This window comes from Podarcis liolepis, assembly GCF_965112155.1.
Source record: "Podarcis liolepis genome assembly, chromosome: 8".
In the NCBI taxonomy this organism is placed as follows: Eukaryota; Metazoa; Chordata; class Lepidosauria; order Squamata; family Lacertidae; genus Podarcis; species Podarcis liolepis.
In genome coordinates, this window is record NC_139560.1 from 78,155,494 (window position 1) to 78,688,025 (window position 532,532).

Sequence of the window (532,532 nt, forward strand, 5' to 3'; positions counted from 1 at the left end):
TGCGCCGTCGTGTCTTACGTTCCATTCAGGATTCGAACGGGGCTCCAGAACGGATCCCGTTCGCATCCCGAGGTACCACTGTATAACAGTTCTTCAAATGTATCGTATGGAAGTGGCCTTAGGCAAGTTGCTATTCCTCCACCACCCCACCTACAATTAAGATTTTTTAAAGAATTACTGAAAGAATAATGGTGAAACATTGCAAGCACATGCTGCTGTCCTTCATAACCACCTTGGAATGAGTTCAGGATGCTATACAGAAGGATTGTCTCATTGGTTAAATTGGGATTGCAGGCTCACACATCGCCTCTGCATACATAGCCATCGAGAATCTTGCTTCTCCATGCCATTCTGTTTCCCATGCTTGGGAGGTAGGAGCAAGTTGAGGCTGAACTGTTATTGAGGTTCTGCCTTCTGGACATGAGGGAAGCAGGCAGTGGGGGTGTGAGGGGGGAGGTAAGTGGAACCACTGATCCCCGAACCAAAGGGAAAGCCACCCCAAAGAATCTGCTTGCTGGTGTTTGTCCAATGTCATTGCTGTGAAGAGGTTGTGAATTCCCTGACGTCCGTGTAATTATGACTTGCAAGTATATGGATGATGCAAGTTAGTAGAGGATGGAGCCAGGCAGTTTGTTCCTTTCGCATAGGCTGAGGTGATGTATGCTAATGCCATGGTGTATTCTGCCTTTAGAAGATTGGAAGTTGACTTATGAGAGAGCCTGCAAGGTCCTCTGCCATCAGCTGTGCTAAATGATCCTTGTGGTCCACTCCCCAACCCTATGATTTCTTCCCTTTAACTTATTTTTTAAAAAATGCAAAACACACCACTAATTTGTTTTTTAAAAAGAGCAGCTGCGCAGCAGAGTCCCCCACCTTCCTGGGCAAATGGAAAAGCCAAGGTTGGAAATGAATGAAACAAATCCAATATTGTACTAGGTCAGTGCCAGATTTACGTATACGCTAAACAAGCTATAGCTTAGGGTCCCACTCTCTTGGGGGCCCCAGAAAAATTCAAAGGGAAAAAACCCCTAGGTGTACAATTCCAAATTTTAAGATAAAAAGCAAATAAAATAAAACCTACATACAGCAACAGTGTTTTGTAGGCTCCTATTTGTTATGTGCAAATGGCTTTAGGTCCACAAGTTACCATATAGCATATATTCAACACACAAAAGCAGCGGCAATTGGTTGTTGACAAAGAACAGCTGGATATATAAAGGGCCCCATTACCTTCAGTAGCTTAGGGCCTCATCAAACCTAATCCAGCCCTGACTAGGATCGAGAAATGAATAAAAAAAAAGCCAGATGCAACAAAACCGCTTAGTGCATATCACAAGGGGGAGGGCGGCGCTGCAAAACAACGTCGCCAAAGCGCTTTTCCGCGGCTTGCCTGCATTTCCCATGCCCTCAAAGCAGGTGTTTCTCAAACTTCCCTGAGGATGATGGGAGTTGTAGTCCAGCAACAGCTGGCGACCCGCGTTTGAGGGGCGAGGCGGGGCGAGGCGACCATGCGGAGCCGCCCCTCGCTTCGCGCCTTCTTCCTCGCGCTCCCTCATGGCGCGTCGTCCGCGCTGCCGGGCGGTGCGGGCGCTGCTGCGGAGCTGCTACGCGGAGCTGCTGCCGCTGGAAGCCTTGGTCCGGCGCCTGCAGGCGGCCGCTCCCCCGGGAGCCCCGCCTCAGCCTCTGCTGCAAGACGGCGACCCCAAAGACTACCGCGCCTTGGTGGAGCGGTGCCTCGTGGGGCGGGCGGCCGGGGCCAGGGCTCCTCCTCCGCTGCTCACCTTTCAGCAGGTAAGGAGGGAGGGAGGGAGGCCGCCAGGCCCGAGAACGGGCTGGGCTGTGGTACCAGCTGGCTCCTTGCTGGGGCTGGGCTCCCCCTCTTTGCTTGGGGACGAGGGGGGCCACAGGAAGCTCTCCCAGGCCCTGGCACAAGAAATGCATAAGGCCAGCAATTACAGTGGTACCTCGGGTTAAGTACTTAATTTGTTCTGGAGGTGTGTTCTTAACCTGAAACTGTTCTTAACCTGAAGCACCACTTTAGCTAAAGGGGCCTTCTGCTGCCGCTGCGCCGCTGGAGCACAATTTCTGTTCTCATCCTGAAGCAAAGTTTTTAACCTGAAGCACTATTTCTGGGTTAGCGGAGTCTGTAACCTGAAGTGTATGTAACCTGAAGCATATGTAACCCAAGGTACCACTGTAAAGGGACCAGGTTTTTAAAACCAACAGGGCGGCCTCAGCTTGAAGACCTGCACAGTGCCAGATTTAGGTAAAGGTAAAGGGACCCCTTGGCGCTGTGGGTTAAACCACAGAGCCTAGGACTTGCCGATCAGAAGGTCGGCGGTTTGAATCCCTGCGATGGGGTGTGCTCCCGTCGCTTGATCCCTGCTCCTGCCAACCTAGCAGTTCGAAGGCATGTCAAAGTGAAAGTAGAGAAATAGGAACCGCTCCGGCGGGAAGGTAAATGGCGTTTCCGTGCGCTGCTCTGGTTTCGCCAGAAGCGGCTTAGTCATGCTAGCCACATGACCCAGAAGCTGTACGCCGGTTCCCTCTGCCAATAAAACAGAGTGGTACCTATTTATCTACTTGCACTTTGACATGCTTTCAAACTGCTAGGTTGGCAGGAGGAGGGACCAAGCGACGGGAGCTCACCCCATCGCAGAGATTCAAACCGCCGACCTTCTGATCAGCAAGCCCTAGGCTCTGTGGTTTAACCCACAGCGCCCCCCCCCCCGCATCCCTCTTGTGCTGGATTTACATATACGCTAAACAAGGTATAGCTTAGGGCCCCACTCTCTTGGGGGGGCCCCAAAAAATTAAAAGAGAAAAAAACTGGACATACATTTCCAAATCATGATAAAAAAAACAAATAAAATAAAACCTACATACAGCAACAGTGTTTGTTTTGTTTTGTTTTGTTTTGATTTGTTTTGTTTTGTTTTGTGTTGTGTAGGCTCCTATGATGTAAGTAATGGGCCCCGCCTGTATTTCAGTATTAATATAGGTAAAGGTAAAGGGACCCCTGACCATTAGGTCCAATCATGACCGACTCTGGGGTTGCGGCGCAGAGGTCATGTGGCCAGCATGACTAAGCCGCTTCTGGCGAACCAGAGCAACACATTGGAGACGCCGTTTACCTTCCCGCCAGAGCGGTACCTATTTATCTACTTGCACTTTGATGTGCTTTTGAACTGCTAGGTTGGCAGGAGCAGGGACCGAGCGACCGGAGCTCACCCCGTCACAGGGATTCGAACTGCCGACCTTCTGATCAGCAAGCCCTAGGCTCTGTGGTTTAACCCACAGCGCCCCCCCGTGTCCCTCTTGTGCCGGATTTACGTATACGCTAAACAAGCTATAGCTTAGGGCCCCACTCTCTTAGGGGCCCCCAAAAAATTAAAAGAGGGGAAAAAACTGGACGTACATTTCCAAAATATGATTAAAAAAACAAATAAAATAAAACCTACATACAGCAACAGTGTTTAGTTTTGTGTTGTGTAGGCTCCTATGATGTAAGTAATGGGCCCCGCCTGTATTTCACTATTAATATACTTCTTCTTAATTGTATTTCAGTTCAACAATTACCTTGATAAAATACATATTTTGTTATGTGCAAATGGCTTTAAATACCTATTAGGTCCATAAGTTACCATATAGCGTATATTCAACACAAAAAAACAGCGGCAATTGGTTGTTGACAAAGGACAGCTGGACATATAAAGGGCCCCGTTACCTTCAGGAGCTGAGGGCCTCATCAAACCTAAATCCGGCCCTGGACTCGCAGCAGATGTTGTGAGAGACCCAGCAGACAACAAACATGGAACCCACACAGTTGATAATCTACAAGAGGCCTCTCATCGGAGGCATGTTCACATGCTCGGAAGTCGCAGTTAGCTATGGCCATGTCGGCATTAGTATCATCATTTTAAAATTTTCTTTACTGCCCTGCATCTGAAGATCACAATATAATAATATAAAAAACACAAAAATACATACCACAACAGCAAAGAAAAACAGTGACTCTTCCCCGCAAAAAAAGTTTATTTGGGTTACAATACACTTCACAACCTGCATTATGCTGCACAGAATGCAATCTCAAGGTATATTAGCCACTTCACTTTCTGCAGTTGTGAGTTCCCTTCTTCAAATATTTGTCTGTGTGAAACAGCCTATAATATATTTGAATTGTGCGTTGCTAGTCCATGCCAACAAGTTTCTGTTTGGCAGGCTCAGCTTAAGTAATTTCTCCATATAAATTGTGCAAGCAGGCATCATTGTGGAGTGCTCGAGTCACATGTTGGCGGCATTTGGGGGGGCTGTTTTCTCTTGCGGAACTGTTGTTGTTGTTGTTTAGTCATTTAGTCATGTCCGACTCTTCATGACCCCATGGACCAGAGCACGCCAGGCACTCCTGTCTTCCACTGCCTCCCACAGCATGGTCAAACTCATGCTGGTAGCTTTGAGAACACTGTCCAACCATCTCGTCCTCTGTCGTCCCCTTTTCCTTGTGCCCTCCATCTTTCCCAACATCAGGGTCTTTTCCAGGGAGCCTTCTCTTCTCGTGAGGTGGCCAAAGTATTGGAGCCTCAGCTTCACGATCTGTCCTTCCAGTGAGCACTCAGGGCTGATTTCCTTCAGAATGGAGAGGTTTGATCTTCTTGCAGTCCATGGGACTCTCCAGAGTCTCCTCCAGCACCATAATTCAAAAGCATCCATTCTTCGGCGATCAGCCTTCTTTATGGCCCAGCTCTCACTTCCATACATCACTACTGGGAAAACCATAGCTTTTACCACACAGTAATATCCAGTTTGTTTGGCTCTTTCAGGCACCTGCTAATGAAAATGATGCTTTTTTTTTTGCTGCATTTGCAGGTTTCCAGTCAGGAGGATGTCGTGGCAAGAGTCGTTCAGAGAATCTGTGAAAAGAAGAAAAAGAATGTCCTGGCGTTTGGCTACGGACCCTCGAACGAGAATAACCGCCATCTGCCCTGCATGCCAAATATCTGCAGCTACCAGCGTAATAGCACAACAGAAACCATTTGCCATAGTGTTCTCTGGGAAATAGTCCTGAGCAGAGTTGGAGATGATGTCATGATGTACATACTGGAACACTGTTCTCTCTTCATGCTCGTGCCTCCCAGTTGCTGTTACCAAATTTGCGGCCAACCCATCTACGAACTTGATTTAAGAAGCGCAAAAACCTCTCCTGCCTTCTTCAGACAGAGATATCCCAGGCCGGCACCCAGCGTCTTATCTAGCTACCTGCGAGGAAGGCTTCGGCCTTTTGGGAAATACCTTGCGAAGGCAAACGGGGGGAAAGGGAACTCTAGGAAGCAAAGATGGCGCAGATCACACGAAGGTGTAGGCGGTGACTCCCAGCAGCCTTTGAAGGTTCAGAGAGCTGCCAGGCTGAGCCCTCCAGCGAATGAACTGGTTACAAGGTCCAGTGACTACCTAGAGGACCAGCCAAGCCCCAAACACTGCCTGTGTTTAACAGCACCGCCTCGTAAAAGGAAATGGAAGGACTGTTATGAAATTAGCGCTAAGAGAAAGAAAACCACGCAGACTGACGAGGGGCTGGGAGAAGAAACAAGAAACCCAGTTCCCACTGAAAGCAAAAAACAAGTAATTCTGGATGGTGGTGGGAATGCATCTAGAGGGTGTGTAAGTCCAATTTCAGAGGAGCAGATAGTTTTCGTGAAGCCTGTTGCTCAGAGAAGTGAACAAACCTTGGATTGCACAGCTCCTGATAATCCAGAAGTTTTTTTGTGTGGTCCTGCACGAAGTACGGAGAGCAAAACGCTGTGTGGATCTAGTACCAAAACAAAACCTCGCACTTCGGTGCCAAAGGTAGAACCTAGCATTTCTGATTATTGCTCAGTAAAGCTTGTGAACGCTTCTGCTACAGACAGGGGCCTAAGAACATCCAAACCAGCTCAGGAGTTTTCTGATAGGATTTCTGCTCCTGCCGTGCAGATTGAAAGACGCTCTCTCTTGTATTCTTGCCGGCAGCTGAAAGAGCGTCTACCTAAATCATTTGTGCTGAACCGCTTAAAGGGCTATCCGGCAGGCGGCTTGCGGCTTGTGGAAGCCATATTTTTGAACAGCAAGATTCCAAAGCAGCCGGGCGAATCAAGTCTTCCAGGTTACAATAGGAAGAAGAAGCGACTTCCAAAACGTTACTGGCAGATGAGAGGCGTCTTCCAGGAACTGTTGCGGAACCACACAAAGTGTCCTTACCTAACAGTGTTAAGAAATAATTGTCCCATTTGGGAGTTGGACAAAATTGGCCCAGGAAGTTGCGAGCAAAACGTCTGTCGAGAGGGTCAAAGCTTGCCAACGACATGGCAGGCGAACGCCACAGAAAATTGCCCAAGAAGGATATCGGGTGTTTTGGGTCCATTCTCGGGTGCTTCCTGTAGAAGCTTTGAAAAAGCTGAGTTGCATCAAAAAGGAACTGAGATGCGAGCTCCCCAAGTCTCCCCCAGTTCTGACGTCACAGTGTTCCTTAAGCAACATAGCAGCCACTGGCAAGTGTACACTTTTGTGAGGGGCTGTCTGGAGAGAGTGGTCCCTGCTGGGCTCTGGGGCTCTAACCATAACAAATGCCGCTTCTACAAGAATGTAAAGCAGTTTATCTCTCTGGGGAAGTTTTCCACGTTTTCGTTACGGGAGCTGATGTGGAAAATGAGAGTCAACGATTGCGCTTGGCTTCGTCTGACCAAAGGTATGGACTGTGGTTATTAAGATGAAAGCAGCATCTCCTGAAAGTGGCTTTATTTTTAGACTGTCCTTCCTCATGTCAACGTAGCAGGATAATTTCCAACCTAGTGCAAAATGCAGTCCTGCAGGGATAACCTACATCAGGCATGTCAAACAGGTAGATCGCGGGATGTTCCTGGTAGATCCTGGTGGATTTCTGGCCCCTCAGAGATCTCCTTATAAAAAAGGGGGGGGGACGACCCAACTTTGCCTTTCCTAAAAAAGCTCCAGAACTTTGGCTTCATAAAAAAAGCTCAACAAAGTCCCTGACCTACATAATGCTCTCTGTGTGGTGTTAGAATATAGCCCCCATCAGCCCCAGAAAGCATGGTCAACGACCAGGGATTTGATGGGAGTTGCAGCACCATCTGGAAGGACTCAGCGCTGGCTATCGCTACAATAATACACAAAGTGTATAAATGAAGTTGGTAACTTAGGAGTGTAATGTGTTGGGCAACCATCCATTGCGTCCCAGCACAATTCTGTTATCTGAGAGATATACGTTGATGATACTGTTTTATTCAGATACATTTTGTGGGACGTCCTTTTGGGGAAAATTGATGAGTAGAACTAAAATAACCCATGAAACGTCCCTTCCTGTCCAAGTTACACATGCTTTGCTAGGCTTGAGCCCAGTGAAGTTGGCTCTGTCAAAAGGCCACTAAACCACTGTTCTCAAAGCTAGCTTGGCCGCAAAAAGTATCATTCTACGAAGTTGGAAATCAATCGTATCTTCCCAGTGTTGAGGATTCTTTTGGGAAACAGTCCCAAAAGAATGTGACAGAGCTTGGGTTCAGTTTGTGGTTAGTGAGCAGAGAGTTTAACCATGCATCCTGGTTTGGATAGCTCAGTCGGTAGAGCATAAGACTCTGAATCTCTGGGTTGTGGGTTCGAGCCCCACGTTGGGCAAAAGATTCCTGCATTTCAGGGGGCTGGACTGCATGACCCTCATGGTCCCTTCCAACTCTACAGTCTGTGATTTAAAACAACCCAGTTAATGAATACAAGCAATAGAGCAGCAGCTTGAGGATAATAAAACAAAAGAGTGGGTTTTTTTGAGAATGCCTGGGAGAACAGGGTTATTTATACTTGCCATCTGAAAGCCAGCAAGAATACTTGCTGCCAGAGTGTCTGCAGTCTGAATTTCTAAGGGCAAGGCGTTCCAGAGTTGGGAGTAGGGGGAAATAGTGATGGCACTCTCTTAGCAAGACCAGCTATAACCAGAATTACTCAGAATAGGATGTTGGTATTCTCTAGCAGATTTCAGCCTTGTAAATAAGTCTGCGGAATTTGTTGTTGTTGTTTAGTCATTTAGTTGTGTCCGACTCTTCATGACCCCATGGACCAGAGCACGCCAGGCAGTCCTGTCTTCCATTGCCTCCCGCAGTTTGGTCAAACTCATGCTGGTAGCTTTGAGAACACTGTCCAAACATCTTGTCCTCTGTCGTCCCCTTCTCCTTGTGCCCTCCATCTTTCCCAACATCAGGGTCTTTTCCAGGGAATCTTCTCTTCTCATGAGGTGGCCAAAATATTGGAGCCTCAGCTTCAGGATCTGTCCTTCAGTGAGCACTCAGGGCTGATTTCCTTCAGAATGGAGAGGTTTGATCTTCTTGCAGTCCATGGGACTCTCAAGAGTCTCCTCCAGCACCATAATTCAAAAGCATCCATTCTTTGGCGATCAGCCTTCTTTATGGTCCAGCTCTCACTTCCATATATCACTACTGGGAAAACCACAGCTTTTACTATACAGACCTTTATTGGCAAGGTGATGTCTCTGCTTTTTAAGATGCTGTCTAGGTTTGTCATTGCTTTTCTCCCAAGAAGCAGGCGTGTTTTAATTCCGTGGTTGCTGTCACCATCTGCAGTGATCATTGCGGAATTTACTGGCCTGCAAGTATTTCAATAAGCTTGCCCGAATGGTGTGATTTTGTGTGTGTGATACTCAAATGGTGTCGTGGCCCGGAAGACAAGTCTGCACCGCCACCCTTGCCATATCCTGTGCTTCCAAGGGAAGAAATTGGCATTCCTACTACATGGCCAAGTGTGCGTATGAGAGGGGACAGATCTTGCCATGCCTGTTTCATAATGTAGCAGCAGCAGAAATGTCTGTTGGTGTTTCCAGCTGTGTGTTTTCACTTGGACGAACCCATCTTTGTAAAATGTTAGCCTATACTTTGGTCGTGGTGGGGACTTTTTTTAGAAAGCTCTTTCTAGACTTAATCGTCAATAAACCTGCAATTCTGCTTATAGAACTCAAGCGTTTTGTTCCTGCCTCCGAACACCGTTTCCGTGAAGATCTGATGTCCAAATTCCTGTACTGGCTGATGAACTCCTTCGTTGCAGAACTGCTGCGATCTTTCTTCTATATCACGGAGACTATGTTTCAAAAGAACATGCTTTTTTACTTCAGAAAGGCTGTTTGGAGAAAGTTGCAGAGGATTGGCATTAGGTATATATTACTTGAAGCACCGTAATTTGTATCCTGCGCGAGGGGGGCGGGGAATGTGTGCTCCCTTTGCACAGTCTCCCATACCTTCCTCTGGGAAGATGCCATTTGAAAAGGGTCCTATTTGCACTGCACATTTAATTATATTATGCCACTTTAACCCATCATGGCTTCCCCCAGAGAATCCTGGGAAATGTAGTTTGTTAAGGGTGCTGGGAGTTGTTCAGGGATCCCTATTCCCCTCACAGAGCTACAGTTCCCAGAGGGGTTAAAAAGTCAGTCCCTCTCTGCGAGGGAAGCTAGGCAGTCTCCTAACAACTCTCTGCACTGTTAAACTACATATTCAACATAAACATGGGACGTTTTTAATGTTTAATGCTGTATTGTGATTTTAATATTCGGTTGGGAGCCGCCCAGAGTGGCTGGGGAAGCCCAGCCGGATGGGTGGGGTATAAATAATAAATTATTATTATTATATTATTATTTAAACAACTGTTTAAAGCAGTAGGATAGTGCTTTAAACATGTCATGCAGACGAGGTCTAGGACTCTGAACCTTTCAAATGTAGCTCACTGATTTGAGTGTTGCCGTTTTGAGGGGGTGGGCGAGGTCAGATGAACCACACGTACCAAAAAGGTTGAGAGCATATGTGTGAGGTGTCACAGGCTATTCCTGCCCCTGATGTGCCAAATGGGTGTGCTATCATCCACAAATATTGAGATATTGCAAAGGTCTCTAAGTTCATACTGGTGCGCAGGTGTGCGAGCGAGCACACCCTACACAGCTTCTCCACGTGAGGATTGCGGTTGAGCCAGGATCATACTTGTGTGATGTGCTCTAGTGTGTACATTGGGAATGTACCCAACCCACAGCACCTTCCAGAACCCTCTGAAATCACAGATGGGGACATGCCCCCTGGCACATTGGGCCTTTGAATTGCAAGACCACGTCTCAGACACACACACAGAGCCATTGGTTTTTTTAAAATTGAACCTGAGCTTCAAAGTTTCTCTGATGAGATTTATGTCCTAGCATTGTTCATGAAGACAAAGTGGAAATCCAGATGTCCTGGGTAGTCTTGCCCTTCTCTCCTCTATACAGTGGTACCTTGGGTTACGTTACCTTTGAGTAACGTAACTTTCGGGTTGCGAACGCAGCATGCGCAGAAGCAGCGCCTCTCCTTGCGGACTTTTCAGGTTGTGCATGGACCCCCGGAATAAATTAAGTTAATATCCGGAGGGTCCACTGTACAGTGGGACCTTGGGTTACAAACGCTTCAGGTTACAGACTCCGCTAACCCGGAAGTAGTACCTTAAGAACTTTACCTCAGGATAAGAACAGAAATCACACGGGGGCGGCAGTGGGAGGCCCCATTAGCTAAAGCAGCACCTCAGGTTAAGAACAGTTTCAGGTTAAGAACAGACCTCCGGAACGAATTAAGTTCTTAACCAGAGGTACCATTGTATTAACATTAGACCACATGGCTTGCTGTGCTACCAAGACAAGCAAAGACACACATCTTCCCAATTTCCAGTTGGTTGAAAGAATCTAAATGACCCACTTCAAAGAATACTCAGATGACAGGCTCTGTTCTCAATAGAGTAGCAGAGAACAGCTCTGTTCTCAACAGAGTAATTCATACAGCGCTTTTTTTTCCCCCAGCCAGAACTCAGTTCCAGCACCTCTCAAGTGGGCGCCATTACCATTGTAGGAGAGCAATGGCAGTGCTCACGGTGAGTTCCGGCACCTCTTTTTCTGGAAAATAGCACTGATGGTACGGAAGCAGAACTCGAGAGGAATGTTGTGATCTGCTTTGTAGTCTGTTGTAAAATAATAATGTTCCTTTCCACTTTAGAAGTCATCTGGCCAAAGTGCAGCTTCGTGCCTTATCAAAGGAGGAGATTGAAATTCTGCAGCAGAAAAAGTATGTCCCCCTGGCATCGAAACTCCGGTTCATCCCCAAAGCGAATGGTCTGCGTCCCGTGGTCAACCTGAATGATGTTGTAGGAGCTGAAGCATTCTGTAGAAAGAGCAGAGACCACAAGGTTCTTATTTTACAGTTGTGTAGTGTGAAGTTCATTCAATGAGCAAGTGTTGTGTTTATCATCTTTGTAGCCCTCGTCTGAATCCCATCCCCAAATAATAATAATATTTGGACGGCTTCCAACAAGAGAGTAAAAATACATTAAAACACCAGTCATTAGAAACTTCCCTAAACAAGTCTAAATCCTATTCCTACATCCTTCTTAAATGCAGCATGCGTCCTTCCCAAGAACTCTTCATTTTCTCCCTCTGCTAGTTGCCTTCTTTTCCAAGAGATCAGTCAACTTGGACATGCATGAGAATGCCTTGTCCTTTGTGAAACACTAATGCCCCCCCCCTAATTTCTCTCTTTCTTTAATTTTCTCCTAGGTTCAGTACTTCAACAAACAACTTAAAAACTTATTTAGTGTCCTTAGTTATGAAAGCACCAAGACCCCCATCTTGCTTGGCTCTTCTGTGTTTGGAAAAGATGATACTTACGCAATATGGAAGAAGTTTGTTTTGAAGGTTTTAGAGTCAAACTCTGAAATGCCGAGATTCTACTTTGTGAAGGTAACGCTTAGTGTCTCCATTGGGTCTGGATGTTTTCCATTTCTTGAAAGTGGACAGAACCGAGGATTTTTCTTTGCTTAAGGCTGTAGTACTGTGACCAAGCTCTGTTGAACCTAATGGCACGTAGGTCTGAATAAACATGCACTGGGAATCAGGAATATTTCATAAGTTGGGGTCTGTGGCCCCAGTTGCTCAGTTTTGTAACACTGATGGCATTGAGCTGTTTACTTCTTTCTCTTCACTCCTGATAATCAAACCTGTAAGTAAGGATAGGGCTCTGTAATATCTCAAGAAAGAACAGTTGTAACTGGAGTTGGTTTCATACTTGGGTTGGGATAGAATTCACACTAGGCTTCCAAGTTTTGCCCTGCGCAGAACTGAGGTCGATTCAGGGGTTGTTAACTTGAGTCAGCGGAGACCAGTCACGTTACAGAAGGTTTTTGGTTTGCCGAAACGTGCCAACCCCCAAAAGGCTGCCATTGAATGACATATATAGTCTTATCCACTCTTCAACACACTCAAATTATCTCTCGTACACGGACACATCACCTTGTCTCTCATGCACACACACATGCTTTCTCTCACCTGCGAGTCCTCCACCTGCAACAGGTACAAAGCAAAGTTTAGAGAGAAACTCCAGCAGCAAGGAGCCTTTGCAGAATCCAGCAAATTTCTCTGTTCTGTGCAGATTCCAGCCAAGGATTTGGAAGTTTTACAGGTATCCATCCCCCACTCTAGTTCCAGGGCTCTTGCCTCTCAGCTGCTCACCCCTAGTTTGTTGAAATTTCCATTAAAACCCTCCTGAAATCTACAGTCCACATCCCCTGTTGAAGCTAAGCATGTGTTACTGAGCAGAATATAGGTGTGTCCTCTGTTACCCTCATCCCTGTCTTTTCTTCCTCCCTCTGTTCCCTTTCCCTGCACTGAAGTTTAGTCTGTGGCCTATCCAGTTTGTAAATGCATTATTGCTGATGTTGTCATTGTCCTTTGCAGAATACATCTGTACTAGTTAGCAAATGCCCTCCCGTTGCAATTTCCTTGCTTTGTGTGGTATCTGGTGCACGGTTGAAAGTTTAAAATAATGGAATTTCTTCTCCCCACCCCCACCCTGCTCTCTTTCAGGCTGATGTCACGGGAGCTTACGATACCATTCCCCATAACAAACTGATAGAAGTAATTTCACAAGTCCTTGCTCTGGAGAGAGAGACCAGTTACAACATACGCCGCTATGCAGTGATCATGAGGAGCAGAAATGGACTTAAGAGAATATGCTACAGGAGACATGTAGGGTAGATTTTTTCCCTTTCTCTCACCCCCATTTTCTGTTCTCTGATAAGTATAACAACCGTGGGAACTCTGTAACGTCTTTGTAAATATTCCATGGAAAGACAATCCAACGAATACCATCCTTAAGGCCAGAAAGCAACACATTTTGAAATGTCCTGCCTGCTAACTAAAAATGGTCGCTCCGGCTTGTGACGCTTACTCCAGGGAACCTCACTGATGCCTTGTGCTGAATTGCAGCAGCAGGACTTTTCCTCCCCCAAGTTCTCCATGGAGGAAGGCAGAGGGCCTTCCCTCATGCTGAGCTTTGGCAGGATGTAGAAAACCTCAGCATCGTGCTCCTGCAAAAGTCAGACCTGGAAGAGGATCCTTGTGCTGGGCATGCAAGATCCGCAAGCAAGCAGGTTTATAGAGCCCTGTTAAAAATAGTTGAGCCATATCACTGTTCCAGAGGTGAATTCACAGCTGTTCTTAGCTAGGTGACAGTGCCTGCGTTTGAGACGGCTCCTGGGCTGACCACTGCCTTGATTTTGAAGTAGCCTGGCATCAGGTGGTATCGTTGGTGGCACAGAGGTTGTGCCCTAGCTTTTGCAGGGTTTTTAATTTATTTTACACCATGGAAATGCATATCTGCTGAATAGTCCAGGATTTTAAAATTGTAATGTTTCTTCTGAGTGCACCAGGAGCTTCGTGGTTCTTATTTATTGATTACCATAGAAAAGAAGGGAGGAAGTATGGGCTGGGGAGCACATGCCAGCAGCTCCTGGGAGAACTGTGGGGCAGCCCTTGCCCAAACCCTTGGGAGAAGCTGGGTGGGGGATGCCAGGAAGTAGAGTGGTCTTCTGCCTGCCCCCTTCCACATTCTCTTCTCTCAATCCAGCTCCTCATAATTGTTAACCCTGACATTTTTACTATGCTGGAGGTCAGCTCAAAAATCTAAAATACCTCAGTCTGGATGTTGTTTGCAGGTATCTGTTTCCAGTGAGTTTAAGCCTGATATGAAACAGTTTCTGTGTCATCTTCAAGAGAGCACCTCACTGCGGAATGCAGTAATAGTTGAGCAGGTAAGCTTCTGTGTACCATTCCGTTTAACTAGGGAGGCTGAGATTGAAAGAGGATTTCCTAAGGCCCCATTGGTGTGTTTTGATGTCCCAACCTGTAGGCAAACCTTGCGATTGGTTGTCTCTCTTACACACACACAAACACACTTCTTCATTTTTTTGACTTTCTCTTGCTATGCCGTCTGAACTTGTCAAATCGTAGTAAATCTTAACTATGGTTTAAAGTTTGGGTGTCATGCTAAATTGTAGCTTTGCCAGCACCAAACAGGTGGGGTGAGGGAAGCATGCAATCCCAGGGCTCACTTAGGCTTGTTCACCTTACAATAAACCACAGTTGTTCAGTAAACCATAGTTTCTTTTAATACCTGCTGAGTTCATGATAGCCAGTAAATTCATGGCAGAGGCAAGATTTGAGCAGTAGACTGCCTGAGTCATAACTCCTTCAGTTAGACTGCAATCCTAAACCCACCGCATCCAGTAGGATTTACTTCCGAGTAAACATACATAGGTTTGTACTATTAGCCACTGCATTTTACCATTTCTGTAGATGAGATTAACTTCAAGACGATTTATTCATTTGGGGTTGACGCTAGTATTTGTGTTCCTGTTTAGAGGTTGCTCAGATCTTGCATTGTGCAGTTTTCACTTTTAACCCCTCTTACCGCAATCCTGCAGTCTGAGCTTTCCATATCTTGGTGCCCAAGGGAGAATTCTGAAACGGGCAATGTTAGCAGCTTTAAAAGAGGGGATTTTGTAAAGCTCTGTTTAAAATATGCCCAAGGGGAAATTGTACAGAGCCTTAGTTTGCTCAGCTATACTGAGCCACACATGTTTCTCCTTTCGAAGAGCATCATCAAATGCCACATTAATTTGCTGCATCCATTCCACTCCGTGACTTATCAATTTAGCCCTTTAGTTTCCCAGTTTGAGTGCATGTCTTTGCCACTTCCTGCCAGTAGATGGTGCTGACAGACACCCTTGTTTGAGGGAAATCCTTCATTGTTAAGCTTAACATTTTACAACTGGGTCTTCTGTTTGTATGGTGCCAGCTTCAGTGGCACTTGGCTCTTAGCTGTTTACTCTGGGCATGCTTTACATGTTTACTCTTTACCTGACCTCAGAGCAGGCATAGGTGTTAACATGCTAATATTAGGCCAAATATCATAAGCCAAAGTAGACAAAAGTTCAAACTTCTACTTTTGCTTTTTCTTCTTTCAGGGTGTCTCTTTGAGGGAAAACAAACCCAGCCTCTACGAGTTCTTCTTGCAGTTGATCCACCATAGCATTCTGAAAATTGAGAAGAGGTAAAGTCTCTTTTATTATCATTGGTTACATGAACTTCTCAGGTACCAAAATGTATTAGCCTGGTGGCACATGGCTCACCCCAGCAAACCATGAATGGTAAACCAAAAGCAGACCTTATCTTCCTGATTTTTAGTTTTCTTGGTGGGGGGGGAGGGGACACTAACTGTAAAGACTGCTTCAGACACAACCCTAAAACCATGGTTTATTTACCTGCTCAAGGTAGGAGGAAGGAGTTTTTAAGTTGAGTTCACAGACTACTTTACCAAATTGTAGGTTTTTAGCCAGCATTGCTTCTGAATGCAGCCAGTTGGCTGAGGTAATTTCTGAATTCAGAATAAAACAACAAAGAGTCTTGTAGTTCTTTAAAGACTTAAAAATTTTAAAGCATAAGCTTTCGTCGGCTTTTTCAGAAGCTTGTGCCATAATAAATTTGCTACAATACTCTTTAATTTGCTGCAGCCAAAATAATTAATATCCCTCTGGAAGCTGAATCAAGAATGCTGTTCCAAATCCAATCTTTCAGAGGAGTTTTAAGCATTAGTCTGTATCCATTTCTTTTAAAGCTTAAAAAATAATAATGGGAGGCTTTCAGAATGGAGAAGCTAATGGAATGGGTTTAGCTTAGTACCCAAAGGGGAATTGCATTCATTCAAATCGGCATCCATTAATTTTGAAAGAACAATCAAGTGTTTGCCAGGATCTTTTCAGCAAAATTAATTGACTCCCCCTGCTTTCATAATTATGATAAGCCATGTAAGCTGTTTCTTTGCATTGATCAGGTGGACGTTGGTCTCTTCAAAGACCAGTTTGGGTTCAAGAAGATCGTTTTCCCTTTGTGTATTTCCTGTTCTCATGAGAGTCTGGTCATCCAATGGCGTGTTGTTGTTGTTGTTTTTAAGCACTCTTCACACGATCAGGCCTGCTCCTCTTATCACTTCATATGTTCCAGGGTTGACTGTTGCCATTCAAAACTAGTTCCAGGCCTTATATCTCTTCCCCAAGCCCGGGTGGTCTACACATTGTCTGTGTTGGGTCCAAAGAACTACTGTGGCTCCAAGGTGGCCCTCAAGAGAGCGTCTCATCAGTACAGGGGATGGCTCGCTCTTAATAAATGAGTACAACTGCTTGCTTTGTTAACCTGCAGCCGTTTTTTTTCAGGGCTGACCCTGACTCCTTTCCGATCCCTTCCTTTATGGAGACCTCTGCTGAGTCTGTTAGACTGTTGTCGGACTAACAGATATGTTGCTCAGACACAAGGGATTCTGTGAAGTATTTGTAGAAGCATATGATGGATTTGCCATTTGGCTGATAAGTTATTTTTGCTAAAACTATTGACTTTGGGCACAAAAGAGCCATGAATATTTTGGAATTCGCTGGAAAATTCTAAAGCTCTTGGATGAATATCTGAGGGTGCAGGCGGCATGTGCTAGACAAATAAGCTATCGCCAAGATACACAGCGCTGACTGCGTGTTTGAAGGGTAGAGTTACGTAAGTGATCAAAGCTGACAAGGAGGAAAGATCAAAGTCTTGTCTGAATGCTTCTTCCCTCTCTGAATGCTTTCATTTCAGTGCCGTGTTGAATGCAGACTAATGTAGCATTTCATAAGACTCTTCAGAGTGTATTTTTATTGTAAATCCATACAGCTGAGAAGTACAGAAGTGACCGGCAGCACTTTGAGAGCAGCCTCAGAATATGCGGGATACTTTTTCATTTCTGTATGCGATGAACCATTGATCTGTGGGCCTGTCTAGTTCTGCACTGTGTGGCTGGCAGGACCTTTGGATGTGGGCTTTCCTAGTCCCAGTGCCAGAGAGACACCTAACAGAAGATTCTGGGAACAGGGACTCTGGGAACACATGCAGTATGTGTCCTGCCCAGTCTATCCAGACTGAGGACACCCCTTTGAGCAATGCCATTTTGGTTGTCATTTCTCTCCTGGAGTCCACAAGGGTCCTGGGGCTTGAGAATTACTAGCTAGTAACAGAGAGAGGGAGGGACGCGGGTGGCACTGTGGGTTATACCACAGAGCCTAGGACTTGCTGATCAGAAGGTCGGTGGTTCGAATCCTCGCGACGGGGTGAGCTCCCGTTGCTTGGTCCCTGCTCCTGCCAACCTAGCAGTTCGAAAGCACGTCAAAGTTCAAGTAGATCAATAGGTACTGCTCCAGCAGGAAGGTAAACGGCATTTCCATATGCTGCTCTGGTTTGCCAAAAGCAGCTTAGTCCTGCTGGCCACATGACCCGGAAGCTGTACGCCGACTCTCTCGGCCAGTAAAGTGAGATGAGCGCTGCAACCCCTGAGTCGGCCACAACTGGACCTAATGGTCAGGGGTCCCTTTACCTTTACAGAGAGAGAATCCAGAATGTTCTCTCTGTGTGTTTTATTGCAGTATGTTTTGTTTCGTTTTAACATGGGGGACCATATTTCAAATGCGATCTTCCGTCCCATGCCTCCACTCGGTTTCTGAAATACCGGCAACTCCCAAGTTTACGTGGAGATTTTGTTCTACACCTCCGGGCTTGTAACCAAAATCGTGTATATTGGGGGAGCACCCTGGAGAGTCCTCCTGGCTCGCAAGGAGAGCCTCTCCAGAGCCCAGGGAGAATGTCCCAATATACGTGATTTCAGTTACAAGCCCGGAGGTGCAGCTGGGAATATGCCCTGCTGTTGCTTGTGGGGAGGGTGTCACAGAGGTGTCCTTATTTGCAGGGTTTGGTGGGCTCATGAGCCAGCATGCCCTGGTATTTAATAATAATAATAATTTATTATTTTTCCCCAGCCACTTTGGGCAGCTCCCAACAGAATATTTAAAACACAATCAAACATAAAAAAAACTTCCCTAAACAGAGCTGCCTTCAGATGTCTGCTAAAAGTCAGATAGTTGTTTATTTCCTTGACATCTGATGGGAGGGCGTTCCACAGGGTGGGCGCCACCACCGAGAAGGCCCTCTGCCTGGTTCCCTGTAACCTCACTGACTAAGATGCTGGGAATTGTCAGCTGATGTGGGAAGAGGCAAGTCATGAGGTAGGCTGAGGCCCAGCCAAGAATCATGGGGTCCACCCTTGTATTTAAAAATGTATTGCATCATTTTTTAAGAATTGCATTAGAAGAAAAAACAAATTGCATGCGTAGGCTGGCCACGTTCTGGCAGCGACGAGCATCTCATTCGTGCCTGCCGTCAGCTTTCAGCATTTGTGATGGCGAATTTTTGTTCCCTGATACTTGCTAGGTACTATGCCCAGCGCTGTGGAATCCCCCAGGGCTGCACCTTGTCTACCCTGCTATGCAACCTCTGCTATGGAGACATGGAGGACAAGTTGCTGCGTGGCGTGCAGAGAGATGGGTATGGTAATATTCCCCAGCCTGCTATATAATAGTTGTTCCCCCGCAAACTCCTGTGTTCTCAAAAAAGGTTCATAGATATTCTGCATCAGTTGTTCAAGCTTCTGCCAGGGAAGACGCAACAAGGATGGAAAGGGCACGATGAAGCAAGTGGGTAAAGCTGAAATGTGGAAACGGTCTTTGCCAGGGTTTTGTGTATAAACTAGCAAGCAACACGGGGAACTGCAGTTCTTTGGCAGTGTCTGGGAATCTGACGTAGATTTCCTTGGACCAGCAGTCCACAAAGATTGTGACCTGTAGTGACTTGGTGTCAGGCTTTGGGGAATCCTAGCCCTTCCACGGTGGCAGCAAAGAAGCAGATAAAAGCAAGAAGAGCTCTTACCAATTACCGTATTTTTTGCTCTACAAGACTCACTTTTCCCCTTCTAAAAAGTAAGGGGAAATGTGTGCGCGTCTTATGGAGCGAATGCAGCCTGCGCAGCCATCACAGAAGCCAGAACAGCAAGAGGGATTGCTGCTTTCACTGTGCAGCGATCCCTCTTGCTGTTCTGGCTTCTGAGATTCAGAATATTTTTTTCCCTCAGAATATTCCTTAGAATATATATTTTTTCCTCAGATTCAGAATATTCTTTTTTTATCCTCCAAAAACTAGGTGCGTCTTGTGGTCTGGTGCATCTTATAGACCGAAAAATACGGTAGTTTATTCAATAATCACAGCGAGACAAAGATCTCTCTATAGAAAATGGCATTGCTCCCAGTAAAAACCCAACCCCCTCCAACTCCCTTATCCTACGTTATCCCTGCGCCAGCTGATCTGAGCTTTCTGCCCTCAATGGCCACCTAGTCCTGCGGGGGGGGGGGTCAGGAAAGCTCTCCAAAAACACTTGTCAGCTGTCTCTCCCCTGGTGCTTCTTCTTCTTCCTGCTGTTCCTCTCCCAATATTTCCCAGCTTTCCCCCTCTGCAGCCTCTGAACTATGTCCTTCTGCCAACCACTGTTCTAAATCTATACTCTCCTCCTGTTCTCAGGAAGGTTAAGGAGAAGGGGGCGGAGACCATTCCTCCTCAGTCCAGCCCCTGACACTTGGTTGCTCAGTGGTGTCAGTTTTTCACCCATTACAGGAAACGTGAACTCATTTTACGTCAAACATGAGTTCCACCAAGTTCTCAGTAAACTGCCGGGTGGGACTACAGTCGTACCTGGAACTCAAACCTTTTGGCTCCCGAATGCCGCAAACGCGGAAGTGATTGTTCCAGTTTGCGAACGTTCTTTTGGAACCCGAACGTCGGACGGGGCTTCCGGTTGGTTGCAGGAGCTTCCTGCAGCCAATCAGAAGGCGCAATTTGGTTTTCGAACGTTTTGGAAGTCGAACTGACTTCCGGAACGGGCTCCGTTCGACTTCCAAGGTACAACTGTACCCCGATTTCTCCTCGTGTTAAAAAGTATGCTCTTACTCTATATTTTATGATTTGGAATTTATATTTAAGCGTTTTTAGTTGCATTTTGGTAATGCATGTGGTGCTTCACAAACTGCTTTGATGCTAATGCCAAGAAGCAGTGTACAGTGGTACCTCGGGTTACATACGCTTCAGGTTACATACGCTTCAGGTTACAGACTCCGCTAACCCAGAAATAGCACCTCGGGTTAAGAACTTTGCTTCAGGATGAGAACAGAAATCGTGCTCCAGAGGCACGGCAGCAGCAGGAGGCCCCATTAGCTAAAGTGGTGCTTCAGGTTAAGAACAGTTTCAGGTTAAGAATGGACCTCCAGAACGAATTAAGTATGTAACCCGAGGTACCACTGTACACATCATTCATTATCTCCATCCATCCTCAGATTAACCTTATGGGAAAGGAGGTCGGGGGGGGGGGGAGGAGCATCCCCTGCATTGTCCTGTTTTTAAGTGCTCATAAAAATGTAAAATGTTCTTCTAGGTGCATGTTCTGTACCCAATGGCTAATTAATAAGCAGATCTGCTTATACAGAGAACCATAGAATTGTAGAGTTAGAAGGGACCCCAAGGGTCATCTAGTCCAACCCTCTGAAATGCCGGAATCTCAACTAGATCATACATGACAGGTGGCCACCCAACCTCTGCTTAAAAACTTCCGTTGAAATGAGATTCCTCTTGTGGGAGCCTGTTCCACTGCCGAACAGCTCTTAAATAAATTGGAACGCCACAAACTCCTTTCCCCAAATGGATTCAATAATAATACTGGTAATAAAAGCAGCACTCCTACTTAACGCAGCGTAAATTTTTATTTTGGCGACGCAGGCCTGTTTTAACATGTTTTTAAACTTCACATTTCAGGGTGCTGATGCGATTGACAGATGACTTTTTGCTTGCCACGCCTCATTTGACAGAAGCAAAGGCATTTTTAAGGTATGGTCTAAAGTATGGAAGTTTGATCAATTGAGTCTCCTTCTTTGCACAAAGGAATGGCAAGAAATCTGCCCTTGTTCTGCTGTTTCTCTTTCGTATTCTTAGTGATGAGTTGATCTTGTATGTATATGCTCCTGTTCTACAAAGGTGCAAATAAAGCAGTGAATGTGGTGGTCATTTCTCCATTTCCAGAGAACCTTGGCTTTGTGCGTGTGATTTTAGGCTTGTGAAGACTTGCTTGAAGAATTATGTTCATCATGCCTGTTGACATCTCAGCTGCCTCCCTGGCTTCTGAATATGGGTCTTGCCCTGAGTAATTCCTTCCTTCTCCCCATGCCTATGAACTGGCATCATTTATAAAGCATAGGGAAATAGGTCCGGAAGTTCTAATATTTTGGCATACAGCCCTGCTTAAAATGAACAATTGTAATGAGGCTTGCAGGAGGGCAATCTTAATAATCCACTTAAATTATTTACAGCTTATTTTTGCTATTAAAAAACTCCAGCCGTGTTCTTTCATAGAACAAAAGCAAGACTGCAGGAGACAGTGTAAAAATGCAACTGTGTAAATAACATTTCTAACCACACATTTTCATTGATTTAGGACTCTGGCCATGGGCATTCCAGAATATGGCTTTGTTATAAACCCAGGAAAGACAGTAGTGAATTTTCCAGTTGATAAAGATATCCCGGGATGTTCAGCGTTCAAACAATTACCAGCTCGCACTGTAATCCCATGGTGTGGATTGTTAATTGATACACAGACCCTTGAAGTTTATTGTGATTACTCCAGGTAAATGAGAATAATATTTACTACCATGTTAGGACAGCATACTGTAATCAGTGTAGACTAATCAATTACTGTTGATTAAATTATTTTAGTTGACTAGCCAGTGGGGGCTAACTTCACTTAGACCGGTGGACACAAGTTGTGGAGATCAGTGGGGTGGGTGGGGCTGTAATGAAAGAATTGGGATCCGTTCTTGTGACCTTCTAACAAGTTTTCCAGCCTCGTATTATTTTTTACCCTGAATTGCACCACCCTGAATGACAAACTTACCAGGCCCAGTTGGTTGGGCTGGAAGTATTGTGTGTATTGCTTCTTTGGTTGGCAAGCATGCATAGTTTGTGGTTAAACTTCCCTTTTGATTATACCCGTTGGGAAATGGTTGCTGATTTGCAGTTTTATTTTTGTAAAGAGCATTAGATATTTCCTCCCCAAATGTGCATTTGTAAAGCAGGTGACTTTTCGTGTTCTTAGTCCAAGCATAGCTGTCAACCATCCCTTATTTGGTGGGAAAGTCCCTTATCCCAGCGCTGTGACCCACTGCTGTCCCTTATTGATGATGTCCCTTAAATTTCCCGGGTTTCCAAGGAAGCAGCTCCTCTCCCTCCCTCCCTGCTGGCAGGGAGGAGGGGGACTCCAACTGTGTTGCTTAACTGCGTTGCTCACCCAATAAGGAGTCTAAGAATGACTGGGGGGTGGAGCTTGCATGGTTTGTGCGCGTTGCCTGGGGACTCGCCTTTGCTCAGCGCTTCCCAGCGGAGAGGTGACGGTGGTTTTCCTTGCTGCATCCCCTTTGCCAGGTTGCTGTGCTGTGGGATCCACCGCTTGAGGCTTCGTTTGGCTGCTGGCTGGGCTTTCTGCCTTTGGCTCAGGAGCTGGTTGACTAAAATTACTTATTTTGTCTGCTGGTCCCTTATTTTTGAGGCTGCTGGTCCCTTATTTTCAAATCTGTAAGTTGACAGCTATGAGTCCAAGCCAGCAGCAGTACAGTGGTGCCTCGCAAGACGAAAAGAATCCGTTCTGTGATTCTCTTCGTCTAGCGGTTTTTTCATCTTGCGAAGCAAGCCCATTGATGGATTAGCGGATTAGCGCTATTAGCGGCTTTTAGCGGCTTATCTGCTGATCGGATCAGCTGATAAGCGGCTTAGCGGCTTGGAAAAGGGGGGGAGGGGGAAAAACCCCGCAGGAACTCACAAGACATTGCCGTCTTGCGAAGCAAGCCCATAGGCAATTCGTTTTGCGAAGCACCTCCAAAACGGGAAACTCTTTCGTCTAGCGAGTTTTCCGTCTTGCGAGGCATTCGTCTTGCGGGGCACCACTGTACTTTAGACAAAGATAAGATTCTGTAATGTCATTAAAATTCTGCTGCTTTGTTTTGTTTTTTTGGCATGCCGAAAGACCTGTGATTGTGGAGTTTTGAAAGCTTGACAGAATAGAAGGCATCCATGTTTCTCTGCATGTTGCATAACAGAAATGCATGTCTCTTGAGACTGTATAGTAGTCAACAAAAAGAGAAATTAAGCAAGCTGACTTCAGACCATCCCTGTAGTAGGAGAAATCTAACCTGCTTGCATCAGAAAGCTACATAACTTCTGTCTCTTCTTCCCTTTATCACCCCTGCATCTCCTTGCTCCCCAATTGCAGTTACGCCTGCACATCTATCAGGTCAAGCCTCTCTTTCAACTCGAGCAACAAAGCCGGTGTCAGCATGAAAAATAAACTGCTAGTAGTCCTGCAGCTGAAATGCCACAGTTTATTTTTAGATTTACAGGTAAGACAGTTGTGACGCATGGGAGAAGCCTTTCAGACCAAACATTTCCAAATGTGCAGCGTACTCTGAGCCTTCAGACACTGGTGCAATTCCTGTTCCTTTAGATTATATGTGAAATACTGCAATCCATTTAATTTTTATGTATATTTTTAAAATTAAGCCATAAACGGTGACTTTTTTTTTTACTCCTCCCCTCACCCCAATTATTTCTCCTCTCTAAATTTAGATCAATAGCCTCAGGACTGTCTGTATTAATATCTTCAAGATCCTTCTGCTGCAAGCCTACAGGTACATGTGATAATTTTCAAAGCGTCATACTACGCAATGCCACTAGAAGGCACTGTGAGGCAAGAAAATGCAATGTTTCATCTTCCATTTCTGCCTTTTGTTGTGCTGTGACTTGTCATTTTAAAGGTCCCCATGCACTGGGGTTTCTAAACCGCTTTTATATATCTCCCCACCACCACAATGTTAAAAACACCCAGAACTTTTGACTCTGCTTTAATGTTTCGGCCTCAGATGACTCTTCTATAGATCTAGGAAATGCAAAACATCTGTTTTTCACGTAGTGTTATAATTTCAGTGCCGATGCAGTTCTAAGTTCCTCCAAACAATCCACTTGCCTTTAGCCCTTATCTTTAAAATCACAGTATATCCTAATTATTGATGATGATGCTCAGTGATTAAAACTACAGTGGTACCTCGGTTTTCAAACAGCTTGGTTCATGAACAACCTGGAACCCAAATGCTGCAAATGCTGGGTGTTCCGGTTTTTGAACTTTTTTCCAGAAGCCAAACATGTTCCGTTTTGAGTCCTGAGCTTCTGTTTTTACTGTTGCGCAGCTAATTTGCATCCCCCCATTGTAATTCAAGCCTTCTGTTTCCGTGCTTCCTGGTCCGCTGCTAATTTGCGGGGGGGGGGGCATTTAATTAAAGCCTTCCATTTCCGATTGCAGTGTTCTGAGGTGATATTTGGAGCTTATATTTGGTCCTTTGGTTCTTGCTATTTTACGTTTTTTTTTGTTTCGGAGGCTTTTTCGGTTAATTTGTTTTTATGACTGTGGAACCCAGTTCAGCTACTGATTGAAAGATTGATTGATTGATTGATTGATTGATTGATTGTGTGACTGCAGAAATGGATAAAAGCCCCCCATTCAAACAATGACTATCATAAGTGAAAGTAATAAAAAAAAAATTTATATTTTTATCTTCTACAGTAGTTTTATTTATTTTATAGTACAGCACATTGTTTATTCCTTTCATTTTATGGATCAAGGATCTTGTTAGATAATAAAATTCATGTTAATTTGCTGTTCTAGGGGTTGTTTTTAAAAGTCTGGAACGGATTAATCCGTTTTGCATTACTTTCTATGGGGAAGCACGCCTTGATTTTGGAACGGACTTCCGGAACGGATTAGGTTTGAGAACTAAGGTACCACTGTAATACAGAAGATCAGCATCTGATGTAAATTCACTTGAACTGAAACAAAAGCGAAGGGTGTGTAGCTGCACTTGCTCAACATCTGTGCTTTGTTCCCCGATGCCTCTGCCTCTTCAGCATGTAATTCATTAACATTTTAAAAAATAATAATTCTGGAACATTATGTCTAGCTGAACTCTGCCAGGACTCTGACCTGTTCTCTTTCAGCCTTGTCCTTGTGCGTTAGACTTCCTGTCTTCACTTTCTGAAGTTCTGATTATCTTTTAATGACTTTGTAAAGTGTAAGCATCTTTCCTCTTGCAAGGGTTTCCCCTGCCCCTGGCAAACACATTCTTATCGCACAGAACATACACTTTGGTCAAGGCCAAATGGGAACGGCTTGGGTGTCACTGGAAACCACCCGGGTTAGGTTTTTAATCTCGGCGCCATTTTGCTCTTCCGTGCAACAGCTGTCAAGGACTGGGACAGAGATTCGAGGCTGCCTGCACACTATAAATTTAAAGCACGTGGTTTTTCCCAAAGAATCCTGGGTGCTGAGAATTGCAGCTCTGTGAGGGGTAAAGTACTACAGTTCCCAGGATTCTTGCGGGGGGGGGTGGTTGTGCTTTAAATTTATGGTGTGTACACAGCCCCCCAGACCATGGGGAGGTCTCTTGAAAATAAACAAACATGATGTATAAGGCTGAACAAGGTGTCACTGTATTTTTCCTCAAACATCTGCCTGGTTTCATTCTTTACAGAGCCTGCTTACGAAACGCAGGCTCCTTTTACTGCTGAATTCGGTAGAATTTAATTCTTCACAGAGCTGAGATTCTGTGCATATTTATGTGGGTTTTAAACCACTGAAAGCTGCTTTTTTAATTCCAGGTTTCATGCGTGTGTCCTCCTGCTTCCTTTTAACCAACAAGTTAGAAATAATCCCAGTTTCTTCCTGTCGATAATCTCTGACACTGCCTCATGTTGCTTCTCTCTACTAAAAGCCAAAAATGCAGGTAGGTGAAATAAATGTACTAAAACTGCAGCCCTTGGGGAACAGTTACTTACTGGAGTCGTTCTTCTGACTTAACGTTTCTTGCTTAGGACCAAACTAGACATGACATTAAGCATCTCACTGAACGTTGCATCCTTCTCTCTCCCACATGGGGAATGAGCCCATGTGCTGCTGGCTGAGATCCAGCAGACAGCAAAAGAGCATCAAGAGAGAGAAGGGAAGATGGCTGCATGACTGCCCCTTTTGTAGGGTCTGCCAGGGTCACGCCCATCTACCTAGTCACAAGCAGGAGGAGGATGCTCCAGACCAGGCGAGACAGGAAGTCCTCTAGGCAAACAGGAAATGTTACACTTGACTGCAACAGGGATGTTGCATCCCACAAGAAGTGTGACATTGAAGGTGGACCAGTTGAACGCTTTCATCCTGTTTTCACAAGCTGCTGTTTTGGTTGGGCTGCAGGGAGGAGCCTCATTTGCTGCCCCACTTCCTTTGCGCAACCTGTGTCCTCCAGATACTGTTGGACTGCAAGTCCCATGAACCCCAGCCATTGTGGCCAATGGCCAGGGTCAATGCGGGCGACAGTCCCCACAGTATCTGGGTGGCACCAGGACAGATATGACGCGCTTTTTCCTCACACACACATTTTAATTGCCTGGCGCCTCTTTTAATCAGTCCTTTTAACCGACGGTGGTAGCAATTAAATCTAGGGAATTATAGCTGTAATTAAGTCTTCCTCAAATTCAAGTTACTTTTTGAGGATGGTAGAGCAGGCAAGGAGATGTTGAAGAGGAGAAGGGATCTGTGTGAGAGACAGATTAGAGTAGTTTTTCTTAAGGTGTGAGGCTGAGAAAGATGGAATCTACCCCTGGGGAGTAGATGGGCACTGAGCAGATGGCAGTGATCAGGTAGACACTGACATTGTTGACCAGAGGCAGGTATCAGTTTTGAAGATTAAAATAGAAGGTTGACAGAATAATTTGTGTGTGTGTGTTTGGTTTGGTTTTCTTTTTCCTTCACTCTTTTTTATTCTTTTTTTCTTACTCTTTTTATTGTGTTTTTTTAAGATATTAAATCTGCTTGTTTTTGTTGTATTATATGTTGAAAACTTAATAAAACTGATTATTAAAAAAAGAATATAAAATCTCTTCACTAAACAAGCTTAAGTCATTCTTTCTTGCTTTATGCCTAGATATACCTTTTTCTCCTGCTGGTGGTTCAGCGCCGCTTACATACAAAGCTGTGCAATGGCTCTGCTATCGTGCCTTCAGTGTGAAATTAGGAAATCACAGAGTTATTTACAAATGTCTTCTTGTACCACTCCAACAATGTAAGTACCTCTCCGCTTCATGCCAAGACATGCAAATGCTGTTCATGTCTCTTAATTTTCCTTTCCAACCAAAAACTGTTAAGTTTATTCTTGAAGTGACTCTTTAATTTAGTTTCTGTTATCATTATTCTTGACAATGCGGGGGTGGGAGTAGGGAATAACTACGGATGCTTTTGAGAAATTAGGATATCGATGGGTAGGAAAATGCTAGAACGGGTGATCTCAACTTAGGCGGGCGTTATGTTCCGGGGATAGCGCATAAATCGTGTATAGTCAAAACACATTGGGTTCAAAGGTGAGTGGGACTGCCAAAGTCTTTCACAACCCCCACCCCCCAAATGCCCATCCCCTTTAAAAAAATAAAATTAAAATGTGAAGCTGAATGCACTAAGTTGCAAGTTTTCTGGAGAAGCCTAATGTCTTCTAAGTCATTTGAAATATGTATAGATGCAATTATAGTGCCTTAAAGATATGTGGATTTTATGATGTTAAGCTGATACTGCTCTGATTGGGGCATCTTATCTGTATAGTCACTGGCATAGTGCTAGCAATAAAAGCTAATCTGTTATATGTATTTGAGATTCTTGAGGGCATTGAACTATTTTTAAAGAGCCTTGTTGCAGATTTGAGCCATATAATTCCTTTTTATATATATTAGGGCCAGTTTATGGTCAAACTACGAAACTTTCTCCCCCAGGAGGCAGTGATGGTCTCCAACTTAGTTGGCTTTAAAAGGGGATTAGACAGATTCATTGGGGGAGGACTAGCCGTTATGACTATTGCTCTCCCTCCACTCTAGGAGACAGCATTTCTTCCAAATACTGGAAACCACAGGAGGGGGGGTGCTTGAAGCAGCTAGGAAGCCTGCTCCCCATCACGTGCAGTTTCAAAATGTCCTTGGGAGTGCAGGGATGGGGTGGGCCAGTGTGCCATGCAGCCCAGAGGCATTGCATTGGCAAAAAATGGTCGCCCTTGTTTTAAAAGACAGCCTGCGGACCACCCAATAACCCTGTTTGAATTGATTTGTCTATCGGAGCAGCGATTAGTTGATTTTAGCATTCATCTTTTCAGGTGAAATACAGTTGCTCCAGCAAATTCCAGAAGCTTCTGTACAGCTCCTGAAGGAAGTGACAGAACCATCACTATATGAAGATTTCAAAGCCATTCTGGATTGATAGATGCGGTCCTATTGTAGGTAAACTGTTTTATTTTTCCTTTAAAAAAGAAAAATAAATAAATAGCTATGTCAACCTCCTGTATCTCAAAGCAGGAAAAATGTAGTAATTTGGTGCCTGGAAGTACGCTTAGTGCCATGAATACATGAGCTCAAAGTGACGTTTTCAAAGTATTTTATCAGCAAAGTAAGTAATGGGATATGCTCCATTTTTAGTTCTATTTTTTACTGTGTAAAAAATTCACCTAACCTGGAATTGTCAGGGGAAAATATATTTGTCTGTAATGCAACAATGGTGAGATGCCTATTCAGGTATCTTGCCTAAAAAGTGATCTATGGCTGCATGTTTCTGTGTTCCGTTCACTAAGCCTTGTAAACTGCTTTTAAAAATGTGACTTCTGTTTTAAAAACTCAGTAGCACATTATTTTATAATTGTGGCTGTCAGAACCATGTGGTTTTCCTTAAACCTTGCTGAGAAATCAAGACTATTATTGTACTGCACATGGCCTTTCAGCAAAAACAGTTGTTGTATCTTTCTTGGTAATAGCCCATTTACTTGGTAAGACTCAGATCTCCAATTTAGAAAATACAACTTGTGACTTAATGGATTGTGTCTTCTAAATTCCAGTTATTATTTATATATCTCAATCTGTCGTAAGGGTAGTGCCTGAAATGATCCTTACCGTGGAATTACCATGTTCTATCTACTTATGTTTTGGAGGGTGTCCACTTATAATGTCATCATTTTGTCATCAGCCCCTAGCAGTTTTCCCCTTTTTAAATCTCATGTACCGGATGGCCTTAGGCAAAGCACTTTCTTTCAGTCTCAGCCCCCACACCTGCAATATAGGGATAAGAATGTGGACCTGCCCTATACGGTTGGCGTGGTAAGACTTACTAGATTAATTATGTGTTATGTATTATGAACATTCTTGAGTGCTATATATAAAGATGCATTTATTTAGAAAATGGTTTTACGTAGAAATCCTTACATTCTTACTGATTGAATACCTTAAATTTGAGGATACATGTATGGGGGTTTTTAATGGTCAGGATAGGATGGGGAAAACAAGGGTGAGCAGATCGCTGAAACAAAAGTTAAGATCGGGTGCTACTGGTGATACCAGGGATACCGGTGCTGGTATCTGGATGTATTTTTCGTAGCAGTTTCTTTTTCAACACAATTCTCCAAAGTTGATAAATGGCTCCGAAAGGGATCATCAAACATGGTACATTTTCAAGCATCTCAGAGATGACGACAGCCCAGGGAGGATACTTTTTTGACTCTTTTGCAGGAAAATTTACCTTTGGGAGAAACAAATGTATTGCATGAAAGCCACATTAAACAGCACAATCTTCTATGCATTTACGCGGAAGTAAATCCCATCAGGTTACCGTATTTTTCGCCCTATAGGATGCACTTTTTCCCCTCCAAAAATGAAGGGGAAATCTGGGTGCGTCCTATGGGGCAAATGCAGGCTTTCGCTGAAGCTTGGAGAGCGAGAGGGGTCAGTGCGCACCGACCCCTCTCGCTCTCCAGGCTTCAGGAAGACATCCGCAGCCTAGGCAGCCCTGCGGGAGGTCCTGCAGGGATGTCTAGGCTGCGGATAGCAGACTGCTTCCCGGAGCGCCGGGCGCCCTGAAAGCAGAGCGCCCCTCGCGCCGGGCAGACATCCGCAGTGTGGGGAGCCCTGCAGGAGTTCCCCGCAGGGCTCCCCACGCTGGGGATAGCAGCCTACCGCCCGGCGCGTGGGGCGCCCTGAAGCAGAGCGCCCCTCGCGCCGGGCAGACATCGGCCAGCCCCACAAGCTCGGGGGACAGCAGGGAGGTGCAGCGCCGCCATCCCGCTGTTCCTCGACCTGGTTCAGTTTCCCCGACCTGCTTTCGGGGGGTAAATAAAGGAAAAAAATTTCCCCTTTATTTCCCCCCCAAAAAACTAGGTGCGTCCTATGGGACGAAAAATACGGTATATGGGTTGCTCCCAGGTAAGTGAGGACAGGAATTACAGCGGGTTAATACTTCCAAGTGGGAGGTAAGCAAAGGTTGGCAATATTCCAAAAGGGAAAGGGAAGACTCCTGAGTTGCATGCAGTGTAGGGCTAAGACTATGGCTTCAGCAGCACAAGGATGTCGCCTCACATGATGGGATGTTCTCCCTCTCTCCTTCCCTTGTGCACCCCGACCAAATTTTGGGGGGCCATGGGAGGAGGAGAGGGGAAGAAAGTCCCATTGTGCCAGTGGCAATCCTCTGCATGTTGTGTCTGGGACTGGTCAGTGTCTGCATGGTTGACTAGCTAGGAACCACATGGAGGTGACCTTGAGTTCCATAAGTAAATACAAAAATTGCAGCTGATGCCCTGTTGTGATAGGTTGTTGTTGGCATCCATCTGTCTTGGGAGACAGAGAGAGAGTTTGCAGGTAAAGCCAAACCACTAAAGAGGAATTCTGTGCTTAAGCAGAGCATCTTTATCAATTCAGGAGTTCATAGCAGCAAGATTGGAGAGCTGAATCCCCCCCATGAATGCAAATTAGGGAAAGACTAGTAATGACATGTAGAAAAGTAACTTACGTAATTTGGGTTCCATGTATTGTAGCTTGCAGGTGGCTCAAGAAATATATAGGACAAAAAAATTAGGAACATTATCCCTGGGGAGAAAAATTGCCACGTTGCCTTCCAATAGCATTTTAGTGGTCTTCCTGTCATCTCTTCCACATCTGCACTGAATCTGTTAATGAAATGGATATATTTAGGGAGGGATCTGTGGACAATTCATTTGCATGCAACCTTATTAAAAATGAAGCCAGCTAAACTTCTGTTTCTCCTCTGACCGCATGCCTGCTCATCACTTGATGAAAGCAGGAACAAGCAGAGCAGCTACATAAGCATCACTCAAAAGAGGGAAACACAAACAAAAGAGGATTCAGGCTGGCGTAAAACGTTTATGTACTAATTTAGAAATGATTTCTGTGACTGAAATAGAAATGTATTACATGTCTCCATAGTGGGGAAGACTGACCAGCTAGCCTGTTCCGTCTCCTTTCCAGGTTTTAACTGCTGGTGGGAAACTTCGAGGCCTCTGCTCTCCCTGCCTAGAGTTCTTAATCTTTTAAACCAGAGGGATTTTCAAATCAAGGAAAAATAAACACAACAGATAGGAGACCTTTATCCTATTGCATATTGTGGGATTTAAGTCATCAAATTAAGGCTGCAAACCTTATCTGGGCGTAAAGGTAAAGGGCTACTGCACAGTTAAGTCCAGTCAAAGGTCACTATGGGGTGGCAGCGCTCATCTCATTTTCAGACTGGGGGAGCCGGTGTTTGTCCACAGACAGCTTTCCAGGTCATGTGGCCAGCATGACTTAACTGCTTCTAGTGCCAGGTTGTCAGGAGCTGGGACAGAGCAACGGGAGTTCACCCCGTTGCACGGATTTGAACCACCGACCTTCTGATTGGCAAGCCCAAGAGGTTCAGTGGTTGAGACCACAGCACCACTTAGTTGGGACCTTAGTGCCACAGAATACAATGGAATTTATTTCTGAGCAGGGGGACATGGGATTATACTTCAAATACAATAACCAGGTATCTCTTGCTGCACCTAGGCCAGGAAGAGATCTGGGAGACACCCTCACTTTTGACTTTCCTGCTCCTCTTAAAGATCAGGCCTTCATTGCTTTTTAATGTTCTAAGTGGGAGAGCAGGCCGGGGGGGGGGGGCAAGGCACTCCATCACTAAAAAATCCTGATTTGCATGACAAGATGTAGGTGGAGTAGGCTAATTTTGCTGAGAATTTTCAGGCATTGCAGAATCTGTCTAAACGAATCTGCGGTTAAGTTTCACTGGGTTATGCTGAATCAGTAGTTCTGTTGAAGCGCCTAGCTTCTCCATAGTGTGTTCATTTCTTAATAGAATTGCTTATTTATGAATACGGCTGCATGTGTCCATCTGCCTTGAGTTGCTTGTGTGAGTTAAATGCTGCAAAAAGTGCTTTCAGTAGTAAAGAACTCACAAATTCAGCAAAAAAAATCAGGCTTGGCTCAGAAAGCTATTAGCAGCTGGGAATCGAGTCTCCAAGAGCTGAGCTGTTAATGAGGAAGTCCTCAGTTCTGATCTTATTTCTGCAGTGAATTCACTAGGTGGGCCTACTGCACAGGGTTGTCTGAGACATTCTAGAGGAAGGGCATTGAAATGTTATTTGAATGTTATCACTGTTAATAAGGAGTAATGCTGATGTTACAATACAGCAACCAGCACCTAAGGGCTTATCCGGATACATATGCAAAGAAACATTACCTTTTCATTCCATAAATATATACAACACCGATCACTTCAAAGAAAGCAATGACGAGCAAAGGCATGGTCGCCGCAAAGGCATCAAACATCTCAAGCCAGTAGTTTCCTGTTCTCAGAGTAAAAACCAGGCCCAGCAGAAAGGCAGTAAGGCATATTAAACCTACAGACAGCAACATTTGTCACTCAACACAAAGGAAATAAAAAGAAACCTAACCAGTGGTGTTTAGATGTGTGTTTATAGATGTTCCATTCTTGCAAACACCCATGTTTTGCTGCTCACCTATCCTCCTTAACGGTTAATGGGTGCAATCTGGCATCATTAAAACTATATAGTTTCTGCCCAACAGATTATTGTTATTGTTGCTGTTACTATTTGTTAATTTATATAAAACCCTTCAGAGATCTCAGGGCGGTTTCACAAGATAAAAACACAGGATAAAAGCACAAAATAAATCGAACAAAAACAAGACACCACCCCCCCGCCCCCACAAACACAATTAAAAGGCCATAGAATTAGCACAAGGCCTTGTTGAAGAGGGACTTTTTTTGCCTGTATTAATCTTGAGCATGATATTGACAAGAAAAGTATTTGAAGAAGATGCCTTACCACATACAGCCTCCTTGCATATGTATCTAGACACAATGCGAGATTCTGTGAGAGGCGTCAAGATACTTTGAACAAATCCAAACATGGAAGATATACCAAGACTGAACAGCATGAGAAAAAACAGAATCGCCCAAGCGTTTGATCCAGGCATCTTAAGGACGATTTCAGTGAACAGAATAAAGGCCAAGCCGGTTCCAGAAACACTCTGCAAAATTCACAAATAATGGTAAAATCTGTCAGATTGATTTCTGAGTGTTATTTATTCTAATGCAGAGGCAAAATGTTGTATTACTCAACATTTACCGTATTTTTCGCCCTATAGGACGCACTTTTTCCCCTCCAAAAAATGAAGGGGAAATCTGTGTGCGTCCTATGGGGTGAATGCAGGCTTTTGCTGAAGCTTGGAGAGCGAGAGGGGTCGGTGTGCACCAACCCCTCTCGCTCTCCAGGCTTCAGGAAGCTATCAGCAAGCCTGGGGATCCTGCGGGACTTCCCGCAGGGCTCCCTACGCTGCAGATAGCAGACTGCTGCCTGGAGTGCAGGGCGCACTGAAGCTGCGGCTGGGGGGGGGGGAATAATTTTTTTCCCTTTATTCCCCCACCCAAAAAAAAACCTAGGTGCGTCCTATCGGCCGGTGCGTCCTATAGGGCGAAAAATACGGTGGCCATTATTTGGAATAAGATACAGCCATTACCGATGACAAGTTCTTACTGGGGTGGGTGGGGAAAACAAAAAAACCCTCTTGACCTTCGACACCTGAGATGTGCATTTTTAGGACTCACCATGTTTTAGTGGTATTAAGTTGCTGTAATCTGTTTTTAGTGTTGCATTTTAAATTGTTGTCACTTGCCCTGGGAGCTAAGGGTGAAGGAATGGTAATAACATAATAATAAAAGCAGCCACCTAAGCTCACAGGATGCTTTCTGTGGTTCTTTTAGTGCTCATACGTGCAGACACAGGTGTGGTTTCTGTCTGTCTCTGCAGAATTATAAGGGGAAACTTATCAAGCTGGACTAGAGTTCTGGTGGGTACCCCGAGCCCCATCTTCTGTGTGCAAGCATAGTGGGGTGGGGGGAATGTAGATTGTGTTTCTTTGGAGATAGCCAGGCAAACAACCTGTGGTCTCTGTGCACTCATACATATGGGTAGGGTAACAAGCTAGTTTACCAGAGACTGAGCAGCTTGTGTGAAGCCAAAAAGCTAAACACAGCACTTCTGAAAGAATTTCCTGCCTGGGCCATCACATCAACGGTAGGTAGCTGAAGAGCCAGGGCTGTGACCACCTTGCAGAATGGCAGAGGTTCAGCAGAGAAACTCTACAGAAAACTGCAGTGGAAGCTGCAGAAACCTTCATGGAATGTGACCATTGCAAAGCTGTTGACACAGTCAGTGTGGTCTGTCATTGCTTCCTCTCAGGTGAGGTTGCACTGCTCACCTGGCTTCCCCAAATACAGTGGTACCTCAGGTTACGTACTTAATTCATTCCGGAGGTCCGTTCTTAACCTGAAACTGTTCTTAACCTGAAGCACCACTTTAGCTAATGGGGCCTCCTGCCACCGCGCCGCCGGAGCCCGATTTCTGTTCTCATCCTGAAGCAAAGTTCTTAACCTGAGGTACTATTTCTGGGTTAGCGGAGTCTGTAACATGAAGCGTATGTTACCTGAGGTACCACTGTGCCACATGCCGCTGTGAAGGAGAGGAGCAAGGCGGCAGGGAGGTTGCCATGGTGCAAGTGCTGCAACAGGAGCAGCGGGTTGGCTCTGCCGCAGCAGCCACCCTCGCCAAGCTCCCCACTGTCTTGTCCTCCCCCATAAGCAATGGCAACGTGCACTGTTGGGAAGCTGGGAGGGCAACCTAGCCCCACTTGTGCCACCCTACTGCTCCCTACTCAATGCACTACCTGTCGTGGCAAAAACAGCAAAAGCTCTGGGGGAGCCCTATCACTTCAGATCCTATTCAGTAAAAGCCCATGGTGCATCATGGCTGGTAATGGAGACACCATTATGCCCAAGCCAGGGAACCTATAGCCATCAGTTCCTATCAACAGACACAGCCTTGCCCTTACCATCCATGCACCTGCTTAAAACCTGCATGCCATCAGGGAAGGCAGCAGCCAGAAAACCCAGCTCACAGAGATCATGCATAAGGTGCCGAAGTCTGAGACGATTTTGTACCATTTCCTGTAAATAGGTGCCTTGGCAGAAAAAGAGCATATGAATGGCATCAGGAACTAATGCCGTGTCTGTGGCAATAGCCCCAGCAAGTGGCGTTGTTTGGGCAACTACAAAATCAGTGCATACTGTACTTTTACAACTGGATCATTTTGTAATGGAGTACGATACCTGATCAAGGAATTTCTGGCGATCACAATTTGCCAGGTTGAGAGATGCCAGTTTATTGATATCTGTTCCATTCAAATAACTGAGCCAAAATGCGCTGCTGTCTACAGTGATGTTGTCGTTCCTGAATGCCTTGGTGATGTATTTAACATTTCTGTCAGTAAAGGCAGGAATGATACGAATTATTTGCATTGCCACAGTCTCTAAGAAAAACAACAGCAATTTGCTTCAAATAGGGGCAGGCCAGGGGCAGAACACAACCCCCACACAAAAAGGAAGTTGCCTGTATACCTGAATTAATGATTATGCACATGGAACATGCAGGATTGTATACTTTGTGTTCTATGCTACAATCTTATTTTAATTCTGCCCTCTGGGGTCCCCTAAACTGGTTTAAGGGGGGGGGGGAGAAATGACACTAAATTCTAGACAATGAAAAACAAAACAAATTGTGAACAGAGGGCTTGGACCAACACCTTAAATTGGTTCCTAACTGTGAAACTTGAATGGCTCACCTTTCCAAACATTCTTCATAGGCCATTGTTGCTTTGAACCCCAGAATTGAAAAAATTGGGATTGACGCAAACAAAGAAGTCAAAGAGTTTATTCCTGCTATCATGACAGCATCCATTTCACAGTCATTTCTAGGAAAAACAAGTACACAACAACCCGATTAAATGTTACAAAGGACAGCACTATCTCCTTCTAATGTTATACATTTCAGCTACTTATACTCTACTCTTCACTGAATATTTTCAATCCCAGAACAGTAAAACAAAGCAATAGGCAGATATAGCCGGGGATGGGGTGTCAGGGAAGAGTTAGAAGTGTCCAGTTTCTCAGAGGGAGAAAGCATTCCCCAAAGGGAGAAGGAGAGCAGTGAATCTAATAGAAGAGAGCAACAGGAACAACAGGGAGGGACCGGCTGTTCACAGGAAAGGCAAAGGTTAAGTTCTAGCTCAGATTCGGAGGAGGGGAGATACAAGCCAGCTCTAGCCAGGAGGTTAGAAAAAAGCGGAAAGCGAAGGGAAGGGCGCATTTGACATTTTGAGAGTGGCTGGTCACAGAGAAGCAGAGCTCAGAAGGTATCTGAAATAAGTGACTCTGAGGAATAATAGTTAAGAACCGTGTATAAGATTGTTTTGTTAATATGCAATAAAAAGTTATAAAAGAACAAGAAGCGTCTGTGTGGTGATCTGAAGAGGACAGCGACCAGTACTGACATGGGGGATAACAATATATGAAAATTACAGCTGGTCAGCCTAATATCAGCTCCAGTAAATTACAACAAATTTAAACCATCTGCATCACAAGGCAAGTAAAGCTTAAACCACAATAAGGACAACAGGTAGTATTTCCAATTTAACCAAATACCTGAATAAAAACAGATAAAAAAAGTCTAAACAACCAAATGGCCTTTGCAACCCTATCTCTCACCTAAGGCAGCCCACTAAATCCCCTTGTTCTGCTGCCTTTCACTCAAAGAGGGACCCACTCTGTGCCAGCAGACTGACTTTGTAGCTTTTGAGCAACTTAACATCTTTTGTGCACACTCTCCAACCCCCATCAAGGGTGTAAAGGTAAAAGTACCCCTGCCCGTACGGGCCAGTCTTGCCAGACTCTAGGGTTGTGCGCTCATCTCACTCTATAGGCCGGGAGCCAGCGCTGTCCGCAGACACTTCCAGGTCACGTGGCCAGCGTGACAAGCTGCATCTGGCAAGCCAGCGCAGCACACGGAACGCCGTTTACCTTCCCGCTGGTAAGCGGTCCCTATTTATCTACTTGCACCCGGGGGTGCTTTCGAACTGCTAGGTTGGCAGGCGCTGGGACCGAACGACGGGAGTGCACCCCGTTGCGGGGATTCGAACCGCCGACCATGCGATCGGCAAGTCCTAGGCGCTGAGGTTTTACCCACAGCGCCACCCGCGTCCCATCAAGGGTATAATAATAATAATAAATGGATGGAGCTTGCCATTTACAGGACATACTCTCGGTTTAAGCTTGTGTATGCCCTCAAACAATGCCATTTCCAGGTGGCTTCAAATCCATCTTTCCCTTTTTAGGCTGACAAACTGGAATGCAAGAAGCAATGAACAATCATTTCAATGAAATTGGAGAAGGGGGGAAGCAAATTTAGTCCTAGGGTCCCTCTTCCAATGCTGTGAATGCTGGTTTCTGCAGAAGACTTTAAACTGGTTAGAAGAGCTTAGCCTGCCAGATTCTCTTTGGCTGCAAGATGGGCCTGAAGAAATGGCCAAGCACAGGTGGCATATTGCCACAAAAACTAAATAGCTGGAATGTGTTGTTTGGTCATTGTTATTAATTTGTTTATGCCCCATCTTTTTCCCTGACGGGACTCAAAGCAGCTTTCAGTTTAAAAACATGAACTACTAGAGAACCACTAGGTTTCAGGTTAAGAATGGACCTCCGGAAGGAATTACCGTATTTTTAGCCCTATAAGGCGCACCGGCCCATAGGACACACCTAGTTTTCAGGGGGGGGAATCAAGGGAAAAAATATGATTTCCTCCCCCGCAGCTCCAGGAACAGCGGGCAGGCTGCACGCAGCCTGTGCACTACTCCAAGACCTTCTCCCTGCTTTTGCGGGAGGTAGAGGAATTCCCCCACCGCGCGCGACTCCTGCGGGCTTTTCGACCAGGAGGGAGAAGGGACTGAAACGGCCAGTCAGACCCTTCTCCCTCCTCGGGGAAAAGCCCCCAAGAGCGGCGCACTCTTTAAAGGGTGTGCGGCTCCTGCGGGCTCTTCTACGAGGTGGGGGATTCCCCCCCCCCCGTAGAAAAGCCAGCAGAAGCCGTGCACCCTTTAAAGAGCCCGCGGCTTCTGCGTGCTTTTGCGGGAGGTGGGGGAATTTCCCCATCTCCAGCAAAAGTCCACAGGAGGGAGAAGGGACAGACTCAGCCAGTCAGTCCCTTCTCCCTCCTTGGGGAAAAGCCCCCAAGAGCTGTGCACTCTTTAAAGGCTGCGCAGCTCTTGCGGGCTTTTCTGTGAGGTGGGGGAATTCCCCCACCTCATAGAAAAGCCCGCAGAAGCCACACACCCTTTAAAGAGTATGCGGCTCCTGCGGGCTTTTCGACCCAGCTTGTGGGGCTGGCAATGGGGGGGAAGCACTGCTTTCCCCCACCACCAGCCTCAAAGCGGAGTCAAGGAGCAGCACGAAGGCGTCGCTTACCTTCCCGCTGCCACCCGATCCTCTGGGGCTGGCGATGGGGGGAAGCGCTGCTTTCCCCCACCGCCAGCCTCAAAGAGCAGACTCTCCTGGCTTCAGCGAAAGCAACACGAAGCCTCCGGAGCGCAGGCTTCGGAGGCTTCGCGTTGCTATCGCTGAAGCCAAGGAGCCTGCATTCGCCCCATAGGACGCACACACATTTCCCCTTCATTTTTGGAGGGGAAAAAGTGCGTCCTATAGGGTGAAAAATACGGTAAGTTCGTAACCAGAGGTACCACTGTATTGAGAACATGCAGCTGCCTCAGTCACTTGCCTTCTGATCAAAAATAAAAACTCTCAAGTCTGGGCTCTGCAGCTGACTTCAGTGGGACTCATTAATCATAAAGTATTGCATCTCAAACTTAGCGGAAGTTTTCCCACTTCCACATTCACTCCCATCCTTCCTGCAGATGATGTGGAGATCTTCACACGCAGACATGCATATGCAATCTACCACTGTTTGTGTGCGACAGCCTGTGTACTGGGGCATCTGCCCAACACTGGCATTGCAGAAAAAACAATAAAGGGCATCTTTGGGATTCACACAGAGAAACATCAATCGAACCGAGCCAGACGCTTTTCCTGTGCTCCAGTGTGGGCTGAATGAATTGAGTCTTGTCTCCAGAGATCACTGAGGCGCTACCTCATAGAAGTCAATTTGACTGCGTCAAACAACTCCCACGTGCACAAGCTGTTATTTATGTCTTGTTTTTATCTGTATGGGCCTATGGCCGTAATAAATATTTAAAAAAATAACAACTCCCCTCCACATTGTGAGCAAAAGCTAACAAACCTACCTTGACGGGTTGTAGCTTGCATATGCTATGTGTCCCCCAAATCCTAAAGAAAGAGAGGAAAAAATCTGGGTGGCTGCATCAAGCCAGGCACGTGGATTGTTGAGTTTCGTGAGCTGTGAGAGAGAAAGAGAGAGCTCAGGGTTAAACACATTATTAGTCTCATAATTCCTGTGTTTCACAAACTGCCTGCTGGGGGCTTGCTGGAGGGGGAGAATCAGTGTGTAGGAGAGAGCGCTTAACTCTTTCCATGTTTGGCGATAGTCCCTTACAAATGCTCACTAGAGTGCTTTTACCTTCACTTGCACATCTTCCACTCTTGGACCCTGCCAGACGGAGAAACAAAAAGCAGTCCAGGGGAGCATTTGTAGGGAAGAATTGGTGGGCATAGGGAGGATTAAGTAGCTGCCCACTGGCTTCCTCTGCAAATGCATCTCTCCATCTCTGCATTCGCCCCAGCATTACAAGTCAAATACAGAACTGGGACACCCCATGCTGGCACAATGAAGTGTAGTTCTGCCCTGTCTTCCGAAAAATATTATTTGACCCTGGGTTGTCTATATTCGTGAATTTTAGAAAAGGGCACTTTTTACACAAGTTTCTGTTCTTCATAGATTCCAGAGGGAGTTAACAAAGTACAATTGCCAGAATATGTGTGGATCCCAACTACAGTGCCCCGCAAGACGAATGCCTCGCAAGATGGAAAACTCGCTAGACGAAAGAGTTTTCCGTTTTGGAGGTGCTTCGCAAAACGAATTTCCTATGGGCTTGCTTCGCAAGACAACAATGTCTTGCGAGTTACTGCTGGTTTTTTTCCCTCCCCCCCCTTTTTCTAAGCCGCTAAGCCGCTTATCAGCTGATCCGATCAGCAGATAGGCCGCTAATAGCGCTAATCCGCTAATCCGTCAATGGGCTTGCTTCGCAAGACGAAAAAACCGCTAGACGAAGGGAATCACAAAACGGATTCTTTTCGTCTTGCGAGGCACCACTGTAGTATTAAGTGGTAAACAAAGAAGCAGCATGGAGGAAAGTTCAAAGTTCAAAGCCACCTCTAAAAGACCAAGTCAGACTTTCTGTACATCATCTGGAACACCAAGGATCAATTGAATAAATACTTGCATTAGGAGTCATGAAGTAGAGTAATCCGTGAACGGCTCCTGGGAGAGTCAGTCCATAAATTAGGAATAATGTTAGAATTAGGTAAGGAAATGTGGCTGTAAAATATATTGCCTAAGAGGAAGAGCAAAACAGATAAGAAAAAAGTGAGTGTCAGGAAGAGGTTAAGGCAATACCATGAAACAGATACTGTGCACACAAAATTACTGAACAGTTGCAGCTGAATCCAACTCAGTGAAAAACTGAGTATCTGAAGAAGTGTGCATGCACACAAAAGCTCATACCAAGAACTAACTTAGTTGGTCTTTAAGGTGCTACTGGAAGGAATTTTTTTATTTTGTCAGTGAAAAACTGTTTTTGTTTAGCGTGGTTTGAGGAAATGTAGAAGTTCTATCTGCCATGTTTGAGCTACAGCAGCTCATGCATGTGTGTAAATCACCACATAATGGTGCCATCCAGTGTGGTGCAGCAGTGGTTAACATGGCAGACTAGAATTGAGGAAACCTGTGGAAGTGTGCTCCACAGAAGTGCAGGGAGGTGGGGGAAGTGCAGGCAGTGGGGGCCCCCTCCCAACATTTTGTCCAAGTTGGTGCCTATGGCCATGAAGCCAGTTCTTGAGACAGTTCTTGAGAATGTTCTCCAGTCTAACCGACTGAAAGATTGTGAGCAGATTGTGTGCAAGAGGAAAGAGAGAGTCGCTTGAACTCTTTGGATGAAAAGTAGGATACTAACTGGCTGAGTGATTGATTGATTGATTGATTGATTGATTGATTGATTGAAGAGGCAAGCATGCATGTGTTAACCAGCCTTTAGTCTGTTGCAGAAAAAAGAAGAAAGAAAACACCTTGTGACAACTTAAGGAACTACAGTCTGTTTTATTAGATGTATCTAGGGCTGCCATACATCCAGAATTTCCTGCGATTCATCTGGACTGCTTTTTTCAGAAATCGGGTGTATGGCTGCCCAATCAGAAATAAAGCTCAACAGCTTTTTGTGTCGGGATCTTAACTTTTTGAAATATGGTTTATCTACAGTGGAGAAGAAGCAGTTTCACACAGTGGACCTCAAAAGTTAAATACACCATAAGACAGGCAATATATTATTCAACTGACTATTCATTATGACGTTTTATGACGCAGTCCGAGTCAGGCCATCTAAACTGCTGTTCCTTCCCAAGGTGCTTTAGCTCTGTAATCTAGTAGGAACTCTTGTGTTCCTCATAGTTGTACTTTATAGCTAATTAATCCACAATTTTTCTCATTTCCTTTACATATTGGGAACCATTCAGTGGAAATACCACAAACATAAGCCAAGATATTAATGCTGAGAGTGCCATGCCTATTCTGCGAAGATACTGCTATTTCAGCTACAAAATGGCAGGCCCTCACCCCCTAAATTTAAAAATAGAATATTAGATAATACTCTATCTTCTGTCTGGACTGTACCATTTCTAACTGTAGGCAGGTAATAAGACTATCAAACAAATGCAAAAAAAAACCTCCTGCATGTGGATTCTAACCTAGCCTCCTCGCAGACGCATTAGTTTTCAATGGGCAGGTGCCTTTTAAAAAATATGGTAGAACATTCATGTGAGCTGCCTCCTATCTCATGTGGTGCAGTCCAAAAGTGGCTTTACCACTTCAGTAAGGACCAGGTCAGTGAAATACAGGTGTCTGGTAATAATCCCTGCTCACCTTTCCAGTCGATTCAATTCCTCGTACTGTACAAATGAACACAAGTAACCAGCAGGCTGCCAAACATAAAACCAGCCACCACTGAAGCGCACCACTGTTTCCAATATCCGTGCTTATGTTTAAAGTGTACCTATACCAGAAATAATTGGTAGGTGTGCTTTTGTGACATTCTTCAATAAGTTCTGGAATAACAAGCACAGAATGCATGATCAAAACAGATGGAATCGTAAAAGAGTTGGAAAGGATCCTGACGATCAGGAATATGCAGTTGTCCCATTCTACACCAATTGAGCGTGCAGATGGTATACTGTATTTTAAAAACTCCATTCCATGTTTTGTTTTGTTCTTAAGGAAAATGTGAACCCACCATAAACCCCTCTCTTCTGGAGTTCTAGACTGAGGTATTGTTTAGTTTGGGGAATAGCCTCCTCTTGATTGACAAACAGGGCTTCCCAAAAGAATGACATCAAGAGGAGATGCTTCACCTCAGCTCTTCCAGACCAAGCCTGGAACAAAACTCTCTAGCCCTACATATATTTGGGTTAGGGATGCAACCAGGCACAGCCCCGGGTGAATGGATATGTGCCTCATCCTCTTGAAGCTATTCCATAAAGGGGAAGGGGCAGGAATGGGGCCTTTCTTCAGGCATCAGTTCTCTCTGCCCAGGAAGCTCTTGCTTTGGCATAACTAGTAAACTAGCCAGGAGTGGGGAACCTTTGGACCTCCAGCTGTCATTGAACTACAACTCCCATCAGCCCTAGCAAGCATGGCCTATGGCTAGGGTTTGTCTGAGTCGTAGTGCAGTAAGAGTTGGAGGGCGTGAAGATGCCCCACACCTGCTTTAAGCTATTGGCCCCATCAACACAGCACTTTAAACCATTATTAAACTAAGCTATGCCTTAAATGTAAACTTACTGCTGCTTCTTTCAGATGGGCAGGGTATAAATAAAATTATTATTATTATTATTCTACCTCTGTTGCATTACTCTGCCAAGTGTTTAGTTCAGTTCATATCCTATTCCCTACGGCCAAAGGAGGCATGGCAGGGACAAAGCTGGGTCTAACAATTGCCGACTGTAGTAGAGTTGGACAAACAATTTTATGCGGTGGTTGAAGGATACATAGAAAAGCGGATACTAATACCGTAACAGAAAGCAGCAATAGACTTGGGAACTCACCTGGTTTGCTGGTATCTGTTGGGCAGGAACTCCAAGGTAACGGGTTTCGGAAAGAATTTATAAGATACCATAACACCAAGGCTAAAAGCATATTGTAATAGAGAATCACTAGGAAGGACAGTATCAGAGAAGTGTAACCTGTGGAACATGCAAGCAGACGCAGAATTGGCATGAGCAAAGACAACTGCAGGAGTCTGATCTGCACAAATGAAAGATCAAATCCAATGACTATCTGAACTCTGGCAGTCTGGAAAAGAACATTGCTCTGTGAATTAAACAAACTGAGTGGGGTGGGGGATGCAATTTCCATTTTGCCTCAGGTGGTGAAATCGGAAAGGCTGCCCCTGAGTGTCCCTGTTTATGTTCCAGACAACTGCCTGAGTTTATTACGACTGAGTTTGCTATTACAGCCTCACAGAGCCCGTGCATTTCCAGGAAGGAGCAATGATTAGAAGATTGTATAATCACAAGTAAAGGCAGTTACAGAAACCTACCCAGTCCTCCCAGGTAAGGAGAGATGTGCCACCAGAGTCGAATGCAGCCTTTTTTCAAGCATTGCCCAATAGCTAATTCAAGAAAAAATACAGGGATGGCTCCCAACACAAACGCGATGAGGTATGGAATCAGGAATACCCCTAGAAACACAATAGCCAAGCACAGTTAGCTCATAGCAGTGGCATAGCGTGGGTTCCCGGTGCCACCTGCCTGACCATACAAGGGAAAGCCCAGCAAGCCGCCATAGCCCTTGGAGGGCGAATCCCCCCCCCCCGATGCCCATAGAGAGGAGTGCCAGGCCAGGTTGTGCTGGGGTGCCCTTGTCCATCTCCCTCCATCCCTGCCTGCATACCATGGGTCTGGACTGCTTTTCTGCTTTTGCTGGGGTGGGGAAGCCAATGCATGGGGGGGGTGCGCTGGTTGTGTCCCCTCAGAATTCTGTGCCCGGGGCTATGGCTGCTTTTTCATTTTCATTTCAAGGATGCTTTTAGTAATGCTTTTTAAATATAAGACCTCAATCCATAGTGTGTGTGTAAAATCTGAAGAGTTGCAAATTGGCTACCTGATAAATCTAGGATGCATAGAATCAGATAAGGGTTGCAAATTTCTGGGAATGTAGCTGATAGGTGACCTCAAACGGCTCCAAGATATACACATTTAGCAAAACCTGTGGTCAGAATGCACGGAACGTCACACAGCTTGTGGTTAAGACCCAGACACGGAAACCCACTGACACCTGGGACTGGAACAACTGATTAGCAAACTGTGGTTTGCCCTTTTAGCTTTATCAGATATGAAACTAGCTTGTGCTTGCATTGGGAACAAATAATGGTTAACCAGAATATTACTAAGACAGCTGCTTATGTCAATAGGTAAAATAGGTAAAATGCAAGGGAGCTTTGACCATATTTGTACAATGATGAACAGGGGAAGTAGGCTGGTAATTTGTTAATAAGGCAGACGTGGTTGGCTGTAAACGTTGCCTGCTCCGTCCTAGTGGGCGGGCGGAGGAGGGACTTTCGGCCGGATGAGAGACTTTATAAATGCGTTTTTCCAGAACCAGGTGTGCCTGTATTGGTCACCCACCCTTGCAATGGTGTTTTCCTTTCAATAAATTTTGCTACTTCATCAATTTCGCCCATAATTTCTTTTTAAAGGGTCCTGGGACTTTTAAGTCTCAGGAACCAGTGTTTTAACTCTTACATGGAGTCAGCCAATTGTGTTCTTCCTGCTTAAAGGTAAAGGTAAAGGTTCCCTGCCCGTACGGGCCAGTCGTATCCGACTCTGGGGTTGCGCACCCATCTCGCTTAAGAGGCCAGGGGCCAGCGCTGTCCGGAGACACTTCCGGGTCACGTGGCCAGCGTGACGAAGCTGCTCTGGTGATCCTGCACCAGAGCAGCACACGGAAACGCCGTTTACCTTCCCGCTATAAAGCGGTACCTATTTATCTACTTGCACTTAAGAGTGCTTTCGAACTGCTAGGTGGGCAGGAGCTGGGACCGAACGACGGGAGCTCACCCCGCCGCGGGGATTCGAACCGCCGACCATCCGATCGGCAAATCCTAGGCGCTGAGGTTTTACCCACAGCGCTACCCGCGTCCCTTCTTCCTGCTTAGATCTGTGCAAAAGGCAATAATATACAACTAATTGTTAGAGGGGTTTTGTTTTCTTTACTGCGGCATGCATTGAAAGCACATCTAATTGGTGCTGTGGAAGATCTAGAAGGTGAAAGTGATGGAAAAAAATATTGTTTCATTGATCTGAGGATTCCTAGCTGCTGTTTTTACAGTTCCATTTTAGTTTGTTTTTATTCATTTTTTTTTCTGGCATTTGTGAGGGGGGGAGAGGGAAGAAGCTCTCTGCAAACAATCCATTCTGGACAATGCTTTTATGATTCTGTCATATGATACTTCAAAAACTGGGAAAGCATAAAGCATTTATGCCTCCCCTACCAATCATTTACCTCGTTCCATGTTAGTGTTCCTAAAAGTCATATAGTGGTAGAACAAAATGGTTTTGTCTCTTTTGATTTGGCAGTGTTGTTTTCTAAAGTTAATCAACTTTAACGGAAATCAGCTAGAGTCAGCTCAGGTGTTCATAGCTCCTTTGGTCTATGTCTAAAGTTGCTCTTGCATTTAAGTACCTTTGCAGCTGCAGCTGCATATACAATTGAGAGCCTCTTGAATCCACATGTGGTGAATTTTGCATGTTTCCTTAGGGAATGAGGCTGAGACTGTGGTGTCTTTAGGATATATGGTTTATTTACACCTATATGCAACCTGAGCCTTCAATAGAGGTGTTCACAGCATCAAGACCCCAAAAGGCTTCAGCTTTGTATTCAAACAGAAATCAAACATTGCTCCCAAACTTTACTCCAACTTTCTCCCCAGCTTGCTGCTTTACTTCAAGGCCACATAAAGGTAAAGGGACCCCTGACCATTAGGTCCAGTCGTGACCGACTCTGGGGTTGCGGCGCTCATCTCGCTTTATTGGCCGAGGGAGCCGGCGTACAGCTTCCGGGTCATGTGGCCAGAACGACTAAACCGCTTCTGGCGAACCAGAGCAGCGCACGGAAACACCGGAGCGGTACCTATTTATCTACTTGCACTTTGATGTGCTTTCGAACTGCTAGGTTGGCAGGAGCAGGGACTGTGCAACGGGAGCTCACCCTGTTGGGGGGATTCGAACCGCCAACCTTCTGATCAGCAAGTCCTAGGCTCCGTGGTTTAACCCACAGCACCCCCTGCGGCTCTCCAGGCCACATAGAGCCCCTTAATCTCCCTTAATGGCTCACCACCCAGGCTATCGCCTCACTGGGAGGCTAGCCTGGCTATTCCAAGAATTAGAAGCATTGATTAAATTTTAACAGTTGCTGGATCCAGAGATTACAGAGGTCTGGAACACAGCCAAACACCCCAAACAGATAACATTATTTTAGAACACAAGTAGCTTGTCGTAGTTTAAGTCTGAACAATCACTCAACTAATCTCCAATGAAAAGGTGGGTTTTCTCTTACCTCCTCCGTAGGTTTGGCACAAGTATGGAAAACGCCACACATTTCCAAGACCCACAACAAATCCAGCACAGCTTAAAAGGTACTGGAATTTACTATCCCACTTGGGCCTTATGTACCCTTCATCGCTGCCTTCAGATTCATCAGTTTCCATCTTTACTTTATACTCTTCAACTCCGCCTTCAGGTTCATCAGTTGCCATCTTTGCAACCTCTTTTCTCCCCTTTCAGCACAAATTTCTCCAATATTAGCAGCTGCCAGGCAAGTAAACCTCCTCACTGAACCAAGTAAGTAGCAAGGGGGGGGGGCGCAGCAGATGAATTCTGAACAATGGATGGAACTTCCACCTGCGACATCACACCAAAGAATGCAGATAAAATAACCTAGCAACCTACAGCCACACAAATTACAGAGTTGAGATGAGGTACTGAAGTTAACAGAAAAAAATCTTACTACTTCAAAGCAGTAAAGAAATAATCCAAACTCTAAATTGTATTACCTTTCCCAAAGGTTCCCTCTTCCCCTAGCATAGGAAAAAGGCCACAACGTTTGGTAAGTTAAAAAATGGTTTACTTACCCACTTAGGTCAGGTTCATGTGTTTCATAAAAGGTTGCTCAGGCAGCAATGTTCACCTTAGTTACAAAGCGGCAGAAGTTCCTAAATTATTGGTAGAGGAACTCAAGAATGGATGCTGAGAGCCATGCAGTTGAGCTGGAGCAACCAACTCAAACCTCTTCACATGCTGAGCTTCTCAAGTAAAGTGGAGAACAAAGGCTTGATTATTAGTTCCTTCCAAGGTGAGGGGAAGTAGATAGTTAAGCCTGTAAGGACAGCATACTCTATGGTATTAACCCCTTCATGCATTACTTTGTTGTTAGCCGCCCTGAGCCCGGCTTTGGCTGGGGAGGGCGGGATATAAATAAAAATTATTATTATTATTATTATTACTTAGAAACTTAACATGATTTCCCATTAGGACAGCCGTGTCCAAAGACTGGCCCACAGGCCAATTGCAACACGTGTTCTGGTTTAATACAGCCCCACAAGTAATTTGGCAAAATCTATCTGTTGTGGCTCCCAGTGAATCCCCGAGCGCCGCTCAGGACCTTGGGATCTCTGAATGTTTCTACACCGTGGGACTGCACGTCCTCTGCGTTCTCACGATCTCATGGACCTCGTGGGATTTGGTGCATTCCTTCTCCCTGCGCTGTGTCTTCAGCACACATAGTCACAAGGGCAGGCAATTCATCTTTGCTGTAACTGAGGAGAACCTGCACTTGCCACCTTTATTCAGGACAGGGGACAATAGACAATAGCGCAGAAGGGCGCAGAAGGCTAATAGTACAGTGGTGCCTCGCAAGACGAAATTAATTCGTTCCGCAAGTTTTTTCTTCTTGCAAGTTTTTCGTCTTGCGAAGCACGATTTCCCATAGGAATGCATTGAAAATCAATCAATGCGTTCCTATGGAGACCGTCCGGGGACAGAGGGGAAGCGCCAGGACCTGTTTAAAGCAAGGGGCGGCGGGGAGAAGATTGCTTCTCCCCGTTGCCTGCCCCGCAATCTCCGGGGACCTGTTTTAAAGCAAGGGAAGGGGCAGCGGGTCCTTCCCCGGAGATTGCGGGGCTGGCAACGGGGAGAAGCGATCTTCTCCCCGCCGCCCCTTGCTTCAAAAGAGGTCCGGGGACAGCGGGGAAGACGCGCTGCGCTTCCCCGCTATCCCCGGAGCTTGCGGGGCAAGCTTCGTTTTGCGAAGCAAGCCCATAGGGAAATGCGTCTTGCAAAGCGGCTAAGAAAACGAAAAACTCCTTCGTCTAGCGAGTTTTTCGTCTTCCGAGGCGTTCGTCTTGCGGGGTACCACTGTAAAAAAAATCAGAGTTTATTACATGAGGCTACAAGACACCACCTCCAAACACCTCACTTGTCATTACAGCGTAACTTCATTTGGAAGAGATCTCTGGCGAATTCTTGTTGGACAGTGTATTAGTGCTCGGATGAACACACTTAGTATAATTAGGGCTTGGGCGAACACATTTAGACCAAAACCTCTGGCACTGCGCTCACATGATCTCATCCCCTTCTGGCCAATTTTTAAAATGGCAACTGTAAATAAGGGAAGGAAAGTTGACAGTGAGGACCACCACTTCCAGGACAGGTGGAAAGTGGAATATTTCTTCACTGAAATACAGAATCACTGTGTTTGTCTGATACGCCAAGAGACAAACAAGTGGCTGTTTATAAGGAATTTAATGTCAAGAGACACTACCAGTCGAGACATAGCACATACGACAAGCTAACAAGGCGTGACTGCAGTGAAAAGTGTAAGCACTTGAAGCTGTTTTGATGTCAAAACAGTGATTTTTCACAAGAACCTGCGAGTCAAATGAAAATGCCACAAGGGCGAGCTATGAGATGGCAACTGACTGAGCAGCCCTACTTAGGATCCATTCTGCTCACCCCAAAAAAGTGGGAGGGGCTAGAAAATGCATTCTAAACATAGTCTGTCTCCCTTTTTCCTTGACTGGATTACGCCCAGTGGGATCACCACCCAGCGGTCGTAAAAGACAATTGAACTTTGGAACATGGAATATACAGACCCTGTCGGATAACACTGATAATGAGCGCCCCGAAGGCAGAACTGCCAAAATTGGAAGAGAGCTGTGATGTTTTAACATCGATATTGCAGCGCTTCAAGAAACTCAAAGAGCAGGTGAGGGACACCTGAAGGAAGAAAAAGGAGGCTACACATTCTTCTGGAAAGGTCCACCTGAGCAAGAACATCGAATACATGGAGTAGGCTTTGCTATCAAAAACAATCTTGTAAAGCTCCTGTCAGAAGTCCCTACCAGCATTAATGAGCAACTTTCAACCCTTCCCAAAAAAATCGCCAAAAACCAACAGGCACTTCTAAGCACTTATGCACCAACATTGGAAGCTGATGAAGACATCAAAGAAATTTTTTACTCCCTGCGGGATACCATCCTATCAGGGATGCCTCAGGAGGATAAAATTATCCTCCTGGGTGATTTTAATGCAAGAGTTGGGCGAGATTTCGACTATTGGGAAAGAAGGAATTGGCAACAGCAACCAGAACGGAATCTTACCTTTGACTATATATGCAGCGCACAACCTTGCTATTACCAACACATCCTTTTGACAAAAAATAAATTTAAAACATCATGGAGGCACCCTCGGTCAAACCAATGGCACCTCTTAGACTATGTAATTATCCAAGCTGAAGATAGCCGTAATGTACTCCTTATCAGAGCTATGACGAATGCTGGACAGATCCGACCGATTAATACGCCCCACAATGGCTATCAATATTATACTTCAACATATGATTCAAGGAAGGAAACCAAGGCGGAAATGAACACTCAAGTCCTTCAAGATCCTATTAAGCGGGACTGCTTCCAAAGGACCCTTAAGGACCATCTGCTTTTGGAATTCCCTGATGACATCAAGGAACACTGGACCAAGCTAAAAACATCCATTATTGAAGCCTGTGAACAAACTATTGGATACCAAACCAAGAAACATCACGAGTGAGAATGACAGTGAGATTGAATGCATTATTGACAAGCAAAGGAAGGCCTTTCAGATCTGGCAAAGAGATAGAAACTGTGCCACTAAGAAAAAAACCTATGCCAACGCTAAGGCTGAAGTTCAAAAAAGAATCAGAGAACTAAAAAACACCTGGTGGATAAAAAAAGCTCAAGACATCCAGCACTTAGCCGACACAATAAATCATGGCATATACCCCCTGCACTCAACAAATGGTTCCACACTTCTAAAAAATAAAGCTATTGCACTGCAGTGGAAAGAACATTACCAAAATATCCTTAACCGCAACTCCCCCATAGCTGCTGAGGTCCTCTCACAAATTCTGCAAAAAAAAATTAAGATGAGCTTGCAGTATCTCCAAATCTGGGAGAGTTGTGTACAGCTATTAACCAAATGAAAAACAACAAAGCCAGCAGACCTAATGGGATACCTGCCGAAGTCTGCAAAGTAGGTGGAATTGAACCTACACAACAACTTCACAAGCTCATCGGAAAAATCTGGGAGAGGAGATCCCAGTATACTTTAGGGATGCCAAAATTATCAATCTCTTTAAAAAAAGGTGAGAGAATGGATTGTGGAAACTATCAAAGACATCTCTCTATTAGCTGTGGCTGGCAAAATCCTTACAAGGATCTTAGCAAACCACCTCTTAATAATATCCGAGGTGACCCTTCCTGAATCCCAAAATGGTTTTAGACCTTCTAGGGGGACGGTGAACATAATTTTCACTGCTTGACAGCTTCAAGAAAAATGCGGAGAGCAAAACTAACCCCGTATATTGTGTTTATTGAACTGACTCAGGCCTTCAACACTGTAAACCGTAATGCCCTGTGGACTGTCCTTCTGAAAATTGGCTGCCCAGATAAATTTGTGATCATCATTCGGTTCCTCCATGATAATATGACAGCAACAACTGCAGGTAACAAGGGCTCTCAAAGTGAACCATTCACAGTGGGATCAGGTGTTAAACAGGGTTGTGTTATCGTCCCAACTCTATTCATTATTTCCATTGCCATGATCCTACACTTTGTTGAAGGAAAACTCCCCTCCAGAGTAGAAATCATATATCAAACAGATGGAAAGCTCTTTAATCTGAGCAGGCTGAAAGCAAAGAGTGAGGTTACCACAACTTCCATCATAGAGCTTCAGTATGCTGATGACAACTTAGCGTGTGCACGCTCAGAGGATGACCTCCAATCCATCCTAAATATCTTCGCAGAAGCTTATGAAAAGCTTGGCCTATCACTCAACATCCAAAAAACCAAAGTAGATTGGGCAATCAAAGGCATGCTGAGCATGAAGAGAAACCCATAAAATAACTTGGGGTGTGTTTCTTTGAACATGTGTACTTACAGATTTGGAATCCCAGACAATGTATCGTAATTCTTCTCCCACTTTCACCACAAAGTAAAAAAAGAAGATAACCAACATGATAAGAGGACTGATAAATCTCCAGGTGGCCTGCCAGAAGATATTGGGTTTGTGTCCAGTCATGAACTTAATATCATCATTAAATCTGATAATAAAGAGAAAGGAAGTTTAGAGAAACCAGACTGCTTTGGACAGATTAAGGGCCAACTCACACATGCATATTCATTACTTAATAACTGCCATAAGGAAAGAGGTATAGCTGTCAACCTTCCCTTTTTTGCGGGAAATTGCCTTATTTCAGCACCGTTTCCCGCTGCTATCCCGGATTTTTAGATATCCCGTAGACTGTCTCCAGGACAGGTGAGGCTACTGATCCCTTATTTTCAAATCCGAAAGTTGACAGCTATGGAAAGAGGGCATTACAGATATGGCAGAACCGACAGAACTTCCATATCTGCTTGCATTGCCTAAAACATTATAGCTTGTGCAGGGGCGTAGGAAGGTGGGGGTGGGCTGTCCCCTGTGCCATCGTGGAGGGGGGTGACAAATTATCGAGGAACTATTACAGTAGTACCTCAGGTTAAGAACTTAAATCGTTATACGATTTCTGTTCTCATCCTGAAACAAAGTTCTTAACCTGAGGTAATAATTTCTGGATTAGCGGAGTCGGTAACCCGAAGCGTATGTAACCCGAAGCATATGCAACCTGAAGCGTATGTAACCTGAGGTACCATTGTACTGCCCTACTAGGGCAGTTCATAAAAACCTTTTTTTAAAAAATGCCTCCTCCAAAGGTCTTATCTTACTACACTCGGGATTATATAGCTATATATGAAACTTCATGCTTATCAGTTAATATCTTCACCCGCCTCCACGAAAATAGCTGTTTACTTGGCCGTTTTCCTATGTCATGAAGGCTGAAATTTCAATTCAGTGTAGGGTCAAGATATTAACTGATATGCAAGGAATTTCAGATATAGTTATATAATCCCTAGTGTATTAAGACCTTTGGGGCAGGCATTAAAAAAAGTTTTTAATGAACCACCCTACTGCCCTACCTTCTGCTGTGCTTCCCGGGTCCTGGATAGTCGGCCTATGTGAAGAAAATGAGACTAGGCCGAGTAGATTAGGCCTTGCCCTACCTTAGCCCCGCCCTCTGCCCACAGCTGATTGGCCAGCTGGTTTGGGGGCGGGGCAAAGGCAAGGCAAGGCCGAATCTACTCGGCCTAGTCTTATTTTCTTCACATAGGCCAACTTTCTGGGCTGATGAGGAGGCTTGCTAAGGCCGCTGCCTGTCCTTTGGGCCCCAATTCCCCCTCAGAAAGCCTCTGCTGCCCCCGAAAGTGGAGTGTGCGGGGCACTGGCAGTGCTGGCACCCCGTTTTGCCCACGCGTAGCGCTGGGAGGAGCAGCTCAGCACCACCCTGGGCGCTCAGCAGGCCGGCCTCCCCTTTGCCCCCAGTCTCCCCTACATGAAGCCAGGACACCCCTCACTAAGCCACACACCCCAGTCTGCCCTGCATGAAGCCAGGACACCCCCTCACTCAGCCACACACCCCAGTCTGCCCTGCATGAAGCCAGGACACCCCCTCACTCAGCCACACACCCCAGTCTCCCCTGCATGAAGCCAGGACACCCCCTCACTCAGCCACACACCCCAGTCTCCCCTGCATGAAGCCAGGACACCCCCTCACTCAGCCACACACCCCAGTCTCCCCTGCATGAAGCCAGGACACCCCCTCACTCAGCCACACACCCCAGTCTGCCCTGCATGAAGCCAGGACACCCCCTCACTCAGCCACACACCCCAGTCTCCCCTGCATGAAGCCAGGACACCCCCTCACTCAGCCACACACCCCAGTCTCCCCTGCATGAAGCCAGGACACCCCCTCACTCAGCCACACACCCCAGTCTCCCCTGCATGAAGCCAGGACACCCCCTCACTCAGCCACACACCCCAGTCTCCCCTGCATGAAGCCAGGACACCCCCTCACTCAGCCACACACCCCAGTCTGCCCTGCATGAAGCCAGGACACCCCCCTCACTCAGCCACACACCCCAGTCTCCCCTGCATGAAGCTAGGACACCCCCTCACTCAGAGTGGATGGGGAAAGTAAAACCATTTTTGCAGGCAAAAAAAAAAATCAATAGGTGGGTGACAAGAAATTTTCTGCACCAGGTACCACCTGACCTTCCTATGCCTCTGAGCTTGCGATGTTATTGGCTCTCACATTCAGAAGCTGGGTATCAAGTGCAGACAAACCAAGTGATGCACATGCACACATAACTGAGCCATAGGTCAAAACCAGCTTTAACAGCATGATTTCAAGACTCAGGAGCACTTTCCAGGGTCTGAAAACACGACATCGCGACAAGAGACGTTGACATGCACAAACGTCAAGAGAAAGATGTATGTATTGCCATACAGGCAATAAGAGGAGCCTTGTGTGTTATATATGGGTTGTAGGAAACGAAATACCCCAATTCTTCTCCCTTGCGCCATAGTTGCCTCTCCATTCGGCTCTGACAGCTACGCCAGCCAGCTGCCACCATTGTGTTTCACAAGTATCACTGCTGGTGCAAAGCGTCCCCTTCTGTTCACTAGATGGGCAAAGTGCTGTTGGCAGGACGCCCAGCAACAGCAGTCAGCAGAAAGCCCCCAAATGGAGGGAAGGCCAACCTGGTCCCTTGCGTGTTACATGATAGCCTGATGTGAGCCCAATTGCTGCACCCAACTGGTACAGAGATTGCCCTGACTGCCCTCCTTCCAGAAAACCCTGTCAGGTTTGCCTTGGGTTTGGCTTGCCGCCTCAGTATGCAAAGGAGTCTTCTGCCACAAGCAAAGTGCAGTAATGCTAATGAGTCACATTTAAGTGACTCTAATACCTGTGTTCAGAATTACTGTTTGGAATAAATAGCACCAAGTATTTAACTTGTCAGAGCTGCAAAGTATTTTGCATGCATTATATTTGTAATCCTTAAAACAGTCCGGTAAGCTGGGCTTATAAATCATTTAGAGATTTTATTACAATCAAGCAGTATATAATTTTTGTTAAACAAATACAATTATTTCCCTTGTACTTTTGAGGGGCATAGTTCTTGCAATAAAAGCTAATCTGTTACATGTATTTGTGATTCTCGAGGGCATTGAACTATTTTTAAAGAGCCTTGTTGCAGATTTGAGCCATATAATTCCTTTTTATATATATTAGAGATGGGCAAGTTCATGGTCAAACTACAAAACTTTCTCTCCTAGGAGGCAGTGATGGTCACTAAGTTGGTTGGCTTTAAAAGAGGATTAGAATAATTCATGGGGAAGGAGATGGGTACTAGCCGTTATGACTATTGCTCTCCCTCCATTGTGGGAGGCAGCACTGCTTCCAAATACTGGAAACCATGGGGGGGTGCTTGAAGCAGCTAGGAAGCCTGCTCCCCATCACGTGCAATTTCAAAATGTCCTTGGGAGTGTAGGGATGGGGTGTGCAAGTGTACCATGTAGCTCAGAGGCATTGCATTAGCAAAATATGGCCGCCCTCATTTTAAAAGACAGCCTGCGGACCACCGAATAGCCCTGTTTGGAATGACTTGTCTATTGGAGAAGCGATTGGTTGATTTTAGCATTCATCTTTTCAGGTGAAATACAGTTGCTCCGGCAAATTCCAGAAGCTTCTGTACAGCTCCTGAAGGAATTAACAGAACCACCACTATATGAAGATTTCAAAGCCATTCTGGATTGATAGATGCGGTCATATTGTAGGTAAACTGTTTTATTTTTCCTTTAAAAAAGAAAATGAAATAAATAGCTAAGTCAACCTCCTGTATCCCAAAGCAGGAAAAATGTAGTAATTTGGTGCCTGAAAGTATGCTTAGTGCCATGAATAAAGGTAAAGGGACCACTGACCATTAGGTCCAGTCGTGGCCGACTCTGGGGTTGCGGCGCTCATTTTGCTTTATTGGCCGAGGGAGCCGGCGTACAGCTTCCAGGTCATGTGGCCACCATGACTAAGCCGCTTCTGGCAAACCAGAGCAGTGCACGGAAATGTGTTTACCTTCCCGCCGGAGCGATACCTATTTATCTACTTGCACTTTGATGTGCTTTCGAACTGCTAGGTTGGCAGGAGCAGGGACCGAGCAACAGGATCTCACCCCGTCGCGGGGATTTGAACCGCCAACCTTCTGATTGGCAAGTCCTAGGCTCTGTGGTTTAACCCACAGTGCCACTCGTGTCCCAGTGCCATGAATACATGAGCTCAAAGTGACATTCTCAAAGTATTTTATCAGCAAAGTAAGTAATGGAATATGCTCCATTTTTATTTCTATTTTTAACTGTGTTAAAAATTCACCTACCCTGGAATTGTCAAGGGGAAATATATTTTTCTGTAATCCAACAATGGTGAGATGCCTATTCTGGCATCTTGCCTACAAAGTGATCTATGGCTGCAAGTTTCTGTGTTCCGTTCACTAAGTCTTGTTTGCGTAAATCACTTAGAAAAATGTGACCTCTGTTTTAAAAACTCAGTGGCACATTATTTTATGATTGTGGCTGTCAGAACCATGTGGTTTTCCTTAACCCTTGCTCGGTAATCCTCAGATCATTTGCATGTTTGAGACTATTACTGTATTGCACATGGCCTTTTAGCAAGAACAGTTGTTGTATCTTTCTTGGTAAATCTGAACAATCTGTATGAAGGATGAATGGCATGGCCGAGTTCAGGTGGTTAGATATAAATAAAGTACTGATTCTGTCCAAACTAGTTTACATTTCTACAAATAAATGGGATGTTCTATTGGCTATAGGGGAAATCATCATAAAAAAGACTCAGATCTCCAATTTAGAAAATACAATTTGTGACTTAATGAGTTGTGCCTTCTAAATTCCAGTTATTATTTGTGTGTGTGTGTGTGTGTGTGTGTGTGTGTGTGTGTGTGTGTATTGTAATGGTAGTGCCTGAAAAGATCCGTGGAATTACAGAGCTACCTCGGGTTAAGAACTTAATTCGTTCTGGAGGTCTATTCTTAACCTGAAACTGTTCTTAACCTGAGGTACCAATTTAGCTAATGGGGCCTCCCGCTGCCGCCACACCGCCACCGTGCGATTTCTGTTCTCATCCTGAAGCAAAGTTCTTAACCCGAGGTACTATTTCTGGGTTAGCGGAGTCTGTAACCTGAAGCGTCTGTAACCAGACGTACCACTGTACCATGTTCTGTCCACTTATAATGACATAATTTTGTAATCAGGCCCTAGCAGTTTTCCCCTTTCTAAATCTCACGCACCGAATGGCCTTAGGCGAAGCACGTCTTTCAGATTCAGCCCCCACACCTGCAATATAGGGATAAGAATGTGGACCTGCCCTATACGGTTGGCGTGGTAAGACTTACAAGATAATTATGTGTTACGTATTATGAACAGTCTTGAGTGCTATATATAAAGATGCATTTATTGAAAAAACGGTTTTACATAGAAATCCTTACATTCTTACTGATTGAATACCTTAAATTTGAGGATACATGTGTGTGTGGGGGGGGGGTTAATGGTCAGGATAGGATGGGGAAAACAAGGGTGACCAGATTGCTGAAACAAAAGTTAAGATCAGGTGCTACTGGTGATACCAGGGATACCAGTGCTACTGGTGATACCAGGGATACCGGTGCTACTGGTGATAACAGTGCTACCGGTGCTACTGGTGATACCAGGGATACCAATGCTACTGCTTATACCAGGGATACCAGTGCTACCGGTGCTACTGGTGATACAAAGGATACCAGTGCTGGTGTCTGGATGTATTATTTGTAGCCGTTTCCTTTTCAGTACGATTCTGCAAAGTTGGTAAATGGCTCCGAAAGGGATCAACAAACATGGTACACTTTCCAGCATGATAGAGATGACGACAGCCCAGGGAGGATACTTTTTTTGCTCTTTTGCGGGAAAATATACCTTTGGGAGAAATGAATGTATTGAATGAAACCACACTAAACAGCACAATTTTCTATGTGTTTACTCAGAAGCAAATCCCATCAAGTTAAATGAGGATTGCTCCCAGGTAAGTGAAGACAGGAATTACAGCTTGTTAATACTTCAAAGTGGGAGCTAAGCAAAGGTTGGTATCACTCCAAAAGGGAAAGGGAAGACTCCTGAGTTGCATGCAGTGTAGGGCTAAGACTATGGCTTCAGCAGCACAAGGATGTCTCCTCACATGATGGGATGTTCTCTTCTCCACTGGTGCACCTCCTAAATACCTTCTAGGGATTTCCCAATCCCTCTGGAGCAGGCATCTCCAAACTCGGCCCTCCAGATGTTTTGGGACTACAACTCCCATCATTCCCAGCTAACAGGACCAGTGGTCAGGGATGTTGGGAATTGTGGTCCCAAAACATCTGGAGGGCCGAGTTTGGGGGTGCCTGCTCTGGAGCAAATTTTGGGATGCCATGGGAGGGGGGGGGGAGTCCAATTGTGCTAGTGGCGTGTTGTCACTAACAAAAAGTAATTTTTTTATGAATGTTCACTCCTGTCACACCAAATGGTAAAATCTGAAAACTCATGAAGCTGAACAGATCTGGGACTGGTCAGTGTAAGAGTGTGCCTTTGTGGGTAAAGTCAAACCATTAGAGAGTTACAGCACCTACTGTGGCTGTACAGAAAAAGCATGTTTGCTGCTACAGGTGCGCTATGGCACTCCTTTCTGCGTCCCACCCCCAGCGGTCATTCCTCCTCTGTCCACTACTATGGATACACACCCTGACTGTCTTTCTCCAGGCAATACCTTCTTGTAATAGGTTCATACGCAAGTTTGCTGGCTGACTACACGTACAGCAGACACACACCTCCTGTGCCCCACAAAGAAGAAAACAGCCCAGCAGGCATGTAGGGTTCTGTAAAGCCTGTTTTAGCTTGGTGTCCTAGATAGCAAGAGCCAGGATCACTGTCAAGCCCTTGATGGGCTGTAGTATATGACTGATGGCATCTTTGGGCTTGGTGTGAAGAGGATGTCTGTTTATTCAACCTGCTTTTAAGTTGCTCTTCAGGAATGCTCTTAGAGCAGCTTACAGCAGAGTAATAAAATCAAAATGTAAAACCATTTATTAAATGTCCGGCTGAAGCAAAAGTGGTAGGACATTAAATAAAAAGGCCAACATAAAACATCCTCAGTTGATTATACTTAATAATTTTATTATTTATACCCCGCCCAGGAATTCTGTGCTTAAGCAGAGCATCTTTATCAATTCAGGAGTTCATAGCAGCAAGATTGGAGTGAGAGCTCAATCCCCCCCCCCATGAATGCAAATTAGGGAAAGACTAGTAATGACTTGTATAAAGGTAACTTACATAATTTGGGTTCCAAGTATAGTACTTTGATGGTGGCTCAACTAGTACATAGGACAAAAAAATTAGGAACATTATCACTGGGGAGAAAAATTGCCATGTTGCCTTCCAATAGCCTTTTAGTGGTCTTCCTATCATATCTTTCACATCTGCACTGAATCTGTTAATGAAATGGATACATTTAATGAGTGATCTGTGGACAATTCACTTGCATGCAACCTTATTAAAAATGAAGCCAGCTAAACTTCTGTTTCTCCTCTGACCGCATGCCTGCTCATCACTTGATGAAAGCAGGAACAAGCAGAGCAGCTACATAAGCATCACTCAAAAGAGGGAAACACAAACAAAAGAGGTTTCAGGCTGGCGTAAAACGTTTATGTACTAATTTAGAAATGATTTCTGTGACTGAAATAGAAATGTATTACATGTCTCCATAGTGGGGAAGACTGACCAGCTAGCCTGTTCCGTCTCCTTTCCAGGTTTTAACTGCTGGTGGGAAACTTTGAGGCCTCTGCTCTCCCTGCCTAGAGTTCTTAATCTTTTAAACCAGAGGGATTTTCAAATCAAGGACTACCTCAAATAGAGATCTATCCTCTCTGACAGCTGCTTGGGCTGTTAAGAAGGCCATATGCACCCTCCAAAATCAAATGATCTTTTACACAAATGAATTAAACACAACAGATAGGAAACCTTTATCCTATTGCAAATTTTGGGGTGTATATCCCCAAATTATGCATAAGGCTGCAAACCTTAGTTGGAATCGTATTCCCACTGTATGCAATGGAATTTATTTCTGAGCAGGGGTACATGGTTTATACTTCAAATACAATAACCAGGTATCTCTTGCTGCACCTAGGCCAGTAAGAGATCTGGCAGACACCCTCACTTTTTACTTTCCTGCCTCTCTTAAAGATCAGGCCTTCATTGCTTTTTAATGTTTTGATTAGCCAGCCACTTCCATAATTATTGGTACTGCTTGTACCGTAATTGTATTTTATGTTGTGCATCACTCCAGTGTTTTATTTGGCAGTACAAAAATGCTTTTCTAAATAAATAGACTAAATAAAGGCTTGTTGCTTAGAATGTTGTTTTCACAGGATAAAGGAGGGAAATGGAAGTGTCACACCTCACCAGCTTATCAATGGGCTTGGTTCTCATGATCCCTATGATGGGGGGGGGGGCTGGTAAATCTGGGTCCTGGGCCATACCACTTCAAATAGCAATGGCTGTTGGCGACTGTACCTCTTCAGACTGAATGCCCCTCATATTAAACATAACGGCTCCCCCCATGGATGAGTATTCAGTTTTGAAACACAACTCACTAAAGCAGTCTGAAGCAGTCCTGATTAGACACCAGTTTACCTTGTAAACCCTCTTCAAGCATTAGAGTTAGTTTCCATGTAAGTGGGAGAGCAGGCGGGGCGGGGGGGGGGCGGGCAAGGCACTCCATCACTAAAAAATCCTGATTTGCATCACAAGATGTAGGTGGATTGCCTAGCTTCTCCATAGTGTGTTCATTTCTCAATAGAAATGCTTAGTTATGAATACAGCCTGACGTGTTCATCTGCCTTGAGTTGCTTGTGCACCTAATGGCTTATCCAGATAAATATGCGAAGAAACATAGCCATACCTTTTTAGTCCATAAATAAATACAATACCGATCAGTTCAAAGAAAGTGATGACTAACAAAGGCAGGGTCCCAGCATAGGCATCAAACATCTCAAGCCAGTAGTTTCCTGATCTCAGAGCAAAAAGCAGGCCCAGCAGAAAAGCAGAAAGGCATATTAAACCTACAGACAACAACATTCATTAGTCAATTTATACACATGAAATAAAAGAAAACCTAACCATTGGTGTTTACATGTGCGTTTATAATCAATACCAACACGTCTGTTCCGTTCTTGCCAAACACCCAAGTTTTGCCACTCACCTATCCTTAATGGTTAATGGGTGCAATGTGGCATCATTAAGACTGTACAGTTTCTGCTCACCAGATTATTGTTATTGTTGTTATTACTGTTTATTAATTTATATAGTGCCCTTCAGAGATATCAGGGCAGTTCACAAGATAAAAATACAGGATAAAAGCACAAAATAAATAGAACAAAAATGAAACAATCACCCCCGCTCACACAAACACATTTAAAAGGCCATAGAATTAGCCCAAGATCTGGTTGAAGAGGAACTTTTTTTGCCTGGCTCGTAAAGATGTATAATGAAGGTGGCAGCCAAACCTCCCTGGGTAGGTTAATGAAACTGGAAAGAACGTATCTTGAAACAACAGTAGCAACTATAAGAATGAGAAATGAGCCAGGATATTCCCCCATCGAAATACTGTCTTGCCCACGAACCCTATCTCAGCCCCAACCTGCAATACAGAGATAATGTTAAGCTGCTGTTGTTTTTGATTGCTGAAATAATGTAGGTGAAGCACTTTGAACCGAGTAAAGCACCGTATTACTCTTGAGCATTGTTATCAGCAAAGAAAAGGATTTGAGGAAGATGCCTTACCACATATAGCCTCCTTGTATATGTATCTAGACACAGTGGGAGATTCTGTGAAAGGCGTCAAGATACTTTGAACGAGTCCAAAAATGGAAGATATACCAAGACTGAACAGCATAAGAAAATACATAACCGCCCAAGTGTTTGATCCAGGCATCTTAAGCATGATTTCAGTGAACACAATAAAGGCCAAGCCGGTTCCAGAAACACTCTGCAAAATTCACAAATAATGGTAAAAACTGTCAGATTGATTTCTGAGTTTCATTTATTCTAATGCAGAGGCAAAATGTTGTATTACTCAACATTTAGCCATCATCTGGAATAACATACAGCCATTACCAATTACAAGTTCATATTGGGGGGGGGGGAAACAAAAAACCCTCTTGACCTTGACCTTCAACACCTGAGATGTGCATTTTTAGGACTCACCATAAAGGTAAAGGGACCCCTGACCATTAGGTCCAGTCATGGCCGACTCTGGGGTTGTGGCGCTCATCTTGCTTTATTGGCCGAGGGAGCCGGCGTACAGCTTCCGGGTGGTCAGCATGACTAAGCCGCTTCTGGCGAACCAGAGCAGCCCAGTGGTATTAAGTTGCCGTAATCTGTTTTTAGTGTTGCATTTTAAATTGTTGTCACTTGCCCAGGGATCTAAGGGTGAAATGGGCACAGGACATTGGGTATAATATTATGTTTGCTGACTGGGAAAGGTTATGGACCACCGGTGTGAGGTTCACGGCCTGTAGTGCCTTGAAAGAAAATATTATGAAAATGATTTATAGGTGGTACATGACCCCAGTCAAGCTTGCAAAAATATACCATTTGCACGACAATAAATGTTGGAAATGTAAGGAGACTGAAGGAACATTCTTTCACCTTTGGTGGACTTGCCTGAGGGTCAAGGCCTTTTGGGAAATGATTTACAATGAGTTAAAAATGGTATTTAAGTATACCTTTCCTAAGAAACCAGAGGCCTTCCTTTTGGGCATTGTCAGCCAGAGGGTGTTAAAGAAGGATCGAACTTTTTTTATGTATGCAACAACAGCAGCAAGAATACTCATCGCAAAACATTGGAAGACACAAGATTTGCCCACGCTGGAAGAATGGCAGACGCAATTGATAGACTACATGGAGCTAGCTGAAATGACTGGTAGAAACCGAGACTTGGGAGAAGAGACAGTGGAAGAGGACTGGAAAAAGTTTAAGGACTATTTACAAAAACATTATAAGTTGTATGAATGTTAAGATAATGCACGATAGAAAACAACACGGCATCAGTAATTTAGTTGAAAGATATTATGAGAATAAGTGAGGTTTAAGAAAAGGATGAAACCTGAAGTAATATTATGTTTAAGTTAAGCAGTTAAGTATTTGACAAAAAAAAAATTAAAGTTTGAGACATAATATTCGAGAATTACAAAATAAGAATTGAAACAAGGTAACAAATTGCTGTTCATAATTTTATTAGTGAGAATGCAGGAAAGGGAGATATGAGGAAGTCCTAAAGCTATCAAAATATGATTTATGGACTGTGGTTTTTGTTCTATGTTCACTTTTTTTGCTCTTTTTCTTTTCTGTTCTTTTATGATTGTTATTTCTTGGTGATGGTACTTTATATGTTTGATTTCTTTTTTGTTGAAAATTTTGCAATAAATATCTTTTTTTAAAAAAAGGGATCTAAGGGTGAAGGAATGGTGATAAAATAATAAAAAAGCAGCCACCTAAGCTCACAGGTTGCTTTCTGTAGTTCTTTTCGTGCTCATACGTGCAGACACAGGTATGGTTTCTGCGTGTCTCTGCAGAATTATAAGGGGAAACTTCTCAAGCTGGACTAGAGTTTTGGTGGGTACCCTGAGCCCCATCTTCTGTGTGCAAGTATTTGTGGCTAAAAAAGTGGCCATGGAACACCCCAGTAACAGTAGTTGTAGGGGGGAAGGTAGATTGTGTTTCTTCGGAGATAACCAGGCAAACAACTTGTGGTCTCTGTGCACTCATACATATGGGCAGAGTAACAAGCTTGTTTACCAGAGACACAGCAGCTTGTATGAAACCAAAGAGCTCTTCTGGAAGAATTTACTGCCTGGGTCATTACATCAACGGTAGCTGAAGAGCCAGGGCTGTGACCACCATGCAGCATGGCAGAGGTCCAGCAGAGAAACTACAGAAAAATGCAGTGGAAGCTGCAGAAACCTTCATGGAATGTGACCAGAGAAGGAAGCTCCATTCATTCATAACAAAGCTGTTGTCACAGTCAGTGTTGTCTGTCATCGCTTCCTCTCAGGTGAGGTTGCATTGCTCACCTGGCTTCCCAAAATACCACATGCTGATGTGAAGGAGAGGAGCAAGGCGGCAGGGAGGTTGGCATGGTGCAAGTGCTGCAACAGGAGCAGCGGGTGGCTCTGCCACAGCAGCCACCCTCGCCAAGCACCCCACCGTCTTGTCCTTCCCCATAAGCAATGGCAACATGCACTGTTGGGAAGCTGGGAGAGCAACATAGCCCCACTTCTGCCACCCTACTGGTCCCTACTCAATGCACTACCTGTCATGGCAAAAACCGCAAAATAGGTGCCATGGCAGAAAAAGAGCATATGAATGCCATCAGGAACTAATGCCGTGTCTGTGGCAATAGCCCCAAGCAAGTGGAGTTGTTTTGGCGACTACAAAATCATTGCATACTGTACTTTTACAATTGGATCATTTTGTAATGGAGTACAATACCTGATCAAGGAAATATTGGAGATCACAATTTGCCAGGTTGAGAGATGTAAGTTTATTGATATCTGTTCCGTTCAAGTAACTGAGCCAAGATGCGCCGCTGTCTACAGTGATGCTTTCGTTCCTGAATGCCTTGGTGATGTATTTAACATTTCTGTCAGTAAAGGCAGGAATGGTACGAATTATTTGCATTGCCACAGTCTCAAAGAAAAACAACAGCAATTTGCTTCAAATAGGGGCAGGCCAGGGTGGAATGGGTTTATGCGCAACCACTGACGTGCGCTGGGACCAGGAACGCAACCCCCACACAAAAAGGAAGTTGCCTGTATACCTGAATTAATGATTATGCACATGGAACATGCAGGATTGTATACTTTGTGTTCTATGCTACAATCTTATTTTAATTCTGCCCTCTGGGGTCCCCTAAACTGGTTTAAAGGGGGGGGGGAGAGAAATGACACTAAATTTTAGACAATGAAAAACAAAACAAATTGTGAACAGAGGGCTTGGACCAACACCTTAAATTGGTTCCTAACTGTGAAACTTGAATGGCTCACCTTTCCAAGCATTCTTCATAGGCCACTGTTGCTTTGAACCCCAGAATTGAAAAAACTGGGATTGACGCAAACAAAGAAGTCAAAGAGTTTATTGTTGCTATCATGACAGCATCCATTTCACAGTCATTACTAGGAAAAACAAGTACATAACAACCCGATTAAATGTTACAAAGGCCAGCACCAAGTCTGTAACTTCTAATGTTATACATTTATTATTTTATTTGAAGTACTTGTAATCTACTCTTCACTGAATATTTTCAATCCCAGAACAGTAAAAAATAGCAATAGTAGACAGATGGCATGATGCTGTTTTATACTCACAGGAACTTTATGGAGTAAAGCTATATTGAGAACATGCAGCCGCCTCAGTCACTTGCCTTCTGATCAAAAATAAAAACTCTCAAGTCAGGGCTCTGCAGCTGACTTCAGTGGGACTCATTAATCATAAATCTGCTGCACTTCCCAGCGTGGCCGCGTGGCCACCCACTCCCCACCAGGGGCGGGGGACTTTGTCCCCCGTTGCCTGGGGGATCCCGGCCATGTCAGAGCCCGGCCAGCCAACCCCCGCTGGCCAGGGGGCATGGCCGGGGCCGTTTAAATGGAGGAGTGAGCCAGAGGACTTCCTCTTTGGCTCGCTTCCTCAATCACCCGCTCTCCCTCCCTATTTTGCAGGTTAGGCTATGGCCTTGCTATGGACTTCGGTTGGTCGCCTTGGTTGTCCGAGGGGCCTGGTAGGAATTTTTCCACTTGGCAAATTGGCACTGGCCACTTAGTTTTCGCCTACCTCGTAGCAATCGTCACTACTTACCATAGTTTTCGCCATATAGGATGCACTTTTTCCCCTCCAAAAATGAAGGGGAAATCTGGGTGCGTCCTATGGGGCGAATGCAGGCTTTCGCTGAAGCTTGGAGAGCGAGAGGGGTCGGTGCGCACCGACCCCTCTCGCTCTCCAGGCTTCAGGAAGACATCCGCAGCCTAGGCAGCCCACAGAGTTCCCGCAGGGCTGTCCAGGCTGCGGATAGCAGCTTGCTTCCCGGAGCGCCGGGCACGCTGAAAGTAGAGCACCCCGTGCTTCAGGAACACATCCGCAGCCTAGGCAGCCCTGCAGGAGTTCCCCACAGGGTTCCCCACGCTGCGGATAGCAGCCTGCCGCCCAGCGCAAGGGGCGCCCTGAAGCAGAGCGCCCCTCGCGCCGGGCAGACATCGGCCAGCCCCACAAACTCAGGGGACAGCAGGGAGGCGCAGCGCTGCCATCCCACTGTTCCTCAACCTGGTTCGGTTCCCCGACCTGGTTTTGGAGGGAAAATAAAGGGGAAATTTTTTTCCTTTATTTCCCCCCCCCAAAAAAAAAACTAGGTGCGTCCTATGGGACAGAGCGTCCTATGGGACGAAAAATACGGTAGTTAGGGTTGCAGTTAGGCATTGTTTGACCTTGTGTGGGGGAGGGGAGGTGTGGCCATCACCTGCCCCTCCATGCTTAAGGGTATTCCATTAAGGGAACCCGGGGGTTTTGATCTAGTCCAGGGGTCTGCAACCTTTAAGACAAAAAGAGCCACTTGGACCCGTTTTTGAAGAAAAAAAAACCTGGGAGCCGCAAAACCATTGCGACATTTAAAACAAATATATCTCCGGAGCCGTGATCTGACAGCGGGCGGGAAGGTGACGTCGGGATGGTGCGTGACTAACGCACGCACCGCCCCCATGCGACGTCACAGCCAGTACAGCGCCCGCCACAGTGAGGAGTGTCGGGGTGCACAATGCGCCTCCTCCCCTCGCTAGTATCCGCCCCGGAGCCGAGGCAAAGGTGTAAAAGAGCCACATGCGGCTCCAGAGCCGCGGGTTGCAGACCCCTGATCTAGTCTGAAGCCCGGCTGGGGGGCTAAGGCCTTGACATGACCCCGACGGGAACACCAGGGTGAGCTTGAGTTGGTTCGCATCGACAGGGCTCCATCTACCGGTGGCTTACCCTTACTGGACTTCCTGCACAATGGGCAGGAGTCTGATATAGTCAGGTCCAATCAATGCCTAAGCCAATACTGCTCACATTCTGTAATTTCAATAAAGTTGTGGCCAAAATTTGCCCAATAACATAAACCTAATATCCGTATCCTTGTGTGAGTTATTTCCAACGAGGGGGTGGCTGCGGGGTCTCAAGTCAGGGCTCTGCAGCTGACTTCAGTGGGACTCATTCATCATAAAGTATTGCATCTCAAACTTAGCTGAACTTTTCCCACTTCCACATTCACTCCCATCCTTCCTGCAGATGATGTGAAGATCTTCACACGAAGACATGCGTATGCAACCTACCGCTGTTTGTGTGCGACAGCCTGTGTACTGGGGCATCTGCCCAACTCTGACATTGCAGAAAGAACAATAAAGGGCATCTTTGGGACTCACACAGGGAGACATCAAGAGAACAGAGCCAACCGCTTTTCCTGGGCTCCAGTGTGGGTTGAATGAGAATTGAGTCTTGTCTCCAGAGATCACTGAGGCGCTATCTCATAGAAGTCAATTTGACTGCGTCAAACAACTCCTCTCCACATTGTGAGCGAAAGCTAACAAAACTGCAAGATTATACCTACTTTGACGGGTTGTAGCTTGAATATGCTATGAGTCCCCCACATCCTAAAGAAAGAGAGGAAAAAATCTGGGTGGCTGCATCAAGCCAGGCACGTGGATTGTTGATCTTCTTGAGCTGTGAGAGAGACAGGGAGATATCAGGGCTAAAAACATTATTAGTCTCATAATTCCTGTGCATATTTCACTGATACAGGCCTTCCTGGCAAGCAGTGGAAAATTAGTGTGTTTTCTGAATTCAACAAATTCAGAACAGAACAATGCATTATACTGGCAAACAAGTGTTTCACAAACTGCCTGCTGGGGGCTTGTTGGAGGGGGAGAATCAGTGTGTAGGAGAGAGCGCTTAACTCTTTCCATGTTTGGCGATAGTCCCTTACAAATGCTCACTAGAGTGCTTTTACCTTCACTTGCACATCTTCCACTCTTGGACCCTGCCAGACGGAGAAACAAAAAGCAGTCCAGGGGAGCATTTGTAGGGAAGAATTGGTGGGCATAGGGAGGATTAAGTACCTGCCCACTGGCTTCCTCTGCAAATGCATCTCTCCATCTCTGCATTCGCCCCAGCATAACAAGTCAAATACAGAACTGGGACACCCCATGCTGACACAATGAAGTGTAGTTCTGCCCAGTCTGCTGAAAAATAAGATTTGACCCAGGGTTGCCTATATTTGTAAGTTCTAGAAAAGGGCATTTTTACACACGTTTCTGTTCTTCATAGATTCTAGAGGGAGTTAACAAAGTACAATTGCCAGAATATGTGTGGATCCCAACTAGTATTAAGTGGTAAACAAAGAAGCAGCATGGAGGAAGGTTCAGCCCGGACACTGAGATCCAGCGCCGAGGGCCTTCTGGCGGTTCCCTCATTGCGAGAAGTGAGGTTACAGGGAACCAGACAGAGGACCTTTTTGATAGTGACGCCTGCCCTGTGGAATGCCCTCCCTTCAGATGTGAAGGAAATAAGCAGCTATCTTCTCTTTAAAAGACATCTGAAGGCAGCCCTGTTTAGGGAAGTTTTTTATATTTAATGCTGTATTGCAGAGTGGCTGGGGAAAGTCAGCCAGATGGGCATTTTTATTATTATTATTATTATTATTAGTCTAAAAGACCTAGTCAGATTTTCTGTACATCATCTGGAATACCAAGGATCAATTGAATAAATACTTGCATTAGGAGTCATGAAGTACACTAATCCGTGAAAGGCTCCTGGGAGAGTCACTCCATAAAGAAGGAATAATGTTAGAATTAGGTAAGGAAATGTAGTTGTAACATACATTGCCTAAGAGGAAGAACAAAGCAGAGAAGAAAAAAGTGAGTGTCAGGAACAGGTGAAGGCAACACCATGAAATATATGAGCACTTAAGGTAGATAATATTCTATTTTCTGTCTGGACTGTACCATTTCTGACTGTAGGCAGGTAATAAGATGATCAAATACATGAAAAAAAAAACCCTCCTGCATACCTAGCTTCCTCCCAGACGCATTAGTTTTCAATGGGCAGGTGCCTTTTAAAAATATGATAGAACATTCGTTCATGTGAGCTGCCTTCTGTCTCACATGGTGCAGTCTAAAGATGGCTTTACCACCTCAGTAAGGAGCAGGTCAGTGAAATACAGGTGTCTGGTAATAATCCCTGCTCACCTTTCCAGTCGATTCAATTCCTCGTACTGTACAAATGAACACAAGTAACCAGCAGGCTGCCAAACATAAAACCAGCCACCACTGAAGCGGACCACTGCTTGTAATATCCGTGCTTATGTTTAAAGTGTACCTATACCAGAAATAATTGGTAGGTGTGCTTTTGTTACATTCTTCAATAAGTTCTGAAATAACAAGCACAGAAGGCATTATCAAAACAGATAGAATCATAGAAGAGTTGGAAAGGATCCTGACGGTCAGGAATATGCAGTTGTCCCATTCTGTACCAATTGAGCGTGCAGATGGTATAAAGGTAAAGGGACCCCTGACCATTAGGTCCAGTTGGGGCCGACTCTGGGGTTGCGGCGCTCATCTCGCTTTATTGGCCGAGGGAGCCGGCGTACAGCTTCCGGATCATGTGGCCAGCATGACTAAGCCGCTTCTGGCAAACCAGAGCAGTGCACGGAAACGTGTTTACCTTCCTGCTGGAGCGGTGCCTATTTATCTACTTGCACTTTGATGTGCTTTTGAACTGCTAGGTGGGCAGGAGCAGGGACCGAGCAACGGGAGCTCACCCCATCGCGGCAATTTGAACCGCCGACCTTCTGATCAGCAAGTCCTAGGCTCTGTGATTTAACCCACAGCGCCACTACATTTTAAAAACTCCATTCCATGTTTTGTTTTGTTTTTAAGGAAAATGTGAACCTACCATAAACCCCTCTCTGCTGGAGTTTTAGACTGAGGTATTGTTTAGTTTGGGGAATAGCCTCCTCTTGATTGACAAACAGGGCTTCCCAAAAGAATGACATCAAGAGGAGATGCTTCACCTCAGCTCTTCCAGACCAAGCCTGGAACAAAACTCTCCAGCCCTACATATATTTGTGTTAGGGATGCGACTAGGCACAGCCCCGGGTGAATGGATATGTGCCTTATCCTCTCAAAGCTATTCCATGAAGGGGAAGGGGCAGGAATGGGGCCTTTCTTCAGGCATCAGTTCTTTCTGCACAGGAAGCTCTTGCTTTGGCATAACTAGTAAACTAGCCAGGAGTGGGGAACCTTTGGACTTCTAGCTGTCGTTGAACTACAACTCCCATCAGTCCTAGCAAGCATGGCCTATGGCCCAGGATCGTGGGTGCTGTAGTGCAGTAAGAGCTGGAGGGCGTGAAGATCCACCACAACTGCTTTAAGCTATTGGCCTCATCTACACAGCACTTTAAACCATTATTAAACTAAGCTAGGCCTTAAACATGAACTTACTGCTGCTTCTTTCAGATGGGCAGGGTATAAATAAAAATATTATTATTATTCTACCTCTGCTGCATTACCAAGTGCTTCTCTCAGTTCATATCCTATTCCCTTTTGGTACAACTTACAAGTGCTGCTTTCTCTGTAATTCTGTCCTTTTGGAGCTGTAAGATTTGGGGTGTATGTTCACAGGATGCAACTGCAGACACATGTTCATGAGGACACAGCCTAACTAGGTGAGTCTTGGGGAGAGGTCAATTTAAAGTGCAGTGCATCTGGGTAGGAGGGGGAGCTAACCTCCCCCCTTCTTATCTGTGCTTTTTTATGCAAGAGGAGAAGAGAAGAATTGCATCCACACATTACCATTTACTCTTGCCCTAGTGCGCTCCCAATGGTGGATTTTGAATCCAGAGACATACAACATTACCAAAGATGTAGAGCTAGCCTGGAGATTGTTGATAAATGCTGCTATTGTGTGTGTTTTCCATCAAACCAGCTTCAACCCAAAAAGAATACTTAAGCCACATTTGATGTGCAGTTCAGCTGAGGTGTGTAACAGCGTATGCACAGATGATAGCACCATGAACGGTAAATGGGAGGATTGCAAGCGGGAGGGGAAATGAAGCAAGTAATGCACATTGGGTACAAACATCCCCATCCCGTCTCTGGTGTGCACAAATGCAACCTGACACACAGACACAGCTGATAATGTGTGCATAGCCTACACAGAAAAATGGGCACCTGTAGGGCTTTGTGTCTAGACCTTGCTTATCCCAATCTGTGGCTAGGGCCAAAGGAGGCATGGCAGGAACACACCTGGGTCTGACAGTTGCTGACTGTGGCAGAGTCGGACAAACAATTTAATGCAGTGATTGAAGGATACATAGAAAAGCAGATAGTAATAACAGAAAGCAGCAAGAGACTTGGGAACTCACCTGGTTTGCTGGTATCTGTTGGGCAGGAACTCCAAGGTAATGGGTTTCGGAAAGAGTTTATAAAATACCACAAAATCCAGGCCAAAAGCATATTGTAATAGAGAGCTACTAGGAAGCACACTATCACAGAAGTGTAACCTGTGGAATATACAAGCACATGCAGAACTGGCATGAACAAAGAAAATTGCTTTTTAACATACATATTGCAAGAGTCTGATTCACACAATGGAAAGATCAAATCCAATTACTACCTGAACTCTAGCAGTCTGGAAAACAATATTGCCCTGTGAATTAAACGTTGGTGCTAACAAACTAAGCAGTGGGGTGGGAGGAAGGCAATTCCCATTTTGCCTCAGGTGGTGAAATCACACAGGTTGCCCCTGAGTGGCTCTGTTTATCTTCCACACAGATAGGCATGCAACTGCCTGAGTTTACTACTACTGGGATGTGGGTAGCGCTGTGGTCTAAACCACTGAGCCTCTTGGGCTTGCCAATCATAAGGTCAGCGGTTCAAATCCCTAAGACGGGGTGAGCTCCCGTTGCTCTGTACCTGCTCCTGCCAATGTAGCAGTTCAAAAGCATGCCAGTGCATGTAGATAAATAGTTATCACTGTGGCGGGAAGGTAAACGGCGTTTCTGTGCACTCTGGTTTCTATCACAGTGTTCCGTTGCGCCAGAAGCGGTTTAGTCCTACTGGCCACATGACCCAGAAAGCTGTTTGAGGACAAACACTGGCTCCCTCAGCCTGAAAGCGAGATGAGCACTGCAACCCCATAGTCGCCTTTGACTGGACTTAACTGTCCAGGGGTCCTTTATCTCTTACCCTACTGCTAATGGGTTTGCTATTACAGCCTCATGGAGCCTATGCATTTCCAGGAAGGAGCAATGATTAGAAGATTGTATAGTCACAAGTAAAGGCAGTTGCAGAAACCTACCCAGTCCTCCCAGGTAAGGTGAGATGTGCCACCAGACTTCAATGCTGCCTTTTCTCATGCGTTGCCCTACAGCTAATTCAAGAAAAAATATAGGGGTGCCTTCCAACAGAAACGCAATGATGTATGGAATCAGGAATGCTCCTAGAAACACAATTTCCAAGCATAGTTAGCTCATAACAGTGGCATAGCGTGGGTTGCTGGCACCCAGTGCAGGCAAGCCCCTGACACTGATGGAGCACATCTCCAGCCAAGTGGGGCCTTGCTGTGCCAGCTGCCTGCAGGGGCATGTCTGGCCAGGCCAGGCCAGGCCACACTGGGGATGCTCCTTGTCCCCTCCCTGTGCTCCATGGGCCTGGACTGCTTTGCATCCTTCACCAGGGTGGGGAAGCCAGTGCCTGGGGGGGGGGGGTGCCTGGTTGTGTTCCCTCAGAATTCTACCCCTTGGCCCCACACACTATGCCACTGCTCATGCCCTCCTCCACCTCTAACTTTCTACTAGCATTATCTTTATACCAGCAGCATCTGTCAGGTAAGTATGTTGTACATAAAATAATTATTAAGTAAAGCAAAAAAGCTGTAACAGTTGATTGAGAGAGGATTTTTTTCCCCATATGGTGATAAACTGGGGGTAAGAAAACCTGGGGGGGGGGCGCTACCTTAACTGCTATGGCACCCAGTTGTGGCTCTTGAGAATTTTTCCATGAAGGGACAAGGGTTCTACAGCTAATGATCATTAACTTCCTCCATTGGGGAAGCTGTGATGTTGATTTCAGATTCAAATCGGGACTGCCCCCGCCCCCATGCAAACAATATGAGGGGCAGGGAGGTGTTGTGGAGTGAGCTAATCATGTCCTTCCGCTTAGGGTCTGTGCAAAAAGGCAATAATATACAACTAATTGTTAGAGGGGTTTTTGTGTTTTTTTACTGTGGCATGCATTGAAAGTGCATCTAATTGGTGGGGATTAACCTGCATAAATTAGACCTGCAGTGAGAGATGTAGAAGGTGAAAGTAATGAAAAAAAAGCTGCTTCATTGATTGAGAGTTCCTTGCTGCTGTTTTTGCACTTACATTTTAGCTAGTTTTTTTCATTTTTTTTAAAAAAAATCTGGAATGTAGGGTGGGGGGGGGAGAATCAACTTTGAGGGAAATCAGCTAGAGTCAACTCAGGTGTTCATATCTCCCTTGGTCTACATTCTCAGGTGTAAATTATCTGCTTTCCTTGAGAAGAAGAAGAGATTGGCAAAAAGTTACAACCAGGAATGATGCTGCAAAGGAAGTTGCTCTTGGACAAAGTAGCTTGTTTCTAATCTCTTCAACTTTCAACAAGGAATAATACACATTTTAAAATCATTTATCAGAGTCAAAGCACAGAAACATTTAAAGAACTCTTATTGTCACAGTTGCCTAGAAGCAAGACTATTTGTTTTTCATGTTTCTTGCCAATAGAATATAAATATAAATAAAAATCCATCTCCATTTAGTCAGAGAAAGTAAATAACTCAGACACTAAATCCCTGCAGTGAAACCAAATCAATCAGTAACAATAGATAACAATTCCAACAAGACTTAAAGCTTGGGTTGTAAGTTATTCAGTAATACTATTAAGCGCTGCATGCAAATCAGAGTTGCAGTGAGGCATTGAAGTTAACAGAAAAATTAGGGACATATCTTTCCCAAATTCTCTGTCTTGTTATTTTGCTCTGGGCACATAGCCATCTGTCAATCAGAAGGAAGAGCAGGATGTAAATGGCATTATTTTTTGTTTTATTTAGCAATGAATTTCTCAAACCAAAAATAAAAAAGGACCCCTCCCTTTTACAGAACCTGTGATAGTCTCCTCCTTCTAGCTGTCATCTGCCACAGATGAGGCCATCAGGTGGAGAGTCGCAACATTTAAGTACCTTTACAGCTGCCTCTGCAGAGCCATTTTAGGCCACATTTGTTCCCAGCTCTGGCTTTTTTTGCCATCTCACAAAATCTCCCTTAATGGCTCACAACCCAGGCTAACACCTCACCGGGAGGCTAGCCTGGCTAGTCCAAGAATTAAAAGCACTGATTGAAATTTAAAAAGTTGCTGGATCCAGAGATTAGAGGGGTGTGGCACACCCCAAATACATATTCTTTTAGAACAAGAGGTGCTTGTCATAGTTTAGTCTGAACAATCATGCAACTAATCAATTAAAAGGTGAGTTTTCTCTTACCTCCTCCGTAGGTTTGGCACAAGTATGGAAAACGCCACACATTTCCAAGACCCACAACAAATCCAGCACAGCTTAAAAGGTACTGGAATTTACTATCCCACTTGGGCCTTATGTACTCTTCATCGCTGCCTTCAGATTCATCAGTTTCCATCTTTACTTTATACTCTTCAACGCCACCTTCAGGTTCATCAGTTGCAGGCTTTAATTGATACTCTTCAACGCCACCTTCAGGTTCATCAGTTGCCATCTTTACTTTATACTCTTCAGCGCCGCTTTCACGTTCATCAGTTGCCTTCTTTACCTTAGACTCTTCAACGCCGCCTTCAGGTTCATCAGTTGCCTTCTTTACTTTATCCTCTTCAACGCCGCCTTCAGGTTCATCAGTTGCCTTCTTTACTTTATCCTCTTCCACGCCGCCTTCAGGTTCCTCAATTTCCTTCTTTACTTTATCCTCTTCAACGCCGCCTTCAGGTTCATCAGTTGCCTTCTTTACTTTATCCTCTTCAACGCCGCCTTCAGGTTCATCAGTTGCCTTCTTTACTTTATCCTCTTCAACGCCGCCTTCAGGTTCATCAGTTGCCTTCTTTACTTTATCCTCTTCAACGCCACCTTCAGGTTCATCAGTTGCTTTCTTTACTTTATCCTCTTCAACGCCGCCTTCAAGTTCATCAGTTGCCTTCTTTACTTTATCCTCTTCAACGCCGCCTTCAGGTTCATCAGTTGCCTTCTTTACTTTATCCTCTTCAACGCCGCCTTCAGGTTCATCAGTTGCTTTCTTTACTTTATCCTCTTCAACGCCACCTTCAGGTTCATCAATTTCCTTCTTTACTTTATCCTCTTCAACGCCGCCTTCAGGTTCATCAGTTGCCTTCTTTACTTTATCGTCTTCAACGCCACCTTCAGGTTCATCAGTTGCTTTCTTTACTTTATCCTCTTCAACGCCGCCTTCAGGTTCATCAGTTGCCTTCTTTACTTTATCCTCTTCAACGCCGCCTTCAGGTTCATCAGTTGCCTTCCTTGCTTTATCCTCTTCAAAGCCGCCTTCAGGTTCATCAGTTGCCTTCTTTACTTTATCCTCTTCAACGCCGCCTTCAGGTTCATCAGTTGCCTTCTTTACTTTATCCTCTTCAACGCCGCCTTCAGGTTCATCAGTTGCCTTCCTTGCTTTATCCTCTTCAACGCCGCCTTCAGGTTCATCAGTTGCCTTCTTTACTTTATCCTCTTCAACGCCGCCTTCAGGTTCATCAGTTGCCTTCTTTACTTTATCCTCTTCAACGCCGCCTTCAGGTTCATCAGTTGCCTTCCTTGCTTTATCCTCTTCAAAGCCGCCTTCAGGTTCATCAGTTGCCTTCTTTACTTTATCCTCTTCAACGCCGCCTTCAGGTTCATCAGTTGCCTTCTTTGCTTTATCCTCTTCAATGCCGCCTTCAGGTTCATCAGTTGCCGTCTTTACTTTATCCTCTTCCACGCCGCCTTCAGGTTCATCAGTTGCTTTCTTTACTTTATCCTCTTCAATGCCACCTTCAGGTTCATCAGTTGCCATCTTTACTTTAAACTCTTCAACACTGCCTTTGGGTTTATCAGTTGCCATCTTTACAACCTCTTTTTTTTGCTTTCACCACATATTTCTCCAATATTAGCAGCAGCCAGGCAACTGACCAAGTAAGTAGCGGGGGGGGGGGCAGCAGCAGAGGTATTCTGAACAATGGATGGAACTTCCATCTGCGACATCACACCAAAGAATGCAGATATAACAACCTAGCAACCTACAGCCACACAAATTACAGAGTTGAGATGAGGCACTGAAGTTAACAGAAAAAATCTTACCTCTTGGAAGCAGTGAAGATATAATTTAACCCTTTCAGTCCAAACTCTAAATTGTATTACCATTCACAAAGTTTCCCCTAGCATAGGAAAAAGACCACACGTTTGGTAAGTTTAAAAATTGTTTACTTTCACACTCCTCAAAGGTCAGGTTCATGTGTTTCATAAAAGGTTCCTCAGGCAGTAATATTCACCTTAGTTACAAAGTGGCGAAAGCGCCTAAATTATTGGTATAGGAACTCAAGAATGGATGCTGTGGGCCATGCAGTTGAGCTGGAGCGACCAACTCAAACCTCTTCACATGCCGAGTTTCTCAAGTAAACGGGAGAACAAAGGCTTGATTATTAGTTCCTGCCAAGGTGAGGGGAAGTAGATAGTTAAGCCTGTCAGTACAACATACTCTATGGTATTAACCCCTTCATGCATTAATTAGACTTAAGCATGTTGGTTATATGAGGTTGATTATCCCACAAACCCCTTCTCAAGAAAATGTAACAATTGCATGCACAATAAATGAACCTCCGGGAATAACATCAAAGGTTCTAAAAACTGTTTCTTGGTCAGAATGTCAGCTATCATGTCTTTGGTTTGACAATGCCGCAATTCAAGTCCATCTTGTACCACATCATACACATAGTGGTATTTCACCCCACTATGAGCTTGCAGTTTCTCCAGATCTGGGAGAGCTGTGTACAGCTATTAACCAAATGAAAAACAACAAAGCCAGTGGACCTGATGGGATACCTGCTAAAGTCTTCAAAGTGGGTGGAATTGACCTTACACAACAACTTCATAAGCTCATCGGAAAAATCTGGGAGAAAGAGGAGATCCCAGTATACTTTAGGGATGCCAAAATTATCAGTCTCTTTTAAAAAGGTGAGAGAACAGATTGTGGAAACTATCAAAGGCATCTCTCTATTAGCTGTGGCTGGAAAAATGCAGAGAGCAAAACCAACCCCTGTGTATGGTATTTATTGACCTGACTAAGTCCTGAGCTCCCGCTGCTCGGTCCCAGCGCCTGCCAACCTAGCAGTTCGAAAGCACCCCCGGGTGCAAGTAGATAAATAGGTACCGCTTACCAGCGGGAAGGTAAACGGTGTTCCGTGTGCTGCGCTGGCTCGCCAGATGCAGCTTTGTCACGCTGGCCACGTGACCCGGAAGTGTCTCCGGACAGCGCTGGCCCCCAGCCTATAGATGTGAGATGGGCGCACAAACCCCAGAGTCTGTCAAGACTGGCCCGTTCGGGCAGGGGTACCTTTATCTTTACCTTTTAAGGCCTTTGACACTGTAAACTGTAATACCCTGTGGACTGTCCTTCTGAAAATTGGCTCCCCAGATAAATTTGTGAACATTTGGCTCCTCTATGATATGACAGCAACAATCGCCGGTAACAAGGGCTCTCAAAGTGAACCATTCACAGTGGGATCAGGTGTTAAACAGGGATGTGTTATTGTCCCAACTCTATTCATTATTTTCATTGTCATGATCCTACACTTCATTGGAAGGAAACTCCACACCGGAGTAGAAATCATTAAAGCTCTTTAATCTGAGCAGGCTGTAAGCAAAGAGTAAGGTTACCACAACTTCCATCATAGAGCTTCAGTATGCTGATGACAACTTAGCGTGTGCACGCTCAGAGGATGACCTCCAAACCGTCCTAAATATCTTCGCAGAAGCTTATGAAAAGCTTGGCCTATCACTCAACATCCCAAAAACCAAAGTGCTGCACCAACAAGCAAAAAACAACCCCTCTGTAGCGCCACAAATCCAACTCAATGGGTTACATTGGAAAATGTTGATCACTTCTCCTACCTGGGCAGTTATCTTTCCACAAGGGCTGACATTGATGCTGAAATCCAGCATCGCCTGAGCTCTGCAAATGCAGCTTTCTCCAGATTGAAGTGCAGAGTCTTTGAGGACAGGGACATTCGCAGGGAAACCAAAGTGCTTGTTTAGAAAGCTATTGTACTACCAACCTTACTGTATGCTTGTAAAACATGGACCACCTATAAACGCCATCTCCAACTCCTCGAAAGATTCCATCAACAGTGTCTCCGAAAACATTTACGCATTACCTAGGAAGACAGGCGAACTAATGCCAGTGTACTGGAAGAAGCAAAGATCACCAGTGTCGAAGCAATGATTCTACAACATCAACTTCACTGGACGGGTCATGTTGTGTGGATGCCTGATTATCGTCTTCCAAAGCAACTACTCTATTCTGAACTTAAAAATGGAAAGTGTAATGGTGGTGGTCAACAAAAGAGGTTTAAAGACTCTTTCAAGGCAAATGTAGTAAAAAAACTGACAACTGGGAAACACTGGCCTGTGAGCACTCCAATTGAACAACCATCACCAAACGTGTCATGGGCTTTGAAAACTCTCGAACTCAGGACGAAAGCAGGAAACATGCTAAGGGAAAGGCACACTTGGCAAATCCACACCGTGATCAACTCCCGCCCAGAAACCTGTGTCCCCACTGTGGAAGGACATATGGATCCAGAATTGACCTCCACAGTCACTTACGGACTCACTATTAAAACCGTGTTTATGGAGAACATAAACCGTGTTTATGGACTGATCGCCAAAGAAGAAGAAAAAAGAAGCCTTAACAGAGATTGTGATTGATCATTTAATTTCAATTAGTAAGCAATTTAGAGCAGCTAATTCATTTTCCCTGAGGGGAAAACAAATTTTCTTCATCTGCCCAAACAAGATATTCAGCAAATAGTCCTTGTGGGTAAGGTTGCAACTGTGGATTGGGCAATCAAAGGCATGCTGAGCACAGCATGAGTGAAGAGAGACCCATAAAATAACTTGGGGTGTGTTTCTTTGAACATGTGTACTTACATATTTGGGATCTCAGACAATGTATGGTTATTCTCTCACTTTCAACACAAAGTAAAAAAAGAAGATAACCAACATGATAAGAAAACCCTGTCAGGTGGCTGCCTTGGGTTTGGCTTGCCCCCTCAGTATGCAAAGAAGTTTCTGCCACAAGCAAAGTGCAGTAATGCTAATGAGTCACATTTAAGTAATACCTGTGTTCAAAATTACTGTTTGGAATCAATAGCACCTAGTATTTATAAAGAACTTGTCAGAGCTGCAAAGCATTTTGTATGCATTATATTTGTAATCCTTAAAACAGTCCAGTAAGGTGGGCTTATAAATCACTTAGAGATTTTATGACAATCAAGTAGTATATAATTTTTGTTAAACAAATAAAATTGTTTCCCTTGTACTCTCGAGGGGCATAGTTCTTGCAATAAAAGCTAATCTGTTATACGTATTTGAGAGTCTCAAGCGAATTGAACTATTTTTAAATAGCCATATAATTCCTTTTTATATATATTAGAGATGGGCAAGTTTATGGTCAAACTACAAAACTTTCTCTCCCAGGAGGCAGTGATGGTCACTAAGTTGGTTGGCTTTAAAAGAGGATTAGAATAATTCATGGGGAAGGAGATGGGTACTAGCCGTTATGACTATTGCTCTCCCTCCACTGTGGGAGGCAGCACTGGTTCCAAATACTGGAAACCACAGGAGGGGGGTGCTTGAAGCAGCTAGGAAGCCTGCTCCCCATCACGTGCAGTTTCAAAATGTCCTTGGGAGTGCAGGGATAGAGTGGGCCAGTGTGCCATGCAGCCCAGAGGCATTGCATTGGCAAAAAATGGCCACCCTCATTTTAAAAGACAGCCTGTGGACCACCCAATAACCCTGTTTGGAATGATTTGTCTATCGCAGCAGTGATTGGTTGATTTTAGCATTCATCTTATCAGGTGAAATACAGTTGCTCCGGCAAATTCCAGAAGCTTCTGTACAGCTCCTGAAGGAAGTAACAGAACCACCACTATATGAAGATTTCAAAGCCATTCTGGATTGATAGATGCGGTCCTATTATAGGTAAACCAATTTATTTTTCCTTTAAAAAAGAAAAAGGAATACCGTATTTTTCGCCCTATAAGACGCACTTTTTCCCCTCCAAAAATGAAGGGGAAATGTGTGTGCGTCTTATGGGGCGAATGCAGAATCCTTGGCTTCAGCGATAGCAACGTGAAGCCTCAGAAGCCTGCGCTCCGGAGGCTTCACGTTGCTTCCGCTGAAGCCAGGAGAGTCTGCTCTTTGAGGCTGGCAGTGGGGGAAAGCAGCGCTTGCCCCAGAGGATGGGGGGCAGCGGGAAGGCGCACGACGCCTTGCCGCTACTCTCCATCCCGGCTTCGAGGCTGGCGGTGGGGAAAGCAGAGCTTCCCCCATCGCCAGTCCCAGAGGATGGGGGGCAGCAGGAAGGCGCGCGACGCCTTGCCGCTACTCTCCAAGATGGGTTTGAGGCTGGCGGTGGGGAAAGCAGCGCTTCCCCCATCGCCAGCCCCAGAGGATGGGGGGCAGCAGGAAGGTGCGTGACACCTTCCCGCTGCTCTCCAACCCTCCTTTGGGCTTTTGCAGGAGATGGGGGAATTCCCCCACCTCCCGCAAAAGCAGGCAAAAGCCGTGCGCTCTTTAAAGGGGCTCCGCGGCTTCTGCTGGCTTTTCTACGAGGGGGGGGGGATTCCCCCACATCCTAGAAAAGCCTGCAGAAGCCGCACACCCTTTAAAGAGCAAGCGGCTCTTGGGGGCTCTTCCCCAAGGAGGGAGAAGGGACTGACTGGCTGAGTCAGTCCCTTCTCCCTCCTGCGGGCTTTTGCGGGAGATGGGGGAATTCCTCCACCTCCCGCAAAATTAGGCAAAAGCCGCGCACTCTTTAAAGGGGCTCTGCGGCTTCTGCTGGCTTTTCTACGAGGGGGGGATTCCCCCACATCCTAGAAAAGCCTGCAGAAGCCGCGCACCCTTTAAAGAGCAAGCGGCTCTTGGGGGCTCTTCCCCAAGGAGGGAGAAGGGACTGACTGGCTGAGTCAGTCCCTTCTCCCTCCTGCGGGCTTTTGCGGGAGATGGGGGAATTCCTCCACCTCCCGCAAAAGCAGGCAAAAGCCGCGCGCTCTTTAAAGGGGCTCTGCGGCTTCTGCTGGCTTTTCTACGAGGGGGGGATTCCCCCACCTCCTAGAAAAGCCTGCAGGAGCCACGCACCCTTTAAAGAGCAAGTGGCTCTTGGGGGCTTTTCCCCAAGGAGGAAGAAGGGACTGACTGGCCGAGTCAGTCCCTTCTCCCTCCTGCGGGCTTTTGCGGGAGATGGGGGAATTCCCTCACCTCCTGCAAAAGCAGGCAAAAGCCGCACGCTCTTTAAAAGGGCTCTGCGGCTTCTGATGGCTTTTCTACGGGGGGAGATTCCCCCACCTCCTAGAAACGCCTGCAGGAGCCGCGCACCCTTTAAAGAGCAAGCGGCTCGTGGGGGCTTTTCCCCGAGGAGGGAGAAGGGACTGAAACGGCCAGTCAGTCCCTTCTCCCTCCTGGTCGAAAAGCCCGCAGGAGTTACGTAGGGCTCCTGTGGGCTTTTGCGGGAGGTGGGGGAATTCCGCCACCTCCCGCAAAAGCAGGGAGGTCAAGTATGGTAAATAGCTAAGTCAACCTCCTGTATCCCAAAGCAGGAAAAATGTAGTAATTTGGTGCCTGAAAGTACGCTTAGTGTCATGAATACATGAGTATTTTATCAGCAAAGTAAGTAATGGGATATGCTCCATTTTTAGTTCTTTTTTTTACCGTGTAAAAAATTCACCTAACCTGGAACTGTCAGGGGGAAATATATTTGTCTGTAATCCAACAATGGTGAGATGCCTATTCTGGTATCTTGCCAAAAAAGTGATCTATGGCTGCAAGTTTCTGTGTTCCGTTTACTAAGCCTTGTAAACTGCTTTTAAAAATGTGACTTCTGTTTTAAAAACTCGGTAGCACATTATTTTGTAATTGTGGCTGCCAGAACCATGTGGTTTTCCTTAAACCTTGCTGAGAAATCAAGACTATTATTGTACTGCACATGGCCTTTCAGCAAAAACAGTTGTTGTATCTTTCTTGGTAATAGCCCATTTACTTGGTAAGACTCAGATCTCCAATTTAGAAAATACAACTTGTGACTTAATGGATTGTGTCTTCTAAATTCCAGTTATTATTTATATATCTCAATCTGTCATAAGGGTAGTGCCTGAAAAGATCCTTACTGTGGAATTACCATGTTCTGTCTACTTATGTTTTGGAGGGTGTCCACTTATAATGTCATCATTTTGTAATCAGCCTCTAGCAGTTTCCTCCCCTTTCTAAATCTCATGCACCGAATGGCCTAAGCAAAGCACTTTCTTTCAGTTTCAGCCCCCACACCTGCAATATAGGTATAAGAATGTGGACCTGCCTTATATGGTTTGCATAGTAAGACTTACTAGATAATTTATGTTACAGATAGGTAGCCGTGTTGGTCTGCCATAGTCAAAATAAAAAATTCCTTCCAGTAGCACCTTAAATACCAACTAAGTTAGTTCTTGGTATGAGCTTTCGTGTGCATGCACACTTCTTCAGATATCTGAAGAAGTGTGCATGCACATGAAAGCTCATACCAAGAACTACCGTATTTTTTGCACCATAACACTCACTTTTTTCCTCCTAAAAAGTAAGGGGAAATGCCTGTGCGTGTTATGGAGCGAATGCCTGTGGGTGGCGGGGGGGGGGGGATCTGCTGCAGACGTGAGCAGAGGATCCATAGTTCCCCTTCCTTCCCTCCTCCATTGTTACAAAGCATGGATCCACATGGATCCTCAGGATTTTTGCATTGGGCTACTCCAAACTCACTGTCAGATCACATGTCTGTGGCCACAGCATGAACCACAAAAATCATATATCCACTATTTCGTTTAGAATATTTTTTTCTTGTTTTTCTCCTCTAAAAACTACGTGCGTGTTATGGTCTGGTGCGTGTTATAGAGCGAAAAATACGGTAACTTAGTTGGTCTTTAAGGTGCTACTGGAAGGAATTTTTTATTTAGATAATTTATGTGTTATGCATTATGAACATTCCTAAATGTTATATATAAAAATGCATTTATTTAGAAAATGGTTTTACGTAGAAATCCCTACATTCTTACTGAGTGAATACCTTAAATTTGAGGATACATGTGTGGTTTTTTTTATTGGTCAGGATAGGATGGGGGAAACAAGGGTGAGCAGATCGCTGAAACAAAAGTTAAGATCAGGTGCTACCAGTGCTGGTGTCTGGATGTATTATTTGTAGCAGTTTCTTTTTCAACACAATTCTCCAAAGTTGATAAATGGCTCCAAAAGGGATCATCAAGCATGGTACAGTTTCAAGCATCCCAGAGATGATGACAGCCCAGGGAGGATACTTTTTTGACTCTTTTGCAGGAAAATGTACCTTTGGGAGAAACAAATGTATTGCATGAAAGCCACACTGAACAGCATAATCTTCTATGCGTTTACACAGAAGTAAATCCCATCAGGTTAAGTGGGGATTGCTCCCAGGTAAGTGAGGACAGGAATTACAGCTTGTTAATACTTCCAAGTGGGAGCTAAGCAAAGCTTGGCAATATTCCAAAAGGGAAAGGGAAGACTCCTGAGTTGCATGCAGTGTAGGGCTAAGACTATCATCAGCACAAGAATGTCTCCTCACATGATGGTATGTACTCCCCCTCCTCTCCACTGATGCACCCCCTAAATACCTTCTAGGGATTTCCCAAACCCTCTGGTGCAAGCATCTCCAAACTCGCCCTCCAGATGTTTTGGGACTACAACTCCCATCATTCCTAGATAACAGGACCAGTGGTCAGGGGTGATGGGAACTGTAGTCCCAAAACATCTGGAGGGCCGAGTTTGGAGGTGCCTGCTCTGAAGCAAATTTTAGGATGCCATGGGAGGAGGGGGGGGGGGAAAGCCCCATTGTGCTAGTGGTGTGTTGTGTGTAACAAAAAACACTGTTTTTATGAACGCTCACTCCTGTCACACCAAATGGTAAAATCTCTCTGCTTTTATGTAGGCTGGGACTTGATTGCAAACAGTTATCATCAAGGCTGATCATCTGAAAACTCATGAAGCTGAACAGATCTGGGACTGGTCAGTGTCTGCATGGTTGACTAGGAACCACATGGCATCCATCTGTCTTGGGAGAAAGTGGAAGAGTGTGCCTTTGTGGGTAAAGTCAAACCATTACAGAGTTACAGCACCTACTGTGACTGTACAGAAAAAGCATGTTTGCTGCTACAGGTGCACTATGGCACTCCTTTCTGCGTCCCACCCCCATTGGTCATTCCTCCTCTGTCCACTACTGTGGATACACACCCTAACTGTCTTTCTCCAGGCAATACCATCTTGTAATAGGTTCATACGCAAGTTTGCTGGCTCACTACACTTACAGCAGACACACACCTCCTATGCCCCACAAAGAAGAAAACACCCCAGCAGGCATGTAGGGTTCTGTAAAGCCTGTTTTAGCTTGGTGTCCTAGATGGCAAGAGCCAGGATCACTCCAAGCCCTTGGTGGGCTGTAGTATATGACTGATGGCATCTTTGGGCTTGGTGTGAAAAGGATGTCTGTTTATTCAACCTGTTTTTAAGTTGCTCTTCAGGAATGCTCTTAGAGCAGCTTACAGCAGAGTAATAAAATCAAAATGTAAAACCATTTATTAAATGTCCGTCTGAAACAAAAGAGGCAGGACATTAAATAAAAAGGCCAACATAAAGCATCCTGTTGATTATACTTAATAATTTATAATTCTATTATTTATACCCCACCCATCTTACTGGGTTTCCCCGGCCACTCTGGGTGGCTTACAGCATATCTAAAAATATCCAGCATTAAAAATCTGGTGAGGTTAATTATTATTTTTTTATAATAGTTTTTTTTTATTGCTTTTTTCTGGTGAGGTTAATTAGCTGCAGGACCCCCTGTAAGCCCTAGTGATAGCCCAGGAATTCTGTGCTTAAGCAGAGCATCTTTATCAATTCAGGAGTTGAATTGAGATTCAGGAGTAGCAGCAAGATTGGAGTGAGAGCTCAATCCCCCCCCCATGAATGCAAATTAGGGTTGTATAAAGGTAACTTACATAATTTGGGTTCCAAGTATTGTAGCTTGATGGTGGCTCAACAAGTACATAGAAGAAAAAAATTAGGAGCATTGTCCCTGGCGAGAAAAATAGCCACATTGCCTTCCAATAGCATTTTAGTGGTCTTCCTATCATCTTTTCCACATCTGCACTGAATCTGTTAATGAAATGGATATATTTAGTGAGTGATCTGTGGACAATTCACTTGCATGCAACCTTATTAAAAATGAAGCCAGCTAAACTTCTGTTTCTCCTCTGACCGCATGCCTGCTCATCACTTGAACAAGCAGAGCAGCTACATAAGCATTACTCAAAAGAGGGAAATGCAAACAAAAGAGGATTCAGGCTTGCGTAAAACGTTTGCGTAAAACGTTTATGTGCTAATTTAGAAATGATTTTTGTGACTGAAATAGAAATGTATTACATGTCTCCATAGTGAGGAAGACTGATCAGCTAGCCTGTTCCATCTCCTTTCCAGGTGTTAACTTTGAAGCCTCTCCTCTCCCTGCCTAGAGTTCTTAATCTTTTAAACCAGAGGGATTTTCAAATCAAGGACTCCCTCAAATAGAGATCTATCCTCCCTGGCAGTTGCTTGGGCTGTTAAGTAGGCCACATGCACACAACCCCCCCCCCCCAAATTATGCATAAGGCTGCAAACCTTAGCTGGGATCTTATTCCCACTGTATGCAATGGAATTTATTTCTGAGCAGGGAGACATGTGATTATACTTCAAATACAATAAAAAGGTATCACTTGCTGCACCTAGGCCAGGAACAGATCTGGCAGACACCCTCACTTTTGACTTTCCTGCTTCGCTTAAAAATCAGATCTTCATTGCTCTTTAATGTTTTGTTTAGCCAGACACTTCCACAATTATTGGTACTGCTTGTAATTGTATTTTATGTTGCGCATCACTCCAGTGGTTTTTTTGGCGGTACAGAAATGCTTTTCTAAATAAATAGACTAAATAAAGGTTTCTTGCCTAGAGTGTTGTTTTCACAGGATAAAGGAGGGAAATGGAAGTGTCACACCTCACCAGCTTATCAATGGGCTTGGTTCTCATGATCCCTATGATGGGGGGGGGGCTGGTAAATCTGGGTCCTGGGCCATACCACTTCAAATAGCAATGGCTGTTGGCGACTGTACCTCTTCAGACTGAATGCCCCTCATATTAAACATAATGCCCCCCCCCCCATGAATGAGTATTCAGTTTTGAAACACAACTCACTAAAGCAGTCTGAAGCAGTCCTGATTAGACACCAGTTTACCTTGTAAACCCTCTTCAAGCATTAGAGTTAGTTTCCATGTAAGTGGGAGAGCAGGCGGGGCGGGGGGGGGGCGGGCAAGGCACTCCATCACTAAAAAATCCTGATTTGCATCACAAGATGTAGGTGGATTGCCTAGCTTCTCCATAGTGTGTTCATTTCTCAATAGAAATGCTTAGTGATGAATACAGCCTCACGTGTTCATCTGCCTTGAGTTGCTTATGCACCTAAGGGCTTATCCAGCTACATATACGAAGAAACATAGCCATACCTTTTCATTCCATAAAGAAATGCAACACCCATCACTTCAAAGAAAGCAATGACTAGCAAAGGCATGGTTCCCCCAAAGGCATCAAACATCTCAAGCCAGTAGTTTCCTGATCTCAGAGCAAAAAGCAGGCCCAGCAGAAAGGCAGTAAGGCATATTAAACCTACAGACAACAATATTCATTAGTCAATTAACACACATGAAATAAAAGAAAACCCAACCATTGGTGTTTACATGTGCATTTATAATCAATCCCAACATGTCTTTTCCGTTCTTGCCAAACACCCAAGTTTTGCCACTCACCTATCCTTAATGGTTAATGAGTGCAATGTGGCATCATTAAGACTGTACAGTTTCTGCTCACCAGATTATTGTTATTGCTGTTATTACTGTTTATTAATTTATATAGTGCCCTTCGGAGCTATCAGGGCAGTTCAAAAGATAAAAATACAGGATAAAAGCACATAATAAATAGAACAAAAACAAAACAATCACCCCTGCTCACACAACACATTTAAAAGGCCATAGAAGAAGAAGAAGAAGAAGAGTTTGGATTTGATATCCCGCCTTTCACTCCCTTTTAAGGAGTCTCAAAGCGGCTAACATTCTCCTTTCCCTTCCTCCCCCACAACAAACACTCTGTGAGGTGAGTGGGGCTGAGAGACTTCAGAGAAGTGTGACTGGCCCAAGGTCACCCAGCAGCTGCATGTGGAGGAGCGGAGACGCGAACCCGGTTCCCCAGATTACGAGACTACTGCTCTTAACCACTACACCACACTGGCTCTCTCTCTCCCAAGGCCTGGTTGAAGAGGGTTTGCCTGACACTTAAAGATGTATAATGAAGGTGCCAGCCAAACCTCCCTGGGGAGGTTAATGAATCTGGAAAGAACGTATCTTGAAACAACAGTAGCAGCTAAGAGAATGAGCAATGAGCCAGGATATTCCATCGAAATACTGTCATGCCCACGAACCCTATCTCAGCCCCCATCTGCAATACAGAAATAGTATTAAGCTACTGTTATTTACAATAGCTGAAATAATGTACAAGAAGCACTTTGAACCATATTAATCTTGAGCATGGTTAACAGCAAAGAAAAGGATTTGAGGAAGATGCCTTACCACATACAGCCTCCTTGCATATGTATCTAGACACAATGTGAGATTCTGTGAGAGGCGTCAAGATACTTTGAATGAGTCCAAAAATGGAAGATACACCAAGACTGAACAGCATGAGAAAAAACAGAATCGCCCAAGTGTTTGATCCAGGTATCTTAATGACGATTTCAGTGAACACAATAAAGGACAAGCCAGTTCCAGAAACACTCTGCAATATTCACAAATAATGGTAAAAACTGTCAGATTGATTTCTAAATGTCATTTATTCTAATGCAGAGGCAAAATGTTGTATTACTCAACATTTAGCCATCATCTGGAATAAGATACAGTCATTACCGATGACAAGTTCTTATCTTGACCTGGACCCTTGACACCTGAGATGTGCATTTTTGGGACTCACCATGTTTTAATGGTATTAAGTTGCTGTAATCTGTTTTTAGTGTTGCATTTTAAATTGTTGTCACTTGCCCTGGGAGCTAAGGGTGAAGGAAAGGTAATAAAATAATAAAAGCAGCCACCTAAGCTCACAGGTTGCTTTCTGTGGCTCTTTTAGTGCTCATACGTTCAGACACAGATATGGTTTGTGTGTGTCTCTGCAGAATTATAAGGGGAAACTTATCAAGCTGGACTAGAGTTCTGGTGGGTACCCTGAGCCCCATCTTCTGTGTGCAAGTATTTGTGGCTAAATAAAGTGGCCATAGAACACCCCAGTAACAGTAGTTGTAGGGGGGATGGTAGATTGTGTTTCTTCGGAGATAACCAGGCAAACAACTTGTGGTCTCTGTGCACTCATACATATGGGTAGAGTAACAAGCTAGTTTACCAGAGACACAGCAGCTTGTATGAAGCCAAAGAGCTAAACACAGCTCTTCTGAAAGAATTTCCTGCCTGGGCCATCACATCAATGGTAGCTGAAGACCGAGGGCTGTGACCCCCTTGCAGCATGGCAGAGGTCCAGCAGAGAAACTACAGAAAAATGCATTGGAAGCTGCAGAAGCCTTCATGGAATGTGACCAGAGAAGGAAGCCCCATTCATTCATGCAATGCAAGTACAATACCTTATCAAGGAAATACTGGAGATCACAATTTGCCAGTTTGAGAGATGCCAGTTTATGGATATCTGTTGCATTCAAATAACTGAGCCAAAATGTGCTGCTGTCTACAGTGATGTTGTCTTTCCTGAATGCCTTGGTGATGCTTTTAACATTTCTGTCAGTAAAGTCAGGAATGATACGAATTATTTGCATTGCCATAGTCCCTAAGAAAAACAACAGCAATTTGCTTCAAATAGGGGCAGGCCAGGGGCCAAACGGGTTTATGCACAACCACTGACGTGTGCTGGGACCAGGAACGCAACCCCCATACAAACAGGAAGTTGCCTGTATACCTGAATTAATGAATATGCACATGGAACATGCAGGATTGTATACTTTGTGTTCTATGCTACAATCTTATTTTAATTCTGCCCTCTGGGGTCTCCTAAACTGGTTTAAAGGGGGGGGTGACACAAAATTCTAGACAATGAAAAACAAAAATTGTGAACTTGGACCAACACCTTAAATTGGTTCCTAACTGTGAAACTTGAACGGCTCACCTTTCCAAGCATTCTTCATAGGCCACTGTTGCTTTGAACCCCAGAATTGAAAAAATTGGGATTGATGCAAACAAAGAAGTCAAAGAGTTTATTGCTGCTATCATGACAGCATCCAGTTCACAGTCATTACTAGGAAAAACAAGTACATAACAACCCGATTAAACGTTACAAAGGACAGCACCGAGTCTGTAACTTCTAATGTTATACATTTATTATTTTATTTGAAGTACTTGTACTCTATTCTTCATTGAATATTTTCAATCCCAGAACAGTAAAACAAAGCAATTGACAGATGGCATGTTGTCGCAGAAACTAAATAGCTGAAGGCACTACTGAAATATGTTGGTTTTGTCATTGTTATTATTATTAATTTCTTTATTCGCTGACAGGACTCAAAGCAGCTTACAGTTTAAAAACATGAACCACTAGAGAGAAAAAATTCATTGAAATACAATTAAACATGGATAGAATGAAAACTATAAACATGTAAAAAAAAAAATGTTTAAAACCTACCAATAATTACAATAAAAATTGTCCTCAATTTTTGTGTGTGGGAAAGAGAAAACAAGCGAGCAGCCCTAGAACAGAGTCTGAAAAAGACAAGGCCTGACTTGGTGCTGACCTTTAAAGCCCTAAACGGCCTTGGTCCAGTATATCTGAAGGAGCGTCTCCACCCCCATCGTTCTGCCCGGACACTGAGGTCCAGCACCGAGGGACTTCTGGCGGTTCCCTCACTGCGAGAAGCCAAGTTACAGGGAACCAGGCAGAGGGCCTTCTCGGTAGCGGCGCCTTCCCTGTGGAACACCCTCCCACCAGATGTCAAAGAGAACAACTACCACCAGGCTTTTAGAAGACATCAGAAGGCAGCCCTGTTTCGGGAAGCTTTTAATGTTTGATGTATTATAGTATTTTAATATTCTTTTGGAAGCCGCCCAGAGTGGCTGGGGAAGCCCAGCCAGATGGGCGGGGTATAAATAATAAATTATTATTATTACTATTATTATGACTAACCCTCTGTGAAAATCCAATGAAATGGCACTGGGGGTTCTAGAAATCTACTGGGGGAGGAGTGTTGATGCTGTATATTTGTATAACTAAAGCCTTTTGATACAGAAATGTCAGTAAGACTCTTCAGATCTCATTCAACAGAAACCAGCCCTGGTGCATGCACTGGAATCCCTGAAATCTCTCATCATTCTGGGACTGGAGAGGGCCCAGATATTATACATTTATCACATTTAGAGCTCACTTTTCTCCAAAGGATTCCAAGGTAGCATACAAGCAAGTTATGCTGTTTTATTCTCACAGGAACCTTAAGGCATAAGTTATACTGAGAGCATGCAGCAGCCTCAGTCACTCGCCTTCTCATTATTGCATCTCAAACGTAGCTGAACTTTGCCCAGCACTGGCATTGCAGAAAGAACAATAGAGAGCATCTTTGGGTTGCTCACACAGGAAAACATCAAGAGAACAGAGCCAACCGCTTTTCCTGGGCTCCAGTGTGGGCTGAATGAGAATTGAGTCTTGTCTCCAGAGATCACTGAGGCGCTATCTCATAGAAGTTTATTTGACTGCGTCAAACAACTCCTCTCCACATTGTGAGCGAAAGCTAACAAAACTGCAAGATTATACCTACATTGACGGGTTGTAGCTTGAATATGCTATGAGTCCCCCAAATCCTAAAGAAAGAGAGGAAAAAATCTGGGTGGCTGCATCAAGCCAGGCACGTGGATTGTTGATCTTCTTGAGCTGTGAGAGAGACAGAGAGAGTTCAAGGCTAAACACATTATTAGTCTCATAATTCCTGTGTATATTTCACTGATACAGGCCTTCCTGGCAAGCAGTGGAAAATTAGTGTGTTTTCTGAATTCAACAAATTCAGAACAGAACAATGCATTATACTGGCAAACAAGTGTTTCACAAACTGCCTGCTGGGGGCTTGTTGGAGGGGGAGAATCAGTGTGTAGGAGAGAGCGCTTAACTCTTTCCATGCTTGGCGATAGTCCCTTACAAATGCTCACTAGAGTGCTTTTACCTTCACTTGCACATCTTCCACTCTTGGACCCTGCCAGACGGAGAAATAAAAAGCAGCCCAGGGGAGCATTTGTAGGGAAGAATTGGTGGGCATAGGGAGGATTAATGACCTGCCCACTGGCTTCCTCAAATACAGAACTGGGACACCCCATGCTTGCACAATGAAGTGTAGTTCTGCCCTGTCTGCCAAAAAATAAGATTTGACCCAGGGTTGCCTATATTCGTGAATTTTAGAAAAGGGCACTTTTTACACAAGTTTCTGTTCTTCATAGATTCCAGAGGGAGTTAACAAAGTACAATTGCCAGAATATGTGTGGATCCCAACTAGTATTAAGTGGTAAACTAAGAAGAAGCATGGAGGAAAGTTCAAAGTTCAAAGCCACCTCTAAAAGACCAAGTCAGACTTTCCGTACATCATCTGGAACACCAAGGATCAATTGAATAAATACTTGCATTAGGAGTCATGAAGTAGAGTAATCCGTGAACAGCTCCTGGGAGAGTCAGTCCATAAATTAGGAATAATGTTAGAATTAGGAAAGAACATGGGGCTGTAAAATATATTGCCTAAGAGGAAGAGCAAAGCAGAGAAGAAAAAGGTGAGTGTCAGGAAGAGGTTAAGGCAATACCATGAAACAGATACTGTGCACACAAAATTACTGAACAGTTGCAGCTGAATCCACCTCAGTGATAAACTGTTTTTGTTTAGGGTGGTTTGAGGAAATGCAGAAGCTCATGCATGTGTGTAAATCACCACATAATGGTGCCATCCAGTGTGGTGCAGCAGTGGTTAACATGGCAGACTAGAATTGAGGAAACCTGTGGAGGTGTGTTCCACAGAAGTGCAGGGAGGTGGGGGAAGTGCAGGCAGTGGGGGCCCCCTCCCAACATTTTGTCTAAGTTGGTGCCTACGGCCATGAAGCTCACTGGTGACCTTGAGACAATTCTCCAGTCCAACTGACTGAAAGATTGTGAGCAGATTGTGTGCAAGAGGAAAGAGAAAGTAGCTTGAACTCTTTGGATGAGAAGTAAGATACTAATTAAAAAGGCAAGCATGCATTTTTTCTATGTTGCAGAGAAAAAAGGTAGAAAACACCTTGTGACACCTTAAGGACCAACACTGTAGGTCCTTATTAGGTGCATAAAGTCGCCAGAGAATGCTGGGTTTATCCATACACCCAGATTTTCCTGGACATAACTGGGATTCGTTCTCCGAAAATAATATCTAAAAGTTAAAATGTAAGGGCATATGGTAGCCAAAAAGCTCAACATATTTGCCCAAAGAAGCAATATATTATTCAACTGACTATTCATTATGACGTTTTATGACACAGTCCGAGTCAGGCCAAATAAACTGCTATTCCATCCCAAGGTGCTTTAGCCCTGCAGTCTAACTTGTGTTCCTCATAGTTGCACTTTATAGCTAATTAATCCATAATTTTGTTTCTCATTTGCTTTACATATTGCTGATCAAACACATGAAAAAAAATACCTCCTGCATATGGATTATAACCTAGCCTCCTCGCAGACGTATTAGTTTTCAATGGGCAGGTGCCTTTTAAAAATATGACAGAACATTCGTTCATGTGAGCTGCCTTCTGTCTCACGTGGTGCAGTGCAAAGATGGCTTTACCACCTCAGTAAGGACCAGGTCAGTGAAATACAGGTGTCTGGTAATAATCCCTGCTCACCTTTCCAGTCGATTCAATTCCTCGTACTGTAGAAATGTACACAATTAACCAGCAGGCTGCCAAACATAAAACCAGCCACCACTGAAGTGGGCCACTGTTTCCAATATCTGTGCTTATGTTTAAAGTGTACCTATACCAGAAATAATTGGTAGGTGTGCTTTTGTGACATTCTTCAATAAGTTCTGAAATAACAAGCACAGAAGGCATTATCAAAACAGATGGAATCATAGAAGAGTTGGAAAGGATCCTGACGATCAGGAATATGCAGTTGTCCCACACGGAGATCGAACCTGCAATCTTGGTGTTATCCGCACCATGCTCTTAACAGACTTTCCTAATATGGTGCCATCCAGATGTTTTGGACTAGAACGTCCATCAGCCCCAGCCAGCACAGCCAATGGTCAGCAATTCTGAGAGCCATAACCCAAAACATCTGGGGGTCAACAGGTTGGGGAAGACTATTGTAGATTCATTAAGTTCCACACACCACTGAGATAATATTGAGTAACCTGTATGTCATGTTATTTATTTGATTGCAAAGGGAAGTTCCTTCTGTTGTAGAGGGCTTCTTTCCCATTCTGCACCAATAGAGCGGGCAGATGGTATACTGCATTTAAAAAAAAACTCCATTCCATGTTTTGTTTTGTGTTTTGTTTTGTTTTGTTGGAAAGTGTGAACCTACCATAAACCCCTCTCCTCTGGAGTTCTAGAATGAGGTATTGTTTAGTTTGGGGAATAGCCTCCTCTTGATTGACAAACGGCTTCCCAAAGGAATGACATCAAGAGGAGATGCTTCACCTCAGCTCTTCCAGACCAAGCCTGGAACAAAACTCTCTAGCCCTACATATATTTGGGTTAGGGATGCAACCAGGCACACCCCAGGTGAATAGATATGTGCCTCATCCTCTTGAAGCTATTCCATTAAAGGGAAGGGGGCCTTTCTTCGGGCATCAGTTCTCTCTGCCCAGGAAGCTCTTGCTTTGGCATAACTAGTAAACTTTAAGCCAGGAGTGGGGAACCTTTGGACCTCCAGCTGTCATTGAACTACAACTCCCATCAGCCCTAGCAAGCATGGCCTATGGCTAGGGTTTGTCTGAGTCGTAGTGCAGTAAGAGTTGGAGGGCGTGAAGATGCCCCACACCTGCTTTAAGCTATTGGCCCCATCTACACAGCACTTTAAACCATTATTAAACTAAGCTGTGCCTTAAAGGTGAACTCACTGCTGCTTCATTCAGATGGGCAGGGTATAAATAAAAATATTCTACCTCTGCTGCATTACTTTGCCGAGTGTTTAGTTCAGTTCATATCCTATTCCCTTTTTGTACAACTTTACAGATGCTGCTTTCTCTGTCGTTTTGTCCTTTTGGAAGCTGCAAGATTTGGGGTGCAACTGCAGACACATGTTCATGAGGACACAGCCTAACTAGGCTGAGTCTTGCCCTGAAGAGCAGGCCTGGGGATGGGAAGATGTCAATTTAAAGTGCAGTGCATCTGGGTAGGTGGCGGGGGGGTGTGAACCCTACCCCCAACCTCAACTGTGCTTTTTGTATGCAAGAATAGAAGGGATGAATTGCATCCAAGGTTGTGTTCTGGCTCTAGTGTGCTCCCACTGTTGGTTTTTGAATCCATAGACATAAGACATTACCAATGATGTAGAGCTATTTTGTGTGTTTTCCATAAAATCAGCTTCAACCCACAAAGAATACTTAAGCCACATTTGACGTGCAGTTCATCCCCATCCCATCTCTGGTGTGCACAAATGCAACCTGACACACAGACACAGCTGATAATGTGTGCATAGCCTACACAGAAAAATGGGCACTTGTAGGGCTTTCACTTATCCCAATCTGTAGCTAGGGCCAAAGGAGGCATGGCAGGAACACACCTGGGTCTAACAGTTGCTGACTGTGGCAGAGTTGGACAAACAATTTAATGCAGTGGTTGAAGGATACATAGAAAAGCAGATAGTAATAACAGAAAGCAGCAAGAGACTTGGGAACTCACCTGGTTTGCTGGTATCTGTTGGGCAGAAACTCCAAGGTAATGGGTTTCGGAAAGAGTTTATAAAATACCACAAAATCCAGGCCAAAAGCATATTATAATACACACTCACTAGGAAGGACACTATCAGTGAACTGTAACCTGTGGAATATACAAGCACATGCAGAACTGGCATGAACAAAGACAATTGCTGTTTAACATAAATATTGCAAGAGCCTGATTCACACTATGGAAAGATCAAATCCAATTACTACCTGAACTCTGGCAGTCTGGAAAACAATATTGCTCTGTGAATTAAACGTTGGTGCTAACAAACTAAGCAGTAGGGCGGGGGGGGGAGGCAATTCCCATTTTGCCTCAGGTGGTGAAATCACACAGGTTGCCCGAGTGGCTCTGTTTATCTTCCATAGGCATGCAACTGCCTGAGTTTACCACTACTGGGATGTGGGTAGCGCTGTGGTCTAAACCACTGAGCCTCTTGGGCTTGCCGATCAGAAGGTCAGCGGTTCAAATCCCTAAGACGGGGTGAGCTCCCGTTGCTCTGTCCCTGCTCCTGCCAACGTAGCAGTTCAAAAGCATGCCAGTGCAAATAGATAGTTATCGCTGTGGTAGTAACCACAAACTGGGGGGGGGGGGCAATTCCCATTTTGCCTCAGGACAGGCTGCCCCAGTGGCTCTGTTTATCTTCTAGACCAGGAGTCAGCAAACGATCAGGCCTGATTGCCCTCTGGATCCGGCCCACAGACGGTCCTGGAATCGCCGCTTGGATCGGCTTCACTGTTCGGGCAGTGCCATTTTTTTTTTTTGCATTTTTTTTCCTGGGTGCCTTTCCCCCTCCACTCCACTCCCTCACACACACCATGGCGGCGGCGCCTCCCTCCTCTTGGCTTCTCCATGCCCTGTGGAGGAAGGGAGCTGGGCTTTGATTGGTGCCAGCAGCCAGCCAATCTGAAGCCTTGACACCCACCCGCTGGCCTCTCCGTCCATGGCTGCACTGTGGGCAATGTGACAGGCACGGGGCTTTGTCTGGAGCTTGGTGCACCTGCTGGCCCCGCACCTAGTGCCTGAGAAAGCTGGCCCAGAAAGGAGAAGCACCACCACCACCACTGGCTCCCAACCACAGGCAGAGCGGCGGCGGAGGTAGGAAAGCAGGGGGAGGGGCTGGGGGAGGGGGGAGAGAGAGAAGCCCCCCTCCACCACATGCGTGCACACACACACACAGTTCGGCCTGCCACAAGGTCTGAGGGGCGTTGAACCAGCCACCTCCTAAAAAAGTTTGCTGACCCCTGTTCCAGACAGATAAGCACGAAACTGCCTTAGTTTACTACTACTGGTAAGCGGGTAGCACTGTGGTCTAAACCACTGTGCCTCTTGGAATTGCCAATAAGAAGGTCAGCGGTTCAAATCCATGTGACGGGGTGAGCTCCCATTGCTCTGTCCCAACTCCTGCCACCCTAGCTGTTCAAAAACATGCCAGTGCAAGTAGATAAATAGGTATCGCTGTGGCGGGAAGGTAAGCAGTGTTTCTGTGCGCTCTGGTTTCCTTCACGGTCTTCCGTTGTACCAGAAGCGGTTTAGTCATGATGGCCACATGACCCAGAAAGTTGTTTGAGGACAAACACTGGCTCCCTCGGCCTGAAAGTGAGATGAGCACTGCAACCCCGTAGTCGCCTTTGACTGGCCCTTTACCTTTTACCCTACCACTACTGGGTTTGCTATTACAGCCTCATGTAACCCATGCGTTTTCCAGGAAGGAGCAATGATTAGAAGATTGTATAGTCACAAGTAAAGGCAATTGCAGAAACCTACCTAGTCCTCCCAGGTAAGGTGAGATGTGCCACCAGAGTCGAATGGTGCCTTTTTTCACACGTTGCCCTACAGCTAATTCAAGAAAAAATACAGGGATGCCTCCCAACACAAGCGTGGTGATGTATGGAATCAGGAATGCTCCTAGAAACACAATTTCCAAGCAGTTAGCTCAAAACAGTGTTAGCGGGTTGTTGTTTTTTTACTGTGGCATGCACTGAAAGCACATCTGATTGGTGGGGATTAAACTGCATAAATTAGTCCTGCTGTAGAAGATCTAGAAGGTGAAAGTCATGAAAAAATGGCTGTTTTTGCAGTTACATTTCAGCTTTGTTTTTATTCGTTTTTTTAAATTCTGGAATGGGGGGGAGATCTCTGAAAACAATCCATTCTGGACAATGCTTTTATGATTCTGTCATATGATACTTCAAAAACTCAGAAAGTATAAAGTATTTATGCCTCCCCTACCAATCATTTACCCTGTCCCACGTTAGCATTCCTAAAGGTCATATAGTGATAGAACAAAATGGCCTTGTCTCTTTTGATTTGGTAGTGTTGTTTTCTAAAACCAAAGTTAAATTAACTTTGAGGGGAATCAGCTAGAGTCAGCTCAGGTGTTCATAGCTCCCTTGGTCTATGTCTAAATTATCTGCCTTCCTTGAGAAGCAGAAGAGATTGGCAAAAAGTTACAACGAGGAATGCTGCTGCAAAAGAAGTTGCTCTTGGACAAAGTAGCTTGTTTCTAATTTCTTCATTTTTCAACAAGGAATAATATGTATCTTAAAATCATTTATCAGTGTTAAGAGTCAAAGTACAGAAACATCACTTTTAAAGAAGAGTTTGGATTTGATATCCGGCTTTATCACTACTCTAAGGAGTCTCAAAGTGGCTAACAATCTCCTTTTCCCTTCCTCTGCCACAACAGACACTCTGTGAGGTGAGTGAGGCTGAGAGACTTCAGAGAAGTGTGACTAGCCCAAGTTCACCCAGCAGCTGTATGTGGAGGAGCGGGGAATCAAGCCTGGTTCACAATTTTACCACTGAAATGAAGAAGACTGAGACGGAAGATTACATCAAAGTACTACAGACATGGTATGTGGAATGGAACGCAACGGAACTGAAAGGGGGGACGGACGACTTTTTATTTTTTTGCTCTATGTGATTAACTAATAACCCTCCCTCAACTAATTGCAAATGGGACTAAAAATGAATTGTGTGGGAATAATATGAACTTAAAGGTTTTACTCTGTGAAGGATTTGGAAAGAAGAAGGGCTCTCTTTGTGACGCAGTTAGAATGGAGATGTGATACGAGACCTGTGTTGCAGGAGGTTTGGTCTTGGGGAGGGCGAGCCGAAGATTTGTTATTTTTGAGGAGATTGTGATCTGGAAGGGGCAGCCTTCCTGGAAAAAGACTAATTTACGATGCAACAGGTCAGGAAAGTTAAAGAGCGAGCTTTTAGACTGCATTTCATCGGAACGACAAAATGGCGATTGCTTGCTCGAGCGGAAATGCCTGGACTATTGGATGAGAGTGATTTACGAGAGAGCAGCGCAAAGCCCACACAGAAACACAAATAAGACTGGTTTTTTTCAACCCACTTGCAGAGCAACTCGGAGGTAAATGAAAAGGAAAATGAGTAACGACAAGGATTGAGAAGAGGGGACTAGAAATATCATTCTTAAGATGAAAGCAGCAAAAATATTCGAGGATTGGACTCCTGACAATCAAGAAGCACAAAAATTTATAATTTGGAAAATAATTGGATTACATGATAAGTATTGTTATAATTTGGATTAATTGGTTTGATGTGTTTAATTTGGTAATATGAAACTTAATAAAAATTATTTTAAAAAAACAAAAACAAACCTGGTCCACCAGATTATGAGTCCACCACTACACCGCCCTGGCTCTTATTGTCATGGTTGCCTGGAAGCAAAGCTATTTATTTTATCATTTTTCTTGCCAATAAAAAAAAAACCAAACACTTTAAAAAATCCATGTCCATTTAGTCAGAGAAAGTAAACAACTTGATTCACTCAGGCACTAAATCCATGCAGTAAAACCAAATCAATCAGTAACAATAGATAACAATCGCAACAAGACTTAAAGCTTGGGTTGTAAGTCATTCAGTAATACTATTAAGCTCTGCATGCAAATCGTAAGAGTTGCAGTGAGGCATTGAAGTTAACAGAAAAATAGTGACATATTGCCCCCAATGTCTCTGTGTTGTTTTGCTCTGTGCACTTAGCCATCTGTCATTCAGGAGGAAGAGCAGGATATAAATGGATTTATTTATTTATTTTATCCAACCCACCAAAAAAGTACTTACTCCACCCCCTTTTACAGCTCCTGTGACAGTCTCCTCCCTCTAGCTATCATCTGCCACAGCTGAGGCCATCAGGTGGAGCGTAGCAACATTTAAGTACATTTGCAGCTGCCTCTGCAGAACCATTTTAGGCCACCTCTGTTCCCACCTATGGCTTTTTTACATCTCACATAGCGCTCCTTAATCTCCCTTAATGGCTCACCACCCAGGCTATCACCTCACTGGGAGGCTAGCCTGGCTATTCCAAGAATTAAAAGCACTGATTAAATTTTAACAATCGCTGGATCCAGAGATTAGAGGGGTGTGGCACACCCCAAACACATATTATTTTAGAACAAGAGGAGTGTGTCATAGTTTAGTCTGAACACAACTAATCAATTAAAAGGTGGGTTTTCTCTTACCTCCTCCGTAGGTTTGGCACAAGTATGGAAAACGCCACACATTTCCAAGACCCACAACAAATCCGGAACAGCTTAAAAGGTACTGGAATTTACTATCCCACTTGGGTCTTTGGGAGTGTTTAGAGCTGCTTTCGGGTTGATCAGTTGCCATCTTTACTTTACACTCTTCAACACTGCCTTTGGGTTGATCAGTTGCCATCTTTACAACCTCTTTTTTTCCTTTCACCACATATTTCTCCAATATTAGTAGCAGCCAGGCAACAGAACCTCCTCACTCACCATGTAAGCAGCAAAGGGGGGGAGGGCAGAAGAGGAATTATGAACAATGGATGGAACTTCCATCTGCGACATCACACCAAAGAATCCAGATAAAACAACCTAGCAACCTACAGCCACACAAATTACAGAGTTGAGATGAGGCACTGAATTTAACAGAAAAATTCTTACCTCTTGGAAGCAGTAAAGATATAATTTAACCCTTTCAGTCCAAACTCTAAATTGTATTACTTTTCCCAAAGGTTCCCTCTTTCCCTAGTATAGGAAAAAGACCACACGTTTGGTAAGTTAAAAAAATGGTTTACTTACACACTCTTCAAAGGTCAGCTTCATGTGTTTCATAAAAGGTTGCACAGGCAGTAATATTCACCTTAGTTACAAAGCGGCAGAAGTTCCTAAATTATTGGTAGAGGAACTCAAGAATGGATGCTGAGAGCCATGCAGTTGAGCTGGAGCAACCAACTCAAACCTCTTCACATGCTGAGCTTCTCAAGTAAACTGGAGAACAAAGGCTTGATTACGTAGTTCCTTCCAAGTTGAGGGGAAGTAGATAGTGAAGCCTGACAGGACAGCATACTCTATGGTATTAACCCCTTCATGCATTAATTAGAGTTAAGCATGTTGGTTATGTGAAACTGATTATCCCACAAACCCCTTCTCAATAAATGAACCACTGGGAGTCCCATCTTAACTCAAAGGTTCTCAAAACAGTCTCTTGGTCGAGGACTGGTCAGAATATTGACTGTAATTTCTTTGGTTTGACAATACACCAATTCAACAAGTCCATCTTGTACCACATCATACACATAGAGGTATTTCACCCAAATATGTTTGGTTCTTGCATGAAACGTCTCACTTTCCAAGAGTCAGCATCAGTGTAACCTAGTAGTTTTGGATTGCTGTTGACTTGCAGTTTACAGTTCATGGCTTCCTTTAAGTATCTAGTAATTCCTTGCATATCAGTCCAGTCCTTCTCAGTGGGAGAGCTAACATCCCTGCTTAGAATAACCGGCCCACGAGCCACCCCAGAACTGAGCCTCCTGCTCAGCGAGTTTGCAAACATTGTGCTAAACAGGCGCAGTGTGGTGCAAGGACTCGCTTCTGTGCCGGAAATCACATCTGTGCAGACACCAGAAATCGTGGGCACGCGCACCTACACACGCACGTGATCCGGCCCATGGAAGGATCTCCGCTGGAGTGAACCAGCCCAGGCGAGGTAAACCTTGCCAACCCCTGGATTAAGTACATGTAAAGCACATGACTTCCCCCAAATCCTGCAAACTGTGCCCCCCTAGCCCCGCCCCACCCAAGCTACAATTGCTTAACACCCTTTGTCTCCATCTGCTTATAGGAGACAAAATGCCTTTAAGCAAATTGTAATGAATGAAACTAATCTGGAGAGAGTGCATTACTTTCCTTATGCTTCCTCTTTTCTTGTCTTGCCTCTCCCATTCTACATTTGGCTTTGCAGTAAAAGATAGAAGACTTAAGGAAGACAGAGATTGAACCTTAAAAGAAAACTAGCAAACATTTCCAGCTCCAACATTTCTTTCTGTGTAATTAGAGAAAGCACATCTAAGTCCTGTCATTTTAAGAGCTCTGCCAAGAACTGATGAAATTGCTGTGTGCTGCTAATATTGGCTCATCTAGTGCATTATTGTCTACTCTGACTAGCAGTGACTAGATGTCTTTCCCATTATCCTGCCACCTGATCTTTTAAACTGGAGATTGAATCTGGGATGCAAAGCATGGGTTCTGCTACTGAGCTATGACATCCCACTGCCACCTCCCTTTATAACTTCAAAATAGCAGAACAGGTGACAAGCTGAGTCATTCATACAAATGTCTGTCATTTTCAGCATTCAGTTCAACATACAGTTGCAACTGAAATTATTCAACTCCCATTGCAAATCAGGTTTATTATCAAAATTTACAGACTTTCAGCTGTTTGCAATGAGCAAACCAAACAAAAGCAATTGAAATAGCTCAACACAGAATCAAAACAAGCAGTAAAAAAGAAGAATCAAAACTATGCATATTTCACTCGAATAGCATTTTGTTTAATAATACATTATTTGTCCAACATGGTGGCACACATAAGATAGGAAACAAAGCATTACAGGTGCATGTTTGGATAAAAGAGACATCTGTATTAACCACCTGCTAATCCAGCACAACTGGTAAGAAGAGTCACTCAAAGTGCATTAGTCTCATTTAGACTCTGGGACCCGCTAACCTTTTAACAGCTCTAATCCTGAACTCAGGAGAGGGAGACATCAGTGTTGCACCATCTCTCACTGAAAAGTCTTCCTGTAACACCTCAGGAAGGCGAGTTAATTACACTTTGTTCTTCAGTTCTCCATTTATTGATGCTTCTGATACGGCACTGATAAGATCCTGCCGTCCAGGATTTCTCCTCTTGCATAAACTTTGGATGCCTTTGTAGATAGCAAACCCAGGGATAAACAGGCTTGGTATTCCTGCAAGGACTACGATGATAGCATAAACCCAGTCAGGATATTTTATCGACATTGATTTGGGAAACAGGTCCTAAGGAAAAGACGACACACCTTTCAGATAGTTGTAGGTGGTGATGGTGCAGAAAATATGGAAACCTAAAGGCATCAATCTACCCATCCCCCTGAACTGCATTTAAGCTAGGCTCCTTGGAGTGCAGGAAGAGCAGTGCCAGAAACTTATTTTTTTGCTTTTGCAAAGGCCAAATTGGTATACCCAGCACCGCTAAAGGGAACTGAGAACTCAGCTACATTAGTAAAGAAAAAATGTATTAAAACACTGTGACACCAGACAGCGCTGTGGAGTTCTTTCGCCAGTGTGATTTCACATTATGTTTACAAGAAAATTTACAAGCTTTTTTTAATGTGTCTATATCCAGTCTGAGGTCCCATTCAATGCAGGCATGCCTTAACAGGGATTGTGATCAATCATTTAATTTCAATTAGTAGCCAATTTAGAGCAGGTAATTTATTTTCCCTAAGGGGAAAACAAATTGTTCTTCTTCATCTGCCCCAACAAGATATTCAGCAAATAGTCCTTGTGGGGATGTGGGAAGGGTAGCAAACTGTGGATTGGGCAATCAAAGGCATGCTGAGCACAGCGTGAGTGAAGAGAAACCCATAAAATAACTTGGGGTGTGCTTCTTTGAACATGTGTACTTACGTATTCGGGATCCCAGACATTGTATCGTAATTCTTCTCCCACTTTCACCACAAAGTAAAAAAGGAAGATAACCAACATGATAAGAGGACTGATAAATCTCCAGGTGGCCTGCCAGAAGATATTGGGTTTGTGTCCAATCATGAACTTAATATCATCATTAAATCTGAGATAATAAAGAGAAAGGAAGTTTAGAGAAACCAAGCTGCTTTGGACAGATTAAGGGCCAACTCACACATGCATATTCATTACTTGGTAACTGTCATAAGGAAAGAGGGCATTACAGATACGTCAGAACTGACAGAACTTCCATATCTGCTTGCATTGCCTAAAAAGTTATATCTTGTAATGGAATCAGCTCTCACATTCAGAAGCTAGTTATCAAGTGTAGACAAACTGTTGCATGAATTTATGTATAGGTTGGGGGGTTGCCCCTCCAGCAGATATCATGCACATGCAGCCCACTACCAAAATCAGCACAATTGCTTTTGTGACTTTTGCGATTTGTCCCCACAAAACACCCCATCACAGTTTCTTCCTATCTATTCAAAGGGCCTTTGCTGCACGATACCAAATGTAACAATTCACTGATAAATGTATCTATGTACTGGCTCACTGGGAAAACTTCAGAAATTCATATAGACGTGAGCTCAGCTACTCAGCAGCCCCTCTGCCTGAGTATTAATTCCTGGCATCCTGATACCTGAATGCCAGACAGGTAGCTATTCCAGAAATAACAAACCCAGATGAAGACAAAAGGGTGTGATTAACTTGGCTGGGAAACAGGGAAATGTAAATATCTTTTTTGTTACACTTGATGGGAGTTTGGTGGAGGGCAAAGAGAACCATGGGGCAGGGTCCAGGATGCAAAGCATTTTGTATGCATTATATTTGTAATCCTTAAAACAGTCCAGTAAGGTGGGCTTAGAGATTTTATGACAATCAAGTAGTATATAATTTTTGTTAAACAAATAAAATTATTTTCCTTGTACTTTTGAGAGGCGGGTGGGAGAATAAGTGGCTTGCACAAATCTAGCTACAGAATTTTTGGCTGACAGGAATCCAGAGACACTTTCTATTTGAGAAAGTTTCACATCTTACCTGTCTATCCCATATATGTAGACAACGGAAAACATCTCGAAGAAAGCAATTATCAGCAAAGGAATGGAACCAGCAAAATTATCAAACAGAGCCAACCAATAGTTTCCTGATCTCAGCACAAAAATAATGGCAAGCAAGAAAGATGTCACACAAATCAATCCTGTAAAGAAACAGCAAACACGATCAAACAAAATAAAATGTGAAGCAGAAAGTTTAACTAAGAAAATTAAATAAATATTATAATACAAGAAACATTGGCAACACCTCAAGGATCAAATTAGCTAGACATGAAGAAAATGTATTGATCCAGTTTTCACACATCATGGTGAACAAGTTAACAGTTTATTGCAAACACACTGTCTCTCCCACCCTCTGCTCATTCTGGTAGGAAAGAAGCTGACTTCTGCTATAGTATTACATCCAAGCCAGGAGCTATGATTTGTTTCATTCCAACAAAGCATGCTCAGTAAGCAAAGAAGAAACATTGAGTACAGGTTGTGGCTTGCTGTGAGTGAAACAAACCAAGATCCCTGGCTCAGACATAACACTTAGCCAAGAATGGTGTGTTCTTTCCTCTGAACAGTAGCTGGGAACACAGAAACAGATCAAAAAAGTTGCAATCTATGGTTGATTGCAATGTGCGAACAAAGCCATTCAGTTTTTGGAACTCTATGGAGGATTTAAAGTCAAGGGGGAAAGAAAAGAAATTGCTCCTTCAATTATTATTATAGATTTAGGAAGTTAGGAATAGTTATAGATTTGTATGGACACTGCTTCTGAAATTCAAAGTTTGAACTCCTCAGAGAGACTGGTCCATCTCAAAAGTGTTGCTGTTGTTGTAAATAAAAATATGCCCTTTTCCCTTATGGGGTATCCAAGAGCCCATATAGAGTCCCTACATAGGTTCCCTATTGGTAGGAGAAAATAACAGAGGCCAACCAGAGAATATTGAGAAGCGAAGCAGCTAGTAAGCTTGATCTTTATTGATCTGTTGCAACAGGGTACCCCCCTCACACGCAGGAGAGGAAGAGGACCCAGAACAATGGCCTGCAAGGCCTTATAAAGACTTTTGAAATTCCCCTTCTCTAGATCAGGACCACCCCCAGAAACATTATGCATACATCACAGAAGGGGTGTAACCTAAGACCACCCCTCAGATACATCCCACCTACATCACAGAAATTTAAATGTTGTTTTTCTCCTGTCCCAGTTTATCTCCTGTCTGGCAAGTTGCTTGATTGGATTTCTGGGGAGCCTGGCCATTCTTTTGTAGTGCTAAAATACTTATTTCCTGGGCCAGGTCACAGGCTCACACCTTATTCATATCTTTGAGACAGGATTTGAGAGGAAGAGACAATGGGGAGGCTTTTCCATTTTTTTACCATGCAGAGAAACATTTGCTCAGTTTAGGAATCAAAATGGTTCCAGGTTGGCTTTCCTGTGTTGATCTATGTATGTGCAGTTATGAACATTACGATATCTTTAAGACCATAAAATTCCTATCACATTGTGCAAAAAAAAAAAGGGGGGGGAAAGCTGACTGCTATCCAAAGCTACATGCTCACAATCAATTCCCTTCTCCTCCATCAGCAATATTCAGCAGCAGGGGTTGCTTTACTGTGTTTGGCTGCAAATACAGGTCCAGTGAGTAGCTGCAGTGATTTCACTCTGCCTGGCTTGCTGGCAAAACTCATGAGCAAGTTGCTGACTTTTTACCATCATCTTTAAAACATGCTTCATTCATACTGGGTCAGATTCAGCTAAGTTGTTGTGCTAGCAAAAACCAACACAACAAAGCCTGTTGATGCAATGGTACTTTCCCCAGCCGTCCTCTGCACCACGACAGCTGCAACCAACCCAAAACTCCTGAGGAGGGTCAGGAGGACCCCACAGAACAGGGGGAAAGGGAAAGAACATTCTTTCTAGCAAGCAGAAATGCTTTTTCTGATTGAACTATTGTCTTAGTGCAATACTGAATTCCACCCAATGAAAATAAAGTATTACATCATTTAACTTGAAAGAAGCAAAATACTACTTGAATTCTGACGACCACTTTGCAATCCCTCTGTTGCCACACCCTGGTTATACTACCATTTTTTTCAACTAACCTGTAACAAGTTCCTTAGGCCATTTCTTCGGTATGATTTTGAGATCGTTCAGTGGCACCATAACACCCTCTATATTCCCAAACATAGATGATAAACCTAAGCAGAACAGCATGATAAAGAAGAGGATGGACCATATTGGCGAGGCAGGCATTTTGGTGATGGCCTCAGTGAAGACAATAAATGCTAAGCCAGTTCCTTCAACACCCTGCAGAAAACAGCAATAGATATAGATGGAATAAGACATACAATTATTGATCATTTTAAAACACACTTTAAGTCGCTCAGGTTAGACCAACTACAGGCAACTTCCTAAGCCAATAGGACCGTATCATTTATCATTCTATCACTAACTGCTCTTCCACCAAAGCACCCAAGAAAGAGTACAAGAATAGAACCAGATAAAATCATCACAAAAGCGACAATGAATAATGTTTTTGTTCAAGCAACAGCAGCCATATGCTAAAATCAGTTATGATAATTTCCAAGAGGGTAAATAAATTATCTCTCTCTTTCATTTATGTTTATATAATTTGGGTCTTACAATGGTCGAGGACACATGTGGTAAATCATAATCAATGGTTCACCAGTAATATGGAAGTGACTCATGCTTATTGATATAAAGTCCTTTATTATAATCTTGTTAGCTTCCATGTTATCACCTTACATCACTTAAGAATGATTCCAGGTCACAGGTCTGAAATGTAAGAGTTGCAAAGGTTGCTGGATCTGTCGTGTTGAGCCAAGCTTGCATTTGTTCAAAGTTTTCCTGGGTTACATTACCTTCTGGCAAATCAAATGCATTTGTCAGAGTGAGGATATTTCTGCAAATGCAAAAGGAAAGGAAAGCAGTCAATGCCTCTTCACACAGATTTCTTAAGTTTTATCATTATGACAATGAATTAGTAAATAATTTTTTTATGCTCACAGAACAACACATTTAAAAGAATGCAGATACATTACAGTGGGGTCAAAAGTAAGTTCTGACTTTACCATCTGCTTCCTAATTTCTATTGAAAATAGAAAGTATTTTGCTACTTTATCAGGCTGTAATAAAAATGGAGGCATCAGTTAAATAAAAAGGTATCAGATCCTTAGAGGCAGAGTTCTTAATAATATGGAAGGGTATGCCTCCCAAATCCTATATTTCCTGTGCCACAAGGACAAAGTTGTTAGCTAAGTTAAGAGAGCTGAGGGCAGAACATTAAAATAAATTAACTTACATGTTCTCTCCTATTTGTAAATAGCTGTTTGCCCAGATACAACAAGGGTTATTTGTACATAGAAAATGTTCTGGCAACCACATGCCCACTGTTTTCCCACATCATTGACAGTTCTGCCCGTTTTGCTTGCTTATTAGAGAAGAGAAGTGATCCCACAAACCCCAGGAACTATAATTGTCTGTGCAATTGGCACTCATATTGGGGAGGGGGAAGAGAACAATGATCTGGGATGCTTTAATTGGAAAACAGAAAAAAAAAACTTACTGGCTAAAGCAATTGTCATATCTCTCTGTTGCTCTGAATCCAATGATTGAGTATATGACAGTAGCTGCATAAATGGATGTGAGGCCATTAATCACAGAGATAGTCAGAGCGTCCTTTTCACAGTTGTTACTGGAAACCAAAACACAGAAACAAGCTCACCGGGTGATCTTGGGCCAGTCACTGTCTCTCAGGCTTATGTACCTCTGGGATTTGTTGTGAGGTAGAAATGTGCAGGGGTGGGGAGGTGGAGAAACGTGTGTGTGAGCCCTGGTTGCTCAGTTTCCTACATCTTGCATGATAAGAATTGTGCTACAAATAGTAATACACAGTCTTCAATATGAAAGAAAGGAGAAGGAAGGACTTTTCTAGAACTCGATCTTGAGCTACCTTGTTTTCTTCTTCCCATTTGTTTTTTGTTTTGTTTTTGTTTTGCTCAGGTCAGGAGCAACATATGCCTTCCAAGATACTTATGAGATAGGATTGGAGGGTGTCACTGTCAAGAAATGAACTACTACCAATTGTGAAATTGTGTTCTAAAATTGAATTGACTTTTTCTATTTGGTTTGACAACTTACTGAATTGAATTATAACTAGAGAATGAGATGAGGCCTCCAAAGGCAAGGGAAAATGAAAAGAATACTTGAGCTCCAGCATCAAGCCAAGTGGTTGGGCTAGCCAATTCTGCAACCTGAGGAACAGAACAAAAGAGCTTCAAAAATTGGATAACTTTACAGCTAAAATGGAACAAAGGCATGTCCTAGCTGACTCTGAGCATGCAACCTGTTCATTTAATATAAAGTGTGGTATGGGAGAATCCCACCGCTTGGACCATCCTACTCCTGTCATTCAGTGCATAATCCAGCAGGCAGGTTGAAGGAACTGTCCATAGGAGGAGAAGGGTGCAGAATGGACAGGCAAGGCAAGGCAAGGAAGGCTATGCGTGTGGACAGCCAGGCAAAAGATTTCCAACAGAAACCTGCCTTAGCCCTGTCTATCTAGATCCTTCCTGTCAACACTGACTGCCAGCAGTCCTCCAGGGTCTGACGAAGAGGCTTTTCCCACGTCTTTTACCTGCCATCTTCTTACTGGCTATGAACCATTCTTGGACCTCATTTGCTACCTGTGTGCAAATGATATATGCTTCCATTGAAATAGGGCACCTCCCACGCTCCTAACTGGAAAGATGCATTGCTCGGACTGAAGAGCCAGGAAGATTGAGGGTTTATGTGTCAAGGTGGAACACAATTGCCCCCCCCCCCGTCATCTGGGAAACTGCTGAATCAGCAGGTGATATTTGCAGGAGCCTCAGCTAACACGTTAAACACATCTGCACAGGTAGAAGAGGGCAGGGCATCACCATTTACTATGCAACCCCTCTCCCTCAGCAAAGTGGCATGTCTGTCTGTCTATATGACTTTGATCATGGAGGGCTTAATGATGTCCAGAAAATAATCAGTGTAAATGATGCTGCAAATGGCTCATTTCTCTTCAAACTTTCAGTTATTCTGTTTACTTGGGGTGGTGGGTGGGGATCTAATCAATACTTACATCAGGCGTGAAAAGATATACAATTCCACTGGTTGATCCTTTCAGTGTTAAGCCACGGATCAGGAAAATTGTAAGCACAACATAAGGAAGTGTTGATGTTACATACACAGCCTGGAGAAGGAATATGTCAATTGAATACGCACAACATGAATACGCCTCTTTTGTTACTCTTACTTCTTTCATTCCTTCCCATCCACAGCTCTATTGTCTCCCACACTGTTGAAAATTTTATTTGTCACTTTCAGAGCGGAGAACTGCCTTCCCCCCTCCTTAACATTACTCTGTAAATCACCACGTGCATTGATGGCACAACAAAAAACCCTAAGGAAAATTTAAAGCATTGGGTGAATTTGTTTCAATGAAAAATGGCATGGAAAGTAGGAAACTGGGAGAAAAACCATAAAGATTTGCATGTATTATCAGTTGCCAATATTGCAGGTGTACAAATTATAATTGTTCTACGGGAGCTACTTCTGCAGGGTCTGACTCCACATTATATGGGTTTTTTTCTAAATCAAGAACCAAGTGGATCAGATGAATGATGTAGCTCAGGAAGGAACCACATCACTCAGTCTGTCTAGATGGTAGCAGATCAGATTGAGGCTGTACCACATGAAACCCACATTGCATAAGCACTACAATAATCTGGCTTGTATCTGCATATATTTACAAATGTCTTTTCTGATTCAGCAATACATCTGAACCCGGCCTCTGATGACACTATGTGCTTCAATTTATCTAGAGTTTACAGGTCACACATTGAGACATGAGCCTGCTCTAACCTACAATGCCACAAAATAGACGTTGCGGCAAACATGGAATTTCCATCCCTCTGTTTGTCCCCATGTGCTGTGTTTGGTTGTTCTGGGGCTTGTGTGTACACTGGTGCTGATACATGTTGTTGTTGCTAGGCTTGATCATTATTATGAACTGCTTAAATTTTAGCATGTTTTTAAAACTTTGTTTTATATTAGGGCTCTGTATAGCCAATCGGCACATTGATTGAGACAACTGATAAAAATAACAAGTAAATAAAATAAATAATAAAGTGAAAGCTGAGGCAGGGTGGAGAAGGATCTGTTGGGAAAGAAGTGGCCGGCAACAAGGAGAATGTTTTGCCCCCTTCTGGCCCAAAGATACCATCCAGGGTATTAAACACACCCCAAGCCCCACTTAAATCAGCACACACAGAGACAGGTCTGTGAGCCCAGTTTGGGGGAAAGCAGCTGCAGCAATCCCTAAAATGGTTGGAAAACAGAATATAAGAAGTATCTCTGATTTCGTTCATACAAGACAAAAGTACCTTTCCTGTCGTTTCAATGCCTCTAATCGTGCACACGTACACCACTCCCCAGGCACATACTAAACATAACAGCAGCCACCACTGTACAGTTCCAGTCTCGTCAATATTGGTGGAGACATTTAATGTCTTCCTGTACCAAAAATAATCAACAGAAGAGCTCTTTGCACATTCGTACACGTAACCTGAAACCAAAGAAACAGTCCTATTAAGCAATGCTACAATCCAGTGGGAAGCTTTTCTGTGCAAGCTCCATTATAATGAAAAACCACAGTGCACTCTTGCACATCTCCCATTAATTTCAACAGAGCGTGCACAATAACCTTTACAGATTTGTTTCATTTAAAGAATCTATACCCTGCTTTCCATTGCTTGTCTCAGAGCACTTTACAGTAAAAATAAAACATACAATGTACAAAATTTAAAACATTGCAAACAGAAGCATTAAAACAAAGGTTTCCGGAGGAGGGGAAACATCTTAACCTAGCATCTGACACTTAGCAAGGACGATGACTGCCCGATTTCAAACTTTCAGTGGCCTATGCCACAAGTTTGTTTTTTATTTTGTTTTATAAACATCGGCAAGAAAGCACCTGACCTTCGCAAGGACACTGAGAGTGGCTTGTGAAATTCATACCCAACTGGGGTGCCTCTTTATGCAATTGAGATGTTTTGAGTCAATTCTTCTAATCAATTAATCAGTAAAACCTGCAGACTTATTTTAAAAAAAAATGACAGGGTGTGGGTGAGTGGAGTTGCTATTTCTTCCTCCTCTGCCTATCAACCTTTGACCAGTCACTCCTCTTCCCTCAGGAACAAGAGAGAAAAGCACACATTGGCATTGCATGAAATGCAGCACACAGGAACCCTCCATTCTACCAGCCTGGTAGAAAATGAGCTTTTCTGTCTGAGTGCTTTTTAAACTTTTGCCCTGCCATTTTCCCCAGGAAAACCTGCTCTTTAACTCTGAATTGGAACAAACAGCAATTCGGGTTTTCCTCGGATTGCCATAAAGTGTGGGCTTTCCTGGGGAAAGTGGCAGAACCCAACAAAAAAAGTGCAGACCTATGCCTAGAAATTCAGCACAAAAGCAAGTCTGGGTGAGCCCTTTGTTTGACTGATAGTTTCAGCCAATTGGCTACTTTTAATTGGTGATCACTTTTTTTATTGAGTATGATAATCATTGCAACCCTAGATTGCCGGTAGAAAGCAGGCATGGATTTATTTAAACCAGTCAGACTTTACTGAGTCGCCAAAACATAATTCATTTCCAGGGCAGTTCACAAAACAACAACAAAACAGTTAAAATGCCATGCAATTTCTAAGCCAGACTAAAAGATTACAACACCCTGAAAATAATGCTAAGGTCTGTTCTCATAGTGGTTTTCAGAATTCAAGATGCAACACTTGGCTCAACCTGCTAAGACTATAGCTTACCCAACAGGCCTTCCAAAACAGCCGAAGGAAAGCCAGTGGTGAGTCGAACCGATAAGCCTCCCTTGGAAGAGAATTTCAGATCATGGGCACCCATTATTAAGAAAAGTCTGTTCCTCAAAGTCATTGGCAGTTGGAACCATAACTCACCCTTATTTCCAAATGGTTCTGATGCCAGAATAATGTGCAGGATAGCTCAGTTAATATAACTTCCTGGATCTTGGCCCTTCTGTTTGGACAGTCACTTAGATCTTACCACTGGGCAATAGTGATGCTTCTGGGATTTCTCTGCACCCACCAGCTGTGCTCAGGGCTGGCCTTGCTATGCAGCAGTGTGAAATAACCTGCTTCGGGTGACACTATGAATGGGAATGGTGTCTGAAGGCAGGAATTGTTGCCTGAACGGTGGTTCAAGACTTTTTAAAGTGTTATTCTTACCATGGGGAGATGCGATTTGGGAAGGGACCTAGAGCATCTGCTTTGCGTACAGAACATCCCACGATCAATCTCTGACATATCCACGTAGGATCGGAAGAGACTCCTACCTAAAACCATGGACAGTCATTGCCAGTCAATGCAGACAATGGTGAGGTTGATGGACCAATGGGGAAATCCCTATGTTCCTATATTTGTTCCTAATGGCCAGCACGAGGCAGGAGGTGGGGTGATAGAAAGTATTTATTGGTTAGATCCAAACTATGTAGGACACATTTGCTTTCCAATGAAATCAATGAGCTGAATATTAGTGAGAAATGCAATTAATTTACTGGCCCCTACACAAGGTTTTCATATGTGCAATAGGTGAAAATAAAATAACATTCTGCCCTGAGCCTTACACTACAAAATGGTCTTGAGGAAGCTTTCCTATTGTTGTTGTCTCCAGCTCAGCAGATTAAAACATTACCTTAATTCAAAATGATCTTTGGTAAAAGACTGTATTTTCTTATGCTGTTTGCAGAGAGAAGCCTCTTTATGATAGACTGCTAACTATTACAAGCATAATCTGTACCTGTTCTGTTTTCATCAGCAAGTGGGCATTCACTCCAAGGCAGTGGCTCTTGGAATGAGTTGAAGAAATACCACATCACCCAAGCAATAATAGTATTATAGTATAAGCCCACAAAGAAGGAAACAATCATTGCTGCTATACCTGTAGGAATAGAGAGAAAGCATTTAGATAGATCCTTTTTGTATTTAAAAAAAAAACGATTTTGAGGAACAATGATGAGGAAATGAAACTGACAACAGAACAAACCTTAACAGGTGCAACAAAATTTTGAAGATGTATCCCTGTCCCTTTCCACACTGAAATATCTAGTACAGTGGTACCTCGGGTTACATACGCTTCAGGTTACACCCTCCGCTAACCCAGAAATAGTACCTCGGGTTAAGAACTTTGCTTCAGGATGAGAACAGAAATCGCACGGCGGTGGCATGGCAGCAGCGGGAGGCCCCATTAGCTAAAGTGGTGTTTCAGGTTAAGAACAGTTTCAGGTTAAGAACGGACCTCCGGAATGAATTAAGTATGTAACCAGAGGTACCACTGTAGTTTTCTAAGAATAATCCACAGAAGGAAGCAGAAATCTCCATATATTTAAGGGTGCTGACCTCACAAAGCTACAATTCCCAACACCCTTAACAAAACATAGTGCCCAGAATTCTCCATGGTTGTTTGAGTGGCATAAGAGGGCTTTGGATGTATGGTGTTAATTGTTAAAATCAATTTGAGGCCACAGACTGGTCCCTCATCAGTGTGTGTATCTGAGTTTCAGTCTCAAGTCAAGAAAGAAAGTCCAAATTATTTTTCACCAATACATAATATACACATAGCTGATAAAGGACAGCTTGTTGGATTTTATTGAAAGACTTGTCTCTTCTCCCTTCAACAAAATCACTGTCCATTTCTTAAAGAAAATGGAAAAGTAGGACCATGTAGATTGCACTACTCTTCCATTTTTTCCTCAAAAAAGAAGCCGGGACTTTCTGCTCCAAGAAAAATGACTGGAGGGTTGCAAATTGAATATAGTGGTGTGTGGAACCCCCCAATAAAATCTGAGTGAGTGAGGCATGGCGATTCCAACCTAAACACCTTGCATGAAAGCATATGTATGCTTATAATGCCAAAATGTTGCTGAGTATTAAAATACATTAAAACTTACCTACGCCCTTCAGGGCGGGATGGATAGCACTCCAGACACCCACACTACCTCTTCTAAGTCTTTGTCCAATGGCAAATTCAAGGTGGAGCAATGGGATGCCTTCCAGGACAAGCAAAATGAGGAAAGGGATCATAAAAGCTCCTGCAGGGGTAAAATCCAAAATGAGTATGTTTTATACCCAGGGTGGAGAACCTGTGGCCTTCAGATACAGCTGGACAACAACTCCCCCCATCCCTGACAATTGACCGTATGGGCCAGGGCATGGGGGCTGATGGGAATTGAAATCTAACAGCAACTAAAGAGCCGCAGTTCCCGATTGTTTTATTGTTCTTTAAATGCAAAAGGGCAACTGGGATAAAGTGGTAAGGATGCAATGGTAAAGAAATGCAGAAAATGAGATACAAGAGCAATTGTAGCATATCCTTTTGTGAATAATGTATATTTTACCACGGTTTTCTAAAGAAGCAAGTAAAAACAGTGCACTACTGCAGAATTTCAGGCATCATCTGTCGCCACACTCTAATACACTATCAACATGACTACCTCTTCAAAATGAAACTCGGGTATTCTCAGGAGAGTCTTACTTCTATACATTGAGGGAGAAGTTACAAAATAAGACTCAAACCCATGTGTGGGGTGGGGGACAGACAGACTGGAGTAAAAGGGCATCAAAATTATCTCTTTTCTTTAAAAAGTACTTGTAGTTTTATAGCCAGCATTGCTTGGGAATTCCAAGAAACCCAAAACTCAGTGTGGTTTTGAAATCGGTGGTTAACATCAGTGCAGTTTTGAAAGGTTCATTCTGCCATCTTGTTTAAAATTGTATCCAAACATAGACCAAAAAAAACCCTACTCAGAAGCCATCATGCAAAATTTGGCTGTGAAGCATCCAAATGCATAGCAAACAGCTTTCCAAAATGCATAGCTGATTCACTAATTTTCCCATAGCCAATTGCTCACTGGGCGTATTGTCTGTTTCTTAAGCAAAACAGCATGTCAAAAGAGCGAGCAAGAGAGAGAGAAATGATCCAGAATAGCACAAAATCATTTATCTCATATGGCATTTCTGTTCAGTCACTAACTAAATATACTGGAATATTTCCCTCCAGAGGGGAATTCTCTTACAGAATTATCATAAATCATTTAATAGCCCTGTGCAGAAAAGTGATGCTTTTTAAACTGTTTTAATCCAATGCTGAAACATTTGTACAGCTCTACCTTAGAAAGCGGAACATGAAGTAAATTCTCTCAAATGGTTAAGATGCTCTCACATTACTCTCTATGTTGAAATTTGGAGCACACACTGTGGTTACCTGAAAAATCTGAAAGTGGCACTTTTTTTACATTGAACAGCTGAAGTTCAGGAGGCAAAGTTTATCTCATAATGTAGGCCTGCACTCCAGCCACACATTGAAAACAATCTTAGGCTGATGTTTACCTGCTAGAACTAGCATGCAGGGTGGGGATTTCCTATAACAATGAGGAATGTGTGTCTGAGCAAAATGCAAGCTTCTCTTACTAATATTTAATTGCCATGTTAATCAGTATGCTAAATATGTAACACATTGAGTACAGTATTGAAAGTTTAGAAATTGGCATGTCCTCCTTCAGTGAGTGAGAATGTGTGACTGGCTTTTAAATAAACACTTTCCTGAGATAAAGATTAACACACCCGAAATGCAGTGAAAGCAGGAATGGGAGTGAAAAGAAATCCCTGAATTTGTTTTTTTAAATTAAAAAAGAAAATTGTCAGAAGCAGCTTGAATCTCTCTCAGATTGTTGGCCTGCCTGTATGACGTCAAGCAGATCATTATACACAGTGGATCAGCACTTTGGCAAGGTGGAGATTCAGTAAGTATATTAACAAAGAGATTTAGTGGGATATGGACTTTAACCAAGTGAATGCAGTGACATATGTTTTCAAGAAGCCTCGGACTTACCCAGATGGCACTGTGTCTCCCTCTTTTAGAATGTGCTAAATCTCCCCTTTCCCTGTTGTCGTTTGTCTATTGTGTTTGTTTTTGCAGTGTGAGCAAGTCTGTATGTGTAGCTGGAATAATATTTTGTAGGCAATGGTTGCTGATACATGGGTAGGGTTATTTTACTCAGGGTAAGGGACAGGTAATTTTAGAGGGGTGTGAGTGGATTGGTAGATCTTATTTTTCTGAATTTTTCTTCTGCAGTAAAAGCAAACTTGCATGAAAAGGCACAGGTCCTAAAATATTACAAAGTGATTAGCTGCATCAAGTAGTCTTATATTTCAGAGCATTGCCCCCAAATATACTACAACACAAAGTAGGTGCAATGGTAACTATTTTAGACCTATTTTAATTGCATGAAAGTTAGAAAAACCTCTGAATTATGAAAAAAGCTGCTTAATTTAATAATGATAATAATGATAAAACCACCACCACCAGTGGGAACTGGGTTGTTCACAATAGTAATCATTTGTACAAAGCACAGCATTTCTTGACCAATCCTAATTTTAAATTAGCTCATGTTTGTATTTAAAATGTTAATGACTGTTTCCCTTTTACAGTCAGACACAAATGAGAAACCACAAGAAATTTGGGTCAGCCTTTCTTAACTTTCTGAGAATGCCCATTTGTTTAGAAATTTGTACCTCTGTCATTATTGCTGCAATTCCATGCATGTTATAGTCAGGCATTTGGCTGACTGAACTCAACAGAACTTCATTCTAAATAAATGCAACCATATAGCACAATCATATGCAAATCTCTCAATTTCCTCAAATGATAGGGTACATGATTGCTTTACACGTTCTCTCTAAACTAGGCATGGTTTTTTGGTCATTGAAAATCATAGTGATTGAGAAAAAAATTACAATTTTCCGCTCCATTCAAGCATTTTCACTCAATAAATGTCTGCCTCCACCATCTGCGTGATCTGAGACATACCTCCTCCGTGGCTCTGGCAGAGATAGGGGAATCGCCATACATTGCCCAGGCCTACACAAAACCCTATGCAGGTGAGCATGTATTGTGCCTTATTATCCCATTTGGGTCTTGAATCCGCCTCTGTAGCCTCAAGGTTTTCAAGGTCCTCATGGGAAGGTATTCTCAGTTCCAAGTTGGGGTTTGGCAGCTGCAGTTTTACCATGATGTCTCTGTGCTTGGATGTCCTTGCTCAAGAATCCGTAGCTGGTTCTGGGGCCGGCCAAAGAAAGGGAGCCTTGGCTGCTGGCTTCAGCTCTTTATAGTGAACCTTTGACACTAAACTTGATGGTGCTGACTTGGGGTAGAAAGGAAGCGTCAGCAAGTCATTTGATTAACCAAGGTTACTCAGAGACTTATTAATGCCTTATCTGCCAAAGCTCCAACTGAGCGCAGTGATTGCGTGGTATCAAAATGATCAAGACAAGTAATGGCAATTCACAGGGCAATTTGCTCCAAGGTACATAAAGCAGTATGTTTAAATAGACCTTGCCACACCCCTCTGCTAACCATCATTTGCAATAAAGTGAAGGACATTATCCCAGCAAAATCAAAGCCCATAACCAAGTTCCTGTAACTCCCTACAATCTCTGTTAGTAATCATGCTTGCTGAGACCTCCTGCCGCTGCCAGTATCTGCACATCCTGCATCGACGCCTTTACAAGGCTTATATTTCATTATTCTTAGTAAGCAAAATATTTGGGCTATAGATCAATTTGGGTAAAAGTGTTACAGGTGATGAGAAATGAAGTTTTGTGAGACACTTAACATATTTAAGAAATGGTACCAAAAAATTAAACCAAAGGGTGGATTCCTCAATTTGATTTAGACGTTACGGAGCTCTGAATTTCATTAGAAGTAGCAGGGGGAACTGCTCTGCTGGCATGGAGGGTTCTGGCCTATCTGAAGGGTTCTAACAGCCGCTCTCAGCCATAGAGATGAATGAATCTGTAAATTTTGGTTTTTCTTTTGTTTCTCATTTTTCTAATCTTAAATTCGATTCAACACATTCCTGAATCAATTTGCTTCTTTAAAAAGGTAATCACAAAAATCAGTTTTTGTATTCATAGACATGCATTTCCCCTAATGTACACATTGTTTGGACAACTGCAATGCAAAATCCAAAGTAGTGTGAATTTCAAAGGATAACTGTTGGTTCATTTATTGTTTCAGAAAGTGCAAATTAGATAGGTTCCCATTAAATTGTGAACTGAACTGAACTGTGTTTTCCCCCCTATCCCTCCTCAGTCAGAAGCTGAACAAGATCCAATTTAAGTACAGTACTGTAGTAGAAAAGTGCTGGCCCAGCTCACATTTCTGATGTTCCCATATTTAAACAGAACATTACTTTCCCCACAACCAGTCTGGAAATTATCTGAAATTCCACCTAGGATTTGGTGCAAACAGTATCCTACTTTCCTATGACATATACCTTGGAGAAAGAAGTGGATATGAGTATACCCTCAGGGTATTCATTGTGCAGAAGTTAAAGATTGCCAGAATCAGAAATTAATCCTGTTATTAGCTGAAGGTGACACATTTAAAGTATCCACAGTTGACAATCTTTAAACCAGGACCGGATAATTTTGTAAAACACTTGATCTCTGTATAAATTGAGGGAATTAAAACACACTATCTCTATTTTTAGCAACCCATTTTAACTTTAAATATTGAAAAATATTGAAGAGCTGTGTCTTAGTAACTGCAAATTATGATAGTTTATTCCAATAAAACACAAATACAGTGTCTTGAAAAGAAAGAACTATGAATTCAAATACTCACTTTAACCATTTAAATTCTGGCAATACATGTATGAGTAAGTTTCAAAACCAACATAAGCACTCAATGCTGAAATGAGGGTTCAGACGCTAAGTATACAGGAGAGGTTTAAGCACCCTCAACTTCTAAAACAATTGCACTAAGTTAGAAAGCTGAGTTCTTTAGAAATCATTCATGTCATTCAAAAGATACAGGCAGCAACAATTTTCTGGTGGTGATAATGCTTTAGGAGGGCTGACTGCTTCCAGTAAAAATTTGCTGTAGTATCGGTGGGAACAGAAAGCTGGTGGGAGAAGGAGAAAGGGATATCACACTGAGAACACTGCTTGACAATGTGGAATATCAGCAACTTGGGTTTTCCAGGGGAAAGGAAACCTGTGATAAGGCTCATCCACACTACCTAGAAAGCATGGGTCCGAGTGGTTTTCCTGTTGCCCTGCTGCTTTCCCAAGGAAAACATGCTATTTAGTGCTGAACTGGAGCAAACGGCGAATCTATGGGAAACCTGATTGACGTTTGCACCAATTCAGCGGAAAAGATCAGGTTTTCCTGGGAAAACCAGTGAGAGAAGAGGAAGTCTCTTCACAACATGCACGCAGACAGACAATATTGCACCACTCTAGAAACATGGGAGATACACACACACACACACACACACACACACACACACACACACACACTATGCTAACAGCACACAATCGCTTATCCCTAATATACAGGAATTAAATTAACCGCCATGCTACGTCGTTTGGGGAGCATGAAGTCTTACTGGTATATATATATCTTTTGAAACCCTCAACAATACATTTTAGGGGTTTTTAAAACATAATTTTTGAGGAATTAGCATCAGAAAATAATCATTTTTAAGCTCACTTTTACAATAAAAATAACAAAGCAAATAACAAGGTACACTGTCTAAGAATATGACATGGAAAACCAACTAAGGTAAGGGAGGAAGTAAATTGTCTCCAGGAAGAATTGTTCCAGGTATTCATTTTTTTAAATTGTCCCAAAACTTTTCAGCTCAGTGACCCCCTTTTTTCAATGAATGTATGTGTGGTTATTATCCTGTCAAAATTGAGAGTGTTTGTGGGTCTCTTCACCCACAGTTCTGCCCTCCCAATGTATTCTTGTTACCGATTTATTAGAATTACATGAGGAAAGGCTTTTAAAAAAACAATACACAAAAAGATTATTTGCTTCCTGTGCTCCTGAATACAAAACTTCAGACATCATCATACACATGCAAAACACATGTCATTACATTAATAGCCTCAGTAGGTTTTAGGGATCAAATTAATCTCTAACATAAATCCCTTACTGGAGCCAATGTGAATACTATACTGGCTCCTGCTAGGAAGTCTAGATGCTTTAATGTTATTACATTACCTTTTCAATAACTCTAAAAAGCCTTTAGCTTTTAACTCCACATTTTCCTCTGCTCTCTTTTGTACACTTGCAACTTGTCCTTTCTGAAGGGTGTTCTCTGTATTTTTTGTCCTGACATATGCTGCAGATTCCCCTATGTGCAAAGAAAAAATACAAATTATATGGGGAAAGAGAACAATTACTCTGAATTCAATTCAGAAAGTATAAAATCAACAGTGGCAACACTAATGTGCACCACCTTGTAGTTTGAATCTCTCGTGTTTTTCTACATGAAAGAATATTTGTGGAGTTGGTAATAGGAAATAAGGCTTTTTTGGTGCAGTACCACATCTGTGCAACACTTTCCAATCTTTCCAGTGCCAGGCAAAAAAATTTTTTTTTTACTCTCACCTTCTCATCATTTGAATTGGGTTTTAATCTCTTCTAAAACTTGTTTTATTGTTCTGCTATTTTTAATCCTTCCAATCTTTTTATTAGGTGAATTGGGATGTGGTTTCATTTTAATTATGTATTGTCATTTGTTGTAAGCTGTTCTGAAAATAGAAACACTAAAGAGTGGCTTTCAGGAAGTTCTGTGAAAATGTACAGTAGAAATATTGTTTAAAAAATAAGATAAAATAAAATAATAAGGTAGTGCAATATTAAATTAAGAAACGTGGAAGAAGTGAGAAAAACGGAGAATTATCAGACATGCTGATGGAAGTCCAAAAAGAGGATATATATATGAAACACTAAAGAGTGGAGCATAAATAATTTCAAGAGATAAATAACATGAAAAATCTTCACCAGTTTGGTGAAAACCTGAGGCAGTTTATAGTTGTCACAGTTGTTTGCTGTCTTAACTCAAGGAAAGTCAAGATATGATCTTCATCACACAATTTTAAGGTGATATAATCTTCATCACACAATTTTAAGGTGAGCCAAGGCTACCCAGTGAGCTGAGATTTTTAATCTTGGTGTTCCCAGTCCAAGCCCAGTACTATAACTGCTACACTACACCAGCTGTCATACCCTCCCTTCCCCCTTTTATACTATATCTTGTTCTGTAAGTCTTGATGTGATTCCTACGCAACCAAGGACAACCAATGGGGACCAACTCAATGACTGTCACATGTAATGTAGCCGCTTTGAGACTCCCGAAGGGGAGTGAAAGGCGGGATATCAAATCCAAACTCTTCTAAGTCCCATTGCATCTGAGCTTACTACTTCCCTTTTTCAGTCATCTTAAACACTTTTCTGGGGTTTCTCTGAAGCTTCTCAAGGTACAGCAACCTATGGCTTCCAGGTGCAAGTGTCTTTACAATAAATTGAGACTACATGGGCTTACAAAAAATATAACTAAATTAGTGGAACAGAAAAAAATATTAAAGTTTTAAGGAAAAGATATTACAGGGGAAAGTTACAGAAAACCAGTATATTTTCCAATGGAGCAAAATAATAAAATGAAGTAGATTAAAACATGATCCTCTTTCTCTAGAACTGAATCTCACTTTCTCTCATACACTCCTCATACAGTCCTTCTTTCCTGCCTTTCTCTCGGGCATTCAAATCCTTTTCTTATTATGCTGATATCTACATTTATCTGCCCACCTCCAAGCTAGATGCCTTTGTCTAAGGCCCAATTCCTTCACATCATGATTTGAACCCAAGCTTCCAGGTGAATTCCTCTTCATAGGCTCACACCTTTACAGTAATAATTTCATACTTACACAACCTCTTATTTTCATAATCATTGTTAACAGTGGCAGAGCCACAATATTGACACTCAATTTCTTCTGGCTGATCCTGGGGGGAGAGGAGCAAAAATAATTTAGATATTTTATCCTTTCCCCTTCATATTTATTTAACATATTTACAACCCACCCTATGTCACATATTATGGTGAAATTAACTTTCTCCCCTCTAGTCTGCATTTTACACAAACATTTATTAGCTAACCACAATGAACACCATGGAGAATGGATGGGGAGAATTCACATGAGAGGAGAAGGGCTGCAGGTTGGGGTGAGATTTCACAGCCCCCCCATGGATTTATCTATGTTGCACTGCACTAGCCATTAATATGTAGTCAAGAGAAAATAGTGACGACTGTAAGGGGGAGAGACAGCTGCAAAACAGCAAAAGATCTTGAGAGCAGAGGTAAGCAGAAGTATAAAAGGACAGAGTAATTATCCGGGTGTAGGATTTGAGCATTTGGAAGGGATTAAACTGAACGGGAAGAAACCCATTTACCCTACCTAGAGTTCCTCAGAGGAAGAGTGGGATTAACAGAGTGATAAGGTAGGAGATAAACCAAGATAAGTTTCAGGCAATTGAAAAGAGGACATAGGCACATGTAGTCTATGAAGCTTATACTGAATTTATGATCAGTTTAGTCTGAAAAGTCGATACTAAGACTCAAAGTTCAAATCATTCTAATCTAAGACCAGCATCATTGCTCTTCTAGGACAAGATTTTCTGTTTTCTGTTTGTAAACTTTCAGCTGAAGATACAATTTGAATTCCTCAATAACTCGAAGAAATATACACCCCAACTTTAAATAATATATCATCATCTAGAGCACCTATGGACATAGCACACTTCATAAAGATTTACGGTAAATAAAAGTGCCCCTGTCCACAGACTTATGCCTGGGGGGAGTTACATCTAATTTTGACTACTGTAACATTCTGTACATGGAGCTGCCATTGTGTTCAGAAACTCCAGCCTGATTCAGAATGTTGCAGCCACAGTATTGATCAGAGTACTGCTAGTTAGAGGAACTCCCAACAACTTCACTGGCTATTGGTCCATTTCTGGGCAAAATTCAACATGCTTGTTATGATCCTTTATTACTTTAAGTCCTTTATTACTTGAGATCCAATTATCTAAAAGACAGTTGTCTCCCATGCATGACTGCCAAGGTTTTTATAGTCAACAACGTCATGTCAGGGCATGTCCTGCCAACATCTGGAGCACAAGAAATCAAGTGACTTTCTTGGTGGCTGCTCCCAGATTCTGGAACACCTTGCTTAGAGAGACCCAGCTAGCCCTGTTTTTGATGACCTTCCACCAGAAGACAAGTATGTTTTTATTCAGACAGGCATAACACCCATAAGCTGGCCACTTATGGCCATTGTAAAGATGGTACAATTGACTTAAAGTGGTTTTATTGAAATGCTTTAGTTGCCCTGCTTTTACGCTTCTTATTTCATAAGAAGAAGGAAATATATTTCATATCCTCACAAAAATACAATCAGTTACAAATGCATGGAAAACAAGTTATGTGAAGTTTCTTTGTCAGAGGGTTAGAACTTGATCCAGCTCACACTCGTCTGTGCCTTCAAACTAAAAGTTTGGTGTTATGTAATTAAGAACCTAACCACCCTTCCATGCAAATGTGTGCAAGTCGCTTTGTATTTTTAAACTGGGATGTGTGGACTTTGAGGAGGGTATTTAACTTTTTTCCTGCCCACAATTTCCCTACTCTGCATTGCTACTCCACCAGGCTTCTTTCTTCCTCATGTATGCCATGCTAAAACCATGGTTGGAATCAATGATGTGTTGCAATATTTGCTATCAAAACTTCTGGTGGAAGGTAATGCTCCTGCACATAGTCATATCAACAGATTCAATCTCGATCTAATGTAAAAAATAAATAAAATACATTTGATACCAGAGTTGGATAAACTGCGTCTTCCCGAAGTCTCTTGTTTTCAAAGCCAACTTCTAGCTTGGCTGTGTCATGAATACAGGTTGTATTTTTAGTCACATTTCTGCAAAGTAAAACATAAAATATGTATCTCATTTGTATTCTGCAACAACAGAAAAGACTAAACATCCATTTGGAACAACTTTTTATAAATTGAGTATTTTGCCAACATTAAGCAAGAAAACTTTTAGGATATTTCCCCCCCTAATATGTATGATAATTAAATAAAGATGAACTGCTAAGTGCCAACCTGTTTGTTTTCAAAAACATTTTTTAAAGCAGTTTTATTTTACAACTTATATGTGGATCTGTTTCATACACTGCAAAGCGATCATTTTGCTACACAACAATTTGATTTGTTTTTTAAAAGAGGTGTTATTGCAGAGCCCTTTTTAAATCACTTCTATTTTTTCAATGTTTCAGTCTGATTTGTGATGAATTAACATTTTATTGCTGATCTTTATTTGATTTCATTAGCTGCATTTCTTTATTTTTAATGTAATTTTACATATTTCAACTAAATTACTATTATATGTTTAGCTGGGAAACTGAATATTTTGATGGGAAGGCAATGCATGTAAACAGTGTGGGCCAGTTCATATCAACACAGCCCATGGCCCACCACTAGGATGCAGCCACTGACGGATGCCCCTGAAGGGCAAGTGGCTCTCAATGGGCATGATGGTGAGTGTAAGGTTCCCCCCCCCAAAAAAAAGACAGTTTAGCATTACCAGTATACACTTCTGAGAGTTTCTGACTTGGGTGCTCCTGCTGTCCTCTGCAATCCTAGTACACACCAGAAGAAGAGAATGGAACCACCTGTCCAAACTTTTAATCTGAAAAGTGTTCCCTATTGCACTCAATCTTGGGGAACTCTCCTTTAGATTAAACTCTGGTTAGCAAGCAAACCAGGATAAGAAAAACACAGCTTGATCTGGCTTGTTTTGAGCTAGCTAGAATTTAGACTAATCAGAGTTCTCCAAATTACACCACAGGGATTAAAAATATAGGCAGATGCTTCAGATCTCCCTCTTGTGTGTGAAATGGGAAGGGAGGAGGAAACATTTTAAAAGTTTTGTTTGTTTGTTTGTTTGTTTAATTGCATTTCTATCCCACTATTTACCCCAAAGAACTCAAGTTGGAGTGCATTGTTCTCCCCACTCCTCATTTAATCCCCACACCCCTGTGATGTAGGTTAGGCTGAGAGGCAGTGACTGGCCTGAGGTCACCCAGTGAGCTTCATGGCTGAGTGGCCTCCTAGGTCCTAGTCCAACACTTTAACCACTACACCACACTGGTTTAGCAAGTCCAAGGCTTGCTTTGGCTCATTTGTGCAGTGCTAAATTTTGATTTAGCATCATATGTGAACTGCCTGAGGTCTGTGGCAGCAACAAAATAAGAATTCTTGATTGTAGTTTTTGAAGTGCTTTCTTTAAACAGCCACTTAACAAACAGTACTTTTTACAAGGAATCCAAACCTCTCCTCTATTGTGGAATTCCATCCTGCCCATTTCCTCCTAGGAATGGTTGTATGCTATGTTTTTGCAAGGCAATTCTATGTTTATACTGCATCTGTTTCATGGTGAATACTCCATGTGTTCTCCATCTGGTAATCATAATAGCTTTTAGCAATTATGTAACACTTTTGAATACTGTAGTTGACCTGTTGATATTTATCACAGCAGGGCAAAGTTGAGTTTTCACAGTTTCTATGGCTTGGAAATACCACATGAGTATTCAGCTTTCGGGGGAAATTGCCACCAGGAGATACTGACATCACCATTTCATATTACCAGGAAACGAAGCAAAACTCATACCCTATCCCTCTCTGAACCAGAGCAAATGAATCTATATTTATGTGCAACACTTTCCCTCTGAATCGTAAATGCTTATAAGTGTGCGTACTTAATATATCATATGACAACTTTTTAAAAACATTGTCAAATAACTGACACTATTTAGCACAACATTTGAGAAGTGCCATCAAGCATTTTAAAAGTAAGAATGAGGAATTCATGCCGGGTTTAGGAGGGAAGATCTTCACTGACCTGCCCCTGGATATCCGTGGATGTGAAATTTCTACTGTGTCTTCAAGTCTCCTCCACTTAATGGTTCTTTCTGTGTCCAGTTTATCTCTTTGGTCACTTCCACTGTTGTCCTATTAGGATGCATCAGATTGTCAAATTCATTTATTTATTTATTTAAAAACATAAATTTTATTCACTATTACAAGACTTGCAAAAAGATGTATTAACATATAATATAAACACATTTGCTTGTTTTTGTTTAAACTTAGGAATAGCATCTCAAGAAAGCTAACACTGCAAAAAAAATCCATTTGAAAACACGTTTGCACTTTATTGTATTATATTATTATATTATATTATAATATATACTATTATTACATTATATTATAGTATATTGTATTAATAAATGTGTCCTTTAGCAAAAATATATTAATACTTCTATGTCACATGCCTCTCTCCACCCTCATCTCCCCACAACCTCAGTGTGGACTTTGATAGAATAAACGTTTCCCCAACCCTATTGAGCACAACCACTGTGCTCAATAGGCCATATTCCCAGGTAAGTGTGTCACTGCACTTAATTCAATTGTTGTGCAATTCAGTTGTTGTGGATCCTATAGGAAGTGCCACTATATAACAATGTTTCATATGGAAGGCATGTTCACCAGTGATTTAACCACATGATTTTGGATAATCCAGTGATGTATCTATATGAAAGCAACTGCACTGGAATTTCAGGGTCCCTGTGGAAAGATAGGGTCACCCCCAGGGTCACATGGAAACAGTTTTTCAGAGGTGCTCACATGGGGCCATTACATTAGAATCGCTCCTTTTCCTGTACAGTGGTACCTTGGGTTACGAACTTAATTCGTTTCAGAGGTTTGCTCTTAACCCAAAACCGTTCTTAACCTGAGGCGTGCTTTCGTTAATGGGGCCTCCCACTGCCACCGTGTCGCCAGCGCGCGATTTCCGATCTTATCCTGGGGCAAAGTTCTCAACCCGAGGTACTACTTCCGGGTTAGCAGAGTTTGTAACCCAAAGCATTTGTAACACGAGGTACCACTGTACTAATTTCACATATGTCCAAGGAACAATGCCTATTGAAGTCACTGGAGTTATGAGTTATTGGGTGCTGAACTGCAAAACCCACAGCAACAGTGCAAACCTATGCATGTCTATTTGGGAGTAGAAGCCATAGAGGTCAATGGTCTTGTTCTCAGATAAGCATAAAGGATTACAGCCTAAGGCACCAATGTGCAACAAAATTTACTTTATCTGGTTTCTTTTAAGCACATAGATCATGCAAATGAAAAGTTCTATCCAACTAAGTTCTATGCAGAGTAGACCCATTCAAATTAATGGAACTATGTTTGTCATATCTATTTATTTCCATAGATCTACTCTGAGTAGGACTAGCACTGGCTACAAATACAAGTTTAGGCATATGCTGAAGCAGTTCTGTTCTACCACCCCATTTTTTTAAACTTAAAAGTATTAATTCCGTCATAATGAATCCCTCTCTACTTTTTCCCATCTTATTGTCTGAAACTTCAAAGAAAATACTCACAGAGCTACAGGCCTCTCTACATCCTGCTTTACCTGAAAATATGCAACATGCTTCATAAAAGATAGGCCAATCCAAATTGGTAACTTATTTACTGGCAGACTTAAAATATAACACATTCCAGTACATGGAACTGCACATTTGCAAAAAGTGTAACAGCAAATTTCCAGGAAAAGGAAAGATAAACCTCTCAAACATCTTAACCCTACTATCATTAAAAAGGTGACTGATACACACATGCCCAGAGAAAGTGAACACTCCATAGCCAATAGATTTGGATCTGTTTTTGCAGACCCATGGATAATCAAGAGTTTTTATAGGCCTATAAATTGCAACATCAGGAAGGTCAGGGACTACCCCAACCTGTGCACTATGGGAAAATAGGGAAATCCTGGAGCCAAAATCAATTGTTTGTTTTTCTTGTGGCAATTATGTCAGGTTATATATCTTTAGACTTCAAACCTTCCTTCTCGAACTTCGGAACTTACCCCACAATGCACCATGCTTCAAGAGATTTAATTCTACATAGACAGTGCAGACGTAAGGATAAGGAACAAGAAACGTATCACCACGCATGAATCTCAAGTCTGACACTTTTTCCCATTGGTTTAAATCTGATCGGTACAGTTAAGGCTCAACAGTTCAGCAGCACACTGGAGTAAAAGGAAGGTTGCAATAATTACGGTGTCATTCCTGGTTCAGTTTGCCTCAGGGAAGACAGGAATGGAATGCTACTGCCTACCACTGAAAGCCAAATGCTTAGTGTGAACAAGTAAGCATCCTAGTGCATGGTGAGAAAATTGTCATCACTTCGCTGGTCCTACTGTCACTGAACAACCCAGAGTTAAGCCATGGTTTGGGCTTAAGGTTACATCTAAACCCAGTTTCATGGTTTGTCTTGCCCCAGACAAATGCACTGCATCCAATGTTTGTTTTTACATTACTGCCTGTGGATTGTTTTGAGAAAAACAAACCATGAGGCTGGGCGGAGACCTAAGGTTAAGCCAAACAATAGCTTAGCTCTAGATAGTGTGGTGGTGGCAGGAGCAAAACAGCCATGATTTTCTCACTGTGCACCTGTACACTTGTTCATCCATGATGAACTATCCTTTGGCTTAGCATTATGTGCAGAAGCTAATAGGGAAAAGAGAAAACACTAATGTATCTGAGGGCAGAATTGGAGGCACCGTGGAGCTTTACACAAAAAGCTTTAAGGATACAATGCTGTACAGTGGCTTGGGATTGCTACCGTGGAGGGGCGAGGGAGGTATGGCAGTGGGGGCAGATGTTATAGGCGAAGGGGATCGAGATACGGATATGCTCGTACCCCTTCCAATCTGCGCCCCATCCCGAGAGACGAGGGTAGGGTGAACAAGGATTACTCACCTCCTTCACTGGTGTTGTGCAATGCCAGGTCTATAGGCAACAAAACCGCTACCCTGCGAGATTTCTTTATCTCGCAGGGGGTAGACCTGGCTTGTGTGACGGAGACCTGGGTGCGCGAAGGGGTAACTGTTACCTTACGAGAGATGGCGCCCCCGGGTTTCTCCGTCCTCCACCAGTCACGGACTGTGGGCCGGGGGGGAGGGGTGGCAGTATTAATCCGGGAAGATTGTTCTTTCAGGGCTCTACCATCGCCATCGATCCCCGGCATTGAATGTGTTGGCCTAGTGTGGGGCTCTGAGGAGAGCTTGGCTGTCTGGCTGGTGTACCGGCCACCTAGCGCACCAGCAGCCACCCTGTCAGGCCTGCTGGAGGCGGTGGCCGGCTGGGCCTTGGAGTTCCCTAACCTATTGGTATTGGGAGACTTCAACTTCCATGCTGATGCCACTCCCTCCTCACAGGCTCTGGACCTGGTGTCTTCCATGGCGACACTAGGGCTCTTCCAGTTTGTTTCAGGCCCCACACATCAAGCAGGCCACACGCTGGATTTGATCTTTGGTGCCGGTATAGATGTGATCATGTCTCCTTCGATGAAGGTGCCATGGTCTGATCACTACACTCTGAAAGCCAGGATTGACTTTCCACCCCCACCCTGCTTAGGTGGCGAGCCGATTTGGGCTCGCCCGCAGAGGCTGATGGACCCTGATAGATTCCATCAAGCCTTGCGGGACCTTGCTCCCCCTGGCGACTCATTGACTGAGCTTGTTGAGGACTGGAATACCCAGCTCCTGGCAGCAATCGATGAGATCGCACCTAAGCGCCCTCTGCGACCCCGCAGAAACCGGGCTCCCTGGTTTACCGAGGAGCTTCGGAAAATGAAGCGGGACCTCAGACGGCTAGAGCGAGTATGGCGGGGTGCCCGTGACGGAGCCTCAAGAACATCTTATAGGGTTTTTATGAAAACCTATGAGATGGCAGTGAAGGCCGCTAAGAAGTCTTACTTCTCGGCCTCCATTGCATCCGCTAGCTCTCGCCCGGCGCAATTATTTAGTATAATTCGGTCTTTAACATCCCTTGAAGGACAGCCAAATTTAAATAACAATCTGACACACAGCTGTGAGGCATTTGCGAGCTTTTTTGCGGAGAAGGTCCTGTTGCTCCGCCATGACCTCCCTGCCAATTTGGATACAATAAAGGAACTGGAGGCCCCTCGACTGTCCTCGGGTCCAGTATTGGACCACTTTGACCGGATATCTCCAGCCGATGTGGACAGATTCCTCCAAGCTGGAAAGCCCACCACCTGTCCTCCTGACCCGTGCCCGTCATGGCTGATTAGAGCGTGTCCAGACGAGGTGCGGGCCCCCCTGGGGGATATCATCAATTTGTCCCTTGGCACCGGGATATTCCCAGGGGAACTGAAGGAGGCGGTGGTGCGTCCGCTCTTAAAGAAAACATCATTAGATCCCTCAGATCTATCCAATTACCGCCCGGTCTCGAATCTTCCATTCCTGGGTAAGGTGATTGAGAGAGCGGTTGCTGCACAGCTTGGTAGGTTTCTGGATGAAACATCTGCTTTGGATCCATTCCAGTCCGGCTTCCGTGCTGGTCATGGGACCGAGACGGCTCTGGTCGCCCTAACAGATGATCTCCACAGGCAGCTGGATCAAGGCGGGTCGGGGCTGCTGATTCTTCTAGATCTGTCAGCAGCCTTTGACATGGTCGATCACGAACTCCTGGACCACCGCCTTGCCGACGTGGGGATCCAGGGCACAGTCCTTCAATGGCTGCACTCGTTTCTCTCTGGTCGGGGACAGAGGGTGGCGCTTGGGGGGGGATTGTCATCGCGCCACTCCTTGGTGTGTGGAGTGCCTCAGGGTGCAATTCTCTCCCCGATGCTTTTTAACATCTTTATGCGCCCCCTCGCCCAGCTTGTCCGGAGTTTTGGGCTGGGTTGCCATCAGTATGCTGATGACACCCAACTCTATCTGTTGATGGATGGCCATCCTGACTCGGCCCCAGACACACTGACCAGATGTCTGGAAGCTGTGGCTGGATGGTTACGTGGGAGCCGGTTGAAGTTAAATCCTTCGAAGACAGAGGTCCTCTGGCTGGGGCGGGACGATATGGGATCGAGGGGGCAACTCCCATCTCTTGTGGGGGTGCAATTAGTGCCAGCACCGTCCGTTAAGAGTTTGGGTGTAATCTTCGATACCTCCCTCTCTATGGAGGCGCAGATTACAGCTATAACAAAGGCGGCATTTTTTCATCTCCGCCAAGCTAAGCAGTTGGCTCCTTATCTCTCTTGCCCTGACCTAGCCACTGTGATCCATGCGACGGTCCCCTCCAGACTGGATTATTGTAACTCGCTCTACGTGGGGCTGCCCTTGAGACTGACCCAGAAACTCCAGTGGGTGCAGAATGCCGCGGCGAGAGCACATTCATCCGGTACTATACCAGCTGCACTGGCTCCCGGTGGAGTACAGGATCAGGTTTAAGGTGCTGGTTTTAACCTTTAAAGCCCTATACGGCCTAGGACCCTCGTACCTACGGGACCGCCTCTCCTGGTATGCCCCACAGAGAAACCTATGGTCTGCAAATAATAACATTCTCAAGGTCCCAGGCCTCAGAGAGGTTAGGCTGGCCTCAACTAGAGCCAGGGCCTTCTCGGCTGCGGCTCCAATCTGGTGGAATGCTCTGTCGCAAGAGACTAGGGCCCTGCGGGACCTGACATCTTTCCACAGGGCCTGCAAGACAGAGTTGTTCCGCCAGGCCTTTGGTCAGGGCGCAGCCTGACTCCCTCCTCTGGCAACCTGCACAGAATTTTGCTTAATTGGTTGCCATCAATTTGATTTTAATTAATTTTTATAATGAAATATTTTTAGATTATGTGACTATTTGATTGTTTGATTATTTGATTGTTGTTAGCCGCCCTGAGCCCGGCTTCGGCTGGGGAGGGCGGGATATAAATAAAATTTATTATTATTATTATTATTATTATTATTATTATTATTATTATTATTATTACAGTGGTACCTCTGGTTACAAATTTAATTTGTTCTGAAGGTCTGTTCTTAACCTGAATCTGTTCTTAACCTGAGGTACCACTTTAGCTAATGGGGCCTCCCGCTACTGCCATGCCGCCAGCGCGCGATTTCTGTTTTCATCCTGGGGCAAAGTTCTTAATCCGAGGTACTACTTCCGGGTTAGCGGAGTCTGTAACCCGAAGTGTTTGTAACCCGAGGTGTTTGTAACCCAAGGTACCACTGTATTGCAGCATGATAACAGATATAGCACCACAACTTGCAGACCAAACATTTTCTACACTCGAGCAGAGATAACAGGTAAATTTAAGGATAAGAAAATAAGTCTACTGAATCTGCATATCTTATGAATATATTATCTCACTCTTCAATGTTAAAAATCAAGCTTAATAATCTAAGGCTCTATGTACTTTGTAGCAAGTTTTGAAAAGAAGCTGGGGTGAGGACTGGTGTATTAAACACTAAACCACCACTAGCTGAAGGTCAGTAAATCCCATGTTTAAAACCACTATTGTCTCCACACCACTCCTTTTGTCTCTGCTTGGAAAAGGAGGTGGGGGACAAATAGAACACTTCTGGGAACTGCTTTTGATCCAGGGCTGCCAGTTGCAAATTCTTGATCTAAGGGTTATATAAGTTGTAAGTTAGTTGGCATCTGTCTGTCTCAGGAGACAGAAAAACAACAAAGCAGAGAGTGTGAAAAGGTGATTCCTGAGCAAAGATGCCATTCTTTGGTACAGATAGGAGAAAGCTTAGAGGGGCAAAAAGGAGAATAGGCATTTTTTAGGCAACTGACTGATGGCTGGGTGGAGACTGCTTCATAAACAGAAGTTTACTACCTGGATATTATGTAGGAAACTGACATATTACTGCAGTAAATTACCATAGGCAAATAATGTGAAAAATGTCTCTCATTATTTGCACAAGTATTTTCACTTCACTGAAAAATGATGTTGCATGTTTGGGAGATTTGCTCAAAAATGGAATTCAGCAGGATTTTCAAAATGCATACCTCATATTGTAGCAGAAGTATGCTTTCTACCTTTTCAAAATGCTGCATTCTTACTTCCAATCAAAATTATACCCAGCTTGCACGAGTTTAACCTTTTTCCAATTCTCACCAGCTTGCGCTTGATTATCAAGCCTTCCCATTTAGATGCCCCTTTAATGTTTCACTAGTGCTGATAATTCATCTCTTCTCAGCTTCTTAATGTTGTTGTTTATTCTTGTTTCCCTTTTGCCTGATTACTAGCTTATTAGTGCACACATTTGTTCAGGTCCTAGTACAAATGCACATTGTTCTAATTCAAATGCTTCCTGGTTTCCAACTGCTTGTCCCTGTTCCCCATCAGAAAGTATCTAGTGCACACTTCTTCATCCCTGTCCCTGATAAGCACATGTGTGTCTATTTCACTGCCTACACATTCAATGGCAGCCTACCACCAATAAGTGTTTCTCTTGCGATTTTGTGAAGTAAGACTCTTCTGTGTTACATATGTCAGACGGGTTGTGTAAAATCCTTTTCCAGATTAGCCTCATGATTATTTATTTTTATTAACAGATTTATAACCACCCCCACCGTCAACACGTGTTCCTTAGACAACTTACACTGATAAAAGGATACATGGAAATATTATCAAGTGTTCAGTAGTAAATGGGCATAGATCATTAAGGTTTCCAAGTATTACTCGAATAGCATCCTGGAAGAATTGAAGGAAATTCTGATACTTTATTAGTGCTTACAAATTTCTGATATTAAACACAGTGTAATAGACTGGACTAGCCAGAGTTCTTGTGATATGGTTGTTATTATGTTTTATAAAGCTAACTTCTAGATCTCCTGATACTTATCCTCAACCTTCCAGGTGTTGCTGAACTACAACAACTCCCATTATCCCATGCTGGCTGAAGCTGATGGAAGCTGGGAGTCCAACAACATTTGCACAACCACAGGTTCCTCTGCAGTTGACTTTATTACATCTTCTTCTGCTCAAGCAAAAGGATAAAAAAAGTTTGATGCACCAGTTTCATCTCTATGCTCCCAGTTTCATCTCTGTACTCTGGATAAGTAACACACTGAGCCCATTATACACTGCTTAATAAAAAGAAGACAATAATTTAAAGAAATTATTGTAGGATTGGAATACTGCAGACTTGGCTTTACAAGGACTTCCAGGTAAAAGGGGTGGTGGAGGATTTCAAGTGTTCAGTAGGGAACCATAAGCCAGTCAGAAATGAAGCTTAGTACAATGCAATACAAACATACCATGAGAACAGAAAAATCATAATTGGGACCATATAAGGAAATGTACTACCCCCTCTTACACAAGACAAAGCCGTGTTTTTTGCAAGTATCCCTCCCAGCAAACAGGAAACTCCCAAACAAGCATTCACTGTGAGGTTCAAAGCTATCTGAATGGAACTTGAACTTTAAGTGAGTTCTGTTTTCCCAAAGCAGAGGACAAAGTCTAAATTCCACATCTATCACATGACCCTTTCTGAGATAAATCTGCTGCATATCTTACCTGTAGTTCTTCATTGACAATACTTCCATGAAAATCAATATTAACACTGTAAAACAAACATAACAGAATTTAACTGCAGAAATCAAATGCAAATGGGCATTTAAAACAATTGCAATTACTGTAGTTTAGACTAAATATCTAACTGCTCATATATTCCCCTTTCTCCTCCAACGTGGCTTCAAGGATGTGATCAGAATTTTCTTGTTATGTCTGCACTGGGGGGAACTCTGGCTGATTTAAATAATGGTTTTGTTCAAATTAACCAGGGTCAATCCAGAACATTCTGATATTTATAGTATAGTTATAGTAATAATAGCAGCAGCAGCTTGTTACAGTATTTGCCGGGTGTTCAGTGTGCTTCACATCACTGGCAGAGGAAGGGGGTGCGGTGGGTGTGGTCCGTCCCGGGTGTCATCCCTGAGGGGGGGTGACATCGCTGCGCCGCCCCCTGGGATGCTCGCCCCACCCTCGCAGGCGGCTAGCCCCGCCCCCGGGTGCACAGCATGTGCCGGAGCAGCTAGCTCTGCCTCTGCTTCACATAACTTCTCTCAGTTATCCTTACAACAAGCCTGTAAGGCAGACCAGTGTTATTAGCTTCACATTGCAGATATGCAGAGGGATGAGAGTGACAGATGGCTTACCTAAGTGAGTTCAGAGATAAAGTTATAGCTTATTCTCTGGGTCATTATGATAAACTAGCTTTAGGTAAAGTATCTGTAATATTCTAATACAATTTTTGATTTTAACAAGTCTCAACCTAAGTTCTTTTGAGATGCTGAGCCTATCTTTTATTTCTGCTTCTTAATTTGAACAATTCCTCAATACTGTGAAGAGTGAAGGCTTTCAGTTAACTGTCTTGTCATACTTACCTCATAGAGTTGCCATATTTGATCTTAAATTTGTAGACATTTGCTCCTGCATGAAAAAACCTTGTCTCAGGCACTGGATATGTGAATGGTTTTAAAGATGAGTGTTCAGAAAACCAGCCTACTTAAAAGAAGAAGAAGAAGAAACACTATGCTAAAACAAATCTTATCACACCAATTCCATTGTTTGTGGCAAGGCAACCAAAGAGTTATGAGCTGGCCTAGTTTTAGAAATTTGTCTGGAAGTGTTATGCACAAGTTGATGCTTTATGGGTTCAGCAAATATATTAAAATACAGCAGTTCAGTTTTTGTATGAGGCCAAAATATATGCTGGGATGATTCTCAAAAGTGCAGTTGGAAAGCTGAAAATATGCAGTAATCTTTCCTCAACATGTAGCTCATAAGAACTATTGCTAGTTTTCAAGCCCAGGAGTTTGTTTTTCTTTCCAACGATTGCACTTTTCAGAAAGCATTACTGCAGGAGTTTGCAACAAAGTGGTAAATTAATATGAATGCAAAACTAAGCTGGTCCATTATTCTCTTAACCTTCCTGGTTCTTGGATCATTAGAGATGACAGTATGTTCTTAATAGATTTTAAAGTAATGGCCTGGTTATGAAGATAAGCACTTCTTATTAAGTCATGTTGTGATCCATGCATAAGCCATAATGCTATAGAATACAGATTAACCTTCAATTTACTAGGAATCTCATGTAATCTGGCTATTTTATGCCATCACTGCTTCAGTATTTGATATTATAGCCAAAGAGAATTCATTTGTAAAGCAAAATGCAAACATCCACTGAGCAGTGCCACTAAAATAACAGCACTTTCTCAAACTACTAATTTATTACAACACAAGGGTAGCACAAGCACAAGTCAGTTTATAAATTTTGCAAAACAGGATGTTACTTGGACACTTAAGAAATTTTGTCCTGATGGTGGTAAAATTAGTTTGAGCACTTAGAAAAAGCCCTGCATCAATACAAACAGGTGTGATGGATCATGGTATTTTATACTGGATACTAATTGCATCCTTTTTTTACATATACTGTATTTCATGTATGGCAAGTCAGTGTTTTCTGGTGGACAGCTTCCAAATTATAGATGTGAGACAAGGAACGATTTATTGCTGTTTGGCAGAATATTTGCACCAAAATGATTCTCCTTCACAAATGCAACTATTTATTTCAGAATATACTCATGTTGAGCTGCATCAAAAGTACTAAATGATTACAAACAATTTCATCTGGATTTTATTTTCCTCCCAAAGCAGCGAGGAAAAAAGAGAGTCAAGTGGTTCAGAGTTCTGAACAATAAAATTATACATTGCTTGAAGCATAACAACTACATCAGTTGATTAGTCTGATCAAGTTCTGGGTAAATCTCTTTATAAATTCAGGAACCACTGGTCTCTCAATCAACACAATTCCAGACAATACAATTCCAGTCGCTACAAGGAATCTATGGGGGGGGGGCTGATTTACATTTTTTGTCTGATCAACCTGAATTCCTTCTTTATTTAATGTCATTTTCTCATTGGAAAGAAAGGAAAGCGTTTTCCCATGATTTCCCTGCCAAAAAGACACACAGAGCTCATCTCTCATATTCTGGCAATTGTCAGAATAGAAATAGCCATACGCATCCTACAGTTGTATGTTGGTACAAGCGAATGTGAGGTCATTGTGTCATTAATAAACTGACCAACAAAATAATGTTTCTAAAAATATGGCAAAACCAGACTCCTGGTAACTTTTCACACTTGTACAACACTTTGTCCAAAGGCTGCCACATCTAAAAAGTTGTTGCTTCCACTTGCATATGCCATATTAATCCTACCTGTTTTCTTAAATTCAATTCTCTCTCTCTCTCTTACACACATACCTAAAATACTCTCTCACTCACATACTTTTCCCAGGTTTTAACTCTACTGACTGTTGTTCTGCTCACAAATCCTAACATTAATAAATATTCAAGGTTATATATCTGGGCAATGTTTCTGAAAAATGTTGATCAACTGAAAAATCATCAAATTGATTTTTTTAATTGCTATTAAGTTATACCAAACACACCCTCTAAGTCCCAGCCTGCTATATTTCTGCTGAACCTCTTTGACCCATTACGCTGCAGGGACAGATGTTATTCCTCATTCTACATGGATTACGAGTACAGTTTTTAATTCCTGCCTCCGTCACAAATTCTTTAATCCTACCATCAACCACTCCGAACATCCTATGAGGAAGCCTGGATGGTACTGCAGATTTTTTGCATGTGTTACAGCTGCTCTGCAATGCAATGCCCAGTGCGGCAGTAGAACAGCAGACAAAAAGCAAGCAGAAACTGCTTGGCTGTAGCTGGAGCAAGGATGAGAACGCCCTCTCCTGGCAAACTGCAGTCTCTGTTTTCTCTCTTCTAACGCAAACCCGGAGATAAACACAGAAGAGGGCATTCTAATGAAGCTGAACCCATACATGAACTCCAGTGTGAGACAGCCGTCTTACATTTCTAAGAATCATTTCAAAATAAAACAATTGGAAATATTTATAAATGCTTATTTTTGTGTCCTGAGGGTATAATGAAGTCACATAAATAAATAAAAAATGTCTGCCTTACTACTGCATCCAATCATTGGTCAGCACTGTTTACCACACTGGTTGACAGCGGTTCTGCAGGGTTTCAAACATGGGTGCCCTACCCAGGAGATATCAGGCACTGAAAACATGCAAATCATGTGCTCTGTTTTGGGCTACAGTCCATCCTTTATTTATATCCTTGTCTATGTCCAGACTAGGCTCTCAAAGCCGCTTACAGATAAATATCATAATGAAAACAGAATTGCACAAATCATTAACAATATCTGCTTTGTCTAGCAGTAGGCTCTCCAGAGCCCCAGGCACAGGTTTCTCCCAGCCCTGTTACCCAAGATCTTTGAACCAGAGGTGTCTGGAACTGAAACTGAATAAAAAAACCACCACAAAACTGAATCCAAAGCATGTGACTCTGAGCTATGGAGTCTTCTGTTAACCAAGGATGCCACAAACTATGGACAAATTAGGATAAGTGTTCTTTAAAGGCCATTTCTTACAGAGTTATGGGAAGGAAGGGGTTACATTTGTCACTATAAATGGGCTCCTAGTGCAGATTTGGAAACTGATCTTGCTCATCAGCTAGGCCTTTTTGACCAGGTTTGTGGTTGTATGTACTGTAGAGTAGTAAAAGAGATAGCAAGAGTAGTAAAAGAGATAGCCCCAGGCTTTTAAATAGTGAATCCTTTGAGATAGTTGAATTTTAGATCTACTATACAGTATGTTTTTAGGGATGCTGTATATTTTTCTGTGCTGTTTTACTCTCTGCTGATGAAATCTGTATGCTGAAATTAGTTTACTGTTTTTAATTCTGTGGTTATTATTGTAAAATAATGTTTTATTGTCTATAAGCCACCCAGAGAACACTGTTATGGGGCAGCATGTAAATTCTGCCAATATAAAAAGAAAGCAAACAAGTCAATAAACAAGCAATCCTAGGAACTGAAGTTCTATGAGTGACTGAATCTAGGCATCATCAAAAGAAAAAAAAAGAATTTGCACTAAATTACAATCCTATGATTCTTAGAGAGAGGACAGCAGTTAATTGGCATGAAAGCACTTTAAGTTTGCAATGAATATATAAGAATATAAGAATAGGCCTGCTGGATCAAGCCAAAGGCCCATCTAGTCCAGTATCCTGATCTCACAGTGTTCTACCAGAAACTTGTGGTAAGTCCATAAGCGGGACATGAGTGCACAGCTGATTGCAATTAACAGTTTAGAATATTTCTATTCATATGCATAAGTGAAAGGGAAGAGGGATAGGACACCATGAAATGCATGTGAATATCAATATTCTAAACAGTTTGCTATAAACAAGCCAACTTGGTTTTATTTACCCTCCAGTTCTCAGTGTTGCCAATCTGCTTAAAACAGCAATAACAAAACTATAAATCTTTCAGTTAAGCAGTATATGGCCACAGAGATCATAGAATAACTTTTGCTCCCAGGTTTGTACTGTCTTGGAATGCTATAGAAACAGGAGCAGAGAAAACGTAAGGCTACAGATAGCAGATGATTTTTTTAGAGTATATTGAAAGTGGTGGCATGTCAACAAGCACTGGCACATAGTATGCAAACCCTCCAAGTGTCCCTATTTTCCAGGGACGTCCCTGATTTAGAGAAGCCATCCCGGTTTCTGATTTGATCCCGGAATGTCCCACTTAGAATGTCCCTATTTTCATTGGAGAAATGTTGGAGGGTATGGCGTTATCCGACCCCTGAGTCATCTGAAGGCAATTATGTATAGGGATGGGTTTTTTAATGCTTAATTTTTAAAAATGTGTTTATGTATGTTGGAAGCTGGCCAGAGTAGACAACCCCGTAAAGTTGTGTGGGATATAAATAGTAAAATTATTATTATGGAATGGGACGTAATCAGATAAATGTTGGAGGGTATGTAGTATGTATACTCATCCCACTATCTTATTTGGCTTATAGGTATTGCAAGCTTTTGTGGTATCTCAGGAACTGCATAACCAGTGCATCCAGAGCCAGCCCCACAATTAGACATAGTGAAGCAGCTGCCTCAAGCAGCAAATGCTGGGGAAAGGTGCAGTATTTGAGTGAAGAGTTGTGTGCCCTGCACCCCCTAAGCTAGCCAGCTGTCTTCAGGAGTAGAGGATGCTGTTTGACTACCAATATTGAAGTAACATTCAATTGCCAGTATAGTTACCTTTTGTACATGGGGACAGCACCATCATGACATCCACTGCAGGCAGCAAAATGTACTGGATGGCCTGTACAGATCAAAAAAATCAGTGCATCCTATTTACAAGCAATTATACCTTTATTGCATCACCTCTGACTAAAAATCTTATAGCACAATCCTATGCATGTTTAATCCAGAGGTTTCACAGGATTTTACACCGCAGTAAGTACAGGATTGGAGCCTAAAATTTTGTAGGCGCTCAAGTGTTTTGAAAAAAAGGGTGTGTGCCTTTCATCCAACCTGTTTTTGTGATTTTTTTTCATAATCACTAAGTACCCCATCCTAACAACATTATCAGAAATATGACTAAATTTATTATTATTATTATTATTATTATTATTATTATTATTATTATTATTAAAGGGAGATCTAGTCATATAGAAAATAATGCCATTTCAATGCTACTTTTGAAACCAGTAAGATATATCCCATTTGGAAAGAGAAAATAATGCCATTTTAATGGTGCTTTTGAAACCAATAAGATATACCCATTTGGAAAGAGAAATAATGTGGAGCGGGCATCCATTTTCTAACAACAAAATACAAAGAGAGTCACAAGCAAGGCATATTTATGTACAGTCCTTACAATCTATTCCAGTTAATCGGGAAGCACTTAATCAGGAAATCCACTTAACTGGGACATCTCCCAGGAAACCAATCTAGCCTAATGATGGTGAATGAAAAAGATGATGGGCCATCTCGCTGGGTATTTAGAATATACATTTTGTTGTAGCTCTTGTCTTGCTTCCCTCCCCTCCGCACCCAGCTCCACTTACTCCTACTAAATAAAAAAGAACAAGAGGGGCATTGATTAACCAGAATACTAAAAGATAAACTTTTGTTAAATCTGAGAGAGCGTTATGCAACAATTCTATTTTCTTATAGAATTCATACTGCCAACTCTCATTAGCCATCCGTGGCAAACAAACAAACAAACAAACAAACAAACAAACAAACACATCAGTACATTTGTATCCTGCAGCCCCTCACACACTCATCCAAAATCTTCTCCAGAGAAACTACCACTGGTGGTACTTTTGTTGGTGGTAGCAGCCATTAAGCCCCCAAATGGGGCCTTCTGGAAGGCAGGAGGGAGAAACCTCAGTTCATTAGAGAGGCTTTAGGATTGACCCTTTCTCTATGCCAACCTATAGCTGGGGTGGGTGGGTGGATGGGTGGGTAGGTGTATACACACACACACACACACACACACACACACACACATCCCTTTTACAGTGGTACCTCGGGTTAAGTACTCAATTCGTTCCGGAGGTCTGTTCTTAACCTGAAACTGTTCTTAACTAGAAGCACCACTTTAGCTAATGGGGCCTCCCATTGCCGCCGCATGATTTTTGTTCTCATCCTGAGGTAAAGTTCTTAACCTGGGGTACTATTTCTGGGTTAGCGGAGTCTGTAACCTGAAGCGTATGTAACCTGAAGCGTATGTAACCCCAGGTACCACTGTATTTGGAAGTGGAGTGGGAAAGCACAGTGCTTTTTTACTGGGGGTACACAGGGCTACGCATACCCCTAAACATTTTGTCAATCTTTGTGCTTTAGTCCATTTACTGTATTTATTTTTCCTGATTTGAACTATAAAATGGTGATTTTCTTGAGTCAAAATGAGAGTACCCCTAAACATTTTTTAAAGTAAAAAAGCACTCAGTTCCAGCACCTCTCAGATGGGCACCATTGCCATGAGTTCCAGAACACCCCTTTTTCTAGAAAAATAGTACTGTACAGTGGTACCTCGGGTTAAGTACTTAATTCGTTCTGGAGGTCCGTTCTTAACCTGAAACTGTTCTTAACCTGAAGCACCACTTTAGCTAATGGGGCCTCCCATTGCCGCCGCATGATTTTTGTTCTCATCCTGAGGTAAAGTTTTTAACCTGAGGTACTATTTCTAGGTTAGTGGAGTCTGTAACCTGAAGCGTATGTAACCTGAAGCGTATGTAACCCGAGGTACCACTGTATTTGGAAGTGAAGTGGGAAAACACAGTGCTTTTTTACTGGGGATACAGAGGTACGCATACCCCTAAACATTTTGTGAATCTTTGTACTTTTGTCCATTTACTGTATTTATTTTTCCTAATCTGAACTATAAAATGGTGATTTTCTTGAGTCAAAATGAGAGTACCCTTAAACATTAAGTAAAAAAGCACTCAGTTCCAGCACCTCTCAAGTGGGCACCATTGCCATGAGTTCCAACACCTCTTTTTCTAGAAAAATGGCACTGTATATATAAATATAAGTGGCAAAAAAAGAGGCTAAGAGCATCCCCTCACACCTTTTAATCTGGTTGCCCTGTAGCATCAGATTTAGGGCATTGCAAGGCAGTTCCAATATTCAGGGTGCCAAGCTGAAGGGGTGCAAAACAACAACAACAACATTATTTATATGCGCACCTACTGAGAAGATTCATAAAAAAGCAACTGTACCAAAAGGAATTATTGTGGAAATAAATTGGGGGGGGGGGGATTTTGACCTGCCTCAGGGCACCATATTACCAAAGTTTGGCCCTGCTCCCTGCCTGTCCAACTTATGACTGCACTCTTAACAAAACACCAAACACCTTGGTTAGTTGTTGTTGTTTGTTTTTTTAACAACAAGCTACTCAAATGGCAATACGTTTTTGAGGGGAAATGGTGTTTATGGGTTTTCTTCATCAGCTTTCCTTCCACATGTATAAAGATCTCCTCGTTCTGGAACAGTATTTCCCTCAAGCCCAGACTTATAACGAAGTTATTGGAACAAACTTTATGCCCAATCATCAATGCGATTGGAGAGTGAATTTCCCTTGGAATATATATATATATTATATAACGTCGCCTAGACACCCCAACTTTTACACGGGAAGACACCCGAGGACACCAAAACCTGCATTCCTGTACCCGTGAAAATCTACGAAAACAAATATCTCACCTCTACGGGGAGGAAACCTTCCAGCTGACAAGAACCTACGAGAAACTAGAAATCCGAAGAGCCACCATCTTATGTGATCTCTTGTTCCTACGCAACTGCCGAGACAACAACTTAATTCCCACATGCTTCCAACTTAAATTCCACTCTAAAACCCCAGCTACCGAAAGGATCCTGAAACGAACTGAACTATCCCTAATCAGAAACGAACTACATAAGAAAAGATACCTACTAAACCAAACCAACAAAGATCTGCTCACTCTTCACCTCAAACTCTGTAACAAAATCCACCCTGCACTCTGGGACAAATGCAAACAACTAGCCGTCTGGAGAGCTGAAACTGAGACCTCACATAAGACAGACACACACACCAACAAACTCCACAAACTAGAGAGACGCCAGAAGCCCAGCCACCCTCCACAACAACCCATGAAACAAACAGTACATAACATATCAGACAGGATCCTCACCTCAACTGAAACCAAAGTACTCTCCAAAGGTTTCAACTTTGCAGTTACCCCGAGACGCATCCCCACGGAAAACATCATATGCGGAGTCGAAGCTAGCCTAACCAAAATCAACCCAGATGAAGCCAATAAAATCAGACTTGAAGTCACCAACATCCTCTGCTCCAGCAAACCACCCAGAAGCAATTTACACAAAGAAGAACAGAAAGCACTCACCAACCTGAGGAAAGACAACAACATAATCATTCTCCCAGCAGACAAAGGTAATGCCACTGTTGTGATGAACACATCGGACTACCAAGCAAAACTATCAAATCTACTCCAAGACCCTACCTACCAACCTATAAAAACAGATCCCACCACCTATCTGGAAAAAACCACCAAATCCAAAATAAAAGCCTCTCCTATCAGTGAAGAAATCCAGCTAAGAATCACCCCCAGAGAAAAATCATCCAGATGCCCCAAACTCTACGGCCTCCCCAAGATACACAAAGAAGGAACACCACTCAGACCAATAGTCAGCTCCATAGGCTCACCTCTACAAAATCTCGCTAAATTTCTCGCTAAGCAACTTCAGCCCTATGCAGAATCCATCTCTTCACACGTTACAAACTCCTTCCAGTTCATAGAAACAATAAAGAAGCAAAACCTACATCCCGATGACCTACTTGTGAGCTTCGATGTTGTATCTCTCTTCACACAAGTGCCCATTAATGAAGCCTTGACAGCCATTCAAAACAAATACAATCCCCCCGAATACATCCTGGACCTGACCAACCACTGCCTAACCAACACGTACTTCATCCACAATGGACAAAGATACAAACAGATAGAAGGAGCACCTATGGGATCACCCCTCTCACCGGTCATCGCAAATCTGTACATGGAACACTTTGAAACCAATGCTTTAGACAAGTCAGAACACAAACCCAAACTTTGGCTCAGATATGTTGACGACACCTTTGTAATTTGGCCACACGGGAAAGAAAAACTAGATAGCTTCCTCACACATCTCAACAGCCTACACCCCAAAATACAATTCACTATGGAAATAGAAGCCAACAACCAGCTTCCCTTCCTTGACGTCCTAATCTACAAAAAACCTGATGGCTCCCTAGGACACACTATCTACCGGAAAAAAACACACACCAACCGCTACTTACATGCTCAATCACACCACCACCCTGCACAAATAAACTCCGTAGCCAAGACCCTCATCTCCAGAACCAAACGCCTGACTGACAAAGACCACTTGACAACTGAGTTACAGAATCTCTCAAATGTGTTAATCGCCAATGGATACCAGCAAAACAGGGTTACGAAGCTTATCCAAAAAGAAACACCCCCCAAAAACCAAGACACAGAAGAAAACAATGGCATGGCCCTCCTTCCTTATATCAAGGGCACTACAGATAAAATTAGCAAAATCCTCCATAAACACAATATCAAAACAGCCTTTTGCACCAACCAAAAAATAGCCAATATCCTCAGAAACCCCAAAGATAAAATCCAGTTGGAAAACCAAGGGGTCTATGAAATACCCTGCAAAGTCTGCCCAGCCACGTACATTGGACAAACAAACAGACGAATAAATGCACGTATCGCAGAACACAAGAATGCCGTCAAAAAAGAAGAAAAATCTTCCTCTCTTTTCCAACACATGAAAGAAACAGGACACGAAATTAATTTTGCAGATTCCAAATTGCTCTTTAACATGGAACATCACCACAAGAGAATAATCATGGAAGCCATCGAGATAGAGAAACACCCTCACAACATGAACAAGCGTGACGACACGTCCCGCCTGCCAGACATCTGGAAATTAGCCCTCCCCACAAAAACCGACACCAGATCCAGAGGCACACAGAACGCCACCACCAATCAACCACACCAGACCCAAACCCAGACCCTCTCCACAGATAAATTACAGACACCATCCAGTAACCAAACCATAGTGGCACCTCCGGATGCTGCACCCCCCTGCAATCCCTACACAGATCTGGCTGGCACAGGGCACAAAACCACAGCTCGCCCCTATACACGAAGCCAAGCCAAAGCACAACTAAGTGCAGTACAGCCATCTTCCCAGAAAAACTCTTCACAAATTCAAGAGGTCAAGACACGAAGGCTTTAGCAACTAATCCACACCCAATGACCCACCTAAGTGGTACTCAGAATATCACTCAAGTAATCACTCAAGATATCCCTCAAGTAATTAAGGAACAAAAGAAGAAAAGAACACTAGCCTGGGAACTTCCCCTCTGCCCAGAACTTCTGAGGCAATACACCACACCCCTCTACAGTATTTATAGAAACTCAAACACTGAGATCCCGCTCTGTTCCAGTAACAAGAAGCCGAAAGCACCAGCCTGAAGATGACGAGTGAGACCTCGTCGAAACGTCGCCTAGACACCCCAACTTTTACACGGGAAGACACCCGAGGACACCAAAACCTGCATATATATATATATATATATATAAACACACACAATTTAAACAAAACATATTATCTTAAAACATATCATCCTTGATTCCCCCCAATTCCCCCCCCCCATAAAATGACCCGCCCTCCCCTCCCCCCTGACTTCCCTCAGCTCCAGACTTTGGTTTCTCTACAAATGCTATTCTCTGCATGTTACAAAACTGTATAAATTCTTAATTTATCTGACTGGTTATTGTCAATAAAAAAGTTGGTGAGTGTTTATTCAAAACCTGCCAAAGAGTCCAATTCAGTTTGTTGTTTCTTTCAATACTTTGTAAAAGGTTCCCATTCATCTTTAAAGTCAGTTATCCTTGTCCCGTAGTTTATGTGTCAATTTTTCCAATTCCCTTGGAATATATTTTGGAGTCGCAAAGGAACACGAAGCCAGTTTTCAGATATTTTCATCGTCAACCTTTTCTACACACACACCAGTTGTCCTTTTTAGAACGACTTTTCCCTCGGTACTTGTTTTAAGGCTGACCCTTCTTTGGAGACCTTTCTGGTCTCTGAACAGCCTGAGGCAAGTGAGCCTAAGCATGTGGGAGGGAAGGGCATAAAAGTACAGGATAAGGCTTTGCGACTGAAGAGTAACCTCTCAGAACATATCTTCAAGCTCCAAATTTAATATAAAAGAACAAGAAAGCACAGCGGTCTCCTAATTTGTGGGGGGTGGAGGTGGGGAAAACACCCACTAAGTTGCTCCTACATGTCTGGAAAATGAAACCATATGAAGAAATTAAAGAATATGTAAATGATTGGCTACACTACCGCCAGGTCAATGAAATGTTTAAACAGGACTCTAAAGAAAAAGGATTTGATGAAAGTGGATCAAAGTTTGAATTAGAGATATTAAGTAATGATTCTAAAATTTTGTCTAAAATGTATAAACTGCTGCTTGAATGGCATTTGAAGGACGAGGAGGTTAAGTCGGTTATGATTCACTGGGCCAAAGATTTTGGGTATAATATACAGCTGAGTGATTGGGTGAAATTATGGAAAGAAGGTTTAAAATTTACTGCATGCAATGCCCTAAAAGAAAATGTGATGAAAATGATGTATAGATGGTATATAACACCTGTTAAGTTAGTGAAAATGTATAAAGTCAGTAACAGATGTTGGAAATGTAAAGAAAAAGAGGGAACATTTTATCACATGCGGTGGGAATGTAAAAAGGTGAAATGCTTCTGGAATATGATATATAATGAGATGGAAAAAACGTTGAAATATACATTCATAAAGAAACCAGAAGCATTTTTACTGGGCATTGTGGGGAGTGATATAAATAGAAAGGAATATAAGCTCGTTTTATATGCAATAACAGCAGCAAGAATATTATTGGCCCAAAAATGGAAGCAAGAAGAATTACCGACGATTGCAGAATGGAGAATGAAGTTAATGGACTATGCAGAACTAGATAAACTAACAGGAAGGATTCGAAACCAGTGGGACCAGAAATTCACGGAAGACTGGAGTAAATTTACGGACTATTTGAAAAGTATTTGCGAAGATCAGACAACGTTTGTAGGTTTGCAAGAAGTTTTGTGAGGAGTATTATCGGAAGTATTGCAAAATTGGAGAAGGGGAAGGATGATTTGTTAAGAGATGTAAAGCCAATATAAAGTTAAGAAATGCATAAGAAGTGATTAAAACAGTGGATCATCAGAGGTGCTGATGGAAGTCTAAAAAGATTGTATAAGTGATAAGTTTTGTGTTACATTTTATAATTTATATGTTAAAATCAATAAAAATTAAAAAAAAAAGTTGCTGCTACATGTCTCCTCCTGGGAGGCTGTCTTTTTCCACAATTAGCTTCCTTCTTCCATTAACATTTCTTTCCAGTCTATCAACACTGAGGGGAAAATAAGCAGAGGAGAACTGAATATACGTGTCAATAAAAGGAGTACAGATGGAGGATTCGCAAGAGCAATGTGTCCGCTGTGTTGTGTGAGAGAGAGAGAGAGAGAACAGGACAATGAGGAGGGCCTGTGTTGCAACTCCCTCCTCAGAGCCTCTTCCTCCTCTTTTCCTTTTGCCCCTGCCGCCATTTTGTCCTCACAAAATTAGGCCTTCCATTGTTTTTATGCCTTTCGTTGTACAGCTCCCCCTGCTGGAGCTCAGAGCAGATGCCAGAATAGTTTCTGGTGACTTCTAAACATTGCAGGCAAAACAATGGCAGGCAAAAACTGACATTTTCACCTCAAGTTGCAAAGATTTGGCCCCTGCTGGCGAGAGTAAGGGTTCCCTCAGCAATGGCCTTAAACCATGGGTAGGCAAACTAAGGCCCGGGGGCTGGATCCAGCCCAATCGCCTTCTAAATCCAGCCTGTGCACAGTCCGGGAATTAGCGTGTTTTTACATGAGTAGAATGTGTCCTTTTATTTAAAATGCATTTCTGGGTTATTTGTGGGGCATAGGAATTCATTCTTTTTTTTCTCTTCAAAATATAGTCTGGCCCCCCACAAGGTCTGAGGGACAGTGGACTGGCCCCCTGCTGAAAAAGTTTGCTGACCCCTGCCTTAAACCTTCCCATTTTCTTCTTAAAAACCTTAACCTTCGGGCAAGGAACCCACACACTTACATGCTGCCCTTTGAAATAATTTCTGCCCGTTCTGTACCTAAACAGCTAATTCTGGAGCATACGCCTGCTTTCTCAAAAAGACAGTTGAGGGCGACAACAAGGGCAACCCACATTAGATTTCAAACTGACCTCCAATCTCAGTCTCCAATTTAATATGGGAGAATTATACCAGTACACAGATAAGTATGTGACCTGGCATGTAGCACTTTTTGCAACTGCTGCTAGGAAAATTAGAGCAAATTATATAGCCAAGGTAACCATTAACTGTAAAGGAGATGAATTTATTTGATCCTATCTATCTACCTCAGGCTATGCTCTATCTTTGTCACCAAACTCTGAGTATAAATTGCACACTGTATTAATTGATATTGTTTTTAACATGAGTGGCCATGTGATGATTTTAGCTTATGAATTTTATTGTTTAATATTTTTATTTGTACATTGGGGTACTTTTATAGCTCTGTTTAGAGTGCAGTTTTGATAATATAAATGTTTTAAGTCTTTTTTATCAATTCAGTATATTTTCTTTTAATTGTCAAATAATTCTGTGTACATTGCGACAGCCTTTGGCTATGTGCAGTAAAACTGACTGAGACTGAGACTTGAATTATACCAGTACAAAATTGTGACTGTGACCCCTGCCCCCCCCAAAGCCTGTCAAAGCCCATAGGCCCCGTATTGTGGTATGTCAGCTGCTTGATCGCACTACCCTCATTTTTCCAGTTCCAGGCAGGCAGTACAAACTGGAAAATCACTCTGCTCCACCTGAACTCAAAGCAGGCCACGGTACTTGGATGGTCTGCATTTTGGCTTGGTGTAGCCCTGATGCAAAGAGGAGAAGGCGTTTCTTGTGCAGAAAGGCTCTGCACTGATGACTTTTGGGAGCACACTTGCAATCTTCTCCCCAAATCTAGTTCAGGCAAAACCTGTTAATCCAGTTTGCACTAGCAATCATCTAATTGCCCAGCCCTTGTGTCAATCACAAAGCCTCCTACCTTGAAGTGTTTTTCTCCAAGAGCTTAAAAAAAAGTTTGAATTGTTTTATATAGCATCCAACAGATTTGACCAGGTAAACATGGTAAGAATTTATGGAGAGGGGGACGGGATTATAGTGGATATCTTGTTCGGGACACAAGGGGAAAGGGCAATGAGGGAGACACAATCTGCTTTTAATTTAGATACAGTTGTGTTGCTTTAGTTTACAAGGCAAGGGAGAGGTAAGAAAGGAAGAAATGAAACTATGGACATTGGTTAGACTTGTTTCTCATGTATCAGCTGGGAATCTCCCAACACTTTGTGAAAGGGCATGGGTAGGTGTGTTGTTCAAAGCAAGAAGTAAAAAAATCCTGCTTTGGTATGCTTCTTTAGGCCTTAAGATTTGTTTTCACATGTTCCACACTGCAGCTTAAATACAGGAGATGTACTGTACCAAGAACTGGGACCAAACTAGAGATGATGATGGAACATATATTTAATACATTTCAATGCACATATGCACATTTAATTAAATATATAAAGAGGAGGAACTATCTGATATTAGAAGAAAAAATGCATGCGGACAAAGGCTGAAGAACAAATCACATTACTGTATTTGTGGTACTCTTTCCCTGTTCACTTTTTGTAGTGTGTGGGGTCTTTGCCCTCTCTCTCTAAGAGATAGAACTGATATGTAATAGAAACTCCCCTCTCCTCCTTGGGGGTGGTTCCCTCCTTAGTCAACTGGGAACCAGTTGGAATCATAATTATTTGAGGGAAAGAAATGTGTTCCAAATGTGCTTTAAAGGTATCATGTGTGGATGCTACAGTTTACTTTGGCTGTAGTGCTCTCCCACTGATGGTTTTTGAATCCACGTTGAAAAGCTATGCTAATAGTTTCTTGACAAGTGCTGCTGTCTGAGGCATTTCCATCAAACCAGCTTCAATCTGAAAGGAAATATTAAGCCAAATTCACTCTGCAGTTAGACTTAGGTGTGTACCTTTGAGGCAGCCGTTGGACATGCACAGATAATGGTGCATGCCCAGATGACAATTGCATGAATAGCATGAGACATGTAATGTGCATTTGGTGAAGTCATCCCCGCCCCCTCTGATCTGTACAACAGCATGCATATGTGATTTGAAATGCAGCAGAGGGAGGCAACATCACTACATTTTATGCTGTGAATACATTAGTCTTCCTCGTGTGGCTGTTATGCTGAGTTTTGGTCTGCTGTCCAGCAATAAATACTATTGAAGCTTTCCTGAGTCCTGCTGCTTCCTGACATTAGGGCACACCCATTACACGGTTTCCTCACACAGTGAGTACCTTTCCCGAAACCATGAGATCCTACACCTTTTTCCTCATCAGGACTTTGAAATGAGTAGTGAGACCAATTATCAGAAATGTACCGGCAGGAAGAGATCAACATCCCCGGCTGTGCACTCTTTTTACTCAATAAGGCCCTTGCATTATAAAGAGAGAGGTCTTCAGCAGCCATCACATCTAATTCATTCCCCCCTCCTTACATTATTAACCCTAATCCAAGGCAGTCTCCCATTCAGTTTCTCATGCAGTTTCTCCCATTTCTTTCTCATGCAAGCACAAGACTTTTGGCAAGAAAAAGGCTGGCAACCTTATAGCTGATCAAAAAGTTGGCAACCTTACACCAGGACAGACCTAGACAGGTTTAGCTTTAGTAAGCCTTAACACCGGTAAATGCTGTTCTGCCCTCTGTTGTAACCAGTGTTATTTTTCTGGAAAAAGAGGTGCTGGAACTCACCACGAATGCCACCCTTGTTCTTCTTTAATGGCAATGGCACCCACCAGATAAGTTCTGGAACTGAGTTCTGGTGAGTTGCAGCTGAAAAATAGCCCTGGTTGTAACTCTTTTTTTTTTTTTTTAAGACCACAACAGTAAATCTACTTGTGTAGTTGCTTGTTTACTTGCATTATAATACTACACTTCCATGATAAATCAACACTGAATATTTTTATGTTATTTTACTTTAGAATGCAGTGCTATACATTGTTCCTGTTAATTTTTTTGTGTTAGCACCAATTTACTGGCCAGAGTGCTGTGGACTTAAATTGGTACTTTAATAGCTACCTAGATCTAAACAAGTTTTTACTCCTTCAGATTCCTATCTAAATATTTCATAAAGTGGGCAGACAGCCAGCAATGGGGCATGTAAAACACTTTGTCCTGTCTGGCATTAAACTTACTTAGAACGTGCCTTTTAATTTATGCTTCGTCTTTCCCCTGGCATGTTTGATGTTTCTTATTCAGTCATTATTGCTAATCTTCCGTCTTTTACAATTCAAATTAAGAATGATTGAAAATCCTGTACTTTGGCTTGGTTTTACGCATGCATGTTGATCACACAACAGGATGCAAAATGCTCAGAGCATAACTACTCATCTTCATTCCCAACAGACTAAGTTTTTGAATGCCAACTTTTTTCCTGCCCAAAGTTCTGTCTGAAAACATTCAGCAGGTTTAACTGTTCCTGGCATACAGATGCAGTGATAAGAAGAACCTTGCCTGCTGAAGTTCTAAAGCAACCCATATTCCTAACATTAATCTGTTTTTTGAAGAACAGTGTTTTCAAAACATTTGAAACTTGGGGCACAGTACTCCTGCATTAAAATCAGAAACACATTATACTCATGCAAATATTTTCTCAGGTCAATACTCACACAACTGAGAGGGCATTTCTTATTTTTTATTTTCTTTTGTGCCTTCCACTCTCCCCCTCTGCAAAGTCAGCTAGGTTTCAGGGATGTCCTTGTGTTTTTTTCTGGGCAATGATGATGTAGAATAATGTACAATTATTCTACAAATAATTATAGCTCAGGCTGCAGGAGGATCATGGGTCATCTTTATTCTGTCTGCCATGATGTTTTCATTACACACAGAGTGCCAGATAGGGTCAGAGGCAATCAGGTGGTTTATATGGTTCAAAAACATTGCTATAAATATAATTCAAAACTACATCTTCTTTTCGGCACCTTGCTAAATTCTTCCCTAAAATATTTAGCAGTTCCTCAGTTTCACATTTTGTTGCTTTTGGCACCAACACTAGACAGCCACAGCTGGAACTATTTATGCTTGTAAAAGCTTTATCTAACAGCTGTATGCTACCTTAAGAAAGTTTTGCCTCAAATGCACATTAAATATGTTTCTCATGAAACTGACTGTACACAGCCCCCTTTTTGTTCTGCTACAGCAGTTTCTGTTGAGCCATTTTGTTTCACACGATTGTTATTAACACAGATATGTCTCAGGACAAGTTAAATGTCCATGATTCTTTAAGTCAAGTCTTGGCAAGTATGCTCAGCTTCAAGAAAAGCATTTCTGCCTTTTTCTGGTATTCGAACAACCTGTCCTCAGGACTATCTTGAGGGATTTGAAAAGCAGATTTGTACAACTTTGCTTTCTCATGGTGGATGGGAAAGCTGATTCACCGACTTTTAGAAATGAGCAATGTGGCTCGGAGAGGGAGAGATGGGGATGATAGAGGAGGAATGTTAAACATAAAAATTAGGTGGGAAGCCGCAGGCACGGGAAGGTCAACAAGCAGCTTAACAGCAAAGGAGTCACCTTGTGGTATTATATAAACTTTACAAGCAGTTATTTGACAAGTACGGGAACAATTAGACAAAGCCTGATGGTTATCTTTGTGCAACTATACACAACCTCTGCCATAAAACATTACTGAAAGAACAAATCCAGAGATAGCACATTGCCCTTACCTTCCCTCTCCACCAGTTCTTCCCTTAGAGCAGCAGTTATTTAATCTTACATTAAAATAGGACTGCCTTGCAAAAATCAGGAGTATTTGCTGTGGTAGGAAATCCTCATTACTGCCACCATTTTCAGCATCTTTGGTAAAACGTTTAGCCTCATAATGGAACCTGAAGGACTTACCATAGAATAACTTCAAAATCCAGCAACATTTACCTTGAGATATGTTGTTGTGAGAAGGGGATAGAAAATCATATATTGACACTGTTTTCCAAGCACATACCCTTATATGCATGTACACTAGAGACAAAATGCATCAATTCCTGCAGGTATTTTTTTTTATTAAAGACCTGGGGAATAAGGATGGAACTTAAGGAACTGCACTCTAACTTCTGTGGAGATAGTGCAGGTTAGGATTGGGCAATATATTGTCCAAAACTAGTTTGAAGTCCATACTGTGATATCGTTTTCATAATTTTAGACCTAGCAATATATCTTGAATTGTGTGTGTGTGTGCTATGCAAAAATCACAATGTGGGAAAAACCTTGAAGCTAGCCAATGCCTCTACAGTAGCACCATCCTTATTTCAGACATTGTGATTAATAATAATAATAATAATAATTAATAATAATTTTATTTATACCCCACCCATCTGGCAAATGGAAGGAAACTCCATTTACCTTCCTGCCGGAGCAGTACCAATTTATCTGCTTGTACTTTGACATGTTTTCAAACTGCTAGGTTGGCATGAGCTGGGACCGAGCAACGGGAGCTCACCCCGTTGCGGGGATTCAAACCACCAACCTTCCGATCAGCAAGACCTAGGCTCAGTGGTTTACACCACAGTGCCACCTGCGTCCCTTAGCTGGTAATATACTTTACTGCAATGTTGAAAACCAGATATCACTCAGCCCTAGTGCAGGTCTTGGGCAAGGACTCTGAATGTGAGCATTGTAGTCAAATACCTTAACTATTGTTGTAAGCCACTTTGAGTACAGTATTTTAATAGAAAAGTGGAGTATACATGCTACATCTAATCTCATTTAACTTTCTGTCCGAGAGCAGAGGTTGATAATGTTGGTATCATGGCTGCTGGCTGAAGTTCTTTTTGTTTGGCTGAATATTTGCTTATAAGATATTTCATCAGTGGGAACCAAGAGCAGGAGATGGTCTCCTGATATCTAAGGAATTAGTCTCCAGCTTTTGGGATGAGATATCTCTCAGAACTTATAGAAAGTGATAACAATCCAGCTAAGGAATGGGGACAGAGAAACAGCAAATACATGCATGCACACAAACCAGCTGGAGTTTGAATTGTCAGAAACAAGGAAGGAGCCAAGAGTTTCTAGCTGGGAATAACTTAGAACAGTGAGTGCAGCTGCAAAGGGATGTAAGTTCCTTGCTGGTGATCTACTACTTGCTGTAGGAATGCTTGTTTGCTTCCACTATGCTGTGCCACTATAATTGTAAACAAAACAAATATTACAAAGACACCATCAGTCTCCAGTGTCAGGTCAGGTGACCTGCATTAAAAAAAACAAAAAACATCCACATTTGATATACTATAACCAGCCCTAGACACATTTCTGCAAGGTGGCCTGTGAGGGCTTGGTCCCTTACAGATGGCCCAGGACCCCTATCTGCATTTCTAGCTTCCATTTAAAAAAAAAGTAGATATGTAGTCATGTTACACAGAGTTGCAAGAGGAAATATGCAAGCAGTAGCCTCCCAGTTGCCCTTCCAGAGAGGGATAGCTGCAATAGGGCTCTGGAGCTGGTTTTTGTTCTGAATCACTTTATTGACTGAACTCATTATCATATGCCTGTTTCATAACCTTCTCTTCCTTGACCCTTTCCTCCTTGTTTGCTTCCCCTCCTCCAATGTCAGCAATGGCAAGTGAAAACTAAGGGCAAGAAATCTCAGTAATTTTGTGGCTGTACAGTGGTACCTCAGGTTACATACGCTTCAGGTTACAGACTCCATTAACCCAGAAATAGTGCTTCAGGTTAAGAACTTTGCTTCATGATGAGAACAGAAATCGTACTCCAGCAGCGCAGCGGCAGCAGGAGGCCCCATTAGCTAAAGTGGTGCTTCAGGTTAAGAACAGTTTCAGGTTAAGAACGGACCTCCGGAACGAATTAAGTACTTAACCCGAGGTCCCACTGTATTCTCTATTTAATTTGGGGAAATTGCCTCAAGAATGGATTAGGAACATAGCTGTCAACCTTCCCTTTCTTTGCTTCCCTTATTCCAGTGCCGTTTCCCACTGCTTCCCGCTGCTATCCCGCATTGTTAGATATCCTGTAGACTGTCCCCGGGACAGGTGAGGCTGCTGATCCCTTATTTTTGAGGCTGCTGATCCCTTACTTTCAAATCTGAAAGTTGACAGCTATGGTTAGGAACAGTGGTGAAGATGCATGCTGCGCTACCGGGGGCGGAGAGCAGGCGGAGGCATGGCTGGTGCCCCCTGGGGGCGTGACGCTGCCCACAGGGGTGTGCCGCGTGTTCTGGGGGCGTGGCGCCCGATGTCAGGGGGGCACGGCATGCGGCGCTCCCTCTGCACCCCCGTTCCTCCTCCAGTGGTTAGGAAGGTGGTGGTGGTGGGGTGGCAGCAAGAGGGTAGCCAGGAGGAGAAAAAGAAGCACCCTGCTTCTCTGCGTTGGACTGCTTGTAAATTATTCCTTACAAAACTTACTGCAACATGTCTATGGAGTGTGTCCCTGAGTTTTATTTTGCCCAGCCTGTCCCATATTTTGCCCAACCAAAGGTGGCAACCCTAGATGTAGTTAATGGGAAGCAATAGGATTCTGCAATAAAACGTTGCCGTATATTCTCCGTCCTAATAGGAGTGCTTGTGTTCAGGGTCTCAGCCAGACATGCCACCCCCACCTCTTCCTGCCTCTCCTTTTCAGTTTCTCTTTGCCAAATGACTCTCAACACTTTGTGGCTACTGAAACATGCCCAGTCCTTCCTGAGCCATTATTTGAGGACAGGTGCCCTTTAGGGGTGGGGTATAAAAGGATCCCCCTGAACCTGATAGAGAGCCTCCTGTTCTCAGGGCCCTGTTTTCGCTTCAGTCCTGTTTACATTCACCACTTGAGTTTGCTGTTAAAAGGAATGATATAAAAACATGATGAATCATGGGTCACCCCGGGGGGAACTTAGTGAGTGCCATATTACATCAGAAGCAGAAAGTCACTGAGTTTATGCAAATTTCTTTTACAAATGAATAACCATAATTAAGCCCTTTTCCTCCAAGAGGGCATAATGCTCAAGCAGGTTTAAACCTCAGAATCTCTCATTGTAGAAAAAGCACAATACTGGACTGAATGGGGCATAACACCCAACTTGTCTTACTCCCTTCTTTTCACTACAGTAAAAGAAAGTAAAGGGACAAGTGCAGAATGAGCCAAGGACAAGTTCTGTCTCAATGTGAAAATAGAAAATGGGCGATAAGCAGAGCTGGCCCACCTGTGAGGCAAGGTGAGGCGACCACCTCAGGCAGCAGGGTCCACAAGGGCAGGAGATCATGACGTTGATCTTGATCTTCCCTTGCCCCTTCTGCCCTGACAGGAAGGGCGCTATCATTTTGGCGTCTCCCTCAGGTGCCAAAAATGTATCAGGCTGGCCCTAGTGATAAAAGTTCCCCTAGGCATGCACAGAACATTTTTCTCATTACACTCTAAAAACACATACATATTTGCTTCACACCTGGTGTTATGGGAAGCATGTGGTTTTCAGGTGGGTAGAATTGTGGTATCACTAAGTAATTAAAGCCCTGGTTAATATACATTTATCCCCCACAAATACAATTCTACCTCCCAGCATCTTTTGCCTCTCAAACATCTCTTGAGAGAAGTTACACACAAATAACTTCTCCCTGGATGATTGGTGGCATATCATGTTACAAACAATTAAAAAAACCTCAGTGCCTAGGACTTGCCGATCTCATGGTCAGCGCTTCGAATCCCCGCGGCGGGGTGCGTTACCGTCGTTTGGTCCCAGCGCCTGCCAACCTAGCAGTTCGAAAGCACCCCCGGGTGCAAGTAGATAAATAGGGACCGCTTACCAGCGGGAAGGTAAACACTGTTTCCGTGTGCTACGCTGGCTCGCCAGATGCAGCTTGTCACGCTGGCCACGTGACCCGGAAGTGTCTGCGGACAGCGCTGGCTCCCGGCCTCTAGAGTGAGATGAGCGGACAGCCCTAGAGTCTGTCAAGACTGGCCCGTATGGGCAGGGGTACCTTTACCTTTTACATTAGCATCACAAATGCCAAAGACACGTTTTTACATTTCAGATGTCTTCAATTTGTACTTTTTGTTGTCACATAGCAGACACACATGCTAACTTGTAAGGAATTTTTAGATTTTCTCTGTTAATTGAAAACCTGTACTCCTTTATCCAAAGGAATTCAGAACGACATATTTCCCACTTCTACATTATTGTAATTCCTCCACTGTTTAGAGACCTCTCAGTTATCTAACATGTAGGTGGGTGGAACATTTTTACTGCCTTTAATGAGGTTGTGGTTCTATGTGTTCAAAGTGCAAACACTGTTTTGTCAGATTATTGCTAGACTGGGCAAACACATTCTAACTTTGAATTAAATCAGTTAGCGCTTACCCTAGAACCTCCTTGATGAGCACTTGAACACCTGGCGTATAGAAGATAATTAAATTAATAAGTTAAGTAACTCTAAACATAATGGACATATATATATTGCTGTTTCACATTGAATTAGGAATTAGAAATAATTTGACTGAGGGTAATTGTAAACACACAAAATATGTTTAAGGTTTAGTGTTATCACAAGTGGGACCTGCAACAAAATATTGCTGTGTACAGTGCTCATATTCAACCTCCTCTCCCTCCCTTGTCCCCTCCTTCCTTCCCTCTTGCTGGTGCTCCTCAGCAGCCGCCACCTGCTGGTCTAGCAAGGTGCAGGTCTGCCGCCACTTGGCCCCCTCCGCCACCCCGACTTGACCTCTCCTCCCACCTCCCTCCTCAAGTCTCTTCCAACGCCAGCATGGGCAAGAGGCTGGAGCTGGGCCTCAAGTCATCCGTGGGAGCCAGCTGGCTACCCCAGGGCCCTGCCCACCTTCATGAATTGCGGGGGAGAACAGGGCAGGGTGGTGAGGGAGGCCAAATGTGGGGAATCCCACTCCTCAAAGGTGCGTGGGGGGAGAGGGTTTGGAGTCATGAGAGTGTGTGTGCCCCCAATCCTCACCCACCCATCCATTATTTTGCCCAGCCTGTCCCATATTTTGCCCAACCAAAGGTGGCAACCCTAGATGCAGTTAATGATAAGCAATAGGATTCTGCAATGAAATGTTGCTGTATATTCTCTGTCCTAGTAAGAGTGCTTGTGTTCAGGGTCTCAGCCAGCCACGCCACCCCCACCTCTTCCTGCCTCTCCTTTTCAGTTTTTATTTGCCAAATGACTCACAACAGTTTGTGGCTACTAAAACATGCCCAGTCCTTCCTGAACCATTATTTGGGGACAGGTGGGGTATAAAAGGGGTGGGGTATAAAAGGATTTTTGGTACTTTGGAAACCTGAACCTGATAGAGAGCCTCCTGTTCTCAGGGCCCTGTTTTCGCTTTCTACATTCACCACTTGAGTTTGCTGTTAGAAGCAATGATATAAAAACATGATGAACCATGGGTCACACCGGGGGGGGGGGGGGACTTAGTGAGTGCCATATTACATCAGAAGCAGAAAGTCACTTGCACTCCTACCTTGAATGTATGAACTGACTTTTAATAAGCTCATTTAATAGGTCTCTGCTACAGAAGTAGTAACAGATTAGCAAGCTTCTGAAGGAGAAGATTAAAGGCTTAGCCAATTAAAGACTATAATAAAATAAATTTTCTTATTAGTGCACAGCATATTGTTTTAGTCACACAGCTGTCAAAATTGTTCTCAGTTAATTGTGGTAGACTTGCTATTTAGAATCCGAACATTTAAAAAAAACTGTTACGTAGCATATTGTCAATAACATTATTGTAAATCAACTGTATTTCATGTATGAATTTGACACTACCCAAATTCCTTAGATTATCTACAATAGATTATAGATTATCCCCACTACCTGCCATTGACCAAGCAAATTAGCAGCCCCTGTGATAGCTTTTAAATATACATCTTGAGAATTCTGATCAAAGGTCTCCTATATAATTTGCATGTATGCTAATGCATGTAAAAGGCTTTAAACACACTAAATTTGCTATAGAAAGTCTAATTAATTTATTACATGGCCTCTGCTTTCAGCAAACTAGAATTCTGTGGGTCAAGAGTAGACAACATGATGCCCTCCAGATACTCCTCAACTACAGCTCCTGTCATCCTTGGCCTTGGGCCGTGCTGATGGGAAATGTAGCCCAAGAAACATCTGGAGGGCATCCTATGGATTCTCCCCAATTGTGGCGACTAAGGAGCTAATTTCACCAGTGTCTCTCATGTATATTTGTCATGCATAAAATACTAGCAGCACTTACAGGACATATTTCTGAAAGAGGAAAGAAACAACTGTGGAACTATGGTTTGCTAAAATAAAGCAAATGTAAATGATAGACAAGTTCACCAGTGAGCACTAAATGATCAATGTTAATGTAGTGCAGTTTCTGTTCCTTGAATATGAAGAAGACAATACTTTGGGAGGAAAATGTGCCTAGAATGGGAGTCTTAAATGTATGTTGCACAAACTGAAATATAAATTAACTCCGTGGACCCCCTAGCCACTTTCAGTCTGTACTATTTATCTATCTTCCATGCCATCTCTTTGACGCTTTCTCTTAAATCTTCCACATCTCTTACTTTTTCCCTCCCAGTCTCTATAAGATGGCCATGGTGCCATTTGTGTGACCTACTTAGGTCAGGTCACAGCTCATGATCTGAAGATTAATGTGTTAAGGTATTCCCTTGATTACACTAATCTTAAAAAATAGTATAATAAATAATCCACATTAGCTGTCACATAGGTGTCATCACCACAATTCATTATTGCATTTCTGCAGCAAATGACAATGCTAATCTGGCACAGTTTGATTATGCCTGTCTACAATCTCTTCCCTAAAAGTTTTGCTATGACTTCTTATACTTGCAGGAAGGTGGACTTAAGAAGGGTTAAGTGAATAACCATAATTTTTGTTCCCTAAAAGAGACGAGCAGATAATATTGTCATTATAACTCATTGAACTTTCAGGGCAGTCAATTATGGGTTTGGCAGCAAGTCCTAAGAGGAGTAGAACATTTGATTTAAAACTTAAATATAGCTGAATTACATGGTAATAGTGACTGTAATGTAAGAGTGACAAAGCCAGCTCAACAATCCAACATGATCACCACAGTAACATTTAACTTCAATAAAAGGGAATTGCCATAAAACTAAAATACCAGTTAGAGGTAAATTATATGGTAGACTTGCAAACATCATATACACACAAACACCAGAAGACTTTAAAACATCATGATATAGTCTGAAAAGAAATGTATTCCTGAAAAAAAAGAAAAAAAGCTGAGCTGTTGTTCCAAATAAGTATTGAAAGAATACACCCTTTAAGAATAATTGATTAGCCAGAGCCATTTGTTAAGGAGATGCTCATATGCAGAAGCTTTTGGGATGCCAAACCTGAAACGAAGCCAGGATGCAAAAACCTGAAGCTACTTTTCAGAAAAATACCGTAGTCTAGGGCCAAAACCCCTACTTGCCCCCAAAGCCTCATGCACAATAATTTTGCACATATGCTGCTGGAATTTTCAGAAGCAGAAGCCAGCTTGCAGGGGCAGGGAAGCAACATTAGGAACATGAAGAACAGCTGAGCCATCCCTTTGTCCCCGAAGTGTTTATTGCAGGGAGGGATTGGGGCACAGAAAAAAAATCTGAGCCCAACAACCCTGCAAGGTTTTTTTATGCACCCTAGTTAAGACTGCTGCCAGTCTCCGCTAAGATAAGCATTTATTTATAATGTTCACAGCCTGCATATGTATTTTGCGGACAGCCTCTCTACTAAGTTTTGTAAGGGGGTTCTCAATGTGTTCCTTCTTCCCAGTCTGTTCTCAACAAGACTTGTGTGTGCCGCAATATGGCACTTGTATGTGCCGCAAACCTCATTATGCCTCCTTCTTCCCAGACGACTCTTTTGCTGCTAGAGGAGCTGCCCTTTTACTTCCCCATATCTGTGGGTTTACCCTCCAAATTTCAGTGCTTTTTAAAATAAATATCACCATACACAGCCCTTTAAAAAAATATTGCATGGGAGTGGAAGAGGGATGACAAGGAACAGAGAGTCCTCCTTCCCCCTGAATTCCTTGCTTGTTTGCACTATATAACACCACTGTTAGAGTTTTTGAGAATATCCAGTAGGCCTTGTACATCCTCAGAGGTAATACTGCCATCCTATACACACTTACTTTGGTGTACCCAGCTTACCTCTGAGTAGACATTTGTGGGATTAGTGTTAATCTAAATGTAAAAGAGTCAATGTCTGATAAACCCTCTGCTACTAAAATTATATGGAGGTTGGAGGCAAGAAAAAGATTCCCTGCTAGATTTTTATGCCAGAAAGAACTGCCCTGAGAATATTTTAAAAAGTATAAGTTATTTCAGTTTTCTCTATTTAACTCCTCCCCAAACCCAAACACACCCTGAGATAGGCAGCAGACCAGGGACAGCTGGGAGGGGTGGCAAATCTGGGCCCCCAAAAAGTGCTCCTTTTGCCACGTCCCGTGCTTGTCACCTGCAGCTGCTGCCTGGAAAGTGTGGCAAAATATCTCAGGCTGGCTCTGCCCTGAGTTGCTCTCCTTTTTCCAGTCTAACTGTTCTCTGCATCACCTTAGGTGTAGGTGTTGCAATGAGTCAAATGGGAACAGTATGTGGGATTCAGGCTACAAGCTGAACCTTCCATCAAGAAATAAACCTTTCTGGACTGCAATGGTAGTCTGGCCAGACAGGTTTGAAGCGAGAGGTGAGTGCCCTTACCTGACTGGTTGGGACAGATGCAGGGAAGAGATATGATGCACCTGTTTCTATTAGAAGAACCATTCAGGTTGTCTCTCAAACCTATCCCCATATCTTACATCCACATTCCCCTTCCAACTGCTTTCACATGGCTCTGTCCGCTCTGCCTCCAACTGTCACCATCTGTCATCCTTCCAAACTTTATTTAATTTTTACATTTGTCTATATCAGGGAAGCTGTACGCCGGCTCCCTCGGCCAATAAAGTGAGATGAGCACCGCAACCCCAGAGTCGGCTATGACTGGACCTAATGATCAGGGGTCCCTTTACCTTTACTATATCAGGGTAGTGTACAAAATATAAATCATACAACATTGATAACAGCTGGCATGCAGTTAGAATGACAATTCACCACCACTCTTGTAGCAATGAATTGTACACTAAAGGGGCCACACCACTTCTCTCTACCCCTAAGGGCTATGTACAATTTCCACTAAAGGTAAAGGTAAAGGTACCCCTGCCCGTACGGGCCAGTCTTGCCAGACTCTAGGGTTGTGCGCCCATCTCACTCAAGAGGCCGTGGGCCAGCGCTGTCCGAAGACACTTCTGGGTCACGTGGCCAGCGTGACATCGCTGCTCTGGCGAACCACACGGAAACGCCGTTTACCTTCCCGCTGGTAAGCGGTCCCTATTTATCTACTTGCACCCGGAGGTGCTTTCGAACTGCTAGGTTGGCAGGCGCTGGGACCGAACGACGGGAGCGCACCCCGCCGCCTGCGTCCCCCACTACCATTTCCACTACCATTCTCTAATTTCCCTGCTCTCTCTGTGTGTAAGCTCACTGCTGCAGAATAATATGTATGCAGCAAGCCTTCTGAGGATGAGTGGCAAGTAGGAGTTGAACCTGGAGTTAAAGACAGGCTGCTGAGAGATGCTGGTTGCTGAGAAGATGGAGAATATTGAGTGAGAAACAAGGAGGGGAGAAAGTTCGACACAAAATTATCTGGGACTGTAAAAAGCAACTTATTGGCTGGAGGAGAAATGAGTAGCATTGGTCCTGAAGGTTCACGCTATGTGCCTTCTGGGAAGCAGCAGTTGTATAAACTATAAAGCATTCCTGTATCAAACTCTGAGCAACACGTGCAGATTCCACAGTGCAAACCACGAATGAAAAAACTGCTGCTGGTATCATTATCTTAACTTGGAGCACTTGAAAATGTTCCAGCAGCCAAGTCAGTTTTAGAAGGGCTGTTGTTTTATGTTTAAAGATTATGGCTCTCATTGTGTACTCTCCCGCCCACTTTTCTGTGTAACAGGACATCTGACCTTCACTCAGTTATTGAGACTGTATCTCTTAAAAAGAAAAAGATATAAATAAATCTTCAGTTGCAGCAACCCTAAAAGCTATTGAGTCTTATCACCTATGTGCTACTTGCTAGCTTCTGTTTTAACCCTTCCACTCTCTGGTAAGGCAGTGGAGTTGATCCTCACTATTATTTATTGCTGGCCGTCACACACAACTGTGCTATTATGTTAAGGATACCGTATTTGTCGCCTTCCTATGGCTTATGGGATTCCATAATCTTTATGTTTTGCTGCCCTGAGATTTATGGGTATAGAGCGGTATACAAATTTAATATTTAATAATAATAAATAACCTGTTTGCTTTCTTGTACTTTTGAAAGCCACAGTTAGCTTCTAGTTCTATTTGTATCGTGGAACTGATGCTTATCATTGCTGTTTTCTTGCTGATATTTTAATTGCCCTGTAAGCATTTTATTGATACGGATTTCCTTGTTGTCTGGAAACAGCTTTGAAGTCATATCTGGCAGAAAGCACCATATAAAAACCTTAAACAAGCAAATACTGTGGAACAATTGCATGGTGACTAGCGCTGCATGGGGGAGGGGCTTAGCCACAGAAAAGCCACAATGAAGAACCTACTACCAGCTTCTTACTTTCTGTGAGGATGCTGTGTCACTGGGTTTTACAGATCACCTTTAGCTTCAGTAACATCTCTGTCCTGAGATAATTGCCGTTAGATGCTATATCGATGAAAAATATGAGCATCTCTGATCTGTGACTTTTGACGGCTAGTCCCAGTTATTATTCTCTAATGAGGGGGGAGAGATGCACCCCATATGGTCCCAAATGCATGTATCGTTTGCTGCTTTTGATGCCCCACATACAAAACCCTCTCACATTCAGAGCAAGCTTGGGCTTGCTCTCCTGGGTGTTGAATCAAGTCAAGGTGTGCATGTGTGTATTTGTAGGGGTGTGTTTTGAATCAAAGGGGGTGTTGAATAAACTCAAGGACTGTGTGTGTGTGTTGAATCAAGTCAAGGTGTGTAGGGGGGTGTTTAATCAAATGAAGGGGGTGTTGAATAAACTCAAGGGCTGTGTGTGTGTGTGTGTTGAATCAAGTCAAGGTGTGTGTGTGTGTGTTTGTAGGGGGGGTGTTGAATCAAATGAAGGGGTGGGGGTGTTGAATAAATTAAGGGGCTCTCTGTGTGTGTTGAATCAAGCCAGAGGGTGTGTGTTTTTGTGTGGGGGGGGGGGCGGTAAAGGGGTGTTGAATTGAGGCTCCAGGGCTCTGCGTGTGTGTGTTGGGGTCTGGGCAGCCCTGGGCTCCCTCTGCCCCTCGCCGACGCCGCGTTCAACAAAGAGCAGCTGAGGCGGGAAGCGCCTCTCTTCCCGCCTTTCCCCTCTGAGGCAAAGGCTCCCCTCACGTGAGGCGCGGCTCTTGCCTGGCAGCGGAGGAGCTCCCGGCGGCCGGAACGGCAGCGCCGGCGCTTGAGGGGGCCGGCCGAGGAAAGAGAGGCGGAGGTGTGGGGGAAAGAGTCGCAAACTCTTCCCGCCGCCGCGGCTACTAACGCGGGTGGGCGGGGAAGGAGGGCGGCGGCGGCCGTGCACGGCGGGACCCGGCCGGGGAGCCTCGGCGAGAGCGAGTTGCCATGCCCACCAACTTCACGGTGGTGCCCGTGGAGGCGCCCGGGGGCGGCGGCGGCGGCGGCGAAGAGGGCCCCGGCGCCCAAGCGGGGCAGCAGCCGGAGCACGCGGCGGAGGAGCCGGGCGGGGGGACCCTCGGGCGGCCGCAAGAAGCGCCCCTCGAGAATGGCCGCGTGGAGCCCGGGAGCCGAGGCGAGTGGTCGCGCGTGGGTCTCGGGCTGTGTGTGTGTGGTTCTCATTGCTGTGTATCCCCCCCCCACCCGTGTGGGTGGCATATGCGTGTTACAAGGAGGTGAAATGAAGGGGGGGTCGTGTATATGTCCAGGGGAAGGGGCTCTTCCCTCCCCCCCTCAGGACATTTTGGGCATTTTTCACCTCCTGTGGACGCAGGTGGATTGAAGGGGAAGAGGCAGCAAACTTCGGTTTCGCCCACACTCCCGGAAGGAACTGTAGGAATCTGGGTGTCAACTACGAACCCAGGTTTAGTGTATCCATTATTTCTTTTTTTGGGGGGGGAAGGCTACCAAACGCGGGGTTGGCGCTGCAAAACTTTGGAAAGTACCCAAAACTTCGTGGCTCGTAGTTAATGAAACTAGGAACTGTGGGGGGCGGGGGGGGGGAGCTTGGCTTTGTTCATTTTTTATTCTTTATTTCCCAGCACGTGTGCATGCAGGTAAGTTGTGGAGAACTCGCACAGATAACAATGCTCCGGGGAACCTGCGAGTCTGTCCGGCAGGTTGTCCTGGCGAAAGTTCCGCCGTGGGGATTTGCAACTCCCATTGTTTGCTCTCGCCGGTCCCACAGGTGGCCTTTCCCTCTCCTGGCAGCGGATGGAAACAAGGAGGAGCCTCGCCAAGCCTGGGCGTTTCCGGCGCTAGCTTTTGTCAAAACGAGCCACGGTATTGTGCATTTTCGCTGGAAAGCGAAGCCCCGTTTCTCATTGCTCCACCTCCATAAGCAGGTTTCTTAAGGGAATTTTTAGAGGGAGCACTATCAGTTAACAGTTGGGAAAGGTTAGGAAGCAGAAAGCAAAGTTAATTTTGTTTTTTTGGGCGGGGGAGGAGTAGTTAGGAGTATAGACAAGGTAAATCAGTATGTTTCCGGAGTGTACCATGTCAGGTTGCAGTGGGAAAGAGGTGCTGTGTTTTTTAATATTACCATATGTAAAAGACATATTTACATATGGCATCCATCAGACTCAAGTCAGTGGAGGAGGAGTGTGCCTTTGGGGGTGAAGCTAAACCATTGGGAGAGTTGCAGCACCTGCTGTGGCTCTAGAGACGGTATAAGGGAGAGACATGTTTTGTTTCAGCTGGGGCAGATGAAGGCGTCCGGTTGTGCTGCTTCAGGTGCACCATGGCGTTTCCTCTCTCTGCGCTCCTCCCAGTGGTCATTTCTGCTCTTAGTCATGTTGGCCACATGACCCGGAAGCTGTACGCCGGCTCCCTCGGCCAATAAAGCGAGATGAGCGCCTCAACCCCAGAGTTGGCCACGACTGGACCTAATGGTCAGGGGTCCCTTTACCTTTACTGCTCTGGATACACGACCTAACTGTGTGCAGGCACTGCTGTCATCTGCAAGAGATTCCCACATGGTGGGGTTAATGTTGCCAGCCTTTATGTCACGTTTGTAGACATCTTTGTAACATAGAGTTGGTCTGCAAACGGGCCTGCTGCTTGGACGCAGAAAGGGTTCTCCCTGATATGCTACTTCAGGGAGCTTTTTACTTTTGAGGAAAACCTTGTGGGAATGTTCCAAAATAGGCCCTCACCTGCAGTCTTAAGTAGTATTGTGTAGAATGTATTCCACTCTATCATTTATGCAGACAACTGTATATATGTTGTGGAATGTGGTTGTAGGGTCTTGAGGGGTATACTACTTCATAATTTTTGAACGATTCCCTGTATTTAAAAATAACTCGTTGCAAGTAGAAAGCTAGCACTTCAGGGGGAAAGTCACATCTGTACTGTGCTAGTTATCTTCTTTTATATGGTTTTAAAATGTGATTCCCCAATTCTAGTGTAAAGTGGTGCACTCCATTCTACTGTTTCATTTCCAATACCTTATGCATGCTTAAATTCACCCGGAACAAATAACTGAGGCTGCATACACATTATACTTTAAAAGCACATTTGAAGCACATTACCTCCTAAAAGAATTCTGGGCACTGTAGTTTACCTCCCACAGAGTTACAGTGACCAGCAACCCTCAACAGACTACAGTGTCCATAATTATTGGGGGGGGGGTGCACTTTAAAGGTATAGTGTGTATGCAGCTTAAGTTTGATGCTTAGTGTGGCTGAAGTGGAATGAACAGGTGTTCTACAGACAAAGGAACTGAATAGCATAAGGGCAGAAAAAGCTGAGGGAAAAAGAGGGGAAGAGTCAACAAGTTTGAAAGAAACATCCATGCAAGTCTAGAAAAATATTTACCTAACTTTCTCCAAAAGGACAAAGTGAGAGAACAGACAAAAATAAGAGGAATAGGATTGAATATGAAGTGGTTTGAACAATTGGCCTGAAAGTAATGTGGAAAGGCAATATGTTCACAAAAATTTGGGATGGAGCTAGGCATGGCATCTGCTGAAGGCAATTATTGTACCATATGACTCACCCTATTGCATTAGATTGCAGCAGTACCTCCCTGGTGCTTCCACTTTGACTACACATACTTGAAGTATATGTGAATAATTCTGGTATGCTTGCCAGCTGATTCCTTTGTAGTTTGGTTGGTTGATCATTCTTCAGTGTGAGCCTAACATAAAGAGATAGCTGGAGAATTCTCCTGACTGTTTTAAGGAGATAGCGGGAGAATTCTCTTGACTGTTTTAAGGAGATAATCTTGGAACCTAGATAAGATGGCATCCTCCAGCAGATGGGAGAGGGCAGATGGGTGTGACAAACAGCAGCTGGTAGTTTTGGAGAGGGAGAAGAAGAGAGATGTGAGTTTGCTGAGCACACCCTGTGAATACAGGGCATCACTCTGAAGATCTGATGTGATTCTGCTGTCTTTCTGGAGTGTTGTGTTGCCAGTATATGCCGTGCTTCTATATTTGTAAATAATATGTACACCAGAAGGGGCCAGAGTGCACTCGTCCAAAGTACAATTGTACCTTGGTAGTCAAACGCCTTTGTTGTTGAACAAATCAACTGCTGAACGCTGCAAACCTGGAAGTGAGTGTTTTGATTTGCGAACATCCGACGCGGCTTCTGATTGAGTGCAGGAAGCTCCTGCAGCCAATCAGAAGCCACACCTTGGTTTTTTAACCTTTCTGGGAGTCAAACGGACTCCTGGAACAGATTAAGTTTGACAACCAAGGTATCACTGTATTTTTTAAAAACTGACATTGCTGTTCCTGAGGGAATTGGGGAGTAAACCAAGGTATCGCTGTATTTTTAAAAAAACTGACATTGCTGTTCCTGAGGGAATTGGGGAGTATATAACAATACCTTGGTGCAATCTTATGCCTGCTTCCCTGAGGAATCCTGAGGAAACATGTATAAGATTCCACTGTAAGTATTTATATCAAAGTATTTCATATTCACCTCAACCATTCTTACAGCAGCTCTGTCAGGGATTGTGAAGAACACCGAAGGAATTTGTAGCATTATTAAAATAACATACACAGTTCAGTGTAAGAAAGTGTGAAGGGATGCACATTGGAGAAGAAAATCCTAACTTAACAAATACCCTATTGGGATCTGAACTGGCAGCGACTGACCAGGATACAAGACCTCAGGGTCATGATGGATAACTTGATGAAAATGTTGACCCAGTGTGCTACAGCTGTGAAAAGGCTAATTCTATGTTGGGGATCATTAGGAAAAGGATTGAAAATAAAACCACAAATATAATGCCATTATGGAAAGATATGGTGAGAGTACACTTGAAATACTGTCTGCAGTTCTTATAATTGCAACTCATAAAAGAAATTGTTGAGCTAGAAAAGGGGAACGAAAACAGTCAAAGGGCTAGAGCAACTTCCTTGTGAGGAAAGATTACAATATTAGTGATTTCTTTGTTTGGGGAGGGGAAGGGGGGTGAGTGACATTTCAGAGGTGGATACAATTATGCACGATGTGTGGAGAAAGAGAAGTTTTTCTTCCTTTCTTATAACTCTAGAACCCAGGGTCATCCAGTGACACTGCAAGTTGAAAGTTTAGGACAGGCATAATGACTGTTGTCAGTTGCTGAAAATCACAACTCTGCTCAGGTCCCGTTCTGGTCTTTTTGCTGCCACCACTGTGCTCTCTCTGTTGTTGGTATCTGTCTAATGATGAATTATTATTTGCATTACAGTACAGTTGTAAAAATGGGTAGAGAGAGGGACTGAAAGGGAGCTTTATAGAAGTGTCTAGCCCAGGCATAGGCAAACCCGACCCTCCAGATCAGCCTTTCTCAACCTGTGGGTCCCCAGATGTTGTTGAACTACAACTCCCATCACCCCTAGCTAGCAAGGCCAGAGCTCAGGGATGATGGGAGTTGTAGTCCAACAACATCTGGGGACTCACAGGTTGAGAACCGCTGCTCTAGATGTTTTGGAACTACAACTCCCATCCACGACCACTGGTCCTGTCAGCTAGGGATGATAGGAGTTGTAGTACCAAAAACATCTAGAGGGCCGAGTTTGCCTATGATTTGTCTAGCAAGAGAACAGCAAAAGAACAACATGCTAACAAGACGCAAGGTATAATGGGATTTGTCAGCTTGAGTGCCTGCCTCTTTCCTTTTATTTTATTCCTGTTACTTGAGCTTACATACTTCTGGTATTGGAGGAGAAAAGCCCCTAAAACGACAGATTGTGAGAAGGAAAGTTAGGGTGAGGGGAGATTTTAGCACCCTCAACCCGCACTCCATTTGTTCTGAAAATTGTCCAGTTTAACCAAATGGAGATGTTCCTATCATGTCTGGTTTGACTTTGAATCTATTGCAGAATGCCACCAATGTTAACAGGAAATTGCACAGATCAGAGAGAGTCTGATCTTTTTGCAATGATAACAATCAGTGGTTGGTTGTTTATTCAGTATTCTCACTCAGATTCTGTTTAGGTCACTGCTGCTTGTGTCTTTTATATCTCTTCCTTCCTTCCTTGTAATCTTTTCTCTGTTTATCTTTCCCCTTGTTTTTGTTCCTTTTTCTTTTGTGTTTCCTACCTGCAAGAATTCCCATCTCCCTGTGCGTTCTAGCCTCATTATTTTTTCTGTTCTCCACTATCAGAAGTTAGTTAGCTAGCAGTGAAGTGCTGTAATTAAAATTTATAGATGAAATTTTTAACTACAGTGATATAAAGATACTATTTTATGACATTTTTGTTGGCCCTAATAAAGGCATCACCTGACACATAGAGGTCATTTTTGAACAGTCCTGACACCTGTGGCTTTCGCTTGGTTTATATCAGGACCATTCTGTTTTTGATTGTTTTTTTGGGGGGGAGTTTAGAATATTTGTAATCTGAATATGTTCTCAGGATTATACAAAATATACAAGGCAGGAGGATCAGACCTACAGGTTTAGAGACTCATCTGAAAGAACTGGGGTGGAGTGGAGGTAGAAATAAACACATCAGTAAACCTAAGTTGGTAATTCCACACACCACTGTCTCTTAAGAAAAAGAAAAAGAAGGTTGGATAGAAAGTGGGAAGATCCCTTCTCGTCTTCAGAATGTTTGTTTTATTAATTAATCTTATTAATTTTAGTCTTCCTCATATGTGGAACGCCAACTCAGATTTTGTGATGGGTTTTAGAAGTTGTTGGAGTGCTCCCATCCCATTATTGTAAGAAGTGCAACATGCAAGGCAGGCAGGGAGAGGGGAAAACATTAGCCCTGCATTTGCAAGCAAAATTGCAGATGTTTGCAAACCTCTGTGCTGAAAATGTTGAAGAGAAATAGGCATTACTTTTCATCTGTATTGGGGGATGTTATATGATAATGGCAATTATAATTCTATATGCTAAATACTGAAAGGAAAGAGAAAACCCCAGAATTGAGAGCTGGGGGAAATAAATAATACAAATATGCAATTGTTGGTGTAAATCAGGGGTCAGCAAGGTTTATCTTGCTTGGGCCGGATTGGTCCCGTGCAGATCCCTCCATGGGCTGGATTGCGCGCGCACATGAGCGCCCACGATATTCGGCGTCTACACGTGCACAGACACGATTTTCAGCATCTACATGTGCACAGTCGTGATTTTTGGCGTCTGCATCTGCGCAGACACAATTTTCAGCGTTTGCACGTGCGCAGACGCAATTTTCAGCACTGCGGAAGCGAGTCCCCACGCTGCGCTGTGCTGGTAGCTCAGTTTGGTGGCAGCTCGTTGGCCGGTCAAATGACCTCCACAGGCCGCTTCCAGCCCATGGGCCTTAGGTTTGTGACCCCTGGTGTAAATCAGCCCTTTACATCAGAACCAAGAAAGGGTGCTATTTCAGTGACTGAGAAACAAGGAAATATATGTACATGGTTTGTGGTAATTAAGATCATCAGTTCTTAAATTAGTTTTAGATGTTTTATTGTTTTTAGGGTTTTTTAAAAATTTCCAATGTTCTAAATAGGTTTTTATTTTATTTTTAATTGTGCTTTTTAATCACAGAAATGTGTCATCTTTGGGAGGAGTGGTAGTATATAAATCTAATAAATAAATACCTGTAAATATTACCCAAAATCCATCAAAGAAGTCCACTGATTTCATTCAAATCTGCTGGATTTCTGCCACCATCACTACAGTTCAATTGGTTATGTGTATTTACAATCAAATTGCATTGTAACAACAAAAACTTAAAACCCAAAACATGTGTAGTATTGGCATGTAATCACTCAAGAAAAATGTTGTGGAGTTCTTGTAGACAGTACTGGAAAATCCCACTCTTGCAGTATAGGAGTGAGTGGGAATTGACAGGCAATGGTGAAGAACCTGTCTTTGCTTATTGACTAGCCACAAATCTCCCTGCAGCCTGGGAGTGGTGTTGTTCGTGGCTGCATGCGAGTTGTGAAGATATGGCTAGAAGTGTGAAGTATGACTGTCCTGTATTAGTCAGTGAATAATTTGAAATACTGTTCAGTGTTTTTTAAGGGTTGTTGCCTATATCTGAGCTCAGAATATGCTGTAGATTAGATATCAATGTAAGAATATACTTGCTACATCAGACCAGTGGCACTTCTAGTTTAGCATTTTGTTTCCAACAATGGCCAGCTAGATGCTTCTGAGAATCCCACAGGTTGTGCATGAAGGCAGGCACCAGTCTGCCTTCATGTTTTGCCCCTCAGCAATTTGTTTTTGGAGACTTGCTGCCTCTGAACTGTAGGTAGTCTTTCATAGACTACTAAACTAGGAATATGAGGAACTACTTTTAAAGCTGCCTAAGCCAGTGGTTACTATGACATCTTGTTGCAGCGGATTGCATTAATTGGTTATGTGTTGTGTGAAGAAATACTTCCTTTTCTTCACTGAATTTATTTTTAGCCCAATGTGTATTACTGTATACTTGCCTACAACTTCTTCTGAGGAGGAAAGAGGTTCTGGTGCTTTGTCCTTCTTCCTCCTCCATTTCTCAAGAACCATGTCTTCTTTAAGAGTAAGTGGCACCACACAATCTGCTTTTTACTACTTTCCCATTTCTTATATTTTGTAACTCTCCCCATGAGTTCCAGCTGCTCACCTTGAGCTACTACTTAGACTGGACAACTTGTGTAGACTTCTTTGTCCTTTCATGCCCCTATGCTCCTGCCTTACTCCCTCTTTGTTTGCGTTTAGACTCACTTCCTACCTCTACCAGGAGGAGGCTGCGTGCAGGGACTACAGTCATACCTCGGGATGAATATGCTTCAGGTTGAGCGTTTTTGGGTTGCGCTCCGCTGCAACCCGGAAGTAACAGAACGCGTTACTTTCGGGTTTCGCCGCTCGCACATGTGCAGACGCTCAAAATGACATCACACACATGCATGGAAGCAGTGAAACGTGGCAGGCGCAGACGCGTGTTACATTCGCTTCAGGATGCGAACGGGGCTCCGGAACGGATTCCGTTCGCATCCAGAGGTACCACTGTACCGGTAATTTCCCATTGCTCAGCTTGGCAGCCTTGATAACAAACTTCCTTCCCCTTTCAATTAGTCTGATCAAGTTCTCCTGAAGATACAGATTGGAGTGCATGGAATTAAGATTAAGACCTCTGGTTTTGGTGCAGCTGACACTTTGGCTGTTCAGTGGCTGTTACTCCCAGCTTTCTCCATGCCTATACCACAGCACTTCAGTTCCCTGTAAGTTTACTTGTTCCTTGTTTTAAGAGCTGTTTGTGGTGTCCAGGATTCTCTGTATTGCTACAATTGTACATATCTTCTTTTTAAAAGAATATGGAACTTGAAAAGCAGAAGAGTGCTGATTGGGCCGATTGATATTTTAGCTCATATAGAAATGAGATTATTCCTTTGTATGACTGTGACCTTAAAAGGAAACATGCTAAACCCTTTCAGTAAATGCTCTTCGAGTGTACCTTGACTGTGAAGAAAAGCAAACTCTTGAATTTCTGAGTACAAATAAATCCTAGAAAATATATTTTTGAAAATGATGGGCATTTTGATCTGTGTACAGTATATTTACAGTGTCTGCCTAGATAATAATTTTGGTTTGGTTATATAATTTGAGGTTTGTTTATCATTTTAAATTGCTTTTTTAAATTAAAAAATAACTTGATTAGCAATGAAAACTTTTAAACTGGTCCTGAGTTCATTCAGTTTCATTGACTCAGAGAGGCAAACCTCAATAGGCTTACCAGGAGCAGACATTGATTGCAGTATTTTATTGTAGTGAAATCTGGAAAGAATAACCAGCTTTGATTAGAGTTGTTAATCAAATTGTTTGTGATTTCAGTGAAGACCTTTGGACAAAGATGTAAGCTCAATAGTGTGGAAAAGTTTTCTTTTCAGCACTGTCCAATTGAGTGATCATATTGTTGATGTGAAATAAACTCCAGTGGTAATCAAGAGATCAAGCACTTTCGAGTTTTCTAATTATGTATTTTCAGTGAGTTTTCTAATTATGTATTTTCAGCGCATTCTAAACATAGATATAGCTCAACTTCTTGTCTAGTTAAATATTCTGAATGTTTGTTTTCTTGATTATTTAAATTAGCTTCTGATAGAGCATACCGTATTTTTCGCTCTATAACACGCAGATTTTTTCTCCTAAAAAGGAAGGGGAAATGTCTGTGCGTGTTATGCAGCGAATGTGTGGTCCCTGTAGCCAAAAAATAAGGCAAAAATCAAACCGCGCTTCAGGGAGAAGGGAAGCCTGAAGAGAGGAAGTGGCAGCTTCCCTGCATTCTGCCTCAGGGTCTTACTGCCCACCCTGCTCTGTTTCGTTGCTGTGTTTGCTCAAACGGAACAAAGAGCAGGGAAAGCCCCTCCCCTCCAGGCAAGTAGAGAGGAAAGCAGAGCGTCGCTCTATCCTGTCCCTGCTCCGGAGGGAACAATGTTTGTGAAGGGAAGAGAGATTACAGGTTCGGCTTAAAATTCTGATTTGACTTCCTGCTTTTTGTTTTTGGAGACACACAGCATTCAAATATGCTTTCTTCCATTTAAAAGGATGAAATCCTTAAACAGTGGCTGGCTTGTGTGGGTGGGTGGGGGAAAACTTTTGCCTTCCTTTCCTCACGTTATAGCCCTCTCCTGCATTCTTAGCCTTCTGTGTTTTTCCTTCCCTCCCCACTTAAAATGTGGTTACAAAGCATGGATCCACATGGATCCTCAGGATCTTTGCATTGGGTCACCCCAAATTCACCATCAGAGCACACAGCATGTCCATGGCTACAGCCTGTCCCCCCCCAAAAAAATCACACACCCATTGTTGCCTGGGGCTGCAATGGTGCAAAAACGTGGTTACAAAGCATGGATCCACAGGGATCCTCAGGATCTTTGCATTGGGTCAGCCAAAATTCACCATCAGAGCACATAGCATGTCCATGGCTACAGCCTGTCCCCCCCCAAAAAAAATCACGCACCCACTGTTGCCTGGGGCTGCAATGGTGCAAAAACGTGGTTACAAAGCATGGATCCACAGGGATTCTCAGGATTTTTGCATTGGGTCACCCCAAATTCACCATCAGAGCACATAGCATGTCCATGGCTACAGCCTGCCCCCCCCCCCAAATCACGCACCCACTGTTGCCTGGGGCTGCAATGGTGCAAAAACGTGGTTACAAAGCATGGATCCACAGGGATTCTCAGGATTTTTGCATTGGGTCACCCCAAATTCACCATCAGATCACATGTCTGTGGCCACAGCATGAATCACAAAAATGATACGTCCACTGTTTCATTCAGAATATTTTTTCCCTTGTTTTCCTCCTCTAAAAACGATGTGCGTGTTATGGTCAGGTGCGTGTTATAGAGCGAAAAATACGGTAATTTAGTGGAAGTAGCTCTGGAATAGGTTGCTAAAGGGCTCAGTTTATGATACATAGTTTTTACCGTATCTTAAAATAAATGTCTATTTTTCCAGGGCATATTCTTGATTCTCTGCAGTGTCACATGATAATAATTCAAGTTTTGGAGACTGCTAATTTTTTTTTAAAAAAATAATCCATACAGAAGGTCTTTGTGGTTAGGATTTGTCTTTACAATAGACTCTTTTAATTCCATAGAGAAGAAAAAGTATAGAAGAAATTTTTCTTTACTATTCTGGGAAAGATACAGTAATTCTTTCTCTCCCCACCCTAGTTCTTAATTCTGTAACTGATATTTAGATTTTGTATTGTAACACTTCCCACATCTTCGTACTCCCTATCTGATATCCCGAAAGCCGACCTACAGCTGATACTGCCTCGTCACAGTTAGCATTCCACTTCCTATTGGTCAGCTGCAAGATCAAGGGCCTTCTTGGAGCTCTTTTTCCAAGTCTATCATCAGCCAGTACCCTCCTCTTCCCAGACACTTGTCTTCTGAGGAAAGGAAAGGAAAGGTGGGATTACAGAAAATGGGGCTGGGTTGTGTTTTGGAATGTCTCCAGGGAAGTCAAGTCTACTCCTAACATCTAATCACATCTCATATTTTCTCTTCATCCTCAGTGTGCTAGTGCTTCTAAGCTTTTGGAGCACACACTCTCTTTGCAGTTTAAAAACAAGACTTGGGGCTTTTAGACATGCTCAGAATGTGGCCTAGCTGGAAGCTCCACTAAACTTAATGGAAGTTACTTCTGAGTAGACATATAGAACAGTGTGCTGCAATGTTGAGAAAGGAGGAAATAAAAGAAGGGGAAATGGGGGGGGGATCCCCCAAATGGCTGCTTGTAGGGAGAAATATAAGATAAATTTGTCAGGAGCGATTGTGGTGATGAGTGGCATATCTTAATTAACTTAACAAGGTGGTTGTCTCAGCTGAGGTACTTTGCTTGCCTTTTTTAAAAAAGTCCTTTGCTTACCTGCTCAAGCAGGACTTGTAAAAAGCTAGCAACAGGCTTTAAAACCTTTTAAACAGTAAAAAAATGTGTAGAGTGTTGCAAGCTGATCATAATATAGAATAGTCCCTTTCACTTTCAGTTGTGCAATGAAAGTGGGTCAGGGTGGAGAAATTTCTGTAAAGAACAGAGGCCCCTTTAAGAGTACATCTTCACTGTACTACAACCATGAAGTGAAGACTGGAGAGTTAGGTGAGAAAATGACCCTGTTACCAAACAGAAGTGGCAGCAGTGTTGAGCAGACCTACAGAGAACTAAACAGGGATGGATGGCTTTGTTCTGGCCCCTGCCTGGTCCACTTGCCTAGCCAGGCTGCAAGACAGTGTGTATGTTTTTTGTTTTGTTTTGTTTTGTTTTTGCATCAGTTTGTCCATGAGATACCTGCCTGCAGGTAAGAGTGTTTGTGCTGATTGCAGTTTGGGGTACTGTTTGATTGCTGACTGAGTGAATACAGCTGGAATGGGGGTGTGGTCCAGAGCTTGTCTTGCTACAAGAACAAGCTCTCGTGCAGACAGTATGGCTGTCCCCAAAGTAGGTGACACAAAAGGGTATTGCTGCTGTGACACATCACTTTGGGGAGTCACCCCCCCCCGGGTCAGTACAGAACTTTAAAGTTGTTACAGTGGTGGAGTTTTCTTGGCAGTGATACTGGAGTGGCTTGCCGGTTCCTGCTCCAGGTGGATCACGTTTGGTCAAAACTCTCCACTATGAACTGTCCATCTTGGGTGGCCCTGCGCAGCATAGCTCATAGCTTCTCTGAGTTATTCAAGCCCCTTCGCCATGGCAAGGCTGATGGCTGAAGAATTGATGCTTTTGAATTACGGTGCTGGAGTAGACTCTTGAGAGTCCCATGGACTGCAAGAAGATCAAACCTATCCATTCTGAAGGAAATCAGCCCTGAGTGCTCACTGGAAGGACAGATCCTGAAGCTGAGGCTCCAATACTTTGGCTACCTCGAGAAGAGAAGACTCCCTGGAAAAGACCCTGATGTTGGGAAAGATTGAGGGCACAAGGAGAAGGGGACGACAGAGGACGAGATGGTTGGACAGTGTTCTCGAAGCTACCAGCATGAGTTTGACCAAACTGCGGGAGGCAGGAGAAGACAGGAGTGCCTGGCATGCTCTGGTCCATGGGGTCACGAAGAGTCGGAAATGACTAAACAACAACAGTGGTACCTTGGTTTATGAACTTAATCCGTTCCAGAAGTCCGTTCTTAAACCAAAACGTTCTTAAACCAGGGCGCACTTTCCTATAGAAAGTAATGCAAAATGGATTAATCCGTTCCAGACTTTTAAAAACAACTCCTAAACCAGGAGTTTAACATGAATTTTACTATCTAACGAGACCATTGATCCATAAAATGAAAGCAGTAATCAATGTACTGTACTATAAAATAAAACAGTATTGTAGACGATAAAAATTAAAATTATTTTTTCTTACCTGCACTGATGATAGTCATTGTTTGGATGGGGTCTTTTATCCATTTCCGCAGTCACACAATCAATCAGTAGCTGAACTGGGATCCACACAGATTCCCCCCCCCCCCGCTGTGGGAAATGCTCCCTAGAGCGCGTGCCTTTCACAACAGCATGGGGGGGAGTTGCGCTCCCACAAACCAGCTGGCTGGCAGGTGCGCAGCTTCCCTTGCGGTTGCAGGAAACATTCTCCTCCTGCAGCGGCATGGGGGGAGTTGCGCACCTGAAAACCAGCTGGCACGTGCGCAACTTCCCTCCCTCACGGCTGCGGCAAACACTGTGATGACCCCCTTCTCCACTGCCGGACAATTGAAGTGCAGCACTCAAAACGGAAGTGCACCCCTGAACGGAGTACGTTCGTATTCCAGACAAAGTTTGCCAACCAGAACACTTTCTCCCGGTTTTGAAGTGTAGACAGAGGTACCACTGTATGATAAATACTTTGCTTTATTGCATTACAAAATTTAACAACATCATTACACAAAAAATAAACCCTAACCCAGAAGATGCAGTACATCAAAAATAACATCCAGGTAATGTAAATAGTTCCTATCCCAGACAACCGTTTGCATAGAAGAGGACATACAGGTTATGCTAAACAAATGTTTTATAATGGGAGAAGCGTCACCTTTTCCATTTTTAGCCATGTACACAGAAAAGCTGTACCAATTGGTTGCAGGAGAGTCTTAATTCTTCAAACCGTGTGCCAGTTTTATTTTATTAGTCAACTTTTCCACATGTGCTGTTTGCCGTACACTATTGTAGCAACTTGTCAGAGTTCTCTCTCAAATTCCTCTAGTTTTTTTATGACTGTGAGCCTGGCTGGCTGCTAATTAAAGGGAACTTATTAGGGGTTTGAACTATAAGTTAGTATTATCTCCTGTGATACGTTCGAGCAGTGCCAGCTCCGAACATTTAAAGGTGTTTCGTCCTGTAATTGTTTTTATTTTAACAAGTGGTTGTCCCAGAAATGAGCCGCTATCCCACATGTCCGCCACATTTGTTGAACAGAGCCTAACATTTGACATCCTCTTCAACAGTTTGGTGAACAGTGAGGCTAAATTTGTAGGCATAAGATATCGGTTTATTTATTTTTTGCACTATTTAAAGTACTACCTCTTTCATCAAGGTCAGGACATTCAAAAGGAAATCTCCCTCACATTGAAGTCAAGATCTCTTCATTAATAGTAATCTGCTAATTGGCTTCCCACATCTGCCTTAGACTTTCGCTGTATTCATATCTATTAAGATTAACACACTATTCTGTCTAGACACTGGACTCTGTTTTATCTTTGTGGCAGAGTCCAACAATAATTCATAAGGGGCAAGGTCCTTCAATACCAGTTCCCTGATGTGTGTTCAACAAATAAAACTAGCAATTTGGTACCAAGTCAGCCTAGAGATTCTATGGTCCTTAATTTGGGATTTCAACATAACCCTTGGGAGTGGTTGAGATTCAAGAACAAAGTCACAGAGTTTATTTAAACCTGCATTGTGGAGACGTGAGAAATTAATATGTCTGCTGTTCTGCATGAGCTCTGGAAAAATGTTCAGCACCAGCTGTTCCTTCCACCTTTTCCAAACCTGTCAGACCACCCTCATAGTGGAGGTATTCTGTACTGACTTCTATACAGGGTACTTAATAAATATACAGTCAGTTCTCGAAATTCTAGCCCTGTTATAACTCTCGATTTGCACCCATTATGCACCTATTTTGGCAACCAAAAAATGAAAACAAACTGGCTTGGGGCCAGTTTACCTGTGAGATGCCCTTATCCCATATATGCCCCGTCAGCTGCTTTGATCCTCGAAACTGGCATTGCTACAGGTCTCACATAATACTTGTATTGCATTTGTAAAAATGAAACTTAACAAAAAATCAATCTTTTAGTGTTGCATCACCCACACTTCAGAACTCCTTGCCTACTGGCATGAGGAATAGCGCCATACTGTCACAGTTCTAAATAGTAAGATTTGTTTACAAGTTCATAGAATCATAGAGTTGGAAGAGACCACAAGGGCCATCAAGTCCAACCCCCTGCCAAGCAGGAAACACCATCAGAGCACTCCTGACATATGGTTGTCAAGCCTCTGCTTAAAGACCTCCAAAGAAGGAGACTCCACCACACTCCTTGGCAGCAAATTCCACTGTCGAACAGCTCTTACTGTCAGGAAGTTCTTCCTAATGTTTAGGTGGAATCTTCTTTCTTGTAGTTTGGATCCATTGCTCCGTGTCCGCTTCTCTGGAGCAGCAGAAAACAACTTTTCTCCCTCCTCTATGTGACATCCTTTTATATATTTGAACATGGCTATCATATCACCCCTTAACCTCCTCTTCTCCAGGCTAAACATGCCCAGCTCCCTTAGCCGTTCCTCAAAAGGCATCGTTTCCAGGCCTTTGACCATTTTGGTTGCCCTCCTCTGGACACGTTCCAAGTTTTAGACACTGCATGGCCATTTCCTTCATGCTCTGCTCAGCTTGTAATATCTGGCTGACCACAGTTAATTGGAATGTTGGACTAGACAGACCTTGAACTTAATAAGGAGGACAATTCTTAGGTGCATGGCAGAGTAGCTGTTACTCCCCCCACTGCCAGTATTTCTGTGCCTTTAACAAATGAGCAACATGCAAAAATTCATAAAATGTAAGGTAAAGGTAAAGGGACCCCTGACCATTAGGTCCAGTCGTGCCCGACTCTGGGGTTGCGGCGCTCATCTCGCTTTATTGGCCGAGGGAGCCAGCATACAGCTTCCGGGTCATGTGGCCAGCATGACTAAGCCACTTCTGGCGAACCAGAGCAGTGCACGGAAACACTGTTTACCTTCCTGCCGGAGCGGTACCTATTTATCTACTTGCACTTTGACGTGCTTTCGAAATGCTAGGTTGGTAGGAGCAGGGACCGAGCAACGGGAGCTCACCCCGTTGCGGGGATTCGAACAGCCAACCTTCTGATCGGCAAGTCCTAGGCTCTGTGGTTTAACCCACAACTCCAGCTTCTCCGAATTTGGAGATTTAATGAATTAAAAGGTCACCTGCTGGGTTTCTTGCAGTTAAAAGGTAAAGGGACCGCTGACCATTAGGTCCAGTCGTGACCGACTCTGGGGTTGCGGCGCTCATCTCGTTTTATTGGCCAAGGGAGCCGGCGTACAGCTTCCGGGTCATGTGGCCAGCATGACTAAGCCGCTTCTGGCGAACCAGAGCAGCGCACGAAACGCCGTTTACCTTCCCGCCGGAGCGGTACCTATTTATCTACTTGCACTTTGACGTGCTTTATTCAATGAATTAAAAGGTCAGCTGTTGGGTTTCTTGCAGTTACTCAGCTGTTAAATACATAGAAACCTCGGTGTAAATAAAGGTAGCAACCGTAAAAACTTGCAAGACAATAGTAATGACAAATGCATATATCTGCATTCAGACAGTGGAGGAACATAATTCTGGAGAGCTTATGACCTTTATTCTGACAAAGGCAGCTAGAAATAACCTGTTCACAACATAGATAATGGGATAATGACCTCATGTACAAAGGATCCAACATTACCAGCTGAGTCATTTTACCTGGCAAGGCTACTTTTAGATGTGGTAATAATTGACATCAGATGTTCTATTAAATACAATTTCCTTCATCTTTTTCAATAAGGAAAGTCATTTGTGTGTATTAGGAACCCAGCAGCTAAGTCTGGATTGGTGTCAGTTAGAGGCCAGAGGTTTAGACAGAAACACTAGCGAGGCTTCACAAACAACTTCTTCCTTGCGGGTGTGGATTTTGAATGATGCTGGCCAATAAAAATGGGATGAAGAGGAACCTCTGGGAAGGACGTGGAACACACAAGGCCAAATGGTCCAAGGCAATTTTGGTGCCTGAGCTGTGTAATCAAAACAGTACTCCCAATGTAAGGGCGCATTATGAAATCTGAAGAGTAGGGTTTCAAGACACCTGGTTTCAGTTTGTTAGCTATGTCAATGTTTGTTACAATCCATCCTTCTACATCTGTTTTCATTATCCTTGTTTAATCTAACCTTTTCAACTGCCTGAAATGTTTTGCTGTGCTTCAAATTCATTGTTATGTAGACACTTTGTATAGTTTTGCTGGTTTTTTGTTTTGTTTTTTTACAATGGTAGCAGTATTGTATGAATGAATTTGACATTTTGTCCCATTTCATGGTGGCTTAAACCTGCCACTTTCACATTTTGCTTAATACTTGGGCTTGCCCTGGTTTCCTCTAACCCTCTAATTCAGTTAAACACCTGCTTCTGTCTTTTACACCGCTCTGAAAAAGATAAAATGGTGAATCTTTTTAAAAATGTGGCTCTTAAATTAGGCCTACAGAAATTTTGTCCTATGTTACGAATAGCTTGTAAGCCATGTATTGTACTCCCTGTTTTGCAGCCCTGGACCAAAACAGGTGGTCCCTGGTGAGCTACAAGGATCACACCAAGCTTACAAATTGTGTTTGGTTTGATGGTTTACAAGTTGTGGTATTTCTAAATCCATGTTGATCGGATATTGCAAAAGTTGCCATAAAATAACCAGATTGGTAATAAACCTTTATATTAGTCAAAGAAATAGAAGTTATGTAAAATGTAAGGGATGTTAAAGGCTTAGAATCTGTACTGAAGTTTGAAATACCACATTTGTGCCCGGCTCCTCCTAGGGAGGTCAGAGCAAGCTGTTTATCCTTGCAACAGCTTGTGAGGTAAGTTAGGATGAGGCTGTGTGCATCTTATTCAAGGCCCACCCACTGAGTTTCATAGCAGAGAGGATTTCTATGGCCCTGATCAAGAACTCTAGGCTAGATTTGCACAAGCTTTGGCCTACTGGGTTGAATACAGACTACCTGCTATGTAAGCCCACTTGCCGTGTGCTTGTTAAATATGTTGTTTCTACTGTCTGTCTAGGACAGCAAACCTGCATTTGAGATGCAAGATATCTGTCAAAAATGTACGGCTGTCATCGTTCAGCCCCCACCATAGTGCTGTGTCACAATCCTGGATTAGCATGAAGTCATGGCACAGGGAGGGGCGTAGAAGAGCAGGCAGAAGATGGAAGGCTACGAGGGAAATAGTGGTTTTAAACAACAGCAGAGGTTTGAATAAAGGAGGGTTGGAGAGGATCTGAGAGGCAAAAAGTAGTGATTTCAAACAATAGAGAATCGAATAGAGAGAGCAGGGTGTGATACTGAGAGAGGAGAGGGGCAGTTTAACATAAGGTTTGAATACAGTGAGAAGGGAGTTAGAAAAGGCTCTGTTGTGCTGGCTTCTTTGTTATACCCACCTCTGCTATTTCTCCTGGTCAAAACCCACACTGTTTCTCATCACTGCTTTACTCAAATCACAATTTTTGTCTAGGTGTCTGTCCACCTTTGCTTTACTCAGACTTCTGCCATTGTTTGAGTACAAGAAGGAACAAACACTAAAAGGAATTTTTTTTTCCTGTTTGTTTTAAGCTTCTCCCACTTCCATACCTCAGCTGCCTCATGTGTGAGAGAGAAAGGATGTGGATCTCTCAAATATTTTATAGTACAGGATGGCCCAATTTTTCATACCAAGTGGGTTGCAAGAGTACTTCAACATAGAACCCATGGGCCGCATACTGCTTTGTCTTGCGCACATGCACAGTGTGTGTGGGGGAGGCCAAAAATTGGTACTCTCACACTGCATTCACACAGATGGCTAAGCTAGGCACAGGGCTTTAGGAAGGACACGTGAGGCTTTGGCAGGGTCCTAGAGCCCTCCCACCTCCTTCCAAAATTTGGGAAAGCAGTAGCTAGATAGCATGAGGGCTGTAGTGGTGGGTGGAGAGGATGTCAAATGTTGCCAAGCGTTGGACTGCTGCAATGTATTTCACTTCTGGTACCATTTGTTGTCTTCAACATGAAGTTCCAGATTCAGTGTAATAATTTAGAAAATATGTTTTATTAATAAGCAAACATGCAACCACTTTATTTAACCTTTTCTAATTGAACGAGCTAGTTGACATGCTTGCTCTGAAGAGTCTGTTCATCTTAAAGATAGCTGTATAATCATGGGTAATGTGCACAAAGGAGACTGCAGAATAGGAGACAGGAGGAGGCATGGGAATTGGGGGGTGGTTGGTGTGAAAGGGAGAGTTGACAAAAGTAAGGAGGAGGGTGAAGGAAAAAGTGAATGTGCAAAGGGGGTTTCAGAAAAGGGAATAGGAGGCATGGGAATGGGGTTGCAGATGAAAGCAGGGGCATGAAAGGGTCTGAAGAATATAGGAGGTGACAATGACTTCACAACTGAGCAGAAGGTGAAAAGTGTGCTTGTTGCCATGTGGGTGGTGGATGCAGGAGTTTACAATGGGGGTGGTTTGTATACAGGGGCAGTTGCACAAAAGGAGGAGGCATGGACATGGGGTGAAGGTGGAAAGTGGGGAATAGAAGAGAATTGGTTTCAGTAATCAGTTGGGAAGGGAAGCTTTAGGGTGTTAAATGTGGAGGGAGTGACAAGGGGAAGGGGTTGGTGAGTAGAGGGAGCAGGACCACAGTCTCTAGTACACATATAATTATCATGAACCTCGTAGGCCATAATAAATGGGTCGTATGCTGCATATGGCATGATGTGTCCTAAGTTACGCAGACCTGTTTCAGCTACCATATCACACAAGTTCAACACATCAAATTTATAAGCACATGCCTATTTTGCTGCATGAATGCAGATGATCTTGTTTAATGAGATGCTTTCAAAGCTCATATTCTCAAGACATTTTCTCTTTTTAGATGAGTAAACTTTCTCCATTGAGTTGCACAGTATAGATCTGGTGTTTTACATAACCGTTTCATAGCTGGCAATAGATGTGACACGTGCGGATTACTTTCCAGAACATGATGCTATTTGCAGACAGCATATCTAATATTGTAATCTCTGTGATCAGAGGCTAACATTTGTGCTTCGTTGATATTGCTTGAATATGTGCAAACACTATGCTGCTTAGATAGCAGATGGAAAAAAATCAAATCCCAGCTAACATACTAGTTGTGCCATCTGTGGTGTCAACTTTGATGTGTCCCTCCCCAACGTAATTGCTGTGTTAACATTATTTGAAATATATAATCAAAATATTTTGAATCGTCATTGGTGAACCATTGTTGTTAGTATTGTTTTATAGCATTGTTCTCCAGTTTCATTTTTATGCCACAAGTGGGTAATATGTGGAAAATCCAGACATGAATCCTAGCATTTCCAGTAAAAGGATGTTTGGTACCAAGTTTGGGATAGACCTCAGCCTACACGTAATTGCATTTAACTAAACCACTTAAAACAAAACAAAACTGAAAAAAGGAAGCTGTGATTTTGAGAGGAGTGTGGGTGCTTAATCTTTTCCTGTTCAAATTCACAAACATCAAGCTCCACAACCATAATAGCAGTCTCCAGCAAGTCACAATGCTGTTTCCTAATAGGTTTCAGGAAATATCACATTTCAAACTGAAATCCGTCCAGCTGGACTTCAGACTTTCCCCCTCCTTTCAACAGATCAGTATCCATGCTGTTTTCAATCTTCATGGTCCCTCATTAAAATGTTAGCATTTTAAATGCTGTAGATTCTCAAATAAGACTGATATGGATAATTAAGGAGCCAGGAAAAAGGTGTTTCACAGATAGCACGTGGTTACTTCCCCAGTGCTATAACTTTAGCACAATAAAACATTACCTTCACTAACAAAGTTAGATTTAACAGCAAATACCGAAAGCTGCCTTATTTCATTTCAAACCTTTGGTTACTGAGAGTCCTTCTAACTCAGCTCAGTCTTCTCTGACTGGCTTTCCATGATCTTTGGCAGAGACCTTTCCTACTCCTGTTGTCTAAAATATTTTCTCTGGAAATTGAGCTTAGGACTGTACAGAGCACTTGCTGTACCACTAATTTAGGGACCATTCTCATGAAAATGTTATTGTAATTGGAACTGTTCTGCTTATGTTTTTGTGGGGTTTGAACCTATAACATCATTGGCCATTGGCCAATTAAATAAGTTGTGTATTATCTGGGCAGCAAGAAAGACAGAACAGACTTGGTTTTAATAATTTACTTTGAGTTTAGGGTAATCTGTTACGTGTGCTCTGACAACTGTTAATGCACATTCATACTGATGGTTGTAACTTGCCCTTACCCAGTGCTTTTTTCTGGGGGTACTCATACCCCTAAACATTTTGTGAATCTTTCTACTTTTGTCCATTTACTGTATTTATTCTTCCTGATTTGAATTATAAAATGGTGATTTTCTTAGTCAAAATGAAAGTACTCCTAAACCTTTTTAAGAACAAAAGCACTGCCCTTACCACAACAGTAATAAAAAGAAACATGCTCTAAGCATAGTTACTTGGAATTGAGTCTTACGAATTTCATGATTTTTTTAATTTATTTGCTTATTTGGTTAAAGGGGGCATTGATCACTATCTAGTTTTTTCTGGTTAGGTTTCTTTTGGATATGCAGTCAGATAAAACATAAAACATGAATATTTTGGGTCCTGTAGGAACTATATTTTAGAGCAGTGGGCTTCTTTACTTCTGCAAAGGGATAAACTAACAGAAATGAAACATTGATGCTTTCTCATTATATTGTTTTGAAGGGTTTTTTTGTACATGTAAAGGTTTTCAAGGGCAATATATTTCGAGTCCCTCAGAATTGTCATTTACAGTCATTAAGATAAAGTCATTGCATGGTGATTTTATAACCTTTTTTTAAAGAAAAAAGTTTTAATTTATTTTAAATTAAATTAATCTGTGTTAAATAATAAACTCCCATGTGTTTCAACCACCCAATTATTAACAATTATTTATATTAATAATATTTCTGCATTGCTTAGAGTGGTTTACATAAAACACAATAATATACTTAAAAGTTGGAAAAGATAAGATAAAAGTCGAAAAATTGTAACCAAAACGAAATGAAATGAAGAAATATAACAATAAGAACAAGAACAGTGTGATGAATTGTATGAACCAGTGAAAGGCTTCTTAAATAGATGGCTCTTCAGGAGATGTTTGAACTTTACTGCTATTTCTGCCTTGTGTGGGAGGGTGTTCTAGAGAGTAGGTGGTACTACTGAGAAGCTAATTTTTGAGATGGCATTAGGTGGCATTCTACCAGTTGTGGTATGGTCAGCATGGCTGTTCTAGAAGATCTGAGAGGAAGATCTGAGTTGCAGTGGAGAGGCAGTTTGCTAGGTATCTTGGTCCCAAGTTTTTCAGGGCTTTATGCACCAGTAATGAAACCTGTAACAAGTCTGGGTAGCTATTAGACATGTAGAAATGCGTCAAAAGGTTAACAAATCACAAAGAAGACTTGAAGGTCTTCTCTCCGACAGAGCAACCTTTTGTCACAAATGGCTCCTTATATGAATTGTGAGGACTAGTGCTTCAGAACAAGTGTGTGAATTGGCCTTGATGGAAAACAAATATATTTCAACACATAGCATTTGCCTCTTCCTCTGCCAGATCATTTCAAAAAGGAACTTGCACTGTTCCAAAAACTCTTTGCATTCAGATCGTCTTCTGAAATTAACTGTGTAATCCTATGCATATCTACTCTGAAAAAGAATCACAAAACAGAGAAACCAGTAGGAGAACACTTCAATCTCCCAGGACATTCTATACAAGATCTCAAAGTAGCTGTTTTACTACAAAGGAATTTCAGAAATAGACTGGAAAGAGAAGCTGCTGAATTGCAACTCATTACCAAACTTAAAACCATGGAGAGACCTGGTCTGAACAAAGACATTGGATTCTTATCTCATTATACATGACTAAGCCATTTTTCACCTTCTCACCCCTTGCCTTTTCCTGTAAGACCTATTGCAGTCGTTAAGAGTCGTCAACAGGCTCATCTCAGCTACCTGCCAATCTCCCATTCCCACCACCCTTCTGAGTAATACCCCTCCCCACCTTCTCACTATATAGAAGGATCTGGCAACTTCTGTTTCAGTGTATCTGAAGAAGTGTGCATGCACACGAAAGCTCATACCAAGAACTAACTTAGTTGGTCTTTAAGGTGCTACTGGAAGGAATTTTTTTGTTTTTACTCTGAAAAAGTCCCACTGGGTTCATTGGGACTTGCTCCCAATGAAACATAAAAGCCGTGCAGGATTTTTGCCTCTCTCTACCAGCTCTCTGTCTCCAAACTCAGCAGCAGTGATTCTTCTGGAGGCAAGTGGCCAGAATTCTCATACTGCTGTTTGCATGAGTATCTGTGAACAAGGGGACTAATCCCACACTGGCATTAAAGGAATGGAACAGAGTTTCAGACACTCTCCTGAAGACACCCAGCCAAGGAAGGAGATGTATGGGGAGTGTGGTTGCTGTGGCTAGTAGCTCCCATGTTTTCCCTGCCTCTCCAGTTTCCACGATTACAGCCACCAAAATGCTGATACTAATACTAAACCTCTACTGCTACGAGGAAAGTATCTTTGACTGATTGCTGCAGGATTTTCTACCTCCTAGGTACTTTCCATCCAAACATATTCCCCAAGAGGTCCCACCCTGCAGTTTAAGAGCCACTAAGATAATGTAAATTAAAAATCATTTACTAGCTCTTTAATCCCATGGATTTAGGATTAAATATTTTATCTACGTAAAGTATTGGTTTATGAATAGCATGCTGTCGAAATGATTGGATGCTCGCTGCTTTCATATCCACAAGGAGGGCTTGTGTAATGGAATAGCTTCAGAGACATCTGCTGCTGTAAAGAGCAAGTCGATTCTAGGTGTAATTTAAGGCTTTCTACCTGGCGACACTTGATGATAGAGATGTAGGCCCTGCCCTTACTTCTGTGTGTGGGGGATTTATCACTGATGAACATCTCTCTCAGCTTAATCTGTTGGAGAGTGCTGCTGCTGCTGCTTCTGCACTGCAGCTTGGCTTTGTGTCACATGCATACTTTAAACTGCATGAAGCTTTGATGACTTGCTTCAGGATTAATCCACTACTATCGAGAGACAGGATTTGAGGTCTTGTACAAAACGAGAGAGCAACTGTCAGCTTTCTGCTCTTTCACTTTTTAACATTTGAAGAGTTGACTCCTGATTATGAACGAACGGGATTATGAGGAAGGTGGCCCAAGCCCAGGTGAGTCTTAATCTTTAATAAAGAAAAGAGAGAGAGAGAGAAGAGCAAGTGTTTTATAAACTGCTGGTTGTTCTTGCCAGCAGAAGTCATAGAAGCTTCTTCGGAGAATTCAGATACTGTTTTCTTCAGAGTTTTTAACCACATTGCATTATTTCCCCCCAGTTCAATCCATTTCATCGTATTGGAGTTCAGTAGCACTGCATTGTAAGGCAATGCATTTAATTTTAGTGATGCAGTATTAGAATCCTCTGTTACATAAGGCAGATTAAGTACTTTTCATTTTGCTCTTCAGTATAATTTAGGTAAACAATGCTTTTTATAGATACTTTTAACAGTGATTTGGATTTTAGTGCCTGTTTTCAGGAAATTAAAGCTCTATCAGAATGTACACCTGTGATAAACTTTTTCAATAACCAAGCATCTCGTAGTGCACTTTAATGATAATCTTAATGCTTTCTTGATTTTTGCTTTATAAATTAAAATTGAAATCCTGGAAAATGATTCAATGTTAAACACTTTATTGATATTGGGGCCAATATTGATCAGAGCAGTTGATATTAATTAATGCACTGGATCACTGAACTCTCCTTTTAAATTCTCAAGGATCGTGGGGACGCAGCACCTTTATTCAGGTGATGACTTTGTGGAGTCAGGAAAATAAAGGAAGGTACAGTTAGGACTGAGGTGGAACTTTAGTGGTAGCTGTCCCTTTTACTACATGCTGCATTTAACTTTGGATATTTAAGTTCAAGTAGGAGTATCAGGGGAGAACAAAATTTTATTGGTAAAATTAAGAGGACAAGCCAGTCTCCTGTCGCCCTTCTTCCCTGGTCTCTACTCTCATCAGGAGCCTTCCTGGGCTAAGATACTTGCAGATGGGAAGACTCTTATGGTGTGTGAAGGGGAAGGACTGGATCATACTCCCTAGACTAAAAGCTGATTTTTTGGGAAATTGGATTTGGTTTGTTAGGAAATATGAAATAACGGGAAAAGACTATGTACTGGATATGCACTCGAATATTCTGCACTGTTCTATCTATAGTTTTACAGGATTTTCATTGAAATATTTGTTGTGTTCAAAGAAAGTGATGGCTGGTCGCTTTATTCAGATTGGGGAAGAAAACAAGATTCAGGAACAGAGTCTCTATTTCCTCAGTATTGTGATGATCTTAACTGTTCTTAGTTTGCTTTTTCTCAAAATTTCACATGTGTGATTAACTGTGAATTACAAAGTGTAAGTAGTATGGGTGTTTCTAACATTTTTTGTGAACTATGTTTGGAGCCCTTTTGGGAGTATGAGATGTAATACAAAGCTAAATGTATAAAACAGCCTTGAAAGTAGAAATATTCAGAAACTACAAGCCCATTAAATATTCTTCTAGCCTGTCCGCTTACACATATTCCTACATAAGCTCACTGCTACATGCTGACATTCAGAAAGGGAAAAGAAGGGGGGAGAGGTAAATAAATTTCTTACATTTTGCAAAAGCATCCCTTCCCTCGCAATTTCCCTTTGCCATAGATAACTAGATGAGCAGATATTTAAAATCCTGAAATAAAAAGGAACAATTCACAGAAATTTTGTGTGGCGGGGCTGTTAAAGTCTTACTCCTAGTGACAGAAATCAAACATGAGATACAGTTGATTTTGTGTGTCCTGATTCTATGATCCTCTGATATGGCAAATGAGAGTTCAGGATCGGGTGCTGTGTTGGCAGTTTTTACTATTTTAGTAACATTTAAAAATAAACAAATATTTATATACTGCTTAATATCACCACAGCAGTTAATTTCTGCAGATTGGTGTGCTGCTGGTGTACTTTGTGCTCTGAAATGTTTTGCAAATTCAGTGCATATATTGTGTTAATAAGGTTGTTAAGGTGGCTTCACATGTACACACCTTCCATGTTGACCTTCAGTGCCCTATAAAGAACTAATACGTATATGTGGTCAGAAGGTAGCCGAGGTCATAAGGTCTTTACCCAGTGCACTGTTCTCTTTCTCTCTATGATAGCATAATAAATCCATTCCTGAAAATCCTAGGGTGCTTTTCAACTAGGTTTTAATCAGAGTATAACAGTTGAAATCAGTGATTAAGTTAGGTCTATTAATTTCAGTGGGTTTACTTTGAGTAAAACGCCATTGACTTAACACCCCTAATTCCTACTGAAATGTTCTTTTAAGTAGTGTTTTAGTCTGATTTACTTTTTTGTAATTAAACTTAGAGCTAAATGCATTCAAGAGAATGTGATTTGAAAGAACAGCTTTAAGTACATAAATTACTTTGTTGTCTGTTGTCTAGCTGTAATTAGGAAAGTTTATGTTATGTTGAACTGTGTTAGTTGTGAAGGCTTCAACTTCCCTAAATTTTTATATACCTCCATACACAGGTTGCAAAATGCATATGTAGCTTCACACAAAGCAGTGTTTGATCTTGTAGATAAAATAGCAGACCTCAAGAATACTTAAAACTGTAACTTTAACATATAGTTAAATTGTAAAAGAAAGCTAGAGCTTTTCTTCAGTAGTGAAATTATACCTCAGAAAAGTAGTCACTAGATAAGTGTGACTTTAAGTTACGACTTGCATGCAAAATACACTTTGACAACAGTATTATAAGCTTGCCATTAATATTCCCGTACACACTCACACAGGCTGTAGCTCTGTTATTCTGTCAAGTCTGTGTATTTAGCTGAATAAATAAGAGACTGCAGACTAGTCACCTTAAACTTTTTAGATTCCCCCCTTTCATTTGAAACCTGAAGAGCTTCATTCCATGAGGATTCTAGTGGCTTAATTCTCTTAGGGGTGAATTAACAGGCCTTTGGAGTATTGTAAGGTTCCTTATTATATGTGGGGGTGGGCACTGTACCAAATGATTCTGACCTGCCCAGTATTGTTAGAAAATTGGGGTGTGAGCATGACTCAATAGTACAATGTGTCTGAATTTGTCTGAATATGCCTTCAAGGTGGATTTCTAGGTTCTTGACTGGTAGTTGCCTGAAGCTATGGAGAGCTGGAGACATGCTGCCCCATCCTACTAGACAGACCCTTAGTCTGACTCAGAGGATCCCTGTGCTCTCATAGACACTAGTACAAAATATTAGTGGTAGCAGAGCAGTTCACCTAAATCGCTGAAACTAGGCTAGCTGGTTATACTTTTCTCTTGATACGAGTGTTGCCAATGCGGTTCACATTTGTGGTATAAATAAACTTTTTCATGTCAAATGTGTAATCAGTGCTTGAAATGTGCCATTAAAGGGCAAAAGGCAATTTACTAATGTGTATTTGATATCCTTCCGGTATGTTTGAACCCTGGTTGACCCATGAGAAAGTTTTAACCCTAAACAATACTTCTATGTGCCTATAATCTCATTATACCTGGGTTCTGTGGTTATTCTTACAAAGATCAGGGTATTAGTTGTTTTTTTCAGATTTTGAAGGCTCGGGGCTGGTAAAAAGAATGTGAACCAAAGAAAGGAAAATATTTGTACATCACAGCACCTAACCTATCATAATTCTTGTAGAAATCAATATATGTGTTGATATGTAGAGCAGAAGTAGGAATGTTCTTGAATAAGGGGAAATGGCTCCAGTGAACTCCAGCTTAAAGGAGTAATAGGTTAACAAATTCATAGCTGTCAACGTTTCCCTTTTTTAAAGGGAAATTCCCTTATTCCGAATAGGATTCCTTGCAAGTAAAGGGAAAAGTTGACAGCTATGCAAATTGTACGTAGCAGGCTTTAAGGAGAAAAAAAGAGTTTCTACAAAATGTGCTATGATCTAATTTTTCTTCATAACAATTATTTGTGGCAGGCTATTATTGCTCAAATGATTTGCAAATGATGGTCTGAAAATGAGAAGGGGGAGTTAGCCTAAGTCCACTCACCAAGTCTGTGGCTGAGCTGGGATTTTGAATCGGATCTCTCAGTTCTGCCCAGTGCTACTGGTACTGTGTAGCAATATTTGGACCTTCCAAATAGTAAATAGTGCGAGTGAAAAAGTTATTTTTGAGACAAAGTGAAATTATTATGTTTGTAAAGCTGTTGTGAACCTTGCTTCCTTAAACTGTGCCAAATAAGAGAATCATCACAAACGAATGCAGTTAGTGTGATTGTTCTCTAAAGAATCTAAGATATTCAGGACTGTTTGTATAGCAGCTGTTAGAGGAGACAGCTTGACAGTTGATCCAGCGTGTGGCTCTCTGTTGGAATGTATTGTGGTAGCCCACTCCTATGTTCACAGATCTAGCATAAGAGATAGAGACTTGAGTAAGAACTGATTGAAACATAGCCATCAGCTATGCCTTTTTCATTATTCTGACAAAACAGTTGGGAAATGAGAAGTTGGGGTATGCCTGAGTCCAAGTAGAAGCTTCAAAGCTTTTAAGTACTGTACAGTACTAAGATCCAATAGCTGATGAAGATCTGCAGTTTTTAAAAGAGAGAGTTGCTTGTTGACTGGTGCATTCTGTCAACACCATTTAACATATTTGCTGTGGGAGCTGCACTGGCTGCCAATATGCTACTAGATGCAGATCAAAGATTTGCTTTTAAGATTTTAAGCCCTAAACAACTTGGAACTAGGTTATTTAAGGGACCGCCTCAGCCTACCTGGCAAGTGTACCCCTCAGATTGGGCAGTACTAACAGTACTATATGCCCCAGGAGTGCACTTAGTTTGTACTAGAAACAAGGCTTTTAGGGTTGCATCTCCAATCCCTTAGAATCAGTTACCAAATGGAATTAGACAAGATTCTAGCAATTTGACATTTAGGTTTGACATTTGAATGTGTTTTTGGATAAGAAGACTTTCCTTGAAGTGTGAGCCAGTTGATTTATGGAATATCAGTTGTGCAATCTAGAAATGGTTTTACTGCTTTTAGAGTTTTTAGAAATTGTTTTATTATTTTTGGAGTTCATATTTCTAATATTTTATCACATTTTATCTTATTGTACACCAGTTTAATAGCTTCTGGCGTGAAGCAGTGTTATGCCCACCTGCTACACCCCTGACTTTCCTGAATTGAGCAGGTGTCAAGGGGTATTCTCAGCATGTTTGACTGAATGTGGTTAGAAACCTCCTCACATTTGGAACTTTGCACTATCAGGATTCCTTCTGTGCATTTTTGGCCAAAGGCACTTAAAACCCGACTTAAGGCTTTTACGCTCAACACAGGAGCCATTGCAGGTGGAGAATGTTTGGGCATGGCTCACCCACATAGCTATGCAGCTGCTACTGCTATTAAGCATTCAATGTTTAGGCTATCGTAAGACCAGTTATTATTATTACTGTGTTTAGACTACGAGAATAATTGCTTTACTAAAGCCATGTAGTGATTTAATGGCTAAGCTAGGAGCAGCCAGCATTGAGGAGCAGTGCCCATGGAGCCACCCTCCTGACAGATATAAGCGTAAAAACTCTGCTAGATCAGGCCCAAGTATTCTGTTACCACAATTCTAGGACTGCTAGGTTTACTTGGGATTGTTTGGTGAGGTACTTGTCAAAAGCTTTTTGCAAGTCTCCATACGCAATGTCAGCTGGAGCACCTGTATATGTATGCAAATTTACACTCAAAGAACTGAGACAGGACTTGCCCCTTATTTGTTTATTTTGCAAAATTTATGTACTGCTTGATTGTAACAAAACAACTAAGCGGTTTGCAAGAAATATTAAAATTATCAACAAAAACAGTTAAAACTATTTTTAAAAACCATTTTAAAAAAATTAAGCCAACAGTAAACTAAGAAGATTAACAAACTGTGTGAGAAATAGATTGTCATGTAGAAATAGTGGGGATGGGGGCTGCCACTGGAGTAGTGATGAGGAACTGAAAGCCCCACAAGTCCCTGGGAATTAGCTGTCATGAGCAGTCTTGCACAGACATAGAAGATCAAATGCATTATAAACATATGCCTTTTTTGTAATTCAAGAGCATTTTAAAAACTTCTACTTGTATGTTAGCACAGTGCCTAGACCAGTGTACTGATCTGACCTCAGGAATGAGGCACCAAGTTTGCAACAATGGATGTTAGAATGCTGAATTTCTAGCCTCAGACCCAAACTACATGTCATGGGCTGCAGACTGCTTCAACCATCCTTCACTTGTCTGCAAGTTTCCTCTCTCAGCGCTCTTCCCCTCCTGCTGCTTTCTTTCAGCTTCATTCTCATACCAGCTCAGTTCCACTGGGAGAAAACACCTAGAGGGAGGTGGTATGGTCATGGGGTGGGATTTATCCCCCCCTCCCAGCCTGTGTCCTTCTTTGGTCATACATCTTGCTCCTGTTGGATCAGACCTTCCTTAAAATCCTGGATTCTGTTGTCATCTCATCTAGCCTGGGCTGTAGGTGTTTCATCTGAGTTTAGATTTCCTAGATGAAAGGTACTAAAAAGTGAAGGTTAAAACACTAAGCTTTCTGTTTAAGCTTTGATTATTTAGTGATCAAAATATTTGTGCTGCCTTTCTTTAAATAGTGTGCCTCAGCATGCCTTTGTCTTCCTGTCTATTTATCTTAATGTTACTTTGCTTGGAACGGGTTGTGAAAGGTAAATGAAGATTATGTGTGTGGTGGGGAATTGTTGCTTTGTTTGACTCTTAAGATCCCAGATTGCAGACTTGCGGACTCCGTCATCATTCCCAGTGCTGCCTCACCTCTCTGTTTGACATACAGAAAAGTAAGAATGCTGGAGAACTCAAAAGTTTGCTTAGTATTTTGTGACTTATTGGATGGTTCTGAAAAAAACTCTGTGATGAAGGGGCTTGGTTAACTTTTTATATTAAAGATCAAATTTAATCAATATACATGATATAATGTCATGTTATTTAGTTATTAAAAAATACACCACATTTATAATAATGGAAACAGGTTGCCAACTACTTGATCTTGTCTTGCATTGAGATTCATCGATGCCTTTGTTAGACATTTCTTGTTTTTGAGTTTTCTTATTTATAGGGTGAAAAGTTCAAAGAGAAACCAAAGAGAAACTCCTGTTTGAGGCTTGTGTTTAGGTTTGGTAAAACCATCACGTAAAAGGCACCGCAAAACCTTGAGCTTGTTAGATATATTATGCTCCAAGACTGTTGCTGCAAGGACAACATAACAGTAGCTGTATAGAAAGTAGATAATCATACCTGAAAACTTTATTTTCAACTGAGGTTAAGCTCTAAAGCCCATAGCAATACATTAAGGCAGGCTTTTAAATCTCTGAATACTGGCAAGGTGCCAAAGTATGCACTTTACTCTCTGACCTCAGATTTACAAGGTCATATTAACTATGCACTTATTACTGTTCCTTCCCTTGAACGATTTACTAGTTTCAAAAGGAAGATCCACGGAAGAATCCACAGTACCTTTACTAGACCAACCAGAATGGCAAAATGCCAAGAACAAAGCTTTCAAATTCTCCAGATTTCTTCCTTACAGTATATGTTGAACAAAAAGTGGATAAGTAGCTGGGAAAGGGCAGCATGCCTGGCAGCCTGCAGTTTTTAACAGTTTGAGGTTGTTGCAGATGGGGTTATGTAGATGGAATTAGATTAGTTTTATCAGATGTCAAACAGATTTGAAGGAGCATCATGGCTACTAGAACAAAGAAGAAACCCTCCATTTTTCAAAATACAAATTCTAGTGGTTGGTTCTGACTCCATCACTATTTGGAATGCACAGATTCTCTGTGAGGCAGAAAACAGGACTGAAGAGAATCATATAGTCTTTATAGTACCAACACTAGAGTTTAGTTTTAGGTAGTATATTACAAGGTATGTTGTAAATAGTTGGAGGGGAATGCAATGTTTTTTAGGACTGCTGAAGGATATTTTCATGGCCCCAATATGTATGTTGAGACATGTTTATTGCTCTGAAAGATCTTCTGTATAGATGTGCAGAGTAGAGAGGTTAATGTACAAGTATGACTTCAGCAATGCAGTATTTGAAGAGATTATTTCTATTGCATTGTTTGCAGTACTCAGACTATGTCAGTATCTAACAAAGTTGATTGGCTAAATTCATGGCTATCAGTTTAAAATGAGGTCTACCAAACAGCTATTTTTTCAGGGTCAGCCATGGTAATTTAACTGCAGCCAAGCTCTAGCAGTTATGATCAAGCTCACCTGCACTATTTGTATGCTAATCTAGAGAGCCTTACATGAATTAACCAGATCAAGAGAATGGATCTTGACAGACAGCTGTGTAACAGCTTAAAACTTAGGCTGCATTCTGTACTCCTTAATTGGGAGTAAGCTTCATTGATCTCAGTGGGTCTCAGTAGATCTGTATAGGATTGCATTGTAACTGTCTGAGCTGCATTGACAGGGTCTGTGAATGTGATGAGTTGTAATTCAAGGACCCGCCACCCGCTTGAGGATAAGAAAACCACATGGACACGGTATACAGTGGTACCGCGGCTTAAGTACTTAATTCGTTCCGGAGGTCCATTCTTAACATGAAACTGTTCGTAACCTGAAGCACCACTTTAGCTAATGGGGCCTCCTGCTGCTGCCGCACCACCAGAGCATGATTTCTGTTTCATCCTGAAGCAAAGTTCTTAACCTGAGGTAATATTTCTGGGTTAGCGGAGTCTGTAACCTGAAGCGTATGTAACCTGAAGTGTATGTAACCCGAGGTACCACTGTATAAGGTTAATGGGCTAAAAAAGGCCACAACTTTATTGATTACAGCATGTGAGAGGTATTGGCTTAGGCATTGGATAAACCCCAGCAAGTGGCTCCACCCCCTCAGAGAGGGGTGAGTCTATCAAGGGTTAACCACCAGTGGGAATAGCCTGTTGATGCAAATACAACTGAAAGCTCCCCCTGATGTCACCGGGGGTCATGCCATGGCCCTAGCCACTAGCAAGGGCATCGGACAGGATCCACGACTGCCGGATTCCTTTACCGGAATACCCATAAAGTGGAGGGGTAGGCGATGGCCACACCCTACCCTCCAATACACAAACATATTCCAATGCCTAATCGCCAATACCAAAAAGTTGTGACGATTTGCTACGAGGTAGGCGAAAAACCAAGTGGCCGGTGCCAATTTGCCAGTTGGATAAAAATTCCTACCTGGCCCCTTGGCCAACCAAGGCTTCCAACCAGAGGTCCATAGCAATGTCAAGAATCAAGCAATGAACTAGAGGGAGGGTTTTTATACATGATCAGGACAGACTGGGTTTAAACAAACAGGTGTTCCAGGCACTTCTAAATTGTTTCTAGGGGAAGATAATTTGTTCCTATGGAAATGATAACGATTTATGCTTTGAACCATGCTTGCAATTGCAAGAAGGCTTCTAAGTATGTTTGGAAGAATATATTTTGAAACCCTGCAGACCGTAGATGTGTGAACATCTCAAGATGCACCTGGTGGTTCTGAGGGCAGGGCTTATACATGTGTCCCTTTCCTGTGTAACTTTTTAGCCCTTGTATACAAGGGAAAAGACTATTGTGTCTTTTCAGTACACACTTAAACCCATCTCACAATTCACAGTTTGGGACACTCATTTACAGTACAATCCTTATAGCTATAAGCGTTGGTTTTTGCATGGTCAAAAAATGTGAAAATTACTATGAGGAGTTGCTTCACAAGTCCTTTACTGAATAGCTTCCATGCAGTTGTGTTTTAAGTTGTAACTAACAACTGAAATCCACCAAGATGGAGGATTATTAGCCCCCAGCTTACTCAGTTACCAACATATAAATATATCCTGACAATTTTTTAGTTATTTTAAAAATAAAACTATACACATTTTTATTAGTGTGGTACAGTACTTGTTTTGCTCCCATTTATTTGAACATACTTCCTGTGTTCTCATCAGAAAAGGTGTAAGAGCACACAAATCAGCCGCTATTAAAGTCTGTTGTTGCTGATTATCCAATAAGATGTTAAATATAGCAATCCTTGACAATTTTAGCTTTCCTTGGTGGAACTGGCAAGTGGCCAATCAATTAAACTGATTCTTCATATTTCAAGGAGCACCAGTATAGAAGATTATAATTGCTTCTAAAGTGGATGGTTCAACTTTGTTATTAAGTTGTGCTGGAAGAGTTCATAAACTATGTAAGATGCTTCTTGGATATAATAAACACTAGAAACATTATGATCTTAATAATCAATCGTAAAACAATGTTCTCAAAAACAACCTTGCAAAAAGAGAGACAACGACAGCCTCCCCCCACCCCTCCGTTAATCATTTAATGGACAGGCAGTTTCCATCTAAGCTGTTCTCTTGCCTAATGTCTGAGCTTGTGTGCTGCCTATTGCTGCTCATCCTGGCTGGCCTTTTAAGGAAACTAGGAACATCTCTCCCCTCATAGCTTCCTAGTATCATCCAGCCCATTTCTTTGGTATAAAGAGAGCCAGGTGGGTTGTGAGAGCTCCCAACGGATTTGAGGTTCTCTGATAGCATTTCCCCAGATTCTTCTGGGCAGGGTTCCTTTTTTCAGCCTGCGGAGTGGCACAGAGGTGGATGTAGAAGACCATGGTCTGGGTAGGAGAATAGGCAAGCAAGGATGTAGAGGGCAGAAAGTTGCGAGCTATTCATCCAGGGGCAGCAGTACAAGTCGGGGTGGAAATGGTTGTGGAAGAATGTGAATTAATATTATAGGAATGGAATGGTTTGTCTTCCAAGTTGAAACCTGTTGGTTACTGTAGAATGAGGCCAGGATATAAGCAATGGATGATATCCGACTTAACAGTTCTGCTGGTGCAAGGACTTTTAGTTGTGCAGTGGAACTTGTCTGCACTCAACCTTCCCCATGTGCCCTCTATATGCCCCTTAAATCTTTTTCAAAGGATTGGTGGAATCCCCAGAACAAATTTAGGGGGTCACTGGGAGAGGAGGGGTTGGGGAAGCTGCATTGCACACATAAAAGTCTTTATGCTAGTGGAACTGTTTAGTTGGATGCCACCCAATATATTTTTCAGAGCAGACTGGCTCATTTGATTTTAGATTTTAATATGTTCCCCCTGTTGAGATCCATCACTATCAATGAATTTCAAACCAGCCATGGCAGTTTTTGCATCCCTTGCCAGCGTGGAAAATTACTTGAAGAGAAGGATCACTGATCCTTTCCTTTTCACACAATTTGCTGTGTGATGCATATATGGTGAGACATGGGAGCTTCTATCCTCACAGTCTGTTTCATGGTAGTTTATTGATGTGACAAAGGCTTGTTGATTTAATAGGATTTCACACTTTAGACCAAATAGCTTTGAACAGCTGGGAAATTTTTGCAACCTTCTGCAGAGTTTGTACAGTCGCCTCACTAAAACCCTAGGTTTAATATGCCTAGCAGTGGGTGATATTGCACAATAAGTCAATATACAAACAATGGTTACAAATATTTGGTGTATATTGGCACATATCTTTCATTTTTTTTAGCTGCAGAACTATCACTTTTATTTTCCTAGGCTTCAATACTGCACTTTTAAAGCATGCCTTAGTCTCACTGGTTTCAACTGGGACTAAGGGTACTGATATTGTTGGTTATTATGGGACAACGGCCTCTGAATTCCAACTCTTGAATTGATATCAGATGTGAGTTGTGTGACTAACCACTGGTGCCTTCCAGATGTTGCTGCTTTACTTTGCCTAAACAAAAATATGTTTTTACAATATACCTGAAGCAGCTGGTGCGCAATCTTTCACATAGGGCAGAGGGAAGGAAATTCCACAGTACAAGGGTAATGGTGGGAAATGCCCTTTTTTGGATCACCAACCTGTGATAGAGGGACACGGGTGGCGCTGTGGGTAAAAGCCTCAGCACCTAGGACTTGCTGATCAAAAGGTCGGCGGTTCAAATCCCCGCGGCGGGGTGTGCTCCCGTCGCTCGGTCCCAGTACCTGCCAACCTAGCAGTTCGAAAGCACCCCCGGGTGCAAGTAGATAAATAGGGACTGCTTACTAGCGGGAAGGTAAACGGCGTTCCGTGTGCTGCGCTGGCTCGCCAGATGCAGCTTGTCACGCTGGCCACGTGACCCAGAAGTGTCTGTGGACAGCGCTGGATCCCGGCCTATAGAGTGAGATGAGCGCACAACCCTAGAGTCTGGCAAGACTGGCCCGTATGGGCAGGGGTACCTTTACCTTTACCTTTTTAACCTGTGATAAGTAAAATTTCCCCAGATGATCCTTAGGGCTGGGCAGTGTTGGGTTTTCACAGTGTAGTGATAAACAGTGATGTTGAAAAAAGCTGCATCAGCACCAACTGGCGAGGTACTGGGTGAAACTGCTGCAACTCTCACCATGGGAACTGAGGCGTTTTCACCCCAGCACCTCGCAGTCTGAGGCCAATATAGCTGGCTCAAGCCTGCTGCTCGGTTGGGGGACAGGTGAGCTCCTGCCCCCAGCGGAGCTAGCACGCAACCAACAGGGGACTCAGGGCGCCTTGGCCAGGCTCCCTCTGCTTTCGATGACGGGCAGGCGGGCAAGCTACCTTGCCTGCTTGCTCCCCACTTCCCGAAGACAGACCAAGCCTGTCAGGCTCCTTGCGTTTGACTGCCTTAGCCTTCGCCCGTGCGGGTGTGCTGCCTTTTTCCGGGGGGGGTGTGTGTGTGTCATTCACCCCAGGAGAAAGGACACAGCCCACCTGCTGAATTCCGTAAGGCGTGGGGTGCAAAGCCACCCTTTCTGCATTTTGCGAGGGGCTGCTGGTCAACTCTGGAACCGCCAGCAGCATCAAAGAGCCCCTACACCGCCTGGCTGCCTTTCACTGGGAGGATGGGCTCCATCTTTCTGGCTCTGCACACCAGGCCTTTCTCATCTGGGAAAGGCAGGCTTGCATTTCTCAGCTGTGCTGCCCTGATCCCGCTCCTACTCTTGTGCAAGCAGGAGCGAGGTCGGGGCTCTCTCAGCTGGGAAGGGGGAGCTGGGAAGGGGGGCCCCATAAAACTGCTTGGCTGAGGCGAGGGCACTCCTCAGCCAAGCAGATTAAAGAAGTGGAAGAAGGAACAAGCTGTATAAGCTTGTTTCTCCCTCTGCCTGGGCAGAGTGCGATGGCAGTTTCACCAGCGGTATATCGCTGATGAAACTGCTGCCACTTGAGTCCCTCTGCCGGCTAGTTTGTTTCTCCCTCAGCGTGCTCAGCAGCCTCCATACGGGTCCTGGGTGATATATTGCCCAGGCCTAGTGATCTTACAGGTCTGTACAAGAGCAGGAGGCTTTCAGGTTTGGGGCTCCTTCTCTCATAGACTCCAGCCAGCATAGCCAGAAGTCAGGGATGATGGGAATTGTAGTCCAACAAACGCATGCCGGCTACATACCAATCTATGGCTTAGAAATGTAATTTGAATTGGAAGTGTCATTAGCCAGTAGCAAGATGAGGTATTCTTGTGTAATCTTTATTTTATCTTGAGATAGGCGATATTTATTTTAATTTTATTTATTTTAAACATTTATATGTTGCCTTTATAAGTAAAAAAAACATCCAAAGCAGTTTACGTAGTAAAACATCGACTGAAACAGAATAAAATAGCAACCCTAACATTCCCAAAGAACATTTCAGATAAGTTGTTCTATAAAATATAGCTGAGAAAATTAGCAATAAAAGATCCACACAGGTGAATAATTTACCAGTCCAAAAGCCACTTGAAACAGCTTTACGAAAAGATTGGACTGTACAGGACTTCCAAATGTCAACAGGTAGGAAGTTCCAGAGCAGGGGCTACCACAGAAAACGCCCTTTCTTTCATATTACAGCTCACTGATTTTTTGTGACAAGCAAAGGTTAAAACCAGTACCTTAAAATGGGCCCAGATGTGCAGTGGCAACCAGTGCAGCTGATAAGAGTGCTTTGTTTGATCTGGCCATCTATCATCTGTTGGGACTAGCAGTGGCATTTTCTATCTGCTGAAGCTTCCGAGCTATCTTTAAAGGCAGCCCCACATGAAGCAAGTTACAGTAGTCAAGCCTAGACTTCACTAGGGCAAAGGTTACTGTGCTAGGCCAGACCTCTCTAGATAGAGACGCAGCTGACCCACAGGGCAAAGCTGAAGAAGTCCACCTCTGGCTGTTGATGCCATCTGTCAGCATGTTATTCAGAAGGACTCCCAAACTGTGAACTTGGATCTTCATGTAGGACCAGCTGTAAACCACCTGCTGGAGCAGTCAATGGCCTGACTCACAATTCCTCCATCTTACGTGGATTTAATTTTGATTTGTTTCGCCTTCTCCATCCCAATATTGCCCATGTAAGACTTCTACAGCCTCCCTGGGATCTGAAGATGGAAATGAAATGTATGTCATTTGTGTACTGATGACAGTGCGACCCAGACCTCAAACCATATAAGTGATCCAGGAAGATATCATTGTTGATGGTATTGAATATCGCTGAGAAGTCCAGGAGACTAATATAAATGGCGGCAGCAGGGACTTCGTTGGATGGAATTTACAGAGAAACGTGTCAGTGACCCAAGATTAAAAATAAAGTCTACGTTGGAGTTCAGAAGACTGTTAAGTAATCCGAAATTCCTTGTTCCTATTGATGGGAATACTTATCGCACAATAGCAGAGCTGGCATAACTGTCTAGGAATCTTAATGATTCAGAGTTTGTTAGCATTTGCAGATTGTCATGTGTTGATTGAGGTTGTTACAGTAGGTTTAGGCAGAACTCTGCAGCATTGGGGTTGGACAAACAGTGACATGGGGAAGAGTTGGGTTTAGAGACTTGTTCATTAAATTAAAATATTTATTCCCTTCCTTTTGCCCAATAGCTCAAGGCAGACTGCAGTAAACCTCAAAGTGCAATAAAATATACAATGCAAGAATATAATAAAGGTAAAGGACCCCTGACAGTTAAGTCCAGTCGTGAACGACTCTGGGGTTGCAGCGCTCATCTCGCTTTACTGGCCGAGGAAGCCAACGTACAGCTTCCAGGTCATGTGGCCAGCATGACTAAGCCGCTTCTGGCGAACCAGAGCAGCGCACGGAAACTCCGTTTACCTTCCCGCTGGAGCAGTACCTATTTATCTACTTCAGGCCTGTGGGGAAGATTTCAGTTGGTGAACAGGCTTGCACACAATCCAAATAATGCTAGCAATACTAATCAGTATTACTATCTCTATTTGTGTATACTGTATTAAAATTTTAAATCTGTAACTAGTACGGTATGAGAACAGGTCATAATCGGCTGCCAAAAAGCTGCTGTGATCACAGGTCTTATTTTACGTGCACTTACGTTGCTATTTCATACTGACTACAGCTCACAATTTTGTATTTACTGTAGGTGCTGACATTATTTGTCTTTGCTACAGTCAAATGCATTCTTAAGTGTGCTTTAAGTCCCACTAAAAGTGTTTCACAATTTCCTCTGACCTCCTCTAGTGTTTGTGAAAGAGGTGCTTCAGAAGACAAGTCCTGTTTGCTTGTTGGCTGCTAAACTGTTCCATTACTAAGTTTCAGGTAGAAATCTTGTTTCCTTTTACACCTAAAGTGTTGTGTTTTGAACATGAGAGATGCTATACCTTGTCACACTAATACAAATGGGCTAATGAGGAATAATCCTTCCTTTTCTGAGGATGTGTAATGCTGAGGATTTTTTAAATAAGATTTATAGGCTTCCTAAGGATAAGGCTCATTAGGCTCAGAGGTCAACAGGATAGTCATGCTCTTTATTTTTGTTCTGTTTGTTGCAGGTGCCTGTAGATAAGGAAGCTAGGAAAATTGGTTTGCAAAGGATTGTATTTGTTTAAAATCATTTTGTTGAAAGTTAATAGATTGTTACTAACCTATTTGAATTGGCAAACCTTCCTCCTCCCCATCCAATTTGTGCAACTGAATTCACGTAAACCTGTTTTTAACACCTCCATTGTAGATAAAATGCTGGCCCTGTGAAGGAATTGTTGCAATAAAAACATCAAGCAAAGGCTTCAGCTGTGTGTACTACTTTTTCCTTTAGCACTCGTGTCCCTTTCTTAGATATGAGGCCTAAATTTCAGCGTTATCTTTAGAATGGAAGAACTTTCCTAATAAATTTGGTCACATTAGTAAATTAATTCACTTTGTTGTGAATTACAGAGGTTAGAAATGTTCCTGTAAACAAGTTGCTCTTTTTGCAGAGGACTGCTTCCTTTTTATATGGCATCATTCAGCAATTCATACTATTTCAGTTGCCTCAGTATTTGTCTATGACATTTGATAAAGTGGGGTGGGGGCTGTGAGTAAGCGAGGACCTCTCCCCCCTTCCATCTTCTTTTCTCCATTTCCAGCCTCTCTCAGCTTTAGCCTCCCCTCCGTTCCTGTGTTCTATTCTGCCCCTCTCTTTCCATATTTGTAATCGTTTCTCAACATTCTCAAATCAATTTTCACTTCAGGTAATAAAATGAGAGCATTTAATATTTGCTCATATTTCCTGCAGCCCAAGAACTTTTCAAAACCCAAATTGAACTCAGGAGGCAAGCAATGCATAACTCAGAACATGTTTGCTTGGCATCTGAGCCTGAAACCATCACTTTTTTAAAGGCAAGCCAGGTGGATAATAATCCAGTTAAAAAGTCTTGATAACCCTTCTTTGTTTTTGAAGAATGTATGTTACAGTCCTTAAGATGTTTTACTGTTTTTATTATTTCCACTTAACACTTGGGGAAACCCAGCCAGATGGGCGAGGTATAAATAATAAATTATTATTATTATTATTATTATTATTATTATTATTAATGACACTGCACCTACTAATTCTATCAGTTGTTTGATATATTTCATCTTAATTCTTTTGTGCATTTGGTGGCGTATTTCCTTAACCTTTCACTATTTTTATCATGTAATAAAGCCTTTCTCATAGCTATACATACATTCCCATAGCCGTACATGGCAATCTTGCTTAAGCTACGCATATGTCTATCCTGTCATTACTTGGAAGAGCTATCTCTTAGGAATCTGAAATAAACCATGTAGAGTTCCAGTAAGAAGGAAAGAGATTTACAGGTAGTAAATACGAACACTGAAGTGTACCTATAGACAAGCAGGCAGAAATGCTGATTTTGACCTTTTAAAGCCCTGCACAGACTGGATGCTGCCTATCTGAAGAAATACCTCTTCCCTATATTATATATATAGCTCATTGAGAATGTTGAGGGCTTTCTTCTGTGAGTGTACCTGCTTTCTATACAGAGACCTCTGTCAGGAGAAAGACAGGGATAGTGTGCCCCTGTTAAGTCTTCTCGACTCTCAGCATTGTTTGATACCCTTGACAATGATATCCTTGTGCAGCGGAGTTGTGGGTGGGTGGGTGGCACTGCTTTATGGTGGTTCCAGTCCTACTTGGATGGGCATTTCTAGAGAGTGATGCTTGGGGAGAGTTCTTCAGCCCCGTGGAGCCTTCAGTGGGGTTTCTCACTGTTCAGTTTTATCCTCTAAATCTACATGAAACCACTGAGTTGGGGTCATCTGGAGGGTTGGAGTACATTGTCACAATATGCTGATGACACTCAGCTCTACTTCTCCTTTACATTTGCAGGTGAGGCAGTGGATATGCTGGACCATTGTCTTGCCTCGGTAAAGGAGTGGATGAGAGCCAACAAACTGAAGCTCAGTCAGATAAGACTGAGGCACTGTTAGTGGTTCAGAGATAGCCTAACAACTGTTGTCTATGGTCTGGTAACCCCTAGGTTTAGAATTACTGCAACATGTTATCTGTACAGCTACCTCTGAAGATGGTTCTGAAACTTCAGCTAGTGCAGAATTTGGTGGCCAGGTTGCTCACAAGACGGTTTGAGCATATTACACAGATCCTGGTCAACTGAACTGGCTGCCAATTAGTTTCTGGGCCCAATTCAAAGCGCTGATTTTGACCTATGAAGCCCTAAATGGCTCAGAACCACAATACCTTAAGGTCTGCCTCTCTGCATATGAACCTACCTAGACCCTGATATCATCATCTGAGAACCTCCTTCATTTCCATCCTCCACAAGCAGTCACAAGCAGGTGGCAACATGAGAACAGGCCTTTTCTGTGGTGGCTCCTCCTTTGTGGAATGCTCTCCCAAGGAAGGCTTGCCTGGCACCTTCATTATACACCTTTAGGTGCCATGTGAAAATGTTCCTCTTCCACCAGGTCTTTGGCTGATAAACATCTTACACCTTTTTAAAAATGGTTGTGGGAGGCGCAAGGGGTGGTGGGTATTTTTTGTGTGTAGTGGTAGTTATGTTTTTATCGTGTATTTCCTACTTTTATGTTGTATTTTTGTGTTGTGAGCTGGCCTGAGATCTGCGAGTGAAGGGTGCTATATAAATTTTAATAATCAATAACAACAACACCAACAAAAACAATAATAAGTCAAGTACTCATTAGCTGTGTGATTCTGGATCTAGATCTGCTCTGAATGTGGTCATTGGTGTTGGAACATATTTTTGTGACTCTGACTTCAGGTAATGTCTGTAAATTGCCAAACATTAGCTGAAAAAAGAATTCTAAAGATACCTGTTATAGCTGGTGGATAGAAGAGTGGAAGTGTGCTGCCTTTTTGGCATGCAACAAGTTCATTATTTTGAAAGCGTTCTGCCAGTCAGCATCTGGCTAATCTGCTATATAACTACTTCAAAACAGATACAAGATTTGTCTTGCCTGCTTTTCAAAACAGAAATGTATCGCTTGATTACATTGTTAAATCTTCATTGTGATGTTGATAGTTTCTAGCGCTACTCATATAACGTGTCTGGGCAAACCTATTAAAGCTTTGTTTGCAGTTTATTGCTTTACAGTTTGTAAAACATGTATTAGGCTGTTTTTACATTCGTGTTTGGGTTTCCCCCCCTGCAGTAGTTGTTCTATTTTTAGAAAGAAAAACTGGTTGAAAGGTCTTTGCTTCATTCTTCATCTTCTTTTCGTTTTCTTTTTTAGTGGTCTAAAAAGTACAGTGGTACTTCGCAAGACGAATGCCTTGCAAGACAAAAAACGCGCAAGACGAAAGAGTTTTCCGTTTTTTGAGTTGTTCCGCAAGACGAATTTCCCCATGGGCTTGCTTCGCAAGACGAAACGTCTTGCGAGTTCTTGCGAGTTTGTTTCCTTTTTCTTAAAGCCGCTAAGCCGTTAATAGCCGCTAAGCCATTAATGGCCGCTAAGCCGCTAATAGCCGCTAAGCTGCGCTTCGCAAGACGAAAAAACCACAAGACGAGGAGACTCGCGGAACGGATTAATTTCGTCTTGTGAGGCACCACTGTACTGCTGTTTTCCTTTTTTTATGCCATTTAATACTGTAAATACAACTTTGGATTTTTTTGGGAACATATACTAAGTTTTACATGAAGAATTCTGCACCTTTTGCACTTTAAAGTTGTGTGGAGTTCATGCAGTTCAGAGTACAGATCCTTGCAAGTTTGGTTTTTTGTGGGCAGTTTATAGACATCATCTCATGTGATCTGACTGTACTTTGGTTAGTGTTTGGGGACACTGGAGTGTGGAATAACAAATTGCTGAGTGTGGGAACTAGAACCATGAAAGTGGGCTTAGGTTTCCATTATTTTTTACTTGTAAAGTTCAGTTCTTGGGGAGCTTCTCAATTGTTTTCCTCTCTAGCAGATTGCAGTGGTGTTGACAGTTGGCTATTCTTCCAGGAAAAGCGGATTTATGTTTAATATGAACTTTTAGTGTCAATTTATTAAAACAAGATCTGAATCCCCACAGATTCTGTAAAGTTTCATTCAGATACTTGGAGACAAATACTGTTCTGTCACCCATAGAGTTACGGAATTAAAGGTCTTACTGGAGTATTTGTGTTTACAGTTAAATGCTTTGATATATCTGCTTATAACTGTGGTTTTGTTTCTCATACCTTACAATCCCACCAGCATAACATATCGGCATACATGGTGGGTATGTAACTATACACAAGTTCTGGAAGCAAGTTGTAATGGAGATTGATATTATTGTTGGCACACAAGTCATTTGGATGCTAAACTATGTCTCTTATCCATTTCTGACAGTGTCAGTGTTGACTTAACCTCTCAACAATTCATTCTGTATCTGTTGGTTGCCACTTGTCTAGTGATCTCTCCAAGGTGAAAGGATGCATCTTGTTATTCTATGCATCTGTGGGTTTAACAAGTCATATTTATTGTCATTTCTGGAAAAAGCTGACTCATAAAATATGAGTCCCTGGGGTGATGTGGACCCCTTTGTTTCTGCTTGGGGACTGCTTATGATTCATATGACCAAACATGGTTGGTGCATTCCCATTAAATATGATCTATTCGGCAACATTCATGATTATTTGGCATTTTTGATACAAATATTAACCTTGTACATATATTCTATGCTACTTTTTAAAGCTTTTTATTATCATTATGATGGTTACTTTATTATCTTGTGATTTTATTCACCTTGCTCTTACGATTGTTTTTATTACTACTTTTAGGTTGATGTTTGGTTTGTTTGTACATTAAAAAATAACCCTGCTTGTATTCATTGTTTCATGGTAGGTGATGGGATTCCAAGGGAAAGCAGCCCATTTATCAATAATGACAGCATGGAGAGAGGAAACATTTATGAAGGGAAAAATATGGCTCTTTTTGAGGTACTTTTGATAACCTGTTTCCCAAAATCCCCGTTACTAAGTTCTAAGTAATGACGTGTTATATTTATGTATTTTTATTCAAGTAGCAGTACTTGCTGTGTTTTCTTGCAATCTATTCTGTAAGACCAGGGTCAGAATAGTTCCACTGAGGTTAATAAACCTGAGTTAAATATGAGTAACTTAGGTTTGTAAATTTCAGAGAATCTACTCAGGACTTAGCTGCATATATAACCTTAGGGATCCACAAACTGTCACTTCTATGAAGTCTAATACTACCATGTTGATATATAACACTAAATCATGGTTTGTTGCTACTGTACAAGGAATAAGCTTGAGGGAAGTCCTGAGTTTCTGCACTCCACCTCTCCAGTGTTTGAGAAAATGAGTTTAGTTTCACTTTCCACTAACCTTGGCTTGTTGTGCTGTGGTGTAAAATAAACTTTGGTTGTTTCAAAACAGGCCAACTTCAAACCACGAGTCAATAAGCTGCTTGTTTAACCAAGCAGAGTTTGCATTAAACTATGATTTCTGGTTTGTATGACATGACAAGCCAGGATTTGTGGAAAATGAAACTAAATGCATGCAAAGGCCTTCTCCAGGCCACATGGGGAGAAGAGAGGGGAGTGTTGAACTCAGCCCTCAAGTTTGTTTCTTGTAGTAGTAACAACAACAACAACAACAACAACAATAATAATAATGATTTATTTATACCCCGCCCTCCCTGGCCAGAGCCGGGCTCAGGGCAGCTAACACCAGTAAAATAAAATCACAGTAAAAACATAATAGGGGGAAAAGAGAGGAAGGGAGGGAACCAATTTAAAATACAGGTTAAAATGCAATTTAAAATGCAGTCTCATTTTATTTGTAGCAAATATTTGTAGCAAATATTTCCATTGAGGCTCATCAGCCAGCTATAATGAAGCATTTGCATTCTGAATAAAAAGCTGAATGACCTTACAGAGTACCATTTTGAAAGATTTGCTTCACCTGTTCGAAATTAGAAACTGAGCTAGCAGTCAGGTTAAGTGCTTCTTCACAAAGCACATAGTTAAACTATGGAACTCGCTTCCATGGGAGACTGCGATGGCCACCAACTCAGATGACTTTGAGGACTAGATAAATTCATGGAAGAGACGGCTATCAATGGCTACTAACCATGATGGCTCTGCTCTGCTGCTGTAGTTGAAGGCAGCAGTGCTTCCGAATACTAGTTGATGGAAGCTGTAGGAGAGGAGAATGCTCTTGTGCTTGAAAGGCATCTGGTTGGGTACTGGGAAAACAGGTTGCTGGACCACATGGGCCATTCGCTTGTTCCAGTATTCTTACATTCTTAAAGAACTTTTCAGCCCAACCCTACATGCTTTTCCTTCCCTCATTTCCGTTTTTCATTCAGTCCTTCATAGTTGATCCTTGCATGTTGGAATAAAAATTACTCCCAACTTTGCTAATGTTCTAAGTGGCCTGAACTGTAAGTGGAAGCACTTGCACATCATATCTCTCTATATATGTATGTTCAGCCAAGCCTGGCATGACTTCCTCCTTCTTTTTGTTTTTATTCTGGAATCCCAGATAGCTCCAGTTAGCAAATATAACACCATTTGTCTTGCCTTCCAAATGATCCTTCAGAGTGAATTGTCTAGCTTCTTGTATCTCTACATCTTTTAAACTTGACTGTATCATTGGAACAACCTTAAGCAACCTTTAAGCCTACTTGTGTGTCATTGCCTTATTTCGGAGAGGGAGGAAGTAGCACTCACCAAAGCTGGGAGGTTGCCATGGCAAATACATTTATCTCATGTAAAACTTGAGTAAATATAATTTGCAATCATGAACTCTATTCACAAAAAATCATCAGAATTACTTAGGAGAGTTTGAATTTGAACGTTTAACCATGTTAAGAAAGATCTTAGCAGAAATAGACCCGTGGTTTTATTTTGTACACAACTTAACAACTTTTATTTTGCAATAATAACAAAGAATCCTTGAAATCCTCATTATTTCACAGCAAAAAGGTTGTAGCAGGAGAATATGCATAGATATATGATGCTTTTTCCTGTTCTGAAATGTGTTCCTGTATATTGGACCTTGATATTTAACAAGTTTTTCAAAATCCCAACAGGAAGAAATGGATAGCAACCCCATGGTATCATCTCTTCTTAATAAGCTAGCCAACTATACCAATGTTACTCAAGGAGTGGTAGAACATGAAGAAGATGAAGATAGCAAACGTAAGGAAATAAAGGTACAAATGCCAAAACTTTTAATTAACACTTGGTAGCAGAGCTTCTTCATTGGAGAGGTGGGCTGTCTGTCATACAAAATAGGTAATAAATATTACCGATAATGATAAAATGAAATATGATTCTTTTCTCTCAGTTCCATCCAGGAAAAATTAAAATATTGCTAGTTATCAGCCATACATACAACAAGTTTACTTTTGGAGAGTGTCAAAATACACACTACACTCTCTTTTTCCTCTTCCCCTTTTCCATGGTTTGGAAAGAGTGACACAGTGATCATGGATATTAACATGCCAATAGAGGCAACTGAAGGAACAGGTGTTGCCACGAGCAAGTGGCTGGTAACACCTATGATATATTTCTTTTTCTGGGGCCTTGCAAAATAGGAGATTTTGTTCAAACTTTAAAATTTTGGGCCATGATCAATGCAGTGGAAGCTTCTTTCCTAGGGCATATGACATACATTTCTGAGGTTGTAGTGTGAGAAACATAAAAGCTCCTCAAAGAGTTTCTGAATATTTCTGTGATTCTCTATGTGTAGATGTTACTGGTTGCATCCCGGTTCAGAGGATTTTTTAGCCTTTATGAAAATTTGTTTCCTTGGGGAAAAGGCTGTCTTACTTAATCCAAATACATTGGTCAAAAAGTATACTAACGAACTATTATGTTTTCTGTGGGTTTTTTAGGCTCCACGTATGGGCACTTTCATTGGTGTGTATCTGCCCTGTCTACAGAACATTTTAGGAGTTATCCTATTCCTGAGACTGACATGGATTGTGGGAACAGCAGGAGTTCTTGAATCTTTCATCATTGTATTCATGTGCTGTTCTGGTGTAAGTACAACTTCCACTTTTTACGTTTAGCTCTACGTGGGGCTGCCCTTGAAGCTGTCCCAGAAACTCCAGCAGGTGCAGAATGCTGCAGCGAGGCTCCTCACAGGGTCTCTGCCATGGGAGCATATTCACCCAGTTCTTTTCCAGCTGCACTGGCTCCCGGTGGAGTACAGGGTCAGATTTAAGGTGCTGGTTTTGACCTTTAAAGCCCTTCACGGCCTAGGACCCTCATACTTACGGGACCGCCTCTCCTGGTATGCCCCACGGAGGACCTTAAGGTCCATAAATAGCAACACCCTAGAGGTCCTGGTCCCTAAGGAAGTTAGATTAGCCTCAACCAGAGCCAGGGCCTTTTCAACACTGGCTCCGGCCTGGTGGAACACTCTGTCTCATGAGACCAGGGCCCTACGGGATCTGATTTCTTTCCGCAGGGCCTGTAAGACAGAGTTGTTCCATCTGGCCTTTGGCTTAGAATCAGTTTGATTCCCTCCCCCTCTTTCTTTTTCCTTTCTCCTCCTGTGAAGAGGCTGCATCCTAATGTTTTAATGTTATATTTTAATCTTTTTTAAATTGTATTTTAATCAACTTGTTTTTATTATTGGTTGTTAGCCACCCTGAGCCCGGTCTTGGCTGGGGAAGGCGGGGTATAAATAAAAATTTATTATTATTATTAAATGCTGTTCTGCATTCTAGTGATTTTCCATTGTTGTTTTGTAACTTTATTCAAGCATTTATGGGGAGCAAGCTATGTAAAGCAAGACTGGGTGCAAGATAGACAGAGTTTATGTCCTTCTGTTGCTATGTTCTAAGTGGCTGCATTATGGATATGCTAAAGCCAGTGTGGTGTAGTGGTTAAGAGCGGTAGTCTCGTAATCTGGGGAACCGGGTTCGCGTCTCCGCTCCTCCACATGCAGCTGCTGGGTGACCTTGGGCTAGTCACACTTCTCTGAAGTCTCTCAGCCCCACTCACCTCACAGAGTGTTTGTTGTGGGGGAGGAAGGGAAAGGAGAATGTTAGCCGCCTTGAGACTCCTTAAAGGGAGAGAAAGGCGGGATATCAAATCCAAACTCCTCTTCTTCTTCTAAAGCAACATCAAGTAGCTTTTAGGAAGGCCAACATTTTTAACCTTATTTGTATATCTCAATCTCTAGTGCCAAAAGAGCAGCAACTTGTTTAGGCTAGGATTTCTCATGAACGAACCTTTTTTTCAGTTCAGAAATTCAATTCAGAAATATTATACAAGCCAAGTGTAGTTGCAGTTCAAAAAATAGAATTATTTTGTGGCTGATTGGTGGAAAAGGGCTGTGCCAAGTAAGGGCCTAAAAAGACAATATATTTATAAAAATATGTTTTATCTGTGACACAACACAGTCACCAATGAATTAGGAAGATAAGCCGTTGTCCAGGTTGAGCATCATGAGGATGGGAACTAGTTGTTTCTCTTCCTTCTGATTAAATTAAAGGCTTAATTGGTCTCAATGCCCCTACCCCACATCTAAGTCAGAGAAGCGATACTCTTTCTGGATCACCCAAGTCTTTTGATTTGATTTCATTTTAGATTCTGACACTGTGAAAGAGATTTTAATTCTCAGGGGAAGTCATACATTCAATGAGAGAATAAATAGGATGTGAAAATAAATGGGAGGCTCTTACCCAACAGCTGATTGGCTTGGTCACCAGTTTGGACAGTTTCCCTTACTTTGGTTTCCAACTGCTCTCACTTTAAATAGCAACATCATTTCCTAACAACTCATCAAGTGAGATATTGTTTCCGAAGTTGAGAGCCAACAGACATGGGTTCCGTGTCATTGTAGTGATTTGGGCTTAAGTCTGCACATGTTTCAGCCCTGGAGCTTTGACCCATACCTGGCTTTCTTCCATCTTCTGATTTGATTTCATGGCAAGGAATATGACTGAAAGAGGAAAACAATTCTTTCTAACCTTGAAATGTCATCCTGTTAGAGTGTTTTGGATATACTGTATGGGTTTGATTTTTGGTTTTTTTGTTAGGATGATATTAAACATGCATACTATATTTGTGTTTTAGTTAGGTTATGGAAAACTAGCATAACATTCAGTATGTTTAATAGTTCCTTAAATCCAAATGCATTTTTGAAAAGATTGGGTTGTATCCAAGAATGTCACTCAGCTTATGGTAAGGTTTTGGTCAGCGGAATGGGAAGGGAAGCAATTTTTTTATTATTCCTCCCTCCAGTGCAGCCCCCCCCCCACATCCTTCCTAAATCTGCTCTAGACCATCATAGTAGTAGTAATAATGGGGCACAAAGCGAAGGGGACTGAATGAAATTGTTTCCCTGTCTGTTCCACTGATGAAAGCCATACAGCCAGCTGACCAATACCCATGAATATTCCTTTCTTTCTTGTAGACTCACAAAATATTTTGCTTTAGGTTTAATGGTACAAACAGTGGTTTTCTTTCCCATTCCTGCAGCTGGACCTTCCCACTTGCCATTTTAAAACTACTGGAAGCACACAGACACACATATATAAATAACCCAATCAATTCACATCTATTTAAGTGGCTTGTTCTTCACCTGTTCTGAGGGGCTTAACTGTTAGAGAAACCAACTGTCAGGCATTCTCATTCTCAAACTTTGCCTGTTGTATTATTTGAGGGCATCTAAGGCTGCAATGTTGTTAATGCCAAGCAGTTGGGGCCTCATCAGTGCCTAAACAGCTCTGAACTTTGAAAGGAAGAATGGGATATAGATATGTATAAATAGCTTCTCTTTGCTGTATTAGTAGGCAGATGAAAAGGATACATGGGTGATGGTTAGTCTTTCTCACTTCTACACCAAGAATCCGGTGTCTGAGCCTTTGTTCATACCAGCGCTACATAAATGAAGAGTAGTTTGTGCTGAGTCAGTGACCACCAGTAAAACTTATGCCTTGGTTCTTGTCTCCACTTGAACCATTTTAACTACAGTGTCTTCACCAATTTATATACTATTGCAAAAGCATGATTTCTGACATAAGATGCAAGAATAAAGAGATGCCACTGGTATTTCATATGGATCAATAGTTTTAGTGCTGTCTTGTACTTGAATGCATACATCTTTTGCTTTTTATAAAGATTTAACTCATGGGTCCTGCATCCTCAATGTGCTGGGAGCTTCTGCTCTTACTATACTAACTGTCGTCTGTTGTGGTTTCTTAAATTTGCTAGTAACATTCTCCAATATCACTTGTTTTTTTGCAGACTCTGCTAACTGCAATATCAATGAGTGCAATAGCAACAAATGGTGTTGTTCCAGGTAATTACAAATTTTACTTATATATTAAAAGTATTTTAGTGCACATGCTAAATGATAATGGGATACAGATGAAATGCCTCTCACTATGATGAAGTGGGTATGTGAGGAGTGGACAACAGAGTATCTCCTGCTGTTCTGGGCACAGGCATACATTTCCTAGGTCTGTCAGCGTGGTAGGTACCAAGGAAAAGCTCTGGCATTCTTCCCATAATGATGCTCGTTCCGGTCTCTCTCTTCTTACCTGCTTTCTTGAGGACAGCTGACTGATGGAACAGGACTGACTATATCAAGGTGCCTGCAATTCTGCCCACGCCTGACTAGTTGGTGGGGGGGGGGGATGCAGGTGTGTCTGCAAAAGCCTTATCTTTGCTGCTCTTACAGCAATGGCAGCAGCATTATAGCTAACTAAGCCTTTCTGTATCTCTTCCCCAATTTGCATGTGGAAATGGAGAAACAGCGTACACAAGAGACTTTTATCAGAAGTGGGGCACCTATTTCAGCCCACAAATGTAATTTAACCTTGACCATGAGCTGCAGCCAAAGTTCGTTTTTACTTCTGAGTAGACATGCATTCTGCAGTGCTTTCAGACAGTGTGTTGGCTGTCACTATAAGAAATTTGATACTGGTACTATTTTTCTTTGAATTGATACGTAGCAACCAAATAGCATTCACATTTATGCTGGCAGGAAACATTAGAAGTACAGCCCTGTCTGTAGTTGCACAATGGCACTTGCCTACATATATCTGTGGGTAGGGTTGCTTAATGAGACTGTAAAGCAAGCCATTTCTGTTAAAACACAAAGTGCTAAATGTGCGGCGTGATCCTATGCTGTGCAATTATCTATGCCCAGTGATCTTGCATTTTCTGTCATAAAGAATTAATAAATCTTCTAACATTAAACAATCTCCCAGATCATGAATTGCTTCTGACCTTTGAATTCTCCTCCAGTGTTTCCTTCGTTCTCCTTGATTTATGAATAGTGGCGCTGCAGTTATTATTCCAGCCACAGCCTTGCCAATCTCTTCCTTAGTGCTACTTGATACCTACTGTTTTATAATCTAAGCACTGTTAGCCAATTAGCCAGAGCAGAGCACAGCAGGAACCCTTTGTTGTTAGTGGATTATCTAGGCGTTTTTAGTTGCTACCTTCTGAGACAATGTTCCAGATATTGTTTGCTTCTAGATGCGGTCCCTGTATTAGTAAAGTTGGCTGTTAGGTGCAGGGTATCACTCTCGGAAAAAGGAAGGGGGCATGTATGGCTTCTTGCATGCAGGGAGGGATCCCCCTCAGGTACGCAGGAAACTCCTTACATTTGAGGAAAGGCCTCCTGCTTCCCCCAGCCCCCCAAATCCACCACTATCTCACCCCACCTGGTCACTTTCTGACTTGCTTTTCTAGCCCAAATTCAGCACTCACTTGCTTACAGAAGCCTTATGTTGCACTGTCCTGCATGTCTGCATCGCATGACCATACCAAGTCAACTCTTAAACTCTTTCCCTCTTCCGTCTCCTTGTTAAGAATCTATTTTTGACACAGAGCATTAGGGAATGCAACAGGTTAAATAGTAGAAATTGCAAATAACGTGAAAGTCCGTGTCTGACCTTCGTTTCACACACTCCTATCTGCATTCATGGGGGCAAATGTGCATGGGGCTTATTAATGGTCACTCTGCTTGATATCCTAAAACAGCACATGCCGCTGCATCAGTTTTAAAGGAAAGAACCTATAAATAAGCATCTTTTTTGGTAAGAATCTTCATTTGAAGTTAGAAGAAACCAGGGTTCTGTCGTTCATGCTGCATGTTCTGTAAGGAGGGCAGGGAGAGGGAGACTCCTCTTGTGAGTCTCTAAATTAATCCACTTTTTCAGATGCCTGAGATAGTTGCACACTTTCTGTCTTTCCTTTCCTTTCCTAACCACATATCTCACTATCCCCCATGAATCTCCTAATCGCCAACGCTAATGTACATTGAATAAGGAGAAACAATGGTTGATGTTCTGAAAGAACTGAGGTTTGCATAAAATTTAGTAAAGTTTAGGAAAGCTTGCATGGTCTTTAGTAAGTAACAGTACAATGTCTAAGCAGCCTGAGGTCGCAATCCTGTACCCGCTTGGCAGGAAATAAGGCCTATGGCACTCAGTGAGGCTTACTTCTGAGTAGACATGCAAAGCACTGCATTGTTGATTGCTAGTGTAGTGTACATTGCTATCAAAGTTAGAAGTAAAAATGCCAACTAAACATGTTAAGATGGGGAGAAAGAAAGAGAAAAAGTTCCAGACTACATGCAGAGAGGAATGTAACGAGGAGTTTCTATGCATAAAAAAATAGAATGACATGTTATTACAAAGGAGGGGATGGGGAATTTATTTCAGCCTAGGGCCAAATGCATTTTTGGAAAACCACCTGAGGGACGTATGCCAGTGCCTGGTGGAGCCGGAGGCAAAAAGGGGTGGAGCAACAAATGTATCAAAAATCCAAGCATCTGGGGTGATTTGTAGTGGGATATCATCAGGAAGCAGGTTGCTTAACCCTTTCTCAACCCTTTCTAATTGAATAATTGGAAAATAATTTGTATAGTAGGCAACCCAGATTTGTGAGACTGAATTATGGCAACCATACTAATATCTGAATGATGGAATGCGTTTTTAAAAACAAAAAAAACCCATTGCCTCTTCCTGGCCTCTTCACTGGCCCACTTCTCGTGTCATAGTAGGCAAGTTCACATTAAACCATTAACTTTGCTTTACCTGGGCTGTGTGTCATCTCCTCAATAGCACATGGAGGAAAGCAACTGTAATCCTTGGCATAGTGCTGCATCTGAACCAGGAATTGTGGTTTGCTTGGCTCCTACAAGCAACGTTCAGTAAGCCAAGAACAAATCTTGGTGGATTCAGCTATTATATAAAATCTAAAGAAATTAAGACCCAGAAACTTCGGGTGGTCCATAATGTTGCTGGCCCAAACGATTGATAGCTAGGTTGGCATTATCATGCTACTCCTTTTCTGAAGCAGCTGCACTGCCTTGCCAGTCTATTTCTAATTCAAAGTGCTGGCTTTGAACTATAAATAAATGATAAGAGTTCTGATAATCTCAATATCAAGGATGGGGAATCTGTTGCAGTCTGGTAAGCAAGGAGGCACTTTCCTTGCTGGCCTCTGGGATGTCCCCAGAGCCCTTTCACCTCCTTCCCAAAGGCCAGTAAGGAAGGCGCCCATACTGAACTTTAGAAAGGTGGGCACAAGGGCTCTGAGATGCTCTCAGAGACCTCCCGCTCCCTTCCCAAATCCCAGTAAATGAGGAAAACCTGCTGGGTACATGGGTGGTGATGGGAAATAAAGGAGAGTAGAGAACAGTGGGTTTCCCTGGCTCTCCATTTATTTATTTATCCCACCCACCTACCTGCATAAGGTTGTGATCACAAAAGTAAAATAAGTGCAGTAAGAATATTATTTATACCCTGCCCATCTAACTGGGTTTCCCCAGCCACTCTGGGCGGCTTATAACACATAAAACATTGTAAAATATTATGCATTTTAAATTTCCCGATACAGGAGTGCCTTCATGTGGTCTGGCTTGCCAATTGTAGTTGGTGTGCTTCTGTTCTTGCTTTTGCGGGGGGAGGTTGTGTTCATAATATTATTCGTGGGGGGGGGGGTCTAGTGAATTTGTGGTCCTTGGTCTTTAGTTTCTGGGCGTATTATGTGTCATTGTGGGCACTTTCTTGTGTGTGCTGTACGCTGTGCCTTACCATTTTCTGCCCTTTAAACTCTGCTTCTCCCTCTTTGTATTGTCCCTAGTTTAAAGTGAACTCCCCCCCTTCCTTTGTTTTATAGCCTGTTGAAGTGTCCTTTCCCTTCCTCATCCAAGCAGTGTAGTGTTCTGTGGGTTGTGTGAGCCAAATTTTTAATGCTTTCTTCTCCTGCCTGCCGTTTTCTGAGCCTCACTAGAACTCCAGGCCATCAGCCGCACCAGCCCATGGCATTTCATAGAATCATAGAATTGTAGATTTGGAAGGGACCCCCCTGCTGTTTCCACAAATCTTTGGTTCAGCAATCACTGCAGCTCTGTTTTATTTCATTGTTTTGGTGGTCTCCATTAGCTCCAGGCCAACAGCTGCAGTAGCTCTGTGGAAGTCTTGGGCCATGGACAAGAGGAAGCTGCTGAAGGCTGAGGCCCTTAAGGCAACATATAAATCAGCTCATAAGCACCGCCCTCCTCTGATGGTGTCAACCTCTACAGTCGTGGGTGCCAAGCCCAATTGGCGTGGGGGGAACAAGGGGACTGGTGAAGCTGCCACCCTCCATTACATCCCAGATACTGTGGCTGAGGGCACTGCCGTTGCCAAAGCTGTTGTGTTTAAGGTGAGCCACCAGAGTTTGGTTAAGTTTCCTGCCCTTTTCTCTTTTCAACCAGTTGTGATGAAGTTTTTGTGCACCCTGAGTCCTTGTGGAGTCTTCTCTGAAGATGGATTTTGGGGATTTGAGGTTCCTTCCCCAGCCTCTCCCCATTTCTGTGCCACCTGATCCTTCACTTTCTTACTCTGTTTTGCTTCAGCTTCGTCCTCTCAATCTTTCTGTAGTATCCTTGCCCGTGTAAGGATCCATGCAAGCATTTGTTGCCTTGTAACATGTTCCTTGTAAACTTGGCTTCACCTGATTCTTCAGATATTACTTCAAATCTTTTGGATGATTTACCTAAAGAGCTGCCAGTTATAGTTTCTAGTTTCTTCCCTGCACTGATGCCTTTGGCTCCTGCTTCAGTTCCTACTTAGATCTTTGTGGCTTTATCTGTTCGACCCATGAAGTCCCAACCCTCTGTAACTCCAGCAATACCTACTGTTCCTGTTGTGTTACCTTTGCCAAACCACTGTTCACTGCCTGATAAACCTGTGAATGCATGGTGCCACGCACACAAGAGGGTGAAATCCACGTCTGCGCTCAGTGGTCTGCAAATGAGTCGTGGACCTGAACACGATGGAGAAATCACCATCTCCTACTACATCAGGCTGTTCTTAAAACTATATTATTGTTGAGTTATGTTTGTTTGCCATTTGTTTGTTTGACATTTTTGTATACTGTACAGAAATTAGTGGTTGAATAAATGAAGCAGTGTAAATATCTTTTGAATATTCTTGTGGCATTAAATATTGTGCTAATGTGTGTTTCATTGATGTTAATTTCACAGCTGGTGGCTCATATTACATGATCTCAAGATCATTAGGGCCGGAATTCGGTGGAGCTGTGGGAATCTGTTTTTACTTGGGCACAACTTTTGCAGGGGCTATGTATATTCTTGGCACAATTGAAATTCTACTGGTAAGTTGTCTTTTAAAAAGCTGATAACGTTATTGTAGCACTAACTACAATACTGTTTTTATTAAAAACATCAGAGAAGAGAGAGCTGAGAGACTTGGAGAAGTACATGTCTATAATGAATTTTATTTATGGAATAACATACTGTCTGAAATGAAGGGGCACAGACCGTAATATTGCATTTTTATTTTGTACCGTACTCTGGGACCTTATGGTGAAGGGTTGATAAGAAATCAAATTAATAACAATAATTAAAATTGAGATGACAATATTTAATTATTAGATAAAAACATTTACTTTTTTAAAGACTTCCCTGAGTTAGTTGGGCAATATATGTGCTATCTCATGTGTGCACACATACTTGTGTACCATGCATGCATTTATGAAAATTGTTGGTGGCAAGAACTACCTTAAAGAGAGCTGTTATCCTCTTCTTTTACACAGAAGAAATTCATTTTTTAAAGAATGATGCTTGCTGTGATGCATGAATAATTTAAACCAGATTTGGTGAGCTTGTGGCTCTCCAGATGTTTGCCATCATCCTTGAGTGTTGGCCATGCTGGTTGGGGCTAATGGAGAATGGAGTCACGGCAACATCTGGAGGGCCACATATTACTCACACCTGATATATGATTTTTGCTTCACAGATATTTTGCCTATAAGCACTTTTATGCAAACTTAATAAATAGATTAACTTGCACGGATATTTTTCAGATTATATTTCCTAGTTTTATTTTCTAAAACCATGTTGAAATAAAAGAAAAATCCTAATTTGACAAATGATGAAACGGTTGTCAAGTACTAATTTCCTCCAGTTTTGTTTTAAAAGCTAACTTTTTGAGGTAACAGTCTTGCTGTTCTTTGATTAGTTAAGTGATCTGAAAGTTAACTGTCTTGGAATTACATGCTAAAAGCTGTCTGATATTTGTTTTCCCTACAGAAATACATTTCCCCCAATGCTGCTATTTTTGAAGGTGGTGAGGAAGCCATGTTAAACAACATGAGAGTTTATGGGACATGCATCCTTGCTCTGATGGCCCTCGTTGTTTTTGTGGGCGTCAAATACGTCAATAAGCTTGCCCTCGTCTTTTTGGCTTGTGTAATTCTTTCAATTTTTGCCATTTATGCTGGGGTTATTAAAACTGCTTTTGAACCACCAATCTTTCCGTAAGTAAAGGATAAGTTTTTTTTAAGATATGTGATTATTATTACAGCATGCTTTAAATATCTGGAATCTACTTGGTTCAGACATTGAAGCAAAAATTTGAATTCCTGAACTCAGTGAGCCCCCTGAGTCATCAGAACCTTCCCAAATTCATATGTCCTTTATTAGTGTCGCTGGGAGACACTCGAAGCTGAATCTGGAGAGCCTGGCAGGGACTGAGAGAAAGGAAGACCTCGATGCTCTTATCATGGGGACAGTTGGGGTGGTTTCCTCTCCAGTTGCCTTCTGTCAGTTGTTGAAGACTTTTTATTGCAGCAGGCCCAGCCAGCCGATCCTTTATTGGAAGACTGGATTATACTCAGTGCTGTACAAGTGGAGTTCTGCTCGCACAATGGGACTACCATTTCTTGTCCTTTCCCCTGTGCCCCCACAATCTGCTCCAGAGGATCCCCTAATCCTCCAGAGCAGAGTTAGTGAGTATGTGGAGGGCTTGAAGGGACAGGAGAGGGAGAGGAAGAAATTTGTTGCGCGAGTGGAACTGCCATGTTGGATACAGCCTGTTGTGTTTTATTATATGTTACTCCTTTCTCTGCTGTGTTTTTCTTGATGATGGTGGTTTTTTGACATTGTGATTTTTAACCACTTGCAAGCCTTCTGAGGAAATGCCTTTCCTTAGAAGGGCAGGCTAAATACTTCTGTGCAAATATACTCATGTGCACTTAAATGTAGATTTTGTGCCAGACATCACTCACTTACCTTGCTTCTTTACATGACTTCATTAATTGTTGAACACATGTACTGATGAACAGGCAGGTACTAAAGTGGAAGTGAGAACATGCACGTTTCTAAAAAGTCTTTATTTTTCAAAATGCACATTCTCTGCTAGGGGAAAAATACATTTTCCCCAAACGGGACATCATTCTTGACTTTACTATATAACTACACTTATCCTAGCTTGAACATACTGGTTAAATCAAATGATAAAAATTTGTTAAATCACATGTAGCATTTGATTGATTTTTATTTTGTGTTCTAGCGTTTGCCTGCTTGGAAATCGTACATTAGTAAGAGATACTGACTTTCCTTGTGTCAAATATTATGAAGAAAACAATATGACAGTGACTACCAAGCTGTGGGAAAATTTCTGCGGTAGCCCACTGTTAAATGCCACCTGTGATGAATATTTCATTCTAAACAACGTCACAGAAATCCAGGGGATTCCAGGAGTCGCAAGCGGAGTCTTCCTTGGTGAGTTTACATCTTGACAATTGCACCTTTAACCACACGTGCAGAAAGTAGGTAACTCAAATGTTTTATACTGATAGGAGTATAGTAAGGAAGCCTTTTAACTCCTGCTCTTTTTAGCATCAGTTTGTACTTACTGCTGCCCGAACACATTCTCTTCAGACTGTTGCGATTGCCCAGTTTGCCAGGGTTGCTTGTGCATGTGCAGATGACACTTCACATATGAACTGGTCCTTAGTTCAGTTCCGGCCCTAGACTAACTAGTATCCTTCATAGCAGGCTGTGAAGGACTTGCTCACAAATTTATTGACAGCTGCACGAATGATTATAGTTAGAAAGGGGATGGGACAAGCAGAATATAAAATGGAAGAATGGTATAAAGAGGTGTGGGATATAGCTATTAATGATAAATGTGTGCCATTAAGGTAAGGCGGGGAATATGCAGGAGAAATGATTTTGAGGAGATATGGAAAGTGTTTGTAGAATTTGTACTGTTGAAATGGAAGGGGGTCAAACCATTGCAAGAGGTGTTGAAATTTTGGGAGGTTGGATGGTTACAATGGAATGGTCTTGGTGGTGGGGTGCACATTTTTATTCTTATTTATTTATATTAGTCTATTTTTTAAAATTATTTTTATTTTGACAAACTAGTATCCTTGCAAGGAGTATCCTCAGCACCTTTTCTCCATTGTAGTCCATTTCATTACTTTTATGCAGATTAGTCAGAATGATTTATTTGTGCCACATAATATGCACTTTCTCATGAAAATGAAAAGAAAAAGAAAAAGAACACAAATTATTGGCCATACAGATCAGTGTTGCCAGTTTTACAAGTGAAAATGAACTGTTTATATTACATATTACATTTTTCAAGCCCAGTGTGCCCCAGCCCTGCCTTGACTTGAAATCCTTTTCCATTTACACTTAGCAAATGCTTTACTGCTGACTTCCGCAGGATGCGGAATACATTCATCACACTTTTTGTTATAAGCCTAATAAACATCTTCATTCTGGGATAATTAATATCCCAGAAACTTCAAGTGGTCAAAACGAATAAGGTTTTCTTATCGATAAGAGAACCATATTTTGAGGAAGAGTGAATGATTTGCATGAGTTAGTGTTCATATATGTTTAGAAACTGGCCTGAGTGAGTAAACTTTTGTTCTTATTCCTCACAGATAATTTGTGGAGTGTATATGGAGACAAATTCGCATTTGTGGAGAAACAGGATCAGCCATCAGTTCCTGTTTTAGAAGAGACAGATGCGAAAATGAAATACTATGTGTATTCGGATATCATGACCTATTTCACCATGCTAGTAGGAATTTATTTTCCATCTGTGACAGGTATAGTCCCCCCCCCCCCTTTCTCTCTCTCACAACTGAAGTGATTCTCTGTGTATTGATTAGAATTTCATATTGGATTTAATTTGCCTAACTCAGCTCTATGTGTCCCAGATGCACATACATGTAAAAAAAAAGTGCATGTAAATGTCTTTTCTGCCAGCACTTATAATGAGATATTTAGTTTAGACACAGTAATGTTACTAACACATGGGGTAATCAGACAACAGTCAAGAATTGAGAATCAAAGAATGTACTACTTCATTGCAAAATAGAAAGATTGTGGCAATGTGGAGATTATTACAGAACAAAAAATAGTGGTTAAGCAAGCAACATTCAGATAATACTGACAGCTTATCTGCAGATGGGTGGCAAGAGATGCTAGACAGATATGTACAGCCTTATTGGTATATGGAGAGTTAAGTGTGTGCTGTTAGCAGCAGTGAGGTTAACTAAAAAAAATGGGAAGGAGGGAACAGAGATGAAATAAGAAAGAGAAGTGCCTTGGAGTGTGAGAAAAGGAGACAGAGATTGTCTTTGGCATCAGATTGTCAGGGCTTCCTGGGGTCAGATGCTATGTGGAGCTGGAGTTTGCTGAACCTTCAGGTCCCTGGAGCTCTTAAGACATTGCATGGCTTCCTGGAATGGGAGTAAGAGGAGAGGCACATAACAATTTTTCCTTGGGGTTCCTAACTGAACCGAGTTATCCAGGTCAGAGATTCAGTGGTATGTGAGGCTGTTCAGTTAAGGCCTTCAGTTCTGTTCCGCTACTCACATAATTTCTGCATTACTTAACAAAGCGTATATACTGCTTGATTGGTTAAAAGAACAACAACAACCTAAATGGTTTACAAAAAGTTACTATATATTTTGGAAAATGGTCTGTCTGTCTATTTGTCTGCCCGCCTGTTCTCTATGGGTTCAGACACCTGTTGAGTTGGCGTCATTAAACTCTGTGTGGGGGTTCCTGAGGTTGTGGGGGTGGTCTTCACTGACATTTGGATGCCAGGTGCCATTGTGAATTAAGATAATGGACCAAAACATGACTTTGCCCAGTTTGGTGTGACAGGCTCAAACTGCGCTGATGTAGATGCTGCTGAAAATATCACCCAGTTTCATGTGACTTTGCCCAGTTTGGTGCTACAGGTCCAAACTGCACATAATTGGATGACTCTGAAGGTACTATTGCCCAATTTGGTGTAAACAGATCACAACTGTGTTGATGTGGATGCCTCTCAAAATATTGTCACCCAACTTGGTATGAGAGCTCCTGAGATGGAGGCAGTAGTCTTCATCTTTGTTTTGATACTGGATGCTGTTTTGAATCAAGATGGCAAACCAGAAAGATGACTTTGGCATGACTTTGCCCAAACTGATGTGACTGTTACAAATGAGGTCTCCTGAGGTGGAGGAGCTGGTTTTTGCTACATTTGGATGCTGTTGGATGCAGTGAGCTGTGTGTCTGCGTTGAAGGCAGGAAACATCAATTTAGGAAGTAGAATGCTCTGAGTTAAACACCCTCTCTGCTGCAAAGCACCTCTGTATTTTTCATGGAGGCAAGAAGAGACCTTTCTTGAAAGTTGCATCTACATTTCATAAAGGTAAAGGGACCCCTGACCATGAGGTCCAGTTGCGGACGACTCTGGGGTTGTGCCGCTCATCTCGCTCTGTAGGCCAAGGGAGCCGGCGTTTCTCTGCAGACAGCTTCCGGGTCATGTGGCCAGCATGACTAAGCTGCTTCTGGCAAACCAGAGCAGTGCACGAAAACGCTGTTTACCTTCTCGCCAGAGCGGTACCTATTTATCTACTTGCAGTTGACGTGCTTTCGAACTGCTAGGTGGGCAGGAGCAGGGACCGAGCTACGGGAGCTCACCCCGTCGCGGAATTGATGGGGCATTCTACAGATGTCCACAGGACCTCAAAGGGTGTAGAGCCAGTGCTTTAGATTAATGGGCATTCTTTTTTCTCCTTTCATTCTTCTTACTTAGGTAAGAAAGTAACTAATCCCACATCATCTAGATGGAGTAGGGCTTGTATCTCCCCAGCCAATGAATCTCAGAAACTGTTTGTGCCAGCTAGGATAACTACTCACTCAACAAGCACGCCAGCTGCTTCCACTGCCTTTTCTGTAGGTGCAGAGCAGCCACTAAACTCATTCAGTAGACATTATAAGACAGGCAGGTATGCTTCAGCTGAAGCCCCATTTGGTCAGAGGGTCCTGAAGCCAATAATTTGGTTGCTACCAATTTCCCACCCTATATCTGGAGCATTTAGTATGTCCTGGATTGATGAGCTTCACTAGCAACACAGAAAGAACCATTGGGCTCATATCTGATGGGTAGTGATTATTAATAGTTTCCTGGCTTTAGGTATTTCTAAAGTACTATTTTTTTCGTAGTTTTTTTTTTTTTTTTTAAGGAAGTGGGTTTCCTACATTTTAGGCAATGTTGTTCCTCCTAGACTGACTTGGTAGAGCTTAGTGAGGACGCAACTGCATGCTGGGAGCATTCTACTTCCCTAAATTGTTATTTCCTGCCTTCATCACAAGGTGATACTGCAATCTCAGATTGAAGAACTTCTATCAGCGTCAAGAACTACCTTTCGGGTAGGAACCAATGGTTCCTTTTCACTCATCTGTTGTTCAGACACCAGTCCAGGGCCCACACAATATCCTGTGATTCAGATGTCATGGAGAAATAGAGCTGTGTCATCAGTGTACTGACCACACCTGGTCCCAAACCACCTAATGAGTGCTCTCAGAATCTTCATGTGGCTATTAAGTAGTATTAGAGAAAGAATTGTTCCTTGCAGCACCTCACAGCACAACCCCCAGGGGGCTGAAGGGCACTCTCCCAATCCTGTTCTCTGGACTTAGTCCTGGAGGTAGAACTGGAACCACTGTAACACAGTGCCTTGAGTTCAGATACTCAGAATTCAAATGTGTTATTCAGAGTGAAGCGTTTAATTTAGTAAGAACAAAGAAATAAGAATTTGTGTGTCTGTAAAAATCTTATATTCAGTATTTAGGGTTTTTTGGCGTGAGAGAAGTATTTTTGGGTACGCAATATGAACAAGTCCTGCAGATGAGATAGAGCATATTATTTTAGTATGACTGCCAAAACAGGGAATGAACTGGAATTTTGTTGGCCTCTCTTTCCATGTCTATAAAAATAAGGGCTTTGTCTTCCTTTGTGTTGCTTTGATTCCTGCAAGAAATGGAAGAAGCTGTCCGAACTTGTTCTCTCATGTAATGAATACTATTGGGACATAATACAATTGCTAAGGTCATCCATGTCCTGATATTGGCTAATTGGCTGAAAAGTATTGCTGGAACTCTTCCATAGAAGTCTCTTGTACAGCACAAGCTGAACTTTTGTTCTGACATCTTCGCTCCTTCCTTTATGGTCCTAACACTTTTCTTCACCTTTTTCAAAGTATAGAGGTAGACTTTGTTTTGAACCTTTTGGTTTATATGTCTTTTCTTCAGGAGTAAAGCTTGCTTGTAAAATAGTGAAGAAACATTCGTTTTGGCAAGCCTTTAGGGGTTGCTTCTTAGCCTTGCCAGAATGGATTGCAGACTTGTTGCTAAAAGTTTGCTACAGTGTAGTTTTGCCTCATAATATGAGTAAAAAATATTCTTCTCTCAGTTCCAACATGTAGCCTGGGCTGTATAATGTATCAAACAAGGTCGTTATTATGTTCATATGTCTGTGTCCACAAAAGAGACATTGACTACAGCTAATTATAGTTTCTGTATTTGAGTATCACCAAATAATGTTCTCAAAACAGTTCTTTTATCCTAAATTTATATTTTCACTAAAAGATATTTTCTGCTTCTGCCAGTACTTTTCTGCTGCTGGTTTTGGATTTATTATTTATTATTATTCTTTTTATTATTGGAAAACCATAATACATAGAAAACGTTTTTATTTAAAAAAAGAATTTATAAAAATGCAACATTTGCCGCATTAATAAACTAATCATCAACTAATTGCCTTTTTAAAAATAATAATTTTATTAATATTATATTTATACACTTTGTAGCCGAGACCAGATATTAAAAATAAAGAAAACAAGTAGTGAGGGAAAGAAAGAAGTTGAGAAAATAAAAATAAAAATGACATATAAAGGAAGATTATCTATCCTTAGGCATATTTTTCTTCAGTAGCCCATGGCTTTTCCAGCCTTTACTCAATAGTCCAAAAGCCTTCAGAACCTTTCTAGGCTCAGCAAAATGTGAAAAGCACAGTATTTTTCCTAATACATAGCCTGAACTAATTTTCTAAACAGAGAAGACCCTTTTCTGTCTAGCAGCCTCATTGAGTAGGCATAGGAGCTTTTGGCTCACTGCAAGATGTGGCCAAGAACAAACTTTGACTACAGCTCTTGGTTAAGGAGGAAAGAGCTTAACCACAACCCTGGGTTTGAAGTGCACACTAAGCCAAAACTTGGCTTAGGTATGCTCTACACTGAACTAAAAGGGTTGGGAAGGAACAAAGCAGTTATGAGCTTCTCCCCAGAATGTTCATGCTAAGCCATGGTTTTGTTTAGCATTGTATGTGACTATGACCAGTGTATTGACATTGACCTGGTTCTCACATCATTGTAAGTCATGAGTTTGGCTTACCATGACTGCACTGACTCTCAATGGGGAGTTTGCATCTGCTTTGTTTCTCCCTAGACTCTTTAGGTCAGCACGGGGCAGCAGCTCAGCATGTTGTCTGAAGCTGAGATCATAGTCAAGCTCTCCTACCTAATCATGAGCTATAGGCAAGGTGTGTCTTGTGGTTTTGGTTAAGGAGGACACCTTGCCCACAATCTCAGGTTCAGGCAATGTGATAAGCCATCCCTTAGCTTAGCTGCTTCTCTAAAAAGCCCAGGGAGAGGCAAAGCAGCTGCAGCTTCCTCCTTGGGAACCAGCAAATTTGCATATCTGTGCTAAGTTTTGGTTTAATGTGATGTGCAAACGCAGCCACTGTGACTGTTTGTAGAGCTGGCAGTTGGAAAGGACTTTTGGAACATTTGACTCTTGAAGGATCATCATATGCAGACCTTCTTAATAGTCTCCACCAAGTCTTGATGCTGTTATTCCCCTCCCTTCTCCCTTTCCAGCTCTCTGCTAAAGGTGTGATTGACCAGATAGGACCAGATATAGTCCTTTGCTTGTTCTGGTAGTAGTATGTTATGGTTGTTGCTTTAATGACAGGTTGCATCTATCAACTTAATATAACTGGAATAATCAGAAACTAGATGACATCCCATTTTTTTCTATTTCTGTATGTATTTTAGGCATTATGGCAGGTTCAAACAGGTCAGGGGATCTTCGGGATGCTCAAAAAGCTATTCCTACTGGAACAATTCTGGCCATTTTAACAACATCATTTATCTGTATCCTTTTAATGCAATTTGCGGGGTCTAGATTTCATATTCTTGGTTTGTTTAATTAGGTTTTTGTTTTGAGAATGCACAGGTGGCTGACATATGATAGTAAAATGTGGTTATGAGGGAATCCTAAATATTTTATTTTCAGTATGAGTAGGGTTGTTGGGATTTGATGAACCTTTAAGCAGAAAGCATAAGCCACTTCTCCAGGAATAGTACATCTCATATTAGTTTATTTAGAAGCTACACCTCATTCTGACTGATTGATAAAACCGATGGGATTTGCAGCATTAATATTGGTAGATACATATAAGAGCTTTGTACTATTATAAATGGAAACATGTGAACCATTATAGTATTTGTTTTATAACATTAAATTTAACCAGAGGTATATGAAAATAATAAGCTGTAATGGAGCAAATAATAAAGCAAAAACGTGAATTTTTGGAGGGAATATCTCCCTTCTTTTTCTATTCTGATTTTTTTTTTTTTTTTTTTAGGTATAGAAACAGAATATGGTACAGTCAAAGTTTAAATACTCTGCCAAATTCAATGTGGAAGTTAAAACCTTTCCCAAAGAAATCAGTGCTTAGCTTCTTTGGGATGTGCAGTAATGTGTGCTGTTCTTCTAATGCATGGGTAGGCAAACTAAGGCCCGGGGATCCAGCCCAATCGCCTTCTCAATCCGGCCCACGGACGGTCCGGGAATCAGCGTGTTTTTACATGAGTAGAATGTGTCCTTTTATTTAAAATGCATCTTTGGGTTATTTGTGGGGCCTGCCTGGTGTTTTTACATGAGTAGAATGTGTGCTTTTATTTAAAATGCATCTCTGGGTTATTTGTGGGGTATAGGAATTTGTTCATATTTTTTTCCAAAATATAGTCTGAGGGACAGTGGACCGGCCCGCTGCTGAAAAAGTTTGCTAACCCTTGTTCTAATGCTTTCCAGGTGTTCTTGTGGACCTCCTGTCCCCGCCCCACTTTTCCAATTTATGTTCCTTTTAAGTTCCTTGAGTCTTAATTGCAGATTTGTCCTGCATAGTACTTTTTGGAGCCTGTATAGAAGGAGTCGTCTTGAGAGACAAGTACGTAACAGTGGGAGGGTTTTGCTACATAATTTCAAAGGCTTCCTGTCCATACCAGTTTAAGTGGATGAAAATGTGAGATTGGGAAGTGTATACTGCAGAAGCTGGTATAGATAATTCAAGATAACCTGAAATGGATATCTGCTGCCTGCTTTAAGTTGCACTTTTATTCATTCTGCATGCGTGTCCATGTTGCCAGTGCATGTCTTTCTACAAATGACATAGCCCTAAATCTTTTTATCTTTTTTTTGTTTTTGGTGGGGGGGGGGGAGAGAAGCAGACTGATATTTGTATAAGTTACGGTACTTAACTTTTCTTCCTTGTTTAATGTTGCATATGATCTTTCTCCGCAAGATTTGGACAAGCAGTTAATGGAAACCTGGTGATTGGTACGTTGGCATGGCCCTCTCCGTGGGTCATTGTGATTGGCTCATTCTTTTCCACGTGTGGTGCTGGTCTCCAGAGCCTCACTGGTGCTCCCCGGCTGCTACAGGCAATTGCAAGAGATGGCATAGTACCATTTCTTCACGTGAGTTTTTGCCTTCAAAATTTTCAGTGCTTTTACAATTTTGATTTAAAAAACCCCCCAAATCTGTTGGGTAGCCCAATCCCAGCCTCTCAGTTTTAGTGATTTATATATCACTTCCCTTGCTGTTGTGATAGGTGGGAGTTGATGTAATATTTCTAAGATGTGTCACACCCACAGCTGTGGTTTGTTAAGTGTGTTGTGAATTGTAGCTGTGTGAGGGGTGAACTACAGTTCCTATATTTTTTTTCGGGGGATCATTATGCTTTAATTGTATGGTGCGGATGTGACTGTGGTCTGCTAACATATGCAACTGAGAGGAAAACAGTAAACTCCATTTGATTTATGGTGCTTGAGGTTTGTGTGTAACAAATAATAGTTTGACTCTTTACATGGGGCCCTGTAATATTCACTTACATTAAGTTCATGCCATGCATTTTTGAAACGTATGTATTTCAGATAGATTAAAGCATTAATCCTTTGTGTGTTTATTTTTTCTCCTTTTTTGTTTTTTAAAAGGTATTTGGTCATGGAAAAGCAAATGGAGAACCGACATGGGCTTTGCTTCTCACTGCGTTGATTTGTGAGATAGGCATTCTCATAGCTTCCCTGGACAGTGTAGCTCCAATCCTTTCCATGTAAGCATGTGTATATAGGTTTTACCTATATTTTTGTAATTTATTTTGAAATAATAAGTAGTAGTAGTAGTAGTAATATTACAGTTACTGTTTAATTTATGATGCTTACACGAATTTTGATTCAGAGAGTTTGAGTGTCTTGTAAGAGACTTGCAAGGTAGAATGGGTAGTCAGGAAAGAGAGCATGCAATCGAGGGCACTATAGGGGTGAAGTGAGAACAAAGGGACATAGATAGGGAAAAGAACTGATAAGAAGGTGCAAAGTGAAGGCATTTAGAATTTAACGGAAGTTAACATAGAATGCAACCATTCGGAAAACAGTAATTTGAAAAGATCAAGGGAATTAAAGATTACAAGTTAACGAAAAAAGTTTTGATAAGAAGCCAAGTAGAAGAATTTTGCAACAGGCAGTGGGAGAGGAATGAGAAAGTGAAGAAGGTTGTAGCTGCATCAAAAGAGAGAAAAGGGAAGCCTCTGCAGCCTGCATGGAAACATAGACGACTCACTGGTGCTCCCCGGCTGTTACAGGCAATTGCAAGAGATGGCATAGTACCATTTCTTCAAGTGAGTTTTTGCCTTTTAGCAGGCAAGTAAAAAAAACCCCAAAAGCCTTTCATCAAGCAGAAGAAGGACCTTTTCGTCTTCCATGGTTAGCAGATAAGGTTGGGTGGCAAAGGAGCGGGGGAAGGGAGCTTTCTTGCTTCTCTTCATGAAATTCCATCAATTCATTGTTTCCAAATGATTTGCTAAATACTAGGCTGGAGTAAGTGATATTTCATGTTATGTTGCATGGCACAGTGAGGCCATTTTTAGCAGTAGCCTGATGACAAGTGTAATGGGCTATTCTTCCCTGACCAAAGTGTATTATATTACTATAGGACACATGCAGGCAACCCTTGTAGCATCTGTAGGCTCCCTGCTCCCCACTGAATGTTGGAAAGCCCTTTTGCAAACAGCCATGTACGGTGCTTTGAAGTCCTTGCCCACCTGTCAAATTTACCCCTCCAAGAATGGAGAGACGAGACTCTGGCTTATAAGCAAAAAAAGAAAAACTCCTATCTTTGCCGTATATAAAGTGTGTGTGTGTGTGTGTGTGTGTGAGAGAGAGAGAGAGAGAGAGAGAGAATGATGATGATGGATGGATGGAGGGGAAGGAAAGAAGAGAAGAGGTGAGAGGAGAGAGAGAGAGGTTATCTGTCCACTTTTGCCTGCCCACTGCTATATCTGGCCTCCAACCACTTCCCAAAAGCAATGCCCCCGACCCAGAAAAGCTTGTCCATCCCTGGTCCAAGATGTAGATGGAATTTGTTGTAGGGCTACAACTTCCTTCACCCCTCCAAGCCCAGTTGTTGTGGCATGTTTAGGACAACGCTGCACTTTTGAAATACAGTGGATGCTCGGGTTGCGAACGTGATCCGTGCGGGAGGCATGTTCGCAACCCGTAACTCTGCGTTTGCACATGCGCAAAGCATGATTGCCGAAACCCGGTAGTAACCCATTCCGGTACTTCAGGTTCGGCGCGGTGCACAACCCAAAAACGCGCAAGATGAAGCGTCCGTAACCTGAGGTACGACTGTAATTCAACACAGGCAGTTATGTGGGTCATCTGCCTCAGTCCTTGATTACAGGCTATGAGGCTAGCCCGTTGTATCCTTAGGAGAAGTGAACTTTATCACTTTGTGTCACTTTTCTTCCTCCTTTTCCTTTAACCTAACTATCTCTGTTCCAGCTATCTTTGTCCCCAAGATTAGAGTGGGTGGTGATACTCATGTCAATTGTAAATATATTTTTCTTTTGTAGGTTTTTCCTTATGTGCTATCTGTTTGTGAACTTGGCATGTGCAGTTCAAACTCTGCTCCGTACACCAAATTGGAGACCTCGTTTCAAGTATTATCACTGGTACGGCATGTTCTTTACAAATTTATTTTTTGAAGGAGAAAAACAAGCATTTGTTTTATAGTGCTATGGTCTTTTTCGGTTTAGTAGACATTGTATTGAATTGCATGTGTATGTGTGTGTGCATGCAGGAAAGCTGTAAGAGAGCACAAAATACCTATAAGAAATAATGGAAAGAAAAATGGATTTCTGTGTTGGTTATTCAGTTGTTTCCTATTAGTCTATAGAAGAACAGGAGGGTAGATAAATGCAAACAAGAACACAAAGATAGCTGCTGTTAAACAGAGTACAGGCATGAGTAATAGATTTCATGGGACAAATTAGAATGTAAAGAAAATTAGAAAGGGTTTCCCCCACACATTTGGCCAGTTATTCATGTTCAGAGCGAAGCAAATGAGAAACTGGATTTATTTATCGAGCTCTTGTCATAGCATAATTGTCACATTTTTAATGGCATTTTCACTTACAAGAAAAGCCCCATGCCAGAGCGCAGGCTTTCCAAAAGGGGTTCAGGGGCGAGCATCTCAGCCTCTCATCCCACTGAGACCCCAGGCCATGTGCCCTCTGGAGACCCTCCTCCTTCCTTGGAGGTGCCTGAAGGTTCTGCTGGGGGGCAGGAAAGGGGGCGCAGACAGACGGTGAAGGTTTTTGTTCACCCACTGCTTCTCCTTCTTGGTTTGCATGTCACAGGGCAAGCCTGTGGCTGTTCTTGACCATTTGCTATGAGTCAGCCAAGCCCAGGCGGCCTAGGAGCTCATGGCTGAGATAGCGAGGTATGAGGGGACCAAGGGTGGTGGCAGCTGGAGAAGGAAAGGAAGGGGCCTGAGGCCTAACAGAGCCTCGGAAATTACAACACAACAATTACACAGTGAATTTTTGGAGTGAAAAAATAGAGTGGGACTATTATGCGGCGGCTACAATTAAGCTGTGAAATATGACATTGTTGAAACACTAGTGGGTTGTATTGTACATTTCATAATTCATTTAGTACAGGGAGATTGGGGCAAGAAAATGGGAAAAGCAGGAATATGCCACCCACCTGGCTGTTTCTGTTTCTTCTTCCCCCCAGTCTGGGGTGACTCATATGTTTGTGTGTGTATTTGTGTATATATAGATATCTACTTGTACAGCATGAATGTTAACAACTTGTGTTATGTGTTTCTTTTAGGACTCTCTCATTCTTGGGGATGAGTTTGTGCCTTGCCTTGATGTTCATTTGCTCTTGGTACTATGCTTTGGTAGCCATGCTAATAGCAGGATGCATTTACAAATACATAGAATATAGAGGGTAAGAAAACACATTTATCTGATCTTCAGTGTAGTTGCTCAAACAATAAATTAAAAAGGTACATTCTATCTGCATAACTTCTATTAAATCTCACCCAGAAAAACGAATACCTCCCATCAACTTCTATAGGAAAAGTATGTGTGTTTTCCATATCTTGTTGGGGTTTTCAGCAATTTTCTGGGCTAGAAACATGGAGGTTTAATTAAAGATATTGTTTACTGAGAGCCAGTGTGGTGTAGTGGTTAAGAGCGGTAGTCTCGTAATCTGGGGAACCAGGTTCGCGTCTCTGCTCCTCCACATGCAGCTGCTGGGTGACCTTGGGCCAGTCACACTTCTCTGAAGTCTCTCAGCCCCACTCACCTCACAGAGTGTTTGTTGTGGGGGAGGAAGGGAAAGGAGATTGTTAGCCGCTTTGAGACTCCTTAAAGGGAGTGAAAGGCGGGATATCAAATCCAAACTCTTCTTCTTCTTCTTCTTACATAAATGCCATTTAACTGCTACCCTGTTATGTGAGTTTGTTCTTTGAGAAATACATGAATCAGTGATGTTCAGATTTCTTGTGTGCTTTTCAAAATCCTTCTGTGATTTTACAGTAAGGAGAATAGGGAGACAGCATATGTAGTTACATGACCCAGCTACTGAAGTTGATGCTACTTTACCCTGTTTAATTTTGTGTAAATATAAATAAATATACCATTGGGTTCACCAGCCCTACCCCATCACCTGGACTCGTATTTAAAAATATACGAATTATGTATAGGAGGGCTCATGCTGGCATGGCACGTGGCTCGCCTAGGAAATTATTCCACAAACTGGGCACCAGTGGAAAAAGGAACCAGTTAAGATGAATATGCAGAGGTGCTCCCTCTAGGAACAGTTATTAGAGTGGGATCAAATTGGGATGATTCAGGATGCAATACATCAATAACGTGTCCTGGTCAAGCTTTTTGACATGAACATGGTGCTCTGTGCTTGTGCAACTCCCCATTTGCTTCAGTGAGGCATGAAAGTTCCTGGCAGATTATGTCATGTAAGTCTTTGTCACTTGTATCCGGAAGCCCAGTTCATCCATTCCAGTTGCTTCATCATCTACTAAAGACTAAAACATAGACCAGGACTTAAAGAGGATATGAATTGGCTGCAAAGTAATAGAAAATTCATTTTTCTCATTTATTACTTTCATCCAATGTAATCTAATTCCAAACCCACCAAAATAAATTAAATTTCTGGTGTTTTGTAAAAGTTCTCTTACTCATATGTTTTCATTTAAATGAATTCACCTTTACTGTGTTTCAAACACTTCTACATGAAAGCAGTGGTTCAAATATATTCTTTCATGGATTTACGGTTGGGTAGAATAGTTGTTTAAAATAAACTGTAATTGCAAAGTTGTGTCAGTCTAGACCCAATATATTTTTGTGTATTGTCTTATGTTTAGCGAAGCAATAGAGGTATTATCATAAACATACAATTTTTTTTTACTCTCCTTTTTATTTCTTCTTTTAAGAGCTGAAAAAGAGTGGGGAGACGGAATCCGGGGTTTGTCCTTGAATGCTGCTCGTTATGCTTTGCTTCGGGTTGAACAGGGTCCTCCTCATACTAAAAACTGGAGGTAAAATTAAATGCACTATATTTAATAAATCCAGATCCATTAAAGTTGCAATCCTATCCCTAACAATTGGAAGTTTAAACTCAGTTTTTAAACTTGCTTCTAAGCCAGACATGTCCAAAGTCCGTCTTGGGGGCCTAATTTGGCCCGTTGGTCGATTGAATCCTGCCCCCATGGCAGTATAATTCCTGGGGTAAAATCTTAAAAAAAGCTGAGCAACTTCAATCCAAAAACAAAACAAAAAACAAAACAAAAAAAACCTCAACAACTTTGGGGTAAAATTGTAAAAAAAACCTCAACAACTTTGGTTGGCCCTCATGCATGTTCACTTCATCAAATCCTACCCTCTTTGAAAAAGGTTTGGGCACCCCTGTTCTAAACAGACACGAGCTAAGTCTGATCCTGGTGTCCTTAGTTGTTGAGATTAAAACTTGCTGCTGTCTAAGTAGTTCCATCCTGTATTCTTGGACCCTCAAGAGCAGGGGTAGACTTCCATTTATTGTTGGACTCACAATTCCCATCAGCCTCAGTCAGCATAGCCATTGGCCCAGGATTATGAAAGTTGCAGTCAATCAACGTTTGGTTATCACCATACTAGACTGTGATGGAATGTCAGGAACTGGTTTTCTCTTTTCTCTCTCTCTCTCATGCGCGCGCGCGCACACACACACATTGTTGTCATAATCCTGCATTATATATTTCACTAACCCCAGAGTCGTCTGCAACTGGACTTAACTGTCAGGGGTGCTTTACCTTTTTTATCAGCTATTTTACTTACTTACTTACTTACTTACTATTTTATTTACTTACTTACCGTACCTACTTACTGTATTACTTTAGGCCACAAGTCTTGGTTCTGCTGAACTTGGATTCAGAGCAGGTGGTAAAACACCCACGGCTGCTTTCCTTCACCTCTCAATTGAAAGCTGGGAAGGGACTGACCATTGTGGGATCTGTCCTTCCAGGAATATACTTGGATAAATTCACAGAAGCTCAAAGGGCTGAGGAGGTATGTATTAAAACACAACTGCAGTAATAAAATTTGCAAATATGAATAGCTTGGGTTTAGAAAGCACTGATTTTTTCTGCTGTAATGTATTCTGTAATTTTGACTATATTTAAGCATGTTGGATAGGGTAGTCAAAATATTTTGGATCTTTAGGTGCACTTAAATGATGGCAGATAATTTTACATTTGTTGGATCTAATTACTACAGATTTTGATTATTTATGATCATATTATGTCATTGCTTTAGTGATATAAATCTAGAAAACGCTGCAGTGAAAATGATTTAACTTTTTAAAAAAACCATGGGCTAGAGATTGAAGCTAGTTAGTTAATACGGACTAAGGTGCAATACTCAGTCAGGGATAGTGCTGAAAACTGAATGGAGGAGAGTAGGAGGGAGGAAAAACATGTGGACTCAAACTATTAACCAAAGCCAAGGGATTTTAAAATGTTCTGGCCTCGGCATCCATTGTAATTAATGATGTATCAAAAGGATTTTTACAAAGATGCTATCAGTGACAACTTGATATTTACTATAGATTGGAATTACATTCTCTATGATTTATATAAATATTTGTATATAATGTTCATGCAAGACCATGACCTTACATTGGTTGGCGTGCTGTGTGAGAGAATCATGTAAATGCCGCTTATTATAACTGATATTATTATTTTTTTGAGGGGGAGACAAGGTAATTAATAAAACCAACACCCTCACATCATCAGCACTGGTCTTCTGTTTCCTTTGGTGAATACGAAAAGACTTGCAGAGTTGGAGAAACACAGTACAGTTAACCTGGATTAGTGTTGGATAATCAAGAGCCCCACATTACTGAGGTCATTAACGCCTTGCTATTTGGAAAGGTGGGATTGCAATCAGATTTGAGGTCAGAGTTCCATCAAATATATTTGTTGAGATACATAGCTACAAAATATAGTCCCAAAGTGTCAGAAATCCTGCAGATTTCAGCTGTAAAATTAACAGAATAATAAGAAAAGCAATTTATGAAGTCAAAGCTTTGTAATGAGCTTTACACTTCATTTTATGAAGACGCTAGGAAATGGGTAATTAGTACATGGCTTGGCAGTCCTAATTCTTTCTTCATTAGTTTCATTTTTTGAAATGTTAAGTCCTTCCAAAAAGTAAGCTTGGCTCTAAAAAGCTCACATAGAGATCTTCAGCCTGAACTAAGATTATCTTTGGAAGAGCTGTACACTAATGGGGAATCTAATGTTAACACAAGCATTGAGTAGCCAGACTTTTGTATTGCTGTTCCCTCTATTTTTTAATAGAATATTTGAGGGTAAGTCTAAGACAGACTTTCTTTAATAAGCAAAAGAGAAAATTAGGGAAGAGCAGGTTTGCTCTGCCAAATGTACTGTTCTGCTGGCTTCTGGTTTAACTTGGAGGAATTCTAAAATTAATATTAGAATTGGTAACATTGCCTTTTTGGTACCCTTTACATTTTTTAATCTTTGTTTTTTGCAGGTTACCAATATGCACTGGCATATACAGTGGTGCCCCGCAAGACGAATGCCTCGCAAGACGGAAAACCCGCTAGACGAAAGGGTTTTCCATTTCGGAGGTGCTTCGCAAAACGAATTTCCGATGGGCTTGCTTCGCAAGACGAAAATGTCTTGCGAGTTCCTGCGGGGTCCCCCCCCCTTTCCCCCAAGCCGCTTATCAGCTGATCCTAAGCCGCTAAGCCGCTTAACAGCTGATCCGCTAAGCCCGCTAAGCCGCTAATAGCGCTAAGCCGCTAAGCCGCTAATGGGCTTGCTTCGCAAGACGAAAAACCTGCAAGACGAAGAGACTCGCGGAACGGATTCTTTTCATCTTGCGAGGCACCACTGTATGTGCATTGATTAAACGGTAGCATAAAAATGAATCCTGATGCAATTGTGTCAAGATCCTTTTTTACACTGCAGTTTCAGTCTATAAACTTGTACTGGTGCACACCCGTAAGCCTGCAAGAAAAAGAAGATGTAAACTGAGAACTTAAGCAAACTGTGTATGCTCTGTAGTCTGTACAATGCCTAGAGTGGGGTGGGGAGGAAGATTGCAACACATTTGTGCCACTCCACAAGCAAAATCAGTAGTTCCATTAATTCTCCCCATCTCCAGCCCGGAGAGGGATTTTGAGAAGGAAACATCCTTACAACAGGAACTTTGAGCACATTTTGTCTTTCTCTGGAGTTCTGATTCCTTCTTATAATTCCTTGGGTTAGGATGGGGATGTAGGGTTCAGGGAAGACATTTGCTTATTAATTAGTAGCTTTAAGAGCAGATGCTGTCTGGGAAACAAGCCTGATACCCTGGGCTGGCTGGAACGGCCAACAGAATCTGGGTACCAGTTGTCAGTCAAGCAGGATATTTTTATTAAAAGCATTGTAATACATTGTGTCCCTGCCCCAAATGAGGGAGTGACACACACCAAGTATTTCAAACAGCAGTATTTATACACTTTTCAAGCAAAGAGGAAGCATACTTTGGGTCTAAGTAACTTGCCCCACCTCCAGCCCTTGTGCCATTGGGTATTCAGTGTGACAAGAGGAACTGCATAAAGAACTGGATGAAGAAGACTCAGATCTTATATAATTTTATATAATTTTGTGTTTACCAATTATTTCAAGAATACCTTTAAGCAGAATGTTTGTGTGGGTATCCCATGCTTTCTCATTCAAAGGGCGGTGTAAATTAAAGGTTTGCTTTATTTTACATCTACTGTAATGCACCTCCTATGTGGTTGCAGACTGACTTTTTTTTTTGTATTAAGCACCAAAAGTCAACATTATGTTTTTGAACAAAACTGTATCCAGGAAGACTCAAAATAGTTCCTTCCGTGCAGTGACAGAGCTTGAAATCGGACTTCGCACTGCAATGTGCAATTAGAATGAACACAAGATTATTAGTGGCTTAGTGCTTAAAGCAGAACGCTTTATTCTTGGCCTGTGCAAGTCAGCATTTACTTAAATGTAGCACCCTCTTAATATTTAACAAGGTATTAAAGCTCAGAGGTCTGCCTGGAGTAATTCCCAGAAACGAAAGGAGATGGCTCAGCGGTTTGTAAATGGTTGCCGAGATGAATTTTTAATCACAATAGTTTGATTACTTAAAAACCAGTTACTCTATTGTATTCTGAACACAATTTTACAATTGTCCCTTGCTACTGGAAAGATAAAAGTTTTATTTAATTTGAATAAACACTGTATACATACAGGTTGTGCAGCAACGCATTCTCTGAGCAATGCCCAAAAAATAAAGTAAAATGAAGTGAAATATTAAATACAAGAACAAAAGAAAAGACAGCATAATATAAAAGCTTTTTAACTCACAGAGGAGGTAAGGCCAGCCACACCTTAGAAGCCCAGTGTCTTAAGATAACAAAAACATAACCAAAAAGCCATGAAGAAGGTACCAGGTGAGCTTCTCTTGGGAGTCTGTCTGGGAAGCATCAGGGTTCCTATCTATACAACATATATTGCTAAAATTATTCAAGAATAAATGCAAATCATGCCAAGGATAGGTTTAAAACGAGGAATAGCTCTGGCCTGTACAGATTTTCTAGCTTTAGAAGCAAAAGCTTGTTAAGGTTCCATCAGCACAGATTTTCCTTGTGCAATGAAATCTTCTCCCGCACTCCCCCATTCTCCCCCTAAATATGTTCTGGGGGTTCGAACCCCCCAACCCTCCAAAGCAGATTTGGGGATCCCTGGGGGAGAAAGGGGTAAATTCCTGTTGTATTCTCTGGAATCCTTGCACTAGTTTTTATTAGGGCAAATGAGTTAGTTGAATACAGTGTCATATTATATGTAATTAGTAGTCCACATCACAGAAGAAGATTGCATATCTAATTATTCCCAATCTCCTCTTATTTATGAAAATGGATAGATTTGCACCTTACTTTTAAGTAGTAAATCTAATTTCCAGATAACAAAGGTGATAATTAGTTCAGTAATTCATTTTCTCACTTTAGGCCTTTAAGTGTTTCATTTAACACTTTACCTCTAATTCAACCTTGTTATTTAATAAAGTTAAATATCAAACTGGTATTTCTGGGAGTAGTTTAATAGTCATAGTAATTGGTTAGAATTGTGTGACTTTTCTTGGTGGATAACGTTTTAAATGTCTGAAATATAACTTAATAGGAAATCCTTATTTCAAGAGAGAAGCCTGATTTTATTGCCGGAAATCCTGCTTGCTTAAGTTTCCTTCCTGTATGTTTACAGCTGAACAATGCAAAAACCCTAATAGAAATGTCCACAGTATTTTAGGAAATGCTTCATGCTTTACTACTCTGTTATAGTGTTTATAAGTATTTATGTATCTTTTATCCCTACAGAATATTCGATCATTAATGGGAGCAGAGAGGACCAAAGGATTTTGCCAGATTGTGGTATCATCCACTGTTAGAGATGGAATTTCCCATTTGATTCAATCTGCTGGCCTTGGAGGGATGAAGCATAACACTGTCTTGATGGCATGGCCTCAGTCCTGGAAACATACTGATAATCCTTTCTCTTGGAAAAACTTTGTTGGTATGTGTGGCTGTACAAGTTATACAAATCATATTCGCAACGTGCAATATAGTAACACTTCATCTAAAAATTCATCTGATTGACCTCTGAATGTTCAAAATTTCCAGTATGAAACAGTGCCCTGAAACGGAGGTTTTGAAAAGAGCATTTCACAGATTGACCTTAGTGTCCTCCTGGAGTGGCGCTGTCACACTGTTTTATGGTGTTCCATTCCTAACTGTGGGGTCACTTCCAGAGAATAGCATTGGATGATTTCTGTTTGACTCCATGGCCTTTGTGCTGTGGAGTCTTGCAGAGTTTTCTTCTTGTGCCTTGTGCTATTTAATCCCTGTATGATCTTGTGCCTTGGGTGAAGGACGGGCCTCTGAAAATACAAAAACCAGTCAACCCTGGCTCAAGTAATTATTTAAAAAATGTACTATGCCAGGGATGTCCAACAGGTTGATCACAATCTATTGGTAAATCCCTGGGAGGTTTTGGTAGATCGCGGTCGGTCGCTGGCTCCCTTTCCTTAGTGACGATGAAAGAGCATCCCCCCCCCCCGCCCTCCATTCTTGCATGATCTCTAGAACGGAAGATGGATTTTTTCACTGTGAGGCTGACTGTCTTCTTAGCGATCTTTTGGTTTTCCCCTTTATACCCCCCCAAAAAGCTCATAAACTTTGCCCTGTACCCCTAAAAAGGAGAGTTTCCTCCCTATTCTGTGAGTAGATCGCAGTCTCTTTGGAGTTGGGTGTCCCTGTGAAAGTGTGACGTCCCAATGTGAAAGTGTACAGGTTATCTACATTTAATTACTTTGCGCATCACTGTGGCACAGATACAGCTCAAACTTTTATTAAACCTTTAATACGTCCAACACGACAAGAACCAAACTTCAGTGGTACAGATTCTGCTTTGCTTGCAGACTATTCCAGGATCAACCCCAGGTAGAGTTAGGAGATCTTCCTGCTTCAAATGCTGGAAAGCTGCTTCCAGTCATTGTAGACAATACTTACTGAGCTAAATAGACCAGTGTTCAAACTTGGTATAAGGCAGCTTCTTAGGTTCCTAACTAGGATAAAAGTTTTTAGAAATCCCAATAGTGGTTTTCAGCAGTCCTGTTTCTTTTTCCAGACACTGTTCGAGAAACAACGGCTGCACAGCAAGCCCTTCTAGTTGCCAAAAATATAGACTCGTTCCCTACGAATCAAGAGCGTTTTAGTGAGGGCAACATAGATGTTTGGTGGATTGTTCATGACGGAGGCATGTTGATGTTGCTTCCCTTCCTGCTGCGACAACACAAGGTACTAGCCTTTCTTTCCATTTGGAAACTTTGCTTTTAAATGAACAAGTGTTAATTGTAAGCTCTTTGAGGCTAGGAACTTTTGCATGTGAAATCCTATAAAGGATCCAGATAGTTCTGCATAAACAAAACGACTAGCAGCCCGGACATGAGATATAGTCGGTGCAGGATCTCTTTGTGCCATAAACCTTTGGAGTATAACAGAAGGCCTGATTTTCTCTTACTGAGAAGTGTTTCTGTAAGCCTAATGATGCATACAGAGAAGTTCTAAAGGCTGGATATTATGTGCATGAAGTCACTGTCTTCTTCCTCACTTTCCTCTTGTCCAGCTACATTGGACTTCTTCTGGTAGAGGAAAGCTTATGAGAGATGGGCATTAGGCAGGAATGCAGTACTACACTGTTAGCAGTGCTAACAGCAGAAAACCACAGTAAAGAACCAGCAGCAGTACATTGCCAGCTATAAAGTTACGAGAAATCACTTCCACATTTGTAAAAAAACAAAACCGTTCTCTCCTACTGACAGGTTTGGAGAAAATGTAAAATGCGCATCTTTACTGTAGCTCAAATGGATGACAATAGTATTCAAATGAAAAAGGATCTCCAGATGTTTTTGTACCATCTTCGAATTAATGCTGAGGTCGAGGTTGTTGAAATGGTAAGGTTTTTGATGCACCCAGTTAAGCTTTCATTAAATGTTTGTGTTTATCCTTAGCTGAGGAACGTTATTTAAGATGTCCATTGTGGGAAAAGATACCTACGTGTAATTTAAAAAACAACAACAAAAAACCCCTGCTTTTAGTGAGCCCCAAAGCAACTCACATAATTGTGTGTGCGTGTGTGCCTTGGGCTTGTGGTTTGTTTCATGCAAACAAACCCTGAGCTATAACCAAGATTTGTTCTTCTCTCACCAATCAAGCTTGTTTGTGGAGACAAATCTTGAGCCTAGGTTCAGACAGCACGAAAAGCCAAGCTGTGTTTTGTTTTGTCCATGACACATATTTCGTTTTAAATCAGTGTCTTTAAAAAAAAAAAGACACTTAATATACTCCCAATCCAGATTAGATTATGATCCAGTCAGGGCTAAGCATATTCACATCCTAGTGATTTCAGTGGGAGTGTTAAAACAGGTGTCTCACTGCAGTTAAACTAACTTGATCGTGTCCATTTATTTTTTCTTCCACCCTGGTAGAAATCTGAATGCTCCTTTAAGAGTTTACATCTGGCTGCACAAATAGGTCGCCAACTTGTGGCTGAGTGGGCAGTCTTTTCAACCAGTGCAAGTTAGACTTGAGGGACCCTTTTTTCTCTAATACTTTCATCATTTGTGGCTGTAGTCCCAACAGAGAGGAAACTGGCCTCTATTTTAGCTCCCTCTACTGGAGGATTTAGTTGAATAATATATCCATCTGAAAAGGGGACAGAGGATGAGAATATGACTACAGTAAGCCTGCAACTTACTTCGGAGTTATATTCCGGGGAATGCATGTGAAGCCACAATCATGTATAGACAAAACACAATGGGTTCAATGGCAGATGGGTTTGCCAAAGTCATTTCCCCAGAATTGCACCCCCTTTCTTCCCCTTCTTTTTTAAAAAAAAAATTGCAAGGTGCATAAAGCTGAATGTGTAAGAGTTAAATGCACGTAAATTGCGGGCTTAACTGCATATGTAAACCAATTAATATTTGTCCACGAATCCATTATCTTCATAGTGTATATTAGCTCTATATTTTTAATGAGGAAATGTGCAACTTTATGTTTCAGCAACATAAGTTGCAGCAGAACAGTGAAAGAATGTGCTGCCTCCCCTTCCCCCATTTTGAGGGGCAGTTAAATCATCAGGGTCTACATAGACAGTTTGCATCTATTCTAAATAAAAAATTAGCACAATTTCTCATTGCAATTTTAACTTAATGCTTCCTTTTTCATTTTTTATATTATTTTTATCATCTTTCTTTCTTTGCTTTTGGGGTAGTCTCAGGGGATTGACCCAAACATCAGGGCTACTAGCATATGGTTTCTTTTTATTGCAAATAACATTTATTTATTTTTCCAGTTTGAAAATGATATTTCAGCATTTACGTATGAGAAGACCCTTGTGATGGAACAGAGATCTCAGATGCTAAAGCAAATGCAGCTTTCTAAAAATGAAAGGGAAAGAGAGGTAATCCATTTTATTTTCTTATTTTCAAAAACGATTAAAATAATGTATGAGCAAACCCAAACTCTGGTGCTAATTAATGAGGTCAGCCAGATGGGTGGGGTATAAATCATAAAATTATTATTATTATTACCTACAAGAGCAGTGTCATTTATATCAAAGAGGAATCAATCCTCAAGTACATGCTTACGAAGGTGAAGATCAGAAATCCTTATAAAATACAAAAAAATACAGTTTTTGTTCTAATAAAAGACTCCGCTTTAGAATATTTTTTTCACTGAAAACATTAAAGGACAGCACCGATTTGAAACAAGAATTACTCTATCTAGAGTGGAGGCCCAACCTATGACTTCCAAATCCCTTATATCAACATTTTAATTAGTGGGCTTCTTCAACTTTTTAACAACGGAGTAGCAGACAAATTTTCTTTTTAAAGAAATCCTTGGCTCTTTCACTATGTCCGTAGGGTCTTCGGATTTTCAGATTTACTCTCATATTGGAAAACTAACTTAAGCACAGAAAGCATCATATGGTGGGGAGGAACACCACTGCACTCCTTGCCTCAGGTCAGCATCCTTGCTGTCCCTTAACGGGAGGTGGAGGCAGTAAGGAACCTGCCACTGCAATCCATGCTAAGTTACCCACTGCAGTACCCATTGTTTAGATGTACTATGCTTCCTTCTGTTGTTTAACTAGTGCCATTGTATTTTATGAGCTAATGATATGCTTTTTCCGGTTGTGCCTGGTGACCTTCCTGTCCCAGATTCAGAGCATCACTGACGAGTCTCGTGGCTCAATCAGAAAGAAGAGCCGCTCTAGCCCACAATGTATTGGTCAAGATGTAGACAATCTGCTACCTAATGACATTCAGGAGGAAGAGGTAGAAATTGTACCCACCTGACTGTTCCCTTCCCATGACAACACTTACAGTGCCATTGTAAACCATAGCTGTACTAATTACTACCACTAACCTGTTCTAATTCTTACTAATTACACTATTATATGTAGGGAGTACCATTCCTACGGTATAAAAGCAGATGAATTTTTTAAAATAGAAATTTCAGTGTTCAGCTTTTCAGAATAGACCATTCTGAATATTCCCCCCCCCCGCCCCGGTATCTTTAGTTGAATCACTTGGTTGAACAACATGGTATTCAAGTCTTATGTTCATAGGGGAAGCCCCTGAATCTGGTATCAGTGCTATGTACATTAAAGAAAGACTTGTGGTACTGCTCTCCACACAAGAACACACATGTTCAAAATTCTGAGTTTCCAGGAAAGACAGAAATTTGGAAAGTTGTTTTCAGAACTTTCCTGGAATAAATCCATTCATAAGCATTCTGCAGTTATATTTATTGCAGTGATTTCTTCCATGAAGAAATCATAGGACCACCAGAATTGTCACTCTGAACCAATCAAACAAGTCTAGGCAATATTTAACAGAAATATTTAAAGGCTATGCAGGTTAGCACTCAAGACACTCCTTTCAGGAAACATACAACAATAAGATTCTTTATTTTTAAAAAATCATGGTCTTTGATATTAGAAGCCAAATCATTAATCACAATCTACCACAATTCCAGTATTTATGAGAAATCTCAAGCTTTATCACACTCAGCTGTGTGCAAAATTGTAGCCCTTCTCTCATTTTGTTAAATTGCTTAGATTTAATAATAGCAATAATTTTGTGTTTCTGAATCTTGATTGTTCATATAGAAATAATGATTGCCTTTAATGTTCTACAGAATGCCATGATACATGTAATACATTTTAAGCCCGGTTATAATTTTAAAAATGGCACTTCAAGTGTGGCTCCTTGTGTTCAAACCCGGATGTCCTAATTTTAGTTCTTAGCAATGTGGAATGTCCTTTTGTAGATCACCTTTAGTAAGTTCAGTGTAGTTGTGTGTTTGAAGTGATAACAAAATAATCCAAAATTAGAATTTAGTAAATGTCACCCCTTTCTGTTCTTTTAAAATGTTGTATTTAAATCCCATGGTTTATCAGATCTTAAATGTTTTCAATCCAGCAGTAACTGATGTCAGTAATTATCATTTGTGTCCTAAAGCCTGAGGTATTTTTTTTAAAAAAATAAAAGCATTAACCTAAATTTTAATACCTTCATTGGATATTGTTTGGCTTTATCCCTCTGATAGTATCTCCTCTTTGGAACAAGTCTGAATTGTTTGTTGTTAACACTAGTGTGGTAGATTGTTGTGTTTATTACTTCGTTATTCATTGCACTGTTCTGCATTCTTTGACGAACAGTTTGTCAGTATAAAAGTAGAATGTTTCTCGGTTATTGAAATTAAGGAATATAAAAAGCAGTGCTGTATAAGGGAAAATGCATACATGTTAACTCAAACTAGTTTTAGGATAATTCAGTAATGTAATTAAGACTTTGTGACAGAATTATAGCATTTCAGCATTTTGTGCATTGATGCAAACGTTAATGAAAAGCTCTCTGGTTGAACTGGTTACATACGATATATAGGATGTTACAGACTTGTATTCACAGGCACTGCGATACTAACGTCACATACAGAGCCTTTGCAGAGAATAATTCTATTGCGCAGTGTTTCCTGCTATGTTGCTACATTTCATAGTACTTAAATATCAATATTTTGATGCTGTTAAAATGTCTTCCCACCCCATCTATTGTGATAGCGGGTAATATGATGAATATGGAGGTGAGATTTTAATGAACAATTTGGATGGTGGCTGTGACTTCTGGTGACAAGTGATGCAGTTCCTACAACCAGTGAGCTTGCTATTTTTTTGACAGTTTTTAATTTTAAAGTTTATACCACTTAAGCTTAGAAAGGTATAGATTTTACACCAGAGCTGAAACTCTCAGCAATCAAAAGCACTGGCTTTGTAGTATCCTAAATGCCAGATTTTGTTTCAGAAGTTCCTTGAGCCAAAACTCTTTCACACTTTACTGTCATGTTGCTCTGTCTAAAGAACAGTAGCGCCATCTATGGAAATAGGATTGAATGGCATGTGGCTTGCTATATTATAATGTAACCTTCCAACAAAAATAAGTAATTTGTCCATTGGGTCAGCCTCCATACCCAGGGACTGTAAAATGGCCAATGTAACACCAGTTTTTGAAAAGGGATCCTGGGAGGATCTTAGAGATTATATGCTGGTTAGCTTGCCTGTCCCAGCAAAACTGGTGGAAAGTATTGTTAAGGATAAAATAACCAAGCATGTGGAAGAACAAGACTTGCTGAAGCAGAACTAGCATGGCTTCTGTAAGGTTGAGTCCCATCTTACTAATGTGTTAGAGTTCTTTGAGAGCGTCAGCAAGCAAATAGAGATGATCTGGTTGACATAGTTTTTAACAAGGGACTTCACCAACCTGAGTAAACTCCGCAGTCGTGCAATAAGAAGAGAGGTCCTCTTCTGGAACAGGAGCTGGTTATGTAAGAGGTAGCAAAGAATGGGAATAAAAGGCAAATTCCATCCTACAAATCATTAGGAAAGAAATTGAAAACATGGTTTTTGGCATACGTTTGGCTCAAGAGACATTAGAATGTGCCTCCACGGGGGTTCACTTTTGCCACAGAATCAATCTGTGAAGTGCAACTCTCAGGAAAATGTGTGTTCTGTACCATATGTGTGTATAAATATATTTTTATTCTTCAAAATGAGCAGCTGCCTTCATGTAAGTCATCTTGTCACAGACAAATGTATCTGCAGGGTCGATTACATTATTTCTACTCCTATATGGGTCATGGAATGATCCCCCATCCCCATTTAGAACTAATAATGTCAACCATTATTGTCATTAAACTGGTGAATAAACATCTTGAATACATTGCATCTCTCATAAGCTGAACATGAACTGCTTTTATGTACAAGCAAGCAAAGTATTTACATGGTATTGACAGGCCTCTGCCAGCCTTGAGTTCCCTGACTTGCCAAAATGCTGATCTTTACATTGCTTGTTTGTGTTTGGTCAGGCTCAATTAATCCATGATAGGAACACGGCATCCCGCTCAACAGGAATGGTCAAATCCCACACTGCTGTTGCTACACCAGACAAAATACAAATGACCTGGACAAAAGAAAAGCTTATATCCGAGAAGCATAAAAATAAAGAAGCTTGCCTGTCAAGCTACAAGGATATCTTCAGTATGAAACCGTAAGTAGATACTTAAGGCATTAAAAACTGATAACATTGATCAAACCCACACTAACATTTAATGGTATTGAATAGAATGGGTTTATACTATTCTAGAAATGGTAGCTCATAGAAGAAAGCAGTAAGAATGCATTGGCCAGTTAGATTCTGGAGGTGTAAATGCCTTAAAATCATAAAATCCCATGCTGAAGATATAAGTAATTCTATTTTTCTTTATACACACACTACTAGCCGTCTTCCCAGTACTACTTTTGCTCTTACATGAACAGAATTGTCTTCTAATTATTCTCTGGGTCGCGGGTGGCGCTGTGGGTTAAACCACAGAGCCTAGGGCTTGCCGATCAGAAGGTCAGCGGTTCGAATCCTCGCGACGGGGTGAGCTCCCGTTGCTCGGTCCCAGCTCCTGCCAACCTAGCAGTTTGAAAGCATGTCAAGTGCAAGTAGATAAATAGGTACCGCTCCGGTGGGAAGGTAAACGGCGTTTCCGTGCGCTGCTCTGGTTCCTCAGAAGCGGCTTAGTCATGCTGGCCATATGACCTGGAAGCTGTACGCTGGCTCCCTCGGCCAGTAAAGCGAGATGAGCGCTGCAACCCCAGAGTCAGCCACGACTGGACCTAATGGTCAGGGGTCCCTTTACCTTTACCTATCTTATATTCAGTTCTGCTCTCTTGAGTGCAGCAGGAGCTGAGTTTTAGTTTGAAGGCTTATGAGTAAGCAGGAGCCATAACTGTAGAAAACTTTGTGAAATATAAAAGAAGACAGAATATCTTTAGAAACGGATGTTTCCTTCTGTAAAACGTCTATGCTTTGCGTGGCCTGGTATCATAGCAACATCGTTATTTCAGTGGTACTATAAGGAAGGGAACCACTTTGTTTCAGCAACCACTAGATGGCGATGTAATCCTAGTAATCCTTGCCAGGACTTGGCAGCACCTACAGATTGAAAAAACAACAACAATGTTGTGTTTTACTTTTATGGAAATAAAAGCCATGGTTATGTGTCACAACATGGCTTATTATGTTTATCATCTATTTTACATGGGTTGCTTTGAAGTACTACCCATTACGTTTTTTAGAAATTTGCTATCCAAACCCTCATTTATACATTAATTTCAGAACATAAAAATTAGTAATAGTTTAATATGTAAAGCATTACAAAGTTAGCACTAAATCTGAAAAAAATGTGATATATCTTTTTTGTACAATTTAGATATCCTTTAAAATAAAGCAGAATTGATATAGCCTCTTTTTGTAATTTGAAGAAATAATTTTAGGTCCATCCTTATTTACACTACAATAAATATTATTTCTGTCATAAACTAGGACAGTGGAGCATTTGCTAGATTTCTGTAGCAAGAAATGTGAAAATGGGTTGAGCTTTTTAATAAAAGTAACTGACTTCACATCTGTAATTGTCATACACGGTAGCGGAACAGGTGATTTGTTAGGAAGATTAATAATAGTGTGATAGAAATCTGTTCCCCAAAAGACATAAATGTCTTACAGCATTGCAATATGTGTACTTGCAATATGTTCCTATGTCTCCATGCTAACCTTCCCTGCTGAAATATCTGCTTCAGAAGTTATTGTTTTGGCCTTTTGTAAGGTTACTGCTGTGGTTGCTTATCTCTCAGAAAGAAAATTTACACCACTTTAATTTACGTTTGATTGTCCAATTTAAGAACGCCGTGGCAATGGCAAAAACCGAATAGGTTCATTTCAATCTGGCCAAGAATTATTGTATACCTGAATGCTCAGTTACGATCATACAGCTTTGTCTTTTACTGCTTGCTGCCTTTTGAAGAGAGCTGATGTGGTCAGATACTGTTTCTACCAGAGGTGGGAAGCTGCTAGCCCACACTACAGTCTCCCTGCTTCTCCTCTCTCTAGCTGAAAAATATCCAATCCCTTCCAAATATGATGTTCACCTGCCATCAAGGAGTTGTGGGGAGGAAAAATACATTAACACAAAAGCCAACCGCAAAAAAAATTGCAGACCACATTAAATGATTACAAAAAGAGGGTTGAAAACCATAACTAACATAAAAAAGCCAAAAAGTAAAAGCTAAAAACTAAAGCACCATAATAAAAAGCTTTGAAAATAAAAAATAAAGAAACAGAAAATTTAAAAGTAGGCATTTTAAATGCTGCAAGTATAGATGAATACAATATTATGTTGAGTCAGAATTTATTCCTTTTTCAGATGAAGGAAGATTTTGGAAAGGGAGCGTGCAAACTCAGGAGTTGCTTGTTTGCATAGTTTCATCTCTGTGTCTGCCCCTGAGCTATTAACACTGCAGGAAATCACTTAAAGATTAGAGGGGCCACTTTTAAGAGCAGTGCAGAACTGTTGTACAATATGAACAGGGGACAATTTAAAGGTTTCCATACTTTTAGGAATGTGTGCTATGGTTTGTTTTTAAAAATCACACGAGATATACTAATTTTTAGTGATTAAAATATTTAGGAAATGAATAAAGTTATATTGTGTTTTAAGGTGCTATATTAGAAAAATATGCCATATAGCTATGTAATATTTTTGCACATTTGTTTCTTTTCCATGTAGAGAATGGGGAAATCTGTAAGTCGAATTTGATTTAATTTAGGTTGTTATTCCTGCTTTCTGTGCTTTATTGTTTAAGTGTTGTTGCATGTCTCTTCCAGTTTAGCTGTTTTTGAATCTTCACTGGGCCTGTGCATTATGTTTTAGCATGTGAATGTGATGGCTTAGCCTTCCTGTCATATTTTCCTTTTACGCTTTTCTCCTTTTTCTAAGCTAGGTGCCTCTTTTTTATTACTACTTTTCTTCAGAGTAAATCACATTATGTGTTTCATAAAATGAAGGTCACCATTTGCCTGTATAAAACATTTGACATTTCCTTCATCGAAATCCCATGGGTGCAACTTTTCCCCTTAATTATCTCAATAACCAGATGCATAGTAGTTTCTGGATAAGCTAACATTGACATAATTGCAAAGATTATAACAATGACAATAAAGGTGATTTAAAAAATAATAATAATTAGGAAGTGGGAAAGATAGATGCAGATATTAATCTCATGAGTTTGTTAAGCTATATTGTGTTCAGTTGCTTAATTTGTAAGAATAGTGTGCAATATTGCATACCTTCAAACTCTCCATCCACGGGGGGGGGGGGGGACATAGCAGCAGATAAGATTATAAAAAGAAACTAATGTGGATAAATGAGTCATTTTTGAGGCAGATCATTCAACCTCATGAAAGTGATTGCGATGCAAGTTTTTGTTCTCCTGTGACTTCTTCCATCCCCCTGCTTTGAAGCATTACTAAGGGCTCTCTCCTGCCTTTTTTTCTTTTTTGTTGAATATCCCTGTCATTTTGTTCTTTGATTTTCCCTCTGTGTGAGTCATCAGTTCTTTATACCAAAAATCTTCACGCATAGCACTGATGTTTCTCTCACATTTTTTTTTTTAAATGTCTTTTTACATATCCATCCTCCATAATCATTGTATGGCACCTAAGTGTCTTGATTCAGCAGATGTGACCAGCCTGCAGAAAGCTTTCTGCCCGTAGATCTGGTTTCTTGAATGCACAAAATCCAGCTGTGTGCCAGACCACAGACTGTCACCAGTCATGCACACAGAAACCCATGACCTGCTTCATATGCAGTGGACGCTCGGGTTGCGAACGTGATCCGTGCAGGATACACGTTTGCAACCCAAAGCGCCGCGTCCGCGCATGCGCCGGTTGCAATTCGGCGCTTCTGTGCATGCACAAAGTGCGATTTTAGTGCTTCTGCGCATGCGCGACCACCAAAACCCGGTTACTTCCGGGTTTCAGCAGTCCGTAAACCGAAAAAACGCAACCTGAAGCGTCTGTAACCCTAAGTATGACTGTAGACCCATGATTAGGCTTATGCAGTTGACTCCTTACATATTTATGTAGCAGGGCTCTTGTGCTCCCACAATTCTCTAGGTCAGGAGCAAGTGCTGCAATTAGATCATCATATCTTGGGTTAATAAGGCAAGGTATGAATGTGACTTGCAGCTGTCCGTGAGACCTCTTTGTCCCTCCTTTGACATGAAGGAGCAAACAAACGAGGAAGACTCCAGATAACGGTTGTTTTCTGGTCTGAACCAGGAAATTCTGGCTAACAGCTTCAGAACAAGCAAAGATTGCTTGAAATTGGCTTTGTATCCTAGCTTGCTCCAAAGCATGTTATATTCCTCACCACCCTTGAAAAATGTGATGGAACTCCTCAGTTAAGAGAATCTTCCAGGGCATTTATTGCCCATTACTGCATTCATAAGAAGAATGGCATCTGCCTTTTGAGTTTTTCAAAGGTAACATAGCGCCTGGCCTGGGTGGACCATGACTCCATGGATAGAGCTCATGCTCCGAATGAATAAGGTCTCAGATTAAATCCTCAGCATCTCCACTGAAACCAGAAATCAGGGACCAGGAAAGGCAAGTGTGAGGAACCTTTGCTGAACTAGAACTTCCACCACAGCTGTTATTGTTCTATAAAGTTGTGTCCTTTAATTTTCACAATCAATGTACTTTAAAACTTTAGTGTTACGTTAACGGGAGCAGCTGAGCATATAATTTGTCTAAAATTAGGCACATACTGTACAGAAATCTAAGCCTAATTTATTGGTTCTCTTTCTCCAGTGACATTCATGTCCCCTGAGAATTAGTATTAAAGTGGCAAATACAGTTCAAGTGTTGCACATTGGGGCAAGAAAATGTTGTTAATGCCCAACACATTTTGGAAAAAGATTTCCACCTTCAGAGGCAATTCTCTTTGTTGGAGCACTGCAGAAAAATATTACGGAGGCTTCTTCCTTGGCCAGATGCAGCCCACAGACTTCCTTTCCTTGTTTTGGTTTTTGCACATCAGGGCAAAAAACTTAATTCCACACACACATTAATAGGGTCTGAGCTGACAGTGCCTGGGGCAAGATAGGGATGTTGGAGTCTGCTGTGGAATAGCTAAATTAAAAATTTGACCCAGTATGCATCAGCTGTAGAAAAATGTAAAATTCAGTTTGAGGGTTATACGGAAAGGAATCAGAAATAAAACTACCAATACTGAAATGTGAATTTATGTTGTGACCATACCTGGAATGCTGTGTGCGGTTTTGGTCACCACACCTTAGAAAGGATGTTGCAGAATTAGAACAAATACGGAGAAGGGCAACCAAAATAATCAGGCTGGAGCAAGTCTCCTATGCCACCAGGCAGTTCTCAGCAGATTATTCCTGGTGGAAAATGTGATTCCCTGAGAAAAAATGGGTTTCTTGCCCTTGCTCTGTGTCAATGTAAGAATGAAGAAGTCATTGATGAAAGAACCCTTAAAGGAGTAAATTAACTTTGGTAGCCTTTTGACTTAGAAAAAGTGCAAAAACAATAGTATTTCTATGCTACTTGGAACAAAATGTTTTATCACTCCCTGATTTAAATTTTGCAGGTCTACAGAAGGGCCAGATATATTTGTTTCCAAAGCTAGATCCAGTCCACAAGCCCAACAGTGGCCTAGACTTCATAGACACTGTGCTCAAGTATTTTGTTTTATTTTTAGGAAATGTCTTGGCATTACCTGCTGATTACTAAGCATTTGCTATGTTGTATGGCTTAAGATTTTTTTTGGCTGCAACAGTAACCTTTTCCTTGCACTTACCAGTAAGATTGTGCTGGCTGATCCATCTCTAATTGTTGCTATGTTGTAGGAACCAGTCGAATGTGCGAAGGATGCACACTGCCGTCAAGCTCAATGGAGTTGTGCTAAACAAGTCACAACATGCCCAACTGGTGTTACTGAACATGCCTGGTCCTCCAAAAAACAGGCATGGGGATGAAAATTGTATCCTTTTTTGGTGCACTTTAGGCATCAAAGCAGCCATCCAGCAACACCCAAAATCTGTTAGCCATATTAGAATCAGATGAGGGAAATACTGAATAGAACTGTATGAAATAAAGACAGTTGACCTATTATGCAGGGGAGATAAGTGATTTACCGTATTTTTCGCTCTATAGGACGCACCTTTCCCCCTCCAAAAATTAAGGGGAAATGTGTGTGCGTCTTATGGAGTGTATGCAGGCTCCATGGTTTCAGCGAAAGCAACGCAAAGCCTCCGAAGCGCAGCAGGAGCGCTCCCACTGCGCTCCGGAGGCTTAATGGTGGCTATGCCTGAAGCCAGGAGAGGAAGAGGGATCGGTGCGCACCGACCCCTCTTGCTCTCCTGGCTTCGCTTCGCTGGAGAGGCGCTGCGCACTTTCCCCTCTCCGCAGCACCCCTTCAGCGAAGCAGGAGGAGAAATGGAAGGGGCTCCGCGTCTCCTGCCGCTTCGCTGAAGGGGTGCTGAGCAGAGAGGGGGAGAATTTTTTTTTCTTGTTCTCCCCCTCTAAAACTAGGTGCGTCTTATGGTCGGGTGCGTCCTATAGAGCGAAAGATACAGTAATAACAATGTGGGAAGTCAGTTACATAATGATAAAATCTCACAGTTCCTGCTTCCGGATAAATCTACAATTTACATTTGATAACAGGCAACAGAAATTCCCATTTTACTTTCCCATGCGGAACTGAAGTTGAATTTGGGAATGAGAGTGATTTGCCCAGTGAGATCATCGCTGATTAGAGGTATGAAGTCAGGCAAAGCAAGCTGAGAATCTTTTGCTAACACATACCTTGAGAGGGATGCAGTTTGCACCTTTGGGTGTGAGAAGGGGAAGTATATAATCACCATAAGGTTTCGGTACAATTTTATTCCAGGTCTTAAAACCTTGACTACTTTGACATCCAGATATGGAGTTCTTGGAAGTTTTGACAGAAGGCTTGAACAGAGTGCTCTTGGTACGAGGAGGAGGTCGTGAAGTTATCACCATTTACTCCTAATAATTTTACTGAACACACCGATATTACTTCATATAACATCTGTTTCCGGAATTAAATGTGGGACTTCGGCAAATCTTGTTGGGACTAATGACTTTTGCCCAGCCCTATTTATTGCATACGAAATAGAATCAAACAGTTGAATCCTCTCTTTTTTCTTTTATAAAATTATGTAAGCAAAATTATTTCCTACATAGATCTCTAAAATGTGTCTCTATTGAATAAATGTATTATATGCTTGTATATTTTTTTAATGTAGAAAACTGGGAGACGATATTTTTTTGTTGTTCTGGGGATTAGGGTGGGACACAGAGGGGCATACTTTTTGCACATAGCTCCTAGTAAATACAATAGCTGCTTCTTGGACATAGGAATAGACTCCTAAGTTTGTACTACTTTTTATAATGATGGTTTTTAAAAAAAGAAAACGAGGAAATGGGGCTTCCAGGAACCATTTTATAAGAGTCTGGCCTACATATTTTGTACCATTGACCCTGCTAACTGGAAGCAGGTTCTGTCTCCTTACCAAGTCTCTATGGTTCTGTATTCATTTTAATCCACAACTCTGTGAATTGTTTAGCATTGTATTTTAATTAAAGATCACTGGTTGAATAAAAGTCCTTTGATTTAGGAACCACAATTTTGACTACTTGAAAGTGGCTGGCCCTTATGAGTCCAGGCTTAAATTTTTGCTGAAAGCTGAGTTTTTAAGGTTTTGAACCCCAGCTCTTAGTTTTTAGGAAAGAAGAAAGGAAGAAATCCACTAGAATAAATCATTTAAGCCTTTGAAGTTACACATGTCCAGCTGCTGTAGGGAAATTGAATACATCAGAATGCAAAAACTTGACAACTAAGAATACTCTGCTCTTAAGCAATATTGACTGGACCCTACAAATGGCAAAATAAAAGTCTAAAATTCGTTCTCTAATACACTTGCCGACCTATAAGCTGCATAGCACCCATTTCGTTTTGTAGGCAGGGAGTGGCTGGAGTTTTGCTTCTTCCTCAAATTTCTGGTAAACTCCTGACTTCACCAGATCAACACATGCCCATTATCAGTTCTCCATCCTCTTGGGCAGTAGCATGACTGTTCCACTTCCCTGACTTCCTGCACCAAAAACATAACTATATATTTCCACTCAATATTGGAAGGGGGCTCTTTTGGAGACCCAAATGCGAAACTGAAATATTGTAAATAAGATATTTTGTACAGGTGCAGGTAGAATCAAGCAACTGAGAGTTAAATACAGCAGCTGTTGAGTGCAAAATAAGTGCACTTGGTAACAGCACCAGCAGTGTTGTTAATATTACTTAAAGTGAAAATTCTGGAAATTTCACCATGAGAAAAACCGTGTTTTTTAATGACTTTGGGGGTTTGTTAGAGGGGGTGGAAATGCAAATAAATAGAATATTAAATTACTTATTAGATCAAACCTTTATCACATTAAAAAATGTATTGTGCATAAGTTAGGTTGGCATCTGTCTTGGGAGACTGGAAGAGTGTGCCTTCAAGGGTTATGTCAAACAATTGGAGAGTTACAGTGCCTGCTGTGTCTGTAGAGATGAATACAGGAGAGACATGTTTTGTTGCAGCTGGGGCAGATGAAGGCATCCAGTTGAGATGCCCCACAGAATCTCTTCTTTCTGGGTTCCTCCCAGTGGTCATTCCTCCTCTTGTCACTGCTGTGGATTGTTTAAGAAATGTATTGTATGTAAGTTACCCATGCATGAAATTAGAACTGTTTGATATATTGGTGAGATTTTGCAAACAATAAATGCAAATATAACCTTTGTTAGAGATGGGATTGCAAGCTTCTACTCTCAGCGAGGTACCTGTAACGCAGAAAGAGAAGAAACTAATTTTTCTGAAGAGAGCTTAGAAATGAACATCTGAATCACAACATGATTTCACAGATCGTGTGCGTGGTAGCAGACAGGATAGTTCAGTGCCCGCACACTGGAGATTCAAGACACATCTGATGTTTTACCAGGTATGTAATGCACATAAGACCAATTAGCACAATACTTAACTCTCAGAATTGGTTTGTATGGGATGGAGAGCATGGATAGGTTCCATGTGCATTGGGCATATTTTTGAACACATAACCAACTGGGTTCAGGAACAGTGCTGTAACCCTGGGTGTGCATGTGCATTTGTGTGGCTGGCTGGTTGGTGCAATGTTGATTTTCCACCATGCATAGTTGCATCATTTTCAGAGCCATCTTTGTAGCTCTAGAATAAAAAAATCCTCTGAGGTTTTCCATCCTGTTATCATTGATCTTTAAAATCTGGATAGATGAATAGTATCCATTTACTGTACTGCATATTAGTTAACGGGTGGGATGGGGATATGTGAAAGCTAATTACTTTTAGCATTTCACATAAATATTACAGCTCACAAGTTTTTATTATGCAATGAATGCTATTATGCTAGCAGTTGCTTCATCCCCTATCATTAGTTTGTTGTTTCTGTAGTTTATTTTTGTAACCTTGTGGTGGTGGTTGCAATCATTAGGGATGTTCTAATTACTTATTGATTGTCCATAACGTATTTCACAGTTGAAGTCATACAGTGCTCCAGATAACTCCATGAACAGTTTGAAATTTGTCCTCTCAAGTGACCTTAATAGGGTGCTTTGAAACACATCACTTCACTGTCGTCATAGGCTTAGCAAGTGTCTATTGCTTTTGAAAAGTAGAATTTCAGAGGTACTGTAGTTGGTCAATTTCTTAGAAGGGAATGGCTATTTTAAGAAGAATTGCTTATGTATCTTTTAACATGTAAAATGTTTTCCTCAACCCTGTGAATTTATGGCTAAAACCCTTATCTCACAGGAAAAGGGTTGACATACTAACCAGTGAACTTCTTGTGCCTAAAGGAGGATGGCTCATTTAGTTGAGTTGGCCAACCTGAGTGAAGAGTGGATCCATGTGTTCCTTTTCTTTGCCTCCAAGGAATTTTTGGCATTTGTTGTTGTTTAGTTGTTCAGTCGTGTCCGACTCTTCATGACCCCATGGACCAGAGTACGCCAGGCACTCCTGTCTTCCACTGCCTCCCGCAGTTTGGTCAAACTCATGCTGGTAGCTTCGAGAAAACTGTCCAACCATCTCGTCCTCTGTCGTCCCCTTCTCCTTGTGCCCTCCATCTTTCCCAACACCAGGGTCTTTTCCAGGGAGTCTTCTCTTCTCATGAGGTGGCCAAAGTATTGGAGCCTCAGCTTCACAATCTGTCCTTCCAGTGAGCACTCAGGGCTGATTTCCTTAAGAATGGATAGGTTTGATCTTCTTGCAGTCCATGGGACTCTCAAGAGTCTTCTCCAGCACCATAATTCAAAAGCATCCATTCTTCGGCGATCAGCCTTCTTTATGGTCCAGCTCTCACTTCCATACATCACTACTGGGAAAACCATAGCTTTAACTATACAGACCTTTGTTGGCAAGGTGATGTCTACTTTTTAAGATGCTGTCTAGGTTTGTCATTGCTGTTCTCCCAAGAAGCAGGTGTCTTTTAATTTTGTGGCTGCTCAGTGGCTCAGTTGAGATTATTTTGCTGGATATTCTGCATAGGAATCACTACCCTGTGGTCTAGTCCCACCTTACTCTGGCAACGTCTGTAAGAAAAAACTGGGTGGATGAGCCAAAAGGCATGTCATGTCATGAACTCGTTTAGTTCTTACAGATATTCCTGGAGAAAGGTTCGGGGGGTATATCGCTTCAGTAGCTTATGGATGTTGCTTCCACAGAATCTGTTTGGACAGAGGTTGCAGAATTTTGGATTGCACCATTTCAGAGTGTAAATGCTTATCAGGTAGGAAAGCTTCCACTGTAGCTTTCCCCTTGATGTGCTTGTTTGCTCCATGCAGGGGGCTCAAGCAAATAATAGCCTCAAATTTTATCACTTTGTTCCACGCAATACACGTTTCATTCTCGCTATAATCTACTTACATGGAAGATGGACAGCTTTTGGCCTTGAGTGCCAGCTATTAAGAGAAGTGAATGAGGTGGTTTATTTTAAATTATAAAATGCTATCTAATCGAGTACCCTTGATAATGTCCTTCAGATTTTTTTTAAAAAATGCTCTCACACCAGCCTTTCACACTCAGGGTCAGCTGATTCTCATTACTTCCTAAGCAACCACTACTGATAGTTTTAGGGTACTGACCCCACCAGCCGAACTCCTGAGAAATGGGGGTGGTTCTTATCCTAAAGCCAAGGTGCATGAAAACAATTTGAAAAGTAATATTGCCATTGTTGGAAGTGAGAGTCCCCCAAAGTTGACCAGCCTATCTTAGGTTCTCTCCCAAGACAGAAAGGGCACTATGAAGCCCCAATGTGGTTTTAGTAGAACTCAAGCACTATGGTTTTCCCCAACCCTTTTGAGTTGATCTTTTTGTGCTCCCTCTCAGTAAATTTCTGCTGCTAAATGAGTCAACAGCTTGACCTCTGGATAGGCATGGGTTTGTTTTTTTGCTGGCAGGACCAGGCAGAGGAGCTTCTCAAATCAGCAAAGAACTAGTCGAATTTGGCCGCTAGCAATAGTGATTGCAAACTCTTGAGAGTCCCATGGACTGCAAGAAGATCAAACCTCTCCAATCTTAAGGAAATCAGCCCTGAGTGCTCACTGGAAGGACAGATCGTGAAGCTGAGGCTCCAATACTTTGGCCACCTCATGAGAAGAGAAGACTCCCTGGAAAAGACCCTGATGTTGGGAAAGATGGAGGGCACAAGGAGAAGGGGACGACAGAGGACGTGATGGTTGGACAGTGTTCTCGAAGCTACCAGCATGAGTTTGACCAAACTGCAGGAGGCAGTGGAAGACAGGAGTGCCTGGCGTGCTCTGGTCCATGGGGTCATGAAGAGTCGGACACGACTTAACAACTAAACAACAACAATAGTGATTGTCTCCTTGGCCACAGTGATTTTTGGGGATGATGGATGGACTAAAGGGAACAGTGTGCCCTCAGATGTGTGACAATCCTGTCAACAATCTGGCATCTTTAATGGGATTATGCCCACCGCAGAATTGAGCTGGTCTGCACTCCTGTTTCTCAAATGTTCAATGAGTAATCTTCAATGATATTGCAGCTGACAAGCAGTGCAGTGGAACAGAGTGGCAAAGATACTGCTGTAGTTATGTGCTGTGTATTCTCTTTGGGGAAAGAATTTATTTAAAAAGCCTAAAAAATCTAGAGATAAAGCTTAAAAACAATTGCAGACCACTTGCTACCAGACATTTATTCCAACAAACAGGAGGAATGCCAAGACAGATCATGGCAATTACCAAGCTGGCTGTAGCTTTGTAATAATAATTAATTAATTGAAATAATAATTTTATTTATATGCCACCCATCTGACTGGGTTGCCCAAGCCACTTTGCAATGTGCTTCTGCGAAGGGCAGGCGTAGAGATTGATGGATCAGTCTGATTACAGTCCATTTCAGCTTTGCATGTCTTCAGTCTGCTCCATCTTGTTTCCATGTTAATTTGCATTTTTAAAGAAATAATCTGCACACAAAAAATCCATATTTAAATTAGCACATTGAAACATTTTCTCACCAAATGCACAGTCCTAAACCTATTTTCTATGAAAATGTGCATTTTATCTAACAAAAGATGTATTTTAAAATGCATTTTTTATATTTTTGGAGCAAGGATTGCATGACGGAGAGGCATAGATAACTGAAGGATAACTGAAGTTCCAATCCATACGTTAGTCCTGGAGACACAGGTCAGGTCAGTTCACGTACGAATTCACAAAGAATTCAGCATCTCTGGGCAAAAGTGAAAGCCGGTTGGAGTAATTCTCCAAATGCACACTCAGCAAGCAGCTTGCCCCCCAGTTGCCCCCCCCCAAGTTGTGCAGTCAAGACAGTATCCTTGCTCCCATTAGTGCTGGGTTGCTGCTGCTAGAACAAAGCTGCTGCATGCAAGCAGTATTTTCTGTATAATTTCCCTGACATTACTTTGGTGGTTCTAGTCCCCATTCCAGCTTCAAAAGCTGCATAAACAGAAGTGTATTGGAGGGTTTGAGCCTCGTTTCAAACTCATCTAATTGTGACAGAGAAGTCATAAGAGCATGGGGGTGGGTGGGAGAGAAGGGGGGTATTTCTGTTCCACTTGGGGGGGGGGGACATTAAAACACCATGTGTTTCTTCTGCAGCTGAATAAGGGAATAAGGGAAATGGAGGAGTCCTATAGGTTTGGGCTGAAGAGGAACATGACCAAGAGAGCCAAAGTTGGTCAGGTGAAACATAATTCCATGTGTCTCTGCTGTGTCCTTGCAATAGGACTAGACAACGTTAGGGGAAAAACGACACCTTGCTTTTGTGAAGAGGGGCTGGTGGGTGGAATTGTGGTGGTTTTTTTTAATGTTACCTATTTGGATAACAATACACATGTTCCAGGATCTATTTTGCTATTAAGGACATTTCTGTAGATCTGTTCTAATGGGATAATTTAAAAATCTGCCACAGAATTCAGATGAAATGTTTCCAAGACAAATTCAAGCACAGTGCTGAGATTTTTATTTAAAATAAGAAAATTATCCATCTTTGCGTTCCAGTTAATGCTCTGCAAATTGATCATTGGACGATTTGCCACAGAGGAGTAGGAATGTTGTCTTCTTCTGTAGGTCTGAATATGTACGTAAGAAGCAGGTTTTAATTCAGTCCTCTTTTTTATTTTAGAGCTAATCCCTGTGTTCCAAGTTGAGGATGAACAGTAAATCGTGCAAAGTACAGGTTAAATAAGATCATGAACTAAGATCATATTGGTTCTTTAACGAAATTTAAGCTGGCAACGAAACCTGCATGTCAGCATAGCTTGTAAAGAAAGATCAACAAGTTTCATCTAAAACAGTAATAAATTATTTCTATTTGGTACCACTTTTGTCTTTTACAATGTGTGGAAATATAGTTACAGTACGTCTGAAGCAGGCTTTCTCCCTTATACAGCCTTCTCTTGTGTGTTCCATTGCAATGAAGTCACACATCTCAATCTGGAAACATTAATCCACTTTGAAATTGTTGCACCACCAAAATACATAGTGTAGCATTACAGTGATACCTCTGGTTAAGAACGTAATTTGTTCTGGGGGTCCGTTCTTAACCTGAAACTGTTCTTAACCTGAGGTACCACTTTAGCTAATGGGGCCTCCCGCTGCTGCCGCCGCACGATTTCTGTTCTCATCCTGAAGTAAAGTTCGTAACCCGAGGTACTACTTCCAGGTTAGCAGAGTCTGTAACCCAAAGCATTTGTAACCCGAGGTACCACTGTATTCTCTCATAACCACTGTTCCTTGGGTCCTATAGCTAAGTGCTAACACAGTACACAATATTCTAGATGTGACGTTCAAGACTATATGTCCCTTGCAAGCACAGAAAAATCCTTAGCATATTGGCCATTGGCTCCTGCGTCCTGAGAATCCCAGATTTTGTTTTTAAAGGGCAGGTTTCTAGCCCATATTAGACAAGCTATAGTACAGAGGATGTGGAAAATGAATCATGTGGAAACTAGGGGAAGAGGGAGAGAGAGAGGTGTGCTCAGTAGCACTGCTGATAGTAAGAGGCAAAGCATCAGTAGTTTAAATAGCTCACTGCCCCCCCTCCTAAAAACTAGCAGCAATCATGGCAACAACAAAAGCTGCCAACCACAGGTCACACAATACATTGTTGCTCGATTTAGATTTGGTGTCATCTTTTTTAAGGCTTGGCGTGTAGTCAGTGTTGGAACCACAAAACTGGGCAAAATCAAGGAACTCTTATTTCCAAAGGGTGATCTTTTGCAGGTAGGCAAAGTCTTTAGGGATACATGCTTTGACGCGAAAATAATCAGTCCCTTTTGTAAATATATTTATTTAGAAGTACGGAATCCAGCAACCACAAATGTTTAAGGAGCCATGCTGCTTCAGTGCCCACTGGATAGACGGATTCAAATTTGAATGGAAAATAAGAACCATGACAAGGTGTTTCATACATGTTTAGGGGGGCAGCGGCAGGGGATATTACAATAAATGACAGCCATGGGTAGGTTTGGCATATTCACACTTCTAAATTTAACTCCAATATTCTTTTTCGGAATCTTCGCCTCACTATTATTTCCCTGAATCCTTCATTCTACCTACCTACCTACCTACCTACCTACCTAGTTGAATCATGTAAAATCCACACACAAGAGGTGGGCTGAACTAACAATCGATCTAACCCAACATCCTGTCAACCAGATGTTTCTGGGAAGACCACAAGCAAGACCAGAGGGCAACCCTCATCTTTTGTGGTTGCTTGTCCCAGCTCTGGTGCCCAAGGCCTCTGAACATGAAGGTCCCATTTAGCTATTTCTCCACAATGTTGCCTCCTGAGAAAACGAGGCCTGCAGCCACTGTTTTTGACCAGGCCTCTGCTTTCTTCCAGTGTCTTGCCAATATCACTGATTTCCCTTTTGCATCCCTAGTAGATTCCGCATAGCCTTTCCATTGCCACAGACGGCTCTCTCTGACTATAGTCCAACAACCAACCAACTTTGCTACAGCTTTTCTAGAACAACCTTCGTCTAGCATTTCTGCTTAGGATGAAAAGAATTTAATCGTTCAACTGTAGCCTTCAAGAAAAGCAAGGTACCTGTTACTGAACTCATTTTCTCCCACCCCTGCCCCTTGGTGGAAGAGTCTGCCTGAGTAATGAGTCATTTAATTAGATTTGCACTGTTTGGTTGTCATTGTGCATAAAATACAGATACAGAAGACTAATGAAGGAACTGATGCCATTAAGATGCCTCCCATTAGTAATACCTGTTAAGATAAATGGCATTTATGTATATACATCAAAGGAGATCAGTTCCTCATTTCTACAGGGTTACATCAGATGATGATCCTTTGCTTATAAACAAAAAACAGTATATACATATTGATATATTTTCCTCACATACCAGTAATTTAAACAACACACACCTATCTCAAATAGTGGTTTCCAAACTACGTTCCTGGACGGCGTGGTGTTCCTTGAGAGTTTATCAGGGATTCCTCAATAGAAACATTTGTGACGACCAAGGACAAAGCTCTTGAAGGAGAGCTTGTCTGCCATCATTTATCATGCTGGGGAAGTGCTGGGTGTGTCCTGCAACATGCCCTCGTTTCATGTGGCACCCCAGATGAATGGAATGCGCTCTTGAACATGCCCCAGAATCTTCTGCAAAGAGCCAAGGTTTTCTCCAAAGTTTCATCAGCAGGCAAATCAGTTCAGAAGAAAGGGCTACTTGAAGGAAGTTTGAAAACCGCTCTTCTACATCTACCCAAGTTGAAGGGATTGCTCCTTCCCTACCACAGTAGACGGGGATTTGCTATTTAGGCAGACTGCTTCAGATCCAATAGAAGGACATCCTCTTCTTTTGCCTCCTGCTTGAGCACTATTTTTTCAGGAGTAATCACTATCTTCTCTTCGGCCTGAGAAGGACCTTTTGATCCACCACCTTTGTCTTTCTTCACTTTGGTTATTACCTCTGTGTAGGAAATTTCTTCAGATACTGGCTCGGCATCCCCACTATCAGCTGTTGTTGTTGTATCGCCAGTAGTCTCTTGGGTTCCATCTTGACCTTCAGCCACTGCCTGCTCTTTAGGTTTCTTCTTCTTCTTGAAGGTCTCCTTGGTTGGTGCTGCATTGGATATATTTTTCTTAAATCTGATCCCAGTTTGCCTCAGCCTCTCTCCTGACTGCCTTATTCGCTCTCTCCTCTCTGGCGTCACTATTCTAGTTCGGAGCCTGTCCACCCTCTTGCCAAAATTTTGCCTTGTCTTCTGGAGGTTCTCTCTTGAGAAGGCCTTCTTTATATTGTTGATACGTCTCATGCCTGACTTCTTAAACCGGGCTGCTTTGCTTTCTTCTATGTAATACTCTTCATCGGAAGAAAGATCATCAGGTGGGCAGAAGGCATCTGCTAGGTTTTCCCCTTGTGTTCGGTCTTTGATAACTGACAGAGACAATGGGCACGGAATGTCCTCCTGCAAGTGAAAGCACAATGTGTCAAAAAGGGCTTATTGTTGAGGGAGGAAAGGAATAAAGGTGCTTCCAGATGGCCAGCTCCTTAGCAACTGCTGCACCAAAACAAAATATACCTCAGAAGGGCTTGGCAGGCAGAAGATGCCAGATTCAATCCCTGGATAGCCACAGCCAGCCAGTGTAGACAATAGACTCAGTATAAGCTTCCTATGTTCATTATCATTGTTTTATCTTCTGTGCTGCCTCCTATGCTAGCTCCCTGCCCCCCAGCCAAAAAAAGGCATTAGGTTTGTTTTGTATTTTTCTCCCTTGGGCCAGGCAGATATAACACTGATGATCGATAAGGAGTGGACAATGGCATCGCATGTTTTCTGCCATCTTCAACTCCTATCCTCCTCTTCGGCACGAGCCAAATTCCTGGTTAGTCTCTTACAGACATTTAAGAGTGTCATTGTCACACTCAACCATGGCTAGGAGAATCGGTCCAAAGAATCGATCCATTTGGTAAACCATGGTTAGGTCACACATAGTAGAACAGAGCAGCAAGTCTAATCACACCTGGTTGGTTCAGTGGCTCAAAAATGCAAGCAGAGCAGCAAAGCCTTAGAAGGGTAAAGTAGGCAGAGGCTAGTGGGGCATTCTGATGCAACTGCTTTATCTGACAATCTATTCATCAAGTAAACTGAATATAGGGGCGCGGGTGGTGCTGTGGGTTAAACCACAGAGCCTAGGACTTGCCGATCAGAAGGTTGGCAGTTTGAATCCCCGCGACGGGGTGAGCTCCCATTGCTCGGTCCCCGCTCCTGCCAACCTAGCAGTTTGAAAGCACGTCAAAGTGCAAGTAGATAAATAGGTACCGCTCCGGCGGGAAGGTAAACGGCATTTCCGTGCGCTGCTCTGGTTCGCCAGAAGCAGCTTAGTCATCCTGGCCACATGACCCAGAAGCTGTACGCCGGCTCCCTTGGCCAATAAAGTGAGATGAGCACCGCAAACCCAGAGTCGGCCACGACTGGACCTAATGGTCAGCAGTCCCTTTACCTTTACTTTTAAACTGAATATATTACACACAGCACCAATATTTCATTTATGCTTGCAGGGGAAGTGGGAGAGGGCCTTCTTGGTGGCTGCTCCCAGAAATTTGACTAGCTCCCTCCTTGTAGAGGAGGGACTTTCTTGACCCAACAGGAACTGAGTGCTTTTAATGAAAGGGCTGGTGTCATGCTGCTTTTATTATAATTATTTGTAATTTTTACTTTTATAAGTGTGTGCGTATAATTTATCAAAGTTTATTTGTTTTTTAATGAATGCTCCCCCCCCCCAATGTTTTTAGCTGCTATTATTTTTATCTGTAAGCTGCCGTGAGTGTTGTCAGGGGAAAAGGTGGGACATCATTATTCCTATTAAATTTTTGATACTCCGCCTTTTGGTCTCCAAGGACCACCTTGGCAGCTATGGCTGTGTGCAATGGAAGAAGCTATTCAAAAAATTCCTGTGTGCCCGTCCCAGTTTTAGTAAATGCCATGTACTGATTTTGCTCCTGTCCTTTTTTGCTAATGCTAAAGTCACTCCAGGCCTCCAGTGCAAAACAGGGACGCCACCCTGTTGACTTTTGCACATTCCAGGGCCCTGCCCTGCTGCAGATGGCATGGAAAACATCTGAATAGATTGCAGGAACTGGGTGCAGCATCAGCTAAGAGGTAAAAAGAGAATGCTGGATAGTCCTTTTGGACTGTGAGGGAGCGGATGGGGTGTCATTCCCAAACTTTGTATAACCATTTGGCTAAAAAAAATATCCCATGGCATAGTCTGTGATTACTGATCACATTTGATCAATAATCACATAAGCACATTTGATTTCTCGATGTAGTTCTAAACACGACTGAGGGGAAATGTTATGTTATAAATATAGCAAAGGGCCATTTCACACTATGTATAGCCAAAAAACCTGGTTGGCTACTCAACCAAGTTGACACAGCTAATTCCAGCTTTCTGGCTGGTATTTGTGACTGAACACCCGATTGCCACATCAACACGTTATGGCAGTTAGGTGCATACTATTTAAAAAATGCTCTAAAACATAAATGAAACTAACAAAGTCCTAACCATTGCATGGAATACTAAAGAATAAAGATGTCAAGTCGCTGTGTAGAAACAAAGAAAAAAATATATAGAGGAAAATTCAGAACATGCACAGTGCAATCCTATCGAGACTTCCTAAGGAGTAGGAGAATCTAGTTCCAGGTAAACACACATAGAAGTGCCCTGTAAATTTCCCTTTGGAATAAATGAAACTTTACCACTGGCTTTTGATAGGATCAAAACTTCAAAGTTGGGAAATTTTAGACTGGTTGTAATGGTTTAAGGGAAGGGAGCTCTTTAGGTGGCATTCTGCTGCATGGGCCCCCCAAACATCTGCCCCAAAGTCCTGCTGTGACTGAACCACTATCAGAATCCCTCACCGCAGTAAAAAAATTGCATAGATAGACAGACCATTCACTCACATATATAGTACATTTAAGGGAGGGAAGGACTCTGTCTCAAGGATCTCTGAAGTCCTTTCCCAGAATGTCCAATTGTCTCTGTTCCCTTTACATTATATAAAGAGATCAAAGGGGAAATGTGCAGGCAGAATTCTATGCAATTACTTGGGAAATCTGCAGCTTTCTGGTGTTCTGGCCAGTGATGGCAAAACTGCTGGAGATGAACAACAACAAGTACTTGGCACCTTGTTCACAGCCTACTATTCGCTAACTGGCAATAGCTCCCTAGGATCTGGGGGTGGGAGGTTTTTCACAGTCAGCCCTGATACTTGAGACCCTTTCCAACCCAGACCTCTAACCTGGGATCTTCCTATGCAAAGCATGTGCTTGGCAACTGAGCTATGGGCCCAACCCAAATTTCTGGCCACCGGCCAGGCAGCTGTTTTTTTTTTCTAGAGAGAACATTTCATTCTCCACAGGCACAATCTACTGCTCGGGGATTTGCCTGCCACTAATTTTGAGATTATTTCCAATATTTGCAAAAATATCACAGGTGGTAGAATCCAGATCATCTCAGCTGAGATCTCAGCAGCATTATACACCGGCCTCATTTGCATGTGACACTAAGCCATAATTTAGTGTCAAGAATGTGCCACACACTTGCATAGTGCCCCATCATATAGTCCAACCCCTTGCAATGCAGAAATCTGCAGCTGTCCCATACAGGGATTGAACCTGCAACATCAGCACAACTCTTTAAACACCTGGGTTATGCCCACCACTCCTCCTCTAGGGTAGCTGCAAAGAGCTCTGGGGTAGCTGCAAGGAGTTCACTTCTGCCACAGTCTAGTGTGTCTTCTGAAACCTTAATGGAGTTTAATGTCAACTATGGTTTGTTTAAACAAGCAAGCTTCGGGACCCATGCTCTGAAGTTGGCTTGAACCAAATGACAGTTACCCACAGCTAGTGTGTGCTATAAGTAGCATGCAGCGCTCTCCCCATCAGTGCCCCATGCTTTAGAGTTATGTTGCCAAGTTTAGCGGAAGGCAGGGATGCAGCAGGCTTGATTCTGTGCCATAGCTAGGCACATAGACCATCCTGTCCAGTGAGCATGCTGCACATTGACTATGTACTAATATAGTAAAGGTTGCTCTTGGTCTCTGAACATCAGTGGATTTCTGCACCTCACAGAAGAGACATGCCATGGGGGTGTAGAGCTACTAACTTTATAAGTTCAGTAGTAACTTACTATTAGACTAGAAAATTCACACTTCATTTTTTGCCTAATGTTCTACAAATATATTTCCAAGCACCTGTAGTTTTTGCAGAGCTTGTGTGTGTGTAGAAATGACTAGAGTCTGCAATAAGCTGTAATGTGAATGGATAATTTCAAAAGATTTTTGTGTGTGTGTGTGTAATAGTGAACTACCATTTAATCCATAGGGAGAAGCAGTTGTACAGGGTGATAAAGGAAATTTTTGCCTTCATACCCAAATATGTGCACTTTGCAAACTTATTTCCTTAGAAATAGGCCTCATTGAATTTTTTTGTAACCACAGGCTTGGTCCTGTCAAAGTTAATCACTTTTTAGTCCTGCTGATTTCAAGGAAAGAGAATTAACACAGTATTTAACTCTGCCACTGAAATCGATGGGACTAAGTATCTTTAAAGAAGAAGCCATTCACATGAAAGAAATTATTTAAGTGTCAATCACTTTTCACAATCTGAACCCTAACAGCCTGGCAAATCTAGATTTTCCCATCAATGGCTGCTTTTACAAGGAAGAAAACTGATGTTCTAATGGCTAGATGCTAAATATTCTCAATTCTGGGTGCCCTTATTGAGGATCCTGAATCTCTCTTAAACACAGCACTGCAGATGCAGGAAAGATCACTTCTGTGCCCCTGCCATCTGAGCGCAAAAACTAGTCATTTGGGCACACTTGGTACATGAAATATTGGTGTATGCATGAAACACCTTCATTCAGCACAACAACTTTTCATTCCTTTCCACACTTCAAGCTATTCTTGGGGTAAGTCATTTTGAGATCAGCAATTCCAAAGAAATCCTGAGAATGGTATGCAAAAGAGTCACCCCAGGAAGAGCTTAGAAGTAAATCTCTGAGGTGGGGGGGGGGATCACAATTTACAATAAGGTCCAACAACCAGTAAGCAAAATATAAATCAGCTTTTTTGAAAGCACAATTAATGGAAAGACTACTTTGTGCAGAGAAATTCAGAGGTTTAGCACTCTAGTTAATTCTCTGGAAAAATAGCAGGGATGACAGTCAAGCATGGAATACTCTGTCATGATGCCCAAGAGCCTGCCCAGATTGCCTTTCACAGAGGCAACAAATAGTCCTTGCTGATCTACAGTTAATCTTATGCTGGCTGCCGAAGAAGCCTCTTGACACTAATAATAGACCGAGTGCATTGCCACTGGCAGATTCCTACTGCAACACGTTCAGAGGCAGAAATCAATTTTTCTAAAAATTAAATAAATCAAAAGCATATCACACACACTTGATATCGGAAAGGCTGCTTTTACCTCCCTCTGGTTTGTTAAACAACCAACAAGGATGTCAGAAACGGTGATGAATGCGGCAGAAGCGATTGCAATTAAAACCAAACCCCAAACCCTGTTTACCTGGTAAATGACAACACGAAATTTGTTTTTCCGCAGCATTTCCTCTTGCTTAGCCTCAACCTTCTGCACGTTCGCGTTCTGCTTCTCGACACGTGCCCGCACTTCTTTGACACGAGCGCTCACTTTGCGGGTTTTCTCCAGCAGCTTGTTGACTGTGTAGCTGGTGTTGTTGTGGGCCTGAGCGAGCTTCAGAATGTCTATCTGAATGGTCTTGATGGCATCCTCCATTTCCCTGTGCCTCTCTTCGATGCGTTTCTGACTCGCCTGCACACTGTCCACAATGGTCGCCACTTTGTCCAGGACTCTGACAATGGTAAAGGCGGCATCTTGTTCCTCGTCGTCGTCGTCCGGGACGCTGGGCAGGCGATTCTGGTGGATTTTATCCGCCTCCAAGGTGGCTTCTCGGTGATCCATACCGTTCCCCTCTTCGGATGGCTCTACAGGAGCTGAAATATAAACTCCTCGCGGCAGCTGCAGCTCCAACTCCAGCGGGGCAGTTCTGGCACTGGAGCAAGGAGGTCGCTCGACAGCTGGTTTTAGGGGATGTTCAAAAGCAGGGTCTGAAACTTCAGCCCAGGAGACTTGTCAAATATTTATAACCACAAAACAGCCTCGCAGGATTGTTCAAGTGCTTTCTGTATGCAACATGAAACCTCTAAAATTAGGAAGCAAAGTTGGGGAAGGAACATACGTTCCAAGAATCACATACCTCTACCAATCAACTTTCTCGAGTTAATCCAGGAATAGTTAAGCAACTTATTAATTAAGCCAAAGAATGAACCGGCATGCTGTTAAAATCCACTGTTGCTTTTGTTTTAATTAAGCTCTTTTCTTGGGTGCAGGTGACGGGAGGGCATTCAATGTTTTCCAATGGCCTTTGGACAACTGAAACGAAAAAGTGCTGCCACTATGTTCCAAACCTTCCAGTAAAGAATAAACAGACTCAGAGCAGATTAAATATCGTGGGAAAACATTGTATTGACATTTCTTTCCAGTTCAAATATTGAAAGCCTTTTTATTGAACAAATTATTAAATCCTACATGCAGAATTGGAAAGCCTAAAACTACATGTTGAACAGCTGGAACACACCCTAGTTACATTTTAGCTCTGGATCTTCCAAACAACTACTAACATCCTATTAATATAATAACTACAACCAGCAGACTTTATTTGCATGAGACACATTCTTAGCTCTTGAAAAGTATTCTAGACAAGAGCTCAAATCTTTTATGGTATTTAATTTTTTTTTCCTTTTTTGCATTTTAATCACAAAGACTATACAATTTTATTTGTTGATGTGAAAACAGGTATCCTCTTTAGAAAACTGTAATAAGTATGAAAGCAGTTTAAATAGTGACCAACACAGGCTTAATCCCAATCATGTGAGTTTGCTTATTAAACATAACTTAAAAAAAATAAAAAATACACAAGTCTACCAAGACCTGTTTCTGCAGGGCAAATGCCCTTTGCTCTACTGGGCAAGCTTTCAAATTCAGAAATGTATATTATTATTATCATCATCATTATTTTACAATTTAAAAATAAAGTGTCAAATATTTATGAAGACGGTGGTGCTTTGACCCAGTCCATACATATTGGGCTGGATCTAGACTAAATTAGTTGCACTGAAATCGTTATGACTAACTTGTTCCACTGATTTCAATGAGAATTATGTGCAACTGAATTAGTCTGAATTCAACCCGTTATAAATATGTAACAACTACACACAAGTACACATCTTCACAAGTCATGCGATTGGCAGTGTCTAAAAAAATCAGTTACTAACTTTCAAAAACATTTAAATATCTACGGTATTTAAACACAGTGTCTTCTAATTCCTTGTAAGAAAAGTACGCTGTAAACATCTTTACCCTTATGTCATGCCTTGTTTGCTAAGAAACAGGATGGGATCCATTTTGCTTTTTCTACAACCATTGGTGAAATGTCTCGGGTCCCAAAAATGTTACATTCCGTAAGTAAAGCACAAGTCTATTATTATAACCATGTGATACAATACAGGAAATAAACTACCGCATCTTCCAAATCATGAAATGAGAAGTTACTAGAGCAGTCCATTGCTGTCAGCTGCTTTCGGAATAAAACAAAACAGAGCTACACTAAAAAAAAATATGTCCAAAAATAAGGCCTCTGAAATAAATATTTCCATTCTTTTAAAAAAAGATAATAAAATTGTACATCACATGGGCATTGTAGGTATAAAAATTGCTCTAAACCATTCTGGATGACGTATCTGAAGTAAAGTGGCCTAGATTTTGCTTCTGCCGTCGTCCTCTGTTGTTCTTTGGGCATTTCCTGTTACCGGAAGCAGAAAAAGAAGGGAGGGAGGGAGGGAGGGAGGGAGGGAGTGGGGTGGGATGGGATGGGGGAAGAGAAATGATTTATTAACTGAGTGTATTTTAAAAGACCACTTCACGATTAATTCACAGACAAAAGCCTCCAGAACATTAAAGGCTGCACCATCCATCATTGACATCTGCTGCAAAAGCCACACGTGTTGTCGCTTTGGGGTTTACACACCAGAGGCACTACTAAGTGTTTACACACCAGAGGCACTACTACTGGCTGAAGCAGAGGGAGCTTGTCTTCAAGTTGTACACTGCAGACTGCTTCCACCTGCACGTTTAGCCGCATGGGAGCCATACCCTCCAACATTTCTTCGACAAACAGGAACGTCCTGAGGAAAAGCAGTACCTTCTGCGATAAAATCAGAAACTGGGACGGCTTCTGTAAACCCGGGACTCCCTGGAAAATAGGGACTCTTGCAGTCACATGGGAGGAATCTTATACAGAAACTGAAAAATTGTCATCTGGTCTCGATATGGCCTAGTACAGTGATAACCCACAGCAGCTGCCCAGGTTCTCAGAACCAAATCACACCCTACATTTTAAATTCCAGTACAAAAGGTACCATAGCTAATATGGCAAAATACGCACACTGTAACATCAATCGTAAATGGGTTAAATGACTGCTTTCCCCTACAAGAAAACCTGTCTTAATTCCTTCATCTCGATCACAAAAAAGCAGATCCCGTTTAACTCAGAAGATGCTACAACCCGTTTGTGGTCTGATGTAGGCTTAAGGCCATGGCCTAAGTTGGCTGTGATAGAAGTTGCGTATATATTTATTCCATTAGTCCACCCTTCCTTCAAGGAACTCTGGGTGACATAAGAGAGGGTGTTCCCCTTTCCCTCTCACAATAACCCACATGGTAGGGTGGCTGAGCAGAATGGCACTGAGCTTGATGGACCAAGATTAAAATGGTCTCTTGGCTATTTGGAAATCACATATTGCCCTAGCTAAGGCATACCAATTCCTTGGCCCTCTGGCTCAAGAGACTAATGTGGGCAGCACCATTTGCCTCTGACTCTCCCAAGCCCAAAATTAACAGCTGGGGAAACAGGAGGGGGACATTCAGAATGAGGGCAAACAAAACTTTTGAGGGATGAAAAAATCAAGCATTTCTTAGCCAACGAGCCTCTATGAATCATGCTGAACACATTTTAACCATGATTATCAGCACAGAAGCTTAACAAAATAGCCTCTCTCCCTTGATAACCATATGTGGCTGACATGTTGTGCCTGACATGTTGTGCCGGATTAAGAAACCTAAAGGCTGAAATAATAATAATAATAATAATAATAATAATAATAATAATAATAATTTATACTCCGCCCATCTGGCTGGGTCCCCCCAGCCACTCTGGGCAGCTTCCAACAAAACACTAAAATACAATAACCTATGAGAAGCCGGGTCAAATATGGCAGACTAAGGCTGTATTCCTAGGTGCAGTTTACTTAGGGCTAAGGGGCATCTTTTTAGTGGGCTCATAAACGTGGTCTGAGAAAACCTACCTATGATGTACCTATACAGGAACTATTACTGGAGTCTTTCTGGATTCATGTTATAGTCTTGATGTCAAGATCGAATACATGTACTTACTGACTTCCGTATGATCAGGCTGCAAAATACATCTAAACCTTTTACCTCTAGTCCTCTGAAAAGCAACTCAGCACTGCTTGCTCCAGGACTCGTAGGCTGCCTCATTAGAGCCAAGCACTCAGGATTTCATCAGAGTGCAGCAGCAAGCATGATGTTATCCCATTTTACTCAGCAGCTGGTATGCACTTCCGAAGGTTTTCCAAACTCTCTGCATTTCATTTCTTTATACTAGCCCATTTTGGCTTTGCTCCCAGAATGCAGTCCACTCCTCATATAGTATTAAGAACTACAAGTTCCAGCCAAATCTTAAATGACGGGTGGGTGGGTGTGTTTCTGCCTAGCTGCAACTCTTCTACTGACTTGATATTATGTTGATTTCAATAACAGGGGGTGTAGACTGTCTTGGGCCTTGCCACTTCCAGGCCCTGGCACATGATACAGCCAACTGTGGGGAAATATTCCATCCCATCCTGCAAACTTAACAATGCCAAACATCTAGCAGCCTTATGATTAATTCACCAAGACCTGCAGGACATTTCCTTACGAGGTAACGAGCAGAATCTTATTTTGAGAAGTTATCATCCTGTTGGCTACCTTGTTTGTGGGTTTCAGTTTTTCTTGGTCTGGGAGGAACCAATAAAAGTAGCACTGTCGAAATCGTAGACCTAGTTACAAAAATTACGTGAATGAATAGGACCAACCCAATGCTCCAATCTCCATGATGAAAGGGAGACATGCCCCCCTCACTTCTACCATGCGTGTACCATTGCATGTGCAGTGGACACGATGGCTTGGCTTTGAATGATTCTTTAAGAAGTGACATCATACATAATGGCCTATATTTAGAACCCCAGCCCCATATTGGCATTACATTCCTGGTGACACATAGGAACACAAGATGTTCCTCCACCATGAGAACTGGTGCTAGTTCAGTGTAAGCCAATAGACCATAAATGCAGAGAATGCCATCTTTGATATGGGTGTGGATGAATAGGCAATGGTCCTGTAGAAGTATTTTAGGCCATGGCATGTATAACAGGAACAAGGGGAGATGTATACGAATATCATATCCCAGAGGAAAGATTTCCTCTCTACCTCTCTGCCGTGCCTAATCCATCTCTGGAGCTGAGCCAGAAGGAAGCAGCCAACGTTGCACCCTGCTATGGAAAGATCTTCAGCAGATTTTGTGGTACAGAGTTGGAAGGAAGGGACATAATGAGAAAGTTTCATATTTGGCAGTCTCAGAATTCAGTGCCAAAACACTACATGCGATGTCAACACTTGTACACATAGTGGCAAATACCTTAGAGAGATGCTACCTAGACAGACCTAGTTTTTTGTGAGTTCAAAGCATTACTTTATCTTAGCAATTCTTAGAAAACATTCTGAAAGGTATCATGGCTTCTGTGTGACAGATTTGCGTGTGTGCACAAAGAACCGTGTCTTGCCTAAGACCATCTAGTGAGTGTGTGATTGAGATTTGAACAGGAATAGCCTAACTCATCGCTCACACAATTAGCCACTACATCACAGCAGCTCCCAGCCTGAAGTCTTCTCTACTATCCAATGCATCACCTTTCAAACCTGAATCCTGCTGAATCAAATTTGTAGGCCCATAAATCCCACTGGAAGCTGAATAAAAAGATTTAAAAAAAATAAAAAGCCATAAAAAGATACGGCAATAAGATTCCAACTGTGGCAGTCATGAAATTCTAAAAAGGGCGAAAAGCACCCATTGTACTTTCCCCCAAGCAACTTACCGAGTTATGCACATCACAATTGCAACAATAATGGCAATCTGGACAGCTCCAATTATTGCTGCAATGAGGACATGTGTGAGTTTTTGCCTACTCGGGACAACATAAAGTATGCTAAAGTCCGTCTTTTCACAGTGCTGTCCTGTGTATCCAGATTCACACCTGGAAGAGAAGAGAGAATGTTTTTAGAGGAAGTGTCTATTCAAAGTTCAGGCCATTATACAGACAGTGCTGAACTGCAACTGTGAGACAACAGTGAAAGACTCAAGGCAACGAATCACCTATTCTCATAAAAGCATGAGAAAAAGCACACAAGGATCATCTATAAATTTTAAGATACAGAGCTATATGTTATAAATGGTAACTGTGGACCATTACAATTTAAAATGCTGGAGGCAATCTTTTTAGGGTGTGCCTACACTACTTGCGCCAGTTTTATACCAGTCTGATTATCATGATTATCTTCTCCTGCAGCCTTAACAAAAATAAATAAATCCTGGGAAACATTGCTTTCTATGTGGTTAAAATTTTGGTCTGACATTTAAGCTAAAAATGTAAGCCTGAATTGCATAGGACTTAACAGCTTGATTTGAGTATTTTAAAGTTTATCGGAATAAAATGCAGTCCCACTACTGCTTTGAGGACCGCTCTGGACACAGAGGATCAATAGAAGAGCACAATGAAACGTGCTCCAGTGTGTGTACAACAAAGATTTCTCCTCCCTCCCTCCTCCTCTTTTCCTTTCAAAGCAGAATCAATTTTGCTGCAGAAATCTGAATGGAGACTCAGCTGGACCCTGTTTCCTGTCCCCTTTCCTCCTCACTTGCTAAAGGTTCTCAAGTTGCCCCAGATAAGGTGCCTAAAGATTTCTTGTTCCTGGAAGGGGTGGGACAAGAATTTAAAGCAGGGGTGGGCAGTACGCAAACGCAGAAGCAACACAAGTACACCCACCTCAAGAAGGTTGCACACATTGATTTTGTTAGAAGGTGTTGGACAGCTGGGGTTCAAAGCCTTCCAAAAGGACAAGGGGAAGAGAGACATTCCACTGTGGGGAAGAGGCAGCCAATGAGAAGATCTGAGGGCACTTCCTCCATCAGAGCAAGGGATGCTGGGCAGCATCTTTTGCCACTGGGTACAACTGGGTCCATCTAAACATCCCCCAGATCCCTCCTGGGAACCGATGGCCCAATCTATGGACCTCTTCTGTCTTCATCAGAACTCTCCACTACAGCTTTGTTCTTCCTTCCCCAAAGTGGCTTCCTTGAGCGAAGGGGGTGGAGCAGTAAGCAACAGAAAGCTGGCATCAGTTGGGTCCCTCGTGCACTCAAAAGGAACACTCAAAGGGCCCGACTGATTTTCGGGGCAAGCGCCAGGGTGTTCAACCATTTCTAGTGCCTAGCAATGCCTTGTCAGGCTGTGGAGGGTGGGGAGAGCAGAGAAACAGCTCTACAGAGGCCTATGCCGGTCTCATACACAGAAAGCTGCACCAACATGAACATGAATTGTGCCATCTTTTATAACTTTCCCCTCTCATTTTGTTTTAATCAAAGGACTTAGCAACAGACAAGAATAGAACAGAGGTTAAGAGTATAGCAAGCTATATTTAGAGAATATTGCTATAATTTATTCATTCCATGTTAATAGAATGTGACACTCATTTGGATCTAGTGACAAGTCGATAAATAGTTAATAAAAACAAGAAGAACAAAAACTGGGCTTGCATAAACCCAATTTATTTTGTGCTCACTCGGAAAGGGGGAACTTCAGAGATGGCTGTTTCTGCTTGGATCATCGTGAATGCCACAAAGAAATTATACGCTAATTGTGGAGTTGAGCACAAATTTCCAATTTCCAAATCTTCCTGGTCGATTGACTTACCGACAGGAAGCCTTCTGTGTAGAATAAATGAATTCACATTTCCCATGGATGCAGTAGCCACTAAAACTTTCCGAGCAAGGAATATGGTTTCCAATGTAGATGTCTTCTCTTTGATCACTTGCATCTTTGCGGAAAAACAGAAGAATGGTAGAAATTGAAAGAAGATTAAAAACTGCTTAATTTTACTGATTTCGTTGGTGTTTTGCCTGCTTTGGTTTGGGGTTTTTTTGGAGGGGGGTCTTTATTTCTCTGCTATTTTTATATATATATATATATATATATATATATATATATATATATATATATATATTATTGTACTTGGATTATTGTTGTTTGCCATCTTGAGTACCTTTTGGCAGAAAAGCAGGCTATGATGTCAACAAACAAATACTTATTTTCACTTACAGCAGTATATAAGGACTTCAAATCTGTCCCATGAGGGTGTTTCTCCAGGACAACACCCACCTGCCTCACACCTCATGCCATATGTGATATCACATGGCTGCCAGTGCAAAATTGGGAGCTTTAAAGTGTATTCTCAATTGCTCATTGACAAGGGAAAGGTCGACGCCCATAGGATCAGCTGCATGTGATACTTCAAAGCACCTGGTCACTGGGCATCATCGTGATGTCAGGCAATTGAAAGGTGGGCAGCCCTACCCAGATGTCAAATTTAGCCTGATAAGGATTTGGCTCACGGAGCCAAAAAGATTCTCTATCTGTGCCCACTGCCATATAAACAACAGCCAAATCCTTAGATGACTTTGCATAGAGTTTACAAAAGTTTCAGTTTACACACACACACACACACACACACACACACACACACACACACCTAATGCCTTTCTTAGAGCCCTCTCCCCAAAGGAATATCCCTAAAATACAAAAGAAGGACTTTGGATAATTCAACAGAGCAATAAATGTTAAATGCGATTCAGGTATTAAAATAATATAAAGTCAGAATAGTTTACTGTTAGAATTATGTTAAATATTCACTCAGAAAATGACATCTAGGTTAGCTATACTCTTGAACAGATTTCTACAATACAGTCTGGATCAGTGTAACAGCAATATTACCGTATTTTTCACTCTATAATACGCACCCAACCATAACACGCACGTAGTTTTTAGAGGAGGAAAATCCGCAGGCATGCCACCCGTAGGCATTCCCTCCATAACACACACAGACATTTCCCCTTACTTTTTAGGAGGAAAAAAGTGAGTGTTATGGTGCAAAAAATACGGTAATTCCCCCCTCCCACCTTCAAACCATACAGAATTACATTAACATGGATCAAACAGACTTGTGCCTGGTACAAAACTGATAATTATAAGAATAGGAATATAAGAATTAGGTTATAGACCTAATTCTCTATTTACAGACTTCTAAAGATAATCAACCTTTCCACCTTTCTATTTATTGCTGCATAAAAGGCATTCAACTGCCTTGAAGAAATCTATGACTTCAGTAATGAAACAATTTGGAATGGAAGTCAACTTTATCAAATGGTTTAACTTCATTTGCAATGCAAATATCTTGGTAAATACTTAGCCGTCTAAAAAGTTTAAATTAGAAGGGGGGACGACAAAATGATTATATCAATCATCCCCCTTAAATCAATACTTTTTAAAAAAGATCAGTTTTATTATTGCCTCATGTTGTAATATTAAATTCATACTACTATTATTCAATGTTATCATGAATTCTCAGGAAATAAAATGAATGTACTGAATTCTGCAACGTAAAATCCCTTACAATACAAACTTGAAATAGTAGATAAAAATCAGGATTTCAACAGTTCCGTAATGAGAAAAAAGCTGGAAAAACAAGGAGGTCTTTGCCTAGTACTGAAATGACAGCAGAGCATACACCAAGGGGGAGCATTCAAAGAACAGGACACCGTCACCAAAATATCCTACGCTGGTCGCCACCTGCCTAACCTCAAGACAGTAGAGACATTTTGAAGAGGGCCTCTGAAGATGACCCAGAATTGCTGTTAATTGTTAAGTTCTAAATAAGAAAGTGGAGAAGGGTCTGTAAGCATGACCAAATTGATCTATATCCTGGCTGGGGAGACAGATGTCTATAAAAATATAGGAATTCCTAACATTTCTATTTCCTTTCCCTCTACACTCTGTGATATTTGAATAATATGCAAACTTAATCTCTCTTCTGCTTTTTAATAACATGCAAACAAAATTGAACTTATTTATTTGGCAAGAAGGCCTGCCGAAGGAAAAGAAAGAAAGAAAGAAAGAAAGAAAGAAAGAAAGAAAGAAAGAAAGGTAAAGCAGTAAAAGGCAGACGTATCCTGCCCCAAGCTGGCTCCCTTTCTTACATCTTGTCTACAATTCAGGTGGAAACTACTGCAAATAGAGCCATGATAAGAAGATCAAGAACACTGCGTAGGCACTTATCTTCCTTCCTTCTCCCCACTTGTAGGCCAATCCCCCCTTTCCTGTCCTTTTGGGGCCTTAAATGCAATTAGTGCTACATCTGCAGCAGTGTTTTCCCAAATGGTTGTTAGCTTGAACCACGGTTTGCAAAACCCATTCCTAGGCATTGGTTGCAAACTGTGGTTTGAAGCTAACCATGGTTAGCAAAAACCACAGATATAGATGTAACACTAGTCCAGAGGTAGCTAACATGGGGTCCTCCTGATGGGACTGTAACTCCAAACATACATGACCATTGGCTGTACTGGCTGGAGATGATGGAAGTCGGGAGTCAAACACATGAAGAGCACCAGGTTGGCTACTGCTGCTGTAATCATTATTAAGTTCCACCAATGAAAAGGTAGAATAATTCATGAAAGTATGTTTGACGTGGGCAGGATGCAAGATGTTCTCCTAAGCCAGAAACTTGTGTGAACTTATTTACAAAGTTGCCTTAACATGTCTTCTTAAAAAGCAGCAAACTCCAAAGTCAATTGCTGTGACCCCGTTAAAGTTTAGCAAACTACTTTGAAAACCTCGGAGACAGAAACCACAACTGGATCTCATGGTCATTGTTGCTTTGCATTCTCTGTTGTCCCCTCCTCCTCCCGGCTTGAGTGCCTGCACAACAGATGATAATTACATGGTAGGAAAACAATTTTCAGCCTGGTTTGCTTTTTGGGTTTTATTAAAAAAGGTATCCCCCCTCCCCACCTTGCATAACAGTCTGCGTCTGCAATGTGAACTTCCTCCGCCCCCGCCCCCAAGCAAATGCCTTGCAGGTTCCAAGGTTTCTATCTCAAGCAGAAAGAGCAAGGAGAAGCTAACTGGGGCAGAATGGAAGAGAAACCCAGCAAAAAAATCCTTTCAGTTAAGTTCCCAGGAATTACAGACATCCCAAGGCTCCGAAATAGACCTTGGAGGTCAAACTTCTAGATAAAAGAGAGGTTGACAGGTTCTACAGAGCAGCTAAACCACTGAAGTTTCAGCTTGTACTGGATCTGAATGCTGATCTTTCAAGAGGAAGGACTTTTAGCTCAGGAGATGGAAAGGCAGGCAAACCAAAGCGGCTTGGAAGCAGAGAGAGTCAGAAACTGCAGAACCAGAACCAGAACAGCGCTCCAGTCAGTTTTATCCTGGTCTCATCTATTAGGTTCTCCTATCTTAAAAATGGGAGGTGCGGTGGAAAAGGCCACAATCTCAACTGGCTTGTAGCAGGGATGGAAAGATTAAGAGCACTCCCTGGTAAGAGCAGGGAATTCCAGGCATGGGGAGTGTGTGCGATTTTGCCCCACCTTTTTGTGTGAACTTGGGGAAATAGGCGTTGAAGTGAGAGTGTTGTTGTCCCAGTGATAAATGCATACTTGTAGAATTGGTGTGTGGATCTGGTAGTGTCTGTTGTATTTCTACGTTTTGGATCTCCTAGTAGCTGTTATTGTCCCAATATGTTAGTTGTTTTTCATTTATACTGGTTTTTGTATATTGTACCTAATCATTCTGCCCAAAACAGTTGAACGCATATTCTAGATTGCTTAAGACAGGTAAGTTGCCCCTTACCTGTTCTGATGAAAGACGGAAAGTCAAAGAGACTGGGTAAAGGCTAACACTTTCAGTTTATGGACAAGGTGTAATATTTAGTTAATCCAGGCTCAATTAATCAGAAATTGGAATGATTCTTTGATGTGTCCACACAGAAATGTCCCTCCATCCACTGCCCCAAAGATAAGTTCAAACAAGCCCAGAGGCTTTTCTCTCTTTCCTTTTCCTTTAGCACAAATTTATCCAATAAACAATAAAAGGGGGAGAGAGAAAGTGTCAGAAGGAGGAAATTGCTTTTCTGTAGAAATGGTTTCTTTCCTTAGTTTCTGCCAGCTTTAAAAGTCACCTTTAAATCTGAAGTGCAGAACACAGGAAATCTATTTTTTAGGAATAAGTCACCCTTCAGAACAATACATGAAAGCTTCCTTTTCCATGTTTAATAACAGGGGAGTGTTTAGCATTAATATAAGAAACACATGAGAGCTTGGGCACAATAGAATAACATCATAACTCCATTCGTGGAGCAAAAGGAACACAACATCAGTTCATTTAAGACTATTTATATGCTAAATTTTCCAGAATAAATAAAAATGGCTTTATTATACAAAATGTCTCATCACACACAGTGCAAAACTGCCAAGGCCATCAGAAGTGCTTGTAAAATGGTATTTGTTCAAGCAAAAATGCATTACTTTGAAACAGATTGGAGGCGGCAAGTTATTTTAACAGGTTTAACTCAATTATTGAAGGATGTCTATGCCCTTTCCAATAAATATTTTCTGGAGGGAAGGAAATGCTTCTCTCGGCACTTAAAGAACAGCAATGTGCATGTCTTCATCAGGACCTGCGAGAACTGCCATCCTGCAAGAGAAAAACCTGCTTCGACAACCTATCCAGCCCAGCATCCTTGCTAGCGCTGCAGACAGAAGGGCAGTCCAGTGTTAGAATCCTACCTTTCACATCCGGCCGATACTGCATTCCATCATCCTTTTTCCCCAATAAGCTTGTGTCGTCGGAGTCTATGTGAGGAAAACCATAAAAAGAACCAAAGATATTTATTGCTTTGTTGTATTATTTTGATACCTGAGAAGGCTACCGAACAGCTAGTAGGTGGTGAAACACTGTATTTTTCATGCAGCTTAAGAAGACAATATTGTCCAGAGTTGCCCTTATGTATTGTATGTGGGTTAATTTTTGAACTCCAGGAGATGCAGAAAGGGGAAAGGAAGCAGCAAAACGTTCCACAGATTTGGTACGTCTCCTTAGATAAGGGGAGTCAAGTGCGGTGAACAAATGTGGTCATGATATCACGTTTTAAGGTTAGTTGTGATACTTTATCTCAGTCCCAAACTAAATCAACCCTCAGCGTATGAGGTGTGATGCCTGGACAACATACACACTCCTTCCTCTTATTATACTATAATACTTTCATTTTCCAAGCATCACAGCTTTGTTCTTTCAAATCCCCTAGGTGCAGAAACAGCCATTAGGGCAAGATTATGTTCAGTCTCCAAAAGCAGGCTATAAACTCGTGCCAGAAACATAGAAAACTGCAAGGCTTTCTCTGCAATGTAACCCTCTGAAAAAACTCCACCATCTTAAATCTCTCTCTCTCTCTCTCTCTCTCTGTTAATTCTTCCACCTATCTTCCTTTCACGAAGAGGGAACCTTGTGGCTGTGTCAGATAGCCTGGAGGACCCTAGACCGTGAGAACATACCTCTATTGTTTTCCAAGTCTCCTAAGCCATTTTGATAGTAAATGCAGTTTTCATTGTGGAACACTGGGCCTTTATGTGTGGGCACCGAAGTGTACCCAACTGCATTTTATCCTTGGATATTCCTCTAAGCCCTGAACCACCAGCAAATGTTGTGGGAATGTGAAAGGAAGAGGAGGAGCCTTGCTGCTCTTTGCAGCTTTTGCTGGATGAGTGCTCCAGTGCTCAAACTGCACAGCAGGAGAGCATAGAACCACTAAAGACATCTTTTTGTTAAAAAATAAAGTTCACACAACAGCATGTGCTTCATTCTCAATGGTGTCACAGACAATACCCAATCAGAGCAATGTTGCCTTTCTAAAAAATGTTAGATCCTTGCAGCAGAACCCAGTCTGTCTTGAAAATCACCGGCTGTGGGCAACAAATCATATTTATTATGCAAAAAGAACTTATTGGAAACAGGATTGTGTGTATTCTGCACTTAAAATTGGGGTGGGTTATCACAATTCTGTGCCAAAACAAGTTTGTGAACTATATAAACTGCACTTTAAGCAGATTTACATGATTTCCCTTCTTTTGAAGACTACTGTATATTCTCCATTTTTAATTTATTCTGCAGTGGGTGGGACAAGACGCTATATAGAGCACAGAAATGCACACACACACACATTTGATGAAAATTGAACCTCTTAGGCAACTCAATCCTTCGCATCTTTTCTGTGCTTCTGCAAAACCCTAATTCAGAACCCTATTTCTAACTCTGACGTGAAAAAGCGATTGTACAATTTGCCCTTTCTCAGTCTGCTGGTGGACATCGTTTTCTACTGAAAATAAAATCTGGAGTACCTGAGCAATGTCCAAGGTGTCTGATATCAATCTGTTCTTGTCTCAGGCAAGATGCTTCTCGAACAAAGCATGGGTTGTTATAGGAACTTCCGTCAGATGCGCAAACAGGATTAAAACTGTAGCCGCTGCAGTCTATGTTGCAGACGCACCTATTGACACAAACATGAACTTGGATGAGGACCGGTTAATTCAGCACTCTGCATTTTGTACAAGGGGCACACTTGTATCTGCACGCTGCGTATAAAAGGCAACCATAGACCTCATTATCACAAGCACATACTTCATTTAGTAATATTAGTGAGTCAAAGCATCTAAAATGCACCCTTGAACCCATGGCCCCGACAGCGTAGCCCATAATACTCACAGCCACTCTCACTCCTGTGACCATCCGCCTAGAGATGTCCACTAGTTGCACTGACATTAGACCCCCTGTGATTTCAAGGCCAACTTGCGGGTCACTTTAGTGATCAGTTGTGCACTAAAGTGATACAGGTGCCAAGGACAGACTTTGGTCATCTTCCATAATGTGCAAGGTCAAAATTTTGTACAAGCACTTCAGATGAGGACTGAACCATGTGAGAAATGAACGTAAGATTTTAGCTGCAGTTCATTCACTTTCAGCTTTGTATTCTTGTCATTAAAAAGCGCCTCTAGACATTCCTATTTCAGTTCTAACACTGCCGGTATTCAGAGGCAAATAGGACTGGCTCCAGAGGGGTGGGACTACACAGAAAAACCTCTTAGCACGCATGAATTCCTTCTGCGGAATCAGTGCTATCATCTTTCAATGTCTGAGAAATGGTCCATTTAGTAAATGGCCCATTTAGTCTCAGAGTGGCTAATCAGATGTCTGTGGGAAGCATGCAAGCAGATCCTAAGTGCAACAGCACTCTGCCCATGCACAAGTAACTGCTGCCCATTGATTTCAATGGAACTAAGTGCATCTGGATCATGGGGTTATATTCAGAGCAGATTTGGGGACAATGTAGGACGTGGGGGGGGGGGGGAGAGAAGTCCCGTTATGCAAGTGAAAGTTGTTCTGCTCCCATATTTTTTTATTGAATACCAGCCATAATAATTAAATGTAGACTGAAAAATGCAACTTAAAAAAAAAATGCACCACATTTTTCTTGTCAGGGTATCACTAGGCAACAGACAAAAGGTGCCACTAAAAAGCTGCAAATTGTCAATTATTTATTATTTAGCTTTCTCTTGTATTTTTTTTTTCCATCTAGGGTAGACGGAATCTATTTCTTGAGTCCCAAGTGGCTTTTCCTTATGGGACACCTCAGATCTTGTCGTTGCTGAAAAACCATTCCAAAGAAGATACAACAGTATAAATTTCTGTTCCTTCCTATAAGTCAGGAAAAAGTTGTGGTGGTGGTGGTGGTGTTCTTTTAAAGCAAAATAAATAAATAAACTTATTGCTGCAGGGCAGGGGGAAAGCTGCAGTAACAAAAGCATTCATTCATGCTTTTCAAAACCCTGTCACATTGGTTTGATTATGCTGTTTTGAAAAACAGGATCATGCAATCTGGATTATTTCCTATCGCATTCAGCTAAACCACTAGAAGGCTTTTCAGCAGAGTGTTTCATCTCACAAGCAACAGAGAGTTGCAAAAGAGAAAGCTTATGCATCCAGCATCCTGACGTAGGGGTCAAGAGTGCCTCTAGCCTTGCACAACTTCCGACATTCCCCACCTCCTCAAGAATGCCGAAGACAACTGTATATTGCATCATGGCAGGTACCTGAAACCCATTCAACCATCTTAAAGGGGCAGTATGAAGTATTCAGCTTCATAATAAAGATGGCATTATCTAGCATTGTGGGACATCTATGGGAGAAGAAAAAAAAGGCTGAGGAGCAAACCCTGCACAAATCCAGAGTTTCTAAGACGGTTGCATGGCGTCTTGTACGCCTCCTTCCAGCAATTCCTGAGCCAAGCTGGTGCCAAACGCATTGCGCTGCTTTCCTTTGGACCACATCAGCAAAGTCGAAAGGGGGGTCTTGTCGTCTGGGCAGCCCAGGACCTCCATACACACTTGTCCAGGCTTGCGCCCCTGGAAGGTGGTTTGACTTTGCACACACCATTGCTTATCAATGACAGAGGCCAACCACAAGCTAGCAGTGAAGATTCACGGATGCAGAGCATACAGGAGCTCCCTTCAGGTACTCTGAATGGTCCTCCCCTCCACCTTCATACATTGAGCAGGCAGGTCTGAATAGGGCTGTAACTGCATTAGGTTGGACACAGTTACAGTGTTCCCCGCAATGGTGAGACCTGATTGTACAGGGTTCCTATAAAGACATCTGAGCACATCCGTCCTTTATCCTCCAAGTGGGAGAAGGGGCCAGGTAAAAAAAGGACCCCTGACCATTAGGTCCAGTTGTGGACGACTCTGGGGTTGCGCGCTCATCTCGCTTCTATAGGCCGAGGGAGCCGGCGTTTGTCCACAGCTTCCGGGTCATGTGGCCAGTATGACTAAGCCACTGCTGGCGAACCAGAACGCCGTTTACCTTCCCACCGGAGAGGTATCTATTTATCTACTTGAACTTTGACGTGTTTTCGAACTGCTAGGTTGGCAGGAACAGGGACCAAGCTACGGGAGCTCACCCCGTTGCAGGGATTCGAACCGCTGACCTTCTGATCAGCCAGCCCTAGGCTCTGTGGTTTAGACCACAGCACCACCCGCCAGAGCACATAGTTTTCTGCTTTCTATGGGACATAATTTCAGAACGCCTGGATGGGAGGTTCAGGTCAGAAGAATCTTTAGTTGCATCAGCCACAAGCCATAGCAATAAAATAAAATAAAATGTACTGAAGACAGAGGTAAAAACTTAACTATACAAAATACATTTGGGAGGTTTACATCAATAATCAAATAATAGATCTTATTCTAATTGCCCCCACCATAAACCTTGCAGTTTTTGCTGTCACCTGATCATCTTGATCTGCTAGAAGAAAGGACAAAGTAGCAATGGTTGAGCGACCTGGTATGGACAGTAGTAGAGGGGTAATAATCTCACTCCTCAAATCTTTATAAACAGTGAAGGCTAGAAGAACATGAACAACTGATTCAATACTGCCATCTCCACATGGACATAACCGTTTTTCCAGTGGAATTTTCCTGGGTGGGAAGCATTAATGACATGAATGTTTGCGTATTACAGGGGTGTCAAACTCAAATTCATCGGGGGCCGCATCAGCAGTTTGGTCACCCTCAAAGGGCCGGTTGTATCTGTAGGACTTTATCAAAGTTATTTTTCCTTAGGCACTGGTGTGTGTTGTCTTGAACCTATACACTATTTAATATACCTATTCCAGTACTATTTTAAATAAGAATAGAAGAAGAAATAATAATGATTTTTTAAAAAGATGACGAGATGGGCTTCCAGGCAGACTGGCGCTCCAACGGGGAGGAGACAGGAGCCTGTCCCAATAGAGCAGAGCAGAAGCAAATGTTGCCTCCCCCCACCCAGCCGCCCCACTCAGGAGTCGGAGGATACGGAGCTGCAGTTTGGACAGTGGCAGTTTCTTCCTTGCAAGGGAGCCCTAGCGGCACTGCGGGCGCGGGTGGCCAGGATGTCCTGCTGGGGCCCCAAGCTGCTGCAGTTGCTCCCGGGAAGGGGGCTATCCGCCAAGTCCTCCAGCCCGGAGAAAGCCGATGTGTTGGCGTGGGGAGGGGGGCGGTGTTTCGTAGCCAGGCTCCCGCAGCCAGGTTGCTGGCAGGCTCGCACTTTGCTCCAGCCGCCCAGATGCCGGCGTGGTCCTCTTCGGGGTGGGAGGCGCCCCTGCTTTGTGGTGTGGCACACCACCCACCCGCCTGGCTCCCTCCACCCCACTCTGCGCAGCTGAACCGGCAGCAGCTTCGCCTCTCCCAGCCCAGCCGGGTCCCCGCTCTCCACTCGCCTCCGCCGTTCCCTTCCCCGCCTGCCGGCCCTGCTACTTACCCACCAAGGTGACCCCCAGCCAGCCCCTGGGCCCGCCGCCTGCACCCCCGGCCATCTCCTCGCCAGCTACAGCGCCGCAGTGGCCTCTTCTTGCAGCCCGAGCGAGTGAGCGAGCGGCGTCCCAAGCGTGGCTCTCGCTCCCTGCCCTCGCTGCCAGCCTCCACAGCTCTCTCGGGCTCCAAAAGTTGCCGCGCCTGGGAGGCTCCGAGGGGCGGAGGCAGCCGGCTCCGAGCTTGGCTTCGCAGGACTGCCTCCTCCGCAGCGAGCCCCGGACTGGACCGAGCGAGCAGAAAGCCTCTTTGCCTGGCCTGCGAGGCAGGCGGAAGTTGTGGGACCGGCCGGTAGGCAGCTCCGATGGGGCGCGTCGGTTGGAGCCCTGTCTGCAAGCAGGCAGGGAAGGCTGGTCACGTGGGTCACTTTTTAGAAAGGCAGAGAGCCTCCGCTGGAGTGCGGACCCTAAAATCTGGGTCGGGACCAGTAAAAAGGACGAGAAGCTTGCTTCCTCGCCCTTGATGCCACGGGCCGTATGACGAGGTCTGGCAGGCTGGATTTGGCCCGCGGGCTTTGTGTTTGACACCCGTGGCATATTATATACATAATTGAAGAGGGAGATGCAACATCAAGCTATGGAGTACTGATTTCTTACCTAACTTGAAAACATTCTTTTGGTGGGGTCAGTAGAGGCCAGATAAATGCTCTAAGGTCATATCTAGCCAGCAGCCAGCCAGCTGAATGTCCCTGGTCTAAACTATCAGAGTAGAGTGTATTAGTCTGGACTGATACTGCTCCAAGGTAACATCAGAATCCATATTTCCTCTCAAAGGATTTGCAACTTATGGAGCAGGAATTGGTTAAGTTGCAGGCAGCGAGAGTAGGAATAAATGGGCAGTTCTGTGAAGAGTAAAGTAGCTTTGGCAAACCCCTCCCTATAGGAAGAGTTTTGCCAAATCTTCTGGTGCTGCTCAATGTTGAGGAAATGGGTTTAATGAGCACTGGCTACATATACACCAAACATTTAAAGCACCCTGCCAAAGAATCCTGGAAGTTACAGTTTGTTGAGGATGCTGCGAACTGTAGCTCTGTGAGGGGTAAACTAAAGTTCCCAGAATTTAGATGTGTGCGCTGAAATTGTATGATTTGTATGAAGTCTGAGTTGCTGTGGGAGTCAATAAGTGGGTAGGTCAAATTTTGCTCGCCATTCAGTCCTTGCTCAGTTGAAAAGACAGCTGCCCACCCTCCAATTAAATATTAGTTGCTGACACAGGTGCTGAAGAAAAAAAACCTGAGCTAGATTTGACAGATGTAGCTTTCCCTCTGTAAAGACCAAAAGCCACATATCGCAACGGTGTCAAGTGGAATTTCCACAGCAGGCTACCCTAAAACCACAGTGGCTTGTGACTAGAATATTAGCTTCTTCCTCTCAGTAGGAAACCAAAGTTGCCTTGAGAGAGGTGATGTTCCATCCCAAGGGTTGCCATGGATACGTCCAGTCACAAGCTTCCAGCTGTGGCGTTCAACCCTGTCAGTGTCATTTAAGGGTAATTGAAAACAACAGGTCACTAAGCAAAGTGGCACAATTTGTTCAAATGCCCATTTGCAGGGAGTCACTCTGGCTAAGCATGGAAGAAGGTCCATTGCTTGACTTCATGGACCTCGGCAGAGAAACATGTAGCTTAAGAAGAAGAATATCTCTCAGGAAACATATTTATTCGTGACATTTGTACTCTTCCTTAACCTCCTAGGAGTTTGAGACAAGAGTCAATCCTTCTAATTAATCCTCACAAAAATCTCGTAAGGTAAATTCAGCTGAAAGGGGATTAGGTTTCCAACTCTATGATTCTATGATTCTATGATTCTAGGTGACTGAAGGTCACCCACTCAGCTTCATTACTGAAGGGTCATTGAAGTTCAGGTTGACCATTTCGGGATAAGGTCCCACAGCCCTCTGTCAGTCAGAGGGGAAAGCTACATTCCACACATGGTACTTCTAGTTCTAACAAACTGGGTGCACCCCCCCCCCCAAATATTGAAATGTTTAGCTCTGACAACACTTATCAACTTGTTTTGTGGGTAGAAGTCTTGCTAACTTGACACCCTCACCTAATGGATTAACACCATCAAAGCTCACAGCACCCTTCCATCCCTTCGGCAGGAAATAGCTATGTGAGAGGATCTCTAAACAGATGCCAGCATGAGTCAAATCCTTGGGTTTCTGGGGCATCCCAAAATATGTGAGTGTTTCCCAAATGACCAGAGAAATCTATGGCCTAGTTCACATACAAACATGCATGCATTGATGACTGCCCTCTGGTATATCCAGTGGGATTTCTGGATTCCACCCCTTCACCACCCTTTGAACAAGACTCCCATGCCATATCACATCACAAGCTTCTTTTGCGAGCCTCCTCATTTTCAAGAATGATCTTATTAGCCGACATTGGGTGTGTGTGTGTGTGTGTGTGTGTGTGTGTGTGTTTTGATGTTTGAGAAACACAAAGCCCAAAGAGACCTTTCACGTGTGGGATTGTTTGCACAGTTCATTGGAGCAGAGCCATTTGTTTGGCTTTTGTATATGTCAGGCATTGCACTTTTTGCTTCTGTAACCAAGCCAACACTCTACATAAGAACATCCAGAGACCCTCACAAAACTTAACATATTTACATTGGTGTTCAGGAGAGCGGTAGGAAGATGTGATGCCACTGTTCTTGGCACAGCTGGGTTTTCTTAAAATATAGATGCAGAAAGCAAACCAAATCCCAGTGGCTCTTAAGTTCCGGTAATGCTTTAGCAAGTCTATATCAAGTGGCATTTGTTTCAGTGATTAAAAAAATCTAGATCATTATCTGCTCAGTCTGTGATAATGTTAATCATATTTTGAAAAACCTCCTTGCACTTGAAAAATAGCAAATCAAATATCTTAGACAATTTTAGGGCATGCCTGGAAAATAACATGTGTCAAAGCAAAACAGGGAAGCACCTGATTTACTGTAATACTTTGCTAGGAAACCTAATTCTTAGGATACACTTCTGTACACATTTAAAGATTTTGTCACTCTAGTCATGAAATAGCTCCTCCCAAAACCTCTACTTACATCGAGGAGGAAGAATTCAATGCAGGTAAGGGAAGAGCAAAATGCTCAGACCTTATTTGTAAGTTTCTTCCTATGCTGCTCTGCAGAACACTGGAAGGACCAGAAGGATGGGAGTCAATGGCATGCTTGCATCCTATGCTGTTGTTATACTGCCAAAATAACCACATAACCACCGGCCTCATCCACATGTTCCTTCAAATGTAATTAGAGTTGTGTAGCAGCAGCTACATGACTGCTGGCAATGTTTGAATAAAGTTTCTGTTAACTATGCTTGAAGATCTCTAGATCAGGAGAAGTAGGATTAAGTGCACCTAGTTATGTGTGCGTAACCACACAAATTACTAGTACTTCCCTACAGCTCCAAACCGATGTCTGAAACGTAACTCTATGTACGTTTGGAAAAACAAAGCTGGCAGGAGACAGTTGTAGATAAATACCAATTAATGAGCAAAGCTTCTCTACTGCAAACTGCACCCTCTCCACCCCAATTTGAACAGGACAAGCAGGAGCTGACCTCTGGCCACATGTTACGGTTGAATTATGGTTGGGAAGGCTGAATTTATTGATCTGAAATGACTAGCCACTCCACTGGTAGCAGACAAATCTACATTACTTTATTTGCTGGCAAACTGATCTCAGGGCCAGTTGCAAGGTTTAGTAAGTAGGGAGTGGAAGGAATGAGATAGGTTTTAGGTTATGTTATGTTTTTAATAGGTCATGCTATATTCTGGATTATGTTATGTTTTATAGATTATGTCTAAATAGGATGAGAGTTTGGAGATACGTGCAAATGTATATGTGAACCCGGTCTTTGGGTGGGTGTTTGATTTTCGTTGTTGTGTATACTGTGTATATACGGACAATGACAATAAATTTATCTAAATATTTCTCTCCTGATTTCTCTTTCCTGTTTTCATTATCAAACTCCACTTGGAAAAACTCACAGCTCTGCTACCCCTAAATCCAAAATTCATAGTGTGGCCCAAGGACAGCTGTCCAGTTGTGGTACATGCTGTGGTTGGAATTGTTATGCAGGTTGATGTGGGCATGCAGCTGGAGGGGAAGGGTTCTGTTGGATTGCACTCAAAATAAATGTTAGGAAAACCAGATCATCACTCTCACAATACTGAAAATAATGCAATCCAACAGTGGGTCCAACGGTCAAGAAGGTGGTTTCTGCATGTGCTGCAGAGGGAAGTGAGGGGCAGGTGGGGCTCGTCCACCTGGGAAGGTAGCCCATCTAGAAGGACAGCTCTGATCCTAAGCCTCTGCTGCCTTGCAAAAAAAGCTGATGAGTAAACCCTACACAAATCCAGAATGGAATCTCTAAGACTGTTGGATGGCCCCTCGCATAACTCTTCCTGGCAACTCCTGCAGCCAAGTTGGTGCCAAATGTATTGCTCTGCTTTCATTCGGACCACATCAATGAGTCCGAGAGAGGGGTGTTTGTCTTCTGGGCAGCCCAGGACCTCCATATACACTGCTCAGGCTTGTGCCCCAGGGAGGTGACTTTGGTGCTAATAATGCACCGGTTTGACTTCACCCCTGGAGGTATACTCCATTGTCTCTCAAGACAGATGGATGCCAACAATAATAAGGGAGATTTTTTTAAAGAAATACACATTATCAAGATGCTTCTTCTGTGTTTTTGGAGGATCTTGATGGAAGTTATTTCCTTTCTCCCACGTTATCATTTATTTATTTATTTATTTATTTATGAAATAAAAGAAACAGGGATGAATTATAATTTAGAGATATTTTCTCAGCAGGAATTGTTCACATATTTATATGCAGGAATGTCACATACTGTACTAATTTGAATCTATCCAAATGTTAATTTTCCAGCCGTGCTGTGCAGCTCATGACAACCACCTGCTCAAAATTCACATCTTTCTCTTAATCAGCCCAATAAACATTAAAAGAAAGCACCAAAAGGGGGGGGGGGGAAATCTGCCGAGATAATAGAAGTGATAAAGTTGTGTATATTTCTGTGCTGAATGTAATGTGCTGTGGTACCTCTGACAGTCTAATTACAGAATACTGCTTAGAATGAAAAATGCAAGTTTGCAACCTTTTCTAAGGATGCTTTTAAACCCAGAATGCAGAGCTGAGGCTGCTCCACCATAATGGCTGCATGCCTCAATAGACTGTGGGAAAGCATATGTTCTCTAAATATAGGTGAACATTTGACTTTTGCATGGCTGGAATAAAGTGTACCGTTCAAAGGTAAGTGTGACAGCCATTTCCCACATCCACTTTGACCTATGAACCCCCCCAAGTTGTCTCAAGGACGTATGGCCATGCAGCTACAAATGGCTCCCCCAACACACCGTCGGCTAAGAGTCACTTTTCCCCTTATGTGTGATGTTGTGTTGTGTTGTTGTGTTTCTGTGTTTTATGTTGGAAGCTGCCCAGAGTGGCTCGGACAACGCAGTCAGATGGATGGGATACAACAAATACATCGTCTACATCCTCCTCCTCCGCCTCATCATCATCATCATTACTTACCCAACATTTTCTGCATCTTCATCACACTCAGCCCTATACTTGCAAACGCCACACTTGGAATGTTTTCTTTGAACTTCAGTTCCAGATCCTTCATATTCTAGAGCAAGATCAAGTCAACACAAAGTATTGTTTAATTAAATAAAAATAAAACAACAACAACAGAGAACACATTTTCATATTATTGACACTTTCCCTTGAAAGCAGCTTGCATGGAGACATCCTGTTTCGTCCTTTAAAGGTATCCTATGAGACTGAGACATGGCAACTAACCCACAGCCAGCCCGGTGAGCCTCATGACCCAACTGGGGGGGGCTGACCCCACACCTCTCTACCCAATTGCTCTTTCCGCTATACAGTGGTGCCTCGCAAGACGAAAAGAATCCGTTCTGTGATCCGTCTAGCGGTTTTGTCTTGCGAAGCAAGCCCATTGAAGGATTAGCGGATTAGCGCTATTAGCGGCTTTTAGAGGCTTTTAGCGGCTTATCTGCTGATCGGATCAGCTGATAAGTGGCTTAGCGCTATTAGCACTATTAGCGGCTTATCTGCTGATCGGATCAGCTGATAAGCGGCTTAGCGGCTTAGAAAAGGGGGGGGAGGGGGGGAAACCAGCAGGAACTCACAAGACATTGTCGTCTTGCGAAGCAAGCCCATAGGAGATTCGTTTTGCGAAGCACCTCCAAAACGGAAAACTCTTTCATCTAGCGAGTTTTCCGTCTTGCGAGGCATTCGTCTTGTGGGGCACCACTGTATTACACCAGCTCACAACATTAGCTAAAAGATTTGTATACTCAAACTCTTTGCCACTGGAGATAAAAAAAACCTGCATGCTGGTACACAGCAGATGCAATTTACTCTACGGTAGCTACCTAATCTAAATATCTGAATTTGCTGCCGTTCCGAATGACAAAATGGAAATGTTTCACATGCATATATTACTGCAAATTGATCGTTATACTGAAGTTTTCCTCTGCAGTCAAATATCCAAGAATACAATGGATGCCAGGTTGTTATTATCCAAAAGCAGCAAGTGCTTTTGCTTTATAAACCAGGGGTTGAGGACAGAACTAAGCTTGGGCGTGCTGAATGAAACCACAAACACCTGAGAAGTTCTTTATGCAGAAAGCACCTTGCAAATGCCAGATTTACACCAGCACAAGCATGACTGATAAAAACTGGTATTTCAGTGTTTGAAATATTTATCACTACCATTGTTAAACATCTTTGAGTGCTCAAAATGTTTCACATAAATTATCTTACAATACTTACAGCAATTTTGTAAAGTAGGCAACTGTCATTATTCCCATGTTACTTTTTTAAAAAAGTTATTTATTTGTAACATTTATATTCTGCCTTTTCTGCAATGAGCTCAAGTTGGCAAACCTGAAAGTGCGGCTTGTCTGAAGTCTGAAGTCACTTAAGTGAGTTTGTGGCAATGGCACATTTTTGAATTGGCATCTTCCACATTTGCCACTCTTGGCCACTGTACTAAATCAGCTCCCCTATACTCTGAGGCAGTGATCACATGTCACACTAAACCATGGTTTAAATTGTACTGGAATGTGCATAGGCTGCAGCAAGCCTCAGACTTGTGTGTGTCCTCTCTCCTCTCAAGTATCTAAAAGGAGGAATTCAGAAGCTCGTTGGTACAGCCACAGAGGAAAGACTACAGTTCACTGGTAGGCCATCTGCTTTGCATGCAGAATGTCCCAGGATAAATCTCCAGACCCCTGCCTTGGAAATGTGGCATTTCAGGTCAATATAGACAATATTGAGCTATATGGACCAATGCTCTGATTCAGTACAAGGCACAGCTTCCACATTTAGTTAACCACAGTTTGCTGTTTTGTCTGGATCCAGAATTGCGGTTAACCCTAACTATGGTTAGTTTCAGCCAGCCAGCTTCAGAATCCACAACTGGAAGTCAGCTTGCTTGAAACTAAAAGCAGTTAACACTAGTCACATTTTTGTCACATGAGACAACAAAACAAAGTGTGAAAGTGAAAAGCAAGCACCTGAGCCCAAGACGCACTGTGGCTCATTCCTGTTCATGTAAAGGTAAAGGTAAAGGGACCCCTGACCGTTAGGTCCAGTCGCGGATGGCTCTGGGGTTGCGGTGCTCATCTCGCTTTACTGGCAGAGGGACCGGTGTTTGTCCGCAGACAGCATCTGGGTGATGCGGCCAGCATGATTAAGCCGCTTCTGGTGAACCAGAGCAGTGCACGGAAATGCTGTTTACCTTCCCACCAGAGTGGTACCTATTTATCTACTTGCACTTTGACGTGCTTTCGAACTGCTAGGTTGGCAGGAGCAGGGACTGAACTACAGGAGCTCACCCTGTCACGGGGGATTCAAACTGCCAACCTTCTGATCGGCAAGTCCAAGAGGCTCAGTGGTTTAGACCACAGTGCCACCCGTGTCCCCCTGCTCATGTACATCACACTAAAATAACGGGATGTACAAATCTGGCCAGTTGTATCACTGGTTCAGATTTTAAAAAAATTAATAATAGAATTATACAACTCATGTGGCAGACACAGTGGAAAAGGTACAATTTCAAATTTGCATATATGCTTAGAATTATACCAATCCCAACCTGTAACTGCCACAATCAACTGTTGTGCGTAACAGACAGATGGCTGTTAGCTGAATAGTGCATACTGATTATCAATTTATTAATTACTAAAAGCAATCTGCCAGGGACTTTAATCACCACCATACTTTAACAACCAAATTTTGGAAAGAGGGACTCTGAAACAAATTATTTCAATAATAATTAACATGACGATCTGTATTGCAAGCATGCCATTTCCCTAGCTTGAAAGCCTAGACTAATCAATTGCCATCTGTCCGCAATTAAATATGGGTGTGTTGTTTTTTTTAAAAAAGGTGCCTAATTTAAACTTTGTTTAGGTAAACAAGCACTCACTATGGTTAGTGTTAAACAAAAAGAATAAGAAACGAAACTGCATGGCAATTAGCCATTACGCCACTGAGGAAGCACTGAACAGGTTGCATCCTGGAGATTCATCCTCTCTTAACAGCCCTGCAGCTGTGAAAGAGGCTTCTGTCCCATCGTGCACACTCCTTCAGCCTGCTGGGAGGAGGGATGCGCAATTGGACTAGGATGATTCTCTGAGGTCATCTGTAACATTTAATGCACTGTGTTCCTTGTTGTTCTGTGTTTGGGAGAAGTCTGATCAATATAGGTTAGCTGTGATCAGTCTTGGCTAAGTCTGATCAATATACGTTACAGTAGAGGTGAGCAGTCTTGGTTAAGTCTGATCAATCTAGACATTACTTGTGGCTGGTCCTTCCTCAGGATTGCAACGTATGGCTTTGAAACTGCCTCCTGCCCCATAATTTTTGGAGCATTTTAGAGTTCCTGGGCAATACCAGCTGGGCTGATCTTGATGATCTAACTCCACAGGAGATGGTCTCTTGCCACAGTGACGTGAGGTGCTGCCCCAAGCTTCCTTACCATGACCAGTGTGCCTGAAAATAGCTATGGTAAGACTGGAGATAACAACTCCTGGCTAAAGGGCTGGGAAGAGTGCCAATCAAATGACTGCCAGTGAGAAGAAAAACTCCCATGTTGTCCCATGGAGACAAGAGTTTAGTAGGGGCTCACTCTCTCCCATCATCTCACTTGCCTAGAGCTAGAAGATTAGCTGTGTACTCCAGCCATGTTCTACGTAACTGTCCTGATATTGAGGAGGATTTTTGGCATTCCTTCCCATGTGGTAGTGGTAAGGAACCTGCCAGCGCCTAGTTGATGAGTCTGGGCATTCGGGGACTCTCGTCACTTCCAAGGTGACAAAAAGCACTTCAGCAGAGTGCTACACCTTCTATCTCCACAAACATTTCAGAGGCACTAGCCACGCCATCAACTATGGAAAGCAAAGAATTAAAGGAGCAATCCACCCCACAGCAGTGTGGCTGCTCAGGCAGAGCTCAAGGGACTCACTCACCTGATCACAACAACAGCAAACACTAGCATGACACCTGGCTAGTGAGCTACTACAGAGTGGACCCATCAACAAAGATTAGCAGTTTTGCAGGCCATTTGGATCGCCAACAGCACAAGTTTACATGTCAGGTGTAAGGCCCACTGAGCTTAGTAAGGGCTGACTCCCAGGAAGGGGGTAGAGAATTGAAGCCTAGGTAAAACTTCAGCTGTTTGATTTATTAAACTACTAAAACCTTCATCCAAGGATCATGGGGCAGTTTACAATATAAAAACACCAAATACATAAAATTGTAACAAGCAAAACGATACCCTATACTACAGGCACGCAGTTTAAAAGACCACAAATTGTTTAATTGTGGTTTTTAAGGAACAAGAAGACATATCCAGGTAAGAAACGGCTGCAGGAAAACCCACCCACACACAATAATCATTCATACCTTCCTTAGAAATATATGAACTGACAGCTTAAACTGAGTTGAAGTATCAGTCCATTCTAGCCTATTGTCTTCTATAGCTGGCAGGGGCTCTCTGAGGACTCAGCTTTCCCAGCTGAGCAAGCCAAGGTCCATTTTAAATGTAGATACTCTGATTAAAGTCATGCAACACATGCACTATTCCGCTGAGCTGTGGGCTCTCCCAAAACAAAACAACCTAAGAAGTTAATTTGCTCTCTCATCCAACAAAAGTTGAAATTCCATCCATTAGCGCAATGCAGAGTTAAGAGGTAACACTGATTTATATCTGAGGTTTTTCTCATTTGTGCATATATTGCACCAGGTGCAAAATGTCCACTGCTGCCCCTGTGGTGGGGTGGTGTCTTTTCCAGATCCCCCCTCCTCCCCCTGGCAACAGGGCTTTGCATTGGCTCCTCCCTTCATTAGAAGCCAGTGCAAAGCCCCCCACCCAAACAGCGGGCAAAGCTGAGAGGCAGAACGCTTCCCCTCTTGCAGGAGAGGGGTATTCCACAGAGCTTTGCCACTGACTCCTCTGTCCCTAAAGGCTGGGGAAACCAGCTGTTAACTGGGCGGTGGAACGGGGGTGCTGCCCTTGGGTGGGTACCACCTGAGGCAGTTGCCTCGCCCTACCTAATGGGGGGGGGGCTTTAGTGCACATATTGGTGCATCACTGATAGAAAAACAAACGGCAGAATCCAGTAAAAGTTATGAAACTTTGATTTTAATGGGAAATTTAATTTAAGAAGATGCTTAATCTCCCATTGAACAATGCTTAATTTTGGCTATTGAATGACATAACTTTTTTTTTAAAAAAAGTTAAGGCTCCTGACTTGTATTTTTCAAGGAAATGGTTGAATTGTTCACAAACTTTTCAGAAATCACCTTTTGCCAAGGAAAAGCAATCTATGTAGTTGTGTTTTTCTGCAGTACATGTAAACATTTCCAGCTAGGATCTTGCATTCACACAAGAGAACAAAAATATCAGCAATACTCACCCCCTTCTCCTGATCCAGAACCATTATCTGAAAAGGAAAAAAATAGAATTATCTGGGACTGCATTTTTTAATTTTAATTTTCTTTAAAAGCCTTTATAAACAGCTTGATTGTGTTGAATGGGCAAGACCAACTGAATGGAGAGGAATAACAAGCAGCACTGGGAGGCAGGGAAGATAAACTGGTGTGACTAAATACCCTTCAGGTTCACAGTTCTTACTCTGTTCCCACTCCTATATGATAATGTGTTTTCTTGGTGAGAAAAATCCCATCAGCAGCCTGATCCACAAAGGCCAGGAGCATTATCACAAGATGCTCCAGGTTGTTGAGTGCTGGATTCCACAAGGCCCAGAGTATCCATCGGCAATTACCCCCTGGACTCTGTACTTCTTCTGCCTGCTTAGACTGCCAATTGAAGCCTTATGTAAACAGCTACAGGGATCTAGAGCCTGGGCCAGCAAATTATTGAATAGGGATGTTTTCTGAATCAGCCAAGTGCAAAGAGGGGTCAACCAGCACTGGCTTTACCCACATGAATCAAGCTGCAAGGGGTTCTTCAATGTCTTCCTTTCTGCTTTGGCAGAGTCTCTCCCTTTACTTACCCTAGCTGCTCATTCCAATTTCCCTGCATCTACCCACCTCACAGAAGACAGCAACCAAAATGCATACAGGAAGGAGTCTGACAGCACCTAAACTACTCTTTTTGCCTAGGTCTCGGCCCGGGAAAAAGAGGCTTAGGAGTATGAAGTGGTACGGCAGAAGATGTCTGAAGTGGGTCAAGAAGCAAACAAGACTAAAGAAGACAGTATATAGGCATTTCTGTGTGGCCACGGTACATTTAATGCCATCAAATAAGAAACTTCATTTCATGTGTGTATGTCTGAGTTCAGTTCCCTTAACACAACCTTCTCCAGTCGGGTGTCCTTTAGATGTTGTTGCAGTACAACTCCCATCATTCTTGGTCACTCTTTATGCTGGCTATGGGTGATGGAGTTGAGATTCCCAACATTTTTAAAACTCACCCTGTTCTTCGGACTGTAAATGGTTTTAACTGGTTTTAATATAGTAATTCTATATTGTTGTAACTTAGGGTGAAGGACAAATCTGAAGACAGAAAACAACATCTGGTTGAAGAAGATTGCCCTTACATATGGCCCAGAAGGACATATATAACCTTAAAGATGGTCCAATCAGTGGTGAAGGATGCATTAACTCATAATGGGATAAGTGGGGGAATCCCAACTGGACAATATAATGGCGGCCATCAATCTCCTTACTCCTTTTAGAGCCACAGCCATGACTTGATGGATGTAACCCAATGAAGAGATGGCAGATCACTTAGCTCCCCTGCTGAATTTCTTCCTGCCTTCCTCCCACATATTCCTTTCCTCAAATTCTCAGTCCTGATCCTCCCTCATCCCCTGCAATTTCCCTTCCTCTGAATGCAGGGCAGAGCATGCCAAGAAGGAGTTGCTTACAGTGACTTTAAAATGAGGCAGTCTCTTGCAAAGAATAATAGAGACATCATGGCCAATCCATTACAGAGTCAGAAAACGCAGCATGAAAAGAAAAAGTTCTACATTTGAAGAGCAGTTCACATCAAGCAACTTAACTGGCTGCACACGACAACAAAGCACTTCCTACGTTGCCTTGCCTTTCAGAATTACAAGATTTAGACATGTCTGGTGAATTGGTTTTAACCTTAGTCATCTTATGATGGTCTGAGTAAGTATTAAGGCACTAAATTTTCTGGAAACTGTGTGATTTCCTTCTGTCCTCCTCTCCTATTCTTCCTCATTCTAAAACAATGAAAATAAAACAGCAGAGCTGGTGAGAGGGGAACAGACTCAGGGGCTTGAATGAGAACTATTGATTGCAGAATACAGAACATGCCTCCAGGGTAGATGCGCAATGGAAAATGCTGGTATGTATTAACCCAAAGTGCCACAAACGCAAACGTGAGTCAATTCCAACTTTTCTTTGGGGAGTCAATGAAAATGGGGGATGACTGCAGTTTGTGATTTACTTAAGATTAAATTCTTCTCAATTTCATTTTGAAAAGTGAGTAAAATACAGGGAAATAAACTGTGGGTCCCCTGCCCCTTTTGTTTGTACCAGGCTTGTTGTATCAAATAGTAATGGGGAGACTAGAAAGCAGTTTTTATGCTTGTCTTTTTCTGTCTTTGTTACCTTACATCATGCTAGCTTGGGGACTGTTTGAGACTCGTCATTTCCACGGGTTAAACGCTCAAGCATTAGAGACATACTGTCACCCCTCCCCTCCCGCAACCTAAATGCTGAGGGTGGTTTCTGCCTAAGAACTCTTAAAGAACTCAAATGTGAAACGTTTTATCTTCTAACAAAAATATTTAACCTGTCCCAAGGAATGGCATCCGTAGAAGAGGACTGGAAAGGGGTCAATGTAACAGTATTTTTAAAAAGGGATTTCATACCCTCCAACATTTCTCCGATGAAAATAGTGACTTCTCATTCCATAATGATTATTTTACTATTTATACCCCACACATCTTACTGGGGTGCCCCACCCACTCTGGGCAGCTTCCAACATATGTAGTAAACATAATAAAACATTAAACATTTTAAAAAACCTCCCCTATACAAGATTGCCTTCAATTGGCTAGGTGGCCGGAGAACTCCAACATTTCTCCAGTGAAAACAAGGACATCCTAAGGAAAAGTGGGACATTCCGGGATCAAATCAGAAACTGGGATGGCCTCTCTAAATCAGGGACACCCCTAGAAAATAGGGTACCGTATTTTTCGCACCATTGGACGCACCGGAGCAAAGGACGCACCTAGTTTTTAGAGGAGGAAAACAAGTAAAAAATATTCTGAATCAAATGTTGTACAAACTGCTGTATTTAATAAACAACCAGTATATCAGAATCATATTACAGCCATGTAAAGTGAACAGCAGTCAACAATGGCATTAAGAACCATCATCACTGTCATTAACAAATGAAGAGAGACTTTAAAGTTTGAGTACTCTTCTAGTCTTCTGTGAACCCCTAGAACTCATCACTGCTAGAGTCAGAATTTGTGGAGCTCAGTTGCTCACAATCACTGACATCACTTTCTTCGCTATCTTCATGTAAAATACCATCTTCGTTACCATCCAAAGCATTGCTAATGCCACATTTTTTGAATGACCGGACAACGATTTCCTCCTTCACCGAGTGCCATGATGTTTTCACCCATTCACAAACTTGAGTGATAGTGGGCCTCTTCATTCGTCCAGTGGGTGTTAGATCATGGTTACCAGCAGCCATCCATTTGTTCCACTCTTCTCGCATAAAGATCTTAAATGGCTTGTTGATGGAAACATCGAGAGGTTGCAACTGGCTGGTAAGACCTCCAGGAATTACAGCTAGATGAGTCTTCGCTTCCTTAAAGCACTTTTTTGTAGTTTCACTAATATGTGCTCTAAACTGGTCAAGTACTAATAAGGCAGGTTTTTTCAAAAGCCCTCCAGGACGTTTGGACCACACTTTTTCAACCCATACTCTCATTCCATTTTCGTCCATCCATCCTTTCTCATGAACATGTACAACAACTCCTCGTGGAATCACTTCTTTTGGAAATGTTTTCCTTTTGAAAATTAACATGGGTGGCAATTTGGTGCCATCTGCACAGCAAGACAACACAACAGTGTAATGGGTTTTCTCATGTCCAGAGGTTTTCACGGCGATAGTTTTGGCACCTTTCCGATCAACAGTCCTATTTGATGGCACATCAAAGGTTAGAGGGACTTCATCCATATTCCCAATCTGGCCAATTTCAAATCCATTTCTCTTCCTAGCATCAATTACAAATTTATGAAAAGACAGAATCTTAGATTCATATTCCTCTGGCATTTTTTGTGCAGTTCTAGTTTTGGTGCGCATAGCAAGGCCACATCGCTTCATAAATCTGTAGCACCATGATGGTGAGCCAGTAAAGTCATGAATGCCTTTCTCTAAAGCAATGCGTTTGGCTTCATATATTATCATTTTTGTAGAGACTGCGAAGCCTTTATTCCGCTGTTTTGTGATCCATTCTTTCATGGCAATGTCCATCTGTGGCCACTTTGCAGCATGTCCACGAAAAGTGTGCTTGCTTTTATCTGCTTTTTGCAGCTGATCCTCCTGTTTCCTCCACTGTCTTATCATTTTTTCAGTTGGAGGTGGTCCAAAATGTCTCTCTGCTGCTCTGTTTCCATGCTCCTTAGCATATTTTACTACCTCTAGTTTAAAAGGAATCTTATATGCTAGTCTTTTATGCTTTATCATCCTTATCAGAATGGGTGAGGTTTTCTGCAAGAAAATACAGTGGTAAGGAACTGTCAGTAATGTACAGTACAGTATCTCCAATGTTTACTATTGGGCGCTTAACTGCCCCCCCCCCAATATTTTTAAGTTGGAAGAGGGAGGGAGGGAGGGAGGGAAGGAAGGAAGGAAGGAAGGAAGGAAGGAAGGAAGGGGGAGAGCTCAGCCTGTGGGTCCCCAGATGTTGTTGGACTACAACTCCTATCATCCCTCAACTCCCATCTTCCCAGGGCTCTGGCCTTGCTACCTAGAGGCGTTCACATCTGGGGACCCACAGGTTGAGAAGGGCTGAAATGTGGTATGTGAGGTGGGGCTTTACTGCCCCCCAATATTTTATTTAAGGTGGAAGAGGGAGGGAGGGAAGGAAGGAAGGAAGGAAGGAAGGAAGGAAGGAAGGGGGAGAGCTCAGCCTGTGGGTCCCCAGATGTTGTTGGAATACAACTCCTATCATCCCTCAACTCCCATCTTCCCTGGGCTCTGGCCTTGCTACCTAGAGGCGTTCACATCTGGGGACCCACAGGTTGAGAAGGGCTGAAATGTGGTATGTGAGGTAGGGCTTTACTGCCCCCCCCAATATTTTATTTAAGGTGGAAGAGGGAGGGAGGGAGGGAAAGTAGGAAGAGAGAGGGAGATCTCACATTTCTGGATGTCTGTGGAGGGCAGCTGCCTTGCCTCGTGGAACCTGAGCAAAAGGAGGAAATGCTGGGAATTACCAGCACAATAACCAGGGGGGAGGGGCGGAAGGGGATGTCCAAATCTTCGATTGTAAAGGGCTTCCCCAGCCAGCCCCCTAGAGCGGCTCACGTTGGACTCAGTGGAGAAGCCCAGGGCTTCCCCAGCCAGCCTCCTAGAGTGGCTCACAGGACGGAGGGCAAGTTACAGCCAGCCTCTCCGCTGCGCGCTGACTGCCCTGAGTTCCTCCGACTCAAGGGAACCCCAGGGCTTCCCCAGCCAGCCTCCTAGAGTGGCTCACAGGACGGAGGGCAAGTTACAGCCAGCCTCTCCGCTGCGCGCTGACTGCCCTGAGTTCCTCCGACTCAAGGGAACCCCAGGGCTTTCCCCAGCCAGCCTCCTAGAGTGGCTCACAGGACGGAGGGCAAGTTACAGCCAGCCTCTCCGCTGCGCGCTGACCACCCTCTGCTCCTCCGACTCAATGGGGAAGCCCAGGGCTTTCCCCAGCCAGCCTCCTAGAGTGGCTCACAGGACAGAGGGCAAGTTACAGCCAGCCTCTCCGCTGCGCGCTGACCGCCCTCTGCTCCTCCGACTCAATGGGGAAGCCCAGGGCTTTCCCCAGCCAGCCTCCTAGAGTGGCTCACAGGACGGAGGGCAAGTTACAGCCAGCCTCTCCGCTGCGCGCTGACTGCCCTGAGTTCCTCCGACTCAAGGGAACCCCAGGGCTTCCCCAGCCAGCCTCCTAGAGTTGCTCACAGGACAGAGGGCAAGTTACAGCCAGCCTCTCCGCTGCGCGCTGACCGCCCTCTGCTCCTCCGACTCAAGGGAATCCCAGGGCTTTCCCCAGCCGCCCACGCAGCCTCTCAGCTGTTTGTCGGGCTGAATGGGGAAGCCCGGGGTTTCCCCAGCCACCCACGCAGCCTCTCCGCTGCAACCTGAGCTTGGAGGGGCTGGAGGGGGAAGTCCCAGGACCACACATTCGCTCCATAGGACGCACAGACATTTCAGCTTAGTTTTTAAAGGAAAAAATGTGCGTCCAATGGTGCGAAAAATACGGTACTTAGAGAATCTTGGATTTACGGAAGATCTAAGAAACTACAGGCCTGTTAGCTTAAGGTCTGTGCTGAGTAAATTGGTGAAAAGCATTATTAAATATAAAATTATCACGCATATAGAACAACATAGAAAGCCAGTGTGGGGTACAGCAGAAGGGAAGGTGTCTGCACAATCCAATTAAGCATTTTCCATATATAAAAGTCTCTGTAAGCTAGAGCCTTGCCTTAAAAAGAGAATGAACTGTCCACAGTCAGAATCAAAAGGCTACCATGGCCCACAATGCTTTCGGGTGGGTTAAAGATGATGCTCTAACTCAGGATGTAACTCTGTGTTTGGTCGGCTCCACTGCAGATTGTGGCTAGTGGAAGCACGTTATGGAATGCCCCCTCCCCAATAATTTTATGTACACAGAAACTAGGTGTCAGATGAAAGATATTTTTGCCTAGCCTTTATCCTGATTCTTTGCACCACTTTAGTCTTCTTCCCATTGTCTTTATATCTCCACCGCCTGTTTAAAGCCCACTGTGTCTGCCGGCAATTAGCCTAAAGTCACAAGTGTCCTCAGGAGGGTTGCTACCTAATTGCCCAGAGCGGTGCAGCCTCAAATGGAGCCTTAAACTGTTACTTGGCAGGATACAAACAGTAGCTGATCATTCTTTCATGAAAATCTTGGCAAAATGTTCCAAAAAATTCACTCTGAATGCTGTAAGCACAGTAGCTTGCTGTTCAGTTGCAGGAAGTGCAGGCAATGTTAGGTCAAGCGTAAGCTCTTCCCATAATACCCAAGGCCATTTCACACAGTACACAGCAGCGTACCTGGGTTAGTCTCTGAGAAGCATACCTGTATGATATGTCTTTTCAAAGTGTTTTGTTGCGTTCCTTTTTCTAGATGTGCACTTGGGGGGGAATCGTAGACATATGCCTTTTAAATATATTATAGATGAAGAGACCTTCATCTACACACCCTGCCTTTATCATGCCTAACAACTGTTTCTGCACCCAAGGAGAGATAACTATATTAGTTTACAGGGTTAAGTCAGCAATGAGATGTCTGCCTCAAGAGAGAGGGAAGGCTGGTTCACAGGTTACAGGAGCAAGTCTTTCTGCTGCACGCACACTGGAGTCCTCTGGGGGGGGGGGCAAGTAATGTGTGAAAACACACCTCTGTGAACATTGAGGGGCAATGCAGAAGGCACATATTAGGAAGTCACAACTATCTTCTGCATTGGGGATGGCACCAGGTTTCGGACGAACCGGGCAAAGTGTCCTTGTGGTTCCCACTTTAACACCACTCCGGCAAGTCTGTGGGCAGCGGCGTAAACTTTTAACCCCCCCCCCAGTCCAGCAATGGTAGAAGTACTCAGTATGGTGGCTGCGGCCCCAAATGTCTCTGTTTTCTGGGCCCTGGTTTCAACTTGGTCTTTCATCTATTGGCTATGGGACATTCAAAAGAAGAAGGAAAAGGTTTTGGTTTTTTTTAAATTGCTACCACCTATCACTACAGGCCATGCATGGTGGGAGATGCACATCTTTCTTGTATACTTTAGGTGCTCCCTGTGAGGATCAAGAGCACAGGCATAGCAAACACTCCAGTAAAGTGTGACCAGATCTTGAAAAGAAATAGGCAATGCCTGTGAATCTGAGCTCAGCACGCATATGGGGCTCTCATTTCCGGACTGCAGCCTGAACTTTAGAGCAGATGGTGTCCTGAGAACACGTGGGGCACCCGCCCCTACCACTGCTAGCAAAAGGGACATGTGTGTCTGTATGTGTGGGGCTGCTCTGCTGGGCTGAGGCCAACAAAGGTCCTGTCTCATTGGCAAGATTTAGATCCTGGTTCGGTGTTGGGTATGAACCTCTCAGCTATGGTCCAGGAGGTTCGATAAGCAGGAAAGCTGATATCCGGAACTCCCCCCCACCCCATTTTATTATTCCAAAGGCAAAGTACCTAGTATTTCCTGCTTAACAGCGATGAGGAGATTAAATTGCACCACTGACTTTATTTCCCCCTGCCACCAAACACAGTATATCGTTGTAATTGCATTTCCACTACATAAACAAACACAGACTGTAAACCCCCGGCTGCTCAAGATTCATAATAAGGGCTTGATTACTTCAGATTGAGGGACACTAGTTCAAAATTAAATGTAGCCTTGAGAGTCTCTGCCTTCCCTGCAGTGAAATGTGTTATGAAAGGAATGAGAGAAGCTAGCAAACACCTGACATCTCACAGAGCAATGGTGTTTGCTCTTAATAATGCAAATACAGCACGAAGGTTGGCTGGTTTGTTTTTCCAACTTAAGAGTTTAATAAGGGAGCCAAGAGGTGGTACTTCCCAATAAACAGGTCTCTCTGAAGGTGTGGATTCAGAAATCCATTAGAAAATTAAACTGCATGCCCACTGTGCATGCTTAATTTTACAAATTTAGCAGAAGTCAATCCTGGGAGCAATTATATTTGCTACTGTGGTTAACAGAAACACACAGAAATGAAAATAAATCAGAAGAGTTTAACTTTTATTGCTAATTTGCCAATAAGATATGTAAGAGAAAATGGCTAAGGACCTATTTCAGCTGTGAGAATGGAGAAATGCTAAGGTTGTTTGTGCAACTAGGTGCAGTAATTTTGTAACTACTGGATAGCAATCACAGAATTCACAGAGGGCAGGTACTCCCAGTATCTTATCTATGATGAAGTGGAGCAGACCAGTGAAGCTGGAGCAACGGCAGAATCCACTGGCACAAACTCCTTGGCATGCCTCTAACCACACGGGTGCAAAATTTAGCTCAGTTTGGTTGTTTATTTTATTTCATAAAATGTATGCACTGCTTGATTGTTTAAAGAAAAACCCCTCAGAGTGGTTTGCAAATAGATAAAATCATAAAATCAAGGGGGGTGAATTACAGTATTTTAGAACATTTCAGCATTTGAGACTTGGGTCTGAAAACAAAGAGGTTACTGCAAGTCTGAACAGACCTCACTTCAGAAAAAGAGAGAGAGAGATGGGATTGACCCAGAACATGATCTGAGGGCATGGGATGTGCCCACCCTGAGCTCTGTGATGGAAAAAGGAAGGGTGTACCATTTGCAATAGGGACATGGGTGGCACTGTGGTCTAAATCACAGAGCCTAGGGCTTGCTGATCAGAAGGTCAGCAGTTTGAATCCCCGCGATGGGGTGAGCTCCCGTTGCTCGGTCCCAGCTCCTGCCAACCTAGCAGTTTGAAAGCACATCAAAGTGCAAGTAGATAAATAGGTACCGCTCCGGTGGGAAGGTAAACAGCGTTTCCGTGCACTGCTCTGGTTTGCCAGAAGCAGCTTTGTCATGCTGGCCACATGACCCGGAAGCTGTACGCCAGCTCCCTTGAGATGAGCGCCGCAACCCCAGAGTCATCTGTGACTGGACCTAACGGTCAGGGGTCCCTTTACCATTACCTTTTACCATTTGCAATGGCAAGTTTTCTCCTCAGCATTTGATGAAGTAAGCCACAGCTTATGAAATGTCATGGCACAATAAACATGCTACAGTTTCACAGACCCCCTTTGTTGTTTCTGCTGCAACCACTCAACATATCAGTGCTTCTGAAATTTACCTCATCCCAGAAGCCCATGAAAAACAAATGCATCCTCTCTCCTCCCTAAAAGCAGAGTCAAACCGCCTCTGAAAGGTCACTTTCCCAAGAAGGTTGTTTGAGCCGATCTGCCTGAGGCAATGGAACAATTTTGTACTGGCAGCCAGAGATGCAAATAGTCACAGCCTCCAGCGTTTAACTGTTACTTAGCCCCAACAGTGCCCCTGGGGACTGACCCCATCCAATATCCTAGAAAATGCATTGCCTGCCTGAGTCCAGATCAGCGATGTTAAAACAAAAGCTTGCTAAGCTTCCTCCACCAGCTGCACAAACAGCTGGTCCTTTATGTCAGGGATGGGCAACATGGCGTCATCCTGACCACTGGCCATGCTGGTTGGGGCTGTTTATAGAGTAGCTGCCCCCTGTTGGCTACCTTGAACCTAGAAAGCTGCAAGTTGCGCAGACTTACTTGGGTGCTTCAAGGAAGCCCCTTTGTTTTTCAAACAAAAAGGGCAATAGCCAACCCAAGCTGAGCATTTTAAATATTCAACATGGCTGCTCACACATTTTACCGTCTGCACTAACGTGTAACAAAGTTCGCTGGTTTAAAAATAAAAATGAATGTCATGTAGCAATATAACACTACATTATCATAAGCATTCTGAACACTGAAATGGCCAAACAGCACAACAAGGAGCTACAATAAGCACTGGGCATTAGTGACTCGTTTTTTCGATTCACGTTTAGGCATTAAAATAATTTAAGGGTGGTAACTAGATACTCAACTTGCAAAAAAACCACCTTGGTGTCCTACTTGCTTTGCCCCACCAATGTGGTGAATAGCTGGTTTGCCCATAATATGCCAGGCTAAAAGATGGCTGTTCTTGTCATTGAAAAGCCTTTCAATATTCCCCAACTATGGCTAAACCAAAACAAGGCAGCTTAGCGAATGGTGTGGACTTGGAATAAGAAAATAAGGTCCCCGCAAGACCTATTTACTACTAGCAATATTACTATTGTTGCTATTCGTAGGTCAGCCAGCCAGTATTTTGCTGATTCAAGTGGTGGTATTCAAACTCCTTCTAGCCTCCAAACATGGCTCACCAGATTCTGCCTTGGCTCCTCTACTAGCCTACCAAGTTCCTTCAGGCTCTCAACCAAGCTCTGAAGGTTCTGCCCTGGTCTTATCCACGAAGGGGCAATATTTCTGAAATCAGGAGAAGGCAAAAGCTGATATTCTGATCTTGGAGTTCTTCCAAGGTTTATTTACCTTTATTCATGAAAGGCATAGAAATGTGAAATAGGAGCTTTGTCTCCAGTTACAGGAGAACAGCAACAAAGCCTTCATCCAGATAAAACGAAGTCCAGAGCCACTTACTAACTCAACTAAACTATATGATGACACTGTCTACACAATCAGGGCAGACCTTGGTGATATGGCACCCTGGGCAAAGGCAAAATTTGACACCATCTCCAGTCCTTGACCCGCCTTCCTAAAGCTAGGTAAGAGGTACTGGGCTTTGGGAAGAAGGTGTGAGGCAAGGTCCTAGAGTCCTCCTTTCTCCCTCCCAAAGCCTGTTAAGTGCCTATCAGGATTTGAGAAGGTGCCCTGCTCGGCTGCATGCCCAGTGTGGGCACTGCCCTAAAATTGCCTCTAACGCAATTACCTGGCATGCACACACCGTAAGCCAAACTGTGGCTTACTGGGACCTTGCAAATGGACACACTCATGAAAAGGAGCTTGCCGCCACTTTGCTTCTGCCAGGTCACCTTTTGCTCCCATACCACACTGTTCCTAGCCAAACCTTATGCTTAGTAAGCCAAGAGCTTGGCCACAACATTAAACCAAACCTTGACTTAGAACAAATGGTGCAGCATCAAAACAGGACTGTGGTGTTGTGCTTACCGTGACATGCAAACTATTGCTACCGCAATACAAAGTTTTAAAAGCATATTAGCTGATTCTCAGTCTCAAAGGGGTTTTTTAAAAAATCAATCTTTATTATCTGACTCACAAGAAGTTGAAAGTGGAATTAAAAATAGTTGTTACTGTTTTTAAAACAAGATTGGCATTTTAGTTCTGCACTGCAACGTTATATGCAGAGATGAGCCCAGTTATTTAATGGATGCTGAAGTCAAAATAATATTTTATAAGATCTTGTATTTATTATATTATATTCCTCAAAGGCTACAAAAACATACCAACTTCCCATGGCATTCTCCTGCAACGAAGATAATATGAGGTGCAAGGACGATAGCACAGCATTGCAAGGAAATAATAAAAGCACTAGGCAGATGTGCTTGAAAATACAAAAGAGATAACAGGGTGTAAATCACCAAGAGAATATCTTGTTTGCTTTTAGGCAAGCTCAGTGATGCGAATCATATTAAGAGCTGCAAAATAATAGGTAAAATCTTGATTGCAGTCTGCTTGCTAGTGGCCCAATACTAACTACCAACAAAAGAAAATCATGGCATAGAGCGATACATCTATCCACCAGCAAAACTGGCTTCCTCTTGTGCAATGGGACTACCCTCTCCTCTCCTCCCTGCTGCAGCCCCTCAGATCCTTGGATAGGATTTGGAGGGGCTGCAGGTAGGGAGGAGAGGAAGGAGAATACTTGTGGTGCATGTAGGAACTCCTTGTCCTATATTAGATTTCACCCGTAGGATTTTAATGTAAGAAATAACTTACTTTAAGAGACTTTGGGAGAAGTCTAAAACTAAAAAAGGACTCTTTAGATAACTGGTTTACATACTAAAGAAAAAGATGCAGAAAATGCCTTGAAATAAGCCAACTTAGTTGGTTTATTACTGGCAATTGTTGAGTTGATTTTTAATGTAAGATTCAAGAGTTCTTATTTACATTATGACCTAATACCGTATTTTTCACTCTATAACATGCACCTGACCATAACACGCACATCGTTTTTAGAGGAGGAAAACAAGGGGGGGGGGAATTCTGAATGAAACAGTGGATGTATCATTTTTGTGCCTCATGCTGTGGCCACAGACATGTGATCTGATGGTGAGTTTGGGGTAGCCCAATGCAAAGATCCTGAGGATCCATGTGGATCCATGTTTTGTAACCACGTTTTTGCACCATTGCAGCCCCAGGCAACAGTGGGTGCGTTATTTTTTTGGTGCAGGCTGTAGCCATGGACATGTAATGTGATCTGATGGTGAATTTGGGGTGACCCAATGCAAAGATCCTGAGGATCCATGTGGATCCGTGCTTTGTAACCACGTTTTAAGTGGGGAGGGAAGGAAAAACACAGAAGGGACAAGGAGCACGAGAGGGGGTGTGCAGAGAAGCAGCTGGCTAAGAATGCAGGAGAGGGATTTAACGGGAGGGAGAAAAGGAAGGCAAAAGTTTTCCCCCACACACCCACCCAAGCCAGCCCTCTCTCTCTCTCTCACCTGCATGTTTTCCGGCTGCCTGCAAGTCCCTAAAATGCTTCCCTGGACGCAGCAGCACCGGAGCACAGAGAGGAATTAGAAGGAAGGGCGCAATCCTTTCCTTTCCCCTCTGCTTGCCTGGAGGGGAGGGGATTTGCCTGCTCTTTGTTCTGTTTGAGCAAACAGCAACCAAAACAGAAGAGGGTGGGCAGTAAGACCCTGAGGCAGAATGCAGGAAAGCAACAGCTTCCTCTCTCATGGAGCTCCCTCCTCCCTGACGCGCCGCAATTGGATTTTTGCCTGATTTTTGCCCCTGTGCTCGGGCCAGTCGGCTCCAGGGACCACACATTCACTCAATAACACGCACAGACATTTCCCCTTACTTTTTAGGAGAAAAAATCTGCGTATTATAGAGAGAAAAGTACGGTAAGTATTTCTGAATGAATGGTTATGCGCTTCTTAAATAAAATCATCTACAGTGGTACCTCTGGATACGAACGGGATCCGTTCTGGATCCCTGTTCGCATCCTGAAGCAAACGTAACCTGTGTCTGCACATCTGCGTGTGCGCGGGTTGCGATTTGCCGCTTCGGTGAAACCCAGAAGTAACGCATTCCGTTGCTTCCGGGTCGCCACGGAGCGCAACCTGAAAGCGCTCAACTTGAAGCATATTTAACCAGAGTTATGACTGTAGTTCCTTTAACACGTATGACTTAAGACTACTGTAATGGACACTTAAGACTAAGATACCTTATTATTGATTTTTAATTGCTATTTTTCGTTTAGTGCCTTTTTGACCTTATTAAATCTTTACCAACAAAGAAATGAAATATTGGCAACCCTTATCAATCAGCAAAGAAAACTGGCAACCCTTATCAATCAGCAACTCATGTTAAACACGCACTATATTCTATTAAGTTTTCTGAAGTGGCTTTCATTTCATGTGAAAGATCAAATATAATGTAGAAATGAACAGTTAGGAAAACATTGGGGAAAGGAAACATCTAAGAATAGTGCCAAACAGAGGTAATGACAGTCAGAGGAATAGTTCAGCATCCCTCGACGGCTGCCATTTTATGTGACCTCCTGCTTTCAAGCTGACCAGTGCTGACATGCAGTTGAAAATTGTATCTAGTGTCTCTAGCCCCTAGAGACCGAGGGACCAGACTGGACATGACAATTCAGTACAGAAGTGGGCCCTTGATCAGTGAATCCTGGTCCTAGGAAAAACACTGAAACATCCAACTAATGAAATAAGAAAGGCTGTCCCATTAACTGCTGTTTACTCACCTGAGTAACAAGGCCCTCTAGCCACCACTGTTATCTCTTTCTGATGCTTGCAAGCAGCTCTCCTGAGAAAGCATTCATTTTGGTAAGTGTCTCCATTTGAACCACAAACAGGAATATATTTTGTGTGACACTGCAAGGGAGAGAGAAAAATCAAGGAAAAGAAATTATTTACGCAACCCCGTGTACAGGTATTCAACTGGGGTGGCAACGGTGCAATCGGAGAGTTTGATTTCGTGGCTCATGGTTTCCTTCCAGAGGCCCATTCCATTCAGCTGCAAAAACAAACCACAGCAGCCCAAGGAGCAGCAGCTACAGCAGCGAGAGAGAAATGCACAAGCAGAAATTGGTATTTTCATGTTCCCAGGATGAAGAAAGCATAGCACACTTGCTGCAGGCTGCAGCCTGGCTGCCACAGGACTGAATAGAATGGCAACAAGAAAGTCCAGAAAGTTTTTTGTTTAATATTAAAGTGCCTATCCACAACGCACTGTTGCAAAAAAATAAAAAAGATAAAATCTAAATATACTGTTCATTGGTGGTTTACAAGTCGCAAAAGAGTTCTTCCTTCCTAATGGAATGTGTTCATAAATATGATACCAAGCGGCAGTTTGCTATTGTTGGAATTTTCGTATTTTAGTTTTTTGCTTTGTTTCCACACTTAATTGCTTTCACTCCCCAATTAAAGTGTTATGGTTGTTTAATAATAATACAACAGTAAAAGTGAACAAATAAGACACTCAGGAAAGGAAAGTATTATTATTAAACAACAAAGGACCCTGCCGACCACACATTTCTAAAGAGGGAATTAAAAATGGGCAAAATATTACAGATGCATCGTTTCTTAAAGATAGAATGAAAACCTGAACACAGAGTATTTTCTTCTCTCCAGATGTTAATGGAATGAAGAATGTTTCTTAGCACTGTGGCCCAAAGCAGGGGTGGACTTTGGTCTTTCAAATTTCAGCAGTACCCTGTGCAAGGCCAAAATTCACTGTGTGTGTCCCCTCCTCTCGCCTTCTGTTGTGCTCAATTCACTACTGGCCAGTGGATGTATAGAATGCTGTTGAAATGCGCACATTCCTTGGGGCCTCTTGAAGGTTTTATATATTTGATCAGGAAATGTGTACAATTCCCTCTTCATGGGCAGGTTATGTGCACATTTTCCATGAGGCCCGGAAAATGTGCATAACAGTCAGTTGTTATGCACATTAACTGTTCTATTCAGCCTCTGAAGAACAGGCTACACCAGGGCTGGATCTAGACACATCCAAGAAGCGTTTAGGTTAAGCCCATTGTAAACTCATAAAGGGAAATCCAGTAGGGAAAGACACAGCACCATCTGGTCGTCACAGTATTACATCGCATATACAACACATATAAAACACTTTTTCTTTACCAAACTAGCTGAGTCCCAGATCATACAAATGGGTACATGAGTAAAACTCTCAAACTGACAGTTTTTCAGAGGAGATCATTACTTTTGATCAGATTAGATAACAAAGGTGAAAATTCCTTACCAGAAATTGGCATGCACACGTCAAACTATCTCCTTCTTCCTTACAAACACCCCCATATTTACACGATGATTCATCACATACTCTCACATCCGATTCCTTTACATTTAGTTCTGAAAAAGGAAAGAAGATTTAAATAGATTATGTGCTATGCTTTTTTAAAGCAAAGTCAGTTGTGCAAAAAGGCACTTGACAGCCCCCCACCCCTTGTAATAAAAAGCAGCTTTGGGAACTTGTTTTTTATCAGAGGAATAGATGATGGAAGTGCTTAATTCTCCCCCTGCATGCCATTTTGCTGCTCAAAACCAATCTGCTCCAAGTTGTTCCCATCCCCATATTCTAGAGGCTTAAGCACAATTTTTAAACATGCACCTGAAACCTGTGGGAGGGGAGAGCAACTTGGGGGGAAAGAGTTAATTTGAAATGGAAAAATGGCTGGCAGGGAAGTGCTACGCGCCTGATTCCTTGCTCGAAATTGTTTCCCAATATTGCTTTTCATTTAAGCCAAGTAACAAAAAAATACATTTGGGGATTTATTGCACAAATTTCCTGATAATGTGCTCTTTGCCTCCACATAAAGCGAAGACTCCTAGTTCAGTGGTAGAGCATCTCAAGGTAGGCCTGAAACCCTAGAGATATGCAGCTAGATCAGGGGTCTACAAGCTTATAGAATGATGGGCCGGTCCACACACCATCCATCTTCTGGGTCGGAGGAGCGCCCGTGAGCACATGCTCTTTCCAGTGCTCCCCCGACCCAGACGTGTACCAGAAATAGCGTGCGCACATGTGCACGGGTGCTTCTCCGTCCCGCACGCATGCATGCACACTATTTCTGGCGCACATCCGGGTCGGAGGAATGCCCGTTCGCATGCGCACAGGCGCCATCAACCCGGAAGTCGGTCCCCATGCCACGCTGGTAAGAGTGGTCGGCAGGGGTTGCCATGAGCCGGATAGACAAGCCCTGTGGGCCGCTACCAGCCCATGGGCCTTAGGTTGCCGACCCCTGAGCTACATGGACCTGCGGTCTGACTTGGAATAAGACACCTTCTTATGAACTTCAGTTCAGTTTGTTCATTGGCTAGCAGAAGCATTGAAGCAAGGTGGGAAAGTAAGCTGGGTGGTAACTTTTAAGAAGCAGGCGCATTTCTTGCTGCAGGAAAGTAGAAAGAGAGAAGGCCAGGAATATGTGCTGCCATTCAGTTCCATGCCTATACAAGCAAGATAATAGGTCTCCCCATTTCAAAGGAATACTTGAAGGATAAAAACATTAAAAATTGACAAGCTGCCAAATACTGTGGCTAATGAGAACCAGAGACGTATCTTACAGAGACAGACAGCGCCTGTTAGGATTTGAAATGTTACGCACAAGTTGCATGTATAAAACATTCAAACACAACGGTTGCCTGTCAGTTGCCAATGCACTTCCCCCTCTGACCCTCAAACCATCTGGAAAACCCTCTTTCTCAAAGAGAAAATATCAATAATGGCGAACACTCTGCTTCAACTGTCAGTTGCTCTGGACTGCAGAAGTCAAGTGGGAAAGAGCACTCGTCTCTCATCTATCAGCCAGCGTAAGAGCAGCCACCACCACTTAGCCAAGCAAACACGCCTATAGTGTGACAAACACATATCTGGAAAACCCAGGGGTGAGGAGAGCAGCTGGGAATGAAGCTTTGCAGGTTCCCAGTTTTGGTTCTTTCAGCTTCTCGTTTTTCCAATCTTGTTGTATTCTTGTTTTGATGTTAATTTTATTGAATTTGCTTTACATTGCCATGAACTGCCTTGGGACCTTCAATGAAGGGTGGCATAAAAGTATTTAAAATAAGTAAGATTCAGTGTTGCTTTAACAATGGGAGCTATACCAGCAGGTAAGTTACATATTTGATAGCCAGATTTTAGCCTGACCAGATGATGGGGAATTAGTATCACTGTCTCAAAGTGTGCTTGAGCTGCTACTAATAAGGTACAGGGAGGGGAGAGGGAGGGAACCTAAATGCCTTGAAGGAAGATGCCATGGAAGAACAAGGCAAAGGGAAAGGCACTGAAGAAGTCCTCATACCTAATGATGTGACTGCTGGTGTTTTAAATGCAGAAAATTAGGCTACCATGAACTGCCTTTCCGCAGGAAAGGCCTCCATTTACAAGGAAGAAGAAAAAGGATAAATTTAACAAGCTAATCCCTCAAAGACTACTCCAGGGTCCTTTTGAAATGTATGTAAAGCAGAACCCGGCAAAATCTTCCTCAGAGATTAATAAAGTGCAGCCCCTGAGTGGTTTAAGACATGCCGCTACAGCTCCTGAGTACAGCAGGTTCGTATCTAATTCACTCTCACAAAGAAGAGCAGCCTTACTCCACACCTAACAGGAAAAAGGGGACCTGACCTCCCTCTGAACATGGCTTGGAAGTCACATTTTGGCACACAGAAATGAGTTGCACCGTCTTTGTTGGGGTCTGCTCTTAGCTCAGCTCTCTAAAACAACGCTAGACATTGTAGTCTTGTGAGAGTGGTGAAAACCTGTTTCTTTTGCTCCAGAGGTGGGATAGTATAGCCCACGCCAACAGCTCAGTTGAAACAAAACTACCATTTGCTGCCACCTCATCCTTGCCTCTGTTGGAAGCCATTCCAACAGGCTGCATAGAGGGAGATCTTCCACAGCTGTTGACTCCATCCTCACACCAACTCCAAGCTCAGAAGACAACCTGGATGAGGTGTCTCCATCCCCACTACCAGGGCCTTCCATACCAAACATGGCTTTACTGGACTCACTGGATTCAGAGAACTCTTCCAATGCAATCCTTGTCACCCCCTTGCTGAAAGAGCCAACGACTATGCAATATGGCAACAAACCTATAAGATCCCAAGTAGCTTCTCAGTTGAAACACAGCTAATAGCACAGGCTGGCCTTTATGAAGTCTCAGAAGGCATTTGCACCCTGCTGAAACAACAGCCTCCCTTGCTACTGGGTGAGGATCCTTAAACCAGTGATAATTCCAAAATCCTGAGCAGCAGTATAGTTATGCTCCACCTACTGAGTCCAGAGCTTGCTGATGAAGACTTTGTTTTGTCCAAACTTATCTTTATGTTGCCTATCAGAATCTGACCTCAACCTCTGTAGGAACAGCCCTACTCTTGGTGCCAAACATGGTAACATGCCAGAGGAGGGCACTACCCCAATCTCTTGTTGTACTTCAGAAGCAACATGGCAGGTGGCTACTGAAACAGAACAGGCACACAGGGCATCCAGTCCAATGAAAGTGCTGATTCTACCCCAGCTCCTCAGTCTGAACAAAGAGTTGCTCAAACAGAGACTGAGCTGCTTTCGTATCACCTTGCCTTATCTCCTGACTGCCATCCCAGTGCTCAGTAAAAACCAGTGTTGTCACCCCGGGTACACAACCTGGAGAGAAAATGTTACTTTGTGTTCACAAACAGATTGTTAGTTCACATTTTTACCCTAAAAACTGATAAACAGGGAAGGACATCTGATTAGCAAGGTGTCAGAGGGTTAGCTTGACATCTTTATTCCAAAAACTCAGCAAACAGCCAGTCTGTCAATTCCATTTTGCAATGAGAAAGTTTGACAGTTCCTCAGCAAAGATTTGCAAAAAGCATGTTCTGGGAAATTTTCCAATGAGTGGAAAACTAGGCCAACCGCACACACAAAAGTAAATAAAATATGAGGCAAAAATATATCCAAGCAAAAACCGAAAGAGGAAAGCACTGCTACTATTTGGAAGTCAAGACCAGGTTTTACACCACAATCACAGAACAATGCTCTCACATTTCCCTAGTGACAAAATAATATGTAGTTACGTATATGTAATGTAGTTAAGGAATGGAGAATCCCAGGTCCTCTAATTCAAGGCTATGAAGACTATTATGGCTTCCCCAAAGTCTGGTAATTCAAAAGTCTGGTTCATGTACACACTCCAAAAACAACTCTTTAAAAAATGTTTTTTAATTAATATTATGTTTTAACAATATGTAGCAAAACCACTGTACATCAAACATGCTTGCTTCTCATGTAAAAAGAAGAAAACAAGTCAAACAAAAAAGAAAAGGAAATGACATATAAAGGAGAGGGAGTGTGGTGCAAGAGTCTTGTGGGGGGTGCTTTGTGTGTCCACTTGCCCCTTTCTAAAATTTATTTATTGGTGTGTGTTTTCCTTTTGGAAATTATCAAATAATAAAATAAAACCAAGATTCAGAGGTGGGGTTTTTTAGTAGAGGGTATGTGTGCTGTGCCCTGTTGGTGTAGTGGTGGTGGAAATGCTGGGGGGGGGGGGAGCGAGCAAAAATGGGAGACGGGTCGAGGAGGGTCTGGGGGGGGTGAGAAATGTCCAAATTTATACCTGAAGAATCTCCCTTAGCCATGGTTAAGGTAAGACAGAGGGATATACTACTCCTGGAGAGAGAAAATGCATCAACAACGTAGCCTGCTCCCCTTTCCTTAACTGCAATTACAAGAGCCCTAGTATTATGTCTGCCCCTCAAGTACAGAGAGAACATCAAGGCTTCAACTCAATGCTCACTATGCTTATACAGTGGTACCTCAGGTTACATATGCTTCAGGTTACAGACTCCGCTAACCCAGAAATATTACCTCGGGTTAAGCACTTTGCTTCAGGATGAGAACAGAAATTGTGCTCCGGCGGCAGCAGCAGGCCCCATTAGCTAAAGTGGTGCTTCAGGTTAAGAACAGTTTCAGGTTAAGAACGGGCCTCCAGAACGAATTCTGATTTTACCCCAAGATGGCGCCGAGGTAAGACGCTCTTATCGGAGCTCAAAGAATTTTTTTAACTAAATGCCTTTGTTGCCGGCTCTCCTCCTTCTTTTGGATTTTATTTCCTTTCGCTACTTCGCTGGGCTTTTGAACATCTTATCTTATCCTCCTCGGTGCCGGGACTTAGTGAAGTTAATGAAGTTTTAACGAAGGCTCTCAGACATTCCCTCCCGGGCATTAAGGCACTCCTTTCATCAGACATCCCAAACTCGAAAGGGGTAAAACAAGGGTGTATTCTCGCTCCCTTTCTATTTAATTTATTTTTATCAGACTTGCCAGATCACCTCCAAAAAATAGAATCACATGCCCCTAAACTTAATCAGAAACCAGTTCCTCTCTTATTATACGCAGACGATGCTGTCCTACTATCATTAACGAGCTTGGGTCTGAAACGTCTTATATCTTCTCTGATCCTTTACTGCGAATGTAACAAACTCTCTATAAATTATGAGAAGACAAAAATTTTGGTCTTCTCGAATGGTTGGAAAATAGAGAAATGGAAAATAAGAGGGCAAGAAATCCAACAAGTGAAAATCTATAGGTATCTGGGAATCTTATTCCAGAGCAATTTAGGGTGGGCAAATCATCGCACAAATGCCATAAAACAGGCAAAGTGTACCTCATCAGCAGTTGCCCGTTTTTATTATCAGAAAGGTAATCAATTTATTCCTGCGGCCAATCAGATATTTCAAACAAAAGTGCAATCCCAGATATTCTATGGAATCCCGCTATGGGTCCAAGCATATAACAGTGATTTAAAAAAGATTCACTCCAGCTTTCTGAGACGTATTCTTGGACTCCCAGCTGTGATTAAATATGAAACAATGTGTGCAGAAATAGGCATACACACAATGGAATATTGGGCATGGTCCACCTCAATAAAGTACTGGTTACGCTGCCATTTTCGCTGCCCTCCATCAAGTCTGCTCGCTGATTTGCTCAAAGACTCCTATAAATCAAGATGGTATCAGTACCTCGAAAAAAAGATTGAATCTTTAGGCATCGAGCTGGAGCCCCTGTACAATTCTAATGAGCAATACATTTTCCATAATATCCAAACTAGACTAAAGGATGTCGAGAGACAAAATATTATGGCAGCTGTAAACAAAATTTGCTCCCCCATATTCTATGATTTAAATATCTTAGATAGCAGAGCCAATTACGTCACTAAATTAATAATCCCAGCCCAACGTAGGGCTTTTATGCTGGCCCGTTTGAATGTTTTTCCCTCAGCATTTGTCAGGGGAAGATATCAAAACATTCCTAGAAACAAGAGATTCTGCAGATGTTCTATGAATGTCCCGGACACTGTAGAGCATATTCTCTTTCATTGCCCATTGTACAGTATCCCACGTCAACGCGTGCTGTCCCCTCTTTTGGGTGGTCTGGAACCCCAGCAAGGTGAATATGTGGGATTCTGCCTATCCGACGTCGACCAAAGGGTAACGGCGGGGGTAGCCGAGTTTTTGGTAGCAGTCCTCCAAGGAGCAGGTTAACAACGAAAACCACTGATTTTATATGTATATATATATATATGTATGTAGCCAACTGCTGCCTTTTATATATATTTCAAAGCTTTTATATGTTATTTCCTCTTTTATGGTTTTATTTGCACAATGCCTAATAAAGGTTTGATAAGTGAATTAAGTTCTTATCCCGAGGTACCACTGTAATGGAGCTTTCAGGTTTTGTGTCAGATTAGTCTGATTAGGTCTAGAGACAGAGGAAGCTGAGCCAGTCTCTCGGTAGGATAATACTTGTTAACATATTTATACTGACCCGTTGGAACAAGCAGACTCTCTTTAAGTCTGCAACTCTTATGGTTGCTGACAAAACTCAAGGTGCTTCTCACCGACTGATGTGATTCCTTCCCCAGGCTATAATATTGTAATATTGTTTGCATTTCTAATTAAAAACTAAAGGTTGTATTACAACTGACTAAAGAAGACACATCATTGAAACTTAAATGTGCTTTACTGGCGAGACCCACACATTGAGAAGGGAGCACTGCGGACTTCAACGGAGCTTATCCTAGGGTGCATAGGATTGTAGCTACATCACGAAAAGAGGTTTAGGGTGCTAACCAGCTTTAGTTTTATTCAGAATAGACCCATTTTAATTAATGGACACGCCTAACTATTGAACATTTTCCAAAATGATATTATAAAGAGCTTATAAACCACCTACTCTCAGCAGCCAGAAGCATCGGGGGAAACTGTCAGGAGTGAACTGGTACCAAACGGTATGGGAAACAGCCTTACTGGAAAATCTAACCAACAGACTGAAACAGACACTGGGACAAATAAAAGAGAATGCCTTCACTGTATTATTGCGCTCCTTTATTACATACGTAGCCCAACAGGCCAACAACAAGAATTCACCGAAAGCATACGAATCAATATGGCTAACTTGACCCAACCATCTCTCTCTACCCTCCATCCCAAACACACGTAAACAACTATCACTGCAGTCAAATAAAGACAACCAACCATGCCCTGGCTTGCTCCACTCACCTTCTCTCATGCCAAGAAAAAATAATAAATGAATAGAAAAAGAACCTACCCAAATGACACTGACACAAAACCCCCACACATACACTAAGTCAAAGAATATAAGTTTTACCAACTCACCCCCTCTCTTTCCCCCCAACCCTATACTGCATCAAACACTAAAGTCTCACATCGAATGTAACTGATTTGTAGAAAAGACTCTACGACCTGAAAAAAGAGACAAAGCACGTACCTTTGCAACCAAAGAAAATCTTTAATAAAAATTTAATAAAAAGAATAGACATGTCTAACTTAGGTCCATTAATTTCATTGGGTCTACACGGAGTAGAACTTCGTTGGATAAATGCACAATCATTAAAGTGCTACTAGACTCTTTCTTGAAAAATTAGCCATTCTTCCTTCAATTCTCTAGTAAAATACATTGGACAGAAAATTAAAATTGGTATCTTATTAGCCAAAAATTGTATTTTCCCACATTTTATTATTATTAATCTAGATTTTCAAGATAGCCCGTAAAAGAGAACCATAAAATAGATAAAAAACATCAGAAACAAAAGCAATTATTGTAGCAACAGTAAAAATACAAAAAGCAGAAAATTTTGATGAAAATGTTTGTTTTCTTTTCTGATTTATGTAAATTTGTTTTAATATTTGAGCTTGTATGAAACATATGTTTATAGGAAAGGAATGGATATTTCTAAAAAAGGGGAAAAAACCTGTCAAAATCTGTAGAATTGAAGGTTGAAATTTTTTTTTAAAAGGGATTTCATAGGTTCCTCAATTTGATTAGACTCTATGAATACAATCCAGCACGTGCCTATCCAGAAATAAGCCCCACTAAATCAGAGAGCTTACTCCCACTTGTGGATATAAGATTAGAACCCGACTCAAACTTTAACAGACAATATCTGTGTTGATATATGCATATGATACTGTTGCCCTACCATAGTGGGACTCCATTTCTAATATCTAGCTGTGAAGTCAACACTTGGCTTCCGAACTTTGGGGGGGGGGGAGACTCACAAGGAAGCCCAATGTACACCCCTTTAAACCTACTTAATGTGTAAAAGTTGTTGAATACAACATCCACTGCCTTCTTCATTGCTTCCGAGTAAAAATATCTCAAGACATGGAAAATATGTCTTCCCAGAAATGCACTGTGTGATCACTTATTTCTGTGCAACCAAAATGTGTTGTTTCCGACATGCTTTTTAAAATGGTGTGCCTTTTCATTTATGCTCGTATCTAAATGCTTCATTTGCCAACTTAGACTGTGGAAGGCAATTTAATTCCCTTCACTACTGCGGAGAGGGAATAATTTGGCTTGATTTTGGCTTGATGTTTCTCTGAAAATACAAGGCATAAATGTCAGACTCTGCACTCTTCAATTCATATTCTTAAATACATGCACGTAGCTCCCAGTAAAGCCAAGACGACTTTTATCTTGGGAAAGTATTTTGGCTAAGAGCCAGTAATATCTTCTTTGCTAAAGTAAATCTTGGAACATAATACTGTATCATTTTCGTCCTCTTAATCAGAGAAAATGGCATTCATATTTTCTTATTAATCCTAATAATCTTCTTTTAAAGAATGAATTAGCCACCTTAGCAATGGTCTGGTAGGATAAAAACTGAAAGCTAAATCTGGAAGAAGTTAAGCATTCTTAAAGGACCAAACTCCATATTATGCTATATGTATAATGGACAGCTACATCTTCGTTTTTTATTTAATTACAGGCATGGGGAGGGAAGAGTCATGGAGAGTACAGTCTGTAGGGAGAGAAAGCTCCTTCCTCTCCTCTCCAGCTACAATTGGAATGAAAATACCCCACTCCCGCACAGCTATGATGCTTAGGAGGAAAGTTCTTGATAGTGCCAATGGGAACCTTTTTCTCAGCCTCAAGGCTGCGCCTTGCAGGGTGGGTGTGGGTGGGAGGGGCAAACCTCTTCTCCCTGCAAGCTGTGGTCCCAACTACTCCCCCAACCACATCTGAATTTAGTGAAAAGAAAAAAGATGCTGTTGAGTGCTGTGCATTCACTGTAATGTGTAGTTTGACCCTAAGCCCCACTAAATCAGCAGTACTTGAAGCACTTAAGGTTCCTTTGATTTTAATGGGATTGAAGAAGCATGCTTAACTTGCTAATGAGTAAGTCTTAAGCCTGTTGGAATTTCCAGACTCTGTGCAGAAATTATAGCATGCCATGCTGAAGTACAGGATCCAGGGTCATTCCTAGCCCATTGGCAGCAAAGGCGTGTGAAGTACATTAGTACCTTGGTTTGCAACTGTTTTGGATTACAACTGTTTTGGATTACAACCATGTCACATCCGGAAGTGCGTGCCCCTTTTTTTGGATGACAACCCATTTTTTTATTATTAAAACCATTATTTATTTATTTTTGGAGGCCCCATTGGCGAAAGCACGCCTTGGGTTACAACCTGTTTTGGTTTACAACAGGACCTCCGGAATGGATTATGGTTGTAAACCAAGGTACCACTGTATCTGCTAACTGGTTACTGGGCCATGCCCACCATGTGGGAGGTGGCGGAAGCAGTAAACTAGTACCCAGGGGAGCAGACCTTCACCTTCAGTTCATCATTGACTTTACTAGCTAAAGCCCTGTTAAGGGTGAAGGGTGTGAAGATGATTTCTAGATCCCTCCCCCAGCTCCGTTTACCACCATAGTGGATAAGTTGAAATGACTGTCCTTACCATGACAATGTTCATGAGGCTGTGGCAAAACACCCCCTGTTCTACCTGATGAAGAAAATTCCATGCAGGCTGACATCTCAAGTTGCTAGATCTCAAGCCCTTCTAATGCACTGTTGTATTACCTCCCCACAGACCAAAAACAAACATTTAAAAAAATCCTCCTTGTACTTTGGGTCAACAGCACCAGAGGAAAAATAAGGATTTTCTTGTTAAAAGTCTCTGGCCATTTTAACTTCCTCCTTATAAGACTATGGAACCTTCAATGACCAAATATTATCCACATACCCACAATCTTCTTCCCAATTGTACTATGGTCCAAAACCCTGGAAATCACCTAGGAGTTTTCCTTCCCTCTACCTCTTTCTTTCTTCTTCTAGAAGACCATCGACAGCCATGCTAACAGGGAAAAACCCAGGTTAGATTTTTCTTTGTAAAGGAAACATGATTACATTATGTAAGGAGTAAATAATAAAAAAGAATTTGCAAAATATGCACATTTTCTATACTGAAAGTCGTTCTTTCCCAACCTGGTGCCTTACAGATGTTTGGGACTCCTACTCCTAAGAGCACCTGCTGGCTGGCGCTCATGGGAGTTTAAGTCCACAACATCTGGAAGGCACAGTTGCTGCAAGTTCTGCTTCTTTTGGTCATAGTTTGCCACCCTAACAGAGCGAAACAAAAGGCCTGCAACTGGCTTTCCAATGTAGATTATTATATATTTCATAGAATCATAGTATTGTAGAGTTGGAAGGGGCCCTAAGGGCCATCGAGTCCAACCCCCTGCAATGCAGGAATCTCAACTAATGCTTCTGTGACAGGTAGCCATCTGATGTCTGCTTCAAAACCTTCAAGAAAACAGAGTCCACCATCTTCTGAGGGAGTTCATTGCCCTTACTTAGGACTTTTGGATAAGATTTCAGTTTTCTTGGGCTACCTCTGACAAAACATTCTGGGCTACCTCTGTCATGTCTAGCAAAGCTCTCCAACTGGATAAGGTGTGTCTCCTGAGCTCTCCACAAGATCAGTATCATAACATCAGATGGATAAAAGGGTTTTAAGAAAGGCACATTCTCCAATATCACCTTTATCCAGCCAACTTTAAGCAAAATTCTGGCCTCTCAGCTTCAAGTCTCTTTCACAGGTCTTAATATGCCTGTAAAAAGCAACATCAGTACTACTGAAAGATGCTTTGAATACTAACAAAAATGACACCTCTGGGCTCCTGTTATGTCCTAATGTACTTGGATTAGCAAATGTTCCAGTACCTTAATTCAGTTCAGAGTTTTATTGCTCAGAGCTTCCTGCAGAAATAGACCCACATACACAAACACTTCTGCACTGAAATACTTCTCACAAAGCTGGCCATTTCTTTCTCTTCTGAAAAAACAAGCAAAGCATCAAATGAAAGTTAAACTATATATGAAAATTCTTAGGTTTCTTTTAAAAATAAAATAAAAGTTTCTACGGTATTTATCACTCCGTTTTGCAAATTTCTTGGCAGTCTCTCTAACTGGAGCATGCAAAATTGGGGTGTGTGTGTACTTAATAATCAACAACTCTGCCTATCCGCCAGAGGCTTCAACAACTGTCCCGACTCTACTCAAGTCTCCCGCCCAGCCATCGGAACTTCATCCTAAGAGACTGATGCCCTCTGGATGGCTGTCTCCAGGCACTTTTGCGCTATAATGTGTCTCATCTGTCTGCAGTGCCGTAACCAGTCACTTCAATGCCAGAGGCAGCCTCTCAATTCCACGCACATAAGAGCTGGCACGAGTTAAGAATGGCTTATGAACTGTTGATGAAACTTGCAAGTTTTCATTGCTGAGGCTTCTCCTCTGAAGTTGCTGTGCAGAAAGACAGCTGGCTGTAACCTAATATTATAACTCCAGTTTTCTCCTCCTACAACAGCAGCAGTATCTGTGTACTTTAGGCTGTGATCCTATACCAATGTACCTGGGAATAAACGCCACTGACTTCAACAGGAATTGCATCTGAGTAGACACATATCCATGTATCTATTGGCACAGGACTATTCCTTGGCCTAATCTGCTGTCCCTACTAAACCTCAAAGCAGCAATGCAACTTGGAATAGCTTTATTGAACCTATAAATAGAGGTGGCACTGGTCAGAATCCTCTACAATCCATATTTTCCCCAATAAGTAATAATCAGTCATACATTTGGTTTCTGGGTACAAGCCTCAATAAGTGGTTTCCCTAAGGGTATATGAATCAATATGCCTTGCATGTAGTAATGTTTTGTATGTTCAGTGTACAAGATGATCCTGCACTGGTTTGAATAGTTAGTGTTTGGTGTTTATGGATGGAAGCTCCACTCATGTAATGGAGCACAGGGAAGGATCTACAGGGGAGAGGAGAGGGAAGTCCATTTCACTTGTACAAAAGCAGCTTTAGATACAAGCCTACATTTGTCCTGCTATTGTTACAAATATTATCTTTTAAAAAACAACTTTTAATCTACTATTCAGTATGAAAAGCAAACGTTACACAAGTTGGCTTCATTCTGACAGCTATTACTTGATGCTCACTTTTTGCACCCTTAGGTGCAAAAGCTCTCCCACTGGGTTGTGTCCAGTATAGGTGCTAACTATAGCCCCACTCTAGTCACTCAAATGCCAATCGGACGCAAAAATCCTGAAGCATTTATTCATAGTGCGGATAGGAGTACCTGCTGGCCTTTATGATTTCCAGTGATCTAGAAGACATGCAAATGAAACTGGCAAAATCTCTGGAAGCAGTAAAATAAAATCAGGGGAGGGAGAGAAACTCCCTCAAGAAGAATATGAGAGGTCTCAACAAATCAGTAGAAAGTCCCTTATTCAAAGCGGCCATCACCACACATCTTTAAGTGGTGAATTCTACGAGTGCATTGTGCAATGCGTGATGAAGTACTTCCTGTTGCCTGTACTAAACCGATTCCCAATCAGTCTCATTGAATGGCTTCCCCATTCTTATGTTATCAGAGAGGGAGAAATTCTTCCTGCTGCTAATGGAGTATGCTCTGCAAGAGAGAGGAACTGTCAGTCCTCTGAACGTCCCCTAATTAAAGCAATGGGTGCCCAAGCCAGAAACTAACTAGAACTTAAGAAACTCAAAGTGGCTTTCAAGAGGTATCTTTTCATATTCAGCTCCTTCCCTCACACCGATACCAGCTCTCTGCCTTTTCTTATTATCAGAGTCTCACTTTATTCCTGCTCATCGGTCTTGCTCTCTCTTCTGGTCTGATGCGTTGCCATTATTACTTGTTCAGCTGTCTCCCACGTGTAACGCTTCAAGAGCATTAGCTAAGTAGCATATTCTCATTGACTGGCAAAGACATTTACCTCCTGAAGAGGTAAAAAAAAAAGCTACATGGAAATTGATGAAGGACAGAAATGGCACTGGAAAAGCTTGAAAGCCATAAGGGGGGTAGGAGAGATAAACCTGCAGATGGGCACAGTGGCATTTATAAAGATGCTCTTACAGCTTAAAGTGCATTTTTTTGCATCAAGGGAGCCATGAGCCTCTCTTTCTGTGAATGGTGAATTGTGGAGGTATACGGGTTCCCATTATGCAGACGTTTCACATATGAGCTGGAAGAAGAGTAGTGACTAGATTAGCAGACTGAACTATGAATCAGAAAGGCCCCGTCTGCATCTTTCTTCTGGCATTAATTCATTAGATGGCTTTAGAACAAATCTGTTTTCCTCAGCTTCCCACACCACCACTACTATTGGGGGTTTGGGATAATGGTATTGCCCAACCATGCAGGACTGGCATGGATTCCTTGCAAGAATTACAAGATAATGTGTGCTAAGCACTTTGGCTGCAATCCTATATCCACAAAGCCGGGAGGAAGCCCCACTGAACTCATAGAATAGATATACATTGGACAGCACTTTTTGAGCGTGCTGAAGCACCAGGTGAACACAAATTATAGGATTTTTTTAGGACCAAAGCAAAATAAAATGGCAAGCAAAAATTATAGAATTGAGGTATAAGAAGAGAGCCAAAGGACAGAAGCAGTATTTATTTGCTAATCAAAAAAGGTTTTCAGTTTTTGCTTTATAAATCTACTGTTTCTGTTTTCTTAAAGGAAGCCAACAGAGTAATCCAAACCTTTGATCCTGCATGTTGGAGGAAGTTTGGAGGCGACAGATATGTCATTCCAAGCCTCTCTATTTGTCCCTCAGGTGTCTCCCACTGTCCCCAGACCACATCCTTCACCAGTCCTGTGCTGCGTTGCTCTTAAGTGTGTTTACCTTACTGGCTTGCTTAACCGTGATAATGCATCTTGCTTGCCTGAGTCCATAGAAAGAAAGTTGGATAGAAACCTCCAATTTATGTGTGGCTGGAATGGAAGACACAAGATTTACCCACCCGGGAAGAATGGCAGATGAAGTTGATGGACTATATGGAACTGGTGAAAATGACTGGCAGAACCCAAGACCAGGGAGAAGAGTCGGTGGAAGAAGATTAGAAAAAAATTAAAGACTATTTACAGAAATACTGTAAAATTAATGTTAGAAAAATGTTGGAATGAAGTTATATGGCTTTAGTAGAAATGTTATAAGGAATTAAGTACAGATAGGTTAATAGAGCATTAAAGGAAAAATAAGGTTAGAATGAATTAAGATAATTATAGGATAGAAAACAGGAAGATGGAAAGGAATTGCTGAAATAATTAACAGAAGTGGAATACAAAAAGGGAGGTGTGAGGAGGTCGTGGAAATAAGTGAATGAAAGATGGGATAATGAGATTGTTTGATTTATTTTATTGTTATTGTTTTGTTTTGTTTTGTTCATTTGATGTGTTGTATTGTATTGTCTTTTTAGTGTTTTAAGTTTTTTGAAAAATAATAAATATTATTTTTTTAAAAATGGAATGTAACCTACCAAACAACGGGAAGACCCACATCTCTTGCTCCTTCCATGTTTGCCTAGGGCCCTAGTCATCACCTGCATGAAGTCTCCAGAAGGTTCCCCATAAAGGAATGCTGCCTCCGGACTGAGAAAGGTTCCCCACTCCTGGCTCAAATCTTTTCCTATTCCATGTAAACTTGGGTGGAAATTCTAAAGGCACATCACTCTTTCTCCACAGATATTTTTTCCCTACAGAGAAGAACCATTTGCATGTCATACTGAATATGGAGTAATTGAGGTTCTATTAGGCATCCTAGGGCTGGCAAGTATCAGGCAGGTGGGCAGATGACCAGCCACAACAAGATGGAAGGCAGGCTGGGATAAGCAGTCAAGTAGTCCTGCAGTAGATGAGGATAGCGTGGTGGCTTCCCCTTCCCTCAACCTGCTGCCCAGGCGGAGGAGCAATTATCAATCTGAGGGCTTTATTCCATGCAGGAAGGACTCACTAGTGTCACCTGATTTTCAGGCCCAAGAGGATTCTCTAGCTGGGAAGATAGGATCTCAGCTCAACTACCTCCAGTTCCATCCACAAACAGCAGTCTCACAAGTCTCTGGTGCCTCCAGACCCCATTCTATGCCATACATGTGAACAGGCCTTAAACCAACAAATTAACAGATTTTTACGAAGACGAAGAATAAAGTTTGTGTGACAACTTAAAAGCGGTCAGTCTGGAAGCTCCTTTGACAACTCTGCTGCTTAATAATACAGACATGTCTATGAGGAAAATGGATACAAAAATCCAATTTTAAATTCTGCCTGCTACATATCCCAGTGACGGAGATGTTCTTTTCGCTGAAAAAGGTAACAAACTTTCCATCTTATGTAACTAACCCTGTTTCCCCCCGCCGATTCAAGTCAAGATGAATAGAGAATAAAAGAGAACAAAACCTTTTGAACAATAGTGTTCAATCTCTAAAAAGAATATTAAAATGGTAATTCAAAACACAATGTGCTTCTTCTACATTGTATTCCAATTACCCGAAAGTACTAAATTATAACTTCTGTATACATGGGAGGCATATGTAATTAAGTTATTCTCCTGACAGGTTTATTCATCTATAATATCTAAATAAAGGCCAGTTTGTCACTGCTTTATATCATATGGATACAAATGGTGTTATTTAGAACAAGACTAATTTATCTGGATAGCTCCCTCAATATTTTAATGTAGAATTTATGTATTCTATATAGCAGTAACTTTATGTAGCAGTGATGGAAAACCTCAGAAAGTAAATCTTTTCACAAGCCTTTCTTCTGCCTCACTTCATGACATGGTAAGTATCTCCCTGAGAAATCCCCCGGTGTCTCTTGGGCTTTTATACATTTACTGACATGATCTGCTTGCAAGTTCCTACTGCTCCTCTGCAATAAACACACAGTGACCAGCCCAAAGAGCAGGTTCCAAATATAGTATTGAGAAACAATACAGACTTTTCTTGCATCACAAAGGCTCTGAATAGTGGTAATAAAACACAAGCAATCCATGTCTAAATGGCACAAGTATCTCTCGGCATCAAAACAGACTGCTTGTTCACAAATACACAGAATCCTAGAATTGTAGAGTTGGAAGGGACGACAAGGGTCATCTAGTCCAACCCCCTGAAATGCAGAAATCTTTTGTCCAACATAGGGCTCAAACCCTGAGATTAAGAGTCTCATGCTCTACTGACTATGTTTTGTTCTCCTTTAAAGCAGAGGACCTGTTGATGTTTTCAGTGTGCTTGAGATTTTTAAAAACAAAATGCTTTATTTTTGCTTGATTAAATGTAGGGATTTAGGCACCAGTGCTATACTCCATTAGAAATTAAATTCAGTTCACATTTAAAGGTGACTCTGTCAGATCTGCACTTTCCAAAATAATATGCAAACTGAAGACAGAGCTATCCATTTAAATCCACACTTAACCAAATTTTGTTATGCAGTTCCTCCAGTATTTACAAAAATGCATATATTAGGGGAAATAACTTTCAGGCATTGAGTAAAGTTATTCCACCTGACATCCTTAAGATAAAAAATATTAATATCATTCTTGATTTCTCCCTCAGATTACATGCAAGTCATCACATTAGCCGGCATGAGATTTTGTAGGTTCTGAAGACAGCCTAGGGCACCCAAAAATGTTACGATTTGAGCAAACTGTTTCATTTATACACCTGAGCCCAATCTAAATTTCTGGAAAATGATTATGCTAACCAGTGTTAAGTCTGGTTCACACATGCACACTTGTCACCTGTTGACCCTACTATCAAGTGGTGACTTGCGTGTGGGAATAAGCCCAGGACCGAACCACCTCACATCACTTCTTTTTCAATTAAGTTTTTTCTGCAGTGACTATGAGTCTTCAAATGATAAAACATACATGTGTGGATAAACTTATTAGTTGGGTTCAAATGGAGTCTCTTAGTTGAGCCTCTCCTAACCCCCCCCCCCAAACCACAAACACAACCCTTTCCACCATAACTGCTGCCTTTTACTCTTTGCAGCAGTGCTGACAGGAATCCCGATCAAAGAGGTACACAGTGTTACATGTCACAACATCTCAGGCACTTAATAAGGCACACAAAATCTTTTCTGTTTGCGCATAAAATAATCTGTAAAGTCAACCGCTTATCATGGTTAAAAAGAGGAAAGCCAGCTTCAAGAATCTCCTTAGAAACATCATCATCATCATCTTGCCCATTTTCCAACTAAAATATGCCAGGAACAGAAGGCCTCTCTATCTGGCCCCCAGGACTATTCCCAGGCCCCCCCAGGTGCGGGGAGGTCAAGCCAAGCCAAGCACCATGGGCTCATTCACCTGGTCATCTTTCAATGCCTTAACAATGCCCTTCCGCTGTCTGCATAGGACAAAAAAAGTCTGCACAAAAGGAGTGGACACGAATCTGACCCAAAAGCCCGGCAAAAATGAAAATCCTCCAAGAGAACATTTCAGTCTCCTAGGATACTCAGCTGATGATCTCAGGGTAACAATACTTCTTTCACCATGAGATCGTAAAACTACCATTCTTCAGAAATATTTTTTTTCCATGCATTTAGTTCTTAATCAGGGGCATGGGTTCATCATAATTTTTTATTCTGTGCTGGGTGTTAAATGAGCATAGCATGGTTGGTAGAAATATTTATCACCACCATTACTCTTAATTAGATTTATATAATATAAATATAATTAGATTTAATAAACATGTCCTTGGTGGCTTACAAAAAAATATTAAAAACACAGCATACAATAATTTTCTTTTTTTAGGCCAGCAAAAGAAAAGAAAAAAAAAACTTCCTTGCATACATGGAACATTCAATAATTTACATACCAGAATAAAAAACACAATTTAGAAGCATGGGTGAATTTTTAAAAGTCCAACTGTTGCTGAAAGGACCATGGAGAAGGTGCCTCTCTGGAGAGGATGTTCCATGGCTGAGGTGCCAGTACTGAGAAGCCCTTTCTTTGGCAGCCACCCGCCACACTTCATGTGGAGAGCAGGACCTCCAAGAAGGATCTTAGAATTCAGGAAGGCATAGGTAAAGGTAAAGGGACCCCTGAACATTAGGTCCAGTCGTGGCCGACTCTGGGGTTGCGGCGCTCAGTTCGCTTTATTGGCCGAGGGAGCCAGCGTACAGCTTCCCAGTCATGTGGCCAGCATGACTAAGCCGCTTCTGGTGAACCAGAGCAGCGCACGGAAACGCTGTTTACCTTCCCGCTGGAGGGGTACCTATTTATCTACTTGCACTTTGATGTGCTTTTGAACTGCTAGGTTGGCAGGAGCAGGGACCGAGCAACGGGAGCTCACCCCGTTGAGAGGATTCGAACTGCCAACCTTCTGATCAGCAAGTCCTAGGCTCTGTGGTTTAACCTACAGCGCCACCCGCATCCTTCAGGAAGGCATACTGCATTACAATTGTTGCTCTTTTGAATGGGTCGCCATTCTTATATCGTATACTTCGGACCTTTGCATGAAAATATCAAGAGATAATATGGACTTTTAGCATTTCCTAGCATCTACCCTCACTGTTTTTATTTTCCTCTTTGTGCCCCTGTGCAGATCTCCCAAGCTGAGAATAACACTTCATGCTTCTGATGGTTGTAGTCTTATGAAAGCTTATGCCACAATAAATTTGTTGGTCTTTAAGGTGCAATAGTATGCTTTGTTTTTCTGCTGCAACAGATGAAATACAGCTACCCAACTTGGAATCAGCTTAGCACTGAATTTACTGCTGGAGTACATATTCCTGTTTGAAGACACTAACTGTGAATACCCCCTAGGTTTTCTGACAAGCATGCTAGAGGCGTAACATGCTTTTATTTTATTTTTATTGCTTTGTATCGTTTTACAATCTGGTTTATTCTTCTGTTAACTCATTATAGAGTTTCTCATGTAACCAGAGCTCTGAATCTGTAAAAGTATTTCAGTAGCCAAATGGTAAGTCTGTTCACACAAACAGACTGATACAAGTAAGACCAAGAGAACCTTATTCTACAGGAGGGATCTAAAACTGATAAACGAAAAACACTTCTTTTTTTCTACATTTCTGCCAATAAAAAATGACAGAAGCTGAATTTACTTAATGCTCAGTTTCGACAAGCTCATACAAAACTGATATATAAAGTATTATTTGGTCTGATGAAGCTTGTAAGGCTACGGCAAATTTACTAGGAATTTCAGAAGCAGGTCCCACTAAAAAAATATATTAAGCACTGGGTTCATAACGGATGGCATCATGTTACAGATATATCATCTAGTTTTTATTTCCAAAACACTTTAACATGACAACACAAAATGGAACATGTAGAGAAAGAGGTCTGGATATGCAGACAGGAGCTGGCTTATTTCCAAGTGCCTCTAACTCAGTTCTGTGGGTCAAAGTAAATAGGTTACAATCAGGAACATACCAGGGTAAAAAGAAGGTAAAACATTATCTTCTCCCCAAACACTGTCATCTCCAGCAATAAGAATTTCTCCCATTTTAGAGAATGCTTCCATTCACTCCTATGGGATGGGAGAAAATGAGGCACCACTGCACGAGGTGGCGGTGTTATAATAGTGCAAAAACCCACCTAGTATTCCTAAAAAATGGTAGCCAAGTTTCCACGGAAAAGGCTCCAATATGGTACTGATAGCAGCAGCCTCTTCCTAGGTAGCCTGCAATTTCTACACTGTCAAATTCTACCGTAATTTTATCCTGTTTTGCTAGTCTGTTTGGTTGTTTCAGTCTAGACTGCATATCAGAATTATGAACACGCTTCAGAATAACAACCAATTAATAATTCCCACACATAATCCAACCGATACTAATGCATGACGAGGTTTTCAAGCTGAAGGGAAGACTCCTTGCAAATGAAGCTGCTTGATTGTTGATTAAGATGTTTCCCTAAACCCTGCACTTAATAACAACTTGTGATCACTTGCTTGGATAACATGTGATAACATGCTTGCTTGGCAAACTCTAGTCCAGAATAAAAAGCATTGAGCTTGTTTTGTACTCTGCAGGATAAGACACAGCCCAGAAGAAAGCTTTCCAGACCTGGCCCATTGTGGATTTCCATTCAGTCCTAGACTAGAGCTGTAAATTTTGCTCAGACATATTTACTCTCCAAAACCACTCAGTAGTTTGATGGCTTCACAATGTGTCCTCAGTTGCTCTGACTTTTTTGTTGGCATCCATCTGTCTTAAGAGACAACTGAGTGCACCTCCTGGGGTGAAGTCAAATCGCTGAAGAATCACAGCAACTGCTGTGGCTGCAGAGACCAGTAACTTGTAACTGCTGCCTCCCACATTGTTTTTGCTGTGTTAGCAGCACCAAAGTGACCTCTCTGGGACACAAGCCTGGGCAGGGTGTATGGAGGTCCTGGGCTGCCCAGATGGCAATCCACAAATCCCTGCCTCAGTGATGCAATCCAAAGGAGAGCAATGTGTTTGGCACCAGCTTGCTGGCAGGAGTTGCTGAAAGGCGGCATACAAGATGCCATCCAACTGCCTTAGGGACTCCATTCCAGATTTGTGTAGGATTTACTCCTTAGCATTTTCTTCTTCCAAAGATGTCCTGCAAGTCAGCAGGTACAGATTTTTCCACAGGGTTTACTCCCGAAGCCTTTTTCACAAATGAGTATAGCTGCAAGGCAGCAGAGGCTTAGGATCCAAGTTTTCCTTCTCTTAGATGGGCTACCTTCCCAGGTTGATGAGCCCCATCTGCCCCCACTTCCCTCTACAGCTCATGCAGAAACTGCCTTCTTGATCGTTGGACCCACTATTGGTCTCAATCTGCCAGAGCCTGTCTTTGCATGCAGGAGAAGTCCCTAACTCACCAAGTATTTGAGAGCCATCAGCTACCCTCACCTGGTTTAGCCAGCCTTTCCCGAGGTGTGGCTTCTGTTACATGTTGACGGCTTCTAGGAGCCACAGGTGGGAACTGAGTACAGGATGGAGACCAAAGGTGGACAAACTACCCCAGAAGAAGCACAACATGTCCCCCACCAGAGGTACTCCCCTCTCCTAACACCCCATACACATAGTTGCTCTGACTACTGAGACACAAACTAATTTTAATGTACATTGAATCCAACTATGGCAGTCAATGAGGTATGAGATCAGGAAAGAAATACAGTATCTAAATAGACACAGAGTAAAGTTGTCACTGTAGATTAAATTACTAATCAACAAGCAAGATATATCTGAAAGTACTCTTTGTATTGTTTTAGATTAGCTGTCCTCTTTAAATAAGCTGCCATGCCTTTTCTCCCTGTTGTTCTTATAAGCCTGCAAGTTGCCATTATATGCCTACCATGTTTTTCTGAGGTCTTTTGAAAGGCTCAGAATACCACTTGCTGCTAAACAGGAGAGGGAAGGAGGAAAATTTGCATGGAGAAGTAGGCAAACTGCATGAGAGGCACTTAACAATCCCCTCTGGCTGCTGTTCCTTGGCATGCATTTCTTGCATCATACAGCAAAGTAGCTGGGGGAGGAAAAGGGTTGCAGAGAAAAGCAGTGAGGAAGGGAAGAGTTAAACACCCCTCTCCTGTCAGTGCTACCCAGCAAATGTCACCCTTTCCCTGCTATTTTGCAATTGTTCGGCAGAGACCGTGGTTCCACAGCCTCTGTTTGTAGCAGAACATCTCTTTCAGCTGAAACGTGAACCCCAGAAATAGTTTGCAATTTCATTTGAACTATAAATGCTTTCCAGCATGTCTATGATCAAGAAAAAGCAGGTGCAGGCTAACGGAAGCCCATTCTATGACAGTAAGCTGGGGCTACTTGTCCATTAAGATGATCAATGCTGCCTTTGCATTACTGGCATCATCTGTCAGCAAAGCTCATGATTCCCTTACTTCCCATCTTCCCTAGTATTTCATTATTATGAGACCTATTTCATTACTTTTATTTCCCATACGCCATTACTAATACACCATTGCCGAATGTCTCCTCTTTTTTGCTTCTGTTTCCATGCATTTGCAGGGGGTGGAAAGAGATGTCTGAAGTGTTATAATGGGTTTTTATGACTCTTTACATCCTGGAACATTTGTCAAGCCCAAGACAAACGTTTAGTGAAATGAACGCCTTCATTCCACTGGCACACACCCCCACCATATAAACATGCTCCTTGAACTGTTCATTGGGTAGGCTCTTTCCTGCAAAGAGCAGCTTCCATCGAGGAGGGGGGGGGGATTTGTGAGTGGTTTCAGAGCAACTGATGTTGCTGAAGATAAGTAGGTGTGGACTTAATCAGCCCTTTGGATGGGAAACCACTGGATGAACTATGTAAGAACAGCATACAAAATCAATTATAAGGAAAAAAATCATGAAGAAGAAAGGCTTTCAAGAAAATCTGGGTAAGGCTCATAGTTGACAGGGCACAGGCTTTGCATTCAGAAATTCCCAGGCTCGGCCAGCAAAAGATTCACAATTAATGTGGCTGGGAAAGGCTTCTGCCACAGAGTTAGTGCCAGTCAGTCAGAGCAGACAATACTGGGTTAGATGGACTCATAATCTGACTGCATCCAGCAGAGGTTTTTACACCTCAGTCCATCTGGTCAGTGGGGGGGGGTGTTACTGGAACTAAGCATTCAGGTTTAAAAAAAATAATCTGCCCCAAGGTATCTCCAGTTATCTGTGGCACCTTAAAAATTAACTAACCCACTTATTATGGGATACATTTTCATGGATAACAGCAGTCCACAAATGCTTATGCCAGAATAAATTGGTTACATTTTAAGGTGCCACAAGACTCTTGGTCGTTTTTGTTACAAGAGGCTATCATAGCTAACCCTCGGTTCTGCAACTTGTATAAAGTATCTGCATTTTAAAATGCCCATGATTACTCTTACTTTGCATAATTTAGTCTTCTTCCATTAGGCAAAATGAGGAGTAATAAGCTATGCAGAACACTGACTCTACTTGAAGATGGGAAAAGCCAGGGCTTTTTTTCCCAATCAGAATCCACCAGAACTCAGTTCTGGCACCTCACAGGTGGGTGCAGTTGGCATTATAAGAACACAAGGGAGGTGTTTATTGTGAGTTCTGGTGCCTCTTTTTCTAGAAAAGTAGCAGAGGGAAAAACTTAGTCCCTCCTTTGGCACCCAAGATTCTCGAAGAGGTTTGCATATATATACAGAACAATAGCTGAGATACTTAGGAAACTGAATTCTGCTACCAAGGCTACATTTTGCAGCTTTTCTGCAGTTTTGCTGTTCAATTGTTCCTTGGAGACCAGCTGCCTCCTGCTCACAGAAAGACATCTCTCATGTGTGCTCAAAACAGTGGGGGGACACTTCTCCCCCCCTCCAATCCAGCATGAAAAAAAGAGGGCCGTCTGGCTGAAAAGCACAGGGTGAGCCAGAAAGCAACCTGAAGCTGTTACATCCTTTCAGCTGCTTTAGGAACACCAGTTCTTTAAAAGCAGGACAGCTTTGAAACAAGGGAAAGGTCACACCAGGCCCAGGAAGGTTGTGCTCTCTCCCTTCTCAGGAAGAATATCACAGCAAGGGAGGAAATGTGCCTGGCTCCAGCCATTGGCAGGATAAGAAACAGATGCAGGGATTTTGCTTTCCAATCTGCCCCCTGCTCCGCTAGAAAGAACTGCCCCAATTGTCAGCTCCCCTAGAGGAGAAGGTTGTACTGGTCTCAGTTACTGGCCAAAGAATGAAGGGCAGCTAGGGAGCTGAAGCAGGGATGGGGAATTCATACCTAGCAAGGGCACAGGCCTGCCCCCTACTGGATGTTAAGGACCATTAGTTCCTTTCCTCTTCTGTTCAGATCTCCCTTCTTTTTCTACCTTTTTCTTTTCCTTCCCTTGTGTATTGCTTTTCTATAGTAGGGAAGCCCGAGGGTAGGGCCTGTGCCTTCTTTTCATTTATGTACCAGTTAACACAAGAAATAAATAGCAGCAGCACAGATGCCGTGTCCTTTTGAATGATCCCTACAGAAGATGCCAATTTTGTTTGCTTAAGGTAAATATGAGTGCAGGTGAATGCAGATTCACCAAATCACTCATTTCTTTAGGAAAATAAGAACTTTCCTTTTCAGGACACATGAAGGATACCACCTAGTTACACCTAGGTAACTAATCACCTAGTTACAAGCAGGTCACCATGCTGGGTTTCTATGTCTGTCTCATTGCCCCTTTTTGTTTACTAGTTGTGCCCCCATGAACTTAACAGGAGCTTGACCCGAAGGAATTCTGTAGGGTAATCTCTTCCTTGTGGAAATAAGTGGCAGGGAAAAACTTCACCTGCTAAATTTCTGAGAGGCTGACTTCTGCTAAAAGACAGAAGAGCAGGGTTGTTAAAAGCAAAGGTGGTTTCAGTGGAGAAGGAACTCTTGTAGCTCTGCGCTGAAGAGTGCTGCTAAATGCAAAACCAACTTCATCTTCCAGATGCGCAAGCAATGCACAAAACAAAGCTTCCTATATTTGGATGGGAACAGTGCGGTCCTACCTGTGATCTGAGGTTGCCATCATCCCTGAACATTGGCCATGCTAAGCTGAGGATGGTGGGCTCCATGATGACTGCAGGTGGTGACAGCAGTCACGAAATTAAAAGACGCCTGCTTCTTGGGAGAAAAGCAATGACAAACCTAGACAGCATCTTAAAAAGCAGAGACATCACCTTGCCAACAAAGGTCCGTATAGTTAAAGCTTTGGTTTTCCCAGTAGTGATGTATGGAAGTGAGAGCTGGACCATAAAGAAGGCTGATCACCGAAGAATTGATGCTTTTGAATTATGGTATTGGAGGAGACTCTTGAGAGTCCCATGGACTGCAAGAAGATCAAACCTATCCATTCTTAAGGAAATCAGCCCTGAGTGCTCACTGGAAGGACAGATTCTGAAGCTGAGGCTCCAATACTTTGGCCACCTCAAGAGAAGACTCCCTGGAAAAGACCCTGATGTTGGGAAAGATTGAGGGCACAAGGAGAAGGGGACAACAGAGGACAAGACGGTTGGACAGTGTTCTTGAAGCTACCAGCATGAGTTTGACCAAACTGTGGGAGGCAGTGGAAGACAGAGCCTGGCGTGCTCTGGTCCATGGGGTCACAAAGAGTCGGACACGACTAAACCACTAAACAACAAAAGGTCACCTCTGTCCTAAACAAAACAGGCAGGTCCACGTTCTGATGTACAGCATCTCAACCCGGATGTAGCAACAGAGCTGAACAACTATCACAAAATGAATACATGGTCTTATGTCCTTAGATAATCTGACTAAAGTATCCTGTCCCCTTCTTCCCACTGCAGCAGCCTGCATGCCTCTATGGGGGTGGGGTGTCCTCCTGAACAATGTAGGATGGGGTACAGGGAGGAATAGATGGAAAATCTTATTTCCATGAACTTCCTTTAAACTTATTTTAGGATCTATGCCACTATACAAACACCACTCTATCCCATTCAACCAAAAGCCCAGAGAACAGAGGAAGGGGATGAAGTTTCCACAGCTAACTTCTACCTTATTTTCTTTCTATTAAAGATCCAGTTAATATGTAACTATTGTGGTAGGATTGTCTGGTGACTCGATCTCACAGCAAACCAAATAATGTCTGAATGAAACAACTACACAGGATCTCAGGGAACTCATTAGAACTGCTTGTGCCAACATCCGCTGGCTTTTACGGGAAAAAAATGTCAATGTGGGTTATACCTATGTAATCCTGGTGAGGTTATGTGATTCTGTCATTTGGTTATTATTGGTACAGGGAAGGGAGACCCATACAAAATGAGTAATAATGTGTGTTTCAGGAGCACATGGACAACCTGAATTGCAGGTGCACATGGACAACCTCAACAGCAGTTGCAGTCAAATGGCATCAGTGTGACATGGCAGGAACACATTGAAGAAGCAAAGTGGAAAGATGAGAAACATGGTTCCCACAAGACTAGTTTATCAGTTTGGGGAAGTAGAGGCTGCACACAAAAAGGTCAGCACTAAAACCTTGAAAAGAGCATCCACACAGTGGCACAATCCAGATGAATTAATTAGGCTTGGAAATCTGAACTGTAGTCAAACGAAGTAACTTTCAATCTAAGGAAGAGTCTGCGGAATTGTGCAGGCTGAAGATCCTGGCTTGACAAAGAAAATCTTCACCTGAAAAAAGCAAACAACACTGCTTTCCACTCCTAGCTTTCATTTTATATTTTTGTGCATGTTCTACTGGTTCCCATCACTCTGCCTGTTTCGTATGGTGTCATTTCACCTCTTTGCTTTGAGAACACTATTTTGTGATACAAAGACATCACTTTAATGTTCTACGCTTTATTTTGGAAACTAGATTTGTTTGCTAGCTTTCTAAAGTGAATCTTACAGAGTTCCCTCCCCCCCCCCCCACGTGGTAATATGTACCTGTCAAGTAAGCTGGTATTTGGCAGTAGCACATTAACCTACTAATCTTTCTTTGCATAAAACTCAAACAGTCATCTCAGGGAATGCAAAAGGGGCAGGAGTCAAGGATGGAAGAACAGTGATTTACTCCCCAACACCACCAACATGTCTGGTATTGGAGCATGAAGAACCCAACAAGCGAACAGAGAACAAACAAAGATGAAATTTACATTGTGGCTTTTGCGTCATGTGCCTCTCTGAGAAATTTGCTAATCAATATTGGCAGAATCTAGTGAAGGTACTCTAAACTGAAATTGCTATAAGATGATGTTTAAATATAAATGAAGAAGGAAACTCCCAGCACAAAACTGCCTTAAGACTGCGATCCCCAGCACACTTGCCAGGGAATAAGCCCCACTGGAAAGTGGTCTGTGCTTATGGTACAAAAAGGACCACATAGCACGAGGTGCTCAGAGTCTGCTTACAAAGTGGCAACTGCCTTCATCTCACAGGGAAGACAATGGGTTTGGAAGACACCAAGTACCTCTCATGAATCTCTCATCAATCTGGCACTAGCAGTTGCACGTAATTTCCACTGGCAATCATTTCAGAGCAATCATCCATGCTTTTCAGATGAGAAAGGGAGAAGAAACAGCTTGAACGCTTTGAGGAAGGTAAAATACCTAGTCTGGAGGAGGAACTAAACAGAAATATCCTTAAGAAAAATATTAGTTTAGAAGCACAATCCCAGTTATAAGCTTATGTATTTTCTAAGTGTTCCTGTTTAGATTTCTATTATTCCGGGGGTGTGTGTATTTTTTTACATTTTTAAAATGAGTATTGTGACATTTACACAACACATGGAAAGACAGGATAAAGCAGCCAAGTGACATGGCTCTAATATTGTTTTTTAAAATATACTATTTTCTTTGATTCTAATGCATTCACAGCAACAATCCTTTTTCTTGGTGACCAGCTTCACAGCACAGGCAGCAGATTTGATTTTAGGATTTGTATTGTATTTAGGAACACTAAGAAGCAGACAAAAAGCAAGGTGACTACCTAAATGGGTTACAGATACCTGAGCACCTCTGCATTCTCTGCTTCTCACACCATTCTCTTAAGCAAGAGAGGTGACAAAAGGGGGGGGGGAGAGAGAAAGGTATGGGTTGCATTCATTAGCTGGGGTGATGGGCCTGAACTCAGGAGACAGAAACAAAAGAGACAATTCCACCTCCTGATTTTGGGGCTGAGACTTTGCTCCTACTTTCAAGAAAAAATATTCCCCTCCTTGTGTTACAACTAAAATAAAAACACATTCTGAGACCAGGGCTGCAAGGTCTTTGTTCCCAGAAGCATGAAATGAACTGGCACCCCCTATCGCCACCAGTTCCGGATACATGAACTGTTGACTCCTCACTGCCCACACAAGGTCAGTGCTCTCATTCCCGGATTTGCTGGACGCCTCCCTATTTTCATGATCTCAACCGTGCACCAAGAGATCAGATGCATTGCATGGACGTATGCACAGCAGTCCTACATGTGTGTCTGCACCAGGAAGGAAATGCATGTGTGATAATATCTATGTATGGGAAACACATAAGCACAAGGATGGAGAATTTGTGCAAGAGAAGAGAAAGAGTGCTTGTATGTGCATGAGGTTATACAGCCAGTGTTTTTCATATCACATTTGGAACCAGACAGCATTCAATTTCTGAAATAACTGGTACTGGGGCTTGAAAGTCCCTGTGCCCCCCCCCCGCCTGAAATTCACATCTTCCAACTTCGGAAACTATCCTAATTCAAGTCCCACTAAACTCAGAGGAATGTATTCTGAGTAAACATGCTTACCAGCAGGTGAGAACTACATTACACTTCTCTGATTTGATGAAAAGCCTCTTGTAGATTAACAGAGGAATCCTACACATATCTCTATCCCATGCAAGGCATACTGAATTTAATGAGACTTGCTCCTGGGGTCTGCAGCCTAAGGCACTCCGTTATTTAAAAACACAGCCTAGAGTAGCTCGAGGCTCTGAAACGAAAGGAAACCTGGAACCTTAAAAATAAAAATAATTAAAAGTCCCTGCTTACCCATAAAACTGGCTGGTTCGCCTTCCAGAGGTCTCTCAGACTTGCCTGCCTCACTGGGCGCTACTATGGCTAACCTGACCCATTTCCTTAGAACTGGGCGGGAGAGAAACACAAACTCACTAAAATAAAAGAAGCGCGAAGGAAGCAAAGGGAAGGTGGGAGTGTGCGCGCGCGGGGGGGAAAAAGAGGCGCACGCTCCTCGCCACGACGCCTTCGATCCTATGCACGTTTCTTTAGAAACAAGTCCCACCAAATTCATTCTGACCAAGCACGCGCGCAACATTGGACTGAGTGGGGGGGGGGGAGAAGGAGAAAGGGAAATAATGTAGGTGCATGAAGGTTTTTAAAATGAGCGACTGACAGCGAGGCAAAGATGGGGCTGGCGATGGAGCTTGGAGAGCAAGGGAGGGGAAGGTACACGAGGCGCGCACAGGGGGAGAGAGAGAGAGACGGCGGGTATTGTGAAGGAGCCCATGTGGCGAGGGAGCAAGGATGCTGAGCGCCGCGGCCCCGCTCCGCCCTGCCTTGCCCGCCGGTGGGGGCGTCGTCGTCCTGGGCGCTTACCTGAGCAGTTGCTGCCCGCCTTCCCTTTGCCGGCGGCGCAATCCGCGGCCGGCGCGGCCGGCGAGAGCGGGTTGGACGTCCGCGCCGGGGCCAGAGCGCACAGGGCCACCGCGAGCGCCAGGATGGCGGCGGCGCTGCAGCAGCCGGGCGAGGCCCGGGGCCGGGCGGGGGCCGCCATGGCGAGGGCTGGCGAGAGGCCGGGGAGGGGGCCCGCTGCCGCAGGGCCCAGCTGGGGATCAGCGGGCGCCGCCCGGAGGAGCGCGGACCCGCCGGCCTTGCTGCTGCCAACCAGCCCTCCGCATCCCGGGCCGCCTCTGGGCTCTTCGGAACCGCGGCTGCTGCTGCTGCTCGACCCTCCTCCTCCTTTTCCCGGGCGCCCTGCCTCTTCCCGGAGCCCCTTTGTGCGCTTCGGTGGCGGCTGCTGCTGCTGCTGCCGTCGCGGGCGATGCTGCCGCTGCTACTGCTCCGGCTACAACAAAGGGATGGGAGGGGTGGGAGATGGAGAGGAGGGGAGGGGGAGAGGCAGGGAGTGGGGGCCACGTGACGCTGCTGCTGCCGCCGCCAGCCTCCTCCCCCGGGACCGGGGCAGGATAGGGGGTCCGGCGCCGGGCTGCCACGCCTCCCTCTTCCGGACCGCCGGCCACTACGCCGACACCCCTGTGGAGTCGGGGCGCGCTCCTCCGCCTGCGCGCCCGCCTTGGGAGAACGATCTCTCCCCACCCGCCGCCGCTCAAGCCATCGACGGTAATCGGGAGCCCGGCTCTCCCACCTCGTCTTTAGGCACACTTGGGGAGAGAGCAGGAGTCTCCCCTCGCGAAAGCAAGCAGGCCCGCCACGGGTGCGCTGGGGGAGAAGGGGAGCGATGGCTTGCCACAGACTTTTGCCCCCCCCTCCCTTTTGGTTGGTTGGTTGGTTGTCTGTCCCCCCCTGCTCTCATTTACTTGGGAGTAAAGAAACGCCCAAGGCAGAAGGCTGATCCCCGAATAATTGATGCTTTTGAATTTTGGTGCTCTTGAGAGTCCCATGGACTGCAAGAAGATCAAACCTATCCATTCTGAAGGAAATCAGCCCTGAGTGCTCACTGGAAGGACAGATCGTGAAGCTGAGGCTCCAATACTTTGGCCACCTCATGAGAAGAGAAGACTCCCTGGAAAAGACCCTGATGTTGGGAAAGATGGAGGGCACAAGGAGAAGGGGACGACAGAGGACGAGATGATTGGACAGCGTTCTCGAAGCTACCAGCATGAGTTTGACCAAGCTGCGGGAGGCAGCGGAAGACAGAAGTGCCTGGCGTGCTCTGGTCCATGGGGTCATGAAGAGTCGGACAAGACTAAACAACAACAACGAAGAAACGCCACTTAGCTCTGGGCGAGGAGCAAAGCCCATTGCCCTCAGCAAGGAAGCCTATCCTGGAGAACTCCCTGCCATGTGCTATTTCCATATAAGTAGGTTCAGGATTCAGGTGTGAGTGCTCTGTAACTTCCTCCTCCTGAAGTTTGGCAGAGGCAAAAAGGTCAGGGCAAACAAGCAGAGATGCACCTTGGTTCCCTTGCACCGTTGACAAGGAGCTGAAGCTGCACCCCCACTCTGTCTTTGTGTCCCTCCCCACCACCAGAAACTTTTTGACACCTTTTGCACTCCACCTGTGAACACATCTAATTGTACATGGGTGGGCTCCTAGCCATTCCAAGCTAGCGTAGAGAGATGCATTTTTTGTGACCCCCTAGTACAACCCTGCAAAAAAAATGATTGCCTGGGGGGGGGTGCTTTGGTAGTTTCTGCTTGGCTCAAGTGAAAGGGCACACAGCTGTACCATGGAGCTAACATTAGCACAATCAGATGATCTGAACCAGGGGTCAGCAACCTTTTTCAGCCGTGGGCCAGTCCACCGTCCCTCAGACCATGTGGTGAGCCGGACTATTTTTTTTGGGGGGGGGGGAAATCAACGCATTCCTATGCCCCACAAACAACCCACAGATGCATTTTAAATAAAAGCACACATTGTACTCATGTAAAAACACCAGGCAGGCCCCACAAATAACCCAGAGATGCATTTTAAATAAAAGGACACATTCTACTCATGTAAAAACACGCTGATTCCCGGGCCAGATTAAGAAGGCAATTGGGCCACATCTGGCCCCCGGCCTACCCCTGGTCTGAACCATCTACCCTGGCCTCAAATAACCAATACAAAATTAAGCCTGTTGCTTTCAGATGGGTTAAGGCTGTTTTGTTTTGTCTGGAGTTCAGTGCTGGTTTGTGGCCTATAGACTTGATTTTCGTATGATAGAATATGATTCAGGTTGGTAAGATTCTGGTGGTGAAGGAGAAGAGAGACAGAATGTAGAAGCATTCAGTTTCAGACAGAGGCAAGGTTTTCTGGGGAGTGTGAGGTAGGCCGCCAGATGTCATTTGTGGCTGAGCTGGGATTTGCACCAAGACCTCCTTGATCAAGTTCAGCTCCCCAGCCATTGTGCCACACTGCTGCATGGTTTATTAGAGGAGGCACAAAACAGATACCGGTCTCTCTTCATTCAGCCAAGAGGTAAATGCACAGACACGCCACATCTTGCCTCGTTATCCCAATCAATAGAGCATAAGTGACTGAGTGTCTTTCCAATTGTCAGGGAGAGGTGGGTGTTGTTGGAGAAAAAAATGTCAGTTCTCTTCCCTGTTGTAGGACTCCCACTTTGAGCTTCTTTAAACAAACCAAGTGCCTTCCAGTTTCTGTCGGGTGAGCCCTGTACCTGAGTTACATCTGTGCTTTGCCACCAGCCAAACATTTTACACTGGGGAAGGCTCAAACCTTGTCCAATTGCTACTGCAGAATAACTCCTTTTACTGCTACAGTTAAAAAAACACGCAGCCTAGTCCCTAGGCATGTTTCCCTGGAAGTTAGCAAGCTCTTCTTTCAAGGTAAACATCTGTTGAATTGCCACCTGAAGAGAGGTTGGGGTAAACAAGTCTACTTTGAGGCTCCTTGCATTGAATTAGAAACAAAAACTTAAACCAGTTGCCAACTTAAATACCTAAGCTTTCCAACTTTTCGGGGGGGGGGGAATAGCCCTGAGTGTTTAAAAACTTTGTAAATATTTTTATTATTAATGAGAAGAGAGACAAAATTTCTGTGCCTTAGAGGTAGTCCTCGCCAGAAACCCCAAGTGGGGCCCATGAACTAGTGAGAGAGAGAAGTGCTGTTGAACTGAATGGAAACGGTATCCAGTGCTTGGTCAGCATATAAGTGACAAGAAAGTTTCTCTCTCCCGATCCTTTTCAATATGCCTTTGCATGGGCAGAAAAGCAAAGGGAAGGCAAACAGGCATGGCACTTCTTAGCTCCCCCTCCCTCTTTTCAAATATTTCTTCCATGGGCTGTGCAAATCTTGCAAAAGGGGAAGGGAACAGAGTTAGCACTTTTTCCATTCTGGGGCTTTTCCTCCCTTCCAACTGGAGACCTTGTGAGGTTGAGCCTGCATTAGAACGGCCTAGTCAACTTTCCATTCATGCTTTTGGTAACAGCCTCTGCTGGTTAATCATTTGTCATTTCAGAGCAACTTCATTAATAAGAGCTGTCCTTCCTTTCTTTGATTTTGATTTTTGCAAATGTACTGAGAAAAGGAAGAATTGCGGTCAGTGATAATAAAATAATAAAAATACTCCATTGATTTGGGGGGGGGGGGAGATCTTCCATGAACAGCAAAAACAGAGGAGGTGGAATGGCCTCAGAACTTCTCCCAACATCCTTAAAAACCTAAAGAGGTGACATCTATCCTCCTCCTGTCCAACTTTGTGCCATCACAGCTGCCCAGGCAAACCCTTCGTTGCAGAAAGGAGTGGAGGAATTAGAGTTGCAAGAGGCCCTGTGAAGTCCAGCAAGTGGTCTGTGCTGCAGAAACTCTGCTTGCATCAGGTTGGGACCCCTGGCTTAGATAGCTGCCTTTGCGTTATGCTTCATAATGTCCTGGCTACCAGTCACAGGAGAACATGGACTCAGATGATGTCCCGCCCCCCCCAAAAAAAACTTTAGTGCTGAGATCTGTGATACATATGCAAAAACGCTGTTCAAAGGCGTAGCAGGCAACACACATATCTTCCAAAGGTGCAGTTACCCAACAGCGCTGAGGAGATATGGCCACTCAAGCAAAGACGACATTGATCCAACAACAACATAGAAACCCAGAATTGTAGAGCTGGAAGGGACCCCAAGGATCATAGTCCTGCCCCCTGGAGTGCAGAAATCTCAGCTAAAACTTCCAGGAGAGATGGCAATCCAGCCTCTGCTTTAAAACCTCCACAATCTTCCAAGGGAGTCTGTTCCAACTCTTGCTGTCAGAAAGTTTTTCCTGATGTTTAGTCAGAATCTTCTTTTTTGTAACTTGAAGCCATTGGTTTGGATCCTACCCTTCAGAGCAGGGAAAAAACAAGCTTGCTCCATCCTCCACGTGACAGCCAATTAGATATTTGAAGATGGCTATCCTATTTCCTGTCTGTCTCCTCTTTTCCAGGCTAAACATGCCCAGCTCCTTCAATCGTTCTTCATACGGCTTGGTTTCTAGACCCTTGATCATCTTGGTCATCCTCCTCTGCACACATTCCAGCTTGCTGATATCCTTATTAAATTGTGGTGCTCAGAACTGGACACAGTACTCTAGGTGAGGTCTGACCAAGGCAGAATAGAGTTGGGACTATTACTTCCCTTGATCTGGACACTGTTCTACTGTTGATGCCCCATCATGCAATCCTGGTATAAAGGAAAGGGCCAGCACAGTTTAGCGATGCCTGCTGTTCTGATCTTTAGTCCTTGCTAATGTTCTGCCTGGGTGACTGGACCTGCTCCATCTGTTCACACCTCTGTTCATGCCTTCAGGACCTAGGTGAAGGGGTCAATGTCACTGCCTCCTGCAAAGTGGATGGGGGCAGATAGGGCATCACCCCACTGTGAGCCAGCCCGCTGGAGCCCTCCCCAAGGTCCTCTGCAAACCACCCATCAGTGCTATCCTGACTTGGGCAGTCCATGACACATAACTTCTTTCCAAAAGCTAGAGACTGACTTTTTAAAAATGAAAGCTCAGAGTCGGGGATCCCTGCTGGCATGGGCCCAGGTGCAATTACTTCAATTGCGCCATTATAAATCCGGCCTGGTTGAGATCCCAGGAATTCCTGTAGCCTGGTGTCCAAACAAGTCACTTATCAATCACAGCGCTGACTTAATGCATTGGCTAAACATTCTGACAGGCAGGAGAAGACAGCCTGGCTCATTTAACAGAAATTGCTTAGGTTATGCTTCCTAGCTTGCTTTCTAGATAGGCAGGCCAACTTACCTCAGAGTCTGAAGCCTTCTTGTGCACTGGGTTGGTGAACCTGTCCTAATTAATCTCCCTCCACTGACTTTAATTGAGGAGCAGGAGAAATGAAGAGCAGAAACACTGCAGCAACTGATAATACTTGAATTCAGCAAAGGCAATAGTAGTCATGTTTCAAAGGTATCCTCTCAGTTACCAGTACATACTAATAACTTGGGAAGCTTTTAGATGTAGGGCTCTCTAATTCTGTGCATGCTGTACATACATGTAAGTCCACTGATCTATAGCAAAGAAAAAAATTGCAGGAGGGCTAAGAAAACATCACAGTAATCAATATGAGAGAAGACAAGGTTTTGAATAAGGGTTAGAGTCATTAGAATTTTGGAAATATTATAGGAAGAAAACTGACAGTCTTTAAAGCATCAGTAGGAATGTAGGAATTGTTGATTATAGTTCTATCCATATTGTACTGACCAACAATGCCTCTTCAAGGTTTTAGACAGGGGTCTTTTTCCCAGTGCTACCTCAATTTGCCCGGGATTGAACCTGTCCCATGTAAATCTACACCATACATTTAAAGCACATGGCTTTCCCCAAAGAATCCTGGAATCTGTAGTTTTTTAAGGTGTTGGGAGTTGTAGCACTACAGTTCCCACAACTCTTTGTGGAAAGCCATTCATAATGTATGGCAAGTGTATGGCAAACTCTTGAAATTTGCTGAGAAGGCTCAAGGGAGATGATGCAAGCTGAGAGAAGGCAAAAGTGAAGGTTTGGGGAAATCCCAGTAAACAGTGGCGTAGCGTGGGGGGTGCCAGGGGTGCCGGCCGCACCGGGCGCAACTTCTGGGGGGGGCGCGAGTCCAGAGGGAAGGGGAACGCCCCTCGCTCAGCCCGCGCATCCCTCGCCCGCCGGCCGCTTCCCCTCCTCGCCTCGCTCAGCGCCGCCGCCGCGGATGCCGCCCAGACCCCCCAGCGCCCAGGGCCATTTCCCGGGGAGCCTCCTCTGGCACATGCCCCGCGCAGGAGGAGGAGGAGGCGGCTCCGGGATGCTCCCTCCCGCCCCGGGAGGCAGAACGCAACGCACAACACACACACCCCCTGTCGCCCCCGCGGCAGAGCAAGGCAGCCAGACGCGGAGCAGGGAGAAAGGCTCGGGCTCACCTTGGGGCAGCCTCCGTAGGAGGAGGAGGAGAAGCCGCCGCTGCCGCTGCCGCTGCCGCTGCCGCCGCCTCCGTGCACCCCCAGCACCGGGAGAGAGGCCGCTGGCCGCCCGGCGGGCCGTGGTTCCTTCCTCCGCCGGGCGCCCAAGGGGAGGGGGCTTCGGCTGCCTCGGCCCGCGGGGGCTCCACAAATAATAAATTTAATAAATTCTTTTTTTTAATAAGATATTTATTAAAGTTTTCAATTTTATACAAAGAGAAAAATGCAAAAAATTTAGAAAAAATATATATTAAAAACACATAAAATTCACAACTTATTTTTCAATAACATATTTCCCTGACCTCCTCATACCTCCCCTTCTTGTTTTCTAGTTCAAATTATTTGTTCAGCAAATCCTTATCTCATAGCATTACCGCTAAATAACACCTTATTTTCTATCCAAGTTCTTGAAACTTAAACTTTTACTTTAAAAAACCATTTTTTCATAACCTTTTATACCATTACAGCTAGAAACCACTTAATTTCAATCCAACATCATTCAACATTCCTTAATATTGCAGTATTTCTGTAAATAGTCCTTAAATTTCTTCCAATCTTCTTCTGCCGACTCTTCTCCCTGGTTGCGGATTCTGCCAGTCATTTCTGCCAATCCCATGCAGTCAATCAACTTCATCTGCCATTCTTCCTGTGTGGGTAAATCTTGCGTCTTCCAATACTTTGCAATGAGTATTCTTGCTGCTGTTGTAGCATACATAAAAAAAGTTCTATCTTTTTTTAACACCAACTGGCCAACCCAGTGGCATAGCGTGGGGGGTGCAGGGGGGCCCGGCCGCACCGGGCACAACATCTGGGGTTAGGGCAAATCCATGGGTTAGGGGGCGCAAATCCACAGGTTAGGGGGCGCAAATCCATGGGTTAGGGGGCGCAAATTACTTGCCTTGCCCCGGGTGCTGACAACCCACGCTACGCCACTGCTCGAGCGCCCATTAAGGCTGAGACGAGGAGCGCGCCGAGGAATCTGGGACCGGCTCTGTCGAAAGAGATGACAGCTCCCCTCGCCTGACGGCCCCGCGGCTCGTCTCGCTGCTGCTGCTGCCTGCCTGCCTCTGCCCCTCCCTCTCTCCCTGGCTGCCTCCCACTCGAGGTCTCTCTCCCAGCCCGCGGGAAAGGCGCGAGGTTGGCGTGGGGGTCCCTGGCTCACCGTAAAGGCAAGGGGTCAACCACCCCTCCTTCACTCCCTCCCTCTGGCTGAGAGGAGAAAATCAGGTAGAGGCGAGCAACCAGCCTCCACTCACTTACTTGGGGGGAAGTCACACTGAATTCCCTGGGGTTTTCTTCGGAATAAGCGTGCACAAGCTCTCCCCCCCCTCCCTCCTCTCTTTCTTACGCACCCACGCACGACACACGCATCACATTCCATATCAGAGAAGAGAAGGGCTGCAGAGACGGGCCCAGGACATCGCAGTGATGGAACAGTGGGCATGTTGTAAATGCGCCGCGCCTACAACTCCCCATAAGGGGCTCTAGCTTATCCTTTCTTCTGTCAGGGGAGCAATCCACCAGGCGGCTTTCCTGCTCAAGCCTCCTTGAAATAAATGACCAGGTCCCATTCTTTTCAGTGGGTGTGAGCAGGAGAATTTCCCCGTGCGTGGTGCCCCAGAATGAGCGCCCCTCGCTCGATCCCTGTGGTGAAAGGAAGGGGTTAAGGCGGCACTCTGTTGCTGCTGCTGCAGAAGCAGCGTTGGGCTTGACAGATCTCTCTGCCTGGGAAGGACCAGCCCTGCCTGGTGCTGTGTTTGGCTCCTTCAGAGGCGCCTCCTTACCTTTGCCACGATCCCATTTGCTGAGGACCCCTCCGCCCTCCTGGCACCTCTTGAAATTGATGCTGAGCTCCTGTCGGTGGCAGGCGAGCGGAGGGAGGTGGAGGCGCTTTGTGGGGGGAGACGAACGCCTTGCTGTTTCAAAGAGCGGATCCCTGGGCTGGTGTAAAAAAGAACAGAATAGGCTGGCTGCTGCGGGGAGTGGGGGTGGGGGGAGAGAAAAAACCCTTGACAGATAGAAAGAGATTTTTATGTCAACATTTGTTAAGCATATAAATGAATAACGTCTAATTTTTCCCGATGAAATACTATTTCAATAACGCGATTACCCAGGATGGACGAGGATGAAAGGCATAATCCACTTACAAACATTTGAAAACCACTTTTAACCATACAGCCCTTTTTAAACGAGCACAAGTCATTCTGCAGACAGGTCGTCTTCCTTTTTCACATTTTCGCTTGGATCGTTGGACACAGTTGTCTAATATGTTAATGCGATTTTCCTCTAGTCAGTTACAAACTCCCCCTAGTGACTTGATGTACGGAGCTGATTTCCACACCTCTCCGCCTCGGGCGGACCAAGGAGAGAGCAGCAAGGCCACAAAAGCTACCTCGCTACGGGGAGGGAGGCGGCTGGCGCTGCGGGGGCGGGGGCGAGTGATAAACCTCTCACCGGAAGGATCCAACAGCAAGACAGAGACAGACAGAGAGACAAACAGGCCGTGGTCTCTCAGAAGAGATGGCATGAAAACGTATTGGGAGCATCTCCGGGGATATTTAGGGCATGAAGGATTGCATTCATCCATCCATTCCTCTTGAGTTAAAGGTTGGCATTTTACAGAGGAGGAAGAGGCCCACGCAGCAGGATCTCCCAGCAAGAGGCCTGGGGGACTTGCCCAGTGGCGTAGCGTGGGGGGTGCAGGGGGGGCCCGGCCGCACCGGGCGCAACATCTGGGGGTTAGGGTTAGGGGGCGCAAATCCACGGGTTAGGGGGCGCAAATTACTTGCCTTGCCCCGGGTGCTGACAACCCACGCTACGCCACTGCCAGTAAATTCTGCCTTCTGCATCTTAAGTTTAAAACACAACGATCCAATATCCAGTCAGGTATAACTATAAAACAATGGGAAATATTAGTATGAGCAGAAGGAGAGAAAGAAGTGATCGTGAAAATGGTGTGGGATAACAGTGACACTGTTAGCCAAAAGGAGAAATCAGATTGCCAGGAGGGAAAGGGAATGTCTGCACAACAAATGTTCCATCATCGTACCCATCGTCTCTCACACACCAGCAGTCAGTCAGTACAACCGTATCTCTTACATGCCAGCCAAAGCTGGGTAGGGAAACATTGCGGTGGACACCAGTCTCTGTGCTAGAGTCACACAGCTCTCTTCTTTGGGGCCTATCTACACCATAAACATACAGTATATTGGTTTTATGTATTCCAGTGACCCCTGGGAATTGTAGTTTGGATGAGGGTGCAGAGAATTATTTTACAGATGCCCAGCCCTAAAGCTCCCTCTGCTTGACAGATTCTGGTGTATTATGGGAAGGCAACATTTCTGATGAACCAGTTTTAAGTCTGGAACGTGCATACACACTTTAAAATCAGCCTTAAATTGGCTTAATCAGAAGTCCCATGCTCTCCGCCCCTTGGTCCCCCATGGCGGCGCCTGTGCTTCTTCCCTAGTTCCCACTCACTGGAGCTTACCGTGGGACTGGTGTCCCTGGTGCCCCAGGAGGGCGGCTGTCTTGGAGGAAGAACTGTTCATGTGTGGCTGAAGAGAGACAATGGTCAGTATTGACCTAGCATATACCATCCACTGCCTGACAGTCTGAGCTGTAAGGTGAAGTTCACGACCGAAAAGCTGTTTCTCAGAGGGTTGCCGTACCATGAGTGCTGTATCTCAGAGCATGCTGCAGCTGGGCCAATGTGCTGCCTTGAACCCCAGAGAAAGAGACACACTCACTGGGGATATGGCGAGGTTCATTCCGTGGTTGAGCTCTAGCCAGCGTTGGTAGTGAGGGCAAACTCTGTGTTCAGGTTCTGTGGTTCATGGTTGCGCTCACAGCCTCCGATGTTCGAGGAGTCAAGCGACAGAAGGAGGGTAGTATGGGAACCTTTTACACTATATTTGCAGAAACAAAAACAAAACAAAACATGGACTTGTTGGCAGGATTTAAATAAACATTTACAACTTTATTTACACACACAAAAATATATAACAATGTGATAACATTATATACAAACAGCAGAATGTATCATTTGATGTAATAAACCAGAAATGGAAGCTGAGGGAAGTCAACAGGGAGGGGGAATTGAAAAATGAATGTTTAGTATTGATATTGGAGATTTGTTTTGAAAATGTAAAATCAATACAAAATTTAACAAAAAGAAAAAAGAAAAAGGAGGGTAGTGATGGAAAAGGGCAGCATGAAGGAAGATCTGCCAAAAGATGGTCTCAAGCCTACATTGCAACCTGCAATGGGGAAAGTGAGTCACCAGCACAAATGACAATCGAACCAAATACGAACACAGCACTATGAATAACCCACAAAAGTTACTAGTCTGCAAAAAGTCTTATTAGCCTGTCGGGAGCTGGCAGCGGAAAGGTGGAGAGCTGTGTTTCTATGCTGATTTGAAAGGAGGGAGCATCCTTCCTCTTGGAGCCCACTTGAGAAGGGGCAGCTGCCCCATCCCTTCTCCATCAGTCCATTTTCTGTATGTAAATCAGACTGCCTAACCCCGAGGTACAGCCCTTCCACAAGAAATTCCATGGCTCCTTACCCTGAAATTTTACTACAAAGGAGCACATGAGAGGAAATCAGTTTACCTAAATTATCACCCTACTGCCATGCTTTGGCTCTGGCTATCCCCCCCCCCCGAATTTTTTATTGGAAGAGATAGCAGGGATACCTCTCACCCTAGCAGTGATGACTTTGACTAGGTGACCTGTCTGTCTTCTCAGTCTGCTGTCCTGCTGCTCACTGATGATGGGCAACTTCAAGGCCCCTCCTCTCCCTTCAGGTCTTCTACTACTATGTCATCTTATATACACTGAACATATCCTTGGAAATAGACATTACTGTCATATTTTCCTGGGCCATCCTCTTCCACCATCCTCATCTGGCAGGAAGTATGCAGAGCCTACAGGGGAACAAAGAGCAACATGGAATGTTTTTATTTTTCAGAACCTCGAAATAGGCCTCAGAGAGTTACAGAGAGACCTTTCTTAAGAAACCTTAAGGTAAAGGTAAAGGTACCCCTGCCCGTACGGGCCAGTCGTGTCCGACTCTAGGGTTGTGCGCTCATCTCACTTAAGAGGCCGGGAGCCAGTGCTGTCTGAAGACACTTCCGGGTCACGTGGCCAGCGTGACGAAGCTGCTCTGGCGAGCCAGCACCAGCACAGCACACGGAAACACCGTTTACCTTCCCGCTATAAAGCGGTACCTATTTATCTACTTGCACTTAGGGGTGCTTTCGAACTGCTAGGTGGGCAGGAGCTGGGACCGAAAGATGGGAGCTCACCCCGCCGCGGGGATTCAAACCGCCGACCATACGATCGGCAAGTCCTAGGCACTGAGGTTTTACCCACAGCGCCACCCGCGTCCCTAAGAAACCTTAGGGACTAATAATACTATGGAAGCAACATCAATATGCTGAATGGTTTTACCTTTTCTGTCCTCTGAAAGAGGGGTGTGGAGGGGGTGATCTCAGGGTGAGGCAAAATCTTATTTCTCCTTCCCAACCGGGAAAACACTTTCCCCAGCCTTGAAAGCCCAGAAAAGAAGGAGAAAAATGTGAGAAATGAGGCTCACAGTTAGTACTCTCCTGTCCCTAAAATGGTTTTGGCATTCACACATCAAAGCTCAAAAGGAATTCACTATCATCACAGTATTCAGATGCTGAGAGAAGTCCTACTTACATTTCCATCTCCTTTCTCCCACACAGAGGAAATGATCCAACCATAGGAGCTCACCAGGCCTTTTAGTACTCTGGTGACCAGTGAGCCAGCAGAGGGAGGTGCCACAATGGCTTCTGTAAATCTGGGGCTGTCTCTTGAAAATAGGGACACTTGGCGGGTCTGCTGAGGGAACCCATGATATGATGCTTAGAATTATACAGACAAAAAGTACTATGTAAATAAATACACACACACATATATATAAAGAAGTCCCATAGAATCCAGCTGAATACACCTTAATAAAAAAGTAATACAGTGGTACCTCGGGTTAAGTACTTAATTCGTTCCGGAGGTCCGTACTTAACCTGAAACTGTTCTTAACCTGAAGCACCACTTTAGCTAATGGGGCCTCCTGCTGCCGCCGCGCCACCGGAGCACGATTTCTGTTCTCATCCTGAAGCAAGTTCTTAACCTGAAGCACTATTTCTAGGTTAGCGGAGTCTGTAACCTGAAGCGTATGTAACCAGAGGCACCACTGTATATAGACACTTAGAAGCCCCATAGAGTTCAGTGGGGCTTGGGTAACTGATTCCTGTAGCATGAGCACAGGCTTAATTATATACTGTTGCATGCCACCCCAATCTCCAAGCACTGTGAGATTTCAGGGATTCTGAATGGCTCATATTTGGTTCATATTTCCTTTGGCTGTGGTGTCTTTTAGGATATGTGGTTTATTTACACATATATACATCCTTAGCCTGCAATGGAGGGGTTCACAGCATTAACACCCCAAGAAGGCCTTGCTTTTCCCCATAGCAGCAGCCTTGGATTCAAACAGAAATCCAATGTCCCTTTCTCTCCCTTGGCTCCCGGTTTGCTACTTAGCCTCTAGCTCACATCACTAAAACTTTCAAGTCTCAACTCTGGCTTTGTCCTTTTAACTATCTGAGAGTTGAGGGAGCCCCTTTCCTTGTTCCCCTTAATGGCTCATCAGCACAGAAAGCTAGCCTGGCTTATATTTTAACACTTGCTGGATCTAGTGGTTAGAAGGGTCTTGGCATACAGACTACTTCCTCACCACTCACCCAACCTCATAACAATATGCTTTACATTTTCTGTGGCACACTAGCAACGTCTGCTGCTATTCTCAGATTTTGTTTACATGTTCCAGTGACTCGTAATTACTGCCAGGCTCATATAGATTAGATTATTGACTTTCCTCCCCACAAAATCCATCACATGGCATGCTGTGTGCAACTTCATCGAAAGGAAACAACTTATATTTGTTCCTGCATTTAAAACATTTGCAATCACAAGGGCTCAGACCAGGGTTTCATAAAAAGAAGGCACTTGAATCTGTGTGTCACACGTTGGAGCAAAAGACGATTTTCTGCATTCTCCGTTCATGCTTAAAGGACACCCACGTGTATGAAAGACAATGGAAACCATGTGTCTAGGCGCCTTTGCAAACTGATGCTCCTGGAGACACATCTGCCAGATCTTTCCAGATAGGCAAATGCCTTTCAAAACTTACAGAGGTGATTAACCACCTAGGGCATGATTGTGGGAGCCTTTGGGCAAAGCGCCCATACATTGCCCCCCCTTAACTAGCAATGGAAACAAAAGAGTTGGAACGATAAATGGAAAGAGTGGTTGTTATCCTCTGGTATTTACACTAATGTCCCAGAGTCTTCTTACATGTCACAGACGATTCTGGGACAGCATTGTCCCTTGTTTTCTAGTGGATGGCTAGAAAAACTAAAAGTTGTGTCAGTCCTGCTACTTGGAGCTGGGAGCCCAGTGTAAAGTGAAAATTACTCTGAGTGCTCAGGAAGGGTTGACCTAGGGTCTGTTGAGACATAGCAGGAAACCATGGATGCCTGCTAAGTTCCTGAACCTGCATAAGCCCCAAGGTTGAGCTCCCCCTTGTGTGGTCGTAAGAAGGAAGAGATGGGAAGGTTTTCCTCCTGCAGCCCTCAGCCAAATTTTGTATAGGTAGCAAGGAAGGAAAAGTGGGGGAAGTGAGTGGCAGAGAGCAAAGAAAAGGGGTGGAGGAAAAGAAAAAAAGAGAAGAAAGGGGGAATGCCATGCTGTTTTGGGGCTCCAGTCCTGCTCACCACGGCCATACAGCCCCTGGTATGTTATTGCTGAAGGAATTACAGCCCCTGACAGAGAAAAAGATTCCCTACTTTGCTTTAAACTGTGGTTTTATCCTAGCCTGTTTCAACAAACCACCATTTAAAGAAACCACATGTTCAGATGTAATGGGGAACTGTGGTTTGGTTAAAAGCAAAAGCTCACCTCTTTTTTAAAATAAATATGTTCATTGGTGGCAGAGTATTCATCAATAAGAAATATCAAGTAAAACAGTAAAGGGGGTGGGACTGCAATATGTCTTTATAGAAGCCATTGGGTGGCTGCTGCAGGTAACTATGTTTTAGTGGAACCCCTAGATTCAGGGAAATCACTGCAGAATGTCAAGTGTAAAGCTCATCTCCTTCTTCTGGGGTGGGGATGGAGGCAGAGCATACGAACGGAGGCTCATGCAGGATCACACAAGTAGAAGGAAACCATGGTTCCTCAATGCATCTTCCCAGGTATCCTGCACAAAGTGAAAATGGCAGTATAAAATGGGCCTCCATTTCCTGCATGGACAGGTGCTAGCAACGATACAAAACCCTGCAAAACCTATTTAACAGGGGGAGGCATGGGTGTACACCAGTAGCGGTTATCTGTCCTTCCCAATGCCAGGTGTCGCTGCTGGTTCCCAAGCTGGAGAGGTGAAACGTTCAGGAAGCTCAGCATGGTACAAGCACAGCAGCAGGAGTGTTGGATTAGCTCTACCACTGTGCCTGCAGTGCACTGATGTTCCCCACAATTGACCTCTCTCCATCTCAGGAACCAGCAGTGATGCTTGATGCTCCGTGCACACCTGCACATGCACACACACAGAGGGAGTCTTCCATTGTAAGGGCACTTTGAGATGACCTATTTCTTGAGCATGCACCTGATTGGTATTCAGGGAGATTAGACAACCCTTCATCAACACAAGCATTAGCCCACATTTTCCATGCATTTTCCTTATTGCAAAAAGTCTCTGACAGGTATTTTGGAATAAAACACTTCCTTTGCGAATTGTGTCTTGGTTTGATAAGAATGCTGATTGGTTTGTAGCAGTAATAATAAAAATAATTTTAAAAATATGACATAAAATCAAAGGGAGTGAGAGTGGATGTGGATTTGTTTGTAATGAGTTTTGGATAGGAAGAAAGGGTTGCTGAATCTTGTACTCCAGATGGGAGGGTTCTGCCTTTATTCTGCTGTAGACTGAGTTGTCAATCAATGTCAAAGGGTATGGGTAGTAAAAAATAGCTAGCACCTATTAGTACAGTGGTACCTCGGGTTAAGTATTTAATTTGTTCCGGAGGTCTGTACTTAACCTGAAACTGTTCTTAACCTGAAGCACCACTTTAGCTAATGGGGCCTCCTCCTGCCGCTGTGCCGCCACTGCACGATTTCTATTCTCATCCTGAAGCAAAGTTCTTAACCTGAAGCACTATTTCTGGGTTAGTGGTGTGTGTAACCTGAAGCGTATGTAACCCAAGGTACCACTGTATAGGTCACTTTTTATTTTGATCCAATTAGACATATTATTCAAATTGAGTTTCTGAGATAGATACTATCAAACTCCTTACTAGGGTATTTTTAGGATTACATTTCTTTCTGTAATATTTTATTGAATAATTCATCTGGTATTTACTTATTGCTTGTAAGTGCGCACTCTGGCAGCCATCCACCAGCTACATAAAATCTACAAGCTAGACAATGGAAGGGAGTAAATGTTAAGAGACATGAAGAATTATATCTTTAAAGCCATCATATATTAATTGCTTAGGGTACCTCACTTTTGGCTGCTGCAGTGTTTTGAGGTGTAATTCTTATTACTTACTTTCATGTTGAAGAGAGTTTCCCATTCCAATTATTCTCTTTCTTTTCCCAGTTCAATAATTGCTCAGGCATGGCTATCACTACTTTAAACCACCCCCCTAAGTGCCATAAAACCTATATTGCGACTGATCTGCATTGACTGTAATTATGTTGAGTGCATATAGTAAGTTACTGATGCTAATGGTTCAATTGCTACATCAGATTTTCCATAGCATATTAAGTGCTTCCATGGCATGTCAAGAACATAAGAACTAACCTGCAATAATGGCAGGTGCTTGATTCTGAACTCTGCAACCAATCCCACTAAAAATGGGGTGTCTGTAGCTTCATTTTTTGTAAAAATCCACCACACCAGGGATGAGCGGGATATCAAGGGGGGACCACAGGGCTAAGGAACACAATATCACCTTGTATTATTTCCTGAAGGACCTTGAAGTGCACCCAGTTAACAGGCATCTCTCCGCAGCTCCAAAAATGGCAATAGGGACCCCACTGGTAGGGAAGGAAACAGCAAAGGCCCTCCTAGCCATTTTTAGCAATGAAACAGAGAAGCAATTCACGAAGCAAAAGGAGGACAACTGGAAGACAACACTGCAACCCCTTCAAACCACTATAGCTGACAGAACTGAACAAAAATCAAGGAATTGAGAAGACTTTTGAAACTGGGGCCCACCTGACAAACAGGATGTCCAAAATTCTGACCCACAGCAGGGACCTCCTAATGAAACTCAGTGTTCTCCAAAACAAAGGGCATTGCCATAGCTTTTTACAGTGAAAAACGAGCTGGCGACAGCTGCCCAAGAACACCAAAATTTTGCCTATAATGGCTTTCCTGTTATGATGCTGCGCCAAAGACAAATTTTACTGACTGCAGCATCAGTGTGAAACAATGGTCTTTTTTTGCCCTTCTTTTAAATAAATTGCAAGCTTCTGTGGAGGCAGATAGGGGGAAACTTCAGTATGACACACAATCCAGTCTTGGACCATAGAACAAGATCCAACTTATTTTTATTTATTATCAAATTTGTCATCCAGAGATCACAGGGCTGTTCATAACATTATGACCTATTGTCCTTAAAGGCTTTGCAAACCTATTGCAAGCTCACAAAATTCGAAAGATGTTTGGTATTATATGCACCCATGACTTCACTTTTCACTCTTGGAGCTAGGCCTATTGCTTTTCCAGTAGATATTACATGTTTGCCTCAAATATTTATGTATCATTTATTTTATAATTGCCTATTAAGAATATTTCCCACTTGAAAAACATAAAGCACAGTGATTTTTTTAAAAGTATGGCTCAGATAAAAGGATTCCTCGCATCTTTGTGGATGCATATCTCTTTCGGTTGGGTGTTTGTATTTGGCATTGCCATCTCCTTCTTGATTCTCCTTCACCACCACTAAATATGATGGTTACTCCTACCTGTTGGTATCCACTTATTTTCATCCTCACCTGCCCTAAACATTGATTATTTAGCACAACAAGCTATTAGGCTGGACTGCTTTATTAAACACAAATTATAGGTTGTGTGAAGTGAGTAATATCTAATATTTATAGCTGCAATCCTGCACACACAGGAGTGTGTGGTGTTTTTTTAAAGCCACACTTGCATAACTGTGCCTGGGATCATGGTCTGCAAGTATAATTAAAATAACAATATTATAATGTTTTATGAACCATTTGTATATTATAAAGTGTTATAAAAATATTGATTTTTTTCTTTAAAACATAATTAAATAAAATGATTTACAGTCCAGAATGGAATGTATGACGAGACAGACTGGGAGAAAGAATGAAAATTTGATATTATTCAAGGGAAATTATGCTGATGTTATACTATGCAAAAACTAAATTGCACAAACATATTTTAGGAAGTGGAACATTTTAAATATTGCTTAGCTCTTCAAAAGCTTCAGTATTGAGATAATTTGTAAACAATATTTTATTGGTGTTTGATGCAAAACATTGTACTTGTATAGGAAGACTATTAAAGTAAAAATTAAATACAGTGTTGGTTCTTACAAGACTGAACTATTCACATTTTTAATTATGCAAATCAATACCATACGCCTCACATAAATAACCTCAATTATGCATTTTATTCAGAATTCAATATCTGATGCTTTGTAGATGATGGGGATGGTGGGTTGTGTGGTTTTTCTTTTTGTCATGAGATGTGCTACCATTGCTGAAGGAGAGTTACAATGTTTTTTACAAGATCAGGTTTCCTGCTGGACTTACTTTTTTATATTATTATTATTATTATTATTATTATTATTATTATTATTATTATTATTATTATTATTATTATATTTTATTATTATTATTATTATTATTATTATTATTATTATTATTATTATCATTAAAGATTTTCTTGTTTTACAGAAGTATGTGTAATGGCTCTTGTATTTTGTAATGTCTCCTGCTGGACTTACTTAAAGAAAAAAAATCTATTTGGGTTTAAAGGACTCTGCAACAAATGGAGGCAATCACGGAAGGGCATGTGGTCATAACAGAACAAAGCCAATTATCTGATGTACATAAAGGCTATAGAAATGTTCCACTGATCTAGATGACTGCCTTTGCCACCCTGATTAGATTCTATCCTTGGGGCTCCACAGAGTTTCTGCTATCTTCAAAGAAGTGGTGCACAATATCCCAGCACCACACTCTGCCTATGTCGCTGCATGTATTGACAACCTAGTCATCTATGGCTGCATCTGGGAAAATAATCACCAAGCAGTCATCTGCGCTTCCTTAGAAGCTACAGACGTCACTGCCACCACACTCAAATGCCAAATCAAGGCCAAAACTATCACCTGTTCTCAGGCATCAGACAGGCAAGGAGGTTTTGAAAAATATATATGTATATATCTAATATTTTATCAACTACGCTACATTCGGAGAACACTTGAGCGGTGCACAGAACAGAAAACAATATAGATGGTAAAATATAATTAAAATATAAAAACGCAAGCATTAAAACCTGCAGAAATGAAATAGACTAATTTGGGAAGGCTTGAGAGAAAAGTGAAAACAAAAGGTATTGAGCCTTACTTTGCTCCTAAGAAAAGAGGATTTCATGAACCAGTGGTGCAAAGCCATCATGAGAGCAAGCCCAGCCCAAGTGACTGTCCCATGACCATGGCTTAGACTCTCCTTTTGCCAGTGAGGCTAGGGAGCTGTCCAAGTGCAATGTTTCCAGCACAGCAAGGGAGCTGTCCAGTACAGATACAGGAAGCTGCTAGGTGAGGTGCTGCCTCAAAAACGGCTAGGCACAAACAGCTGTTTCTGCTGCCCAAGCCCTTTCTGGAGCACCAGCAGGGCTCTGACTCCTTTTTCTGGCTTCCTCTGGTCAAACAGGGACCAGGGAAAGACTCATGCTGCCAAATGCATAGTGCCTGTTCTGGTCTAGTCACATTGGCTGCCATCTCTGCTCCTGCGAATGGTTTTGGGGGATCTGAACCTGGAAGGTGGGACCAGAGCATGCTGGGTCCCCTGAAAATGTAATCCTCTGTATGTTAATCTCAGGGGGGTTGTCCATCTCCACTGACTCAGCTTAAGCTCCAGACACAATGGAGTCAACAGTAGGATCCTCCTCTGAGGTCTCATCTGGTCCTGGAAACTGGCGGGGCATGGCAGTGATCCTGACCAAACCAGCTGTCAAGCCCTTGACTTTACCAGCTTCTACCAATGTTTTTTACCACTGTTTACCCAATACACAGCTCTAAAAGCAGATCTGCTTAAGGAAGGGAAACATAATCCCCGTTCAGGAGACCCTACTCTATGAAAAAGCCAATCACCTTCAGGCCTGGCCTCATTAGTCTCCCCAAACACCACGCTTCTCAGGAAAACCTCCTTATCTTCATATATACTGATGACTAGTAGCACACTGACCAAATGTGCAGGAGGAGGATGTTCCAACATTGAAGAAGCCCTCTCCATTAAGTGGATAATTCCCTCCTTCCACTATTACCTGACTTACATTCCCTTCATTGTGGCAAACTCTACTCTGTAGTGCACAAAGCTCTGCTCACTGTGATTTACACTCTTAAATATTTACCATGGGACATATAGGAAGCTAACAAACCAAACTGAAGGGCTGTAAAAGGGTTCCATTTTGGGCTGAGACTCTGCACAGACAACTATTGTTTTCCTGACTTCGGAGCATTCTTAGTTTTGACTTGTCTCCCAGTTGAGTCATTGGTGCTGACTCTTGGCTTGACCCCTCAGCTCTGACTCCTAGACTGACCTCTTGGTTGACCCCTGGCGCAACTCCTGGCTCCAACTTGACAGCTGCCCACAGCTCAATTCTGACATCAGTCAATTTTATTTCCTCCCTCCTTTCCTTCCATAGGAAAAAAAAAAAAAAAAAACAGAGGCCCCATTCTGCCAACAGGGCAAAGACCCTTGCTATTTGCCCCTGAGATCAATAAATAAGACCCCACAGACACAAAAGCCACATCTGAAGATGTTCACTTTTAAGTGTACAGTACTTCTTTTCCCCCAGCAAGGCGGGCAGCAATAAACATAAATCTAATTTTTGTATTCTGGTTCAGATGTTGATAGACCTGGCAATAGCTTTGGGAACATCTGTCGCCATGCGTAAGATGTGCTGTTGTGACTGGATCATGCATGCATGCTGACTATTTGATTCTATAAGCTGACATAAAGCTTAAGCCTCTGCATGTTTACTCAGAAATAAGCACTACAGCAGGCATTGGCAACCTGGTGCCCTCCAGATGTTTATGTTGCCTGTGACTAGTTGGAGTTCAAAACATCTGGAGAACACTAGATTGGCAAAGTCTGCCCTACAATTTTCAACTGAGCTTAGTCACAGGTAAGTGTGCATAGCACTGCAGACAAAATATATTGGTCTTTCAGATGAAAGAAAGAAAGAAAGAAAGAAAGAAAGAAAGATTACTGTCTCACCAGATGGTGACACTAAGCAACAGTTTGCAGTAGAATAGGATAACAGTCCAAGGAGGCTTTAATTTATTTTTTATTCAAGTGTTTATACACAATAGCTACCCTAAGATAGTGAAGTATGGAGCCAGGTTTTGAGAACATGTGTAACATGTTGCACATAAAGTAATGTGAGAGCCACACATCAAGTTGTACATATATTGCATGTACTGCATGCAGAGTCAATCCCAGACTTCAGGAGGCCCTTGGCAGCCAGCTGCCCATGCCACTCTCAATGTAAATCTGTGGGCCGGGGCATTACATTTTGGGTAAATTCAATTGGCAGATAGCAACTATGGATGGGAGTGAGCTTGACTCCTATTCAGAAGCAGCAGCACTGCCCTTCCAGTACTAAAATGATTGTTGGGGACCACTGGGGAGTATGGTAAGTGATGGCAGAACCAGGTCAAATCCTCCTGAGCTACTGGGACCCTCAGCCTGTGCCCAACCTAGCTGGCTGCTGGCACCAGAACTGACTGAGTGTATGGATTGTCTCAAACATCTCCTCAAAGGCAGAACTTTAATCACTGATCACAACACCCCAATCACAATCCTTTTCCGCAGAGTCAGTTTGCATATGCAGCTGGCTATTGCAATATCTGAACTGTCCCTCTTACCCAAATGCATACACCTGCAGGGAAAAATAACTGAGTAGTGACTCCATGTGCAGTCTCGATTCTTCTCCCTGCTTTAAGATTCAAGAGGGCCCACCTCCAAGGACAATGTGACAGCATAATAAAATATCATGACCACTTAGTAGTAACTAAACACCTTAACAAAAACTGCCGATCTAATGTAGTGAGCTCTACCATGTCTTTAGCTCGCCTGTAATATATATAAGCCCGGAGGTAATTGCAGCTTGCACGTTGAAGATAGAAGCTAAGCACCAACTAAATTATGATTAATGAGAGATTAAGGATTAGTCATAATGACAACTAAGAATTATACTTCGTCATTATCTGTTTTGGTCACAACGACACAGAAAGCAATCAAAATTTTCATGCAAATCCTGCACTTCTGCATTAAAGTAATAATGAGATTATTCCAGTGGAGCAAACCAAGAGTCAGAAATAATAGATTTATTGAGTTTTCAGGAATTTAAAAGACCTTCTTTGCTGAATAATAAATTCACTTGTTTAACCTGTCTCATATATGTTCACTGATGTCCTGGAATATGATATTGTTCAGTGTTAATGAAGTGTGATATCAACAATTTACTTTATATTTTAATGTTATCTGTCATGTTTATAGTGGGCCTGAAACTCTGCTCTTGCTATTTCTTGCCGATGATAGACCACTTTCCCTTGCCTCCCACTCTCTGCTTGCCTCACCTCACACCACCCTTCAGCTCAGTGGGAACTAGCTCTGACAGTGACATCAAGTCATTCACTGCAATGCTTCATCTTTATATAGTTACAACAGTTGGGTTTCTTCACTGGATAATGCACAGAACATTCTGACACTTTAAGGATCTGCTGTGCAGGTTGCCAAGAAAAATAGGCATGACTATTCCAAAGAAAACTTCTTGTCAAGAACTTTATCAATAAAATTAATCATACTCCTCATAACCCTCTAAAGAGAAGAAAAATTAAAAGGAGCAATATATACTTGTGATACAGAGGACCCCACACAAGTGGAGTGTGCTTTATAAGGGATGCACAAACACCACTTGAACTTTAGATTTCCAGTCATCTGCATCCAGCTATATAACATTATACTTTCAGATTTTAATTGTAGCTTTATAAATACTATGAAAACAGTCCAGCCAAAAGTAGGAATTATGCAGCACACCTCTTTTATAGTGTGCATTTAGAACCATTAAGCTCACAACAATGTCTAAATAACTCTTCTGATTAGTTGCCTAGACCTCTGATATCAGAGATGGAGCTTCTGTTTCCACTGGTCCATAGTACCATCCATCTTCATTAAGAGGCTGGCTTTTACTGACTACTTTTATTAATTTATTTTGCTATAATGAAATATAATTACTATATTATTTGTTATTATTGTATAAATCAGTCTTCAGCATTGCCAACCTCCAGATGTTTTGAACTACAACTTCTATCAGCCCCAGGCAGAACACAACAGTGGTTGGTACAAAGAAAATTAAAAGTAAAACAGAGGAGACAAGATGGAACTCTAGAAGATTATACAAGGAAGGGAGTGCAGGTAACATGAGCTCTCATCCATCATTACTTTTTGTGGTCTTTCTACCAGAAACTAGAATAACTACTCAAAAGCAGTCCCATGAATGTCCTGTCCCCAATTTTAACCTTCAACTCCCCCAAATTAGTTATCAACATCTAATGATCCAAATGCCAAAGAAACAGGGTATCAATAGAGTGCAACTTTCATTACTGACATCTACTGTAAGCTCATCAGACAAAGCCACAAGCAGAGTCTCAGAAAGAAGATTAATCTTAAAAACACCGAAAGGATGAAGAAATGCAACGTTTTACAGAAAGCTGAGATCAAGAAGATTGCTTTGTCAGAGAATATGAGCAGTTCTACAGAACGAAGAAGCAAACAGCTTCATGCTACTGTAAATGATGGTCCTTCCAAGGAATTGTGGGGCAGGGGGGTGGAACTCTTTAAGTCTTCACTGTTCTTTGGAAAACCTGTCAAAAATGTAGTTTCAGATGCACCTAACTCTCCAGAAAAGAAAATGACGGTAATAGAAAAGCTTGTCATTATGACAAGAATCCAAGGAAAGAAAGCACAGGAGACTAAATTGCTGTTTCTAATTCTCAACTCTCCAAATGTGTGGAAGCGGTGTTTTGAGGGGATTTGTTTTTGTTCTTAAACATAGGGACATTATATGTATTTGTTCTGGACTGGAACAAGTAATTACTTATGTTAAAAAAGCAAACAACAACAACAACAAAGATGAAGATGTAGAAATGTATGTGACATTTCCCTCCTTCTGGCGAAAGAAACCTTGCTTTGTTCAGTATTCTCATCCCAATAATTCAGTTGGTGTTCCTACATTTTGTAAAAGAAAATGTGCCCAAGATCTATTATTTTCCTGCTAACTATTATAAATGGGTGGTACAAAGAATGCAGAGCTCTGAAGATGTTGAGTGCCTGAACATAATCTGGAAAGCCTCCTTGGTGTGATAATACAGTGGCATTAAAATGCTGGAAAGGAAAATGTAGAGACCATGCTTAAAATGGTTAAAATATTCACCTTGGAGACTGACATTCTTCCCAAGCTGCAAGAAGCTCTTTAAAAAGAAATTATAATGAAACATTAATTCGAAAATGATCCAGTCTGAAATATTAATCATAGACAAAAATAATCACAGCTGTGTAATTTTGCAGATGAAGGCTGTGATCCATAAAAGTTCCCTACTGCCCACGGGTACAGTGCTCCATTTATTCCTCCGCTGTAGTTTGCACAGGTAGCTGAACCTTGTCAAACCCCAGCCACACCTGGGGTTGAGAGATCACAAATCTCCAGTGCCACATCATCTGGTTGCAACAACTACGTCTCCCAGCTGGGGAAGAGGATGGGGCAGGCGTATGGCTCCTCAGCAGGTGTTATTACAACTGGCCCCATCAGTCATGCGGCAGAATTTATTATTGTCATGCAACATTTGGGACGTGTAATTTCTCAAGCTCAGGTATGCCTGGAACATTGCAGGGATCAGGGGCTGGTGGGTCACCTTGCAGTGCTCTGCTGCATGGTTCTGTGGGTTCTTCTCTCCCCCCTTTTATTGTTTGTTTTTCAAAGTATGTTTTTTGCTGTATTTTAAGTGGATGTTTAAGTGAATAAGAATAAACATTTTGCATATCACAAAATACAGAAGCCATACCTAAATTAGTAAATGGTGTTATGTGCATGAAGGAGATATCCATCTCAAGCTTTTCTGGTTTTTTCACTGGACTGCATTGGTATTGCATGTTATCCTAGAGAGCCAGTGTGGTGTAGTGGTTAAGAGCGGTAGTCACGTAATCTGGGAAACCGGGTTCGTGTCTCCGCTCCTCCACATGCAGCTGCTGGGTGACCTTGGGCCAGTCACACTTCTGTGAAGTCTCTCAGCCCCACTCACCTCACAGAGTGTTTGTTGTGGGGGAGGAAGGGAAAGGAGAATGTTAGCCGCTTTGAGACTCCTGAAGGGGAGTGAAAGGCGGGATATCAAATCCAAACTCTTCTTCTTCTTCCTAACAGCACTGGTGTTGGCATCCGTCTGTCTTGGGAGGAGTGCATCTTTGGGGGTGAAGTGAACCCATTGGAGAGTTACAGTGCCTGCTGTGGCTGTAGAGCAGTTGCAGGAGAATTGCAGTTCTACTCGGTCGGTAGAGCATGAGACTCTTAATCTCAGAGTTGTGGGTTTGAGCCCCACATTGGGCAAAATATTTCAGTATTTCATGGGTTTGGACTAGGTGTCCCTTTTTTATTATTCTACTGTTAACTGAAGGCGAGGATCTGGCTCATTTGTGAATTTCACAGACTTGTGTCCGGGGCAGGAATTGTACAGACTTCCTCTTCATTATTCATGTATGTAATAAAGTCACCGGAAGCTTTTTAAACCCGATTTTATTATTGCAGTTTAAAAATTAATCCCAAATTGGGGAAAAGGAGGGGGTTACCTATATGAATGAAGTATTTTTTTGGGGGGGGAGTAGGAAATAATAAAAAGGAGGGAGGGAGAAAAAAGTGGACAAAGTTGACCCAAGGAATGTTGGTGCCTGAATCAAACAACAAGGTGGTGTGCCTACAAGTGGATTGAAGTAAGATTCAACACTGGAGATGGGATAGCATCGTCTGCTGTAACTGAGGACAGCAGACTAGCTTAGGAAACAGAGGGCAAGATGGACAGCAGGCTAGCTTAGAGAGTATATGACAGACTGTGCAACACACACTTCATTCTGTCCTCCAATATCTTGCCAGTGCTCACTGCCCAAACACCCTGCATCTGCTGCCTGAGGCAGCTGCCTCACTCTACCTAATGGTGGCACCAGTCCTGAAGGGTTGTAGAATTTCAAAGAAGCAACACACAGCAAACAGATGACAATAGCAACATAGGAAGCTACCTCATGCAAAGTCAGACCATTGGTGCTTCTGTTATTGAGCATGTCTCAATAAAAGCTGAGCAAATGTCTTCACATTTGTCCTCTTTGCACATATGTCAATACTTTGCCAAATAGGGGCAAATAATGCAAATCATTAGTCCATTGTTGTGTGCCTTCTTTTTTTAATGTTGGAGAATCATACACTGAACCATTCCTGTTGCAAGCATGAGTCACTGCTCATGATGGCCACACAGATTTATGGAGCAAGCCTGGGCTTTGCAGTTAATTACAGCTGTGAGTATAAAGTGCATTATTAATAGCAACTGCAATGTTATAAAATTAGAGTCTTATGAGCAAATGCTAAAAGCAAGGAAAACATATTTATAATGAATATGCTTCATTCACTGTTGTTGCCTGATATGAATGAAACACGTTAAGTATAATGAACTTACACCGATAGCACATCCTAAGGACTCAGGAATTTGTTCGTGGCATCTTAGCTAATAGAACTGAGGAGGAAATACATGAAACACTTAAAATATTCATTACCCGTCATGAGAAAGGCACGGTGGGAAAATAGGCGGGGGAGCAGATTTTCATGTAGGGCCATCATTATAAATAAGAACGGAGATTGTTCAGTAGTTCAAAACTCAGCTCAGGTTGCAAGCAGAATACATGACCAGCATAAAGGTTATTCTAATTACAGCTGATAATGAAGTTTGAGAGAGTAGATGATTAATGAAGAATGTTTGTGTTATGAGAGCTAATAATAATGTTTCCAACGATTCACAAATGCCATTAGGTTATGGTGATCAAATCCCTGTTTTGTCCACTATGAAAGTCTGTGCTAATAATTAGGATGTGTAAGCCAAGAGAAGCTATGAGCTGTGGAGAGGAAATGTATGGAATAATTTGTGTTGCAATGTTGGGAACAGCCATCAAAAGAAAATAAAAATCTACTGGAGGTAACTAGCAAACTATGACAAGTATATATTGTTTCGAATGTCTACCATGCAGATCATACAGTCAAACTGTCCAGTTTGAGTTGAACATCGTGTGACCCTACCCTGAACTAACTGCAGTTTCCAGACCATTTTCAAAGTTAGCCACACTTATAATGTGGTACATAGGTAGTTGCCTTATACTGATACTGAGTCCATCTAGCACAGCATTGTTGACAGTGACTGACAACAGCTCTTATGCGTTTCAAATAGGGGACACTTCTAAACCTATCTGAAAATGATAATGATTTAGACTTCCTAGCCACTTGCTGCACACACAAGAGATCTTCTCCAGGGCAGAGGTGAAAGCTGCCTATAAAATATAATGGAGAAGTGTCAGGTACCACAGGTCTATGAAAGTATCTGGATTTAGGGACGCGGGTGGCGCTGTGGGTTAAATCACAGAGCCTAGGGCTTGCCGATCAGAAGATCAGCGGTTCGAATCCCCGTGACGGGGTGAGCTCCCGTTGCTTGGTCCCTGCTCCTGCCAACCTAGCAGTTTGAAAGCACGTCAAAGTGCAAGTAGATAAATAGGTATCGCTCTGACGGGAAGGTAAACGGTGTTTCCATGTGCTGCTCTGGTTCACCAGAAGTGGTTTAGTCATGCTGGCCACATGACCCGGAAGCTGTACGCTGGCTCCCTCGGCTAATAAAGCGAGCTGAGCGCCGCAACCGCAGAGTTGGCCATGACTGGACCTAATGGTCAAGGGTCCCTTTACCCTTTACTTAAGGCTACTTTTTACCTTCTTTTTTGAAATAAAAATTGGTAAGTCTCTTTTTTATTTAGACCTTGTAAATATAGATCACACATCCTTTCCCTCTTGGCATGTTTCATTGTTGACTTAGTGCTGGCTTGGTCATGTCCACAGAATGCTAGATGGCAGGATTCCCAAGGACATGCTCTATGGCTTCTGCACCAGGCCTGTTGGCAGACCAACTCTGCCTTACCAAGATCTCTGAAAATGTGACATGAAGGCTGTCAACATCAGCCCTGCCATGTGGGAATCCCCTGCAGACGACCGCGGTGTCTGGAGACAGGCAGTCAAGTTGTATATCCATAGCAGTGGCCAGAGGAGAAATAACTATTGAGAGGATCGCAGAAATGGCATGGTACATCTGGATGCCTTTATCTCCATCAGCTGCAACAAAACATGTCTCTCCCGCATTGGTCTCTACAGCCATAGCATCTCCTGAAACCTTCCAACAGAGGGGCGCTCCCCTGAGACAGACAGATGCCAACACAGCACAGTAAATCACATAGCTGTATCCTATATTTCTTTATCAGAAATGGTGATAACTTATCCTTTTTTAAAACAAATTTGCAACCACCGGTTATTATTTTTTTAAAAATTAAACAGAAGGTAATGATGAAATCCAGGATTTTAGTGTGACCCTGATTGGGCTTCAGCATTTTACCTTCCCTACCACAACCAAAGTAGCAGCTCTTTGGTCTTTTTGCTTTAAAAAAAATAATGAAATGAGTTTTATGTTGTTTTAAATTGGCCTGCCACAAAGCCAGAAAATATCATTAACTTCCTAATGCACAGGTTGGGGATAGGTGACTGTATATGGAAAAGATTAGTTCAACTAAGCAGAAGTGGGTTTGTTTGCTTTTAAATATACATAATCAAATTATCATAGAAAAAATATTTGCAAAGAGACATTTAAGAAGGGAGAAATCTACATGCTTTATATGCCACTGCTGGAAGCCCCAAAGCCAAGATGAGTGAGTTAGAATTTCTCATACCAAAAGGGAATACAGAGCACTTCCACTTTTTCACCCCTCTCCCACTATATTTATGTTAATATATTATTATTATTAATGTGAAAGGGAAAGTAGGAGAGAGGCATTTATAATGTGAATGAGCATTCTGTCTAATGTGGGCTTTACATTCACATCACAAACCAACTGAAGCAATACAGGATACATTATCAGAAACCAGGCAAGTAAGTGAAAAATCAAAAGAATGCAGGATATATAATCTATAGTACTGTATAAACAGCATTGGCAATGGCATAGTAAAAGTAAAGGTAAAGGTACCCCTGCCTGTATGGGCCAGTCGTGTCCGACTCTAGGGTTGTGCGCTCATCTCACTTAAGAGGCCGGGAGCCAGCGCTGTCCGCAGACACTTCCAGGTCACGTGGCCAGCGTGACGAAGCTGCTCTGGCGAGCCAGCACCAGCACAGCACACGGAAACGCCATTTACCTTCCCGCTATAAAGCGGTACCTATTTATCTACATGCACTTAGGAGTGCTTTCGAACTGCTAGGTGGGCAGGAGCTGGGACCAAAAGACGGGAGCTCACCCCGCCGCGGGGATTCGAACTGCCGACCATGCGATCGGCAAGCCCTAGGCGCTGAGGTTTTACCCACAGCGCCACCCGTGTCCCTTGGGCAATGGCATGGCACTATATTAAAAAGAAGTATGCCTTCCAATTTCCACTGAATTCCTATGCGTGGAAATTTCAGGTTATATTATGACCCTAAATAATGTGCTAAAGATACATTTTTGTTTCTGTGATATATTAGCCCTGATTCAAACTGACTAGCTAAACCTCACATGAGGCAGAACACCAGGAAAAAATGTATAGATAGGGATAAAAAAAATGTTTGTGTTATGGAACTGATGAGAGAAGAGGTGACTATTGATTATTTTCTCGTAAGGGGTGCCATGTTGCAGTTGCTAAAAAAGAAAATAAAGATTCTAGTAACTGTTCCTTCCACTGGCTCATTTCGGTAGTAAATGATTATGCTATAGTTTGTGTCAAGATGTTAGAGAAAAGACCTGTTGAGACTTGTTTGATGTCAGCAGCTCGAACAAGATCACAAAATTTCTATATTTTAATCGATACCATGCGTTTTAGCAGTTTTGAATGCACATTCCTTTGAAGGTTAGGGCTTAAAACAGCTGAATAACAGTTTTTAAAGGTACACCAATATCAAACCTTCACTTTGGATGGCTGCTTTTGTTAAAGGCTATCAATTACCATTTCTCTGATGGTTTTATCCATAGCCTTGCTAAACCAAATCACCAGAATTTAAAACGATATACTACATCAGTGTAATTGAAGCTCCTAAAATCTAGCTACAAACAATGGACCAAAATTAAGCATTTTTAAGACCCAGTTATTGCAATGAGAAAGACCTAAGCATATGTTTAAGTCTCCCGTGGATATAAATGGGATTTAAAAATGCTTAACTTTACTGGATTACACCTACTGACTTTTGAAAGACTTTCCAAGAAAAGGCAAATTAAGCCTGCTGCAGAAACTATCACGTTATATATTTTGTGTCTCTAATTATTGGTGAGTACTAACACATCATAAATGCCTTTACTAAAGTTCTGTTCAGATTCAGTGAAGCTAAGGTGATGTTCTGAAATAGGTAAGTGTGAAGCTTGGCACAGATAGGATGCTGTGAAATAAGTAGGATTCAATATGAGGGTGGGTGAGAAAAGTAATTATTTTAAATTTAAAATAAAAGGCACCTGGCTACTTTAGTCACTGTGTTAAATAGCCTTGTCTTACTGTTTATTTTTAGTTGTTATTATTGTTGACCAAATCATGCACCTCTTCAAATTATTTCAGGATGTCAGTATTGGAGCCATGGCAATCGGGATAATATGAATGAGCCAAGGTGTATCGCAACTGAAGAGAGACGGAGCCCACTGGAAATCATGAAATGGCAAAGATAGAAGCAGAGACAGTGGAGAGACAGATTCCAAAACACAGGAAACTGTGGACTATTTGTCCATCTGCTAACCCAGCACTGTCCACTCTGACTGGTATCAGCTCTCCAGGGTCTGATACCAGTACAGTGGTACCTCAGTTTAAGAACAGTCCTGTTTACGAACTATTCGGTATAAGAACTCCGCAAAACCGGAAGTAGTGTTCCAGTTAGCGAACTTTACCTCGGTCTACGAACAGAAGCCGAATGGTGGAAGGGCATCGGTGGCAGGAGGCCTCATTAGGGAAAGCATGCCTCGGTTTAAGAATGGCTTTGGTTTAAGAACGGACTTCTGGAACGGATTAAGTTCGTAAATGGAGGTACAACAATATTGATCTTGAGGTATTTTGCATGCATGTGATTTGCCACTGAGCAATGAAATCATGAGTCAAGCTATTTGTCCACCTAGCTCAGCACTGACCGCACCTGCCTCTTTCAACCTGGGGTTCCCAGATATTGTCAGACTACAATTCCCATCATTCCCAGCATGGCCAGTGGTCAGATGATGGGAGTTGCATTTCAAGAACATCTGGGAATCCAAAGTTAAGAATGGCTGGTCTTTACAGTCTGGCAATGGCTCTCCCAGTGTGCAGACTGGGGTCTCTTCCAAGATGGTGGCGACTGAACCTTCTGCATGCAAAGCATATGGTCTAGCACTGAGCTACAATCCTTCCCCTTAATAAGGTTAGTCAGGTGCTATGGAGAACAGGAGCTGAGGTCTTAAGGCACAGAATTTATCCACAGCAAGCAATACAAAAGAGAACCAGACCTAGAATCGGGAGGTGTAGAGTTAGGTAATCCATCCAAGGGAGGGCTAGAGAACTGGGAAGTAGAAAACATGGGTTGAACAAGAAGGAATTCGAGGACAATGGCTGGGGACAACACCATACCTTTAAAGCACATCTCCTCCCTCCACAAAGGATCCTGGGACCTGCAGTTTGTTAGGGATGTTGGGAACTGTAGCTCTGTGAAGGATAAGCTACCATTTCTGGGATTACATTGTTTTTAATAGGAGGATGGGTTTTTAAAGTATAGCAGATATGCAGCAAACATCTGGAAATATTTATGATCGGGTCAGGAGGAATCAATGAGGCCAGCAGGACAAGGCTGGACCACAGTAGGGTCAGAAAAAGTACACATTGCCATATTTTTTCCTTACTGTGCATTCTTCAGTTATTCGTCACACCGCCACACAGAGCCTCCCACAGAATTCATTATCCTGAAGATACCTTGCTCTGGGATCACTTATATGTTGTTTTTCTGAAGACAAGATTGAAACATAGTTCGAGCCAGTTTCTGAGCTGCCGCACCTAGAGAAAACACAGTACAGTTAATAACCAAATTTAAAAAAAATAACAACTGAAACATTAAAACTACAAATGACAGAGCCTGTGTAGTGTAGACTAGGACCTGGGATATCAGAGTTCAATCCCCACTCAGTGTTGAAGCTCACTAACAGACCTTAGGCCAGCCATAGTCTCTCATCCTAATCCACCTCAAAAGAAGGTTGTGAGGATAAAATATGGAGAGGGAGAAGTGCGCCACCTTGAGGTCCTTGGATGAAAGGTAGGATGCAAAATGTAAAAATAAGTAGAATTACAGCTTTTTTCCAGTCGGGACTCACCAGAACTTTGTTCCAGCACCTCTCTGGTGGGCGCCATTGCCAAATTTTACTCACAGTACTGAGTAAAATGAATTAAATTGAATAAAAATTAACACCTTCCCTTCAGATAAAGGGGAAAGTTCCCTTTGTTATTTGCCTCTTAATTTCAACAAAAATCTGACATTATCCAATTCACTCATAAATGGTGCCAAACAGTTGGAAATTCTCCCCTGCAAGGCCTGGCAGCACAAACAGCACGTTTTATCATAGATCCAAAAAATCAGCCCTTGGGTGCCTTAACCTGCGGGAAATTTTTTTCCCCAAAAAAATCCTTTCACCAAAAAAATTTCACCAAACATCTGACGTTATCCAATTCCCTCAAAAATGGCACCAAACTGTTGCAAATTCTCCCCTGAAAGGTTCGGTGGTGCAAAAAGAACATTTTATCATAGACCAAAAATCAGCTCTCGGTGCCTTAACCTGCAGAAAAACTTTTTTTTTGAAAAAAATCCCAAACTTTAATGCTTTCCTTTAATCTTCCACCACCATTCTGTCCAGTTCAAGTAAGGGAACTACCACAAACCCCAGCTCTTATGTTTCCTGTTTTCTTTTCCTTCCCAAGCAGAGATAATGTGTAAGTGTGGTGCCAGCTCCCTAAAAAAAGTTGACAACTCTGGGGAACCTTTCCTAAAAAAGGTCAACAACTTTGGGGTCCCCCCCTTAAAAAAGTTCAACAGCTCTGGCAAACAGGGGTGCCGGAGGGATCTTTGCACTACAGCGGCAGGTATGCTTAAGATGGCCCTGATTACACACCCTTTAAAATAAAATGGAGTCAACCTGGAAAAGCCCAATAGGGTTGTCACGAGAATGAAAGCACAGGTGTGCATCTTGTAGCTCTGTAGAGGAAAGGCAGCTCAATAAAATTAAAAGATGCTTGCACCTCCTGCTTCTTGGTAAATACTGCATTCAGCTTGGGAAATGCCTCAAAATTTCCCCTCATTTAGGTTTTGTGTTGCGTTGTAATGTATTCCGTTATGGTTTTTCATTAACGTTTGTATACTTTTAATTTCCACTGAATAACTGAACAAGGGGCCCAAACAGAGCCAACTACAGTGGTACCTCAGGTTACAGACGCTTCAGGTAAATACACCGCTAACCCAGAAATAGTACCTCAGGTTAAGGACTTTGCTTCAGGATGAGAACAGAAATTGCGCAGCGGCAGCAGGAGGCCCCATTAGCTAAAGTGGTGGCTCAGGTTAAGAACAGTTTCAGGTTAAGAACCGACCTCCAGAACGAATTAAGTTCTTAACCCGAGGTACCACTGTACTATTATTACTATCATTATTAGAAATTATTAAATTTGTACATTAACAGGCATTAGAGAAGGCGGTCGCCCTGACAACCAACACGCCCGCCTCCCCCCCCCCCATCCATAGCTGTCAACGTTTTCCTTTTTTTAAGGGAAATTCCCTTATTCCGAATAGGATTCCGCACAAGAAAAGGGAAAAGTTGACAGCTATGCCCCCCCCCCCGCATTTAAACAGGCTCCCTCGGTCACGCATGTGCAAAGGGCCCGTCGCCATCCTCAACCACGTGGGCCCCGGTGAGGACGCTTTTGTCTCGTTCCCTCCCGCCCCTAGCTCCGCGCTCCTAAGTAAAAAGGCCCGGGCCGAAGCTGAGGCAGGGAAGAGGCGTGAGGCAGGCCGCGCAAGTGCTCATTGGCTCTCGGCAGCCCTCGTGACAAGAAACCCCGCAGCCTAATTCGCTGTTTCGGGGGTGAGGGGTGGGGAAAGGGGGGGCTCTCGCGCTCCTCTTCTTGCTCGAAAGGCCGGTTCGCTGGGATGCTCCTCACTTGGGAAGGGAGGAAAATAGAAGGCGGCTCATGAGGGGCTGGCGAGGGGCTTCGCGGTAAGGTGTCCGGTAAGTGTGTCTGTTTGCGTTGCCCCCCTCGCCCCTCCGCTTCAGCGCTCTGTTTTCCTTGGCGACGAAACGGGAGGGAGGTCTCAGGCAGACGACCCCCCCTCTCTTCGAGAGAAGGCGCATGCGCGTAAAGAGCGTCCGGCTCGCGCTCGTTCGGAGTGGCGGTTGCGGTCAGTAACGGTCGTCCTCTGATGTCGACCGCGTTCCATCAGCGCCCCCCCCCCTTGCCCTCTCCCCACACAGGATGGCGGGTGGGAGTAAATGTGGACGAACCTCTCTTGACAGAGGCAGTCTACCTCGGGATCCTATGGAGGCAAAGGAGGCTGTGTGCTGCCCGGGTCCTTATTGTGACACCCCCTCCCCAACCCCCACGTCACTGAGGCGTCAGGCTGGACCAGTTGGCCTTAACTGGGCAAAGCAGTTCTTACGCAAAATACAAAGGGCAGCACAATTATCTTTTTTACAGGTGTGTAGGAGGGAAATTCCAGCAGGTGCAGCTTCCCTCACCTCTGTGTCAAGCAAGCTGAAGCTTGTCGAAACGTATTATTTGCTGGAGTCCTGTGTGGTCATACCTTGGGGGGGTTGAAGCGCCATAATTCCTAAGCTGTGACACCCCCCACTCCCCTAAAACAGTAGCCACAACCCACCCACAATGTTATCACCGCTCTTCGGCTAAGGGGTAACCTGTCATGTCTGCTGCTCACCTGAGATCCAGATATAACAAGCTGTTGAAGCAGCAGGTGGAAAAGAGCTGGCACACCCATTGCTGGTGTTTAAGGGGAATTACCTATGTAATCAAGGACTTGCTGATCCTCTGAGCAGATTGCCATCCTCCCGGCTGTAATGCAGTATCTCGTACCGAACTCAGTGGGAGCGCAAAATAAATGAGCATGAATTGGTCAGAAAGAGTCACAGGCTTGTGAGAATGCTGCAAGGCCATTGTGTTACCTGCATTGTGTGCTTTTTGTTGCATGTTGCAAGAAGCCGCCATCTCCTCCCCTCTATTGCTCATTTTTGGATCTGGTTACTATTAACCCCCTTTTAGAGAAAAAACAAAATGGGAGATACATATCTTAGTGAGCAAATCCTATTGGTAAAGGAAAGTGTAGGCCTTTAACACAAAACCTTTGTCGATGAAGCACACAAAACCTCTACTGTACAGAATGCAAAGTTGCTTGCAAATACATGATTTCTTAAAAAAATAGCTCCTTAAATGTATCATACCATTGATCAGAAGTTTGTTATATTGTATATTGCTCAAATAATGCAGAGTCCCAAGATTCTGTTCTGTGTATTTTTATCCACTATGTTTATTAAGCTGTTAAAAAAATATAAAAACAAGGATGAATTCAAAGAGAGAGAAATGTTCACCCACAAATCACAAGCTGTTGTCTGATTTTTATTTTTGAATGGGTTTTCGTTACATGTTAATCTTTATCAACAAGGAATAAGGGGAAGAGTGGAAGAGAGGGACACACAAAAAATACCCAACTTTTATGTGAAGCCATAAGGCAGGGATGGAAAACCTTTGGCTGTCTCATCCAGGGCTGGTCACTGGACATGCAAGCTGGGACTGATGGAAGGTGTAGTTCAGCAACATCTTTAGTTCTGCAATGTCTGTCTTGAATCAAGTCTAGATGCAGACCTTGGCTTCAGTACTGGGCCAACACCACCTTGCCCCTGCCCTCTGTATTATGTAACATCCAGCCTGATGAAACATTCTCAATGACTTGGAAGCGGCGCTCACTATTTTGTGACTTTTTGATTCTCCCTGAAGATATTGCCACACAGGATTTTGAAGAGGAATATTTGCATGTTTTCCATATAGTTTCTCCTTCACATCTACTAAACCAAAACAGTGTTTCTCTACGTGTCTAGACACAACTTAAATTAATGACATTTCCCCTCCTAATGCAACATACTATGTTATTACTGGTGGTAATTCTTACCTGTAAAGCTCTTAATAGCTTGGGCCCTTTTGGCTGCGCCTTCTTCAGTATGACCTTCCTCCTTGCTGTTAATGTGGGGCTAGGGAACCAGGTTGTTGGTTAATAATTCTCATAATCCCTGACCATGCTGGCTGAGGCTGATGGGAATTGGAGTCTGAACATTTGGAGGGCCAGAGATTCCCAACAACTACAATAAGTTCTGCTTCATCTCACAAGGTTAAACTTCTGAGGTTGTTGAACAAGGCCTCTTGCGTCATAGAACCAATGACTTTAAAATTTCCTCCCTGGGAGATGTCCACTTGAGCCTAAATCTTTTATAGGCCTACTTGTTTAGACAGCATTGAAGATTAATGGTGGCAAGTATATATCAGGGATGTCCAACAGGTCAATCAGGATCGACTGGTTGATCCCTGGGAGGTTTTGGTAGATCGCGGTAGATCGCTGGCTCCTCCATCCGGCCTTGCCCTCGCGCCCGCCCCCCGTCCTCTAGATTGCTAGAACGGAAGATGGACTGTCTCCTTAGTGATTTATTGGTGAGTCCCTGTGTTCATTTTTTAGACCTGACCCCCCCCCCCAAAAAAAGGGATGTTCCTCCCTAAAAAAAGCTCAGCAGCTTTTACCTGAACCCTGTGAGTGGAGTAGTCTCTTGGAAGTTGGACATCCCTGGTATATATAATTTTGAGTGCTTCCTGGGGGGAAATGCAGTGAAGTGGGGGTGGACTTCAAAAGCAACACAGTGAGCAAATTGAGTATGTTCAGTGGATGTGGAATGCTGGTGGCAATTTAGGGATAGGAGAAACAGAAACGTAGGAAATGGGAAGTTGAACGGAGTATCCTGGAACAGGGCATGGTAGCCTGTCAGGAATTCTAAACACTTCACGATACATGTTGCAGGTTCCGCTTCTAATCAAGAAATATTATTGTATTATATTATTAGAATAGAATAAAACATATAATATTGCATATTATATTATTAAGTAATGTTATATCAAGTAATGTTAACACTAAGAAAGAAAAATTGTTTTAAATTAGCAGAATGTCTCTGAAATATTTGTTTTAATTGCTCTGGAGTAAATTGCAGTATGTGATACATGAATGGTTTACTTAACTGCTTTCTTTTGTCATTTTCCTTACAGGACTCTGCTATGGCGAATAAGCTTTATGTGACTTTTCTTTTCATATACTTGTTTTCTGAAGCTCGCCACCATGGCTTGGAATCAACCACTATTTCACAAACTACAGAGAACCTTATACCTGAGAAGGCAGCTGGTATCAATGTTGATTTGGCCACGCTTATGCAGAGACATCACCTTCAGGAACTCTTCTCTCGTTATGGGGAAAACAATACATTGACTATAGAAGGATTTAGAAAACTTCTACGGAGTATGGGCATTGAGAAGGTGAAAAGAATTTCCCAAGATCATGAGCACCACCGTCACCACCATAATCATGTTACGCTCAGTACAAATTCTGAGAAAATAGGTTGCCCTAGTGACGAACCTGTCGGTGGAAGCAAAAATCATTTGAATAACTGGGCAAAGGATTTGTCTAGCAAACAGAATACAGAACACCAGGAGGGCTCTGTGAATAGCAAGAGTACAACGGTTGCTATAGCTGCATCCACCTACACCACGACCACAGAAGGCGATCCTTTGATACAGCATTCAGAAACTGCAGAATTGAAGTCTACACGTATAGGCCTTGCCAGCCCCAATCCTAACATTGTTCTAGAAAGCAGCAATGTGAGTTCACTTGTAAATGGAAAAACAAATGAATCGCTTGTTTTCGTGAGGGAATCAGAAAGAGGAAGTTACATGTATTCGAAAATAAGAAAAATTACACAAGAGGTACTTGGAGATTGTTTTTTATTGAAAGGAAAGTTGTGATGTTTGGTAGCGTTGTATTTCTTATTCTTTATGAGCACCCCTGCTGCATATTTTCTACATTGCTTTTCCACTTCATAGAAATTGCTGTATAAGGGTCAAGAGTTATGAAACTGTTCAAGTCTAAGATTTGACTTGAACCTTGCCAGGGGCATTTGGGTTGGGGCTGCTGAAAACCTTGGGGACAGGGCACTTCTAAGTTAACACTTTTTATTATCTACAGATTTATCTCCCCCTTCAGAACAGCAGAAAATGTTCTTCCCCTCCTGTTTTTAACCTTAAAGCAACCTTGTAAGGTAGCTTAGGTTAAGAGACATTGACATGCCCCAGCTTTGCGGTTGATGAGTCTATTTGTTCCTAGCATTTTGCTATGCTATGCTACAGTATAAATGTAAAGGGACCCCTGACCATTAGGTCCAGTTGTGGCCGACTCTGGGGTTGTGGTGCTCATCTCACTTTATTGGCCGAGGGAGCCGGCGTACAGCTTCTGGGTCATGTGGCCAGCATAACTAAGTGGCTTCTGGCGAACCAGAGCAGCGCACAGAAATGCTGTTTACCTTCCTGCTGGAGTGGTACCTATTTATCTACTTGCACTTTGACGTGCTTTTGAACTGCTAGGTTGGCAGGAGCAGGGACCGAGCAACGGGAGCTCACCCTGTCACGGGGATTCGAACCACTGACCTTCTGATCGGCAAGTCCTAGGCTCTGTGGTTTAACCCACAGTGCCACCCGCGTTCCTATGCTACAGTATAGTGGCTACTTTATTGAGAGATGCTACAGTATAGTGGCTCGCAATAAAGTAGAATACATTTCTAAACATGCATTCTGTTATTTAAATGTATTTGCCATAAGTGCATTTCTGTTAGCGTACCAGCAATCAGGGGTCTCATGGGTGTGCTGCCAGTATGCTAATACCATATTCCAGTGGGCGAGGTCATATCTACTTTTGTGGCATCTGTTTTTTGAAAGAAGGAGTAGGCAAGCTTTCTAATCGTTCAGACAGGATGGAAAAGTAGTGAATTTGATTGTAGCCTTGCAAATAACTAAACACATTTTTCCAGGCCTCAACATTTTATTAGTCCAAAGTTCATTTTAAAGTAATTTTTGACATATCTGCCACAAGGGGGAAAAGAACTTATTCTCTTCTACAATACTCTTCTCCACCTGGTTGTATTGAAATAATTTTTATTCACTATCTGGTAGGTTGCTATTTAAAAGCTTAGTTTAACTATATGCTCCTTTTTTCAACCAATGTGGTTACCTTTAGTTGACATTAAATTTCAAGCCATATTTTTAGAGTTCCAATGATTTTAATTTTCGTCTTCATCATTAAAAATATTTTTGAATGACTGTCCACTGCTTATAAAAATTCCCTTCATTAAGCAAGTAGTCTGGATAAGTTCTTAATTGGAATGCTATTAAATAAACCTATGTTATGAAACCCTTTGGCCTCTCTGTAGCTGGCCTATCAAAATAATTTCTACCTAACTTGTTCCTTTGTTCCCAGTTCTTTTGGTATAGAAATGTCAAACTTACATCTCCTTAGGTTGATGGGGTGGCATGCGTCTGTGCCATATTGTGCATTATTTAAGAAACCCCACCTGTTTCAAAAGCAGATAGCTGTGTGTTTTGGGTTTTTAAGTGGTGGCATGGGGAAATCAAATCAAAGAATTAGTTGCACATTTCTTTTGAATTTTTGCTTATAAATACATTTGTTACTACCCTATATATATGACAAATTTTGTTCCATTTTGCCTGTTTGTGGTTTTTTGCTTTTTTTGGTATAGCACTTGAATCTTTCCAGTTAAGTTCCCAACGTTTATGTATGCATTTTCCTGAAATGCGTTTGTCTCTTTTATAGTGCTTCAATGCTTCAAAACTGATGCTTTCTCATGGAATAAGTACAAGAGTTCCATTGACAGCCATAGAATTTAGTTATATTTGCCCTGCTATCGTTAACCAGATAGATGGCAGATATTGTGTAATTCATGCAACAAGTGAAAAGACAGAAACTCCTCCAAAAACTTATTCATTGCAAGTAGGTACGTTTGTTGGTGAAGTCAAACATTTCCTATTTAATCTCTTCTTTGATGCTGTACTTAAAGCAAAATATTGAACACTAATTTGTTTTGGGTGATTCTGCTATCTTAAAGTCTTTGTGGTTTTGTTTTGAAGGGCAAGAAAACCTCAAGCAATAATAATAATAATAATTTATTATTTATACCCCGCCCATCTGGCTGGGCCTCCCCAGCCACTCTGGGCGGCTTCCATAAAAACCAAAAATACAGTAAAATATCACACGTTAAAAACTTCCCTGAACAGGGAACACAATACCTGTTTTTATTTAGGTGAACTAGTGTTCACAATGCAGCATGCAATCTTTTGTGTTACATAGAAATTATTCCTCCCACTGAGTGCTTTACAAAATAAAAACTTCCCTCCCTGACATAAGGTGGAAGAAATTGGTTACTCAAGAAAGCAAGCTGTTTTTTCTTCTTCTTTTCAGCTTGGATCGGTGGATTTATATCCATTTCTATCATCAGTTTCCTTTCATTACTGGGTGTTATACTGGTCCCTCTTATGAATCGTGTATTTTTCAAGTTCCTTCTAAGTTTCCTTGTAGCATTAGCAGTTGGTACCCTAAGTGGAGACGCTCTTTTACATCTTCTTCCACATGTAAGTATCTTCTTTTTCATTGTATTTACTAGGCATGAGTCACTTTAGGACATAGTACTACAGTGGTACCTCTGGTTACGAGCTCCACTAACCTGGAAGTAGCTGCTCCTGGTTGTGAACTTTGCCCCAGGATGTGAATGGAAATTGTGCACCAGAGGCGCGCGCGCATGCAGTGAAAAACCTCATTGGCAAAAGCCTCAGGATAAGAACGGTTTTAGCTTAAGAATGCACCTCCGGAATGAATTAAGTTCGTAACCGGAGGTACCATTGTACTGTAAATATGATCAGGAAATGTCTATAATTGCACCATAATAATCCTACTTGTGGCACACCTCAGTATAATAAAGTTTTTAATTTAACAACTCAGTTTCCACATCAAACTACTCTGTGGTGTATTTTTCCTTACAGTCTTAGGGCCAAACTAAACATTACATTAATTTCATGAATGCATGCAATGTATGCATTTTCTAAAATGTAAATAAATAGGGATTGAAAGGGAGCAGCACTGGGGGACCTGAAAAGTAGAAAGAAGGAGTTTAAACACAGCCACCCTACCGTGGTTCTGGTGAAAAGCCATCATTCCCTACCAATGCAAATTAACAGCTTCGGGTGGGAAAAAATAATCACTGGGGTCATGGCAGGTGAGGAGAAGGGGAAACTTGCCCATTGTCCCAATACTGTTCAACACTGCCTAATGCTGCCTCTGCTCTAGCTCTGCTATTAACTACATATGCTATTAGGTTAATTAGAGTAATTAATAAGTGCCATGCTGAATCAGACTGAAGGCAAATCTAGTTCAGTATCCTGAACTAGGATGCTTTTGGGGATACCACAGGTAGGATTTGGTAATCCAGTTTGTGCCCAGCTGTAAATGTTTGCTTGCTACTGTAGCAGTTTATAAGAGCCAACTATAATTCTGCCAAAACAAATCCTTTTGTGCCATAGCTGTGCTACTGTAGCTGAAATTCCTCCTTGTTTCAACTGAGTATAAAATCTATAGAACCCAAGGCCATCACTGCAATCTGAAGATCTGGCATTGCTAACATAAGAAGAGACACTGGTAGCACAGTGCTATGGTGTTATACAGATAGAATGCTCAGTGCAGCACAGCAGCTAAGCCAAGTTTTGTCTTAACCTGGGATTGTTGTTAAGAAGCTAAACAACAAGCTTCTTGGGAGTCTGCATGTTTGCACTAAGCCACGAGCTGGCTTAGTGTTGCATGCAAACACGGCCATAATACCATGAGATGTTATGATATGGGAAACAGGAAGCTTCCTTATACTGAGTCAGACTTAGTTCAGCTAGCTCGGTACTGTTTACACTGCCTTGCAGTGGCCCTCTGGGGTTTCAGACAAGGCTTCTCTCTCAGCTGTACCTGGAGATGCCAGGGATTGCTGCTGCGACCTGCATTCAGAGCACATGTTCTGTCACTGAGCTGTGAACCTTCCTCATACCACTTCAGACTAAGGTAAGCTTTTTTATTTTCTAATGCTCCTCTATGTGAACATTCCATGCAAATAAAACTAATGAACGAGCCTAGAACCTCTGATGTGCAATTATTATTTGCAGGGAGCTGTTTTTACAGGAGGAAGCATTTGAAACTGGTGCTCTTCTTTTAGTCTGAAGTGGTACAGTCCACTCTACCCCCTTTGAGATCCAAGCCTTCCACATGTGTAACCCAGGCTTTAATCAGTGTCACTTTTCATCAAATCAGACATAGATTCAACTGTTGAAACTGAGATATGAAAGCTAGGAGCTAAATGGCACCGTAAACCAAGGTTATGGGCTCAACAATGGAATGTCTAGGCGCACTTTTTTATAACAAGAATACAAAGCTGAAAATGAATGAACCTGCAGCTAAAATCTTACTTTCATTTTTCAAATGGTCTAGTTCTCATCTGAAGACTGCAAAAAACAAAGCCATGCTTCCCCTGCCCACCCCCATATATTCTTAAGAGGGTCTCTTCTCCAGTCTCCAGAGAATGGCTGAAAGTGGGGAGGTAGAAAAAGGTCCTCTTTTCCTTCCACTGTGCAGTTTTAACCTGAATTTTTAGGGTCAGAAACTGCTAGCACTAATGAAATTCCCTGTCACAAATTCCCTAGAACAATGGGAGTTTCGAACGCTGCCGCAGATACTCCTCCCAGACTTTGAAATAAACTGATGCTGGCAGACTCTTCCACTCCCCACGTCTTGTTGTTGTGTATGGAAAGGTGTCTGAAGTAATTTTTCCCCCTTCTTTCCCCCCAACTTTTAGTCTCATGGAAGTCATCATCATCATCATGAGAAACCGTTACTGGAACACAATAAAGACCCCACTTTTAAGCATCTTGTTTTTCAAAGTGCAGAAGACAGTGCAAACTTGGATTCTACGTGGAAGGGCCTCACAGCCCTTGGTGGATTATATTTTATGTTTCTTGTTGAGCACCTGATCACACTAATTAAACAGTTTAAAGACAAGAAGAAAAAGGTAGAGAAATCATGTATTGAAAAGTGAATTTAAGTTTTTCTGTGTCCAAATCTTAAGGGATGGTTTACACAAAGCTTGAACAGTATAAGCGGTCCTTGGTGAGGGAGCAGGAAGCACTTAGATGAATTGCAGCACTGTGGAGGGAGAGTTTTAAAAAATAAAATTGTGTTGAAAGGGTTTAAAAGTTGATGGGATAAGTAGTGAATCAGAATTGGTTGAAATGTTTCATTTAGACTTGAAACTTTTAATAGTGAGCAAAATGACTTGGGTTGCTTGTTGTGAATTTTATCACTTATGTGCAGTTTCTTTCCTGTATTTCAACTTCTGATTTTCTTATTCCATTTCATGTTTTTATTAATAATAGTCTACAAGATATATAGCGTTCAAGATGTGTACCTAAAATGTTAATAACTTAGTGTATTTCTTCAGAAAAAAAATGAAGATGATGAAGCAGAAATCAAGAAGCAACTATCTAAATATGACTCTCAGCTTTCAACAAATGAAGAAAAAATAGACACAGATGATAGTAAGTTTTAATAAATGTTGTACAGCACTGTCATTCAAAATGTTATGGGTTCTTCTTTGTGTTTCCATGCAGCCAAATTGGTATCTAAGTGTATTGTGCATTTTTCTACACATATAGCTAAAAGGTGATTATTGTTTCTGGTCTGATGAACCACCCTTTTTTGCTACTTTTGATACAATGGTACCTCAGGTTACAGACTCCGCTAACCCAGAAATAGTACCTCAGGTTAAGAACTTTGCTTCAGGATGAGAACAGAAATCGCACGGCAGCAGCAGGAGGCCCCATTAGCTAAAGTGGTACCTCAGGTTAAGAACGGACCTCCGGAACGAATTAAGTTCTTCACCTGAGGTACCACTGTACTTCAGTATATTCATATAAACTAAGATGCTCTGGAAATGGCTACAAAAGTTGACACTAACCTATAGCTTATATGAGCAGTATGACTATGCATTCTTAGAATGTGCCTTTCTAGTAGGGTTCACTGTATGGAAGAGATCTTATTATCCAAGAGCAATTTCTCATCGATACAAGATGATGTTTATACTGTATCTTGTACTAATCCATTATCCCATTGCCTAGAATCATAATACTTCACTTTATCTGCTTTTCAAAGCAGGAAAGAATAACAATTCACTTCTGACATGTAGCTGCTGCTTAAGGTTTGAACAGCTTGTGGAATTGCTTATTTAAGTTATCTATTAAAGCTGTTTCTAACAGCCCAGTTTTCAAATGCTGTTATGCTTGGTTTTCTGCAAGAGAGCACTTTCATACTGCCTTACCAACATAATTTACCATTTATTTCTTAATTATACGTTCTATTTTTGTGCAATTTGGAAATTTAGGAACCACTTTTCTGTGTGGTTAATAGTGCGACACTGAGTATTGCATCAGTTGACTTTTTAAATAGGAGCCCGGAATGGGGTGGGGGCGGAAGCAAATGGGTAAGCAATGGTTTCAAGTTTAAATGCGTTTTTCATAGTGATAATTTTCCTAGTATTTGTATAAGACCAAGAACTTATTTTCACTTGTCTAATTATGTTATGAATTCTGTTGTCAATGTAAAATGGGGCTAGCCGAGCGTAAGCCCGCACTATTATCTTGTTCAGCACGTCCACTCCAGTAGAGTAAAATACTTCATTGGGCTCCAAATAGGGAAGGTAATTTGAAGATGGAAAGTGTCTTGGCTCAGGGTTGTATGGAGAAATTTCTCCCCTGGCTCATTTATGGATTCATCCTATAGTAACTGAAATCTATTTCTGCGGTCATAAGCAGCACACCTTCCAGCCTTCAGATCTGTAGAAAAGGCAAGGTGACAGGTTGTACATTAGGGCTGCACATTTCTTGTATTTTAGTGTTTTGTTGGAAGCTGCCCAGAGTGCCTGGGGAGACCCAGCCAGTTGGGCGGGGTATAAATAATAAATTATTATTATTATTATTATTATTATTATTATTTGAATTTCTTAATACAAGCCTATATACGGGAAGTATTGCAACAAGAAAATGTGGCTGGCAGAAGATGTTTATAAAAATGGATCTGAAATTAATGTTTCACCAAGTGCATTACACATCTCTCCCGAGACCCATGGTAATAGAAATATCTAAAACTAGAATGGGTAATATGTGGCACTCCAGATATTTATGGATTCTCATCTCTTATCAGTCCCAACCTACGTGACAAAAGACCAGGAGAGAGAAGACAGGTGACAGATTTCCCATCTCTGACATAAAATATTTTATGAGTAAGATATTCAAGTACCGAAAATGTTGCAGTAGGCAAAAGTGTTCTGAATGTTCTGTGGGGTCTTTTTGTTTTGAGAATGTAATCTGCTTTTCCTGTGTTTCACAAAGGGCCAGAAGCTTACTTGGGGGCACATTCACAAGAGCCTTCGAACTTCATCTCCCAGAAGCCAGTAGTACAAGAAGAAGAAGAAGTTATGATAGCTCACCATGAGCCTGCTGACCATGAATATGCATCTAGGGGGTGTAGAAATAAATGCCATTCACATTTACATGACACCCTAGGACAGTCGGATCATCTCAGTCATCATCACCATGATTACCATCATATTTTGCATCACCATCATCATCAGAACCATCATCCACATAGCCATAGCCAGCGCTACTCACGTGAAGAACTGAAAGATGCTGGTATAGCTACTCTAGCCTGGATGGTAATTATGGGTGATGGACTACATAACTTCAGTGATGGCCTCGCAATTGGTTAGTGTATCTTGATGTTTTTTCTTGATTAGTCCCATACATACTGGTGGCCGATCCAACTCTTTTCTGTGCTGTTACCTCTTCATTTCTGGTATTGGTATAAAAGCAGAAAGGCAGAAGCCTTGTAGTCTGCTGTTGCAGAAGGCAGGGCTTCTTTTAATGGGTTTAAAAGGAGGGTAAATAATGGTGGGACATTAGGAGAAACTTCTTAACAGAAAGAGCAGTTTGATAATGGGGATCAGTTACCTAGAGGTGTTGTGAACTCTCCAGTACTAGAGGTCTTAGGCCAGGCTTCCTCAACCTCGGCCCTCCAGATGTTTTGAGACTACAATTCCCACCATACCTGACCACTGGTCCTGCTGGCTAGGGATCATGGGAGTTGTAGTCCCAAAACATCTGGAGGGCTGAGGTTGAGCCTGTCTTAGGCAGTGACATTGGACGCTAGGGGGTTGGACCACATGGCTTAGAAGGCTCTTCTCATCTATGGTTGTCTTGACTAGTCTCCTCAAAATCCTGTCATGTGTGAAGCTCACAGTACATTCCCTACCCAGTGGTGGATATATTGCAGATCCAAAGTGTGTTAAGGTTTATAGTGAACTTCTTTAATCGAACGAGGTTAAAAGTACATACCATTTTCTGATGATAGATTCTATAACAGCCATAGTTGAAAACTTTTTCGGTTTGAAGGCTGCATGCCAACAGTGGATGGAGCCAAGGGCAAAAGTGAGTAGAGCAACAGATGCTACTCTTAACTTAGTACCGGTGTTCGAAACTCCCATTGTTCTAGGCGCTTTTCGCGACAGGGAATTTCCTAAGATTTCAGATTAAAACTGCACAGTGGAAGGAAAGGAGGACCTTTTTTGCCTTCCCACTTCCAACAACTCTCTGAAGACTGAAAAAGAGACCCTCTTAAGAATATTAGGGGGGTGGGCAGGGGAAGTAACTAGACCATGTGAAAAATGAATATAGGATTTTAGCTGCAGTTCATTCATTTTCAGCATTGTATTCTTGTTATAAAAAAGTGTGCCTAGACATTCCGTTGTTGCACCCATAACCTAGGTTTAAGGTGCCATTTAGCTCCTAGCTTTCATATCTCAGTTTCTAACACAGCTTTGTGCAGTGGGCTACATTCCTGCTACATGAAAGGTACAGACTTACACATACACATCTACATCCAGGCAAGCAAGCAGCCTTATCACAGTTTAAGGATGCATTCCAGCCAGGCAAAAGCACTCAAGGGGACATGGCCTGAGGCAAGTCCAAAGGGTGAGATATAGATGCTTAGAGGGAGCATGGGAGGAAAAATCACCGCTGATTTACTCCTCTCCCAGTTCTGCTGTTGCTATGCTACCCAGAGCTAAGTCATGGCTTGGCTTAGCAGTAGCACAAATTAGGTCATCATATATTTATATGTGGATGTAACTGCATTCTTCAAGCGAGATTGCTTCTCTTTAATTTTCTTTGTCTTCTCCTAGGGGCTGCTTTTACTGAAGGTTTATCTAGTGGCTTAAGCACTTCGGTTGCAGTCTTTTGTCATGAGTTACCACATGAACTGGGTAAGAGGGAACCAATTTTGGTTACTGGTAGGGTATTGTTTCTATGATTGATTGATCACTGTCACAGTTAAAGTGAGGTATTTCATAGTATGTGTGAATAACAGTGATATCCCATCCTCTTGGGCTCCTGTACTGCTCAAAGGAAAGTGCTCTTTTTAAAAAGCACGACAATCAACTAAAACGTGGCTATCTAATATTGCTTCGTTTCAAGCAAATGAATTCTATCTTGCTTCCAGACCAACAAAGGAAACAAAATGGTTTGAATGATGCAAATACTTACTTTACACACCATTGGCAGTGCACTTAATATGGCAATATGCATTGCTGAATGGGAGGTTTTTGACAATATATTGTCAATTTAATGCAAATTAGCTCAGCTTTTCTTGATGTTGTTTAACCAATTACATTAAGTTGTATTGAAGCATAGTGAAATGATACGAGTTTTCCACTGATTGAAAAAACAGTAAATTCTAACTATAAAGAGCCATTGTGAGGACTCTTGAATAGTACTATTTCAGTTTAATGTAAACTTTATGAGCATGTCCCAGTCCATTTCCAGTAGAGTGGTGGAAAAAAACAAATACATTTCAAGTGTGTATACATATGCAGGATATTCATTGCGGCTGCTAAGATTGCTTGGCGCTCCTGTCCTCCAAAAGTTTTGACCACATTAAAAAACAAAAACAAAAGCAAATGACATTTTAAGGCATAAAAATATTTCTTGGGAATCAGGGGAAATGAAGCAGTATGGTGGACTTTTAGTATGCTGACAAATGACCAAAAATGTTTTGTGTCTCTTGGCAGGAGATTTTGCTGTACTTCTCAAAGCTGGCATGACTGTCAAACAAGCTGTTCTTTATAATGCGCTTTCAGCTATGCTGGCCTATCTTGGAATGGCTACTGGGATACTCATTGGCCACTATGCAGACAATGTATCTATGTGGATCTTTGCACTTACGGCTGGGCTGTTTATGTATGTGGCCCTTGTTGATATGGTAAGTACTGTATATAAGTATCATTGGATATTGATAGCACTCTGGTACGAAATAGTTGCAGCAACAGAACTTTAATCAAAGATGATGCCAGCGTCTGAATTGCTGTACATAAGAGCCTTTCCTCATCAGGCAAAGGGTACATTTAGTTCAGCATCCTAGCAGTGGTTACTTAAATTCAGCCAAGGAGAGCTACAAGTACGACATGAAGGAACATAGTCTGCTTGCTTCTATAGCTGACATAGCAGTCTTCTCTCATTGTCCCTAATAGCAAGCTTAAAACAGGTCCACTGAGAAACAAGGAACCTCACGCTTTGCAGAAATACAGCAGCTCCCCCATTCAAACAGCCTGGTGAGGACTCTGCATGCTCAATGGACACCAGGAGCCATGGCATGTTGAAGGATAGGGTGGATTGGGGTAAAATGGCTTGTTTGAGCTTCATAAGATAGCATGGTTGTCTGGCTGGAACCCTGCACAAGGGCACTTAGGTTAGAAATTGGGGATATACTGCAGTATTTTATAGCTGCTCTCGTCTTCACAGAAGGGGGAATTATTATCAACTTGAACAACTTAATGCCTCAGCATCAACTTGTTCTTTCTATAGTATTCAGATTAATTTTGTTTATGTCTCTCTCTCTTTTTTAAATTCAGGTGCCTGAAATGCTCCACAATGACGCTAGTGATCATGGATGTAGTCGCTGGGGGTATTTTCTGTTACAGAATGCTGGGATTTTGTTAGGTTTTGGTATTATGCTACTTATCTCTGTGTTTGAACATAAAATTGTGTTCAGCATAAACTTGTAATCTTTCTTTCTTTCTTTCTTTCTTTCTTTCTTTCTTTCTTTCTTTTTACATTCCTGATACTGACATGGTACTGAAAACTAACTGTGGGCACTTTTTACCTCTTAATTGCCTCCTGATTAGGCCTTTTTTAGTAGTGTTAACTGCTTGCATACATGGCAAGAATATAGTATGTAAAAAAGGTTTTTTAAAAAAGGTACCTTTACCAATATAGTATGTAGCACTATGGGGAAACTGGCATATTAAATAGCACACTTTGCCTAACATAGCCAAAGCTAAAACTGTAAGGGAAGTGTTTCTTTACTATTTTGAAAAGTTATTTAATATTGTAAGGATACTTAATAGCATGCAATGTGAGGTTTTGTCTTAGTCTTGTATATGTTAACAAAGTGATCCCAAAATGAAGTTGTATTGTTTTTGATGTAATATGATAGAGAAAAACCAAAAGCTGTCATTTTCATTCCTGCTATTGCAGGGGGAACAAGCACTCAGAGCATTCATGACCAATTATGCTACTGTAAACAAGTTTTCTAAAGAAGAGATTAAATATTTGGCTTACCATTAAAATTATATGCTCACTTGTGTTTATGTTCACAAAATTATTAACACTACAGTAAAAAGTTGTGAAATGTCCCACTTCAATGCCTCAAATCTACATCGAGTCAAGGTTCTACGTCAAACAAATGCATGTAGTTTTAAAAATTGGAATGTGACAATATTTTCAAAAAGAGCTATGCTGTGTATTTAAGTGAAAGTGTTGACAAATCTAAAACCAGTGGGGGACAAAACAATTACCAGAGGTGCCTCACAATATTGGGAAGGTTATAAGGAATGAACTGCACAGACAAAAGAGCACAAGTACGGGGAGACTGTAGAATTCTGCTGTAAACTGTATTGCGTGCACACTTAACAGTTCTAAGTTTAGTAGTGCATGGGCCAGAGTGAATAGTTGAATCGGAATTGTTTTTTCACACCATATGTATGCTTAAAATAGAAACTAGTGTTGGAAAGAACATCTTTCACTTCCTAGAGAACTGGATTCTTAAGAGCTTGGTGGTATGAAAAGCATGTGTGCAACAGGAGTGTCACAGGCCTAAATCAGCTGCTAAGACGCATGTCATAGTTTGGATAGAGTAGCAGTTCTCCTAATTCTATAATACTAGCTTTTGCTATATATTTTACCAGGATAGCTTACCTTTATGTGCGCTTCAGGCGAGAAGCTCCTTAAAATGTATTTTGTTGCTGGCCCAACCTTGCTCATAAAGTTCCATATGATCTGGGTTGATAGATCATATCAACTTAGGTTGATAGCTCAGTCAGTAGAGCATGAGACTCATGATTGAGTTCGAGCCTCACATTGGGCAAAAGATTGCTGCACTGAAGGGGGTTGGACTAAATTACCCTTGTGGTTCCTTCCAACTCTATGATTAAATTAATTTAAATCTACTTTTTTGCTGATCGTCTCAGTTTTTAGAGAATTCTAGAGTAGGACTTGATGATCTTTTCCAACTCTTTGCTCAGTGCAGGATGCAGTTGAGGTATCCCTGGCATGTTCAACCTGTGCTTAAACACCTGGCAAAACAGAGCTCATCACCTCCTGAGGCAGCCTATTCCATTGTTAAATGGCTCCTTTGAACATGTTTCATCTAAAGATAAGGCGAAAACTGCTTCTCACCAGTTTCCCGGCATTGGTTTCAGACCCGGAGCAGCAGTTTCAGAAGATGTAGATTTCATTGGTATTATAGAACAGACCTGTTACTTCTGCAGAGCATTGTTACTTTCAGGCTTTCTCTACATGCAGAGCAATTAGACTGATAAAGCAGGGAAGGTGCCAAGGGCATATTCAATATAGATGCTGTTATGGTCTTCAGTCTCGTAAAAAAAGTTACAGCTATTGAGCATTAGTCTCAAATATCAATATTTTAGCACTTTCTCTTGAAAAAATTAGTTCACAGTCCATTATCCATCTCAAAAAAGCCTTTGCTGCACAAAACACTTTGATTTTATGTGTGCATGTAAGGCTGATAAAAATATTTTTGAGATGATATTTGTGAATTTAGATACAGGATTTCTTTGTTCAAGTCCAGTACAATCCTTTCTACTGAACTGGATACCATCTAAAATTAAACGGATCGAAACATTTATTTGAAGAAATAAGCACAATAATAGCTTTTGCAATAGTTTTTATAAGGTAAATGTTAGTTTTGGGCTAGAAAAGGGTAGTGTTTCCTATGTCTTGGGCTATAATCTCTTTCCTGGCTAGGGCTCCTATGTGTTTAAACAGGTGAGCACTCCCACCCCACTATGATTCATGTTTTGTCAAATAGTTTTCAAAATAATGAAATTGGTGTATATCTATAGAACTAGTAGCCTGCCTTCATTCAACTAACAGCTGCTATTTAGTTCCACCTCTACCATACTGGCTAGCAATTTGTACATGTAGTGCTGCTTGCTTCAGTCAAGTTTTTGGGTACTAACTCTTCTCGTGTGGTGGAAAGAAGAGTAAAAAGAAAAGTTGCACAGTACTTCCTATCTGAATAACAGCACATCCAACATTGGGAACATCATAAAGAAGGGGTATGATGATGGATTTGAGGAAGGGAATTTTTCCTAACTGCCAGACTCCTTTTACATAAGAATCTCCTTCCTGCTTCTTTTTCTTTTTTAAAGTCTGATGGGATGTTCATTTTGTCTGGTAACATCCTGAGTTCTGCTATCAAAGTTACACAACCTTTCAGACCAGCTGCTGGGCAGGGAGAGAAACCTAAGAGGATATTTTAATTTAATTTCCTAAAGCAAAAAGGGGACACAGAACTTTGAGAACCTTGCGAAACAGTTGATTACACAAGAATGTAGCTCAACTATGTCGTACGCATGGAGATTTTAGGACAGAATTCCAGGGAAATGCCTTTTAAAGCCAAATGTCAAAGTAGAAATAATTTTATTGGGGAGGGGGAAGTCATTGAACTTGGGTAGTAACATGTTGCCTGTTTGAGAAAAGATGGGTTTCAGAGTTTCTTGCAGAAGAGCTCTGCTGAGATACTACATCTTTGCAAGGTTTTTAGAAAAGAAAATACATAACTGCCTAGTGTTGTGTGATTATAATTCACACACTCAGTGTGCATACCACTAAAATACACGAGCATTTTCTGTATGCATGCCTACATATTTTATTGCTTAAAGTCACATTTTGTCACGTCTAGAAGCCTATCCTCAGAACTGGAAATTAGACAGCACTGATTCAGAAGAGAAATAAGCTTCACACAAGAGGCATCATCAACTCCAATTTGTCATACTTTCAGGAACAAATGCTTCATGTAGATTCACCCCAATGAGGTAAGTCATAAGTTAATAAGAATGCCATGCTGAATGCTTCTGGCATCACCACCCTGCTTTGTCAGGAAAGGGCTCTCCCATGTACTTTCTTAATATTGGAAGCTGGTGAATATTTTACTTACTGAGGCTGAATGTTAAGTAATTAGTCTGAGCTCTTAATTCCATGATAGATTTTTTCCAAAAAAAAAAATAGTTGCTGAAACTACTTAGCTGCTCTTTATTTTTAAGCATGAAGTCCGATTCTAGAGTCACGGAACATCTGTGTTCAGAGATTTGCAACTTGCCCATGAATCAGGAAAGTGTGTAGAGAAGCCTCCCACTAGTTGCTGCTGTTCATAAATTTTTTTGGAACTACAATTCCCATAATCGCTGAAAAGTCCATGGGACAACTGATGGGACTTGTAGTCAGAATATCTGGAGGACACCAGCTTGGGGAAGGATACAGGATATCCTTGCACATTCCTAGCAGGGGCACTTCAGTGAGAAACCCAGACTAATAGCTACTTCTGTGGACATTGGCTGAGAAGTGAACTTCACTGACGTTTAATGCGGACGATACCACACAGCAGACTTAAAAATTAAAGGAAAACGTCATCTTGGTCATGGCATTGTAGAGTTGGAAGTGATATCGAGTGTCATCTAGTTCAACCCCTGCAATACAAGAAACTCCAATAAAGCATACGTGATAGGTGGCCGTCCAACCTTTGTATGTGATAATACTTTGTGGAAAGTTACTAGAATGTGGGAAATTTTATGGTTAAACCCCTTGACAGTTCAAGCTTCAAGGCCCCAAAATGTAGATCCCTTCACAACCAGCAATGAGGTCTAGGTAACCAGTTGCCTTCTTCAATGGGGTTATGTTCCAGAACAGATCACCATGCCTTTGCAACATCTGTGCTACTGACTCAAGTGTTGGGATTGTTGAAATATATACAACATAGATCAAATTGAGTTGTGCGACTCAAATTGAGTCTACTAGACCCAAAAAGTTTAAGCAATGTGGACTAGAGTCGCTGGGGGGGGGGGTCCTCCGCTGCGATTAGAGGCACTGAAACTTAAGCTTCATTCATTAGTTTCATAGTGGATCCGCCACTGGTTTAAACACTTGACAGAATGGAGGCAACTCGACAACCCTCTGCCTCTTGGTTTGTTAGGTTGATCGATGGGATGTGGCCAGGGAGTGATGAAAGATAATAATAATAATAATAATAATAATAATAATAATAATAATAATAATAATAATAATTAATTATACCCTGCCCATCTGGCTGGGCTTCCCCAGCCACTTTTGGGCGACTTCCAAAAAAATATTAAAATACCATAATACATCAAACATTTAAAGCTTCCCTAAACAGGTCTGCCATCAGATGTCTTCTAAAAGTCTGTTAGTTGTTGTTCTCTTTGACATCTGGTGGGAGGGCGTTCCACAGGGAGTGATGGAAGATAGAGATGTGAATTTTAAATATTTAACTAAAAGTCAAGCGGCCAGTGAACCCAGCCAGTGTTTGCTGTGATTTTGGGCAGCAACCGCAATCCTCCCGCAAAGGACGCAGCAAAGTTTTTGCTCACAAGCCTCGATTCTTATTTCGTGATTTTTTTGAGTTTTCGAGCACTTAAAAAGTGCAGCGCGCCTGTATGCCAGCCAGTCAACGGAGAGCAATGCAGTTTTGGACGCAACTGAATTCTGAACCTGGGAGGGATCAGAGCTAGGAGTTTCTTTGCTGCATTTCCAAGTCAGAAACGCAAATCAACCTCGGTGCCCTCACCTGTCAACCTGCAAGACGGATAACGGACTGCACTGCAAGGCTGTTGGTAAGCTATTTATTTCTCGGCCACAATTCAGAACGGTCTGCATTTGGCGTTAAAAATGTAGCATTGCCGGAGATTTATTATTTCCCCTCCCACGAACATTTCTCGCGAAATATAGGGCTAGGAAAAGCGTGCACCAGCTTGGGTCTGGCCTAGCTTCTGCCTGACCGCAGCGACGCTAAAATCCCGATTAAAAAAAATAATCAACTCCATGGGGAAATCTGGCAGATGCGAACCCGGAAGCTCCTTATGGATGCACTGATCTATCCTTTTTTCCAATCTCTGCCGGGGGATGCCCGGGCGCGAGGCGGTTCCGGGTTGCCGCCCTTGGCTCCGCCCCCTCCGCCCCCGCCTCGGCGCGCGGCGTCCGCCCGGTCCTAAAGGTCAACCCTCTCTGCAGATTCGTTTCCCTTGCGCTCTTGCCAATGGCGGCTGCGGCGCCCGGCGTGACGGAGCGCTACTTCACCCGCTGGTACAAACCCGGTAAAGTTGCAACAGCAGAAGCGCCGCGGAAGCTCTGTCTCGGGGCGGTGGCTCCCCGAGCGGCCTTTTCTCCGGGCTGCTGGTTGGGGATGGTGGGATTTTTATTTGAAATTTATGAAACCCCTCTTGATTGCAAAAAACAAAACAAAACACCAAACAAAGCTCAGAGCGGTTTGCAAAAAGATAAAATATGGATCCGGCGCGAAGGAGGGTTTGCAACAGAGATGGGGTTGGGGGTCGAATTTGCAGACATTATAAGGGGTGCTGGTGGGGGTTTATTTAAAATTTATGAAACCCCGCTTGATTGGGGGGGGGGGGAAGCCCCTCCAAAGCAAAAAGACGAAATAATATAATCGAGAAAAAATGGTAAGCCCTGCTTTAAAGCATGGAAAAGTTAAAATACAAAAATAGATCAAAACTGCCTTGATTGAAGCATCTTGGGTAAAAGGTAAAGGGTCCCCTGACCATTAGGTCCAGTCATGACCGACTCTGGGGTTTCGGCACTCATCTCGCTTTATTGGCCGAGGGAGCCGGCGTACAGCTTCCGGGTCATGTGGCCAGCATGACTAAGCCGCTTCTGAGGAACCAGAGCAGTGCACGGTAATGCTATTTGCCTTCCTACCAGAGTGGTACCTATTTATCTACTTGCACTTGGTGTGCTTTCGAACTGCTAGGTTGGCAGGAGCAGGGACCAAGCAACGAGAGCTCACCCCGTCGCGGGGATTCGAACCGCTGACCTTCTGATCAGCAAGTTCTAGGCTTGCCTGAACAGGGATTTTTCTAAGCAGGCCTGCTTGAGCTCAATAGGCAGGGAGTTCCAAAAGTGTAGGTGCATGCCAGGCTAAACGACCAAGCTTTTGCAAATGCAGACCAGGGGCGACTGGTGGTAGGTTGTTTCATAAAATGTGTTTGCCACTTGATTGTTAAAAAAAAAAAAAAACCAACCTCAAAGCAGTTTACAGAAAGAGCAATGAAACCAGGGAAAACCCTACTTTAAGACATGGCAAAAGTTAAACGGCATGAAGATTGTCCCAGTTCTCTAAGCATCTGGATAAAGGTATAGGGACACCTGACCACTAGGTCCAGTCGTGGCCGACTCTGGGGTTGCGGCACTCATCTTGTTTTCTTGGCCGAGGGAGCCGGCGTACAGCTTCCGGGTCATGTGGCCAGCATGACTAAGCCATTTCTGGCGAACCAGAGCAGCGCACGGAAACGCCGTTTACCTTCCCGCTGGAGCGGTACCTATTTATCTACTTGCACTTTGACGTGCTTTTGAACTGCTAGGTGGGCAGGAGCAGGGACTGAGCAATGGAAGCTCACCCCATCGCGGGGATTCGAACCGCCGATCTTCTGATCGGCAAGCCCTAGGCTCTGTGGTTTAACCCACAGCGCCACCCATGTCCTTTAGCATCTGGATAGGATTGCCTTAAAGGAGGGTGTTTTTAAGCAGGCAGCAAAAAGTCTCTGCAGCAAAGATGCCTGGCTCCATCTCAACAGGCAGGGAGTTCCAAAGTTCAGGCACTGCCGCACCATATGATAGAGTTCCACTCCCAACATCTGGAGGACTGAAAGTCCCCCATCCCTGCTTTACAGGATGCATAGACACATATGCACACTAGTCCAGTAGTAACTGACTCACTCTCTGATTTTCTAAGCCATTTTGGGTTGCCTCGGGCAAGAGAAAGTGGCTAACAAATTTAGTGAATAGGAATAGAATCATAGAATTGGAAGAGACCACAAGGGCCATCGAGTCCAACCCCCTGCCAAGCAGGAAACACCATCAGAGCACTCCTGACATATGGTTGTCAAGCCTCTGCTTAAAGACCTCCAAAGGAGGAGACTACACTAATTGGAATAGTAATTTATGTAATTGGAACTGCAGCAGCACATAGCCTTGGGCTGGCCTCATCCAGACCCACCTCTTCCAAGGCCAATCCCTTTTACTCTGAAATGAAGACTTACATTGTGATCCCATGATTCCCATTATGTTACTGATCCCAGGGCAGGTTGGAGCATTAAAAACAATATAAGACGCCTAATGCCCATTCCGTGTTTGCAAGAACTTTAGTGTGGCAGTGCCTACACTTTGAAACTCCCTGCTTTTTGAACTGAAGAACTTTTTGGCACCTAAGAGCATTCCTTTTTGGGACTACCCAGATGCTTACGAGGTTGCAGTAATTTTAATGTTTTAGTGTTTTAGCTTTTCTATGTTTTAAAGTTCGGTTGTGAATTTTTCTTGATTTTACTGTTTTACCATTGGTAAATCGCTTTGAGGTTGTTGTTTTTTTTAACAATCATTTTTTAATAAATTATATGTTTTATAAAATTAAAAGCAAAAGGTTTGCAACTGCATTTCTTGCAATTAATCCCCTCTCAACCAGGCTTTAGCCTTTCCACACTTCCTTGTTGTTGTTGCCGCCTCCCCTGCTATAAGAAACAAAAACGGTCAGCTTCTTGGGCCAAGAAGTGTGTTTACATAATTTCAACAAATTTCACCCAACCTCATCTCTGCATGTTATTTTTGTTTGTCTGGAAAGTTACTTATTTGATGGTTAATTCCCTCCTCCACAGATGTCAAAGGTAATCCATGTGAGGACCATTGCATATTGCAGCATTCTAACAGGTAAGCCTTTTTGCAGCCCATTTATTTACATGTTAACTTGGAACTGCTTTTGTGTTCAGTGGGGGGGGGGTCAAGTAAGTGAGCACAGGATTTGTTCAATAGCTCTTACTTATTAAGAGATTCTTGCCTCAACATTGAGTCAGTTGAGATTAGCTGCAGTCAGGCGCACATCTAAGGGATGGTGCAATTGATCTACGTTGTATTGTTTTAAATAAAATGTGCATTAACTTACTTATTCGCAGCCAGCGATGGATTGAGGCCTTTTAGGGCAAAAACGTGCTCTCATGAACAAAAGTGATAGGTTTACTACACATAAGAATTTTTGCAGCTTAATTTAGCTGGATACACCCTGTAACTTTAAAATGTTTTCCTACCTAATTTTTGTACTGGTTATTTTTTTGTACTTTTGGAAAACTGTTTTGAGAAGGCTTCTGGCTTCATCAGAGTAACTCATCCATAATAAAGCGGGGCTTCCCAAAGTAACATAATTTACTGTATTCAGTAATTTCCCTAGCAGTTGGCTCTAGAGAAGTCCAAGCAGTTCATTGTTCTAACCTCTTTTCTTGTAGAATCTGTGTTGTCACTCTCGCAGAGGCTCACCCTCTTCTTCAAAAAGGAAAATCCATTGAGAGGATTAGTTACCAGATCAGTGCCAACTGCAGCAGGCTGCAAAATAAAGTTTCTGGGAAGTCTAAACGGGTATGTCTCATTCCATTTTTTAACTTGGCTTTAGTGTGATTGTCTAGTAAGAATTCTTTTTTAAAAACAAATACCGATTCTGCTGGACTTAGAGGAGGAACAGTTTTTAAAATATTGCTATCTGTAAGGGGCCTATTGGTATTTACAGAGGGGTTAACATGATATAGACTAAAATAGTATGTGCCTATTGTTGGCAAATGTATTTATGAAGCTATTTTGTGTGAAAGAAGCCCATCTTCCCCCTTTTCCTAGTGACCTGCACGGCTTGCTTCCTCTTCTGACTTAGGGAAGATTAGATTGCATTAAGAAGAGGGTCTCTGCCTGTCGGTACGATCCATTATACTTGAATTCCCTTCCATATTCTTGCTAGAAGGAAAACAAGAATAGTCTGAGGCATTACCTTACCGCTAAGGAGGGAGGCCAGACTGCCAGTTACTAAATGCCAGTTCAGGTTTACTGAAACAAAGTCAGGGCCTAGAGCCTAGAGCAAACTTTTCCAGCAGGGGGCCGGTCCACTGTCCCTCAGACCTTGTGGGGGCTGGACTATATTTTGAAAAGAAGAAGAAAATGAACGAATTCCTATGCCCCACAAATAACCCAGAGATGCATTTTAAATAAAAGGACACATTCTACTCATGTAAAAACACCAGGCAGGCCCCACAAATAACCCAGAGATGCATTTTAAATAAAAGGACACATTCTACTCATGTAAAAATACGCTTCTCAGAAAACCCTCTCCAAACCACATCCTCCACCCGTCCTGCTCTGTTTCAACTTCACTTGTTTTGGCCTGGCTAGACTTTGTCCTTGAAGTGTGATGATGTCTTCTGCTTATCTTGAGAGGGGTGTGTGTGAAAATCTCTTGAATCTCTGGAGCCAGAATGCAGCATACTGTACAAGGAATGAGACGCATCCATTGCTGTTTTGTCTACTGTCTCCGCGAACCACAAGTTGCTTGCAGAGACCACAGAAGACGGCCCCCCTCCCCCCCCCATTTCTAATCCTGGTGTCAATTGCCTTGGGCACCACTGTAAGCATTTCTCTGAAGGAGAAGGGTATCCTCAGCAAAAATCATGCTATCATTCCCCCTCACCCCAAAGGCTTAATGTCAGGTTACAACAGATGTAAGTTTATACTGGCAGCCTAATGGGTTTCATAAAGGACCCTGGATCTGAACATGGGTTTCCTGGCATTCAGAATCTAATGCCTATCAGTTTTGTCCACATTAAGGAAGGAAACGGCATCTTGCTTAATTTAGAAGTTTTTTGTTCAGAACAATAAAACAAGGTCCCTGGACTTTTACTGCTGGCAATGAAAGCTGTCAGGCTATTGCAGAGTTTCCTTTTCTCAGAGTCTTAATTTGTATAACCTCTGTTTCTCCCCAGGGTGCTCAGTTCCTAACAGAACTTTCCCCTTTGTGCCGAGTTTTCTGCTCAGATGGAGAAGAGTATACCATATATAGGTAAGCAAGAGAGTTTTGTTTACCTTGCGTTGCTTCTACCATTCGAGAGTTTACTAAACTGGAAATTCTTTGCAGCTGTATAAGAGGGAGATTGATAGAGGTGAATGAAAACATTCTGGACAGTCCACCTCTGCTGCAAGCCAAGGTCAGAATTTTAAGCTAGCTCTTAGCCCTTCTCTTCCTTCTGCATTCTCTCTCTTACTTTTTGTCTCACTTCTCATGTTTTCCCCTCTAGCCTTCCACAGATGGGTACATAGCAGTTGTATTGCCAAAGTTTGAAGAAAGTAAAAGCATAACTCAGGGACTTTTGACGAGGAAAGAATACGAAGATGTTTTGTCAAAACGCTTTAATTCCGTTTCTTGATAAGATGCACAGAATGAGAACTCATCATTTTACTAGCAGTCGCATGAACTGAGCGAGACTGCTTCCAGTATACCCCACAATAAAGTGACTTCTCCGCTTTCGTACTTACGCGGAAAGGAGAACTGAATAAAAACGCTTTGAATTTCAAATAGCAACAGGTCTGAGAATTTGTTCTTTTTTCAGCGCAAGCAAGCAATTTTTTAAAAAAAGCACTTTGAAGGTTCTTTTATTAACAATAATAAAATACTTAAATCTCCAGTGATATCAGTGGAACTTCAAGAGAACTTAATTTTGACTGTGGCATTTAAAGGGGGATTGCCAAAAGACAACCGTGTTTCCAGTATCAACAGAAGTTTTGTTTACCTATAGTTTATCATTTCACCCTCTACTTTATGAAGTGAAGGCTAAATCTTGACAGAGTGGCATCTATCTACCATTAACAAGTTTGTTATTTGGAAGAGTTTAATGTTGAAATGTACACCTGAGCGAAATATTGTGGATGGTAGCTAATGCAATAACTAGACACTCACTAGCTAATATGGCCTTTTCAGTCACATGGTAATTTGAGTAGAAGGCTTAACCTTTCTCCTCACTTGCCCCTTTTCTACACAACCAGCTTTTTGCCTCCATTGAGAGTTTGGGATAGGACTGGCGTTGCAGAAGAAAAGAGGCAAGCAGGTGACAAGGACAGAAAATAGATGGCGGGGAAGCCCTTATTCCATACTTTGCACATCAGAGTAATGTGCAAAGTAATGAGTAACGAGATTGGGAATTCTCTTTTTGCCATTAAATGTCTAATTTTTATCCTAAGGTAAGAGAATAAAAAGGAGAAATTAACCACAGCCACATCGGTCATTGCCTAAGTTTCTCAGGTTTGCAGGACTCTAAATAGGGGTTGAATAATAGCGAGACTTCAGACCAGAACACTTCAATAACTACAGCAAACATACATACATACATATATACATCTCAAACAAGAATGAAGAATGTTTAGTTTCTACAAAACAAGTAATGCCCTCTTTGTAGTGACTGGTTTTAACAGCTACAACTTACTTCCAAGTGGAATTATATAACCTTTGTTAGCTACCTAAAACTGAGGGATAAAATTTTACACTTAAAGCTGCAGTCCTAGGCTCACTCACTAGGGAGGGAAATCTCCCTAAACTCCCTGGGAGATATTTCTGATAAAATAGCTTAGAGCATACGACACAAATTTTACTGACTGTGTGAGCGTACTATAAAAACAAACAAGACAAACACAAGCTCTTAACTAGTTGGCTTCCTCAGCACTAACGAAAACCTTTATTTTTAGCTTTGTAAGTTGGTAAATTTGGTGGTGTTCTTTTTTTAAAAAAATAGTGAGGTTTTCAGAAGGCTTTTATCCTTAAAGCTTTCTTGTAACTAACAAATGCTTTCAGAAGAAACAGCAGCTTGGAGACCTTGGGACCAAATCTTGCCCCTAAAGAGACTATGCCTGCCTCTTTCCCTTCCTCCTCTCAAGGTAAAAGTGGGACCTGTGGCAACAGAACCTGTTTGCAGGTCACTTTAGGAGGAAGGGGGATAGATTCTAGTCCCACCCGTTACTCCCTTCTCAAAAACACTCTTCCACAATACCTATTTTCAGACCAGGGTCCTTAGTGGTGACAGTTAAACAAACAACAAAATACCAGTATTTGTCCGTCCACCCCATGTAGCATATCAAAAGACTATCCAGTTCATGTACATAAAGATCTATAGCAGCATCTTTGGGGTTGTAGAGTAAGACATTCATAAATGCACGGGATTACAAAAATAGCGGTACATATTAATAGTGAACAAAAAATGTATTCATTTTACAAAAATATGCAGCCATTTAAAGCTGTGTGTTGCTTTTGTTAACTGCCAAGTACCAAGACATCTATTAGATGTGAAAAGGTTACAAGAGCTTTTTCTATCCTGGTTTCACCTTTCTCAAAAGAAAGCAATTAGGAGAGGCTTAGTGTACAAACTCTCATATGGAAATCTTTTTGTTCCCAAAAAGCGCCTTAGAACGGTTTGTTCTCCAAAACACTGAGGTATGCGACATGCTGTTCCAAGGATTTTATCCCAAAGGAGTCTGCTCTCCCAGCCAGGCCACCGCTTTCTCTTGCTACGGTCTGCAGGCCATTTTCTCTCCAGGGATGATGGGCTCTAAGATAGTCATTTCCTCCTCTGTGCTGCAATAAACGTAATTTATAAATACAAGTTGTTGCTCCATCCAGAAATGGGTTCATTTTGCCCTTGAAGCTGTCCCAGAAACTCCAGCGGGTACAGAATGCTGCAGCGAGGCTCCTCACGGGGTCTCTGCCATGGGAGCATATTCACCCAGTGCTTTTCCAGCTGCACTGGCTCCCGGTGGAGTACAGGGTCAGATTTAAGGTGCTGCTTTTGACCTTTAAAGCCCTTCACGGCCTAGGACCCTCGTACCTACGAGACTGCCTCTCCCGGTATGCCCCACGGAGAGCCTCAAGGTCCATAAATAGCAACACCCTAGTGGTCCCGGGCCCTAAGGAAGTTAGATTGGCTTCAACCAGAGCCAGGGCCTTTTCAACTCTGGCTCCGGCCTGGTGGAACGCTCTGCCTCATGAGACCAGGGCCCTGCAGGATCTGATTTCTTTCCGCAGGGCCTGTAAGACAGAGTTGTTCCACCTGGCCTTTGGCTTGGAGCCAATTTGATTCCCTCCGTCTCTTTCTTTTTTCCTCTCCTTCTCCTGCAATGAGGCTACATTTTAATATTTTAATGTTTCAATATTTTAATGTTGTATTTTAATTTTGTTTTTAAGTTGTAATCATTCAAGTTGTTTTTATTATTGCTTGTAAGCCGCTCTGAGCGCCTTGGCTGGGGAGAGCGGGGTATAAATAAAATTTATTATTATTATTATTATTATTATTATTATTATTATTATTGCATTTAGATGATGTGTGCATGCCCACTCACCTTTCTTAGTAACCTGCAGCTAAGCGGAAGAACGTGGGCCAGCAGATCGAGAATATACTTTGCTTTGTGAATGCACGCGTCCACCTAAACACAGAGTAAATCTGGGCATCACAAAAGAGTTCACGAAATGCCGCTTGTGAAAATTGCTTTCGCACTTTTATCAAACACATTTATTAGTGGCTCAAACTCCACTACAATTTCTTCCCTCCACCGTCACCTTTTAAGGATAACGAGCGCAATCCAGTAGGAAGTTTTCCAGCACAAGGCTTAATTAAAGGAACAAGAATCACATGAAGACACAATAGCACACTTGCATGGTCCCAACTCTCTTAAACGGCTCTCTTGCAGGATTGAATTGGACTGAAAGGCTTTAATCAAAGAACTAGCTGTCTGGCTTTCAAGCAATGAACCTGTTACATTTTTTCAATGCCTTAAAGGTGATTTTTGTATTGTTTTTGGAGAGTCCTTAAAAAGGTAACCTCTCTCTTTTAAAAAATGCACAAATTTAAGACAGCCCACCATTTATTATTACTTTTGGGAAAGGAAAACAGGCATCTTTGTTTTCTTTAGGGTTGGGAAGCAAGCAATATGCTGAATACTTTGTAGTGAGCTTAAAGAGAAGACAATTCATGGTATCTGTGTTACATTAGACATGCTTTTAAAACAGGCCTGAGCATACATTCTGCAAGGTGCTGATAGCATAACAAGATTTGACCTTGCTTTTTAAAAATCTGGGACCCCTATTTCTTTGTTGGAACAAGGAAACTTTTTGGAGCACCACATTTGTTTCCAGAAGACCTGTTTGGCTACGATTTGTTTTTAAGCATCACCGTATAATTGTAAAATGGCCTCCCAAGTTGAGACCTGGCTAATTTTAGCGACATAATAGCACCATATAATCTCTGCCTGCTCTATTCAATACACACAGCTAAATAGTATGTGTGATCCTCAACATTAGTCATACTCAAAGCAGGCTTACTGATTTCACTGAGTCTACTCTCGGCATGACTAACACTAGGTTTTCTTCCTTCGACTGCAAAAGAGAGAGAAGATTGAAAGAGCAAGTTCATTTGGCAAAACTGTGTTTAAAATTTATTTAGAAGCTTACCTTTGTGAAAGTTGCAGTTTTGCCCTGAACAGGGGTTTTGGCTGTTACCTGAAGCTGCTGATAAGCAGGGACCATTTTGTCAATCTCCTGTAGAACCAATGGCTTGTCATCATCTTCCAGCTGAAACGAACACATAGATGCCTCTAAGATAGGAGAGCTAAACACGATGGAATTTATATAAGGGGAAAAGGCTAGAAACCAGGCATGGAAGCATCAAGAACATAAATTTTTAAACGCAACTTCTTTTCATATTTGGAATTTGTACAGTACCTGATTAGAAAACGCAAGGAGAGCCGAGGTGAGCTTAAGTCCTTCTGCAGCAAAGGCCTAAGACAGAAGGGGGAAAGTTAAATGCAAACCTAAAAAACAGTCAACATAAGAGATGAGGGGAGGTCCTACTCTCAACAACAGGCCTGGAAACCTGTTGAACAAGTCAAATGCAGCTCAAAAGGAATACACTTTAAAATACTGTTGTTTAAGAGAGACAGCTCACTTAAAATAAATACACTGGTGTAAGAGTGTGTGTGTGTATTTAATAATACATCCACTGGCTGTCTGCAGTCCCCTCCCTTTTCCTTGTAGCCTATCCTGACCTGCAGACTCGAAAAGACCTGCTCCGAAAGAGAAACGGAGGCACGGGTATATCCAGGATCACATGTCCACAGTTTGAATGATATACAGTGGTGCCTCGCAAGACGAAAAGAATCCTTTCTGTGATTCTCTTTGTCTAGTGGTTTTTTCGTCTTGCGAAGCAAGCCCATTGACGGATTAGCGCTATTAGCGGCTTTTCTGCTGATCGGATCAGCTGATAAGCGGCTTAGCGGCTTAGAAAAAGGGGGGGGGGAAACCAGCAGGAACTCGCAAGACATTTTCGTCTTGCAAAGCAAGCCCATAGGAAATTCGTTTTGCGAAGCACCTCCAAAACGGAAAACTCTTTCGTCTAGCGAGTTTTCCGTCTCGCGAGGCATTCGTCTTGCGGGGCACCACTGTATATGGGAGGCAACACAGCAATATTCTTACTGTCTCCCACCAGAATAAAACTGGGAGGAAAGATTAAAAATCAACTTGGGGGTGAATGAAGCAAGCCCCACTTCTCTTCTCCGCTCCCAAAATTACAATCAATACACAGTTCACATATACGGAAATCCTTTTTTTTAAAAAAAACAAAAAACCCTCAAGATACATACAAATGTACTTATTAGATTTCCCCCACCTATAAATGATACCTAAGAGGAATAAGGTTTAGGGGAAATATTAACCTAGACAAAAAGTGCTATATTCATTAGGCAACCCAAAAGCCCCATGATTTAATTGCTCGGTGTTTTTGCTAACAGAACCTCACGTTGTTCCAGGAATTAATTAAAACATTTTGCTGACAGCATCTTGAAAGTAGTTTGCAAACTCTCTTTTGGTTGTTCATTACCTCTGACTGCTGAAATAAATCCTGGGTGGTTTTCAGCAGCCCTTCCCCTCTAAAGAAAAGAGAGAGAGAGAGAAATAATAATGATAGTAACAATTCCAACACCCTAAAGACAGTTTAATCTACAAAGCCCTGTGGCTCTGGAGGGCTGGGGCAGAGAAGCTGAAGATTTTGTGCAGAGGTGGGCGACTTGTGCTCCTCCAGGTGTTGGATTGCAACTCTCACTATTCCTGGCTGGGACTGATTGGAGCTGCAAGTTGGACAACTTCTGGAGTTTCTCTATCTGTGCTTGAGTGGTCCAGAAAAGGCTCTGCCAATGAGAGAACAGCTCAATCTCTCGGTTCTGCTCCAGACTTGGGCATCGCTTTGGCTGAAGATGCAGGAGCACAGTGATTTTTTTTTATTAAAACATCCCTCGCGACATGAGAACGAGCGATCTTTGCTGTAACTACATCAAGGTTACTTAACTTGAAGGTGCAAAGTCAGATTTCAACTAAGGGTGAAACATGGAAGGCCAGTGTAATGAGTTTTTTTAAATAAAAAAATAAGTTTTTCCTGTCTTGCTAGTGTTCAGAAGATGAAAGAGCAGTGACCTTAAAAATGCCAGCCAGACACTTCTCAGACTTTGCTGATGGCTTGCCTTCCCCAGGATACAAAACCAAGTACACACAAGTGCGGATTGGGGGGGGGAGTCAGCAAGACAAGCTTTCTGGGATCTCTTTCAATGCTGCAGGGGGGGGGGCAACTCTTAGATTATGGTTACCAGGCGTCCCCGTTTCCCGGGGACAGTCCCCGGCTTTACAAACCTGTCCCCGGACAAAATCCGTCCCCGGAATGTCCCTGGATTTCATTTAATGTCCTGGGATTTATATTTTAAGTGTTGTCAATTTATTAGTAGGGAATGAATGCTGCGTGATTGGTTCAACAAACAAGACACATCATATGGGGACTTTGGGCGAGGCAAAATGGCGGGTGTCACGGCAGCGAGCAGCTCCTGAAGCCAGCCAGAGCCAACTGCACTACCAGGCTGGCTCCGGGCTGCTGAGACTGCCGCTGCCGAGGGGGAACCGGGGACGCCCGGCGCGTCAACTGGAGGAACCGCTGACACACACACACACACACACATACACCGTGTGACCCAAATCGAGCTGGGAGTGAGTGTGTCCGGCCACCCGGCCAACTGCCCAGTGGCACTCCAGGGCCAGTAAAAACCCCCGGAGCTGACGCAGTGAGAAGGAGGAGAGGAGAAGGAGAAGGGAGACAGAGAAAGAGGAAGGAGAAAAGAGGGGAGCCCTGACCTTGCTGCACCCCTGCCGCTGCTGCCACTGAGGAGGAGAGGTAGGAGGGCAAGGACATGTGGCCGAGCCCAGGCCCGACCGGAGCCTACTCCATGGTGGCTAGCTCTCCAAGAGAGCAGGCTGAGGCCCAGAGGAAGGCCGCGCGACAGAGGAGACTACAGAAGAGAAGATATTACTTCTTTAATTTTTTAAATAATTTTTTTCCTCTTTTCAAAAAAAAAAAAGTCTCCCCGGATTCTTTGAAAAAAACTGGTAGCCTTATCTTAGATGCAACTCGGCAGCCCCACAACATCCCCTACAACATTGAAAGATAGGACTGCGTGGTATTTCATTAATGCCCCTAAAGAGCTTCTGTCCTAGGCAGCCGTTTCTGCAGCCAGATGGCACACGCTATACCTCAACACCAAAAAGCTGTAATGTATATATTTTTACACAGCATAATCACTGCACACGATGGCGCTTTTCAGGGCACTATGCTGAATATGCATCTGCTGCAAAAGGCACCACCGGTGCATTTAGCTCCCTTTGTCCCTTTATAGCATCAAAGTAGGGCTTGTGAAATATTATGACGTCCGCCATCCCCTTTGCCTGCCTGCCTGCCAACATTGTGGAGAAAAAGAACATTATAATCTGAGTCAAGTTCTAGGAGCTTTCACTCAATGATGCAAGGGAGAGGGGAAGGGAATACAGTGGCCATTTTCACGTTCAGCCGCATGTTTAGTGTAATTTCTTGTTTAGCCTTCAAATTAACATGAGCAAACAGAGGTCCCAGCCCCAAGGAAAATACAGTGTCAAGTTTGGCAAGGGGAGGGCAGAAAGATGAAGGCTAACAAGAATAGTGTAATGGGTATGAGTTACTCGTGCATAAACTGCTGCCTTTCTGGGGCTTAATTGCCTAGGTTAAACCGTTCTGACTGCACAGCCCATCTCCGCGTGGCTGTCTCTGTCGCTGGCAGAATCTGTGGGCGTTTCTTAAAACTTTTCCAGCATAGAAGCTGTCTGACTCCCAGTCGCCTCCTCCTCTCACTGCGCAGGAGTCTTCTGCGCAGGGAGGGCGTGGGTAGTGGAGGGCCTGTGCTCTCCCCACTGATCTCCAGAGAAGAATCCCGGAGCTCTCCCTCCGCTTCCCCCATTTGCCCCCCTTTATCCCTGGTGTTGCGCTGATTTCCTTCCTCCTCTACCGAGCTGCTTCTCCCCCTGGTGCTGGGTCCTTCGCCCGCAGAATCTGGGAGCCTCCCCTTCGCCTCTCGCTCTGATGTCAGTTCCCTGACAAATAGCTTCCTCAAACTCGTTCTCTTCAGAATATTCCTTCAAACCATGGTTTCTTCTTCAAACCATTCTCTCCTTAATATTCCTCCCTCCCTCCCTCCCTGACCCTTTTGTTTTTACCTTGTAAATAAGAACATAGAATAGGCCATGCTAGACAGGCCTTGCCCATGCCGTACAATCTCGTTTTCAGGATCATCCCACTTCTCCATCTCAGAGTCGACGCGCGCTGTCAGTTTATGCAGTTCTAAGCCTAGTTTCCCAAGTTTCATTTGCTCCTGCAAGTGATAAAAGTTACTTCCTTTTTGCTTGATACACCATTCAGATTCACAACTACTGTACAGAAAAACTGTACTAGCGGATTAAGAAGTAGTATCTTACCTCACTATCAAGCCTGACTGGCTTTAAGGCTTTCATGTTTGCATTATGCTTCTGTTAAAAAAAAAGAAGAAAAGGTTTACCGAATGGAATTTGCTTTAAGTGTTACTATGAATCCATCAAAGGGATGAGGAATGGAGTCAACAGGTGAATTCCCAAGAATGTGTGGTTTTTCAATAAAGCTCTTCCCTCCAACCCCAGACTCAAAATGATTGAATTCAAGGAAGGATTATGTTGTTGGGTCAGTGTTGGAATGAACCAACTGCTGTTCTCCTTTCATGGACTTCATGCTTTTTAAAACCCCTTCCTTATGGGCTCACTGAACACAATAGAAGTGACCCATGGCTGTTGCTAAAATTTCAGATTTTTAAATATGTGAGTAAATTAGGCAGCTAGCACAAAACTGTCAACTCTGATTGGCAGTTCTCCAGGTTATGAAACAGTCTTCTATATCACCTGCAATTGCATACTGACTTCAGTAGGCAACGTCTTGAACTGAACTACAGGGGTCTTAGGCCATGGGTAGGCAAACTAAGGCCCGGGGGCCAGATCCGACCCAATCGCTTTCTAAATCTGGCCCAAGGATAGTCCGGGAATGAGCGTGAGTAGAATGTGTGCTTTTATTTAAAATGCATCTCTGGGTTATTTGTGGGGCACAGGAATTTGTTCATTTCCCCCCCAAAAAATATATTCTGGCCCCCTACAACGTCCGAGGGACAGTGGACCAGCCCCCTGCTGAAAAAGTTTGCTGACCCCTGTCTTAGGCAAAGCACTGCAGTTGAGAAGATTACCCAACTTTCTTTTTTGTTTAGTTACCGCTGCTTCCTCAAAGAAAACTACCTTCTATAGCCAGGATGGCTATATGAGGTTTTCATCAACCCTCTGTAAGGGGGCGAAAGAAAACTAGATTTTTAAAAATTAAGAGTATGGTGGCAAATAAGGAGGAGGTATGTGGAATGGAGCAAATTAATTTTTAGTGTACAGTGGTGCCCCGCAAGATGGAAAACCCGCTAGACGAAAGGGTTTTCCGTTTTGGAGGTGCTTCGCAAAACGAATTTCCTATGGGCTTGCTTTGCAAGACGAAAGTGTCTTGCGAGTTCCTGCGGGGGTTTTTTCCTTTCCCCCCTTTTTCCAAGCCGCTAAGCCGCTTAACAGCTGATCCGCTAAGCCGCTAATAGCGCTAATCCGCTAAGCGGCTTGCTTCGCAAGACAAAAAAACTGCAAGACGAAGAGACTCGCGGAACGGATTCTTTTCGTCTTGCGAGGCACCACTGTATGAAAAAAAGGTAAATGCAGCAACCCCGCAAATGTGAACTTACCCCCGGCCTGGGCAGCGACAGGTACACACGCTTCTCTCCTAAGAACAACACATTAAAATTTGTCATGTAGCTTTCACGCACACCTCAGACTTACTTCTTTCATTTCTTTAGGCTTAAAAAAAAAATCTTTTTAAAGAAAAGAGCTACCTACCTCTAACAATTCCTCTTCACGGATTCTGCCATGGCTTTCAGTATATAAAAGGGAAATTCTGCTACTGCTTAAATTTGATTCTTTGAAGACCTGGCATGTTGAGTAGGCCCCCTTCCTTTTCAACGACATTCTTTCTAAAATCTTCTAATACCTTTCTGAATGCCCAAGGAGCGGGAGGGAACTATTTCATGGGGAAAAGAACGCCCACATCACACAAGCAAGTGCAGAAATGAGTTGGGAGTCTGCCTTTCTCCTGGTAATTTCTGATAATCTCAGCTAGTTGTCTTTCCTGCCCTACATCAGTAGTTTTCAAGGAGGGGTGAGGTGGTTGTATGTCCACGGAAGCATTATTCTGAGGATTCTGATGGCGCCTGGGTGGCCCAAAAGAGCATGGCGTTCAAACCAGAAAAGTTTAAACACACATCTAATTAACATCTGACCTGCTGTGAGTGTCACAGAATGGAGAGATCTGCTAGCAAAACCGACTGAATGGCATCCCCCAAGATGATTAAGAAATAGTATTTGGAGTGGCGTTATCTGGAGAGTCACAAGCTGTGTTAGCATGCTAGTAAAATAGCTAGTTATACTGGGAACCAGAAATGCTGTACAGTCTCGAACGCCTTGTGACTCGAACGTTTTGGCTCATGAACCTGGAAGGAAGTGTTTCGGTTTGCGAACGTTCTTTGGAAGCCAAACGTCTGACATGGCTTCCAATTGAGTGCAGGAAGCTCCCGCAGCCAATCAGAAGCCGCGCTTTCGTTTTCGACCATCGAATGGACTTCTGTAATGGATTCCATTCGAGAACCAAGGTATAACTGTACTCCTTAAAAGTTTAGCCACCGACGTGGCTGAGACATGCTTTCCAGGAGGTGCTCTATCAGAGAGGAAGGGTTGGCATACACCCCTTCCAGGGCACAGATAATCTCATGTGCTGCAAGCCCTCTGCACAAAGCCCATTCATGCCCACAAAAACGGAGAGGATCTGGAAGATCTGTGACATGATCTATCAACATCTGTGCAACAGAACGGAGGGCAGGCAATGGAGCAAGTAAAGCAATTTGGTCTGCTGGACCAACCCATGTACAGAAGACTGGAGAGCATATCCCAGGCCATGCGATTCAGGTGTTGCTCTACTAGGTGGTAGATCTGCTCCACTTCCCAGTGGGGAGGAGTTGAGGTGGACTGCATGGCCACCCACTCCCTACCGGGGGCAGGGGACTTTGTCCCTCGTTGCCTGGGGGATCCCGGCCACATCAGAGCCCGGCCAGCCAACCCGCTGGCCGGGGGGCGTGGCCGGGTCAGTTTAAATGGAGGAGCGAGCTAGAGGACTTCCTCTTTGGCTCGCTTCCTCAATCACCCACCCTCCCTCCCTATTTGCAGCTTACGCACTGGCCTTGCTATGACTTCTGTTGGTCGACTTGGTTGTCCGAGGAGCCTGGTAGGAATTTTCCCACTTGGCAAATGGCCACTTTGTTTTCGCCTACCCCGTAGCAATCACCACAACTTTGTTAGGGTTGCGGTTGGGCATTGTTTGACCTTGTGTGGGGGAGGTGAGGTGTGGCCATCACCTGCCCCTCCATGCTTAAGGGTTTTCCGTTAAAGGAATCCAGGGGTGTTGATCTTGTCCGAAGCCCGGTTGGGGGGCTAAGGCCTTGACACGACCCCGACGGGAACACCAGGGGGAGCTTGAGTTGCTTCGCATTGACAGGGCTCCCCCTACCGGTGGTTTACCCTTACTGGACTTCCTGCACAGAGGGCAGGAGTCAAATATAGTTGGGTCCACTCAATGCCTAAGCCAATACCAGCTCAGTGTTCCAAGTACTTCATGGTGCCTTCGCTCACCCCTGGCTACTGTCAATCAAAGGATGAGAGTCCCTCAACATGGTATGAGGAAAGGGCAGAATGTCTGGCAAAGGGAAAGCAGAGTGGAAAGATGGAAGTGGTTGAGACAGAGGAGGAAGCTGAGAAACATTTCAACAGGGGTGGCGTCAGCCGAGGGAGTTGCGGAGTCGCTGCTGAAATAGAGCCCATGGCACTCCGGCTTCTTCCATGAAGGAAAGAAAACACAAATCAGATTGGAGCCAAGCAGTTCGTTGTAAAAATACACTTGGTTTATTAGAAAGTGTCCAGCACATTTTGATTGCTCTTCAGTCTTTAACCATCACCAAAAAGCAGAGAGCGTTTGCCTCGCAGACATCAAAAACATACCTTTCCCATCACATCCCCCACGTTGTAAAGTGACAGCTTAAAAAATTATATTACCGTAAAAAATATGAAGTTTGTAAATTAAGGGGCAGGTGGAGGGGACTAGCCCGCTAAACTTTCAGTCCACTTAGTATATAGGCTTAGCTATCTTCCTGACAAGAACAAACTGAAGTGTTAATTGCAACTTTAATTATTATCAAAGAAATTAAGGGATGTTTCCTCCTGTTATCTAGAATGCTACTATTGGGTTGTTGTTGTTCTCTAGCAATGGTGAAGGCAGGCTCAATTTTGCGATAAAAGAATTCAGAGAACACCCAGGAAGTTTATGTTGTATAAATCCACAGGGTGAAATATTTTGCTCTGTTACTGAGCATAAATATGTTCTTTTTTAAAAAACAAAAAACACAAAAGCCACAACAACCCAATTTAATATGCTGAATTGGAAACTAATGCCAGCTGCTGCTTTCAAGATAAAAGCCATATTGACCTGGTTAAACACATTCAATCCCATTAATCTGAATGGGAAAATTAAGACACGTGCTGAAAACCACCCTTAAGAAGTTAATGGGACTTAAAAGCGTTTCACTTTGGCAGTGCTATGTCCTCTGCTGTGTTTGAATCCAGCTTTTTCCTAGTGCTGACTTGCTGCAGCTTCCAACAAGGCCAGATAACGTTATTCATACTAAGTTTAAACTAAGAATCAGAGCTACGTTGTAGGTCCTAGCTACAACATAATTTGGCTGATAAACAAATACATGAAACAAACAATTCATAAAGAGGGAGAGGAAGGGTGTTACATTACATTCTTTCAAGACAAATTGGCTATGCAAGCCTAATTTAGGTCCTTACCCTGTGGTACTTATTAATTCTGCCACATGATATATAATCGACAGGCTCAATTCAGAGCATCATCTAAATCAGGGTTGGGTAGCAATGTTGTTGAGCAAGAACTCCAACCATCACTGAGTTTTGGCCATGCTGGTGGGACTACAACATCATCTAGAGGACCACGGATCTAAACCATTTTTAAGATCAACTGTGGCCAAGCCTGTGTGAGCCTCAGATACAATCCCTCCTTTCCTAGGAGCAAGAAGAGGAGAGACACACACAGAGAGAGAGATATTCCATTTTCACTTTGGAGAAAAGCACCGTTCCCTGTTACTTTCAAACTCAGAAGGGTGTGCTATGGTCTAACCACAGTTAGTTAAAACAAACCAGGACCAGTTGTGGTATTAGAAAGCAGTTTGTATGCATTAACTGGCTTTGACAACCCATACACATCAAAGAACTGTGGTTTGTCCTAAAGTGGGAACAGAAGCTTTCTCTCTCCATCTCTCAGATGTTATATGGGGAGTTGGAATGAGCAAGACAAAGTCCCATGCAGCTCATTCACAATCATCTGTGATTGGCTGAACCAGGTGCCTGTAGAATTTGCGAGATGGAAGTGCTGCAGGTTAATTTTCCTCCCTCAATATTTACATAATAAATTGGTTGTGTGGATTTTCTTTTAAGCATGTGACAACTTGTGGGTGTTGCCAAATGGGGACACATACGCACGACTCTATATTACCCTGCAAATACAGAGGGGAAGGGCATAAATCACACCCAGGTTTAAGTTTTGAATTGAATTTTTCCTTGAATGCCAAGTAATCACTTTGCTCTGGTAGGAAAAGTCTAAATGTTGCAAAATGGTTTAGATTTCTACCCCTCTTCCCCATTCCCCTTGAGGACAAAATTTAGGCCATTTCATAAATGCACAAAAAAATATAACTGCATAGTATGTAATATTTTCTAAGTTTGCTATGAAATTATAGCAAACATTCCATTGGCAATTTCATACAATATAATTTAAAGTGCAACAACATTGTACCAATATGGAAAGTTTAAGGGCATTTAGGCATTACTCACTCCTAAACTGGAGAGGTGTGCTTTGGGTTTAGAAAGAAAACTGATATTCTCTTCTTCTAGGGCAGGCATGGACAAACTTAGCCCTCCAGCTGTTTCCCACCATCCCTAGCTAACAGGACCAGTGGTCAGGGATGATGGGAATTGTAGTCCCAAAACAGCTGGAGGGCTGAGTCTGGCCATGCCTGTTCTAGGGCAATGTGCATCTGAGTCAGCTGGGACAAATCAAATGCTTAGACCGGCTTCAAATTTTAAGCAAAAATTGTGCTTGTTACTTTTTCTGCCCACAGAAAACACATGAAGTATGAAATAGTCCCTATAGTCATGGGAAGCAGGATTTGACCGGTCACATTTTTCTTGTGTTGTGCTCACTGCAGAGTTAGGAGACACAACATCTTGTCCTTTACACTTTGTGCCTCAGTCCATTAAGATTCAGACTGAAATTAATGGAACTTAAATATGACTATATTAACTTTCCCCACTGATTTCAGAGGAACCTCAACATGACCAATTCTCTCTCTGGATTGCAGCCATTGCGTTCGACATGGGAAAACACTACTCTGGATTTGATGAAGAGTCAATAATTCCAACAGAAATCTGATTCTATGAGTCGGAAATAGTTCCTTCCACCTAAAAGACAGGGATCATCGGGGTGTTAAGCATCTAGCAATGCCTGCAGACTATGATTAGTCTTCTTGATGTGACTTCCAACAGTTTCAGAACTACAATGTTAGATCCCAACAGATGGAACCAAGGCAGCAAAAGGACAAAATGGAAGTTTGTCTCGAATGTGCTTCTGGTTCTTTTAAATATACTTCAGGAATAGAAATGAGACAAAACAGGTAAAAGAGGAACACAATCTCGTGTTCACTATGCCGTATCCGAAGAGCACTCACTCATATTCCTCAAGCCATTTCTTTTTCTTTTGTAAATATCTATTTGATCCAATAGCCCACCATGGGGCAAACCGGAATAGATACCCATTTAAGAAGGATCGGGGGAAACTGCTCCCATTGTTAGCAAGCAAAGCATGCATCATGACAAATGGCTGTTTTGCAGCACTAGCCAGCCAGATTGGGTAATGCACAGTTCTTCTTTCAAACCAAACTTCCAAGCAGGGCATCAAAGTGTCCTCCTGCCTGGACAGGGTCAATCATTATGCTAAGGATGCAAGAGAGCTCTGCTGTAGAGAACTTGACTGGGAGCTTCGGAAAAGGGCTCTTTGCAAAAAGGGAATAATTTTGGCAGGCTGCAACTGCTTGTCCTGCAGCTGTAAAGGTAAAGGGACCCCTGACCAATAGGTCCAGTCGTGATCGACTCTGGGGTTGCGGCGCTCATCTCGCTTTACAGGCCGAGGGAGCCGGCATACAGCTGGTCATGTGGCCAGCAGAGTAGCGCACAGAAACGCTGTTTACCTTCCCGCTGGAGTGATACCTATTTATCTACTTGCACTTTGACGTGCTTTCGAACTGCTAGGTTGGCAGGAGCAGGGACTGAACAACAGGAGCTCACCCCGTCGCGGGGATTCGAACCACCGACCTTCTGATCGGCAAGTCCTAGGCTTTGTGGTTTAACCCACTGCTGTAGTGCTGCAGAAAAGCTGCGCTTGCTGAAATTCTTCTTCTACAGAACTGCTAAGGCATCCTGCCCTACAGCAACCTAGGAGGAAGTCTACTTGTATATGTCACTATGGGTGAAGGCTGATGCAGTATTGAAGCAGAAGCTACAATGGGATCTTCTCCATTGCTGTGAACTCTGTTTCTATATGGCTTCTGCTTCCAGCCACACTTCACAGTTCCTATACCTTCACAGGTATACAAGTCCAAGATAGTCAGGACCAGTGCTTTTTTTTCTTCTTCTTAAAAATGTTTAGGGGTACTCTCATTTTGACTCAAGAAAACCACCATTTTGTAGTTCAAATCGGGGAAAATAAATACAGTAAATGGACAAAAGTAAAAAGATTCACAAAAGGGACGCGGGTGGCCCTGTGGGTTAAACCACAGAGCGTAGGACTTGCCGATCAGAAGGTCGGCGGTTCGAATCCCCGCGACGGGGTGAGCTCCCGTTGCTCAGTCCCTGCTCTTGCCAACCTAGCAGTTCGAAAGCACACCAAGTGCAAGTAGATAAATAGGTACCGCTCCAGCAGGAAGGTAAACGGCGTTTCTGTGCGCTGCTCTGGTTCGCCAGAAGCGGCTTAGTCATGCTGGCCACATGACCTGCAAGCTGTACACCGGCTCCCTCGGCCAATAAAGTGAGATGAGCACTGCAACCCCAGAGTCGGCCACGACTGGACCTAATGGTCAGGGGTCCCTTTACCTTACAAAGATTCACAAAATGTTTAGGGGTATTCCTCCCCCCAGAAAAAAAAAGTACTGGTTAGGACACTTGTAGATCTTGGCTCTCCTAGCAGAAATGCAATAGGAAACTGGGGAGGATAAAAGACTAAACACAGACTTCCCCTTTGGCACTCTGCAGTAAAAGCTACCATTGTATGTCGGGTTTTGCTCTAATATCGAACCTAATTTCTTTGCCCTGAGTTTTCCATAAAACGCACAACTGAATCAATACATCAAATGCTACAATTCTATAAAATGAAGTGTGGCACAATTCAGTGGGGTGGTGGTGAAACCCTCCCTAAAACTGAAAAGCTGGAATTAAACTTATCTGAAGAAAATTAAAATTATGCTTAGAAATGAGAAGTCTCTTGATAAATTAACACTGAACAACGCCTTGGGCAAGACATTAAGAGAGAGATTTGCTCTTTTACAGTTTCTTTTCTACATGCCATACAAATACCAGGTGACTTACCCACCACAGAAAATAGGCCAAAAGTTGCGTAGAGTCATCAGAGAGATCCCATCCAAGCAGAAAGGATAGCAGTTTAAAAATCAAATAGCTACATTCACTACATTGTGGAGCGAGAAGTATGAGAGCAGACAGTACAGAAATAAAAGGGTGTTTCTTTCGCAAGAACACTGGACAGTTTAGGCCAGACAGAAAGAAAGGCGTCTCTTTACAACCCCCTCACAAAAAAAATATAAATGTTTCCATTGTTTTGTATTACTAAGCATTTCCTGAAATTAAGGCTTGAAAGTGTATTGCTGCATCTCCATAAAGAGCAAAACCTATAAAGTACTCTCACTGTATAACATTTATCCCTCTAAAATAGTGGTTTTCAAACTGTACCACCCGGGAGCTCTTTCAAAGGTTTATCAGGCTCCTCAGTGTTGGACAAGCTACTTTAAAAGCCTTCCTTGCAAAGCGCAGCCTCGGGAGAAACTGCAGGGTACATCATACAATATAACCCCAATTAACAGGGAGCAACTGCTAGGCCCAAGAAGTGAAAATGCACCCAGGAACATCCCCCAGAATCCTATGCAATGTGCAGGAGCTCCAAGGCTGACAAGCAAGGGCTCCTCAGTTGTCCAATCCAAAGAGATAGGGTTCCTTGAGGTGCGAAGCTCGAACTCACTTCTTTTAAAGCATTAACTGTGAGCATGATCACACCAGACCTATGGAACGCTCCTTGTCAATATTCAAGGAACCCTGAATTTACAAAAGGCTCAATCTCAAAATCATACTCGCTAGCCTGGTTTGCACGTGAACAACAAACCACGGCTAGAATTATGAGCATGAGCTGCAGTGAGCCTAAGATTTGTCTGCTACCCACTCCCTGTTGGCGCAACTGCAAGGAGGAGGCCAGAAGTTTCCACTTCTGTCCAAACCGTAAATTTTGTTAACTATGTTTAGTGAAAGCAAGTCAGCTTTATAAGCTATGGGTTCAGAGCTGGCTTGCTCACACTAACCATTACATTTCTTTCAGTGCCAGGCAAAAATGTTTCTCTATAACCAGGCCCTTGGAGGGGGTTATTGGTCTCTTTTTATATATTTTGTGTTCTCATTTTGTATATTTATGTTGTGAACCACCCTGTGATCTTCAGATGAACATACATATTTATATACCATCATCATCATCATCATCACCATAGCTAAAACTAAATGCAGTCTCCCCACGTACGGACATCATAAAAAGCTCTAAAGCAGATATGAAAAGTTTTTAAGCTGCTCCTTTCAGCCACACAAGGGGAGCGGGGAGCGTGTTGAGACCATGGCTCCCTACAACTCGTCCTCATAAGACTAAACCATGGTTTAGCGCTACGTGCTAGCACAGCCAATATTTCCCTAAAAAGGTGAAACCGGACTGATTCAGAGTGATTATCTAGAGTTATTATTTAACTACTTCACGCTAGCACAGCATCATGGGTACTCCAAAGTTTGCTGGGCTAATAAATGCAATAGTAAATTACGTGTTTCTAAACACTCAGTGGACATACGCCAAGAAGCTCTGCCAACTGGACCTCCATGTCATGTATCTGCTGCTTTTGGAGCTGCGCATTTGCTCTGCAGGCTTCACAATTTGCAACGTAGCAAATACGAGGGTACCTATGGAGCTGCGTAAAATGTTAAGTGACCCCAAGTTGTCCTTTGTTGACCTTATAAAGGATTCAACTTAGATCCTCAAACCCATCTTGCGTAACAGCCAGAGTACTCAGAATACGCGTGTGCTGTAAGTTGGTAGCTTGTATTTAAGGACAGTAGGTTGTCTGCATCTAAGAACAGCTCTCTCACCTCGTCTTCCTTCAAACACATCACTGATTTCTCTTAAGAGCAAGGACATGTCAGTCAGCTGTGACTCCCAGGCTTCGCAGAACACATCCAGATTTTCTTTTGCAATCTTGCTGGAAGGATGCAGCGTCAGGGTTTCTGCAGCAGAAATTATCTGAAGGAAACAAAGCAGATCTTGCCATGTAACCAGAAATTGCTAATCAGCATCCACCCCCAGAGGCAAAGAATAAACAGCCTCTCATTTGTATTTAAAAAGGGCCGCTGTAGCATTTGCCTGGCAAAGCTTTGCAAACACTAAGGGCATTCATCGGGAGCACATTGTGCAAAACTGTTCTGAACAAACAGCTTTCTTAAATTGAGCGAACTGAGAAAAACCACTTAATATAATTAATCACGACAATTTCACAGATGATTATTAATTTACATAATGCATTCATATTAAAGGCAAAAAAGGTTCACCGAAATTGGTAGAACGTCTGTAAGAAGAGCTTTATCACATCACAGATGTGCAGTGTTGCAGATGCGAGCCCAGATGTTGTTCCACGTAAACTATACTGCACCTGTGGAACACTGGTTACTAAAAATGATCCTAAAACTAACATTCCCTTTTCTCCCAAAGCAATTTTGCTACTCAGATGTTCATGAAATCCATCTAATATGGAATTCACATAGCATTTAGCACAGAGGATTTGCAGCAAAGACAACTTGCCAACGCTTTGGATAGAAAGAAGTATCAGGATACATGAGCCAATGGTCTGATTGGTGTAAAGTAGCCTCATTTATCCAGAGCAAGTCTAAATTCTGGCCTTCCACTAAGGTCCAGTACAGATATTAACAATAAACTACAGTCTGTGAATCAGGAACTAGCCTTGGCTATGTATTCTTTCTCCTCTCTGTGGAGAGAATTCCCTGTGGGTGTTAACTGCAAAATTACTATAACACGGAAGAAAATCATTCCAAAGGGTTATACCACCGGTACTTGACCCCAGCAAAATCAAATTAGATTAATAAAAATGGGATTGGGTCAGTGCTGAAAGTGTAATGCTTTGCAAAGGATGTTGTGTGTTCAGAGTAGTGATGTGAGGTGAGAATATTCTCCACAAACTGTAAATTCTAATGTAAGAACCAGTTTTACAACCCACATTTAAAAAATCTACTGAACAGTAAGTCAAGATGTGATACTGCCAGTTTAAGTAATGAATAATGATTTTTTTTTTAATCCAGTTACATTACTGGGCATTGTGTCATTCACCATTGGCAGTTCTGAAATGTGAGCTACAGAAAACATTTTTTTTTTAGTTTTAAAAATGCTATTCATTTAATTTGATGAACTTTTGAATTCGTATGTATTTCAGCTACATGTAATAGCATTTTTTCTATTTTGGTGTGATCTTATTCAGCAATTCTATACCCTTGGCCATACAGTGTGGTTTATTTTATTTTATACAGAAAGTAGCTTTAATGCTTTATACACTTAAAGTACCTAGGCCTATACAATTATGTGTAACAGCATGTGAAGTGGCCTTGATTTAAACAGTTGACATTTCTACATTTTTATTTAGTGCCAATAACTGGTTTTTGCAGTGCCATTCAATGGTACAAGGTGCCATTTACCAGAGATTGACATACTGAAATATATTATCATATAATGATAATATATTTAAGTTTAATGGCTTCTTTTTTATATGTATGCATATAGTTTTGTTCATCAAGCTGTGTTTTAGTCACCAAAACAGTTATTAAGTGTTAGAACTATTAGAAGCACAAGATAAGCCTATTACTGAATTTACTTGTATCAAACCTTAACATGCCAATTGTATTTTTTGACTTGTCCTATAACACGTACATGTTCTAATGGAAGAATAAAATATGATTTAGCTACTGAGTTTCCTTATACCAAACCTTAACATGCCAATTACTGGTGCCATCACCTTAGAATGGTTTGAAGTGCATTAAAATTATATCATTTTCAATGCATTAAAATGAATATTCTCCTATTTAAAATGAAAATTCTCTAATATTCTCATTAATTGAGAATATTCTTCAAAGGATTATTCCTGAGAATTTAACATCACTAGTTCAGAGTGCCAAGAGCTGGTTCGGAATCTGTTCACAGCTGCAAAAGTGCTCACTGCTAGCCTCCTTCACAAAGGATGCCACTTAAAAATATGGCATACTATTACCAAAGGAACTACGAGATAGTGAAATAGGAGGAGAGATATTAAATTGGCCTCCACTTGTAAAGTCCATGTAGACTGGGAGTAATACTGATGCACATTAATACAGTGGTACCTCGGGTTATATACGCTTCAGGTTACATACGCTTCAGGTTACAGACTCCGCTAACCCAGAAATATTACCTCAGGTTAAGAACTTTGCTTCAGGATGAGAACAGAAATCGTGTGGCAGCAGCAGGAGGCCCCATTAGCTAAAGTGGTGCTTCAGGTTAAGAACAGTTTCAGGTTAAGAACTGACCTCCGGAACGAATTAAGTACGTAACCAGAGGTACCACTGTATAAATCCATTTAATTTGTCTGCTAGATGAAGGAAATCAGCTTGAATGTGTAATGACTGATGAGCAGCCGGACTGATTAAAAGGTAACATCAGAACTCATCAATTTGATACAGGAAAAAAAATAATCTGTAGCAGCGATAGAGGCTAAGCTGTTGCTAGTGGTCATCACCCAAAAGCTTCTGGCACAGCAGTTCAATGCCTCCTAGCTGTGCTGTTTCCAAAGCTGGATGTGTCCAAAATGAGATGCCGCAAGCACACGTCTGCTTTGAAAACATCTCTTTCAACACAGCAAGGTAAAAATCACACCTACCTGAGGCCCCGTCACGTGAAAAGTGTCTTCTGCATGTAGACAAGTAATTTCCAGCGGCTCTGTTCCGGAGACATGCCTCAATAAATGACATATCTAGGAAAGGAAGCAGGAAAACCCACCTACCAATTATGGGATTGTTATGGAAAGACAGCATAAAAATTACATTTGTGCCAAATGAAAGCTTTTAGAATTCAGAAACTGCTGATGGAAACCTGATCTCTGTTGAATGGCTAAAAGCTAAGGTGAGAGGAGGAGTGGTTGACTTCCCTGCCCCTCCATCACTTGTCTCCTGAACTCTGGTCCCTTAGCCCTTTCTCTTTGCCTCAGCTGGTGCAAATGTGCAGCTGGGTAGCCAGGCGAAAGGCTAATCTTAAAGGTAAAGGTAAAGGGACCCCTGACCATTAGGTCCAGTCGTGACCGACTCTGGGGTTGCGCGCTCATCTCGCTCTATAGGCCGAGGGAGCCAGCGTTTGTCTGCAGACAGCTTCCGGGTCATGTGGCCAGCATGACTAAGCCGCTTCTGGCGAACCAGAGCAGCACACGGAAACACTATTTACCTTCCTACCAGAGTGGTACCTATTTATCTACTTGCACTTGGTGTGCTTTCAAACTGCTAGGTTGGCAGGAGCAGGGACTGAGCAACAGGAGCTCACCCCGTCGCGGGGATTCGAAGCGCCGACCTTCTGATCAGCAAGTCCTAGGCTCTGTGGTTTAACCCACAGCGCCACCCGCGTCCCAAGGTTAATCTTATCTGTCTCCAATTCTCTCTGTCCTCCTCCTGCTCCTTAGACATTTGACAGAGATCCAGCATGCGATTCCAGCTTAGCCCCTTCCAGATGACCCTTCCAACTCTACAATTCTATGATGCGCCCACCGAAATCAATAGAACTGGAAGCTTGGTTGGAGTGGTCCCACAGTCATTTTGCACAGTGTTGATTCTAGAGCCGTAATACACTGAGGTCAGAAACTAGTTTCACTACAGCAGCACTTTGTAGAACAAGGCAGAGGGGCAGAATTTATATATTAAAAAAAAAAACTCCCCAACTTAGGTGACCCACCTACAAGGTCTGTTACCCCATATGAGTTTTCCCCTTTCAACTCTAAGGGTGCTAACAGAGGTGGTACCTCCTAGGAAGCCACATCTGGACCAGGAACATGCCCTAAGAACATGATTTGCAACTCTGATATGCATTACAAGAGGCAGCAACAGCTACCAGCATAGTGTGTTCTACCTCCACTGTCAGAATGTGTAAAGGACCCCTGGACAGTTAACTCCAGTCAAAGGCAACTATGAGGTTGCAACGCTCATCTCGCTTTCAGGCAGAGGGAGCCGGCGTTTGTCCACAGACAGCTCCCGGGTCACGTGGCCAGCAGGACTAAACCACTTCTGGCGCAACGGAACACCGTGGTGGAAACCGGAGCGCACGGAAACACTGTTTACCTTCCTGTCAGAGTGGTACCTACCTATTTATCTACTTGCAGTTTATCGTGCTTTCAAACTGCTAGGTGGGCAGGAGCTGGGACAGAGAGACGGGAGCTCACCTCGTTGCGGGGATTCGAACCGCTGACCTTCGGATCGGCAAGCCCAAGAAGCTCAGTGGTTTAGACCACAGCGCCACCCACGTCCCACTGTCGGATTGTGTATGCTTTTGAGTGACAGTTGCTCAGAATCACACGTGGGGAGGGTGTTGTTGCACTCCTGCTTGTTAGGCATTCCAAAGGCATCTGTTTTGCCACGGTGAGACCAGAATAGTGGACTAGGTGAGCCACTGGCCTAATGCTGTGGCGAAAGAAAAAAGTTGGGGAGAACCACTGGCCTAATACAAGGCTCCTCTTACTTTTTTTTTAATGCTGTGCTATGTATGTTAGGGATGAGGGTGGCGCTGTGGGTTAAACCACAGAGCCTAGGACTTGCCCATCAGAAGGTCGGCAGTTCGAATCCCCGCGACGGGGTGAGCTCCCGTTGCTCAGTCCCTGCTCCTGCCAACCTAGCAGTTCGAAAGCACGTCAAAAGTGCAAGTAGATAAATAGGTACCACTCTGGTGGGAAGGTAAACAGCGTTTCTGTGCGCTGCTCTGGTTCGCCAGAAGCGGCTTAGTCATGCTGGCCACATGACCCGGAAGCTGTACGCCAGCTCCCTCGGCCAATAAAGCGAGATGAGCGCCGCAACCCCAGAGTCGGCCACAACTGGACCCAATGATCAGGGGTCCCTTTACCTTTATGTTTAATGTGCTCCCCCATCCCTGAGTCCAGGCAAAGCACAGAACAGGCAAACTTGAGAACCGTGGTACTGCAAGGCCTAACAGCCTAGTCAACTGATGCCCCAACCCTGAGGTGTGGGCATGGGCATGTTTGTGGAGTCGGAACCTGCACACATTTCACAGGTGTGCCCCAAACTGACAAAAACTCAAGACTGCTTTAAATCTTAATATTAAAGCATTTTTGAACATGTTCATGAACATGACGCCAACTTACTTCAATCAACTGTTCTTTCTGTTCAGAGAGCTTACAGCTGTGTTCTGCAACTGCTTCTATGTTTCCTTCTGTCCCGCAGATCTTCAGAGCTTTCAAAACAAGGTGGTCAGAATGGTATTTTATCACGTCTGCTGCGACAGATGTTGCTGCACTGTGAAGCTTTGATATATATATTTGGGGAGGAGGAGAAGAAAGAAAGAAAGAAAGAAAGAAAGAAAGAAAGAAAGAAAGAAAGAAAGAAAGAAAGAAACCAGTAGGTTACAACACCAGATTACCTGTGGTGGACAATTCAGAGCAAATTAAGACTGGGCGAGATGTACAAAACTTCCATCATTATGCAACATTCTTTTTCCAATTCCTCATCACAAAAAAAGAATTGAAGAATTACGATCAGTCTCACAGAGCATGGTGGAGCAGAGATGTTTGCCCAACCTCCCGGAGTTGTTGCTGGCTCCCCAGAAGCCGAGGGGTGAGGCAGCAGTGCATTGGGGACATTGTTGTGCCTGCACAACAACAGGAACAATGGATTGGCTCCACCAGAGCACTTGCGCTGAGCTGCCTTCCCCACCGAACCATCCCTCCCAGTCAGCAGCAGCAACTCACCTCCCAGGTCAGTTAAGCATCTCCAACCCCACCTTCCCTCCATTACTGGTAGTTGTGTTTAACTGTAAACGGATGTGTCTTATTTTTCCATGCATATGTCTAGCTGTCCTTCCTAAGTGGGCTCAGAGCAGCTTACCTGGGGCTCCCAGAAACACCCTGACCGGCACTTAGGTTAAATAATGCCACAGCTCAAGGTGCTACCAGAGCATTGACTGGGCAATAGATTACATAAGAAGAATGAACCCAAGCCATGACAGGCCGAATTCTAAAATATTACTTAGCAATGTGTGTTCTTGTATTCAGGTCATGCTAGCAGGCTTCTCTGCAGGTAATTACTTCAAGATAACCTCACAATATAAACTAAAAAAATTCCTTCCAGTAGCACCTTAGAGACCAACTACCGTATTTTTTGCTCTATAGGACGCACTTTTCCCCTTCCAAAAATCAAGGGGAAATGTGTGTGCGTCCTATGGAGCGAATGCAGGCTCCTTGGCTTCAGCGATAGCAACGCGAAGCCTCAGAAGCGCACCGACCCCTCTAGCTCTCCAGGCTTCAGGGACAGCCGCCTGAAGCCTGCGGAGCACAGCGTGAGTTCCTGCTGCACTCTGGAGGCTTCAGGTTCCTTTTGCTGAAGCCAGGAGAGCAAGACTCTCGTGGCTTCAGCAGAGAGGGAGAGCTGCGCAGCGCCCCTTCAGCCAAGCAGGAGGAGAAATGGAAGGGGCTCCGCTTCTCCTGCCGCTTCGCTGAAGGTGCGCTGAGCAGAGAGGGGGAGATTTTTTTCCCCTTGTTCTCCCCCTCTAAAACAAGGTGTGTCCTATAGAGCGAAAAATATGGTAAGTTTGTTATTGGTATGAGCTTTCGTGTGCATGCAACACTTCTTCAGATACTTCTTCGTGTGCATGCACACGAAAGCTCATACCAATAACAAACTTAGTTGGTCTCTACTGGAAGGAATTTTTTAATTTTGTTTCGACTACAGCAGACCAACATGGCTACCTACTTATATCTCGCAATATAAAAAAAGGCTCAAGTGGTAGATTCAATTAGTTGGAACTACCATCACATGATTATATATCTGCTGAGCCAAGGATTTGTTTTTCAGAAAGTTACACATATCAAAGCCCAAGAAGCTCCCGAAATTTACTGCAGATTGTACTGAATTGCACTTACTTCTCTCTGAAGCTCGGTCATACACTGACACATTTTTAATATTGCTACTTCCAGGTCTTCCGTGACATCCTTTTTCCTCTGACTTTGCTGGAGAGAAACAATTCCCAATCCCGCAGGATGGGTTTTTAGGCAATTCGGTCGTTTAAACAATTCATCGTCATAATCATAATTCAAACATGGGTTTGCAAGTAAAAGGTGCAGCCCTGTGCATACTGATTTGGAAGTTAAGCTCTCTGAACAAAGTAAGACTTTTCTTTGGAGTAAGCAGGGACAGGGATTCCTGAATAATAATAATAATATTGTTTCCTGCTTGGCAGGAGGTTGGACTCGATGGCCCTTGTGGTCTCTTCCAACTCTATGATTCTATGATTCTAATAATAATAATAATTTATTATTTATTAATAATAATAATAATAATAATAATTTATTACTTGTTAATAATAATAATTTATTATTTATATCCCGCCCATCTGGCTGAGTTTCCCCAGCCACTCTGGGCGGCTTCCAATCAAGTGTTAAAAACAATACAACATTAAATATTAAAAAACTTCCCTAAACCCTCTGGGTCTCTTCTAACTCTACAATTCCATGATACTAGGGTTTGACTATATATGTTCTGCTTTTTCCGGCATGCTTCTCTGTCACAGAATTAAAGATATAGAGCAATCCACTTTGCTTCTGTTAGACAAGAATTTGTTAGCCAGTCCTGACCATGTGACTTGCTTGTTGTGTTTTTTTAAAAAAAGTAAAACCCTGGATGGTTAAGTCCAGTCAAAGGTGACTATGGGGTTGCGACGCTCATCTCCCTTTCAGGAAGAGGGAGCTGGCGTTTGTTCACAGACAGCTTTCTGGGTCATGTGGCCAGCATGGCTAAAGCGCTTCTGGCACAACGGGACACTGTGACGGAAACCAGAGCACACGGAAACACCGTTTACCTTCCTGTCATAGCAGTACCAATTTTTCTACTTGCACTGGCGTTCTTCTGAACTACTAGGTTGGCAGGAACTGGGACAGCAACGGGAGCTCACCCCGTCGCAGGGATTTGAACCACCGACCTTTCGATCGGCAAGCCCAAGAAGCTCAGTGGTTTAGACCACAACGCCACCCGCGCCCCTTCTGTTTGTTGTGTAAGTCAGTGCAGCATAAAAGGTAAGCGTCCTGGAAACCTATGACATTATGTTCATCAGTGACCTTGGGCTACTTGCTCTCTTATCCAAACCTACCCTGCAGGGGTAAATGACAGATTGGGGAAGAAACAGACCATGTCTACTTACTGGAGGTGTGGCCCACAGTCCATTGGTAAAATAGTAAAAAGTAAACAAAAACATTTCTAAAATGAAAGATCGCTCTACGTTCCGCAGTCCCCGCTCCCAGTCCAATGAGGAATCAACCCCCTGTGCAAACTAACCTAGGGGTAAGCTCAATTCAAACACGATTTTACAAGTTGGACTTACATATCTAAAGCAACCAACCAGGAGGCCAGATTAAGACTGGGGGTGGTGGTGGGCAGTCAGAAAAATAATGGTCCTTTATAGTACAAATATGCATCACTCTGGTTAAAGGAACCAAAATTTGTTGCCTATGACACAAGCACCCATTGGGCCGCCATTTTACACCTTTTGTTGTGTCTTCACAACAGGTGAAGCAGGTTAGGCCGAGAGTTGGATATTGACCCAAGTGAGCAAAACATTGAGTTATGTGAATTTAAATGCAAAACTGTACATGCTCACAATATTTATTATTAGTTCATGAAAGTTTGTACCATAAACCTGAAGATAAAAATTTGTTTGTCTTCAAGATACCACGAGTCTTATTTTGTGGTACATTATTCTATGTTTACTTTGGGGGGAAAGTGGCCCTATTTTGGGAACTGCACCAAAGCCCCCAACCATCTTAATCCGGCCTCCATCCAAGGGGCCAGATTCACACCTATTTAGCATTAGCCATGCTGCAACATCTGGTGCTCCCAAACCATATGTTGGGGCTGCCAAGCCAATGTTAATGGAAAGGTTAATCAGACTCCAGAGGACAAATAAATATGTCCAATACAAGTGTATTTTTCTATATTAGCCAACAGTGAGAGGTGTGTGTGTTGTGTGTGTGTGTGTATCTGTGCATCTCCAATTATTAGTGTGTGTTTATATCTGGTTTGTAAACGACTGCAAAACACAACTAAACAAAACGAAGTTTTAAAAAACCAACGGCAAGGATTATAATTAACTTATGATGTTTGCAATATTGTAATGGGATGTTATTAGGGTTATCAAATAAACTGTTCTCTGCAAATTGCCCTTGAAGTGTATTTCTTTTGAAGCAAACGTAAATGAATCAGCAATGCTAGGGGGGGAAAGAAAAAATCTTACAGCATACATCCACGCTGACACCAGCTGCTCCAGTTCCATCTTTGCTTGCTTGGAGAGTTCCAAGATGCGCTCTCTGTTCTCGTGGCTAGTATAAGCAGAATCAGTAAAGTCCTCTGTGTGCTCAAGGACAACACGGAGCATTGCCCGAAGATTTTCCTTTGACAGAAGATAAAGATTCTCCCGCAATCCTTCCACCTTATTCTGTGAAACAGGGCGGGGAGAACCACGAAGACATCTCAAAAAATCATAGAAGACTAACAAGTGTACTGTAATGGTTAAGAGCTGTGAATCAAGTACAGTGGTACCTCAGACTCCGCTAACCCAGAAATAGTGCTTCAGGTTAAGAACTTTGCTTCAGGATAAGAACAGAAATCATGCTCCGGCGGCACGGCGGCAGCAGGAGGCCCTATTAGCTAAAGTGGTGCTTCAGGTTAAGAACAGTTTCAGGTTAAGAACGGACGTCCGGAACGAATTAAGTACTTAACCCGAGGTACCACTGTACTGGGCTTAAGATATTGGTCATAATATACAATTAGAAGATTGAGGGAAATTATGGAAAGAGGAAATAAATTTCACTGCCTGCAGTGCTTTAAAGGAAATATAATGAAAACGATGTACAGATGGTGTATAACACCAGTGAAATCCTGCTGCTGCTGTGCCGCCGGAGCACGATTTCTGTTCTCATCCTGAAGCAAAGTTCTTAACCTGAAGCACTATTTCTGGGTTAGCGGAGTCTGTAACCCGAAGCGTATATAACCTGAGTTACCACTGTACAAAAGCCTCTCAAATTGGATTTGTCTTTAAATTAACTCAGAACACCTTCAGTAATATCATTCACAGCAGAAACTAATAGTAGTAGTAGTAGTAGTAGTAATAATAATTTTTATTTTTATTTATACCCCGCCCTCCCTGGCCAAAACCAGGCTCAGAGCGGCTAACATCAAATATATAACACATTAACATAAAATCAGACAATCAATTAAAATACATCCTAAAATCAGATCAGGGTCAGAATAAAATCCAATCAGATGGCAACCCGCAGATTAGGGTTGGGGACCTTAAATACTTACCAGTGTTCTTGGATTAATTTTTTTGAATTGTTTTTGCACGAAAGGCAGACAAAACTCTGGCACCTACTGCCAGTTATCTGGTATTTGAAACTGAACAGAATTCATTTTACTTCTACACGCAGAGTTCCTTAATATATAAAGGGCCCTTAGTACCAGTGTGGTTCCATGAAAGAGTGCCTCCTGTTTTCCCTTGGAGGAAAGGAAACCTCTATTGCCCTTCAATCCAAGTATACAGAAGGTGGTTTTGTGCTCATGTGTCTCCACCTAGGGATTTAAGCCACACTCTCAAAACAAAAACAAAAAAACCCCTCACTATTTTGTCCTTACCTTGAATTCCTTGATGCCAGTATAGATGCTCACTGGGCCTGGTTCATTCTCTCCACTGGGTCGTGAGTCTGTTACAATCTCTATTACCTGCTCCAAAGCTAGTCTCATCCTGTGGAACACGGCTCCTTTGTTTACACGTGCCGATTCACAGTCAGGATGTCTTAAACAGGTCTTGGAAATAAAGGTTGAAAATAATAATAATAATAATAATAATAATAATAATAATAATAATAATAATAATAATTTATTATTTGTACCTCGTCCATCTGGCTGCGTTTCCCCAGCCACTCTGGGTGGCTTCCACAGAGACCAAAAATACACTAAAATGTCACACATTAAAAACTTCCCTGATGTCCTTAAGATGTCTTCTGAATGTCAGGTAGTTGTTTATCGCTTTGACATCTGATGGGAGGGCGTTCCACAGGGCGGGCGCCACTACCGAGAACGCCCTCTGCCTGGTTCCCTGTAGCTTTGCTTCTCACAATGAGGGAACCACCAGAAGGCCCTCGGTGCTGGACCTCAGCGTCCGGGCGGAACGATGGGCGTGGAGACGCTCCTTCAGGTATTATCCAGGCGTCTCTGTGCAGTCTGCAGGCAGGGGCAGACTTTGGCCTTTCGAATTTCAGCAGCGCCCTGTGCAAGGCCAAAATTCTGCGCCTTCCAGCTTCTCGCCTCCAATTCTGCGTGTGAACTACACCTTTAAGTTTTGTGGCACCCTGTGCCCACCGGCCCAGCTCCAGCTCCCGGCAGAGGGGAACCAGAGGCACTGCCCTAAATCAGCTTCTGCTGCAGGGAAGACTCTCTCTATGCTCTGCCTCCTTCCCTCAAGCAAAACAGTCAAGGCTGCTTATCAATCCCACCAATTAGTCAGCCATTGCATTTGTCAACACTGCCTTTTGGAAAGCCCTCTAGCCTCCCTATGCGTTGGCTGGTGTTGCTTCAGTCAATTTCTTCTTTGCTAATGTCACATGCTAAGACTTTGCTAATGGCACATGAGTAAACGAGTTACCTTGGAAGCAGTGAGAAGCATCATGGTACATTTCTCGAGAATAGCCCTTGCCGCTGCCATCTTGGCCTTTTTCTTTTCGTCTTTCAGATCCTAAGGAAAGAAAATGAAAACACTCTTGGTGGATAGCCAATCAAAGAGCTTAGCTGCTTCCTTATCTAATGACGAGGTATCTGGACAGCTTTTCTGTAAAATTCGGGTGGCATTAAACATTACAGCTGAACTCTATTATCTGTTTGCAGGCTTCATATATATCTACACTATCAACCTACAGAGTTTTTAGTGTAGATTAACTGTTGTGGCTATCCAGCCCAGCACCCAGAGAACTGTAGTCTGGTGAAGTGTAAATCCTGTATTAGAGATCCCCAGCCCTCTCACAGGCTAGGCTATCTGTGGTGAGAGGATAACTGTTAAACCAGCTTAACTCTGTAAATTAACTCATCTGAGATAGATCCCATATCTCTGACACCTGAAAGCAGCATCCGATAGATTAAGGTAATACAGTGGTACCTTGGGTTACATACGCTTCAGGTTACATACGCTTCAGGTTACAGACTCCGCTAACCCAGAAATAGCACCTTGGGTTAAGAACTTTGCTTCAGGATGAGAACAGAAATTGTGCAGCAGCAGGAGGCCCCATTAGCTAAAGTGGTGCTTCAGGTTTAGAACAGTTTCAGGGTAAGAACGGATCTCCAGAACGAATTAAGTACTTAACCCGAGGTACCACTGTACTCAAAACGTCCTCCTACGATAGACTCTACTGATAAATACGATAGACTCTACTGATAAATAAAATCCAAAAGACTCAAAATGTAAAATGTGCTGTAATAAGGCAAACATGTTACTGACACCTTTGGACTTCTGGGTCTTCACTGTTTTAAGATTTATTGACTGATGCAGTTCAACTGTCTTGTCTTTGAAGCTGTATCAGTTTGAGCATGTGTGCCTTTGCCATATAAATCGCCAGACTACCATGAAATGCGTAATCTCCATTGAATCATAAATGTTCTTTCACACAGGAAATATATAAAACATCACATATTTGTCTGCCTTGTTTTGCATTCCATGGGATCTTTCCGGAAGCAACCACAGCCACATGACCCTGTTTAAGCAAGGCTGCAGGTGTGGGGTGGAGGCAACCTTCTGGGTTTGCCTCAGGTGGCAAAAACAAGATGGGCTGCCCTTGACCCAAAGGAAGGAGTAAGTGTCTTGCAGAAAATGGGGCAAGGAAAAGACACAAGAAGGAGGAAATCATACAGAAGAGACCGAACAAAATCCCCAAACCTTGGGTTCAGGAGAAGCTATATGCTGTGGGGTTTGAGGGTAGGGAATAAGAGTACAGTGGTACCTCAGGTTAAGTACTTAATTTGTTCCGGAGGTCCGTTCTTAACCTGAAACTGTTCTTAACCTGAAGCACCACTTGAAGCTAAGGGGGCCTCCTGCTGCCACCGGAGCACGATTTCTGTTCTTATCCTGAAGCAAAGTTCTTAGCCTGAAGCACTATTTCTGGGTTAGTGGAGTCTGTATCCTGAAGCGTATGTAACCCGAGGTACCACTGTACTAGGTGATCAAGAGGCAGGGAGGTTGAAGGAAATTGCTGCTAAGCCGATCCCGTGATATAGGAATCCTGCCAAGTTGCGGCTTCCACTGTTTATTGTGAACTAGCAATCCACGTGGGATCTATTACCAGCAATCAAAGACAAATATGGAATCCAGATAATGGAAACAAACCCACATGGGTCTTTGATTATGTAAAGTCACCCTCTGTAACTGGAGCACAAATAGTTTGATTTCCTTATTAAGGTCGCCTAGAGTATGCTGGAGCTGTTTTCATTCATGTCTATTTGATCTGGGCGATTCACACCTCTCGTTCCGTTTCAAGGCTGGTTCACCAGCTTGTCTCATTCTAAAGAGTTCCACTTCATACACAGATATCCCTTGCCAAAAATGGTTGTAGGAATGTATGAACCCCCTTGCTAGATCAGATCCAAGGTCCATCCAGGCCACATCCTGTTTCTAAAAATATCAAGCCAGATGCCTCTAGGATATACGCATGCAGGACACGGAAGCAGAAACTACCTTCCCCAACTATTTGTCTCGGCCACCTGCCATTCAGAGGTATACTGCCTATGAACCTGACAGTTCCATTTAGCAGGCTTCACCCACATGGCAACCGCCAAATATTTTGAACCGCAACTCCCATCAGCCCCAGATATAGGGCACCAGTTGTGAAGGCTGCACTTAGCTCTCAGCCAATGACAGCCAAATGAAATCTCAATGTTCCTAATGAGCTTTATGCCTTAAGATACCCAATACGTTGCCCATCTGTGCAAAGTAGCCTACACTGCGGCAGCTAGACTGGTGACTGGGGGCGGCCGCCAAGACCACATAACACTGGTCTTGAAAGATCTACATTGGCTCCCAGCACGTTTCCGAGCACAATTCAAAGTGCTGGTGTTGACCTTTAAAGCCCTAAACGGCCTCGGCCCAGTATACCTGAAGGAGCGTCTCCACCCCATCGTTCTGCCCGGACACTGAGGTCCAGCGCCGAGGGCCTTCTGGCGGTTCCCTCACTGCGAGAAGTAAAGCTACAGGGAACCAGGCAGAGGGCCTTCCCACCAGATGTCAAAGAGAGGAACAACTACCAGACTCTTAGACATCTGAAGGCAGCCCTGTTTAGGGAAGTTTTTAATCTGTGACATTTTAATGTATTTTTAATCTTTGTTGGAAGCTGCCCAGAATGGCTGGGGAAACTCAGGCAGATGGGCGGGGAACAAATAATAAATTATTATTATTACATTCAATGGCCGTGTTCAGATGATGAACTATTCGCTTAGTAAGCTAAGGTATGGATGAACTACCTGCACCCGCACACTGCTGCTTCGCTCCTCCCTTCAGTCGAGCAGGAAAGCAAGCCAGGAACCTGCAGCCAACTATAGCTTCTCATTACATCTAGCCCAGCAAACTATGGTTAATGGCTTTCAGGCATGCTGGCAGCTTGGGCCTAACAGGAAGCTATGATTGACTGAATCTTCCTGGCTTGTTGTCCCTCCAGCATAAAGGGAGCAGTGAAACAGCTGTGTGTAAGTACATAAAGCTCATATGCTGAGAAATGGATATTCAAATACAGCCACTAAGTTATTAAATAGCAAGTGTGAGGTTTTTAATGTGGCAGAACAGATGACTGTTCCTCTCCTTTGGAAGCAGGCAGGGGGAAAAACGCAGTACTTTGCTTAAATATACTTCATTTATTTACTTTTTTTAAAGCACAGGGCAGCAGGCTTTCTCGCAATACTTACGTTTTGTCGGTCTCCAGTTAGATGGGCAAACTCCACCATTTCATTTCCAAACTGACTGAATATTTGCACAAATTCCTGAAAACTGCTCACTCTTTCTAGCTGTTCCATTGTCACAAGGACCTACCAAACAAATTTAAGAAAGCTATCAATGACATACCTATAATATCGCTGGTAAAGAGAAAAAAATATCTCTGAAACATTTAGTTTTGCATTTTAGACGCAAGAAATATTTTCTTATGTTAATTGGCCACCCAACTCAAGTCAGTTATTCCTATTGCAAGTCTCCTCTCATCTTTTGATTCCAACATGTAGCTCAACTCCCAACCTATCTGGTCATTTATGTTCAATTATTCCTATTCTGTGGTTTGCTGTGTAGCAGTTACATATTAAGGAGGTGGTTATTATTGCTCAAAAAACGGCTAATACATAATTGATACAGTCTAATCTGAGTTAAATACAGGCATAAAGTGCACTCTGCTAATGCACAAGGGAACCAGGAATGGAACCCCTGCGCAAAACGGTCACCGTCTGTACATCTGGGTCCAATTTATTTAACTAGCTCCCATTGAAATCAACAGCATTTTAAAGCATTTAGCTTTGAAAAATCTATAAAAGGGAATGCTATCAGTCCTATACAAAGCCTCATTCTCACTCAACTCGTTCAGTCACGCAAGCATGAAGTGCCCATATTCAGAAAACCTTGAATACCTTGTTTCTAGAAGTTATAATTTGCTTAATAACTATTCTGTCGGCCAACACCAACACTTTAGTCACTGAAGAAAGCAACAGTCTTGCAGCCTTTACCACTCCTGTTTTGTCCGTGAAAATTGTTATCTGGCCATCAGATTCTGGATGGTCCATGGTAGCTACATCTGTAAGCTGTGCTATCGTCTCACCTACAAATTAAGCAAAGTACAGCAATTAAAACAGATTCAGAGCTATTTTGAGTACAGTCGTAGCCTGGAAGTCGAACGGAATCCGTTCCGGAAGTCCGTTTAACTTCCAAAGTGTTCGACTTCCAAAGCGCGGCTTCTGATTGGCTGCAGGAAGCTCCTGCAGCCAATCGGAAGCTGTGGAAGGCCCACCGGACGTTCAGCTTCCAAAAGAACGTTCGAAAACTGGAACAGTCACTTCTGGGTTTTGATTGTTTGCAAGCCAAAATGTTTGAGAACTAGGCTGTTCGAAAACCAAGGTACGACTGTATTGAGGAGTGTACACCGTCTTAAATCAACAGCGCTAAAGGTCTAGGGACAAATAACTGCCGAAGGAAATGCAAATCTCCTCATCCCCTATGATTCCCAGCCCACTCCCAAATCACTCTAATGCTCGAATGATGATAATTAAGCCGTCACAGAGAGCACCCCCCTGAAATTTGTCTTTGTATTCCTATTCAGATACCGCAGTATAGTCTCACAGACTGTACAACCCCTTGTTTTCCAGAAGGACATATTCACAATGCCTGTTTGGATTGGGGGCGGGAGATCTGTGTGAATAGCAAGGGGTTTAAAAGGTGAAACAAACGGCGACATTTTTTTCTTTTCTCGTTCTCCACACTTAAGACCAAGGGATAGATGGACCCTCTTAAGTCTTTGGAAATGTTATTAGTTTTTGCTTCCACAATGCAAGCATGTATATTGGGAAACCGGGTATTTCTCTGTTTTCTAATTCAACCCATCATTCATTTTCATCTGTCATCATGATGAAGACTACGTTTTCTGCCTCCCCCAGTTGGTATTTTATTACTTGCTTCTCTCTTTTCAATTTTTTGACAGTACTGTCAGGTACCAACTCTACTTCTAACACCACTTTTGCAATATCTTCAGTCCCAAGTGCCTGTTTGTAAAAAAATAAAATAAAATAAAAATTCTTCTTACGAGCTGAACTAGTTGTTTCCCAGTTTCCATCAATTCTATTTTAAAACTCTGGAACTGAGCAGCTAGTTCTTTTGCAAAGTTTCATTCTGTATCAGTTTGAAAATCCCTGGGAAGGGATGTTTGGAAGAATAAGGTGCCGTTCTGTTTTCATTATTGATGAAGGGAGGCTCAATAACGCCTCCTTCTTTTTCTATTGTTTTAAAGTATAAAACTAGGGTTTCCTCCATTATTTTCTCAGGTCCTGGAAGCATGACAGGCAAAAGCTTTCCTCTATAACCAGGCCTTGGCCTTGTAACATCTGTGGGCTTTTAGAAGTGGGCAGAATGTTTTAGATGTATTTCTTTTTCCTCTTGGTTTTAATTGATTTATGTGGAGCTTTGTTTTTTGTCTGCTTATTTGTTTGGTTGTAAGTCGCATTGTGTTGGCCTGGGCAAGATCAAGTGACTAATCAATTCAATATAATAATCATAATCATAATATCAGAAAATGTTCAATTTCTATCTTTTTAAACATCAGAAGGGGTGTTTATTGCAAGGCTGTTTTGTGAGCAGAGGTCTCAAGTGATCATTTTATAGCCATGCCGCTGGGGCAAGATTTGGGGGGGGGGGGGTTGTTGGCAAACTTTTTTATTCTCTAGTGCTTCACTCTCTGACTGGCCATCTTTTTACATCATCATTTAGAGAGTGCAAAATGTAGTCACCCCCCAATTTAGGTGCCTAGACACCTGGGACTTCCTTCCAGAAGCCGCAGAGGATTCTCCAATGAGCCAACGCAATCATTACCACATTCTCTATTTTACATAATGACATAAGGATTATTCCTGAGGAGCTGGGTCATTCCACAATTTCTCCAGGTTAATGCTTCAATTTACCCAACTGGCTATATGCCAGTAATCAACAGAAGGAGTTAGTACAATTTCAGCAAAAAAGTAGACATCCTAGCTAGAAGAAATCCCAGTAGGGAGATATGAGCGCTGCTCCAAATACTAAAAAAATTGCAATTCTTCCTTGCAGACCAAATCAACACCCAATGGCTTTAATCACCACCTCTCAAGCTATCTTTAGCAGCTGGGAGAAGGAAGCATTTTCTGGGGTTCTCACGGCAGAGATGATGGCAAGCCTCTGGTGCTCTATAAATACCCACTTACCTGCTTGCTTTGCTTCAGTGCAAGCAACCTTCATTTCCTCTTTCAGCTCTTGGTTTTCATTGGCTATAGCTTCGCCTACCATGACAAATCTCCCAACAGCCAGTTTTACGGCTTGGCCCACTTGCTGGACCGCTCTCAAAGTCTTGTCTGACTTCTTTGGCTTATCCTTATGGTTAATGAGGGTGGTTATCTGAAAGCAAAAACATCTATCAGTTAAAATTACACATTAAACAATGTGTCAGCATGTCTTGAGATGCTCAACTCAAAACAATAATAGGCAGTGGGGGGGGGGGAGGAACAGAAAAACTATATTTACCTGAGAGATATTTATTTTTTAGGATGCACCCTAGCTGTGTGACTGTGATGTTTTAAACTGTTTTTAAAGACAGTCATACCTCGGGTTGAATGTGCTTCGGGATGAGCGAGTTTGAGTTGCGCTCCGCGGCAACCCGGAAGTAACGGAGCGCGTTACTTCCGGGTTTCGCTGCTTGCGTGTGTGCAGACATGCTGTCGCTGGTTACGTTTGCTTCTAGATGTGAACGGGGCTCCGGAACGGATCCCGTTCGCATCTAGAGGTACCACTGTATCGTATTGTTAAAATCACTGCAACCCACCCTACGACGTTACGGTGAATGGTGGTTAGGTACAGTGGTACCTCGGGTTAAGTACTTAATTCGCTCCGGAGGTCTGTACTTAACCTGAAACTGTTCTTAACCTGAAGCACCACTTTAGCTAATGGGGCCTCCTGCTGCTGCTGTGCCGCCGGAGCCCGATTTCTGTTCTCATCCTGAAGCAAAGTACTTAACCTGAAGCACTATTTCTGGGTTAGCAGAGTCTGTAACCTGAAACGTATGTAACCCGAGGTACCACTGTAATCAAATTAATCACCATCATTTGATGAAGTAAGATTTTGGACCGTGCCACAACAAATGTTTTGGGAACTTAGAAAGTGGCCTTATACTAACTGGCAGCAGGTTAGCTCAGCATCACCAGGGGCACATCTAGGGGTTGTTTAGGTCATTGTTTAGGGCGCAAGAAGCACAGTAGCACTCAAGAATCGCGAAGGAAGACAAGAGAGAGCCAGCAACTGCCAAGGGCACAAGGAACAGGTCTATGTGCTGATACAGCTCCATGCCAAGGGTGCCTAGGTATGCCTCTAGAACACAAGTAATATAATTCATGATGCTGATGGTCCATATGGAGGCCCAATTCAGATTATGTCTCCTCACCCCCCAAAAAAAGATCAGGCATGCATGCACACAGTTTTCACAACTTAGACTTGACATTAGATACACATTAGATGTCAGAGGGAGAACATACACTTTTTCCTCCTTGTGAACGGAATCATTGGCCCAGGAAACGTATGAACTGGGCCTAACATAGCTATTCTTCCAGAATGTACAGTGGTGCCCCGCAAGACAAATGCCTCGCAAGACAAAAAACTCGCTAGACGAAAGGATTTTGCGGTTTTTGAGCCGCTTCGCAAGACGAATTTCCCTATGGGCTTGCTTCGCAAGACGAAAACGTCTTGCGTTTTTTGCAAGTTTGCTTCCTTTTTCTTAACACCGTTAATACAGTTGCGACTTGATTTCGAGGAGCAACTCATAGAACGCGGTGTGGTAGCCTTTTTTGAGGTTTTTGGCGATTTTTGAAGCTTTTCCAAAACTTTTCCGACACCGTGCTTCGCAAGACGAAAAATTCGCTAGACGAAAAAACTCGCGGAACGAATTAATTTCGTCTTGCGAGGCACCACTGTACATGATGTGTCTTTCAAGCACAGGAAGTCCTCAACCTACGCAGGGGTTACGTTCAAGGCATCACACCAAAATTGTGTATGGTCAAAACACATTGGGTGCAACAGTGAGTGGGATTGCCAAAGTCTTTTCTTCCGGGTGCCCACTTCCCTTTCTGCCTCCCTTTTAATTTTAATTTTTTTGCCAAGTGTGTAAAGCTAAATATGCACAAGTTAAATATGTGTGAGCTCACTGTACCACGATTAAAGCAATTCAGTGGCTTTTTACACCTGAAAACTAAGGGCTACTTCATGTGTCAACCCCTTTCCCCTATTAAAATAATGTGTAAACATTTTGTGTGCAAGTGACACAAACTCTGGGGAGTCGTAGGCAATCGTGGCTTCCCAAGGCAGTGAAAAAGAGGGCTGCACAACTCTTGTATGCTACAGTCTGCATGTAGGTATCACACATTTTCCTAGACAAAAACCCCTTGCATGAGCTACACTCCTGGGATTAAAACTATAACTGGAACCCTTCTAACACAATATTTTAGCTTAATGCAACAAGAATAACACCTGATCTCTGTTTATGTTTGCACCCATGGGTTACGTTTATTACCTAAAAGCTAAAATAACTTTATCTGTTAGAAACCAACAGTATATAAAAGCATAAGCAAAGCATTTATGGGTGCAAACCAAATAAAGGTCACACAATTCCAGATGAATATTCATCATGAATTAACGGCTTCTAATAATCTCTATCTCAATGTTTCAGTGTCATTTTTTTGTTTTGTTTCCAGTAGCTTATTTGTTACGCATGCTATCGCTAATGGGCAAAAGTTTTTCTTAAATAAATCTCCTCTTTCTTTGGCAGGAGACAACAGAGTGGTAGAACCTCATATGTTGTTTATGTGATCAGCTATCCTTGGATAACCACTAGTCTCCTGAAGCTCACAGGAACCTTCACATTCATAAGGTAAAGGTACCCCTGACCGTTAGGTCCAGTCATGGACGACTGTGGGGTTGCGATGCTCATCTCACTCTATAGGCCGAGGGAGCCGGCGTTTGTCCGCAGACAGCTTCCGGGTCATGTGGCCAACATGACTAAGCTACTTCTGGTGAACCAGAGCAGCACACGGAAACGCAGTTTACCTTCCCGCCGGAGCGGTACCTATTTATCTACTTGCACTCTGACATTCTTTCGAACTGCTAGGTTTGCAGGAGCAGGGACCGAACAACAGGAGCTCACTCCGTTGCGGGGATTCGAACCACCGACCTTCTGATTGGCAAGCCACCTGCGTCCCTTCACATTCATATCATCATGTAAAGCTGGGGTGAGGGATTTCTGGCTCTCCAGAAGTTGCAGGACCCGCCCCCCATTAGGTTCAGCCAGCATGACCAAGGGTCGAGGAAGATAGGAATGCCACTGTATAAAATAGGGTGTGTTCTGAAACGATGGAATTTGCTCTCTCAAGAGGCATTGGTGGCCAACAACTTCAGTGTCTTTGAAAGAGGGTTAGGCTAATTCATGGAGGACAAGGCTATCGATGGCTGCTATCCCCAGGCGGATATTTTCTTTCTCCACGCTTCTTATGTTCTCTAGGCACACAGTACAGAGGCAATTCAGTCAGATGGGTCAGGTTGAAGCAAAGCAGGATTCTGCTCAAATTTCCTTGAAGGAAGAGCAGGTATAAGATTGGCAATCTTATTGATTGATCCATTAGGCCTAGTTTCTTACTGAGGTGGAAAACCTGTGTCTGGGCTGTACCATTTCAGGCTGCGCATGGCGATTAACATGACTAAATGCTCTTCTGTAAAAAAACACACCTGACTGCATGCCATGTAGGAAGTGAGTTTGTCAAGAGACAGAATATGGTGGAACCATTGGCCCCAATGAAGGGGTTTACTCATTTCTAATTGCAAGTCCTTCAAACATATGAGCCCCCATACGCAATCTGAAGTGATATACCGGTCTGCGATCTCAGTAAAATGTTTGCTTGACTCCCCACTCCTGAATACGTTATGTAAACAGATTAACAACCTTTTTTAAAAAAACAACAACAGCAGCAACGCCACACCTCTGAATCTTGTTCGGACAAGAGATTGCATGTTTCCTTCTGCATCAACTAAATCTAGGCTTAAGATGTGATCCTAGAGCAGCAGTCAACGAAAGAAACAAGGGTACGTTTGCTTGCACTGAATGTGTTTCTATTTGGTACTGGATCACCCCATTTGGCTTACTGGTGACCAGTTGCTTCTTAAAAATGGGTTTGCATGTTGTGCCCTCCCCCTCTCCTCCATTCATGAGGTGACTTGAAAGGATGCCAGGCCATGGACTAGTATCTCACCAGCCACCCAGGTTCCTCCTCAATTCTTGTTTAACTCTCCAGCAAGAAATGAGCAGGTGTGTGTCTCCAATGCTTCTCTTTATTCATTTATTTTCTCTTCTGTGTTCATTTTTCCTCATTCAGACCACGATGCCTAAAACTGCCAAATTGCAGGAGATGGCGCTAAGAACCGAAAAATAAATATTAGATCTGGCTCCATCTGGTCCAACATTCCTGTCTTCAAACAGAGGCCAAGCAGTCCTGTCTTTCCTCCATCATCTGGGAATTAGATGTGTACTGCCTCTGAATACGAGATCTACCTTTAAGCTTACTTGGCTGAAGCCTGCTGGCAAACCTATCCAAACCAATAATAATAATAATAATAATAATAATAATAATAATAATAATAATAATAGCATACCAGTTTACATAGACTGTCCTAGAAAAAAACACATCTTAATACCCCATGTGCATAATCAAATGCTGAATCCAAGCTTAAAGTGAGTTAAAAATAAGTAAAAGAACCCCTTAAAAATCACAGGCTTTTGCTTCATCTCAGTTTCAGGCCAGGACGTCACATGTAAACAGAATTATGTCAAATTACACCATGTTGGCCTGACTTCACAATTCACTTGCAAGCACATGTTTAGCATGGAGTGTCTTTCAACAGAAAACATTTCACCTGGGATTCCTTACCTACATAAGGAAACCTGCAGTAAGTCCTGAATTCACAACTTCACAAAGCATCTCAGAAGAGGGAAGAAGTTGAAAGGAGAGTAAATGAACAGTAAACATTAGGAATTCAGGGCCCAGCTCATGACATATGGTTCCCTCCAACAGGCAGCTCTACTCCCACTTCCCAATCATGGCAAAAATATTCACTGCCTTGTCAGAAGAATGCAAATCTGAAATGTATATTAATTGTAAATTAGATTTCATTGCAGTGGGTTCCTTGCACCCAATCAGTTGCTGTGCAAATGAACGTTGCTTTTTACCTGTTCAGTTCGTGCTTGCTTCTTCTGAGCACATGTCCCCATGTAGTGTGCGCACCAATGGCCCTTTCTCAAAACTCCAAAGGTGCCCATTGACCAAAAAATAGTTGCCAATCCCTGTAGTAAATGTAGCTGGCTTTATTTTACACACACACAAAAGCTGGTTGAACTTAGGTAAAGGTAAAGGGACCCCTGACCATTAGGTCCAGTCGTGGACAACTCTGGGGTTGCGGCGCTCATCTCACTTTACTGGCCAAGGGAGCCAGCATACAGCTTCCTGATCATGTGGCCAGCATGACTAAGCCGCTTCTGGCGAACCAGAGCAGTGCACAGAAACACCATTTACCTTCCAGCCTGAGTGGTACCTATTTATCTACTTGCACTTTGACGTGCTTTTGAACTGCTAGGTTGGCAGGAGCAGGGACCGAGCAACGGGAGCTCACCCCATCGCGGGGATTCGAACCGCCAACCTTCTGATTGGCAAGCCCTAGGCTCTGTGGTTGAACTTACACTGAAGTAAATTGTGGGAAGCCTAATTCCTTTCTAGAAATAAGGAAAGAGAGGAGGCTGTGATCTTCAGAGTACAATTCTCGGGCTTTCTCTCCTGAACAAACACTACTAAAATGTATGGAGGCAGCCCAAGAATTCAGTGCTGCTCTGTTCCCATTGATTTCAATGGCATTGCTTCCCAATGGATTGTGCTCTTGGTTTACTCTTAATGAGAGTAAGTCTCACTGAACTCAATGGGCCGACCTCTGAGTAAACATGCTGAGGAATGGCACTGCTAATAGGCCAAATGTTGACAAGCGCTGGTGGCTGGTGTTCACATTACAGAAAGAGGAGAGAGAGGAGCAACCAAACATTTATGACATTGTACGGCAGAGTGGACATGGGGATACAGAACTGTGTGTCCTTCCGTCGCCACAGGAAGCATGAAACCATAAAGATGAACTGAAGGCTTTAAGAAATCCAGGAAGGTGTCAGATACAACAGCAGCTGCCCTGAGATATCTTGTTCGTGGTAAGGTTTAATGAACCTTTCCAAAATCAAGCAAGAATAATTAGGTTGCCTCTCAAGCGTGGGCAAGTCTGTGCAGGCACAAATTAACTTATCTTCACGTTATTCAATACCCCTGCCCCAGATCACAGGGACAAGGAGGAAATTCTCTTTGGCGATAAGCCAAAGACAATAAAATAAAATAAAATTAAAAATTAAAAAATCTACTGAACTTTATGGGTTTTATTTTTTAAAAAATAAAAAGCGCTTACTCTTTGCAACAAATATCTAGTTAGGCCACGTTAACATTTGTTTCAGAGCAAGTAGGCAAGCTATTAAAATTTGTTACAGACCAATTCAGGGTTGTTTTTTTGCAATGATCTTTACGCCTCCTGCGTCCTGTGCATGATCTCATATAGCTGCAGGCAGCATGTGGTTTATGGAGTCCAACATTTCTAGGAATGTAAACATCAGGGGTTTTTTTAATTACTGAAGTTTCTAGTCCACAAGATATACTTGTGTTTTGGAGAATGGTTAGAAGGCAGTTAAACAGGTCTGGCCTTAAGATCTTCCTAGATGGAAGGCCATACCAGCCTACTGCAAGGTCCTTGAAGGGAGAACCGTAATAAACAAAATGTTTGTGACAGTGACAGCACAGCTTATTAATTTTATGGGACTAAAAAGTAGCGCATTATTGTGGTTCTACCCAGGATACATTTCTGACAGGATTCTTAGACTGCAATCCTATGCCCACTTATCTGTGGGAATAAAGGTAAAGGACCCCTAGACAGCTAAGTCCAGTCAAAGGCGACTATGGGGTTGCGGCGCTCATCTCACTTTCAGGCCGGGAGCCAGCGTTTGTCCACAGACAGCTTTCCATGTCAAGTGGCCAGCATGACTAAACTGCTTCTGGTGCAACGGAACACCATGACGGAAACCAGAGCACAGGGAAACACCATTTACCTTCCCGACACAGTGGTACCTATTTATCTACTTGCACTGGTGTGCTTTCAAACTGCTTAGGTTGGCAGAAGCTGGGACAGAGCAACGGGACCTCACCCGGTTGCGGGGATTCGAACTGCCGACCTTCTGATCGGCAAGCCCAAGAGGCTCAGTGGTTTAGACCACAGCCCCACTGAATTAAACGTGACTTACTTCTGAGTACAGGACTATATAGGATTGCACTGCCAGCGTTGCTCAAGTTGCCCCATCCTGATTTCAAACATTTCACCTCCAGCTCTAAACACTTCAACCCTAATTAGAAACTCTTCTAATTCTCTTTTGAGATGAATGGAACTTGCTAATCAGTGTTTTTAGTTATCACAACCATTAGCAACGATTCTGCTGTACGGGTGCATCATTGTATCAGCCAGAAGAGAGCACATTCGAGGGGTGACTCTTCAGTTGTTCTGCCGCTGCTCACACAATTAAGAACCGCCAACAGAGCGAAATTAGCACGACTCTGGGAAGCCCAAAGGAAACATTCAAACTGACAAGTGTGTTAAACAGTCTGTTGCTAGCCAAAGCCTTGAGCTGCAGAGCTAATGGGGAAAGACAACGACAAAATTAAACTCAGGAGGCAAGATGATAATTAGGAGCAGAAACTCCCCCCCCCACCCCGGTCCCCGTCCCCCTGATTCAGCCACTGCAGCACATAACAAAAGACCTTCATCCTAAAAGAAACCCAGAATTATGCATTTACTTGAAGAGCCCTGGTGCGTCCAAAACATGGCAAAGGGAAAACAAAGCAACTGGCTATTTTAAGCTCTGGGATTTACGACCCTATGGGTATCTCCACTGAATGTCCACAGTATAGTTTGTTCATTTTCACCTGCGGTTCACAGAATCATAGAGTTTGAAGGGAGTATGAGGGTCATTTAGTCCAACTCCATGCAATGCAGGAATCTTTGGTCCAAAGTGGGACTCGAACCCAAAACCCTGAAATTAAGAGTCTCCCATTCTAATGACATGTAAATTGAAATATACTTGGAGTCGAGAGTGGATTTCATGCTCTTTATTCAGCTCCTAGTGGTGAGGAGGAATGGAAGTTCCCCCAGAGTGTCTGCTTTATATACATTATTTACACAATGGGCCCCACGTGATTGGCTAATTCCGGGTTGCGGATCAGGTCAATCAGGTTGCAGATTCACTTCCACCTGGAGCTGGATTGGGTGGCTCCTGTGGACCAATCAGACTGCTGCATTCTGAATCCTATTGTTCTTGGACCAATCAGACTGCTGCATTCTGAATCCTATTGTTCTTGGACCAATCAGACTGCTGCATTTTGGAACCCCTTCAACTCAGTACATAACATAAATAAAAGTGTTGTGTTTGTTTGTTTATATGCCCTCCTGGTAACTGATACTAAATTTCTGGCCTCTTATTCAGCCATTGTGTGTTTGCGCCGTGAGGCAAAAGCCGCTTCTCAAAATCAACCAAATCCTTCGAAAATCACCTACTAGCCAAAGTTGAAGAAGCAGAGCAATACACTCAAGAGAAAGGGGATGGAAATGTTTCTTTCACACAGAGCAGGCAGAATAAACCACCTGCTCCACATTCTCACGCCCAGGCCTCCCGCTACTCACCAGGGAATAATAAAACCAACTTTAAGGTAGTTTACAGAATTAAACCTCACATATGCAGACCCCTCATTGCCCCTCCAGGCACTCAGCCAAAATTATGACACAGAGCATAGCTCTTCCCATTTCTGGAACAGCAGACAAGAGCTTATCACATGCGCCCAGGAGGAAATGATACCAAACCAGAATGCCTGTTTTCTGACCAACTGCTAAATAACCCAGGCTCTGCTAGGAACAAAACGTTTTTAAAAGCTGAGAATAGATCAGTGATATCTCTAAATCATGTAATGTCTTCAAAAAGGGGGAAATTTCGGAACAACCAGATCTCAGATACTGGCTTACACATGAAGTTGCTTTATATCCCTTTTTAAAAAAAAACGACAGTAACTGTGTCTAAATCATAACACAGCAGCACATGAAGTGAAGCTAAAACTATTCCAGTGACATATTTATTTCAGGGCTGTGACAAAATTTTGTTACGTTCATGAAAAATACAAGGCCAGGGAGAAAAAATATTTTTTTCTTTTCTTTTTATAAGGCGTAAATATATTTATACATGAAAACCTGCTTATAAATGGCATTTATTATGGTACACACGGTCCCCTCTTTTATTCTCACAATTATTCTCAGATTAGGCTGAGAGCATGTGATCTGGCAAAGGCAGCCTACTGGAACCTGGTACCCTTCAGATATTTTGGACTACAGCTCCTGCACAATGGGTGCGCTGGGGCTGATGGGAGTTGTAGTTCAAAACATCTGGAGGGCAGCAGGTTGGGGGAGGCTGGGCTGAGGTCACCCACAAACATGATGGAGGATTGGAAATTTAAATCCAGCCAAAGACACACCACACCACACCATATTAGCTCTCCAATCCCTTTGCTCAGCCGGTGCTTCATATCCAATCCAAACATGCAACCCCAATTCAGGTATTTCCCATTTACAGGCCCCTGTGGGGGGGTCAGAACTCCCATAAAATTTACTCGACTGCATCAGGTTCTGAACAGTTTATCTGCAAAATGCAGAGAAACTCCTGGCAACCGCTCGTGTTTTGCTGCTAATCAAAGGTACTCAACACTAAGGTAAAAGGTAAAGGACCGCTGGATGGTTAAGTCCAGTCAAAGGCGACTATGGGGTTGCGGCACTCATCTCGCTTTACTGGCCAAGGGAGCCGGCGTTTGTCCACAGACAGCTTTCTGGGTAATGTTGCCAGCATGACTAAACCGCTTCTGGTGCAACGGAACACTGTGACGGAAACCAGAGTGCACAGAAACACCGTTTACCTTCCCGCCAGAACGGTACCTATTTATCTACTTGCACTGACGTGCTTTTGAACTGCTAGGTTGGCAGCAGCAGGGACCGAGCAACGGGAGCTCAACCCGTCACGGGGATTCAAACTGCCAACCTCAGTGATTTAGACCACAGCTCCACCCACTCAACACTATCCTGCAGTTGCACACTATTTCATAAAGAAAAGAGTTCCAAAACTGTAATTCAGAAAGTTTGTCCACCATTACTAATCCTCCAACTGAGGAAACGACCCCACTCCCAAATGATTTCACTTTTCCCTACATTGCAATTTGAAAATCACCACTCCATTTAAACAAATAAGCAAACTGTAAAGAGTCTGCTTGCATCTTTATAATACAATGGCATCTTTATAATTATAGCACATGTAAATTTCCAATTCTACGTCTAACAGATCATTTATAGTCTAACATAAATTGTCTTTCTTTCTCCCTCATGCTTGCGCACACACACAAAAGTAAACTTCATACTTTGCCATGATTTAGCCTGAATCTTGGGGCCAGGGCATTCACTTTAATGAATAACGCCCTGAATATATAATGCTGATTTTGAACGCTTCTTTTTTAACCGCATCTTAGTATACTGACCCTTGACATTCTATTACCAAGTGTCTCTTTCCTCATACAGCCTCACGCGTCTAGAGTTCTTCAAGTGGTATTAATATTACCAAGAGTTAAATCTGTTACTTAGCTGCATACCTGATAGATTAAGTCTATGTTAAAAATCGAGGAAGTGCTCCGTTAATCTAAGCGCAGAGCACAGCAAGGGGAACATCAAACCACTCAAGATACAGAGCTGTTTGCTGTTACCCAGATTATCAAAAGTGAGAGAAAATGTTTGGGATGAACTGAAAGATAGAGTCATCTGTGGGAATTGATTTACAATGGCTGCTCATAAACATCATAACACAACTTGGCATTTATCAAATGATGAATGTGTTTGGGTGGTGGACTCATATTCTTTGACTCAAAAACAACAGCAGGACCAATACTTCAGATCTTTCAAGCTCTGAGGGTGCCAGGGAAGGAAGGCCTCTGTGGGAATTATGTGTCTGTAGGCACCAAGCTGGCAACCCCTAGAATACGTGCAATATCTTATTTCTTCTTTGGCGATCACTCGTAGCCGAGTAAGATTGTCTTCCATAAACATGGTTTTAAAAGTGAGTCCGTAAGTGACTGTGGAGGCCAGTTCTGGATCCACATGTCCTTCTACAGTGGGGACATAGCTTTCTGGGCGAGAGTTGATCAAGGTGAGGGTTTGCCAAGCGTGCCTTCCTCTTAGCGCATGTCTCCCTTTCATCCTGAGTTCAAGCGTCTTCAAAACCCAATACACCTTTGGTAAAGGCTCTTCTCCAATCACTCACAGGCCAGTGTTTCCCAGTTGTCGGTCTTTCTACCACATTTTTAAAGACTTGCCTTGAGAGGGTCTTTGAAACTCTTTTGTTGACCACCAGCATTACGCTTTCCATTTTTAAGTTTGGAATAGAGTAGTTGCTCTGGAAGACGATAATCAGGCATTCACACAACATGGCCAGTCCAACAAAGTTGATGTTGAAGAATCATTGCTTCGACACTGGTGATCTTTGCTTCTAGAACATCCCCTAGACAAACAGGCACAAAGCACTGTTAAGACCCTACCTGCCCACGGACTGTCTCGCCAGAGTGGTGCATGCTCTAGTTATCTCCCGCTTGGACTACTGCAATGCGCTCTACGTGGGGCTACCTTTGAAGGTGACCCGGAAACTGCAATTAATCCAGAATGCGGCAGCTAGACTGGTGACTGGGAGTGGCCGCCGGGACCACATAACACCGGTTCTGAGAGATCTGCATTGGCTGCCAGTATGTTTCCGAGCACAATTCAAAGTGTTGGTGCTGACCTTTAAAGCCCTAAACAGCCTGGGTCCTGTATACCTGAAGGAGCGTCTCCACCCCCATTGTTCAGCCCGGATACTGAGATCCAGCGCCGAGGGCCTTCTGGCGGTTCCCTCATTGTGAGAAGTAAGGTTACAGGGAACCAGACAGAGGGCCTTCTCGGTGGTGGCGCCCGCCCTGTGGAACGCCCTCCCTTCAGATGTGAAGGAAATAAGCAGCTATCCTATCTTTAAAAGACATCTGAAGGCAGCCCTATTTAGGGAAGTTTTTAATATTTAACGCTGTACTGTTTTTAACACTTGATTGGGAGCCGCCCAGAGTGGCTGGGGAAACTCAGCCAGATGGGCGGGGTATAAATAATAAATTATTATTATTATTATTATTATTATTATTATTATTATTAATTCCTTACTGAGAGCAAGGGAATGCACACTCCTCATCTGCTTTCAAACTTCAGTTTACACCATCACTATCAGCTGTGAGAAGCAGCCTCCTTTTCTGTATCCGGTTTGGCTGTGTCTCCAGGTGGCCTTGTTCTGCAGACCTCCTTTCTCCTCTCTCTTCCCCCCCACCCACCCCCGCTTTGCAAGAAGCAGGCTGCCAGCATTTAACCTCATGACCTGTTGTGTTTCTGTAGTAGCTTTGTTTTACCAAACTCATGATTAATGCTACTTATAACTACTGGTTCATCTAATAACCCCATTCAGACAAAAGAATGATTCAGGTATGGTTCTTTAACAATAAAGCAATTACTGCTAAGTCCACTTGCTAAATTCCTCTACTGTATCATACCAGGAAAAAAGAAACCTCAACAAAACCTGTACCTACCTGACAAGGCAACCTCCCCTCCCCGATCCCAGTAAAATCTCCTGTTTCTCCTACATTCCTCTTGCATACCTAGAAAGGGTAACTGATACTTTGGAATGTTCATTGTAAACTACCCCCAGGGACAGGGATTGTCTCTCCATCAACGACAAGAGGATTCCTGTGGTTGCAATAAGGTAGGAACCTAAGGTGAACAGAAGCTTCACACCTTGAAAGAATGCTTTCTTTTCCAGGGGATAAAACCCCATCCTAGGCAATTGCAGCTGCAAGGCTCAACTGCAAACAACTTCCACCCAGAAGGAAGGATACATGGGAGCTTTTATTTCACCGCATTTATTCAAACCTACCTCTCCTGCAAGAAGCCCAAGGTTATACAGTGGTACCTCGGTTTACATACGCTTCAGGTTACAGACTCTGCTAACCCAGAAATAGTACCTCGGGTTAAGAACTTTGCTTCAGGATGAGAACAGAAATCGTGCTCTGGTGGCGCGGCAGCAGCAGGAGGCCCCATGAGCTAAAGTGGTGCTTCAGGTTAAGAACAGTTTCAGGTTAAGAACAGACCTCCAGAACGAATTAAGTTCTTAACCTGAGGTACCACTGTACATGGCTTTCTCCCCTCTTATCCTAACAACAACCTTGTGGTACTGGGAGTTAGTGACTGCTTCAGGTCTAAGTAGGGATTTGAACCCTGAACTCCTAGTCAGGGGTCGGCAAGGTTTACCTCGCCTGAGTCAGTTCACTCCAGCGGAGATCCTTCTGTGGGCTGGATCGCACGTGCACATGAGCATGCGCAGCAGCGATTTCCGGCGTCTACGCAGACATGGTTTTCAGGATCTGAGCATGCGCAGACGCGATTTCCGGCACTGTGCGAGTCCCCACGCCGCGGCAGTTTAGCGCAGCACGCAGGGACTCGCCGAGTGGGCGGCTTGGTTCGGGGGCAGCTCGGGGGCCGGTTAAACGACCCCTGTGGGCCACTTGTGGCCCATGGGCCTTAGGTTGCCTACCCCTGTCCTAGATCCTATGCACAGTTCTGCATTTTGCCTAATTTCCACAGACCTCGCACCTCCCGAAAGGGGAGGAGGGAAAGTTAAAATTAAACAAATCAGAAATCATATGCATGTATGTATCTCGGGTCACATTTAACTTCCTATACATGGTGGGAATACATGATTCTGAGTCCCAGTGATGTGGGGTGTGTTTTTTTTGGAAATGTTTAAATCTTAACATTTCTGAATACCCTATATAACTGTGATCCAGTACAGCATGTTTTCGTTGTAATGCATGTAGTAAGTAAACACGCAAAAGTACACTGTAATGAGGTACAGTATATGGATCTCAAAAGCCCTTCTACCTATCAAAAGTAGTTAAACTGAAATATCTGATTATAGGGAGGAAATTCATAAAGTGCACTTAGTCTAGTTTAATTCAATGCTTTACTTGAAAATTATTACTTGCAAGTTATTATTTGAATATATTCAAACAAATTCAATTCTTTGCTTGAATTGGAATTTTTTTTATTGGAATATTTATATCCAAGAATATCCAAATGCATGACAGCTCAATAGCATATACTTCCTTTGCAATGTTTTAATTTGGGGGTGGGGGAATAACATTAAGGCACTGAAAGCTATTAACGTCGTAATTTTAGCATACCCAAAGAGCTATGCATAATTGCTTCCTAGGGATAGTGACCTGAAACAAGTTAAAGTACAACTTTGAAATGGCCCAATCTTACTGGTACTGTATCCAATTATATTCCAATAAACGCTGTGAAACAATGCAGTTTTAGAAATGAGGATTTTTCTTTCCACTGAAAAATACATTAGTGGAAATGTTTCCACCTAGAATATCTGACCTTTCAACCTCTCATGCCCAAACTGGAAGATGCCTTGAAAAATTAGCACTGTAGCCCTGATTTTGATTATAGCTTGTAAGAAATAATCACCACAGCAAAGGAATCAAGTTGTGTTAATGTACCCATGGCAGCTGATATTGCCAAGATCATATTCTACCATATTCTAAACTTGATGGAGATTCTGCAGTTATGTCATTTCTAGAGGAAATACCTTGGAATAAGTGGAGATGGGAGAAGAGATCTACTAATGGAAATTCTTAAAGGTAAAACTAGAAACTTGAAGCTGATGCAGCCAAGGATTAAAAGCCAGCAACAAGAGTCAAAGCATGAGATAGGATCACAGCAACAGACGGAGGGGAAGTAATATGACAACGGTGATATTGTGAAAAGATCTAGGAGCAGATATAACAGGCAGGAGGGCTGACACTGTAACTTAGGCAAGAAGACCAGGATGCACATAAGGTCTTTAACAACATATTCTGTAAGAAAATGGTAGATTTTGAACGTATTTAGGAGCACCTGGATGTGGAGGGAGAAAAATATTCTACACATGGGAGATCATTATATATCTAACAGTGACAAATAAGTTGGGGAAAGATTTTGAGCTGAAAGCAGTCAGCCTTGCCACTTCAATCAAACACAGCTAGGCATCTGGGAGACACTGGGCCCAGCTAAGTGCTTGAACCCATGCTTCAGTCTCAGGTTTAATAATCAATTTTAAAAAAGGATCAGTCAGGTAGCAGCTTATGGAAAATCCTCTCTCTTCCTGGGACCCTGCGTGGCTGCAATAAGTCAGTACAGACAATACTAGGCTAAATGGACAATGTTTGGTATGAGGGCACAAGGAGAAGGGACGACAGAGGACGAGATGGTTGGACAGTGTTCTCGAACATACAAACATGAGTTTGACCAAACTGCAGGAGGCAGCGGAAGACAGGAGGGCCTGGTGTGCTCTGGTCCATGGGGTCACAAAGAGTCAGACACGACTAAACGACTAAACAACAACAACAGCTCCCTAAATTGCACAGTCTCATTAGATCTGAAGCTATTCCTGATGCCACAACACTACCCTAAGTAAGAAAGGTGGAAGAATATATTCCTGTGGGCAACTACAAATGACTCACTATGGCAAGTGCTTGACTCTTCATATCACATGGACCAACAAGAGTTCAGCCCAGGGATGATGAGAAAGTTGATTCTGCATTGCGGCTACAGATCATCGCTCTTGCCTATTCTTGGCCCAGACACTAAGCATATTTCTGTGGGTTTTTCTAGAGCAAGTGATTTGGGGATGCCACAACTGCACCACAATCCACAACTCACTTAAGACATCCTACCTGCATTTAAACACTTTCCCTCCAAGAGAAATGAATGTGATCAAGCCAGTTTAAACAGGACACTAACCAAAATCAATAGCAATAGCAGGCAAAATCTCATATAAATATTATTCACTGCTACCATATAAAGCTCAGCAAGAACCACCTGATCCTGCACGTTTCCTCAGAAGTGAATCCAACTAAGTTCAACGGAACTAACTCCGGGGTATGTGCTTCTAGGCTGTGCTTTGCCACTCTATGTACTAATGCAAACTAGAGTCTTCTTCTGTTTTAGTAGCCAAACTGCACTACCAATACACAAGAGAAATACAGAGAGACTCAAGGTAGCCCATAATTACTCGATGGCACGAAATGTTAAGTGAGTGGGAGGAGACAAAAACATGACAACTAGCGGAACAGAATGGAGTAGCTGGAACAGGAGGACAGAGAAACATTGTCCCATAGAGTTTTAAAAATATTTACATTGATTAGTGTGGTTTAGTTGTGTCTGCTTTCATTCATGCTGTGAGCCATCTTAGGTCCTGTACTAAATTCATAGACCCACAACTCTACTGCTCCATCAAAGTGCCTGACCTCTAAGTAGAGTCAAAAATTCCCAGGTCAACTTTCCAAACATTAATGAAGCTTCAAAACTCCCCAATCATCTTTTGTTACTGCCACCTCCATTTGCTGCCCTCATCGAGAAAGTGGTCTTGTGTCCATGAAAACTAATGCCATAATACATTTGTTAGTCTTTAGGGTGCCACAAGACTAATTTGTTCATAGGCACAGTGTCTCGCGCCATTTCCTCCCCACAAGATAGCAAATTATGTGCAAGAAGCATTGTTCTCACTCCTATTTGGCTTTGTTGTGACAAAAAAGAGGATATGCACATTAGAGAAAGAGGGAGCATTTCAGTTCAGTCCAAACTTGAGCTGCCAGCAAGCATGGTGTACAGGCAACTCCCCATTTCCACAGGGAGGCTGCCGCACATCAATTGGACGCACCTGAACAATTGGTCGCCACCTGTATATGCTACTCATTTAATCTTGGCTAAGTATTCCAGGGACGTGGGTGGCGCTGTGGGTTAAACCACAGAGCCTAGGACATGCCGATCACAAGGTCGGCGGTTCAAATCCCCGCAACGGGGTGAGCTCCCGTTGCTCGGTCTCTGCTCCTGCCAACCTAGCAGTTCGAAAGCACATCAAAGTGCAAGCAGATAAATAGGTACCGCTCCGGCAGGAAGGTAAATGGCATTTCCGTGCGCTGCTCTGGTTCACCAGAAGCGGCTTAGTCATGCTGGCCACTTGACCTGGAAGCTGTACGCCGGCTCCCTCGGCCAATAAAGCGAGATGAGCGCCACAACCCCAGAGTCGGTCACAACTGGACCAAATGGTCAGGGGTCCCTTTACCTTTACTTTAAGTATTCCAAAGTTTTCAGAACAAAAAGTTTTGGTCCAATGCATGGTAAAAGATGTATTTGGCCCATTATTGGGTCTGGAATTCTTTGAGTGGCTGCCTGCGCATCAATACACATCTAACTAGTGTATACTTTAAGCCAGGGATGGAAAAAGGTTGCTGAACTGCAATTCTCATCACCCCTGATCATTAGCCATGATGGTTGGGGCTGAGGGAAGTAGGAACCCAACAACTTCCATAGGGTCACAAGTTTACCACCCCAATTTAAACTATTTTTAACTTTATGGGGATTACTGGGAAAGGTTTGCATGTAACTCAATCCTGTGCTTATTTACTCAGAAATACTTAGAATTACAGCTTCCAGCTGTTTACAACTTACAAACTAAGGTAATACAGTGGTACCTCAGGTTACATAGGCTTCAGGTTACAGACTCAGAAATATTACCTCAGATTAAGAACTTTGCTTCAGGATGAGAACAGAAATTGTGCTCCGGCGGTGCGGTGGCAGCAGGAGGTGCTTCAGGTTTAGCTAAAGTGGTGCTTCAGGTTTAGAACAGTTTCAGGTTAAGTACAAAACTCCGGAATGAATTAAGTACCTAACCTGAGGTACCACTATACTTAGAAACAAGACTAAATGGATTCTCTCCTAAAGTTGGGTTTTGCATATACTTTGTTTCTGTTATTTCCAGCTGTCCTACCTTTTTTTTTTAAGGCCAGCCTCACAACTATTGGATCGTTTCCCTCCATTCTCAACAGCCTACGCTATAACTTCACACTGCAGACCACATTGCACAATGTCAGTGGTTTCAATGGATGGGATTCTACTGACTTGTTCTGTCAGCGCAAGGATTTCGGCTTCCACAGGGGAACTGCCCCCCACATCTGTTCTGGTTTTCTGCCACCTACCCCCTCCAGAGCAGATTTGGGTAGGATTTAGAGTGTGTGTAGGAAGAGGACACAGGGAAATGCCATTGTGCAAGCAGAAATATTTGCACTAAAGGGCTGGTTGGATAGGACCCAATATTCCTGCCGCATGGTTGCCTATGGAAATTGAATCTCACCATCAGATGATCAAGCAAAGTATGGTAGCTTTTCAAAGCAAGTTGCTACGGTAATTCTCGTGGTAATGAGCCACAAATTAGTAACGGGAATTAGTATGGGAGAGAGGACAGTTAAAAAAATATATGGGCTAGTAATTTTGTGGGCTAAGTGGGCTTCTTTTCTAAACAATAAACCTGTATTTACTGTGGTTGCCCCACAGATATTTTTGACCCCAGCCATGATGGCCAATGGTCAAAACTAAGCAAATTTAGGCAGAACTTGGTAACACTCCAGTTTACAAAGCAGCAGAGCAAGCATCACTCTGAGTAACTTTGTTCGCAACAAACCATGTACAATGCAACCCTATACTGTTCATTTCCATAAGCATTGATTAGTTACAACGTTGTCAGCAGTCTCTTATGTGCACACGATTCTGCACAGCTTTTAAAAGCAATAGATTCAGAAAGAATGTCAAAAATGATGTTTCCAAGTATGGTTCCGTTCCTGTTTTGCTCCGATTTCCCACTCTTTCTGGCTACCAAAGTGAGATATTTGAAATTCCCTGCACACCCACAGACATAACATTCTACAAAATTAATGGTACGGTTTAACAATCCTCTCCTGCTCAAGTGGACTAGCAGGAAAGGGATTGGTCCGCAGTAAGCAGACCTAGCTGTTTTCTAAGGTTGATACCACTGGACACAACCCACCAGGGTGCTCAACAGAACATTTCCACAGCACAAGAACAAGATGATGCCTTTTGTACAGCTCCTCCTTCTTTTCCATTGTTATCGTGCAAGTGAATTTCTTAGTGCATACTTTTACTCGGTAATAAGTTTTGCTCTTTTCAGATGCACTTGTTTTAAGTAGGGGGTAACGGCTTGCTCATACACCCTTCCTCTGTTGAAGAACTTGGTCCTAACTTAAAATAAAACACGGCATTCCTTAATCTGGAGCCATTGCGGTAAAGCGCATGGGAGTAAATACACCTACGGAAGTTCTAGGGCACTATTTGTGGAGCACTTGGGCGCTGAAGTGGCTCGTGCACCGCATTTGTCCTTGCTGAAATTCCTGCCCTGCAGCCTTGCAGGGAGCCTACAAGGGATACGTGCTGCACATCGTTCTCGGATAAGGTAACACAGCCATGCAATATTAACTCTAAAACACACACACACACACATACACAACCGGTCGCGCAAAACTTCGCGACGAAGTGCAAGGCTGCGCTGGACGCCGCTGCTAACCCTCCGGAAGTTAGTCGAAACTCTCTCTTTTTTTAAAGTCCTGCACAGCTAGCGATGGATCTAACTAAGTCCTGGGCCCCAGGAAAGCGGAAAACACAAAGAAAAAGCACAACAAAGGCCGGGCTGGGAATTCCAAAAGGTTTCCCCCTCTGAGCACAAAACTCTTTTAGTCGGATGTTGTTAAGGGGGGGGGCGCCTTCATTGATTTATTTATTTTAAAAAGGGTCTCGATTTAGCCGAGCGGCTCCCGTGCGGACAAACCGATGTTCCGAATCGCTCTCTTTGCAGTTTCTTGGCCGGGAGGGGAAAAGGGGGAAATCGGGAGGGGGGGGAGAGATCGTCAAATCGGGAGGGTTTTTGCAAGCAAGGCATGCATTTATGCAAGCTTTATGCAAACACCCTCCCTCCAAAAAAACAAACAAACACCACCACCAAACCCCCAACACCTTAAAACTCTACCCAGGAAAGCGATGGCTAAGCAGCGGGCGAAAGTAGAAACGGGGACTTCTGCGCGCGCAAAGCCCGCCCTGGGGGAGGCGGCCCCGATTCGGAGCGGCTCCGGATTGCATTCGTATCAAATCAGGATTGGGGGGGGGGGGTTGAGGAGGAAAGCAGCGAGAGGGGATCCCGGCAGAAAGGACGGAGCGCCCGCCCGCCCGCGAGTAGCTTGCTACCTGCGCCACGAGCGGCACCAGCGTCTGCTCCACGGAGCGCGAGCGGATCTGCAGCCCCGGCAGCGGCTCCCATCCCAAAGCCGTGGCTAGAGCCGCGCCGGGCGGCGAGCGCGGCCACGACACTCCGCTGCCGCCGGGGAACGCGGCCATTGCTCCGGAGCCGCGCAGCTCGCTCCTCGTCGGCTCTCCCGCCTGGGAGAGGAGGAGCAGGAGGTGTCGGCGGCGGCTGGAGCTCTCCGGCTCCGGCGCGCTCCTCCCCTGTCTCCTCCTCATCGCCTTCCCGCCTTCTGCCCTGGGAAATGGCAGCCGCCGAGCTTGAGGTACCCCCTCCTCCTCGCAGCGCATATAACTCCTCTCCAGCCGAAAAGCCCCGGTGCCCCCGCCCTCCAGCCCGCCCAGTTTTCGGCCACACACGCGTGTCATCGCATCCCGACGACTGGTAGTGCTGGTTATTTGCGCGCGCGCGAGCGAATCGTCGCCACGGGCAAGGGCTTCTTCTGCCTTTGGGGCACTTCCATTACTCATTTTCCCTTCAGTTAGTTGGCACACTGGCGAGTCGTCAAGATGGCAGTGTAAACATTACATTCAGTTTCTTCTTCTTCTTCTTCTTCTTCTTCTTCTTCTTCTTCTTCTTCTTCTTCTGCCGTTGGGCACCCCCAAAAGCAAAGTAAGCCGGTCGTGTTGGTCCATGAGGAAAAAAAAAGGGGGGGGGAATGTATATAATCTGGCAAGGCCAGTTTTGATCCACCCAAAACTGCCTTGTCAGACGTTGAGATCATTATCTTTTAACACGGGTTAGATGGGTGCCTAACTGCAAAGAGCCTTGTGGCACCTTAAAAAGCAGCTTATTTGTTATGTCATGAGGTTTTTGTGTCTTTCACTTCATCAGATCTATCTGGCGAATACTCAGTAAACTTAAAAGTAGCCATCCTGGAGCAAATCCGCTTCAAAGGGAGGCTGTCAAGTGAAACCTGCTTGATAACAATGCATCAAGAATTCCAATGCTATCACTTGTGGATTGAAGTCACACAAGGGATTTCTATGTATTGTTGCTTGATTTAGCAGTGCCAGGATGTCTCTGCCATCAAGCCAACTGCTTTGTGAATTTCCGTAGTTTAGGGTTAAGTCCCCCATCATAAGCGGTGCTTTTTTCTGGGGGGTACGCAGGGGTACACATATCCCTAAACATTTTGTGAATCTAAGTTTGGCCTCATTGAGGGGCAGTATTTCAATGTGAGTAGGAAAATGAGAGTACCCCTAAACATAAATTTTTTTAAGAAAAAAAGCACTGATCATAAGCGTCTGTTACTTTGCTGCATTTAATTTCCTTCTAACTTCTTACAATCCCTCCCTCTAACCATGTACCTGCAACTCAGGATTAACACTTTATGCATTTAATTAAGTGGATTACAATCCACTTAATTAGTGGATTAAATGCCATCATACATTTGTTAGCCTCCAAGGACTCTGCAGTTTTGCTGTAAAAACAACAACTAGTGTGACTATTTCTGTATGTACGATTGAGATGGAAGATAAATCTTATGCAGTATTTTTATCCCAACTTCTTCCAAGGAGAGCTGGGTGACACACAGGGTCTCTCTCCTGTTTTCCCCTCACAATCGTAAAATTGTAGAATCCTAGAATTGCAATGTTGGAAGGGACATCTAGTTCAATTGTCTGCAATGCAGGAATCTCAACTAAATCATACATGGTAGATTACCATCCAAACACTGCTTAATAACCTCCAAGGAAGAAGAGTCCACCACTCTCGAACAACTTTTGCTTTCAGCAAGTTCTCTTTGTTAAGTTTATAGTGGCCACAATCTAGTGGGTTTAATCATCCTGAACTATGTGGTGGATTCTGAGTAATGGTATCATACCCTAGGGTAGGAGCTAAATGGCACCTTAAACCTAGGTTTAATGCACACTAGGAGCTAAATGGCACCTTAAACCTAGGTTATGGGTGCAACAACAGAATGTCTAGGCATGCTTTTTTAATAACAAGAATGCAAAGCTGAAAATGAATGAACTGCAGCTAAAATCCTATATTCATTTTTCACATCGTCTAGTCCTCATCTGAAGACTGCAAAAAACAAAGCCATGCTTCCCCCGCCTCCCCCCCCTGCTAATATTCTTAAGAGGGTCTCTTCTCCAGTCTTTAGAGAGGAGCTGGAAGTGGGGAGGCAGAAAAAGGTACCCCTTTCCTTCCACTCTGCAGTTTTAATCTGAAATCTTAGGCACAGTACTGCACACAGAGCTCAGAAACGGCTCGCGCTAATGAAATTCCTTGTCGCAAAACGCGCCTAGAATAATGGGAGTTTCGAACACTGCTTGTGACACTCCTGTTTTCATACCAAGGAAAATTGCCAAAGCACCTCTACCTAGTGCTGTTGGTTCTTTTCCTCATGCTGTATACTGCATTAATTTCCTCTCCAATGGCCTGTCATGTGCTGATTTAATGCAGAGAGCATTTGTTTGCCTTTTGCCACAGACTGATTCGAAAAACATAGCTGTCCTATAACATGGTATGACACTTAGGAGTTCAACATGAGCCTCATCAATGCAGCCGCTGAAATGGCAGGCTGTGTGCTATTTGGCATCTTAATGTTCGTGCACATTCATTGAATATATTTGCTCTTTTTCTTTTCGACCAGTGAGGCTCCCAAAGCAGATAACATAAAAAAAGTAAAGGAATAAAAAAGTACAATAAAACTACAGAGCAGAATAGAAGACAGCAGTAGAGCAGGTAAATTTTCAATGAAATGGATAAATATAAAAGTTTTCACCAGGTACCAAAACAACAACAAATGACAGTCAGTCAGTGGCAGGTACACCTTTGTAGAAAGGTATTATCAAGTGGAAAAGCTCTCTACTGTTAGTTCTTTGCAGTCACTGCTGCAAAGAAGGGCCTCTGAGGATAATCTTAATAGCTGAGGCTTGAGTCACAACGGGAAACAATGGACCTTCACACAACTGGCTCCCTTTCAGGTCTTGAAAGGTTAAAACCAGATGTTTGAAATGTATTTAGAAATGGACAGGTATCTGGTGGAGTTCTTTAAAAATTGGTGAAATGTGTTCCCTATGCCTTGTCCTAGTCTGGAATTCAGGTGCTGACTTCCAAGGCAGATTCAGAGGTAGCTGCAAGCATAAAGCATTGAGTACAGTGGTACCTCGGGTTAATAACTTAATTCATTCTGGAGGTCCGTTCTTAACCTGAAACTGTTCTTAACCTGAGGTACCACTTTAGCTAATGGGACCTCCCGCTGCTGCCACCGCCGCGATTTCTGTTCTCATCCTGAAGTAAAGTTCTTAACCCGAGGTACTATTTCTGGGTTAGCGGAGTCTGTAACCTGAAGCGTCTGTAACCCGAGGTACCACTGTAATTCAAACAGGATGATACCAGGGTGAAAAGTGTCTTGTGTTACAGGGACTACTTGGGCTTCCAAGGGCAAGGTCAGCAGGTCATATAGGAACACTAAATACCCATCAGCCTCCTTAATTCTGTGGAGTGCAACCCCACCTACAGGACCGGGATTTCCTGAACATCTCCCCAACATGAAGAAAAGTTGAACAACACAGAACAGCTCTGCTGGATAGTACTGCAAGGATGCAGTGGCGGCTCAGAGCAGACGAACTAGTGGGGAGGGATGTTGGAAGCAGTCGTGTCAACCACATCTAACAGAGCAACAACCTTGGTGGCACCAAAAATTACCCATCTGATCTGATTATTCAATGGGCCTTTCTCACAGGTATGTGTGCATAGGGCAGCAGCCTTAGGATCAGGTCCTTCGAGAACATTTTATGGGGGTGAATTGTTCTGAAATAATAACAGCTGCTGCAGCTACTATTAAATTTTTATTTGGTGTGCTAGAAAGCTGTTGCAGGGAAGTGACTCAAGAGGGTTTATTGTTCCCGGCACTTGGGGTGGGGAGGACTTTTGATATAAATGCCTGGTAAACTAACAGCCAATTATTTCGAAGTACCGCTAGTTAGAATAGGATGGCTTGAGATGCTTAAAGTTACGTGGTGTCAGGTATTTTTTAAGGGCGACAACTGTCGCACTGGGAGAGGAGGTGGGTGCTTGCACCAAAAGTAAAGCAGGGACTCATAACTAAGGTAGTTCAAGCAGGTACATAAGTTCACCACTTGGATACTGGACCATTGTGGTCACTTTGTAGGACTGAGCGAACTTTACCAGATCAAACAGCATGCCTAGAACTCTTATACAGTGCTTTCGAACAGAGTCCATTCACACATTCAGCTGCCAGTCATCAAATGGTGAAAGAAATTAAATGATATGCAAGCATGTGTGAAGGGGTCCTCAGCACCTGTTTCTGTCTATGATATTTTATCTCCTTGGCAGAAACACCATTTCAAGTTTCAGTCGAGAGTCCTGCACTTGGATGCAAAATGTCAGGGTATTTCAAGAGCGCTTTCCTTTTAATGCCTTGCTAAACCTATAATCACATTGTCTTGCAAGGCTTCCTAAATGGCACTTCTGCTAAGTGGGAATGCAAAAGCGCTTCTCTTCACACTACCTGTATATCACATGATTTCTCTGTCCCTTTGATTACTCAGGGACTAATAACACCTTAAGGGTGTAATGGGGTGTTTGGGGAGGGGTAGGACCTCTGGTTGGGGGACACTTCATGCTCCTTCTGGGGTAGTTTTTCCACCTTTGGTCCCTAACCTGCACTCAGCTCTCACATATGGCTTTGACTGGCCAGCTAAACCAGGTGAGGGTAGCTGATGGGTCTCAACCCCTCGGTGTGTTAGGGACTTCCCCTGCATGTGAAGACAAGCCATGGCGGATTGCAAGGACGAGACCAATAGTGGGTCCAGCAGTCAAGAAGCCGGTTTCTGCCCGTGCTTTAGAGGGGGCTGGTGGGGCTTGTCAGCCTGGGAAGGTAGATCTAGGAGAAGGAAAACTCTGATCCTAAACCTCTGCTGCCTTGTGGGACATCTGTGGGAGGAGAAAAGGCTATGGATTAAGCCCTACACAAATCTAGAGTGGAGTACCTAAGATGGTTGGATGGCACCTTGTATGCATCCTGGCAATTCCTGAAGCCAAGCTGGTGCCAAGGGTATTACTCTGCTTTCCTTTGGACCACATCAGCAAGGCCAAAAGGAGGGTCTTGTTATCTAGGCAAAGCTTTTGGGCTAGGGTCACTTCGGTGCTGCCAAGGTAGCGGTTTGACTTCACCCCTAGAGGTGTACTCCATTGAGAGAGAGGCAGTGGGCTCTAGTGAGGAGAAGGGCCCTGCAACCTTTATTGATAAAGTGTCTATAATCTCACAGCATGGACAACTCCTGAAACCCAGTCTATAAACAACTGGCACACAACGCAGCGGGTTTGTCTTGAAACCATCTCTCCTCTTCCATTTGCTTTTGGAGTCAGTTCAGAAAGCATTCTCTCTTGTTATCAAGATCAGTTCAGGCAGGGCTTGCAGACACCAACGTTATTAAAGTCACAGACACTGCTAGCTGTGACGACATCATTGTTGTCTCCAGGTCAGACTGATGGTTTTTCATTAGTGATTAGATCTCCTCTGGTACAAACTCCGCTGTGCTCAGAGACTCATCTGCACTCTCTGATATTAGGTGATTTTATATGAGTGATAATATTTCAAATGTTGTCTTTTTCTTTAGGAACCTTGATGAAACTCCTCTAGTTACTGTCAAACTATCATACACAACACTGTTAAGAATGATAAAATACAGCATTCTGCACATAACGTAGTGAATCGCCCAGAGTCCTGTTTTATTTGTTTTTAGATGCTCTTATATTGCTGTTTTGTTGCTTTTAGTTTGAGTTTTTGCTTTAATGATATCGGGGGGTTTTCTGTTGTACACCACCTAGAGATTGTCAAATATTAAGCAGTTTATAAAGTTGTTTTAGTTAATTCCATAGAAATGTCAGGTTTTATTGCATTGCATGGAAGTCCTTCACATCTTAAAACAGTTGACCACCCCGATTAATTCATGATATGTTCTGCTGAATGCCAAATGGTTTGTTACCGGTTAAGAATGTTTTAAACTGTTTTGGAATGTTTTCAGCTGGTTTTTTAATGATGCTTTAAAACTGTTTTTAGTTGTGTGTTTGGGGGGGGAAAAAGTTTTTCCATTGCTGTGTTGGTCACCCTGGACTTCTTTGAGAAGGAGGGCAGGATATAAATCGAAATTAATTAACTAATTAAATTAATTATTATTATTTCAAAAAGGTAAGCTGCTTGGTACGGCACTGAACACTTCCCCTAAAATGTGTTACCCCCACTGAATCACATGTAGCAGTTCTGCAAGCAGTGTTGGGAAACTGGGTCTCGCGACCATTAAAATATCTTACATAGCATTGATGCAGGGCATTGTGGGAAATTAGAATGGTAGGTAGTCCTAACTACATTGCTTAGAAGCGCTGAGCCAGATTTGTTTTCCCAAAAGGGAGTCCCTAGAATTTTGTCAGCAGTAGGCCCTGCCAAGGCGTGATATGTCAGGTCCTGACCTGGGGTGACTTTGGTCGAGTTAACATTCTGCACAGATGTGAAGATAAAATGGAGTAACGCCATGTATGCCAATTTGAGCTTTTTGGAAAAAGTGTGGGGTACAATTGTGAGAGAAGCATAGATATTGAAGACTAGTGAAATACATGAAGTTATGTGAATGTTCATTTAAGGAGAGGATGTACTGTCTCATTTTCACGCTGTATGCGTGCTTTAGGATTCTTCTTCCCATTACATCTCAGAATGCAGTGCATATAATATTGGCAGGGGCTGTTTGCTTTCTTGAAGAAATATGGCGTCAAAATGTGAAAGTAAAAGAGTGACACTCCCACACGTAAAGCAAATTAATGAAATTAATCTGTTGGACACAGGTTCTCACACTTGCACTACACAGTCATTAACTGACCCGGTAAAAAAATATAATTACGTTTTCTCTGTAGCTGAAATCCTATACACACTTAACTTGATGGGAGTCAGTTCCATTGATCACGGCATGTTCACACTAGAGGACCTTAAATATTTGATCAGTGATTAGGTGAAGCCCTGCTGAGGATTAACAGAGCATTGCATTCAACTGGCTCCCATTTAAACTGACTTGTTTATATATGTATTAATACAGCAGTTTCTCAGAGATTGGCTAAGTGGTACTGTCTCCCACTGGAAAAGATTACAAATGCTCTTAGTTTCTAGAACGTTTTCTTAAAGATGGACTGAGAGCTGTAACGTTCACAGTGGTAAATAGATCTCTAGAAGAAATTTAATATAAGAGACAGTTCGGTGTTAGAACGCCTAATTGAGCCAGGAAATTACAATTTCTAAGGAGCAAAAATGTGTAGCAGTTTTCATATAATTACAGCTATTCACACAGCACATTGTTAATTTTGGTACTTAGACAAGCTTGTGGGTGGTAGATTTCTCTAAATGGAACTTCCATCTACACAAGTACTCTATCTCCATATGCCAAGTACTAGGAAGAGAGAATTCAGGCAGGCCATCACCTTCATATGCTGGTGAGCACTGCCAAAAGGCTGCTCTATTGGAAACAGAATACCAGATCTGGTTGGAGGACCTTGGTCTAATCCAGGCATAGGCAAACTTGGCCCTCCAGATGTTTTTGGGACTACAACTCCCATCATCCCTGACCACTGGCCCTGTTAGCTAGGGATGATGGGAGTTGTAGTCCCAAAACATCTGGAGGGCCCAGTTTGCCTATGCCTGGTCTAATCTTTACCATCAATCTCTAACAGAACACCCTTAACTGCCTATATTCTCTTTGAATTGTAAGTGGAGCAAATATTAGGACAAAGGGCCCCATTATCCTGCAACAGAAGGGAGGATTAATAGGATCCTTATGGAGCCAACAATTATTTAATTACCCAAGAGAATAAGATACCAGCAGACTTGGGGGTACCTTAATGCTTGCAGATTCTCTCTCTCTCTCTCTCTCTCTCTCTCTCTCACACACACACACACACACACACACACATATATATATATATATATATATATATATATATATATACCCCAAAACCATAAAGATCCTCCCTCACACAAAACACCTCAGTGAGGATGTTGAGGCTGAAATGAGGTGCAATGTTGAAATGTGGCCGCAGTAAAGGGACCCCTGACAATTAAATCTAGTCATGAACGACTGGGGGGTTGTGGCACTCATCTCACTTTACTGGCCGAGGGAGCCGACGTTTGGTCCGCACTTTTTCCGGGTCATGTGGCCAGCATGACTAAGCTGCTTCTGGCGAAACCAGAGCAGCGCATGGAAATGCCATTTACGTTCCTGCCGGAGCAGGAACTATTTATCACTGTGTGCTTTCGAACTGCTAGGCTGGTAGGAGCTGGGACCGAACAACGGGAGCTCACCCCGTCACAGGGATTCGAGCCCAAGCGGCACAGTGGTTTAACCCACAGCACCACCTGTGTCCCTTGCGGCCACAGTACCTCCCAAAAAAGCGTTGTTTGTACTCCTAAAGCTCAACAACTTTGGCTCCCCCCTAAGAAAAGCTCAACAACTTAAGGAGTTCCTGCACCTCTTCTTCTAGAAAAAAGCACTGCCCACAGGTATTTATTTAATGCTTAAGCCCATCCTGCAACCCCAGTCACTGGTGGCAGGCAGCCTTCAAGGACTCAAGTGGAAAGTGGTGGTACACAAGGGTGCTCTTCTAGAATGAAGATGAGCTGGAGGGGCGCCCACATTATGTCACATTTGGAAAGCCTTAACTTCTATTGGGAGATGCCAAGGCATTTATAGTGGTGGTGGAGGAATCGCGTAGTGGCTGGACAATCAGAAGGACCATTGAACGTTATTTAAATATATGAACACAGCGGCAAGACTTTTATATGCACAGAGATGGAAAGATTCATCATTACCTACCGTGGAGGAATGGTTGCTAACATTACTGAACTTGGCTTAGTTACAGTGAAGAAAGTTCCTCAGCTAGGTTTTACTCCTAGTGTTTTCCAACTGATGTATGGAAAAGCACATGAACCTGACCTTTGAAGAGTTTGTAAGTAAACCAATTTTTCTCTTAACAAACGGGTGATCTTTTTCTATGCTAGGGGAAGAGGGGAACTTTGGAAGGAACTTAGAAGAGCACATTTTAAAGCATATTTTTCATGCTTTACTTTGCTGCATGTTTTGTGATCTTAAATATCTGCTGGGGCTCTCTCACTGCTCTTCTGTATTTATCAGAGTATTAGATATTTCTCTTGCACATAATCAACACATAAAGTACAACAAAGTAAAAGGAAGTCCCAATAGAATAGTTCATTCATAGAGTCCAAAAATTTGCTAGTTTCTGTTCCACGTATGTCTTTGTATGTTCATAAAATCCAAATGGGAGCTTACTACAGTTCCACAGAACAATGCCTTGTTTTCGATTCTGGAAATCCTTGTCAAGATACTGTGAGAAATACATAAGAGCATTGTTTATGTGAATGCACAGCCGGCTACATTTCGTATGTTTGTTGGATGTATTTTATGTAATGCTAGGTTTGATGTTGTTTTGCAAGGGGGTCTCTCATTGGCATAGCTCAGTTGGTAGAGCATGAGACTCTTAATCTCAGGGTTGTGGGTTTGAGCCCCACACTGGAAAAAAGGTTCATGCATTGCACAAGGTTGGACTAGATTACCCTCATGGTCCCGTCGAACTCTACAGTTCTATGGTTCTGCAAGTACTTGTCCCATACTTGGATCTTGGAATCCAGTGAATTCTCCTTTCTATATTTATTATTTCCCCCCTTGCCATGTACATGGTTAACAGCTGTAGAAGATGCTGAAATGGACATTTAGTAATAATAATAATAATATAATAATAATAATTTATTATTTATACCCCGCCCATCTGGCTGGGCTTCCCCAGCCACTCTGGGTGGCTTCCAAAAGAATATTAAAATACTATAATACATCAAACATTAAAAGCTTCCCGAAACAGGGCTGCCTTCTGATGTCTTCTAAAAGCCTGGTAGTAGTAGTTCTCTTTGACATCTGGTGGGAGGGTGTTCCACAGGGAAGGCGCCACTACCGAGAAGGCCCTCTGCCTGGTTCCCTGTAACTTGGCTTCTCGCAGTGAGGGAACTGCCAGAAGGCCCTCGGCGCTGGACCTCAGTGCCCGGGTAGAACGATGGGGGTGGAGACGCTCCTTCAGATATACTGGACCAAGGCCGTTTAGGGCTTTAAAGGTCAGCACCAACACTTTGAATTGTGCTCGGAAACGTACTGGGAGCCAATGTAGGTCTTTCAAGACCGGTGTTATGTGGTCTCTGCGGCCGCTCCCAGTCACCAGTCTAGCTGCCGCGTTTAGGGTGGATTGAGACATAATGCATACTTTCTAGGAAATAGAGCAACTTTGGTATGGTTGCAATTAGACCAGCTATGGAATTTATCCGTTCAGCTACAAGTCTGGCTGCAGGATCTCAACTTCTTAAAAAAGGCAACAGAATCACAGTCCAATTAAACATCGCCAGCTGGCACATTTTATTATTTTATCTGCTTTGAAATCATTGGCTTTGTTCATGCTGTTGTTACAGCTGTAAGTCACCTGCATAAATATTTACATTGTTTTAAGACATTATTACCTATAAAAGGTCCTTTTTTTGTAGCAACAAGAAATCAAATGCAAATACAGGAATTAAGCAGCATGTACAGGAAGGACAACTGGCTAACAAAGAGAGGAAATAAATGTTTCAGTATTAAATTTTTAAAAGGAGACAGGGTTAAAAATATTAATTGATGCTCTCAAAATAGCCTGTGCCCTTTGGGAGTGATCCAGAGAGCAGCTGGCACCTAAAATGTCTTTGGGGCAGCTTGCAATAATAAAACACCTGAAAACAAACCCATTAAAAAGCAGAGAAAATAATCACAATGAAACAAAACACAGTACTGACAAATGGAGAGGATGGAAAAAGGACAGCAGCGATTCTCATTTGGTCCCCTGGCCTAATCTGATGGGTGAGGTCAGGTTGGCGTTCCACTTGCACTGGGGCCAAATTGACTTGGTCTTGCTCCTTTACCTGCCTGCCTGCGAGGCAACCAGTGGCCCATTTGGCTGTGCCCTATGTAGAGTTTGCAGGGTGTGTAGGCAGTGGTTTTGCTGCAGTACCTTCTTGAGGAGGGACCATCAGTGACTGTTGCGTGCAGAAGGGCTCCAATTTAATCCCCAGTACCTGTAGTTAATCCATTCTTAAGGAAATCAGCCCTGAGTGCTCACTGGAAGGATAGATCCTGAAGCTGAGACTCCAATACTTTGGCCACTTCATTGAGAAGAGAAGACTCCCTGGAAAAGACCCTGATGCTGGGAAAGATTGAGGGCACAAGGAAAAGGGGACAACAGAGGACGAGATGGTTGGACAGTGTTCTCGAAGCTACCAATAATAATGCAACAATAATATTTTTTAAAAGCTGCAGAAGGCTAATCTTTAGACCACTTAAAAAAAACAGCTCTCCAGCTATGTGGCAAAGGCTTGAAGAAAGAGATAGCTTTTAAGATGTTGTTTGAACAAATAAACAGTTATTCAGGGTTGGGAGTGATTTTTCAGTGCCAGAATAAAGAAGCAAAGTTATCCTTGCACTGGAGGCTCCTACTGTACATGAATTATGTTTCCCCTGAAGCAAAACGTTACTTTAGTCTCTTGCATTATCTTAACATATGTACAAACTTCATAGAAAAGGAAAGGAAGGGGATCACAGTGTGATGCAAATGGCCTGTTTCATCCAAATTCTCAATCCCGGCTGCTCCCATATCCCCCTGCAAATGAAATACTCTGGTTTCTCTTCAGAGTGTATAAATCTTTCGCAAATGAGTGGAGCAGCAAAATCTAGGAGACTAAATCTTTATTGATTTGTAGAATACTGCTAGCCCAAAAATGGAAACAAGAAGAATTACCGTCGAAGGAAGAATGGAGAATGAAGTTAATGGAATACGCAGAACTTGATAAACTAACAGGAAGGATCCGAGGCCTACGAGACCACAGATTCATTGAAGACTGGAGTAAATTTGTAGACTATTTGAAAAGTATTTGCGATGAACAATTAACGTTTGTAGGTTTGCAAGAGGCTCTGTGAAAATAATATTAGAAATATTGTAAAAAAGGGAATAAGAGGGAGGAGGTTTTTAATAAAAGGCAATATTAGATTAAGAAATGTGGAAGAAGGACTCAAACGGAGGATTTGCAGAAGAGCTGAGGGAACTCCAAAAAATGTATTTGTGAAAAATTGTGTGTTTTTATATTTTTGTATTGTAAAATGAATAAAAAATAATTTAAAAAATCCTTATTGATTTGTATTCATATAAAATTTTATTTCCTGCCCTTCTAAGTGCCAAAATATCGCTTGGGTCACTAACTACTTCTGGTATAAGCATTTTTCTACAGCTTTAAAAGGGCTACCGATGCTTGCCTGTGTTCATGTTTTCAGGTAGGAATTTAAAAAAAAAAAGATTCGAAGCTGCCCTGCGCTACAGAATGGAGGTTGCGTGTTATTCAAACTGGCCATAATAATATATACAGAGTGTTATGTAGTGTAGTTTCACCCTGGGCCAACAGGGGGATACTGTATATAGTTTTCACTCAGGTCTGTAGATAGTTTTCACTCAGGTCCGCGGCAGTTATTTTAGGCGGGAACTCTGGGCTGTTGTAGTTACAATGTTGACAGCCGGCTGCCTATAAATACAGGCCGGCTGAGCTGTTCGCAGTTCAGTTCTACTCCAGCTTACCAGAATAAAGAGCTACTTGAAGGAATCGCTGTGCCGGCTGCTATGTCAACCCACGACTTAACACTGGCGACGAAGGTGGGATCGATGGACATCAGAGCACAGCCAGATGCGGCCAGCCTCTGAACTGAGCTGAATCACTGAGCTGAATCACAGAGCGAAATCACTGAGCGGAATCACTGGGCAGAACCAATTCAGAGCTGACTGTTCTGGCTAGAGCACTGTGTTCCATCCATCGCCCTTCACGCCGGCATCGGAATCATGGCTTCACTTGTGCCTCTACCGCCGTTTGCGCCAGCCTCTGAATCATGGGACTCCTACCTCGCTCGGTTCGACTGCTACCTCCAAGCCAACGAGCTGACAGCAGTATCAAAGGATCGGAAGCGGGGCTTATTCCTCAGCCTCTGTGGGCCTGAGGTGTTTGAGACGGCCCGAGCGTTGGTTGCGCCTGAAGCAGTCCAGGCAACACCATGGGACACGATCCAAGAGAAGCTCCGCAACCACTACGCACCAAAGCCATCCAAGATTGCTGCCCGCCATGCGTTCTACCACCGGAACCAGACAGAGGGGGAGTCAATCAACAACTACACCACCGCCCTGCGACAGGCTGCAATGCACTGTGAGTTCCGAGACTTAGACGATGCCCTGATGGATCGAATCGTCTGCGGGGTCCGGGACATCCATCTGCAACGGCGTCTCCTAGCCAAGCCAGACCTCACGCTACAGAAAGCCATTGAGGAGGCTGTGGCCTCAGAAGCTGCTGAACGCTCCGCCCAGGAGATCCGCAAGTCCAGCAGCCCGCGTCTTGCTAGGGAGCCAGTTCCGGTGCATCATGAAGAGGCCAGCAGTGAGGAGGCATCCTCCAGTGAAGACGATGACGTGCACCAGACAAAGCGGGAGCACAGGATGTTCCAACAGAAGTCCAAGGGCCAACCGGAATGTGCTGGCTGCGGAGGCAACCATTCCCGTGCCAAGTGTCGATTCAGAGACGCCATCTGTAGGAAGTGTTCCAGAAGGGGCCACATCGCTAAGGTCTGCCGATCGGCTCCGTCTGACACCCCCCCTTCATCGACTCGCAAGTCCAAGTCTTCACTCCAGTCTGCCAAGGAAAGTTGTTTCGCTCTCACCAACTGCTGCTGCCCGTCTGGAACCACAATTGGCCAAACCGACTCGCCTACGCGACGCAAGCTGAACGTCACGGTGCTCATTGAAGGAGCTCCATGTGACATGGAGATCGACACCGGGTCTGCCCTGTCCATCATGTCATGGAGCACCATCAAAAGACTGGTACCCAGAGTGTCCAAAAGGCAACTCGACTCTCACCGCGTACACCTGAGAGACTACCAGGGAAACGACATTCCCGTGGTAGGCGTTGGCCGGTTCCGGATCGCCTTCAAGGATTTTTCGGGCCTGCTCCGGTTGGTGGTGGTCGAAGGTCAGCGGCCAAGCCTCCTAGGGCTAGACTGGTTTGATGCCCTCGGCCTGGAAGTCACCGGCATCAACTGCATCTCTAACGCAGAGACTGAGGGTCTGGTCAAAGACTTTGCCGAGGTTTTTGACGGCACCTTGGGCCAATATACAGGTACGCCCATCTCCTTTAGCCTTGATCCACAAGTCGCCCCCATCAAGCTAAAGCCACGCCGGGTTCCCTTTGCTCTCAAGGCTAAGGTGGACGAACAACTGGACAAACTGATCGCCCAAGGAGTTTTGGAGCCGGTTGACCACGCAAAGTGGGAAACCCCCATCGTCACACCTGTCAAGCCAGATGGGTCGGTGAGAATCTGCGCTGACTACAAGTGCACGATCAACAAGGCACTTCAGCAGCACGCTTATCCGGTTCCTGTTGTCCAACACCTGCTGCATTCCCTGGGTGAGGGTAAGGTCTTCGCTAAGCTGGACCTTGCCCAAGCCTATCAACAACTGCCAGTCGATGATGCAACTGCTGAAGCCCAGACAATCGTCACCCACCGGGGGGCATTCCGTTGCCGCCGGTTGCAGTTCGGGGTGAGTGTGGCTCCTGGCATCTTCCAAAGCCTTATGGAGCGTCTCCTGCAAGGGCTTCCGGGGGTGGTACCATATTTTGATGACGTCTTGGTGTCTGCAGACTCACACCAGCAGCTGTTCGAGCGCCTCCGTGCCGTGCTGACCAGGTTCCAGGAGGCCGGGCTCAAGGTAAAGAGGGAGAAGTGCCAGATCGCCGTTCCACAGGTAGAGTTCCTGGGCTATCTTATCGATGCCTCCGGTCTTCATCCAACCACATCCAAGATCCGCGCTATCCAGCAGGCCCCCACCCCAAAGAACAAAACGGAGTTGCAGGCATTCCTGGGGCTGCTGAACTTTTATAACATGTTCCTGCCCCACAAAGCCACAGTGGCTGAGCCTCTTCACCGACTCCTTAGCACTAAGACGCCTTGGGCCTGGGGTCATCAGGAGACGGCGGCCTTCAACGCGGTCAAGGCTCTCCTTTCTTCAGACAGTGTGCTGGTACAGTACAGTGAATCCAGGCCGCTGGTCCTTGCCTGCGACGCCTCACCTTTTGGCATCGGTGCTGTCCTTAGTCACCGTTTTCCAGATGGAAGAGAAGCACCGCTCGCCTACTTTTCCAGGACACTATCTCCGACGGAACGGAATTACAGCCAGCTCGACAAGGAGGCATTGGCACTTGTGGCTGGAGTGAAGAGGTTCCATGAATACCTCTATGGCAGGACTTTTGACCTCATCACTGACCACAAGCCACTCCTGGGCCTCCTCGCCGGTGATCGTCCAACTCCACCGGTCCTCTCACCACGCATGCTGCGCTGGACTGTTTTCCTGGCTGCCTACCACTACCGGCTCATCCATCGCCCGGGGAAATCGATGGGCCATGCCGACGCCCTCAGCCGTTGCCCTCTTCCAGCATTTGTGGAAGACCCGGCTCCAGCTTCATCGCTCCTTCTGATTGAGGATCTTCCGGCAGCGCCTGTATCGGCTGCCACTGTGGCCTCCGCATCTGCCCAGGATCGCACCATCAGCCGGGTGCTCAACTGGGTGTGGAGGGGGTGGCCACAAGGGCCTTTTGCATCGGAGTTCCAGCCCTTCGCAACCAGACAACATGAACTCTCAGCTCATCGCGGCTGCCTGCTGTGGGGAGACCGCGTCGTGATTCCCCAGGGACTCCGTCAGCGCGTCCTGGAGGCTCTGCACGTTGGCCACCCGGGAATTGTCAAAATGAAGGCGTTGGCTCGGTGTTACGTCTGGTGGCCTAATATGGACGATGCCATCACTGCCTGGGTGTCCGCCTGTCAAGCGTGCCAGGAGTCGAGGCCTGCACCACCGGCAGCTAAGGGACACACCTGGGAGACGCCAAAGACACCCTGGTCGAGGGTGCACATCGATCTGGCTGGCCCCTTTCACGGCCGGACCTTTATGGTAGTGGTGGACGCCTATTCCAAATGGCTGGAGGTCGCCCTGATGCCCTCCACCACTACCGAAGCTGTCATCCGGGTGCTGCGGGGCCTGTTTGCAACGCATGGGTGTCCTGATGTCCTTGTCTCTGACAACGGACCGCAGTTCACGTCAGGCACGTTTGAGCGGTATCTTTTGGGACTGGGCATCCGCCATGCCCTAACGGCACCCTTTCATCCATCCAGCAACGGGCAAGCGGAAAGAATGGTGCGCTCGACAAAAGAGGCACTGGCGCGCCTGGACCGGGGAGACTGGCATGAGCGGGTCGCCGAATACTTGTTCGTGCAACACATCACCCCTCATGCGGCCACAGGGAGGAGTCCTGCTGAACTGCTTATGGGCCGCCGCCTCAGGTCACCGCTCGACCGGCTACACCCAGACTTTGCCGTGGCTGAACCCCCAGGCTGTGCCAACGCACCACGGTCATTTGTCCCAGGAAACCAGGTCTTTGCCCGGAACTATGTGGGGGACATCCCTTGGGTGCCAGCCACAGTAGTGGGAGTCACTGGACCTCGCTCGTACCAGGTGGCACTCGAAGACGGACGCTTGTGGCGACGGCACATAGACCAGCTTAGGCGCAGGGTTGGGGACTTGGACACTACCGAGGTGCCCCCAACTGCGCTTGCGGCTCCAGAAGAGACACGTACAGATGGCGAGGCCCCACCTACACCTCCCTCGCAAACTGCCAGCGTGGAGCCGAACCAAGCCCTTTCAGAACAGACTCAGACCACTCCACTTGCGGAGGCTCCACCCACAGCAGCGGATCCAGGGGAGTTGGTTCCAACGCCACCTAGGGTCGCACCACAGCCTCAGCGAGAACTGTGTGGCCCTCCGGACTTGGCTACCAGTCCCCGGCGGTCTGGCAGAGTTTCCAAGCGCCCAACTTATTTAAAGGACTATGTTGTTGGACAGGTATCACTGTTGGTCTAAGTAGGGGAAATGTAACCGATATGCTTTTGTGCCTAATTGAACCATTACGCGTAGTGCTGTATATAAGGAAACCATTACGATTGTAACTAACGCCTTATCTCGGTGGGAAGGGGTGTTATGTAGTGTAGTTTCACCCTGGGCCAACAGGGGGATACTGTATATAGTTTTCACTCAGGTCTGTAGATAGTTTTCACTCAGGTCCGCGGCAGTTATTTTAGGCGGGAACTCTGGGCTGTTGTAGTTACAGTGTTGACAGCCGGCTGCCTATAAATACAGGCCGGCTGAGCTGTTCGCAGTTCAGTTCTACTCCAGCTTACCAGAATAAAGAGCTACTTGAAGGAATCGCTGTGCCGGCTGCTATGTCAACCCACGACTTAACACAGAGCATGTGTTTTGCATACACAGGGTCATGGGCTGCGTGTCTAGGTAATCTGGTAGAGACTCCTGGCTGGGAGAGATCTCTTGCCAGTCAGTTTTGAGAATGAGAAGCTAGGTAGACCAATGGTTTGACTCATTAGAAGGCAGTTTCCTATGTTCATGTCAGGGAACTGCCATCTGCTCAGGGGCGAGAGGGGAAAAGCCGGATGGATTACAGAAAGCCCCCAAAGATCGTGGGAAGCAGCATCTCCTCAGTGGAGGAAGGCAGCCTCACCTCTAGTGGAGAGGAGCTTCAGGGCTCGGAGGAGGCGAGGTGCTGCCAGGACACCTTGCCTGAGCAAAGCCGGGAGGAGAGGGGCCCTCCGTTACCCATGCCCTCCCTGCGCAGTAGGCTTCCACGCCGAGACAGGAAGCGCAGATTGGGCGTCAAGAAACTACAGTGGTGCCCCGCAAGACGAATGCCTCGCAAGACGGAAAACTCGCTAGACGAAAGAGTTTTCCGTTTTGGAGGTGCTTCGCAAAACGAATATCCTATGGGCTTGCTTCGCAAGACGAAAATGTCTTGCAAGTTCCTGCAGGTTCCCCCCCCCCTTTTTCTAAGCCGCTAATCAGCTGATCCGATAAGCTGCTAAAAGCCGCTAATAGCGCTAATAGCGCTAATCCGCTAATCCGTCAATGGGCTTGCTTCACAAGACGAAAAAACCGCTAGACGAAGAGAATCACAGAACGGATTCTTTTCGTCTTGCGAGGCACCACTGTACTCTTCTGGGGAAGGTTTAAGGACCGCCCACTCACAGCTTCTGCCAGTGAATGAGCCAGCCACGGAATAGTGGTGCTCTGCATGGTAAAGGGTTTTTGGCACCAATAACGAGGCTTTACAGCCGACCAGGGAGGCATTTGCCTGATTGCTCTCGAGTAACCCCCTGATATCCTTACAGTTCGGTTATGTCCACATTGAATCAAAGCCCTGTAGATTCGCAAGGGACCCTAAGAGTCTTCTGGTCCAATCCCATACAATGCAGGAATCCACAGTATCTATGATCTTCTGGTCAGGTGCTGAGTATTTTCAATCTAAAAGCTCTGGCATTTTAAAAAGTGTTATATTCTTCCTGTTTCCAAATTCTGGTTTGCCTGAAGCATGACTGCATTACACAAATGGATTGCCAGAAGTGCAGTCTAAAACCAGAATAAGAAAGTGGCAAGCTGCCTGCACATTAATGGGCCCTTACCTTTCCATTCACAGTGGAAACATGAATTGCCATTATGCTGAGAAAATATGATTATGAATATAATTCATATGATTATGAATGATAGCAGGCGTCTCTTGGTTGCAGAGCAACAGGATTTGTCTGGCTTATGTTGTTCTAAAAGAATATCTCCACTAGTGGCTTCTCAATTATTATTTTAATGATGCACAGCTTCATAGTTAGGCTGTTATGGAAAAAAACCACACACCCATAAAATGTCTTTATATTGGTTTTGGCATTTTATTATTAGTTTTCTATTCCTTGCTTCTATTAGCAGTTGCTCCTAGTACTAGCTGAAAGAAGATGAACCAAACTGATTATCTCTCTCACCTAACACTAATTGAAGAAACTCTGAGGTATTTTTTTTAAATGGTGATGTTCAGAAACCAAAACCATGGCTCTGAACAATTTCTACACCTGATACTTAAACCTGTTAAGTGGTATGCATACTTTTAAATAAACATCCCTTACCACTTTCTGTCTTGCACTAACATTCACAGGTTGCAGTTGGCAAGAGAGGTGGTCAAATGTGTCTTTCATTCAACAAGATTTAAAAAAATATATGGCTATAAGCAGTACTCTTTGGGAAACTCCTCTTGGTTTTATGAGGAATTCAGGTTCTTATATTTTATTGTTGTTTGCTGACAAGTGTATAATTTGAAAATGAAGTTGCACAATTTTAAAATGGTGTAATGCTAAAAAGATAGGTTCACATGCCCTGTGTTTAAAGAACTTTGCTTCCCTAAGCCTGAGTTACATTGCTTAGTACATTCCTAATTTGGAAATTGCAGTACTATTACTGCACCTCGAATGTTCAGGATACTTGGGCTACAAATCTAAATAAATCAATAATAAACATGGCTGTCATTTTGGAGAAGGAAAAACAAGCTGTAAAGGAAAGGTCACATTTCAGCCTGCCTCTTGAAAGTTTCTGCCAAATATAAATGCCCTTCTGTGGGCTAAATAGAGCCCTTTAAAATGGTCAGCTTTTTAGCTTGGAATGTGTTACATAAATATAAGGGGAAATGGGGTGGGGCGGGATGTCTCTTTTCACTTACTGGGAATACGACATACTGAAACAGAATTCAAGCAAACGGCAATGTAAGAGGCTAGTGTGACGAAAGCAGGACCTGAGAGATCTGGGTTCAAATCCTCACCTGTCTCACCGGAGAAGGGGCATTGTGGGGATAAAATGGGGGGGGGGGAATACATGTATTCCAACATGAGTTTATTTATTGGCTTTATACAGTGGTATAATTTCATCAGCCTCCGTAAGATTCCAAACAAATCACTACATTCACAAACTAGCAAAAGTGAGCCACAACAAAACTTCCATTAAAATTAATGAATCAACGAGTGATTAATTAATCACAATGATTTCCCATTCTGTCACTGAAAATTGAGGTGTAGTCATAACTACTGAGCTTTGGTAGATTGTGCCCTAAATAGCTTATAAATAACCCTGAACAGATACAGCATTGTATCAGGTATCTGAGAGCACTGTATTGTGAACATATGACTACTTCTGAGCTCATCTACACTGCTGATGTTTTGTCACAGAGAATCTGCAAAACTTGGGATACAATACTTTGCAAAGTTGAATGCATGCAATAAAAATAACTGCAAGATTTTAACCATGTCAGGGAAACAGAGACTAAACATCCTTCTGCTGTCATAAGTTATTTTTATGCACAAGTGTTCACATATTCAGTGGATACAATAAAGAATCAGAAACTGCAACATGCAGAACAACAACACTGCAATATCAGAAAAATAAGCACAAAATAGGGAGTTTTCTGTCCTGATTAACTGGTTACCTAAATTTTATTCCGTGGGGTGGGGGAAGAGAAAAACATGACCAAAAATAACTTCCAAATAAGTTGCTTTATTTCCTATTTTACAACCATGGCCTGATCTCTAACATTAGATTTTACTGGCCTGCTAATGACAACTCTTAGATTTTTTATTATGATGTTGTCTTATAGCTTTATATGGGAGAAGCAAGCAGTTTGAGATGACCACATTTGAACTGGTAATCTGATTGATTGCTTTGCATTACAAAGTAAGATGCCTGGGATACACAAACCCCAGGAGATAAAGCATTTGTGGCATTCGGGAACAAGACGTTCCTTGTTATAAATTATTTGTGCCATCATAAAACTCTTTATTTCATCCAGTGTATATGAGGACTATCATCTAACTCGAGCAATAACTTCTTTCTCAAGGTTTGGCCTGTTACAAGGCTAATGACACAACCAGGGCCAAAAAATTCAGCATCCAAAGCTTGATTTGCAATGCCCTGCAATTAATAGCAGCAGACATCCTTCAAATCACAGTGCCAACACAAGAAATTGTTTAGAAAGAAGTGTTTGGTTACAGATGCAGCTAACAATAAACTAAACTTGTTGATTGAGCTGACATGTTCTATTTCAGGAGGGTGCCCTGCCAGCATGAGATTTTGAGAACATGTTTTAATGTACTACAGGCAGCCATAATTAGTTAGCAGATGCTTGTCATTAGTTCTGTATTATTTTCACTGATGATACTTACTTGGCTGTAGGAAGCCAAAGGGTGTGTCTGTACAGGACACATATCACCGAGCTGATCCCTTGATCTTCCCTTTACCTGTCTGTACGGGGGAGAGGAACTCCAGCAAGACAGGCTTTACTCTTCCCATGTACCAGAGTGAAATGGCAGTGACATCATCATCATACAATTTCTTTTAGCAAATCCTAGAGATGACCATAACCATCTATTATTTTGACAGGCATTTGTGGAGATTATTGGCAGAACTTTCCTCCCTTCCACACATGCCAGATACAGTCCAAGAATCTCTTAGAAGTCAAATCGGGGCTGCATTTTTATTTGTGAGAAAGTTAAGAGTACTTTACCTGGCCCTCAAATAAATAAATAACTGGATTTTTTTTTCTTTTTACAGGAAGAAGAAGAAGAGTTTGGATTTGATATCCCGCTTTATCACTACCCTAAGGAGTCTCAAAGTGGGTAACATTCTCCTTTCCCTTCCTCCCCCACAACAAACACTCTGTGAGATGAGTGGGGCTGAGAGACTTCAGAGAAGTGTGACTAGCCCAAGGTCACCCAGCAGCTGCATGTGGAGGAGTGGAGACGTGAACCCGGTTCACCAGATTACGAGTATACCACTCTTAACCACTACACCACACTGGCTCTGAGAAACTAGGTTAAAGTGTTGATATGCCTGAAAAAAAGTTGCCCCCCTGTCCTGTGATACCCTAAAGAGGACAAAATGTAAGCCTGTCAAACAAAAAACGGTATATAACTTTTCCTTAAAACACAAGAGGAGAAATGTTGCATGTATTCACACATAACAAAGCACTTTAAGTATCTTCCACTTTTTAGCCTATGTTAGCAACGTATACATCTGGGAACAAACTATGCAAGATGTTTTTATCAACATGGGGGGAAGTACAGGAGAGAGAAATCACACATGTGGCATCATGGGTACAGTGTTCTTAACATCAGTCTACAGTAGTACCTCAGGTTAAGTACTTAATTCGTTCTGGAGGTCTGTTCTTAACCTGAAACTGTTCTTAACCTGAAGCACCACTTTAGCTAATGGGGCCTCCTCCTGCTGCTGTGCCGCCACTGCACGATTTCTATTCTCATCCTGAAGCAAAGTTCTTAACCTGAGGTAATATTTCTGGGTTAGCGGAGTCCGTAACCTGAAGCGTATGTAACCCAAGGTACCACTGTATTCTGTATTGCCTTTGACTGGTTTAGGGCTTCTGACTTCAGTTTTATTAGCCCTGGTTCTGTTCCTGCAACAAAAGCTTGACTAAATTTAGCAAGTGAAGCATAGAAGGTAGGAAAAAGCTCACCTATGGAAATCCTGTGTCTGGCTACGCCATAGTAGAACAGCCAGTTGAAAAGAACAGTGATTCTGTTTGCACAGCGTCCTCTAGAAAGGTATCTGATTTGGGCAGATAACAGATACAAATAATGGGCACAATACTTTATAATGGGATTGGGAATCCTTTTTAAATGGGGAGCTAGTCATTTACTCGAAGCACATTACTTCTTTGTACACCTCCTTGTCAAGCCAACAAACTCTTTCCACACAAATGGAAGGTGTTGCCAAGCAATGTCTGTTGCTTAGCTCCCTGCACACACACACACACACAGAAGTTATGGATTCACAAAGAGGGAGGGCCTGGAGGCACAGGAAACTGGGGAAAGTGACAATAAGGACAATAAGGCAGAGGCCCTGACCCATAGTTAACCTCTCCCACAAATTGGTGCCTGTGCCTGAGGAATGGAAAGACCAAACTGGGTTTCAGTTGCTGTCCATCACCAGCTCCGATTGCAATCCTCAATATGTGAGGCAAATATTGTGTACATAGAAAACAGTGCAACATTAAAAAATCAGAAAAGCAGAGCAACATACAAAGGTTCTTTTCAAATCTGTAATATAACCACAAAAGTTTATGCCGTAACATATTTTTTTAGTCTTTAAAGGTGCTGCAAGACTGTCTTATCACAAAAAAAGCATCCCCCACCCATTATTTTCCTACCAGAGCACCCTCAAGTGAGGCTTCTGCACCCTTAAAAGTTGTGCAAGAAAAGGGAATTTCACATGCCAATTATTAAAGGTGTAGAGAGGAGCCCAGCCTTCTTTACAACTTAGCCATCCTACTTCTGAGCGTGGGAGAAAAATCCGTTGCACCTTCCAGAAGACTGCATAGCAAAACAAAAAATGGCAGGAATTCAACCGGTGCAGTATTTTCATCACATCATCATCTCCCTGTGTTGGTTTTTTTTTTGCCTCTCACGAGAGGTTTAAAAATGCAGACTACCCCCCCCCCAAATCATTCCAACTCTGCCAGACCAAAAAGCAAAAAAGAAATGAGATATTTAAACTGGTTTATTTTGCTGTTTTCGGGATACTCATCTCAAATATTTAAAACCCTGCAAGGAAAAGAAGCCTCTAGTAAGCTTACCCTGCTTTATTTCATATTATTATCTTAACATATGTGTATTTTTTTTCAGACCAGCAACGTCAGCTCATATTAGTTTGCACACCCTTGCTGTCCCTCCTCTAAATCACTCCAACTCTGCCAGACCAACACAAACAAAAAACATTTAAAACTCTGCAAGGAAAGGAAGCTTCTAGGGACTCTGCCCAGCTTTTTGTTTTGTTTTATTATTCTAATCTAATATATGCACATTTTTTTATAACCAGCAACATCAGCTGGTACTAATTCTGCAACTCCCCGCTGCCTCCCCCGCCTTCCTTCTTTCCTACGGCGGCCGCTTTGAGGCAAAACACCTACCGTAGCGAAGGCGAGGGGTTGCGACAAGATGGCGGCGCCCTTCGAAGTGTGCCATGTCGCCTGCTGCGCCAACCGAGCCGGTCCCGGAGTGGTTTCCTGGGGGAGAGGCGGCCTGGTGGCTTTCGGCTCGTGCCGCTCGGTCGTCCTCTACGACCCGCAGGTGAGGCGGCGGGCTTTCCTCTTGCTCGGCTAGGGTGGTGGTTCTCGAACGCGGGAGGCCCGGCTGCAGTAGGACTACAACTCCCATCATGCTTAGCTTTTAGGGCCGGCGGTCAGGGATGGCGGGAGTTGTAGTCCGACAGCAGCTGAGGCGGCCCAAGTTTGAAACCCTGGAGGCGCAAAAAAATAAAATTAAAATAAAGCCTATATAATAAAGCTACTGAGAAAATCCATAAAAAGTCGCTGGGCCAAACGGAATTGTTGTGGAAATAAATACTGAGGGTGGGGCGGGGGGCAAATTTTGCCCTCGCTCAGGGCGCTCAGCCGAAAACGGGTGCTAAATAATGATGATGATAAATTTATATTTATTCAACCCGCCGAGAAGTTCCATAAAAAGGAACTTTACCAAAATGAATTATTCTGAAAATAAGAACTAATTAAGGTGTGGGGACTCCAAATTTTGTCCTCCCTGAGGGCTCCATATTACCAAAATACTCGCTTCACCTGGATTCAGATTCAGGTGTGAGTCATCAACCCCACCCTGTAATAGAAAGGTGTAACTAGTTAACAAATAATGGGTTTCCACTGGTGAATATGGCCTATGGTTTCTGTGCTTTGCTAGTGTCAGCCAGTTGGGGAGTATTCTGACTACAGTTAGTGAATGGTTAAATTTTTCGAACAAACTTCTGAAATATTTTGCCCTTTTAGTGCTGTTACTGAAAGAATGTTGCAATAGTCTCTTTGAGAGCATCTCTGGATAAATAACTTTTCCTTATCAGAATTCTGTTCAAACCCACCACAAGCGTTCATGACTTAAGACAGTTTTGGTTGTGTATTTTTTTTCCAGAGAAGAAAAGTAGTTGGCACACTGAATGGACACACTGGAAGAGTTAATTGTGTTCAGTGGATTCGCAGAAAAGATGGATGTAAGTATAATTGGAGCAAGAGGCCTATTTCTACTGAGTGTTTTTTTAAAAAAAATATATATGCCATGGATATGCACCTGGATCGGTACAGAGTACTGATAATATATTTTTACCTCAAAACTTACAATCCATTTTAGATGTATAAGATAGGGTTGTTGGAGTTGGAAACAGGTTTGAAATGCAATCAGTAGATACTATAATTCTAGAGTGGACAGTATTGCACTTAAACTGAGAGACCTCACAATGACAAACTGAGGCTTAATGCTGTGTAAATCAGTCTTTAGAGACCTTTGGATTTGTGTATTCCTACTTGCCCTTGCATGCCACAGTTCTCTTACTCCCTTTCCAAATTGAGGCAACCAGTAGTTGGGTCACTTTGTCTGAACTGACAAACTATGGTATGTGCTTTCCATGAAAACCATGTTCAGAAACCACAGTGGTTAAAACCATAGTTGGCAGGTTTGGGCTTAAGAAAGGAAGGCAGAGAATTGCTGTGTGCTAGAGAGAGAAGTGGGGAGCATGGAAGCTCAAGGGTCTTTCTTCACATAGCACCAAACCATGGTTTGGCATTGCGTCCGAACCAGCCCAGTGTGAACAGCAACAGAGACTTTGTGCACCTCACCTGTACTTTCCAAGACACAGAAGAGTTGGTTGTTAGAAAGTTGCTGAGGTACATTATAAAAGGGAGAGGATGTCCATTTAATAGAGGTCAGGGGCTATGGTCAGGCTACATGGGAAGTTGCCCAGGACTTCTGGGCCAGCAGTTGCCTCTCTTTTCCACACACCATATATATATATATATATATATATATATATATATATATATATATATGCGCAACTTTTACGTGGCTATCAAATGTTTTATATTGTTATTGTTGTAATTAATATGTTTGGGGATGCAGTTAATTTATTTGTGCAATAATACATGGCAATGGGAAGCATGAAGGGGATAAAAGGAAAAGCTGTTGTGCCCTGCCGGCTTGGTTACACAAGTCAAAGAGCATCAGCATGCTTGGCCCACCAGGCTTGGACCCACCAGGTGGGATATTTGACTCTTCCTGCTCCTCCTTTGAACAGTGGACTCCTGTGCCTTATGAACCATAGTTTTTGAAACTCCATTTCAGATGTGACTTGTTTTATGTCATGGAGGATGTGTGAGAAGTGCAAGTCCAATACTTTATTAGATACAAAGAAATAGTTACATATTTCTTTGAATCCAGGCCATAGATCTGCATTTTCTGCACTGCTAGGTAGCCAGAAGAATTACCTGGGTTATGACTGTTGCTGTTGCAGTGCCCTCTGGTGGTCATGTTCTACATTTGAAGTTTATTCTTCCCCATACTTTTTCAAAATACAGTAAACTGTACAGTAGAGGGCAAGGAGTCCAGCTGTCTGCTAGCATGGCCAATGGTCTTTTATGTTATTTTTAATATCTTAAGACCGTGTAGTCCTAGGTGACCAAACAAAGTGAGTACTTTAGTTGGGGGGGGGGGGGATTGTCTCTTGAGCATAGAGATATACCAAGAAAATTTGAAATATGTTCAGGACGCAATTCTGTATTTCAGGTTAAAACATCAGCTTAACCTATGCACCCAGTTTTCAAATTGAGGAGGAAAGGGACAAAGTATAATGTATAACGGTGTCTAAAGTGAGGCCTCTTTACCATGTTACAGTTCTAGTTCTGTTGTACATCTTGCCATTTGCAAAACAAAAATGCATCTTAAAAGAGTGCTAAAGAGTAGAGCTAAACACTCCTGAAATGAAAGAGGTTCTTTAAAGATTATAGTCTTAAAAACATGAGGATCACTGTTAAAATGAAAAGTTATGTATAATGTAAATGTAGGGAACTGAGAATTTACAATTACATGAGAACTGGCACTTGATAACCACAAAATCAGGTGAATTCCTAGTAAAGTAAAGGAGAGTCTGTTTCTGGAGTTGAAAGTGTCCCTACTTGCTCCTCTGTTGGAAAGATGGAACCTAGGAAGAAATTGAAACTATTATTACAGACATCAGAGTGTGTGTGTATGTGTGCTTTTAAAAAAAGTAATCTATTTGCAGATTTTGACATTTGGGAAGAATTGCCACTGAAACAAACCAAAAGTCATCTTGAATCAGAATTATTCAACTTTTCCATTGTTCAACCTTTCTCTCCCTCTCCCCTCCTCCCCCTTCACAGCTTATGAAACAGAATTAATTTCTGGAGGGTCTGACAAACTACTGATTCTTTGGGAAACACAAAATGAGAAGGTATGTAGAGCGATTGTGATATGTGAGAATAAAACAATTGTAAGCATGATTCCCCCCCCCCTTAAAAAAAAAACCTAGAACGACTTCTGAATCTTTCCATTCTTTCCACTCTAACTATTGTACTAAGCAATTCTATACTGCAACAAATTCATTGCTAGTAATCTGGATTCAAAATTTAAGAGCATCACAATGAAAGCAAAAGAGATCTGTTCAAGGATCTGTCATTATACGTGTTGTGTAGTACTTGGTGTAAAGGGGGGAAATCTATACTAAGACTTCAATACTATATTCACTTCCTAAGCAGTAAGTGCCACTGAGGACAGTGGGACTTGCTTCCAAGGAAACTTGCTTTGGATTGCACTGTAAACAAAACAGAATTCTGTGGCCTGTTTACATTATGCATAATTGAACAAATGTGCTTGTATTATGTTACATTTTCGATGCATGCTGTCTTTTGGAAGACTGGAAGGTGTATCAGTTCTGGAAGCCCATCCCACTGAAAATCGTATTTAGTTATCTCTCTGGATTCTTAGGTTTTGTCATCCATTGTCTACAGTACACACTTAAATTAAGGCCTGCAAACATGTGTTTACTAAAATGATACCAGAGATTCTGAGGAAGCTGAATTTTGCAGTCAATGGCACATTTTGTGCTTAACAAGGAAACTCAGAGAAGAAGTTGTGGTTATTTAGGCATGATACATGCCTAGTACTCGGCCTTAATGCCACAGCTCTGTTTAACTCAGGGGCCTGGTTCACATGCCAATTAAACCATAGTTTAAAATAAATTATGGCTTGACATAAACGAGCCACACATGCTGCTTAAAAAGTTTCTGCAGTGATTCTCCTCTGCTTCTGCCACATTACAGGCAAAACAAGCTGGAGTCTGGCTTTCCCTCTTGTCCAAACAAAGGCTTTAAGGCTGATAGGGCTACTAGGGAGGATTACGGAGGAGGATTTGCTGGGCTCACTCATCTCTGGGCTCCTGACTGACTGCGGAAAAACACCAGTGAGCATCTTTGAGCAAAAGGGCTGCAGCAGCAGTGCTCTTTAAATAGTGATTTCTGGGTTGAAAGTCAGGCAGTGAGCTGCAGCTGGTGTTTCTTTCCTCATCCTCTGCCCACTTCTGCCAAGACTGAGGTCTTACATCATCTTGTAAGAAAAGATTTGCTCCCGTCCTGTTTGCGGTATCATATTTAATTACACACACTTCACAAATTCACCAATCCGATTTGCCCTGTCTTTTCAAGTTTTGCACCTGCCACAGACTGGACAATTAGTGCCACCCAGAAATACTTAAGGCTGAGAATTTATATCAGATGCTGCTGGACTATAACTCCCATCAGCCCTAGTAAGTATGGCCAGTGGCCAGGGATGATGGGAGTTGAAGTTCAACAACATCTGGAGATCCAAAGGTTCTAATTTCTATCATGATATACCAATGCTACGTTTTGACCCAACACAAATTTGCAATACCTGCGGTGTTCTTTTTCTTTATAATGAGATAATTCCTTCTTCTCTCCTGAACCAGAGAGAGCCAGTGTGGTGTAGTGGTTAAGAGCGGTGGACTCGTAATCTGGGGAACCGGTTTGCTTCCCCGCTCCTCCACATGCAGCTGCTGGGTGACCTTGGGCTAGTCATACTTCTTTGAAGTCTCTCAGCCCCACTCACCTTACAGAGTGTTTGTTGTGGGGGAGGAAGGGAAAGGAGAATGTTAGCCGCTTTGAGACTCCTTCGGGTAGTGATAAAGCGGGATATCAAATCCAAACTCCTCCTCTTCTTCTTCTCTTCTTGAGCCTAGTACCTGATATAGCAAAGAAGACATACGGTATTACAATGTTACTTCATTGTGAATGAGATTTCCTTTGTCACGATAATTTACCTATATAAAGAAAGAAAGAAAAAATAGCTTTTCATGACAACATAGAATAAGAAACCAGTGATATTACTAGAGGGCTTGAGAGAGTTTCTATCCAGCCATATATCACCATGGATCACCTGTCTGATGCAAGGGCACATCTCAGTGATGTTCAGTCTTGGTTCTCTGTAACAGTGAGGGGTGAGGAATAATCAAGGCTGTATCCACATGAGTCTTATTTCTTTGTAGTAGACAACGTTTGATCCACCTAGCAAGGTAAATTCCTTTGCTGAAATGCAGGAATTCTTTGTGAGCAAACAAATTGCTGGGATGCTACCTTGCAAATCTGAAGGCAGTGAGGTCAAATCTCTTCCACAACCATGAATGTTCTCGTGACTGTAGCTTGAATATGAAATGGCACCCTGAAGTCTTTATCTTTCCACTATCTTGAGCCGATCTACAGACTGAAGGAGGCAATGTGCTGGTAGTGGACGTAAATACCTCATTAATGAGGTACCACCTTGCCTGGAATAGCACCTAGAAGTAGATCCCTAATCGGAAATACTATTAGGATGAGGTATAAGCTGTGCCTGCTGTTTTGAGGATATATTCCAGGAAAAACGGCTGGTATGTCCACAATCCCAATGATTGCAAAGCACTTCATGTACTTAACTGTAAAAGTGTTATTAGCTGGTGAAACAGAAGGCTAAGTGAACTGGTATAGTCAAGTACTTATAGTTTTTAAAATTGAGATTAGACTCTCTTATAAAAAGAAATGCATAAACTAAATGGAACCTGGAAGACCCCACAGAAAACAAATTGGATTTGCCCTGTGCTATATAGGAGGTGAAATTAAATGACCCTTCTGATAGCATTTGGAATAAAATTATTTTAATCATTATTACCCTTCACTTGTTTTCTATTCTGCCTGAATGCTTTTCCATTGTGTTCAATTTAGTTTAAACCTTAATTATTACTATTTTTGTCATATACCAAGCCATTTAAAGTAGATTTAGAAAATGGATGGAAAAACCCAGTGATGTTGCTTTTTGTGAACTTAACAGAGTTCTAATTTTTATTAGAACACAGAACAGCATAGATTACAAATAGAATGTTGTATAAAGTGCATATTTTCTAATGCCCTGGACAAAAATGAGAGCAATGTAATTTGCTTACCAATGTTCTTAACTAAAGCTTTTGTATTTCACTTCCGTTACAGTTTTTAGCACTTCCGTAGTTGGACAGTTCTGAAAACTGCACACTTTGCATGGCAGCTTGATTTGGACTTCAAGGTTCTTGTCCTTCCTTTGTGTAATCTGATAATGTTCTGTTTAGCTTGTGAACTGCACTCGTCTTGAAGGCCACTCTGAAGCAGTTTGCTCTTTGGATGCTGTATACATGAGGAATGAGTCTACAGGAGAGTTAAATATACTTTTAGCTTCTGCAGCTTCTGACTCTACTGTGAGAATCTGGTCCAAACAAGGAACAGAAGGTAACTATTGTGCTTTGTAAACAGATTCTTTCAAGAAGTCACATTCATGTAGCAAAGTTTAATGATATGTATCCATATCTTTAGGAGAATCTGGATTTCTTCCAGTTGGAATACACTGGTTTCGAATAGCCACCAGTTGTCTAGCTAGCAAAAATACATTTTTTAAAAACAGTTTTTGGTGTATTTATTTTCTTTTTGTAAAGCTAGCTAGGAATGTAACTGAAGAGTGATATAAAAACACTTAAAGTAGCAGAAAGGTGGCAATCCAGTGGATAGTCCAAGTTAGGAAAGTATTCAGGATATGTTAGAACAGAAGTTCTCAATTATAATTAGGCTTGCTGAACAAACACAAATCATAGTCATACTTTCATCAACTTGGAGAACAAATTAATGTTGTACCGATTCCTGGGGGGATAGGTCTGTTAATGATTATTAGCCATGATAGCTAATAGAAACGATATACTTTTAAGTGCTAGAGATTGAGGATAAGCTATAGGGGATGGCAATTACTTTTGTGCTGTACCTGTGAGCTTCCAAGGCATCTGGGTAGCTGATATTGAAATGGAATCCTGGACCCATAGCCTGAACAAAAAAAACTTCAGATCCCTCCTGGAGCCCTATTTGTGTGTGTGTTCCTCCATGCATGAATGCCCCACTTCAGGCAGGTCAAGTTAGGTGTCATGGCTGGTATGTGCATCAGCATCTAGGAGAGAGGCTAGCTTGTATATTCTAGAGAGCCTCTTCAAGCATTCAGGACACTCAATACTGAACACCTGAATAAGGCTCAGACCTTAAGTACTTTCGATATCTGATGTTATTGACATTCATCTGTGTTGGGTAACAATGGAAGAGTGTGCCTTTGGGAGCGTAGTCAAACGATTGGAAAGTTACAGTACCTGCTGTCGCTGTAAAGACAGATATGGGAGAGACATGTTTTGTTGAAGCTGGGGCAGACGAAGGTGTCCAGTTGTGCTGCTCCAGATACACCATGGCATTTCTTCCCTCTGTGCTCCTCCTAGCAGTCATTCCTCCTCTAGTCACTGCTGTGGGTCCATGACCTGATTGTCTGTTTCCAGGCACTGTAGTCATCTGCAAGGGATTCCCATAAGCTATACATCTTGACAAAGAAAGGGCAAAGGCGATAGCTATGTTGTGTTATGCTGAACCTTTACGTCACTTGCCTTGCTACATGCCACAATGCATGAGCCCTTAAAATTGTTTCCTATAATAAGAGAAGTAGAGGAATTTTGTCCCACTGAGATGAGGAACCACCTCTCAATGTGCCAAGGTCAGTGTGAGTTCTTTCATTCTGATCTACTGTAACCTCTCCTTATCAGTTTTTCTATACCTGAGTCAGTTTCTTTGTTGCATTTTTTTATGATGTATAATCCTTTAGGTTAATCTTGGGTGAGTTTTAATTCTTTGTAGCTGTAATTAGCAGCTTATCTCTTTGGTTCTACATTGGCTGTCTGTCATGTTGACTGCTGGTGTGCAAAACTATTCTCTCTCTCTCCCTCTCAGTTAAATGTCTTCAGACACTGCTATTTGGAAATGGATTTGTTATGGATGTTTCTTTGTCCTTCTTGCCAGACAGCAACAGTAAGTGTGTCTGTGAAACTGTTTAATCATTTAAAGGGATGCTTAACTGGTGTCTTAAGCATTTTAGTCGATGTAGTTGATGGATGGCAGCAAATTTCAAATACTGACTCAAACATTTTGTTTTAAAGTATATTTCAAAAGTGCAGTACTGGGCTCCTAATATCTGCTCCTGTGAGTGCCCGTGCCCATTTTCCCACCCACCCACACCAGTGTGACTTGACACTAATTTGATTTCAGTACTGCTTTCTTTGCCATGTTGCTCAATATGTTTAGAGGATTTTTTTTCTTGTGTGCACCACATTTATAGGTAAATGTATCAAAGGAGATAGTGAATGTTACTTTTCCACTTTCAGTTTTCCATTCAGTGTTTTGAGAATAAATGCAAGCAAAAATTGCATAGTCGGTCATCTGAGCTGTGATTCTATCCCTAAACGCTGAATATTCTCCCTCCGTTTGTTTTCACCTTCCTCCTTCTCTCTGTTGTCTCCCATGTGTTGAATGTGAGGTTGGGACAGGCCCCTGCCTTTTTGGTTATTACTCTGTTAAAGCACCATGCACATTAATGGTGTTATGGTAACAAAACAATTTATTGCTTGGTGTGTCTTTAAATGATGGCCTCTCAGCGATGCAGGAGTTTTAGGTTTGTTCACACCCCTCCCTTACCTCGTCACTGCTGGGTGGAAGGATGGAACTGAGAGGAGGGATATCTGCTCCAGATGTTGTGTGTTTTATTGGAAAATGGTACCTCCTTTATGGTTGCAACCAAGTATCCCCATGTTTGCTGCAAATGGATTGTGGTGCAGGGTCTGGGATAGAGCCCATTCTATTAATTCAGCTCAGCTGGATGCTTGTGATTGTATCCACCATGCCTGATGCCAAAATCAATACTGACTTTTGGGATTATCAGACTTGTCAGAATGATGCGTTTTAAGGTTCCCTTTGACCCAAGTCTTTAGTAGCAAATGTCTGCTTCTAAGTTCTATTGTATTTATAAGTCAATATCTATACATTATCCTTTTTGAGAAAATACCTATGAAATTAACTCTTTGCAGATGAGCAGGTAATTGCTAAAGTGGAAGTGAATATGCTGGGAAGTTATTGGTGTTGTGTCAGGATCAATTAGGAGTTGCCATTCACCTGTTGTGTTAAAGTACCTTTTAGTACTGGGATTATGTGGGTTGCATGCATATAAAACAGTGATTCTGTTCATAGGAGTTGGATTTCCAAAACACTGGAATGATGCATAGACAATCCTGATATATTATCTTCCTCCCAGGCTCAGCATGTGTTTCACGGTGCTGTTTATGGAGATCCAAAAAGCCATCCTTTGCCCTAGTGTAAATAGATACATTAGTGCAGGAGCATAGTACAGGAAGGCAGAAAATTTTGTAATTTGACTTTTAGCAGAGTGGAAAGCAGCATAATTCCTTATTTTTGAAATTTGTGAAATTATAATTACTGCAGCTCTGGATATTCTACAGATTATGAGTTTTTTTATAGTCCTGGAACTGTGTAACACACCCTTAGAAGTAAGTCCCAGAGCATTCAAGGTGTGCTGGCTTCCTGGTACTTTGGCATAGGATTGCAGCCTTAGGCTCCTTCTCTCCCTCCTTCCTTCTCTTTCTCTCTCTCTCTTCCTCCTTTAGTAAATGTGGTGTACTCCCTTGTGTCCATTTTATTTTTCTCTTTAAAAAAATAATAATGAAACAGCAAATTTCCACTGACTGCTTTGCCATTTCAGTACCGGTACTGGCTTGCGGTGGGGATGACTGCAAAATTCATTTATATGTGCAGCAGGATGGACAGGTAACTATTACTTCTGTCTCCTATCCCATGAATAGTATGGAATTTTGGGGGTGTTTTGTTGTGACTGTGATTGTATGGGGAGAAAATGAAGGCAGGAAAAATGAAGTTGAATACATGGGAGAAGTGTTTACAAATATTGCTGTGGTGTGCCTTTATATTGAATTTTCAAAATGACTTTTAATTTGTTTATATTCCATTCTATTCAGAGGATTTTGAGCTTAGACAAATAATGTGTTTTGGGTTTAGTTGTGTTCCTTCCAGTTCACATTTGATGTTAATTCCACCTAAACATTAGGAAGAACTTCCTGACAGTAAGAGCTGTTCGACAGTGGAATTTGCTGCCAAGGAGTGTGTGTGGTGGAGTCTCCTTCTTTGGAGGTCTTTAAGCAGAGGCTTGACAACCATATGTCAGAAATGCTCTGATGGTGTTTCCTGCTTGGCAGGGGGTTGGACTCGATGGCCCTTGTGGTCTCTTCCAACTCTATGATTCTATGATTCTATAATTGACATCTGTGCTAGCATTCATCATAGACAGGTTGTGTGTGTGGAATTGTTCAGCATGCCTGCCAATTCATGGTGACCGATGTGCCTATTTATTCCAATTAGTTATACACCACCCTTCATTGAATTTGGCTTCAGTGTGGTTTACAGAATTAAAAATATCAAAATGCCTTCAAAAATATACTTTTAAATGCCAAACAGTGCAATTCTATACACATTTACTCAGAAGTAAGTTCCAATGTGTTCAATAAAGTTTAAAGGTAAAGGTACCCCTGACCGTTGGGTCTAGTCGCAAACTACTCTGGGGTTGCGGCGCTCACCTCGCTCTATAGGCCGAGGGAGCTGGTGTTTGTCCGCAGACAGCTTCTGGGTCATGTGACCAGCATGACTAAGCTGCTTCTGGTGAAACCAGAGCAGTGCACGGTAATGCCGTTTACCATCCCGCTGGAGCGGTACCTATTTATCTATCTGCACTTGGACGTGCTTTCAAACTGCTAGGTGGGCAAGAGCTGGGACCGAACAATGGGAGCTCACCCCGTCGCAGGGATTCGAACTGCCAACCTTCTGATTGGCAAGCCCTAGGCTCAGTGGTTTAGACCACAGAGCCACCCACGTCCCTTCTCAATAAAGTTTATTTTTCAGGTAAATGAGTATAAGACAGCAAGCTTTAAAAGCCTGCGGGTTTGCCTGGCACCTGAAAGAACGCAACCTTGCTGGAGAAAGGCATCCTACAAGCTCAAAATGGTCCTCATTGTGTTTGTCTCCTGCTTCATCTTAAATGAAGAGGGAACAGAGAGAAAACCCTCAGCTAACTATCTGAGAAGGTACTCCTTCAGGTCTCCAGATCACTTTGAATCAAATTTGGATTGGAGAGGCTGCCATTGGAGCTATCTCAAATAAGCTCTGCCTGTCAGAATCTGGGCCGCTACATTCTGTACCAGCTGAAGCTTCTGAATAATCTTCAAATTAAGCCCGATGTATAATGCATTACAGTAATCCATTCGAGAGAGGTTACCAGGGCATGGCTGACTCTGACCTCGCCGGTGAACCAGCTGAGGCTGCCAAAAGGCACCCTGTGCTGTTTGAGCTCATGGCAACAAAGCTGAATCCAGGAGAACCCTCAGGCTGTAATGCGGAGCATCAAAATACAGATATTTGTGCTACATAAGGATACTGGTTTGTTTCAGTTTCAGAAGACTTTGCTGCTTCATGGCCATGAAGACTGGATAAGAGGGATTGAATGGGCAGTTTGCGGTAGGTAGGGCATGCAGCAAGGCATTTTTAATAATCTAATGTGCCATATAGAGCAAGATTACTAGGAAAAGCCAAGCATCTGAAATTGTTTTAATCCCCCTTTCATATTCAAGCATAGTATTTGAGACCCAGCGGGACAGCGTGCAGAAACAAGTAGGATGGCAGAACTTGATAATGAGAGTGCTGTAATTTTTAACACTATACTTAGATGTTTATTTTTATAATTCTGCTGGCATGAATTTTCTTCTCCACATTTTGAAGGTGATGTTGCTAATAGGGAAAGATAATTTCAGAGGATCCTGCTTGGCAGGGGGTTGGACTCGATGGCCCTTGTGGTCTCTTCCAACTCTTATGATTCTATGATTCTAATGTAATAGGCAAGTATTCCATTTTGGATAATGAAGTAAGGGAATGGTCCTTTCAGTCTGGAGTAGCCTGCTTCCTAGAGTTCAGCCTTTGTTGAAACAAAGAGGGACAATTGTGTCTTCCAATTCAGGTGCTTGGCCTAGAAGGATCAAGGCCTCAACACTTGCATCTTAAAAATGGTAATTGAGGTTCTAGGTCAGGGGGTCAGCAAACTACGGCCCATGGACCAGATATGGTCTAAGGGGGTCGTTAAACCGCCCACTCGGTCAGTCTCCACAAGGAGCTAAACCGGCGTGCTGCGCTGGTTTCTCCGCATGGGGACTGACTTCCGGGATGCAGCCACGGCTTCCTATTGGCTGCAGGAATTTCCTGCAGCCAATAGGAAGCCACAGACGCCTCCCCCCGCCCCCCTGCCATGGCTCCGAAAACCAGCGGGGAAAGAGCAGTGGTGTGTGCGCGCACACTCCCACACACAGGCGATCCAGCCCGCCAGTGGAAAAGTTTTGCCGACCCCTGTTCTAGGGAAACTGGATTCTATGCCCACTTCTACACTCTCCAGTTTTTCTGCTCCCCTGTGGAATCTCGAGAAAAGAGCACACCAAGAACTCAGGCCAATGTAAGTTTCAATAGTGGGAGTGGTTCCTACTCGCAAATCAATAGTCAATAGTAACAAAAACTAATCCATTCAAAAGTATGTATTCTGACAAGGATTACAAACTTAAATAGAGATTACAAACTCTAACAGAGATTACAAACTCAAACTCATAAAAATATGTATAACACAATAATTCATTACAGAATTAGAGATAAGAGTTTATGAGCGGAGATAAGTTGATGTTAGTCCAGATTCGTTGTGGAGGTCTTAGTTTCAATCACTGAGCAGAAATCAGAAGTCAATTATGGATTAGAAACCAGGACAGGGCCCTGTTTTGATGTATTCACCTTCATCAGCTGGAAGTATCAAATATTACATGAAAATACATTTAAATTCTAAGTTATCATAAATTATAATTTATAAAACAGTATTATATAACATTTGGTTCCTTACCTAATTTTTAAAGGGTTGTGTAAGTTTGAAGACTTTCGGATAAATATATCCTGTTATTTTCTACGTTTCTCAAGGATAACAACTGAAAATAATCAATATTAATAATAGTTACATGTGTTGAATCAAATTAAAAAGTCTAAGGCAGCATATAATCATATGATTCCTCCACCCCTGTGGAATCTCAGCATATATGTAACCTTGTCCATAACTTACAGCTTTGCTCTGTGTAGCACATGCTAGAAATAGAGAATCTTAGAAAATACTGAATCCCGCCCCCCCGCCCTGAGAAGCCACGTAGCACTATCTTTCCACAAACAGATGATTTTGCCAAACTATTCCAACCTAGATTCAGGTAGGTATTCCAACCTACAGAGCTTTCCTTAGATTATGTGAGGCATTTCTACAGTATTGTAGCTAATATGACAGTGTGATGTTCATCCCTTTCCACACTAAATGGTGCTGACATGCGCTACAGCAAAGTACGTATTTATTTTGGTATTCGTTAGCAACTTGCTCATGGCAATACTGATTTCCCTGGGCAATGAACTTCCCATCTTTAAAATCTTCCTGCTTTTCATTTATTTAATTTTGCAAAAGACGGAGATCTCTTCTTGGCAAGCTGTTCCCAGGATTGTCTGATAAGGATCTGGAAGATGCATGCAACTTCATTGCTTGTGGAAGCCCAAGATGAGGAAACCATAAGGCTGAAGGAGAACATTTTCACCGTGAAAAATGACAATGGTGAGTCTCTACTTTATGAATAGCTGTTGCTTTTTCTGAGGCAATATGCAATTGTTGTCAGTAGGGTTAAATGAAAGTGTTGAACCTGAGGTTTGCCATTCTTTTTATTTTTATTTTATGTTTTATTTTGACAAAATAATAATAAATAAGAATAAAAATGTGCACCCCACCCACAAGACCATTCCATTGTCAATATCCAATCTCCCAAAATTTCAACACCTCTTGCGATAGTTTGACCCCTTTCCATTTTAACAGTGCAAATTCTACAAATACCTTCCATATCTCCTCAAAATCATTTATCCTGCATATTTCCCGTCTTACCTTAATAGCACATGTTAATTTATCATTAATAGCTATATCCCACACCTCTTTATATTCATCTTGCTCCTTCCACTTCCTTTTTTAAAAATATATACTTTATTGGTTTTAAAAACTGTGTAACATAGGTATTCAACAGAAAACAAAAAGAAAAATAAACCCACATTCATTCCATAGTTGGTGCTTGTTGTATGTAACAATTTTAGTTGGATTCAACATGACCTCCGGTCTCCCCATTTTGGTTCCCAGATTACATTTTTTATCTGCACACTAAACTTTGTCTCCTCTAGGTTGTTTCAGTTGCATTAGTTTTGTAAGAATATTCTATTACATGCAGAAAGTCAATCCAGACCTGCCAACAGATTAATATTTTTGCAATGTTCTTTTAAATAAACTCTGTATACATCCACTTCCTAGCTATAATAAGTCGTGCAGCTGTCAATAAATCTCTGAGCAAGTCCTTCATAGCCTGCGAACCTTCCACCCCCTCGTAAATTGATAATAATGCTACCTCTGGACTTTTGGTCAGCTTTAACCCATCGATTTCTGTTATCTCCTTAAACACCCCTTGCCAAATTTCTTTCACATATTTACACCTCCACCACATGTGAACATAAGTCCTGGTTTGCCATTCTTGAGTTTCAGATTCTCCTTTCCTGAGAATAATTCACTGAACTCATGCTGTATGACTACACTAGCAAAAGGGCCAAGAGAGATGTGGTGTTTCTGCGTGCTTTGTTTCAGCTAACTTCATAAACTTCAGCCCACTCATGTTACATCATCCGTTCCTATTCCTGGGCAGGGATTTAACCTTTCCTACTGAATAGCCAAGTCAGCAGCAGAGTACAGAAATTGCACAGAGAAATATATTGCATCAGCTCAGTCTAGTGAGACATATTTGTGAATGGAAACGAGTTTGTTTGCACATATCTCCATTATGAATAGAATGCTACGTTTTGTGTATATTTGAGAGGCGTACCTGCATTCAGAACCCAGGATTTGCAGATGTGATGCTGTACCACCCTATCTGCCTTTCCCAAACAAACTTCTGAAGGTGCTCAGTGACATGTGAGGTCTTACTTAGGCTTTCACATTTTGTTGTGGCATCTATTTGTTATGCCAACTATCCACACCATGGCTGGGTACTTCTTGACAGTTTGATAGCATAACTTTATAAAGGTAAAGGTAAAGGGACCCCTGACCATTAGAGGTCCAGTTGCAGACGACTCTGAGGTTGAGGTGCTCGTCTTGCTTTATTGGCTGAGGGAGCCGGCGTACAGCTTCCGGGTCATATGGCCAGCATGACAAAGCCGCTTCTGGCGAACCAGAGCAGTGCACGGAAACGCCGTTTACCTTCCCGCCGGAGCGGTACCTATTTATCTACTTGCACTTTTGATGTGCTTTCGAACTGCTAGGTTGGCAGGAGCAGGGACCGAGCAACGGGAGCTCACTCCGTCACAAGGATTTGAACCGCCAACCTTCTGATCGGCAAGCCCTAGGCTCTGTGGTTTAACCCACAGCACCACCCGCGTCCCTATATCATAACTCCATACTGTCCTGCTTTTCCATGCAAAACTGTAGTTTGTTTGCTATACTTCTATACCATCCTTCCTCCCGTGAAATCTCAGGGTGGTGTGCAGATAACACACACACACACACACACACACACACACACACACACACTGCACATAAAGTAACATTCTGTTTGAAACAGCTGAAACCATTGGAAAGCAGCTAAAAGAGACAAATAAGATAACCTCCCCTGCAGTATGTAAGACTCCCCTGCAGTATGTAAGACTCACATCAATGACAGGAACGGAAATGTGGGGGTATTTGGTCCAGGTTTTGTTATTTGCATCTAACTGATTTCAGGGAATGTAGTGGAGTTACTTTGTGAATTTACCTTATGGGGATGTTAGCTGGTTCTTTCATGATGTCCTTGGTTCTTTTGAAGATTTTTATTACTTTTTTGCTCTGTGGTAGGTTCAGATGCATCTTTTGCTGTTACGCTGGACTCTGTGTTAGCTGGACATGAAAACTGGGTATATGCTGTTCATTGGCAGCCTTCCTTTCCCAAAGGTAAGAAGTATGTGAGCCGCAAATTGGGGGACAGCTAGACATAGCGAAGAACATTGGATTGCTGTGGGTAATGGAACACCCATAATGACTTCTCCCATACCTTACCCGTGTGTTGTGCATTTCCCCATTCCAGTGTGGCAGCTAGTGATGTGGAGCAGAGGCTGGGAATTGCAGGAAATGCTATTGATTCTGCCTGTAGCTCATTAACTTTTTCCTATAGTCCTGATTCTGTGTGGGTATGGATTTTGGTTATTCTGTACTGTCTGTCCTTAGGGTTGCTCCAGCCCTAACATTGCCAGTTGCTGAATCATTGCAATAGTTACAGTGACCACCAGCCTTTTCAGACCAAGGAGCCACTAACACCGACAAGGGGGCTCCTTTTTTCTTTGCCTTTTAAAATATGCATCCAGATTTGTCTTTCTCTCTTTCCCTTTTCTTCTATTGAAAATAGCAACATTCAGTGACATTTAGAATCACAAATACTGATTCTTTTGGAAAATCGCCATTGCTTTGCCAGTGCAGCCTGCCTTAAGTTTCATCTCAGCCTATGATTTACCACTTAATGTGTCACGAGTCGCCAGTTAACGACCAATGATTCACAAAGTGCTCCATTTCCAAATAGTGACTACACTTGGCACTTCTGGGTGTAATGTTTTCTATTGTGATTGGAACTGAATTTGTGCAGTTTGAAATGTATGGACCCAGAACCATCTGCAAACATTCCCTTTTAAAGCAGGGGCGGTAGACAATTACTACGGCACCTAGTATCCAACGTACAAGACTTTTGTCTCTGCACCCTTCTTGGAATACTGTAAATTGCAACTACACATTTCTCTCCTCTTCAGCCCAACACAGTTTGTTCTGCAGCATGCCTTTGTAGAATTATCTTACCTTTGCTATCCCGAATACAATATGTGAGACGCAAAAAAGCATGTTAGCATCTTCCACAAAGGTAAATTTTCTCCTTGCACTGTAGATGGCAGGATGGAACAGCCAATGAAATTGTTGTCTGCTTCAATGGACAAAACTGTTATCCTCTGGGCTCCAGATGATGAATCTGGGGTGTGGTTGGAACAGGTAGGCATGTTTTCTACGTTTTCCTCTCTTGCTTTCCCTGCCCACCCCCACCCCCCGCGGCTTTAGAAATTAAGTAAAGGGAATATGAGGTCATATCCAAGCCTAAAAAGAATTCAAGTGGAAAGTATTGTAATTGTAGCAGGCTGTTCCTTCAGTGGAAGAGTAAACAAGCAACATTCTGCTGTATTTAGAACCAAAAAAACTGATTCTTAAAAGCAGTAAAGACTTCTGTGTGCATATGAGGGAAAGGAGGAGATTGTGCTTGCAGCAAAGAGGCCACACACATTTCAAACCCGTCCAGCCTGTCTGCCTACACATGGATTTGAACTAAAACTTAAGTACTTGCCTTATGCTGGAAACTTGGTGTTTTTCTTTTTAATAAACCTTTGGCATCTCTGATGGCACAACCAGATGTTCCCAGCATCTAGTACCCTGCACCAGTACATGCAGGTTCAATTTAGCTGTTACGGATAATAAATATTGATTTTTATGAATTTGTCTAAAAAAAAGAATTTAAGCCAGCTAAGCCAATAATCATCATTTCACCTTGGAATGTTTTATTTTTATTGCAGACTGCCTGTGAACTTGGCAAATAAACATATCAAACCATTTTTAAAATTAGGATATATTGGTGATAAATATGGGGGGGGGGGGGTTGAATCTATTTTTCTGTGTTGTTTGTACATATAACAGGTGTGTGCCTAGACCCTGAACTAATGGCTTCTTAATTTTGTAAGATCAATAGCACGTTAATGCTGCTGTAACTCCGTTCTTTTAGCTTCTCTTTTGGGTGTAATTCTAAACTGTAGATGAAATTTTGTTATATTGTTTTAGGATTAAGTCTTTAGCCATCAATGAGCAGATTGACTGGTGGCTGGCTCATGTATTTTGTGTTCAATTTTTCAAAAAAGGTCCGAGTAGGAGAAGTGGGTGGAAATACTCTGGGGTTTTTTGACTGTCACTTCAGCCCAGATGGCTCAATGATTCTTGCTCATGCTTTCCACGGAGCGCTGCATCTTTGGAAACAGACTTCAGCAAACAAGGCAAGAGAATTTATTTATGTTGCTAGAGGGGAAAATGTTCACAGACTGTTGTTGTATAGCAAGCCATGGCTTTGTGCTCAAAAGATACACTAGATTCGATATCTATTCTGAACACCTCATTTAAGCTAAAGCATTGATCTTCTTAATTTTCTTTTTTCCCCTACCACAGTTAGTAGCAAACAAGATTAAATCTGATGGGATCACTGGGGTGTGCCTTTTGGGCTCTGTGGGTAGTAAACATCATATATATATAAACATACATCAATATCATTCATATCTATCTATCTATCTATCTATATATATAGATATATATAGATATATATAGATATATATATAAATAATATTGCTTTGTGCTGGGTCAGTCCATCTGGCCCACTCTGGTCTACCCCACAGCAGTATCTTTCCAAGATCTGTGAGACAGACAAATCTTTCACAGCCTTTTACAGTGGTGCCTCGCAAGACGAAAATAATCCGTTCCGTGAGTCTCTTCGTCTAGTGGTTTTTTCGTCTTGCTAAGCAACCCTATTAGCGGATTAGCGGCTATTAAAGGCTTAGCGGCTTAGCGGCTATTAGCGGCTTAGAAAAAGTGGGGGGAAAGCGAAAAAAAATCGGAACACTCGCAAGACGTTTTTGTCTTGCGAAGCAAGCCCATAGGCAAATTCGTCTTGCGAAGCAGCTCCAAAACGGAAAACCCTTTTGTCTAGCGGGTTTTCCGTCTTGCGAGGCGTTCGTCTTGCGGAGCACCACTGTAACTGTAGATGACTGGACTGAACCGGAGACCTTCTGCTTGCGAAATGCACATGCCATTTCCAGGCTAGCTCTTAGTAGGTATGAGGGGGGGCGGGTAAAATGCTATTGAAAGAGAGGATCATCTTGCCTTCAATATACGTGGCCTTTTTAAATGTATAAAAACTCGGCCAAAGATGCCCTTCATTGTAACCAGCGAGGCATGCATATGTCCATGACTTCATTTTATGTGGCTTGAATCCCATCAAAGTGTCTTGGTTCCTGTTTGTTTCCTCCTTATTTTTCCTGGCTTTTAAAAGCCCCCCTCCCCCCCCCCTATGTAGCATCAGAACAATTGGAAGGGGCAATATTTTATTGGAGAAAAATAAATTGATGAGGTGTGTGTTATTATTCCCCACCCCCTGCCACTGTTTTTACAGCTCAGACTTCTGCTGTGTGTTTGTGAATAGCATGCTAAAGTTCAAAAGGAATGCCCTTTTCTTGCTTTCTCAGAACAGTAGCTATATTGGTCTATTGTAAATATAACAATACTTTGTATACTCATTTTAGAGTCACCCCATGTAACCTAGTGGGGTTTGCTTTTGAGTAGACCTAACATTGGGTATTCTAATTTGAGATGGTCATTGTGAAAATTGAGGCAGGGCAGTTTTTCTTCTGGATTAGTTAGGCTGTGTCCATTATTGGTCTCCAAGGAAATGTGGTTCCCAACCTTGTAATAATTTACTCTCATCCTTCATCGGACTATCAGCTGCCGTTAGCAGATCTGCTGACACCCCCCGCCCCTGAGTGCTAATGCTTTTCTTTTTAGCTGGGTGCTTCATTTATAGTGAGATCTCTATATTTAACAGATAGCTCGTTCACATTTTATATAATATTAGTGGTCTTGGTTTAATAGAGAGAATGGGCTCCAGAAGTGGTTATTTCAGGGCATTTCGATGCCGTACAAGATGTGATGTGGGATCCAGAAGGAGAATTCATCATCTCTGTTGGTTCTGACCAAACTACAAGAATCTTTGCTCCGTGGAAAAGGGAGAACAAAACAGAGGTATTTATTTATTTAATATTTTCTACAAGCTTGCAAAATCATCTGTAAGTCAATAGGTCACAAAATGTGAAACTGGAACAATGGCTGGTCTCTAATTTCTCAAAAACCATTTACGCTGTACACTGATCTTTAGTTTGCTACTATGATATTACAATATTGCGGATGTCTAAAAATGTCCAGTTCTTGCACTAAAAGGAGCAATTCAAAAATTATATCTTGCTTTTTGCAGACTTCCTGCTAATTGTGTCATTGTTTATGCAGCATTCCCTTGCTCTGTTCTGTTTCCTTTAGAGGAATAAAATATATTAAAGAGAAATTTAGAACCACTAAGTGGAGGGAGTTAGACTTAACTTGGGGATACCTGTTCAACTTTCGGCAGAGATGCTTCCCTGCAGCCTTGATAAAAATTACAGCAATCTTTTCTCCATTGCTTATAAATGCGAAGAGATCCCTAGCATTTCCAGTGAGGACTAAGTCAAGGGCAAGGATGCTTTTTCTGGGGAATGGGCTGAATGTCCATTTTCAGCAAAATTGACTACTTAGAATGGACTGAGGCTAAATGTTCTCAATTCTTCAGTGCTTCTTTCCTATAGCTGACAATACCGGCACATACTTACATGTCAGTGGTCCCTTTACTAGGCATCATGGCATGAAATAGCAAGACCCCAGGTCCATGGATATGACATGCAGTGTTTAGCGATGACCGGCCGATTTCAGTTTGTGTCTGGAGCAGATGAGAAGGTGCTTCGAGTATTTACTGCACCCAGGAATTTTATGGAAAACTTCAGCAGCATTTCTGGTATATCTCTGGAGGAACTAAATAGTGGAGTAAGTGTGTATTTACTTTCTTTTAAAGTGTGTGAGCTTCCTAACTCTCTTACTGGAAATCCATTAATCGGAGATCTTCACTATGTGAATTTTTTACAGCTGAACTACGGTTCCTCCTTTGAGAAATCCAGACTAAAAGACACGAGGCCTGGAACTACAGTAGTTTTCTCACAGGGGAGCCAAAATTGTGTTGGTACTTTCACCTTACCTATAAAGTTGAAGCATGTAGTTTTAAGTTTTAACAGTTTTGGATTGGTATTTTCCTAGTAATTGGAATAGGGCATTATGTATTACCAAGCTTGAGTTTTTACGTCATGAAAGGTCAGGCTGAAAGTACACTAAAGAAGGACCATCAAGAAATTTCAAAGCTTATATGAGTAACTCCCCCACCCACCCAAGGAAAGCAAATACGCAGCTAACTTCTACATAACTTTTTCTTTTTTCTCTTTAGCAAATGATTGATCTTCCAGAAGGAGCTACTGTGCCAGCCTTGGGGCTGTCCAATAAGGCTGTCTTTCAAGGTAAGAGTTGTGTGTTGTTTGTGTGATTTGCAAATCATTCTCTAGCTACACCTGTGTGTGTGTATATACACACATATATACATATATACTCGTATGTGACTAATGTTTGTGTATGTGTTGTTTTTAATAAGATTTGTGTTGTTTAGATTGATGAGAGGGGAGGCACTAGGTGGCTGGTCCTTATTTAGCCTTGGTTTGAATTCTGGGAAGTTGCTAAGTCTAGCCTAGCCATTTGGAGGAATTTGGAAACATTTCCTTTCTGGGATCAGATAGTAGCTGGTGGGAAAGTGTTTTAAGACATTGGAGACTAGTTTCTGCCACTCAGAGGACAAGATAATATTGGGCTAGATGGACAAATATTCTGACAGGGTGTAAGGTAGCTTAAAAAAAACAGGAATTGGCTGGCTCTTGTCTCTAAAGAGATATTATGATTGAAGCTATTTTGTCAACAAAATGACACTGGAAGAGCAGTCCTAACCTTCATCCAGGCAGCAGTGGTCCAGGACAGAGTGGTGTAGCCACTGTTGCTTCTGCAAGCCCACCACTCATGCCAGCGGGGGTAGAAGCTGGGGTGTGTATGGGGTGAGCAGACAGAACACTGCTCCACTCTATGTTAGCCTGGAGTCAAGTGACGGTAGTTGGGCTGGCTCTGGATCCTAGGCTGGTTAGGCTCCCCTCTGCCTGCTCCTGGAATGCCCTGCTTGGGGGGCTTTCAATGGGCTACCTCTGGCGGAAGTCCTCCTGGCTGTATGTTTGGTAAGATGAACGGGGAGGTGTGCCAGAGGTGTGACACGGCTGTCATTTTGTGACAAAGACTGGCGGAGCTGTTTTGGGCTGGGCAGAGGGAGCCCTCTGCTTCATCTTGTACAACGCCCCCCCCCCCAGCATGCTAGATAGGGTTTTTATATTGCAGTTCTTATCCCAGTATATCGCTTCTTTCTGTTAGGACATTTGTCAGTTACCCAGTACAGTGGTACCTCGGGTTAAGTACTTAATTCGTTCCGGAGGTCCATTCTTAACCTGAAACTGTTCTTAACCTGAAGCACCACTTTAGCTAATGGGGCCTCCTGCTGCTGCCATGCCACTGGAGCACGATTTCTGTTCTCATCCTGAAGCAAAGTTCTTAACCCGAGGTACTATTTCTGGGTTAGCGGAGTCTGTAACCTGAAGCGTATGTAACCTGAAGCGTATGTAACCCGAAGTACCACTGTACTGTGATAAAGCCTATGCATAGTCTGCTGTGTCATACCAGAATTCATGAGCTGTTGTCCCTAAGTCCTTTCAAGAATTCATTTTCTGCAGTTAAATTACTGCCGTTATTTCAGTGCATAGCCCACCCTGCTGTTGGTGTCAAGATGGCAGGAGATGTGCCTGGAAGTCTTGGGTGCTGTATGTTCCTGTGTTGTTCAGATCTGGTAACATACGTTTCCCTGAAAACTTAATCGGATTCCACTGGTTAAAGTCTCCGAATGCCACGCTTCATGGCTCACACCCATACTTGATGGCTGGGTAAACTTATTCAATGGAGTGTATATTTTAAGCTTTCCCTTTTTTCGAACAAATCTTCTTGATTAATAAATTTAGTGCAATTGTTATGAAATTGCAAACTTCATTTCCTACAGAAGTCGGTCGAGGGAGCTCAAATTGGCAGGGGTATCTAACAAAAGCAAAACCAAAAATTTGATGGCATCTGGAGACTAAATTCTGTAGGTGATGGCCTACTTTGCCAAATGCTGAGTTGCAGCTGGGAAAAGTATAAGGCAGAAAAGTCTGTAGAAAGCTGACCAAGAAGATGAGTTATGGGGTGAGCTCAGGAGAACGCCATACCAGTTTCTTTCAGCTTTCTCTAGGTCCTGCCAGGAGTTGTGTCATGAGGGCCAAATAGTTTACCTTCCATTGTAAAATTTGCTAAAATTTCTAACATAATTGGATTATGGACCAAATATTCTTTTAGATAATTTAAGATGAAAACAGAATTGTTCTTTTCTGTTCAGTATTTTGTTAACCATTCTTTGATTGGCATGCTACTTTCGGACTCTAAAATATGCCTCTTTTACAGCTGAAGATACTGCAGCCCAGACAACTGAAGAAGAAGAAAAACTTAGTAACGCTTCCAGTCAGTATCATGAAAATTACTTTCAGCCATGTAGTCTTACAGGTATGCAACATGTTAAAATGCTGTGTTTGGGAATTTTGTTATGTAAATTAAGGGAGCAGATGAAAGGGAAGGGGGGCAGTATGAGGAAAAAAACCTCTTGGTTCTAAACCAATTAATATCTTCCAGAACCTCCCACGGAAGATCATCTCTTGCAGAACACGCTATGGCCTGAAACACAAAAGTTGTAAGTCGCTTTGTTTATCAGATGAGAAATAAACGGAAAAAATATGGGGAAAGGTTTTAACTCATTTGTTTAAAGTCAACTTCCCACGAGTTGTCCTCATTTCCTCATTAAACTTGGAGTTGTTCTGGGCTAAATGTGGGCCAAATGAATGAATGGCATTTATTAAAAACCACATTTGCATCCTATTCTTTATTGAGGTAGTTCAGAATAGCATGCAAAATCATCTTTTATCTTGTTCCCACAACAGCCTTGAATGGGTGGGGATTGAACCTGGGTCTCTAGCCAGGTTTGAAGATACTTAGTAAGAACGTTTAGCATCTAATGTATATGTTATGTATGTATTTGATTTTATGTCCTATCCCATCCAAAAGGCTTGAGGCAAGTTACAGTATGCGAATTACTCTGCCCTATCAATTAGCTGCTTGACAGTCAATTTGAATTTAAAAAAGGCCGGATGATGCTTCTGGAAGACCTACTGGCCTAGGCTTTGGCAAGTTTTAGTTGAATTCTTCGCAACCTTTTCAAAACCCCATAAGCAGCTGTTGTTATTTAGTAGTAGTAGTAGTAAAGGTAAGGTAAAGGGACCCCTGACCATTAGGTCCAGTCGTGGCCGACTCTGTGGTTGCTGCGCTCATCTCGCTTTACTAGCCGAGGGAGCCAGCGTACAGCTTCCGGGTCTTGTGGCTAGCATGACTAAGCCGCTTTTGGCGAACCAGAGTAGCACACAGAAATGCCGTTTACCTTCCCACCGGAGTGGTACCTATTTATCTACTTGCACTTTGACGTACTTTCGAACTGCTAGGTTGGCAGGAGCAGGGACCGAGTAACGGGAGCTCGCCCCATCGCGGGGATTCGAACCGCTGACCTTCTGACTGGCAATCCTAGGCTCTGTGGTTTAACCCACAGGGCCACCCACAACCCTAGTAGTAGTAGTGGTGGTGATTTTTTAAAAAATGTTTCTGTTATTAATATAATCTGGGCAATGGGAACAGAGACTGAGAGAGAGTGGCTTCCCGAAGGGTGTAGGTTCCTAACTACTAAGAGTTAGTGGCTGAGATAAGACTTGAACCTGTGACCTTCTGGCTTACTAATGTCATTTTTAGCTGCTATACTATATCACTTGGTAAACATGGAGCAGTTGCTTTATTGATCCTGAGTATAGCTCCCTCCTGAAACTGAGAAACAAACAATAGACGAATGAGTGGCTGCTCTCCTGAAACAAGCGCTTTTAGGAGCTAGAGGGTAAACCAGAGGCAGCTCTGTGTTCAGTGAAGGAGTTGCTGAGTTGCATCAAATATGTGTGCATTTGAGCAGAGGTCAGGAGATAGATTTTTGCCTTTAGATTCAGCGAGGTCTGCTGTCCTGGAACAATTCCCAGGGAGGCTGTTTTCCCCTCTGTTTTCTTTGCTCGCTGCAGTTGCCTTAAAGGCGCTTTAAATTGTGGCAGCTCTCTTTGCAAAGTGTGCCAGTTTTTCACAGTCTCTCATTCTTGGCAGGCTGGAGGTGGCAGAGGTACCATGATTCCAAACAATTTGGCTTTCTGCTGAATCTGAGCAGGGAAGCCTGGAAATATTCTCAGGGCCGGGGGGAATTCCTTGCATGGTTTGCCAAGACCATTTGCCAGAGTCCTGTCCACAGGCCTGCACGCCTTGTGACCCACCAAGCAGAATGCAGCCTGTAGGCCATGTATTGCCAGCTGCCAGATGTAGTTTTTGTAGCCACAAGTGAACAGCAAAAACAAAGCAATTAGAAATCTGCAGTATGACCAGCTTTACACGGATGGGTTTTAGAGTTTCATAAAACTCTCCCTCTGGCTCAGTGTTAAGGGCAGGGGCAGGGGGAAGAAGCTTGTTGCATGTTTTTGGTGGAGGGAAGGTAGTAGCTCAGTCTGCTTCTTAGAACGGTGTGACGAGGTGTCAGTCATTCAGTCAACCATATGGCCTTCAGTGGCCAAGCCAAAAACCCAGTTATGTTGGAGGATGTTCTCTAGACAGGATGACATTCTCCCTCTGAACATGAAGTGCCGCGTCTTGAAAGCTTTGCCTCTTCTGGGGAGGAGAATTCATCCCACCCTCCAAATCTTCCCTGCCTTATGATGGGTTAAAGGTAAAGGGACACCTGACCATTAGGTCCAGTCGCAGACGACTCTGGGGTTGCAGCGCTTATCTCTCTTTACTGGCCGAGGGAGCCGACGTTTGTCCGCAGACAGTTTTTCCGGGTCATGTGGCCAGCATCTGGTGAAACCAGAGCAGTGCACAGAAATGCTACTTCTTTTCCGTTTGTAATGAGAGAGAGTTATTTATTTTTGGTTGTGGGTGTAGATGGGATGTGTCGCTCTGCTCAAGATCCTGAGGACGTCATCCTATCTAGAGACTGTCCTCGCAACACAATCAGTAAATAGAAATTCACAGTAAGAACCAATTTCCTTTCTCTCTCTAAGCCTAACTAGGGTGGTTGTTACTGCACCTCACCCTTGCCTGCAAATTCTTTTGTTGAAGGTCAGTATAATAGGTAACCAATAACCAAGTAACCGAAAACACTTAGTAAATAAATAACTTTTAAAGGCACATAAGTGCTGCCATTGTATTTGGAGGAAAGGGAGCAGCAGGATTTTATTTTTATTTTTTAAAGGGAAGGACTTTTAAATCTGTAGTAATCTTAGTAGGTTTTCGAAGTGAACTCTCATAAACTCAGGAGAGAGACTCTTTGCTAGCTGGCTAAAGGTGCTCCGAGAGGGCAATTGTTACATTCGGCTGCAAGCTCATTATTGAGAGAATGGCAAGAGGAACAGGTAGCAGCAGCGCACATTGAATAAGCTTGGTGAATCCCCAGTGAAGTCGTTTGCTCATCATAGGTTTTTCTTAAAGGAAAGAGAATTATTTCTCTAACCAAGGCTGTACTTTAGCAAAGAGCACACCAAACAGATGTTTTGCTGGATGCAGATGCAGATACCATCCGTGTGTGTGTGTGTGTGTGTGTGTGTGTGTGTGTATCTAGTCCGTTTATAAGACTGCCCCATTTAAGAGCAGTGATCCCAGTGTGAGTTACACTTAAAAACAACCATAAAATCAGTTAAATACAATATAACAAATATCTGGAGTCTTATTTCATCTAATGTTTGATTCATGTAACTTTGCATCTGATTAGAGATATGAAACATCTTCAGTACTGAGAAAATTGCTGATTATGTCTCACGATCCATTTGCTGATGTTTAAATAGAAAAATGTTACTATAATAATTATGAGTGTGGAGGCAGCCTGATCCACAGAATAATGCATTGAACTTTAGACCCAATTTTTTAAATTCTGGCTTGTTTCTGGACTTGCTGCTTTGTCTTGGACAATTCTTATATACAGTGGTGCCTCGCAAGACGAAATTAATTCGTTCCGCAAGTTTTGCCGTCTAGCGAATTTTTCGTCTTGCGAAGCACGGTTTTAACGGTTTAACAAAGTCGCAAGACGTTTTCGTCTTGCGAAGCAAGCCCATAGGGAAATTCGTCTTGCGAGGCAAATCGAAAACGGAAAAACCTTTCGTCTAGCGAGTTTTTTGTCTTGTGAGGCATTCGTCTTGCGAGGTACCACTGTACCTGATCATCAAACTTGACTCGTGTTTGTGGAGGGATGTGTGTGTGTACGCTCTTCTCCTCTCCATCACACAAATAACATAATTTATATATAATTTAAATAAGTTACATTAATTTAGAAAAAATATATAACAAAAAATGGTAGGGAACGTCTGGCCCATGAGGCTGTTCCCCGCAAACCTTCACACCTGAGCGCATATGGGATGGCAGGTGTAGCTCAGGTATGGCTGTAGCTATTAAGTGAGCTCCCAATTGTTGTTGTTGTTGTTTTTGGCAAGTGGAGTTCCCTGTAAGAAAAGAAAATGCCCTGTTTGCAGGAAATGGTTTGTATCCAAATGTTTCCTACAAATGAACTTCAGAGGGGACTCCCTGGAACCACTCATTAGCTGATAGGTGCTGGAAGTGCCTTCAAGGTCGATGTAACTTCCGATTAGCTGATTGGAGGTTACAACAAGTCCCTTTGGCAATCACCTATTTTTGCTGTTTTTGTTATTTAATTATTGAATTTATATACCACCCTATACCCAAGGGTCTCAGGGCGGTTCACAGAATAAAATCAATAAATAAAACCGCAAAATACCTAATAAAAATAAAAACAACCCAACCCCCCCATCAATTTTTTAAAAAGGACATAGGATGTAAATTGGATCAACCAAAGGCCTGGTTAAAAAGGAACGTTTTTGCCTGGCACCTAAAGGTGTATATTGAAGGCACCAGGCGAACTTCCCTGGTGAGAGCATTCCACAGACAGGGAGCCACTGCAGAGAAGGCCCATTCTCATGATGCCACCCTCTGAACCTCTCGAGGAGACACATGAAGGAGGGCCTCAGAAGATGATCTCAGGGTCTGGGTAGGTTCATATGGAAAGAAGCGGTCCTTGAGGTATTGTGGCCCTTTTATGAAGTTGGGTGAATGTCAGGTAGCGGTCCCTCCCACCTGTCAAAGTTGGCCCATGGCATGGGGAAATGAAAGGATCAGGCCTACCGAGCTGGAACTGGTTCTCCACATCTGGTGTGAAGTTAAAATGCTAGTCTCTGCTAACCATTATTAAGAATTCATGCCATAGTTTGAGCTCTGAGAGGTACAACAACAAACTGTGATCCAAGATCTGCTTGCCTGCTTTTGTTTCCCATCTGCTCTTTTTATAAGTTCAAAACTATCGCCATAGTATAGCAGATCTTTGAGGTGGATCAATTGCCCAAACTGTGGCTTGTGAGGTCCTACGAAACAGCAAGCAGCTGTTTCCAAATGTTACGTTTTACAAACCAGCTTCAAACTGTGGTTTATTGGCCATAAACAAACCACAGTTTGGGTACAGACATTAAAGCAAGTTTTGATTTAGCTAAACTCTGCTTGGCTTTGCGTTATATCAGAACCCAGTCTAGGTTCAAATGTTCAAAGGCATGCAAAAAGGATCACTGGCCCAATGAAGAGTATGATTTAGGCCGTGGCATTTCCTATTAATAAGATGAAGTTCCTCAAACCTGCCAGGGAAGACTTTTTCCAAGACTGAGTTCTACAGCATCTCTCCCCCCCTTTTTGTAGAAAGCAATGTATTTTGACAGGAGATAAAGAAAATATTGTCGGTTCCCAATTGTATTTGTGCAGTATTAATCTTGAAAGAAGCAATGTGAAATAATAGAAAATGTAGGTTTAATGTTGCCATAGCAGCAAGAAAAACAGGAACCGGCTTGCTAAAAATAGACCAATTGGCAGTTGCATTTCTGTGTGAAATACTGTCACCTCGGCTTTAGATTTCAGAATAAATTTTTAACTTTGATAAATATTTAAGGAGATAATTGTGCATAGGAGTCTACTGAAGTGTTCCATTGCAAAGATTACATTTTATAGTTCAATAATAGTACGGTTGAACTTTAAAATAATTACAGGAGTAATTAGGCAACATACTAAAGCTTGCAGTGTCTAGCTTCATGCAAAATGTGTTTGCTTTTTTAGCTCACATTTGTTGGGCTGGTCTTCCTGCAGGGTGAATAAAGGTGATAACTCAAGGCATTGCAGACCATTCTGCTGTGGGTTCTTCATAGACCCCATGTGGTTGCTGAGGCCTCTTCAAGTGACCTGCCACTAATAGCTGATTTATAAAGAAATGATTAGGGAATAATAATAATAATTTATTATTTATACCCTGCCCATCTGGCTGGGTTTCCCCAGCCACTCTGGGCGGCTTCCAACCAAATATTAAAAACACAAAGCAGCATTAAACATTAAAAACTTCCCTAAACAGGGCTGCCTTCAGGTGTCTTTTAAAAGTCAAATAGTTGCTTATTGCCTTGACATCTGCTGGGAGGGCGTTCCACAGGGCAGGCACCACTACTGAGAAGGCCCTCTACTGTTCTGTGATGCTAAGTCAAGTCTGCCAGTTCTCCGCTTGGTGCCTACCTGCCCCTCGCCCCTCCGTCTTCCCCAGCCCACCATTTTCTGACCCATATGGCTTCTTAGTTGAACATCACATTTGTGCTCCTTCCAAGGCCAAATAAGAGATCAATTGGCAACAGCAGCTCCTGCATAGGAGCTCCAGGAACCTGCTTTCTGCCAAGTCAGGTTGTTGGTCAGTGTTGGTGCTGACCTTTAAAGCCCTAAACGGCCTCGGTCCAGTATACCTGAAGGAGCGTCTCCACCTCCATCGTTCTGCCCGGACACTGAGGTCCAGCGCCGAGGGCCTTTTGGCGGTTCCCTCACTGCGAGAAGCCAAGTTACAGGGAACCAGGCAGAGGGCCTTCTCGGTAGTGGCACCCGTCCTGTGGAACACCCTCCCACCAGATGTCAAAGAGAAAAATAACTACCAGACTTTTAGAAGACATCTGAAGGCAGCCCTGTTTAGGGAAGCTTTTAATGTTTAATAGGTTATTATATTTTAGTGTTTTGTTGGAAGCCGCCCAGAGTGGCTGGGGGGACCCAGCCAGGTAGGCGGGGTATAAATAATAATAATAATAATAATAATAATAATAATAATAATAATAATAATTGGTCCATCGAATTCAGTATTGTCTACACTGCTTGGCAGCAGCTCTCCAGGGTGTCAGGAAGGGAGTCTGTCACAGGAGAGCTTGCTGCCGATTGAACCCGTGGTCGTCAGCATGCAAAGCACTCCACCCTTGCTTCCTAATCATCCGGACATCCTTACATGTAGAAAAGGAAGACGACCCTCTCGCAAGGGCTTTTCCTTCCAGCTGGATGATGAAGGCACTACTTGGCTATGCAACCGCACAGGAAGGAGAGAGGAAGAACGGAGAGGCTGCAAGGTGTGTGTGTTCCCAGAATATGTTTTGGGACACTCTGAATCAAACACCCACGCTTTTAGGAGGGCCTTCGCTTTGAGATCGCATTGAATCTTATCTAGCTCAATGTTGGTTTGGGTGCAAGACAGCAGAGCTTTGATACCTCCATACCAGTAATAGCCAAGTTATATGGAAATGAATAGGAACTGGAGTGTGTGTCGTCTTCTTTTCTTTGGCGATCGCTTGTAGCCAAGTAAGATTGTCTTCCATAAACATGGTTTTAACAATGAGTCCATAAGTGACTGTGGAGGCCAATTCTGGATCCACACGTCCTTCCACAGTGGGACATTGGCTTCCGGGCGGGAGCTGATCACGGTGTGGATTTGCCAAGCGTGCCTTCCTCTTAGCACGTTTCTCCCTTGCGTCCTGAGTTTGAGTGTCTTCAAAGCCCATGACACCTTTGGTAAAGGCTGTTCTCCAACTGGAGCGTTCGCAGGCCAGTGGGGTGTGTGTATACTGCAACAAACTGTGGCCCACCAGACATTTTTTGCTATCTTTGCCTTTTTACTACCTTGGAGTCTTTGTCATTTTAGGTATGGACACGGCTATGAAGTTTTTTGTGTTGCCTGCAACAATGCGAAAACTGTGATTGCCTCGGCATGTAAGGTAAGAAAAAGTAAAAAGTGGCTCTGAAATTTCAATCACAGTGATCTGGGGGGCCTGAGTCACGTGAAAGAATCCGACGGATCAGACCAGAGTCCCAGCAGCTAGAGAGTTTCACAAACCTGTGGCAGCAACTGGTGTTCAGGAAAGCTGCTTTGGGAGAGTGATCTCATTGCGTGGAACTGTTCCTCTTTTTTTAAAAAAATGAAGATAGTATCTTAACTACATCAGATGCATACTTTTAAAATTAATGTGTGGAGAGACTCCACAGATGCAAATTAGTGGATGATTCCTCATATAGGCTGTTTGTTGTACATGGGTCATGTTGATTAATCAGCAAAATCAAAATAGGTTTTTCGAAGGACGGGGCAAACCTGGCCATTTTATTGTAGAATGGTGTCCTGGGCCGACATATGCAGAACATGAGCTTCTGGAAGCCAAGAACTGTAAGAAATACAATCAGTTCTTGCATTGTAATAGTAGTGGAGTCAGCCACTTGTGGCGGTGGTCAATGTTTCTGGCATTTCCGTAATGCAAGCAAAAAGAGAGAATCTAGTGAAGTAAAGATTCCTGCCGAAGGACAGTTTGCAAAGTAAATATTTATTCATCCAAAAAAGATGGGTTAAGATTCATTATTTCCTCCAGCGCTTTTTGCTACTACATCATGCTGGCTTTATTTAGGAATCTTTTTGGCCACCCTTCCTTGGCAGGCAGTCCCAGGGTGCGACATGATAAGACCATTGAAAAACATTAAAGCAATTTAAACGGTAATACAAAAGAAGAGTGGATAAATAACACCAACTGGAGCAACAATAAAACCACTGCAATAATGACATCAAGCATCCTAAACACAATCTTACCCGGCAAATGTCTCTGTAAATTGTTTATCTGCCCTTATGGTTGTTTTTTTCAAAGCTGCTTTTGTTCATTCTCAGTATTTATTCTCTCTCCTCCACCCCCCACCCCCCCATTTCGCAGGCTTCTAAAAAAGAACATGCAGCCATTATTTTGTGGAGCACCACAACGTGGAAGCAGATACAGAGCTTACCTTTCCACAACCTGACAGTGACACAGATTTCCTTCTCCCCCAACGATAAATTCTTGTTAGCAGTTTCAAGAGACAGGCAGTGGTCACTTTGGAAGTGTAATGACATCAGTTCAATGCAACCAGGTAAGCTAGCTAACAGTTGGTGTCACTGGCTGAAAACTAACGTTGCAGCTTTTTAAGGTGTGTTACGAATGAACACACAGATATCCATTTTGCGACTCTCTTTTAGTTTCTTCTTAAACTTCATCTCCTTTTGCAAACTTATTCTTCATATTTTGATTTACAAATCTGGCCTTCATCATACAGTTTCCAGGGGAGAGAACGTTTGGGCAGCAGAAACTTTCAGGCTGCTGATTCATGGCAATCTATTAACCAAATGAGGGTGGTGGAAGCTGTCTTGTTTGCTTCTTCCTGTTTCTTGTGGAAAAGGAACTTTTGGACAAACATACAGTATGTCTGTTTATGCCCTACTCTGATGAAATGGCAAAATAGTTTCCCTGCTCCTGACCATTATGGACTGAGCAGTGCTCAGGAAGCTGAGCAGTTGTAAAAGCTATAGCAACCTGTCTTCTTTTTTTAGTAGCAACTCTCTTGATAAAATGTTGTCGGACATTTCTCCTGTAAATACATGGTCCAGTAACATTTGACTGCTGAATGGTATCTTTGTATTCCATATGCAAAGGGATGGCATTCCAGGAGAGTTAACACTGGCTGTTAAAGAAAGCTTGTAAATGTGCTGGAAGAAGAGGATGTTATGTATTCTGTTCTATTGAACCATCCAAATATGAGTATTGCTGTTCCTGACAATCTTGTGGGATTTGGAAACGATTGCCAATTGTTTAACTGGTTTGTAGATTGTGTGTGTTTGGTGAAGTCAAATCTTCCCTAAAAAAGGCTATTTGAATGCAGTAGATCAGTTTTTCAGCTGGTGGATGTTGGCAGACACCCCCCACCCCCAAACTCACTAGCCATTGTAGCTGCCCAAGCAGCTTGTCTTGGGAAGGTCTTGTCTCCTTGACTGAGCAATCTTAGTAGATGATCTTTCAGTGCAAACTGAGTTGCCCCAGAAGCTTCTGCAGTTATGCAGAGGGCTGCCTTTAGTGTTCAGAACACCAGGAAGTAGGAATGGGGTATGTGTCTGGATGCAGTTTGTGAGCCATCAGTTGGCCATCTGTACTCTAGATTACCGTTCCCTCCTTTTAAACTTTTACCCCACCATTTTCTAGGGCAACATCTGCCTGCAGGAATAAATTACAACATTTTTCTGTTTCATATTTGTCATTCCAGACCCAGCTTTCAGCCTTTTTGCTTACACAAATCAAAGCACGGCTGTGCACACTCGCATCATTTGGTCCTGCGACTGGACCCCCGATAGCAAGTATTTCATTACTGGAAGCAGAGACAGAAAGGTAAGTAAATAATCAGTTGCTCCTTACCCAGCTTCACAGAGTTAATTCACACAAATCAGTATTTATTTATTAAAAGCATTTATACCCCTCCCTCTTCCATAAAAAGGGTGTCCAAGGCAGTGTTCCATCCATGTAATCGTTTAAAAAGTCAGAAACGTTTAAAGAAAATCAATACTTCACTCCTATTTGGGGCAAGAACCAAAGGAGCATGTTCTTGTATGTTTATGCGGAATGTGTCATTAAAATTAATATGCTTTAAAAATCCATCCTTCAGTAAATTTGTTTGGCACTGAACTTGACTACCTATTTTTTATATATAGGCACAATCTTTTACTGAAAGTCCTAATTCAATGCAGATGGAAGATGCTGAGTGTATTAGAAAGCAGAGGAGGAATTTTGCACAAAATATTATTTACCCAGCTGCTGTTAATTCTAACATGCTCATTGTTAGTGAGTATAGGACTGAAGCAAGATCTTGCATGTTAGCTTAGAAATAGTTTTATGCAGTGGGAAATCTCTTATAGCAATATTCTGTGTACTATGATGAGGCAAGAACCTGCTTAAGGCATTTATTTTGAAAAAGATGAAGCCTGAATTCAGGCAGTGTGTACTTCAATCAATCAATCAATCAATCAATCAATCAATAAAATGTATTCCTAGGCTTTCCAAATTATGTGCTAAGTAATTAGAAATTTATGCTATCTGTGGATTCTGCAAATTGAAAAATTGGCATAAATTACCTTATTTCAAATAATTTATTATAAGAACAGGTGCAGTAGTGGTTAGAGTGTTGGACTGAGCCTAGGAAGAAATCTGCACTGAATCTCACTTGTTCACCTTGTGCCAGTCATTCTCTCTTGACCTAACCCACATCACAGGGTTGTTGTGGGAATAAAATGGGGGGAGAGAGAAAGAGAGATGAAATTCTCTGGAAGCTGAATTCTGTTCTCCATAGCACATATTGTGGGTTTTCTATGCTCCTACAGAAGTGTAGCCATGCATAGAGTCTTGCCGAGATCCTAAGAAATTGGTAATCATTTTAGTTTCATATCTGAGCATATGGTGGTCATCTGTGAAAATTTAGTACAGTGCCATCAGTATATATAAAGCTTTCACAGTATAAGTGACAGAAAATCACTGTTCCTTGTTATAAGGAGCTTATAGTCTAAGGTTTGTCATTGGAGAGAGAGCAGAGGAAGATCAGGGATGAAAGATGCAAGGATAACAGAAGATAAATGTGAGCAACTGTAGTTACACACACTCTGATTTCATGGTAGTTGGGAATGAAAAGTGAGCGGTGGTTGTCTATAATCAAATTTTTAAAGTGCAAAAAGTATTTGTTTTATGGTAACGACTCTGTTTCTTATGCCTCTTCACGTATTGTCAGGTTCTGTTTTGCAGTCCTGGCTTAGAGTGGCTTTTGCCTTGCTGCTAACAAAGTGAACAAGAGCTTTAGATCTTGCCTTATTTATGTACCAGTGGCTATAATAAGCTATTTTGTAAATTCCCACCTTCACATGGGAAAAAAAAAACCTTCCATCGCCTTCGTTGTTATCCTTTCTTAAGCCCCCATACAGGTTCTTTTCTCTTTTTTTGCAATATCCTTTATTTGCTGGTGGCGAGCAGCCCGGCAAAGAAGGTTTTCCAGATAATCCTTATCAGTTAATCCATGCTTCTAAATGTTTTTTGTACAGCAGTAGAACTTACTATGTGTTTTGTATACTGTTTGCTAACCAGCAGTGGCTTTCCCAGAGCCTAAGCCTCTGCTGTAAAACTAATTTCCATAAAGTACATCAACACTTGCCTTGGATTATTATTTTTAATCACCCCTGTAAACATTTCAGAATTGCTGTGAGCAAAGTTGGGAGTGCCGCCTTCTTTCTCCTAACTTCAGATTCCCCCAGAAGCTCCCACATGCTTCACTTTTCAGTATGGCAAAAAAAGTCAACATATGATTATTGTTTACTGGACTGCTGCAGCTTTAAGACAGTGATCAGTTTTACATTTGACCAGCACAAGCTTTGAACACTTCTGAAACTGCAGTAGCCAATCTCTGAAGTCATTGGACAATTCCAAGGATGGGCTTAGGCCTAGCAGGAAGAAGAGTGAAATCACTTCTCCTGCACAGAGTCGTGTTCTCTGTGTAAAAACACACACACACACACACACACACAGAGAGAGAGAGAGAGAGAGAGAGAGAGAGAGATTTGCCTTTATGATTAGTTTTAATATTTGTATGGGTTTATATCCTTCTGTTTCCCATGAACTCAGGGTGGCTAACAGTTTTTCAATAGCATATATAGGTCTTTTTCTTTGGAGGGCTCGCAACAAACCTGGACCCCAAACAAGAGAAGAGGTGGGGAGAAAAACAGGACTTTCATGTACTAAATTCATCCCCAAACATTTTCCATGCATGGAGAACAGTTAGTTTCTCGCAGCATTGGGAAGAAGCACTACAGGGGTGGAAACTCCCACCTGATCCAAGTGTGTAGTCCTCACTGTCTCATTGGCTGATACTCTGCTACTTGCACTTGAAATAGGTTGTTATTTGGGGCGAATGTTGTTCAGCAGAGGAGAATAAAGAAAACGACCCTGGTGAGATCCAGCCTTGTTCGCCAGTCCTGGATGTTGGGGACTCTGTCACGGCCCTTAGTGCTAGTTATCTGCTTGCTCCTGATGGGAGGTATGTTGCCCTTGAGTCCTTGAAGAAGAAGCCATGTGCTCAGAAGCCGAACGTTCGTGGCAGTTGATTCCCTGAAACAGAGCCACTACTAGTGGCTTTTGTGGCCTGTGTTTAATTCGCCTTGTCGTATTTCTAACTCTTATTCAGACAGTCACTGGTTCTACCTGCCTCTACCCCTTCTAGGTGTTGCTCTACATAGGATGTACGTTGTAATATCCACAGGCTCGATTAACAAGTCTTAAAATGGGGGAAGGCTTAAAAATTGCTTGTATATGGCACTGTGGGTTAAACCACAGAGCCTTAGGACTTGCTGATCAGAAGGTCGGCGGTTCGAATCCCCACGATGGGGCGAGCTCCCGTTGCTTGGTCCCTGCTCCTGCCAACCTAGCAGTTCAAAAGCACGTCAAAGTGCAAGTAGATCAATAGGTACCGCTCCGGCGGGAAGGTAAACGGCGTTTCCGTGTGCTGCTCTGGTTTGCCAGAAGCGGCTTAATCATGCTGGCCACATGACCCGGAAGCTGTACGCCGGCTCCTTCGGCCAATAAAGCGAGATGAGTGCCGCAACCCCAGAGTCGGCCACGACTAGACCTAATGGTCCTTTACCTTTATGTGCAGTTTAGATGTGATGTCCAATATGTGGTGCTTGAGCTGGGATTATCAGCTTTCAGAGAGTTGGAAGGGATCCTGAGGGTCGTCTAGCCCAACCGCCTGCAATTCAGGAATCACAACTAAAGCTTCCCTGACAGATGGCCATCCAAGCTGTGCTTAAAAACCTCTGAGGAAGGAGAGTCCACAGTCTGCTGAGGGAGACCATTCCGTTGTGGAACCACTCTTCCTGCCAGAAAGTTCTTCCTGATGTTTAGTCAGAATCTCCTTTCTTGTAACTTGAAGCCAGTGGTTTGGGCCTTACGCTCTGGAGCAGGAGAAAACAAGCTTGCTGATTGGGTAATGAGCTTTAATTACTGACAGAACTGTCCTTTTTCTATAGCTATATCGTTGCAATAGGCACAGAAAGTGGGAAGATTCACTTGTATAAGTGGAAACCAAGCGACAAGAGGCTGCCACTTTCGGACTGGACCAAATGTGCTGAAACAGACAACAGGTAGCCCTATCCCAAACCTCTTGTGTCTCAAAGCAAGTATACAGAAAGCCACTATTTCACAGATGCCTTAGCATTTGGCTGTGTGAGGGTTCTTGCACTGGTTCTGTGAGGCCCCTTTGGCACCTGTTATAATGATGCCTTAAGGGACCTGCATTTGTAGAAACCCTTATTTATAGAGCTGATGCAGCATAGCTGCTTGAAATGTGAGCTGGGAATTCTCTGCTTCAGATTTGCCCCCAGCCAGTAGCTGAATTTTAATTGTGGTGAGCCATGATATCGTAGCAGCAAGATGTGCACTGGAGGGGATGCAGGAGCAAGGTGAAAATGTAGTGGATGCTTGTGTCTTTGTATGGTTGCTATAGTCCTTTCTCTGCTTCTTTTTCAAGAACTGCTTAATTTCAGAAAGTGTTGCACAAGAGCTCTTCCAGACCCTGTTGCTCTTGGGAGTGCCATTAAACGAGTCAAACCATTTCTGTTGTTCTTAAACTTGTTCTGATTTGATTCTGGTTCAGCCCAGTAAAGGTTTGTTAGCAGCTTCAGATGAATGTCATATGATACCAAATTCCCTGTGTGAAAGGCTAAAGGTCCCTGCGATATTTTTATCATTATTATCAATATATCCTGCCTTTCACTGCAGTTCCCAGGCAGTCATCCCTCAAGTCCTGTGGCCAGAACCAGATCTGCTTAGATTCAGGCCATACCCTGGCCATACACTATCACAATGGCCTTGGTCACTGTGTTACATACGCAATTCCTGGTCCATGCTTTTTGACTCATAGCTGATCCTAGAGATCAGCTTCCCCTGTACATCCTTGCACTCGGTTCATTTTCCTATAGTGAGAGGGAAGACAGTACAGCACAGGTGGAATTCTTCTGTGTAGTGCATGAAAAAAATATCCTTCCCTCCTTCTTTCACTGCACTGTTCTCATCATGGTCGGTTGCAGAATTATAGCAGCAAATGTCCTCTGTTCTGCCTATTTCGTTTCTCAGCCCTGGAAGGGGGCAGTGTGTTAGCAATACTTGGCCTTTATATAGCACTTTCAGAGCACTGCACATTACATTATCTGGTTGTAATCCTTTCAGTAACCTTGTAAAATGGGTCATCATTCTGACGATATTACAGATTTGAGTGGTAGGAGGCAAGTAGCTGTGAACCAAGGACTCCCTGGTTTGTAGCCCCGGTCTCTTACTGTAGCTCTTATATTAGAAGCTTTAGCCCATATATAGAATTCAGTTGCCATTCTTGTTGTGCATGTATCCCCATTTCACCCCTTTAAAAAAATTATACCCATATTTGGAACTAGCAACCTGAATTTCAATTCAGATACAACTAAGCCTTAGGTAAAAGATGGAACCAAAACTCAGTTTAGCTCTGGAATCAGTTACTACAATTGTTTGCAGCTATATGCATAGTGGGTTAAGCCTTTCCAAATCAGGTGCAAATAACTTGATGTGCTTGCATGTGCAAGCTGAACTTTAAAGACCTCAATGGGACATGTAGAAATGCATATAGGGTGAATTTTTAAAAGCTGAAATCTGATGGGAGGGAGGAATATATAGTTGGAGTCAGTTTTATTTATATAGTACATGATCTGCCACATTTGTGCTCAAAGCAATTTGCAGACAATAATTTTTTAAAATAAAATAATGCAATACTTAATAAGAATTATAGTATCACTACTGCATGAACAATGAATAGAGGAGGCACATCCATGCTGATTTCAAGTTCTGTGCCTTTTGGGATCTGGCTTGTTAAAGCCCCATGAGACCATGAATGTTTGAATCTCTCACTATGCCATTAACTTTTCCATTTATCTAGATTGGCCCAAAGGGCTTACTAGTGTACCAGCAGCATCTGTTCGCCCTTCAGATGGTTTGCCCGGCTCCACATAACATCTCTCACACAGTCCGGAGCCCTCTGGGACATCTATTGCCAGCACAGTAGCTAGATAAGACTTTACACAGTTCTGTTGGCATACCTTGACTTCTGTATGTCTTGTTTGTTTCACCAAACAGTCTTTACATTTATTAAGAGTTCAGTGTTGCAAATTGTCAGCAGTAGCTACTTAATTCTTGAACAAGTTTACCTGCTCTGGTGCCAACAGGAGGAGATTGAATTGGAGCTAATATTTGCTTTTATTTGAGTTGTTTACTCTGAGGAAGAACATGTCTATAGTTCAAAAAGCATTGGGAAATGTGAATATTAGTTGGGCAATTAACATTTTCCACACGTGCTTCTGATTGCAGTTGTTTGCGCACCTGGATTTTGCCTTTTGATACGGCGGCTAATCATAGTTCAGTGGTTAGGATTGCCCCTACAAACTTATGGGTCAATTACATCATCCCGTCCTGATTTTTGTTAATAATAATTTGCTGAGATAACCATATTGGTAGACTATTGGTTAGCGTCTTGCCCAGAACTCATAATATGAACCCATAGTTTGTTTATAAACTTTGGTTTGGAAATAAGGAATTAACGACAGGTTGCCAATGCAGATGTCATGGTAAACTATGATTAGTGAAAACTAGAAGTGAAAATTAATGGGGGGGGGAATCCACACCCTAAAAGTGTAAGAAGGTAATTTGTGAAACGAGGCTGGAGGGAGTGAACACATGGGCTTGCGAAGGCACCCCTATCAACCCATGGTTTGGCATCTTTTCCCTTGAGCTCTTGTACTCTCTGACACTTGCTTCTCTTTAAACTTTCTAAGTGATGTGTTTTGGAACTTTCTGTTAAGAAGCTTGCATGGCTAAGGGCAACGTTTGACCTGAAATTACAGCGGAAATAGGTGTATTTCTGTTTGAATTATTTATGGGATGAAGCAGAGAAATGCCACTTGAACTCAGAATAGCTCCAGCATCTTTAATATCTACAGGCAGTGACAAGTTTAGCCCCCCCCCCCCAGCTGGCAGCGCTGAAAAGGAGTGCACTAATTAGCTAAATGCTGACGTTTGGAATTGACAAAGTCCAGCTGAGTTTGACATTTTGTGGTTGCGAGAGATGAATTGGGTTTCCTTCCCCCCTAATAGCTTCTGTCTTTTTGCAGCCAAAGCCACACTCTTGTTGTCAAGCAGCTGTGTTGGAGAAAGTGCGTGGGCCGCGCTGGGCAAGGCACAGCGGAGGGCAGCAGGTGGCTGCAGCTGGCGAGCTGCGGGGCCGACTATTCTGTCAAGATATTCAGCATTAACAGAGACAGTCTTTAAGCAATTTACTTTCGACCACACTTCATGAAATATGTGAATAGTACCTGTTTTCTGAACTTTTTTTTTTAAAGCACTTCTTTTTCTGGAAACTATGTGTCTACCTGGAGCTTAATTATTAAAGCGGTTTGTATAAAAACATGTGTTTACTATTGGCCTTCCCTCACGAAAAGGTTATTTCCCACGAGTACATTGCTGTCCTTCGCTAGTGTTTTCCTTGAGATAACCATCTCCCTAGAACAGAAGTGGCTGGGGCAGAACGGACTCACTTCTTTACCTTCTCGGAAATTACATCCCTGTTTAAAATTGCCTATTCCCCACCCCCACATTGTATTCAACATCATTTTCATTTGTGGTTCTAGCCTGGGCCTCAACAAAGTTTTGTCTCTAAATGTGCCTGAGCCTCAACCAATGCAGGGTTTCTGTTTGTAAATCATTTTGGTCGGGATGGAAAATGTCAGGCTCAGGGACTGCATTTTGCCCTCTGCACCTCACTATTTGACTCTTAGTACTCTCCCATGGCCCTTCCCAGCCACATTCCCTGCTTGTCCCGCTCTGCACTTTCCTTGGTTGTTTTTGCCTAGCTGGAATGTGTCTCTGAACTCTGATAATGCCTCTTGTTTCCTTAGGTTAAGGATAGAAAGAGGGGTGTGAGAATGCCTGTCAACTAGACTATTGGACAAAGGTAAAATTCACATTAATTGCTCTGTCCACTTCACAGCCTTTCTCCCTGCCCTCCACAGGCGTGCGGCCCCCAGAATGGAATGTGGCCCTCGGAATGAAAAGCTCCGGGCCCCTGATTTAGATGACCTTTTGAAATTCTTTGTAACTTTCCTTCTCTGTTACGTATAATGCGTGTTAAACGCGGCGGCTTGAGATCTGATTTATTGTGCCACGGAACTTGTGTGATTCCAGTTCCATTAAATTTAGTTTTTTCTGAGAGTATAGTACAGTGGTACCTCTGGTTACGAACTTAATTCCTTCCGGAGGTCCGTTCTTAACCTGAGGTACCCCTTTAGCTAATGGGGCCTCCTGCTGCCACCGCTGTGTAATTTCTGTTCTCATCCTGAGGTAAAGTTCTTAACCCAAGGTACTACTTCCAGGTTAGTGGAATCTGTAACCCAAAGTGTTTGTAAGCTGAAGTACTACTGTATTCATTATTTTGCAATATTTGTCTGATTCTTTGTTAAAAGTGGGTAACTTTTTCAACTACTGAAAGTCTTTGTGTGGTGGTGCACAATCGTGTGAGGAAAATGAATAGGACTAGTGTGCTCAGTCCCAGCTCCTGCCCACCTAGCAGTTCGAAAGCACGTCAAAGTGCAAGTAGATAAATAGGTACCGCTCCAGCGGGAAGGTAAACGGTGTTTCTGTGCGCTGCTCTGGTTTCCCAGAAGCAGTTTAGTCATGCTGGCCACATGACCCAGAAGCTGTCTTTGGACAAACGCCGGTTCCCTCCGCCTATAGAGCGAGATGAGCACCACAACCCCAGAGTCGTCCACGACTGGACCTAATGGTCAGGGGTACCTTTACTGTTAGTGTAACCTGCACAGTTTCTTCATTTTCAACCATTTCACTATCTAATGGATAGTGTTCAGATGGGGGATCACCTTATGTAGACCACCTTAAGCTCCATTATGGAAGCAAAATGCAGCGTACCTATGATAAAATAAATTAAGGCATTGGCCTTTTTGTTGACTCTTGCCTGTGTGGTGCTGAAATCAGAGAGGGAAAGGTTTTAGATGTCTTTCCATAAATAGCCTGTGCTGGGTCAATTTTTCTCTAAATCACACACGGCCAACTAAAAAACTCTCAGACTAATTGTTAAAACCAGTGCAATCTTCTTTCCCCCCAGGAAAGTGAGCCCAGTCATTTTAGAAACCCTTCTTATAAGTGGATCAGATATCAAGCTGGCAGCAGTGGCATAGCAATTGTAGCAGAGATTGATATCTCATTCTGTCCTTTATGCTTAAGCAAACCTTAAAGCCTCTTTGGAGAGCTTCTAATGCATTGCTGAAAATTTAACCAACACATCTCCTTAACAAGGTCGTTCCTATATTGCTTCTGTAAAAAGAAATTGACATGATTTATTTTTAAAAAAAATTTGAAACCTCAGCAATAGTGCAATTCACTCCTGTGTATCTTAAGTTAAAGGGTCTCAAGTGGAGAGCTCAGAAGTAAACTACCACCAGTTTGCCTCTGCCCGAGACCCTGAAGAATTTCTGTCAGTCAGATTTAAACAGCACCAGGCTTGATAAAATAATGGGTCTGACACCGTGTCAGTCATCATATATTCACATGTTTATAAAGCAAAACGGCACAGAAAATGCGTAGCTATGAGGTCATCTATCCTTAGGAAGCTGGGGCAGTTCATGGTTCTGAGGCCACAGTGTAAATGAACCAGGATCCTTCGAGACCTTTGCTTGCATCTTGTTAGGAACAGTCTGCCGAGGTTAGAGGTGGAAGCAATTTTAATACCTGTTAAGTTTTTCCAGTAAAATACACCCAGTCACCGGGATATGCGGCCAAGCAAGTGGTTATTTTGAAGCCTGTGCTGACAGGTATTGTAAGGCATTGAAGTGAGGAGTGCTTGGATTCCTATCTCTGGATGAAATCAGAAGCAAGCACTGAAGATGTGGAGAAGAATGGCCAGACCTCCTT

At 42.9% G+C, this 532,532-nt stretch overlaps 13 protein-coding genes and 1 long non-coding RNA gene across 83 annotated transcripts; 6 read left to right on the forward strand and 8 right to left on the reverse strand.

The window, feature by feature from the left end:
• Positions 1 to 1,537: 1,537 nt before the first annotated feature.
• TERT (telomerase reverse transcriptase) lies at positions 1,538 to 86,385 on the forward strand. 13 transcript variants are annotated; one of them, XR_014529587.1, is made up of 20 exons: positions 1,538 to 1,791; positions 4,867 to 6,721; positions 9,007 to 9,205; positions 11,058 to 11,247; positions 11,615 to 11,797; positions 12,920 to 13,081; positions 14,050 to 14,145; positions 15,361 to 15,446; positions 18,680 to 18,793; positions 21,104 to 21,175; positions 21,780 to 21,968; positions 23,607 to 23,733; positions 23,960 to 24,021; positions 26,042 to 26,166; positions 27,355 to 27,492; positions 28,564 to 28,683; positions 83,031 to 83,093; positions 84,081 to 84,201; positions 84,709 to 85,542; positions 85,596 to 85,749. XR_014529587.1 is itself a non-coding variant. In XM_083519048.1 (17 exons), exons 1-16 carry the CDS (start codon positions 1,555 to 1,557, stop codon positions 28,665 to 28,667), a joined length of 3,939 nt encoding a protein of 1,312 aa, XP_083375174.1. In that variant the 5' UTR covers positions 1,538 to 1,554; the 3' UTR covers positions 28,668 to 28,683; positions 86,253 to 86,385. The 13 variants fall into 13 exon arrangements, 5 of the variants coding, with proteins under 5 accessions (XP_083375174.1, XP_083375172.1, XP_083375171.1 ...); XR_014529586.1 differs by having other exon boundaries at positions 84,081 to 85,542; XR_014529588.1 differs by lacking the exons at positions 28,564 to 28,683; positions 83,031 to 83,093 and adding an exon at positions 55,985 to 56,104 and having other exon boundaries at positions 84,081 to 85,542.
• LOC310714183 (sodium-dependent neutral amino acid transporter B(0)AT3-like) lies at positions 29,605 to 47,976 on the reverse strand. Its single transcript, XM_083519374.1, has 12 exons — positions 47,422 to 47,976; positions 44,405 to 44,545; positions 43,911 to 44,048; positions 42,733 to 42,914; positions 41,042 to 41,152; positions 39,926 to 40,038; positions 36,419 to 36,547; positions 35,907 to 36,057; positions 33,565 to 33,769; positions 32,958 to 33,117; positions 31,236 to 31,392; positions 29,605 to 29,972 (listed from the first exon to the last, which is right to left on the reverse strand). Exons 1-12 carry the CDS (start codon positions 47,618 to 47,620, stop codon positions 29,766 to 29,768), a joined length of 1,893 nt encoding a protein of 630 aa, XP_083375500.1. The 5' UTR covers positions 47,621 to 47,976; the 3' UTR covers positions 29,605 to 29,765.
• LOC310714097 (sodium-dependent neutral amino acid transporter B(0)AT3-like) lies at positions 57,769 to 79,399 on the reverse strand. 3 transcript variants are annotated; one of them, XM_083519075.1, is made up of 14 exons: positions 78,070 to 79,399; positions 75,876 to 77,785; positions 74,979 to 75,827; positions 72,777 to 72,917; positions 71,842 to 71,979; positions 69,665 to 69,846; positions 69,192 to 69,302; positions 68,029 to 68,141; positions 65,447 to 65,575; positions 64,893 to 65,043; positions 62,184 to 62,388; positions 61,303 to 61,462; positions 59,676 to 59,832; positions 57,769 to 58,286 (listed from the first exon to the last, which is right to left on the reverse strand). In XM_083519075.1, the coding sequence occupies exons 2-14, from the start codon at positions 76,567 to 76,569 to the stop codon at positions 57,942 to 57,944; spliced, it is 3,375 nt and encodes a 1,124-aa protein (XP_083375201.1). In that variant the 5' UTR covers positions 76,570 to 77,785; positions 78,070 to 79,399; the 3' UTR covers positions 57,769 to 57,941. The 3 variants fall into 3 exon arrangements, with proteins under 3 accessions (XP_083375201.1, XP_083375202.1, XP_083375203.1); XM_083519076.1 differs by lacking the exon at positions 78,070 to 79,399 and having other exon boundaries at positions 74,979 to 76,451; positions 76,500 to 76,673; XM_083519077.1 differs by lacking the exon at positions 78,070 to 79,399 and having other exon boundaries at positions 76,500 to 76,626.
• Positions 83,829 to 100,627, reverse strand: LOC310714187 (sodium-dependent neutral amino acid transporter B(0)AT3-like). Of its 2 annotated transcripts, XM_083519390.1 has the most exons (12): positions 100,276 to 100,625; positions 97,550 to 97,690; positions 95,744 to 95,881; positions 93,740 to 93,921; positions 92,505 to 92,615; positions 91,654 to 91,766; positions 90,018 to 90,146; positions 89,482 to 89,632; positions 88,427 to 88,631; positions 87,311 to 87,470; positions 85,775 to 85,931; positions 83,829 to 84,090 (listed from the first exon to the last, which is right to left on the reverse strand). In XM_083519390.1, the coding sequence occupies exons 1-12, from the start codon at positions 100,472 to 100,474 to the stop codon at positions 83,908 to 83,910; spliced, it is 1,869 nt and encodes a 622-aa protein (XP_083375516.1). In that variant the 5' UTR covers positions 100,475 to 100,625; the 3' UTR covers positions 83,829 to 83,907. The 2 variants fall into 2 exon arrangements, with proteins under 2 accessions (XP_083375516.1, XP_083375517.1); XM_083519391.1 differs by lacking the exon at positions 92,505 to 92,615 and having other exon boundaries at positions 100,276 to 100,627.
• Positions 100,628 to 102,589: 1,962 nt separating this feature from the next.
• SLC6A19 (solute carrier family 6 member 19) lies at positions 102,590 to 119,719 on the reverse strand. The gene is made up of 13 exons (XM_083519356.1): positions 119,599 to 119,719; positions 117,781 to 118,114; positions 114,863 to 115,003; positions 113,713 to 113,853; positions 111,273 to 111,454; positions 109,970 to 110,080; positions 108,997 to 109,109; positions 108,422 to 108,550; positions 107,602 to 107,758; positions 106,938 to 107,142; positions 104,830 to 104,989; positions 103,732 to 103,894; positions 102,590 to 103,101 (listed from the first exon to the last, which is right to left on the reverse strand). Exons 2-13 carry the CDS (start codon positions 117,980 to 117,982, stop codon positions 102,889 to 102,891), a joined length of 1,917 nt encoding a protein of 638 aa, XP_083375482.1. The 5' UTR covers positions 117,983 to 118,114; positions 119,599 to 119,719; the 3' UTR covers positions 102,590 to 102,888.
• On the reverse strand, positions 119,516 to 181,567 carry MAJIN (membrane anchored junction protein). Of its 36 annotated transcripts, XM_083519544.1 has the most exons (13): positions 164,665 to 164,826; positions 158,672 to 158,702; positions 140,843 to 140,906; positions 136,085 to 136,205; positions 135,216 to 135,261; positions 134,315 to 134,390; positions 128,755 to 128,880; positions 128,270 to 128,301; positions 126,724 to 126,833; positions 124,631 to 124,739; positions 122,694 to 122,769; positions 120,985 to 121,117; positions 119,516 to 119,878 (listed from the first exon to the last, which is right to left on the reverse strand). In XM_083519544.1, the coding sequence occupies exons 1-13, from the start codon at positions 164,739 to 164,741 to the stop codon at positions 119,821 to 119,823; spliced, it is 1,059 nt and encodes a 352-aa protein (XP_083375670.1). In that variant the 5' UTR covers positions 164,742 to 164,826; the 3' UTR covers positions 119,516 to 119,820. The 36 variants fall into 36 exon arrangements, with proteins under 36 accessions (XP_083375670.1, XP_083375642.1, XP_083375666.1 ...); XM_083519516.1 differs by lacking the exons at positions 158,672 to 158,702; positions 164,665 to 164,826 and adding an exon at positions 181,549 to 181,567; XM_083519540.1 differs by lacking the exons at positions 158,672 to 158,702; positions 164,665 to 164,826 and adding an exon at positions 150,089 to 150,182 and having other exon boundaries at positions 124,640 to 124,739; positions 136,085 to 136,202.
• On the forward strand, positions 122,864 to 134,817 carry LOC310714542. Its single transcript, XR_014529885.1, has 2 exons — positions 122,864 to 124,046; positions 134,556 to 134,817. It is a non-coding gene; the product is annotated as an uncharacterized lncRNA (long non-coding RNA).
• SLC12A7 (solute carrier family 12 member 7) lies at positions 165,716 to 258,948 on the forward strand. 6 transcript variants are annotated; one of them, XM_083519071.1, is made up of 25 exons: positions 165,716 to 165,913; positions 166,054 to 166,147; positions 210,362 to 210,456; positions 212,576 to 212,698; positions 213,383 to 213,529; positions 216,750 to 216,804; positions 221,992 to 222,122; positions 223,060 to 223,286; positions 224,321 to 224,532; positions 225,708 to 225,875; positions 231,162 to 231,260; positions 232,282 to 232,339; positions 232,694 to 232,868; positions 233,385 to 233,503; positions 235,304 to 235,402; positions 236,568 to 236,687; positions 238,195 to 238,299; positions 239,137 to 239,305; positions 243,648 to 243,843; positions 244,957 to 245,126; positions 245,651 to 245,782; positions 247,183 to 247,290; positions 251,256 to 251,437; positions 257,146 to 257,279; positions 258,220 to 258,948. In XM_083519071.1, exons 3-25 carry the CDS (start codon positions 210,409 to 210,411, stop codon positions 258,309 to 258,311), a joined length of 3,069 nt encoding a protein of 1,022 aa, XP_083375197.1. In that variant the 5' UTR covers positions 165,716 to 165,913; positions 166,054 to 166,147; positions 210,362 to 210,408; the 3' UTR covers positions 258,312 to 258,948. The 6 variants fall into 6 exon arrangements, with proteins under 6 accessions (XP_083375197.1, XP_083375198.1, XP_083375195.1 ...); XM_083519072.1 differs by adding an exon at positions 248,051 to 248,167 and having other exon boundaries at positions 165,907 to 166,147; XM_083519067.1 differs by lacking the exons at positions 165,716 to 165,913; positions 166,054 to 166,147 and adding exons at positions 166,644 to 166,854; positions 248,051 to 248,167.
• ABITRAM (actin binding transcription modulator) lies at positions 227,583 to 408,107 on the forward strand. 2 transcript variants are annotated; one of them, XM_083519772.1, is made up of 6 exons: positions 227,583 to 227,664; positions 405,376 to 405,427; positions 405,997 to 406,126; positions 407,512 to 407,588; positions 407,664 to 407,733; positions 407,824 to 408,107. In XM_083519772.1, exons 1-6 carry the CDS (start codon positions 227,598 to 227,600, stop codon positions 407,950 to 407,952), a joined length of 525 nt encoding a protein of 174 aa, XP_083375898.1. In that variant the 5' UTR covers positions 227,583 to 227,597; the 3' UTR covers positions 407,953 to 408,107. The 2 variants fall into 2 exon arrangements, with proteins under 2 accessions (XP_083375898.1, XP_083375899.1); XM_083519773.1 differs by lacking the exon at positions 227,583 to 227,664 and adding an exon at positions 402,655 to 402,804.
• Positions 264,818 to 274,021, reverse strand: CAVIN4 (caveolae associated protein 4). Its single transcript, XM_083519608.1, has 2 exons — positions 273,426 to 274,021; positions 264,818 to 268,301 (listed from the first exon to the last, which is right to left on the reverse strand). Exons 1-2 carry the CDS (start codon positions 273,837 to 273,839, stop codon positions 267,648 to 267,650), a joined length of 1,068 nt encoding a protein of 355 aa, XP_083375734.1. The 5' UTR covers positions 273,840 to 274,021; the 3' UTR covers positions 264,818 to 267,647.
• On the reverse strand, positions 274,667 to 381,034 carry TMEFF1 (transmembrane protein with EGF like and two follistatin like domains 1). Of its 5 annotated transcripts, XM_083519513.1 has the most exons (12): positions 380,920 to 381,034; positions 379,741 to 380,784; positions 318,356 to 318,465; positions 316,839 to 316,968; positions 302,530 to 302,556; positions 297,113 to 297,209; positions 294,605 to 294,694; positions 287,560 to 287,708; positions 285,952 to 286,017; positions 281,024 to 281,147; positions 279,149 to 279,307; positions 274,667 to 275,739 (listed from the first exon to the last, which is right to left on the reverse strand). In XM_083519513.1, the coding sequence occupies exons 2-12, from the start codon at positions 379,745 to 379,747 to the stop codon at positions 275,655 to 275,657; spliced, it is 1,044 nt and encodes a 347-aa protein (XP_083375639.1). In that variant the 5' UTR covers positions 379,748 to 380,784; positions 380,920 to 381,034; the 3' UTR covers positions 274,667 to 275,654. The 5 variants fall into 5 exon arrangements, with proteins under 5 accessions (XP_083375639.1, XP_083375635.1, XP_083375636.1 ...); XM_083519509.1 differs by lacking the exons at positions 379,741 to 380,784; positions 380,920 to 381,034 and adding an exon at positions 357,729 to 357,927; XM_083519510.1 differs by lacking the exons at positions 379,741 to 380,784; positions 380,920 to 381,034 and adding an exon at positions 347,738 to 348,194.
• SLC39A6 (solute carrier family 39 member 6) lies at positions 381,631 to 397,743 on the forward strand. 7 transcript variants are annotated; one of them, XM_083519255.1, is made up of 10 exons: positions 381,631 to 382,104; positions 385,190 to 385,900; positions 387,798 to 387,978; positions 388,443 to 388,612; positions 390,868 to 391,080; positions 391,510 to 391,606; positions 393,455 to 393,826; positions 395,302 to 395,382; positions 396,187 to 396,377; positions 397,027 to 397,743. In XM_083519255.1, exons 2-10 carry the CDS (start codon positions 385,199 to 385,201, stop codon positions 397,177 to 397,179), a joined length of 2,160 nt encoding a protein of 719 aa, XP_083375381.1. In that variant the 5' UTR covers positions 381,631 to 382,104; positions 385,190 to 385,198; the 3' UTR covers positions 397,180 to 397,743. The 7 variants fall into 7 exon arrangements, with proteins under 7 accessions (XP_083375381.1, XP_083375385.1, XP_083375383.1 ...); XM_083519259.1 differs by having other exon boundaries at positions 381,952 to 382,104; positions 385,190 to 385,795; XM_083519257.1 differs by having other exon boundaries at positions 381,960 to 382,092.
• CTNNAL1 (catenin alpha like 1) lies at positions 407,921 to 465,525 on the reverse strand. 4 transcript variants are annotated; one of them, XR_014529599.1, is made up of 20 exons: positions 464,920 to 465,519; positions 444,744 to 444,933; positions 442,431 to 442,618; positions 441,723 to 441,842; positions 438,427 to 438,516; positions 437,418 to 437,588; positions 436,021 to 436,221; positions 433,658 to 433,744; positions 431,885 to 432,043; positions 429,410 to 429,502; positions 426,588 to 426,738; positions 417,698 to 417,735; positions 416,382 to 416,432; positions 416,124 to 416,278; positions 413,440 to 413,488; positions 412,287 to 412,343; positions 412,017 to 412,136; positions 410,909 to 410,992; positions 409,224 to 410,147; positions 407,921 to 409,187 (listed from the first exon to the last, which is right to left on the reverse strand). XR_014529599.1 is itself a non-coding variant. In XM_083519159.1 (19 exons), exons 1-19 carry the CDS (start codon positions 465,442 to 465,444, stop codon positions 410,131 to 410,133), a joined length of 2,541 nt encoding a protein of 846 aa, XP_083375285.1. In that variant the 5' UTR covers positions 465,445 to 465,525; the 3' UTR covers positions 407,921 to 410,130. The 4 variants fall into 4 exon arrangements, 2 of the variants coding, with proteins under 2 accessions (XP_083375285.1, XP_083375284.1); XR_014529600.1 differs by having other exon boundaries at positions 407,921 to 409,170; positions 409,211 to 410,147; XM_083519159.1 differs by having other exon boundaries at positions 407,921 to 410,142; positions 464,920 to 465,525.
• A 23,416-nt stretch (positions 465,526 to 488,941) lies between these two features.
• Positions 488,942 to 530,013, forward strand: ELP2 (elongator acetyltransferase complex subunit 2). The gene is given in 23 exon segments (XM_083519186.1): positions 488,942 to 489,105; positions 489,952 to 490,030; positions 492,210 to 492,280; positions 495,473 to 495,629; positions 497,151 to 497,228; positions 498,970 to 499,034; positions 500,723 to 500,789; positions 502,801 to 502,944; positions 505,246 to 505,341; positions 506,318 to 506,418; positions 507,330 to 507,461; positions 509,104 to 509,253; positions 509,893 to 510,081; positions 510,533 to 510,602; positions 512,662 to 512,760; positions 512,887 to 512,944; positions 520,361 to 520,433; positions 521,409 to 521,601; positions 522,766 to 522,887; positions 525,428 to 525,570; positions 526,559 to 526,672; positions 529,721 to 529,864; positions 529,866 to 530,013. Coding segments are annotated over 23 exon segments (2,517 nt in total). The 5' UTR covers positions 488,942 to 488,973; the 3' UTR covers positions 529,906 to 530,013.
• Positions 530,014 to 532,532: the final 2,519 nt, after the last annotated feature.

Excerpts from the sequence above, each read along its gene's own strand:
- TERT (XM_083519048.1), top strand. The coding sequence starts at position 1,555 with ATGGCGCGTCGTCCGCGCTGCCGGGCGGTGCGGGCGCTGCTGCGGAGC. Across the intron at positions 14,146-15,360 it reads ATGCAGTAATAGTTGAGCAG|GGTGTCTCTTTGAGGGAAAA; the intron begins GTAAGCTTCTGT and ends TTCTTCTTTCAG. Across the intron at positions 18,794-21,103 it reads CGTGGCGTGCAGAGAGATGG|GGTGCTGATGCGATTGACAG; the intron begins GTATGGTAATAT and ends TTCACATTTCAG.
- LOC310714183 (XM_083519374.1), bottom strand. The coding sequence starts at position 47,620 with ATGGCAACTGATGAACCTGAAGGCGGAGTTGAAGAGTATAAAGTAAAG. Across the intron at positions 40,039-41,041 it reads TCTACTTCATGACTCCTAAT|CTCACGAAACTCAACAATCC; the intron begins GCAAGTATTTAT and ends TCTCTCTCACAG. Across the intron at positions 33,118-33,564 it reads ATGCAAGGAGGCTGTATGTG|GTTTAATATGCCTTACTGCC; the intron begins GTAAGGCATCTT and ends TGCTGTCTGTAG.
- LOC310714097 (XM_083519075.1), bottom strand. The coding sequence starts at position 76,569 with ATGGCAACTGATAAACCCAAAGGCAGTGTTGAAGAGTTTAAAGTAAAG. Across the intron at positions 71,980-72,776 it reads ACCTTACCTGGGAGGACTGG|GTTACACTTCTGTGATAGTG; the intron begins GTAGGTTTCTGC and ends TATATTCCACAG. Across the intron at positions 69,847-71,841 it reads AACAGATACCAGCAAACCAG|AACTTATTGAAGAATGTAAC; the intron begins GTGAGTTCCCAA and ends TTGTTATTTCAG.
- LOC310714187 (XM_083519390.1), bottom strand. The coding sequence starts at position 100,474 with ATGGCAACTGATCAACCCAAAGGCAGTGTTGAAGAGTGTAAAGTAAAG. Across the intron at positions 93,922-95,743 it reads AACAGATACCAGCAAACCAG|AACTTATTGAAGAATGTCAC; the intron begins GTGAGTTCCCAA and ends TTGTTATTTCAG. Across the intron at positions 87,471-88,426 it reads ATGCAAGGAGGCTGTATGTG|GTTTAATATGCCTTACTGCC; the intron begins GTAAGGCATCTT and ends TGTTGTCTGTAG.
- SLC6A19 (XM_083519356.1), bottom strand. The coding sequence starts at position 117,982 with ATGGTAAAACTGCAGCTGCCAAACCCCAACTTGGAACTGAGAATACCT. Across the intron at positions 108,551-108,996 it reads TCTAGTTATAATTCAATTCA|TAACAACTGTGAAAAGGACG; the intron begins GTAAGTTGTCAA and ends TTTGGTTTCCAG. Across the intron at positions 104,990-106,937 it reads GCCTAAGGAACTTGTTACAG|GATTGATTTGTGTGACATCT; the intron begins GTTAGTTGAAAA and ends GTTTCTTTACAG.
- MAJIN (XM_083519514.1), bottom strand. The coding sequence starts at position 143,649 with ATGATTGGGCATAAAGTTTGTTCCAATAACTTCGTTATAAGTCTGGGC. Across the intron at positions 136,206-140,842 it reads GCTGTCCCCATGTACAAAAG|TAGGCTGGTTTTCTGAACAC; the intron begins GTAACTATACTG and ends TCTTCTTTTAAG. Across the intron at positions 122,770-124,630 it reads ATCCAACTCTGGTATCAAAT|GATCAGCCAGAAGAAATTGA; the intron begins GTATTTTATTTA and ends CTCTCCCCCCAG.
- SLC12A7 (XM_083519067.1), top strand. The coding sequence starts at position 166,659 with ATGCTCCGGGGAACCTGCGAGTCTGTCCGGCAGGTTGTCCTGGCGAAA. Across the intron at positions 224,533-225,707 it reads CGCAAGCGGAGTCTTCCTTG|ATAATTTGTGGAGTGTATAT; the intron begins GTGAGTTTACAT and ends TATTCCTCACAG. Across the intron at positions 248,168-251,255 it reads ATGACATTCAGGAGGAAGAG|GCTCAATTAATCCATGATAG; the intron begins GTAGAAATTGTA and ends GTGTTTGGTCAG.
- ABITRAM (XM_083519772.1), top strand. The coding sequence starts at position 227,598 with ATGACTAAGCTGCTTCTGGCAAACCAGAGCAGTGCACGAAAACGCTGT. Across the intron at positions 227,665-405,375 it reads TTTACCTTCTCGCCAGAGCG|ATGTCAAAGGTAATCCATGT; the intron begins GTACCTATTTAT and ends CCTCCTCCACAG. Across the intron at positions 407,589-407,663 it reads GAAGAGTATACCATATATAG|CTGTATAAGAGGGAGATTGA; the intron begins GTAAGCAAGAGA and ends AATTCTTTGCAG.
- CAVIN4 (XM_083519608.1), bottom strand. The coding sequence starts at position 273,839 with ATGGATCACCGAGAAGCCACCTTGGAGGCGGATAAAATCCACCAGAAT. Across the intron at positions 268,302-273,425 it reads TTCGTGTTGTCATTTACCAG|GAGGACATTCCGTGCCCATT; the intron begins GTAAACAGGGTT and ends TTTCACTTGCAG.
- TMEFF1 (XM_083519509.1), bottom strand. The coding sequence starts at position 357,912 with ATGGTACGGCAACCCTCTGAGAAACAGCTTTTCGGTCGTGAACTTCAC. Across the intron at positions 297,210-302,529 it reads TTCTGGATCAGGAGAAGGGG|AATATGAAGGATCTGGAACT; the intron begins GTGAGTATTGCT and ends ATCTTGCTCTAG. Across the intron at positions 287,709-294,604 it reads TTGAATTCTTCCTCCTCGAT|GTGCGTCTGCAACATAGACT; the intron begins GTAAGTAGAGGT and ends TTGTGTCAATAG.
- SLC39A6 (XM_083519253.1), top strand. The coding sequence starts at position 382,349 with ATGGCGGGTGGGAGTAAATGTGGACGAACCTCTCTTGACAGAGGCAGT. Across the intron at positions 385,901-387,797 it reads TAAGAAAAATTACACAAGAG|TGCTTCAATGCTTCAAAACT; the intron begins GTACTTGGAGAT and ends TCTCTTTTATAG. Across the intron at positions 388,613-390,867 it reads TTTTACATCTTCTTCCACAT|TCTCATGGAAGTCATCATCA; the intron begins GTAAGTATCTTC and ends CCCAACTTTTAG.
- CTNNAL1 (XM_083519158.1), bottom strand. The coding sequence starts at position 465,444 with ATGAGTAATGGAAGTGCCCCAAAGGCAGAAGAAGCCCTTGCCCGTGGC. Across the intron at positions 442,619-444,743 it reads CACTGAAGCAAAGCAAGCAG|GTGAGACGATAGCACAGCTT; the intron begins GTAAGTGGGTAT and ends CTTAATTTGTAG. Across the intron at positions 410,993-412,016 it reads AAACTGCAACTTTCACAAAG|GTGGACGCGTGCATTCACAA; the intron begins GTAAGCTTCTAA and ends CTCTGTGTTTAG.